Raw genomic sequence first — 550,556 nt, forward strand, 5'->3', positions numbered from 1 at the left:
TGAATAAAATTGGGGAGAAGAGGAGCTTGTGGCACAAAATGACTAGAAGAAGGGATCAGTTGGTAGGACATGTTCTGAGACATCGAGGGATCACCAATTTAGTATTGGAGGGCAGTGTGGAGGGTAAAAATCGTAGAGGGAGACCAAGAGATGAATACACTAAGCAGATCCAGAAGGAAGTAGGCTGCAGTAGGTACTGGGAGATGAAGAAGCTTGTACAGGATAGAGTAACATGGAGAGCTGCATCAAACCAGTCTCAGGACTGAAGACCACAACAACAACAACCCATTCTCTATGCGGTAGAGCATTATCATCCTTCAGTATGAAATCTGGGCCCACAGCACCCCACAACAACTGCACATGATGTCTGAAGATTTCTTCACAATACCACAATACCTGACAGAAGTTAAGCCTCGCCGATTCACCCATACAATTTTATGAAGAAGTGTTCATGTGGTCAACATAATCCCTACCCACTCCACAGGGAATCCTCCTCAATAATGGCCTCTTTCCACAATTTTTAGGTCCCGAAATCATGTTCCATGTTCCCTCCAGAGCGAATCCATCAAGAATCACTCTGCAGACCAAACTGGGACTCATCTGTGAAAAGAATATTGGCTCACTGTTCAACAGGTGGCATATTAATGACTCCTCTCTAGGTGTTCCCTTCTGTGAAGACGTGTTAGAGGTAAACATACAGCTGGTTTCTGACAATAAAGGCAACACTGCTGAAGTCTTCTGTACACCGTTTGCTGCAATATGACATGTACAGTGGATGCTGCAAAGTCAGATGGCAGTTGCCATGCAGTACTAAGGTGGTACCATCATACCCTTACAGCAAATAATGGTTATCCTTACCCTGGTCTTCAGGATACAGCTTTGGTCTCTATAAAGTGTTGCCACACCCAGGAAACACTAGAACAATTCACATTAAGTCCTCGGGCCACATCAGTTTGTGACTGTCCTGGCTCTATTCTTCCTATACCCCTCCACCACAGAGTGTATAGTAGGCATCTTCTCCATACTATACTGCACCATTTCTGACTGTGTACACAGCAATTGTGGGTGTTGGACTACACGGCAAATACTACTTGTCCATTGACCAAAATGTCATCTACCGTGTAGAATACGATCGTACACACATCTGTTAACAGTTCATATGATTATATCATGAATTAGACACAGGATGGGGAAATAGCAGTTTTTTGCTTTAATTTTGGGCACCAGTGTATTTAAAAACTGGAGAGCAATCAGAATAACAGCCTGCCATGTATGACATCACACCAATATAATACACTGTGAAGTGATTCCTTAACTTCAATTCATTTTATTAGCTAATAAATAAAGTGATTAGATGAATATACAATTGCAAAGTCAATATGTCAGACAATATTCAAATTTGAAAGAAAACTTCTTCAGGAAATGTACTTCATTATTCAAATATACAAATAAAGAAAGATATGTTATAATTACTGTAATCTTGTTACTTTACACAATTTTTGTGACTTTTCACATATATATTTGTTAGGAGATTTGCACAATGGCTCTCTTAGAGGGAAATATTACTTCAGAAACAATTATCCAGCCAATTTTAAATCAGACTACAGAAATGAAAAAGATAATTTCAAATGTGACAGTAGGAATAAAATCAAAATGGAACCTAAGATTGCACAAATTACCGGACGGGTTTGATCAAATGGATATCAGATTTTCTGGCTTGAATGATATACTGTTGGATTTTGGTTTTCACCTCAATGGAAGAGTGGACAAACTAGAAAACCAATATATTGAGAAAAAACAAGATACTGTATTTAGAAGATCATTTAGGTTTAGTGCACGGAAAGACTGAAAGAATGTTGAATGGGCTGATAATATTAGTTCAGCAGAGGTTGTTCCAGTAAATGAAAAGCAAATTTTGGAAACAGAAATATTGGAAACAACAGATAATTTAGAGCAGTTTATACCTAATAATAAGTAAACTGTTAAAGATTGTACAAATGAAATGGAAACTCAATTGCAGAAGTCAGTGGAGTACCGACTGACTGGTAGTGACGAAGCTGATCATAATAAGGCGTATTATAGACAATAAACCACTTTCTTCTGTTATGATAAATTATTACCTTTCGTTTCGCCTGAGGACTTGCTGTTAAAAGTAAACTCCATCTGAACAAGCCTTGGAAGGCCCAACGGTAGTGACCAGCCGCCACGTCATCCTCTGCCAACAGGCATTACTGGGTGCAGAGATGGAGGGACGTATGGTCAGCACACGGCTCTCCCAGCAATTGTCAGTTTCCATGACCAGAGTCACTATTTCTCGATCAAGTAGTTCCTCAATGTGCCTCATAGGGGCTGAGTGCACTCCACTTGCCAACAGCGCTTGGAAGACCAGATGGTCAACCATCCAAGTGCTAGTCGAGCCCAACAGCGCTTAACTTCAGTGATCTGACAGGAACTGGTGTTACCACTGGGACAAGGCCGCTAGTGAGGACTTAGTGTTACCTTTTATTATTGATAAGTTGCTACCTTCTGTTATTACCAATAATTTATCGGCACCTGTAATTATTGGGATTTTACCACCATTTGCTACTGCTAAGAAATGCCTATTGTGTAGATTCTTTAAGTGGCCTGCACATATAAATAAACATTTGTAATGATTCTTATTCATGCTGTCTCTGTGTGGCAAAGATACCATAGCCAGGTATGATTATATCCGAGTAAGCCGACAGAAATTTGAAAGCTATACTATCAATTTCTGATGTACCTCAATTGTATTTTTCACCAATTTCTCGCTGCCTGTCAGTTTTTTGAGCTCGTTCGATAAAGACATATGTACTTGCACTCTCCCAATAGTGCGATAATTAAAAGTTATAATATGCAGAAGTCATAAGTTTTCATTCTCCTACAGAGCTACATCCTAATCTTCACATCCTGATGCAATGAGAACTTCCATTTTTGTATGGATCTTGTTGGAGAAGAAGTCAACACGAAGAGAGAATAGCCAATGTAGCCACCCCAGCATTGTTGTACATCACTGGGGAGACAAGGTAAATATCAAGCCATACACCAGAACTCAAAGGAATTAATCTTCAATCAATGTTCCAGAACTGTCACAATGTTTCTTAACCCGCACACATTCACACCTGCTTGCGTTTCTGGACTTACAACTTATGGTGCGGCTAAATGTGCATTGGCATAACTATGCCAGTGCTGAACAATTCACATTATGTCCCTCCCTAACAACTATACTATGTCTGGTTATTACTGACAATTTATAATTGTTAGTTATTACTAATAACTTATTGTCTACTTAAGATTACTATCATTTTTTTATTACTAAGAGGTTACCGGTACTACTGATAATTTACAATTCACTGGTATTAATGCTATCTCTTGTTGCTCTTGAGGTTGGAACCTCATTATATAGCTTTAGGGACAACAGATAAAATATAAATGAGAAACATATTAGTAACTACTACTACTATGGATATGTAACAATATTAGAGAAGAAAAGTTGCTTCTCACCATACAGCGGAGATGCTGAGTTGCGATAGGCACAACAAAAAGATTCTCACAATTATAGCTTCTGGCCATTAAGGCCTTTGTCAACAACAGACACACACAAGCATGCCCTCTCTCTCTCTCTCTCTCTCTCTCTCTCTCTCTCTCCACAAATGCAACTCACACACACAGCTGCAGTCTCAGGCAACTGAAACCACACTCCACTACATGGTGAGTAGCAACTTTCCTTCACTAATATTGTTACATTCCATCCTGGTTTTTCCATTGTTTGACTAATTTGGATATATTACATGTGAATTTATTGTGCAATTAGATGATTTATATTTTGCTCCAAAGAAGCGTGTATTACAAAAGAAGAAACCACTACCTTAAGATTATATTTCATATTACGAGGAAGACAGTGGCAAGTTACAGTATATGTCATGGAGCAAAACTAGTTACTACAGTTGTACATAATATTTTATGTTTACTAGTACCAGAAGCCGTTTGGGATTTTGTGGCTGTGAACCACATTGGTCCGCTACCTTGTGGCCAGGGAAAATGACATCCATCCCCATTGGCACATATTCGTATGGTGTACAGACATAAAGCCACAAGATTGTTACAGTATGTGGTGAACCAATACAGAGAGCAGATATTAAGAAATATTAAACAGAATTACTAGTAATACATATTATGGAATGTGACAGTTATTAAGAAAAGCTTACAAAGTGAACAATGTGCAACTATTTCAAAATATAAGTCACCAAAGTATCTCAATGATCTTCAGTTTATGATTCAGCCTTGGGGGGGGGGGGGGGGGGATAAACATTTGGCAATGATTTAAGAAAATATTTTATATTTTAACTGGTAGGGAGGGTTACAGACCAAGTAAGACTGATTGGGTAATTCTGATGAGAAGCACGTCAGTGGTAACTTGCAGTAAATGAAGTGGAAGTTGTTTTATGTATAAACTTGTGAACCCGGTAGTGCTCCACACTTCCTAAGTATATATGGAATTGCATGTACATCCTAAATACTTTGCCCCCTCACTCTCCAGCCATTTTCTCATCCCTTGTGTCTCTCCATACATCTCTTCTTCTGCCCTTCCCTCTGTACATAACCTCCTCCCTCCTCTCTCTGTTCATTTCCTCCTCACCTCTCTCTATGTCCATTTCCATCTGAATGTTCAGTAGAGTACTGTGCAAAACTGAAGTAAATCCATCATGATCATTTTGAGAATTTTGGTAACAATGCTTCCCCTTCATATATTACATATATATTTATATATGAAATATATTACAAAAGTGTATAGCCTAAGTCTGTCCAAATGTTTATTAGAGTATCATGTAAAAATTTGGAAGTAAATCAGTCAAGAACTTTTTGAGATTTGTGCTGACAATGCTTCCCCTTTATATTAAAATTTGTAGTAAACTGGTCAAGAACTTTCCTTGAGATTTTCAGTAACAATGTTTCTCCTTTGTAACATACATACGTATTTATATTTTATGTATACAACTGTCAAACTGATATTTTGTTATGAATTGCCAAACTGAATACAATTATTTTTTTATTTTCTTTTTCATGCCAAAGTACTATTACCATCCACAATTAAGAGCGCAACAAAGAGAACAAGCAGTCAAATCTTCAAGCCATTCTTAATTGTTGATATGCAACTGATGTCACTTTCTGATTTTTCCGTTGGATTTTCCAACAAATTTCTTTCATGCAAACAATGTCATACAATAACGAACATCACAAAAAATATCAACCAAATTGTTCTGAGGTGATGACCTTCATACACTCAGGAACTGATTTTTATTTATATTGATTCTACATAAGTATGGATGTAAAAATGTAGTGCTCTGAAGACCTTTTGTACCCTAGCTAGTGGCTGGCATCTGTTATGATGTATGTAGTTTTACAATGTGAAGACTCGTGTAGAGTTGTAGCATTAATTAACATGTTGGTCAAAGAACCAGTTTTCTTTTATCCTCAATGAGGTGAGCACCTATGGTGTTTCTCCGTGCAAGGAATAATCCTTTCTTTCCTTGCTAGGAGGAAGTACCAATTTATTGATAATTACCGTGATCTTTGTACCCTGTGCAGTGAAACAATATTTTTCCCACTACATAGAAATATCAGTTATGTGGTTAGAACTGGCACAGATAGGACAGTCCATCAGAAATGAAAATACCAGTAGTTTAAATGCTGGAGGAAACAGAACATCCTCTTAAAATTTTTCCAAGATGTGAGAGAAGCTGTAATTTAATGATGATTTCAATCCTGTAACACGTTTTAGATTAAGAAAGGTTGAATATTTTGTGAAGCATAATTAATTGTAGTTTATAATGGATTCCGTAAGTTTAATTTACTACACGACAAAATCTGGAGAGTGTTTACACAGTTTCTACTGGTTGATAGTAGTAATTGGCAACAGTTTGTACAAAGAGATTCTGTACTGGTTTGAATTTACTGAATATTTGGGGAGGGGTGGACATAAGCATAATTTAGCATAAATAGTCAAGCTCATCCCCAACTATCTTAGATAAAAGATAAAACTAGAGGTGCCGCTGGTTAAGCAGTCCTCTTTGTGGTCAGTCCATACATTGGGCAGAAAGCCCAAGTAGCTTCTGGACAAGGTATCTTAATGTCTACACACCAAAAAGGAACTTAATCTTTTTTAAATTTATTACAAAATGAATAATTAGTGGAATTATTTAAGTATGAGGGATGATGCCAACTTTACTACAGCCAAAGTTACTATGGTGAACGGCCAACAGCTTATGTTGTTATAATAAGTAAAAGGTTGTGGAAGGTTAAATGCAACAGGTATCCCAAAGCAGCATCTACTGTAGTTACATTGGTTTCCTTTAAGCTTAAGTGGTGAAGGTAGAATGATGATAAATGAATGTACATAAAAATTACCAGAACTGATTCAGTTAGCAGAAGCGTTTAAGACTGAAGGCTATAAGGTTATTTGACAAGAAAATAAAAAAAATTATAATAATGAATGATAATCTAACAATGTATACACTTACATAATCAACCTTGAACTAATAACATTTAAGCAGCAAAATGAAATGACACATATGTTTTAAGTAAAAGGGTAATTAACTAAGTCAAAAGACAAATATGGATTGTGTCCAATGTACATGACATATGAAAGAAAAAAAAGATATAGTCCCATTATAACATTTAATGTTTGAATTGGATTACTTAAGAAATTGTGTGTAAGATGTATGAGACAGGTGACATACCCTCAGACTTCAAGAAGAATGTAGTAATTCTAATTCCAAAGAAAGTAGTTACGGACAGTGTGAAAATTACCAATGTATCAGTTCAATAAGTCACAGCTGCAAAATACTAACATGAATTCTTTACAGACAAATGGAAAAACTGGTAGAAGACAACCTCGGGGAAGATCAGTTTGGATTCCAGAGAAATATAGGAACACACAAGGCAATACTTCTCATAGAAGATAAGACAAACCTATATTTTTAGCATTTGTAAACTTAGAGAAAGCTTTTGACAATGTTGATTGGCATATTCTCTTTGAAATTCTGTATGCAGCATGGGGAGAATACAGGGAGCAAAAGGCTATTTACAATTTGTACAGAAGTGAAACGGCAGTTATAAGAGTCAAGGGACATGAAGTGAAGCAGTGCTTGAGAAGAGAGTGAGACAGGGTTGTATCCTATCCCCAATGTTATTCAGTCTGTATATTGAACAAGCAGTAAAGGAAACCAAAGAAAAATATAGAGTAGGAATTAAAAGTTCAGGGAAACGAAATAAAAACTTTTAATGTTTGCCGACGACTTTGTAATTCTGTCACAGACAGCAAAGGACTTGGATGGACAGTTGAACAGAATGGTCAGTGGTTTGAAAGGAAAATATAAGACGTAAGCAAAACAAGGAGAATGGAATGTAGCCAAATTAAATCAGGGGATGATAAGGGAGCCGGCAGGGGTGGCCGAGCTGTTCTAGGTGCTACAGTCTGGAACTGCGCGACCGCTACGGTCGCAGGTTCGAATCCTGCCTCGGGCGTGGATGTGTGTGATGTCCTTAGGTTAGTTAGGTTTAAGTAGTTCTAAGTTCTAGGGGACTGATGACCTGAGAAGTTAAGTCCCATAGTGCTCCGAGCCATTTGAACCATTTTTTGATGATAAGGGAATTAGATTATGAAATGAGATACTTAAAGTAGTAGATGAGCTTTGCTATTTGAGCAGCAAAATAACTGATGATGGCCAAAGTAGATAGAATATAAAATGTAGACTGGCAATGGCAAGGAAAGTATTTATGAAGAAGAAAAATTTGTTAACATCGAACATATAGATTTAAGTGTTGGGAAGTCTTTTCTCAAGATATTTGTGTGGAGTGTTGCCATGTATAGAAGTGAAACATGGACAACAAACAGTTTAGACAAAGAGAGAATAGAAGCTTTTGAAATGTGATGCTACAGACGAATGTTGAGGATTAGATGGGTTGATCACATAACTAATCTGGACGTACTGAATATAATTGGGGAGACAAGAAATTTGTGGCACAACTTGACCAGAAGAAAGGGTCAGTTGATAGCACACATTCTGAGGCATCAAAGGGTCACAAGTTTAGTATTGGACGGAAGTTTGGGAGGTAAAAACACTAGATGGCGACCAAGAGATGAATGCAGTAAGCAGATTCGAAAGAATGTAGGTTGCAGTAGCTATTTGGACATGAAAAGGGTCACACAGGATAGAGTAGCATGGAGAGCTGCACCAAACCAGTCTTCGGACTGAAGACCATAACAATAAGAAATAGTAACACACTTTCTAATTTATATGGTGCAGCATGTATGAGGCTACAGAATTTTTGCAGAATTTCATTCAGGATCTTCCCCTCAAGAGTCAGAAGTGTGAAGTTTGCTGAACCCTTATTGTCTATAAATGAGTAATAGTGTTAAAGTAAATGCATTTTAAATAATACACACTTTTGTCTCGTTTCTATGCATGTGATATCAAGTGGTAGCTGAGTTATTTGTTTTTCATTTTGTTATTACTTGAGGTACATCATGGGTGATGTGGGCTGTTGGGAGTTCGCAAGCAGACACCTTTATACCATAGGATATGAGACGAAGCTTCCAGCACCCCATCGACTGTTTAAGGCAGCTCTCAGAGTAGGCAACATCGAGAATCACCAATGAAGAATTTACTCAAGAAAGATATAAAGAAAATGTTAGTTTGTTTCAGTATTAATCTGAAAGCATAACTGCTCACGATCATGCAATAAATGTTCATGGTTATACAATACAGTGGAAACTTATTTAACAAGTATAAAAGAATAGTTAATGACTAATACATTGAAACTAAATATGTACCAAGACTATTTTACAAATTTGTCACTCAGAACACTTTCACTGGGCACACTCATCTCGAGTTCTGGGCTCAGGTGGATTCCCCTAGAACATCTCTTGTTTAATGAAACCTTCCTCCAAGTTCGTGATTTTCTTGGATAATGCAATCACACAACAATAGGCATGAAAGTGACAATAGTGGAGTGACAGAAAAAGAAAAATTAATCAACTGTGATGACAGCAGGCGAAAAAAATAGATCTGTGCTCCGTAATTTGATTGAATAAACCCACAGAGAAAGCATAGCATATAATGGCTTTAAAGTAGGGCAGTAGAGTGGCCTACTTGCCATACAATTGTGATCCCAATGAAAATGAACTGATTTGGGCGAAAATGAATTTCAGAGAACATCCCTTATGTTATCGCAGAGAACCGGATTGAATATTGCCATAAGGTGGAATGTTTAGAAACATACTATTGGGCAAATACTGAAATTATGGAAGTTGTCGTCAATGATATTATTTATGCAAGCTCGTCTCCCTTGAGTGGCAATGAATCAAAGCTATCTAGGACTGAGAATGGCATTAGTGAACACACGAATGAAACTTATGGCTTAGATGAATCAATTCTGGCACGTAATGTTTTGTTGTGTTCTACTTTTCAAGCATAATATGGTTAGAAATTTTCAGTAAAAGTATCACAGTCACTGGTTTTTTACACACTATTACTTTAGTCTTACATCTCTGTAACTAAATTAGATATGATTTATATACTTACTGCAATATATTTTGTAGCAATGAGTATCTTCACTGAACAATTACATAAATTACAATTTCAAATTTAATGACATTTATGTAATCACTTATCTCTGCATGTTATTTTTGCTTTCAGTTACAAGTCAACAGATGCTCTGAACATGGTGGAATCTCATACATAAGGCTGACTGGCTTTGCTGTGCCAAGAAATAGTATTAGTATGAACACAGACCACTGTGCTTGAATTGATACAGCTACTACAGCCAACGGAGAATGTTACTGGAGTGCGAGTGTAATGTTATGATAACATTGTTCTTAACATGATTAAATTGAGCTGTACCTTATTGATAGGTCGCGGTACATCTTCTGCATGCCATCTTTGCCTGTAGTGGACAGTGTGCTGTTATTGATGAAAGCAAGTGGCAGCGTGAAGAGTGTGTCGGATGGCGGAGCAGGGAGGGCTGTTCTGGCACAGTGTGTTGTGATTTGTGCTGTGCGATTTCTCTTTCGTATGTCTGGACTTCAGTATTCTGCTTGGGGTCGCATGTCAGAAAATAAGTTTTCATCCTGATGGCTCCAGAGGACATGAAGTGGCTGAAGCAATTTGTACTCTAAGTCAGTGGTTGTAGTGCCTTTTGTAAGAGGGAAGCATGCCGTCTTAGAACTGCGGTGAAGTACCTTGCTTCTGTTGAGTAAATTTGGGGACAGCGTGAGGTTCGCAAAATGTAACTCACCTTCATGGCTATTAGAACTCTAAAAATACTGGCTCAAGAGGCTTGCACGTGCTTGAACCAATTGCTTATTATAACAGCGTAAATGTGTGATTTTCTGTAATTAAGACATAGTGTTTTTACCTTCTTATATATGATGGCTTTAAAGACTTTGGATTAAGTTACCTCATTTAGTGCTGTGAGTGGTTTTGATGCTTGCTAAGTAACTTGTTAATTCTGAGAGAAAAGGGTTCATGCCAAGTTTTTCGTTTTAAGCAATGTCTGCTAGTGTAATTGAAGTTCGTTTGCCAACTGTGTGCATCCATTCAAATCTTGTTCATTTTCCATCCCACTTGGTAGTTCCTTGTTACCGTCACGGCATTGGGTATTGCTTTGGAACTGAATCCTGGTCCCTTTATTGATAAGTGGGTGTGTAATTATGCTCATAGCCATATTGTGTTCAGTTCCATGATTGAGGGATTAAGGATCATTTATGATTTGATTATTTGTTGAACTGAAAGATCCTTTACTTGCCAGGCAATTCTAGCAGTCACTGGCATGATGCACAGAATTGTCTTGATTACCCAGGAGGTGTCTATATCCGATTTACCCTGAGTAGCTACTCGAGTGCAGCCGATTGGATTATGAGGTCGCAGGTTGCACTGTCTCTTGATCAACATTGTACTTTCTTGTTTTTTAAGTGTGTGTGTGTGTGTGTGTGTGTGTGTGTGTTTCATTCCTTTGGTCAGTAGTGTTGTGGAACATTTTGTGATACCACAAAATTGTAAATTAGTAAGCAGGCTGTTACAAAATGAACTGCCAAATTGTGACACAATTTCTTCTTGTTGTAGCTGTCATTTTGAGCCAGAAATGCATTGTTCTTCTGACACATGAGCTTGTATTACAAATATTTTCTGTGTCCTAATAATTATTTGGTATCTCATTATAGGAATTGAAACTTAATGAGAAGTGCTTAATTCTCGAAAAACTGCAACAAATTTCTTTGCCTTTGTGATGTAGCTTGTTGAAAGTATTTTATTTCCTAAGAGTGATAATTAAGTGCAGCATTTGTTTGTTGTCTTTGAACATAGATATTTTCATAACAATATACACCCTCTTGGGTTTCCTATGTTTTAACAGTACAATGTGGGTCAGTGTGACAGTGCATTGAAGTCTTACTTGAAAGCAAAGTAAGTACTGCAGCACATGTTCGGGGATGTGCACATTTATGAACTTTGATCACCTCTGAGACTTGTTATAGTTCTTAATGTGTTTTTTAATTAATTGTTGAAAGCTTACAAGTAAATTCTTCTTAACTGCTTTGACTGGTCTTTTAAGCATACACTGTTCACAATATATATTCTGGTCACAAATGATGTTCAACCCTTACTTGGACTTAGTCCTCCCCCACCTGGACAACCCCACGCAGTAGATGTGTAACACAAATGGTGTTCAAAAAATAAAAATAAAAAATTGTACAGCAAATTAGCAGCACAACTGCATTTTTATTATAACTCTGAGTATACATTTATTTAGGCACTTAGCTTTCATAATTTTAAGTACATCATCTTGAAACATAGTTCAGAATTCAAATTAAGTAACCATGTAAAACATTTAATCATGTAATAACAGTAAGAATATTTTATCACATGTAAAAGAACATTAAAATTTACTGAGAAATACTTTTGTACTCTTTTGCAACAATATGGCTACATACATTTAACTTTCAAATAAATAAATATTATTAAATTCTATAGTTTGGAATAAATCACAGCTGAATATTGTGAAGAAAAGTTTTACTTTCTTCTCCAAAGACTACTAAAACAATATTGACGACCACTGGCACAATAAAAACAAAATAGTTTTTTTTATAGAGAAGCCGAGTAATTTCAGTACATTCCAGTAAAACAGAATATACATTTGAGTATTATAACAAGTGAGTATTATGACAGTCAATTAAAACAATCAATTGTATTTCCCAAGCTCAATTATTTTGCCCACTTAAATTATTTGGAGTTGATATTTGCCTGGAAAAGTCTGCTGTTAAAACATATAAAATGTAAATTAAATAAACAATTTCAGATCTCAAATGGCTGCACAAGTTTCAATTCCCATTAATGTGTGCAGCAATGAGGAACATTACACTCCACTTAAGAAGAAACCTCACTTCTGTTATGGGGACAGATAACTAAACTGTTCTCAAATAGAGAAATCTGGATTTTAATTATGGACTGGTAACATTTGCTTTTTATTAGTCATCTTATAGTGTCTTCACAGTGTGTTCACTTTCCAATAATATGCATGCTGACACGTTTGTAAGAAGTTTCTAAGGAATTTTTCCTTTTTGTGCATATGCAATAAAGGCCTTTCTGTAAATGGGCGAAATAATGAACTGTGGTAGCCAAAAAACAAATCTTCCCAAGTTGACAATAACCTTTCTTTTACTGTTAAGTCATTTTCCATTTTCTGCTTCCTGGAGTATATTTAAAGGATACTAATTTCTTAAACTATACAGTAACAGGGTTTTCTAAAATGTGTCACTTTTACATTCTGTACAAACAGAGACAAAAGCCAGCATTGAGTTGTAATGAAATGAAAAAAACTCTACCAAGTCAATTCCAACAAATAACAGGGCAAGTGGAAGACTAGATCATCAAAATCATATACATACAAACTTACTGTTCAGATCTAACTTACAGAAAAACTGTTTATAACAAAACAGATTTATCACCATTTTACGTGAATTCGCCTTTCCAATGCTACACAAACCCATGTTTTTCATTTCACAAATGCGAAACTGATGATTTAAGTACAGTTTAAAGGTAGTTAATTACAACCAGAAAAATTGCTTTATAACAGCAAATTATTTGCAAAATATGATTCTTAACAAACAGCATTAATAAGTCTAGGAAATTTCAACTCTGAAAAAAGAAAGCAATTCCTGCATATCAACAGCACCAGATTCTCACTCATTTATGACTATACAACAGTAGTTTCACTGTGTGTTTGGTCACTCACAGGTGAAACATGTAACTTTAATGGGTGGGTTGTATATTTTTCAGAGTGCTCTACATAGTTTGTGAGGTCAAAGCAAAAGGTTTCTTTCACTATGGGATCATTATCAACTTATAGCATATTGAATCAAAAAATAGTTTGTCAAGACATGCTCCACCGAATAAACACTTATCTCTGTATGCAAAGACAAACAACTGCATGAACATACATACATTTACAAAAGTCTCAAAAATAAGATGTGTTTTTTACATTAAAGTTGATGCTAAATAGCATGATAAATTATTTTCAAAAATTAAATATAAATCGTATAAAAACATACCGACATTTAAGTAAGGCCACTGCCACCCATGCTCTTAAATTGCCAAATAACAGATTTAACGTGTTAGTGTAAAATAATTCCATTACGAAAATATCCAAGCTTCCTCTGTCTGCAAAAATTTGCTGTATCACTACAAGACAATATTGTACTTTTCGAACAATGATAAGACTACAACGACCTTGGCTGATTTCTCATTATCCATTTTACTTCCAAAAATTATAAGTTCTCATAAATTCAGCTGCAATAATGTAGCCTCCTATAAATCATAATTCAGCTGTTAAATAGCAACGTTTTCCAGAACCATTAATTTACATTTGTTCCCTAAATGACAAAAATATCATATACTGAGATCCTGTAACGTCGAGATTCCCATGGCAAGCATCATTTGTCTGAAGAGTGAGTCTTCTCTATTCATTAAACTGACTGGTGTGTCAAACTCCACAACCTGAAATTAGTAGTAGTAATTTGTAAATTAGTTGAAAATGATTGCTCTGCATTTCTACTATTAATACTATTCTATTCTACTAGTTAATATTATGAAACATTAGTCCAACAAAAGATTATTAATATCAACTACTGATTCACATTAGTTGTCAATAGAGTGGAATAGGAAAATGTTCATCTGAACATAAAACACACACGAAAACCATAGTACATGCCCTACGGTGGATACCAATGCAAATCATTCCAGGATAAAAGACTAATGCTCAACACACACAAATATTTTGTAAGACAGGAAACATTAAGCACAAATAACAACTTACTACACAGTAGACACAGTGCTTTACAGTCTGCAGTTTGTAATAGCAAACAAATGTGATGGCCGTATGTATTAATTTGAATTTTAGATTATTAACTGAAGTTAATTTGCTTCATTAGTTGTTCAGTTTATCTAAGTTTACAAGGACCGTTTCACTTCTGAAGATAATAAACTATGGTTAATGAAACTTATATTGTAGAACTTGTGTCACCAACAATGAATGTTGAATTTCCCACATGAAGTAGTACCGATATTTCAGAGTTACTCGGACCAATATTGACAAGTAGTGATGGGCTATAACTGCGATTTTCCGATATCAGTGATTTCTGTGAATGCTACTTTTCAGTATCTGTTATTCTTAACTGTGATTTGTCGCAGTTAAGAGTCGCAGTTAAGGAACCTAGGTCGTGTATCCCTCCGCCACTGCTACTTCTGCGATTTCTGCTACTTCCGCGATTTCTGCGACTTCTGCGATTTCTGCTACTTCTGCGACTTCTGCTACTTCTGTGATTTCTGCTACTTCTGTGATTTCTGCTACTTCTGCGACTTCTGCGATTTCTGTGACTCCTGCGATTTCTGCGACATACCCACCGTATGAAAAAGTTACATCTGTCCACACAGAAAATTGCATCTCAACAAACCTGTCGTTGGTAAGTATGTTTTACGTTTGTTCTTCCGTTGGCTTTAATTTTGTATTGAAGAAACAACTGTGAAAATATTAATAGTGTAATTAATATGTAAGTAGCCATACAGTAGCGTAATAGTTCGCGTTTATAAAATGAATTCTACCATATTGTTATGTTCACAGGTACGCGAACTACATTTTAGACAGTAAAGTGATAACTCAAAATATCACTGTCAACAGATCTGGAGAAATTGCCACTGCGTCTTTAGACCATTTTCATCAGACGAGAGGTTAGTTTCTAAGTGTTTCGATGGACTTAATTACTTCAGTGAGATCGTTCTTGCAAATGTGAAATATACTCCATTGAGTGGCTTTCATCAGAGCAAATTTTAGCAATCTACTCTGTCAATTATATTACTTGTAATTAGTGACAGCAAAAATTGTTTAATAATCCTTGTGATTTTGCAGACACAGTCCTAACTCTGATTACTGGTAGCTGTACGTATCTATCCACATCAAGGCTGTTGAGAGAGACTCTTGAAGATTCATGACAGCTCTTAGAAGATTTTGCAGTTTAAAAGTGACATAATTGTGAAATAAGTGTGCAGATGAGTGATTAAACTGTGTTTTATTGAAGTTGTTGTGCGATTTTAAAGGAATAATAAATGTTAAATACAGTGAGTGAATAATGAAAATCTCATTTTCCACATGTTTAAGCCGTCCTATACCCGTAATTTTCCGCCACTTATTTATTGGTAAACACTAGTTGGAGAGTGACATGCTGCCCCTCCCCGTCTCCACAATCTTGGTGTGACACTGACCTGTAACATATCCCAAAGTCTACAATATGCATTTTGAGGCTGTTGATATGAAAGTGGGAAGTACAGATCTTCCATTTAAATCAGGAATAGGTTAAGTGCATTACTTGAAAGTAACACGGGAAAAGCTTACTTATGTAGGTGGTAGTAGTGTTGGCAAAAAGTTCTTGTGTGTGAAGTTGCCATGTAGAACACCAGGTGTAAAACTCTTATCCCGAGTCTTGAACTGTGTCGGAACAAAAGTGAGGCATTCATATGACCCAATAATACTGTTTTCATTTCACTACACTTATACAGATGTCTGAGTTCCTCTGTGTTAACATCACAAAGTCCAGTAGGCATGTGGAGTATTAAGCAAAACTGTCATATTGGAAGCAGAATCAAACACATTTGTTACGTTACTTGATATTTTCAGGAGAAAAAGGCAATGTTGCTTCTTATTAATATAATACTTTCAGAGTCACAGCTGTGTTTGACCAACCATAACTGATGCTGAATGTGCATGTTGTCATATAATGTGAAGGGCTTATTTCAATAGTGGTACAAGTCCATTACCTCCACTTTTCTGTCTATAATGCTTCTGAAATTAATGATCCAAACAAACATAAATAAAGGTTCTTCTCTAGCAAGAAGCCATATGCTTGAATATTTCTGGTATCTCAACTGCAGATTTTTTCAGCGCTCATTTAACTTTACGACTCTGTATCTCAAAATGAACAAAAATGGACTTGTACCACTAATGAAATAAGTCCTTCATATGCACACATAGCACACCGATCTCTTGAGGCACAAGGCTCTCATAACGAAGTACGTACGTCGGTCAACAGATGGCACTAGGAAAAGAATGTTAACTGCGCTTTTTAGTTGCTACTTGCGACTCTTAGTTGCGATTTGTCACAGAAATCGCAGTTTCTCGGTAGCGAATAGCGTAGTATGAACTTTGCTCAACAGATGGCACTGCTAACTGCGCTTTTTAATTGCTACTTGCGACTCTTAGTTGCGACTTGTCACGGAAATCGCAGTTGGACTCGACTGTGAATCGCAGAGACGAGCGTAGTACAGACTTTGGCCAACAGATGGCACTTTTAACCGCGCTTTTTAGTTGCTACTTGCGACTCCTCTTAGTTGCGACTTGTCACTGAAATCGCAAAAGCAGTGCTAAATTCGACCAACAGATGGCTCACGTCTTTGAATGTGAAATACTACTTGCGACTGCAAACTGTGACTGAAATCGCAGTTAGATTCTGTAAAGTTGTTATTGTGATATCTGCGACTTCTCACTCACTGTGATTTCTAACAGATACGCGATTTCCTGCCCACCACTATTGACAAGAATGCTTTCAATTTATTTCCTCGCAGAGATGGTAGAGCAGGTAGACCAGGCTGCTATACTATAAACTGAGACTTCCATTTTACAGCTTATGATACAGATTTAAGGATACCAAAGCTCAGCAGGACATTCAGTAATGTGAAGAAATTATTTTTGAGAATTACTAGAATACAATAGTGGCATCAAGGCTTGCATTAGCAGACTTTTAGGGATTACTATGACACAATTCAAACAACACTACTGGCTATTGAATCCAGTCTGACTTGCTGTACATTTAATAGAATGATTTTTTTTCCTTATCACTACATCATCTGTGTCAGTATTACAGATATAAAGTAGCTTTGCCTCTGATTCCAACAAAAATTGCCCCATTTGAAAGGTAAGGTTTTACCAAAGGTGATGGCTCGCTAGGCTTGAATTTCAAATTTCAAAATTCAAATAGCAGCGAGTAGTCCATTGCTTTATTGATGAATGTGGAGTAAACATGATTGGAGCAATGTCATTAGTAGAAATCCTCCACTTAAATTGTACCACACGTCAATTACAACTGTGTGTGAATAAATTCAAAATTTGTTAGCAACATATAAACAACAATCTGCACAGATAATCATTCACAAACAGCACAGGCTAAACTTCTGAGAATACAGAACAATAGCTGACCAAGCAGCTTCAGGTATGGTGAAGGAGTATGTAGCAGGCAATAATTAAGTTGTAGGTTTTAAGTACACAACAGGAATCAGACAGGACAGGTTCGGCAGCAAGTGAGCAAGTTTTTAGTGTATAGCAGGGTTAATATACAACACCTTGAAAACAGATTAAAGTGACTTACAGCTGCAAAGTTACTAACTACTGAATGTAAGTAAGTTTTAGAAACTCTTGGATCAATTCACATCAAAAGACAGTACTTTTAGTTTTTATTGGGATAAGCCGGGACAGGGATAGGAATGGTGTGAATTCACTGCGCACTTATTGCAAATTACGCAAAACATGTATTTCCATTATACTTCTTAATTGTTAAACATAGTAAGTAACTTACAAAACTTGTGACAAAACTGATTTTTGCAATATAAATAAACTGATAATTTTGTATTATGGTGTTGTTATTTATAAATGATAATTACATAACTATCCCGTCCACCTACAACTGCAACAAAACGATTGTGCAACGCACTACTCCACTTTCGATAAAATAACCTCCATTACATTCATAATCACTACTGACATGTAAACTCATGGTAGCATAAACATGTGTCCTTCACTGCTCATATTCCTGACTTCCAACTGCTTTACCTGGAAGTCTGCTAAGCAGGAAGAACAGGACCTTTTATAGAAAGAGCCAAAGCTGTGACTGGGGAGGTATGGGAAGGGAAATTAGCCATGTCCTTTTCAATGGAATCATACTAGCATTTGCCTCTTTAAAAAATTACAGAAACCACAGAAAACCTAAATCTGGATGGCCAGACATGAATTTGAAATGGCACCTGGTGCACGTCCAGCACCCTACAACTGTCCTACCTTGCTCAATTTCGTTAAGAGTGCGGCACATAGAAAGAGCCAACAGAAAACAGTATTTGTATTAGTTTTCGAGCTCCCCCCCCCCCCCCCCCCCCCTCTTATCAAAGTACACACACATTCATGCATCCAATGTTACAGACACTGAAACACGCACACCAGTGGCTACAGCAAGAGTCTCACCATGGCCACTGACTTATCCATTTGGGAGTGCATGAACGTGTGTGTGTGTGTGCTTTGATCAGAGAAAGAGCAAGAGCTCAAAAATCAGTATAAATAATTTTTTCTGTTCTGCATTTCTATGGACATAGCATGTAATACTTGGATACGCACCGCGGCACAAGGCTGCTGGCACACTACACTTTTAATATTGTGCCAACAGTACCTGCGTGCGCTGGCCAACAGAAGCCACCTGTGGTCACTTAACAGGCCGAACTTTTGAGCTTTCAGATTAAACTTCATACCACAATTTTAAGTGCATTTACTGATAGTTTAGTGTACTAAATACGTTTGCTGCCCCTTTATATCTGCAGAGTATCGTTATCTCTTAAGTAATTTCCAGCAAAAAACTTCTGAACCACTGTTTACATAGTTGAGAGTAGGCCTAATTTTTCGTACACGTACTTTTATTGTTTTCCAGTAACTTAATTGTCTTTCTGTCACTAAAATCGATTTGTACCATGAGTGTAAAGTGCCAGACGTGCCGTAGAATCGTTAGCTCCGGGGTCTGGTGTGATGGATGTAGTAACTTTTTTCATTGGGGCGATTGCAGTGGCATGGGAATTGGGAAAATGAGCGAGACTCATCAGTGGTTCTGTAGGCTATGCAGTAGAGATAGAAAGATTGTGGAACAGGAGGGGAAAATTGCTGCTCTTCAGGCTGAGTTAGATGAGGCTAGACGAGAACTGGGCAAGTTAAGGGGGGAGAAGGGTAAACAGGGGTGGGAAGTGGCAACAGGCATAAGGAACAGGCCAAGAAATTCTTCTGACAGCTTTGTTATTAACGTACAAAATAGGTTTGACTTGTTGCCTCAGTCAGAAACTGATGAGCCGCTCACAGAAGTAGATGTAGACAGGGCTCAACAAGCTTTCAGCAGCAAACTGAATAAGAATGTAGGGAAGTCCACAAAGAGAAAGAAAGTCTTGTTGCTAGGTAGTTCGCATGCTAGGGGTGTGGGCCAACTTCTGCAGGATGAATTAGGGTCAGAATACCAGGTCACAAGTTTTTCCAAACCTAGTGCTGGACTGGGGCAGGTTACAGAGGATTTAGGTTCACTATGTAGAGGAAGATACCGTGGTTATTGTGGGTGGGCCGGGCAACAGTATTGACAGAGATCCGGGGTACAGCATAGAGTGTGACCTGGCAAAGATTGCATCAACATTGAGTCATACCAGTGTTGGGTTTGTGTCGGTTCTGGAGTGCCACGACCGACCTCATTTGAGCTCTTCTGTCAGGAGAGTTAATTTGGAGTTGGAACGGCTATTTGGATCTGGTGCAGGGTCACACATTGGTGTGGTTTCTGTTGATTCACTCTGTAGGTGGGACTATACTAGACGTGGCCTACACCTCAACAAATAAGGGAAGGGTAAACTGGCTGGGCTGATAGCAGGAAATTTAAAGGGGGGAGGAACTACATCTCATGGTGGAAACCCTTTTTTGGTGTAAGATCAGTGTCCAGTGGGAAACTCAGCCAGGCAAGTAATAAAGATGTTAAAAAAGTTCAAAATACTCACAAAAGTAAAGTGAAAAATAATGTTAGTATATTTCATCAAAATATTGGGGGATTGAAGAATAAAACTGATGAGCTTCTGCTTTGTTTAGAAGATATAGAAACTGAGAATGTAATAGATGTACTATGCCTGTCTGAGCATCACATTGTCACTGATATGCAAAAGGTTAGCATCAGTGGGTACAAATTAGCTGCACAGTAGAGACAATATGATGAGAGGAGGAGTTGCCATATATATCAAAAGCTTCCACAGTGTAAAAAATTTAGAAACTAAAAAATTTTGTGTAGAGCAACATATGGAAGCATGTGCCACTGAACTTAAACTAAATGATGGCACTTTCATAATTGTAACAGTGTATAGGTCTCCCTCAGGGAATTTCCAGCTATTTCTAGAAAACTTGGATGCTTTGTTGTGCTATCTGTCAGACAGGGGGAAGCAAATTATCATTTGTGGGGATTTCAATGTTGAGTGCCTGAAAGAGTGTAATAGGAAGAATGACCTTGTAGTATTACTCAGTTCTTTCAATTTGAGCTCCGTCATTGATTTTCCTACTCGGATAACAAAGAACAGCAGTACATTGATAGATAAATTTTTTATAGACCAAGATAAGTTTAAGGACATAAATGCTTATCCTGTTGAGAATTGTCTTTCAGACCATGGTGCACAGCTAGTTACAGTACATGACATAGCTCCATGCATTATATCAAATCAGACTTTCAAAGCAGTGCGTTCAATTAACAATATAAATATTGCAAACTTCAGGGAAAGCCTACAGCAGCTAGACTGGGTTCCTTATATGACTACGTAGGCTTTCCCGGCGTAATAAGTTTTGAAAGTCTTTTCGGGTTTGCTGCCGGATCCTAAAATCAACTTGACTCGATATTTCGGCGATCCAACTATTCGCCATCTTCAGGAAATGCTGCTTCTGCTGATGAGTCCCGCTGAGAACTGACGCAAGATTGCAATTCGACGTCCTATATAGGCCACCGTTCAGTACATGGCGCATGCGCCGCCCATCACGGTTTCTGACTTCCAAAACAGGGAGGTGGCGCCGCCCTTAGTGAAACACTGCTGGCAACGATATATCGCAATCAAGGCCGCATCGAAGAACGTTCAGTTTTGATGCGAGATAATACAGGATTCCACGTTTTGCTAAGAGGAAACCCATTGTCCCTGTTGATTAAATTATCAGCCAACCTAATTTCGATCGCCTCTTTATACACACTATTCCAAAAACCGGAAATGTTGGCAATTACAACAGTTTCCTCAAATTTCATTTTATGTCTCTCATTCAGGCAGTGTTCTGCTACGGCCGATTTTTCCGGCTGTTGTAGCCTCGTGTGACGGCGATGTTCCACACACCTGTCATTCACTGTGCGAATATAACGGCCAACGTAAGCTTTCCCACATTGACACGGGATTTTGTACACCCCGGGTTTCTTAAGTCCCAAATCATCCTTCACAGAGCCGAGCAGAGCCCTAATCTTAGAGGGTGGACGGAACACACTCTTTTCTTCTTTATGCTGGAGGCTTATCGTTTAAGATTGGACGAATTTTAAGGAGTTTTAGCATTAAGAGTGTGTTCCGTCCACCCTCTAAGATTAGGGCTCTGCTCGGCTCTGTGAAGGATGATTTGGGACTTAAGAAACCCGGGGTGTACAAAATCCCGTGTCAATGTGGGAAAGCTTACGTTGGCCGTTCTATTCGCACAGTGAATGACAGGTGTGTGGAACATCGCCGTCACACGAGGCTACAACAGCCGGAAAAATCGGCCGTAGCAGAACACTGCCTGAATGAGAGACATAAAATGAAATTTGAGGAAACTGTTGTAATTGCCAACATTTCCGGTTTTTGGAATAGTGTGTATAAAGAGGCGATCGAAATTAGGTTGGCTGATAATTTAATCAACAGGGACAATGGGTTTCCTCTTAGCAAAACGTGGAATCCTGTATTATCTCGCATCAAAACTGAACGTTCTTCGATGCGGCCTTGATTGCGATATATCGTTGCCAGCAGTGTTTCACTAAGGGCGGCGCCACCTCCCTGTTTTGGAAGTCAGAAACCGTGATGGGCGGCGCATGCGCCGTGTACTGAACGGTGGGATATATAGGACGTCGAATTGCAATCTTGCGTCAGTTCTCAGCGGGACTCATCAGCAGAAGCAGCATTTCCTGAAGATGGCGAACAGTTGGATCGCCGAAATATCGAGTCAAGTTGATTTTAGGATCCGGCAGCAAACCCGAAAAGACTTTCATGGGTTCCTTATAACTTATTTCACGATACATTTTTAAGGGTATTTGAAAATTGTTTTCCCAAGAAAATAGTTAAACATAATTCCAAGAAAACATATAAAAAACCTTGGCTAACTAAAGGAATAAGAATATCTTGCAACCCTAACAGAGAACTATATCTAACAACAAGAGGGAGTGCTGACCCTGAAATTCTTCAATATTATAAAAACTATTGAGCGGTACTAACAAAAGTTATTAAAAAGTCCAGAAGCATGTGTATCATGTCTGAGATCAGTAACTCTGATAATAAAATTAAAGCAATTTGGAATATTATTGAAAGGGAAACAGGGCAACCAAGAGCACAGGAAGACTTTAGTGCTATAAAACTGAATGACAAGTGTACTAACAAACAATCGGAAATTGAAAATATTTTCATTAATAATTTTTTAAATGTTGTGGAGAAAATAGGATCTAGATCTTCACTAGAAGAGGCAAGGCTACTAATAGAAGAGGCCATACCTGTGCAGTTTGAAACAACTGTAATTCCACCAACCTCTCCCTCTGAAATCAGTAAAATAATAAACTCACTGAGAAGTAAAAGTTCTTACGGAATTGATGGCATTTCCAGCAAGGTACTTAAAGCTTGTTCCCCACAGATAAGTAGGATTCTCAGCCACATATGTAATAGCTCTTTGGAGCAGGGTGTTTTCCCCGATAGACTGAAATATACCATTGTAAAACCATTGCATAAAAAGGGGGATATGTCGGATGTCAACAACTACCGCCCAATCTCTCTTCTGACAGCTCTATCAAAAATTTTTGAGAAAGTAATGTATTCAAGAGTAGCCTCCCATATTTGTAAAAATAAAGTACTAACATAATGTCAGTTTGGTTTTCAGAAAGGCTTTTCAACAGAAAATGCTATATACGCTTTCACTGATCAAATATTAAATGCTCTGAATAACGGGACATCACCCATTGGTATTTTTTGTGATCTCTCAAAGGCCTTCGATTGTGTAAATCATGGAATTCTTTTAGATAAGCTAAATCATTATGGTTTGAGTGGGGCAGTGCACAAATGGTTTAATTCATACTTAACTGGAAGAATGCAGAAAGTTGAAATAAGTGGTTCATGTAAGGTTAAAACAACAGCTGATTCCTCAAACTGGGGGGCTATCAAGTACAGGGTCCCACACGGTTCGGTCTTAGGTCCTTTACTGTTCTTGATATACATTAATGACTTACCATTCCACATTGATGAAGATGCAAAGTTAGTTCTTTTTGCTGATGATACAAGTAAAAGAACCAGAGGTTGTACAGAGATTCAGGGAGAGCATAAGGGAGCAATTGACAGGAATGGGGGAAATAAATACAGTAGAAGAAGAATGGGTAGCTTTGAGGGATGAAGTAGTGAAGGCAGCAGAGGATCAAGTAGGTAAAAAGACGAGGGCTAGTAGAAATCCTTGGGTAACAGAAGAAATATTGAATTTAATTGATGAAAGGAGAAAATATAAAAATGCAGTAAGTGAAACAGGCAAAAAGGAATACAAACGTCTCAAAAATGAGATCGACAGGAAGTGCAAAATGGCTAAGCAGGGATGGCTAGAGGACAAATGTAAGGATGTAGAGGCCTATCTCACTAGGGGTAAGATAGATACCGCCTACAGGAAAATTAAAGAGACCTTTGGAGAGAAGAGAACCACTTGTATGAAAATCAAGAGCTCAGATGGAAACCCAGTTCTAAGCAAAGAAGGGAAAGCAGAAATGTGGAAGGAGTATATAGAGGGTCTATACCAGGGCGATGTACTTGAGGACAATATTATGGAAATGGAAGAGGATGTAGATGAAGATGAAATGGGAGATATGATACTGCGTGAAGAGTTTGACAGAGCACTAAAAGACCTGAGTCGAAACAAGGCCCCCGGAGTAGACAATATTCCATTGGAACTACTGACGGCCGTGGGAGAGCCAGTCCTGACAAAACTCTACCATCTGGTGAGCAAGATGTATGAAACAGGCGAAATACCCTCAGACTTCAAGAAGAATATAGTAATTCCAATCCCAAAGAAAGCAGGTGTTGACAGATGTGAAAATTACCGAACTATCAGCTTAATAAGTCACAGCTGCAAAATACTAACACGAATTCTTTACAGACGAATGGAAAAACTAGTAGAAACCAACATCGGGGAAGATCAGTTTGGATTCCGTAGAAACACTGGAACACGTGAGGCAATACTGACCTTACGACTTATCTTAGAAGAAAGATTAAGGAAAGGCAAACCTATGTTTCTAGCATTTGTAGACTTGGAGAAGGCTTTTGACAATGTTGACTGGAATACTCTCTTTCAAATTCTAAAGGTGGCAGGGGTAAAATACAGGGAGCGAAGGGCTATTTACAATTTGTACAGAAACCAGATGGCAGTTATAAGAGTCGAGGGACATGAAAGGGAAGCAGTGGTTGGGAAGGGAGTAAGACAGGGTTGTAGCCTCTCCCCGATGTTGTTCAATCTGTATATTGAGCAAGCAGTAAAGGAAACAAAAGAAAAATTCGGAGTAGGTATTAAAATTCATGGAGAAGAAATAAAAACTTTGAGGTTCGCCGATGACATTGTAATTCTGTCAGAGACAGCAAAGGACTTGCAAGAGCAGTTGAATGGAATGGACAGTGTCTTGAAAGGAGGATATAAGATGAACATCAACAAAAGCAAAACAAGGATAATGGAATGTAGTCGAATTAAGTTGGGTGATGCTGAGGGAATTAGATTAGGAAATGAGGCACTTAAAGTAGTAAAGGAGTTTTGCTATTTGGGGAGCAAAATAACTGATGATGGTCGAAGTAGAGAGGATATAAAATGTAGGCTGGCAATGGCAAGGAAAGCGTTTCTGAAGAAGAGAAATTTGTTAACATCCAGTATTGATTTAAGTGTCAGGAAGTCATTTCTGAAAGTATTCGTTTGGAGTGTAGCCATGTATGGAAGTGAAACATGGACGATAAATAGTTTGGACAAGAAGAGAATAGAAGCTTTCGAAATGTGGTGCTACAGAAGAATGCTGAAGATTAGATGGGTAGATCACATAACTAATGAGGAAGTATTGAATAGGATTGGGGAGAAGAGAAGTTTGTGGTACAACTTGACCAGAAGAAGGGATTGGTTGGTAGGACATGTTCTGAGGCATCAAGGGATCACCAATTTAGTATTGGAGGGCTGCGTGGAGGGTAAAAATCGTAGAGGGAGACCAAGAGATGAATACACTAAACAGATTCAGAAGGATGTAGGTTGCAGTAGGTACTGGGAGATGAAAAAGCTTGCACAGGACAGAGTAGCATGGAGAGCTGCATCAAACCAGTCTCAGGACTGAAGACCACAACAACAACAAAACAACAAGTATAGTAATAACATCCAAAAACCAAGAACTAAGTGATGTAATTGTAAATGATGTTTATCACAAAATTATTAAGTGGTTCTCTTTAAATTGTGATAAAATACAGTATATACAGTTCTGTACAGTAAATGGCACAACTCCAGTAATAAATATAGACTTTGAACAGAAGTCTGTAGCTAAGGTAGAATTTTCAAAATTTTTAGGTGTGTCCATTGATGATAGGTTAACCTGGAAGCAACACATTGATGGTCTGCTGAAACGTCTGAGCTCAGCTACGTATGCTATTAGGGTTATTGCAAATTTTGGTGATAAGAATCTCAGTAAATTAGCTTACTATGGCTACTTTCATTCACTGCTTTCGTATGGCATCATATTCTGGGGTAATTCATCATTGAATAGAATAGTATTCATTGCTCAAAAACGTGTAATCAGAATAATTGCTGGAGCCCACCCACGGTCTGGAGCCCACCCACGGTCATCCTGCAGACATCTATTTAAGGATCTAGAGATCCTCACAGTAACCTCACAGTATATATATTCACTTATGAAATTTGTTGTTAATAATCCAACCCAGTTCAAAAGTAATAGTAGTGTGCATAGCTATAACACCCGGAGAAAAGATGATCTTCACTATGCAGGGTTAAATCTGACTTTGGCACAGAAAGGTGTAAATTATGCTGCCACAAAAGTCTTTGGTCACCTACCAAACAGCATCAAAAGCCTGACAGACAGCCAACTGACATTTAAAAATAAATCAAAAGAATTTATAGATGACAACTCCTCCTACTCATTGGCTGGATTTTTAGATATAAATTAAGGGGGGTAAAAAAAGAACCTAAACATTAGTGTCACGCAATATTTTGTGTAATGTAATATCTTGTACAGACATCTTTTATTAACCTGACACGTTCCACATCATTACGAAGTGTTGTACTCATGATCTATGGAACAAGTATTAATCTAATCTAATCTATGCACATGGCATAGCATCCTCTGCACCATCTACTGGAGCCCTCCTATTTATAAGTGCACTCCAGCAGGCAATCACTCTCATAGTGTGCTCATACTTATTGTGAGTAACTGCTTGTATCAGTACTGGATTGGCTCTGTTTGCATCTTAAGTTCTCAACTGTTGTTTGCTTTCATGTGGAAGAAGAATAAACTTTGGTTCACAGTCGATTGTGTCTTTCAGTATAAGACAATTGGTGACAAGTGTGGTGGTCACTTCCATGCACTCAGTCTGTTTACTTGATCCTTTGATTCTTCTATCCATGGAGGCAGTGCCCCCAATCTCTCCTCGAGCAGCAGCAGCAGGCTCTTATGGTTGCTATCACAAACTTGTCCCCCACACTGACTACACATGCTTCAATGCCACTGGCATACCCACTGCCTTTTTCCCCTTAAGATTGTTGTTGTTGTGGTCTTCAGTCCTGAGACTGGTTTGATGCAGCTCTCCATGCCATACAGTAAAGCTGCATGCCCTCGGGAAAAATTACGGCTGTAGTTTCCCCTTGCTTTCAGCCGTTCGCAGTACCAGCACAGCAAGGTCGTTTTGGTTATTGTTACAAGACCAGATCAGTCAATCATCCAGACTGTTGCCCTTGCAACTACTGAAAAGGCTGCTGCCCCTCTTCAGGAACCACACGTTTGTCTGGCCTCTCAACAGATACCCCTCCAATGCTGCTAAATACTGGGAAGCTTATGTAAAGTGGCTTAAGCAACACATGGTATCCCTGATGCAAACATGTGAAAGGCTTAGTTCCTTTTGTGGATTTCTCCTTGGGTCTACCAGTTGTCGTGTCAGTCAGCTCAATTCCAGGAAGCAATTTTTGTCTGATGAAATGTATACGTTGTTGTCAAATTATCACCATAAATGTGTGTATGTCACAGCAGTACGTGTAGAGTTCTACTGTTGTCAGAAACAGCCCACCAATCCTACGGGACTTGGGCGGTAAAACTTCTTCGCCTCAGTCACAAATGTCACATTGTTACGAGCAGCCAGCACCTTCCCCAACGGCACAGTTCCACTACATAGTGAAACCAGCGATCAAGATGCGACGCGCGCCCTTGTTGCTGGTCCTCTCAATGGCACTTCACTGGGGAGTGGTCACCACAAGCATCCATATCCGCACCACTTTGTATAAATATCAGCATTCTGGACTACGGTGCCTGTATAAATAACTACACCCCCCGTCAAGAAGGTCACTTCTGTTCTGGCTGTATGCTGGTGTCAGAAATTAAAGTGCTTAAGCATGTAAGTGTTTTATTCACTAAGGTTTCTGCCTTCTGATTTGGACTTCACTGTGGTTTCAACATGAGAATGTTTCTCTTGTATTTCACTCTTGACTTATTAATTTTCCATGATTCTGTGGTACTGATGTCAATAAAGCCCTACAATGCTTACTGTAAATTACCTTAGACGAATCAAAGCATCTGTCTAATTTTTCAAGTCTCTATCAATCTGCTATGAAACTATTGTTTTAACTAGGAAGAGTTATCATCAAGGTTTTCTTCAGCATTAAACAACTTTCATGCACTCCTTAATCCCATCTAGTTGTAGAAGAGCAGTTCTTTGTTGTGCATATACTCCCAAATCCATAAAATATTTTCTGGAAAGCGAATATATCTGTTACCATCATTTTTATTCTGAGAAAAGTCTAGTAAGACAGAACAGCCTCCAAATATTTGCATGGACATGTGTGTTTGATGTTCAGCAACATTTTACACGAAATGTTGGAATACTTTTCTATACGAGTATTTTTCAGTCTCCCAGTTTCAGTTTCTGTATAGGACCATTTTTAACATTTACAATGAAAAACGTTAATGTTGTCAACAATAAGCTCATTTTTTCCTTAACTTACAATGAATATGCATAGAATAATTTCAATATCAAGACAACAGCTACACAAAATCTCTAACTCAGATGGTCAAAATATGTATGTTCATAATATTGTACCTTTCCTTTAAAAAAATTAATTTTGTTCTGATAGTAATAAATATAAGTAACGCAACCTACCATTCCAGCATCCATGACCATTACTCGGTTGTAGGTAGCCACTGTGTTAAGGCGATGCGCAATAGTAAGTACTGTGCAATGAGCAAATGCATCACGAACAGTTTGTTGAATCAAGAAGTCTGTCTCAATATCAACTGAAGCAGTAGCTTCATCAAGTAGAAGAATACGATTTTTGCGTAGTAAAGCTCGTGCCAAGCACACTAATTGCTTTTCTCCCACAGACAAATTTTCACCATCGGCTTCCACAGCAGTGAGGAGTTGCTTCTCTTCACGGCTTACCTGCACAAATGGAAGCAATAAAAGAAAGACAAACTAATAGTAAACAGAAGACAAAAAGTGTGCAAAAACACACACACACACACACACACACACACACACAAAATTGAAAGCTGCGAAGTCCAACTATGGGAAGCAAAATCATACACGATGTGATGGTTAGCTTTGAGTAAATAATAAGTAGCAGTTATCTGGAAGCATTATGAATGTGTGCTCAATACGATGTAAGGGCATACAGGTGGGCAAGTAATGACAAGTTCATCCCATGTAATAATTTACCAGACCTATTTCTCATAGCAACTTTAATACAACATTCAAGAACTTGCCGGTATTAATAACAAAGACTCTCTCTCTCTCTCTCTCTCTCTCTCTCTCTCTCTCTCTCTCTGTGTGTGTGTGTGTGTGTGTGTGTGTGTGTGTGTGTGTGTGTGTGTGTGTGTGTGTGTGTGTGTTTTAAACACCGACATAGAACTTCTCGGATCTTTAGAAAACAAAAACCAATAATAAACAGAATGACTACCTATCTAAAGCGCAGGTCCTTAATGATGTACATGGACAGTGCGGCTTGATGTCGATGAGTTATGGATACTGTTTACTGTGTTCACTAGAACAACAAAAGATGAACATTCACTGTGTTAAAATTAATTACAAATGAAAGCTGTAACTTTACTTACTTAAATCGCTGGCCATGTCTTCTTCAGGTACTATACCCCATGTTGTATAAGCCACTGGCAGCAATTCTCTTTTTCTATAACCCGGCAACTAGCTTGCTATGTCGGTCAGAAATATCGAGAGTGTATCAGCAAGGTCAGTTTTCATCCTCTCTTTTTACTGGCGATTTGAGCGATTTCCACAAGCGTTTGATATTCTGTGAGTGGACAGATGGGTTGTCCAATGACAGAAATTCAACAGAATGATTCAGAAATTCATGTTGAAGGTGCTGTATGACAAAATCATCTGTCATCACTTTCGTTTCCTGTCAATATAATGTGCTTTACCACAGAGACTGAAAGTTTTTCCACCCCTTTGAATAAACTCAAACTATAAAGCATTTGCACGATTCTCTTTCACTGCCGCCAAATATCCAAATATGTACAATTTCTTTTCTTCAATGGTCCTACTCTCTGGTATTTATTAGTAGATATATGTATTCGTCTCTTTCAACATCCTTGTTTCCTTTGACTTAACAGACTTCTCGGCAGAAACCATAGTAGCTGTACACGGTATTCGTGGACAACTGTGTTTCAAAAGCTGTCACTTGTCGTGTATAGTCTCTTACCCAACAAGAAACTAAAATGATGCTCTTCTCGGTGGATAACTTGGAACTGTTGCTGAGCGCATTAGAATTGCAAAAGAAAATCAGCATTCGCACCTTTCTTGCAATGCTTCATGGCGTTGAGTCCATGAAATTCTACACAGTTCCTGCTATCATCATTTGGAAGCAATCAGAAGTCACAACAAAACTTCAAACAATTTCCCAGGCTGCATTACTGAGGAATTAAACTTCACCATGTGAGACAATTGACACTTGAAACTGCGGAGCATTGACTCACTGCTGTTTACAACCAAAAATGACAAATAACACACATCAAAATAAGTTTTGCCTCACCACGGTTTCAAGAGTTGCGGAACCTGTACAGGAAATTGGAAGAGAGATCAAGAAAAACATCATTTCCGCCTTTTCGTTGCTATCGAGAACCACACATTGCATATTGTACCACCATACAGCAAGACCTTCAGTGGTGGTGGTCCAGATTGCTATACACACCGGTACCTCTGATACCCAGTAGCATGTCCTCTTGAATTGATGCATGCCTGTATTCGTTGTGGTATACTATCCACAAGTTCATCAAGGCACTGTTGGTCCAGATTGTCCCACTCCTCAAATGTGATTTAGCGTAGATCCCACAGAGTGGTTGGTGGATCACGTTGTCCATAAACAGCCCTTTTCAATCTATCCAGGCATGTTCGATACGGTTCATGTATGGAGAACATGCTGACCACTAGTTGAGCAATGTCGTTACCCTGAAGGAAGTCGTTCACAAGATGTGCATGATGGGGGCGCGAATTGTCGTTCATGAAGACAAATGCCTCACCAATATGCTGCCGATATGGTTGCACTATCGGTCGGAGGATGGCATTCATGTATCGTACAGCCATTATGGCGCCTTCCATGACCACCAGCAACGTACATTAGCCCCACATAATGCCATTCCAAAACAGCAGGGAAACTCCACCTTGCTGCACTCGCTGGACTGTGTGTTTAAGGCATTCAGCCTTACTGGGTCGCCTCCAAACACATCTCGGACAATTGTCTGGTTGAAGGCACATGCAACTCTCATCGGAGAAGAGAATGTGATGCCAATCCTGAGTGGTCTATTCAGTATGATGTTGGGCCCACCTGTACTGCGCTGCATGGTGTCGTGGTTGCAAAGATGGACATCACCATGGATGTTGGAAATGAAGTTGCATGTCATACAGCCTGTTGTGCACAGTTTTAGTCATAACATGACGTCCTGTGGCTGCACAAAAAGCATTATTCAACATGGTGGCGTTGCTGTCAGGGTTCCTCTGAGCCATAATCCGTAGGTAGTGATCATTCACTGCAGTAGTAGCCCTTGGGCAACCTAAGCAAGGCATGTCATCGACAATTCCTGTCTCTCCTCCATGTTCGAACAACACCACTTTGGATCACTCCGAGGCCCCTGGATGCTTTCTTTGTTGAGAGCCCTTCCTGGAACAAAGTAACAATGCAGACACAATCGAATCGCCTAGTATTGACCATCTAGGCATGGTTGAACTACAGACAACACTAGCCGTTTACCTCCTTCCTGGTGGAATGACTGGAACTGATCAGCTGTCAGACCCCCTCCATCTAATACATGCTGCTCACGCATGGTTGTTTACATCTTTGGGCGTCTTTTGTGACATCTCTGAACAGTCAAAGGGACTGTGTCTGAGATACAATATCCACAGTCAACGTCTATTTTCAGGAGTTGTGGGAATCAGGGTGAAGCAAAACTTTTTTTGATGTGTGTATGTTCCCCTAGCCACACAGTAAACATTTACCATAATTAGCATCACTGGAGTTGTGTAGCCAAGACTGAGTCACATATTCAACGTATATCGCTAAAGGCCGCACATTCATTTTGCAAAGATCTTCGATACGTGACTACATTTACATTGTATATTTTCTTATTATGAAAATATAAAAACAAATTCCATTAAATGAAGCATGGTGGTTTCCAAAGAACTGAAATCCAGATTGTAATGTACTTTTGTCAGCCAACCATAGCTCATGTCATGTGATCTAGCCATCCAAATACAGCAGATATTCATAGCAGAGGACACATGATGTAGTCAGCCAAGAGCAACATTATTGTTAAGTAGCAGGAACACACAAATAGGAAAAGTTAATGGTTTAAATTAATATACATACTGAATACCTACAAGACAACTAGTGCTTTCACATACAATATTGGTCATCAAAAATGTTTTCCAGTGTTGGTTGGGCAGGAACCTAAGAGGTCAGCTTATATTACAGTGAGTAAATCGAGGAGCAATAATATTAATATTCTTCCCTGTCACAAAGTCGATAGACACCCCTGCAGTCGTCAATATTGCATGTGACATCACATTTTCAGGAATTATTGTGAAACTGCCATTATCCTAATCAGCCCTGGATCAAAGCAGTTTGTCGTTACAAGTATTGCATAGTTTTTGACACATTTTGCCGTCAGCAGACGCTTGTGTGTGCACTGAGTTTTATTGGTGTAAATAGTGCACTTTCTTTGCAAAGAAAGTTTTATTTTGGTGTTTTTCTTTTATTTATGTTTTACTGCTGGAGTAGCAGAATAAAGAAAAATTCTTTGTTAGAGTAACAGTTCTTACCAGTCAAAATTACAAAAATTTAACTAAAAACTAAAACAGTGAAAAATTTCCAGAATTCTAAAAATTCTCGAGTTTCTCCCACATTTTTTCCACATGAGAAAATTCTCTGGCTTTTCCCAGATTTCCCAGGACGTATATACCTTGTTCTTTCTCTCAAACTGTGGTTTCAACACAATGCTTTATGGTCTCCATGATTGCTGCATTTTCAGGTAAGTATATGTTTTATATTCTTATTAATTTGAGTCTTAGATCAAATTTTACAGTTGTTATTAAATTTAAAGTTTCTAAACAAAGACATAAAAAAGATATACCTTTTCTTTGAGATGTGCCTTCTCTAGTGCTTCCCATATTTTTTCATCAGTGTGCTCATTAAATGGATCTAAGTTGTATCTCACAGTTCCTTGAAAGAGTACAGGGTCCTGAGGAATGATGGCTATGGCAGATCGTAAATCATGAAGCCCAATTTTTGATATGTCAATACCATCAATGAGAATACTCCCTCCAGAAAGTTCTGTGAGTCGTAACAGTGTAGTAACAAGAGATGATTTGCCTGGAATAATTAATGTACACATAGTAAGAAAGAGAATAAAATGAGTGTTTAAAGCAAAATCTATGAGTATAAACAAGATTAGTATTACATAAAATTCTGAACATAACTGTACAGAGTGTAACCATTATGAAGCAACAAGCCATTTTATCGGAAAGTACTACTTACTAGCTGCTCTTTATCACTCTATTCTTAAACATGTATTTCAGTGTATTCCAGCACATTATTTTTATATCTGACAAATAAGTTAACTGATTTTGGTAAAAGAGTAGTGCATCCAGAGTTACAAAATTCCACCCTACAACTGCAAACTGAACTTTACTATAAGAGGTTACAGCACAAGTTTTACTGATATCCATAAGATTTATTCACTGTTTACATTAAGCTATAAAAGAGCAGCACAGCAGTACTACTATCACGGAGTAATTTGATCTCCATCTCTTCTGGCAAGTAGTCTTTATGTTATGTAACAACACTAACAGGTATTTATTACTATATTTAACTTATTTATTAATTTTATTTCTAGAAATGTCACATAATCCATCCTTTGAAGCTGTAGAAACTTTGGACACCAATTCCAGTGATTCTCTTCCATCTATATCAGACGCAAGGGCAATGTTAGAATGGGATTCAGACGAATCTGATGATATTATTACACACTCAGATGAAGAATCAAATAGAACTATTACTGATTCACAAATAAAAGAACGTTTGAAACATATTTCTTTCAAATGTACAAATGATATACGAAGTATAAATCCATTGAATTATAGAACTACATCTCGACCTTATGTATATTCTTTTGAATTAACGTGGCCTAAATGTGTTTTTAATTCACGCATTCGGCAAGTTATTGAAAAAACAACTTATGATATATATCCCAATGATAATTTTCAATGGTCTTTTGACTGGAAATGAAAACACTTTAGAAGATATGATCATTTTATGCGATATTTGTCTATAATACCAGATATATGTTGTGTAAAATGGTCACGACCAAATCAATATAAGTTTCCAATTACAGAAATTATTTTGGTCAATTGTATATACCGTGTGTGTAATATTGGAAAATTACATGTTTTTTGTAATTTGCATAAGAGTAATGTTTATAAACCACAATTATTATCAGCATTATGTCCTGAATGTTATATTAATGAAATTGTTAATAAGAAAGACAATGAAGCACTTAAAGAATTAACTAATGTACATGCATATGTTGGCAGCAGACCTTATATCTATGCAACTTATTCTCCAAGTCAAGATCATTATGCGTTTCAGACAATGGAAATTAGGTGTAAGAATATTACAAATATGTTTGAAACAATATTGCATATGAGCTCAATTCTGTTTTGCAATGTATGTTTAAAAGCGACATTTGGAGAAAGAATACATACAAAATTTGTTGATAAATATATTTATCATGATGTGTCACAAATAGAGACTAAAGTGTAATTTTAAAATGTTTTAGGTTACTGAAAACAGGAAAGGTATACCCCGCAATGTTTGGTACAAAGCCAAATTAAGGGAAATTCAAATGTATGTGAATTTGGAGAATACCAATTCGAAAGTGACTCAAGCAGCCCGGAATTTGATAACCAGTACACAAATTTATCTGGACAATTTAAATCCAGACCAAATTACAAAAAAAAGTACACGTTTTCAGAACGTGTAGAAATAAATTATGGACCAATGAAGACTGGCAACAAAAATAAACAAGCAGGCTTGCGCGCGCGTGTGTGTGTGTGTGTGTGTGTGTGTGTGTGTGTGTGTGTGTGTGTAGAAGAAGAGCAAAAGCCCAAAAGCTAGTGCAAATACTGTTTACTGTTAACTTGTGTGTTTCTATGCCACACACACCATCCAGTGTACGTGAGTGGCTGCCTTTCCATTATTTTACATATTTTAAAATCTATTAGTGATTCTATGTTTGCCACTCAAACATCACGTATTTTGTTCATAAATATGTCGCCAAAACTATTTACCCATGTTTTTAGACAAATTTCAATACTTTATAAGACACACTTAAGTGAAGAGTGACTAAATGTCATGACAACAACTCAAAAATTCTTATCAACTTTAAAGTGCTCGTATTTCAGTGAATATTGTGGTAATTGGTGTGTAATTGGTATGATGATCCTAAATTCCTCCCTTCAAAATAGTTTACGCTCTTCTTCCATGGCATTGTTGGCAAGTAGCCTGTTTTATAAAATCTGCATGTTTTAATCACTTTTGAGTTTATACTACTTAAGATGTATGGGGTTGAAGCTGATAAAAGAAAAATTACCCCAAAAAATAAGCAACTTTTAAACCATAGCATCTCAAAAATATGGTCTGATCCATACTCGTGTTAACCATCGTTTGAAACAGCATTCTTCTAGCTGTAAAAGAACGAATTTCCACAACTGCTGTTTTTCCATTGAATATATACAATTATTAATTAATTTTCTCAAGCCTCAACCTGATATGAAGCTTTTCAGTGTGGTTTTTGGGATGTAAATTTTCTTGGAGTACCAGTACTGTATTATCTCATGTTTGGTTCTTTAATATGGCATAATGCCATACGTGCTAGGAGATGAAAATGTGCACCTGAAGTGCAGCGAAAAGTTGAAACTAGCCAATAGTGTGGAATACGTTTCCTGTCTCAGCAGGAAAGCTTAATAAAAGTCAAAATTTATTTAGCAAACCAACAAAAATAACTTTATTGTTCTGCAAGGCGATTAATGCTTGACTATCAGGAAGGCGGAAATAAAATAAAATCAGAAACTAGTAACATATTTTAGCCTTCTGTAATTATGAGAATGTATTTTAATTCACTTGATAGCGCCCAGCCACAGAAATCTGTCTTGTTTTCATTTGACATGAGAGCAGTAAATGAAAAGGAAACAGAAAAATCACTAAATGTAAAAACAGGTCATTTGGAGACTATGCCCTCCTCCCACTATAACCCAGACTGCTTTGCACGCAACAGAAAATTTAAATAGACTTTTCAAAAATAAGTTCATTTTGTAGCGGACATCTTTCTGAAGAGACTGATACATAAAACATATCTTCGAGGAAATGTAAGACACGCTATTTGGTCTTAAGTGTGCAGTGTTGTGCCACACATCTTTAAACAACATTGTTATACCACGCGTCATTGTATTTCGCTTTGTGGAACTCAAATGTGTGTATATTTTGTAATGGATGCCATCAAACTACTTCAGGACTGTGGACATTAAAATGTCCTGTAGCGCCTCTCCCGCTCCCAGTCAGCTGGTTTGACATCCTGCCCCTCCTCCTCCTCCTCTTTTTATTCTTCTTCTTTTTTTTTTTTTTTTTTTTTTTTTTTAAAAAAAAAAAAAAAAAACACCACCCCACAATTAATACTGGATAGGATTATTTGTAACCAGGAGAATAAGAACTCTTCAGAAAATATGGGCTCTCTATTGCCTATTAGCTAATAACTTGCTCTTCTGTGTGACATAAAATTAAATATAGGATACATAAAACCAGTAAAGACAACAGACAGGCAAGACAGTACATATTTCTTCAATACTTAGGTCCTATCGATTTTTCTCTCTAATCCTGCTACAGCTTTACATGGCGTGCTTTCCTTTCTGCGAAAGAACTATTACATTCTCACAGTTCGTCAAATATTTTGCTACACAAAAAATAGAAATGTCATTGTCTAATACTGAAAAAGTTGTTAATACAAATAGTACCAAAGACTGGTGTGATATCTCAGTCTGATTATGTCTATTTTGTCACTGTCTGCTGGATAAAACAAAATAGGCCTTTCTAATATTGCAGCAATTGTAACACACACCAAATAAGCGAGACTGTTTTGGCAATAATGATCATTTTTATAATACGACAGAATATAATTCACAAGGTACCAATACAAAATACCTATTTGGCCTACTACAAGCAAAAAGCTTTACGTTAGGAAATAGTTTCACGTTTCATTCATACGCTCAAGTTTCTCATGCAGGAGACTGAAAAGAAGTAGAACGAAATTTTAGTATAAATTTGGAATCGTCATATTTTTCCATAATTTGTGTGATGTCTCCATTTCTTCTCCTTCCTCGTTCTAAAAAACAGTCTCGTTATCACTAATTCCGTAACTATTCCTACAACTGTCAAAACTCATTCTCCGGTTAGGCGTTATTATGTGTTTGGACAAAGTGTTTTCTGCGCTACGCCCAGAATGTAACCTAAGAGGCTGCTAGCCAGGGACTACAATTGGCCCTGTCTAGTGTAGCGATCTGGCCAAAAATTTTCTGTAAAAATTTCACTTTCCTGGATACATCGAGAAGATAATACGTAATCTTTCTTAGCTGTTATTCCTGTTAGTCATTTATTTCCACCCCGGTAGTCTAAATCTATGGATTTCGCTAATAATTATAACAATGCTGAACATTCGCAAACCGAATCAACCAAATAACAAGCAGCAGTTGGCATTCACCAGTTCGGCTTTATTCCATCCCATTTTGTCTGCAGGAAAGTTTATTTCTAGATGTGACGAGGATTCCCCTGGCAAACACATCACGTACACTATGCACACATTCAAAAATCAACTTATAATTCATTCAGGAATCAACTTAGAATGTGTTCAAAAACCAACAAGGATGCGTTTCAAAATAATATGAATAATCGATAGACCAACATGCCCTGGATGCTAGGCGCTTTGTGGAACAAGTTTTTTTTCCCCTCTCAAGAATATGAATTTGGCGCCCCCCTTTCCTGGTAGCATCTAGCTGCTTGCTGTGACTGCTTGCACAGCCAACAGCCACATTCCTGTGGCCAGAAACGGGAGAATCTACTACTCAAATGCGACTGAACTGTGCATGCGCACGAGCCCGCTCGTAACTGCTAAAATGAATCTAATGTAAACAGCTGTGATTCCACTCTCACCAGAGGCAATTTGTTGTTATGAAGCATTGCATAGTCTTCCAAATGCCTGTGACACATTTTGCTGTTAGCAGACGCTTGCATGAACACTGTGTGTTGTCATTGTGTAGGGCATATTTCCTTTGCAATTTAACTTATTTTCATTTTTTCTCGTTTGTTTTATTCTTGAAGTATTATTCTGCAGTAGTGGGAAACAATAATATCCTATGTTAGAGTATCGGTTCTTACCAGTCAAAATTACAAAAATTTAACTGAAAACTAAAACAATGAAAAATTCCTGGGTTTTTTCTGGTTTTCTCCCGGATGAAAAATACCTGGTTTTTTACCAGATCTCCCAATTGTCTTGGGTCGTATACATCCTGATATAACATTAAGAGACTTTAAATTATGTCATAAGAGAAACAGAACATCAGAGGAGATTCCGAGAGAATTGGAATTTTGAAAACCATACTAAAGTGCATAATTTGGCTTAAAGTCCACATTCCTATGCCCAGATTCACAATGAACTAGGCCCGAAACAGGTATTAAGCTTTTCAGTGTGGTTTTGGGGATGTCAATTTTCTTGGCATGCCAGTACTGTATTATCTCATGTTTGGTTCTTTATTATGGCATAATTCCATGCGTGCCAGAAGATGAAAACATGCGTTTGAAATTCAGCAAACAGTTGAAGCTAGCCAATACTGTGGAATGAAATATTTCATTTCAAATAAATTCACTCCTCTGTGGAAAAGATTAAGCCAAATTTCTTTAGCAAACTTACAAAAACAACTTCACTGTTCTCAAGGTAATTAATGCTCGATTCCTGAAATCAGGAAACTGAAACTAATAACATGTTTTAGTCTTCTGTAATTATGGGAACGTATTTTACTTCACTTGACAGCTCCCAGCCACAGAAATGTTCCGTTTTCAATTAATATGAAAGCAAAATCACAAAACTTAAAGTGTCACAGACTAACCACCCTCCCCATTACAACTCAGGATGAACTGCGGATCTGTGAATCTGACAGCTTGGGCATGCCAGAAACATTTTTCTGGGTAGCATTACAAGTAGCCAGAAGGAGGAGAAGGTGCTGCTCATACATGGCTCAATTGCACATGCACATGAGCCCACTGGCAACTGTTCAAATGAACCTAATGTAAACAGTTGTAATGTTACACTCATCAAAAGCAGTTTCTTGTTATGAAGTACTGCATAGCCTTTGCTCTAAAGTCTTTGGCACATTTGGCTGTTGGGAGACACTTGTTTGTGCACTGTGTTTTGTTATTGTAAATGACGCATTTCCTTTGTAACTTAAGTTTTATGTTCATGTTTTTCTCTTGTTTTATGTTTTATTGCTGAAGTATTATTCTGCAGTAGTAGAATAAAGGAAAATTCTTTGTCAGAGTATCAGTTCTTATCAGTCAAAATAACAAAAATTTAACTAAAAACTAAAACAATGAAACATTTCCACAATTCTAAAATTTCCTGAGTTTTCTCCCAGATGAACAACTTCCCGAGTTTTTCCCGGATTCTCCATTGTCCCAAGGCGCACACACCCCGCATTAGCAACATGAAACGGTGTCGTAACCTCATATGTGGTTTCCATTCAGAGTGAGAATCGTGCACTGATTGTAAATCAGGAGGTACTTCTTCCCATATGTGTTGTCAATACTGGGAATGGTGAGTGGACTGTCAAAATTTCATATACATGTATCAGCCTTACTTTACTTTTTAAGTTATGCTGATGGCTGCAGGTTAGAATTATACAATTCTGGATTAAGACATAGTTGTTAGTATTATTGTATATGATAACCTCAGTTGATACAACTTTTAGTTTCCTGCAATTTCAACTATAATCTCAATAAAGTGCTAGAGTGTACTGTTATATCCTACTCCCTAAAATTCTCATTATATTGTATGCTGATGAAGTAACATTAAAGCTCATGTTGCCTTGGATGTCTATGTATTCGCGAATAAGCAGCACATATTGCTTCATTCCTAAGTGGCCCATTAAACAAATTCTGAAGATATATATGGAATGGAATATCATTAAACCTAAATCCTCTCAAAGTTTACTGGTGTTCTCTGCTGCTGAGAAACCTTTCGCATGATAACTCAGAATCAAAGACAAAGACTCTCAGAAAAGAAGAAGAAAATACTAATCGTGATGGTTATGTTCTATCATTTATTGTATTATTGTTATATTGTCTTAATATTTAACAGTTTATATTACATTAATAAATATGCCTCCATAGTGTGTCATTTCTGTATCTATGGCATCCAGTGAATTGTGGAAGGTCTTGGTCACAAACTAATTTATTGATGCATTTTGTTACATCATCATCATCACACACAGCTGTGGTAAAAACAAAGTAATATAATATAAAAAGATGCCTCTGGAAAAATACATGCACTATAGGATGGACAGCAGTTTCCATCACGCTTGCAATGATGTACAAAAACAAACCACAAAAATGTGGGTACATAAGGCACTGAAAATATATCTTACATATATGTGGAGCAAGGTGCCAAACTGAGTGTACATCGAGAAATGTAGTGGTTAGGAAAAGAAATTGCCATCAAAAGATGATGTTGGCAATTATACAGACAGTAGTTGACAATTACAGAATATAGCGATTATGTACTATATGAACTGGAAGGACATGGAGGAACCATGCAAGCATAAAACTATAAAAACGTGATTGTGTAATGAGCAGACTGAAAAATAAATAAATATAACAAAAACCATAGGCTTTGTGCAAAATCATGACAGTTTCGTGAACGACTACAATACAGGGATGAAATATGACAGTTACGTAAGCAATCGCAACATAGGCATTGATAACATAAAATTTATTTTTTGAAACCAAGGACATACAACATAAAAAGGAAACAAAAACATACACATCATAAAAGCAGGTGATGCATCAAACACATAAAATGACACACCATAAATTGACAACATATTAAAAACTTACAATCAAGTACGATAAAAGAGGAAAATATAAAGCTATGCTGAACCCGATGTACAGAAAAAGAAATATTGTTAATCAAGGCCAAGAAAAGTCAGTAAAATCATCCTGCCACAAAGTGACATGCATATCGTGTCATCTTTAAAATAGAGAAAAAACTAAAATAACCTTAACACGGCAGTAATGATTGAGTAATCATCAGATAGTGTCAAAATAGAAACTAAAAATTATATGAACCTTGCAAAAGTAAAAACTGAAATACCACAGGAACTAAGTGTCCATAGCAGCACCCATACAGCACAAATTAACTGTGGGTTATTCCTAATATGCTGGCCTCACGTTGATCCACAAAGTATTGTAAGTGGGTGCCATTTCAAACCATGACAAGAAAATTACCATTTACCATAACATACAACCTTCTGCAAAGACAGAATAAAGCAGTGGTCAAGGTCAATTCAAACTGATAATATTTGTCAATAAAGTGGGTGGTGGTGGTAGCGGTGGCGGCGGCAGTGGGTGGGGGTGTGGGTGAGAATAATGGTTAAGATAAGATGCAAGAGGAATAGTAATAATAAAAGTCAATGGAGTATGTGACATGTTTCACACAGTGCAAACAAAAGGAGGGAGAGTAATCCGAGGCACCAGAGAAATAGTCTTATCTTACTCTCCGTTCTTCTCATCTCCCCCACCCCTCCCCCCAAAAAAAGAACTTATTTACAAATAGGTCATCAATTTGAAATGACATTAACCATTGTTTCATTTTTTCACTGCGGAGGGTTGTATGTTATGGCAATTTTCTTCTCACAGTTTGACATGGCACCTACTTATGATCCTCCGTGGACTGACATTAGGCCAGCGTATTAGTACCGGCTTTCTGTTGTTTACTGTTGTAAGAGTGTTGTCATGGACACTTAGTTCCTATGATATTTTGGTTTCTATTTTTTTTTTTAGGAGTCATATAATTTCTAGTTTCCATTTTGACACTATCTCATGATTACTCAATCATTACTACTGTGTTAACGTTATTTTGTTTTTTTCTGATTTTACAGATGACACAATATGCATGTCATTTAATAGTAGGATGACTTTACTGACTATACTTGGCACTGATACACAACATTTCCTATTATGTATATTGGGTTCAGCATAGCTTCGTATTTAGCTTTTTTATCACAGCATGTTTCTAAGTTTTTAATATGTTAGTCAATTTATTGACTGGCACTTTATGTTTTAATGATTGATACATCTCATGCTTTTACAATGTATATGTATGTATTTTCGTTTTACTGTTGTATATTGTTGGGTAAAAAAATCCATTTTGTGTTAACAATGCTTATGATGTAACTGCTTACATATAACTATGTCATATTCCATCCTTATATCATTATCATTCATCAAACAATATTGTAACATTCCTGCATTATATCTTGCACTTTGTTTTCATTTAAATTTCACTTAATAATTCCTCTATGTTTTGTAATTTTAACAGCTAACATCCTCCACAAAGTCGGTGTATTTTGTTATATTTATTTATTTTAAATCTGTAGATTACGCAATTCATGTGTAATGCTTGCATGGTTCCTCCATGTCTTTCAGGTTCATATAGCACATAATCGCTACATTCTTTGTATGCTATGCTAGTGGGTACATTCTTTATCTGCCAACTATTATCTGTATATTTGCTAGCATCATCTGTTGATGGAAATTTTTTTCCTAACCACTGCATTTATCAACATATGGTCAGTTAGCACCTGGCTCCACATATATCCAAGATATATTATTTGTACTTCATGTCCCTCTCACTCTTGAGTGGTTTGTTTTTGTACTTCATCATAAGTAAGGGACATATTTGGAGAGTAAGTGTACTGTGACCATAAAGGTGTGTGGTTTTTCATTTTTTGAGGGTTGGAAACACTGAGTGGTAGAGCATGGATCCCCTGATCAGAACGAGCATCACAGGAACATGGTAGTACATAAACTCATGTTTTACTGTCTAGTTGATGAAATGTGTCAGTAAGAAATCCCATCAAGAGCAAGCCACACACTGTGACCCACTTCCCATTCACGCAAGGAATAACACCTACCAAAAGTAGTAGTAGTTGTTGTTGTTGTTCAGTGGAGGCAGAACAAAAATTCATGATGAACAAAGGAGTGTTAAACCTTCCATTTTGACTGATGAGTTGGTGCAAAAAATTGAAGAAACTGTTGGTGAAGATTGTTGATTGACAGTGGATGAAATTGCTGCGATGTTTCCACAACCTTCCAGAACTCTCTTATACAAGACACTCACTCATAGAAATGCTGGGATACCACAAACTGTGTGCAAGTTGGATCCTGAAACAGCTGACAGAGCAGCACAAGAAAAACCGGGTCAATAGTGCATGCAAGTTTCTTGAGCAATTTGAAGTGGAACGTGAGGATATTCTGAGTTCTATCATGACTGGAAATGAAATATGGGTGGTTCCTTACATGCCTGAGACAAAATGATAATCATCGCATTGGCACCACACAAAATGAGCATTCAAAATAAAAGGAGGGGAATACTACAAAGAGGAGTACGCTTGTTGCACAACAACTCTAGACCTCACACAGCCTTAGACACCAAGTCACTCTTCGAGCAATTTGGTTGAGATGTTTTGAACCCCCCTCCCGTAACTTAGATTGTCCCCTTATCACCTACCTAAAGGCACACATTGAGTGGAATTAAATTTTCAACCAACAAGCAGGTGCAGAAAGAAGTTCTGAAGTGAGGGAAGGAGCTGAAGGGCGAGTTCTTTGCCATATGCACTGAACGAGATGGTGGTTATGTTGAAAAGATCAACATGTGAATCTACAATATCTTGCATCCTGCAGTTCTTTTTTTATACACTTTTTCTATATACACAACCTAGTACACTTACTCTCTGAACATGCCTCATATTAATGGAAACTGCTGTCCAAAACACAAATATTTTTCATGAGGCATCATTTTATATTGTATTTCTTTGTTTTTATTACAGTTATGTCTGATGTTGATATACTGAAACACATCAATAAATTAGTCTGTGACCAAGACCTCCCACAATTCATTGTGTGGCAATTCTGAATGGTTGCCTGCCTCACAGAGGGGAGAATTTCTCTATCAAGTGAGGAAAAGTTCCATCAGATGGTAGGTAATAGTACCACATACATACGTTCCTAATGAAATGTCAATTGCACGCCATCACATATGCTATGAGACAGATTCTTCTAGGCAGAGAATGGATCACTCCTAAAGAGAAACAATATCATCCCATTATCTCCTCAACGTTTCCTTGCTGTAAAAGCAACTGAATTAACTTCATTTGCTTTATTATACAACTGGAGAAACATATGTATTGTACCTGTTTTGAAAGTTGAAGCCTAGCAGGAACAAGAAAGCAGTAATAAAAATAAGGAAAGTAACAAGATTGTAAATTATAAGAAGGTGCTGGAGAACCAGTGAAATTACTATGAGAAAAACCTAAGGGACAGGACCCACTGAAGTGATGTGGCAAGTGATATGGCACATAGTGTGGCACAAAGCACGGATCGAACTTGAAACATAGGATGATAAAAAACACAGCCTAATGGAGCAGCACCTACCATACTGATGAGATATAACTGAACCATATGACATGTCCCTGCCAGATGAATAAATGAATGCAGGCATGCTCCATGTGCTAGTGACAGTTTACGAACGTTCCTGCATTTGTTGTGGGGTTGTCTTTGTACCGAGGAGGAGGAGGAGGAGGAGTAGTAGTAGGAGGAGGAGATTAGTGTTTAATGTCCTGTCAACAACGAGATCATTAGAGATTGAGCACAAGCTCAGATTAGGGATGGATGGGGAAGGAAATTGTTTGTGCCCTTTCAAAGGAACCATTCCGGCATTTTCCTGAAACAATGTAGGGAAATCATAGAAACCTAAATCAGGACACCTGACGCACGTTTGAACCATTGTCCTTCTGAATGCGAGTCAATCTAGCCCATTGTGCTAACCACTGCGCCACCCTACTTGGTGTACCCAGGAAGATGAGAGACAAGCCGGAATGCAATATTAATTTTGTTGGTCTTTTGAAGATATATCCGCTATTTACGATTGCAGCGCTGTTGAATGTAGGAACATGAATGCCCATGATAAAAGTGAAAAAGTGTGCAAGTCAAACATCATAAACAGGTACAGTGACTGAAATTAATTTAATTTATTTGTGAAAGAGAAAGCAGATACAGAACTAAATAGAAATACACATGGCGGTTTCAGATAAGACATGACTGCAAATTCTTTTACTGATTCATTGGATCTATGCAATACCAGATATTTTTGGTACATAGCTACGTACCCCATTGTTCTGGAAAGATAATACACCACTTGGGTTAAGAAACTACAGAGCTGATTTTTCAACCCACAGCATTATTTGTAGGTCATTGTTAGTTTTCCAAATTTTGATGTGTCTACATTGTGATGCACAGATTACTTAGAATATACGCTAACATGAATGTGAATAAAAGTTATGAAAGAAACAAAAAGATAGAATTATCAAATTGATTTTATTCATGTCACAATTAGTTCAAGTATCCAACATCTGGATGTTCAACACAAATAACGTTTTTCAGATCTCCTCCCCCACAGATAATCCATAATTAAATATGCACATTTCATTTGATAATTGTGTGCTAGGATATGGTCTCACTGTTTCTTTTGCAAGAGACATTCGTCTGCAGCAAAATAATAAGCAAATCCGCAGCCTTCTTCGTAGAAACATGCATGTTCCAGAAGCAGGAATGCACCTCCAAACAATGCTTAACCATTAGAAATTTCTTTAAATACTCTTCCATCATCATTGCTGCCATATTCCTCAATGGCAACAGATAAAAATAATCCGTCTGCGTCTGAAACAGCTACGAAGATCAAGGATTTTAACTGCAAAATGTTGATCCAGATTCAGCAGAAACTTTAACCATGACACCAGAAATCCCAGTAACAATCTGCTATTTTCTTCCAGATTTATTGAGTCTGGTATTGGTAAACATTCAGGATCCAGATGTTCCCATATTGCCTTTAAGCGTTTCAGCCATTATTATTTTAACAGTAGTGTGTCCCTCGGAAAAATGTACGAAAAGGTGGATGCTATGCAATCCTTTAAACACCTTAAAAGTACCAGTTCTGTACACATTAGGACCCATAAGAGGGAACCCAAAATTTGTACTAAGCTTTTAATGGTTAACATTAATTAAGTTGACTAAAGCCGGAACACTTTCAGTGTCCGAAGACATGGTGCCATGAAACTATTGCTGAATCACTTTTATTGATGTTGAGTCACAACCATTAAAAAGTAAAGTCATGTGGCATTAATCACTGGGAGACCCTGTAGGGCAGGTTTAGCCACCTAACTGGAAAAGTTCTTCCTATCCTTTGCACCCATAGACACATTTCCTTTGCGAAGTATGAGAGTTGTGTATCTGTTAAGTGCACGTGACTGTAGAGTGAGAATGTGTGTGTGTGTGTGTGTGTGTGTGTGTGTGTGTGTGTGTGTGTGTGTGAGGAAAACATTCCACATGGGAAAAATATATCTAAAAACAAAGATGATGTACTAACCAAACAAAAGCGTTGGTATGTTGATAGACACACAAACAAACACAAACACACACACAAAATTCAAGCTTTCGGAACCTACGGCTGCTTCATCAGGAAAGAGTGAAGGAGATGGAAAGACGAAAGGATGTGGGTTTTAAGGGAGAGGGTAAGGAGTCTTCCCAATCCCGGGAGCGGAGAGACTTATCTTAGGGGGAAAAAAGGAGAGGTATACACACACACACACACACACACACAAACACACACACACACACACACACACACACACACACACACACACATATATGGACACAAGCAAACATACGTAAAGGCAAAAAGTTTGGGCAGAGATGTCAGTCGAGGCGGAAGTACAGAGGCAAAGATGTTGTCGAATGACAGGTGAGGTATGAGCGGCAGCAACTTGAAATTAGCGGAGGTTGAGGCCTGGTGGGTAATGGGAAGAGAGGATATACTGAAGGGCAAGTTCCCATCTCCGGAGTTCTGATAGGTTGGTGTTAGTGGGAAATATCCAGATGACCCGGACGGTGTAACACTGTGCCGAGATGTGCTGGCCGTGCACCAAGGCATGTTTAGCCACAGGGTGATCCACATTACCAACAAACACTCTCTGCCTGTGTCCATTCATGCGAATGGACAGTTTGTTGCTGGTCATTCCCACACAGAAAGCTTCACAGTGTAGGCAGGTCAGTTGGTAAATCACGTGGGTGCTTTCACATGTGGCTCTGCCTTTGATCGTGTACACCTTCCAGGTTACAGGACTGGAGTAGGTGGTGGTGGGAGGGTGCATAGGACAGGTTTTACACCGGGGGCAGTTACAAGGGTAGGAGCCAGAGGGTAGGGAAGGTGGTTTGGGGATTTCATTGTGAGGAACCAAGAGGTTACAAAGGTTAGGTGGACAGCAGAAAGACACTCTTGGTGGAGTGGCGAGGATTTCATGAAGGATCGATCTCATTTCAGGGCAGGATTTGAGGAAGTCGTATCCCTGCTGGAAAGCCACATTCAGAGTCTGATCCAGTCCCGGAAAGTATCCTGTCACAAGTGGGGCACTTTTGGGGTTCTTCTGTGGGAGGTTCTGGGTTTGTGGGGATGAGGAAGTGGCTCTGGTTATTTGCTTCAGTACCAGGTCAGGAGGGTAGTTGCGGGATGCGAAAGCTGTTTTCAGGTTGTTGGTGTAATGGTTCAGGGATTCAGGACTGGAGCAGATTCGTTAGCCACGAAGACCTAGGCTGTAGGGAAGGGACCGTTTGATATGGAATGGGTGGCAGCTGTCATAATGGAGGTACTGTTGCTTGTTGATGGGTTTGATGTGGACGGATGGGTGAAGCTGGCCATTGGATAGATGGAGGTCAACGTCAAAGAAAGTGGCATGGGATTTGGAGTAGGACCAGGTGAAACTCATGGAACCGAAGGAGTTGAGGTTGGAAAGGAAATTCTGGATTTTTTCTTCACTGTGAGTCCAGATCATGAAGATGTCATCAATAAATCTGTACCAAACTTTGGGTTGGCAGGCCTGGATAACCAAGAAGGCGTCCTCTAAGCGGCCCATAAATAGGTTGGCGTACGAGGGGGCCATCCTGGTACCCATGGCTGTTTCCTTTAATTGTTGGTACGTCCGGCCTTCGAAAGTGAAGAAGTTGTGAGTAATGAGGAAAGAGGTTTTAGGTAGGGTGGCAGGTGATCGGAGTGAAAGGAAGTGCTCCATCGCAGCAAGGCCCTGGACATGCAGAATATTTGTGTATAACGAAGTGGCATCAATGGTTACAAGGATGGTTTGCGGGGGTAACAGATTGGGTAAGGATTCCAGGCATTCGAGAAAGTAGAAGGTACCCCCGCACACCTACCTTCTACGTACTTCCTAAAATTCACAAACCCAATCATCCCGGGCGCCCCATTGTAGCTGGTTACCAAGCCCCCACAGAACGTATCTCTGCCTATGTAGATCAACACCTTCAACCCATTACATGCAGTCTACCATCTTTCATCAAAGACACCAACCACGTTCTCGAACGCCTGGAATCCTTACCCAATCTGTTACCCCCGCAAACCATCCTTGTAACCATTCCTTATACACAAATATTCCGCATGTCCAGGGCCTTGCTGCGATGGAGCACTTCCTTTCACTCCGATCACCTGCCACCCTACCTAAAACCTTTTTCCTCATTACCTTAGCCAGCTTCATTCTGACTCACAACTTCTTCACTTTCGAAGGCCAGACGTACCAACAATTAAAGGAAACAGCCATGGGTACCAGGATGGCCCCCTCGTACGCCAACCTATTTATGGGCCGCTTAGAGGACGCCTTCTTGGTTACCCAGGCCTGCCAACCCAAAGTTTGGTACAGATTTATTGATGACATCTTCATGATCTGGACTCACAGTGAAGAAGAAATCCAGAATTTCCTTTCCAACCTCAACTCCTTCGGTTCCATGAGTTTCACCTGGTCCTACTCCAAATTCCATGCCACTTTCCTTGACGTTGACCTCCATCTATCCAATGGCCAGCTTCACCCATCCGTCCACATCAAACCCACCAACAAGCAATAGTACCTCCATTATGACAGCTGCCACCCATTCCATATCAAACAGTCCCTTCCTACAGCCTAGGTCTTCATGACAAACGAATCTGCTCCAGTCCTGAATCCCTGAACCATTACACCAACAACCTGAAAACAGCTTTCGCATCCCGCAACTACCCTCCCGACCTGGTACTGAAGCAAATAACCAGAGCCACTTCCTCATCCCCACAAACCCAGAACCTCCCACAGAAGAACCCCAAAAGTGCCCCACTTGTGACAGGATACTTTCCGGGACTGGATCAGACTCTGAATGTGGCTTTCCAGCAGGGATACGACTTCCTCAAATCCTGCCCTGAAATGAGATCGATCCTTCATGAAATCCTCGCCACTCCACCAAGAGTGTCTTTCCGCCATCCACCTAACCTTCGTAACCTCTTGGTTCATTCCAATGAAATCCCCAAACCACCTTCCCTACCCTCTGGCTCCTACCCTTGTAACTGCCCCTGGTGTAAAACCTGTCCCTTGCACCCTCCCACCACCACCTACTCCAGTCCTGTAACCTGGAAGGTGTACTCGATCAAAGGCAGAGCCATGTGTGAAAGCACCCACGTGATTTACCAACTGACCTGCCTACACTGTGAAGCTTTCTATGTGGGAATGACCAGCAACAAACTGTCCATTCGCATGAATGGACACAGGCAGAGAGTGTTTGTTGGTAATGAGGATCACCCTGTGGCTAAACATGCCTTGGTGCACGGCCAGTCTGTATATATATAATAGAGGGAAACATTCCACGCAGGAAAAATATATACCCCATCCAAGAACTGGCAATTCCCGACAGTGTTTAACGATGGTGATGAGGTGGGAACTGGTGTATCTAGCTTGGCACCGCTGTTGATGGTTTACAAGCACACGATGCCACTATCATCTACACACATCAACAAAAGTTTTGCATCACTTTAATATGTTGTGCAGATGTGTTGCTATTGTCACTGTTCCTATACCCATCAGAAGGTCACCAATGAAATTTTCTTGTAGATGTACCCACAGTTACCATGAGTGCAACCTATGGGTAGAATGCCACACACTACAGGATTGCAGCATTTCAGTTGAAGGTAAGGCACATATATGGATGCATCAGAGAGACTGGAACAGCAGAGTGAACAGTCATCTTGCTACGAAGGACAACCATGACCAACAAGGAGGTCCACATCATCAAGTAATGCTCTGAAGGCTTGTCAACCAGTGAAGCTGCTAAATGTGTGCAATGGAGCCACAGTGATATGATGTGGACATGAACTCTGTTCCAATTCACGAGTAAAGTTGAGAACTTATCACACAGGCCCTCCACAACCAAAAGGTGCACAGCATGATCAATATCTATGACTTTTGAGTGAAAGGAACCATGGGATTTATGTTCCAGCACTGAAGTTGATGTTCAAAAAGGCTAAAAGACATTTTGTGTCACACCAAAATGTCAGGAAATGATTGCATAATGCGAATCCCCATTTCCAATGGCCATGGTGATGATCACATTATACGCTACACGATGGACTCTGTTACAGGTGGACAAGAAATTATGCTGAACGGACTCCCCGGGACCGGCATCAGGTGTTGTTTATGGACCAAACTTGGATCTGTTTGAACGCTGATCACAGACAACACATTTAGAGACAAACCAGTAGTAACGAATGCCTCCAACTCTGTTCCCTATATGGACAGCAAGATGATGATGGAGTGATGCTCTGAGGTGACATTAGAAGGGGCCACAGCACACATCTCCTCATCGTTGATGTCAATTTCACTGATCTATGGTAGAGGGAAGATATTGTGCAACAAATAGTGGGACCGTATCACCAACATTTTGGTAACAATTTCATATTGATGGATAAGAACTGGCAAGCTCATCATACTGCTTTCATGAACACATTCTTTCAGCATGCTAGCATCACCAGAATGGAATGGTGTGCCTATTCTCCGAATGTGAAACCAATCGAATAAGGGTGGGATTGATTAAAAGAGCTGTTTTTGGACGTATCCAACTACTACGTACTCTGCACGACTTATACAGAATCACAATTAAAAGTGGTATAATTTGAACCAGGTCTGTATTGATGATCTCATTGACAGTATGCCATGATGGATTCAAGTCTGCATTTGAACAAGGTAACATTCCACCAAGTACTGACCCTGCTCAGGAGTTCTGTGGAAAATCCCCATGTGAAATAGACAACTCTGTCATTGCAGAAATGTGCTTTTTATGATGATATGGACACATTCCAAATAAATACAAATATATATGCATGTTTCAGAGCTATTTTCTGTTTTCTATGCTATGAACTTAAAAATAAAGGACTGATGCAAAACTTTTGTTGATGTGTGTCTCTGTCACACCATGTGTCATGTCACTTGCCACACCACGTCGGTGAGCATCCTGCGTAGGACTATGCTTAGGTTGGTTCCATGATCAACTGGTCATATGGAAGGGTATTCTGATCTGAGTTACAAACAAAGAAAAACAGTGTGTGCTAATAGAGCAGATGCTTTCTATTAATAGCTGTTTTCTCTGAATCTAAGTACTCCTTTTCCACAGTGCTGTATGTTATTCAAGAAGAACACAAAATTTTTCAACTCAATACTGCACATATTCCATCAGGGAATTGGAAAAGGGACAGGAATGAAATTAAAATGAATAATTTTATTCTATGTATCACTGAGTTCTATCAGATGACAGACACTTATGGAAGAGTTAAAGTAATAACGAGAGGAAAAAAATCAACAACAACAAGCAATGAAAAATCCTTCATTACTGCCACTTTTGTTGGTACAGTGAGTAAATACCTTCACATAATTAAAATATTATAAATATCCTTAAATGATTTTTTTAAATATACAGTGTATGTTAACTAATTTAATACCTGCTCCAGTGCGGCCAACAATGCCTACTTTTTCACCAGCCTTGATTTCGGCAGATACACCCTGCAACACTAACGGAAGTTCAGGTCTGTAGCGAAGTGTAGCATCCTTCATTACTACTTCCCCTGCCCATGGCCAATTTTCAGGTGGAGAGTTATCTGGAATTTTCACTGCTGCTTCTTCTGGCAGGTCCTGAAAAGTAGCATATTACCATTTAAAGTGGCTTAAACAAGCTAACATAAATCTAAAACAGTGCATTTAAATCAGTTCTTGAAACCAAATAAATGAAACACAGTGTGTCACACACTGAAAGCTTTCAAGAGTTTATCATGTCAACAGCCCCACGTACTTGCAATGAACTTGTGGAGATAACCATCTGACTCACTGCACCACCACCAAGTAGTGGATAGGCACATAAAACAAGAACTGGAACATGGTAGCTCAGCTAATGAAATTGCACAGGTCTTGTTCACGTAGATTCAAAAAGTGAAATAATGTGAATGCTGACTGACTGGAATGGAGTCCAAAAGAATCACCTCACTTATACTGCAACACAGGAAACTGTTTCTGTTCATTCAACCATTCCAGGGTCTGCCGACCACAGCAGAGTGGTGTTTTTTATGCATGACAAAGACAAACTCACTCTGCTTGTTTCAATGGTGTCTATGGTAAGAGACTGAAACTGGCTTTTACTTTTTATTTAGTGTATGCTGTGTACAATATACAATTTGAAGATAAAAATTTTTCATTTACTGTTGTTAAACTTGAATTTGCAGCATGTGTTGTATCTAGACTTCAAAAAATTCTCATATGAAAGCATGGTTTTTGACCAATTATTTCAGAAAGAAGTTTCTGTAATTTGTAGAAAGATTTCTAAGAGCCTGCTAAGCTTACAGAATTTGTGAAATTATTCTGAGAAATTAATACATCTGCTTGTAACAAAAGTGTAGCAATTTCGACTATTAAAACGAGAGTTTTAAAGCTATACGAAAGTTCTGATAGAATGTAAATACTTTTGGATTGAAGTAGACTACTCACTGAAAAGTAGAAGTGTTGAGGTGTCAATAGGTCCACATAAAAAAGAGGACAACTTGTTAGCTTTCAGAGTAGTCCTGGCTAGCATAACACACACACACACACACACACACACACAAAATCACATGCCTATGCCCCTGGTGGCAGCTTGACAAACAGTCTAATCATTGAACCAGAACCATATGACCATATAGGGGCATAGGTATGAAAGGAATAGGGGCATAGGTATGAAAGGAGGAGGAGTGTGTGTGTGTGTGTGTGTGTGTGTGTGTGTGTGTGTGTGTGTGTGTGTGTGTGTGTGTGTGTGTGTGTGTCCACTCAACATCTCCAATTCAAATCTTTATTGAGTGTGTTCTTTGTGTTCCACACAGGTTGGTTGGCTGGTTTGAAGAGTAAAGGGACCAAACTACAGGGTCATCGATTTCTTTTTCCTCACGGAAACAGGTCTTGTTTCCCCATGCAAACAGGTCTTGTTTCCTCATGCAAACAGGTCTCGGGTTAAAACCATTTCCAAAAGGAGACAGGGAAAGTAAAAATGCGTAAAATTAAATGGGAACCACACAGAAAGACAAAACAAAAGAAGCAAACCAAAGGGGAAAATGTGCACTTAAAAGGAAAAAAAGTGGTGGAAGGTATTAAAACAATATACCAGATGGCCTGGGCTGACTGATCACAAGAATAAAAAAGAATGAGCCAGCCACTCTGCAACACACTAAACTCTCCAGCCAAAAAACACAAGGCTAGAGGAACACAAATATGGAAAAGACTAACACCAAGGCAAACAAACTGCAAAGAAAGAGCAATGAAGAGCTTAAAAAGATGGGGGGAGGGGGGGGGGGGGGGGGGGGAGAGAGAGAAAGCAAGATGCCCACCCTTAGATTGAGTGTTAAGAACCGCCATCTTGAAAAAAAATTAAAAACTAGATCAGCCGTTGAGGCACTGTCTCCTGACACCAAAGACAGTGTGGCAGGAAGGCTCCTCCTCAGTGTGGCTTAAACTGGGCTGTCCAACAAGACACGGACCATAGCAACACTGAGGTGGGTCCTCATAACGTAGGATGTGATTGTGAGACAGCCAAGTATGGCCTATGCTCAAGAGCATGACGGATGGCCACCAACTTCGCAGTGAGAACACTGCAGCCATCCAGCAAGGAGCACTGAGTGGACCCACAGGAAAGGTGGCAGAGGGTAAGTCTCAAGTTCAGTGAGAAGGGACCAGACACAGAATGCAATTGGAATCCCTGACCTAGGCTGCCGCTGTGGGAGATGGGTCACCGTGTTAGGGATATGGAGAAGATTATTTGAATGTTGAGGTGAACTATGAATGAAGGTGGTATAATGTGCAAGCAGCTGTTGTCGCCTTATCTGTAATGGAGGAACCCCAGCTTCCACTAGGAGGCTGGTCACTGGGCTTCTTCAGAAAGCTCCCATCACAAATCAACCTCAACAGTAGTGTATAGGGTCCAGCAGCTGCAGAGCTGAGGGTGATACTAAACCATATGCCAGGCTCCCATAGTCAAGATGGGACTGCACTAGGGCTTTGTACAACTGTAGCAATGTAGAGCGATCTGCAGACCGGTTGGTGTGGCTCAGGTATTGAAGAAAGTTTAGATGCCACCAGCATTTTTCTTTAATGTGACGAAGACAAGAGAACCACGTTAAGCAAGCATCGAAAACTAGGCCTAAAGGAATAAGTCTCCACCATGTTAAGTACATGGTCATCGAGGTAAAGTTCCGGGTGTAGGTGAACAGTACAACAATGACAGACGTGCGTGGCACTAGTATTGGTGGCTGAAAACTGAAAGCCGTAAGTGAGAGCCCATGACACTGCCTTTCATATGGCTCCCTGCAGTCGATGCTGAGCCACACCAACAGTAAAGAAGAAAAAGGAAAAACAGAAGTCGTCAGTACATAGAAAGGGTGATACTGAGAACCCGACCGCCGCTGCAAGACCATTAATGGCCACTAAAAAGAGTGGGACACTCAATACAGAGCCTTCGGGGCCCCATTATCTTGGATATGGGGGACGTGTGTGAAGCACTGACTCGAACTCTAAAGGTACGGAGCGACAAAAAGTTCTGTATAAAAATCAGGAGCTAGTCCTAGAGAAGTGTGAAAAGTGGTGGCGCCATGTAGTGTCATACGCTTTCATCAGGTCAAAAAAGACGGCAATAAGGCGTTGATGGCAGGAAAAGGCCATTTGGATGGCGGACTCCAGGTATACTAAGTTGTCAGTGGTGGAGAGACCTTGAAAACCACTCTGTGACGGAGCCAGAAGGCCCCAAGACTCAACGAACCAACAAACCTCCAGCTCACCATCCGTTCAAGCAGCTTGCACAGAACGTTGGTGAAACTGATAAGACAATAGCTATCCACATAGATGGGGTCCTTACTCGGTTTTGGTAATGAAATGATTATACTTTCTCGCCACTGGGATGGGAATTCGCCATCACCCCAGATGTGATTGAAGATGGCAAAAAGGTGGCATCAATAATCTGCTGACAGATGTTTAAATTTGGGGATGGATGCAGTCTGGTACGAGGATGTGTCAGGACAATCAGCAGGGCACTGAGAAATTCCCACTCATTGAAGGGAGCATTATATGGCTCAGGGTGGTACACAGAAAATGATTGATGTTGTCATTCCACCTGCTGTTTTAGGAGATGAAAGGTGGGGCGATAATGCTCAGATGCAGAGGGGGGAGCATAATGTTCGGCAAGACACTCTGCAATTGTGCCTGAGTTAGTGTAGGCAGCTGCATGTGTGGAAATCCCAAGTAAACCTGCAGATGTCTGATATCTGTAACGGCGTCTAAGCTTAATCCACACCTGGAAGGTGAGGTAATGTTCCAATGGTGGAGACGTATCATTCCAACACTACTGCTTCTGTCATTTGATGAGTTGACAGACCTGGGGACAGAGCCATTTGAAGGCAATTAGGTGCTCAACAGATGAGTGCCGCTTATGACGATTATCAGCTATTTCTGGCGACCACCAAGGCACTGTCTTCCACCAGGGGCAACCTGAGAAAAGAGGGACTGCCGATTCAGCGGTAGCAGTAATGTTCTTGATCATCAGATCGATGTTGCCATGCAACAGAGATCCAACGGTGATAGCAGCCTTGGCAAAGAGCCCACCTGGGCAAGAACCCTGATCAGTGATGCTGGTGGAGGGGCAAAAAGAGCGGAAAGTGGTCACTACCACACAAGTCATCTTGATCTCTCCAGTGCATACACAGTGGGAGGGCCAGGACCGCAAATGGAGAGATCAATGCCTGATTATGTGCCACATGCCACACTGAAATGAGTAGGGGCATCAGTATTTATGAGACACAGGTCAAGTTGAGTTAGGAGATGCTCGACATCTCTACCAAGGCCAGTAATCTTGTTTCCACCCCAAAAGGTGGAGGGAGTTGTGAAATTAGTGCAGCCAGTACATGTTGTGCCACTTCACCATCTGGAGGAAGGTAGATGTTGCAGATGGTAACTTCCTGTGTTGTCCTCACCCTGACAGCAACAGCTTCTAAAGGTGTTTGAAGGGTCATAGGTGCATTATACATAGAGGTAAGGATATAGATACAGACTAGATACACACTCCATCTGAAATCCTGTTACAGTCTGTGCAATTTTTGTAATACCACCAATAGCCAAGAAAGGGGGGGGGGGGTCCACATTGCTGGAAACCAGGTTTCCTGAAGGGCGATGCAAAAAGCTGGTGTAACATGTAAGAGTTGTCCTAACTCTGTCAGGTGGGGGTAGGTAAAACCACTGCAATTCCACTGGCGGATGACACTTTCTGTGGTCTGGGAAGGCATGAAATCACCAAGGAGGCATTTACGCCTCAGGGTCACCTTCAGCCACGTGCTGAGGGCTCGTCGTCTCTGTGCCCATTGGGTCTGAAGCTCATCTTTAGAATTTGCTGGAACGCGTGGTGTGGGATTCACCGGAATCTCTTTCTTCTTGTCAGGCTGCTTCTTTCTGATCTCTCACTTTTCTTTTGGTTTTTCTGGCTGGGAGGGTTTCTCTGAGTGTGTGCCAGGAACCAATGATGATCAGAAAGCCCTACGATCAGCACTGTGTGGCTCCTTCAGCCATTAGCTGGTGTCCAGCTTCACTGCAGCAAAAGCCTTAGAAGGCAAAGTCACAAAACCCCATTCCTTGAGATAGAAGTCTGAGGAGGCTGTTGCTTCTCTGGCCAAGATGTGAAGATGTGGGGACCAATGCCCACGATGGCTGGGGAGGGGAGAGGGGGTTGCTCCCAAAGTAGTTGTTATGGGACTAATGGAAGGAGACGTGCCACCAAGCAATAAGGGGGCAGGTGTAGTCTGGCAGCCCTGAGGGCCTACTGTCTGAGGTATAGCTGGTGTGGTTACTGTTTCCAGAGTAGGCAGCACCACCGTCGTAGCTACAGCATAGGAGGAGATCACGAACACAGGGTTTAGGCAGTCATATTTCCATTTTGCCTCTGTATAGGTCAGCCTGTCCAGAGTCTTATAATTCCATTATTTTCCACTCTTTCTGAAATACCGCACAGTCCAGCGAACAGGGAGAATGGTGCTCTCCGCAGTTGACACAAATAGGAGGAAGGCCACAAGGAATGTCCGTGTGTGTGGACGTCTGCAGTCACATCATAAGTGACCATGGCGGCAAGTTGGATGGTGCAAGTGTTGCAGATGAAATGCAACACAGTGGAGTGGCCACTGCCATCCTCAGCTGTTTCCTGGCATGACAGAAGGTGGACACGACCCCATCACAGGAATTCTATTGATGTAAAGAAGATATTTCAGGACTCAGAGGAACTGGAGGTAAGATGATTTATGATAGGAATCTGAAGAACTACAGAACATGCATTTATGTTAAGAATAGAATTCCATTCGTGCTGACAGCGGAATTCCATTCCTAGGACTTTGTGGCCATCAGGATGAAACAACATGACAAAGGAAGCACGAGGGAAATTGTTTTGGCTTCAGCTTACCTTCCTTACACATACAGTACTACTCCTCCCCAGGTGGTGAGGAGACTGGCAAATAGCTGCTCACAGCAGAATGAACAACTGCCTGACAGTTGTGATGCCAATGCCCACAATCTGGTGTGGGGAAGCAGCAACATCAACAGCAGAGGTGACAACTTCTTCAAATTTCTGCTAGAAAATACTCTGGAAACCTTGGATAGGGGTAGGGAACCTACCTTCAGGAACAGAAGAACTAGAAGAAGTAACTGACAAAATTTTCAGGTTCACTCTAATGGATAGTTATGAGAAACAAAGACATTGGGTGATGAAGCTATCCTTATTTGACCACACATGTAATAAGTTTGAGGTTGAAATGGGTGTTAAGCAGACCATGGCTTACAGAAATCCTAGGAAAACACCTAAACTCCCTCTTATCTGAAGTCAGAATTTGATAAAGAACTCAGCAGATTTTGAGGAAACGGCACACGCAGTGACATCTACCATTAAGACCTTGGTGAAACAGAAATCTGGAAGCAAGTAAGAAGGCTGTTCAACCTAGCAAAGAAGAAAGGACAATGGGCAAAATATCAGGAGTTGCTTGTCAAATACAATCTTGCGACCAAGCAAGTGAAGATATCTTATCTTTTTGATGAACAATACCCGTGAAAAAATAAAATGATATAATGAGTTAATAAACAGATCACAAGTATCTTCTGGTAAGTCCCCTAGACAACAGAAGAAAGTTTTCAAAGTGAGACAGTGATTGCAGTAACTAAGCGAGAGGAAGAATCTGCGGAGGTGTTTGTGTACACACCATGTATTGTCAGGCCAGACCAGATTTCCATAATGCACTGGCAATGGTGCAAGAGCCACAGCCAACCAATGAAGATTTCAAAATGTACAATAGTGTCCAAAATTAAACCAACTAAGCATTATTTCCCCACCCTGTGTCTAATTCACGATATAATCATGGACAACCATGCTAACTGTGATGTCAGGGCACCTATGAAACGAGGTAGTGTTTGCTAGGTAGTCCCACACCCACAATCGCTGTGCACACCATCACAGAAGGTGCAGTATGGCACAGAGAAGTTGCCTACAGGACTCTCTGTGGTGGAGGGACATAGAAAGAATGGAAGCAGGACAGTCACAAACTGACGTGACCCAAAAGCTTGGAGTGAATCATTCTGTTGTTTATTGGATGTGGGAACAGTTTCTAGAGATCGAAACTGTATCTCGAAGACGAAGGCAGGGCCAACCACATGTGAATTGAGAAGAGAGGACTGTCATTTGGCTGTAAGGGCATGACAGTACTGCCTTAGTACTGCATGGCAACTGGCGTGTGAGCTTTCAGCATCCACTGGATGTGTTGTACCGAGGCAAATGGTGGGCTGAAGGCTTTGGAAAAGTGGTCTTTATTGTCAGAGACGTTCTGCATGTCTACCTCTGACACATCTTCACAGAAAGGAACGTCTAGAGTGGAGTAATCAATACGCCACGGGGGCAGTCGAACAGTGGGCCAAAGTTGTTTTCACAGATGAATTCCAATTTAGTCTGGAGATTGATTCTCGATGGATTCATATCTGGAGAGAACATGGGCCACGATTTCGAAACCCAAACAATGTGGAAAGAGACCAATATTGAGGAAGATCCCTAATGGTGAGGGCAGGGATTATGTTTACCACTCGAACCCCTATTCATGAAATAGTATGGGTGAAATGGTAAAGTTTAACTACTGACACGTATTGTTACAAGATCTTGGGACCTCATTTGCATTTGTTGTGAGCTGCTTTGGGACCAGAGTTAGTAATGATGGATGATAAATGCTCGACTTTATAGGGCACGAGTAGTTGATGGTTTCTTGGAAATGGAAGGTATTGCTCACATGGTGTGCCCTGCTTGCTCTCTCGATTTGAATTCCATAGAGCATGTCTGGGAAAGACTAGAGGGATGACTTGCATCACCTCAGCATCCAGCAACTACTCTCATAGGCTGCGAGCACCTCTGCAGGAAGAATGGGCATTACTGCCTCAACATGAGACTGATAACATCATTTACAGCATGTCCCATTGTTGTCAGGCCTGTATTGTCGCCACAGGGGGTCACACACCATACTGAGCACATTAGCCAATTGTCGGAATATGTGCACAAATCCATTAATTTGGAAGAAATGAAGAAATGTTTGTCTACCATTATGCATGTTGCAGTTGTTTATGTTCTGAACTCTTTGCACTCTCTCTACTTTACTATCACCTGTTTATATCATTTTCTGGCAAAGTAAAAGCAACCTCGGAAAATTTCCATTTGTTGCTTAAATTTGGAATACCCTGTGTTTATTCTATAGTTACATTTCCAAATGTCAAGCTGACGTTTACCTTGATATCCTGAGTGACAAAGCTATTGTACTGTTCCCGTAGAAGAAACTGTTTACACAAAGAGTTAAATTATCATATTTCAAGAATATACGGAATGGAGAAGAGTCATCTTTATTTATGCAATTACATATTGTGCTAAATTCTTTGTTGCAGATGAATAAAAATTTTGTTGAAACCAACTGTGACGTCACTAAGTAGAGTATGCCTGTTGAGTATCTAGTGATGACATAACCCAGGCTTATCCAAACTGTGCCCCTGGGGTGCTAGCGCCTGCGATCGTCTGAGGCCAGCACCCCATGTGAATTCGTAAGTTGTTGCATTGGCGCATCCACACTATTTAAACCCGAGTGGGAAATTAATTTCTTTTGTACTGCTGTCGAAAATCATGTCAAATGTTCATTAGGTTATCAGAACCTCACGTATTTAAAAATGTACTCGACTGAATGGTACTTTAATACCTGTCACGAAGATCAGATCAAAAATTTGTCGCAAAAGGAACGCAAATCAAAGCTTGAAGAACTGAAAGAAAATTTCAAGCAGCATTGCAGAGAAGTGTTTCCTATTGTATGACTGTTTATTATTGATAAAGATCATAAATAAAACTATATTTTACAATCTTATAGGACACTTAGCAATGTGCCAGTTATCAAATATCAATTTGCCAGCAACAAGGAACATTTCTTTTCAGTTAATTTTTGTATTTGGGTTGCATTAAATCGCATCTCACAGACATAAGAAAAAGCTTCAGGTACATTATTTTTTGCCTCTCTCTGAAAAGCCGTCATGAACGCTCTCTTGGATAGCAAAGTGTCATTAAGAGTCACTCTTTGTTTTTGTGTATTTGTGGTTTGATGGACTGGAAAACATATGTTGTAGTTTGTTCTATGTTTCCAATTAATTACAATGCAAACATTCCAATACATAAAAATTTATTTTGTGACCACTTTTTGCTGTCCTAGCTGGTATCTATGACCACTTTTCAGAGGAACTGGGGGGAAAACACAGCGGAAACCAATCTCCTTTTTTTTTTTTTTTTTTTTTTTTTTTTTTTTTTTTTTTTTTTTTTTTTTTTTTTTTTTTTTTTTTGTAGGAGCAGGAAACAGTTGGAGAAAGTTTGCACACAAGTTACAAATGCATTTGCAGGTAAACACTTTGTAGCTGGGATCCTCACAGACGATTGCGTGATCGACTCAGCAGTTTGCATTTGTCCAACAGACCTCACATAAAAATTTGAAAAAATAGCTCTTTCGTCTCAAACTGTTGCTCGCTGAGTCAAAGATATGGCCACAGACATGGAGCAGCAATTAATGGAGTGAGCAGCAAATTTCGTTTCATTTTCTATCACTCTTGACGAGTCCACGGACATTGCAGACATCTCTCAGCTTGTCATATTCATTCGAGGTGTTGATGACAATCTGCATGTCACAAAAGAATTCCTCAACCTTATACCATTAAAAGATACAACCACTGGTTTGGATATTTTTCTAGCCATTGAAAATGTATTAAAGTAAATGGGTTTTAAATGGCAATGCCTGACCAGCGTGATAGAATGGAGCGCCTCTGTGCTATGAGGGAAACGTGCTGGATTCCTGGGTTGTGTCAAGTAAAAATGACTGAAGTTGCCTGTTCCTTACTCACGGCAGTCCATTGTCTGATACACCACGAGGCATTTTGTGCGAAGATTGTCAACATAAAAAATGTTATGGACACAGTTGTTCGAATGTTTAATTATCTTTGGTCACATGGACTCTCACATCATCAATTTAAAGAATTTCTGGCTGATATCGAAGCAGAATACCCAGACATCCCCTACCACGCCAAAGTAAGATGGCTAAGCAGGGGGAAGGGGCTTCATCTGTACCCCCCCCCCCCCCCCCCTTGAGGGGCGAAATCAATACCTTTTTTGTAATGAAAGGGTGTCCAGAAGAATTACTTCGTGATCCTAAATGGCAAATTTGGCTTTTTTGCGTGACCTACCTTGTCATTTAAATACTTGGAACATTTCACTCCAAGGTGAAAATCATCGATTTAGTGCAGACGATTATTTTGTGGGGAAAAAAAGTAGCGCAAGGAGAATTGTGGGCACCTTTCTGCATTAGACAGTGTTAAAGAAGATGAACGGAATGGATAGTGTCTTGAAAGGAGGATATAAGATGAACATCAACAAAAGCAAAACAAGAATAATGGAATGTAGTCAAATTAAGTCGGGTGATGCTGAGGGAATTAGATTAGGAAATAAGATTCTTAAAGTAGTAAAGGAGTTTTGCTATTTGGGGAGCAAAATAACTGATGATGGTCGAAGTGGAGAGGATAAGGATATATAATGTAGACTGGCAGTGGCAAGGAATGCGCTTTTGAAGAAGAGGAACTTGTTAACATCGAGTATAGATTTAAGTGTCAGGAAGTCATTTCTGAAAGTATTTGTATGGAGTGTAGCCATGTATGGAAGTGAAACATGGAAGATAAATAGTTTGGACAACCTGAAGATTAGATGGGTAGATCACATAACTAATGAGGAGGTACTGAATAGGATTGGGGAGAAGAGAAGTTTGTTGCACAACTTGACTAGAAGAAGGGATCGGTTGGTAAGACATGTTCTGAGGCATCAAGGGATCACCAATTTAGTATTGGAGGGCGGCGTGGAGGGTAAAAATCGTAGAGGGAGACCAAGAGATGAATACACTAAACAGATACAGAAGGATGTAGGTTGCAGTAGGTACTGGGAGATGTAGAAGCTTGCACAGGATAGAGTAGCATGGAGAGCTGCATCAAACCAGTCTCAGGACTGAAGACCAGAACAACAACAAAGAAGATGAGGATTTTTCAGATTATGTTCAAATCATTTGCGAATTACAAGAAGAGTTGAAACAGAGTTCTGGAGGTAAGTGAGCTTCAACTGGCCTTAGCTATATTTGTTCACTTTTTCCTTTGGGCAGAGGATGTCTCAGAAGTGTTACAACTAGAGCTGATTGACCTACAGTGTGATATCTGCCTGAAGGACCGCTTTCTTATGCATAAAGCTTTGGATGACTTTTACAGCTGTTTTCCATGAGAGAAGTGTCTTCTTTTGCACAAGCAGGTGGCCAAAGTTCTCTCAATGTTTGGTTACACGTATATCTGTGAGCACTTTTTCCCCCTTTTAAAACCTGCTAAAACTAAGAACTGTTCACTTCTCAGTGATAAAAATTTGACAAATTCTTTGAGGTTAGCAGGTCCTGGAATACTGTACCAAACCTAGACAAAATCATTTCCTTGAAAAAGAAAAATGTGTAAAATGTTAATTTTCTTCTTTAACAATGTTGACTGCAAAGATTAAATGTCTTTATAACCTTAATTCTATTTTTCTTAATAAGTTTTTAAACTTCGTCAAATAAAATTATTGTGTACAAAACAGGAAACTAAGGATCCAATGTCTAAACTCTGAAAAAGGATACAAAAAGCTGTAGCATGAAGTACAACAAAACATATTTACTTGTAACTACTAACAGTAAGAATGAGACTCTTACCCCTTACGTAAATTATTTCCAAAATAGAATATTTATGACACTGGTTCATTTAAGAAATTGGTATATCTTTCACAAGATGCCTACTGTACATATGACGAGCACGCATGTGCAATACTAATAGAATCAACCTGTGGGGCAGAAAACTACTAAGTTGTTCTTCGATATTGTTTTCTAAAGCTTTGCGTAGTAATTCTGCCACACGAACACTAATTGTTACTTAAACAGTAATGGTTTGCTTGTTTTATCGCTCATCGGCCACTTTAACAGAGCTGCACTTCCTGTGCTACTTTGTTTATGTTCGATCTGACCACGGGACAGTCCAGTGCAAAGCACCCATCGGGCGCAATTCTTGGATAAGCCTGACATAACCAGTGTCAAAACTGAGAAGAAGCTCTGTACAAACAAGTAGGGAGCTCATTGCCTCAGACTGTGTGAGAGAGTGTGTCAGAAACACCTGATCCAGCACCTTAACAACAGTGCAGAGTAGACTTAACACTATCTTTCAGGCTGCAAACTTTACAAAAAAGAATGCACTGAAGTTCTGAAACTAAAAATTATGCAAGCAAGAATGCTGACAGCCACGGAAAATGGGAGCACATCCACCTCCTGGAACAGGGGCATCATGTGACCGTCTGCTATAAAACCCTTTTCTTCCTATCACTCATTCTACGAGTCAGGCCACTATGTCTGCATCACTGATACCACTGGAAGGCCAGCCCAACTATTTGCAGGATGACGAAGTGCTACCAGCTGCTGCCTCTACTGCTATGACAACTCTGAGTGCTGAATTCCTGCTGGTCACATCTGTGAATAATCAAAGATAAGGGCCAGGTCAATCTTCCATGAATGAAGAACCGATATGCCTATCTGTGAGCTGTACCACCACTCCAGTGGAATGCAAGTACTGCCTTACTGCTGTTGGGTCTTTTGCCTACATGCCCTCATGACAACCGATAATAGGGGCGTGCATATTTTTGAGGTGAAGTGTAAGTGTAGCTATACCCATGAGGGCACCGAGACTCCGATAGATGTCCATAGCCATGCCAGGATACAGAGAGACTCTGACCCTGATGCTGCCATGGCATGACCTCAGACTATGCCAGGGGCTGAGGCAGCAGACTCCTCACTGGGCACTGATGTGCTAACTTGTATCTCCACGCAAATCAGGCACTGCACGGCCACTGCTAGGCCAGACTGGAAAGAAGACAGAGTGATTGTAAAAATCTTGGAAATAATTGACTGTTATGCGAGTGGTATGGTGCCTTGTCACACCACAGGACCACACCTCCACTCGATTACCCAACATCCAAGTAGAAGGCCACATCTGGTGGGCTCCTACATCTTGATTTCCAGCTTCTACTTTGGAATCTTCAGAAAGCTTTTAGTATCCCCTGTCTATCAAGACATTAAAAAATAACAGAACAACATTTTCAATAGTCAATACTGGATGATAATTTAAACTTCAAATAATAACCATAAATGCAGGGAACGTTACAGTGTGTCTTTTTGTGGTTGAAAAAACTCAGTGGATGAGCCTTCCTCAGCCTGTAAGCTGATTCTGACTTTTAGATTAAACAAAAATTATACAATTAACTTTGCTGACCCTGAAAACTCAAGTTACATAAAGCTGTTAAATATATTTAAGAATGGGTAATTCAATAAAAACATGTGGCACCAGAACAAAGGAAGATAAAAAAAGTGTAACACACAAAAAGAATCTTCAGCAAAAACATATGAAAAATGGGATGAAAATTTTTATGTTAATTATCTCACAAGTACTTACCTCAGTATACTCTAGTACTCTTTCAACAGATGTAAATCGTGCTTGCATTTCAGATTTCAACTGCATCACATATGGTACAAATGTGCTTACCTGAAAAATGAGGGGGATAAAGGGGATACAAACATAATTCATAACAAACATTCAGCATGAATCCATTCATATTTTTGGACTGTTAACTCATCAACCTTAATTATACAAAGAGGCTAGGAGTTAAAGTGTCTATAATTCACCTACATCTCAGATAGTGATCAAGATGACAATATTAAAATGCCCTTTAAATACACTTATTAATAAAATAATCTCACATTTCCTGTTTAGTGTATCTTGGTACCATCGCTTTAAACAATGGAAAGTCTAGGTTGGAATAACAGTATGCAAAAAATAGATTGCTACTCACCACACAAGGCGGCGCTGAGTTGCAGACAAGCATAATGACAATGAATGTTAGAAATATTTAAGCTTTCAGATGAAGTCCTTCTTCCAAAGTAAGAAAAACACACACACACACACACACACAGCTACCGTCACAAAGGCCTGTCTGCAATTGCCTAAATATTTCTACCGTTCTTTTACACTGAGCCTGTCTGTGTGTCAACATCTTCTCTATGTGGTGAGTAGCAAGCTCTTTTTCAAGTTGTTGTAACACAACTGTAATTATTAGTATTTTTCACTCAACACAAATAATTTGTTAAATGACTGCTCAAACTGCAAGACATTTTCCAAAATTATATCCATTTTTCACTGATACTAAATAGTTCTCACACTTAATTTAAGCAAATTGGCAAATGACTTACTATGATATGGAGCATTTTTAAGCATATCAAAATCTATAGTACATTCAATTTAGCTGTCAAAAGAATCTGTTCCTGGTGGATTTTGCACAATGTGACCAAAGCTCAAAAACAGGCACATATAAGTTAGCCCAAAAAAAATTCAATTGAGGAAATGCAAAAGCTGTATATGATGTCGTAACAAGAGATGAAACTTGCATTCAGTCGCACAAGCTGGCAACTAACAAGGGAACCTCCCCATCACACCCCCCTCAAATTTAGTTATAAAATGGCACAGTGGATAGGCCTTGAAAAACTGAACACAGATCAATCGTTCCGTAGCTTCTCACGCTAGTCACGGTGCTCCTGAGCTCACGGTATCCTTGATGTTGCTTATCTTGCGCATGGACTACTCAGTTTGTATATTTTCTTATTTTTTTCATAGTTCCACACAACTTCTTCCCGTTTTCTTGATTGATCTGTGTTCAGTTTTTCAAGGCCTATCCACTGAGCCAACTTATAACTAAATCTGAGGGGGGTGAGTTGGGTAGATTCCCTTGTGAGCAATAATCAGTTTATTGGGTGTTCCAACAGAAGTGGTTCATTCATGAACTGAAGAGGTTTGGCATGTGACTATCATAAGTTAGACTGTTAACAACTTGAAAATTGAGGGGCTCGGCAATAAACATTGGCAAGGAACAGTCTGCGAGAAACAGAGATATTAATTGTAAAATGACAGAGATGGCATGTTTCATTCGCAGCAGTAAAACGTTCCACGAAAAATCGATAGATGACACTGCTTTGTCAACTTTCAGATTTTCGCTGTTGGCAGCTTTTTCGATTTGTGTGCAAGTAAACAATGGTAAGTGCCAAAAACATGGTGGCAAGTGAGAGTGAAGTGTCCAATGTTTGTGTGAAAAACAAGCTTTTCAGTGAGTTTTTGAACGAGTGTGTAGATGACCTGGATACTTATGACTCTGATAAAGACCCGGATTATGTTCCTGAAGATGAAAGCACCTCCAGAGTTGTTGATAATCAGATAAATATGAATATTTATTTCTGTAAGTAAACAGTGTTAAGTTGCATCCCTTAACATTATTTACATGAATTTACTTGACAATTTGATACCAATAATGTTAAGAGCTACCCTTAACATTACTTATTGCCACAATAAGAAATATGTATTAGTTTTCTATGAAGTATTAAGGTATCTGTAAATGTAGCTATGTGTTAATACCTAGCCTTCTAATAGCAATCAGTATTAAGTTACGGATCTGTTATCATGGAGTTTCTCTATTCCACATGCTTACCTTTTTCAAGATTTTTTTTCTAGAGATGATGTGTGGGAGAATGTCAATTTATATGTTACATAATGAAAACTACAGTGGATGTAGAGTTTTAGGCATTTCATTATTAGAACTGTGCAGATTGTTAATCTTATGAATCTGATTTTTTTGTAAGTTCAGATGCTTCTTGGAGGTGGATGTTCCACCGAAGATACATGCAGTAGTGACAATGATGAAGCAGACGCTAAACATGTTAACAATCAACAGAGCATACGGAAAGGACGAAAGAGGCTAAAATGTGGCAGTGTGCAAGAGCAGATAAAGAAAAACAGGAATGAAGAAAAGCAATATACGAAGTACAGAGGTAAGGGTACAGCTGTTGCAGGAAAAAGGATATGCCCACCATGCGAATGCCCTAAAAAATGTTTCCAGCTTATCAAAGAAGTAGATAAACAAAGAATATTCTGAAATTTCTGGGAAATGAATTGCTATGATACTCAAAATGCTTACCCACAAGGTTGAGTGCGATCAAAAACTGTTATCCGAAAAAGATTAAACAGGGGATATCTAGACACAGTCAAGCAATTCTATATACAGTGAAAACTGCCGGAATGGATGTCATTGTTTGCAAAATTGCATTTTTTAACATTCATGGACTTCAGAAAAATTGAAGGTGTGTGGAGAATATCGTGAAACGATTGAAAAATGCTTCCGTTCCACCTATTTCTGATGGCAGAGGTAAGCAGACCAGTCATCCTAGAAAATATTCAAAGGATGTCATCAATGATGTGAAAGCATTTATTCACAAACTTCCAAGTATAGGAGTCACTACACTTGAAAAGATCCATCGCAAGAGTACTTAAGTATGGAATATTCCATGCAGCTCTGTTATGACAAGTACATCAAGGAATGTCAGTCGGCAAGCAAAAATTCTGTTTCTATAGACAAATTTTGATGAATATTTACCGAGGAATTCAATATAAGTTTCAAGACCTCTAAAATGGGACACCTGTCAACAGAGTGATTCAATTGAAGTAGCAATCAAGCATGCTGAGAACTATAAAAATGAAACTGAAATACATTCCTTGTGAATAAAGCAGGAGAGTCACCATCAAAAAGCAGAAGCTGGGGAATCTGCAATACATGAAGCAATGAAAGTAGCAAATCGAGACCAAAATGTTCATGTAATCATGTTCGATTTGCAACAGACACTACCCACGCCTAAACTGACTATATTTTATAAGCATAAAATATGGTGCTATAATTTTAGTGTCCATTCTTGAGCAGATATCCAAGGACATCTTTTTCTCTGGGACGAAGCAACAGCTAAAAGGACACAAAGATGTATTTTGAAAAGAATGACATCAAATGTGATAAGTTGATTGCATTTTCTGACAATTTTGCCAGACAAAACAAGAACTGGACCTTACTGGCGTTTTGGCTATAACTGTTAAAGTCTGGTTGTTTCAGATACATCATGCACACCTTTCCCAAGGCTGAACACAGTATGCTACCTATTGACAGAGACTTAGCTCAGGCAGAGAAAAATGTCATCTCACGTTATCATAGTGTTTACGAACCTGATCACTGGGAAGAATTTCTAAGAACATCCCAGTGAAAGAAGCCATTCAAGGTAACTCGTATGACTCAAGTGTTTCTATAGCATCTCTGCACTGAAACAGCTGTTCCACCAACCACAAAACTGCTCAAAGCAAATTCAGTATTAGAAATTGTGCTCGACTTGTATTTTCTGCTGAGCTACAAAGTCCCATGCCAACATAAATGTTTAGTGGTACATACAATGGTTGCCTAGAATCTGTTGCCTTATCAAAATGTGGAAGACTTGCAAGCAGTTCTTTCCTGACAGAACTTAAACTGAAATACTCTGGGCCTCTTCCTATTAAAGGAGAGAAGCTAAGACACATTCTCTCTAGCTTAAAATGGATACCTCCTGTATACCATGATTGGCACAAATCATTCCAGACAGAAAGAGGTACTGTGCTTCAGCAACAAGAAGACAAATAAGAAAGACAGACAATCATGTACTTAAAAAACAATGGTTTAAGTAAACTAATAATGTTAAGTAAATGCATTGAGAATAAAATGTTTTCACATAAAAAATGTTAAGTTAGTGTGTTGAGACTACAATGTTTTGAGTAAATAATGTTAAATACATCTTCCTGAAATTTAGAACAACCCCCCCCCCCCCTCCCCCGTGTTGATATTACATACTAAACTGCTGATACTGTGCAATACAGAAATGCTGTACCTGGAGTAGGGAAAAAAAATGAAACAACAACAACAACTTGTATGTATTTCAGATATCTGATTTATGAGATTTTATTAAAATATTTGTGGTGCGTTTTCTCAGAACTACTGATTTGTCCCTTACCATTTTTTACTGCCGAGCCCTTCAATTAGTTTCTATACACTTTTTGATGTTACAGGAATGAAACATGAAAATAGCAAAATGAAAGCTGAACTAATGAAACATATTTTGAACTGTTAATTCACAAGAGATAATCATAGAACACTAATATGATTCAGTTGTGATACCATTTCAAAGACGAGTGAAGCAGCTATCACTACTTTACTGGTGTTAAAGAGTGTCTGAAATTCCTAACCTTAACATGGCCCCTTGGCTCAAACTTGCCATTCTATGTCCAACAACTAGTAAGTTATTTCCAGTTTTATATTGCAGATCCCTTACATGAGTAGTTGTAACCAACAGTGTGAAAAGAACACAGGTTAAATAATCTATCAAAAACCTGGCAGCAGTAGGGCCTATCAGTATCACTCACTTCCAACAACAGAATTCTATAAAATATTCCGCATTCCAACATACTGGTCTAAAACCAAAATAAGCTACTTCATGGCAACCATATATGTAAAGTACGTTGTAAGTCACCATTTTAATACTGTGGGTAAAATAAGGCAGTTTTGTGTCACTATATTGTCTTCTGTATGTTAAGAAACTTAAAATATTTTACTTACAGAGTATAATAGCCGTTTGATTCACCTTATTTCTTTAATGACTAGTCTTCCCATCAATAATGAATATTCATTGTCCCATTCTAAAGTATATTTTAACATCATCATACAGTCATCAACAGTTTACAATAAAGAACTTACTGCAAACACACATGACAATGCTAATCCACTCTGAGCTGAAGTCACAGTGTCACGCAGAAGAATAACAGACAATCCCGTAAGTGTGACTATAACCACAGCTATCATGTCCATACGAAATGTGAACCAGCGAACAGAGGACCGAAATATAAGATCAGAAGCTAATGTACGATTTAACTTCAGGCAGAATCTGAAACAAAGACAACAAACATGGAAATATTACTGCTGAAAACAATGAAATAATAAACTATTCAATAAATTTTAGATTTATCTAATGAGGTAAGGACAGTCACTAGCAAAGTTGGAGTGGTCTCTGACCAGTCAAAAAAATTCTCTTGAATTGTGGGAACTGTAGCCGATATCACACATTTCTGCACCACCATCGCCCTTCTCTACTATAGCAGGTACAATCTTTGCCTGGTCTACAACGCTCACTTCATTTGTTTTATCCTGTCTATGTCACAATGTATGACTTTGGCAGAAGATGACAAATATGACAATTTGGATTTTTTAGCATCATCTGTCAGTCTACTCCTAACTAGATCTCCAATTTTCTCCTATGATCCATTTTGTGCTATCTACCAGTTTTCCCCCATAAATACTGTGTTATGTAACCTGCAAAAATAATTTTTTATGTCTCTTACATTTTAATATTATTTTCTGTTTCTCCTTGCATTGTATATAGTTTTCCATCATCATACACACACTTCCAAAACTTATGGAATACATTTTTTACCCACAAAACCTGAAAGGCACCAGCCATGAAAATGCCTATCTATGGGTAAAGTCAGTAAGATACAAGAATCTCTTGATCTTTCCAAGTTTGTCCCCAACAGAAGTATTTCATCTGCCACTTTTCATATTAATTTGGCCATAACAAGGGACACCACTTGTTCAGATGCCTCTCCATAGTTGTACCCTTAAAGAGTTATCATCTATTTTTCATGTCTTATTTTCAAGGTAGAGAGACCCCATAGCAAACAAGGTATGCCACATGCTGCCATTTCCTTATTTGTCTGGGAAATAAGCAAATGAAACCAATATGGGTACTTCTCACTGTTAGTGCTGAGGCATTCAATGAACATGTATCTACAGCATCAACATATCTAACCTATTTCTCAAATCACTTTACTCTAATAAATACACTACCTACGTACTGGAGAAACAACAGATCTGTGTCAATCATGATTCCACTAGTCAGCAGGTAAGTTCCAATTGCAGCACAAGTATTTTCCAAATATAGTAGAAGCCCAATATACTGCCGCCCCACATAATGCAGATTCATATAACACAGTATAAAGTACGTCACCCAAAATAAATATCTTTTATGGATGCGTTTTGCACTCTCAGTATATTTTAGAAACTGGAAAAAATCTTATTACAGTCTGCATGTAGCTTTTCTGCTGTTTAATTTACTGCTGCAACCATCAAGCTTTCTCACAACCATCATGTGGATCATAAATTATCACTGTCTAGATTTCTGTGATCTTATTATGCCAAAGAAACAGAAAGTATATTCTGTGACTGATAAACTAAAAATTATTAATCACATGAAGAATGGCAAAACTAAACCTAGTACATCAAGTGAGTGTGGTGTAACTGAAGGAACAATCTGGGGGTGGGTGAAAGAAGAGAATAAACTTAGATGCTTTATGAACACAGTTGAAAGTGGTGTGGGAATGGACACGAAAGGGATTAAACTAGGGAAAGACAGTGAACTTGATGAATGGTTCAAATGGCTCTGAGCACTATGGGACTAAACATCTATGGTCATCAGTCCCCTAGAACTTAGAACTACTTAAACCTAACTAAACTAAGGACATCACACAACACCCAGTCATCACGAGGCAGAGAAAATCCCTGACCCCGCTTGATGAATGCCTTTATATGTGGTTATAAAGAGCAATGAAGGTGGGCCACTTTCTGGGCCAATTATTAAAACTCAAGCTGAAAATTTTAACTCTAATTTACATTGCATAGCTTCCAACGGACGATTTTCAAGATGGAAATGTTGCCATGGAATTTGCCAAATGACCACTGAAAGAGTAGTAAGGTCTTGTGACAGCAAATCGCTTCACTGTTTCAAAATTCTACACTAAGTAATGGCAGATAAAAATTGAAATTATTATCTAGTGTATAATTGTAATGAAATGGCACTTTATTATCAATTGTTTCCAACCAGAACTCTCAATAATAATAATAATAACAGGAAATAAGATGGGTCTGAAAATAAATGAAGACACACTAACTCTCCTCTTTATAATGAATAAATTAGATAGTCATAAGTTGAAACCTCTTTTAGAAAGCATTCTGTTATTTGGAATCAGCAGCAATTAGTATAAAATGCTAAAAATCAAATAAAAACAGCCTTGATCATGTTTTTATATTTTTATTATTAGCAAACAGTTTCAGCCCTTTCCTCAGACCATCTTCAGGCATTTACCCACCACCACCAGCCATCAGCATTACCGTTCACTTACATGCATTTGTAGAATGCTTGGATGACATGTTACATTTTCACGAACTGGTTTCAAGAAGAGTTTGTTTCATCAGTAAGAAAGAACCTATGATCATTTAAGCTGAGAGAAGAAGGTCTACAACTCCTTGATCGTTGCCTAGTTCATCCAACTGCTGATGTGCTGCAATCAGAAGATAGAAAAATGAAAACTCTGTTTTTGCCAAAAAAACAAGATGGCATTAATGCAACTAGTAGGTCGGAGCATCCTATGAGCATTGAAGGCCCATTGTCACCACGAACTGCTCACTTCAATAGTAAATTCAGATGAGGAGACAGAAATGTTATTGAAATTTGTGAATCTTAAGAGTGTTGCATTTTCAGTAAGCCTGGCATGGTTAAGCATCAGTCCAGTCACTATTAGGAATTGCTGGAAAAGTGTTCCATTGAAGAAAATGCAACAAATGAATGCTGTAGTTACATAGATTAGAGCAGCAGTAACATTCTGTCTGCATGTGAGGTTCTACATTGTAATATTCATCTTGAAGACTTGAACCACACAGTAGTTGTCATCAACGAAGAACCAGTTTTGAGGATCTTAGATGACAAGGGCATTAGTGATGCTGTTCGCAATGAGAGTACCAAAGCAGCAGAGGACTGGGATGATGAAGCTGGAAAAAAAAAGTATAGACGATGTTCCCATACATGTGAAGTATACAATAATATAAATAAAGTGACTGTTGTTGTTGTGGTCTTCAGTCCTGAGACTGGTTTGATGCAGCTCTCCATGCTACTCTATCCTGTGCAAGCTTTTTCATCTCCCAGTACCTACTGCAACCTACATCCTTCTGAATCTGCTTAGTGTATTCATCTCTTGGTCTCCCTCTACGATTTTTACCCTCCACGCTGCCCTCCAATACTAAATTGGTGATCCCTTGATGCCTCAGAACATGTCCTACCAACCGATCCCTTCTTCTGGTCAAGTTGTGCCACAAACTTCTCTTCTCCCCAATCCTATTCAATACTTCCTCATTAGTTATGTGATCTACCCATCTAATCTTCAGCATTCTTCTGTAGCACCACATTTCGAAAGCTTCTATTCTCTTCTTGTCCAAACTATTTATCGTCCATGTTTCACTTCCATACATGGCTACACTCCATACGAATACTTTCAGAAATGACTTCCTGACACTTAAATCTATACTGGATGTTAACAAATTTCTCTTCTTCAGAAACGCTTTCCTTGCCATTGCCAGCCTACATTTTATATCCTCTCTACTTCGACCATCATCAGTTATTTTGCTCCCCAAATAGCAAAACTCCTTTACTACTTTAAGTGCCTCATTTCCTAATCTAATTCCCTCAGCATCACCCAACTTAATTCGACTACATTCCATTATCCTTGTTTTGCTTTTGTTGATGTTCATCTTATATCCTCCATTCATGACACTGTCCATTCCATTCAACTGCTCTTCCAAGTCCTTTGCTGTCTCTGACAGAATTACAATGTCATCGGCGAACCTCAAAGTTTTTATTTCTTCTCCATGAATTTTAATACCTACTCCGAATTTTTCTTTTGTTTCCTTTACTGCTTGCTCAATATACAGATTGAACAACATCGGGGAGAGGCTACAACCCTGTCTTACTCCCTTCCCAACCACTGCTTCCCTTTCATGTCCCTCGACTCTTATAACTGCCATCTGGTTTCTGTACAAATTGTAAATAGCCCTTCGCTCCCTGTATTTTACCCCTGCCACCTTTAGAATTTGAAAGAGAGTATTCCAGTCAACATTGTAAAAGCTTTCTCTAAGTCTACAAATGCTAGAAACGTAGGTTTGCCTTTCCTTAATCTTTCTTCTAAGATAAGTCGTAAGGTCAGTATTGCCTCACGTGTTCCAGTGTTTCTACGGAATCCAAACTGATCTTCCCCGAGGTTGGCTTCTACTAGTTTTTCCATTCGTCTGTAAAGAATTCGTGTTAGTATTTTGCAGCTGTGACTTATTAAGCTGATAGTTCGGTAATTTTCACATCTGTCAACACCTGCTTTCTTTGGGATTGGAATTATTATATTCTTCTTGAAGTCTGAGGGTATTTCACCTGTATCATACATCTTGCTCACCAGATGGTAGAGTTTTGTCAGGACTGGCTCTCCCACGGCCGTCAGTAGTTCCAATGGAATATTGTCTACTCCGGGGGCCTTGTTTCGACTCAGGTCTTTCAGTTCTCTGTCAAACTCTTCCCGCAGTATCATATCTCCCATTTCATCTTCATCTACATCCTCTTCCATTTCCATAATATTGTCCTCAAGTACATCGCCCTTGTATAGACCCTCTATATACTCCTTCCACCTTTCTGCTTTCCCTTCTTTGCTTAGAACTGGGTTTCCATCTGAGCTCTTGATATTCATACAAGTCGTTCTCTTATCTCCAAAGGTCTCTTTAATTTTCCTGTAGGCGGTATCTATCTTACCCCTAGTGAGATAGGCCTCTGCATCCTTACATTTGTCCTCTAGCCATCCCTGCTTAGCCATTTTGCACTTCCTGTCGATCTCATTTTTGAGACGTTTGTATTCCTTTTTGCCTGCTTCATTTACTGCATTTTTATATTTTCTCCTTTCATCAATTAAATTCAATATTTCTTCTGTTACCCAAGGATTTCTACTAGCCCTCGTCTTTTTACCTACTTGATCCTCTGCTGCCTTCACTACTTCATCCCTCAAAGCTACCCATTCTTCTTCTACTGTATTTATTTCCCCCATTCCTGTCAATTGCTTCCTTATGCTCTCCCTGAATCTCTGTACAACCTCTGGTTCTTTTAGTTTATCCAGGTCCCATCTCCTTAAATTCCCACCTTTTTGCAGTTTCTTCAGTTTTAATCTACAGGTCATAACCAATAGATTGTGGTCAGAGTCCACATCTGCCCCTGGAAATGTCTTACAATTTAAAACCTGGTTCCTACATCTCTGTCTTACCATTATATAATCTATCTGATACCTTTTAGTATCTCCAGGGTTCTTCCATGTATACAACCTTCTTTCATGATTCTTAAACCAAGTGTTAGTTATGATTATGTTGTGCTCTGTGCAAAATTCGACCAGGCGGCTTCCTCTTTCATTTCTGTCCCCCAATCCATATTCACCTACTATGTTTCCTTCTCTCCCTTTTCCTACTCTTGAATTCCAGTCACCCATGACTATTAAATTTTCGTCTCCCTTCACAATCTGAATAATTTCTTTTATTTCATCATACATTTCTTCAATTTCTTCATCATCTGCAGAGCTAGTTGGCATATAAACTTGTACTACTGTAGTAGGCGTGGGCTTCGTATCTATCTTGGCCACAATAATGCGTTCACTATGCTGTTTGTAGTAGCTTACCCGCATTCCTATTTTCCTATTCATTATTAAACCTACTCCTGCATTACCCCTATTTGATTTTCTGTTTATAACCCTGTAGTCACCTGACCAGAAGTCTTGTTCCTCCTGCCGCCGAACTTCACTAATTCCCACTATATCTAACTTCAACCTATCCATTTCCCTTTTTAAATTTTCTAACCTACCTGCCCGATTAAGGGATCTGACATTCCACGCTCCGATCCGTAGAACGCCAGTTTTCTTTCTCCTGATAACGACATCCTCTTGAGTAGTCCCCGCCCGGAGATCCGAATGGGGGACTATTTTACCTCCGGAATATTTTACCCAAGAGGACGCCATCATCATGTAATCATACAGTAAAGCTGCATGCCCTCGGGAAAAATTACGGCTGTAGTTTCCCCTTGCTTTCAGCCGTTCGCAGTACCAGCACAGCAAGGCCGTTTTGGTTATTGTTACAAGGCCAGATCAGTCAATCATCCAGACTGTTGCCCTTGCAACTACTGAAAAGGCTGCTGCCCCTCTTCAGGAACCACACGTTTGTCTGGCCTCTCAACAGATACCCCTCCGTTGTGGTTGCACCTACGGTACGGCTATCTGTATCGCTGAGGCATGCAAGCCTCCCCACCAACGGCAAGGTCCATGGTTCATGGGGGGGATAAAGTGACTAGACTTCTTTAAAGTAGTAGAATATTAATGCCTGTAACTGCCAGGCAGTGTCATAAATTATCATACTGTAGTTGATAGTGTGCTTTATATACCATACTGAAACTCATGATACTTTCTGGTTGACATCTAAGTGAAGTTTGTCCAATTGCTGACCCCTATTTGGTTATGTATCTGAAATGTTTTAGTTGTAATGTTCTTTAAATTTAAACACAGTGTGTATAATACTGCATTACGTGTTCCTCCTAAATTTCCATATATCAGGCTTCTACTTGCTGAACATTACCACAACATTTAGGGAGCAATCATACAGGGATACAACATGAACCAGTATGACCCACCCCTCTCCCCCCTACCTCACTCCCTCTCTTTTCCCAGTATTTCCGCTGGATCTATGTTCAGGCACCACCAGCTTTTTCTTTGACTTTGAAATCCTGATGATACCAGTAATATCTGGATATATGATAATGGTAAATGATTAATTTCTTGAAATATATGAAGTTATTATCTTACATAAGATTCAGCTGGTGCTTTTCAGAGTTTCCAATCCCAATCACAAATATTAAGACATGTGTCAGCAAATACCAGTTTCACACTATGTTAAGCTCACAAAAAAACTATAACATGTGCACAATGCCCTATCTCTCTGAAAGTTTCCACAGCTTTTGGATTCATAGCTGAAGTATACCTACTCCATACTAATACAAAGTTATTTACACACAGAGTACTTTGCTATAGAGTATGTCCTGTAACACAATGGCAGTGACCTCAGCCAAATGCCTTAAAACTTTTGCAGCTGCTGTAGAGTAAAAGGTAACTTGGAAGATCCCATCATTTTTAATCGCAGTTCAACTAATTACTACTGTTATCTACCTTTTTTGCAGCCAATTCTTCTTCCATACATAGCTCTTTCTACCATGTTACATGCCTTCATTTACATTTTGTTATTCTTCTATAGACCTGGGAAGAAATCTAAAAAAGTATAATCGGCCTATAAAGAACTCTTCTCACAAAATTCTTGTTCAGTCCATTCCTGATAACTGTTGCCCTATCTAGACTTCTTGCGAAACAAGGACACACTTCATTGGTCTGCATTTCATAGTAAGTTAGACATATTACTACATAATGTGCAGTTACACTGTTAAATTAGTACAACACCATATCAAACTGATAAAAGAGGATGGTTATGAGAAAACAGAGGTAGGAGGATGTATGGGATAGGTCTTGCATCTAGCTCTATTGTAGAGATACGAGCTGCAAGGTAAGGGGTTGGGGCGGGGATGGATTTCTCTCCAATATACGAAAGATCTCACTGAGGCCTTCACACACTGAAGTTACGTACCCAATACTGTACAGAAACAATTACTATGCTTTGCTTCTCCACTCACTACCACATCCCACATAATGATCGTTAGACCACAAAGAAACTCTTTCCTCATCACTCAGTACCACCCAAGATTACATATGTGCAACAGGTAGCCCTGCATTTGATGGGATAGGAGACACTTGTGGTGAGAATAGAGTAGGTGGTGGTGGTGGTGGTGGTGGTATGAAACAGGTCTTGCATCTAGGACTATTGCAGGGATATGAACCATAAGGCAAGGAGTTGGGGGCAAGAGTGGTGTAGGGATGGACAAGGATATTGTGTAGGTTTGGTGGGCAGCGGAATACCACTGTGGGAGGAGGGGGAAGGATAGTGAGTAGAATATTCCTCATTTCAGGACACAACAAAAGGTAACCAAAACTGTGGTGGAGAATATGATTCAGTTGCTTCAATCTTGGGTGGTACTGAGTGACGGTGAAGATCACCTGCATATGTATCTTAACTTCTATCAAAATTTGAAATTGTGTTTACCCCATACACCTGTCATATATTGAATTCATGGCAAATTTAACCAATGATAACATTTTGTAGAGTCCTCCATATTATGCTTAGCAATGACTGTAGCCAAAGTAGAATTGATCCTCTCCATCTGCCCACTGCCACTAGGGAGTCCTATCATCATAAAAACAAGGTTACCATTCCTTTACTGACTGGAAAATTGGGGCCTTTCTAGGGCCTGACACACATCCATAAAAAATTTAAAAAATAAATTAAAAGCTGCAACCAATTAAAAGGCATTATGAGCCACTTTAAAATACGTATTTTTTAAGTAGATTTTACAATATATGCACACTATACCACTATCTACATGCACATTAAATTATAATTAAATATTCTAATTTCGTTTCATATCTTGAGCTTCCTCCAGTTCATTAATAACATCTTCTAATCTCCTCTTTTTGGTTTTAAATCCTTATATTTCAACTACCAATGCTTTTCTTTTAGGACCTTGCATTTCAGTTCGTCTCAATTTTTTCTTTTCTTCAAGATGTAGTGTATATTTTTGCCTGGCTTTAGCAGCAGATAAATGAAGTTCCTCACTCAGTTCAAAATTAGCTGGGCCCCATTAAGTTTTAGGTGATCAGCCATTACTCTTTGGGCAATAAATGTCTCCTTTCCATATTCTCCACTTCTATTGAGTTGTTTGATGAGAAACCTTTTTCTACATCTGCTTGACCATGAGATAATATCAATAACTTTTTGATGACAATGTACACGTTTGAAAAAACTGGAGTGAAGAACTGACTTAAATTTATTATACTCTAGCAGTAGCACTTCATACTCAGCTTCTCTAACAATTTTAGCCTTCACAGGTTTTCTTAACACCAATTTCATTTTAGCGTAACAATCAAAGCGATTTAATGCCATTTGTCTTGGATCTAAAGAAGATAAGCATTGGACCATTAATAAGTTAATTGGACATTTTTCTAGCAAGTTTTTAACTGAAGAAACAAAAAATTATGAGCATCAGGTTTTAAATTAAAGATATCTTTCTCCAAGACTTTTTCCTCGGAAAGCAAATTTTTTGCTATTAAGTTTCCTAAAAAGCCAAAACTAATTTTATGAAGTTCTGTATGCATAAATTTATCTTCCAAATCAAATTTTGATAGTTTGTTCACTGAGGTGAGTTTGTCTATGCGTTCTCTTTTTATTAGTTTAAAATTCATAAAAAGGTCAAAAACAAACCTTCTTAGATCTCAGCAAAAAAGGTAGCATTGGATTACTGCTTTGATACATTTCTAAGAATGGGGTTAACATTCCGGCAACAGGTAAGAAAAAATTAAGTTTAACAGTTATCAAATTATATATTTGGCAGCGTTTTCTAGCGTCTCATAAGATTGTGAACCAGGTTTGGTGAATTGCCCCCCCCCCCCCCCCCCCCCACACACACAAGAAACAAAATGTTTCACATCCTTCTATATCTCTAACTTCTTTTCTGCTGTTGGAATATTTTCAAGCCACCTATGGCCACAAAATTTACATGGCATTATCTTACTGGTTGAAATTTTTAAGAAATCCTTCCCACACGAGGGAGAAGACTTGAACAGCCAGTATATTCCACCCTGCCACTCTATTTCTTTTCTTATAAAAATTATTAATCCCCTGCAGGGCACAGCTACCTAAATTTAGCGCCTTTTATTGAGCTCTTCATTTCAATTTCCTTGAATCATACAGAATAGTTTCCAATTAATAGCTGGACCATCCGTTGAAATCTGTATTAACTTTCGTAAGTCTATTTTATTGGTTAGAGCTTAAAATGCTTTTGTAGCATCCTCGGCAGTACTGTGAGCTAGGAAAGAAGAAGATAGATATTGTATTTCCAATTTATTCTTTACATCAACTCAGTAACAGCGGTGTAAACCCATTTGTTTGGCCTGTAAAGATTTATTTAATGCTTCATCAAAGCATAGTATGAAACTATCCACATTATCAAAATTTTACCATGTAGTATGTTCTCCAGTGTGTCTGACGAACCGGTTTCAGGCTCTGTCTCCAGCTGATACTATTCTTCGGCCGGACATGGCTGCTTGTCCTGTTCCAGAGGTTGCTCCTCAGTCTGCAAGATCCGGGTGGTCACAGACGGTGGGCTTACTGGTAGCTGGGAGCTCCAACTCAGGCACATAATGGGGCCCCTTAGGGATATGACTGCAAGGGAGGGGGAGAAAACCAATGTGCACTCCATGCGCATACCGGGGGGAGTCATTTCAGATGTGGAAAGGGTCCTTCCGGATGCCATGAAGGGTACAGGATGCACCCACCTGCAGGTGGTCACCCACGGTTGCTCATGTCGGCACCAATGATATGTGTTGCTATGGATCGAAGGAAATCCTCTCTGGCTTCCGGCGGCTATCTGAGTTGGTGAAGACTGCCAGTCTCGCTAGCGGGATGAAAGCAGAGCTCACCATCTGCAGCATCGTCGACAGGACTGACTGCGGACCTTTGGTACAGAGCCGAGTGGAGGGTCTGAATCAGAGGCTGAGACGGTTCTGCGACCGTGCGGGTTGCAGATTCCTCTACTTGCACCATAGGGTGGTGGGGTTTTGGGTTCTGCTGGATAGGTCGGGAGTCCACTACACATAGGAGGCAGCTACACAGGTAGCAGGGGTTATGTGGCGTGGACTGGGTCATTTTTTAGGTTAGATGGCTTCGGGCAAGTACAGATAGGGCAACAGCCTGGCCTCAAAGGGTGTGGGGCAAAGTCAGAACATGCAGGGACCAAACAGCAATCGGTATAGTAAATGTAAGCTGTCCAAGCTGCATTGGTAAAGTACCGGAACTTCAAGCACTGATAGAAAGCACCGAAGCTGAAACCGTTATAGGTATGGAAAGCTGGCTGAAGCCAGAGATAAATCCTGTCAAAATTTTTGCAAAGGCACAGACGGTGTTTAGAAAGGATAGATTGCATGCAATCGGTGGTGGCGCGTTTGTCGCTGTTAGTAGTAGTTTATCCTGTAGTGAAGTCGAAGTGGATAGTTCCTGTGAATTATTATGGGTGGAGGCTATACTCCACTACTGAGCTAGGTTAATAATTGGCTCCTTTAGCCGACCTCACGACTCAGCAGCATTAGTGGCAGAACAATTGAGAGAAAATCTGGAATACATTTCACATAAATTTCCTCAGCATGTTATAGTCTTAGGTGGAGATTTCAATTTACCAGATATAGACTGGGACACTCAGATGTTTAGGACGGGTGGTAGGGACAGAGCATCAAGTGACATTATACTGAGTGCACTAATCGAAAATTACCTCGAGCAATTAAACAGAGAACCGACTCTTGGAGATAACATCTTGGACCTACTGATAACAAACAGACGCGAACTTTTCGACTCTGTAAGCGCAGAACAGGGAATCAGTGATCATAAGGCTGTTGCAGCATCCCTGAATATGGAAGTAAATAGAAATATAAAAAAAGGGAGGAAGGTTTATCTATTTAGCAAGAGTAATAGGAGGCAGATTTCCGACTACCTAACAGATCAAAACGGAACTTTCTGTTCCGACACTGACAATGTTGAGTGTTTATGGAAAAAGTTCAAGGCAATCCTAAAATGTGCTTTAGACAGGTATGTGCCGAGTAAAACTGTGACGGACGGGAAAAACCCACCGTGGTTCAACAACAAAGTTAGGAAACTACTGCGAAAGCAAAGAGAGCTTCACTGCAAATTTAAATGATGTCAAAGTTAGCATAAGGAGAGCTATGCATGAAGCGTTCAGTGAATTCGAAAGTAAAATTCTATGTACCCACTTGACAGAAAATCCTAGGAAGTTCTGGTCTTACATTAAATTAGTAAGTGGATCGAAACAGCATATCCAGACACTCTGGGATGATAATGACATTGAAACAGAGGATGACATACGTAAAGTTGAAATACTAAACACCTTTTTCCAAAGCTGTTTCACAGACGAAGACCGCACTGCAGTTCTATCTCTAAATCCTCGCACAAACAAAAAGAGCACAGAAGGGTCGTCGAGCAGACACGCAAAACTATAGGCCTATATCTCTGACGTCGATCTGTTGTAGAATTTTAGAACATGTTTTTTGTTCGCTTATCATGTAATTTCTGGAAACCCAGAATCTACTCTGTAGGAATCAACATGGATTTCGGGAACAGCAATCGTGTGAGACCCAACTTGTTTATTTGTTCATGAGACCCAGAAACTATTAGATACAGGCTCCCAGGTAGATGCATTTTTCCTTGACTTCTGGAAGGCATTCGATACAGTCCCGCACTGTTGCCTGATAAACAAAGTGTGAGCCTAAGGAATATCAGACCAGCTGTGTGGCTGGATTGAAGAGTTTTTAGCAAACAGAACACAACATGTTGTTGTCAATGGAGAGAGATCTACAGACCTTAAAGTATCGTCTGGCGTGCCAAAGGGGAGTGTTATGGGACCATTGCTTTTCACAATATATATAAATGACCTAGTAGATAGAGTTGCAAGTTCCATGCGACTTTTCGCGGATGATGCTGTAGTATACAGAGAAGTTGCAGCATTACAAAATTGCAGCAAAATGCAGGAAGATCTGCAGCAGATAGGCACTTGGTGGAGGGAGTGGCAACTGACCCTTAACATAGACAAATGTAATGTATTGCGAATACATAGAAAGAAGGATCCTTTATTATATGATGGGGGAACAAACACTGGTAGCAGTTACTTCTGTAAAATATCTGGGAGTACGCATACGGAACGATTTGAAGTGGAATGATCATATAAAATTAATTGTTGGTACGGCGGGTGCCAGGTTGAGATTCATTGGGAGAGTCCTTAGAAAATGTAGTCCATCAACAAAGGAGGTGGCTTACAAAACACTCGTTCGACCTATACTTGAGTATTGCTCATCAGTGTGGGATCCGTACCAGGTCGGGTTGACAGAGGAGATAGAGAAGATCCAAAGAAGAGCGGTGCGTTTCGTCACAGGGTTATTTGGTAAGCGTGATAGCGTTACGGAGATGTTTAGCAAACTCAAGTGGCAGACTCTGCAAGAGAGGCGCTCTGCATCGCGACGTAGCTTGCTGTCCAGGTTTCGAGAGGGTGCGTTTCTGGATGAGGTATCGAATATATTGCTTCCCCCTACTTATGCCTCCCGAGGAGATCACGAATGTAAAATTAGAGAGATTCGAGCACGTATGGAGGCTTTCCGGCAGTCTTCTTCCCGCGAACCATACGCGACTGGAACAGGAAAGGGAGGTGATGACAGTGGCACATAAAGTGCCCCCCGCCGCACACTGTCGGGTGGCTTGTGGGGTATAAATATAGATGTAAATGAAATATGGTGCTACTCCAAAGCTGACCAAGTGTCTGGAAACATTTGCTGAAAAACATAGTTGGTCCACATGAAAACTGGTTTGCAATGTCACTATCTGGAAACATTTGCTAAAAAACATTACTGATGTGCTTACAAGACTCGTAAGAAAATTTATTAGTCACACATTTTATTGCCCATATTATTTTGGCATCTAACACTTAATTTTTAAAAACATGTTGTGATGGAGTAGCCTCTTGTTCTACCCCTTCACTTCATTAATGTTTTTTCTCTTTTTGTTTGGAAGCTACAGAATAGGGTGTTTAAGTTCCTTCTTTATTTTTATGGTTAAAAATGATTGTAAGTTCACAGCAGCTGTTTCAGTGGCTCTCATTAATGTCATCATATGTCTCTTACCTACAACAGAAAAGAAAAATGTAATTTTCACTAGCTGCCATACATATATGCAATTTCATCGAAAGAGAGTTAAATCTGGATACACGTTTACTATTAAGATCCTTTTTGGAAGATCATACAGTCTGATCATTTCATCAAATTTCTATAGCACAGTACAACTTCTCAGATCCTCAATCAAGCTGACGATCATATACTGCAATTATTATAAAGTCCTCTGTACAATGCTGCTGAATTAATAAATTAGATTTTATACTGTCCTTCAATGACTGCAACATGATTTACGGCCCCCCACAGAACTTAAATTTTTACGTTGTAGTTTCCAGTTTCATCTGCTTGGTATGCCATTCACACATTATGTGAACCAACTGTGTTCTTCTTGGCTCTTGGTTGCTGCTGATCGGCCACATTGTGGGTGTCACTTCAGGATCAAATGATTTGTGCCCCATTTCACAGCTTTTCTACCTATAACTTGGTATCAAATTTTGCTGTTCAAATGCACCCGATGAATCGAAAGTATTCATGAAACTGCTTGTTGTGAATAATAATTTTAGGGGTAGAAAAGTATTAAGTGTGGCATCAGAATCCTTAACGCATATCCATAAGACAAAGTAATTCTAATGCTGGGGCCGCACCTACGTCTATTGTGATGAAGCAATGCGTGCCGAAGCTTCATATATTTTGCTTGCTAAAAAGCTCGCTAATACACTGGTCACATTAGCAGCTTCATAATTTTATCCTGCAATTATCGAAGATGGCCACAATACAATTTCCCGACTTTTCTCAAGTATCTTTTCTTCTACAAGTGTGCTAACAATTATTTCATACATATATGAATGAAGTACAATAACTCCTTTGCATTTAGTCAGAAAATGTAGTCGTCTGAGAACAACACTCGAAATGAGCAACGCTAATCCGTTCACGCAGCAGAATATTTAGCATGCTAAGCCAGTAAGTTATCATCAACAGGGCAAAAGCTGGTACACAGTCCAAAATTCGTTATAATAGGCAATAATGGCTGTTAACATTTGGTTGTATCCTATGATTGTGTGAAGCTTTGTAATGATAGATGCGGCGTGGCTCCAAGCATTATAAAGGTTTAGAGCGAATAAACCTTACATCTCACCACAAAGTCATGGTGGTTCATAGGATTTGAGGATAAAAGTTGCTCGTATACCAAAATTAAAACAGTTTTTATGGTATGCCTTAATGTGAATGTTCAAGATATTTCACTAGCAGTGGCGCATGTTGATTAATTGCTAGTTCATTTACATTTTTGTATTTACATTCTTTCATCAATGAGAACAATGACAAACAAAGAAAAATATATTTCTATCTACTATTTCTGTCAGAAAACTGTGGAAAAGGAACTAGAATCTTCCAGAAAGGATACAAATGACCTCTTTGAATGCTCAAATTCTTTTATAAAGGGGTGACTGGTGTGAGGAATGAGTGCTGGAATAAGAATAACCTACAACTATACAGATTGGTGTTTTAAATGAAAACGAGAATGATTTCAATTACTTTCCATTTGTTTTGTTTCTCTACATATACTGCAGGAATATTGTCACTTACGAGCAAATGTAAACAAGCTAGCACCAACCAATTAATATGCGATGCCATGAGTGGGATATCATTACCCACTGTCTGTGGAAGTACCTATGATGTTTATAGTCTCAGACTGAAGTGATATTTCGGAGTATCTCTTTCTAACTCGGAATTATCTGAAGTCCATAGTAGATCATCACTGAGTAATTCCAGATTTGAGAGGTTTTTCTATATTAATTATTTTATCACAAACTTAATTCTGCTTTAAGACATACACCATAATAAAATAAATATGTATGAAAAAATGATGGAAAATGTACTTACTGCTTATATGTAGTTTTAAGGATGATTCTGACATCTTTCCAAGTGCAAAATCTTTGTTGGACACAGCTCAATTTGCTTTGAATTTATCATCAAATGGTGTAACCCAATTCTTGAATTACTTTTTTTAACCAAAGATGATTAAAACACATTTACCCATTATGGGTACTTCAGGGTGGTAACACTGAGCAAACGACTCAACTGGGGGCATAATCTAATTCTTGAATTCACCTTTTGTCAACTGAAGACTGTAAGTAGAAGAATGCGGGGAATGCAAGATTGTGCCCTGACATCGCATGGATAGACGGAGATTGAAGGCGCCATGGGCGTTTAAAGTCTATTCTTTCCTGGCTGTAGTTGCCATGGAGGTAAAAACTGAAGGAAAATGGCACTGTTGATTTACGAAGTAGCCCAAACCATTAGCAGGCTACTGTTTAGGATTGCTTCTTGCTCATTATTTCTGTCGTGTGCATGAAACAACTGTTTTAAATACTAAAAATTACAGTGCTTACATGAATAACATAGTGTCAGGAAGGCATTTTAAAATGTTGTTATGTTCTTGAATGCTTTTTTTCTTCTAGTAATACAACACATTTGGCCTCATTAATGTAGCTGGTTTTTTGTTAATATACTACGAAAGAAATAAAGGGAAGGAAGTAATGCCAGAAACATGCTTTCGTAATGCATTTAATTCCACTTTTACTCTACTTGTGTTGATAGTAAATGAAGCTGGAACTCCTGTCTGCTTTTGTTCACTACATTTTCAGCTTCGAACTCGTTGGCCTATGCACAACATTTTGAAACCTTACCTGTAAGGAGTCATTCAGTGAGTGGGCAGTAACAGGAATTTACAGGGAGCGGGGGGGTGGGGGGGGTGGGGGGGGGGGGGGTGGGTGGGGGGGGGGGGGGGGGGGGGGGGGAAGGATATCATTTTTTAAACACCTTCCAGCATTGTGGAATGCTATAAATGTGATTAAGGGATTGGTCTCAAACGCTTAAGACCCTGCAAAATGGATATTTTGCTTTAATATCCATATAAGAAATTTTTTAGTAATGATAGCCTAACCCGTGTAAGATGCAGGCCTACCTTTCCAACAGTAGCATATTCACTTCTTTTCCCAGAGTAGTTATTTCCAGTAGCTCTGTCAGTTTTACGGGAATAATCAGACATAGCACAATTGGAATCTACATCTATTTTGATCATCCTATTGACTTTGCTTTTAATTCAATTTTGAGGTTTTCGAAGTATATAAGCCTAAACCTCGCTTTTTGATATACCAATAGTTACTTGGTTAGTTATTAGTTAGTTAGTTAGATTTATGTTCCATGTATCATTTACATGATAAATTGTAATGATGTGGAATGACTCATTATATACTGACATCAATTTTCTTTGTACACATGCCTTCACGCTGACCATTTATTAGTTTTATCATTTTTTGATTAAAGATAGACAGATGTTAGTAATTCCTTCCCATCTTCATGTACACATTATAGTAACAGACAACCTTCTCCTGAATAAAAGGAGTTGTCAAAAGGAAACATTTTTAGTTTAGATTCCAACTACAGGCAAGCTTAATGTGGCGTAATGATTGTCTTTTTCTCCCTTCTTCTGATATTGTAATTATGTCTATCATTGTTCCTGTTGAAATGCAGTGGATTATTTATGACAGTTTTCATGAGGAAATAACTATACTGTGAAACACAAAGACTGCTACTCACATGCTGAGCAGCAGGCAGGCACAACAAAGAGAGTCTTCACATAAGTTTTCAACCAAAGTCTTCTTCAGAAAGAAAGCAGCACACATACACAATCATACACACCAAGAACACACACACATGACTGCTGTCTCCAGCTGTTCTAGCCAGAATCTTTTTTAAACGGAGAGGATATGTGAACAATGAATGAGGGCATTTTTGATGAAACAACTGTGTCTCCAGACATTCAAAGCACCCATCATGATCAAAACTGGGCATGTGCATGTCAGAGTGACGTCATAGGGAAATATCACTGTGGTGAACCTTATGCTTTGGGCTACTTAAGACAGTGGATGTCAGCTTCAAGTTTATGACGTAATGACAACTCCCATCTTTTCTTACAAGCATGGTAGTTGTGTATAATCTGCAGGACCTGTTGGTTGGTTGGTTTGTGGGATTAAAGGGACCAGACTGCTACGGTTATCGGTCCCTTTTTCCAAAAAAAATTAAAACCACCCAAAGAGAATAAAAACGAACAGCAGGAAAGACGGCAGACGAAACAGGACAAGAAATACTCCGACAGAGATCAGACAAAACAAATTAAAATCACACAGTGTGACGGTGGTTGGCCGACCATAGAGAGAAAAAAAAGGAAAAGCCAACCACCGAGAACACATTAAACACTCACTCAGTTTAAAATCGGGGGCCAAAAGCCAGATCAACACTAAAAGAAACAGAAACACTCAGATTAAACGATAAAAACGGAGCCGCAGCGACACAGAGGTGGGTCCTCACGGCGCAATAAGTGGCCGTGCGTCAGCCGAGTGTGCCCAATGCGCAGCCGGCAGAGGACAACAGACCCCTGGTGGGAGATCCGCATGGACGACCGCCACACAGTCGTCGTCGCCTTGATTGGGCGGAGTTTGTTTGGCGTGGGCAGACTGCGCCATTCAGTGTCCAAAAAGCGATAGAACTTCGCGGCGTAAGACTGCCCGCAAATCAGTCTCCGGGAGGCCAATCTCCAGAGATGGTTTACTGGTGGCCTCTTTCGCCAGGCGGTCAACAGTTTCATTGCCGGGTATCCCAACACGGCCTGGGGTCCAAACAAAGACCACAGATCTGCCGCAACAGGCAAGAGTATGCAGGGACTCATGGATAGCCATCACCAGATGAGAACGAGGGAAACACTGGTCGAGAGCTCGTAAACCGCTCAGGGAATCGCTACAGATAATGAAGGACTCACCTGAGCAGGAGCGGATATACTCTAGGGCACGAAAGATGGTGACCAGCTCAGCAGTGTAAATGCTGCAGCCATCCGGCAAGGAACGTTGTTTGGAATGGTCCTCTAGAGTTAGCGCATAACCGACACGACCAGCAACCATCGAACCGTCAGTGTAAACAACGTCAGAGCCCTGATACGTGGCCAGGATGGAATAAACACGACGGCGGAAGGCCTCTGGAGGGACTGAGTACTTCGGACCCTGTGCCAAGTCGAGCCGAAGGCAAGGGCGAGGAACACACCATGGGGGTGTACGCAAAGTGGCCCGGAAAGGATGTGGAACAGTGAAAACCCGAAGCCCGGAGAGAAGTTCTTTGACGCGGACCGCGATCATAGAACCTGACCGGGGCCGACGTTCTGGCAGATGGACGACCGATTGCGGGAACAGGAGACGATAGTTTGGATGCCCAGGCAAGCTAAACACATAGGCAGCATAAGCGGCCAGTAAATGTTGGCGCCTCAATCGCAATGGAGGGACACCAGCCTCAACAAGTATGCTGTCCACAGGGCTGGTCCAGAAGGCACCAGTGGCCATTCGTATCCCACTGTGTAGTATTGGGTCCAGCACCCGCAACGCAGATGGGGATGCTGAGCCATAAGCCAGGCTCCCATAATCCAGACGGGACTGGATTAATGCCTGGTAGAGCTGTATCGGAGTAGATTGGTCGGCGCCCCAGCTGGTGTGGCTCAAGCATCGCAGAGCATTTAGATGCCTCCAACACGCCTGTTTAAACTGCCAAATATGAGGCAGCCAAGTCAACCGAGCATCAAAAACTACCCCCAAAAACCTGTGGGTCTCCACCACAGCAAGAAGTTCGTCGTCAAGATAAAGCCACGGCTCAGGATGGACTGTTCGGCGCCGGCAGAAATGCATAACGCGGGTCTTGGCAGCCGAAAACTGAAAACCATGCGCTACAGCCCAAGGCTGCGCCTTGCGGATAGCGCCCTGTAGTTGACGTTCAACAGCTGCAATGCCAGTAGAGCTGTAGTAAAGGCAGAAGTCGTCAGCATACAGGGAAGCGGAGACAGAATTTACCACTGCTGCAGCGAGCCCGTTTATTGTGATTAAAAACAGGCAGACACTGAGGACAGATCCCTGTGGTACCCCGTTCTCCTGGACTCGGGAGGAACTATGAGAGACCGCGACTTGCACGCGGAAGGTACGATACGACAGAAAATTTTGGATAAAGATCGGCAGAGGGCCCCGAAGACCCCATCCACGAAGCATAGAAAGTATGTGATGACGCCATGTCGTATCGTACGCCTTCCGCATGTCGAAAAAGACAACGACCAGGTGCTGACGGCAGGCAAAGGCATTATGGAAGGCCGACTCCAGACGCACCAGATAGTCAGTGGCTGAGCGGCCTTTACGGAACCCACCCTGAGACGGAGCCAGAAGTCCCCGAGACTCCAGTGCCCAATTCAAGCGCCGGCTCATCGTCCGTTCGAGAAGCTTGCAAAGTACGTTGGTGAGGCTAATGGGGCGGTAGCTGTCCACCTCCAAAGGGCTCTTGCCCAGTTTCAAAACGGGGATGACATTGCTTTCCCGCCATTGCGACGGAAACTCACCCTCGACCCAGAGACGGTTGTAAAGGTCGAGGAGGCGTCGCTTGCAGTCCACTGAAAGGTGTTTCAGCATCTGGCAGTGGATGCGATCTGGCTCAGGAGCGGTATCAGGGCAAGTGGCAAGGGCACTGTGAAATTCCCACTCACTGAATGGAGCATTGTAGGATTCAGAATGGTGGGTGCGAAAAGAAAGGCTCCGACGTTCCATCCGCTCTTTAATGGAGCGGAAGGCCAGGGGGTAATTCGCAGAAGCGGAACTCATAGCAAAATGCTCTGCCAGGTTGTCGGCAATTTCGTCGAAGTCCGTACAAACAGCTCCATTCAGTGAGAGCGCAGGGACGCTGACAGGGGTCCGATAGCCATAGAGGCGTCAGATCTTGGCCCAGACCTGCGATGGAGAGACATGGAGGCCAATGGTGGACACATACCGCTCCCAGCACTCCTGCTTGCTTTGGTGGATAAGGCGGCGGGCCCGCGCACGCAGCCATTTGAAGGTGATGAGGTGTTCAATGCAGGGATGACCCTTGTGACGCTGGAGTGCCCGCCGGCAATCTTTAATCGCTTCAGCAATCTCAGGCGACCACCAAGGCACAGTCTGCCGCCGAGGGGACCCAGAAGAACAGGGAATGGCAGATTCTGCGGCAGTAACAATGCCGGTGGTGAACGATTGAACCACCGCATCAATGTAATCAGTAGAGAGAGGCTCAATAGCGGCAGTGGAGGAGAACAAGTCCCAGTCAGCCTTATTCATAGCCCACCTGCAAGGGGGCAGAGAAGACTGACACTGTGGCAGTGACAGAAAGATCGGAAAGTGGTCACTAGCACACAGGTTGTCATGCACTCTCCATTGGACAGACGGTAAGAGGCTAGGGCTGCAGATCGAAAGGTCGATGGCGGAGTACGTGCCATGCACCACGCTGAAGTGTGTGAAGGAACCATCATTTAAAAGCGAAAGATCGAGCTGTACCAATAAATGCTCAATGGTGGCGCCTCGACTTGTCGCCACTGACCCACCCCACAGAGGGTTATGGGCGTTGAAGTCGCCGAATAACAAGAAAGGTGGCGGCAATTGGGCTATCAGAGCAGCCTGGACATGCTGCGTGACAGCACCATCCGGTGGAAGGTAAAGACTGCAGACGGTAACAGCCTGTGGCGTCCACACCCGAACAGCGACAGCCTCTAAAGCTGTTTGTAGAGGTACAGACTCGCTGTGAAGAGAGTTAAGGACATATATGCAGACGCCACCAGACACCCTTTCATAAGCTGCCTGGTTCTTATAATAACCCCGATACCCTCGGAGGGCGGGGGTTCGCATTGCTGGAAACCAAGTTTCCTGAATAGCAATGCAGAAGAAAGGGTGAAGGCTGATAAGTTGTTGGAGCTCAGCTAGATTGTGGAAGAAACCGCTGCAGTTCCACTGAAGGATGGTATTGTCCATGTTGGAGAAAGGCGTGACGGGACTTGGAAGGCAGATTACGCCGCTGGATCACCTGGTGTCTCCAATTGAGCACCGGTGCTAGTGCTATCCATGGCGTCTGAGGGACAGGCGAGATCCGAGGTCCTCAGCGGACGCCAGAATCTCCACCTTGTCCTCAGACGCAGAGCTTGTATGAAGCGGTGGGACGGGTGCCACAGCAATGTCGTTGGTCTTGGGGACTTTCTTCTTTTTCTGCTTGTCGCGCTGTGCCTTCGGTGGTTCAGGCTTGATGGGCTTCACTGGGTCAGTCTCAGGGACGGACGACGACCGTGAGGCCCTACGACCAGGGCCTGGTGGTTGTTTCAGCCACTTGCGGGTGTCCGCTTTTCCACTGGATGGAACTTGCGAAGGGAGGTCCCCCAGGGGCCCCTTCCTGGCGAGAGTAGCCGAAGAAGTCTTACGCTTCTCCGGCTCTGGGAAGGGGGAACTGATGTCCCCGATGGTTGGGAGGGTGTTGCTCCTGAAGAAGATGGAGCAGGAGCAACAGGGTGTGAAGTGCCCCCCACAATCAAGGGGGCTGTTGGATTCTGACCAATCATAGAACCAACCAGACGGGACGACACAGGAGATAGAACCGTCGATGCAACAGCGGCGTAGGTCGACGTCATTGGCACAGGATGGAGCCTCTCATACTTCCGCCTAGCCTCGGAGTAGGTCAGGCGGTCCAGGGTTTTATATTCTATTATCTTCCGTTCTTTCTGGAAGATCCTATAGTCCGGCGAGCAGGGGGAATGGTGTTCTCCGCAGTTAACACAGATGGGAGGCGGAGCGGAGCACAATCTCAACATGTGATGCCGGAAGTACAGCGGGATGACACGTGCCCAAACTTCCAGCATTTGAAACACAGCATCGGAGGAGGGATATATGGCTTCACATCACAGCGGTAAACCACCACCTTGACCTTTTCAGGTAAAACATCACCTTTGAAGGCCAAGACGAAGGCACCGGTGGCTACCTGATTATCTCTCGGACCCCAATGGACGCGCCGGACGAAGTGAACACCCCGTCGTTCTAGATTGGCGCGTAGTTCATCGTTGGACTGCAGTAGAAGATCCCTGTGAAAAATAATACCCTGGACCATGTTTAAACTTTTATGGGGAGTGATGGTGACAGAAACATCCCCCAACTTGTCACAAGTGAGCAACCTCCGTGACTGGGCAGAGGATGGTGTTTTGATGAGAACAGACCCAGAGCGCATTTTGGACAAGCCCTCCACCTCCCCGAACTTGTCCTCTAAATGCTCCACAAAAAACTGGGGCTTGGACGACAGAAACGATTCCCCATCAACTCGCGTACACACGAGGTACCGGGGTGAATAATCTCCACTGCCTTCTTTAGCCATACGTTCCTCCCATGGAGTGGCCAGGGAGGGAAATGATCTTGGTTCGTACTTCTTACCGTTGAGGTTAGACCTCGATCACTTAGAGACTGCTGGTGGAGGCCCACCAGCGAGAGATGATGTACCACGCTTCATTGCGGGTCATCTGCCCTGATGCCACCCACTCCGACCAGGGGCTCTCCCCACGGGCACCACCCAGCCACAGCAAAGACCACTTGGCAGGATGGCCTTTGTCGGGAGTCCCGATGCCCCAGAGAGATAGGCATCTACTCCTCGGCATACGTGGGGAGGTAGCAGCTCATGCATCAGCAGTGCGATCCCTGTGTAGTCAGGGGGCTACCACCAAGAGGGTACATGACGACCCCACCACAACGGACTGGCTACCGTGCTGGATGTCGGGTGTCGAAATATCCATGTACATCATGAGGGCAAAGATGGAAGTGCACAAAGGAGGGAACGTATGCTATCCGGAACACACTGCAGCGGATGTGGCCGGAAGCTCGATGTAAATCCAACTCCATGACAATATCGGGTTGCCAGATCTTAGGGCAAGATGGATGTAAGATGCACCACGTAAGGCGTCCTTCCCCAAATGGTACGCACTAACGGAAAATTTGGAAAGGTAGTGGTCAAACCCCTTATGGGACCATCATATTAAAAGCCGAAACAGTTGAGACTCCTTTTAGTCGCCTCTTACGACAGGCAGGAATACCGCGGGCCTATTCTTACCCCCGAACCCGCAGGGGGATGCAGCACCTGTAACATACTTTGTGGCAACTACTGCCAATAGGAATCGGCACTTATCCTCGAGATGTCTTCGATCTCCTATGCAAGGGATACCAGGGCGAGTCTTGCGTAACTACCTAACACTCCTCACTGTTGACCGCAAAGATGATTAGAAACACATTTGCCCATTATGGAATTTTTTAATTTTCACTAAAGGACAGCAACACACAACAAAATTCGTGTAAAAGAACTAAAAAAGCACTAGCCCACAGGGTGCTGGAAAAAGGACTGAATGAAGTGGCAGTGCACAGTTGTTCTTCGTGTAATGTCGGTTTGTTGACTTTTCAGTCACCTGTCCTCTGTTCCCAGTTGTTGCCATTTGCCAAACTCAGTGATCTAACAGTAGTGGATGTTTGGGATTGTTGAATTACAACAGCCTCAATTTAACTTCACATGTTCTGTCGTAAAAAAAGTCCAATACTGCATCCTACGGTCACCGTCTATTTACTGTACGTGTGAACCCTTGTTGCAACTGTGAGTACAACATATCATAGCTCCAGTATGGTACCAGGTGCATGCATCCGTAAGTCGCTAGCACTGGCCAATTCACCGCAACTGTCCGTACATCCCCTTTCCCCGCATGGTAATCCATGTGCTTCTCTCTGTAGCCAAATTGTATATGGGTGGTGACCTTTAGCTTTCTTTCCTGGCTGTTGTCACATACACGAACGATTGTTTCCACTAGCATACTGGAAGAAAAAGTAATGAAAGTTTTTTTTAAGGCTTTTATACCATTTTTAGGGCCTTAAACTTTAAAATATGGCCTTTTTAGGGGTCCCTACATAAGATTTTGAAAATTATGGCCTTGGGCCTTTTCAAAGTGCATGGGGACCCCGTAAAATGTGTTCAACTCCTTATGCCCAGCAGTACTTCTCGAATTCTAGAGAAAAAGACCAAGTCTCTGTCAGTATTTGCTTGGATTGGGTTACCAAAATTAGTTTTCTGTAATTCCATCTTACTAATTGCTTCTGCTGACTCTGCAGTCCTTATAGCATACAGCCAGGTAAGTTTGGTAAATGCATGTGTTTGTATCCCCTGCAAGTCAGTTGCAGTATACAGCGTGTATACGCAGATAAGGAAAAAAATTCCTGGATTTCTTCCAGATTTCGCTATTAAAAACACACTTTCTCCCAGGTGAAAACACACACTTTCCCTGTTAACTGACAGTATATTTTATCTTGGAACTGTTTAACTTATCAGTACTATGAATGGTTATCGTTTTATACTCGGGCATTGAATTTCCCAGTGTTTTAGGAAACGAAACTCAGGGAAAAACACATTTTTGAAATATCTTTAATTTACAGCAACATGTATGCTGCATATTTTCATATTACGAAAGTATAAATTCGAATTCCACCAAACACTACATATTACTTGTGCTTTTGCAAGCAGTCATAGCTCATGTCATGTGATCTCACCGGCCGATGACAGTGGGTATTCAGAGCTTAGGACATGTGATGTAGTCAGCCAGCCAATAGCAACATCACTGTCAAGTAGAGTGAAGCCACAAACAGGAATAGTTAATTGTTTAATTAATATACATGGAGTTGCTAAAAAAAAAAAAAAAACAACACCAAAGCTTTCACATATAATAATGGTCTCTCAGGTTAATACGCTGCAAGAGAACCTAAGCTTTTACATATAATGCTGGTCTTTTATGCGCATATTACACTTAAAGATATATCACATAAATGTGCCAGTAAAATTTTTAATAGCGACATAAATGTCTGATCTTCTGGGATCGAAATTCTTCTAAATGGCCCGTCATCAATGATTTGATTTTTAAATGAGAGTCAAATGCTCTGTGATTTAAGGAATTCATCATACATTCTCCCACTTGGTTCAACTTGCGAAAAGAAAATTTACTTTGAAAGTAACACTTTTCAAACCATTATTCGCAATATTTTCCCGCTACCTGTTAGAAATAGGTTTGTTTCAGCAGTTGCCAGAGAGCGCCAGATAACAAGCGCCACCACGCTTGCGCAGCTATGATGACGTAGGAGGCCTGCATGTTTGTTCGTGTAAAACATTAAAAGCTCTTACATTATGTCATAAAAGAAACAAGACACCAGAGGATTCTCCAAGAGCATCTGAATTTCATGACCCATACTAAAATGTGCACATTTAAAGTGCACAGTCATATGTCCATATTCCCAGTGAAGTAGGCCTTGACCTGATATTAAGCTTGTGGTTTCCAGGGTGTAAATTTTCTTGGAGTACCAGTACTGTGTTATCTCATGTTTGGTTCTTTATTATGGCATAATGCCATACATGCTAGAAGAAGAAAACGTGCACTTGAAATGTAGCAAACAGTTTAAGCTAGCCAATAGTGTGGAATTAAACACTTTGTTTCAAATATATTGACTGCCTCCGCAGAAAAGATTAATAAAAGAAAATTTCTCTAGCAAACTGACAAAAATGACTTCATTGTTCTGCAAGGCAATTAATGCTTGACTATCAGAAAGATGGAAATAAAATAAAATCTAAAACTAATAACATATCTTAACCTTCCATAATTATGTGAATGTATTTTAATTCACTTGATAGCTCCCGGCCACAGAAATCTGTTTTGTTTTCATTTGACGTAAGAGCAGTATACGAAGGGGAAACAGCAAAATCACTAAATGTAAACATGGATCACATGGAGACTACCCACGTCCCCACTATAACTCATACTGCTCTGTGCATCAGCCCCGGATCTGCAATATTTCCAAACCGGGGCAATACTAGATAGTGGCACGCCCCCCCCCCCCCCCCCCTTTCCCTTAAGCGTTTGAGAAAGGACGTCAAAAATTAATTTTGTAGCACACCTCTTTGTGAAGTAAATTTAGGACAACATTGGGTCAATGGCTCAAAGGTAAAGCATTTTACTCAGTTGATGAATATAAAGGTGACAGATGTGTATAGTGTTGCAGAACTTTTTAACAAACATTTTATAACTGTTACTGAAAAGATGGGGTTGTCAGGTTCGGTAGATGCTGCTATGGATTACCTTAGACCAGACATTTCAAGTAACTTCCATAATATGAATTTGACCCTCACTACCCCAACAGAAATAATGTCCATCATAAAATCTTTAAAATCAAAAACATCTAGTGGGTATGATGAAATATCAACAAAGTTAATTAAAGAATGTGATTCTGAGCTAAGTAACATATTAAGCTATCTGTGTAACCAGTCGTTTATCAGTGGAATATTTCCTGAATGGCTGAAATATGCTGAAGTTAAGCCACTGTTTAAGAAGGGAGATAAAGAAATAGCATCAAATTTCCGTCCAATTTCACTGTTGCCAGCATTCTCAAAAATTTTCAAAAAAGTAATGTACAGTTGTCTTTATAACCATCTTATTTCAAATAACATACTGTCAAAGTCACAGTTTGGATTTCTAAAAGGTTCTGATATTGAGAAGGCTATGTACACTTACAGTGAAAATGTGCTTAATTCATTAGACAAAAAATTGCAGGCAACTGGTATATTTTGTGATCTGTCAAAGGCATTTGACTGTGTAAATCACAATATCCTTTTAAGTAAACTAGAATATTATAGTGTAACAGGAAATGCTGCAAAATGGTTCAAATCTTATATCTCTGGCAGGAAACAAAGGGTGTTACTAGGAAAGAGACACGTATCAAGCTATCAGGCATCATCCAACTGGGAACTAATTACATGTGGGGTCCCAAAAGGTTCCATTTTGGGCCCTTACTTTTTCTTGTGTATATCAATGACCTTTCATCAGTAACATTACCAGATGCCAAGTCTGTTTTGTTTGCCGATGATACAAACATTACAATAAATAGCAAATCAAGTGTAATCTTAGAAAGATCAGCCAATAAAATATTTGTGGACATTAATCACTGGTTCCTAGCCAATTCTTTGTCACTTTGAAAAAACACACTACATGCAGTTCAGAACTTGTAAGGGGTGTCCCAAGAGTATATGTCTAACATACGATGACAAGAAGATAGAAGAAGTGGACAGTGTTAAATTCTTGGGATTACAGCTTGATAATAAATTCAACTGGGAGGAGCACACCACAGAACTGCTGAAGTGTCTTAACAAATCTCTGTTTGCAATGCGAATTTTGTCAGTCATAGGGGATATAAAAATGAAAAAGCTGGCATACTATGCTTACTTTCATTCCATAATGTCATATGGGATTATTTTTTGGGGTAATTCATCAAGCCAAGCTAAAGTTTTCCGGGCACAAAAACGTGCAGTAAGAGTTATATGTGGTGTGAACTCAAGAACATCCTGCAGAAGCCTGTTTAGGGAACTTAGGGATACTAACTACTACTTCCCAATATATTTATTCCTTAATGAAATTTTTCATTAAAAATACAGGGTGATTCAAAAAGAATACCACAACTTTAAAAATGTGTATTGAATGAAAGAAACATAATATAACCTTCTGTTATACATCATTACAAAGAGTATTTAAAAAGTTTTTTTTTCACTCAAAAACAAGTTCAGAGATGTTCAATATGGCCCCCTCCAGACACTCGAGCAATATCAACCCGATCCTCCAACTCGTTCCACACTCTCTGTAGCATATCAGGCGTAACAGTTTGGATAGCTGCTGTTATTTCTCGTTTCAAATCATCAATGGTGGCTGGGAGAGGTGGCCGGAACACCATATCCTTAACATACCCCCATAAGACAAAATCGCAGGGGGCAAGATCAGGGCTTCTTTGAGGCCAGTGATGAAGTGCTCTGTCACGGGCTGCCTGGCGGCCGATCCATCGGCTCGGCTAGTTGACCAATTTCAGACGATAAGGTTTCATAACTAACCTTTTTCGTAGGACTCTCCATACAGTTGATTGTGGAATTTGCAGCTCTCTGCTAGCTCTGCGAGTCGATTTTCCTGGGCTGTGAACAAATGCTTGCTGGATGCGTGCTACATTTTCATCACTCGTTCTCGGCCGTCCAGAACTTTTCCCTTTGCACAAACACCCATTCTCTGTAAACTGTTTATACCAACGTTTAATACACCACCTATCAGGAGGTTTAACACCATACTTCATTCGAAATGCACGCTGAACAACTGTCGTCAATTCACTTCTGCCATACTCAATAACACAAAAAGCTTTCTATTGAGCGGTCGCCATTTTAGCATCAACTGACGCTGACGCCTAGTCAACAGCGCCTCAAGCGAACAAATGTACAACTAAATGAAAATTTATAGCTTCCTTAATTCGCCGACAGATAGTGCTTAGCTCTGCCTTTTGTCGTTGCAGAGTTTTAAATTCCTAAAGTTGTGGTATTCTTTTTGAATCACCCTGTATATCACTTTTTCAAACCAACAGCGCAATTCATGGAATCAATACTACAAATAAGAATAATCTTAACAAGGATTTAAAATCACTTAGTTTGGGGTTTAAGGGCGCTCAACTACAAAAGTCACTTAGTCTTGTACAAAAAGGTGTTCATTATTCAGGAACACAGATTTTCAATAACTTGCCAGCAGCCATAAAAAGCTTAACAACCAATGAAATTCAGTTTAAGAGAAGCCTAAAGGATTTATTGGTGGCCCACCCCTTCTACTCCATTGATGAATTTCTTAGTAAAACCAACTGATTTGTATATAAGTACAACATAACTTCTGCACAATTTCAGTGCAGTAATGTGTTCATTGAAAATTTGTGTGTGTGTGTGTGTGTGTGTGTGTGTGTGTGTGTGTGTGTGTAAGTATAATCTAACTTCTGCACCATTTCAGTGCAGTAATGTGTTCATTGTAAATAAGTATTACAGTAGTTGTATTACATGTTTATTACCTTATAAATAAATAAAAAACTTTTTTATTTTAAATTCAGTGCATTAGTATTTGTAAAATGACTCTTAGTGTTCATTAAAAAATGACGATCATTCCACTTGGGACCTGTGGAATGGTACATTAGCTTATTTGTTTTAGTTGTAAATATTTGTCATGTATTGTTGTTTTTCTGACATGTTCCATATCCTGGAGGACCTCCTCACTACGGATCAATTGGAATGAAAGTAAAGTAAATCTAATCTAATCTAATCTAAAAAAAGATCGTAATATGGCAGATTTGCTGTTTTAACATAGAGAAAGGTACCTCTGCCTGCAGTAGGACCTAAATTTGGAAAAACAATATCTAACATATAGGCATAAACCTATTTTGAGTGCTCTATATTTGTATCAATATCTTAGGATAATGACATAGTATTATCAACACGTATATGATAATGACATAGTGTCATCAACACCAATACACCCCGCTTAATATAAATTTGTATAATGTTTTCTTTTTTATTGTGTAATTAACACTATATAAAATTCCAAATGTGTGCTATTGTACTACACTAACATTCAAATGATTTATATATACACTGTTATGAGAATATAACCATCTTTATACTGTAATTGAACTTATTGACAAAGTCCATTGTATAAGAAAATACTGAATGGCTAATAAATATTCTTGTTCTTATTCTTAAGAGTCCGATGCATTAAACATATGTATCCGAGGAAATGTAAGACACATTATTTGGTCTGAAGTGTGCCAAAGTGCCGTGCCACACCTCTTCACACAGCATTCTTCTATCACACGTCGCTGTATATATTCAGGACAATGGAAATAAAAATGTCCTGCAGTGCCTCTCCTGCTTCCAATTGGCCAGTTTGACATCCGTCCCCTCTTTTTTAAGAACTCTTCTGAAAATCTGCACTCTTTATTCCCCATTAGCCAACAACTTGGTGCTTTGTGTGACATAAAATTAAATATAGGACACACAAAACCAGTAAAGACAAGAGACAAGCAGGACAGTACACATTTCTTCAATCCTTAGCTCACAGAATTTTTTTTCTCTAATCTTGCTACAGCTTTACATAGCGTGCCTTCCTTTCTGCGAAGGAATCTATTACTTCATCAAAGTTCATTGAATGTTTTGCTGCATGAAAAATCAAAATGTCGTTCTCTAATACTGAAAAAGCTGTTAATACAAATAGAACCCAAGACTGGTGTGGTTTCTCGATCTGATTACGTCTATTTTGTCACTGTCTGCTAGATAAGACTAAATTGCTCTTTCTAATACTGCAGCAATTGTAAAAAACACCAAATAAACAAGAATGACTTAGTAAAAATGGTAATTTTTATAAGACGACACTATCTAATACACGAAGTACCAACATCAAATGCCTATTAGGCCCACTACAAGCAAAAAGCTTTACAATAGGAAATAGTTTCACACTTCATTCATACGCTCTAGTTTCTGAAGCATGAGATTGAAAAGTAGTAGTACGAAATTTTTGTACAAACTTGGAATTGTCATATTCTTCCATAATTTGTGTGATGTCCCTGTTTCTTCTCCTTCCTCGTTCTAGCAAACAGTCTTGTCATCACTAATTCTGTAACTATTCCTGCCAATGTCAGAACTTATTTGCCGGTTAACTTCACTAATTCTGCCAGAATAACTGGTTCAGTTATCCCGCTATTATTCTCCGGCTAGGCGTTGTTACATGTTCGTACAACACGTTTTCCGCGCTACTTCCAATATAGAACTTAAAGCGACTGCTAGCCGGGGACCGTACAACTGGCCCTTACTAGTATAGCGAACTGTTCAAAAATTTCATTTACTTGGGTACACCGAGAAGATAATCCGTAATCGTTCCTTCCTGTTATTCTTGTTAGTCGTTTATTTCCACTCTGGTAGACTGTATCTATGGATTTTGCTAGCAGTTATAAGAACGCTTATCATTCGCAAAAGCCGATCAACCACATAATGAGACAGTGGTTGGCATTCATCCGTTTGGCTTTACTCCTCTCATCTCATATAGTCCCTTTTGTCTGCAGGGAAGTTTGTTTCTAGATGCAACGAGGATTCCCTTGACAGACACATCACGTACATTATGCACGCAATCAGAAAGCAACTTATGATTAATTCAAAAATCAACTTAGAATGTTTCAAAAAATTGACAAGGATGCATTTCAAAGTCATATGAATAATCAATAGACCAATGTGTGCTGGATGCTAGGCACTTTGCGAAACAAGGTTTTTTCCCTCAAGAAAATGAATTTGCCCCTCCCCCCCCCCCCCCTTCCATATCTGGGCCTGCTGCGATGAATCTGGCATGCTGGGAAATTTTTTCGTGGTAGCATCTAGCTGCTGTCTGCCAACAGCCACATTTCTGTAAACTGGAAGTTTGTGGTAAGGTCTTATGGGACCAAACTACTAAGGTCGTCGGTCCCTATGCTTACACACTACTCAATCTAACTCATGCTAAGGACGACACACAAACCCATGCCACATTTCTGTAGCCAGAAGTGGGAGAAGATACTACTCAACTGCGCATGCGCATGATCCTGCTCGTAACTGCTAAAACAAATCAAATGTAAACAGTTGTGACGCCACGCTCATTGGATGCAATTTGTTGTTACAAAGCACCTTGCATAGTCTTTCTAAAGCCTTTGACATATTTTGCTGCTGGCAGGTGCTTGTACGCGCACTGTGCCTTTTTGTTGTATATGGCGCATTTCCTTTGCAATTTAGGTTTTATTTTCGTTTTTCTCTCATTCATGTTTTATTGCTGCAGTATTATTCTGCAGTAGCGGGATACAATAATATCCTTTGTTAAAATATCGCTTCTTATAAGTCAAAATTACAAAAATTTTACTGAAAACATAAACAACGAAAATTCCCGGAATTCTAAAAAATTCCCTGGTTTTCTCCCGGATGAAAAAATTCCCAGGTTTTTCCTGGATCTCCAGGTTGTCTCGGGTCATATATACCCTGAGTATACAATGGCTCACTCTCTTTGAATAAGGGGTGAAGAAAACCTACCTTCCTTTTCTGATTTCTTATTCATAATTAAATTTACATAATTGTAGGGCACTCTTTTTATCTTGTAGGTCAAATCTGGTATATAACTATACTGTTTTGCTTTCTCTTCAGTCCCTTTAACAGAATACCGTCCTTTCTCACGCACAAGCTTGATGATTTCACACTGCACAATGTGTGGAATAACTGAAGTCTCTCTTCCATCTCTGAACTTGAAGAGAATTTCATCACTAAAATTTACATAGTTCTCATGATTTTTTGAAGAGATGCAAACTAAGTAAATGAAGCAGCTGTCCTGACTGTTACAATTCCCTGTCAGCGAGTTAATGCTCTGTCTCTGTTTCAATTTTCACATGATCAATCTCATCAATACCTGTAAAATACCATTGAGGAAAAAGAAAGTTGTTTCCAAATCCTGTCAAGACTATATCAGGATCCTGCAATTTTGATGCAGCCACTGTCTCATAAACATATTATCGTATTAAATTAAGATGACTACCACATTCAGTCAGCACCTTTACCTCCTGGTTACATTTTTAAATTTGCAGTTGTTAATGCTCTTCCTGACAGTGTTTACATCCATTGTTACCTTTTGATTATTCTGATCTGTGTCCATTCAGAGAAGATATGGCCAAACTCATTGCTACTGAAGCATCTCTTTCCTTGCTCTTATGATTGCAATCACTCTAAGAGAGGCCTTTGGCACCACAGGTGAAACACTTTCTGTTTGGACCACAAGCTGTGCTTTTAGTGTTTCTGTTGCTCAAGTCTTTGGCAAACAAAGTCACTGGAGTTTCTTGGATCTTCACTGTTAAACTTTTCTTATTTCTTTTCAGCAAAGACTTCAGAGTTCTTTCATACTGCCTCATTTCTGCTTGAACTCTTTCACATCTCCAGTGCCAAAAAGTAGAAGTTTTGTGCCTAAATCACCTTCCATCTCATTTATCGCATACTGGAATAGTGACTTGTTACCAATCAGCACATTTGGTAATTGTTACCAATCAGCACATTTGGTAATTGCTTTCATTACAGCAATATATTCTTAAAGAGATTCTTGCTGTTTCTTCTTTCGTGAAGATATCTAGATCTCTGCAGCGCTTGTCTTCAAATCAAATTTTCTTCCAAAACTTTCCTTAACACAGCCCATGACAAGACTAGTCACACGTTAAATAAAAGGCATACCCAGAATTTGATGCGACGATTTTTTGTGAGAAAACAAGCATTTACAGTTGGTTCCAACCCATCACAACTGTAATTTTCTCCAAAAAGTAGTAGTCATCATCGTCATCACCATCCACGACCACGACGAAGACCACCACCACCACATTCTATGTCACTGTTATTTTTCAATTGAAGATTTTCTATACTGGATGCACAATAACAAATTTTGGTAGTTATTTCATTTTCCATCCCACTATCTATACTGTAACTTGCTCCCGATTCTGTTTCTGAAAACGACTTTTCAACAAATGATACCTTAGCTTTAAATTTTCCAGTTACTGATTGAAAAGTGAAGCCTGAAAATTCTCTTAAGTGTTTCTGATTTTTTCTGTCAACTGAAAGCATTTCAAAACCTATTTTATGTACATATTTAATAGCTTCAATTGGTGCAGTAGTTACACTTTCACTTACTTTTTTTTTGTTTCACGTAATCTCCATTTCTGGATATGTTATCCACTTGTTTCACTCTACACAACATTCCAAAACAGGCCAAACAAACTTGTTATAACGTCTCGCATCAAAGTAAAGCTGTTGGTGGGAGTTTCAACTCATGTTCCATATTATAACATGTTTCATCTAATATTTTTTTCTTTTGTCAGATATTTCTCCTTTCATCACAACGTTTAAAATTTCTCCTTGCACGAATTTGCTACTGCTTATCATTGTTAAAATGTGAATATCTGCCACAGATAAAAAAAATCCACATAATTACATGTTGTCGCAGGCAAAACAGTATTCAGAGAAGTTCATCATAAACATCATAGATAGGTAGCACAGCTACTTGTTCCTTTACCAATGCAAATTATGTCTTCTCTGTGAACATCGTAACTCCATAAACACAAAAGCTAGTCTGCTATAACTTTTCAAATCTGTTTTGCATAGATGCAGTTATATATTATTTTCACAAAAATTGTTTGATTTTCCAGAAATATATGTATAGGAAGAATTTATTTCCTCTAAAAAACAATTAAAAGATTAAAAATATCAAGAGTGTTGTTACACTATAAGTGATACAATGAATCGATTACAAATATTTCTAATATTCATTACCTTTCCAAAAATATCTTCTGTCTGCCATAAGTGCGAATAATTGACAGCCCTGCCATTGATGAAGATATATGGTTCAGAACTGGTGATTTCAACAAATTGTCGAGTCTCTTAGTCTCTCTCAAACCAACATTAAGCCACATATCCAGAAAAATGAAGAGGCCTGCAATAAACAGAGCTTAATTGTTGACACACATTTAATGTATAACAGTAATGGAACTTCCTGGATGGAAAAGTATGTAAAATAATGGAAAGGCAACCATATATCTATAAAGGATTTGCGTGTGGCACACAGAAATATGTAATAGAAGAAAGTTAACACTAGCTTCTGTGGTCTTGCTCTTTTTCTAGTAGGAGTGTATGTGTAACTGTTCCCATATCTTACAAATATTTAATATCATAAATTTGAATACTTTCATGTAATAATTACGGATCTAATTAAATACATATAACACTAGTTTGATAAATTTCATAGCTGTTATTGACACCAAACTTCTTAAACTGTTGAGAAGTATTTCCATCAGTGACAAATTGTACACTGAAAGACATCCTCCACTATTATGGCAGATAGAGATCTGTAGAAAATCAAACTTCAAAAATGGATTACACAGGACCTGGCCTAAAGATCACTGTTACCAAGTGTGTAGCTCTTGCTCCCATACCTGTTTTCAGAATGAATATTTCACTCAGCAACAACAAGTACACTGTTTTGAAATTTCATATGCAAATGTGTTGCAAATGGTACTCAAACCTGAAACCATGCCATTCATAAGGAATTCTCTTACTGCTATCCATATTCAGTTGCCAAGAGCAGTGCATCCAAAAATCAAGGTTCTGAGTTGAGTTCCTGGTGAGGGAAGCAGTTTTAATCTGCCATAAAGTTTATGCCTGTTTTGTTGTACTTTAAAATGAGATTTGTTAATTCCCCTGAAATTTGACCTTTGACAACAAATATACAATCTTACTTAAAGAAAAACACCAATATGAATTTAATAGAATATTTCCACAAAACCTACCTGTTGCCACAGCCATTGCAATGGAGAAAATAGGAAAGATGAAACAAACAAGGAACATCTGGGTGATCACAAACATCAATCCTTGCCATACAAATTCGAAGAAGAAGGGTACTCGAACATCAACTGCAAAACAAAAGAAAATTAAAAAACAAAACAAATATATATCTATTTATATGTATCCAAGATTATGAGATGTTTTTAGGCACAGCTACAAGTCATGCAACTGGTCCACACAATAATAATCCTCCTCTAATCAAGCTAAATCAATCTAGGTGACGACCTGAAAAATGATTCTGAAATAATCAATAAACATTCTACTGCAATTTTCACTGTCAGAAGTTTGACAGCAGTGGAGGGGGAGTCAGTACGCAAAATATCCGATCACCAAATTGTGTATCGATGTCCGGGGTTTATTTGGAAAGCTTTTAGCAGGGACTAGTGGAATCAGGCTACAAGACACTGTCAATGGAGATAACTCTATTGGATGAGCATCTCACACCTGACACTTCTCTTGGATTCCTCCCAGATAGTGTGCTCCATATCTTTATCTGTTGGTCTAGGACTCTCATTCAGACAGGGAAGGTCTCAGATCCCCTTCATGTCATTTAGTTCTGATCTCAATGGCTCCTTTTGTCAGAATCGCAGTAGGTAGAAACATGGAATAAGATTTTCCTCTCCTCAGACATAATCTTGTGCAATAACAACTTCAACTAGGCTCCAGTGGCTTTACTACCCTTAGTGTTGCATGGAAACTGGCACTTGATGATGATAGGCTACAGAGAAATAAGCTGAATTATCCACCATGTAACAAAATTATGATCACTAATTGTTCTTCCACCACACACATTGACAAAATCTCTGGTAGCATACGGATTCTCAACTACATTTGGAAAAAGAGAAGCAACTGTAATTTAAAGAATAATAACTTTTCATCAACGAAAAGCTTTTAATATGATTGTACTGCACTGTGAAATGCCATTCCTAATTTTCAATAAACTTGCTTCTCTGATACTAGCAGAATTATCAGCAGGGTTACAATTTTTAGAAGCCCATCTTTTTTCTTAGTGTAAATTAAAGCTCTTCAGAAAGGTATCACTGCAAAATTTTGCACAAAGACAAATTTTTATGCACATTTCTCACTTTTGGGGACTTTTATCCCTTCTTTGAACTAATCACATAATGTCCTTTTCTTTTCCAGTAGCTTTTCAGTAATTTTCCTGAGCAAGTATTAGTATTTATAAGAGAAATGGCTTGCGAGTCTAATTTAATTTGTATGTGGTTTTGAAAGAAAGTAAAATATTTAACTTTCAGTTAAGGTCTCCTCGGCTTGCAGTGAACATAAGTTCAGTGAACTGTGGACCGAAAGCACGCCGGTATTACTAGATTTTACCATGCTGAAGGTGTCCAGTGCCTGATTTTTTTTGTTCTGGCTCAGAAATTTAAACAAGATTCCACAGAAAGTGATGGAACTATTATGGGATGTATTATTTGTAACTTTCTTAGAGATTAACCACCAGTGAGATCGCATCAAACAACACATTTCCAGCTCTAAAGCTTTTCAAACAAACACATCATGGCAACTTCTATTAATAAATCTATAGGAATAATTTGAAGGAATTCAATAGTGATTTGCGTGCAGCTCTTAACAAAAGTAGTAATTCTACTCACTAAGGTGACCTATCCAGCCTTCATTAAATTTCTTGAAAAATACTTTAAGACAAACGTACTTTAAGAAAAAACTACATGGAGTCTGTTAACCACGAAACAATACAAAGAATCAAGGAGAAGGTGTCTAATTGAAATGTGGGACTCATTCTGGATGAATCAACAGATTCAATGGAATTATATGTTTGTTTACTTGCGACATACTCCATTATAACATTTGTAATACTAAATGTATCTATTTGTGTGTGTGTGTGTGTGTGTGTGTGTGTGTGTGTGTGTGTGTGTGTGTGTGAAGCCTCGTGCCGGGACGTAGTCTACTTCTCACAAATACCACCAAGGGGGCCACATCGGATGGACGGATCACCATCAACAGTGTCACATGCCCTCACTTCATGAGACACCGCAGAAAGGTTTGGTATTCAAACCAGGACATTGGCGCAAAGTCTGGTGATCATAAACTTTACACCACCACCTCTCCTTTTCTTGCAGCTGAAATGATATGTTTTGAACATTTTAGTTTTTTCCTTAACAAAATGCCAGCACACTAAAACGCAATCAGTTTTGTTAAAAACTGTGGCCTAGTGCTACCAAGTTAGACAAAGTTGTTCTGGTGGTTACGGCCCACGCTCTATAGGTGGCTTCAGCTGTTAACCAAATGGAACCTTTGTTCCCAGAGTTGAAGAATGTGACATGCTTGGTTCATACCCTTCACAGGGTTTGTGAATCCATAAGGAATGAGTAGGATAACACTCATCAGTTCATCTCTGCGCTGAAGAAGATTGTACAATAATCTCAGAGTTTTGTTGTTGCCACAAGAAAATAACTGGCCTGTCCCTTCCAAATTTTCTGGTCATTACTCATCGTGGTCGTTGTACTGAGTGTGCTGCTACACTGTATGAGAATCCTGACAAGATTAAAGAATTTGTGCTTTCTTTGAATCCAGCTAACACAGGTGCAATTTCCAGGGCACGGGAACTTCTGTCACCAGCGAAGATATGTAATTTGTAGACAGAACTATTTTGTGTGGATAGGTATAAGACAATTAGAAAAACACTGTCTTGAAAATGAAAAACAATTAGATATTTTTTTATCTCCAATGAGAAAGCAGTTAGATGGCTTTCCCAAAGGCAAATGAGTTCAGTCTTCAGAAGAATCTGATATTAAGAAATTTGCCACACCTGTAGAGTTGTCATTCCCAAATGAATACTAAGTTTGGCCCACTGTTTTCTGGGGATGTCAAAGGAAGCTTTAGCATCAATTAAGACATTCTATCTCCTAACAGAAACAGACTTATTTTTAAAAATGTAGAGGTGCTTAGTATCTTGAAGGACAACAGCTTCATTTTTTTCTCCCCTGATGAATGATGATTTGATGTACTTGTTTGTCACACAATACACTACAATAAGAGGAAGAGCATTTGTTGATTTAGTTGAGTAAATCATCCTCTTTTGCCCCATTTTTACCTTATTTTAGCACCTTTTCCCTTCCTTTTTTTCCTGAAATTTGCACCTACACATTCTAACCATAGTTATCATCGAAGTGAAACATTTTGGAATGCAAACAAAAGACATTATTGAAAAATAATTTCCTCTAAAACTAAGTATTCAAATGTAATCTCTGGAGTGCTGCAGTAGCTCACTCAGCAGCAGAATCTGTGAGAAGGAATGGTGGTTAAGGGATAATGTCCTATGAATGATCATGCTTTACAGTGAATTTGAGTGAGTTAAAGAGTCTGATTGGATAAAAATGTGGAATGAAATCAGGTGTGGCCTACTTGGTGAAGTCAGCCTTAGTTAATTAAGGAACCCATGGAAATGCTAAATCAGGGCAGCTAGAGAGGAATCTGTACCTTGTTTCTGCCAGAAATTAGTTCAGTGCTGTAAGGACTATGCCACTTTGATCAGTGAGTGGTGGATGAAAACATGGAAGAAAGATTAAGACATTCTACTAATTACAAAGACCTTACATCAGCAGAATTTACCAAGAACAACAATATGTTTGGTATCAACACATTCTTCCAAAACAAGAGCGACAAGGAAACTAAAAATGTGTCTGACTATCTTTGTATCAAATGGAAAATTATCCAGAGAAGACTATAAAAGTACAAGGAGACACAACAGCTGGCCAGTATTGATCATCAGGAGGTAACATTCCAGTATAGCTGATGGGCTCATAGAAGAAGTACAAAAACAAACTTAGCTTTAGGAACTGAGAGTTTCTTTTATTCTGGGACCTGAGTGAGCTGCCCCTCATCTGTAATCTTTCCCAACCTATCCCTCTTTCCATCCCGAGGGAAAAAACTATAGTTCTAGAAGCTAAGATAGTTGCGTGTTAATTTTTATATGTTTGTATCGGCAGTCCTAGAATTTTGTCTCCTATAGGTAAGCACTAGTCAGAAAGTATCCCAGTAATTTTACTGAAACAATAAAGATATTGTGCAGAATGTGAAATCTGTATGCCACTTTACAATTTCAAGTTGGCATGAGCTCTTAACCCTTCAAGTTAGGAACCTGCGTACATCCTCGCATCACTAACACAGTCCTGTGCTTGCCATTTGCAGTAGCAGTTTTGCATGACACACTATACTGCTATACACTACTATGTCAGCTGAGTGGAGCAATATCTGAGGTGATCACTGTGAAGATCTTTGTCAGGACATGAGCAATTTGAAAGAAATCATAAATTACAAACTGTCCTCTTGGGGGGGGGATAATAATAAAATAAAAAAATAAAAAAAAAATGAAACATTACATGTAAATATATCTAAAAACAAAGATGATGTAACTTACCAAACGAAAGCGTTGGTATGTTGATAGACACACAAACACACACACCAAATTCAAGCTTTCGCAACCAAAGGTTGCTTCATCAGGAAAGAGGAAAGGAGAGGGAAAGACGAAAGGATGTGGGTTTTAAGGGAGAGGGTAAGGAGTCATTCCAATCCTGGGAGCGGAAAGACTTATCTTAGAGGGAAAAAGGGACAGGTATACACTTGCACACACACACGGCGGCGGAAACTGTTGGGTGGCGGGTGTGAGGACACAATGTTACTGTAGGATGAGGCTGGGATAATTACGGGAGTGAAGAATGTGTTTTAAGTATAATGCCCATCTGCACAGTTCAGAAAAGCTGTTGGTGAAGGAAGGATCCAGATGGCGTGGGTAGTGGAGCAGCCACTGAAATAAAGTATGTTATTTTCAGCTGCATGTTGTGCCACAGGTTGGTCACTTTGCTCTTGGCCACAGTTTGGCGGTGGCCATTCACCCTGGCGGACAGCTGGTTGGTAGTCATACCAATATAAAAAAACTGTGCAACAATTGCAGAGGAACTGGTAAATGACTTGGGTGCTTTAACAGAGGCCCAGTACAGGATACGGTAAACCTGTAACAGGTCTGGAATAGAAAGTGTTGGGTGGGTGGACTGGGTAGGTCTCGCACCTCCGTCTTCCACAGGGATATGATCCTTGTGGCAAGGGGTTGGGATTGGGAGTGGCACAGAGGATGTTGTCGAGGTTGAGTGGGCAATGGAACATCACTTTAAGAGTGGTGGGAAGTATATCAGATATGATGTCCCTTGTTTCAGGGCATGATGATGGGTAAACAAAGTCCTGGCAAAGGATGTGGTTCAGCTGTTCCATCCCAGAGAGGTATTGGGTGACAAAAAGGGATACTCCTTTGTGGCTGGTTCCTGGCGTGTGGTGGGAGGATTGGAGTTGTGAGGGGAAATGGAACAGGAGATCTGTTTGCAGACTATGTCTGGAGGATAGTGCCGGTTTGTGAAGGCCTTGTTCCTCTTTGTCCATCCCTCATAACAGTTGAAACCTGCCTAGCTCACCTTTTCAACTTGCCATGTCCCCCAAAACTCCCTACCAATTCTCTACCAAATCCAGAGCCAAAATATTCCTGTAACACGGTTGTTAACCTTTCCACCAAAACCCTCTGCTTCACAGTAGTTTCAATCCTATCAAAAGGCCTCACCTTTAGTCCTATGGCCAAATTTAACCATGCTGGACTTGCCAGAAACCCACTCTCCTTCTCCCGATTCCTGCAATGGAAGCATTCTTTTGCCACCTGTTCCTCCAACCAAAGCCACCGTAATGAAACAGCTACGGAAACTGAGCACGTTATGTTGAACTGCATGTTGCTTCCCCAGGTGGTCAACTTCGTTCTTGGAAACAGTTTGGCGGCGGCGATTCATCTTCATTGACAGCTGGTTGGCATTCCGCGAACTTAAAAAAAAAAAAAAAACCATAATGCATGCATCCACAAAGCCTGATTTCTCTTGCTCTTTCTAACTTTATTCCTCTTGTAATGAAAAAGGAAGGACAGCCGCACCCACTTCCAACAGCATGCTTTCATACATTTGGTGGCAATAATGTGGCCCCATGTGAACACTTCTGACCCACAAATGTACTGCAACAAACATAGCTGGTCTATAGTGGACAGTAATGTTGTTGTACATGTGGTTGTAGTTCATGTGCCTTGAATGTAGCCCAACAACAATGTTGAGTTCAAATATAAACTTACTTTATGATTTGGGTTATTAGTATTATGCTCTCCTTAACATTTTCTGTACTCTACAGCAAACTACATGTTACACTGGATGGTTTACTCGTATCTATGTTCTAAATCTAACCCTTCTTTTCATGCACTGCAGAATTTTTATATTTGATGCTTACTTTCCTTTGTTTGTTTGGTTATCAGTGTATTGACTCCTTGTAGGGATAAAATAAATCTATTGAGATAAATGATTTTGTTGTCCTATTTTTCAGTACATTAAAGACAAGGGTATCAAATCCAGTAATTTCAGTGAATGTTTCCTTAACATCAGGAATCAACAATAACAAGAGATGAATGAATTAAATCTATGCTCTTACGTTCATCCATATCTTTTGAAAATCTTTGCAATATTCTTCCTGCAGGTGTTACATCAAAGAAAGACACTGGGCATCTCATCACTTTTCTGAACATTGTATCATGTAATCTAGAAGAACCTGGAAGATGTTCAAAAATAAAAAAATTCAGTAGTAGCCGATCTCCAATTGCATACTTTTCATTTTGTGAAACTTGAAGATAAAGACACTAACCATACAGTAGTTGTCTTGCTATACCTATTCCTTTTATCATCCCAAAAACCATCATTACAACAAATGTCATGCCATAAATCAACTGGTAAAACCATAGAAAAGGATTGTCATTCACAAACCCTTTCATATTGTCAAATGTTTGATTGTGATGTGTCACATTATATATTCGTTCACCCTGAAAAAGAGAAAAATATAAACAAATTATCATAAAAAAGAAATGCATTTGACAGAAACTAGCAGTTTTATACAAATTGACAATACACAAAACAGAAGTAACAAACTGTCAAAGGAAATTTTAGTCTACATCCTTAGTTATCATTTTATAAAAATTGATAATTTTATGAACTTCATTTAAATATTCCTTGCCTTCTGTCCATATTCATTAGTGTATTTAATTTCAGAGTAAAAGAAGACAAAAAGATGGAAGCAACTTGTATCTTATATCTGCCTTACTTTGTTCCAGGTGACTTAAGGTCACTTTTCTTATTCTAAGCAGCCTTAATCAATTCCACATCAGGCTGGGCTCCCTCTACATTATATACCATCCTTCTTATTTCTTAATGTCAAAAGGCTTGATACAATTTTAGCAGTACCTTGGTGCAAAATCTGTTGATAAGGACATATGTCCATAACACAGGGTTTCCCAAACTGTATTCTGCAGGAAGTAGGTGCTCTTTCCAAAAAAATACTAATGATGTGATGTTTCTTTTTCGACATTTTCTATTTTTGAATTTTTTAAATTTATATGTTACTAGTTATGATTTAGAATTGAAGTAATCACAGAATAAAACCAGTTTCCTCATTTTTAAAAATTTTATCAACTTCATTAACTTTCAAAATAATCAAGGTGTTCCATAAATGCACCAGCATTCTCGAAGTGTTCCAGCAGAGGAAAAGTTTGGCTTTAATGTGTCATTCAGCATTCAGTCCACGTCATAATTTTATGAACAACAACTTGATGGGAAGGAGTCAATGAGAGGGGGGGGGGGGGGGGGGGGGAGAGAGAGAGAGAGAGAGAGAGAGAGAGAGAGAGAGAGAGAGAATTACCTCTTTGCCATCACCTTCATCCAGCCATATTTGTAACCATACACCTGCACCCAGTCTCGACAAAGTGAACAGAAGCACGAGCAGAAGTAATACAAGCATGATACAGTATCCGCCACAGTACTTGGCATACTTGAGATATGCCTTGTATCCTGCTTGTGTAGTGGTATGTTCTTCATCACTTATGAGTTTGCCAGCCACATCATCATACTCTGAAAATACAAAACATATAAGCAAAAATTTTTAACCTGCGTAGTTCATAAAAATGATTGACTAATAGTAATGCCTCCTGGAAGTCAAGGAACATGATCTTTGGTGCGATCTTACACACTATTTCTTCTTGTTCTTAAAATCTGGAGGAAAAATCAAATTAGAAGTTAGGAAGCTTCGTGGGATGTTACAAATATTAATCAATTCCACTTTATTACTGCTATAAGTGGGATAACGCTTTCCTTCAAGTTACACTTAAACCTGAAGAGGTTTCAATTAGTGTTTGTTGGACGTCAGCATCCAGTTATTTAAGTACGTAGGTGCCTCGCTAACTGTTCTGCATTCTGGCGGAGTGCCTCAAAACCCAGACATCTTGGTGTCTCATTGAATCTGCACTCAATGGTAGTCCTGCCACTGTGCCCTCACTGCTGCCTGATGTAAGCACTGTGAACCAAGTTTAACAAAAGGGTGGCCAGGGAAATACGGTTTAGTCATAAATAATAAGACTGAACTGGCAATTTAATTTAGAGGTGCTTTTTGTCCTTTCTGAATCTGTATTTCATACTAGCAGGGGTATAATAATTACTGTTGTGTTCAGCAAACCATGTTTTGTGAGAGCACAAGAGAGACACTGATATCTTGTAAACACATTAATGATACATCTGCAGATCATGTTTATCACTTACCTATAAAAGACTGGTGCTTGGCCCACAGAGACACACAACAAAAAACAGTTAACACTGGCTTTCAAGCTATTGCTCTTTTTCTCATAAAAGTACACACATTCACACACGACCACATAGACACCCAAACATACGAGCTCACCACAGCAGCTAACTGACAAGCACAACGATAAATTTCGCTGATGTGCAACGAATGTTTCGTGGCTTACCCGCCTGAATACATGTTCCATCAAGCAGCTTGAATTTTCCATCGAAAAGCCAATTACGTATGAAATTGCTCAAGAATTAAATTCACACTTTTTTTTCTAAAGCATAATTATTATGTGATCAGAGGCTTTCCCAGTGTATGTGTTGTTTCCAGGGCTCTTGGGTGGACACCCGAGAGCCCTGGAAACAGCGTAATTATTCTTTTAGTCATTAATTGTATTGCATAATTTGTAATCTCTCAAAGAACTACAATAAATATAAAAAACTAACCTTGAAACTTGTTTTTTACTAGCAGATGTTATCCTTTGAAGATATCAAACTCACATGCACCAGTAAAGTTTTAAATAATGACACAAATGGACGGTCTCGCAGGCTTGAAATTTTTCTAAGTGGCTGGCCCTCAGTGTTAAGTTTTGAATGAGAGTCTAACACTCTGTTATGTAAGAAATTCATCACACATTCCAACACATAACATAATTCATCTTGTGTAAAAGGAAATTTACTTTGAAAGTAATGATCTCCAATCATCATTCACAATATTTTCCCGCAACTTGTTAGAAATGTATACCGTTGAGACAACATGCTCATAAAAATGGGCCCATGAGAAATATGGGCCTCACAACAAGCTTGTGATGTCAAACTTGTCGGCTTGCCCGACACACTTCATGAACACCCTTGCAGGACCCGCGTGGATATCAATCTGCAATTGAAAAGGTACCCACTGAAGATCTTAACTTTTTCGTGTGTTGTCGAGAGCTTACATGCACTTAAATGTGCCTTCAATAATTATTAGACTCATCTGAAATAGTTACTCGCTCCACGCCAAAGATGGCTGCTGTGACATGCCCACTACGGCCTGTCTTCTTGTGGGCTTCTCACTGAAATTAGGCCCACTAGAAAAACAGATTGTCATGAAGTACTGCATTGTCTTTTGACACATTTTGCTGTCAGCAGATGTTGGGTGTACACTGTGTTTTGTTGTAAAGGGCACATTTTCTTTGCAACTAAAGTTTTTTTGGTGTTATTCTCTTGTTTATGTTTTACTGCAGCAGTATTATTCTGCAGCAGTGGACTAAAGTAAAATTCTTTATTAGAGTATCAGTTCTTAGCAATCAAAATTACAAAAATTTAACTGAAAACTAAAACAATGAAAAATTCCCAGAATTCTAAAAGATTCCTAGATTTCTCCTGATGAAAAAATTCCCAGGTTTTCCCGGATTTCCAGGTTGTCCTGGGGCATATACAACTGAACATCATTTCAGAACTTATAAAAGGTTGACCATCCAAAAAATGTTCAAACGTGTTCTTCAAATTTAGCCATTATACAAGACATAAATTTCAACATCACAGGAATGAAAGAACCTAATTTAATGCAAAGGAATAACACAATTAATCTTGTATTGAAATTAATCTTTATTAGCAGCTGAGAAGATAGCAGCAGTATGCAAACAGTCTAAAAAAAAAAAAAACCAAACCTAGAAAGCGTCAACAATCATGATAAAAATCATATTAATCACGAAGCACTAAACGAAAGAAAACACAGCACCTCTGGAGGACAGCACTTGAACTCTTTGACACTTGGCATGTGTACATCAGTTGACAGCAACTAGTGATTTTGTCACTACAGCAGCTCCCTTCGAGAAAGCAGAGCGCCATCCAAGTAGCGCGCAGGAAAATGGACTCATCGGCTGCTTGAGCTGGTGCACGTGTTCCAGTACAAGGTGCCATGGTACAGCAGTAGGTTCTTCTTGGAATACCTATGCAGGCTCCACTCAGTCCAGTGAGACAGCACACAGCTTCTTGTTGAGAAGGACATCAATGGTTCTTTCACCTCTACCATTACACCTGTGTATAGAGGTCTCAGTGGTGGTTTCAGGTCATCTCCATTTATCACCACGTGTGTGCATAATTGTAGCACGCAGTGAACATAGGTGGGTGAAGTGACATGACCTGATGCTAGATAAGGTAAGATTTGAATGATCCGTTCCCTGAGGTGAGAAACAAAATCTGCATGGTTAATGTGATCTATGTGGATTTCCTGTGGATCAATCAATTTGCCTAGTAGTCGACAGTGCTTCTAAATAAACTAGCTCAGCTGGCAAAGAGCTCAGGTCCAGTTTGTATGTGCTTTGCAGACCGAGTAAGACCAATGGAAATGCTGTAGCCCAGTCTGAATTATGTCATATCAGCATGGTCTTCAGAGAATGGTGCCAGCATTCTATCATTCTATTACTTTCCAAGTGGCAGCTTGCAGTTTTATGGTGTATAGTGCCACAGATTTGCTAAGCTGTACAGACAGGTCAGATTCAAATTAACGTCTGTGGCCCATTTGGATGTGCAGGAGGCAGCAGAAATGTGCTATCCATGTGGATGTGAAGGTTGAAGCTAAAGTCTTTGATAAAATGTTAATGAATGGCACTATTTCCAGCTATCTGGTGAAATGTCTAACAGAGGCAAAATAGCCGTTGGATGGAACCAAATCACATCAACACGAAACGTGCAAAATGAGCGATCATGCATGGAAAGTCATCTATTGGTGCATGCACATGGAGACGACTTTTGCTGTGTTGACAGTTGATGCATGTTCATGTCCATTCCCAGTAGTCTTTATGGATGCCCGGTCACACACAATGGTTGGAGACTAAGCAAGTTGCCGGTCGGTCTGTAAGGTAGCCGAGATCGTGTAAGCTGTAAAATACATGTCTTTGAAATGTGTAAAGTGGAAAAGGATGGGACTCACCACTGCACCTGTCGCTTGGTCGTGGAAGCTGTAAGATAGCCTCAACTTTCTCAGGCTGCAGTAGTGAACCTGACAACGTGATTTTATGGCCCAAAAAGTTTATCTCTGTCTGAACAAAAATGCGCTTAGTGGTGTTCAAGAGTACGCAGTACTGCTGTAACCACTGAAACACGTCAGCCAGATACTGCTGATGTTCTGGAGAGGCTGAGAAAACCAGAATATCGTAAAGGTATGCAAAACAATATGACAGTCCTTGTAACACAGATTCTATAAACCTCTGCCACTTAGTGCTGCATTATGAAGGCCACGCATCATGAAACGACTCTCAAATAGGTCATACGAACTGATTATGGCCATCTTCGGCACTTCTTTCTTGGCTACAGGAATCTGAGTGTACATTTTCGCATAGCCTAGGATGATGAAACAGGTTGCACCACTCCAGACATAGTTATAATCTTATTGCAATGGTAAAGTGTAACAATCTTGCACAGTTCTGGCATTGAGAGCTCGATAATCTCCACATAGCCTTCATGCATCACACTTCTTAGGTACCAAATGAAGTGGGGATGATCACAGAATGCTTGACAGTCGTGCAACACCTTCACACAGCATAATTTTGAATTCTGCTTTTGCTATGGCAGGCAGACTGAAACCAAAAATCTAGGTCAGCACGATATGGGTGGATTGCCGGTACTTGTAATGTAATGCACCGTGTCACGTCATACCTTTTTCGGCACTCCTGGTGATAGCGTCAAGGCTGGGAACTTCTGCAGTAAGTCTGCTTATTCGCCACTTGTGTCTTGTACAAGCTTGGCAATGTATGTGGCTGCATTCCATCTAAAACCAGACATTGATAAGCTGATGATGCCAACCACGAGTTGTGCTTTTGCCATGTCTGGCAACAGACGGTAATATGCCAACAAATCTGCTCCTATTATGGGTTCTGACACACTGAAGATCTTACAATCGCATGCTAGGTCACGGCATAGTACGAGGTCAAACGTGATATGCAGTGCGCCATACATATTATATATAGTCAGTCTGAAAGTGGTTGCAGGTCGCTTGCTCACTGGTTTGATTCAGTGTCCACTAGGTATTTTTACCCTGACTTACAATCACTGATAAATAAATGCTGCAACACAGACTGGCAATCGGTCTATATTCCTATGTCAAATTGGCAATGGAGTTTGGGCGAGCACATGGCATTGTACATCTACGAGCCTCTTCCCCAAATCTTCTGTGACATCAGCAGATGGTAGGCCAGCCAGTCCCAGAGGTTGAGGAAGTAGCAGAAGAGCGGCTCCTCGAGCACTTCCAGTGGTAGTTTCTGTTCTTGCTATGGTCCTAATGGGTCACGGATTTGTCAATCTGCTTCGTCAACAAATCGATCTTGGCAGTTACATCATCATAATCCGCGTGCAAAACCACTGGTGATGACAACCTGTTATATGACACTGTCACTGCACTTACTGGTGCAGGCATTATCACGTTAAATTTTTTCAAAATGACTCAAATGGCTCTGAGCACTATGGGACTTAACTGCTGTGGTCATCAGTCGCTTAGAACTACTTAAACCTAACTAACCTAAGGACATCACACACATCCATGCTCGAAGCAGGATTCGAACCTGCGACCGTAGCGGTCGCGCGGTTCCAGACTGTAGCGCCTAGAACCGCTCGGCCACTCCGGCCGGCGTTAAATTTTTTGGCCGCTAATTCAGCCACTGCGTCCAAGGCCACATCAGTTTGCAATGCAATAATAGCTTTCACTTGAAGTGGAAGATGGCTGTTCCACAAGGTACGTAGCAGGCTATCAGGCACGGTACCAGTATCAACTTTACTCCCTAGGTGCCTCAAGTTTTGTGATGGACTCCTGTCGTCACTGTCCTCTAGCATTAAAACTTGCCAAATATGTTCCTCTTGTGAGGCAGGTAGCATATGAATCAGTTCTGTATCAAATTTTTCATGAGCGTCTTGTCACAAGAGGGGCTGTGATTACACCTTCAATTTCTGTGGCAAATTTGTGGTCTAGCTGGCTTGCCACAATTGTGAACTTACAAGAGTCCAAAGTAATTCCTGCATAGCGAAAGTTGGCCTCCGCCCGCGTGAACCACAGCACTGGACTGTGCGATCAGAAGAGCTGTAAATGCATGGCAAGCTGAGACAGTGCAGGTACAGCTTCCATTGGTGACTGGGTCATGTTAAATATTTTCTTTCGATGTATAATGTGGCTAAATCATGTCAGGTTCACCAATCTCAGAACTTCTAGAAGAAGTTCAAAAATACTTCAACAAATACTTCAGCACATTCTTGATATTTAGCCGTAATGTAAATTCTGACATCACAGGAAGGAAAGAATTTATTTAATGCACAATGAAGAACACAATTAATCTCGCATGGAAATTAGCATTTCTAGCAACTGAGAAGTTAACAGCAGTATGAGAACTGTCTCAAAAAACTAGAAAGAATAGGGCTCTAAGAACACAAAGCCTCTAGTGGATGGCACATGAACTCTTTGACACTTGATGTGTGTACATCAGATGACAGCAACTAGTGATTTTGCCACTACAATCATAGGCAAAGTGATATTACAGTCAAAAACTTTCAAATAACAGACAGTTTCATGTTTTACAGATCCAACAAGGAAACCACAGCATATGTAAATAAGTGAAATGATAAAAAGGAAGGAATGCCTACTGTGACTCAAAATACTGACAAAGGTTAATGCTACTACTATTCTAGTGATCAGCTGATGAGAGAGACAGTATGTTTAAGGTCTTCCAGTTGAACTAACAATTCAATTTTAGTAACACTTGGGGAAAAAAAAGACACTAGATGAGTCTTTGAAATGTGCTGGAAATGGAATTGTTGACTTGCCTGACCAATTGGAAACACACTATCCTTTGATCAAACTGAGGGCAAGTTGAGATCAGGCACACTTGTACCCTCTCAGGGTGTATACGCAGGCAAGAAAAAAAAAAAAATTCTCGGATTTTTTTGGGATTTCCCAGTTAAAAGTACACTGTCTCCCGGGTGAAAATACACCTTTTCTGTGTTAAGTGACGGTATACATTTCCTCGGAACTGTAAAACTTATCAATCCACTGAATTGTTATGGTCTTATAGATCGGCATAGAATTTCCCTGCACTTCACAAAATGAAACTTGGGTCGCAAAGCACACAAATTTGGAAAGGTCTGTGATGTGCAGCAACATGGATGCTGCATATTTTCGTATTAAGAAAGTATAAATTTGAATTCCACCAAACACCGCAACCAAAGCATTGAAATCAAGAGTGCAATGTACTTTTGTAAGCCAGTCATAGTTCATGTCACATGATCTCACCAGCCGATAATGGTGAATATTCAGAGCAAAGGACATGTGATGAAATAGGAAAAGTTAATGGTTTAAATTAATATACATTGTGTTGCTACAAGAAAAGCAAAGTTTTCACATATAATATTGGTCTCTAAGATTAATCAGCTGCAAGAGAATCTAAGCTTTTGCACATAATTTTGATCTTTTTTTGCACGTGTCAAACTTTAAGATACATCACACAAATGTGCCAGTAAAATTTTTAATAATGACATAAATGTCTGATCATCTGGGCTCGAAATTCTTTTAATGGTCATCCTCAAAACAGTTGATTTTTAAATGAGTTCATCTTGTGTAAAAGAAATTTACTTTGAAAGTAACGCATTTTGAACCATCATTCACAATATTTTCCCGCGACCTGTTAGAAATAGGTTTGTTTCAGTAATTGCCACTGAGTGCCAGATAACAGGTGTCACTGCACATGTGCAGCTACGATGACGCAGGTAGGTCTAAAACATTAAAAGATCTTACATTATGTGATAAAAGAACCAAGACATCAAGAGGATACTCCAAGAGCATCGGAATTTCGTGAACCATACTAAAATCACAATTCGGCTTAAAATGCATATTCGTATGTCCAGATTTAGATGTAAATTTTCTTGGAGTACCAGTACTGTATTATCTCCTGTTTGGTTCTTTATTATGGCATAATCCCACACGTGGTAGCAGATGAAAACATGCACTTGAAATGCAGGAAACAGTTGAAAGTAGCCAGTAGTGTGGAATTAAACACTTCCTTTGAAATAAATGGATTGCCTCAGCAGAAAAGAGTAATAAAAGCCAAATTCCTTTAGCAAACTGACAAAAATAACTTCATTGTTCTGCAAGGCGATTAATGCTTGACAACAGAAAGGTGGAAATAAAATAAAATCTGAAACTAATAATGGACAGCAATTAACAAAGAGGAAACAGCAAAATCACATATGTAAACAAGAGTCACGTGGAGACTACTCACCTCCCCACTACAACTCAGACTGCTCTGTCCTAGATCTATGTTATTTCCGAACCGGGACAATACTAGACAGTGACGCTCTCCTTCCTGTCCCCTTCCTCCAGCTTTAGAGGTATGATGCAAAAAATTAAATCGGCTTTTCAACAGATGTTCATTTTGTAGCACACACCTTTCTGAAGAGTCTGATACATAAATGTAAGACATGTTATTTGGTCTTAAGTGTGCCGAAATGCAGTGTCACACCTCTTCACACAGCATTCTTCTATTGCACGTCACTGAATTTCGCTCTGTCGAGCCAGTATGACATCCTGACCCCCCCCCCCCCCCCCCTTTTGTGTGTGTGTGTGTGTGGAGGGGGGGGCGGGGGTTTAGCAACTAATATTGGATGGATTGTTTGTAACTCTTCAGAAAATCTGCACTCTAGTTGCCTATTAGCTAATAACTTCTTGTTTTGTGTGACATAAAATTAAATATAGGATACATAAAACCAGTAAAGACAAGAGACAAGCAAGACAGTACACATTTTTTCAATCCTTACGTCCTAGCAGTGTTCTCTCTCTAATCTTGCTACGGCTTTACAGGGTGTGTTTTCCTTTCTGCAAAAGTATCTATTACCTCATCGAATAAAGAAACAATATGTCATTGTCTAATACTGAACAAGCTCTTAACAGAACAAGTATCCAAGGCTGGTGTGGTTTCTCGAGCTGATCATGTGTATTTTGTCACTGTCTGCTAGGTAAAACGAAACAAGTGGGTCAAATATTGCAGCAATTGTAATGCACACCCAATGAACGAGACTGTTTTGGAACAAATGGTCATTTTTACGACACGACAGAATATAATTCACGAAGTACCAATATCAAATGCCTATTGGGCCTACTACAAGCAAAAAGCTTTATGTTAGGAATAGTTTCACATTTCATTCATTTGCTCCAGCTTCTCATCCTCTCCTTCCGTGTTCTAACAAACACTCTCGTCATCAGTAATTTTGTAACTATTCCTGCCAGTGTCAAAATTTATTCTCCGGGTGACTTCACTGACACTGCCGCAATCACCAGTTTAGTTATCCCGGGCTTAGTCTCCTGTTAGGCATTATTGTGCGTTCCCACAATGAATTTTCTGCGCTACTCCCAGAATATAACTTAAGGCCTCCTAGCCAGGGACTGTACAACTGGCACTTACTAGTGTAGTGGTCTGGCCAAAAACTCTCTATCAAAATTTCATTTTCTTGGATACACTGAGAAGATAACATGTAATCTTTCTTACCTGTTATTCCTGTTAGTCATTTATTTCCACTCTGGTAGTCTGAATCTATGGCTTTCACTAGTAATTATAACAACGCTGATCACTCGCAAACCCAATCAACCTTATAAACAAATATTGGCATTCACCTGTTCAGCTTTATTCCGCTCAGCTCGTATAGCCCTGTCCCCTTTTGTCTGCAGCGAAGTTTATTTCTAGATGCAACGGGGATTCCCACTATGCACACATTCAAAAATCAACTTATGATCCATTCAGAAATCAACTTAGAATGTGTTCAAAAACTAACAGGGAAGCGTTTCAAAATCATATGAATAACTGACAGACCAACATGGCGCTTCGTGAAACAAGATTTTTTTTCCTCATGAATATGAATTTGCCCCCCACATGAAATTGCCACCTGGGCCAGACACCCAGGTTTGTGCCTCCCCCCTTCCGCCCCATAGATCTGGGCCTGTTGCGCATGAGTTAATCTGGCAGCTTCGGCGCGCCAGTAAAATTTTTCTGGGTTACATCTCGCTGCTTAATGCTACTGCTTATACAGATAGCAGCCACAATTCTGTAGCCACAAGCGGGAGAAGTTACTACTCATACGCGACTCAACCGTGCATGCACATGAACCTGCTCGCAACTGCTCAAATGAACTTAATGTAAACAGTTGTGATGTCACTCTCATCGGAGGCAATTTGTTATTCTGAAGCATTGCATAGTCTTCCTGAAGCTTTTGACACATTTTGCTGTTGGCAGATGCTTATATAAGCACCGTGTTTTGTTGTTGTATATGACGCATTTCCTTTGCAAATTAAGTCCCCCCCCCATTCATGTCTTATTGCTGCAGTATTATTCTGCAGTTCTGGGATACAGTAAATCTAACTGAAAACTAAAGCAATGAAAAATTCCCGCAATTCTAAAAAATTCCCAGGTTTTTCCCAGTTTTCTCCCGGATGAAAAAATTTGGGGGTTTTTCCCGGATTTCCCAGTTGTCCCGGGTCGTATACACACTGCCTCTTCTAAAACTAATGACAGTTTTTGGATGTCATTGCATCAAATGACACTACTGTAATATGAGATGGAGGAACTACTTTCGGATTACAAGATATTTGCTTGCCATTAAAGTACAAAAAGTTGCAGAAAGTATTACACATAACAATATCTGAGAGACATATTAGAGTACTGTGGAAAGATAAGGCTTGTCATTCCCAGTGGTAACAAAATATGAGGAAAGCTATTTTAATAATGCCAAAGAAAGAAATTTTTAAAATTTTATATTCGTGTATAGTTCCAAGTATAATGAGAGAATCTCTCTTTTTTTTCTACTTTTTTAACTCTTCGATGATCAACTACTTAATATTTCACAGATGGCAGTGAGAATTTTGCTGATAAATAGTGTGATAAATCCCAGTCATATTAATTTTCCCTTTCCCTTCCGTAACTGACTGAAAGGTCTGAGTTTATCTAGCTTTAGTCAAACAAACAATGGGAAATCTAGAGTGGAAACATACCTTCTTCAGAATAGAGTCCCTCTTCATTCACAGAATCACCTTCTTTTGTTTCTTTGTTGTCTCTCACATGATCAAACTGCAACATTTGATAATAGTCTCCATTTAAATTTAACAGCTCCTTATGTGTCCCTCTTTCCAATATATAACCATCCTTCATGTATAACACTTCATCGCACTGTTCCAGGAACTGAAATTAAAATTTAGAAGTTATATGACTGACAGTTACTACGTGGTGCTCTAATAACGAGTGGTTGAGTGTCCATGGCAAAACAATGAATGCTCCTTCCAATATTACACGCTAATGATTAGATCTGCATGTCCAATATGCACAATACTTCGGTGTATAACTATATGCTAATAATGATAACAACATTGATTGCTAAAATATTCTATCTCTCTCATTGTCCATAATGTTTTGGGGAAGACAATTCTGATTCACATATTCAGTGTAAACTTCAAATCTTAAACGTGTTTACATGTAATTTTAAGCAAAAGGTGCATAAAAGTTTTGCCTTCAAATAATGGACAGTAATTGGTATACAGTATCCCACTCTAGCTTTACTGAGTGGCAATATGTTCTGTATTTAATACAGTAAGCAGTAAATTTCTTAACACTAACTACCTTAATTGTATCAAAAGAAAAATTCACATGAGAGGACTATAAAATTACAAGGAGATACAAAGGAGGATTGGAAAGTAATGCATAATAATTTTTTCCTGCCCTAGTATTGCAGTTGGAATATTGGAATTTCATGACAATGTAGTTTGAAGTTTGTGCTATAGATGGTATTTTTTTTTCACGTGCAGCTCTAGCAAGAGAAGCCTGAACTCCAAAACAAACACAGCACAAATGTTACCGTCATCAACTTGTGAAGAGCAGCAAAGTGTAGTTCAATATTTGTGGGACGAAGGCCATAAACTGAATGAAATTAACGGGGATATGGATGGACTGTGTGAGGATGACTTTCTGGACTGTACCAATGTCTCCATGTGGTGTGCATTTTTCCAAGAGGACTGTGTAAATCTTAGTGGTTAGCCAGCTGCTGCAACCCCACAGAATGTCAGAACCAATGATGCAGCAATTTTGAACAACCAGCATGTGCAATTGCAAACCTTATCAAAACAGTTCAATATTTCCTATGGTGCAGTGCACAGTATTTTTCATGACACAATGAAATTTCATAAAGTTAGTGCTCGCTGGGTGACTAAGAACCCGACAGACAATTGCAAGGGCCAGTGAATGATGGCAAGCTTGGATCACCTAACATGTTACGCCACAGATAGTCATGACTTTTTGAAAGGACTCATCACTGGTGATGAGTCATTGGTGTACCAATGCATGCCCAAAACAAAGGAGGCCTCTATTGAGTACAAACATGCTGGTTCCCCAACACAAAAAAAAATTCAATGTGTCTCAATCTGCTAGGAAAGTGCTTGTGACAGTGTTCTGGGATACGCATGAAGTGTTATTGGTGGGCACTGCTGAACATTGGACCATTGTGAATACTGCTATCTACATTAAAACATTTAGTTGCACTGTGCCCTTTGTGACAAATGTCATAACATTAATGCTAATGGTGTCAAACTTCTTCATGACAATACTTGCATCCCATGTTGCTGCTCCAACTTGTGAGAAAAATCGCCAAATTTGGGTGGAAAATGCTCCAGCATCCACCATACGGTCTGGACCTTGGGCCATCAGACTTTCATCTGTTTGGTCCCATGAAGAAAGTCCTTGCTGCCCAACGTTTTGCGATAGATGTGGAAGTGAAATCAGCAGTCCACAAATGGCTATACTCCAATCGAATGGACTTCTACGAACGGGACATACTGAAACTGGTATCATGATGGGAGACGTGTTGAGAATGTTGGTGCTATGTGGAAAAACAGGTAAAATATGTAAATTCATTTGTGATTATTTTTGTTTTGTTACCTATTACATTTTTTTTATTCTAAAATTATGATGTGCTACTTTATGATCTTCCCTCATAGAATGGTTGGCCAGTAATTTACCTTCAGAATGTGAAATACCATTGTGTTAAAATGCAAACACAAAAGTAGAAACAACTGTTCTAGTTTTCAGAGCTGTTCCTTTCTCAAGGAAGAAAGAACAATAGCACAAGGACAGTTAAAAAGGAGTAATGCATCACTCAGATCTTAGGTTGAGAGGGATCTCCCAGTTGTGATAACAACCAGATCTTTGTCTCCCCTCATCTTTGCAACACATGTTGCTCTCAAGCTGTGGTCTGAGAGACCAATCATTCATTCATCTGTTTTACTCATCCATCCATCCAACATATTCTGTAGAACTCAACAAAGAGAACCTTCAGGTTTGCAAACAAGTCAAAGTATACATCCACAAAATACAAGCGATTCTTGGAAACTTCAATCTGTATACTACATTAACAATACACCAACATTATACCACTCAATTTTATTCATGCTAATGTCAGCTAACTTTAATCAAGAAGAATGCTGTTTCTTGAAACAATCAGCTGCCTCCTGGTCATGATTAGACAGCTGCCGTTTCCCCATTCGGCAGCTTAATATTTACTCGCTTACTATCTTTCAAAGACAATAATTACCAAAATCCGAAAACACCAAGACCTGTTTACAATACACGACAACTTGTCACACAGGTCTGTCATGAAAACTTCAACTTGCCATGCACCTATCCTTAACTATAGATAATCAGATAATTTGTAGAAAGAGTGACTAATAAGTTTTGTGCCCAGTTTTCTTTGTAACTAGCTGAGATTCCAATTTTTTAGGTTTTATGTTAGACAGAAGCTTGTTAACTATCTTCGTACCAGAGCAGGTAACTCAGACCTCAACCCAAGAAAAGGAGGCAGAGTCTACACGAAAAAAATTTTTATATATTTTTATTGTGATTGTGTACATCACACAGTTCCTTTAAAATTGATCTCTAGTGTCAGCAACAAACATCAGTATGTAGTAAATGATTTGTGAAGCGGGTGTACAAATCTAAAGATCTTAAAAAAACCTACAAAATGTAAGGTAATCCACTTTAAGCAATATCTAACAGCTCACTCCTGCTGACTGAACACTTTTATTACTTCACCTGTACTGACCCAGAAGATAGTACTATAAGGCAAGAAGCAAAAATATGCAGAATAAGACAACATATTTGTTTTTAGATTAACACAGATTCTTCAAAGTGCAAAATATGATTAACCCGAGTTTATCTATGTGCTGGTTCCATTTTAACTTTGTTATCTAACTGGTGTACAAGAAATTTTACACAGTATATTTCATTTAGTGTATGGTCATCAATGTCTACATTTGATGCAAACAAGTCATTACTGGCTGTCTGGAACTGCATACTATGAGTATTCTGCTTTCTCTTATGAAGGTACGTCTATTGCTATAAGAGGAATGTCAGTGACACCAAATACTTTAGTTTTCCAAGCAGATTTTTGTGATCCACATGAACAAAGGCTTTAGCCACCTCAGAAAGCATATCAACAACATAATTTTTCTTATTTAATTCCACCACGACTTCATTTGCGATGTCTTATGCTGCTTTCATGCTTTAATAAACCCAAATACAGAGACAATTAACAAGTTCTGCTCCGCTAAATATAAAAGTATCCTGTTATAGGTTATTTTCTTAAATAGTTTTGAAGGGAATAGAAAGAGTGAATCAATGTGTAATTTGAGGTAGTCTGCCCACCACCAGTTTTATAGGTAGATGTAACTACAGCAAATTTAATTCTATTCTATCAGGTAACTTGCCTTCATTCACTGATTGATTAACAAGTTAGCTTAAGTTTAACCCTAACATATCAGCACAAACTTTTAATATTCTGCTTGAAACACACACTAACCTACCGCAATTACTATCTTTTAGTGACCAGACATATTTTGTAATCTCTTTAGGTGCTAATTTCAGTTGATGAAGAACACAGTGTCTTTACTTGAAAATTTAAAGTATCCATATTTGATTGTTTTCAGTGGTTGCATTTCTTACTGCCACTGTGTGGAAGTGAATCACTGAATTTGGTCACCAATCATTTGAAAGTGTCACAATTTACGAATGTTCAATATCATTTAGTTTGCTTTATATGTTTGTTTCTTATTTAATAATGTTCCAACTTGTTTTTGCCTTAATCTTGGGGTGTTTTATTTTTAAACATAGTTCATGTGTTTTACTTTTTTAATAACAGACAGTGATTTTATAAGACTGATGATAGTGGATTTTCAACTCTTTAGTACAGCTTGTCTACCGAATTAGGCAGAGCTCTTTCTTCTTAGCACAAGATACTTTAACTCCAGGAATTATCTATTCTTTATCCCTTTTATGTTCTATTTTATCTTTGTTTATTTTGTGGAAAAACAAGACTCATAGTGCTGTAGGATCTGTTACAAGATAAATTTCACATCTACAGTTTATGATTTATGAACTTTTCCCACGCATTCTTCCAAGAATTTCTCTCTAAAATTATGAGCATTGTCACTGTTTATGGTTCTGTGATACAAACTTTTCTTTTGTGGTATGTACCTAACTGGTCTTTTTTATTGTTATATTTCACAACAATGTTTAGATAAATCTTTGTTTATTGGTTTTATATCATATGCTTTCAATATTTTGCCACTTTTATGAATGGTAAACAATAATAACCAGGACACTCAAACACAGCCAGCATTGAAATTCTCTGTAAAATATCATGTTCTGGTACACATTTCACGATCTTGAAATGTCTTGCCATTTTAGATTAGCTGAAACTATTATGACGAGCACGGTCTGTTCTAGCCTGTAAAGAGAACCTAAAACACAGAAATCATAATCTAAGAAATGAGTAAAATCACATTGTCACATATCTAGTACATACATCAAAACTGTTTATTGCAGCATGTTGAGATATTTCAATAATAAAAGAAGTGAAACATCTACGGCCTTTATTTCTGGAAATTATCTGCATAGAAAGTTCAATCATAAAAAAAGAAAATAGTAACTATCAATTCTGAGATGATAGTAACTGCCACAGATCTGGTAAAAACGTTTCAAGCCGATACACAAGGCAATAGTAATGAATACAAAATACCAATCAATCTTAGCTGCAAAATTTGCCATACATATAGCTAATTTATGAAAATGTTAGCTGCACAGACTGTTTAGTTTCAGGTCACCCTCGGTGAACAAGGAGATGATGTTGCAGTAGTGTTGCTGGGCCACAGTTAAATGATTTGCTAACTTTTCTCATTATTCTTTCACAGCATCATGTAAAAGCTTTTACTTCAACACATACTGAACAACACAGTGAAAGTGAAAAGATGGTTCCGAACAAACTAAAAGATATAAATAACTCTGATAAGAGTTATGACATGGTAACAGTTTCCTACATTGTTAACACAAAGTGAGGAAATGCATCTAGTGCAAATGTGGTGGTTTCTTCAAAACTGCTGTGAAATAAACATAAAGCTGGTAAATGTTAACTACTCTTATGTCTTGTGTAACAATAATGTCCAAAAAAAATTATTTAAATACCATCAGAGGCAAAGTTTCAAAAATTTGTGATACTGAAACATTACAAATGAAAAGCACTGCTCTAGAACACAAATGTAAAATTCTGTGAAACAGCAATATTTCAAAAGTGGGTAAAGGTCAGTGGTTTGTAACAATTGTAATGAATTTAATGAAGAAAGATTCTGCATCTGCAAAAATAGAAGAGGACTTTTCAGGGAAAAAAGTATAATAGCAGATGAAAAACAATGACCTACATGTAGCAAAAACATAAACAATAAAAAGTTTGCATCTGAAAATGTAGATGGAAACACTTCTGGGTTACAAATCACATGTAGAAGTAGGGGTATTTACAAACAAAAGCTCTGTAAGCATTCAAAAACAAATAAACCATGAAATCAACAGGAAATTATTTGGAGTCAGCCATGCACACAAGACTTCAAAATTTGTATCAAACTATACCAAAGAGAACACAATTATGTCAGCTATTGTTAAGCATGAGACAATGTTCAGAAACCTGATCAGCAATATAGAGAAACAATGTCCAGATTCTACAAAAGGGACTGCTTTGTTCTCACAGCGGGATAAATGTTTACAGCAAAGATTCCAGTGCATTTATTGAAAAATTTGTTATCATCTTAGCATTTCTGCTGACTACAAATCTGTCAATGAGATATGATGTGGCAGACTGGTCTTGTGTGAATAATGAAATTCGACAAACTACATTAAACATTTCTGTTCAAAGTTTACAACTAGAAGAGTAGAAAATGTGACACCCCTAGAACAGTGGGAAGGATTCTTTGACCCATAAAGTGATTTGTATTAAAAATCCACAACATAGCTAAGGTAAGACATACTTTTTTCCATTCATTTACATGTGATACACACACACTTCAAGCAAACCTTTACCTCAAAAGCTATATAATATTTTTAGATTACAATTTTGGATACAAAATGTTACACATCTAACAAGAAATGTGACCTATTTCTAAAGTTCCTGACATTCTTTCATTCATTTCACTTGTTTGCATCTCAACACTGAATTCCCACTTTTCATACACATTTTCCGCAGATAGCTTTTTTTTTTTTTTTACATTTATTACAGATGTCACTTGTCTTGTTTCCTTTGCACATCCTAGGGTTAGGTTGGTTGGGTTGGGTTGTTTGGAGGAGGAGACCAGACAGCAAGGTCATCGGTCTCATCTGATTAGGGAAGGACAGGGAAGGAAGTCGGCCGTGCCCTTTCAAACGAACCATCCCGGCATTTTCCTGGTGCGATTTAGGGAAATCACGGAAAATCTAAATCAGGATGCCTGGACGCAGGATTGAACCGTCGTCCTCCCGAATGCGAGTCCAGTGTGCTAACCACTGCGCCACCTCGCTCGGTTTACACATCCTAAATTGACATTTCTTTCACTCTTCTGATTTGTCTGATCCTACAGCCATTTCTTTGATCAGTTGTTGTTTCCTGTTAGTGAATTCATCTACCAGCTGCAGAACAAACATGTTGCTCTTCCAGTTACTTGACTGTAGATGATCTACACATTTATAGCTGCCATGTCTAAGATAATTAAAAGACACACATTGGCCATATCCTGCATGGTGACCTTATCTGAATATTTTCCGATTGTTTGAGCAATGATGTCAACACTGTACTTTGTGGTGTTACAGAAGGGAACAGTTTCTGGTTTTTTCTTTCCTTCTTTGCTCAGTACTACTATAGGATGTAGTGTGCTGTGAACTGTGACACTGTTTCCAGAATGAGATTTTCACTCTGCAATAGAGTGTGCGCTTATATGAAACTTCCTGCAAGATTAAAACTGTGTGCCAGACCAAGACTCGAATTCGGGACCTTTGCCTTTCGCGGGCAAGTGCTCTACCGTCTGAGCTACCAAAGCACGACTCGCATCCCGACCTCACAGAGTTCAAGTCTCTGTCCGGCACACAGTTTTAATCTGCCAGGAAGTTTCAGTGACACTGTTATTTTTAATCCATTGGTACACTATCAAGAGTGTACCCTGGCCTACCAACCTTATTCAAGATGACAATGGAGTATAAATCTTCAAGACAACAATGGAATGTAAATCAGATCTGCCCTTCTTCATGCAATTAGAGATATCTCGGCAAATCTGGTTCACTGTTAATGCCAAAATGAAGGGATGTGAAGTTGTCTGCTGTCACATTACTTCCTTGGGTTAAAAACGGCTCCTAATGGCTAGGGTTAGTCAGCCTTCCTCCATACCAATGCACGGGAAAGCACTGCAAATTTATTTTAATGCCTCATGTAAGACTGTCCAAAATTTGTCTCCATATTTGTCTGGTTTGCAACATACATGATACTTTGCTTGGAAGTAACTGCTCACTATTTGTAATACTTTCATAAGGGCAGTAACAGTGGAGGCAGTTTTGCATTAACTTTTCTCATATGTAAGAAATAAGAGAAAGTAGGAAAGCACTGAGCTGCAGATGACTTCTCACTGGAGTGGAGGAATCTGATAAGTTCTCAGAATCTGTCTCCTTCTGGTTTTATCCCTCATGAAATTAGGCCCCCAAGAAAGCAATTGAAGGTCATCCAATAAAACACCTTTAGCACAAGAAGCACCTCTGGTATACTCAATACTAATCACTGCCTCCAATTCTTCCAACGATTTGATCGTTTCTTTTTAAGGTATGCATCATCAATTCATCATCAAAAAGCAGTTGGAATGCACTGACGATGGAGTCATCCACTCGAACAGCAGGCATGGGCAGTGAGTCCTCCTCCTCCTCCCTTCAGGACATTCAAGGCAGACCACCTTCCAGGTGATGACACTTCAGCGACCTTCCGTTCTGTACCCTCTTCGAAGTTGAGTCATAAGTAGATGCAGATGTTGAGTTGATTCCAGAGACTGTTATGAAGAGAACTGAGATCGAAAGACATCGACTGATAGCTGGTGCTCTTCAGTTCGCTACCAACACTGTCATTGCTATGCGTCAGGCACTCCGTCCGTATTTATACGGGTACCCTTCCTTTTTCACGTGCTTCGTCTGGTTTGAAATTGATTGCTTATTTTTCTTTGATCTGATAAGTGCCGTTCTCTTTGTTATACGTGTTTACGTCACTCTAAGTTGAAAATGCGAGTGTTTACGACCTGTCACTGCTCGCGGCATGTCTTGCTTTCGTGCGCGCTACCGCAGCTTCCAATTGAGAAATCGTCTCATTAGCGAAACAATGGCAAGAGACTGCTATTTGTTGCTACTTACACTGCTGCTTTCTTTGATAATAATCAACAAGAACCAAATAATAGACTGTGTGTGATAAAAGATGTTGTGAAGGAGAGTTTAGCGAAAATTTTTCTTCGTTTGAAAATCTTTGCCAACGCCTCTTTAGTACATCACATTCTGCACGGAAATTAGAGTCATATTAGGTTTCAAAATCTAGTCAGTTGTCGTGCTTCATTTCTGACTGTATCACTATTCGGCGTAAGAATAATACGAATATAAACATGGCATGATGTGTATATTCTTCTGCATTTGCTGTTGTCTTACTCTAGTTTCGTAGTTTGTTAGGCAGACAGGATTTAAATGAGATAGCAGCAAACACGAAAGAATACATGGCAAAATGTTTATATTCGTATTATTCTGACGGTGAAGAGAATACTGCATGTGATTCACAATTCAGAAAAGTTCCTCTTAGCAACCATCTCTCGTCACAAGTAGGAAAAAATTCAGAACATAGCGTTGGCCATATTGACAAACATCCCAAACAGTCTTGCCAGTCGGATTTTCGTAGTACATTGAAAGGCTGCTACATTCGAGGATGAACAATACAGAATTTGTATTTACTTCGTTGGATAATGTATGAAAATGCAGTGGTCGAAACTCGGGGGGGTGGAGAAAAAATCTCGTCTTCCACCTTAATTTATTTACTGACGCAGAGGTTTTGGCGCCACTATTTATCTTTGTGCCTGCAAAGCATGCCTCTCAACTGAATTAACAAGTGTATTCAATTAACACTTTGCAACACTATGGAGTGCGTCTCATAAAAATAGCTCACAGGTAACAAAAGAAATTACAGTGCCTAGACTTAGGAGAAGGAAACTGGTTGAATGGAAGTTAGCTAGTCTACTTGGCCACTCAGTGTATCTTAACCCAATCCACACAAACCACTATCTCAAAAGGCACAATTTCCATCATCCTACCCGAACTAGAGTTATGTTGAATACTTTGATATACAGAGTTAAAAGCTTGGTTGACAGGAACAATCTCAATGTCATAATAAACCATCTAACCTCTGTGCTCAAACAAAATGGCTTCAGACACATGAAATGAAGCCAGTTTTCTCAGGAAAACACAAATCCAAATATTGTATAGCAATGCAACACTACAAGATCAGAACATGATGTCTCTTCCATTATGTGGATCAACATCGAGCAAAATCAAATTAATCTTAAACAGATGTGAGATTAAAACTGGTTTTGACTGCCTAAGAAAATCAAAAAGATTTTGTGCCCTGTGAAGAATGGTAGTGGCCTCGGAGTACCAGGTGTTTACAATTCTCCATGTGGCAACAGTACCGCGTAAGTCTATTCTAAGCACTTCCCAGCACTGTACCAAACATCAATGGCACATAGAACACAGATACCTAGAAAAATCTTCTGCTGTCAAACACAGCCTAACAAAGTATAAAATCTTTTTATTAGCAGATACAGATTCTAGGCCACACTTAGGAACAACTGTGACTTAATTACCAAGGAGGCAGTGGAAATTAGAACATGAGTAAAAAATTTTAACAGAGATTGGGATTCAGACTCAGCACTGTGTTGGGACAGGCACTTCACATTGAGACAATGCACAATTGGATAGATTATGATAGAAATAAAGACACTGCGAGTGCATTTGATATTTTGCTATGTTTGGTCTGTTTCCAATATTCCTTTCTCACAGCATTCACCCGGAGGCCTTTTGACTTGGACCGACAAAAAGTCTAAAAGTCAAATTACAGAAACAAAACCATTACAGTAAAAGTAAACAGTGCAACCAAAATTAATTATATAAAAGAAAATCTTAAATAAACAAGTGCACTTACGAATGAAATGTGACTCCTGTATGCTCTAGATTATGTAAGACGAATTAGTACATTTGTAAGTGACAGAAGCTGGCATTTTTGATCAGAACACTTTCGTCAGAAGTTAATGCTTGGGACAAGCGGGTGTAAAGTTTGTGATGTCATAACAACTTCCCCTATTATACCTCCAGGGTGCCAAAATAATCTGTGATTACAAGGGGCCCTTCTTCATAAATTACATTTTTGCAATTCCTTAACTTCTTTGACAGTCAATGGTTTTTCTGATGACTACAATGATGGATACTGACACACATTTTTATTGAGAATTATCATGTGTTCCAAGAGCATTTAACACGACAGATCTATCGCAGAAGACTTCGTGATTATATCAAAAGCTGTTTAGTCTGTTATAACAAGTGAAATTGTCAGTAAAATACAGAAAAAATGTCCCTCTAAACTGGTGATAGATGGTACAGCTGTTGCAAATTCCAGATCCTTCAATGACTTCTTCATAAACTATAATGAAAAGGGTAACTGTTCACAACCAACTATAAATCCCACATTGATAGAGAAAAATTTCAGAGGTTTTCAATTTTCTAATGTTTCAAGCTTTCAAGCTATGATGCAAGTATTTTAATGTACCCAAACATTTAAACTGTGAGGTTGGATAAGGTTCCCACCAGAATAATAAAAAAATAGTCTCTCATAGTAATGCGTATCCACTCTCCCTTATAATCAGTCTTTCAACAAGGGTTGTTTCCCCAGATCAACTAAAATGTGTTGAAATGTGACAAATTCATAAAAAATATAAACAAAATGAAATGGGAAAAGTGTCCTATTGTTACCAACTGTCTTGAAAATATTTGAAAGATGTGGATTGTCATTCATTACAGTTCAACAACAAAGAATTCCTGGGAACACACGTTCCCAATGCACAGCTATGACAGAGTGGTTGCCGGCATGTCTCCTTACACACTTCACACACAAGGTCATGCACAATATAACTAAGTAAGGTGGATCAGTTTTGTAGATGAACTATTTATTTCCTGCAGTATACACCTTTATAGTTGATAATGTATTTCTATTTCTCTGGAAGCTTATAAATGTCATTTTTCCAAAATGTAGGGGTTTTCATGTTGATGAACTCTCTGAGGATCAGTCCGCAGCCCTCCAAGGAGGTAAGGTGTTTGCCATTCAGGAAATTCTGCAGGGAATGGAACAGATGAAAGTCAGAAGGGACAATGTCTGGAAATACGGCAGTTGAGATAACACACCTCACTCAAAAGAATGCAGCTTTTGATAGGTCACCATATAGCTATGTGGTCTGGTGTTGTCATGGTGAAAGAGATAATCGAGTACCAAATCCGGTTGTTTCTCATCAATGGCTGCCTTGAGACAACCCAACTGTGAGCAGTATGTCTTGGTAGTGATAGTAGCATTCAAAAGTAGTTCATAATATAGTACGACTCTGCAATCCCATCAGATGCACAGCAGATTCATTTTTGGGTGCAACTCTGGTTTAGGAACCAATAGTGGTGGCTGCCCTGTCTTGTGCCACGATTTACTCTTCCGAGCATTATTGTACATGATCCACATCTCATCTTCAGTTACCACCCGTTCTAGAAAAGGAGCATTCTGACTGTATCTCAATAAAGACTCACAGATGGACAAGTGCCGAGTCAGATTCACTTTATTCAGTTCATGAGGAACCCATACATCGCGAATATTTATGTAACCCAGCTTCTTCAAGTTTCTGGCTACAGTAGCACAAGTGACACTGAGCTCCAGCGCCAACACCCGCATTATCATTCGTGGATTGTTGGCTATTAAGTCATTAAGCCATTCCATGTCTGTAACCATTAGCCATTCAGATTTGTCTGTTTGGATGAAATTCCCAGCTCCCAACAGACTAAACCACTTTTGACTTGCTCAAGCCATTACTGAATTATTCCCGTATACAGCACAAATCATATGCCGGCATAGTGATTTCTTAAGTGATAACCATGCACCTGTATGTATCCACTAACTTAGGTGACTATGTCTGCTGATCCTTAATATAGAATATAACTTCAAATTAATTTTGTTAGTCTACATACAGCGCTACAACTGACAAGTCATTTATGTCACAAACTTTGAATGTGGGAGTCATGTAATGAGACAAAGATTTTTTCCCCCCTTACCTGCATTCCATGTGTAACCAAGAGAATAGTTTTCCCAGAAAGCTTTGATTTAATGCAATGATTAAAAATATTTCTTGCCACCTTTGCATCAACAGCACTCAATGGATCATCTAGCAAATAGATGTCTTTATTAGCATACACTGCTCGTGCCAAGTTTATTCTCTGTTTTTGTCCTCCACTGAAAAAAAATTTAAGAATTTGTGTAACTACTATCAACAGTAAAAACTGAATAAATTGAGTAGCACAAATTGTGAGATAAATTCCTAGTTCATATACAGATCATACCATGAAAAATTAGGCTCTCCATTTAAGCCGTCACATAAGTAAGCAATCAATCAACTCAGAGTATAGTTCATTCGCTTGTCAACATGACTGTGAACATGTAAGCCAATTCTTTGTTCACATTTTACTACTTTTCTTTCCTTCCTTTGCCTTTCATAGACTTACCTTAAGTTAGATCCTCTTTCTCCAATTTCTGTTTTGTCTCCATTAGCAAGGAGCTCCAAGTCACGCTGCAGACTACAGCATGTAATGACATCTCTGTACCTCTCTTCATGATAAGGCAATCCAAACAGGATATTTTCTCTCACAGTATCATTGAAGATCCATGCCTGCTGAGACACAAGGGCCACACTGCCCATCACTTTTATGTGACCATTCACTGGCCTCATCTGAAACATTAATCTGAATACTAATAATTTTATTTCATATTTCGCCGAAAAACAATGTACACAAATGTTACTGTAACACTTAAAAACACAATTTATTTCAGTTCAAAATTATCAACAATGACACTATCAAAACAATTAATTTACCTGCTCCACCAGGGTTGCCACGAGTTTCTCCAAGTGAAATTCCCTGGTATTTCCCTGATTTCCAGACAAGTTTTAGAATTTTTCCCTAACAAGTTTTGAGATCTCAAATTAAGACATAAGTTGACACTGTCTTTGCAGCTATGGTACAGGAAACAATAGTGCAAATGAGGAAACATCCAAAAAAAACTTGCAAGTAGATAGCATTTGCTGATGTGAGCAAAGATCTTAAGTACTAACATCAACATCTTTTGTAATGAACTGTTTTTAGATGGGAAAGCAAGCCAAATGCTATATGTGTTTCATTAAAATCATTAGTGATTTGAAATACATTCACTGATTCAAAAAATAAACTCAGAAAAAAGTAGGCCTCTTGAAAGAAGCGTATAAGGCAGGGAATAATTATGTAAACCAACACTACATGTAATCGCCAATAAAATGTTGGTTCTACTATGTTGGTTTTGTCAGTTATTACCCACTGTGTTATATTTATTATTTTACAGCTATTGCGTGATTTTTCTTTTGAGAAATATGAGTACATAGTGTACAAACCGCCAGTGACTGACATCATTTTCTTCTTCTTATCATCCATACTTTTTAACATATAAACTACCTTAGAAGCGTCAAAATGTACTAGAACAAATAAAATGCTATAGAATGCCACTCTGCACAACATACTTGTTGTGAGACAGTCACAATTCCTGAAATCCCTCGCCCACGCTGCGGAGCATTACAGTCCTGGGTCCAAGGATAAACCATGAAAATCCACTGCATTACACCACACACAAACAGACCCGGCCTGCAGGCAGATCGGTGAGACTAAATCCGACGGGCAGAGCCTGCACATTAGTGGGAACTGAATGGCTTCATACAAGCAGGCTCTATCCATTACAGATACCCACAGAAACAGCCTCTGGTTTCACCCGTCGAGGAAATCCACTCATGTGGCCAGCTATTCACAAGCCACAGAAATCTTGTTGATGAAATGAGATCACAGTGATCAATCTATGCAACAGATAACGTGTTCAAATACTCTTGAGTATCAAAAATAATGAGGATAGGTAGCAACTCCATGAAAAGATGTTTGCTGAGCTGCAGACAGGCATGTAGAAAAGACAATCACTCTCTCACAAGTAAATTTTCAGCCACAGCTTTTATCAGAAAACAGAAGTGCGCACACATACATTCACACCATCACTCCGATGCAACTCAAGCTCACACAACTGTCATCTCTGGCCGCATCGTCTACAGTCTCTGAGAATCACAGCCTCCCCACCTCTCGTCGGCAGCTGCTAGGCTAATGGCAATAAGTGGTGGCAGGGGAGTGGCGGGAAGGGGAGAAGCAGTAGGAATGAGAGAGTAGGGAAGCGGCGCAATTACTCAGCTGCTCTCATCCAGCAACAAAATACGACACCTCAGTACACAAACCATTTCATTACTGAGACAAAAATGAGATTTTTCCAGTGTTTCTTTTTTTCTCCAAATTTCCCTGACTTCTCTGAAGTGTTTGAAATTCACTGATATTCTCTGATTTCCAGAACCTTTAGCAACCCCATCTACATACCATCAATGTAACCATTATTATGCACAGGCATCTACTTCACAATATTTTCCAGTTTACGGTTGTGGCAACAATGACTTTCAAAGTACAAACAACAACTAAAACAAGCAAAAAGATATATATGTTCAGTAAACTAGATAAAGAAATCAGCAGTGTCATACCTCAATGAGGAAGTTGAAACTTTTAGCAAAAGGCAGGAGCATGCTGAGGAATTACGGGTCTCTGGTTCAAGTTTAAAAGAATAGTTGACCATGCACTGGATAGATAGGTACCCAATAAAACAGTTCACAATGGGAAGGAATTTCCATGGTATACAGTCACTGTAAAGAAACTTCTAAAGAAACAGAGATTACTGCATAATAGGTCTTAAATGAAGCGTAGGGCTACAGATAGAGAGACGCTGAATGAAATGTGTTTGGCTGTCAAGAGAGCAGTGTGTGATGCCTCAAATGACTACCATAGCAGAATATTGTCAAGTGGTGTCTCACAAAACCCAAAGAAATTCTGGTCGTAAGTAAAAGCTATTAGTGGCAGCAAAGTTAGTGTCCAGACCCTAGCGAATGAGACAGGCTGAAGCTGAAGGTATCAAAGCAAAAGCTGAAATGCTTAACTCCGTTTTTAAATGTTCCTTTACAAAGGAAAACCCATGAGAATTGCCCCAATTTAATCCTCGTACCACTGAATAGATGTATAAGTGAGTAATAGTGACAGTGGAACTGACAAACAGCTGAAATCGTTGAAAGTAAGTAAAGCTCCAGGGTCCAACGGAATCTCTGTTAGATTCCTTACTGAATTTTCAGATGAGTTAGCACCTCTTTCAACTAGAATCTATTGTAGACCCCTTGAACACACAACCACGATCACTTCATGGAAAAAAGCAGAGTTCACACCTGTCTACAAGAAAGGTAGTAGAAGTGATCCACAAAATGACTGTCTAGCATCCTTGACATCAATTTGTTGTAGAATCTTAGAATATATTCTGAGCTCAAACATAAGGAGGTATTTGAACAGAATGATCTCCTCAATGCCAACTAGCACGGATTCCAAAAACACCGATCATGTGAAACCCAACCCGTACTTTTTAACAAACTGAAAGCTATGGATAAATGCAGTCACGTAGACGCTGTATTTCTTGATTTTCAAAAAGCACTAGACTCAATACCACACCTACACTTATTGTCAAAAACTGAGAATATGGGGTATCAAGTGAAATTTGTGACTTAATTATGGACTTTTTGGTAGGGAGGATGCAGCATGTAATCTTGGGTGGTGAGTCATTGTCAATTGTAGATGTAACTACAGGTGTGCCACAGGGAAGTGTGTTGGAACCCTTGCTGTTCATGTTGTAAGTTAATGACCTTGCAGACAATACTGATAGCAACCTCAGACTTTCTGCATATGAACTACTGTCTGACAGAAGCTGCATAAATATTCAGTCAGATCTTGATAAGATTTCAAAGTGTTGCAAAGATTGCTTTAAATGTTCAGGAATGTAAAAACGTGCACTTCACAAAACATAAGCAGTAATATCCTATGACTATAGTCTCAATGAGTCACTGCTGGGACTGGCCAACTCGTACAAATAACCTGAGTGGAACACTTTGCCAGGATATGCCATGGAATGATCATGTAGGCTCAGTTGTGGGTTTACCAGGTGATGGACTTCAGTTTATTGGTAGAATATTGAATAAGTGCTTACAAATCACTCGTGCAACTGGTTCTAGAATATTGCACAATTGTGTGGGATTCCTACCAAACAAGACCAACAGGGGATATTGAACATACCGTATTTACTCGAATCTAAGCCGCACATTTTTTCCGGTTTTTGTAATCCAAAAACCCAACTGTGGCTTAGAATCGAGTGCAAGGTATGCGGAAGTTCTGAAAAATGTTGGTAGGTGACGCCACAACTAACTTCTGCCGTCGAATATATGTAGCGCTATACAGGCATGCTTTGCAGGCACAAAGAGAAATACCGGCGCGAAAACCTCTGTGTCAGTAAATAAATTAAAAAAAGGTGGAAGGCGAGCTTTTTTCTCCGCCCCAAGTTTCGACCACTGCATTTTTGTACATTATCCAACAAAGTAAATACAAATTCCGTATTGTTCATCTTCGAATGTAACAGCATTTCAGTGTACTACAAAAATCCGACTGACAAGACTGTTGGGGATGTTTGTCAAGGTGGCCAACTCTACGTTCTGAATTTTTTCCTACCTGTGAGATGAGATGGTTGCTAATAGGAACTTTTATGAATTGTGCATCACATGCAGTATTCTCTTCACCATAAGAATAATATGAATATAAACATTATTCTTTCGTGTTTGCTGCTATCTCATTTAAAGCTTGTCTGCCTAATAAACAATGAAACTAGAGTGAGACAACAGCAAACGCGGAAGAATATACATATCATGTCATGTTTGTATTCGTATTATTCTTATGCCTAATAGTGATACAGTCAGAAACGAAGCAAGGTCAATTGATTAGATTTTTAAATCTAAGATGACTCTAATTTCTATGCAGAATATAATGTACTAAAGAGGCGTCTGCAAACGGAGAAAATTTTTCGCTAAACTCTCGTTCAGAACGTCTTCTGTCATACGCAGTCTATTATTTGGTTCTTGTTGATCATTATCAAAGAAAGCAGCAGTGTAAGTAACAACATATAGCAGTCTCTTGCCATTGTTTCGCTAATGAGACGATTCCTCTCTCTATCACTGTTTTTTTTTTTTTTTTTTAAATTGTAAGTGGCGGTAGCGCGCCCAAAAGCAAGCCATGTCGCGATCGGCGACAGGTCGTAAACACTTACTATCAGAATGCGACAAACAATGCATGACACAGTACACTAATGCATTTTCAGCTTAGAGTGACGTAAACACCTATAACAAAGAGAACGGTACTTAGATCAAAGAAAAATAAGCAATCGATTCAAACCAGATGAAGCACGTGAAAAAGGAAGGGTACCCGTATAAATACGGACCCGCCTGACACGTAGCAATGGCTATCTGGTAAAGCTTAACTGCTAAGCTTACGACATGAACCAAACTACTGTAGCTGTATCGTCATTCAATCGACCTAAATTGTGTCTCATATTACAATGGACCAACTTTGTTTCGATTTGGAGGCGCCGCCTAAAACTTTTCTCTCCCCTTGAATTTCGAGTCTCAAATTTCAGGTGCGGCTTAGATTCGGGAAAATTTTGTTTCCCTTGATTTTGAGTCTCATTTTTCAGGTGCGGCCTAGATTCGAGTGCGACTTAGATTCGAGTAAATACGGTATACAGAGAAGGGCGGCACGAATTGTCACAGATTTGTTTGATCCGTGGAAAAGTGTCACAGAGATACTGAAGGAAATGACTGGAAGACTCTTGAAGATAGATGTAAACTATCTCGAGAAAGCATGTTAACGAAGTTTCAAGAACTGGCTTTAATTGATTACTCTAGGAAAATATTAGAACCCTCTATGCATCGTTCATGTAGGGATCATGAATATAAGGTTAAATTAATGACTCCATGCACAAAGGCATTGAAACAATCATTCTTCACACACTCCATACATGAATGGAATGAGAAGAAACCCCTTCACTGTGGGACTGTGGTTTTCAGAGTACAGATATAGATGTAGATGTGACCTACCCCTTTCACCACAATCCCCACCTCCCAGAGTGAAAGATATTAACGTATTGTTATTTTAATTAATACCATAGTCAGAAATAACAATATAAGAAAACTGATTTACAAAAAACATCTGTATGGTGCAAAAATTGGCAACTGACCCTAAATAATGATAAGTGTGAGGTCATCCACGTGAGTGGTAAAAGAAGTCCATTAAACTTCAGGTACATGATAAATCAGTCAAATCTAAAGGCTGTAAATTCAACTAAATACCTAGGAATTACAATTACGAACAACTTAAATTGGAAGGAAGACATAGAAAATGTTGTTGTGAAGGCTAACCAAAGACTGCGTTTTATTGGCAGGACACTTAGAAAATGTGACAGGTCTACTAAGGAGATTGCTTACACTACACTTGTCCGTCCTCTTTTGCAATACTGCTGCGTGGTGTGGGATCCTTACCAGATAGGACTGACAGAGTACATCGAAAAATTTCAAAGAAGGGCAGCATGTTTTGTATTAATGCGAAGTAGGGGAGAGGTGTCTCTAAAATAATACAGGATTTGGGATGGCCATCACTAAAACAAAGGCATTTTTCACTGTGGCAGAATCTCCTCACGAAATTCCAATCACAAACTGATCATCATCTAACACAGCCTGAATTTTCTACTCCATTCTTCTGTATATTATTCTTTGCATGAACTGTTAAGCTGATTGTGCAATAATTCAAACATTAGGAAATATTAATCTCTAAGGTGAAGAGCACAGGTTTTTTCCCCCCATCCAATTTCAGATGGAAAAATCCAGAATTTGTTGTGGGACATTACGGAATATTCCTGCTTCAGCCCCTACAATCTCATTAAGTTCTGATAGGTTGCAGCACTGTACATAGCCTTCAAAATGGCATTTGTAATGGAGGAGCGTTCCAAACAGAGCAATGTCATTCAGTTTCTTTTGGTAGAAAACTGATGTGTCGAAGATATTCATAGGTGCTTGCGGGATTGCTGCGGACGACGCATGAACCTGTGTTTAGTATATGCCGCCTTTAGAGTCTGAAGATGGTCACTGTATGGCCGAAACCGGTCATGACTGTGTCATAAGAATGTGATTGTGTCTATAACAAAAAATTTTACAAAATAATCAGTCACTCACTCCATTGACAAACTGGTCAAGTATTATTACAATGTCAAGCAATGGAAACTCCAGGTTGAACTACCAACAAAATTAGGAAAAGGATACAATGTTACTTTTTAAAACGGTATTTTAACAGCAATGAATCAAATGCACACCAAGACAACAGAATAATAACTTACATCTCCTGTAATGGCAGAAAGAAGAGAGCTTTTGCCAGATCCAACACTACCACATACACCAATTAATTTTCCACGGTGTACATCTAAAGTAATATCATGCAGTGTTTCCACAGGTAGGTTCTCATCTACACTGATAAATTTTCCTTCTTCCTCCATAGAATCACCATTTTCTGCTGGTTCACGTTTCACAACACTCACTCTCTTTCTATTGCCTGTATAATAAAACAAATACACAACACATAAAACAATTGCCCACACGATAAAGATCCACTAACTTACTAACTAGCACATAACTCAATATCAGATGGCGTCATTTCAACATTTTATAATGCTGTGTGGTCAACTGTAAATGACATGGAGAGTGTTTAAGTTCCCTGTTTACCTTTCTTCTTGGATTTAGTGTCGACAACTGCAACTTCCCATGCAAAAGTTCCATTTCTGAATTCAACCAGTTTCTCTCCCACTGATCGTATGAATGGAGACTCATAGTTTGGTCGATGGAGAAATTTCTAAATAAAAAGTAATAGAATGATGAAGATTGAAGTTAGTAGGTACTCACTTCCAACTGTACAAAGATGCTATAAATGTAAAGAAATAACAGGAATCTGAGAAACTTCTGACAGATGCTTTGTCTATTACTGTATTTATTGTTTATAGAAAAAACACAGCTACTTGCTATTTGTTTACAGCAAGTAGTTATTTGAAATGCCAATGAGCAACATGCTTTAACAATAAATACACATCATTTACAAAACACCTTAAGTTTGCTTAATTATTTTTAAGGGACTAATGCTCACACAAACAATTAAAAATTTTACAGTTTTGATCCTCCAACATGTGAAGAGACTGAAGATTATTTTCACATCAAAATCATATGAAACAACCACACTAAGGAATAAAAATATCAAGAGACTGGAGGAGCATATTATCTGCACTAAAAAGAAGAAAAAAATGAATAGCTTGAGCCATACTAATAAAGTGAAGGAAGACAATAAATATACTGAATTTGGGGGAAAATGTACAGTAACACAAAACACATGAAAATATCATCATCAAGCTTCCAGTTTCATTTATCAGAAACTCCATTTCCCAGAAACTGTGGGAGAAAACAGATTAATAGACACACACCGGTTACTTGCATCCATCAATGCAAAAATGACAAGTAGACACTAGAATCAATGGTTGAAAATGATGGAAAGGTTGCTGACCAGCTTTAAAAATTTAGTGCAGATGAAAGTGAAAAGTTCACCTGGACAGTAGTTTTATCGCTCCTATATTCACATGAAGTTACATCAGCATACTTTCAACTGGCAAATGCATGTCATTACAGTCATTTCCTGAATACGTACATGGAAAGAACCCAAAGTATCTCAACCAAAGACAGCTTATCAGTCAAATCACAACATTAAGCACAGCTCCTGGTCTGCAGAAGCTACATCTTGGTACCAGTAAATAGACTCTTGCAAGACAACGTTAGATGTAGTTCGATTCAGTGAGAGAGTGACAGAAGAGAGAGTGGAGAGTGCTAGGTGACAGTGGGGTAGGCTAGGCATTAGAGAGGCGTGTAGAGTACATAATGATGGGTAAGGCAGTGAATGATGGGTAGGGAAAGGGGACAAAGAGAGGGGAATTTGAGATGGATAATGGTTGAGTTGGAGAGATGTTGAAAGGCAGATACGCAAAGACTGAGAGAAGAGAGGAGAGTTAGGTAGACACAGGTGAAGAAGGAGCAATGGGGAATGGAGGGGAGGGAAGGGAAGGGAGAGAACTGCGAGTCACATTGTGAACCGATAGGGGCAGAGGGGAGCCCCTTTTTCTAATATCTGTTTCAAATTTGACATTTATTAAACTGTGCTACCTGCTAGTGAAGTTGTTAGCCTGACACTACATCAGCAATCAGTAACTATTCTGACATGTTTTTAATTCATCTCTTGTTTCTTTTACATTATGCAGCTTTGTTGCAGAAAAGGTAAAAGAAATGAGGTGGCATGACCATTCAGTTTGATGAAAACAAATGGGAAAAAAAAGGAGTATGGTTTCAAATATACACTCACATATGCTGCTCCAGTCATGCAGTCTCTATCTTCTGTGTATCCAGGATACTGAGTGATCTTTCAGTTATAGCACAGAAAACTACAACTTTGTCACCTTTTGCCCATCCTTTTGTAAAATGTGTGTTAAGAGAATCACTGAATTTTTCAGTTTTTATTTGTGAATATTTATTTACATAGCCTTATCAGATTGGAGCTTTCAGGTACTTTATTACATCAGACAAAGCAGCCATGTGATTGGCATCTACACACACACACACACACACACACACACACACACACACCTAAAAACAAAGATGATGTGACTTACCAAACGAAAGCACTGGCAGGTGGATAGACACACAAACATACACACAAAATTCTAGCTTTCGCAACCAATGGTTGCTTCATCAGGAAAGAGGGAAGGAGAGGGAAAGAGGAAAGGATGTGGGTTTTAAGGGAGAGGGTAAGGAGTCATTCCAATCCCGGGAGCGGAAAGACTTACCTTAGGGGGAAAAAAAGGACAGGTATACACTCGCACACACACACATATCCATCCACACATATACAGACACAAGAAGACATATTCAAAGGCAAAGAGTTTGGGCAGAGATGTCAGGTGAGGCAGAAGTGCAGAGGCAAAGATGATGTTGAATGACAGGTGAGGTATGAGTGGCGGCAACTTGAGATTAGCGGAGATTGAGGCCTGGTGGATAACGGGAAGAGAGGATGTATTGAAGGGCAAGTTCCCATCTCCGGAGTTCGGATAGGTTGGTGTTAGTGGGAAGTATCCAGATAACCCGGACGGCGTAACACTGTGCCAAGATGTGCTGGCCGTGCACCAAGGCATGTTTAGCCACAGGGTCATCCTCATTACCAACAAACACTGTCTGCCTGTGTCCATTCATGCGAATGGACAGTTTGTTGCTGGTCATTCCCACATAGAATGCGTCACAGTGTAGGCAGGTCAGTTGGTAAATCACGTGGGTGCTTTCACACGTGGCTCTGCCTTTGATCGTGTACACCTTCTGGGTTACAGGACTGGAGTAGGTGATGGTGGGAGGGTGCATGGGGCAGGTTTTACACCGGGGGCGGTTACAAGGGTAGGAGCCAGAGGGGAGTGGAGATCCATCCTTCATGAAATCCTCCCCACTCCACCAAGAGTGTCTTTCCGCCGTCCATCTAACCTTTGTAACCTCTTAGTTCATCCCTATGAAATCCCCAAACCACCTTCCCTACCCTCTGGCTCCTTGTAACTGCCCCCAGTGTAAAACCTGTCCCATGCACCCTCCCACCACCACCTACTCCAGTCCTGTAACCCGGAAGGTGTACACGATCAAAGGCAGAGCCACTTGTGAAAGCACCCACGTGATTTACCAACTGACCTGCCTACACTGTGACGCATTCTATGTGGGAATGACCAGCAACAAACTGTCCATTCGCATGAATGGACACAGGCAGACAGTGTTTGTTGGTAATGAGGATGACCCTGTGGCTAAACATGCCTTGGTGCACGGCCAGCACATCTTGGCACAGTGTTACGCCGTCCGGGTTATCTGGATACTTCCCACTAACACCAACCTATCCGAACTCCGGAGATGGGAAGTTGCCCTTCAGTATATCCTCTCTTCCCGTTATCCACCAGGCCTCAATCTCCGCTAATTTCAAGTTGCCGCCACTCATACCTCACGTGTCATTCAACAACATCTTTGCCTCTGCACTTCCGCCTCGACTGACATCTCTGCCCAAACTCTTTGCCTTTGAATATGTCTGCTTGTGTCTGTATATGTGTGGATGGATATGTGTGTGTGTGTGTACGCGAGTGTATACCTGTCCTTTTTTCCCCCTAAGGTAAGTCTTTCCGCTCTCGGGATTGGAATGACTCCTTACCCTCTCCCTTAAAACCCACATCCTTTCGTCTTTCCCTCTCCTTCCCTCTTTCCTGACGAAGCAGCCGTTGGTTGCGAAAGCTAGAATTTTGTGTGTATGTTTGTGTGTCTATCGACCTGCCAGCGCTTTCTTTTGGTAAGTCACATCACCTTTGTTTTTAGATATATTTTTCCCACGTGGAATGTTTCTCTATCTCTGAGGTACAACATAATCTAGTTCCATGTTCACTTTATACTGTTGCTTTCACATTTTATGAACGATTGGAACAATTCTCTCTATGTCTGAACTACCAATTTCATGTGTTTATGCTGGCAACACTGAGAGTTAAATACCAGTAAGCGTTTGTTCTTCTAAAAAGAAACACACAACATGTGTTTGGAAACAATTTTGAACCTTATTTTAAAGCAACATGGTGTGTGTGTGTGTGTGTGTGTGTGTGTGTGTGTGTGTGTGTGTGTGTGTGTGAGAGAGAGAGAGAGAGAGAGAGAGAGAGAGAGAGAGAGGGAGAGAGAGAGAAGAAGAAATCCTACATACATATTGATGTTGCATGCATTTCTTAAAACACACACACACACAAATAAAATATCTGATGATCTTAACATGTATTTATTTTACCTGCAGTTTTTTACAGCTGACATTTGCCTCTGCTAAACATTTAATGCCGTAAGGAAGTGTTCCCACAGTAAATTGCATAGCAGTAAACACTGCAAATATTGTAAATACTTCAGCTGCAATCAGGTTGTTTCCAGTAATGCTGAAAAGAAATAAAACCCTATTAAAACTGGAACCTCTATGACCAGCATAGAAAATTCTCTCTCCAAATTAATGCACTGATAACTGCATCTCAGATCACTATGATTCTGAAACCTGAAAGATGTTAAAAATATGTAATGCAACTTTGTTAGCAATAAGTAAACCAAACAGTTACATCCAATAACAAATACATTACTGTGACTACTGCTGCAGAAGCTACCTGCGTTTAGGAACACCTTCATACTTCCAATAGAAATTCGTCTGTCCAATGGCTCAGATATAAACTGTTCTTGCATACAAATGAGTCATTAATTATATAATTTTATATACTACTTTCAGTAAGTTAACTTCACATTAAGAATCGTATGATCATAGCGGTAGGAGGGCAAGGGCTTTCTCCGAAAAATTACAGTTCCTAGTATTCACTTATTTATTAATTTTGTTTGTATTTGTGGTGGGGGGAGAAGGAGTGGGGGCAGCTGAGGTCATAAGTGCTAGAATCATATTTTTAAAAGGGCTGGTTGCTGAGTAAAGCATTCCGTAGTTCTTGAAATTACATAAGACAGAGGAGTGAAAACGTTATTAGTACATAAGTAAAACTTGAAGGACTAAAGAAAGTGGACCCCAAACACTAGCTGAAAGGCCACAAACATAGTGTCCCACTACCTGTGAGGTATCTGTTGAATGCTCAGATAGATCAGATGTAACACATACATTACAATGAAAGGGGATACAAAAATGGCATTTTGTTAGAAAGTAGTGCACCACCAGTGTGTGTAAGTGGTGTGGGGTGCCACTTAATAGATGACGACAATCAAAAAGACAGTGTCCAACAGATATATCTGCTCGAGATGAGAAGGACCAGAGGAGGTTGGCAAGCCATGGGGAGGGTTTTAATATCCCTAAAATTTTGTTCCCACAGACAGAAAATCAGTGTTCACACTAGAGTAATAGAATGTTCCTATGTACAGCCATGAGGAAATCATCAATCAGGGCAGAATACCTACACGGCCTTGGTAGTAGAACAGTAGCCTTCAATGCTTCATGGCCAAATCTCTCGACACACTGATATCTCCAGCAACCCACACAAATGACACAACTGGTGGCAGCATCAGCGAGTGAGTGAAGGTAGTTCTGGATCCACCGTACTAAAGTGTGGTACATGTACATTGCACGGAGGTTCTGGAGAGCACTGAGGGATTCAAAGTATACTACATACCCAGAGAATCAGTGCCACCAGATGCACTGGGTGTCATGATGAAGGGCAGTAAACTCTGTAGTAAAACTCAAGAGGTCTAATTGGCAACACCTAAAACAATCTTAAAAAAGAAAAAAAGGCACACCCCACACTATACTCATCCTCAGAGCCATTGATATACATGATAGTGCCATCACCAAGCTGCATGCAAAACTCCAGAAATGTCAAGTGAATGATTGAAGAAACTGCAGTAGTGTTTTTTGGAAGTGAAGTAAATCCAAGATGGTTACAGACCTCTGCACAAATCCGGGGAGGGGGAGTAAATGCTTGGCCCTTAAGAATGTAGCTGATAACCCGCTAAGATGAAGTTTTTAAACCAGAATACAAACTCGAACACTGAGCGGCTACAAAGAAGCATAACTTGCCTCATAGACAGTTCCACAGACACTCTTAACTGGACTGGTAGGAAATGCACCAGTAGCCAAGTGGAAACCTGTGATAACAAATTGTGTTACGGCAACATAAGACGGACACACACACACACACACACACACACACACACACACACACACACACACACAAATGAAAATACTAGACATCCTTTGCCCAGCTTTGTTTGGACTGAGGACCAATACAAACACAGGACTGTCCAGTTCACTCCTAATGAGGTGCCATGAAGAACGCGAAAGAAATTAAGAGAATGGACGTAACACCCTTCCAAGCTGGATATGTGGAAGTATCAACACAATTTTAAACCGAACCTTAACTTCAGAAATATCATAGTTTTGATGAATGGAAGAGCGGCAAGATCAGGAAGTAATGATGTGCAAAGGCACTCATTTCACCACCAGAAATTCACACAGACTGTGGAAGCTATTTTCTATACTGCACAAGTCCAGGTACTCGAGACAGAATTGAAGTTGCCACTTGAGTGAACAAATCTCCCAAGAGCTGCAATTTGACTATATTAACAAGGAGAGCTAGAACCAGAAGAGCATTAAAAATGTTGTCTTGTTTTTAAAAACTCCCTAACACAGTGGGGCAGGTGGCCTCAAAAGCCCATCTGGGAACTGTGCGGAGGATTCCCTCTCTCCAACATGTGCCATAGGACTTTTCCAAACAAAATTAAATGTTACAGGCTAAGTCTGGCTCTTCTGCAGGATGTTGATCATGATGCAGGTCAACAGGACAAGTCGGTTGACTGCAGAGCATGCCTACAAAAGCCACATTGGATTTTGTTACCAACTTCTGAGACTCTAGTCACCAAATCACCTGGCCATTGATCATCACCTTGCAGACACTACTGCTGAGGGAAACAAGATAGTACCTGGAGGGAAAATGTCTGTTCTTGCCAGGCTTAGGTATAGGTATTACAGTGGCTTTGTGCCAATGTATAGGAAATTATGATATCTTAAGATATGACTGTATACATAGAAGGGAAGTGTTTGGTATTGGGAGATAGGTCTGCTACATATGAATTGTCCTGGAGCAGACAATCATAGTGATGAAGTAGCATGCTCCAACTCCCCCACAGTTTGCATCTACGTGAGTACTCTGCAATTCACATCCAAGTGCTCAGAGGAGGGTTCAAAGAAAAACTTTCAGATGATTTCTCGACCATTCCATTCTCAAATGAACAATTAAATCTTTCCTTGTGAACTCCGATTTCTCTTATTTTATTGCGATGGACATTTCTCCCTGTATAAGTGGGAGTCAACAAAATATTACCACATTTACATGAGAAAGATAGTGATTAAAATTCTTGTGGCAATGAAAAATGGTTTATATATACATATAGTGTAGAAGGTCTCTCTGTTGCATCTGTTGTACCTTATGTGTGTTTGGCTGATAAAATGCAATCTTTGTTTTGCCTTCCCCACTACACTGTTTATGTGGCAATTCCGCTGAATTGACAACTTTAGATTCGTACCATTTATCATGTAACAGTAATGTAATTCAATTCTTTTTAGTATTCTTGTGGAGGACCTCACACTTTATCATTCAGGGTCAACTGTCATTTTTGCAGCATACAGCTAACCTGTCTAAATCCTTTTGTAATTCTTATTGACCTTCTGATGACTTAACTAGACAGTAAATAACAGCACCATCTGTAAACAAATATAGGAGGGCTGTTCACATTGTGTCTCAAATAGTTTGTAGAGATTAGAAACAACGGAGGGACTACAACATTTCATCGGGGCATGCCAGGTATAACTTTTGTTTCATTCAATGACTTCCCATCACTTGCTATGAACAGTGTCCTTTTTGACAAGGATTTGCAAATCCCGTTACACAACTGAGATGATACTGCATGCGCACTCCATTCTGACAGGAGATGCTTGTGGGGAAAAGTGTCAAAAGCCTTCTGGAAATCTAGAAATATGATTTCAACTTGAGAAGCCCTGCCAACAGGAGTCATTACTTCATGTGAAAAAGGGCCAGTTGTTTTTCACAAAAATGATATTTTCTAAAGCTGGGCTACGAGTCAATAGATCACTTTTCTTGGGATAATTCGTAATGGTCAAGCACAGTACATGTTCCAAAATCTTACTGAAAACTGATGTCTGTGATACGGGTATATAATTCAGCAGAATACTTCTTTTTTCTTTCCTGTGTATTGGTATCATCTGTGAAACTTTCCAGTCTTTAGGTATGGATTTCTAATTGATGAGCAGTGGTTTATGATGAGTGACTTAAGCTGCTACACTACACCGAGGGTATCTACTTCTAAGTTATTCGTGTTGACAGCTGTCCTTAATTTGAAGTCTAGAATGTTTACTGCATCTCCTTTGGTGAAGGAATTTCAGAAAAACGTGCATAGTCAGTAACATGTAATACCAATATATACACAAATTTTCCCAGAATCTAATAGTACTAAATATGACACTCAAGCAATGAAAACTAAATTCCAGATTGGAATACCAACAATATTATGAAAAGGAAAGGTTGTTACTCAGTGTAAAGATGACACACTGAGTTGCAGATAGGCACAACTAAAAGACTGTAACACATTTAGCATTTGGTCAACAACTTCTCCAGATAGACAACACACAGATTCACACCAGCAACCATACCTCATGCACACGTGACCGCCAGGTCCCAGCTACCGGTGATGGCACTCAAGTGTGTGTGTGTGTGTGTGTGTGTGTGTGTGTGTGTGTGTGTGTGTGTGTGTGTGTGTAAAACTGTCTTTTTGTTGTGCTTGTCTGTAACTAAATGTTATCAGCTTTACGGTGAGTAGCAATCTATCCTTTCCCTAATATCGTTGCATATGACCATTGCGAAAAGTCACATCTGCTACTGAGACTCATAACAACTACAAATTTTGAAACATTTATGGTATCTGACAGAAGATTTCATTAAAAACATTAAATATTTTTCTCAAAATTTTATAACATGAAGTACTTGAATAGGTTACAATATTTTCAAAAGGTAGCACAAAGTAGCCCCCTGCCATCCTCCGCCACCCATGGTAATGCGAGAGTTAATGCCTTCCAAACAATAGCTTGTCTATAATAAACTTTGTCCGTGTGGATGATGCCCAGATCAAAGGACTGCAATTTTCTTGTGCAGCACAGTGGCAGGAACTCTGTAAGTGCACATTGAATACATTTGTACTTTTTGTTTTGCAGGACAAACATCTACAAACAGGAGAATTTTCCTGTTACAGGTTCCGATTCTTACATCATTGTTATGAGTTGTTTTTCAATTAGTTCCAATGTCATCCACACTTTTGTTACTGGCACCGTAGTTCTTGAGCAATATTTTTACATTTTTAAAACAATATGGTTTTTCTGATTTGTCAATCACAAATGGTACATTTTTTTCTGATCCATCACCATTTGTGCCTAGCATTACTGCACGGTGAACTTTACTCTGTTTTCCTCCATTGCAATTTTTGTCTTTCAAGGCAAGTGGTTTGTTTGAAAAGATATTGAAAAAGAGATGTGTTCCACTTATGTTGAAGATGCCCTTAAGTTTATATTTCTTTGTATATTCTTGTAATCTAACACACTGCCATTCATAACAGTTTTTATGTCTACATTGCTTCCTTTATCACAAACAGTTTTGTACATCATATTATACCGCTTCTTGTACCTATCATTTCACCCATTAGAAGTGGAGAATGATTCCAAGCATACTGACCATTCATGAGGATGTTGGAAGCATGTGCTGCCTGAAATCAGTTTTCGCAATTTCTCCTGGCACTACATATTTAGGGTAACTGAGTAACTGTCACATTTTATTTCATTTTATTTTGTTTTTTACTTGGGCTTTTCAAAATACAAGCTTCATTTTGCACAAGAAACACAGGTATCCCTAAAGTGTGTGCTTCAGCAATGCATGTTCTGCAAAGATCTTCAACTCTTTCAAGAATTTTTACTTTCTCTTCTATCCAAAGGATTTTTCCTGCCTCTTTTTGTAACATTTTCCTTCTTAAAGGCGCAACTGAAAACACTTGACTTCTACTTGAAAGAAATAGCTAGCAACACTACACTCTGATCACGTGACATGGACTCGACCAATGTCTGAAGTAGTGCCGGAGGGAATGAACAACATGAACCCTGAAGGGCTGTCCACAGATCCGTAAGAGTATGAGGGGGTGGAGATCTCTTCTGAACACCATCTTGCAAGGCATCCCAGATATGCTCAATAATATTCATATCTGGGGAGTTTGGCGGCCAGCGGAAGTGTCTAAACTCAAAAAGAGTGGTCCTGGAGCCACTCTGTAGCAATTCTGGACATGTGAGGTGTCGCATTGTCCCGTCGGAATTGCCCAAGTCCGTCAGAATGCACAATGGATATGAACGGATGCAGGTGATTAGACAGCATGCTTACTTGTGTGTCATCTGTCAAGAGTCATATCTACAACTATCAGGGGTCCCATATCACTCCAACTGCACAGGCCCCACACCATTACACAGCCTCCAACAGCTTGAAGAGTTCCCTGCTGATATGCAGTGTCCATGGATTCATGAGATTGTCTCCATATCTGTGTATGCTCATCCGCTCGACAGAATTTGAAACAAGACTCGTCCGACCATTCAACATGTTTCCAGTCATCAACAGTCTAATGTCGATGTTGATGGGCACAGGTGAGGCATAAGGCTTTGCGTCATGCAATCATCAAAGTCACATGAGTGGACCTTCTGCTCCAAAATATTATATTGATGATGTTTTTTTGAATCGTTTGCACACTGACACTTGTTGATGGCCCAGCACTGAAATCTGCAGCAATTTCCGGAAGTGTTGCATTTCTGTCACATTGAACGATTCTCTTCAGTCGTCATTGGTCCCATTCTTGCTGGATCTTTTTCAGGCTACAGCGATGTTGGAGACTTGATGTTTTACCGGTTCCTGATATTCACGGTACACTCATGAAATGGTCATATGGGAAAATCCCCACTTCATCACTACCTCGGAGATGCGTCTCATCGTTCAAACTCACTTAAATCTTTATAACCTGCCATTGTAGCAGCAGTAACTGATCTCACACATGTGCCAGACACTTGTTGTCTTACATAGGTGTTGCTGACAGCAGTGCCATATTCTGCCTGTTTATATATCTCCGTATAAGAATACATATACCTATACCAGTTTCTTTGGTGCTCCAGTGTAGTTACAAACACTGGGAAGTTGATGTCTTTTGTATATGACCATCATCACAGTGAGAGGTTAACACAAAAACAAAATGGCTACAATACTGTAAGCACAATCCATTCCATTCATGTTTCAAGTGTGAGAAGAATGACTGTTTGGATGCTTCTGTGCCCACTGTGATTAATCTGTCCTCACAATCTCTACAAAAGCTGTTAGTAGGGGGTTGCAGTATATTCCTTCAATCATCATTTAAATCCAGTTGCTGAAATGTTGTAAGTAAGCTTCCTAAGGATTTTTATGCCTATCTTCAAGAGTCTGTCATTTCAGTTCTTCCAGCATTTTCCTGACCTTTCCCGTGGATCAAACATACATGTGACCATCTTTGCTGCCTACTCCGTAGTCGTTCAGTCCTCTCTACAGATGTACATAAAATCTGGGAACACTATCAATTACTTATTGCACAAGAACTAAACATTGTACAGATGTCATACATATTGCATTTTGAAGAGAAACTCTGAAAGTTTTTTTACAAACATTTGATATGCGAACCATGTGTGACCCGGCAGACGTGAATATGGTAATTGAATTCTTGCCATACCAGTCTCAGCATGGCATTGTCGACTGTGGCTTCCCGTATTCTCTCCCAGAGCTCTGCTACATCACGTGGTAGAAGCGGAACATACACCAAATCTTTAATGTGTCCCCACAGAAAAAGTCACACGGAATGAGATTTGGTGAGCGGGTAGGCCACTTCATGAAACAGCTGTCCCCTTCAGTAGCACGGCTGATCCATCGATGTGGCAGCTTCTTGTTCAGGTACCCATGAACTTCACGATGAAAATGGGGTGGAGCCCCATCCTGTTGAAAGACGAACGGAGAGTCTGATTGCATTTGAGGCATTAGCCATTGCTGCAACATGTCCAAGTAGGAATATCCAGTGACAGTGCTCTCAATGAAGAAGAATGGACCGTACAGTTTTCAACGTGACAAGGCACAAAAAACATTTACCTGTGGGGAATCACACTCAAACTCAATGCATTCGTGTGAATACTTTGTACCTCAGATTCGACAATTATGCCTGTTCACTTTCCCATTTGTGTGAAAAGTGGCTTCGTCGCTAAAAATTAAGCGATCAACAATGCCATCCCCATACTCATTCAATTGTTGCAACTGCGAACAAAACTCAAAACACTTGTCTTTGTCGTCATCATTGAGCTTCTGCACTAGCTCCAATTTGAATGGTTTCATAGACAGCTTCTGTTGCAGGACTTTACAAACTGTCATTGGAGCCATTTCGAGTTCATAGGATGCCCGACGCACTGATTTCTTTGGACTCCTTATGAATGTCTCTCGTACGCGCTCCACATTCACTTCACTCACACAGGGAAGTCCGCTTCCCTTTGCCGGGCACAAGCAAATCATCGTAATGAATTTGTTGTGCCAGTGGTAAATGACCTTCCTTGTTGGTGGCTTCTTACCGTACTTGGTTCTAAACATCCGTTGAACAGCTGTATCACAGTTGTTTTTGTCGAACTCCAACATACACAAAGCTCGCCCTGCACCTGAACTCGCCATGTTTGAGGCTGGTACTGACTATCGGCAAATTACCAAACTATGCTATGGGGGTATACATGAAAAAAAAAAAAACTTTCAGTGTTTCTCTTCAAATTGACATATGTATGATACCTGCACAATGTTTGGTTCTTGTGCAATAAATAATTGAAAGTGTTCCTGGACTTTATGTACACCCTGTATTAGTCCTATTTGGTGCAGGTCCCACACACTTGAGCAATACTCTAGGATAGGTCATGCAAGTAAACAATTGCCTCTGTAACCTGGTTGCACTTCCTTAGTACTCTATCAATAAATCAAGACTGCCACCTGTTTTATCATCATCCGAGCCTGAGTGATCATTCCACCTTCTTCTAACTTCTATCGAAACCATTACTCCCCTCAGCCACAAAGCTGTGTAGAATTTGGCAACGGCAGGGAAAAAAGTACTAACACCAATAACCACACCAAGTACACCAGTGTTGCATGATGAATATATGCAGAAATCAAATTTGGACAAAAAGAAAGAGCTGCACACCCAGTATAGGGATTAATTGTGAAATGTGTTTTCAGTTTTGTGAACACACATGTTAGGTGATCTATGTGGAGTATTTGGAATAAAATAATTGAAGGTGATACAAAAGCACTGATGTCGTTGAACTTCACTGATTTGAACAGCGAGTTTGTTCTCAGTGCATTCAGGCAATATGCTTTGGAAGTTATTTAAAAGGTACATTGTTATATAGCACCTTAAAATGGCAGTGGGAGGTAGCAGCAACAAGAAGCCTCCAATTTACACACATCTAAATAGACTACAAGACTGCCCACTTCCAAGATATAAAAAACAGTTGCCAGTGCATATATATCATTGAGATGGATCTGGTAGCTCTGGTACTTCTCCTCAGGATAGTGAGATTCTTTTAAAATATTCACAGACATTTTCCAAAATGATGCAAATGGAAAACAACATGTTTTATAGCAATATTTACCACTTAAGTTATCAAAATACCATTCAAGCAAAGCACTGTGGCAATCATGCATAATTTTCTTTGGATAAAAAGATTTAATGATAATTCAGAACTTAGGATACTGGGGAAAAAAGGTTTCTATTAAGATGTCCTACTGCTAAAGAATTTTCATACATGTCTAGGAGAGCATTGTGCTCACATATTCTCATGTCAATTTTGCTGCAATATTCTTTAGCGCACATTCCTGGTCTTCACCCCCTCAACAATGTATTTCATTCTCTATTTAGTGTAGTACAATTCTGTAAAGGCCATTCTATGCACTTTCTGCTGGTCTCTTACCCTCCCCCCTACTCATCCTCTTCTGTCCCACTGTTGCTCACTTTATCTAACACATTCCACTTGTGATGCAGTGGCAGGAGATGAAGCATGAACGTGAACAATTTTTAAAACTTCTCTAAGCATATTGTCATGTCGCTGGCTTAGTTGTGGAGCGCGGGACACAGAACTGTTATGTTGTGTAGTGTGTAGCTCTGCATGTGAGAGGCACTGTTAGCATGGAAGTTGAAGTGTTGCTACAAGTGCTATTACAGTAAAGTGATAAAATAAGTAAATAATTCAGAGGAAAGTGTGTCAAGAAGTAATTTAAAAATGAGCAGTGTTGCTGATAATGTATTTGTGTATCCTCTCATTGTGTGTCGTACCATACTGTATCAATCATCTTCACCATGTTCGGTCCCCCAGAATGAACTGATAGTGATCGGCAAAAATTAGTTACCATAAAAGTGTGCAACCAAGTGCCAGTATCTTGTAGCGAGAATGAGAACATGCGTTCGGTCATCGTGTTTCCACATCAACAACAATCAGCCGCGCAGGTTACGTGCACGCTCGTTCAACTGAGAACTGTGAACTGTAAATTTACCTTTGAGAACAGTGCTACAATTTATTACTAATATAAAGGAGGACTGGTACCAAAAATCTGTGTATGCGTGGCGAGCATAAAAACTTTAGTTCGATTACTCGGCTTTCACATCATCAAAAATCGTCTGCACAGCGTTCAGTTATGCGTATGTTCGTCCAATTGATGTGTGTCACAGATATTGAACCTGTTGTCAAACGGAAACTCTAGTTATTAGAGCATCACGACTGTGAGACAAAAGAAAAATTGATGAGGGTCCTGCGAAGGTACAGGCCACGGGATTACCAAGTACGTGGTGTGGACAGAGCGCACGGTCCGAAATGACAACCAGCTTAAGCGTCCCCCACCCCCCTCTGTACCCCCAGGCATGTTACATAGCGACATGTATTCAGGACCTGCAATTTCGCATAAGAAGTGCTGTATAATTAACTTGGGGTGTGAACTAATTGTGTATAAACAGTGATTGTTAGTTTATATTATTGAGTGACATCACGCGAGCTGTGGGATGTGTACGTCAAAGAACTTGTGGCACAGTGAATATACTCGTCCTATCTGTGACACTGCAAAGAACTAGTGCTACGAAGTAAACGTACTCACCGGTGGTGGGCTTTTGACGACGCTAGCAGCACCTATGTGCAAAAGGGAACAGTTATTTGTGGCCATTACGGAAAACGATACTAGTGGCACCTATGGGCAAAAGTGAAAACTTTTTGGCAGCCATCACCGTATACAGCGTGAGCGTCGCCTAGGAGCGACGCAGCAAATATTACCATGCTTTGCAGAGAGGGTGCAGTTCTGACAGCCGGATGGCGTCAACTGAGTCGGCGTTACGCAACAGCTGCGACTACGGAGCCAGAAGACAACGCAAAGTAAGTCACGCATCACAACGTTACCTCACACAACTATAGCAACCAGAGTAATTAACTGGCAGTGCAGACTGTGTTCTATAATTATGTAATTAGAAACAGTAACAGTTGAAATACTTTTGTTCACAAAATTTTGAGCCATAATTACTCTGCCAATCGTACAGTAAAGTTAATGTCACTGTCAGACCCTGCTTATTTAGTAGTCTAATTTTTTACAACAGTTAATACAATTGCAGAACTATATTTATGGTAGCTTATTTTTTTCTTTTTTTGCTTTTTTTATGTGATCTTGTGTGTTACGTGTGCTTCTGAGTACGAATTACTGCATTGAGTGCATACGGCGTTGTAGTTTGGTTGTGGCTATTGCCATCCACTCTGTGTTACGAGTGTTGTGATTTGTTTATTGCTCACTTGAGTGACTTATCTGTGGTTCAATATGGCAAATAATGAGGTTGGTGCAATTGTAGTAGACAGAGAGGTGAAAGTAGACTCTTTAGGTGAAAGTAATTAGGTGGAGACGAAAAATAGAAGCAAGGAGTAGTGAAGTGTCGGATTCTGGTATAGGGAACAGTAGTCTATCAACAGAGATGGGAAGTCCTAATGCAATGTCATCACCAATCATGGAGATGCCTAGACGGGATAAGTGTAAACTTAGGCCTGACCTATCCATCGTTGACATGCTCAAAACATTACTGAATGGTAACAAAACATTATTACATGATAATAAACAAATAAAAGAAGACATTAAGCGCCAGAGGGAAGGTATAATGTGCCAGAAGGAAGATATTAAGCGATCGATCGAGCAGATAAATGAACGACTCAGTAAATAGATCGATGAGACTAATTAGGCTCTGAGGAAGCTAGCTGAGTCAAGTCATCAAAGGATAGATGAGCTTACTGTTCGGTTTGAGGAGAACGTTACAGGCAATACTAAATGTTTTGAAAAGGTAGACTCGTCAAAGAAGTGAAGGAAGAACTTACAAAAAGGGTTGAGGTTTACGACGAGCATTTTGAACAACTGGATGAGGAAGTGAAACACTGTAAACACAGGATATCAGCTGTTGCGCTAAACCAGGATGCGTATGCATGGCGAGTAGAAGAGGTGTTCAGTGAGGTAGGCAAGACTAACAAGGGAAACTCCCCATCGCACCCCCCTCAGATTTAGTTATAAGTTGGCACAGTGGATAGGCCTTGAAAAATTGGACACAGATCAATTGCGAAAACAGGAAGAAGTTGTGTGGAACTATGAAAAAATAAGCAAAATATACAAACTGAGTAGTTCAACGGAAGATAGGCAACATTAAGGAGGATGGGAAGGCAGGAGCGCTGTGGTTTCGTGGTAACGTGAGCAGCTGCGGAACGGAAGGTCCTTGGTTCAAATGTTCCATCGAGTGAAAATTTTAATTTTTTATTTTCAGTTTATGTGACAAACTCTTATGTTTTCATCACTTTTTTGGGAGTGATTATCACATACACAAGAAAACCTAAATCGGGCAAGGTAGAAGAATCTTTTTACCCATTCGCCAAGTGTACAAGTTAGGTAGGTCGACAACATATTCCTGTCATGTGACGCACATGCCGTCACCAGTGTCATATAGAATATATCAGATATGTTTTCCTGTGGAGGAATCGGTTGACCTATGACCTTGTGATCAAATGTTTTCTGTTCCCATTGGAGAGGCACGTACTTTCGTCTACTAATCGCACGGTTTTGCGATACGGTCGCAAAACACAGACACTAAACTTATTACAGTGAACAGAGATGTCAATCAACAAACGGACAGATAATAACTATGCAAAAATAAAGAAAGTAAAAGTTTCACTCGAGGGAAGACTTGAACCAAGGACCTCTCGTTCTGCAGCTGCTCACGCTACCACGGCCCTCCTAAACTTCCATTATCCATTATGTTGCTTATGTGGCCCATGGACTATTCAGTTTGTATATTTTGCTTATTTTTTCACAGTTCCACACAACTTCTTCCAGTTTTCTCAATTGAACTGTGTTCAGTTATCAAGGCCTATCCACTGTGCCAACTTATAACTAAATGTGAGGGGGGTGCGACGGGGAGGTTCCCTTGTAAGGAACAGGTCGGTCGGCAGGTGAAGAGTGAAGTGAAATCACTATTACGTGATGGAAGCATTGCTGGAGGGAGCTTAATTGGTATACAAAATGATGAGATCTTACTTGGCATAAGGAATTTTAAGAACTTCGAACTAAATGGAATATGGCATCCCAGTGATTTCCTAGATCAATATAAGGGCGTGTTACCTGAATTATGAGACGAGCAGAGAAAGGTATGCTTTGTTGCAGCAAGATTGGAAGGTGAAGCTGGTACCTGGGGCATGAGAATAGGACATAAGTGTACAATCTTTGCTGAATCTGAAAAGGAATTTTTGCAACAATATTGGTCGAGACGGAAGCAAAATGGAGTACGTAACAGTCTATACCAAGGTAGAAGGTTTGAGAGAGGGCGTGACCAGAACTTAAAGAAGTTTTTCCAAGATTATTTAGATGAACCGATTACGACAGAAGCAATAGTGTCCCTGATTATAAGTAAACTACTGACAGGAGTTCAGGATAAGTTGCTAGCAATCCCTAGAAATGATGTAGAGGCAATGAAGTCAGCCTTAGGACAATTAGACACGTTGTATGATTCACGAGGAACAGGAGGAGGAGAAGGTGATAGTAGAGTATCAGGGAACAACGAATCCAATACGGATACCCATTTAAACCATAACAATACACACAATGGACGATATTGGAATAATAATGGTAGGAGACATGGCGGTAATTTCCGTGGCCATGGTGGTCACAGACGACATCGTGGTGGCTACGGATATTGGAACCCAGGGCCCCAGACGACATCGTGGTGGCTACGGATATTGGAACCCAGGGCGCAATTTATCACATGACTAGGTGCGAAGCTCAAATCATAGCATAGTGAAGGAACATCGGAAAACTAGAGGAGGGGAATATGTGTCACAGATATTGATCAAAGTGACAACCAGTTTAAAGTACCCCACCTATCTGTACCCCTGAGCGTGTTACACTTCTACTGATTCATATCTACCGAGTAGGGCCCACAACATTCAAAAAAATTAACCGCATAACATGTGTAGACACTACTTGAAAGGAAACATAATTTTATGTCAATTATACCAGCTTCTCATTTTTTGTTGCATAAAGTGTGCACTGTGGGGAAATTATAAACATGTTAACACAAAAAAAGGTTTCGACAACACTGTTAACATTTGAAATTTTACGGAAGCGATAAAACATGTAAAGAACAAGATAATGTTAATTCTGAGAACTTGAAAGTGGGGTTATACTATACTTGGTGTGGAGAATATACAACATCCTACACAGGCCGAAAACTGCACTAAGTTCACTAATGTTGTCTGGAGAATACATGTGCAACAACAGATCTGAACAAAAACAAGGATCTGCTCACACAGCCACATGGATTAATTGTGAATCATGTTCTCAGTTTTGGTAATATAACTGTTAGGTGACCTACTGGGAGATTTTGGAAGAAAGTAACTGAAGAGGCGACAGAAATACTGATGTCCATGAACTTCAATGACCTAGGCAGAGTGTTTGTTCTTAGTATATCCTGGCAGTATGCCTTGGAAATTATTTAAAGGGAACAATGTTATGGAGCACCTCAAGTAAGCTCCCCGATTATACTGTAATCATCAGTGAAGATTTTAATTACACAACAATTAATTGGGAAAATTACAAGTTTCTTAGAGATGCACATGACAAGGCATAATGTGAAACATTACTAAATGCCTCCCTTGAAAACTACCTGCAATAGACAATTAGGAACCCCACTCATGATGAAAATAAATTGGATTTAAATGTCAACAAACACACCCGACCTCTTTGAGGTTGTCCACATCGAAACTGGTATCAGTGATCATGACACATTTGTGGTACTAATGGTTATCAAAGCACAAAGGACAACTAAAACACGCAGAAAGAGAAAGTCTATTAACAAAGTTTCAACAACCAGCTATAAATGATGACTCTAGGAATATACTACAACCCCCAATGTATTGCTCATATACGAATCATGAGGACAAGACTAGAAAAAACACTGCATGTCACAGGCATTCACACAATCATTCTCCCCACACTCCATATGTGAATGGAATGGGAAGAAACACAAATAACTGGTATAATGGAATGTACCCTCCACCATGCAACTCATGGTGGTTTGCAAAGTATAGATGTAGATGTAAATGTACAAGTGGCAGTGAAAGACAACAGCTCCAAGCAGCCTCCAATTTGCACACACCGTAAGCTGCAAAATGCAAAAAGAGGTGGCTTGTTGGTGCTGCATATTTTTCTATATTTTAACAAGATCTAAGCTCTCACTCTGCAGTGTTCTTCTTTGGCAAGCCAGTGCAGATGTTGGCACAGAATCAGCTAAGTAAAAAATCAGTTGATTTGTACAGTTATTTATACACACATCAAATAAAGTGTTGCATCACCTCGGTTCCAAGGTTCCACAACCTGTACAGAAAACTGGAATAGAGATCAACATAAACATAATTTCCGCCCTTTTTATTGCTCATGAAAACCACACATTGAATGTTACACCACAATACAGGAAGACCTTCAGAGGTGGTGGTCCAGATTGCTGTACACAGCGGTACCTCTAATACCCAGCAGCACGTTCTCTTGCATTGATGCATACCTGTATTTGTCATGGCATACTATTCACAAGTTCATCAAGGCACCGTTGATCCAGATTGTCCCACTCCTCAACAGCGATTCGGCATAGATCCCTCAGAGTGGTTGGTAGGTCACATTGTCCACAAATAGCCCTCTTCAATCTATCCCATGCATGTTCGATAGGGTTCATGTCTGGAGAACATGCTGGCCACCCTAGTCGAGCAATGTCACTATCCTGAAGGAAGTCATTCACAAGATGTGCACGATGGGGGTGCGAATGCCTTGCCAATATGCTGCCGATATGGTTGCACTGTCGTTCGCAGGATGGTATTCATATATTGTACAGCCATTACGGCGCCTTCCATGACCACCAGCGGCACACATCGGCCCCACATAATGCCACCCCAAAACAGCAGGGAACCTCCACCTTGCTGCACTTGCTGGACAGTGTGTCTAAGGTATTAAGTGTATATCGAGCACCTGCAGGTAACTTTAATCTGTTTGTAAACCACCTTGAAGCTGTACTGGCCCATTTAACAACCAAAAACAAAGAAATAGTGGTTGCTGGTGATTTCAATGTAGATTTCCTTAAAGACTCTCCCAATAAGAACCTATTTGAGTTAGTAACACTATCATTCAACCTAATTCCCACAGTAAAGTTCCCCACTAGGATAACCACTTGCTCACAAACAGCCATTGATAATATCTTTATAGAAAAGTCAAATGAACAAAATTATATTACAAAACCAATAGTCAATGGCCTCTCAGACCATGACATGCAGTTCCTTCTGTTAAATGTTAATACTGAACAGGATATAAAATCTGTTAAATCTGAGCTCAAGAGGGTAATCAGTAAGCCAAAAATTGATTATTTTAGGACACTCCTCAGAGACATTCACTGGACTGATGTTTACAGTGCTCATGGCATGAATGAAAAATATAACATTTTTGCTAATAAAGTGCTTACCTTATTTGAACACTGCTTTCCCCCAAAACTTACCAAGGTTAGAGCAAAGTCTACAAAGAAGCCATGGATTACTCGAGGAATAGGGGTATCTTGTAAAACAAAAAGAAAACTGTATCTGTCAATCCGAAACATTTCCAATGTTGATGCTATAGCACATTATAAGAAATACTGCAAAATATTAAAGACTGTAATACGGATGTCAAAGCAAATATATTACAAGGAAAAGATAGTCATATCAGATAACAAAATAAAGACAATATGGGATATAGTGAAGGAGGAGACCGGTAGAACCAGACATGAAGAGGAACAAATAGCATTAAGAGAAAATGATGCATTGGTGACAGATGTGTATAGTGTTGCAGAACTTTTTAACAAACATTTTATAACTGTTACTGAAAAGATGGGGTTGTCAGGTTCGGTAGATGCTGCTATGGATTACCTTAGACCAGACATTTCAAGTAACTTCCATAATATGAATTTGACCCTCACTACCCCAACAGAAATAATGTCCATCATAAAATCTTTAAAATCAAAAACATCTAGTGGGTATGATGAAATATCAACAAAGTTAATTAAAGAATGTGATTCTGAGCTAAGTAACATATTAAGCTATCTGTGTAACCAGTCGTTTATCAGTGGAATATTTCCCGAATGGCTGAAATATGCTGAAGTTAAGCCACTGTTTAAGAAGGGAGATAAAGAAATAGCATCAAATTTCCGTCCAATTTCACTGTTGCCAGCATTCTCAAAAATTTTCGAAAAAGTAATGTACAGTCGTCTTTATAACCATCTTATCTCAAATAACATACTGTCAAAGTCACAGTTTGGATTTCTAAAAGGTTCTGATATTGAGAAGGCTATCTACACTTACAGTGAAAATGTACTTAATTCATTAGACAAAAAATTGCAGGCAACTGGTATATTTTGTGATCTGTCAAAGGCATTTGACTGTGTAAATCACAATATCCTTTTAAGTAAACTAGAATATTATAGTGTAACAGGAAATGCTGCAAAATGGTTCAAATCTTATATCTCTGGCAGGAAACAAAGGGTGTTATTAGGAAAGAGACATGTATCAAGCTATCAGGCATCATCCAACTGGGAACTAATTACATGTGGGGTCCCACAAGGTTCCATTTTGGGGCCCTTACTTTTTCTTGTGTATATCAATGACCTTTCATCAGTAACATTACCAGATGCCAAGTTTGTTTTGTTTGCTGATGATACAAACATTGCAATAAATAGCAAATCAAGTGTAGTCTTAGAAAGATCAGCCAATAAAATATTTGTAGACATTAATCACTGGTTCCTAGCCAATTCTTTGTCACTAAACTTTGAAAAAACACACTACATGCAGTTCAGAACTTGTAAGGGGTGTCCCAAGAGTATATGTCTAACATATGATGACAAGAAGATAGAAGAAGTGGACGGTGTTAAATTCTTGGGATTACAGCTTGATAATAAATTCAACTGGGAGGAGCACACCACAGAACTGCTGAAGCGTCTTAACAAATCTCTGTTTGCAATGCGAATTTTGTCAGACATAGGGGATATAAAAATGAAAAAGCTGGCATACTACTCTTACTTTCATTCCATAATGTCATATGGGATTATTTTCTGGGGTAATTCATCAAGCCAAGCTAAAGTTTTCCGGGCACAAAAACGTGCAGTAAGAATTATATGTGGTGTGAACTCAAGAACATCCTGCAGAAGCCTGTTTAGGGAACTAGGGATACTAACTACAGCTTCCCAATATATTTATTCCTTAATGAAATTTGTCATTAAAAATATATCACTTTTTCAAACCAACAGCTCAATTCATGGAATCAATACTAGAAATAAGAATAATCTTCACAAGGATTTAAAGTCACTTAGTCTTGTACAAAAAGGTGTGCATTATTCAGGAACACACATTTTCAATAACTTGCCAGCAGCCATAAAAAGCTTAACAACCAATGAAATTCAGTTTAAGAGAAGCCTAAAGGATTTATTGGTGGCCAACTCCTTCTACTCCATTGATGAATTTCTGAGGAAAACCAACTGATTTGTATATAAGTAAAACATAACTTCTGCACAATTTCAGTGCAGTAATGTGTTCACTGAAAATTTGTGTGTGTGTGTGTGTGTGTGTGTGTGTGTAAGTATAATCTAACTTCTGCACCATTTCAGTGCAGCAATGTGTTCATTGTAAATAAGTATTACAGTAGTTGTATTACATGTTTCTTACCTTATAAATAAATATAAAACTTTTTTATTTTAAATTCAGTGCAATAGTATTTGTAAAATGACTCTTAGTGTTCATTAAAAAATGACGATCATTCCACTTGGGACCTGTGGAATGGTACATTAGCTTATTTGTTTTAGTTTAAATATTTGTCATGTATTGTTGTTTTTCTGACTGTTCCACATCCTGGAGGACCTCCTCACTACGGATCAATTGGAATGAAAGTAAATCTAATCTAATCTAATCTGTTCAGCCTGACCCCGTTGCCTCCAAACACATCTCCAATGATTGTCTGGTTGAAGGCATATGTGACACTCATCGGTGAAGATGAACGTGATGCCAATCCTGAGCGGTTCATTCAGCATGTTTTTGGGCCCATCTGTACCGTGCTGCATGGTGTCGTGGTTCCAAAGATGGACCTTGCCATGGATGTCGGAAATGAAGCTGCATGTCATGCAGTCCATTGCACACAGTTTGAGTCATAGCACAACGTCCTGTGGCTGCAGGAAAAGCATTATTCAACATGGTGGCATTGCTGTCGGGGTTCCTCTGAGCCATAATCCATAGGTAGTGGTCATCCACTGCAGTAGTAGCCTTTAAGCGGCCTGAGCGAGGCATATCATTGACAGTTCCCATCTCTCTGTATCTCCACCACGTCCGAACACCATCGCTTTGGTTCAGACACGCCTGGACACTTCCCTTGTTGAAAGCTCTTCCTGGCAGAAAGTAACAATGCGGATATGATCGAATCACGGTATTGACCATCTAGGCAAGGTAAAACTACAGACAACACAAGCCGTGTACCTCCTTCGTGGTGGAATGACTGGAACTGATCGACTGTCGGGGGCCCTCCGCCTAATAAGCACTGCTCATGCATGGTTGTTTACATCTTTGGGCAGGTTTAGTGACATCTCTGAACAGTTAAAGGGACTGTGTCTGTGATACAGTATCCACAGTCAACGTCTATCTTCAGGAGTTCTGGGAACTGAGTTGATGCAAAACTTTTTTATGTGTGTGTATGTAAAACCCAACTTCAGAATTTTCCTGTGTGCAAGTTTCATGTGCCAATTTGAAATTCTAGATTTACATATTTTACTCTTTGTGTCACATAATCTTTCACTGATAGTATCAATACCTGTTTGAACTGTGATATACAGTGAAATTTCAAACATTTGTGAGTGCTGCGATAAACTCCTACAGTTATTGTCAATTGTGGGCCTTAACTTATTTGTGCTCTTTTACAATGTTTGGAAACAGTGGACCTATCCTCATTCAAAACAATCATTTTCTAATTTCACTGTATAATTACATGAGAAATAGGTTATTCTGGAGAATTTTCGGAGACTTAACAAAACTATATTTCCCTAAGTTAGCATCATCATCATCATCATCATCATCATTATCATTATCATCATCATCATCATCGTCATCATTTAAGACTGATTATGCCTTTCAGTGTTCAGTCTGGAGCATAGCCCCTTTATAAAATTCCTCCATGATCCCCTAATCAATGCTAACATTGGTGCCTCTTCTGATGTTAAACCTTTTACTTCAAAATCATTCTTAATCGAATCCAGGTACCTTCTCCTTGGTCTGCCCCGACTCCTCCTACCCTCTACTGCTGAACCCATGAGTCTCTTGGGTAACCTTGCTTCTCCCATGCGTGTAACATGACCCCACTATCTAAGCCTGTTCGCCCTGACTGCTACATCTATAGAGTTCATTCCCAGTTTTTCTTTGATTTCCTCATTGTGGACACCCTCCTGCCATTGTTCCCATCTACTAGTACCTGCAATCATCCTAGCTACTTTCGTATCCGTAACCTCAACCTTGTTGATACGGTAACCTGAATACACCCAGCTTTCACTCCCATACAGCAAAGTTGGTCGAAAGATTGAACGGTGCACAGATAACTTAGTCTTGGTACCGACTTCCTTCTTGCAGAAGAGAGTAGATCGTAGCTGAGCGCTCACTGCATTAGCTTTGCTACACCTCGCTTCCAGTTCTTTCACTATGTTGCCATCCTGTGAGAATATGCATCCTAAGTACTTGAAACCGTCCACCTGTTCTAATTTTGTTCCTCCTATTTGGCACTCAATCCGTTTATATTTCTTTCCTACTGACATTACTTTCGTTTTGGAGATGCTAATCTTCATACCATAGTCCTTACATTTCTGATCTAGCTCTGAAATATTACTCCGCAAACTTTCAATCGAATCTGCCATCACAACTAAGTCATCCGCATATGCAAGACTGCTTATTTTGTGTTCACATATCTTAATCTCACCCAGCCAGTCTATTGTTTTCAACATATGATCCATAAATAATATGAACAACAGTGGAGACAGGTTGCAGCCTTGTCTTACCCCTGAAACTACTCTGAACCATGAACTCAATTTACCGTCAACTCTAACTGCTGCCTGACTATCCATATAAAGACCTTTAATTGCTTGCAAAAGTTTTTCTCCTTTTCCATAATCTTGTAGAACAGACAATAACTTCCTCCAAGGAACCCGGTCATATGCCTTTTCTAGATCTGTAAAGCATAGATACAATTCCCTGTTCCACTCATAACACTTCTCCATTATTTGCCGTAAGCTAAAGATCTGGTCCTGACAACCTCTAAGAGGCCTAAACCCACACTGATTTTCATCCAATTGGTCCTCAACTAACACTCCCACTTTCCTTTCAACAATACCTGAGAAGATTTTACCCACAACGCTGATTAAAGAGATACCTCTGTAATTGTTACAATCTTTTCTGTTTCCATGTTTAAAGATTGGTGTGATTACTGCTTTTGTCCAGTCTGATGGAACCTGTCCCGACTCCCAGGCCATTTCAATTATCCTGTGTAGCCATTTAAGACCTGACATTCCACTGTATTTGATGAGTTCCGACTTAATTTCATCCACCACAGCTGCTTTATTGCACTGCAATCTATTGACCATTTTCTCCACTTCCTCAAATGTGATGCTATTTCCATCATCATTCCTATCCCGTTCTACCTCGAAATCTGAAACATTACTGATCGTATTTTCACCTACATTGAGCAACTCTTCAAAATATTCCCTCCATCTGCCCAAGGCATCCACAGGATTCACCAGCAGTTTTCCTGACCTGTCCAAAATACTTGTCATTTCCTTCTTACCTCCCTTTCGAAGACTGCTAACTACACTCCAGAATGGTTTTCTAGCAGCTTGACCCATAGTCTCCAACCTGTTTCCAAAGTCTTCCCAAGATTTTTTCTTGGATGCTGTAATTATCTGTTTGGCTTTGGTTCTTTCTTCAACATAGCTCTCTCTGTCTACCTGAGTTCTAGTGTGTAGCCATTTTTGGTACGCCTTCTTTTTCCTTTTACAGGCTGCCTTAACTGTGTCATTCCACCAAGCTGTTTGCTTCATCCTACTCTTACAAACTACTGTTCCAAGACATTCTTTAGCCACTTCTAGTACTGTGTCCCTGTACCTTGTCCATTCCTTTTCCAATGACTGTAATTGACTACATTCAACTAACTGGTACCTTTCTGAGATCGCTTATATGTACTTGTGCCTGATTTCCTTATCCTGAAGTTTCTCCACTCTTATCCTCCTACATATGGACCTGACCTCCTGCACTTTCGGCCTCACAATCCCAATTTCACTGCACATTAAATAATGATCAGTGTCATCAAAGAATCCCCTGAATACACGTGTATCCCTCACAGCCTTCCTGATCTGTTATTATATAGTCAATGACAGATCTGGTTCCCCTGCCTTCCCAAGTATACCGGTGAATGTTCTTATGCTTAAAAAAGGAGTTTGTGATTACTAAGCCCATACTGGCACAGAAATCCAAGAGTTGTTTCCCGTTCCTGTTGGCCTCCATATCCTCTCCAAATTTACCCATAACCTTTTCATACCCTTCTGTTCGATTTCCAATCCTGGCGTTAAAATCACCCATGAGCAGAACACTGTCCTTGTCCTTTACTCTAACAACTACATCACTGAGTGCCTCATAAAAACTATCCATCTTATCTTGATCTGTCCCTTCACAATGCGAATATACTGACACAATCCCAATTTTCTTGCTAGACACTGTCAAATCTATCCACATCAGTCGTTCGTTTACATACCTTATTGCAACTACGCTGGGTTCCATTTCTTTCCTGATGTAAATCCCTACACCCCATTGTGCTATTCCTGCTTTGACTCCTGACAGGTAGACCTTGTATTCTCCCACTTCCTCTTCTTTCTCACCCCTTACCCGAATGTCACTAACAGCTAAAACGTCCAGCCCCATCTTACTTGCAGCCTCTGCCAGCTCTACCTTCTTCCTAGAGTAGCCCCCATTGATATTAATAGCTCCCCATCTCATTACCATTTGTTTGCCAAGTCGTATCTTAGGAGTCCCTGGTTTGTCAGTTAGATGTGGGACTCCATCACCTCCAAAGGTCTGAGGCATTTTGCTCTGATTGTTGCCAGCATCATATTTATAGTACCAGGGAAGCAGGTTGCTAGCCTTACTTGCCCCGAGTCCCATTGGGTTTTACCCCTAACGGTTGAGAGTTAGCAGTAAGGGTATTTTTGGATTCACTAATTTCCTGGTAAATCAGAGTTTGTCTTTCACTGTTACTGCCAAAGAATATATCACACTGAATTTGGCCATATATCAACACAAATAAACATGTTTTTGAGAATTTTTGGAAGTTACCATTGTTCTGCGCATAATCTAATTTGTAGTAAATTAGCATTTGTCATTTAGTAACTGTAGCACATATTCCAACTAACATATAAAAGAGGAGTGTTTCTTATCTAATTTTATCATAAATTAAATCTATTTTCGAGTTTGTTAATAACTATAATGAACCTCAAAATGTTTTAGGAAATCAGTAATGTTTACGAATGGATTTTCTGTTGCCTTAACATAAAACTCTTTTAGTGTATTTGCTTCAATTCTTGTACGAAATGTGTAATTTTTTTTAGCTCAACAGATATAAAAGATAATCAGCAGGCTTAGTTCAAAATTATTTGTTCACTGCCCTGTAATACATTGCACCAGCCAAAATGCAGCCCCACTCTCAATGCTGTTTTTAACATGGAATGAGTTGCCTAACATTCACAAGCAGCTGGAAATCGCCCTGACTACTGTCAAATGATTGGCAGCTGCTGTGAAGAGTCTTGCACCTGTGGTAGTAGTACCAAAGGTAACTCTAGTACATCCTTTTCTGTGGCTCCTATATCCTCTGCGAACAGTACAAGATCTGTCGTTACTTGTCCAATTGGGTGTGAGTGACATTTCAATGGTACACTTAGGTGTCCTGTATAGTGTGAACAGGGACCAGGGAAGATTCAGGGTGTTGTACTGATCCCCCTAACCAACAGGTTCAAGGTGCTGCCTTTCCTGAAACTGAGCCAGTGGGACCTACTTCACCAGTTTTGTCCAATATCAAGAAGACACAAACACAAAAGGGTTGGGGCTTGTTAATTGTCACAAGTCCTATAGTGAATTATGGTAACCATTAGGGAAATGTCAGCAAGGAAAAGGAAAGGACACCAGGTGAACTCAGTGTGTATGCCTGGAGGCCTCATTCAACATGTTGAAGAGGCTATTCCGGCAGCCATTGAGAGAGCAGGGTGCAAGCAGCTGCAGATTGGAACAAATGATGCCTGTCATCTGGGCTCCGATGTCATGTTTCAATCATTCCAGTGACTTTCATGTGGAGTTTCAATGAAGCCCACAATTTTCAGTACTATACCCAGAACTGACTGTGGCCTCTTGGTTCTGAATCAAGTGGAAGGACCGAGCCACACACTTCAAAAGTTCTGTAACAAGCTAGGCTGTGACTTCCTGGACTTTCACCATAGGTTTGAGAACTGTAAGGAGCCTCTAAATAGGTCAGATGTGCACTACATATCAGAGGCTGCTGCACAGGTAGCTGACTGTGTGTGGGCTCCACACAAGGGTTTTTCTAGATTGGATGACTCTCCATCCCATCTAGACAGTGACAGCTGTAGAAAAAACAGATGTATCTGTGTAGGATCGAATGGAATGCCCCCACAGGTGACAGTATTAAAATCCTATTGATTAACTGCTGAGGCATTAGTAACGAAGTGCCTGTGTTCAAAGTGCTCCAGAAAAGCACTAAAGCTCACATAATACTAGGTACAAATAGCTACTTGAAACCTGAAATTGATAGCAGTGAGATTTTTGGGGAAAATTTAAGTGTATGTAAAAAGAATAGGCTGAAGGCAAATAGTGGTGGTGTATTTGTTGCAGTAGGCAAGAAACTCAGATCCACCGAGATAGAAGTTGAGGCTGCAAATGAGATTGTATGGGCAAGACTCAGTATCAAGGGTAGGCATAAAATGGTAATTGGATCCTATTACCACCCACCAGATTCATCTCCCGATGTAAGCGGAAACTGTAGAGAAGACCTCAGTTCACTTGTACATTAAGTTCCCCAATCATACTGTTATCACACCGATGGAGATTTTAATGACCCAAAAATATATTGGGAAAATTACACTTTCGTTAGTGGTGGTCATGATAAGACATCGTGTGAAACATTACTAAATGCTTTCTCTGAAAACTACCTAGAACAAATTGTTTGGAACCCCACTCATGATGAAAATACGAAGGTTGTTGCAAAAGTAATACCTCCTACTTTTTGTGATGACTTTGGATGTCTGCACCAGAAGTCACTTGTGTAGTACTCATGCTCAGACCTTCCCCTTTCATTTGCAGGTGGTTCCGTTGTTCTGCATAGCTGGCACCATCAGAGGAGTGTTCCAAAACAAAGTCTCATATGGACACGTTATAAAAAGTGACCTGTGACTGAATTCCTCACTGCTGAAGAAATTGTGCCAATTGAATTCCACTGATGCTTGCTAAAGGTGTATGGAGATGATACAATAGACAACAGCAATGTGAGCTGATGGGTACAGCATTTTGAATGTGGTGTCGAGTGCGTGCATGACAAACCACAACCCGGTCAACCACGCACAGCTGTCCTCACTCGGAATGAAGAGCGTCTTGATCAACTCATCTGTGCTGATCGGTGGATAATGACCGGAGAATAGTGTGCAAAGCTGAATATTGGTTGTAATGCCTTGGAAGTGAGGTTTGAATATCTTAGTTAGTGCTAAGTCTGTGCGAGATGGGTCCCATGGATGCTTACAGAAGACAAAAAGAGTCATCAAATGGAAATTTGTCATGACCTGCTGGACCAATATGAAGTTTATGGTGACAATTTTTGAATAGCATCACCACCAGAGATGAGACATGGTATCACCACTATGAACTTGACTCCAAAAGACTGTTCATGGAATGGCAACATGCGGATTCTCCGTCAAAGCAGAAATTCAAGACACAGCCATCTGCAGGCAAAGTGATGTGCACAGTCTTCTGGGTTTGCCAGGGTATGGTTCCTTTGGATGTCCTGGAGCCTGGAAAAACTGTGAATTCAGCAAGCTACAAGGTGACGCTGACAAAGCTAAAAGGCCAAATTTCCAAGGTAAGGCCAGACAAGAAGACCAGCTTTCACCAGTAACATGATAACGCCAGGCCCCACACTAGTTTTGCGACCACGTAACTCATCGCAAAATTTCCCTGGACTGTCTTACCACATCCACCACACAGTCCCGATTCAGTGTTTTCAGACTTCCATTTCTTTGGGCCTCTGAAAGGTGGACTATGTGGCGAACATTTTCAAGACTCAGATGCTGTTGTCAAAGCCGTAAGGAACTGGTTAGCCTCAGCTGGTTCTGATTTTTACAAGTGCGGCATGCAGGCTCTGGTTCATCGTTGGCAAAGGTACATAACGAATGGTGGTGATTCTGTGAAAAAATGACAGTCTGCAGCTGAAATATTGCTCTATGTAGCTGTGCTGTTGTTATTCGTGTATCTCCTGTAGCTTCCATGAATAAAAATAGGAGGCATTACTTTCAGAATGACCCTCGTATATTGGATCTAATGCCAATAAATAGACCTGACATATCTGAAGATGTCAACATCAAAACTGGTATTAGTGATCATGATGTGGTTGTGGCAACAATAATTATCTTGGTACAAAGGACAACTACAACAAGCAGAAATATATATACGTTCAACAAACTAGGTAAAACATCCGTCATATCTCAATGAGGAACTTTGAACTTTCAGCATAGGGCAGGAGCATACAGAGGAACTATGGCTCAAGTTTAGAAGAATAGTTGACCATGCTCTGGACAGGAATGTATCCAGTAGAACAGTAGGGATGGAACTCTCCATGGTATCCAGTAGCTGTAAAGAAACAGAGTCTACTGCATAACAGGTGTAAAACAAAACATAGGACTGTATATAGAGAGATGCTGTATGAAACACATTTGTCAATCATGAGGGCAATGTGTGAAGAGCCATCAGCGATTTCCATAACAGAATATTGTCAAATTATATTTCACAAAACCCACGAAATTCTGGTCCCTAGCAAATGAGATAGGAACTGAAACTGGGGGTAGCAAAGCAAAAGCTGAAATTCTTAACTCTGTTTTCAAACGCTCCTTCGCAATGGATAACACAAGCAAATTAGCCAAATTTGATCTTAGTACAACTGAAAAGATGAGTGGAATCAGTATTAGTGTCAGTGGTGTTGTGACTCGCCGATCTTTCAAAGTGCCGCCGCGCAATTACGCGCTTCCTCTACATGCGGCGCTGTCTGCCAGCCATGCAGCAGCCGCGCCACCTAAGCAGCCAGCCAGCCAGCGGCCGCTAGACTTGGACTCAGAGCTCATTCGAATGTTACCGTGTTCACATGTCTTGCTTTGTCAACTTGCTCAGTGAATTATATGTGTTGTGTCGTTTTGAAATATATGTGTTCAACTTGACGTTATAACAATTGGCGACGAGGTAGTGGATTTTTCCTTTTCATCGTTGACCCACAGTTTTCCATGGCTACTGTCGCGCAACTATTTCAAGGTCTCACTGAACAGCAAACGCTTCTAAACATCAGCGATTTGCGATTTCGTCACGGCATCAAATGCGGGGCATTTCTCGTCGTTGTCTATACCTCCTTACGACGAGACGGCGGGAGACTGGTCTGATTACGAAAAATGTCTTCGACAGCACTTCAAGGCATTTCATGTCACGGACGAACAAACATGTAAGTCTCTGTTCCTTTCATGGATTTCACCTCAAATGTATTGGTTGCTGTCACAATTGGCTCCTCTGAAAGATCCTGCGTCTTTGTCCTTTGCTGAAATGTGCTCACTTCTGTCTGTCTATTTTCAAAAGCAAACGCATGTGGTAGCCTCTCGTGTTGCCTTTTATCGTTGTCAAAAACAACCGCATCAATCCTATCACGCTTGGGCCGCTGAACTTCACGGCCTCAGTAGAAAGTGTCAATTTGTTACTGATGTTCACAAAGAATCCTACGCCGATTCCATGGTACGGGATGCTATTATCCGGTCGGCACCCGACAAAGAAGTTCGGCAACATGCCCTTCAGTTGGCAAATTCGACTCTAGATGAAGTCCTATCTATCGCGCAGTCTTTTGAAAATTCTCGCGCCGCTGGGGCGCAAATGGAGGCGTGGGGTGACGTCGGGGAATACAACCTCTGTGCACTGTTGACGACACATGCGGTGCGACCCCGCCTGCCGACATGGCCGCAGTATGCTCCCACGCGCAGCCTTGGCCTAACCGTAAACAACCCTCTAAGAAACTGCAGCAAAACCCCTGGCAACTTCCTTCATGTCCGCGGTGTGTTATGAAACGTTCACGCGAGGACTGTCGCCAATGTTGGGCCGTGTGTCACAATTGCAAAAAGAAGGGTCATGTGTCTGCCGTTTGCAAATCGGACCGCATACATGATGGTCATGACCATGACACTGATCCTGGTTCTGTGTTGTCTGTCAATTGCACTTCTTCCCTTTCAGGGAAGTTATTCCTCACTGTCCAAATTGTTGGTCGGGATGTTCGCATGCAGGTGGATACTGGTTCTGCTGCCGCTATAATTAATTCTCAGGCGTATCTTCAGTTGGGTTCTCCACTCCTATCACCTGTCACTCGGCAATTACGGACGTACAATAAACAGAATATTTCTCTCTTGGGACAATTTAATGCTGAGGTATCTTACAAATCCGTCGTTCACACTGTTCCCATATTTGTGGTCGACCAGAGTAACGCAGAGAATCTTTTTGGTTTTGATGCCTTTCGCGTTTTTGGGTTCTCCATAGATGACTCTGTCAATGTCATCTCTGATGCTATTCCTTATGCTCAATTGGATTCCTTGTCGACACTTTCGTCCCTTTTTTCTCCTGGGTTAGGCCATGCAAACGACTTTGAAGCTCATATGACGCACAAACCCACTGCTCGGCCTAAGTTTTTTCGGGCTCGGCCCATTCCTGTGGCCCTTCATGATCGGGTAAAATGAAATGGTAGCTGGATCGTCTCACTACTTCAGGGGTCTTGCTTCCTGTCTCTTCCAGTGAGTGGTCCTCTCCTGTCGTCGTCGTTGCTACGCCCAATGGTGATACTCATCTCTGTGGCGATTTTAAAGCCACTGTAAATGCGCAATGCCTCATCAACACTTACCCTATGCCCCAATCTGAAGAATTGTTCACTAAACTTGCGGGAGGCCAGTATTTTTCTAAAATTGACCTGTCAGAGGCTTATCATCAATTTCCTCTCGACACTGCTTCCCGGCAGTTTCTGGTCCTTAACATGCCTTTCGGCCTCTATCAATACCAACGATTGCCATTCAGGGTTACCAGCGCCCCCGCTCTCTTTCAGCGATTCTTGGAACAATTATTGCTCCCTGTCCCTGGGTGTATAAATTACATGGATGACATTGTCATCACTGGCTCCACCACTGAAGAACATCTTTGGAACCTCCGCATACTTTTTCATGTCTTACAGACTGCCGGTCTTAAGTGTAATCTTCAGAAATCACAATTTTTTCAGGCATCTATCGCGTACTTGGGGTTTCAACTCTCTCGGGATGGTATTCGTCCGCTTCAGCAAACTGTCGCTGCGATCGATGCCCTTCCTCGCTCTACATCTGTTAAGGAACTGCAGGCCTTCTTGGGGAAAATAGCATACTATCACAAGTTTTTACTGTCTGCTGCGTCGGTGGCTCAGCTGTTGCATCGCCTGTTGCATAAAAACGTGCCTTTTCACTGGTCCGCGTCATGCGATGTGGCTTTCCAAAAATTGAAGACTACGCTAAAACAGGCGCCGTGCCTGGCTACTTATCAACCTGGCCAACATCTTGTTCTTGCCACGGACGCCTCAATACGGGGTCGGTGCAGCCCTTGCGCACCGTTTTTCTGACGGCTCTGAACAACCCATTGCTTATGCCTCCAAAACGCTCACAGATGCCCAACAAAAGTATTCTCAAATTGAAAAAGAAGCTTTGGCCATTATTTATGCTCTTCATAAGTTTGGTGTTTTCCTCTATGGATCCAAATTTCATCTTGTTACGGATCACAAATCACTTGTTTCCTTGTTTCATCCATCATCGTCACTTCCCAACAAGGCTGCACACCGCCTCCAGCGTTGGGCTCTTTACTTGTCTCGTTTCAATTATGAGATTCATTTCCGGCCGACGGCTCAACATGTGAATGCTGATGCACTGTCTCGCCTTCCCCTGGGTCCTGATCTGGCATTCGATCAGGACGAACTTTTGTGCTTCCACCTGGATGTTGCCAAGCAGCGGGTTGTGGACGGATTCCCCATAGCGGGTTGTGGACGGATTCCCCATCACCAGGGACCGGCTGGTGGCTGCTACGGGTTCTGATCCTACCCTCTCCCGGGTTTTATGCTGTTTTCAGAAGAGTTGGCCAGATCGTCCATCTGCTAAGACTTCTGACCCCTTGCAGAACTACTACGCTTTGCACTATCGCCTCATGGCTAGGGATAGTGTTATCCTCCTTTCCACCGACAATGCTTCGCCGCGTGTGGTTGTACCTGCGTCTTTGCGTGTTTCAGTGTTGTGTGTCCTTCACCAAGGGCACTGGGGTGTCTCTCGCACAAAATCTCTGGCGCGCCATCATGTGTACTGGCCTGGCATCGACTGAAATAGCACACATGGTCGCTGCCTGCGGCCCTTGTGTGTCACAGGCCGCCGCCCCGAAGTCATCTTTGTCACCGTGGCCTTCGCCTGAGACGCCCTGGGAGCGCATTCATGCTGACTTCGCGGGACCTTTTTTAGGTACTTATTGGCTCCTCGTAATTGACGCCTACTCTAACTTTCCTTTCATTGTCCGTTGCACGTCGCCTACCACCGCGGCAACCACAAGTGCTCTTGCCCGCATTTTTTCTTTGGAAGGCCTTCTCTCTACTCTTGTTACTGATAATGGTCTGCTATTTGCCTCTTCCAAATTTGTGGATTTTTTTGCTCGTCACAGCGTCATGCATGTCACCGCACCTCCATTCCATCCACAGTCAAACGGTGAGGCTGAATGACTAGTCCGCACGTTTAAGGCTCAGATGAGGAAACTCCTGACTTCTTCTGCTGCTGATGATGCGCTTCTCCGGTTTCTGGCTTCTTACCGTTTCACCCCCATGGGCGACCACAGCCCGGCTGAGCTCTTACATGGCCGACAGCCCTGCATGCTACTTCATCTTCTGCGGCCTTCCACCTCACGGCCGCGGGTGCCTTCGCTTGGCCAGTTCACCGCCGATGACCTTGTCTGGGTACGGGGATATGGCAGGCGGCCAATATGGAGTCCAGGCCGCATCTTACGACACTGTGGCCAACGCCTGTATGAAATCCAGATGGACAAGGGTGTTGCAGTGCGTCATTTGGACCAGCTTCGGCCTCGTGTGCCAGCAACGCCTGTTCCGAATGCCGCTACACCACCTTCGGCTCTACCTGACACTCGGGATCTTGGCATCTCTCATTACTCACAACGCAGCCCTCTCACCGTCATCTCAGTGCCAGTACAAGAACGGATGCCACCAGGAGATGTGTCCATGCAGGAACCGGATGACCATCATCTGTCGGAGCCAATCTACTCGCCTCCTTCTCCTAAGGACGCCGACACATCGCCCATGTCTCCAGTTATATCAACTGGACTTGCTGCAACGGGCAGATTGGTGCACGGGGCCCCAGCAGATTCGACCCCTAAGTCTCCTGTCATCTCAACCCGTTATCATCGGGGACACTTCTGTCCGTATGGGAAGCCGCCACCTCGAGACTTTACGGCCAGTCAAACAACGCCTATGGACGTTAGCAATCTACAGGCCACCTCCATCAAGACCAGTGCAAAAATTTCAAAGGGGGGAAAAGTGTTGTGACTCGCCGATCTTTCAAAGTGCCACCGTGCAATTACGCGAGTCCTCTACTCTACATGCGGCGCTGTCTGCCAGCCAAGCAGCAGCCGCGCCACCTAAGCGGCCAGCCAGCCAGCCAGCCAGCGGTCGCTGGACTTGGACTCAGTGCTCATTCGAATGTTACCGTGTTCACATGTCTTGCTTTGTCAACTTGCCCAGTGACTTATATGTGTTGTGTCATTTTGAAATATATGTGTTCAACTTGACGTTATAACAAGTGGTATCGAGAAACAGCCGCAATCATTAAAACTGAATGAAGCTCCAGGGCCCGACTGTATCCCTATCAGATACTATACTGAATGTGCGGCTGAGTTACCCCTCTTCTAATGGTAGTTTTGTGGATCACTTCTACTACCCTTCTTGTAGATGGGTGTGACCCCTGCTCCCCCCCCCCCCCCCCCCCACCACCACCACCAAGAACTGGCCACAGTTTTTGTTCAATGAATCTACTTGAAGGGTAGTAGAAGTGATCCACAAAACTACCGTCCACTATCCCTAATATTAATTTGTTGTAGAATCTTACAACATATTCTGAGCTCAAACATAAGGAGATATCGTAAACAGGATGATCTCCTCAATGCCAACCAGCATGGGTTCTGAAAAGATCGATCGCTTCGGATGTTCAGAAATGTAAAATTGTGCACTTCACAAAACAAAAAAATACAGTATCCTATCACTACAATATGAATAAATTACTGTTGGAATTGGCCAGCTCATACAAATGCCACAGTGTAAAACTTTGTAAGGATATGAAATGAAATGATCACATACGATCAGTTGCGGATAAAGTAGTTGGTAGACTTCGGTTTATTGGTAAATAGTGAGAGTGTGCAATCAGTCAACAAAGCCGACTGCTTAAAAATCATTCATGCGACCAATTCTAGAAAGTTGATCAAGTGTGTGGGACTCGTACTGCACAGGACTAACAGAGGATATGGAATGCATACATAGAAGGGTAGCATGAATTATCACAGGTTTGTCTGATATGTGGGAGAGTGTAACAGGGATACCGAGGGAACTGGAGTGGAAGGCTCTTGCAGATAGACGTACAGTATCCTGAAAAAGTCTACTAAAAAGTTTCAAGAACTGGCTTTAAATGATAACTCTAGGAATATACAACAACCCCCACTTATCACTCAAATAGGGATAATGAGAACAAGATTAGAGTAACAACAGCAAACACAGTGCCATTCAATTAATCATTTTCCCTGGACTCCATATATGAATGGAACAGGAAGAAACCTTTATAACTGGTACAATGAAAAGTATCTTTGCCATGCACTTAATGGTGGTTTGCAGAGTATGGATGTAGATATGAATAAGTCCTGCTGCAGAGTCAAGCACTGTCACTATATGGACAATTAAATGACGCTTTAGCGGAATGAAGAAAAATATGTTTGACATTCACTTATGTAAAAGGAAAGAGAAAACCAATGTTGGTCAAATTTATAGCTGTACTGACAGGCATAACACTAATGAACTCTAAGTAGCTACATATTGTTATAATTTACAGGTACACAATGAATGGAGACAGCCATAAATGATTTCAAGGATTTTTTGAAGATGGTGAACAGAACGCAAAAGTAAAGAGGTTGTTTACAATTAAAAAGTCAGTCTAGTACAGATATTGGTTGTAACGCTGACATCAGCCTGTACTACACCTATAGTGAAATTTGAGCAAAGGTGAAAGACTAATTCCCTTGAAAAGGTTTTAATCTTTTTTTTTTTCTTTCCTTCTAGAAATCGCATACACTTCTTCATAAGGAATACAAAGAGAAAATCAAATTCTCAGCACCTCCCCTGAGGTTTACATAGCGTCTGAAGACACCAGTTTTCTGCATTGTTGACTTTTAATACTAAACCGTATTCAAAGCCAGATGTATCACTTTAATCGGAGATCAGCATGCACACTACTGCATCAATGCATGTACGTATAGTTTACAGTATACTTATTACAACACCAATAAGAAACCCATGGTTGGTGTAAAGTGAGTATGGAGGACAGTCTGCAGTTTTATCTGACATAATACATATATATTTAACTAAAGATCATCCGTCAAGTGCAAGGCCCCTTTTACACAGCATGGAGCACATACCTGAATAACATTTCTGTGTGAAACTAGTTCTCACATGCCCGAGTCAAAGAAAAATATTGTTCCACAATGAAGTCACAAGCAAGAAACAAGGGAGCAAAGTAAGTTTTCATTCTTGTGAGGAGGTTTATTCATGTAAACACATACAATGCAACAAGTAATGCAGAACTACAATTGCCTCAAACCACTGACACCTACTCAAGAGCAACTGCTATAGAGCCATGTTTCTCCATGTTTTTCCCTTTGGTTCACACAAAACAAAAGGAGAAAGAGGGGACCATACATCGTTCACAAAATTAGAGCTACAAGGAGCCAATATAAATTAAAAGAAGGCAATCAAACACAAAACTGAGAGAATACGAAGATTTTTTTTTTTTTTTTTTTTTTTTTTTTTTTTTTTTTTTTTTTTTTTTTTTTTTTTTTTTTGCAGAAGCTAAACCAAATGACACAACGTAAGAAATATAAGAAACATAAATTGCAAATTCAACTAAATACAGTTGAGCACTGGTAATTAGAGCCCCAGTATTTCGAGGATCCGTGTAGTTTGAATTAATCTTTAAAAAATTAAGTTTTACGTAAAACTAGATTAAAACCAATTTTCATACATTTCCTACATGTCATATATTGTCCACATGTACGATTTACGCACTTTCGAATATGTTACATTCTGAACTTACTTTCAATTTTCCACATACAATACAAGTAAAACTGTTCCACTATGGGTTTTCATTCCTAATACACAGAAATAATCTTGGCCTCAGACTGCTAATGCATTTCTATTACAAATGGACAGGTACCATTAGGTTTTGAGGAGTGTGCTTGCTCTTTGTCGAACTTTCACTAATTAGAACTGCCTGACAATCAGTTGTACAGTTGTATACCATCCTTATTGCTAACCATATTTGCTGTGCCTACTCAGCAACAGTGTACATTAAAACACAGTACACATTTTACAACATTGGCTGTCCACTGATGTATGTACTGTAGTTGGTTGTGTTGTAACATCTGTACTGTAGTGAGCCCTCCCATTAATTTTGAAGTGTTGTATGTATGCACAGTGTACTGTGCATATTTAACTGTGTGTTTTTTAATGTTTTAATTCATACATTACAATGAATGGTAGAAGCAAGAGAAAATTTGTGCCACTGAATGTGAAACTGGAGGCTTTGAAAAGACTAGACAAAGGAGAAACATTAAAAAAAAGCCTTTCTGCTGAGTATGGAATTGGGGAAGTTACAGTTGGAGACTGATGTAAAAACAGAAACAAAATGAGAAGTTTTCATCAAACAAGAGTTCTATTTCACCATCTGAATGGATGTCAATGAAGAAGACCTGAGTATGAAAAAAAGCGTGAAGCTTTGTTTGTTTTGTTTACTAAACAGAGACCAAAAGGAAATACAATTCTGGGTCTATTCTGCAAGAAAAAGGTGTATTTCTTGGAAATGAGTTAATGGAAGGTGAGGACGATTTTACAGCAGGTTCAAGATGGTTGGATAGATGGAAAAAGCTATATGGCATAAGACAGCTTGAAATTTGCAGTGAAAAACTTCCTGCAGATTCTCGAAATGTTACACAATTTTGTGAGAAATTAGGAATTATTATACAAGAAGAAAATCTTACTCCTGTATAACTGTGAAGAAACAGGGCTACATTATAAAATGCTTCCATCTAGAATTCTAGCCTCAAAAGAAGAAAAGGCTGCCCCGGGCTACAAAAAGCATAGAGAGGTTACCAGTTCTCAGTGCATCAAATGCCAGTGGAAGCCATAAACTGAAGCTACCAGTAATAGTGAAGTCTGCTAAGCCTCTAGCTTTAAAAAAACATCACTGCTTTTGCACTGCCTATTACATTCGTCCACCAAAAACCTGCTTGGATATACAAAAATATTTTTAAAAAGTACTTTTTCCAATATTTTGTTCCAGAGATCAAAAGATACCTAAAGAAAAAGTGCTTGCCTTCCAAAGAAATCTTAACACTTGACCCTGATGAGGAAGAATTACAATGTGACTGAACTTGTGCATTGTTGTTAACCTCTAACATGCCAAGTTTAATAAGCCTATGGACCAAAGCGTTTTACAAGGTTGGGGGGGGGGGGGGGGGGGGGGAGGTATTATCACCGTTTGCTTCAGAAGCTTCTACAAACAACAGAAGGTGAAGGCAACATCAAAGAATTTCAGAAAAAAGGGGAAAAAAAGCTATGATAAAAGACATAGTTCACTGGATAGCTGATTCATGGTCTGAAACAAAGGTGAAGACACTAAAAGAGTCTTAGAACCAGATTTTTACAGAATGAAATGGATACCTACAGTACAGACGAAGACAACCTACCATTGGCAGAATACGAGTGAGGCTTCAGAATGGGTGAACAATTTGAAACGACCAATCTTGTAATTGTTCAAATGGTCAGTGAACCCACTGAAGGCAGTGATGACAAGGAATTGCCTGAAGAAACTATACCAATGATCACACACATCAAGGATTTAGCAGCACTAGCTGTGGCATTGCATTATATCAAGTAGCAAGCAGAAGCTACTCCAACTGACACCATGCTTCTTAGAAGATGGCATGACATTGCTGCTAACAAATGAGGTTCTATTTTAAAACAAAGGACTAGGGAAAATTTCTTTAAAATGCAACTTATATTTTTGTAATTTGGAAATACGTGCCCATATATGTACATATAACACAGGTATGTACTATACTGTTTTTTATTTATTTTGTAATCATTATTGTGCTCATTAAATATTTATTCATGATTTATCTATTGATTTAGAATTATTTTCATATTAACCGAGTTTTTTATAATTTGACGTAGCCTTAGCGCCAATTAGCTCGAATTACCAGGGCTCTACTGTAATTACATAAACACTATTGCTCTGTAACAGATATGTAACAAATCAGAGTTGATCTTCCTTCAAAGTAACATGCAACTGAGAACTGAAATGCATGCATTCATCTTTTTACCAAAAATTTTCATACAGTGATAAATGTACCTGTATCCCAAAAAGGTAGATATAGATGCTAGAAGTGTGATAGCTGGTGTTATTGTATTGCTAAAAGACTGCAAAAATGCTGCCTTCTGTAGCTGCTTTCTTTCAAAATTCCTAACAGCTAAAACAAAAGAAGGTAATATTTTGATGTAATAACATGGATTTATTTTTACACATGTGTTTATGTACTACAATATGAGAATTAACATGAGTCCAAAAAGATAATGAAACACAACAAAAAAAGACAAACATCATGCCACAAAACTAATTATGATAAAAATATGTATGGAACATTAAAACCAACAGTGAAAGAAAGATACTGATGTCTACTACAAAAGAGTTGCCCTTTGGCAGATAAGGCACTGTTACCTGTTCACCACGATGATAAAAAAATAGAGTAATGTGAGCAGAAACCTGTCCTGCACACACACACACACACACACACACACACACACACACACACACACACACACACTTCTTTGGTTTATACAATCTGAAGAAATGAGAAGCATAAAAAAAATATCAGACCAATATTCTTTACAGCTTCAAATAATAAATACACTGTGAAAAACTATTCTGTAACAGATTTTCTGGCCAGTACTTACTTCCAGGAGACAAAATGTATAGTACCACCAACAGACACATAGAAAAGGACAGACACTATCCTCGCTTTTGGAAATACCCTCAGGAAGGAGAAAGGGATGTGTTGGAGAAAGTTAAAAGCCCGTCCGCATCTCCTTCTCAAGGACGAATAGGACAGTGTGTGTTGGCAACAGTATACATTTTCCCTCCTAGGGGTAAATACTTACCAGCAATTATGTTTCATACAATTTTTTAAATGTGTCTTGAGTGACTTTTCCTTTTGATACACACACTATCTGATTCACACATCCTATAAGATTTTTTAAAAGTTATTTAATATTCATACTAATTAAATTATATTAAGTGATACTTGAAATTCAGTTTCCTAACTATGAAATGGATACACAGGACAGTACTACACTTTCCAGAAAGTGATCATCAGTGATATTACTGAGAGGGTATCACTCATTCTTAAAGAACAACTCTCCTATGCCTCAATTATGAAAATGATAAATTTGCAATGGACTGCAGCACTTGTTAAGCATCAATAATGTTAATGGTCTGAAGAGAAAGCATTTCACTTGAAAGTAACAGGTTGATCACTTAAAATTGGAGAATCCCTTGCAACATAAACATTTATAGTTAAAGACAAGAAACAGTCCACAAAAGGTTTGAAGTCATGTGTATTGTATAAAAGAACAGAAACCATAATTCTGTATGTGCCAATAAATTGTTTTTGTAAGCAAAAGAGAATTATCTGCAGTTATTATCATCATGATTATAATTATTATTATTAGTTGGGGTACTGCTAAAAAGGAAACCATTTTATGGGTATGATCTCATCCTGAAGAAACACCATCTCAACATTCCATTATTTTCTTTGAAACAGAAAGTATTCATAAGCATTGAAGTTGCATATCGGTTTAACCGTTCATTAGATTACTCCACCCAACAAACATTGTGGCACTATTAAGTACAGTGGTATAAACAGAAAGAATCCTTAAAACTGATCTCGAAATCGTAAAAGTGAGACTAAACAACGTTTCCCCTTTTAACTGATGATCACACCACACCTTGAGCATGAGTGCAAAAGTATAATCTCATACTCACTTGCAATTTTGTCGGCAAAACTGTCTTCCCAAGCGTACATCTTGATAAGACGTATACTGTTTAATATTTCACTCATCAGTCCAACTCTCTGATCTGTAACCTTTACTGTACTAATACGGACCATACTTGTTAAGCTAGCAATCCCTGCCTGAAAATGAATCCTTATGACAGATTATTACATTCAAAATGAGAAACACAAATAGTCAACACAAATTACAAAACATCACTGATTACCATAACTGGATAGAACAGAAGGATAACAACATTTCCAACCAATGCCCATGGTCCAAGAACAAGAAGAGAATATGCAACACACATCACAAACATCACTGGGGTACCTGAGGGTGAAAATTATTGTCCAGTTAAATTCTTGTTGCAGAAAATTTTATTTGAAATTCAGTATTTATAGTTATTAAATTTACTAACCTAGTAAGAGGACACCCATATGGCAAGCTTCAAAGATTCGTTCCTGCTCATTTGTTACAAAGGTGAGTATTTGACCCAGCACTCTGTCTCCTCCAGTCCGTAGTAACAACATTTTCTTGTATATAAGGTGTTGCATAGCTCCTTGCACTCTTGTTGCTGGAAAGATTTTTGATATTAGGTACAGTGAATTATAGAGCATCATTATTTTTCTCACTGTGCACTAGAAAACGGTCACCAGAAATGTAACACTGATTTTCAATTTTTCATTTTTGAAGTTCATGACTAACAGCAATATTTATAAATATAATAGAAAGTACATAATTTAATACAGTTGTATCTGATATTAATATGGAATAATAATCTAGGACAATCAAACATAACGCAGGAGGATCTTTATACCACGTTTAAGATTTGTATGTGTGAAGCAAGTTTGTGAGGGGTAGGAAAGATAACCTGTGGTTCAATAGCCATATTAGAATGTTGCTATGAAAACAAGGAGCACTTTCTCACAGAAATAAATGAAACCAAAACCTTCTTTGTAAACAAAGGCTGAAAGATACCAATTAGTGTGTACAGAGAGAGAGAGACACAAGAAGCATTCAAGGGCAGCAAAAGTATAAATCTGTTTGCCTATCTGAAGAATAATCATGCAAAGTTTTGGCATTATTTAAAATCAGTACATGATTCAGTCATCCATACAGTTGCTCAGTTTTCACAATGCAGCCAAAAAGGACACACAGAAGGTCAAAATACTGAATTCTACCTTCCGAAATTTTACCACTAAGGAGAATAATTGTACGGTTCCTCCTCCAAACTGTCACGCAAATCCCAAAATGGCAAATATTGAGATACGTGGCAAGAGAATGGAAAATTATCTAAAATTGTGCAACAACGGGAGGGCAGCCAGATCTTGCAGATTCTGAAGATATTATATGAAAGAACTTGTTTCCCTTTTAACGATAGTTTTTTAAAGGTTGCTGTAGCAACAAAGCACTACAAGCAACTGGAAGAAGTGCAGGTCATTTCAAGATGAGTCATTTGACAAACACACATGAATACAGGCCTGTATCACTGATGCAGAAATTTGGAACACACTTCACGCTCAAAATTTACGACTTTTATGGAGATCAAAAACTTTTCTGTAGGAATCAACATGAATTCTATGAAGAGTGATCATGAGAAACACATCTCACTCTGCTTCTCCTTGACATCCACAAGGCAGCAGACAGTGGTACCAAACTTTATGTTGTTTTCCTTGACTTCCAGAGGCACTTGTTACAATTCTGTACTGCAACTTATTGAACAAAACATGTGGACGCAGGATAATGGGCCAACTTTGTAAGTCACCGAGGACCTCCTAATAGGTAGAACTCGACAGCTTGTTCTTCATGCGAAAAAATTATTACATGTGATAGTAGTTATGAGCATACTCAGAATGCTATAAAGCAGTTACTGCTGACAGTATACATAAAGTATCTGGTAGAAGTTTTATGAGTCTCTTCACAGATGATGCTGTTGTATGTAGGGAAATAGCAACAGCAGTAAATGGTAACCAAATGCAGGAAAACCTGCAGTTGATTGAGATTTGGTGCAAGAAATAGCACCTGACCTTCAGCCTAAACAAATGCAACATATTGTGCATATACAGGTGAAAGGACTCACTGTTTGATTACACATTTGGTTGTCAATAATTAGAAACAGTCACTGCTGTTACGTATCTATGAGTCCACATCCACTGGGATTGAAAATGTATGTAGGCAGGTGTCCGAGAAATTCTTTCAGAAAATCCTACATAAATTTAATTTACCTACAAAGGAAGTAGCTTATAAAACCTGTAAACAAGTGATTCTTGAGTACTCAATATCAGTTGGTACCCTTACCTGATTCTATTAATAGGGGAAATAAAAAGGACAAAGAGCACAGCATTGCAGCAAGAGTTCGTATAGCAAATATACTAGAGTCATGGAGGTCATCATAAAGCTCTTGTGACAAACTCAACAACAGTGGTGATATGCTCAATGGAGAGGTATGGAACATATTCCAAAGCTCATTCAATAAATAATACACTACAATTTTTTTCTCAGAACCCCTTAATCTTCAAGAGTCAGAATTTGGTGACAATTTCAATCGTTATTTCTTTTACATGTACCATTTTACTAGCCTGTCTCCATAACATTCTATGGACTTAACGCCAGCATTGTGTAAGAGCATGTATTCCCTATTGGTAGTAACACTTGTCCTGAACTCGTAGCCATGTTTTCACAGCATGAATTATGCACTCATCAGCGGGAGCTCCCTTGAATTTCTTCTTTTTTGTGATTGTGGATGTTGCCGCTCCAGTGACCACCTTTCAGTTAGTGGCACAAAGTGATGCACCAAGGCTTCATCTTCTGTCACCTGTCACAATCTGTGACAGGAAAAAATTCTCAGCTGACCTCAAGCTACTTTAACGGTTCAGGTGAAATGACACTTCTTTGAATCTTGTGGTCTGCTGTGAGCATTTGTGGAATCCATCCTGAGCACACTTCTGCTATATCAAAGAGTGTCTATCATTGCACATGCACTTCCAATGCTTGCTCGTAGCTGTAGAGCCAACTTTCAAGTTGTGATGTGCCATTCTGCTCAGTAATGTCATCTGCACAATTCACAATTTCACGAACTGTGGCTGTCACAGAACATCCTGAAATGATCAAGGAGCTCAGTCCCTGCACTTCCAGATGCTTCAGCTTTTTGCTTTTTACCCATTGCCCAACACTACTCTTATCATCTGGATCATTACCATACACTGCATACAAAAGTTATGGATTACACCATGAATTTTATGAACCAAAGGTTACTCTGACTGAAACAGGTTCACACAGTACACATGTAGATGCAGAATTATGAAATCATGGACTTCCTTAACAAGCATTAAACCATGAATTTTCTGAAGCAAAGGTTACTTTGACTGAAACAGGGGAGAAATAACAAAAGAAGAGAAGATATAGGGGCAAAGTAAAGGGAATGACAGATCCAACATCACGCTGTAGATGCATGAAAGAAATTGACTGTCATGTAGCACTTATAATACCATCACTGATGTGCATGATACTACAAAAATCCTGCTGCCTCTCTTGACTCCATTAATGAAGAGACAGATGTGATCCAATGGTTGAAAATTGAAGGACATAGATAATTTTGGGTACTATGAAGAACAGTATTATTATTATTATTATTATTATTATTGTTGTTGTTGTTGTTGTTGTTGTCGTCGTCGTCGTCATCACAAACAGCACGACTTATTTTCTAAAGCATAACTCATTGCAAACACTTCAAAATGTGCACAATTAATAAAGATTCTGCGTGCCACTATGCGACATTGATATTGTCAAACTGGAAGTCTCTAATGAATAATGTGGCATGAATAATCATCTAAAAAACATATTAGCAACTTTAAGAGAATGGTGTCAGCCCACTCAAATTCTCAACCCAGCTGTGTCTCCCAACTGTTACACAGTGCCTGCACTAAACAACAACATAAACAACAACAATCAGACTTTATTCAAAACATTGTCAGCAGGCAGCAATTATTTTGAAATTCTGCATCGGTGAAACAAAAAGAACTGCAACATAGCCACTGCAAAAAGCAATTTAATTAGTTGACTCTCAAATGTTATAAGTAATAGCAAGTATCTCTGTATGTGACAATATAGGATCCTCACACACTGAGCACTAAGGAGCATCTCTCTGAGATGATGTGAGTACTTAGTAAAGCAGAAAATATTGAAACTAAATGTTTCCATTAAAGAAGATTGCAGAAAACACTTTACCTGTTTATCATACAGCTAATGAGATGTTTACTTATTTACTGCATTAACAAAACTTCTCTCACAAACTTAACCACCAATTTAAAAAGTTATCATCTAGCTTGCAAGAGGTCAACTGTCAGTGTGGCAGTCAGAACAACAAACTAACTACTGTATCTATTTCTGAATATTCAACATGAAGGTGGCTCTTGATAGGTATAGTGTGCAGCTGCATTGCATTCTGTTGCTCTTATTTTCAATTTCTGGGAACGAACTGCAGAGTAGGACGTGTTAGATAACCATGTAGTCCACCTCCTTAGCTCAGTGGCCAGCATGTCTGGCTACTACACAGAGGACCCAGGTTTGATTCCTGGTACTACCAGCAGAGTTTTGCTTGGTGAAAGGACTGGAATGGGATGCACTAACCCTCTTTTTTAAGGGGCAGATCGAGGAGTTACTTGGTTGAGAAATGGCACCTCCAACGTCAAGAAAGCCAACAACAATCAGGAGAATGGTGTGCTGATCCCATGACCCTCCGTACAGCATCCGAATTATGCCACTAGCAGAGTACGGCAGTAGATGGTTAGGCCCAACTGCCCTGTCTGGGCCAGAATACAGAGCTTTGTTTTTATTCTTTAAATGACCACCTGCCTTCTGGGTATAGATATCTTGTCTAAAAAGGGTACTCTCTTTTAAATCAACAATGCATTCAATTCACACAGTTAGTTCTTTTCAGGCGCTCTTAGAAAACAGATCTATGCTTTTTAATGAATCCAGTAGCCTACCTGACAATAACAAAATTTGTGGCTGGTTTTGGAAAAGAAATTTGATGCACACTGCTCCCTTAACCACTGACGGTGAAATAAAGTATAATATGCTAACTTTTTCTTGACAGATGCAGATGTGTGGAGCTCCAACTATGACTGTTACTCTCGATATATCAGGGAGGGGGGGAAGTATCAATATATCGGAGGAAACAATATGGACATATCTGCCTATAAAAATATTGGCTGCACATAGTAAATACGCTGTCTATTTTAGAGCTGTATGAACCATAGACCTCGCCATTGGTGGGGAGGCTTGCGTGCCTCAGCGATACAGATAGCCGTACCGTAGGTGCAACCACAACGGAGGGGTATCTGTTGAGAGGCCAGACAAATGTGTGGTTCCTGAAGAGGGGCAGCAGCCTTTTCAGTAATTGCAAGGGCAACAGTCTGGATGATTGACTGATCTTGCCTTGTAACACTAACCAAAACAGCCTTGCTGTGCTGGTACTGCGAACGGCTGAAAGCAAGGGGAAACTACGGCCGTAATTTTTCCCGAGGGCATGTAGCTTTACTGTATGGTTAAATGATGATTGCGTCCTCTTGGGTAAAATATTCCGGCGGTAAAATAGTCCCCCATTCGGATCTCCGGGCAGGGACTACTCAAGAGGATGTCGTTATCAGGAGAAAGAAAACTGGCGTTCTACGGATCGGAGCGTGGAATGTCAGATCCCTTAATCGGCCAGGTAGGTTAGAAAATTTGAAAAGGGAAATGGATAGGTTAAAGTTAGATATAGTGGGAATTAGTGAAGTTCAGTGGCAGGAGGAACAAGACTTTTGGTCAGGTGACTACAGGGCTATAAACACAAAATCAAATAGGGGTAATGCAGGAGTAGGTTTAATAATGAATAGAAAAATAGGAATGTGGGTAAGCTACTACAAACAGCATAGTGAACGAATTATTGTGGCAAAGATAGATACGAAGCCCACACCTACTACAGTAGTACAAGTTTATATGCCAACTAGCTCTGCAGATGACGAAGAAATTGAAGAAATGTATGATGAAATAAAAGAAATTATTCAGATTGTGAAGGGAGATGAAAATTTAATAGTCATGGGTGACTGGAATTCGTCAGTAGGATAAGGGAGAGAAGGAAACATAGTAGGTGAATATGGATTGGGGCTAAGAAATGCAAGAGGAAGCCGCCTGGTAGAATTTTGCACAGAGCACAACTTAATCATAGCTAACACTTGGTTCAAGAATCATAAAAGAAGGCTGTATACATGGAAGAAGCCTGGAGATACTGACAGGTTTCACATAGATTATATAATGGTAAGACAGAGATTTAGGAACCAGATTTTAAATTGTAAGACATTTCCAGGGGCAGATTTGGACTCTGACCACAATCTATTGGTTATGATCTGTAGATTAATACTGAAGAAACTGCAAAAAGGTGGGAATTTAAGGAGATGGGACCTGGATAAACTGACTCAACCAGAGGTTGCACGGAGTTTCAGGGAGAGCATAAGGGAACAATTGACAGGAATGGGGGAAAGAAATACAGTAGAAGAAGATTGGGTAGCTCTGAGGGATGAAGTAGTGAAGGCAGCAGAGGATCAAGTAGGTAAAAAGATGAGGGCTAGTAGAAATCCTTGGGTAACAGAAGAAATATTGAATTTAATTGATGAAAGGAGGAAATATAAAAATGCAGTAAATGAATCAGGCAAAAAGGAATACAAACGTCTCAAAAATGAGATCGACAGGAAGTGCAAAATGGCTAAGCAGGGATGGCTAGAGGACAAATGTAGGGATGTAGGGGCTAATCTCACTAGTGGGTAAGATAGATACTGCCTACAGGAAAATTAAAGAGACCTTTGGAGAAAAGAGAACCACTTGCATGAATATCAAGAGCTCAGATGGAAACCCAGTTCTAAGCAAAGAAGGGAAAGCAGAAAGGTGGAAGGAGTATATAGAGGGTTTATACAAGGGCGATGTACTTGAGGACAATATTATGGAAATGGAAGAGGATGTACAAGAAGATGAAATGGGAGATACGATACTGCGTGAAGAGTTTGAGAGAGCATGAAAAACCCGAGTCGAAACGAGGCCCCGGGAGTAGACAACATTCCATTGCAACTACTGACGGCCTTGGGAGAGCCAGTCCTGACAAAACTCTACCATCTGGTGAGCAAGATGTATGAGACAGGCGAAATACCCTCAGACTTCAAGAAGAATATGATAATTCCAATTCCAAAGAAAGCAGGTGTTGACAGATGTGAAAATTACCGAACTATCAGTTTAATAAGCCACGGCTGCAAAATACTAACGCGTATTCTTTACAGACATATGGAAAAACTAGTAGAAGCCAACCTCGGCGAAGATCAGTTTGGATTCCGCAGAAATGTTGGAACATGTGATGCAATACTGACCCTACGACTTATATTAGAAAATAGATTAAGGGAAGGCAAACCTACATTTCTCGCATTTGTAGACTTAGAGAAAGCTTTTGACAATGTTGACTGGAATACTCTCTTTCAAATTCTAAAGGTGGCAGGGGTAAAATACAGGGAGCGAAAGGCTATTTACAATTTGTACAGAAACCAGATGGCAGTTATAAGAGTCGAGGGGCATGAAAGGGAAGCAGTGGTTGGGAAGGGAGTGAGACAGGGTTGTAGCCTCTCCCCGACGTTGTTCAATCTGTATATTGAGCAAGCAGTAAAGGAAACAAAAGAAAAATTCGGAGTAGGTATTAAAATTCATGGAGAAGAAGTAAAAACTTTGAGGTTCGCCGATGACATTGTAATTCTGTCAGAGACAGCAAAGGACTTGGAAGAGCAGTTGAACGGAATGGACAGTGTCATGAAAGGAGGATATAAGATGAACATCAACAAAAGCAAAACGAGGATAATGGAATGTAGTCAAATTAAGTCCGGTGATGCTGAGGGAATTAGATTAGGAAATGAGACACTTAAAGTAGTAAAGGAGTTTTGCTATTTGGGGAGCAAAATAACTGATGATGGTCGAAGTAGAGAGGATATAAAATGTAGACTGACAATGGCAAGGAAAGTCTTTCTGAAGAAGAGAAATTTGTTAACATTGAGTATAGATTTAAGTGTCAGGAAGTCATTTCTGAAAGTATTTGTATGGAGTGTAGCCATGTATGGAAGTGAAACATGGACGATAAATAGTTTGGACAAGAAGAGAATAGAAGCTTTTGAAATGTGGTGCTACAGAAGAATGCTGAAGATTAGATGGGTAGATCACATAACTAATGGGGAAGTACTGAATAGGATTGGGGAGAAGAGAAGTTTGTGGCACAACTTGACTAGAAGAAGGGATCGGTTGGTAGGACATGTTCTGAGGCATCAAGGGATCATCAATTTAGTATTGGAGGGCAGCGTGGAGAGTAAAAATCGTAGAGGGAGACCGAGAGATGAATACACTAAGCAGATTCAGAAGGATGTAGGTTGCGGTAGGTACTGGGAGATGAAGAAGCTTGCACAGGATAGAGTAGCATGGAGAGCTGCATCAAACCAGTATCAGGACTGAAGACCACAACAACAACAACATTTAAGTATTGATTTATTATTAGACAGTCTGTAAATCAACAAGCTAGCAGCCTGCCTATCATCCTTAGAGCAAGCATTGAAAGGAAAATGATGCAAATTGAGGTCTGGTGATAACCATTTTGCTACCAATGGTAACTGCATGTAAGTGGCACAACTGAAGGTGTCTGATGGGTCCACTGTTTGGCTTCTACCAGTTTTCCGATTCTTCTGTAAAAAATTGTGTATTTTTTTTACTGTACTTAATGAACTGATAGACTTTCTTTGGAATTGGAATTATTATATTGTTCTCAAAGTCAGAGGGTATTTTGCCTGTCTCATACATTTGCTCACCAGTGAAAGAGTTTTGTCACGGCTGGTTCCCCCAACGCTATCAGTAGTTCTAACAGAACGCTGTCTCCTCCCAGGTCTTGTTTTGCTTAACGTCTTTCAGTGCTCTGCCAAATTCTTCATGCAGTATCATATCTCCCATCTCATCTTCGTCTATGTCCTCTTCCATTTCCATAATATTGCCCTCAAGTACATCTCCCGCGTATACACCCTCTAAAATACTCTTTCCCCCTTTCTGATTTCCCTTCTTAGCTTAAGACTGGTTTTCCATCTGAGCTCTTGATATTCATACAGGTAGTTCTCTTTCCTCTAAAGGTCTCTCTAATTTTCCTGTAGGCGGCATCCATCTTCCCCCTAGTGATATATGCCTCTAAATCCTTACATTTGTCCTGTAGCCATTCGTGCTTAGCCATTTCGCATTTCCTGTCAATCTCATTTTTTGAATGTTCATATTTTCTTTCTCTTGCTTTATTTACTGCAATTTTGTATTTTCTCCTTTCATCAATTAAATTCAATAGCTCTTGTGTTACCCAGGGATTTCTACTAGCCCTCATCTTTTTACCAACTTGAGCCTCTGCTGCCTTCACTATTTCATCTTTCAAAGCTCCCCAATTCTTCTTCTTCTTCTTCTTCTGTATTCCTTTCCCCTGTTCTTGTCAACTGACCCCAATGCTCAATCCAAAACCCTCTTCAACCTCTTGTTCTTTCAATTTATTCAGGTTCCATCTCCTTGAATTCCGGCATTTTTGCAGTTTCTTCAGTTTTAATCTACAATTTATGTCCAATAAATTGTGGTCAGCGTCCACATCTGCCCCTGGAAATGTCTTACAATTTAGTTCCTAAATCTCTGACTTACCATTATATAATCAGTACGAAATCTTCCGTTGTCTCCAGGTCTCTTCCACATATACAACTCTCTTTCATGATTTTTAGACAAAGTATTAGCTATGATTAAATTATGCTCTGTGCAACATTCCACGAGGTGGCTCCCTCTTTCATTCCTTTCTCTCAGTCCATATTCAACTACTATTTTTTCTTCTCCTTCTCTGCCTTTTCCTACTATCGAATTCCCGTCACCCATGACCATCAAATTTTCATGTCCCTTAATTATCTGGATAATTTCTTTTATCTCATCAGACATTTTTGCAATCTCTTCATCATATGCAGAGCTAGTTAACATATAGACTTGTACTACAGTGGTGGTTGTGTGTTTCGTGTCTATCTTGGCTACAACGATGCATTCACTATGCTGTTCATAGTATATTATTTTATCCAGTATCAAACCTATTCCTGCATTATCATTATTTGATTTTGTATTTATAACCCTGTATTCACCTGGCCCACTGTCCTGTTCCTCCTGTCAACCAACTTCACTAACTCCCACTACATCTAGCTTTAATCTTTAATCTATGCATTTCCCTTTTTTAAATGATTAATGGAAAATCTCATATAAACATGTGAAACAAATACTAACAAGGAGATAGAGGGGCTGGCCAGTACTTAGCTCAGTACAGCCGATAGATAACACAAAACAGAACAGAAAATTTACATCCACTTGCCCTTCTTCCCTTTTCCCCCTCTCTCCTCTCTGATGAAGGAACAAAGTTCCGAAAGCTAGGAATGTAAATTTTCTGTTCTGTTTTGTGTTATCTATCAGCTGTACTGAGCTGAGGTAAGTACTGGCATTTCCCTTTTTTAAATTTTCCAACCTACCCAATTAAGGAGTCGGGCATTCGACGCTCCGATCTGTAGAATGCCAGTTTTATTCCTCCTGATAATGTACTTCTCATTAATGTGTGTTCACTGCATATTCATGTCATTTACATGCTTCTTAACACTGTTTGAGCATATGCAGTCAGTCATCTGTACAAAAGGCATTTGTGCAAGCACCTACAACTAATATACACTCCTGACATACAAGCTCATCACATTTCATTCTTTCCTTTCTTACATAAATAAAGAAGTGTATAAATGAATAAATAAATAAATAAGATCTTGCAAGCTTCCTATAGTCAAGAAAGCTTCAATCTACCAGACATTTTAGGGCTTTTTCTCATACTACAGAATACAACATACCTAATCTTCAACCAACATTCTTTAAGCAAATAAATGGACTGTTTCAAAGGTATCATATTCAGTAAGTAATAAATGGTGTACACTACAACATTATATGTCTGAAACTACAAAGTTATGAAAAATGGTCCTCGGGATGTTTCTAGTGTTGTCTAACACAACAATTCAATTACTCTTTTACATTTGATTCTATAATTTACAGGCAAGTAGTCAAAATAGCAATAGCCCAGTGAAAATTAAGCAAGCTGAATATTTGTTACATAGCACAGTGAAACCCCTGTTTTATGTTTTTGGTGGATTCCACACTTAAAAACCACAAAGTTGAGGAAAATGCAGAATCAAGGAAAATGTTAAAACCCCTACAATACAAGCAAAACATATTTAATTGACATATATGATTAAAAATTGTAATCCCCACCAGTACGTTGTATAACATCCGAATAAGTGAAGGAAATTATAAGCGGCATTCAAATGAAACCCAGTCACTAGTATAAAGTAACGGTAATGATTTTATGTAGTTATAAATAGTACACATACTCAAAAATAGTCGCCAAAACTGTTGGCACATTTATCTCATTGTGACACTAGCCAGTCGATTCCATCCTTGAAGAAGCTAGTAGGCTGCTGTCGATTTCAGGCCAGGATCCAGTCACACACTTCATCATCTGTTGCGAATTGGTGTCTGCGAATAGCTTGTTTTAGAGGCCCAAACATGTGGAAGTCACACGGTGAAAGGTGCAGACTGTACTGTGAATGTTCCAGCACTGCCCACCGAAACTGCTGCAATGTCGTCTTCACTGCGTTGACCTTGTGTGGGCAGGCATTATCATGCAGGCGGATAATGCCACTGGACAACATGCCTCGGCGTTTCAACTTGATGGCTCATCTAACGTTCTGTAAAGTGGCTTGATAATGCTGGCATTGATGGTGTTTCTCTGTTACAAGAGCTCGACAAGCAGTGAGCCCTTGTGGTCAAAAAAGGACATCAAGACCTTACCAGAACTGGTGCGCATGGCCTTTAATTTCTTTGGAGATGGTCAAGTTGCGTGTTTCCGCTGCTTGCTCCAACACTTGCTTTCCGGTACAAAATGGTGACACCGTGTTTCGTCACCTGTGGCAATACACAACAGAAAGCTGTATGCCTCCTCATGATAACATTGCAGATGACTCAAAGACTGTGCCATTTGAATATTGCGCTGTTCAGTGGTCAGTTGGTGGGGAACTCACTGCGCACAGATTTTTCAAAACTTCAAGTGTTTATGCATTATGGTGTGGGCGGTGCTGACGCTAATACCCAGTAACCGATGGATCTCGTCAACGGTGATTCTGCAGTTGTCCAAGACTAAAGCATTCACTTCCACAACCACTTCTGCTGTGATGACATGATGAGCCTGTTCAGGATGAGCATCGTCTTCCAGTGACTCGTGCTTCTGAAGGAATTGTTTGTGCCATTCCACAACACTTGAACGACTCAAACTGTACTCAGTCGATACATTTCCGGCCTCCAACTCCCTCCGCCACCAAAAATCGAATCACTCCTCGCTATTCCTGCTTACTTGCCTGCATGTTCGGTAGTGGACGAAAACTTGCGTGACCACCCTTCTCTCCAGTGTGAAACCACACTGGCTGTATACAACACCAAAAGGTGTGCATGTGTCAGTCTCTCTACCAATAGATGTCGTCACCATACCCACACTTACGTGGTGCCACCTTACGTGTACGGCAAAGGTAGACACTGACCAGGTTTCATTTGAATGAACATCATAAATGTACAATACAATGTTTGTATAATAATTAGTGGTAATGAATTTCATCAGTTGTTAATAAGTCACAACTGTGTAACAGCAAGTAAAAACTCAAAAAATTGAAATTGTTATCTGTGTACAAGGTAATCGAGCTATTTTCCGATATGCCACGACCACGTATTGTATATCAAAACACGCATTTTTGAGACATCTTTCCTTTATGTTCACCCGGAAAAAATCAAAAATTGATGAACAAGGTGAATTAAACCATGAACTGAAGTATGGCGAATGGTGTTGGAATCTAATATGTGGGGTTGTGTGTTTTTCTTCTGTAGCCAATGGCAGTTTAATTAGATCAAGTAGACTTCAAGCTACGAACACACTAAGCTTGACACATGTTTTCGAAACATGTTTATGGCTATTTTATGTGGACATCATTTGGAAACATCTTTCAAAACATGGAAACTCAGTGTCCGTACAGATCAAAGGAAACAATGTTTCAGCCAGCTACCACATGTCACTACTAAATGGTGCAATCATATGTTTGTATGCTGTATTTTGTTATCTGTCATATTGAGTTGTTACATGTTTTGTTTTCTCTTGCTGTATTAAGTTTTTCAAAAAATTATTGCAGTATGCGAGGCAGCAGATCGTCAAGCTGTTATCGTTGTACCACGCTGACAGCTGCTTGTGGAATATATGAAGTAAGGAGTACAAGAACAGCAATAAAACAAAATGCTCTACAGAAAACTGCTGCTATATTTGGTAGAATACTGAGAAAGACTGTAGAAAAGAAAGTAAGGTCATTTGTCGTAGCTTGCTTCAAAATGTGAAATAATCTGCTGGTCCATAGGCTGGAGTAATTGAGTGGTGTTAGGAGGCAGAATCTTGATGAACTGAAATTCTTGAAGGAGGTGGTCTTGTAGACCTGGAAAACGGGCAGGAGCATTGTCCATAACAAGCAAGGCATTGAAGGGCAGATTCATTTTGAAGCAAATAGTTTTTCACCAAAGGACCAAACACTTCACTGATGCAATCACAAGAAGATCATGCATCACACAAGCCTCGTTGTTGGACCTCCACATCACATTTAAGCTGTTCTTCAGTATTTTACACTTCTTGAAGGTTCATAGAGTTTTTGAATGGTAAACAAGCAGTTTAATTTTCAAACTGCTGCTTGCATTGGCACAGAACAGCAGTGCGAGGCAGCCCTTCAATGGCTTTGGACCGAACAATGCATTTCCTCTGCTGTTATAAAGGTACACTTCAGCATGTCTTGCGGCAGATGATCCTCGGAACCCCCAAGCAACTTGAAGTTGCTGATGAAGTTTCTATTGTTTATTACGTGAACTGTGTATTAAGGGAGATGCTCATTAAATGAGGTTCCACTGTAGTAGGTTTAAAACCAATTACTTAATTCTTTGATAAACGCAACCTTATTCTGTAAAACTACGAAACACTGACAGATGCTTTAGGCCTTCGGGTCAAAAGACACACTAAATAAATAAAAAAAGGATGAACGACGGCACTGTCTTTCATTTTGTTTGCACAAACCTTCCTGTATTAACACCCTGCCGTCCGGCGACACCACAAAGTGTCATGAGCGAAATAGTGGTCAACGGCCAGCGACACCACAGTGGTGTCGTGTACATGGTATTGCTCAGTGGCCGGGGACACCACAGTGGTGTCGACAGCACAGTATTGCGCAGCAGCTGGCGACAGCACTTCGGTATCTTTCGCATTCTGTTGGTGTTTTGTTTAGGTAACAGTAAGTTACACACTTCAACAAATTTTTTGTTTTTATAAGTACTTGTGCCCTTTCATCATGGCAGACGAAAGAGGTGATACGATTATTTACAATGAATGCGCGGAGCAAAACTTGGAGGTTTCCACTACATTGCATATGACTCCTCATGATCCAAAAGACAATGCAATTAAACAAATATATGAAACAAACAAATTCTGTAATTATTTACTTATGTATATCTTCGAAATTTCAAGAAAGTAGGGGAACGTAGTTGAGAACTTATGAGAACTAATGATGAGATTAGTAAAACTTATCAATTTATAATCTCCCGATAATGTCAAGAATGGCCGGCGGCAAGCCAAGTAATCTGAATTAGTGCTGCTGGTGCCAAGCGAATAAATTTGTACAAAACATGTGGGCAGCAAAGTGTTAATAATGCAGCAGCGCATACTACAGTTTCCTCATCTCTAGACATGACATGGCTGACAATATGAATACAGTACAACAAATAGCAGTGCAGGTAATGTGAATTTACTGAGAAATGTTAGCTGCCTGTGCGAACAGAAGCAGGGACCAGAAACAAACTCGGAAACAGATGCAAAACACTGTAGAAAATAATGTTTCCAATAGGAACATGTTTCCAATGGCAGTGTGTATACGGCTTAACACTACTTTTTGCAGTGATGATAGTGGGCTTTAGACTATTGACTTTCGCGAGTTCTTGTAAATGACCCCTGTGTAAACTGTTTGCATTTCACTGATTCATTTCTTTCGTAGTGGGTGACATACGGTTCATCCACGGTAAGTTGACAATTGAGGCAGCTGCTGTTGGGAACAGCTGTGCCCCTGCATTAAGGCTCCGAGGGGAGACGAGGGACGAGGGGAAGACAACATCGGCTGCTTGCAGCAGTGCTGGCACCACTGTCCACATTTTGTGCTGATCATGAAATCGGACGCGTCACTCGTGGAAGTACTGTCCACCTACGTGACACTTCCATGGGATGGGAAATCACCTAATTTGTTGATGTATTCAAGCTGGAGAGTTTTACCTACAACTTACGTAGTATTTATTTATCGCAAATAATGAAAAATGAAAGTAAAGAATGCACAACTTACAACACTATGAATCTAATGTCAAAAAACAATTTTTGAAATTTGCTCTTTGCATTTATTAAATACAGCACAGCAGTGATGTTGACTCAGAATGACGTTCACTAAAGACTGAAGATCACTGCCATTTGTGTTCAAGATCATCATCATCATCATCATCATCATCAGTCATCATCATAGCTTGAGTGTGTCATACTGATGATAATGTAATCTATGACCATTTCCACTGTTCCAGCTCGTGTCCAATACTCTTGCTGCAGCTGCTGCACATTCCTGCAGTAACCTTGCCAGTCCTGTGCAGTAACTGAAAGAAACGCAGCATTAATAAGATCTTTCCTTTGACATGTCACTATGAGGTGATTCAGGAATTCCCACTTAATTCCTGGAATCAGTCGACCTTCTGCCGCCTCAAACACATGACGTTTTAACAATAAGTGTGAGAGAGAGAGCCTATTTACTGCGCAATACATGTACGTGTGTGCAGGATGGACACTGGTCATGGGAGGACAGAAGTTGCGCCAGACGAGCAATGCCAACAAGTGTTTGCCACCTGCGCCATAGAACCTGTTTGGAGGGTGCAAGAAGTAACTACGTATTACTCCTTGGTGGTCGAATAATTGTAACTGTTCTAGACAATTGAAACATGATGTGTCCAGAGACTCTTAATTCTTGGTGTTAGGCTTGCTAGAAGCAAGACCTGTTTTTGGATTTCTGGTGGTTATTAAACCCATCACATTGTAATTATAGTTAATAGTATCCGATGGTTATTGACATAGATGACTTCCAAGAGTTTGTATGCTTATATGAAACTTGTGGAAATGAAAATATACCTGAACTGAATGCTAGCCAGCATTATTTCTTTGGAGAAGGAGTTGTGGAGATTGACGCAGCTGCATATCCATAGAAGAGGGTTGGCTAAACGTTTCAAGTAATTCAACTGTAAGAGATGTGTGAATTTTGCAATCCAGTTTTGCAGCACTTCTCTTGTCGCCGAAACCATTAGAACATGTCACCAGTGAAATTGTTCTCCCTGAAATAGTGTTTTATTTTGACCCATGCCAGTTGTATCGGATTTAGATTGATCACTATAGGGCGGTAACCAGACTATTTTGTGGCCTCTGCTCTCAGCGATTTTATGAACAAACACACACTTTCATGTCTGGTCTGTTTTCTTCTATTTTAGGAATAGTTAAGCCTTCCTCATTGAGTTGTTCCAGTTTATTTGCTTGTCTCGCAACCACTCTAACAATGTAATCCTGAAATCATATTTATCAGGCATTCTGTCGAACTTCCTGCTGTGATATGGCGCGTTATCCATACAATTACAAAATTGGGTGGAATATAGGAACCAACATAACTGCTAACACCCCCTCCCCCTCCATCGACGTCCAGTAGTTTTGTCAACTTCAAGAAATTCACAAGTTAGTGCAAACAGTTCTTGCATGAAACTTCCAGACAAACTAAAACTGTGTGCCAGACAGGGTTCCCGGGTTCAATTCACTGTCTGGCACACAGTTTTAATTTATCACGAAGTTTGAAAATGGCATACGCTCTGATGTAGGGTGATAATTCATTCTAGCTTTTTGTATCTTGCTGCACATACTTGCCAGATTTGTCATTTTGTGGAAGTTTTTCTTAAACTTACAGAAGCTGTGTGTGTTCAGTACCAATGCAAAAAGGTCAGTGTCAAAAACGAAAATGGCACGAAGAAAGATGGGCCGACAGAAATGTACCACTGGAACTTCCCAATACATGTAGTTGGCACCTCCACTCAGGGAATTGCGAAACGACTTTACTAACCTTCTCTCTCTCTCTCTCTCTCTCTCTCTCTCTCTCTCTCTCTCTCTCTCTCTCTCTCTCTCTCTTACCAGAAGGGAAAGGAAAATGGCAGTACATAAGTCTTTAAACATTAATGCTTTACATTTTTGATAATAGTAGTAAATACTGCTTGCAAATATCTAAGAGTAATTAAAAGGCAGTCTCTCAGTGAGATACCACACCAAATTTTTGTTTCCTGTTATCGAATATTTGGTTATACAACATTAGAGGAGGAAAGTTGCTATTCACCATATAGCGGAGATGCTGAGTCGCAATAGGCACAACAAAAAGATTTAACACAATTTTTGTTGTGGCTTTCATGACTCAGCATTTCTGTTACATGGCGAGTAGCAACTTTCCTTCTGTAATATTGTTACATTCCATCCTGCATTTTCCATTGTTTGATTATACAATATTGTCAAGTAGAAGAAGGTGTAATTAGATGAATGACGAACACTAACTTCACTTAACAAAGATTTATTCAGCACTTGCACATACAAGAGTGCGGGGCGAACTGCCTCCGGACAGAACACATAGAGTATATATACAGCTACAGAACATTCCAGTACAATGATTCTTGACATTTGTGGACACTTCTAAAATGTACTCAAACTGAATATAGAAATTAAAATTGTACAGTCCAGGTGAGTTTTGAACTCACGACCCTCCATGCAACAGTTTAGTATCATAATCACTACACCACAGAGCTACTCAGCTTCTTCTGTGACATTGCTCCCTCCTTAAGAGAACAGCATCTCGGTGTTACGTCTTCCTAGTCCGGGAACGAGTCATCGGTCCCGCATACTCCGACTCCTGACGACTGATTTTCACCCTAGTGGAGATCTCCTTAGAACTTCTTTTGCCGCTACACTCTTTGTCACCTTTCTGCTTGTTGCCTATCACTGGAGCTTCGAATTTACCCTGGGTTGCAGGATCCTTATAGGGCTTCGTTCGAAAGGCGTGGACCATATCTCTGATCTTTCGTCGTCTTGTGTCAGAGTCGAAATTTTCAATTTCATGCATGTAACATCAGACAAGTGTCTTACAGCCTTATAAGGTCCAAAGTAGTGCCTGATGAGCTTCTCAGAGAGACCAACATTTTGAACAGGAGTGAAGATCCAGACGAGGTCACCAGGCTGGTAGGTGACTAGTGTCATACCTTCGGCGATAGTTTTCTTGAGCCTGTAGCATATGAAGTCGAGCTAACTGCCAAGCTTCCTCAGCTCTGGTTAACACCTGGCTAATGTAGTCGCCGTCCACATCATGAGGATGTAACGGGAGCACTGTTTCCATCATCATAGTCACCTCACGCCCACGCACCAGGAAAAATGGCGTAAATCCTGTGGTGTCTTCTTTGGTGGTGTTGTAGGCAAACGTCACGCAAGGTAGCACCTCATCCCAGTTGCTCAGCTTGACACTAACAAACTTTGATAGCATGTCGCCCAAGGTCTTATTACGGCGTTCAGTAAGCCCGTTAGTTTGCGGATGGTAGGCAGCAGTCATGTGATGAGTAATGTTGCACCGACGGTTTATCTCTGTCACAAGGCACGATTGAAAAACTTTCCCTCGAGCCGGAATTAATGACCTCGGGGCACCATGCTTTAATACCATGTCTTCCACGATGAATTTGGCTACCTCGGATGCTTCTGTTTTCACGGCTTTTGTAATGGCATAGTGTGTCAGATAATGAGTGCAAACAATAATCCACCTATTGCCACTAGCAGACGTTGGAAAACGTCCGAGGAGGTCAATCCCAACACGCTGGAAGGGCATTTTGGCTGGTGGAAATGGTGCGAGTTGGCCAGGTGGTTTCTGAGGAGCTGCCTTTCTCCTCTGGCACTCTCAACAGTGCAACACATAGTGACGGACACTTCTAAATAAATCTGGTCAGAAAAATCTCTATTGTATGTCTTAATAAATACTAGATGCCCGACCTCAGGTGTGTCATGGAATTTCTGTAGAACATCTAAACCCATGTGTTCAGGAATCACTGGTAGCCGCCTACTTCCAATCAGATCAAAGTTTTGCTTGCAAAGTAATTCATTAACTACCTTAAATTGTCCTTTCACATCCTCTGAGCGATTTAAGGCAAGCATAATTTGAGATATCTTGGCGTCGTCCTCCTCCTCAGCAGAGAGATCCTGGAGTACAGTGAGACAGTCACTATCTTCATCAAAGTCTTGATCGTATTGCACAGGGCTTCTTGAGAGACAGTCGGCATCTTGGTGTTTTCTTCCACTTTTGTACACTATGGTAATGTCATACTCTCGAAGACGTAATACGCACCTGGCGAGTCGTCCTGTTGGATCCTTAAGATCTGTCAACCAACAAAGTGAATGATGGTCTGTAACAACTTGAATGGCCTTCCCTAGAGATTCTGTCGAAATCTACACATGGCCCAGATCACAGCAAGACATTCTCTTTCTGTAGTTGAGTAGTTTCTCTTGATTTTGTAAGTGGCCTAGAAGCATAGGCTATAACCTTCTCTTTTCCATCTGAAATGTGCACCAGAACAGCACCGATCCCATACCCACTGGCATCTGTGTGTAGTTCTGTAGGTGCTCTCTCATCATACAGACCATGTACAGGGTCAGTCAACAGAGCCTTTCACAGCACATCGAAAGAATCTTGTTGAGCACCACCCCAGATACATTTAGCATCAGCTTTTAACAAGTCTTGGAGTGGCCTGGCTTTGATACAAAAGTCTTTGATAAAACGACGGTAATAAGAACATAATCCGAGGAAGCATCTCACATCTCTAATACTTTTACGATCTCACCTTTTCTGGGTCTGGCTGCACACCTTCATGAGACACAAGGTGACCAAGTATTTTGATTTCTTTTGCTCCAAAGAGACTTTCTTGGATTAAGTTTCAGTCCGCCTTGTTGGGGACACTTAAGAATGGCCCTCAGTCTTTTTAAATGTTCATCAAATATCTCTGAGAACACTATAATGTCATCTAAATAACAGAGACACATTGTCCACTTCAGGTACCTTAGAAGATTATCCATTCAAAAGTTGCCGGTGCATTACACAAACCAAACGCCATTAACTTAATTCATACAGGCCCTCAGGGGTGATGAACGCAGTTTTCTCAAGATCGACCTCATCTACTTCGATTTGCCATTATCCCGAGTACATGTCCATGGTTGAGAAAAATTAGCCCCCTTCAGACAATCTAATGTATCGTCAATTCGTGGAAGAGGGTAAACATCCCTCTTAGGTATCTTATTTAGCTTTCTGTAAGTAACACAAAAGTGCCAACTACCATCCTTCTTCCTGGCGAGGACCACTGGTGACGACCATGGGCTCAGCAAAGGTTGAATGATGTCATTCTTTATCTTTTTCTCTACCTCGTCACGAATTATTCGACATTCCGTTGCTGACACATGGTATGCTCTCTGGCTTATTGGTCTCCAGTGCTAATCTGGTGCTTCACAGTCGATTTGTCTAATTTGCTCTTCACCTGTGTATTGAAGCATTCAGAGAACTCTTGAAGAATGGCAAATAGCTTCTTCTGTTGTTCCTTAGTGAGATCTGGTGATAGTCGAGCTAGATCTTGCCTCGTAGTGGTAGTGCTGATTTCGCCCACAGACTCGGCATGGGAGGTTTCTATGACACTCAGATGTTCTTCAATTAACGGCTTAGTGTTTACCACGCACATGCGTCTAGGAAGGATCTGCGGTTCTCGGTGACAGTTATCTATCCACAATTCACCGAATCCGTTCTTAAACGAGATGACAGAGGCTGGGATGACCAAGTTGTTCTTCAGTGGTTTGCTTCTCTTACATTCCACTACAAGATGATTGGGTTGATGCATGGCATGACAAATGACATTTACCTTTCCAGTGCTGACTGCAGGAATGATCACTTCATCCAGCACACATAGTCTTCGCACACTCAAATGCGCATCTTCCTGTCCACAGTATCTCATCTCGTCTAGCATAATCTTCGAGCGACCACTATCTATAATTGCCTGAGAAGCTTTCAAAAAGTCCCATCTGAGAATGATGTCATGACTACACTCTTGTAAGACAATGAATTCTAAGGGCTGTGTATGGCCACTTACACCCACACGAATGGCACATCTTCCTGTAGGTTTTACATATTTCCCATCAGCCACCTTCAGCAGAAATGTTTTGCTGTCGACAAATACGGCTTTCTGCAACTGGCAATGGTACATCTCCAAAATGACTGAATATGATGCTCCAGAGTCCACAAGAGCTTGGGCTGGTCAGCCATCCATGAGGATATCGACATAGTTTCCTATACTTTTTGTAGTGATCGATGGCGGAGGATTTTTCTCCTCAGCAGCCTCACCTCCAAGGAAGCTCGCACCCTTTAGTTCTCCAGGTTGCGGTGGCTAGGTGATCGGCTCGAGCTACTAAACGGCCGTGGAGACCTTGATCGGCGAGTTGGGGAGCATCCTCTCCAGCAGCTAGCATGCGGCGATGTTGACCTACATCGTCCTGCAACCACATCTTCTTGTTCATCTTCGTCGTCCCAGAGTTGGCGTCAGCTAAGATCAGTCTGCTGTCTTCCGGCATGGGCATCATCAAATATCCACCACCTTTCTCGACAACAGCGCACCACAAGTCCTGGTCAAGTGCACCACATGTCCCAGTCGTGCACAGTGGAAACATACTGGTTGTTCATCATGGGTCCTCCAGACATTGGTCTTCCTTGGTGCCCAAACAGGTTCCTCATGCGGCACTGTAGGAACGTAATTCCGCCTGGGTCTTGACTTTTTCACTGTTTTAAAGGGAAATGAAGGACGACAGATTGGGTTCAATGTCTGTTCCACTTCCTCCATTATGATCTTTTGAAGCATCTCGGTTTTTTGCTCATCGTGCAATCCAAGTGACTTCTGAACTTCCTTTCTCACTATCTGATGAAGAACACTAGTGAAATCAGTTGCTTCCTCCATCACGGACATCGATAAGATGTTTGGAAGCTGTTCAAACTTCTTGCGTGTAATTTTTTTTTGCATTGTCTCGATATACTGGCACCGTTTTATGAAGTCATCTACTGTTGAAACCTCCTTCAGGAGTAGGGCTTGACACATTTCCTCAACAACACCCTTCATGAGATGTGCAACCTTATCTTCCTCCTTCGTTCTAGGATCCACTATTTTACACAGCTCCAACACGTTCTGAATGTAGGATGCTGTAGTTTCTCCTGGACACTGTGCCCTGCACTTTATCTTCAGCCTTGCACTTCTATCATTGCGTGTCGCCAAAATAGTTGCGCAGTTCCGCCTGGAATGCTTCCCAGTTTAAGAACTTCTCATCGTTGTTCTCATACCATTGCTTGGCAGTGCCCTCCAAGTACAAAAATACACTAGCTAAACACACGGTGTCATCCCATTTGTTAAATTTGGCTATATGCTCTTATAGCTGCAGCCACTTGTTTGGATCTTGGCCATCGTCACCGGAGAACCTGGAAGGATGTCTCATGTGGTGGCACACAATTTCTGTCATCGTAACGTCCTCTTCTTCTTCTGTCTCTGATGGATTGCAATCTGTTGCATATGGCTCGAACTCGGGTTTCTTGTTTATAGCATTTAGTCTCTTCTGCTTAACAGTACTCATTACATGCTGGAAGTAGTGCCTTATGCAACTGATTATCATTTTAGCATAATTTTATTTTATTGTACGCCAGTACAGCCATAAAAATTATAAGCAGGTCCGTGGACTTCCCATCATTATAGGACTAATAACAGTAAGATTCCATAATAGTGGATTCCAGTAGAAGATTCAGTTTTCATTTGTACGGACACGCCTACCTATGAGATAACACATGTAGAAGCACGTTTTGCCTCCTGATTTGAGCGAGCGCAGAACTACCTTTGTGATGTACGCGCCATGGCCTGATTTTCTGACAGGCCTCAGAAGCAGTAAACTTGAGTAAGATTTTGTTCTAACGTAAACACCTCAACAAGTGCTTACAGAAGTTATGTGCCAGTAAACACAAGCCTTTCATAATACTTCACATATATGGGCAGCTTGATGCTGGCAGCACTCTGAGACAAATGAATACCTTTCAAATGGTGCCGATTTTCTCTGCTTCTGGCAGCCAAGCCCAATCATCAAGTTATCGTGGCCAAACAGTATGTGCGCAGTACGTCGTTTCAAAGTAACAGTTCAGAGAAAGTACCATATCACAAATACATCAAAGCATCAACGGTGTAAAGCTTCAAGAGATTTTATGATAACTAACGCACAATACAAACTTCAGATGAATACGGTGTAGCGTAATGGATAACGTCATGGTTAGTTGAGTTAGAGGGTACAGATTCGTAACTCACTGCATGCCAACATTTTTTTCAACTTAGCATTGTTATCATATTCGTTATGATTGTAATACAATATGTTCTGTAATATTCAATGTTGTTAAGTTTTTCTGTCTGTTTAGAGAACAAAAGATGAAATAAATAGTAGCCTGTTTATTTCCAAATGTATGGCGATTGCCGAGTGTATGGTTAGGCAGAAACCTAAGAAAATGGCTTACATTCATGCGAATGAAATGAGCAGCAATAAAATTCATGTTGTTCCTTTCACAAATACTTAGCTGTTTATCTCTGAATATGTGGTGATTTCAGAGTGTGTTGTTAGGCAGGAACATAAGAGGACAGCTTAAATTGCTGCAAGTGAAATGATGAGCAATAACATCCATATTCTGCCTTGTCATAAATATTTTACGTGTTGGACAACCACAAACATATTCCTCTAAAGATTTCTTGGTACAACTGAGATTCTCCTGTCACTAAACCATCCTTAAAAATCGACTTTACGCTATAGCAGTCGACAAATCGATTGCCTCGATCCTGGTCGCCTTCACAGTCACGATTACGTCAGTTCCTGCAAAAAGCAGTGTGAAATGTACTCGATCCATCATCACTGGACGGTGAAGCTAAATGTTTCAAGTTGTGTTGGCAATGCCAATCACAGATTAAGTCAGCATTTCCTCTCTCACATCTCCCCTCTCCGCAATGGCATAAAATATTCCCTTGACTCCACCCTCACCCACAGTACAAACCATGTATCTTTTGTGCCACTTACAGCTAATTCAGTCACATCAAATGTCAATAGGAAGAAAACAAAATGAAGTCAAGTAAGAACACAGAACTGAGTAAATTTTACTAGGAAGAAACACAGAAACAGGGTATTTTTAGCATTGATCTTGTGGGTTTTTCAAAGGGGCTACAAATTTATGTTGTACAACTGTGGAAAACGTAAAATCAGAGAATGTAAAATCGAAGTTCGGCAATAGTACTGTACAAACACTATTACATACTGCAGTGTTGCAAACCCCAACTCACTTGTACATAGCAAAACAACTGCATGTGTGACATGAAAACTGTAGATGGTACAGTGAGAAAGATACCAAACAGCAGAGTGGGCCACCTTAGCTGCATGCTGTTGGAAATTTGTAAAACATAAACTGCGACAACAATTTCTGATCCCAAGTACAGTACCCAGGAAGTTCAGCTGGCAAATGCTATGATACATGCCACTTACAGCTCTTTACTGTTACCTTCCCTACTAAATAAGACTAACTCAATTACACATATATGGATTACTTTTAAGGTAGCTAATAGAAGGATGATATCGTCCAACACTGTACAGAAAAAAGTTTTATCAAGGTGACGAGCACATATATCATCAGACAAGAAAGGAATTGTTTGTAATAATGTATTAGGGGGCAGTTGCTCTTTTGAGCTTGAACCATATCCTTAGAAACTTTCATCAAAATCAGTCAACTCAGTGGACTGGAATGAAATTTTACTATGTACATTTTCTCATTTTCTTGCACTTAATCAGAAGGCAAAAAGGGTCTAGCTCCTCTGCAGTCTCACAAAAAAGGCCTTGAAGAAATGTTTCAAGTTGCACAAAACACGAATACAGGCATGTAAGCAATCAAATGGGCCAATTTTGCAGGCAGCTACCACTAAATTGGACATTATTGATAAGTATATAAATTTGCCATATCATTTCTTCTGTGGCAGATACTGAGCACAATAGTTTCTGATACAGCGTAGAAAAACATCTGCAATAAACTGTTTGTGCCCTGCCACTGAGGTGATGTGTTTTGATGCAATTTGGTATAGGATAGGGACACAGTTCGTCACAACAAATAATTCCCCTAATGTGCTCAGTCTCACTTCTTTTTTTGTCAAATCTCATTAAAAAGGAGACCATTCTGTCTACTGATGAGTTCCAGTCTACTTTAAACAATGATGTGGGTGGGAAACCTTGAGGTGAATGGATATACACCCATGTTTTTCCACATGAAACTGTGACAGCATAATTCTACTAAAATGCATCACTGATGTTTATGTTTAACCTCCCAGTAATGCTAGCTTAAGATCAAAGACCAGATGATGTTCTTGCCACCCTGAGAACAGTTTGGCAAGAAGAATGGTATTTGGTTACTAATGAACACATGGTCAACTTAATTAGAAGTAGATACTAAATCTAGTTATGTTTACCTGTATGGAGGCCCATTACATATCCAGCTCCAAAGCAATAATTACGAAGTAATTGGCATGCAAACAACATTGCAACTAAGGATATGCCCCACCAAAGGGGCTGCTTTTTATCCTCCACATATGCTAATATGAACTGCTGAACTACAGCCTGAAAGAAACAATGAGCTTGGAGTTAATAGCTTGAACTCAGAACTTATAGAATTTATTTAACTACTGCTACTGCTACTACTACTACTACTACTACTACTACTACTACAATAATAATAATAATAACAATAATAATACTGCAGGGTGATCATAGTTGAACTTTCATTGCTTGATACGGCCCCCATGAAAAATGAGTGATCATACGACAAAGAAATTTTTTTTTTTGGAAACATCTGTAAGGACATGCAGAAGATAAATAAGGAATAAACCATCAAAAGAGAGACAATTTAACTTCTACATGAGAGGGTAACATTTATTAACTGTGTCCCATGTTTACGTTGCAGGTTACAAACGTTGCTCAGTGTGATGACAATCTGCATCCACGACAGGCTGGAACCACACTAGAGATTGCTACATGAAACTACGCTTCGATACTTGTGAAGAGCAGCATCACTCTAGCTGTTGTTTTGATGAAACAGCTTTACGAGTGAAGTCCTGCGCCCCTTGTCCAGATTGAAGTTGACTGTCTGCAATTGTAATGCACACTGAAACCCCACATCGCCATGCCATTACTGGTGCCCAATGGCAAGTCATTACCCTAGTACTACTAACAATCCAATCCTGCTGCATAGTCTGAACATCATTCCTATCTTGTTTGGTAGAAATAGGATAAATATTTTTCTGTCTACACTGGCTCAAGTAGTGAAGGTTTAATTATAACCGCCCTGTAGCAATAATAATAATAATAATAATAATAATAATAATAATAAATTACCAAGAAAGAAAAAAAAAAAAAAACATGGAATCTCCGAATCCAATGCTGCGGGAGTTTCAGTTAGATCAATGTAATTTTAAAGAAATCATTAATATAAAAGTAGCCAGAAAAAGGGAATTTGATACTGATCATTACCTGACTAAAATTAAACTGAAACTTCTCTCCAATAAAAACCAAGAGAGACAGCAAAAATTAATTAAATATAATACAGACAGAAAAAAAAAGAAAAGAAATTATTCAGGTAGTCAACGGAGACGAAAATTTAATAGTCATGGGTGACTGGAATTCGAGAGTAGGAAAAGAGAGAGAAGGAAACACAGTGGCTGAATATGGATTGGGGGAGAGAAATGAAAGAGGAAGCCATCTGGTAGAATTTTGCACAGGGCATAACTTAATTATAGCTAAAACTTGGTTCAAGAATCATAAAAGAAGGCTGTATACATGGAAGAAGCCTGTAGATACTGACAGGTTTCACATAGACTATATAATGGTAAGACAGAGATTTAGGAACCAGATTTTAAATTGTAAGACATTTCCAGGGGCAGATGTGGACTCTGACCACAATCTATTGGTTATGAACTGTAGATTAAAACTGAAGAAACTGCAAAAAGGTGAGAAGTTAAGGAGATGGGACCTGGATAAATTGAAAGAACCAGAGGTTGTACAGAGTTTCAGGGAGAGCATAAGGAAAATATTGACAGGAATGGGGGAAAGAAATACAGTAGCTCTGAGGGATGAAGTAGTGAAGGCAGCAGAGGATCAAGTAGTAAAAAGACGAGGGCTAGTAGAAATCCTTGGGTAACAGAAGAAATATTGAATTTAATTGATGAAAGGAGAAAATATAAAAACACAGTAAATGAAGCAGTTAAAAGGGAATACAAACGTCTCAAAAACAACATCGACAGGAAGTGGAAAATAGCTAAGCAGGGATGGCTAGAGGACAAATGTAAGGATGTAGAGGCTTATCTCACGAGGGGTAAGATAGATACTGCCTACAGGAAAATTAAAGAGACCTTTGGAGAAAAGAGAGCCACTTGTATGAATATCAAGAGCTCCGATAACAACCCAGTTCTAAGCAAAGAAGGGAAAGCAGAAAGGTGGAAGGAGTATATAGAGGGTTTATACAAGGGCGATGTACTTGAGGACAATATTATGGAAATGGAAGAGGATGTACAAGAAGATGAAATGGGAGATACGATACTGCGTGAAGAGTTTGAGAGAGCATGAAAAACCCGAGTCGAAACAAGGCCCCGGGAGTAGACAACATTCCATTGCAACTACTGACGGCCTTGGGAGAGCCAGTCCTGACAAAACTCTACCATCTGGTGAGCAAGATGTATGAGACAGGCGAAATACCCTCAGACTTCAAGAAGAATATGATAATTCCAATTCCAAAGAAAGCAGGTGTTGACAGATGTGAAAATTACCGAACTATCAGTTTAATAAGCCACGGCTGCAAAATACTAACGCGTATTCTTTACAGACATATGGAAAAACTGGTAGAAGCCAACCTCGGCGAAGATCAGTTTGGATTCCGCAGAAATGTTGGAACATGTGATGCAATACTGACCCTACGACTTATCTTAGAAAATAGATTAAGGGAAGGCAAACCTACATTTCTAGCATTTGTAGACTTAGAGAAAGCTTTTGACAATGTTGACTGGAATACTCTCTTTCAAATTCTAAACGTGGCAGGGGTAAAATACAGGGAGCGAAAAGCTATTTACAATCTGTACAGAAACCAGATGGCAGTTATAAGAGTCGAGGGGCACGAACGGAAAGCAGTGGTTGGGAAGGGAGTGAGACAGGGATGTAGCCTATCCCCGATGTTATTCAATCTGTATATTGAGCAAGCAGTAAGGGACACAAAAGAAAAATTCGGAGTAGGTATTAAAGTTCAGGGAGAAGAAATAAAAACGTTGAGGTTTGCCGATGACATTGTAATTCTGTCAGAGACAGCAAAGGACTTGGAAGAGCAGTTGAACGGAATGGACAGTGTCTTGAAAGGAGGATATAAGATGAACATCAACAAAAGCAAAACGAGGATAATGGAATGTAGTCGAATGAAGTCGGGTGATGATGAGGGAATTAGATTAGGAAATGAAACACTTAAAGTAGTAAAGGAGTTTTGCTATTTGGGGAGCAAAATAACTGATGATGGTCGAAGTAGAGAGGATATAAAATGTAGACTGGCAATGGCAAGGAAAGCGTTTCTGAAGAAGAGAAATTTGTTAACATCGAGTATAGATTTAAATGCCAGGAAGTCGTTTCTGAAAGTATTTGTATGGAATGTGTCTATGTATGGACGTGGAACATGGACGATAAATAGTTTGGACAGTAAGAGAATAGAAGCTTTCGAAATGTGGTGCTACAGAAGAATGCTGAAGATTAGATGGGTAGATCACATAACTAATGAGGAGGTATTGAATAGAATTGGGGAGAAGAGAAGTTTGTGGCACAACTTGACAAGAAGAAGGGACCGGTTGGTAGGACATGTTCTGAGGCATCAAGGGATCACAAATTTAGCATTGGAGGGCAGCATGGAGGGTAAAAATCGTAGAGGGAGACCAAGAGATGAATACACTAAGCAGATTCAGAAGGATGTAGGTTGCAGTAAGTACTGGGAGATGAAGAAGCTTGCACAGGATAGAGTAGCATGGAGAGCTGCATCAAACCAGTCTCAGGACTGAAGACAACAACAACAACTACACTGGCTCAAGTAGTGAAAGTTTAATTATAACCGCCCTGTAGTAGTAATAATAATAAATTACCAAGAAAGGAAAAAACATGGAAATCTCCTAATCCAATGCTGGGGGGGTTCCAGTTAGATCAATGCAATTTTAAAGAAATGATGAATGTAAAAGTAGCCAGAAAAAGGAAATTTGATTCTGATCATTACCTGACTAAAATTAAACTGAAACTTCTCTCCAATAAAAACCAAGAGAGACAGCAAAAATTAATTAAATATAATACAGACAGGCTCAACATCACCAAAGAGGTAACTAAAAATTTTCAGGAAGAAATTAAAGTAACTAAATCAGGGAAAAAGTATGAAATATCGAAAGAAACCAACAGGGCAGCGAAAAATGTATTTGGAACAACAAAAATGAAGAAGAAAGTCTGGTGGAATGAAATCTATGAAGAAGCAGAGTCTGAACACCTTGACGAATTTAGAATGCGAAGGAAAGAAACAGCAAGAATAATGAAGAGTGCTAAAAGATCTTTTGAGAAATCACAACTTCTTGACGTTCAAAACAATTTTGTAAAAAATAACTCCCGGATTTTCTATCACATGTTTAAAAGTCATCTAAAGGGCTACCAAGCTCCAAGTATTTGCTTCACAGATGAAAATCTGTAAAGTATGCCTAAGCACCAGCCAGAATTGTGAAATACTAAGACAGTACTTTGAAAAATTGTTGAACTGTGAAGAACCAAACTGTAAGCTAGAAAAACAACAAAGCCAGTGGAAAGTCTCTATTACAGCTGAACTTATTAAATAATCTCAACCAAAAATTATAATTAACCTTCAGCTAATGTTGGAAGAAATATGGGAAACTGAAAAAGATACCAGAATACTGGAAAATGGCTCTCATCCATCCCTCGCACAAGAAAAGGTGATCCGCAAAATGTAAATAACTAAAGAGGTATATCTTTCTTGCCAGTGCGTTATAAAATATTTTCAACAATACTACTAAACGAAGTAGAAGCAACACTTGATAGCCAAATGGGAGAATATCAGAGTGGATTTAGAAAGGGCAGATCTTGCTCAGAACAGATTTTCAATCTTAAGCCCATAATTCATCACAGACTTACAAAAATATAGTTGCAACATTTATAGTTTTTAAAAAGGCATTTGACTTGGTTGATAGGGAAGCACTAGATAAAGTGATCAGAGAATTTGGCATCAAATCTAAGTTACCAAACCTTATTCGAGAAATGCTCACAGACACCAAATCAAAAGTCAAGTTTCGAGGTGAATTATCGAATGCTTTCAACATAAAAACAGGTGTAAGGCAAGGTGATGGCCTGTCTCCAGTCCTCTTTAACTGCGTATAGAGAAAACTGTGGAAACAAAAACTAAAAGAAAATACACTATCACCAATCAGACTGGGAACCAAAGACAAAGGTACTGAAATTCACTGTTTTGCATTTGCGGATGATTTTGCCATTCTTTCTAAAACCCTAACAAATGCTGGAATACATATTAATCTCTTAGAAGAAATAGTCAACAAAGCGGGTTTAAGAATATCTGTAGAAAAAGCAAAATTTATGACAAATATAAAAAAATGCTCTGGAACCCCTAGCAACAGATATCGGCCAGATAAAGACGGTAAATAGATTTAAACATTTGGGAGAAATTATACAAGAAAATGGCTTAGAAAAATTTTCTGTAGAAGAAAGAGTACATTAAATGGAGAGAGCTTATGGAATAACTAGGAATGTCTACATGAAAAGATTTCTGCCTAAAAATTTGAAGATACATCACTACAACACAGTAGTAAAACCAGACTGTCTTTATGCAAGTGAATGTTTAGTACTGAACTACAAATAACACAAACTTGAAGTCCTACAAAGAAAAATCATCCAAAAAATACTTGGGCCACCAAAAAAATACAGAGGTATGGAAATTAAGAAGCAACGAAGAAGTTCATCGCAACATAGAAAACATAAATGAAACACTACAAAAGAGGGGACTGCTATTTTTTGGACACTTATACAGAATGAACAGCAACAGGTTAACCAAACAATTTTTAAATATCTTTGGGACAAGAAGTCAATAACAGCCTAGATTCACGAAGTTAGGAAAGATTTGGAAAGAAACGACGTAAGTGAAGAAGATGCAACAGAAAGAGAGATTTTCAAGAGGAAAGTTTTAAAAATGGAAGAATTCCTAGGCAAGAGGGAGAAAAAGACAGTGTCAAAACGGTCCGAGGAGAGAAAAAGGATACATAGAGGAAAGATTAAAGAATACTGGAGGAAAGAGAAAGAACAAAGAAGGAAGCATTTAAATTGGTGTGTGGTCCTTAGATGACCCAAACAAAGAAAGAAAGACGAATAATAGTTCTGTGAAAGTCTTTGAATCATTCTGCATTCATGCAAATAATAAAAGTAATTCGTGACACTCACTATACTGTTTATTAATGTAATACAGCGACATGTAACAGTAGATGCACGAGTCATTTGGACAACGAAGTATGAAATGAAAATGGTGTTCATTAACAAGCCATTAAATTGTTGTCATTTTCAGTCAATAAAGATACTGAAGAAGGAATTTTATAAGAATATTCAGAACCAGTGAAGTCATGTTAATGAATGTGGCATTTTCTACATGAGGTTGTATTTATTTACACTTCGTCTTCATCCCACAACTAGTTTCACCTTTTCCAAGCATTATCCACCATGTGAGTGAATTGAAAAGCACACTACATTACCACAATTAAACAGAAACACAATGATGTGAGCACAAATTAATGGAAATACAGTTACCTAGAAAAAGATGTCATACACATAAATATTGCAGTGTATTCACATTACATGCTTCTATTCATTTTGATTTGCAAATATAACTGCTCTTTACGGTAATAATTCTTCCATTCACTTAGGTTCACACCATTACATTCCTGTTTCATTATGGTAACACAGGGAGCCATTTTTTGTATAGCTACGCGCTGGATTACGGCTTAAAAAGCCCGGACTTTTTTAACTGAAGAAGTAGTTTTAATAAATACAGCCTTAGTGGAAAAAACCACATTTGTTTAACAAATTTAAAGCTGTGGTATCCAGCATGTAGAAGAAACCACATTATTTTTAAAACAGTCTGTGTGACAATGTTGGATCTGAAAACAACTACTCTCTGCATTACAGGTGTTTACAATGACATGAACACAGGCACAGCTAATGGGTATTTGTTTCCACTCATTTTCAGTTCAATACACACATTTTCTGCACTCAACTAGTCCAGGCACCTTCATAAATAGTATTTTTCTTCAATGGTATGAATTACATGCTTCCAAAAGATTAAAGAACACTGTGACTGATTTATATTATTGTGGAAGGATTTGCAGCAACCTGTCACTCTGTCACTACACAAGATATTAATTTGTTTTATTGTCCCTGGCTGTTTTGGGAAGTTTCACACCTATCTATGAAAGGAGTACAAACAGTATCACCAAATTTGTAATATTACTGAACATCACGGAAAGACTATTGAACAAAAAAGAATAATGTTATATATCAATAAATTTTGCAAAAGTTGAAAGAATCAACTGTAACTTCCAGTTGCTGTTAGATATTACAGGTTACTGTGCTTTAAAATCATGTTTATGATACTCTGACCTGTGTTTGCATTGCACTGTATTAGGATATCAGTAGTAATGTTTATGAAAAGAAATAAGAAGACATAATTATTGGAAGACAATATTATTAACACCACTAAATATGCTCCATCAGTAAATGGATATAAGACATTCAAAAATATTAATGGCTAATAAAATAAATTTAATAACCTGAATAAATCATTTCCCAATAACATAAGCATGTTATCAGTAATTTAATGTATGCATATTGCAACAGGTCCCAAAATCAGGTACAGTAACAGATATCACAAGCACCAGACATTGGGCAGGCAAAATGTTGGTATTTACTGTCTAACGGCTTGCCACTCCAACCATATGGGAGAGACCCAGAGTGATAGAAATATTACTTGTATGGCATATACAATCGAACTTCAATTTTACGTTCTCTGATTTTAAGTTCTTCGCAAATTCTACACTATAAATTCATAGCCCCTGATTTTACATTTCTTTCTAGTAACGTTTACCTTGATTCTACATTCTTGCTTGACTTCATCATAATTTCTTCCCATTGACATTTTATGTGACTGAATGGGTTATAAGTGGGACAAAAACAGATAGTTCACACAGTGGCGTACATAGCCAATATGTGATGAAGGCACCCTGCCGTCACCTTTTCTTATGCCACTTATAACTCAGTCTTGTCTTTTTGCATGTATTTCCAATGTACTGTATTCAACAACAAGATTGATCATCAACCTTTTAAATTCAAACACCAAGTCCCAAAGAATATGCTCAGTCAGAATCAAGGGAATGGCCCTTTCCAGCTAGTGAGCTCTTATCTGCAGGTGAATTGTTACGTCACCCAACAACCAGTGCAACCACCACACTACACTAACACACATATTAAGTTTACAGACCTTTGCCTATGGAACATTCAAAATTCCTGCAGAACTGGATTATAAGGTATAAACAGTCAGAAGCTAAAAATCAAGGTCAGTGTGAGAATTTAATTCTTCTCCTCCTAGGTAGCAATTTTACTAACACTCATAACATCAAATGACACCAAATCATAAATCCATAAACAAACAAGAAAGAAGTTTCAAAATTTTACATCATATAATAGAAGTATTAGGAGAAAAAGTGGATTTTGCCACTAGTAAGGTATGTAACTGAAAAGACTATCACTTTTGTTAATGATGTACATGGTAATTACCAACACAATACTGCCACAAATTATAACTTAACACCTGCAGTTTTGAGGGTTCTTTCATTTTATGTTCACATCGAAAATAGCAAAAATTTATAGCCGACATGGTGACAAACTGAAAACTGTGAAATACAGTGAAAACTGCTAGATTACAATATCTCAGATGTTTGTAAAATCTTGGATGTTTGTTTTCCACCCGCAGCCAATAGCTTTGTAGGACGTGACATCACAGTAATGCAGTGGCTCTTAGCACATAAAGTGATAAACAACACGCTTACTTGGGGGCTTGTTCCAAAGCACAGCTGATGTGATTGGTGTATAGCAAATGCAATGGTCGCAGCTTCCGCTTAGGTTCAATTTATATAGTTATATCTCGTAAGCCCTTCACTATCATGCGTTAATTTTACTTAAAGTAGTTTCGCTCGGAGTCTTAACAGAATCCAGATTGTATTGTGCCTCTGCCGACTGCAGCCAATGTACACTACTTCACTTACTATGTGCAACACTGCAACACTATAGTTAATAGGACACACACACACACACACACACACACACACACACACACACACACACACACACCTGCGGCACCTTTCACCATACTTCACAATTTTTTGTTTAATTCACCATGTTTTGCTATTTTTCTGGCTGACCAAAAAAGGAAAGACCTCTCAAAAATGCATGTTTTCTGATGTACATTTTAAGGCTGTAGCATGTTAGAAAATAGCTTGATTACCTTGTACCCAGACACCAATTTCAATTTTTTGACGAGTTTTTACTTTCTGTTACACATCTGTGATTTTTCACAAACTGATGAAATTCCAGGATGTATATGCAGACAAGGAAAACAATTCTTGGAGTTTTCCTGGATTTCCCGGATAAAAATATATTTTTCCTCCGGGTGAAAATACACTTTTTTCATGTTAAGTGACAGTATACTTTCTCTTGGAACTGTAAAACATATCAACCATTTGAATGGTAATGGTTTTATTCGCCAGCATAGACCTTCCTGGCACTTTAGAAAATGAAACTCAGGGGAAAAAGATGAGTTTTGGAAAGATCTTTGATGTGCAACAATGTGTACGCTGCATATTTTTATACTACAAAAGTATAAATTTGAATTACACCAAACAACGCATGTTACTTTCCGAAGCATTGAAATCGAGATTGTGATGCACTTTTGTAAGTCAGTCATAGCTCATGTCACGTGATCTCGCCAGCCGATGGCAGCGGATATTCAAAGCATAGGACAGGTGATGTAGTCAGCCAATAGCAGTATCACTGTCAAGTAGTGCGAACACACAAACTGGAGAAGTTAATGGTATAAATTAATATACATAGAGTTGCTACAAGAAAAGCAAAGCTTTCACATATAATATTTGTCTCTAAGATTAATAAGCTGCAGCAGAAGCTATGCTTTCACATATAATGTTAATATTTTTTGCACGTTTTACACTTGAAGATATACCACACAAATATGCCATTAAAATTTTTAATAACGACATACATGTCTGATCTTATGGGCTCAAAATTCTTCTAAATGGCTCATCATCAAAGAGTTGATTTATAAATGAGAGTCAAATACTCTGTGATTTAAGAAATTCATCATACATTCTCGCACATAGTTCATCTTGCGTAAAAGGAAATTTACTTTGAAAACATTCGCAATATTTTCCCGCTACCTGTTAGAAATGGTTCATTTCAGCAGTTACCAGAGAGTGCCTGATAACAGGCGTCACCGCGCTCGCATAGCTACGATGACTTAGGAAGCCCATATGTTCACACTTGTAAAACATTAAAAGATCTTACATTCTTGCATTATGTCATAAAAGAAACAAGACATCAGAGGATACTCCAAGAGCACTGGAATTTTGTGAACCATACTAAAATGCATAATTTGACTTATAGTACTCATTCGTACGTCCAGATTCCCAATGAAGTAGGCCTCGACCTGATATTAAAATTTTCAGTGTGGTTTCTGGGATGCAAATTTTCTTTTAGTACCAGTATTGTATTATCTCATGTTTGGTTTTTTATTATGGCATAATGCCATACATGCTAGAAGATGAAAATGTGCACTTGAAACGCAGCGAACAGTTGAAACTAGCCAATAGCGTGAAGTTAAAAACTTTGTTTCAAATAAATTGACTGCCTCAGCGGGAAAGATTAATAAAAGCAAAATTTCTTCAGCAAACCAATAAAAGAAACTTTATTGTTCTGCAAGGTGATTAATGCTGGACTGTCAGAAAGGTGGAAATAAAATAAAATCTGAAACTAGTAACATATTTTAGCCTTCTGTAATTATGTGAATGTATTTTATTTCACTTGATAGCTCCTGGCCACATTAACCTGTTTTGTTTCATTTGATGTGAGAGCAGTAAACGAAGAGGAAACAGTAAATATCACTGGTCGGGACTATATGGTGGATGTTCCAACGTTTCCCATTGAATCTGCTGCAATGTCGTCTTCACTGCATTGGCCTTGTGTGGGTGGGCATTATCATGCAGGAGGGTAACGCCATTGGACAACATGCCTTCACGTTTCGACTTGAGGGCTCGTCTAAGGTTCTTTAAAGTGGCCTGATATTGCTGGGCATTGATTGTGGTTCTCTGTTTCAGGAACTCGACAACCAGTGGGCCCTTGTGGTCAAAAAAGGAAGACATCACGACTTTACCAGAACTGGTGTGCACAGCCTTTAATTTCTTTGGAGGTGGTCAAGTCGCATGTTTCCGCTGCTTGCTCTGACGCTTACTTCCCGGTACAAAATGGTGACACCATGTTTCGTCACCTGTGACAATACGCAACATAAAGCTTTATGCCTCCTCACGATAATGTTGCAGATACAGCACCATATGAATATTGCGCTGTTCTGCGGTCAGTTGATGAGGAACTCACTGTGCACAAACTTTTCAAAACTTCAAGTGCTGAAGCTTTATGGTGTGGGCGGTGCACACGCTACTACCCAGTAACCGACGGATCTCGTCCACGGTAATTCTGCGGTTGTCCAAGACTAAAGCATTTACTTCCACAACAACTTCTGGTGTGCTGAGACAATGAGCGGGTCCAGGACGAGCTTCGTCTTCCACTGACTCGCACTCCTGAAGGAATCATTTGCACCATTCCACAACACTTGAACAATCAGGGTGTATACGTGGACAAGGAAAAAAAATTCCCGGATTTCCCGGTTAAAAAAACAATATCCCGGGTGAAAACATACTTTTTCCCTGTTAACTGACAGTCTATTTTCTCTCGGAACTGTATAACTTATCAGTCCTTTGAATGATTATGGTTTTATACACGGGCGTAGAATTTTCCGGCGCTTTAGAAAACTAAGCATTGGGAAAAAACAACGTTTCGGAAAGATCTTTGATGTGCAGCAACGTGTACCCAGCATATTTTTGTATTACGAAAGTATAAATTCGAATTCCACCAAACACCGCACGTTACTTTGCGAAGCATTGAAATTGAGATTGCGACGAGCTTTTGTAAGCCAGTCATAGCTCATGTCACGTGATCTCGCCAGCCGATGACAGCGGGTATTCAGAGCTTAGGACACGTGATGTAGTCAGCCAATAGCAACATCACTGTTAAGTAGCGCGAACACACAAACAGAAAAAGTCAATCGTTTAAATTAATATACATAGTGTTGTTACACGAAACGAAAAGCTTTCACATATAATATTGGTCTATAAGATTAATACGCAGCAAGAGAAGCTAAGCTTTCACATACGATGTTGGTCTTTTATGCGCATATTACAATTTACGATGCATCACACAAATGTGCCAGTAAAATTTTTAATAACGACATAAATGTCTGGTCTTCTGGGCTTGAAATTCATTTAAATGGCTCGTCATCAAAGAGTTGATTTTCAAATGAGAGTCAAACGCTCTGTAATTTAAGAAATTCATCGTACATTCTCGCACATAGTTCAACTTGCGTAAAAGGAAATTTGCTTTGATGGTAACGCTTTTCAAACCACCATTCGGAATAGTTTTCTGCGACCTGTTAGAAATAGGTTCATTTCTGCACTTGCCAGAGAGCGCCAGATGACAGGGGTCACCGCGCTTGAGCAGCTACGATGCCGTAGGGAGCCCATATGTTCGTATTTGTAAAACATTAAAAGATCTTACATTATATCATAAAAGAAACAAGACATCAGAGGATACTCCAAGAGCATCGGAATTTCGTGATCCATACTAAAATGTGCACATTTAAAGTGCACATTAGTATGTCCAGATTCCCAGTGAAGTAGGCCACGACCTGATATTAAGCTTATCAATGTGATTTTCGGGATGTGAATTTTCTTGGAGTACCAATATGTGTTATCTCATGTTTGCTTGTTTATTATGGCATAATGCCATACATGCTAGAAGTTGAAAACATGCACTTGAAATGCAGAGAACAGTGTGTGGAATTAAACACTTTGTTTCAAATATATTGTCTGCCTCTGCGGGAAAGATTAATAAAAGGAAATTTCTTTAACAAACCGACAAAAATAACTTCATTGTTCTGCAAGGCAATTAATGCTTGACTGTCAGGAAGGTGGAAATAAAAAAAAAATCTGCAACTAATAACACATTTTAGCCTTCAATAATTATGTGAATGTATTTTAATTCACTTGATAGCTCCCGGGTACAGAAATCTGTTTTGTTTTCATTTGACGTGAGAGCAGTAAACGAAGAGGAAACAGCAAAATCACTAAATGTAAACACGAGTCACGTGGAGACTACCCACTTCCCCACTATAACTCAGACTGCTCTGTCCATCAACCCCGGATCTACAATATTTCCAAACTGGGGCAATACCCCGCCACTCCCTCGAGCGTTTGAGATAGGATGTCAAAAATATATATAAAAAAAACGAATTTTCAAAAATATATTCATTTTGTAGCACACAGCTTTCTGAAGAGTCTGATGCATAAAACGTGTGTATTCGAGGAAATGTAAAACATGTTATTTGATCGTAAGTGCGCCAAAGTGCAGTGCCTCACCTCCCTACACAACATTCTTCTATCGCACGTCCCTGTACTTCGCTCTGTGGAATTGAAACATGTATATTTTGTAACGGATGCCATCAAACCATATTCAGGACAATGGAAATTAAAGTGTCATGTGGTGCCTCTCCTGCTTAGATTCAGCCAGTTTGACATCCTGTCCCTCTTTTTTATTTAAAAAAAGAGAACTCTTCAGAAAATATGCACTCTCTATTACCTATCAGCTAACAGATTGCTGCTTTGTGTGACATAACTGGGGGGCTATCAAGTACGGGGTCCCACACGGTTCGGTCTTACATCCTTTACTGTTCTTGATATACATTAATGACTTACCATCCCACATTGATGAAGATGCAAAGTTAGTTCTTTTTGCTGATGATACAAGTATAGTAATAACATCCAAAAACCAAGCACTAAATGATGTTTTTCACCAAATTATTAAATGGTTCTCAGTAAATGGCCTCTCTTTAAATTTTGATGAAACACAGTATATACAGTTCTGTACAGTAAATGGCACAACTCCAGTAATAAATATAGACTTTGAACAGAAGTCTGTAGCTAAGGTAGAATTTTCAAAATTTTTAGGTGTGTCCATTGATGAGAGGTTAACCTGGAAGCAACACATTGATGGTCTGCTGAAACATCTGAGTTCAGCTACGTATGCTAAGGGTTACTGCAAATTTTGGTGATAAGAATCTCAGTAAATTAGCTTACTATGCCTACTTTCATTCACTGCTTTCATATGGCTTCATATTCTGGGGTAATTCATTGTTGAGTAGAAAAGTATTCATTGCTCAAAAACGTGTAATCAGAATAATTGCTGGAGCCTACCCACTGTCATCCTGCAGACATCTATTTAAGGATCTAGGGATCCTCACAGTATATATATTCACTTATGAAATTTGTTGTTAATAATCCAACCCAGTTCAAAAGTAATAGCAGTGTGCATAGCTATAACACCAGGAGAAAGGACGATATTCACTATGCAGGGTTAAATCTGACTTTGGCACAGAAAAGGGTAAATTATGCTGCCACAAAAGTCTTTGAGCACCTACCAAACAGCATCAAAAGCCTGACAGATAGCCAACTAACATTTAAAAATAAATTAAAAGAATTTCTAGATGACAACTCCTTCTACTCATTGGCTGAATTTTTAGATATAAATTAATGGGGGTAAAAAAAAAGACTTAAACATTAGTGTCACGCAATATTTTGTGTAATTTATTATCTTGTACAGACATCTTTTATTAACATGACACGTTCCACATCATTACGAAGTGTCGTATTCATGATCTATGGAACAAGTATTAATCTAATCTAAAATTAAATATAGGATACATAGCCCCAGTGAAGACATGAGACAAGCAAGACAATACACATTTATTCAATCCTTAGCTCGAATTTTTTTCTCTCTAATCTTGCTACAGCTTTACATGGCATGCTTTCCTTTCTGCGAAAGTTCGTCAACGTTTTGCTACATGAAAAATCTAAATGTCGCTGTCTAATACTGAAAAAGCAGTTAATACAAATAGGGGCCAAGACTGGTGTGGTTTCCCGATCTGATTACATCTATTTTATCACTGCCTGCTAGATAAAACAAAGCCTTTCTAATACTGCAACAATTGCAACACACACTAAATAAAGGAGACTGTTTTGGCACATACGGTCTTTTTTGTAACGGCAGAATATAAAAAAGTACCAATATCAAATGCCTATTAGGCCTGCTACAAGCAAAAAGCTTTACGTTAGGGAAAAGTTTCACACTTCATACATACACTCCAGTTTCTCAAGCATGAGATTGAAAAGTATTAGTACTAAATTTTTATACAAACTTGGAATCGTCATATTGTTCCATAATTTGTGTGATGTCCCCGTTTCTTCTCCTTCCTCGTTCTAACAAACAGTCTTATCATCACTAACTGTAACTATTCCTGCCAATGTCAAAGCTTATTCACAGGTTAACTTCACTAATTCTGCCAGAATCACTGGTTTAGTTACCCGCGATTATTCTCCAGTTAGGCGTTGTTGCATGTTCGTACAATGCGTTTTCTGCGCTTCTTCCAGAATAGAACTTAAAGCGGCTGTTAGATGGGGACTGTACAACTGGCCCTTACTAGTGCAGAGACCTGGCCAAAAATTTTCCGTCTAAATTTCATTTTCTTCGATACACCGAGAAGGTAATATGTAATCTTTCTTACCTGTTATTTGTTTATTTCCACTCCTGTAGTCTGAATCAATGGATTTCGTTAATAATTATAACAACACTCATTACTCGCAAACCCAATCAACCACACAATCTAACAGTGGTTGGCATTCAGCCGTTCAGCTTTACTCTTGTTAGCTCCTATAGCCACTTTTGTCTGTAGGAAAGTTTGTTTCTAAACGCAACGAGGATTCCCCTGACAGAGACATCATGTACACTATGCATGCATTCACAAATCAACTCACGATTCATTGAGAAATCAACTTCGAATGTCTTCAAAAATGTTCTAAAACCGACAGGGATGTGTTTCAAAGTCATATGAATAATCGATAGACTTACGTGCACTGGATGCTAGTCGCTTTGTGAAACAAGGTTTTTTCCCCTCAAGAATATGAATTGCCCCCCTCCCCCTTGTCCTACATCTGGACCTGCTGCGCACGCATGAATCTGGAAACTTGGGCGCTCCAGTAAAACTTTTCCCGGTAGCGTCTAGCTGCTTGCTGCGACTGCTTACACAGCCAACAGCCACATTTCTGTAGCCAGAAGCGGCAGAAGGTACTACTCAACTGCGCATGCGCTTGATCACGCTCGTAACTGCTAAAACTAATCTAATGTAAACAGTTGTGACATCACGATCATCAGAGGCAATTTGTTGTTACGAAGCATTGCATAGTCTCCCTAAAGCCTTTGACACACTTTGCTGTTGGTAGACGCTTGTATGAGCACTGTGTTTTGTTGCTGTATATGGCGCATTTCCTTTGCAATTTAAGTTTTTTTTTGTTTTTTCTCTCATTCATGTTTTATTGCTGCAGTATTATCTGCAGCAGCAGCAGGATATAGTAATACCCTTTGTTAGAGTATCGGTTCTTATCAGTAAAAATTACAAAAATTTAAATGAAAACAAAAACAATGAAAAATTCCCAGGTTTTTCCTGGTTTTCTCCTGGATGAAAAAATTCCCAGGTTTTTCCCAGATCTCCCGGGTCGTATACACCCTGACAACTCAGACTGGTTGGTTAGTTTAAGGGGGGAGAGTAAGGGTTACCGATAAAATAATTACACAAGGAAAAGAAGAAAAGAAAGGAGACGGACAGCACAATAACAGGAGAAAGGAAGAACCAGAATAACGACAGAAGGACAACCAACACTACTATGGACAAAACAGGAAAAGAAAAAGACAGAGAGAAGCAAGAAGCAGGTAGAAGGGATAAAAACAAGAGAGCATATGACGGTGGCTGGCCGACCACGAGAATACGAGGGCGGTTCAGAAAGTAACCTCCGATTGGTCACAGTGAGGGTTGTGGGGGGAGTAGCGACGCCATCTGTGCGTTCACGCACTCAACAGGTCAGTCGGCATCAAGCCGTGGTCGAGTGAACGTCGTACCTGCGCTAGTTTAGTTTTTGTGGCAGTTTGAAATGTGTGCTGCAATAGAAAACCCCGCCAAATGTGAAGTGCGTGCTGTCATAAGGTTCTTTACAGCCAAAGGATATTCTGCAGCAGCTATTCATCGTGAGCTTTGTGCCGTGTACGGACCAAGAGTTATGAGTGAAGGAGTTGTCCGTGAATGGGTACGTTTATTTAAAAGTGGACGAGAAAAGGTTCATGATGAAGAGAGGAGTGGTAGACCATCATTGGTGACTGACGAACTCGTTCAGACAGTTGATGCAAAAGTTCGTGAAAATCGACGTTTCTCAATGTCGGAGTTGTCTAATGGTTTTCCACAGATTTCTAAGACTCTCTTGTACGAGATAGTGACAGCAAGATTGGGTTACCGTAAGTTCTGTGCACGATGGGTGCACAAAATTCTTACCGACCACCACAAAACTCAAAGAATGGCCTCTGCATTAGACTTTCTGTCACGTTATGAGGACGAAGGAGAACCATTGTTAAACAGAATCGTGACCGGTGACGAAACCTGGATTAAGTACGTGAACCCTGAGACAAAAGAACAATCAAAGATGTGGGCACATCCAAATTCGCCTACCAAACCAAGAAAAGCCTCGCAAGATTTTTCTGCCAGAAAACTGATGGCAACGGTGTTTTGGGATGCCAAAGGGGTGTTGTTGGTTGAATTCATGGAACGTGGTACGACCATTAATCAAGACGTGTACTGTGAAACAATAAAAAAGTTACGACGGGCTATACAGAACAAACGCCGTGGTATGCTGACTTCCGGTATCGTTTTTTTGCACGATAACGCCCGTCCTCACTCTGCTCGCAGAACAACGGCCCTTCTTGAGTCCTTCAAGTGGGACGTTATCAACCATCCACCTTACAGCCCAGATCTGGCACCAAGTGATTATCACCTCTTCATGCATTTGAAGAAATGGCTCGGGTCACAGCGGTTTGATGAAGACGAAGAGCTCAAAGATGCGGTTACAGGCTGGCTCCAGGCACAAGCGGGTGATTTTTATGCAGAAGGAATTTCAAAGCTTGTGAAGAGATACGATAAGTGCCTCAATCGCTATGGAGACTATGTAGAAAAATAGTGCAAAGATGTAGTTGTAAGATGTATATATTAAAATATTTTTATTTAACTTGGTGTATTTTTTTAAATCAACCGGAGGTTACTTTCTGAACGGCCCTCGTAAAAAGGAAAAGCCAGCCACTCTGCGACACATTAAAACATCCGGCCTAAAAGCATTAGAGTGGAGAACACAAAGGGACAAAGGACCTCCCTGAAACTTATATAGACTGATAAAGCCCAATGTCACATATAAAACGTTAAACTAAATTAGACGATGACACATTGTTAGCTAAAATTAATGGCAACAAGTCTGGTAACTGAAGAGTCCATCGCAGGGCAGCCAAAGAAGGGCAGCTCACCAAGATATGGGCCACTATCAGCTTGGCAGCTCACCAACACTGAGGTGGGTCATCACGGTGCAGGAGGTAGTCGTTTGTCACCCAAGTGTGGCCGAAGCAGAGCCGACAGAGAACCACAAAGTCACTGCGAGAGGCCCGCATGGAGGTCTTCCACACGTTCGTAGTCTCCTTAATGGCATGCAGTTTACTGTGCATACTGAGGTGATACCATTCCGTCTCCCAAAGCTGCAAAACCTTGCGGCATAGTACTGAACGCAGGTCAGTTGCAGAGACGCCGATCTGCGTAAGCAGTTTTCGCGTAGCCTGTTCAGTCAGCCTGTTGGAAAGTTCGTTGCCTGTTATTCCGATGTGACCTGGGGTCCAGACAAACACCACTGAATGAATGGACCATTCCAGGGCACAGATGGACTCCTGGCTGGTCGCTGCCAAGGATGACAAGAGTAGCACTGGTCGACAGCTTGTAGGCTGCTCAAGAAGTCAGTACACAGAAGAAACGACTCCTCAGAGCATGAACAGATGTGCTCAAGAGCAGGAGATATAGCTAACAGCTCGGCAGTGAAAACACTGCAGCCATCAAGCAAGGAATGCTGTTCAATGTCCTCCATGGACATACACGGAGCCGTCGTGATCATCAGCCATCGAGCCGTCAGTGTAAACCACTTCATAGCGTCAGTATTTCAAGAGGAAGTGGCAGTGGAGAGCCATGGGCTTAACTGAGTCCTTGGAGCCATGTGAAACGTCCAGGCAAATCCGTGGCCTAGGTGTATAACATGGAGGTGTACATGAATGGACCTCAAGTATAGGTGGTAAAGGCAAGGACTCCAGTTCGGAAAGAAGGGATCGGACACAAACTTCAATTGGAAGCCCTGACTTGGGCCGCCGATGTGGGAGATGAACCGCCGTGGGTGAGAAAAGGAGACAGTAATTCAGATGCGCAGGGGAACTACGAAAATGTGCAACATAACTGGCCAGCAGTTGTGCACACCTAACCTGCAATAGAGGGACTCCAGCATCCACCAGGATGCTGGTCACCAGACTCGTCCTAAAAGCTCCTGTCGCTCGGTGAATGCCACAGTGGCGCACTGGGTCGAGTAAACGCAATGCTGAGGGCGCTGCCGACCCATAAACTAGACTCCCATAGTCAAGGCGGGATTGAACAAGGGCTCTGTAGAGCTGCAGCAGTGTAGAGCGATCTGCTTCCCAGTTTGTGTTGCTCAGGCAGCGGAGGACATTGAGGTGCTGCCAGCACTTTTGCTTAAGCTGACAAAGTTGAGGAAGCCAAGTAAATCGGGCATCGAGAACCAGTCCTAAGAATTGATATGTCTCCACTACAATGAGTGGATCATCATTAAGGTAAAGTTCTGGTTCTGGATGAATGGTATGACGCTAACAGAAGTGCATAACATATGACTGGGCCTTATAGATGGCTCCCTGTAGGCACCGCTCAGCAACACCAGTACTGGTGGAGCAGTATGAAATGCAGAAGTCATCTGCATACAGAGAAGATGAGACGGACGGCAACTTAAACTGTAATCACCGAACACAGCATTCGTCTGTAGATACATTTCACAGCCTTTAACTCCCTCCACTGTAAAAAATCGAATCACTCCTCGTTGCTCCTGCTTACTCGCCTGCATGTTTGGTAGTGGACAATAACTTGTGTGACCATCTCTTCAGCATGAAACCCCATAGGTGCTATGCAACATCAAACAGTGGGTATGCGTCAGTCTCTCTACCAATAGATGGCACCACCATACCCACAGTTATGTGGTGCCACCTTACGTGTAAGGCAAAGGTAGACGCACTGACCAAGTTTCATTTGAATGAACCTCATAGCTCCAATCATGTACTTCCCCAACAGTATTGAGAGTGTTTGCAGAAATCTGCAAATAATTTTGCCTTCTAAATTGTACCGGTAATAAAGGAAATTCAAAATAAAGAATGTATATTTTTCAGAGCATTATAAAGAGCCCTCCAAACTTCAGGAGCAATCCTGCTTTTCTTGGATACCTTGAAGACATACATCAAGCTCTTAAATGAATCTATTTAAGATACTGCTTTTCTGTATTAGTGTTTTGTTTAGTTATTTCTAGTTCAATTGTGGGCATCTTTCGAAATTTACTGGAGGAGGAGAGGGGGGCAGACACAAATGCTCCATCTTGTCTCCCCCCCCCCCCCCCCTTTCCTTTGCAGACATGTTATAGATTCATTCAATTTAATCCAACTGACTAAGTGTTCTAAGTCTTCAAACAACGTGATTAAGTTGTTTACATTTTACATCAATTTTTTGTGGGGGTTCATCTCACTTCTGACTAGTTTGATGCATCCCAGCATGAATTCCTCTCATAAGGCAACTTCTTCATCTCAAAGTACCACTTGCAACCTATATCCTCAATTATTTGGTGGATGTATTCGAATCTCTACGTCCCTCAACACTGTGGTGGGATTGACAGAGTGGGCACAGGCCAGGAATTTGCAGATGGTGTGTTCTAGGGTAGCATCAGACCAAAAAAGTGCACATGATGCTGAACTCTTGCCTACATTCTACACATTCCCCAACAGCAAAACGAGGCTTGTGATCGGTGATGAGGCGAAACTTAGTACCACAGAGATATAAGTGAAACTTCCTGATGCCCTATCTGTTGGTCAATGCCTCTTTCGCAATTTTTGAATGGTTCTTATGTGCTGCATGTAATGTTTTAGGTGCAAATGCAATGGGCTGTTCGTGCTGTATTTGTACGACAGCATGACACCAATGACACAATCTGATGCATGTTTGCCGGAATGGGATGTTGTTAAACCAAGGTCTGACCTACAGCACTTTTTAAGTTGCACAAAAGCTTTCTGGCACGTCTCTGAACACACAAATTTAACACCCACTTTCCACAAATGGTTACGTAGGTTGAAAATCTGGGCCACAATGGGAACAAATTTTGCATAATAATCGACTCTGCCCAGTTCTTTGAGGGTCCTACGAGCTGGATACTTAGCAACTGCATCCTCATGTTCCTGTGTGGGCATGACCCCTTCTTACTTAAGACAAGCTCCAAATAAATTTGTCGAGGCAACAATGCAGACCATGAGCTTTGAACCACTCAAACAACACTGTTGGCTGTGCAGGTGTGTAGTTGTGAATGCCTTGGGTAAGTTGCTCATGGTATCTAAAATAAATATCACAGGAGCACTTACCCATCAAATGGGAACCTGATATAACTATTCATGCCAACTGACATGTTAATCACTAGAAACTATTTCTTCTGATCATCTACAAGCAAATTAAAAGTTGATGTCAGCATGATTTATCTTTTGAAAAATAATGGGCCCCAGCTGGCAAATGTGCATCAGATTGTGCCAATGCCACTGTGCTGTCGCACATATACACAGACAGCATGTAACAGCTCATCACTTTTTGCATTGAAAAAATTAAATGGAGCACAGAAGTCATTCAAAAATTGATAAAGCAGCACTGGTTATCATATAGGGCACCAGCAAGTTCCATGTATACATATCTCTACAGTACTAAGTTTGATCTGATCACAAACACTTTATTCTGCTATTCAACCCAGATACAAAACTTCCTGATAAGATGGTGCAGCAGTTGCAACAGTGGGCGTTCTTTTTGAGGAACTATTCCTCCAGCCTATGAATAGGCTGAGATTAAAATTTGCCTTGAGCATCAAATTGATACATTTGGCTTCATACACTATGTGATCAAAAGTATCCAGAAACCCCCCAAAACGTATGGTTTTCATATTAGATACATTGTGCTGCCACCTACTGCCAGGTACTCCATATCAGCAATCTCAGTAGTCCTTAGACATCATGAGGGAGCAGAATGGGGTGCTCCGCGGAACTCACGGACTTCAAATGTGGTCAGGTGATAGGGTGTCCCTTGTGTCATAGGTCTGCACATGAGATTTCCACACTCCTCAACATCCCTAGGTCCACTGTTTCAGATATGATAGTGAAGAGGAAACGTGATGGGACACGTACAGCACAAAAGTGTAAAGGCCGACCTTGTCTGTTGACTGACACAGACCACTGACAGTTGAAGAGGGTCATAGTGTGTAATAGGCAGACTTCTATCCAGACCATCACACAGGAATTCCAAATTGCATCAGGATCCACTGCAAGTACTATGATGGTTAGGTGAATGCAAGAAAACTTGGATTTCATAGTCAAGCAGCTATTCATAAGGCACACATCATGCCAGTAAATGCTAAAAGACCCCTCGCTTGGTGTAAGAAGCGTGAACACTGGACAATGGAACATTGGAAAAATGCTGTGTGGAGTAACGAATCATGGTACACAATGTGGCAATCCGATGGCAGGGTGTGGGTATGGTGAATGCCTGGGAACATCATCTGCCAGTGTGTGTAGTGCCAACAGTAAAATCCGAAGATGACTGTGTTATGGTGTGGTCGTGTTTTTCATGGAGGGGGCACTATCACAGCACAGGCCTACACTGATGATTTAAGCACCTTCTTGCTTCCCAATGCTGAAGAGCAATTCGGGGATGGCAATTCCATCTTTCAACACAATCAAGCACCTGTTCATAACGCACAGCCCGTGGCAGAGTAGTTACACAACATTAACATCCCTACAATGGACCGGCCTGCACAGAGTCCTGATCTGAATCCTACAGAACACTTTTGGGATGGTTTGGAACACCGACTTCACACCAGGCCTCACCGACCGACATCGATACCTCTCCTCAGTGCATCATTCCATGAAGAATGGGCTGCCATTCCCAAAGTAACCTTCCAGCACCTGACTGAACATATGCCTGCAAGAGTGGAAGCTGTCATCTAGGCTAAGGGTGGGCCAACACCATACTGAATCCCAGCATTACCGATGGAAGGCGACATGACCTTAAGTCATTTTCAGCCAGGTGTCCAGATACATTTGACTTCATACCTATGACTGTGGCCATAGCCCACTGGCTAGACAAAACTGGGGATATACTTCCCACACTTTGCAACCTATCTAGTTCTGCTCTTAAAGTCATCTGCACATGGCAAAAGGCACTGGATGAGCTCTAAAAAAAAACTTAGGCATCTACGATTGCTTTAAGGATAAGTGGGCCTGGAACCCTGTTACACAACCTAATATAGATACCAACTTCAGTTCTGCTCCACAACTTATGATGTTCTGTGAATGGTATCACAGATGAAACTAGATTTACCTAGTCCTGAATTTGAAAACCAACAAGCACAAAAGCGTCTAAGCCGAAAATTTTAGTTGTCATGCAAGAGTTGACTACTAGCAGTGTTAGCTGCCAAGCTACATTTTTATGCACAGCTTGGACTACAACTAACTCCACAATGTGAACCACTGGCCATCATACGTCACCACTCTGCTGTGGGGAGAGAATGTGCTTGTGTGTGTCTTCATTAATCAGAGACATGTCCACACCTGTGTCCAACTGGATATCTGCCATTGCTCCATTGTCCAGTTGTAACATGAGTCTCTGTCTCACATCTGCTGCAGCTATGGGTACAGGCAAGATGGCTCACAGTGTACTGACAGCTGATGTTGACGCGCACTAGGTGAGACAGACACCCGTTAGACGCCCTGGTTTGTGGCACACAAAACATGTAACATCAAACAAAGTGCAGTGAAGCCCTTGATGCTGTATGCCACCATCTGGACACGATATGAGGCACAAACTTTTCTGGGACCCTTTAGAGAACAAGGGGAAAGACACCACTGCATGAGCCTCTACTCACTTTGGAACATGCCCATGGCGAACAAAGCACCTCTGTTTCTGCAGTTCTACTAGTGATGAGGGCAGTGGATCACTAAGTACTGCACTAAGTACTGAATACTGCATTGACAGATAAGCCAAAAAAGGATGCTATTTAAACTGGATGATGATTGAATGGGAGTCCTCAGTTGATTGCAGAGCACAATGGCGAATAAAACAATACCAACGTCAGACGAATCATTAATCTTAGCTTGTGCTGACATGGTTACTTCATAAGTTTTGGCAAGTTTCAACCAATCATTCAGGATAAGATCAGCTGACACTAAAGCCTTTGCATTAACTTCTATATCAAGAGAAAGATTTAAAAAAGCCTTGCACAGTAATGTGTTGACATATGATGTCTGTCAATGTTGACAGGAAAAAATCACACTTGTGTGTCAAGTCTTACAAGTCAGCAGCCTAGGCTGCATATGTTTGCTACTTTGAAAAAATGAATGACAACTGCAATAGCCCTGGGCGCATTTTTATAAGTCTGTCCAGAATGAATGCAATACAATGATTTGCTATTACAATTTAGAAATTGTCTCCCTTTTATTCTCATTTCAAAAGTGGGTAGAGGATGAAGTGTATCTCAGACCATTGTTCTGCACCTCCACTGCATTCACATCAGTTTCCCGTGTAGGGCATTACCCACCAGTGAACACAAACAATTTTTTTTTCCAAAGTTATTGATTTTCCCTACTTGCCGCCCTTCTCCCATCACTCAGCAACAGTGTGATGTACATTATCCTGCTTTTGTATTTAAAATTAATATTTTAATGCAGAATAAAAAAAGGCATGTAAATGGACTGTTACAAAGCAAATCATAGACTGTGGGAAAATTGTAGAAGAAGAGAAGTGAAGAAGCATTTAAGATGCAGTGTTACAGATAGATGATGAAAATTAAGTGGTCTGTTAACAAATGAGATATCCTCTGGAGAGTCAGCAAAGAAAGAAATATGTGGAAAGAGTGAACTAGCAGAAGGGACATGATGACAGGCCCAGTGTTAAGCAAAGGGAAGAACTCCTTAGATCAGAGGGAGACATGGAGGAGAAAAATTGTTGGAGAACACAGAGATTAGAATCTATACAACAAATAACTGAGAACACTGTATGGAACTGCTACTCTGAGATGAAGAGATTGGCAGAAGAAAGTAAATTGTGGCAAGCTGCATCAGACATATCAGCAAGCTGAAAATATACAACAAAAATCATCAATTCTTACTACGTCACATTCATTTAAAGTAGTTATTTCTCAACTTATACTGTGGGTTAACTGAACAAACTGTTAACAAATTTTGAACAACAAAAAGTGCAGGTTGGAATATCAACAATATTATCAAAAGGATAGGTTACTCATCTTAAAGATGATGCACTGAGTTGCACACAGGCACAATAAAAAGACTGTTACACATTGAGTTTTCAGCCAAAGCCTTCTTCAGAAAAGGAAACACACGAGCATTCACACAAGTAAACGCACCTCACACTCACATCTCTGGTCTAGGAGATAGTAGTTATGTGTGCATGAGATGTGCCTACTTGTGTGAATGCGTGTATGTTTTCTTTCCTGAAGGAGGCTTTGGCCAAAACCTCAATGTGTAAAAGCCTTTTCCTTGTACCTGTCTTCAACTCAGTGTGTCATCTATAGAATTTTAATGATGTGAAGTCTTTGGAGAAATACAGCAGCTGATCAATATTTTCTGAAAACTATATGTAACTTCCAACCCCTTCCTCCACCCACTCTCTGTTGGAAGAGGATGACAACGACAGCAACAACAAAAGGGGAACCACAACTGCTGTGTCAGTTACACAGTTACTCATCAGCTTAAAAGGTAAGAAGCCACCACCAGTCAACAGAATGTACAGAGGCTACCTTTTATTCCCTTACTGCTAAATACAAAAATGTTATTAAAATTACATAGGCCCAACTAATATCCTGGATAGTTACTCAATAAATCAGAGTTCTTTATACATTTATCAAAGCCTAAATAACCGAAGCATCATATACACAATTAATGATTAAAACTGATTATGTCCCTTAGGTTACAAAGACAAAGTTTAAAGTGCATATAATTGTTGGCACTTTGCATAACAACACTGCTTATCAATGAAAATATACTAAATCTTACCTGAAAGATATAAAATACTCCTAAATCTGTATATCTAAATATTGTACAGTAATGCCATAATCTTCAGAAATGTCCTGACTATTTTCAGCTGTGAATGTTTCTCTTGATGCTTCTGTACCTCAGCTACAATTACTTCATTGCTAGCAAAAGGAAAAAAAATAGGATGAACTCTCCCATTTTACGCCAAATCACCAAAGCTAGCTTGTGCTGTAGTGCAGCCTTGCCAAAATACTGCACAGACCCCAAAGTCAAGTAGACTTCTTTCTAGCAAAAGAAGTGCCATTACAATACAATACGTTCTCCTATAGTGGATACACTGTCTTTTTTTTAAACAAATTGTAACATAATACACATCATATGAAAATTTGCTACAACTTACAGGCACAGTATAAATAAATATTATATTGATGGGAATAACTTTATCAATAACACAATAGAAAATATATTTATGCAAATGATTTTATTATTATTTCTTACCGGTCCTAGGAACTGGAATATCACTGCCAAAACCATAAATGTCATAGCAACAATGCATCTTGTTCGACAAAACCTCCACATTACAGAGGACAAGGAGGACATCTCCCCACGCTTCACAACATGTGCATGCCACAACTTCTCGAGACGTTGAGCATTTGGTTCTGCACGATCAACCATCTAGAACAAATCATCAGAAATATCTTTAGATTAGATTGTGTAAATTATTGTTTTCCAGTGTAAGTTTAGTCAGTGGCAATGTCAAAGAAATGGCTTACTACAAGGAAATGTCTAGAACAAATCATCAGAAATATCTTTAGATTAGATTGTGTAAATTATTGTTTTCCAGTGTAAGTTTAGTCAGTGGCAATGTCAAAGAAATGGCTTACTACAAGGAAATGTTCCTTCACCATGTTATTTACCATCTATACCAATAAAACCACTTCAGGCGAACACAAGGAATTTCCTTTATGCCAGACGTCTGGCTTCAGCGAGTCATGGGAAATCTTTTGAAGATGCTGAAGCCCACCCATCAGATGTGTTGCGAGAGTTGAGTTTCCATTACTCTAACAATCAACTTCATCCAAACCTAACTAAAAATAAAGTGTGTGTGTTTCATCTTAACTACAATCAGGCAGTCACAAACTTAACGTTCCATGGCAGGGGATAAAATTAGTAAATACACCCCAACCAAAATGTCTGGGAGTCACTCTGGATTTATTACGATGCACAAGCAGCACTGCAAAGATATGGGAATGAAGGTGGAAGCCAAAAGTAAAATCCTTTGCAAGATTGCTGGCAGCATGTGGGGCTCTCTACCAAAAACGCTGAGAACGACAGCACTAACAGCTACATCTTACTGTTCCGCAGAGTATGCTAGTCCACTATGGTACAAATCTACCAATACAAAAATAATTAAAGTGCTAAACAAAACAAGTAAGCTGATTATAGGTTGCCTGAAATGTACGTCACTCTTACAACTATCAGGTCACAGGCACAGCAACACCAGACACTCTGTAGTGCCTCAAGAATTTTGGTGTAAATTCTAGAAACACTCGGCCTTCAACTGTCTCGAACACCCGATATTTTAGGTATGAGTGCAGGAGAGTAACAACGTTTCTACCAATCCACCTGTTTCTACGTGCAGGTCGGAAGCTTGTTGTTAGAAGACTGTAAGAGGGGCACGTCACTGACGACAACAAGTGTTTGCCGCCAGCACCACAGAAGACGTGAGGAGAAATCAACGAATAATTATGTTGTATTCTTTGATGCGTTAGTGTCTGTGGTGATTGTAAAAAAGACCATTGAACAGTTGAATATAGAGTGCTGTGCACATTCATGTCTTTGACTCAGTGAAGTCAAGCCGCATGTTCATATTTTCATATGGTTTTGACACCAACTCTTATGTCTAAATGTACTTAATCATTTCTAAAGCTCGAGATACGAGTGAGACGATGAGGATATTTATATTTCTAAGAAGAGAATTTTGTTCTGCATAGCAGTTCTAGTACATCATTAATCAATAAGTATGTTGACACTAAAGTTCATATACGTGATCAATAGATTACAGAAATAAGAAGATATTATTTTCTGTTGTCTGAGAAAACATTAGAACGTGGCGACCTAAGTGACAGGACCTGAAGAAAACGGGGATTTAAAAACAGAAACGGAAAGAAGATATTAGGCATTGCCACAGCAACAATGCCTAACAAGATACAAGAACTGTTTCCAGATATCGTATTGAGTCCAATAGACAATTGGAAGAAAGTTGTGAGTGCAATGCTGTAAAAGACGCGAGAAAGTAACAGCGAAGAAAACCGGAGAGAAGACCTCAACTTTTTGACTAAGATCAGGTGCGGAGAGTAAGCAGTCTTCACACATGTACATCGCGCCGATGCCAACGCCAATGCAAACACAGTAGCCAGCCACCGACACTGACTGCACCAGCTGCTGCTCACTGGTGCTGACTCCACGTCCGCTCGCCAATGATGACACTGAAACCAACGTTTGGTGATCCAACCATTCGTCTGCATGAACTCCTCCACAGCCGAAATCGTGCCACTAGAGGTGAAGTGCGCCTGCTCGCGGCGTGGTGCGTCTTTGATGTTTATACGTCCCGCCTCATCACTCTTATAGCAAACTGCTCTCCGTATGTCTCTTTCATTCTGCGATAAATTTCTGAAGCATGGCCCTCTTCTGCGCGAAGAAACTGGATAACCGCTCATTGTGCTTATCTACAGAAGCGTATCATGCAACGAACTGTGGAACCAAGTTTCCAGAAATGTGGCAATTATGATAAAGCCATTAACATCGGTTGTGCAACTGGGAATACCATCACGCCATCTACAACTGGGAATACCATCACGCCATCTATCGGTAAACTTATTCGCTCCCTGGGATTACGACCATGGTTCCATGACAGAATGGAACATTTTTATTGCCGGCAAGCTTGATCATTCCCAGGATCATGTAAAGAATTTAAACAGCGTACAGTGAACAGTTCATTGCTGACAGCAACTGCAAATGGACAAAACCAAGTTTTGTGATGTTATTAAACATTTTCATTTGAAGAGTTGGACTGCCACACAAATCAAAACAGAACTGGAAGAAGTTCGCATGGACTCTGTGCCATCATTGAAGACATTTACTTTTTCACTAATGAATTTAAATGTGGTCGGACAACCACCAACCATTCACCACCAGAGAACTCTATGCCGGGTGAGCGAAAACCAATAATTATTTGATAAAAGTTGAGGGATGAATGAAGGATAAACTGTCATTATAGTTGTTGTACTCAGTGGTGAATTTTCTTTTAGTTGACTACTAGGTCTAAGACCAATAAAATTATGGATCAAGAACAGCAACAAACTTCAGAGCCAGCCATGTCGATGACTGTAACAAAGGAAATGCCAGACTGGACTGAGGTAACAAATTTAATTAAAGCACTAAGTCTTAAATTAGATAACCAGAGAACAGAGTTAAATGCTCAAAATGCTACCTTGAGACAAAAACTAAATGCTAGCTTAGATGACCAAAGTGCCAAGTTGGATGACCAGAACGCTGATTCAGCCACTCTAAGTGAAAAACTAGAAGCACAAAGTGTAACTTTAAGTGAAAAATTAAATGCTCAGAATGAAGCTCTAAGGAGAGAAATAGGTTTAGTACATTCTAGTTTAAATGCTCAGAGTGAAACGTTGAACAGTCAGGCAGCAAATATAGTTTTATTAAACTCAATTTGGCTCTTTAACTGATAATGTAGAAAATCTGAAGTTAGATTTAAAGAGTGAACTCACTAGTTCTTTGAATACTCACATTAATCAAATGTTCACTGACTTTAATCAGAGACTGAATGAAACTTTAAATATTCAAATGACAAATATAGGTTTGTTGCCTGTCAAAACAGACTCTAGTAATCGATGCGAAGGCATAGTTACTTTGGAGACTGAATGTGATGTCAAATGTAATAATAATAATGTAGAATCTGAATTTAGTGAAAAATTAAAATATTGTGAAAATGTACGTAATATTAAATTTAATTATGTAAGACAGGAACAAATACTTTGGAAGAGAGCATGGACCAGCCTAAGGCATTAATATCAATTATTCAATCGAAAATTCCAGCTGTTACTACATGAGCTGTCAGTTCATGAGTAAATAATGTAGGACAGAACATCAGGGAAAAATTAGCCACCTTTGACATGATAAATGTAAGTAATCTGGCAGAACCTTTTGAGCTAATTATAGATTGAGAAATTACTGAGAGTATAATCTCCAGAAACATTATGACTGTTGCTTTTTCCAAACCTAATGATACCAACAAGGTTATAGATGACTCATGGAAAGAATTCAAACTTGTCCAAGACTGTATGGCCTTCCAAAGGTTCATAAAGAGGGTCTTCCTCTGCGTCCAATAGTGGTAACATTGGCACTCCTAAATGTGATTTAGCAAAACATCTCGCTTCGTTGCTGAGACCTTTCGTGGGCAAGTGCACACATCACATACGAAACTCAGCTGATTTTATCAATAGACTGTGGGCTCTTCATCTTAGCAGTGTAGACCTTCTAGTAAGTTTTGATGTGGCCTCACTTTTTACAAAAGTTCCTCTTGCAGATTCTTTGACACTGATTGGTAACTGTTTCCTGTTGATATCACTGCTTTGTTCAGGCACACTCTTTCCTCAACTTATTTTAAGTGTAATCAAGAATATTTTGAACAGACTGACTGCGTCGCCGCGGATAGCCCATGTCTCCCTTGGTGGCCAACCTTTTTATGGAGGATTTTGAGGAGGGAGCGCTTGAATCAGCTGCCCTGAAACCAACCGTTTTTTGGAGGTATGTGGATGATACTTTCATGGTGTGGCAAAGACAAATTAATGGAGTTTCTACATCACCTCAACTCCATTCATAACAACATCCGGTTTACCATAGAAATAGAGAAAGATGGTTGTTTGCCTTTCTTGGACGTCCTGGTTCGAAGGAAGAATGATTGTTCTCTAGGGCATTCAGTTTATCGGAAGCCCACTCATACTGATTTATACCTGCAAGCATCGGGTTGCCATCACCCGTCACAAACCATGAGTGTGCTTAAACACTTGTTCATAGAGCTCATACTGTCCCAGATCTAGATAGCTTACCTCAAGAACTCGCCCATCTAAAGACAGTATTCAGCAAAAATGGGTATTCAATCCAGCAGATTAACAGGGCACTAACAGTTGAAACTAATAAGCAGGAAGTGAATAAAGAGGAGAACATGCCGGAACAATCTTTAGCTTTTCTTCCTTTCGTTGGCAACACTTCGTTTAAAATAGCAAGAATCCTCCGAAAATTTCAGATAAAAGTCATTTTTTGCCCACCATCGAAGATTGCGGACCTTGTGGGGTCAGTAAAGGACAATCTGTTACTACAAAAGGCCGGAATTTACAAGATACTGTGCCAATGTGGTAGGCTTTTATAGGTCAAACCATACGCACTGTGAAAGAACGCTGCACTGAACATCAATGTTACACCAGCCTTTTGCACCCAAGCAAGTTCGCTATTGCTGAACATTGTATTTCTACTGGACACTCAATGGAGTATGAGGAAACAATGATTTTGTCCACAGCAACATCTTTCTGCAACTCCATTATTAAAGAATCTGTAGAACTACATCTGGCAGAAAATCTGTTGAACCGTGACAGCAGCTACCAGCTGGACAGTGCATGGAATCCCACATCTCCACGATTTTCTCAAATCAAAGACGACAGAGTGTGCCAATGGCCGTGGCAAACAGCAGCGCAGAGGGCGACTGAGTTCCGCTATTCCATCAGGGAGGGCGCTGCCAGCGGGCACTGTGGTCCACCTATCAAGTTTTCGATGCATGCACAGAATAGTTACAGCGTGATATATATTACGGAACGGAGGACATTTTCGCCAGTCTGCAACGACTCACCTGAAGATGACTGGCAGGTGCCCAGTTGAAATATCGTGCGAGGTATTGAACGACGACCGGCTGCAAGCCCGAAATTTGTTTGAACAAATTGTTCAGGACAGATTAGAACACAGAATAATTTTACCTAATGTTGTGTTATCTAGTAAAGTGGTGATTGTTTTGTGGTGGGTAGACTTTCACACAAAATTTAACGAAAAGTAACAGTTTACATTTGCTCAAGTGAGGTGAATATCAGATCCATGGGACCCGGACAGAGTCACATCTGTCCCTCAGGGACATTAACGTTGTGTGTTAACTGGCAGAGTGACGACCGTTGGATCCCTAGTAGTTTTCGGTGTTTCTTCAAACTTAGTTTTCCTGCACCGAATTCCCTTCAATTCTTCAACTTGTCTGTAGTCTATTCTTGAACTGTCCTACAATTTTTGTACATAGGAAACCGGATATGACAAGTTTAGGACCAATTTAAGAGAATCACAGATGAACAGTGATCTCTAGGCATGAAATGAAATGAATAAAATATTATTTCAGTGAAAAGTATAATATCATGGTACTATTCAAATAAAGTGATATCTAAACGCAATAAACTGAACAGAGTACTTTATGTGTGTATGAAATATAGTGTAAAGTGAATGACTAAACAGCTATGTTATCGTAGTGTACAATTTTCTATTTTTATAGAATATTTTATATCTTTTGTGAGATGTAATGTAAATGGGAGGATTTGTATCACTTTTGGTAGGGGTGGGTAGTGTAGGTACAAGCATGACTTAACACTAATCACACTCCCCACCTTTCAGACAACCCTCACAGACAAGTGTAACTGATTTTTCCACCATTTGCCATTCCACAGGTGTTGCTAAGATTTTCTTCGGGGCTTCAAAGGTGAAGGTGAGAATGTCCGTTCTGTAGGAGATGTTTATCATCATACCTCCTCCGGCTTCTCACTAAAGTACCGGCGAAGTAGGCATCCTGGGGAATGGGGTTGGGAAGGGTTTTCCTGTCTTTGGGGCTTAGTAACCAGTTCTACTTTTTCCTTCCTTACTTCTCATTTGAGTACTGATCTATCTTTCCCTCTTTCCATATTCATATACTTCTATCGCTTAAGTCCTTCTTATTTTCCGTGGTTTCCAATAACCTTCAACTTATTTCATATAAGTAGGCCGAAGAATCAGGATACACAAACACACATCTACATACACACAAAGATACACTTACACACAAACAGGAGCATTACGAATTATAAACCTGAAGAGATGTCAGAACCGCCAAGGGATTTGGGGAATAAAGATATATGTACATCTGAGTCAATGCACATATTACAATGTTGATATGTGACCATTCTGCATCGTTATTTTTTGTCGCTCTCAAAAATATATTGATATGTGCCATGCTAGTACTTTGAGAAAAGGCATAGTATCTACTGGGAGTTGATAAATACAGGTAGACATAGCATCTACTATGTGTGGGCATGATATTTGTTTATATGGAAAAAGTGAGGACTCCAAGGTATTAGATGAAGTATTAGAAAGTGGAATAGAAGTGTAAAGTAGATTAGCAATCTTACCAGAGAATATTTAAGAATAGTACTCATAAATATGTATGCTAGGGTAATGAACCAGGATGCCACTCAAGAAGGATATGGAGGGCGCACTCTCGACATTTATTGGATAAGAAACAGGGCGGACAGGCAGACCTATGAAAGGCTGACCTATACTGCATGGAAAGGGGCACCAAGAAGGGGATTGACCTGTACCATAGGAGAAGAGAAATGAGAAAGGGGTGTACCTACCAAAACGGAAGGAGAAAGGGTACTCTAGGCAAGATATAGGTACTGTTCCTAAAGGGAAAAAGGGCAGTATCGTGACAGAAGTCACATGTTTAAAAGGAAATAGTCCGGTAAGTTTGAATTTATGCAGCACTAGCATTATTACATTTTAGATTTACAACTGTCAGAAGAAGGGAACACTTATTCTACCCAGAGTTCCTCCAGATTACAATAAGTAATGAGTAAGTACATACATAGGAAAAATAGTACGGAAAGTAATAACAAAGCAGTAGAGTATTCATGAGTTATGTGCTCCTGGAATTTATGACTGGAAGATGAATAAAAAACAAAGATTTTTGGAGATTGAAAAGAGCTAACTCACAACATAGATTGAAAGGTTCACATATTGTAATTGTGGTAAAATATGCACGGATATTAGTAAAAAAGAGAGGTACTCTTAAAAGATAAAGAATTATCATCTTGTGTAATAACTGTACATAATGAATATGTGTAAAATATCACGTGTTTGAGCTAAGAGGAAGGATATATAGTGCCTCAAGAATTTTGGAATAAATTCTAGAAACACTTGGCCTTCAACAGTCTCGAACACCCGATATTTTAGGTACAACTACCGATCCACCTGTTTCTATGTGCAGGTCGGAAGTTTGTTATCAGAAGACTGTAAGAGGGGCGAGTCACTGACGACAACAAGTGTTTGCCGTCAGCGCCACTGAAGACACAAGGAGAATTCAACGAATAATTATGTCATATTCTTTGATGTGTTAAGTGTCTGTGGTGACTGTAAAAAAGACTATTGAACAGTTGAATATAGAGGTACTATGCACATTCATGTACTGGACTTGCTTGGGACTAGAGACTTTTAAATTATTTCATGTCTTGGCTATGAACAAAACAAGACACATGTATGCTATTTGAATATGCGTAAATGAGTCCAACATGTAAGGAATAAGTTAGCTTGCAGAAGTAAAACTTGAAAAAAATAAAGTGATGGAACTAAAAATATTATACAAGTACCAAAATTATTTCAAGGATAGAGAAGCATTTTAATAAATTCCCTTAACCAGCTATAGTCTTCGGAGAAGAAGCTCGTGAGAGATCGACGTTGCTGATTACCCAGAGAAGAGTGCAACTTAACTGAATTGAGATGTGTGTGCCTTGCAACCCAATACCACACTCTCTCTTGTCATCCGAAAATGTTAGACTTGATAATAAAGTACCTGCCAACACAGATATAACAAATCTAGCTCATCCGGAGAACCACCTATTTACATGGGCACATTCCATCGGCTCCAAGGCTGAGCTCCAGAAGAAGTTTGCTCAAGACCCACTTCACTTCTGCAAATAGCAGCAGCCACACCAATAAAACCAATTGTGGACTTCTCAACTTGAACCAATTTTATCTGGCCTCTCCCTCCAGAAACCCTTCCACCGAGCATGAACAGAATTGGATTATCTGGAGGTCACTGAATCATCTTCACTCTGGAGTTGGAACATCCAGAACACGAAGCACAAACTGGATTGCCAATTACGAGTATTATCTTGCTGACAAGATCTGCTTGCAACTCTGAGCACAATGAAGTTGCAAGATTCTAGTCAACAGTAGTGTAGCTTCACAATTCTATCTTTCATTTGCTTTTAATTGTAATTAACATACATGTGTGTTTGTTTCTGATTTGAATAAATAAAGCTTTTGTTTTTCTCTAAATGTTACACAAATGTTTCTTTCTGTTAATGCAGGGCATCCAATGTCCTGGAAAACAGGGAAAACTCAGGGAATCCTTTTGCTCTAGGAAACTAGGGGAATTACTGTTTTTTCTAAAAAAACCTGGAAAAAGCATGGTATCCGATTTGCTTTCGGAAAGAGGCATTTGCTTGCCTTTCTCTTGGCTCGATGCAGTGCCATGATTACCATTCCCCTTCAGCTCAGCACTGTGTGACCACCCACCACCATTGTTTCATCATTCCCCTATGGCCAGTCAGCCAGGCCACGGTTGGCCATGCTGGGCCAAGCCATGTCCAACTAGCCAGGCCCTGCCAAGTTGAGCTGTGTGGTCGTTTATTATTGTTGAAATAGGATAACTTCATGCATGTCACTGCAGCTTCATCATGCTTCTCCTGCTGATGTGCAATGGCATCTGATTTTGATATAATTTGACCATCAAAGAACTGTGAAGACTAACTGGTGAAGTTTACATTTAAAGCTGTTCAAATGAAATTGCTGTGTCGTTTGATAACACATTGTGATAACAAAAGATTGTCCTTTTAGCATAATTCGTGATCTATTCAAATCCATTTATTTTGATCCAGGGATATTAGGACATAACAGGTACGCATACACGTCATTCAATGCCAATTTCTCAAGAGTGTTTTTGATGGTTGACCATCAGGGTTTTTGATGAAATTTTGGGTGAACATGCATACATTTTCGACATAAACACTGTTAAAGTTTTATTATCAATAATTCAATATTAGCACAGATTTGTTTGACTCCATACCACAACTGTCAGCAGTGTACCCTTAAAGCACTCCCTAGACAGCCAACAATATTAAATACTCCCTATACAGTCAACAACATTAAATATTGTGCAATGTTACTTAAGTTGTCACCAGATTACTCAATAATATTGCACAATAATATTATGGTTCAGAATATTGTATTATGGAGACACTGCTACTGTTGTAACTGCTTGCTGTAAGCAGGAGAAAATGGCGGATGAAAAATTGGATCAAAGAGCTTCAGAGATGATTCACTTGTTGAGAGAACTGAGGCTGAGTGAAATAAATAAATAAAAGATTACCATAACTTTTATATGTTGATGGGCCAACATCTGATACAATAGTGAATATGGTTTTAACCCCTGGAATCTGAAGTACAGAGTTTTTATTCATTGTAAAATACACCTACTTTTCTAGAATGGTTTTCCCATGAATCACCTAAAACTCTAAATTTTTAAAACTGGATATCTTTGTAGCACAAATGTATAAATACAAAAACCACCAAACACATCATAGCTGCTTGGTTCTCTCTCTCCTCTTCACTCCAAAGTAAATGCCTATTTGCAGTTTTAAAAATTGAAGGTGTACACTAGTGAATCCTTGAGCACTGTTCACAGGAGTGAGCATTCACTAGTGTTTGCTTTTGATAGCTTTGGTGTAAAGGGGGGCTTGAGGTGCTTCGTCAATCTGCACCAGTACAAAAAAGCAGCATCTGGGCACTTTAAAAAGCCATGAATAACGTTAAAAACAACAAACTTTATGTTAATAATAAACTTCACTGTATTTTAAAATATGCAAACAAATAATTGACTTAGAATAGGCCAATATTTCACAGGAGTACTAACTTCTAGAGCAAAGGCTCGACAAACCACAGCGCCTGTCCATGGTGCCAAATACAAAAGAAATGCATGCCACTAATGGAAGGTTAACTGAAATAATAAAAAAAGAGCAATTTTCATGTGGATAACTTGCAATAAAGTTGGCCAAAAAACTAGCCACTTGAAAAAAATGTGGAGCTTAGCTATCTATAACTCCAGAAGTTAAGTATGTGATTCACCTGAATCTAGCATGTAAGAACTTACATAACTTACTAGTACAAGGCCTTATAATAGAAATTTTCATTCTCCTACTGCTTTCCAATAGTTTACAAATCAAGGACAAAGTTGATGATTTTTATAAAAACAAAAAGATGCGTATTTTTTGCCCGCTTTTACAGAAAGTATTTTCTGCACGCGTTCCTAAGCTGTTTTCGTTATAAAGACCATGTTCCAAACCACCTAAAAAGTTTGTCTGGTTTCGCAATGCAAACTGATAAGGTTCGAAAAAGCAGCAGGAAACTGGGGGCATAGAGAAAGTACGCCCATATTGCACTGCTATGCAAATTAAATCTGACATATTTTATTATGTTTTACAACTGTTTAGTATTCTCTGGGAAGAGCAACATCACAAGTCCCAACGAATGATTAAGTACCGAGATTTAAAAATCTTTTGTCATGACGATCATTACACATTTTAGGCACTTTTTCTGCTATAATCATGGTTGTCCACTTTTTTTTTTTTCTTTTTGCACAGTTCACAGCTCATGTAGCACTTAAGTGTACATGTGAAAAATTGTATAAATATGTTACCACAGTCCAAGGTGGTGTAACCAATAGTAGCTACTTTTAAAGTGAGAAAATCAGCTTCCCCATTGACACAGGGGCTACACCTGATAGCTGTGCAACAGCAGTCATGGGTGGATTTCTTTACCACAGGATACCAAGCCTGATAAGGACTTGTTTCCACAGGGTTACAAGCATGATGATATATTTCTTTGTGTCCCAGACGAAAGCTGGCTTCTAAAACCCTACACTCATATTTACTCCAAGATAACTGAATTTTTTAGAGGTTTCATTAATTTACAATTGAATATCACAAGCAAAACTATACTATAGTTTTGGCAAAATCCATTATGATAATACACACATCTACATCTATACTCTAAAAACAACTGTGAAGTGCATGGCAGATTGTATGTCCCATTGTATCAGTCATTAGTGCTTTCCAAAGTTCCATCCATGTATGAGGCACAGGAAGAACGACTGTTTAAATACCTCTGTGCATCCTGTAACTAATCTAATCTTGTCCTCATGATTCCCACAGGAAAAATACACATGGGGTTGTAATCTATTCCTAGTCATCATATAAAGTAGGTACTTGAAATTTTGTAAGTAGGCTTTCTTGACATAGTTTGCATCTCTCTTCATGTGCCTACCAGTACAGTTTCTTCAGCATCTCTGTGACACTCTCGAAAAGGTCAAACAAACCTGTGACCATTTGTGTTGCTCTTCTCTGTATACATTCAACATAACCCATTCGTCTTATTTAGTATGGGTCCCATACACTTCAATATTCTAGGCTGGATCAAGTGTCATTTGTATGTGATCTCCTTTGTAGGCTGATTGCATGTTCCGACATCTGCCATATGCTTTATCTACATCTTAGCCTATGTGATCATTCCATTTCATACCTCTACAAAGTGTTACACCCAGGTATTTGTATGAGTTGACCAATTAAAACTTTGATTCACTGACATCATATTCATAAAAAAAACTTTGTGTTCTGCCTTACGGCAGTCTTGTCATGGGGGAAGCCTCGTCAGAGATGTCCACCGCATGAGCGTCTAGGGAAGTGATTCCAGTGGTGGTTTCCCGTTGCCGTCCACTGATGGTGATGAAATGATAATGAAGACAACACAACAACCAGTCCCTGAGCAGCTCCGACCCAGCAGGGAATTGAACCCAGGCCCCTTGGCGTGACAGACAGCCGCACTGACCACTCAGCTATCAGGGCGGACTCATATTCATAGGATACTTTTGTGACGTGTACAAACTTATATTTCTGAATGTTCAAATCAAGTTGTGAATCTCTGCACTGCTCTGAAATCTTACCAAGATCTGGTTGAATATTTGTGCTGTTTCTTTCAGGCAGTAATTCATTACAGATCACTGCATCATCTGCAAAGAAAGTCTGATGTTACTATTAATATGGTATGCAAAGTGATTAATATACAACCTGAAGTTACTTCCCCATCCAAGATAACTTGAAGCATCCTCCCTATCAAAAAAATCTTCACTCCAGTTACAAATTTCAGTGATACACCAAATGACCATACGTTTGTTAATAAAAACAGGTGTGGTACCAAGTCAAATAATTTTCGGAACCAGAGAAACACTACATCTACCTGACTGCCTTTATCGCATGTTTTTGGGATTGTGTGAGAGGAGTGCAGTTTGAGTTTCACTTGATACATGTGTTTGGAATCCACTCTTGTTGGCATGGAGAAGGTCGTTCTGTCACAAATTCCTTATTACGTTTAACAGCTCAGAATATGTTCTAAGGTTCTGAGCCAATGGATGTCAAGGATATTGGACAGTAATATTGTGGATCACTTCTGCTAACCTTCTTGTAGACGGGTGTGATCTCCTGCTTTCTTTCAATCAATGGACACAGTTTTTTGTTCAAGGTATCTATGATAGATTATATTCAGCCGCAAATTAGAACAGAATTGGATAGAGGTTCCAATGGGACCTGGAACTTTTAAACTAGTGAAAGTAAAATGTTGACTGGGAACAAGTGCGAAATTTCATCAAAAACCATAGTGGTCCTGTGGGAACGATTTTCAAAATTAAGACCACTTGACATGGAATGGCAGATTATAGTACATCATTTTGGGTGTACACTGGAAAATTACTGTTGCAGCATACCCACATACAGATACTTGATAGCTGCTGTTTATGAATAAGATTGATTATGGTGCTTTAGTGAGTAAAAATTTCTCGGTGTACATGCCGCGTCAAATCAGGATAAATCTCCAAGCTTTCGACCACTACCTCCATGGTCGTCGTCAGGGCTAAAACTGCCGTGAACTAGCGAGGTTCCCACTTTTATATGCAAAGGACGGCTTCTTATTGGCTGGAATACGTCAGTGATATGGCGCGTAGCGAAGTGGTGCCCTCTACTTCCATAGATGTAGTTGCTATCCCGCATTGCTTGCAGCGCCATCCCTTAAATCAGGAGGTAAAGTGCAAGAAGTTTTTCTCTGCGATTTTTCTTTATGCAGTGCACTCTTCCAAGTGTTGCTAAGTGCATAGCCGTTGTCTCTATTAATGTTATTATCGCTAAGTCTAATTTCGACTGCTTCCCGGATCACAGAATCCCAGTAATTCGATGTGTGGGCTATTACTCTGGTTTCTTCAAATAAAATCTTATGCTTGTTAAGCAGGCTATGTTCAGCCACCGCTGATTTTTCCAAATACCTGTATTTCAGGTGGCGTTGGTGCTCGATGCAGCGGTCGGCAACGGTTCTTACAGACTGGCCCATGTAATTCTTGCCGCATTCGCAAGGAATAGTATAAATTCCCGGCACTCTTAAGCCGAGACTATCTTTGACTGGTCTCAACATTTCCTTAATTTTCCTAGGTGGTCGGAAAACTGGTTTTATTCCTTGCCTCTTCAGGACTCTGGCTACCTTGCTCGTTGTAGCACCGCAAAAAGGAAGCCGCGCTATGTGTTGGTCCTCTTCTTGTATGTGGCCGGCATCGTGTGTTACTTTCTTGGACAATACTGATTTAATTTCACTGGCAGAATAACCATTCCTCTTGAAAACAGTCGTCAAATGGTTGATCTCGGGACCGAGGTGGTCCTTGTCGCAAAAAGCCCTGGCTCTGTGTACTAAAGTACTCAGCATAGCTCTCTTCTGAGACAGATGATGGAAGCTATGGCTATGCAGATATAAGTCTGTATGGGTTGGCTTCCTGTACACAGAATGGCCCAGTCGTCCATCCGGCTTTCGCTCTACCAACACATCTAAAAAAGGTAACTTCCCTTCCTTCTCTACCTCCAATGTAAATATTATGTTTGGATGTACACCATTCAGATGTTCGACAAACTGCTGGCCGTGTGGCCAGATTAAAAAAGTATCGTCGACGTATCTGTAGAAGCATGATGGGCGGAGGTGAGCACTGCTCAGGGCTCGTTCTTCAAAGTCCTCCATGAAAAAATTCGCTATTGCTGGTGACAGTGGCGAACCCATGGCTGTTCCATGCGTCATTTCATAATAATTTCCACTGTATGGATATGCGGTGGATGGAGATGTAAATGGAGTTCAACATTTATATTTATTTAAATGGCTAAGCTGAAAATGCGTTGTCATTGTCTCCTATTTATTCACTAGTAGTTTATTTTCCATAAGTTGACAGAATATTGTAATTGATTTCCTAATTGTTGGCAGCAGTTTCAATCTAGTCTGTTACTATTTCTTCCATATAGTTTTGTTCAAATTTTACTTGAACTTTATTCTCTGATCTCCTAGTAAGCAGCTTTTTACAGAAGTACATAATGCTCTTTATTGTGCGCTCTCAACATCTGGTTGTTCCTAATGAAAATTTTGTGTTATCTATGTTTTACTTTCCCTGTAACTGTTTGTTCACATTATTTTGACTTCATATTTTGATATGTTTATTTCTTATGATAATGCAGTGCCTATATTATTCTGATTATGACGCAAAGTTCCTTTGGACCATGGTACAAGTCAAAAATTGATCTAGAAAACAGAGAATCTTGAGAACTGCTGGGCATCTTGAATGGTTATATTAAGGTCCGAAAAATTTACACTAGAGCGTCATAGTTCTATTGTTAACAAAATTTTATTATTAGTATGACTTTTTACTCTGCACCAGTGTGTGCACAGGTTTGAAGCTTCCCAACAGATTATGACTGTGTGTCGGTCCATCAGGACTCAAACTTGGGAGAGCATATATGGTCAGAAGTAAAGCTGTACAGGGTTAAGACATGATTCATGCTCGGATAGCTCAGTCAGTTGGCCATGTGCCCCCCCCCCCCCCCCCCATCCAAAAAAAAAAAAGAGTGAGGTTCGAGTCCCAGTACAATACACAGTTTTAATCTGCCAGAAGCTGAATTTTATTATGTTGGAAGTTCAAATGTTGTTAAGGATGTACCTTATTGCCTGGTGATACCAGTTCACAAACACAACACATCATCCAAACATATGATTCAGTATTTAATTTTGCAGCTCAGTGGCTCTTTCAGTAAGAAAACTTGTTCAAAATTATCTATGAAAATTTCACATAGTAAGTGAAAACCCACAGCTAGGCTATCAGACTTTTTATAATAAGTGCTCTCAAAATACAAATAATTCTGTTTACCACATGTTTGAGTGGCAACGACTGTGTAATATAATTCTACAGTATTTACTTGAGGTTTGTGCCAAAGACCTGTTAACATGTTCATACACTTACCACTGGGCACATTTGTGAATAAGTAGTGATGTCAAATGGTACTAGCTTAGAACTGTGTGAGACCTGTATGATCTTAAAATTATCAACTGACGCCAAACTCAGAGTTAAAATTTGTTTTCTTTAGATATTGTTCAAACTGAGCATATTTAATGCCCCTGTTTAGCACTTTGAGCTCAGCACTCATGAACATTTCATTTTGACACTGTCACACACATTGTGATCAAAACTATTGAACTTGCATAGATGTGCAATGGTCATAATACACATGTGACTAACTTTTAAATATAAACTTAGGTTATCAAAGATTCTGTGCTGGTTTCGAATGTCTTCTTTCATCCACACTCTCTCTCAACAATCTTGACACTCTTCGTTGATACTGGAGATATCCATCTCAATTTAATGTTGACATACCGGTATTTTGGAGTTATGTTCTGATGTAAACATTCCTTGCTAAACCAAATATATTGTGTAGTCATTAATGAGATTTTTAATAATGGATTTAAACTACTGTTCTCTATCTCCAGGGTAAACTACGCCGTTTTTTTGCAGACTACTGGGATGCTGATGAAACCTGTGCATATTTCCTTCACCGTACAGTCGGACAGGAATATACTGCGTGCATATCTAAGTCAACAACGTACATGAAGCAGTGCACAGGTAAACAGACATATTTATGAGATAAAAGATCATTTGAAAGATCTCTTACAAATAAGATTTTTGCTGGCATAGGTCTACTAAAAATCCCCATATTTTAAGGAATCACTTTATTTTCTCATACTAAAATATGGCTTACTATAGTTAACAACAGAACACTCCATCAAAGGCTCCCTCATCAGAAACTGTATCCAGAAACTACACATGTACATGTAGGTGAAACTTACATGATATTACAATAATGTAGGAAAAAAGAGCAGGAAATTTAAAAATACAAATGTACTGTGTTACACTTTAGAAACTTTATGAATCTTTATCTTCACATCCACGACCAAGATAACCCCAAAATAATTTTGTTGTGACATCAATAATAAAAATAGAAATTTTCGTGATGAAACAGAATGCACTGCATCCCACAAAATTGTTCCCAGATAGAAAGAAAAATAATACGTTATTTTTTAGGTGATTCATTTTCAACAGAAAAACATAGTCTGTAACATTTTATCTAACTATATAAAAGGAACCACAGGGAAAAATTACTGATAAAAATCCTATACACACCTGTAAATCAAACAGATCATCTTCAGTCAGACCCTTCCTGTAAGCTTTCCACATAAGTCGCGACATCCATGTAATAGCAACAAAAGAGAACATCCCAGCTGAATTACTTGGCATTGCACGACTATCACTGTGACAAAAAAAAAAAGCAGTCAACAAGAATGGTAAAGCTTGTGACATATACAATTTAAATGTGTCAGGGTGATTCAGATATAATTTTGTATATTGGTTCACGAGAATAAAAAACCACAATGAAAAAATTTAAAAAAAAACTGGCAGCGTGTTTCTCCACAAGCAGTCCAGAGGAATTTAGCTAGAATTTGTCATAACATATAGTTTCTGATACTGTTACAAAAATATAACATCTATTTTTCAGATGGTGAAATCTGAAATTATCATTCTCATCTGCCCATCTGCTCCCCCCCCCCCCCCCCTTTCCTCCTCAACCACCAAGTAATATTTTGCATGTTCTTGCTTGGAAGGATTTAAGTTCACAGGATAAAATGTTTTGCAATGTAATCAATTCCAATTCCTACCCGAATCTTGCAATATGTAAAACAATTAACACATTCTGTTTTATTACACACACCTGCAACGCTATTTTGAGTGGTACACATCCCTAGGCAGAGAGAGACTATCAGCTTTAACATCCCAGGAACAGGACAGCAATTGCAGGCCCACACTGTCATGCACTGAGTAACACATGAATGTAACGCCAGAAAGGATTATATTATGGAGCCCCAAATCTGACATGTCTTAAATTAAAGCATTTAATGCATCATTAACTTTGGGCACTTCTTTTTTCATGATACACAGTTGAAAAGGCACCATCACTTCAAATGGCATTATTTGCAATATAAAGTCAACTTGTGGAGTCCCAGCCAAGAGAAGAATATTTAACAGGATCTTTCCACAATTTCTCTTCGCTCCAAACGTCACCACATGGGTCACTGTGCGCAGTTGCAGTGATGTCACTGGCATATTCTGTGCTACGAATATGATTTACGCGCATGTAAGTCCAGCGTGTATGATATGCTGCACACAATGCACGTAATTATGATCCATAAAGTGCTCCCCCCCCCCCCCCCCCCCCCCCCATGAACAATGGACCTTGCCGTTGGTGGGGAGGCTTGCGTGCCTCAGCGATACAGATGGCCATACCGTAGGTGCAACCAGAACGGAGGGGTATCTGTTGAGAGGCCAGACAAACATGTGGTTCCTGAAGAGGGGCAGCAGCCTTTTCAGTAGTTGCAGGGGCAACAGTCTGGATGATTGACTGATCTGGCCTTGTAACATTAACCAAAACGGCCTTGCTGTGCTGGTACTGCGAACGGCTGAAAGCAAGGGGAAACTACAGCCGTAATTTTTCCTGAGGACATGCAGCTTTACTGTATGATTAAATGATGATGGCGTCCTCTTGGGTAAAATATTCCGGAGGTAAAATAGTCCCCCATTCGGATCTCCGGGCGGGGACTACTCACGAGGACGTCGTTATCAGGAGAAAGAAAACTGGTGTTCTACGGATCGGAGCGTGGAATGTCAGATCCCTTAATCGGGCAGGTAGGTTAGAAAATTTAAAAAGGGAAATGGATAGGTTAAAGTTAGATATAGTGGGAATTAGTGAAGTTCAGTGGCAGGAGGAACAAGACTTTTGGTCAGGTGATTACAGGGTTATAAATACAAAATCAAATAGAGGTAATGCAGGAGTAGGTTTAATAATGAATAAAACAATAGGAGTACGGGTTAGCTACTACAAACAGCATAGTGAACGCATTATTGTGGCCACGATAGACACAAAGCCCATGCCTAGTACAGGAGTACAAGGTTATATGCCAACTAGCTCTGCAGATGATGAAGAAATTGATGAAATGTATGACGAGATAAAAGAAATTATTCAGGTAGTGAAGGGAGATGAAAATTTAATAGTCATGGGTGACTGGAATTCGTCAGTAGGATAAGGGAGAGAAGGAAACATAGTAGGTGAATATGGATTGGGGGGAAGAAATGGAAGAGGAAGCCGCCTTGTAGAATTTTGCACAGAGCACAACTTAATCATAGCTATCACTTGGTTCAAGAATCATAAAAGAAGGTTATATACATGGAAGAATCCTGGAGATACTGACAGGTTTCAGATAGATTATATAATGGTAAGACAGAGATTTAGGAACCAGATTTTAAATTGTAAGACATTTCCAGGGGCAGATGTGAACTCTGACCACAATCTATTGGTTATGAACTGTAGACTAAAACTGAAGAAACTGCAAAAAGGTGGGAATTTAAGGAGATGGGACCTGGATAAACTGAAAGAACGAGAGGTTGTAGAGAGTTTCAGGGAGAGCATAAGGGAACAATTGACAGGAATGGGGGAAAAAGAAATACAGTAGAAGAAGAATGGGTAGCTCTGAGGGATGAAGTAGTGAAAGCAGCAGACGATCAAGTAGGTAAAAAGACAAGGGCTAATAGAAATCCTTGGGTAACAGAAGAAATATTGAATTTAATTGATGAAAGGAGAAAATATAAAAATGCAGTAAATGAAGCAGGCAAAAAGGAATACAAACGTCTCAAAAACGAGATCGACAGGAAGTGCAAAATGGCTAAGCAGGGATGGCTAGAGGACAAATGTAAGGATGTAGAGGCTTGTCTCACTAGGGGTAAGATAGATACCGCCTACAGGAAAATTAAAGAGACCTTTGGAGAGAAGAGAACCACTTGTATGAATATCAAGAGCTCCGATAACAACCCAGTTCTAAGCAAAGAAGGGAAGGCAGAAAGGTGGAAGGAGTATATAGAGGGTTTATACAAGGGCGATGTACTTGAGGACAATATTATGGAAATGGAAGAGGATGTAGATGAAGATGAAATTGGAGATACGATACTGCGTGAAGAGTTTGACAGAGCACTGGAGGACCTGAGTCAAAACAAGGCCCCGGGAGTAGACAACATTCCATTAGAACTACTGACGGTCTTGGGAGAGCCAGTCCTGACAAAACTCTACAATCTGGTGATCAAGATGTATGAGACAGGTGAAATACCCTCAGACATCAAGAAGAATATAATAATTCCAATCCCAAAGAAGGCAGGTGTTGACAGATGTGAAAATTACCGAACTATCAGTTTAATAAGTCACAGCTGCAAAATACTAACGCGAATTCTTTACAGACAAATGGAAAAACTGGTAGAAGCGGACCTCGGGGAAGATCAGTTTGGATTCCGTAGAAATGTTGGGACACGTGAGGTAATACTAACCTTACGACTTATCTTAGAAGAAAGATTAAGGAAAGGCAAACCTACGTTTCTAGCATTTGTAGACTTAGAGAAAGCTTTTGACAATGTTGACTGGAATACTCTCTTTCACATTCTAAAGGTGGCAGGGGTAAAATACAGGGAGCGAAAGGCTATTTACAATTTGTACAGAAACCAGATGGCAGTTATAAGAGTTGAGGGACATGAAAGGGAAGCAGTGGTTGGGAAAGGTGTGAGACAGGGTTGTAGCCTCTCCCCGATGTTGTTCAATCCGTATATTCAGCAAGCAGTAAAGGAAACAAAAGAAAAATTCGGAGTAGGTGTTAAAATTCATGGAGAAGAAGTAAAAACTTTGAGGTTCGCCGATGACATTGTAATTCTGTCAGAGACAGCAAAGGACTTGGAAGAGCAGTTGAACGGAATGGACAGTGTCTTGAAAGGAGGATATAAGATGAACATCAACAAAAGCAAAACAAGGATAATGGAATGTAGTCAAATTAAATCGGGTGATGCTGAGGGAATTAGATTAGGAAATGAGATACTTAAAGTAGTAAAGGAGTTCTGCTATTTAGGGAGTAAAATAACTGATGATGGTTGAAGTAGAGAGGATATAAAATGTAGACTAGCAATGGCAAGGAAAGCATTTCTGAAGAAGAGAAATTTGTTAACATCGAGTATAGATTTAAGTGTCAGGAAGTCGTTTTTGAAAGTATTTGTATGGAGTGTAGCCATGTATGGAAGTGAAACATGGACGATAACTAGTATGGGCAAGAAGAGAATAGAAGCTTTCGAAATGTGGTGCTACAGAAGAATGCTGAAGATAAGGTGGGTAGATCACACAACTAATGAGGAGGTACTGAATAGGATTGGGGAGAGGAGAAGTTTGTGGCATGACTTGACTAGAAGAAGGGATCGGTTGGTAGGACATGTTCTGAGGCATCAAGGGATCACAAATTTAGCATTGGAGGGCAGCGTGGAGGGTAAAAATCGTAGAGGGAGACCAAGAGATGAATACACTAAGCAGATTCAGAAGGATGTAGGTTGCAGTAGGTACTGGGAGATGAAGAAGCTTGCACAGGATAGAGTAGCATGGAGAGCTGCATCAAACCAGTCTCAGGACTGAAGACCACAACAACAGACCACAACAACAAAAGTGCTCCACAGAATTGTTTTTACAAGTTGTATGCAGGTATGTGATCATCAAAATTACAAAATAAATATTTAATTTCTGCTGCTGCATGAGGCAGAAATAAACATTCTTTTTCTCAGATTTCACCAAAGTTCAGTAGGGAACTTTTCTATGTCACTGACATGTCTTTTTACTAAAACGTATCAGAGTAATCCCTTGATGATAATGGAAGTTTGGGTCCGGTGGCAACAGATACATGGATAGCCTAGTGGTAAGGCGACTGCTCGCGATAAAAGGGGAAATCCAGGTTCAAGTATTGTCCAGCACAAATTTTCACTGTCGTCATTCCATTATACAGATGATGGTTGTTTATATACACAACTGTGAATACACTTAATGTACTTTCATAATGGCTGTAGTCACTTAACTGTCTGATCCTTCAAACATGCATGTGTGTCTGAAGGAACATTGCATCATACTTGTGAACAACACAGGAGCTGTTTCCTAATAACGTAGATTTTCTATTCTGAGGCTCCTGGGTTTTCTATGCTGCAGCATGGTCAGATGCTATGTTATTTTTAAATGCTGTTAGGAATACAATTGACATCTAATGTCTCATTTTATTCATTCTTATTTATTCATTTTATTTATTCTATTTATTCTCATACTTTTATCCACTAATCACTTGAAATAATTTTGTATTTTTCCTTGCATCAAAGCCATCCTGGCAGTAGTTGATGAGAAAGCATGTATTATGAAACTTCCTGGCAGATTAAAACTGTGTGCCGGACCGAGACTTGAACTCGGGACCTTTGCCTTTCACGGGCAAGTGCTCTACCAATTGAGCTACCCAAGAACGATTCACGCCCCATCCTCACAGCTTTACTTCCGCCAGTACCTCGTCTCCTACTTTCGAAACTTCAGAGAAGCTCTCCTGCGAACCTTGGAGAACTAGCACTCCTGGAAGAAAGAGACATGGCTTAGCCACAGACTGGGGGATGTTCCCAGAATGAGATTTTCACTCTGCAGCGGAGTGAGCGCTGATATGAAACTTCCTGGAAGATTAAAACTGTATGCTGGACCGAGACTCAAACTCGGGACCTTTGACTTTCGTAGGCAAGTGCTCTACCAACTGAGCTACCAAAGCACAACTCGTGCCCCATCCTCACAGCTTTACTTCCGCCAGTACCTCGTCTCCTACTTTCCACACTTCACAGAAGCTCTCCTGCAAATCTTGCAGAACTAGCACTCCTGGAAGAAAGGATATTGCGGAGACATGGTTTAGCCACAGCCTGGGGGATGTTTCCAGAATGAGATTTTCACTCTGCAGTGGAATGTGCGCTGAGAAACTTCCTGGCAGATTAAAACTGCAAGGTTCACAGGAGAGCTTCTGTGAAGTTTGGAAAGTAGGAAACGAGGTACTGGCGGAGGTAAGGCTATGAGGACGGGGCGTGAGTCGTGCTTGGGTAGCTCAGTTGGTAGAGCACTTGCCCGCAAAAGGCAAAGGTACCGAGTTTGAGTCTTGGTCTGGCACACAGTTTTAATCTCCCAGGAAGTTTCATATCAGGGCACACACTGCTGCAGAGTGAAAATCTCATTCTGGAAGCATGTATCACGTTGCATTAGGCCCTTATGGTAGTGAATGGTTAGGTGCACACATTTGAAAAATGTAATGCTGTGCAGTTTCACACTTTCTTACTATTTGGAGCCCAAACTTTTGCATCAACCAGTGTGAAGTTTCTGTTGCATGAATGTGCAATGGCATTGCTCCCTTTGTTTGTAACAACAATGGGCCTGGTTTAGGCACATGCCAGAGTGCTGCAGGGGTATGTGAGAGAGTGAGTGCCTGAGCAGACTGTGGACTGGTCAGGTGTGTGAATTGATTAACACCTTTATTGATGATTTCTCCCCCCCCCCCCCCCCCCCCTTTCTTTTTTCTGTATATAAACTGAAATTCCACACTCACTGTCTGTATGTATGGTCTAATCTCAAGAGCTACTGTAAGGATTTTGATACACACCGTGGACTGGTGTAACTGTCCCGCCTACAAATGAGTGGCTATAGGGACCTTTGATGCACAGTTTGCTTTGTTAATGGGTTTCTGTTGGGCAGTCTGCTCATGTCTTTAGGTGCCGCAACACAATGGTGAAACTAATACTATTCAGTTCCCTAATGTTTTTCTCTTACTTTCTAATCATAACGGTATGCAGTGCCCCACAAACAAAATTACCGCTAATGTCACTCAAGTCGTCCAGCTGTAGATACTTCGTGCTATCCAGATGAAGCTGGGAATGGTTGTTAGTTCAGGTATAAATGGGCAACCAGTTTCTTTGTTGGATTTTTGATAAGATTTATTTTCTTAACTGTTAATTTTTGAGCCACTGCAGGCTTGTCATCAGACTGAGGTGTTAACAGGAACATTACCATGGGCAGCTAGACGTGGTCATTGTGAATGCGCTGCCTCATTGTATCCATTGCAAACACATACCAGTAATGTACATTTTCAGCTTATGCATACAGCTATGGAGTACTTAGCTGTACTTGGTTTTACATTTATTCTCAGTGAATAAGCTACAGTTGTGTCACCAATCTGCCTTGCTGAGTAACACATTTGTAAACTAATAACGACATACCAAACAATAACAGCATATTACAATTAAGATCCATGGAACATGGAAATAACTAACTTAATTGCAGATAAATCAATGACAGATATCAAACATTTCCAGTTAATTTGTAAATAACATTGTCACAATGTTTTGATTGAAAATGATGGATATCAATGAGGTTAGACTGGTAAATAAAAATATGCGTGGATGACGCAGCTGTGCTGACATTCCAAATTATTTGAAAAAACAGAATACAAGTTGACAGCTGAGCTACTATCACTACCCATTTTTGATGTGCTTGTACACTGTGCTGTGCTTCCTCTGAATACTGAATGGTTGGCATCTGTACACTAAACTCTTTTTCAGTTTTTGAATAAAAATTTAAGATTTTATTTCTGTTTGCAGAATATCAGCATATTCAGAATCTTACAGATTTTTAAAACATGTAGACACCCATGGTACCTTTCAATAAATTCAGATCTGATGTGGGGTGCTCTTCCTGAAGGCAAGTGTAGTCTACATGAACAAAGATATTGACTCTCGATGTCTTGTAGTAATTCAGTGCTAACAGCAGATGAATATCACTCTCTAAATTGCAATGCTTTCCAAGGCTTGTAGGAGGAAGAGAGCTAAATTTTAGTAAATGACTGAGACTGAGGTTTTTAACAAGGAGTTCTAGCACACAAAATGGTTGTCCTGTACATAAGTTACAATTCATTCCAAATTCTAATGTGCTATGAGTAATTAGTCTATATAATAGTACAATTCTGCTGTCTGCTTAAATTATTTAACTATAATATACTTACGCAGGAGCAGGGCGGTATGGCAGAAAGTGTTTGAGAGCTGGAGCATAACGGTTTTTCTGCTTTTTGACATTCCTGCAACGGCAAAAAGGGACAATTAAGTTTAACACACAATCTTATAGGCAGAAGAAAAAAAGCATATTTAATTTATTACTAGATTGCTTATAAGAAATAAGAACAATTACAAGAAATTTGAAGCTAGTGATGACATTGTATAGTCAATACTACAGCAGAAAGGGAACAACAATTCAGTTCCATGTCAGTTTACACACAAATGACACTGTGTGTTGGTCTCCCTGTATCTTAAATGTATGTTCACTCACAGCACACAACATAACATACAATTCTATAAAAGAGGGATTAATTAAACAAAGTATTACAAAACAGGGACCCGTGTTCCACAGAACATGTCATGACGGAGAACTTTAAGAGCTGCAAAAAGGTCAAGGTGCACATTAGACTACAGTATTGGTTTACTATTTGTGCACTTAAAACTTCAGTAATTTAAAATAATAAAATTGGCAGGAATGCTGCTATGAGCACATTACAAAGGGCTGATGCATCTTTAGCTTGTGTCTGTATATGTGCGGATGGATATGTGTGTGAGTGCGAGTGTATACCTGTCACTTTTTCCCCCTAAGGTAAGTCTTTCTGCTCCCGGGATTGGAATGACTCCTTACCCTCTCCCTTAAAACCCACATACTTTCGTCTTTCCCTCTCCTCCCCTCTTTCCTGATGAAGCAACCATGGGTTGCGAAAGCTTGAATTTTGTGAGTGTGTTTGTTAGTGTCTCTATCAACATACCAATACTTTCGTTTGGTAAGCTACACCATCTTTGTTTTTAGACGTATTTTTCCCACATGGAATTTTTCCCTCTATTATATTTAGTTATGTTAAGCTTTATATGTGCATGACAACACTGAACGTTCTGGAAAACAAATCCACAAAACCAAAACAAGTGCGTCGACGCAGAAGCAAATAGTGACTGTAAAGTAACACATTCCACATCATAACGAATTATTATGCCTATGACCCATGAGACAAATATCAAACCAATTATTTGGAAAAGTGGGATTTCAAGTCCTAATGTGCTTGTAAAGGAGGACAATGATTATAACAACTCTGACTTCACTCATACTGCACTTTACAGTCTCCCTCTTCTACTTTCCTACCTCCAGCACCTGACCTACTCCCCCAAGTCAATGTGTGCCATGCACAACTACCCAGGCTACAGCCAGAATGAGCTCAATGGTACCACATTCCTCCCATGTAGCTGCTGCCTCCCCCTTTCAGCTGTCAGCCACTCTTCCCCAAACCTATCTCCCATTTCCTGTCTCTCCTTCACCGACTCCACGTACACAACCCCTCACCCAAGTCTAACTGATGAGCCTATCAATGACTCTGAGCCTCAACTAATCTGTGAAATGTTACCTTTACTCCTTGAATTACTTATATGACTTTTGCATGACATTTAATAAAAATATAAATAATACAATCCTGACTAAACTACCAAGGCAAAGTTACCTGTGAATTGAGAGAGATTTACCACTTCAAAACTATCACTTTCACCTGTCATAGCTCGTTTAGTACCTCCACCCACTCATTATACCACTTATACAACTCTTCAACAAAGAGGTAATAGTGCTGAAGGAGAGAGCATAAAACACCATTTCCATTTAAGAATCCCTTACTGGTATGTCAGCTTGTCAGCTTGCTCATTTCCATGGATTTCCACATGCTCTGGTGCCCAGCACAATTACTATTCTTTTCCTTGCTGAACTAGATTGGATTGATGGGGTTAAAGGTACCAAACTACAAGGTCATCAGTCCCTCCATCCTACATGCATCACGACAGAAATAGTCCTCTGAGAGTAAGGACGCATAATAAAGATTTAAGAACCTGATTGCAACCGAGAATCAATAAAACCAAGAGATTGCAGCAATTGAAAGTGAGGGAGGGGTGAGAAGGAGTAAGGTTTGCAAGTTACTCAGCCCGCAAAGCAGCTAGAGGCCCCTGGCACATGTTATGCAGTGGGAAACACACCCTTTGCATATGACCAAGGTTCATTAACACAAGAAAACTAGAAATGTAGACAAGCTGATACAATCACAGGAAAGAGAACAATGATGATGATGATGATGAGACATTAAAACAATGAAAAATGTAAAAAATTAACAAGAATTAAAAGTTGAAAGGGTAGAAGCCAAGTCAAACCAATGAGCAAGGGCAGCCATGGGGCCCCTGGGACACAGCAGGTGAAGGGTGAAGGGGTGTCCCTCTGACCCATCATGCAGTTGACGAAGTCAAAGTGCCCTACATCAGATAAAGGAGTACAAACTGCCTTCGTGATTGAAATATAAACCCAGATCAGCAGCTTGGGTGTCATCCACCAGCACCAGAGGCTGCATGTCAGGAAGCAGGAAGTTTGTGATTTTGGCGTAAGCAGCCAAATTAGGACAATCCAGTAAAACTGCCATGGTCCCTTTTATTGCCCGCAGTTTGCTCAGAGAACTAGGACACACCATTCCGGGTTACAACCTTCCTGCAATAGATGGCGTACAATTGACCAATGGTCCGGTTCCAGTATCTCTCTTCTCCAAAGTCAGCACCATGGTAGCCAACTTGGCCAATCATTCAGCATGTTCATTCCCTGGGATCCCAACATGACCAGAAGACACAGTGATCAAGATCAGAAAGGAGATCCTGGATAGTTACAAAAAATGGGTATTGAGGTTAGCACTGGTCGACAGTGTGAAGGCTACTCAAGGAGTCACTGCCAATTAAGAATGTCTTATCAGACCACGAACAAAGAACAAACCTGATTGTGGGCTCAAGTGACAGAAACAAATTCAATAGTGAATACAATGCATCCATTTATCAGAGAGCATACACTGCCCTCCATAAGTTTGGAAACACCATGCTGCGTATTATAACAAAGCAAGATGGAAGTGATCTATATGAATTATTGGTTAGAATACGGAATAGCAAGCTCAAATAACAGTTAATAATGACGTGTACAGTATTGTACACTTAATTATTGTACATATACGTACATACTGGGACATACTAGTATTGCTCCATTTTATGTAAACCAACATTACCTGTCCAAGCAGTTCTACTAATCACGCCAGGTGGCACGAGTAGACTGCATGGCTATGTAGAGGTACATTGTTTACATTTCTGTTCACTTGTAGTTGCGTTTGCATAATGGTATAATACGCCGCGAAAGTAATTGAAAATGGCCCCAAAGTGCTAGATTCCTTATGAATCACAGGTAATGATAATCACTTTGCACCAAGAAGGCAATAGTGTCCAACAAATAGCAAAGATACTGACGATTTCCATCAGCGGAGTTGTCAAAACCATACACTGGCATCGAGAAATAGGTTCCTATGGGAATCGTCCTCGCTCGGGAGCACCTAGGAAAATATCAGAATGCCAGGAAAATATCAGTATTTGGTAGTGACCAGTAAATGTAACAGATTAAAAACTGTCCGTGAAGTGACTGCTGAACTAAATGCAACGAAGGATACACCGATGAGTGAGTCAACAGTGAGACAACAACTTCTGAGGTTATGTAGCAACAAGGAAACCACTGTTGCGCCCTGTTAACAAGAAGAAAAGGCTTCAGTGGGCTAAGACACACCAACAATGGACAGCGAGGGAATGTGAAAGAGTCTTATTCACTGATGAATCCATGTTCGAAATATTTGGAAGTAAATGCCGTCAATTTGTACACTGCTTACCCCATGAACGCTTGAATCCTCAGTGTGTAATTCCAACTGTAAAGCATGGAGGGGCTTCTGTGATGGTATGGGGATCCTTTGGAGGGAATAAAGTCAGAGATTTGGTGAAAATAGACGGAAAAATGAACCAAAAGGATTATCATGCCATTCTCCAGCGACATGCTAAGACATCTAGTTTGCGTCTGATTGCGAAAGGGTTTGTCTTGCAGCAAGACAACGACCCAAAACCTATGTTTCGCTTGTGTAAGAACTATGTGAAGTCTCTAGAGGTTCGTAAAATATTGAAAAACATGGAACGGCCACTCCAATGCCCTGATTTTAACCCAATCGAGCTGCTACAGGATGAATTGGACAGGAAGATCCGAAAATGGGAAATCATGGGTGGGTCACAATTGTGGGAGGTCCTGCAGCAAGAATGGAGATTAATCCCAACTGAAACCTTGGCTAAACTGGTGCAGCGTATGCCGAGAGTGTGCAAGGCAGTGATGAAAGCAGAGGGTGGCTATTTTGAGGAATCGAAAATTTAATTGTTGCATCTTCCTGTGTATTATTTGAGCTTAATAAACATTTGGAAAACAACAAAATGGATTTTTCTACTGTATTTCCTTTCCATTGTCTATAATTACTAGGTGTTTCCAAACTTATGGCGGGTAGTGTAGTTCCCTACACCTAGTGTGTACGTAGGCAAACCCAGTTAATCCGTCGTCCATCGAGCCACCCCTTCTGAACCTGGAAATGCATCAGGGACAGCCAGTAACAGGCAGTGAAAAACCATGGCGTCAACAGTCTTTTGGTGCAAAGGAAAGGTTTAGAAACATCCTAGGGTGTGGTACACGCCACAGGGGCATATGTGATTGCTCCCTCACAAGAGGCAACAATGGGGCAATCTGGAGTTCAGGGCAAATACACTGTATGCAAACTGTGATTGTGACTCCAGTCCTGGGCCTGTATTGTGGGAGGTGGAACTCCATAACAGGAGAAAGAACATGGAAGTTCAGATGATCTGGGGAGCAGTGAATGCGTATCACATAACTAAGCAGCAGCTGTTGGCATCTGACCCGTGGTGGAAGGACCCCAGCCTCCACGACTAGGCTGGTCACAGAGCTAGTCCAAAAAGGCACTTGTTGCATGTTGGAACCCACAGTAATGTATCAGGTTACGCATTTGCAACACAGTGGGCAATGCCAATCCATATGCCAGAATCCCATAATCAAGACGGGAGCTTTTTAAAGCCACATAAATGTAGAATGATATGCATCCCAGCTGGTGTTACTGAGGCAGCAAAGAGTATTAAGGTGTGACCAGCATTTTTGGTTAATTTGGCGAAGATGGGGAAGCCACATGAATTGGGCATTGAAGACCATTCCCAAAAAGCAATAAGAGTCCACCACACTGAGCAACGATGTAGAATTTTGGTTGTGGATGGACAGTACAATGGCAATGAAAGAGCATGACAAATGTCTTCGCAGCTGGAAATTGGGCCATGGGTGAGAGGCTAGGACTTCGCCTTTCACATGGCAACCTGCAGTTGGCGTTTGGCAACACCCATAGTTGAAGAGCAACAATAGAAGCAAACATCATCAGCATACAAGGACAGAGTCACTTTAGATCCTATCGCTGTAGCTAGACCACAAAAAGCCATAGAAAATGTGGCATCCACAATACAGTTCTTTGGAACCCCGAACTCTTGTATATGGAGGGCAGGCAGTTCTGTGTGAGGCACTAACTTGAAGCACCAACTTGAACCTGGAAATTATGACATGATAAAAAGTTCCAGAGACCCTACTTATGTAGGGTAACGAGAATGTGATGACACCATATGGTGTCATAAATCCTTTGCAAGTCAAAGATGAAGACAGTGGTAAGGTGTTATCAGCAGGCAAAAGCCTTCCGGATAGCAGACTCCAGAGAGACCAAATTGTTAGCTGTTGAACAGTCTTGGCAGAAATTACCATGGGATGGAGCCAAAAGGCCCCATGATTCGTGGTATCAACAGAGCTGTGGGCTCACCAATGTTCAAGCAACTCGCAGAGAATATCAGGCTACATAGTTAAATGGGTGATACCTATCTATCTCAGGAGATGTTTACCCAGTGCCAGTACCCGGACTATCACTCTTTCTTGACACTGAGATTGAAACTCGCCCTCACTCCCGATATGGTTGAAAATGGCTAGAACGTGAGACTGGCAATCAGGTCAAGGAAGCATGTCACCTGCTGCCAGCAGTTGCAAGGATACAGTATCAATACATATAGATTCTGAATCAGATTTTTGTGTGTGTGTGTGTGTGTGTGTGTGTGTGTGTGTGTGTGTGTGTGTGTGTGTGTGGAGGGGGGCGAGATCTGAGGCCACCAGGAACTCCACCTCTATATCAGAGGTGGAACATGCTGAGTCCAATGGCATGGCAGCCACTGGTATCTCCTCCTTGGGGAACTACGACTTGTCCATTTTCTTAGCCAATTTCGATTTCTGCGAGGGCTTTTCTGTCTTAGTTTCAGGAACAGAGGAGAAACGAAATCCTATGACCAGCAGCCTGCAGCTCCTTGAGCCACAAGCTCGTATACAGCTGCGGTTCAGCAGGAACCTGGGAGAGGAGTGCCCCAAGGGATGGAGGAGGGTGACACTTCTCCGGCTGGCGGTTGGGGACTGACATCCCCAACAGGTGGAAAGTCGAAGCTCCCAAAGTGGGTGCGGGGGAAGCAGTAGGAAAAGAGGCCCCAACCACCAGGAAGTTGGTATAAACACCCCGAGGGCCCAATGCAGAAGGCAGAAAGGGTTAGTGAGGGTACTGCTGCTACAGAAGATGATGTCACTGTAGCCGTAGCCATGACGGACATATACTCCTTGGCATTTGTGGGGAATTTACAGCAAAGGCACGAACAGTGTTATCCCGGTGTATTCAGGGGGCTACCATGGTGCAGATACTTGACGACCCCCTCCACCCACAATGGGATGGCTACCATGTTGGGATTTGGGTGTGTTACCATTGCCAGAAAGAAAGGGTGCAAAGACAGACCTACACAAATGTGGAACATAGACTACATTGGGCAATCTTCCCTGCCCGATATGCACATCTGTAAAATCTGGAAGAGGAATGGTTGGTCAAACGCAACACTGGGGACCACATAGTTTTGGATGAAAATGTGTGTTAAGTGCCAGTAGAGGAAAAATATATTATGTCCAAAATCAGAAACCTAATCCAAGCATGGTCAGTACCACGAAGACCATCCAATGATGTTTGTTTGGTGTGTGGGGTGCTCAACTGCGTGGTCATCAGTCCACTCAAATGAAGCATATACTGACCCTTTAGGGGAGCCCAATTTTTTACACAGTCCAATTTTTTTTGTCAGTCCAATTTAGTCCTTTTTTTTTTTACACAGTCCAATTTTTTTTGACACAGTCCAATCTGCCCACTGCAATGAATGATGATGAAATGATGAGGACAACACAAACACCCAGTCCCCGAGCAGAGAAAATCCCCAACCCAGCCAGGAATCAAACACGGGACCCTGTGATGAAGAGGCAGCAACACTAGCCACTAGACCACGAGCTGCGGACAGACAATCCAATGAAAAGGCAGAAGGGACACACAATAGAAGAAGAATGGGCTTGAAGGACAGAAAGGGAAGTAGTAATGCAATGGCTGAGACTCATGTCAGCGAAGCATGTACTGACAAAAAGACTTGTGTGTCCCCTGGGGAGAGGGCGTAACCTCACCCTGAAAAAAGTTTAAAATGATGTACCTGAGAATTAAAATTCCATTCCCTGAGAAAACAAGGACCCCATTCAACTGCCTGTACCTCATCTGCCAATATTAGAGGCAAGGAAACTAAAGGAACATGCTTAGCATGGATAGACAAAATGAGGAGGCATTCCACTACAATGTCAGCTATTGTCTGCAAGGCTCCACAACCACAATGTACGGATGCCTTACTACATAAGACTAATCTATGGATTTATCTTATATAAATGTTGTGAAGATGCTAGGATAACAGACTCCTTTCATCTCTGATTGAGGATAGGTCTTATTAGCAACCTCAAATTTGCGCATAGGATGATCAAAATGAATGTTGGGGTAGTAATAACTTCTTTAGTAAAAGGGTCAGGCATTTCATTCCCTTGGATACCCACATGGTTTGGAACCCAGAAAAAGATCACTCAGGAGGCAGTATGACTAAGGTCACAGCCAAGGTAATGAATAGCAGATATCACAGAGTGACGAAAGTAACACTGATTAATAGCCTGGAGACTCCTCATTGAGTCACTATAAATTAAAATGAATTCAAGGGAAGTCTGAATACAAGGGGCTCTGTTGATGACTACAAGCTCTGCTGCAAAAACATTACATGTTTCAAACAACAAATGTTGTTCCTGACCAGCAGGAGATGTAAAAGCATAACCCATCTCATTCATTCACGGATTTAGAGCCGACAGTGTAAAACGGCAGCAGTACCCTGATATGCTTGATGAAGAACTTGAAGGAACAGAAACCGAAAAATCATAGAGGTGATTAAAACTTCAGGTCCTTGAAACAGAGTGCTCCTAATTCATGGTCGGGGTACTAACAAAGTGGGAGCAGGGGGGGGGGGGGGGGGGGGGGGTGCAAGACAACATGGGGAGCATATTCTAAGGCAGTTAAGCAGTGGAGGTCCCTGCAGAGGACTCTGAGGTGCATTTGTCAAGTGGTCAATTCCCCTACTAAGCAAAAAGAATTTGATAAATTGTATGATTACGAAATTGTCACATAGTTATTGCATAAGTGAGCAACAGTTCATCAAGTGTGATTTGAAGACCAGCCACAACTGAGGATAACATGATAAGACTGAGAAATGATATTTAAATAGAACAATGGTTTTGAAGACTACTGCTCCATTATCAGGTTCCACACAACATAAGGCATTCATTACAGTCTAGCACTGTCATTTAGTGAAAAAAATACGGGATTACTGATTATTGTGTTAGTATTTGGATCTGAATTCAAAACGTCCTTGCAGATGCAACTCAATACATCACTCATAACAGAACAAAATTAGCAGACATAAAGGTAATTTCAGGAGTACTGTTCACAGTACACACAAATCATCAAGTGGATAACACCAGAAGTTTCACAAGTCAGTTTGCATATGATGTGGTTACCTATAAGAAGGTAGCGATATCAGAAGACTTTAGCAAACTGCAGGAAGCACTGAAAGTGATTGGTGGATGTTGCACGGACAGGCAGTTGACCCAGTGTGTAAATAAATGCAATATATTGCACATATTTAGGTGCAGAAATCAACTACTCTACAATTACACTACTGATGACAAACTGATGGAAAAAGTAATTGTCATAAAACATCTAGGAGTACCCATCCAGAGTGACCTTAAGCAGAATAACCACATAAAACAAACACAGAGAAAAGCAGATGCCAGACTGAGTTCCTTAGGACGAGTCTTAATAAAATGTAATACATCCATGCTAGAAGAGGCTTACAAAGCATTTATTCAACCAATTCATGAGTATCATCCATCAGTCTGGAACCTCTACCAATTTGGATTAACAGATGGGAGACAAGATTCATGAACAGCAGCTTGTTTAGTTATATTGTTTCATTTTGTTTTCTTGTACAAAAACGACAAAAATCATATGCGCCCACGTCAGAGCCGTAGAACTCGAAGGGGGGGGGGGGGGGGGGGTGAGTTAAAAACAACTTCACATTAAGCCCAACCGACAGAAGGAAAGACAGCTAAAAACAGGGACATTGAGAAAAATTCATAAAATATGCCAGAGAGACAATGGAGGTCCTGAACTAAAGATTAAATGTCCTTTGCCATATTGCTACAGCTGATAAAAAGTAAAAGACGGTTGACAATCGACACATCATTCACTAAAACATCCAATATCTCAGAGGACAGGAAACATAAATGGTTAAAAAAAAAGCATTTGATTAGGAAATGGAGAACCATCAAGGGCAATGAGCAGAAAGTGATGGGGGATCACCACTTAACAAATGGCAACGGCTAAAAAGACTGCCCAATACACAACACACGATTTCCTCGTGGCAAGTGGGGCAAGAGGGCTGCGAGGAGATTGTCCAAGTCACTAGGAGAGGCTTAATAACCCAGAGCTTGCTCCCATGAAGGGAAGACCAGTGGTGGTGCCAAAGTGAAACCACCTCCATACAGACAGCAATACAGAGATCATCAGAGGGAATGGAAGAACTAATGAGCTGAGGTATGAGAACTGCAGCCTTGGCAGCAGTGTCAGCAGCCTTATTTCCCATCGGACAAACACGGCCAGGAACCCACATGACCATCGCAGTGGATCCATCAAGAGTGAGCAAGTGACAGCTTTCCTGGACCCGTTACACTAAAGGATGGGTGGTGTACAGCACACAGAGGCTCTGAAGGGCACTGAGAGGGTCAGAACAGATTATGTTATTGGAGAGCCTGTGCCTAAGGAAGTACTGCGTAGCCTGATACAGAGCAAAGTCCTCTGCTGTAAAAGCTGAGCAGTGTTCTGGTAGCAAATACCTAAAATCGTTGGTGCCAATAACGAAGGCACATCCAACACCATGGTCAGTCCAAGAGCGATCAGTGTACACAAAGGAACTATCATGAAGTTCTGTGCGAAGGTCGTGAAACTGAAGGTGATAGAGCGAGCCTGGAGGAGTGTCCTTAGGAAATGAATGAAGGCCAAGGTGAACACGGCCTGTTGCTCAAAGCCAAGACGGTGAACAGTTCACACCCATTGGGAATACGACAGGTAGTGTGAAGTTAAACTGCCAGAGCAAGAGCCGAAAGCAAACACCAAGAGGTAACAGAGAAGAGTGATGTGCCCCATACTGGTGATCAAAGGAGTCATACAAGGAGGAGGCATAAGATGGGTGGCCAAGCATGGCAGACAAATGGCACGCTTATCTGCTGGGGCGAAAGTCACAGTGGTATAACGGTCTCCAGTAGTTGTCCAGGGGTTTCCCCAAATCGAAAAACACAGCCACAGTCTGGAATTTCTGCAGAAAACCATTCATGGGTTGGGTGGACAAAGTGACAAGATGGTCTACTGCACAACGGCGTGCTTGAAATCCACACTGTGCAGTGGTAAGTAAATTATGAGACTCGAGCCACCATACCAGCAGGGCATGAATCATACATTCCATCAATTTCCAAACACAACTGATGAGAGAAATGGAGTGGTAGCTAGAAGGTCGAAGCAGACCAGGAAGAAATTCGTGAGCTCAAAGTGGTCACGAGGATGTAATTCTGTTTCCTGGAGTCAAAGAACAATCGGACGCTGCTACTCCAACAGCAGCCGTAAGTCCTCTTTGTTGGATTGAAGGCCACGAATGTTCCACTGGAGGAGATTCACGATGAGGAATAAATGAAGGGACGTTCACCTTGGCAGCTGTCGAGTGCCAGCCTTAGAAGACATGCTGCTACAGGGCACAGAGGCTGGAGGATCCTGCTCCATGAGGTCTACAGAGACATCGGCATTGTCTCTCTGTTGGATTGTGGAGCCCAGGCCAGAAAAACGGTTGGTAGTGCGCACCAGCAAAATGGTGGTCGACCAGGCGAGCGTACCATATGGTGACACCGTCCAAAAGAATCTGCGAGTCGGCGAAGGAGAAGAACATTTCCCTTTGTTTGACTTCCGGTAGCAACACATTGGCTTCGGAATGTACGGTTGTACCATGATAACTCCATAGCCTGCTTTGACCTTTGACAGAAGGACCACTCTATCAAAAGTGAGAAAAAGAGTGTGTGTGGGCACTAACGGTGCATCTACTTTTTTCATCAGCTGATGGACTGCAAAGACACCCTGATCAGAGAGGTTATGTTTGGATTTCTGCCTCAGTCAGACCATGAAGCAGCCTAGTGTAAATAACACCCTGGGAAGAAATGAGTGCTCGATAGACCTCGACACAAACAAGATAGCTGTGGAGGAGCAAAGTTGTATGCAATTGTTGTAGTCTCCAAAAGCAAAGTGCCTTCTCATAAACGAGAGCAGTATTTCAAAGGGCCAGCTATTGCATCAACATCTTTCTGAACTATAAACGGATTTATTGTAGCAAAGGACTGACAGTCTTCGATAGGTGAAAGCAAGAGGAACCATGGTGCAGCTGGGAAGGTTTTTGAATCGTTAGCATCATTCCGTTTACATTTACTAGACATAGACTGAGAAGATGACGTTTGGCTCACTGCGAGAAAATTCCCCTGAGTGTTATTGTCTCCGATGGCATGCTCCTTCCAACTGGGGGCCGCCCTCAGAAGGGGACGCACCAGCCTTCAGTGATTGTTCACACCTCCCAAACACCTGACAGAAGGACCACTCAGTAACATAGGAGGATAGCAGCTCAGGCAGTCATACCCCCTTGGCCTGGCATTTACGAGGGGTACATGCGAACGCTACCTGTCAACTGGGGGCTGGGAATTACGTGTTACTCGGTCACCTGTTATGCGTTGGCTGGCCTTTAGGGGCGCACAGGGAGGAAGAAGAAAAAGAGGAGCCTCAAAAACCAAAGTGGAGGAAGGATAGAGAAAGGGGAATGAAGAAAGAACGAACGAACAAAATACAGTGGAGAGACTGTTCTGGTATGGGTGACGGAATATTCAGAACACATTTCCAACAACATCCCAGACATGTTCCCCAAGGGAGGGGAAATGATGCTGCAAAGACTGAGGCTCCATGGTAGCTATGCACGAACCTGCCAAAGAGCGGCGAGCCCCATGGGAGCTCATGGTGGTTTGCAGAGCATAGATTTTTGTTTCTGTTACTGTTGCACGTGACTCACAATCAGTGACTGACTAGATAAGTGACAATCTACAGGTTTAATGTTCAATCCTTGTCAAGTCCTTGGGATTTTTTTCCTGCCCCTTATCACTTACAAAAGTGTCATACCTTGCAATGATTTCTACACATAAAAATCGCACAATATGTAGAGTCCACATTAAATGTAATGTTATTCAGGGTCTTCTAGGGTGCAAGAGGGACTGTTTTGGGATTAGTAGACAATATGATTCATGCCTACAAACTGATAATGCCACCAACAAGTCATAGATACGATCGTTGAAAACATTACCAAAACCAAACCTGATACACCAATAGGACCATTACGAAAAAAAAGGGTTCTTCAAACATAAGAGGGCAGGCTGAAAAGTAATGCTTCCGAATTTTTCATTGTATTCTCACTACTGGTTGAGGTATTACATGTCGTGCATATTACTCTGCTGACTTCCCTGCTCCTTGATGCAAGCTGCAGCCCTCTGCCACTACAGGGCTTTGAACTAATGCTAATAACATGGCTGTGCGTAATGTAACTATGTAGATGCATGAGAAACAGACTGCTGTAATCCAGTCCCTAACCACAGAAACCATGCCTCCAACTGAAATCCATACAAGAATGAAAGTTGTATACAGTGACGATTGTATTGACATCAATAATGCACAACATTGAGTTGTTTGTGTTCCCAATGAAGATCTTGAGGTTGGTACCACCATTTCGGCGGTGCCAACCTCAACATTTGTGACACAGCTCAGAGGGACGACTGTGTACAGAGGCCAATGACACTCACAGGAATCGAGTTGATGGACTCATCAGTGAAACATGTCAGATAATGCAGACATAGCTCTTGGGTAAGTGTGGCATATCATGAGAGCATGTACAGGCAATCATTGTAGAAATCATCATCATCTTCATCACAACAATTTCCTTCTGGTGAGCTGGTGAGGAACGTTGTGAACAACATGCCTCCACTGATTACTGTCCTGGTATAGCCTTTCTCTCTCCATTAGATCCTACGTTAGTTCTCTCCTCCTGAGATCTTCATTGAACTAATCTGCCCATCTCTTCCCAAGCCACCCAATTAGTCTTGGGGGAGGGGGCAAACTAAATATAAACAAATTTAGACGCCTTGCGTAGCTACAACGTGTAAGTGAAGACAGCCATGCATGAATACCCACCCACCTCCCCAGGGGTCGTAACCCCTGCAACCCATAGAAGATAAAGATGCTTCAGTAGCTGATTAGTGTTTTTTGTCTTAAAAAGAAAAAAAAAAAAAAACTATCTCACGGGATAGAACGAACAGATCAGAAAAGTAAATAAAATAAGATAAAACAGAACTGGAGACAGCCACACTCAAACCAAACTCCGCGCCGTCATGACGTCACACACGACAACACCCTTACGTCACGGGTCAAAGCTGACGTGTGGGATCGGACGCTTCTGTCGACCCCATCATACTTCAAAGATTATACTGCTGTTTTGTTTTGTTCACCAGACCTACTTGTTTCACTGTGACACGAGTCACCAAAGTGGTGCCCCATTGGAAGACTTGTAGCATGCAGTTGAGCCACATGAAGATATAATTCCTTCCGCTGAGAATTTTTCAATTGGTAAAAGAATAACTGGGAAGTACTACACAAGTCTTTTGGACCAACAGGGTGAAAAATATGCAAGAGGAGTTCTGGATTGCATAAGGAGGGGGGGGGGGGGGGGGCCCTCTTTCATCATGGTCCCAGGCCCACCAGAACAGGTGATTAGTCAGTCAGAAAATATGAGTGATTAAGAGTACGAAGTATTGGAACATCCACCACAATCATCAAATTTGACACCTGTGTCTTCCCATATCCAAAGAAATTAGTGGCTGGAAAACATTCTTGAACTATAATTCAGGGATAAAACTGGGAAAAAAAGGATCAAGTACACTGACTAAGGTATTATATCAGAAGTAAGCACATGTTAAGCAAAAGCAGTTTCTTACTGAAATGATTGTATGGTATTACTGTACGGGAGACCCGATCTGGGGTTGTTCGTCTGTCTGATGAAAGGTTTTCCATATTGTGCCACTTAGATGACAAGCTGTGGACTAGTCTTTTACTGACAAGACAAGCAATTCTAACTCACTCTCTCTCTTTCTCTAATCACAGTCACCACAACTATACACCTACCTCTCTGAAACATCAAGAACATGATCTAGCTTGTCCCAGGAAACAAACTGTTTCCTGTGGCCTATATAGGTCCATGTAAGCTGTTGATCCACTGGGCTTGGCAGTAGGAATGAGGGAGGAGAAAGAATGGCTCTGAGCACTATAGGACTTAACTTCTGAGGTCATCAGTCCCCTAGAACTTAGAACGACTTAAACCTAACCAACCTAAGGACATCACACACATCCATGCCCGAGGCAGGATTTGAACCTGCGACTGTAGCGGTCGCGCGGTTCCAGACTGTAGCGCCTAGAACCGCTCGGCCACTCCAGCTGGCGGGAGGAGAAAGACTAACTGAGTTCTGCAATGAACTTCAGACGGTAATGGTGAATACTCTTTTCAACAATCAATCACAAGAGAAGGAGGTATACTTGGAAAAGACCCCAAGACACTGGAAAATTGCAGCTGGATTACATTACGCTCAGACAGAGATTCCAAACTCAGATATTGGAATGTAAGGATTGTAAGACATACCCAAGAGCAGATATATAGACTTAGACAACAATTTAGTAAGACACTGAAGTTTATGATAACTGTCCGGAGGAATGAGTGTGGAAAGAAGCGAGATAACAAAGTACTGACGAATAATGAGACACACATGTAGCTTGCTAAGGATGCAGATAATGCAGTAAGAAATATCAGGACAGGCACTGGAAAGACAAACATAGGTACAAGTAAGGTAACTGCAAAGAAACCTTAAATCACACAGGAAAGGAAAAAAATATGCGAACAGGAAGCACAGGACAGCTAATGCGAGATGCTTGTAGGAAAAATGCGAAGAAATCAAAAAAGAAATGATCGTCGGAAGGACTTACTCAGCATTCAGGAAAGTCGTAACAATTTTCATTGAAATTAAAATCAAGGATGAAAACATTAATAGCTAGTGCAACGCAAAATTCCACTGTTAAATGCAGGTGAGAGAACAGATATGTGGAAAGAATACACTGAGGGCCTGTATGAGGGGGAGACTTGTCTGATGGCATGACAGAAGAAGAAATTGGAGTCGATACAGAAGACATATGGCATCCAGTACTACATACACACTTTAAGAGTGATCTGGAAGACCTGAGATCAAATAAGACAGAAGGGATATTGATAACATTCCATCGGAACTTCTGAAATCAATGGGAAATTGGCAACCAAACGACTGTTCAAGAGAGTGCATAAAATCTACGAGGCTGCTGACACACCACCAGACTTTCGGAAAAATATCATCCATACAATTCCAAAGATAGCAAGGGCAGGTAAGTGAGAGAACTATCGCCAGTCAACTTAATAGCTCATGCATCCAAGCTGCTCGCAAGAGTAATATACAGAAGACTGGAAAAGAAAACTGAGGATCCGATAACAACCAGTTTGGCTTTAGGAAAGGTAAAGGCACCAGAGAGGTAGTTCTAACTTTGGAGTTGCTGATGGAAGCAAGACTGAGGAAAAATTAAGACACGGTCACAGGATTTGTCGACCTGGAAAAAAGCATTTGACAATGAAAATGGTGCAAAATGTCCAAAATTCTGAAAAAATAAGTGTTAGCTACAGGGAATTGTATTGATACACAAGAACGAAAATGGAACAGTATGATTGGAAGACCAACAACAAAGTGCTAGGATTAAAAATGGTGTAAGACACAAAAGCAATCTTTCACCTCTGTGTTCGTCTCTAAACAAAGAAGCAATGACAGAAATAAAATCCTGGTTCAGGGTGCTATTAGAATTCAGAGTGATAAGATTTGTTGACGATATTGCTATCCTCGGTGAAATTGAAGAAGAATTACAAGATCTGCTGAATGGAACAAACAGTAGAGAATATGGACTTAAGAGTAAACGGAAAATGACAAAAAAATGAGAAGTAGCAGAAATAATAATGGCAAAAACCTTATCAAAATTGGTGATCGTGAAGTAGATAAAGTTGAGGAATTCTGCTACCTTGGGTAAATTGATGAAGCCAGCAAACTTATTTTCTCTCTTTTTTTGCACTGTATTTTCATTGTTTTCTTATGTCGTTAATATTTTTTAGGTTTTAATATGTAGAAGGCATTAATAACAAGAACATATCCTTCAAAAAACTCCTAGTCTGTGAAGGTCTGATTAGTTTGTCAGCTTTTTTTTTTGACAGTGTCTTTATATTGTGACATTATACATTGGTTGTTGATTACGACATTGGTAGGTCTATATCAGCAGGGTATAACTTTGTTCATATTAAATCCAGCTGTACACCAACATATTAAACAGGGACAAAAAACAATACACCGAGTTCACTATTACATTTTTGACAGTTACAGGATACTGTTCCATGGTTGTATTTCCAAAAATAAAAATATAGAAGGATCTGCTGTAATTTACTGTTGCAATTTTCAACAGTTTCAAACAATTAGAAGAGATGGATAAGACACCATGATACCACAGTAGGGGCTATATACTATACCAGCAAAAGAGGATGCACCAGAAAGTTTAATAAGATGCCTTGTTAAGATACCAAGATGACAAGAGTGCAAACTGGCAAACCAAACAACTGATTTTAGAATTTGCAGTCTCCTCCTTCCTTGGTCATACTCTCTTGCTGGTTCAATTCATTCGAACCCAAAAATAATGTTTCTGAAAAATTAAATGCATGTGCAGATGCCGGGCAACAAACAACCAGTGAACAAAATTAGAAGTTTACTATTCTGCTGACAAATAGAACATTAGAAACTGAGCACAAGCACAGATACCAATTGAAGAGAATGTTTTCCACGATGCGGGAGGATGCCTCTTCATGTATCTGTACGTATCCTGTACTCTTACCAAAGGATTCTTACCTATCATGAAAGTTCCTTCATGAGTCCCACATACAGACTGTGTCTTTACATCTCAATCTCAGTCAGGATTTGCCAAAATGAAATTAAATATTAAGGATGTGCCCTGTAGAAGTGCAACATTCACTCTGTTGACTATCAATTAAATTGAAATAATTTGAGAAGAAGGGAGAGGGGGGGGGGGGGGGAGGGGGACTACAAACTGAGTGGCTACACTTCATCTCCAACATTGTAGTCAACATTCCCTTGGAACCAAGCCCTGAGATTGATACAATTTTATTAATAGTAGCCCTACACTTAAAGACAGAGGTGTCAGAATTATAATTTTTTGTCACTATCAACTCACCTACATATAGGCTACCAACAAACCTTCAGATGTTGTTCTACGATACCTTCTGAGAATTTTGATTAAGGTACCCAAGGTTACCAGCAGCTCATTACAGAGCAATAATGTTATATTTATTCAAGTACATACCTTACACCTATAATACACAGCAACCAATATGAATACAGAGTAATGCAACAATCTACAGACAGCACAAGTACTGTTATGTGATGGTTGTCAGTGCCAGAATAACTCGGCTTAGGGGTGTTGTGCTCTCTTCCACTACATTTAGTGAATCCAAACACAAAGTGCACAGCAGACAACTCATCACCAAATAAACCTATCCATACCAATAATGTCGACATTTGCACCACTGTGCATTATTTTCATGCAATATAGATACAAAGCTAATCTGAGAAAGAAACCTAACGAGTCTCCAGATACTGTGGATCCCTTATCCGAAATACTCAGAAAGTATCCTGTTCAAACTATGAAATTCCGTCATTTCAAGTTCGCCCAGCATGCCAAGTGCTCATATGTACTGGGGTGGAGGTTCTGCTGGGTGGGATGGGTTAATGGAGGAAGATGTGGGAAGTAGGGTTGGGTTGTTTGGGAGAAGAGACCAAACAGCGAGGTCATCGGTCTCATCGGGTTAGGAAAGGACGGGGAAGGAAGTCAGCCGTACCCTTTCAACGGAACCATCCTAGCATTTGCCTGGAGCGATTTAGGGAAATCACGGGAAACCTAAATCAGGTTGGCCGGACGCGGGATTGAACCGTGGGAAGTAGGGCGAGGGGTTGTGGACAGGTAGGTAGTGGCTCGAAAGGAAGCAGCACGTCTGCAGATAGGAATGACGGGGAGAGGAAGGGGTAGCAGCAAGCATATGGGCTAGATATGCAACACACAGGTATCAGAGCCAATGAGGTAAATAGGCCTAATGATGATGATGTAAAGGCAAGAATTGGGAGGAGAGAGAAAGAAGAAACTTATGCAGAAGGTGTGGACAGTGGATTAGTGGAAATTTACACCAGGAAAATTACAGGGGGTAAAGGATGTGTTGCAAGGACGACTCATCTACATAATCCAGAAAAGCTTTTCTGAAGGGAAAGATACAGATAGCACTGTTGTTGAGCAGCCATTGAACTCAAATATATTGTGCTTTTTCCATTAAGTTTATCTCTGAAAATGTATTGCCTTGTACAAAGCAAATGCTCAACTATCAAATTTAAACAATGTCATTGTGACACTATTAGGCCCCTTCCAGTTTCACAAGGGGGACAAATGATTCCTATAACACTATTAACACATTCTACCCAAGCCTAAAGCTCACCTCCTCTACCTGTTTCAGAAGCAATTTTTTTAGATTAATTCCCTTTTTTGTAGTAACTTCAGCAAATTTATCAACACCTGTCTCAGCAAGGTTTCCTTAAAGTGCATTAAACCTTCAAACACTTCATACTACCTTTTATATCATACATTCTGCTTCCTTCTGGGGACTGTTTGAAAGTCTATATAGGCCTAGCTGATTACTGAAAATCCCTTTTATGATGAAAACTGTACAGTCATTACAAGCATGATAAAACTGTGGGGCTCAGAGCCAGACTAAAAATTTAAGTCCATAGTTAGTACGAAGATTTTTTTCCAGTATCTATTATTGACTCTCATCTCTGGCAATAATTTGTTAACACACTAAACACCAAGTTGATCTGTGGGTCTGAGGCCAACATGCAATGTTAACGCATTTGTTAAATACAGGATGATACTAGATTTCCTCGGGTACACAATGAAAGGCATGACCCTCCCAATGAATCTATCACAGGATTCACCCTTAAATTTCACAGAGAACCAAAGTGTTCAATATTATCTTACTACACGGTCACATTAAAACATACCAGATGTGAGAAATAACATACTAGTGCATACCGTACTCATACTATGAATATTTTACAGTGAACTGATCAGAGAGATGACAAAAAGGAGATATTCAGAAGCCATACAGTTCAACAATAGCGAAATTGGTATCAAAACTTGGGACTATTCGGCTGTGAAGCACGATTTGTGGATAGAGCAATATCAATCTTTCGTTAACGCTTTTCGAAAGAAACAAATAAAATGAATTCCCTTCAGATGTAGGTTGAAAAATAATGCCACCTCTGAGAGCATCAATGAATTATAAACTGTCATGATACTATTGCTACAGCACTCGAAACGGGTATAAGGCACAATTAATTCACATCCGCAGCTTAGGAAAGAATGCTTTTCTTCTGCTGGTTCCAAGCATGCGCTTCTCTGCGTGTTCAATTAGAACTGACAGACAATTCAACTGTGCATCGATGCTTGACAAGGAACCGCGGCTCAGGTATAACAATTGGACGCAATACATTGTTAATATAGTTCTTATTTTGGGCTTGGTATTTACTGTTAATACGAACTTCATACTTAAAATGTACACAGTAGCTAACATACAAATGAGGGCGCGTGTTTCGCTTAGTACCAACAAAAGCAATAGTTGGTGATTTATCAAAACCTATCCCAATTAAAAGTTTCTCAAACTAATGCTATTTCAATATTTCTTCAGACGACGTTTATCTCTATTCTACAGGGGATGAGATCTCTTACCTCGTAATATCACCATTATGTTTTTCATCTATATCTTCCACATTTAGGTAAATTGATCCAGTAGAAAGCCACTTGTGTATTGACATCGTGAACGGCTTTCACAACAGAACGAGATAAAACGGAGAACGAAATAAAAGAGGTTATATCACAAAACAAAAATACAAAATTGCCCTACAAGGTCTCTATCACTTTACACTTTCTTCGTAAACACTGACATATACCCGTAATGTTCGTCTACAAGCTTTCAAACTAAGTAAAAACAGATGAGATCAGTTAAACTAATGACACAATTACGAAGGTACGACGTAAGTTCTGTATTTACAGTCACACTTCCAAACGTGGCAGAAAACAGTTCACTTCCAACAAAAAGGAAATAAACTTCTGAGATCACTTCCCCACTCAATCCGCTACCGCTACATCGTTTAAAGTAACAACACAAAGATATTGCGTGGTGGCCTTACTTTGCTTGACGGCTAAGATATTATTGCTGCCAACATCAGTGCAGACAACTTCATAGCACTGTAACTTCATCCTAGAACTTTGAAATAACAGAATGAGAAGAAATGCTTGTAAGGGATTCAAAAGATTCTCATGGTCGCGTACCATTCAAATGAATTATCTAAGGAACTGAGCTTTTCATCTCACAATTTGGATAATATTTCTATCTCTTTCCCATAAATGAACACTACTCTCTCTCTCTCTCTCTCAACCCATAAAAACGTAGATACAGTAACAGAAAAAATGGTAAGTAATTTTCTTAACAGTGTCGTTGAATGGTTTTCTGTGAATTTTCTCAATCTCAATATCAAAAAGATGCAACATATTAAGTTCTGCCCATCTACAGGTGCTACCCAATGATAAAGTAACACATGGTAAGGAAATAACAACTAAGATAGAAATCACAAAAATTTTAGATCCTTATCTTTTTGAGCATTTAAACTGGAAAAACACATTCTTCAGTTCCTAAGAAAACTTAGTTCAGCAACAATTGCACCTTAAATAACTGCAAATTTTGGAGAGAGTCACACACACACACACACACACACACACACACACACACACACACCAACACACACACACACAGGACTTTTACCATTGGTGAGAGTACCCTCTCCCTCACCCTTCATACTTTTAGTTATCAGTTCAGCTAATCTGTTTTTTCCCTTCTTGTTAAGATGTAGGCTGCATCTTCTGAGTACCCACTCATAATGGAAGCAACTAGCACAACATCAATGTGAGCCCCACTTGGAGTCTGCAGCAGGCTTTGTACATCAGTTGATCATCCAGTGCAGAACTGCAAAGAAACCTTCTTTATGTGAGGCAGCTCCATCTAGCTTATTCTGGCCACTCATGGTATTTTATTCTATATTTTGTAAATACAAAAATCCATGTTTTGAACAAAGAGGACTATCATACAGCATCCTATTTTTGTATGGAAAGTATGGAGAAAGACACGAATCAGAAATGTTATTTAGAATTTACAAACTGAGTCCTCTTGTTGAGTTTCCACCAGAACTGAACAGTAAGGTGTACGTTAATATAAAAGATATTTGTAGGTTATTATTGTCAATTATTAGTTATTAGTGTCAGTTACTATTTATTATTATTATTATTATTATTTCTTTCCTTTCTCAGACATTATGTCTGGTTAAAAATAGAAATTGACGTGGACCTTGATCAACCGTGACTTCCTTTTAACTGTACAGTATATGTGATATTGCATTTAGGAACTTTAGGGTAATTGAACAAGTATCAATAATTACAGATTTCTGTAGTTGTATATATACATTTGGATGTAGGTGTATTGCGTTGATGTACTGGTGGATATTGTGTGGTATGACTCCTTTAGTTGATAGTATAATTGGTATAATGTAACTTTATCCTGATGCCACATGTCCTTGACGTCCTCAGCCAGTTGGATGTATTTTTCAATTTTTTCTCGTATTTTCTTCTGTATATTTGTTGTATTGGGTATAGATATTTCGATTAGTTGTGTTAATTTCTTCTTTTTATCGGTGAGTATGATGTCAGGTTTGTTATGTGGTGTTGTTTTATCTGTTATAATGGTTCTGTACCAGTATAACTTGTATTCATCATTCTCCAGTACATTTTGTGGTGCATACTTGTATGTGGGAACGTGTTGTTTTATTAGTTTATGTTGTATGGCAAGTTGCTGATATATTATTTTTTGCTACATTGTCATGTCTTCTGGGGTATTCTGTATTTGCTAGTATTGTACATCCGCTTGTGATGTGATCTACTGTTTCTATTTGTTGTTTGCAAAGTCTGCATTTATCTGTTGTGGTATTGGGATCTTTAATAATACGCTTGCTGTAAAATCTGGTGTTTATTATTTGATCCTGTATTGCAATCATGAATCCTTAAGTCTCACTGTATATATTGCCTTTACTTAGCCATGTATTGGATGTGTCTTGATCGATGTGTGGCTGTGTTAGATGATACAGGTGCTTGCCATGTAGTGTTTTCTTTTTCCAATTTACTTTCTTTGTGTCTGTTGATGTTATGTGATCTAAAGGGTTATAGAAGCGGTTATGTAATTTCAATGGTGTAGCCCATGTATTTATATAAGTGATTGCTTTGAGTATTTTGCTAGTTTCTGCTCATTCTATAAAGAATTTTCTTAAATTGTCTACCTGTCCATAATGTAGGTTTTTTATGTCAATAAATCCCCTTCCTCCTTCCTTTCTGCTTAATGTGAATCTTTCTGTTGCTGAATGTATGTGATGTATTCTATATTTGTGTCATTGTGATCGCGTAAGTGTATTGAGTGCTTCTAGGTCTGCTAATCCAAATGAATATGTCAATATTGGTATAGTATATGTATTTATAGCTGTTGTCTTGTTTCTTGCTGTAAATTCTGTTTTCAGCATTTTTGGTAGTCATTTGTCTACACTTTTCTGTTAGTTCTTCTTTAATATTTGTATTATCTATTCCTATTTTTTGTCTGTATCCTAGATATTTATAGGCATCTGTTATTTCCATCGCTTCTATGCAGTTGTTGTGGTTATCCAATATGTAATCTTCTTGTTTAGTGTTTTTCCCCTTGACTATGCTATTTTTCTTACATTTGTCTGTTCCAAAAGCCATATTTATATCACTGCTGAATATGTCTGTTATCTTTAGTAATTGGTAGAGTTGTTGATTTGTCGCTGCCAGTAGTTTTAGATCATCCATGTATAGCAAATGTGTGATTTTGTGTTGGTATGTTCCAGTAATATTATATCTATAATTTGTATTATTTAGTATGTTGGATAGTGGGTTCAGAGCAAGGCAGAACCAGAAACGACTTAATGAGTCTCCTTGGTATATTCCATGCTTAATCCATATTGGCTGTGATGTGATATTATTTGAATTTGTTTGGATATTACGTGTGGTTTTCCAATTTTTCATTACTATGTTTAGGAACTGTATCAATTTTGGATCTACTTTGTATATTTCCAATATTTGTAGTAACCATGAGTGGGGTATACTATAAAAGCTCTTTGGTAATCAATGTATGCATAGTGTAGCGACCTTTGTTCAGTTTTAGCTTGATATGTCACCTCTGCATCTATTATCAGTTGCTCTTTACATCCTCGTGCTCCTTTGCAACAGTCTTTTTGTTCTTCATTTATAATTTTGTTCTGTGTTGTAAGTGTCATTAATTTCTGTGTAATGACTGAAGTTAATATTTTGTATATTGTTGGTAGGCATGTTATGGGGCGATATTTTGCTGGGTTTGCTGTGTCTGCTTGATCTTTAGGTTTCAGATAAGTTATTCCTTGTGTAAGTGTATCAGGGACTGTGTATGGGTCTGCAATGTAACTGTTAAATAATTTAGTTAGATGTGAATGTGTTGAGGTGAACTTTTTTAGCCAGAAATTTGCTATTTTATCTTTTCCAGAGGCTTTTCAATTGTGCGTAGAATTAATTGCTCAGGTGACTTCATGTTGCAAAATTATAACTTCAGGCATTTGTGGTATCATCTTGTATGTGTCTGTTTCTGCTTGTATCCACCGTGCATGTCTGTTATGTTGTACCAAGTTTGACCATATGTTGCTCCAGAAGTGTTCCATGTCTGTTATGTTTGGTGGATTGTCTATTTTAATGTGTGTGTTATTTATTGTCTGCTAAAATTTCTTTTGGTTTGTGTAGAATGTTTCGTTTTGTTTCCTTCTATTTTCACTTTTTTTGTATCTTCTAAGTCGTTTGGCCTATGCTTGTCATTTCTGCTTCTTTTCATCTAATTGCTCTATCGCTTATTGTTGTGAGATTTTACCTAACCTTTTTCGTTTTTTGTCAGATATTTCATTTCTTATAAATTGTGTTAGCTGTCCAATGTCTATGCAAGAATGGTCTAATGTCTGTATTTGTATCTTTGTATTCTATATATGTCAGCTGAAATTTTTCTTCTATATCTAAAATGTGTGTCACGTCATGTTCTATTTGTGCTTGTTCTGGTGGCTGTCTTAAGATTTCGTTTTCCTCTGATTGTTTAATTGATGCGTGTTGTTCTTTGTTTGTTTGCTGTGGGATGTTTGAGTCCATTACTGTATTTTCTTCTTCTTCTGACTGCACATTATTTTGTTCTAGTATTTGTTGTACTTGTTGTTTGATGTTTTCTAATTCTGACTGAGGTATCCTGTTATTTTTTATTATTAAACAGATCTGATCAGCTAGTCATTGTTCTGTTAAAAATTTTAATTCTGGGTATCTGGTAATAAATGTTGTGTATACTTGTGATCTGTATCCAGTTGTGTTGGTTCCTAAGGTTGTTGCTTGGTAATAACAGAACATGAGGTGTCGGTTAACTTCATCTGACCATCTCATCCTCTGTCTTTGTTTTCCTTCTAGAGTGGTTGCAGGAAGCATATTCTGCAAAACACCTCTATTTGGATTTAAATCATTTTCCGTGTGGCTAGCAGTGTCATTACCATTGTGGATGGGCATAGGGTTCAAGTGTCGCCCCCGACCATGAAAGCGCTTGTCCGAGGCTTCATTAGTTCTGTCCTTAACCAACTAATCACACTAAAAGCACCGAGTGAGGTGGCGCAGTGGTTAGCACACTAGACTCGCATTCGGGAGGACGATGGTTCAATCCCGCGTCCGGCCATCCTGATTTAGGTTTTCCATGATTGCCCTAAATCATTCCAGGCAAATACCGGGATTTTTCCTTTGAAAGGGCATGGCCGACTTCCTTCCCTAACCTGATGAGACCGATGACCTTGCTGTTTGGTCTCTTCCCCCAAACAACCCAACCCCCAACACTAAAAGCGGGGTTAGCCATATCATATTAGTGGTTTGTTCTTTTCGTCACCTTTTACGACTGCCAGAACATAACGGAGGCCTATTCTTTTCCCGGGCCTCCACAGGGAGAGTTAAAAAAATAAAGGATTAGAATACACACACAAAATAATACCAAAAACACATACATACAAACAAGTCACATTTACTCGATGCTCTCCCAAAGAAATTAAGGATGTAATTCAATTCCTAAAAACCAAAAGTTTTCATCATGTTGATAATATATCACGTAAATTACTGAAATGCTGGTATTCATGTACATCGAATATATTCAATCACAAATTCAGTACATCTCTATCACAGAGTATATTTTCAGAGAGTGAAATATTGTACTGTCAGACCCCTTTTTAAAAAAAGGTACCAAGACATATATTAATGATTAACTGTTACCTGTGGCTGCATTCACGTATCAAAAGTTTTGTTATGATGAGTAAGTAAACTACAGCATATGCAATAATATGTGCAATAACATCAACTGCCCTACATGTCTTCCTGTTCAGGTAAGCATATTTTATTATTAATGTTCCGCTCTCTCCCCTCACAAGCTGTCCAGACACAGTGCATGAGCAAGTGCAGTGTTGCTGATGAGCAGTGGGTACAGAGGGGCACGGGCAGGGGAACACAAGTATGTGTCACGCTATTAAAGTAACTATATGCTATACAGTATGTACATTATGCAAAAAATAGAGTAATAGTATGGATTAAACGAACTAAAGACTATACAACCAATATTTTCATTATGTTGAAGCATATCACATAACACAAATCAACCAGTAACAGCATTTTCATAAATATTATAAAGATCAAAAGTCCAATACAAATAGAGATTTATTATCTCATCTTTACATGAAATTGCTGTCATCAAAGTTAATACAATACTAATAACAATAACAATATCAGAAATTTGGGCAAATGTCATTAAGTACAACAAAATAATGCAAAATAGATGCACAGATTATTTAAGTAAGTGACAATAATAACAAAAAGTTTGTTAATAAAGTTTGTAAAAGTTTATTACATGATAAATGAAGTATATAGTTAATTGAATGACATAGATAATAAATAACCAAACAGTTAAATGACAATAAGTACATGAAAAAGTAATAAAATACTCAGACAGTGTGGCATTCATATTGTTTGCTGTCAATGTACTGTTCATTCTGATAAGAAATGTAGGTCATTTATCATACACCTCAGGAACACTTAAACGGAGTAAATTCCTTTACTTTTCATCCATCTCAAAACACTAGTTTCAAATTTATTTTCATGCAATGTGTAGGCATTTTCAGGTAATTTGTTGATGTAGACAAGACCAAGAAATTTGCAACTCTTATGGGTCTTTGCCAGTCTACCATATATCTTGATTATAAGTCCACTGCCTGTGATATGGTCATGAAATGGCCTCCTTAGGTCTTTAACAAAGACAGGGCAGATGTAGATGTACAGGCTAGACACTGTCATTACATTTAGTTGCCTAAAACAATCTCGATTACGTTGACTCTGTCCTGTAAGCAACTTAGAGCTTTTTATTGCCATTTAAACACTAATTTTGAGCCTACAGACTTAACAGTATCCCATGACTCAGATGAGAGCAGAAGTATGCAAAACATGTACATAACAGAAGATCTTCACTCACGCTTCTCCTCAGCTTGTACGGCAGATAGATGACACATGCCAGTCTGCCACATAATTTCCCTGTGTTGATACCCCAGCAGAGCTTTAGGCCTATGTGAAATACTATTAATCTGATCGTTTTATTTCCATGATTGGAAGTATTCAGATTGAATATAATGTCTTCAATTTTACTATCATTATTCTGCAGCATATTTGCCTCAAACTGAGTAGTACATCTCTCCAGAGCTACTTACATGCTGTGTTGTTATTTTCAAGGTTGGTATCACATGTGATGATGTGATGGGTGATGTGTCATCTGCATATAGCATGGCATCATAATGTACAACTGTGGCTAAATCGTTTACATAATTATGAAAAGGAAAGGTTCCAGAACAGATTGTTGAGATACGCCATTTACAACTAGGAAGACAGTCTGACTTTTGATTATTTATCTTTACCGACTGTTTTCTGTTGTCCAAGTACATCTACATCTGCATCTACATACATCCTCCGCAATCCACCATACGGTGCTTGGCGGAGGGTACCTCGTACCACAACTACCATCTTCTCTCCCTGTTCCACTCCCAAACAGAACGAGGGAAAAATGACTGCCTATACGCCTCTGTACGAGACCTAATCTCTCGTATCTTATCTTTTAGGTCTTTCCGCGAAATGTAAGTTGGCGGCAGTAAAATTGTACTGCAGTCAGCCTCAAATGCTGGTTCTCTAAATTTCCTCCCACCCGAGTTCCTGAAGCATTTCCGTAACACTCGCATGATGATCAAACCTACCAGTAACAAATCTAGCAGCCGGCATTTGAATTGCTTCCATGTCCTCCCTCAATCCGACCTGATAGGGATCCCAAACACTCGAGCAGTACTCAAGAATAGGTCGTATTAGTGTTTTATAAGCGGTCTCCTTTACAGATGAACCACATCTTCCCAAAATTCTACCAATGAACCAAAGACGACTATCCGCCTTCCCCACAACTGTCATTAATTGCTTGTCCCACTTCATATCGCTCTGCAATGTTACGCCCAAATATTTAATCGATGTGACTGTGTCAAGCACTTCACTACTAATGGAGTATTCAAACATTACAGGGTTGTTTTTCCTATTCATCTGCATTAATTTACATTTATCTATATTTAGAGTTAGCTGCCATTCTTTACACCAATCACAAATCCCGTCCAAGTCATCTTGCATCCTCCTACAGTCACTCAACGACGACACCTTCCCGTACACCACAGCATCATCAGCAAACAGGCGCACATTGCTATCCACCCTATCCAAAAGATCATTTACGTAGATATAAAACAACAACGGATCTACCACACTTCCCTGGGGCACTCCAGATGATACCCTCACCTCCGATGAACACTCACCATCGAGGACAACGTACTGGGTTCTATTACTTAAGAAGTCTTCGAGCCACTCACATACTTGGGAACCAATCCCATATCCTCGTACGTTAGTTAGGAGTCTGCAGTGGGGCACCGAGTCAAAAGCTTTCCGGAAGTCAAGGAATATGGCACCTGTCTGATACCCTTCATCCATGGTTCGCAAGACATCATGTGAAAAAAGGGAGAGTTGCGTTTCGCAGGAGCGATGCTTTCTAAAGCCGTGCTGATGCATGGACAGCAACTTCTCTGTCTCAAGGAAATTCATTATATTCGAACTGAGAATATGTTCTAGAATCCTGCAACAAACCGATGTTAAGGATAATGGTCTGTAATTTTGAGGATCCGTCCTTCTACCCTTCTTATATACATACATCACCTGCGCTTTTTTCCAGTCGCTCGGGACTTTACGTTGGGCAAGAGATTAGCGATAAATGCAAGCTAAGTAAGGAGCCAATGCAGTAGAGTACTCTCTGTAAAACCGAATTGGGATCCCATCAGGACCTGGCGATTTATTTATTTTCAACCCATTCAGCTGCTTCACAACCCCAGGGATGTCTATCACTATATCCTCCATACGGGAATCTGTACGAGACTCAAACAGCGATATGTTTGTACGATCCTCCTGCGTGAAAGATTTCTCAAATGCTAAATTTAAAATTTCAGCTTTCGTTTTGCTGTCTTTCGTTACCAGGCCACACTGAGTGACTGGATGGAAGCCTTCAACCAGCTTACCGATTTTACGTAAGACCAGAATTTCCTTGGGTTTTCAGCAAGATCTATTGCTAAGGTATGACGGTGGTAGTGGTTGAATGCTTCGCGCATCGCCCTTTTTACAGCAGCACGAATCTCTACTAACTTTTGCCTGTCCTCATTCTCCCAATCTTTCTTGTACCGCGAGTGCAACTGCCTTTGCTTCCTGAGCATTCTCCGAAGTGCGCTGTTAAACCACGGTGGGTCTTTTCCGTCCGTAACCCACCTTCTCGGCACATACTTGTCCAATGCGTGATTTACAATGTGTTTAAAATTTGCCCATAATTCTTCCACGTCCATCGTACCGGACGTAAATGAAGTCGATTCATTTACTAAGTGGGATGCTAACAATTGCTTATCTGCTCTTTCTAGTAAGAATACTCTCCTAGCCTTCTTGAACGACTTTTTAACTTTGGTAACCATAGTCGTAATGACAACATCATGATCACTAATCCTGTCTCAACACTGACACCGTCGATGAGGTCTGGTCTGTTCGTGGCTACCAGATCTAAAATATTTCCATTACGCGTTGGCTGTCGATTTAGCTCCTCAAGACAGTTTTCGGATACTGTGTTCAAAAGTAATTCACACGACGGCTTGTCTGTACCACCTGTAATGAATCCATAGACATCCCAGTCTGTACTAGGTAGGTTGAAGTCGCCTCTGACTAATATAGCATGATCCGGGTACTTCTGCGATACAGAATGTAGACTCCCTTTGAATGATTCTAGAACTGTCAGGGTGGAACCTGGTGGCCGGTAATAACACCCCAGAATTAACTTTATTTCCCCTAGCCCTCTTAAACGTGTCCAGATAACTTCACAACCACACCCTACTTCGACCTCAGTAGACACAATATTTTTGTCAACTGCAATGAAGACACCACCTCCTACGGTGTCTAATCGGTCTTTCCGATACACGTTCCAACCCTCACTAAATATTTCAGAACTTCCTATCTCAGGGTTTAGCCAGGTCTCAGTCCCGAGAATAATTTGCGCGCCACACGCTTCCTGGAGGGCAGTAAATTCAGGAACTTTATTCCGAACACTCTGAAAATTTACTGCTAATATCTTGATAGCTGAAGTGTCTTTACACTGAGCGCGTCCTGATTTCCCTGCCTGCCGTCGACTGGTGAGTGTTCATCAGGACACCTTGCACTACTGCCTAGCTAAAAAAACCCATGTGCACGCCACAAGTACTCTGCTACCCGAGTAGCCACTTCCTTTGTGTAGTGCACCCCTGACTTATCTAGGGGAGTCCTAGAATTCTCCACCCAATAGCACAAATCTAGAAATCTGCAGCCAAGACCGTCACAGAGTCGACGAAGCTTCTGGTTGAGACCCTCCACTCAGCTCCAAACCAAAGGACCCCGATCCACTCTGGGAACGATGCTGCAAATAGAGAGCTCTGATTGCACCCCGCGTGCGAGGCCAGCGGTCTTCACCAAATCCGCCAGCCACCTGTACGAACTGAGGATCACCTCAGAACCCAAGTGACAGCCATCATTGGTGCCGACGTGAGCGCCTACTTGCAGACGACTGACTCTGTATGCTCGTTAGCCGCATTAAGCTTAACGCTCTCTCTCTCTCTCTCCCTCTCATCCCTCTCTCTCTCTCTCCCTCCCTCTCTCTCTCTCTCTCTCTCCCTCTCTCTCTCTGAAGTGATAGAATTTTTTTACGATGTTATTGTGGGATACCATATGGAAAGCTTTGTTGAGGTCTAGTAGTGTTACACCAATAATATCTTTATTTTCAAAACAATTGTATATTTTTGCAAAAAGGCTCAAACTGATTTGACTACAGAAAGACTGGATCTGAAACTGTACTATGAGGAGCTAAGTATATCATTATATATGAAATACTGACACACCTACTTATACATGTAGTATTTTATTATTTTTTATATTATAGGTATAAGTGATATAGGTCGACAGTTCACAAGAGATGCTATATCTTCCTTCTTATACACTGGTTTAAATAAAGATGTCATTAATTTAAGGATTTATTAATAATATCAGTCAATGACATTGCAATTAGATTTCTGACATATTTAATAACGTAATTTGAGAAGCTATAGCGACCCTCCACTCTAGAGGTACTGAGCTATTGATTTACTGACCATTTTCTCCATTACGTAAGTTCACCAAAAGGTGTCTATAAGTGTACTGTTCATTTCTGACAGTACTGCCTCTGCCTTATTCATATTCTACATGACAATGTCATCTGAGTGAGGATTGTCAAAATGTGCATTTACAAAATTAGATCAAATTGGTCTCTGGTGTACTTTATCATCACAGTTTATTTCCATTTTGATGATTTCTTTGTATTTATTCATTGAGCTGAGTATATTTGAGTAAGTGTCATCTACTTTGCTCTTTGCTGCATTGCTTTTAGACCAGTAAATCTTCTTCACTTTCACATACATTTCCTTGTCAGCATTATTATGGATTGACCTATCATAAGAGAGTAGCACTACAATTCTTATTCTGCTTAGATGTAGGGTGTACCAATTTCTTAGATTTTGTGGTTTATTGCAGCGGCTCTGATTCGATGTTTCCTTGTAGTTTTTAAGACAACATGCTTCAAAATGTTCAGTTAACAGTATAAATGTGTTGTTAGATTCTCACATAACTAATGAGGAAGTATTGAATAGGATTGGGGAGAAGAGAAGTTTGTGGCACAACTTGACCAGAAGAAGTGATCGGTTGGTAGGACATGTTCTGAGGCCTCAAGGGATCACCAATTTAGTATTGGAGGGCAGCGTGGAGGGTAAAAATCGTAGAGGGAGACCAAGAGATGAATACACTAAGCAGATTCAGAAGGATGTAGGTTGCAGTAGGTACTGGGAGATGAAAAAGCTTGCACAGGATAGAGTAGCATAGAGAGCTGCATCAAACCAGTCTCAGGACTGAAGACCACAACAACAACAGATTCTTTAGCATCTGTAGTGGTTATCATTTTATCCCATTTTATTAAATTCAGTTTTCTTAACAACTGGTTTAACTTTGAGTCGTTAACTGTGTTCAGTGGAAGTTTCAATTACTTTAAGAGTTTGTCTGAGTCTTAGTCACCCATGATGAGAAGTGCTTAGTTTGATTGTGTTAAATTCTTTTTAATTTAGATTAAAATGACATATTGTATTATCTACTCATGCTTCTTGAATTGTGGGTTTGTCATTTATGCAACAGAGGTTAAGAGACCTTAATGTATTTAGCAAATAATTAACATTTCTGTTCTCAAACTTAATGGTTATACTGATAGCACCAAACATAAATTTCCTATAATCCTTGTATTTGAGCAGGAAGTGTATCAGTTTCTCCAGAAGCTCCACAAACAAACCTGCATTGTATTTTGAGGAGTGATATACTGAAGCCAGTTCAAAAATGGTCCAAATGGCTCTGAGCACTATGGGACTTAACATCTATGGTCATCAGTCCCCTAGAACTTAGAACTACTTAAACCTAACTAACCTAAGGACATCAAACAACACTCAGTCATCATGAGGCAGAGAAAATCCCTGACCCCACTGGGAGTCGAACCCGGGAACCTGGGCGCGGGAAGCGAGAATGCTACCGCACGACCGTGAGCTGCGGACTGAAGCCAGCACATAAGCCTCTTGTGTGAATGCAACATCTATGATTTAAGTCTCAGCATTCCGAAACGCATTATAGCGTAGATACACCCATAACATACATTCAGAAGAAGAGTTTAACTTAAACTATTCACAAAAAGCAAGTAATCTCTGGTCGAGTCAGTACAGGTGCAATGTAATGCCGATAAGAATTGGAGAACTATCATTTAAACCATAAACTGTACCTCTGACCCCTAGAGAGCTATCCAGTGTATCATGCTCCTTGAGCCCCCTGATCTCACTGACGATTAAGCTACAGCTGCTTTCCCACCTGTAACCTGTGTCACTCAAGTATACTCCATCATCCTTCTTCATCTTTACATCTCAATATATCATCTTCAATATACATCCTCAATACTTTATAATAAACCTCAATTTCTCAACTCACATTTACCTGAGTGATAGTTGAGTGTATCATGATATCATCTCCTTGACATCACTGACTTATTTAACCACATGTGCCTTTACAGATACAGACAGTGTGTATTAATACACTTACTGGAAAGCTCACCAGCCCCTTACACAAATTTAAGGAAGATCAAGATGGAAAGACTGTGCCCCAAAATCAACTTTATTTGCTGCATATTCAACCACCACCAATTCCTCTAGGCATGTATGATTTATTCAAACAGTCTTAAGATTTTACAACATACAAAACCCACAGTAAGCCCAGTTAATATATATAGCCAAGGAACAGATAAAACAGGCTTTCAGTTTAAACTTTCAACAAGAGAAAGTTCTTTACATAATTCAAAATCTGTCAAATTAAGTTTTTCAAATATCAAAATGGATAATCAGCTATGAGAATAATTAAACCGTGCCAACCTTTGGAGTGGCCCTCCAGGCTACATATTCAGCAAAAAGCTCTTTACACGAATTCAAACTTGTTAAGTTCAATTTCAAAGAAAGTTTAAGATAATGGAATCAACTATAAATTAAGAGCAAACTAAATATCACTTAATTACATAAAAGTCAGAATAAAAAGTTTAAAAGTAAACATCACATCTATAAAAGGAAATCTTTTAGCATAACAAAACAATTAAACACAATCGTAAATGTAAGATTATTAAGAGGACTTTGAGTATTAACTAAACTCTCGATAGTAGATGACACAATCCTGTTGTAGAAATTGCTTCAGCAAATTCAACTTAGCAAGTTACACCATAGTTTTTCTCTTTATAACTGATATGAACATGACAATTGCGAATTGTACATTTTTTTCTGATCAAGATGGATTTTTGCAAGTTAAGTGCCATAACATGATTGTGGACTCATTTACAGACATCCTGTCCTCAAATGATAAATCTTTGCCTAGTAAGGCCAAGAATGAGGTAAAGCTATTTCTTAAAATAAAAGTAAGTGCTATGAAAGATATAGTGAATATCAGGTCCTACAAATTCTCTATAGATGACGAGATTATTTCTAAATAAGGGCTACAGGAAAACCACAGTAAGATAAATCGAAGTGTAATGTTCTAACATATTAATGTGCAGTCTCTTAAGAACAAACTTAACTTCAGTGTTGGCTCGATACTTAAACTGCAATGTGATTTCAGTAAATGAACTCTGGCTTAGCAATGAGGAACTGAAATTAAGTGTACCATTTTGGTATGAATTGGCAACCAGCTACTATAGAACGAGTATTAAACATGGTGATGTATCTATATATGCAAAATTAGTGTAAACCTAATCTATGAAGTTATAAATGTAAGTGGACTGTAAACAGAAGCAAAATTTGAAGCTGCAGCCATAACATTGCAAAACCTGAAAATTATAATAGCTTCAGTATACCCCAAAACACAATGAACACAATGAAGACCTGTTTGTGGAGCTTCTGCAGAAACTGATATTCTTGCTACTCAAATACAAAAATTAGTCAAAAGCTAAGCTCAGTAATTCTAGAGCAGAGGATTACTATGGTCTCTCAAATTATGTTGTTAAATATATCAGAAAACAAATTGTAACAGGACTCACTAAAATTATCAACAAAATTTTAAATAAAGGTAATTATTAAGAATGTTTAAAAATATCTATAGTTAAACCAGTACATAAGAATGGAGATATAACATCACCAGATAACAATCAACCAATATCACTTATACCCTAACATCAAAAATAATAAAATACTGCTTGTATAAACAGATGAGTCAATACTTTGAACATAATGACATATCTCATCTCCTCACAGTATGGTTTCAGATCCAGTTTTCTACAGCCAAAGCAGTTGAGAGTATGGTAACAAAAATATACAATTGTTTTGAAAATAATGATATTATCTGTGCTACACTGTTGGACCTCAGGAAAGCTTTTGATATGGTCTCCCACAATGTTCTCATACAAAACTCACTATGCAGTGAGAGAGAATTCTGTATGCCTAATGCAGTCATACTTGGACAATATAAAACAATTAGTTAAGGTAAATAATCAAATGTCAGAGTGTCTCCCAGTTGTAAAGGGTGTATCTCAAGGATCTGTTCTTGAGCTTTTCCTTTTCATTATTTATATAAATGATTTACCTGCAGTTGTATGTGATGCAGTGCTATATGCTAATGACACAACACTCATCACATGTGATACCAATCGTGAAAATGTGCAGCAATGGAGAGGTGCACTACTTAGTTTGAGGCAAATGTACTGCATAGAATGATAGTAAAACTGAAGCTATTGTATTCAATCTGAATGCTCCAACTCATAATAATAAAACAGTAAAATTATTAGGATTTCATATAGATCAAAAGCTCAGATGCGATACCCACACAGGGAAGATATGTGGCAAATTGGCACATGCCATATATCTGCTGTAGAAGCTGAGGAACAGTGGCAGTAAAGAACGTCTGTTAAGTGCATATTTTGCATTCTTCCATTCGCACCTAAGTTATGGAATACTATTATGGGGCAATTCTGTAGGCCCAAAATTACTGTTTGAATGGCAAAAGAAAGTTATAAGGTGCATAGCATAACTTAGCCCATATGAACCATGTCAAGATTATTTTAAGAAACTAAATATAATGACAGTGCATGGCCTCTAAATTTACAACTGTCTTGTCTTCATTAAGGAGAGTCTGCATAAATCTCAGTTAAGGAGAATAGTTCATGACCATAACATAAGAAGTGGACATACAATTAATATGCTGTGTGCTTGGCTTGCAAAGACCCGTAACAGCTACAAATATCTTGGTCCTGTCTACTTCAACAAATTACCTGGAAATGGCTACACAGTGCCAGTAAATAAATTTAAAACTAGTCTTTCAAGGTGGATCAAAAGTAAAGTAATTTACTCTGGTCAAGAGTTCCTTGAGTATGTGACAAATGACTCGCTTTCCTTATAAGAATCAACTATACATTAAGAGCAAACTATACATATGCCACACTGTGCAACTATTTTATTATTGTTTTATGTACTTATTATTAATTACCTGTTTGATTATTTATTTGTCATTCACTGAACTATGTAGATCATTTATCTTGTAATTGTATCCATCTTGGATTATTATATTGTAGTTAATAAATTTGTCATATCAATGTTTATATTATTATTATTATTATTATTATTATTATTATTATTATTGTGTTAACACTGACAACACCAACTGCATGTAAATATGCTCAATGGTAGAATAAAACATTTGTATTTGTATTAGTAATGTGAGGATTGCAAACTGTTTTGCAGCAGCAGTATGTGTGAAACAGAGAAGTATACAACAACAGAGAAAAGTGTAATCAGAAAGCCTTCAGACTTCAGTTACTTTTAGGTAGATTACTGTCGCCATTACAATTTTCATGTGTTTTCAAAGGTGTTAATAATGTGGTAGGCAATGAACAGTAAGAAGATTGCACTGAGATACACAAAGAAAACCAATTTACAGATAAAATATAATGGAATAATAGACAGAAAGCAAGTAGTCAGATATGAATTTTTGGACAGGGTTGCCAGTCTCATGAACATAAAAAGACAGATAAAGAAGCGGATCTTGTGGATAAGGATCTGTGTTTTAGTATGTCTCCAAAACTGAAACCATGCATAACCAAAAATAGTTGCAGAACTAAAAGTTACATATATTGTAGCCCAATTCAACAAATTCCAACAAAAGGACATAGTTCTAGAAGCTCTAGTATGTAATAACTGAGAACATACAGAAGCACTTAAAAGTTTAAATCATAAATCAGAGATAGAAAGGGCTATAACTATGAGATCTGAGCAAGGGAATACTGCTGTCATAATTTACAATTGTAACTATATCCAAAAACCCGAAAAAAGTCTTGCAGATAATAATATTGTTGAGATCAAGAGAAATCCTGCCAACACATTCCAATCACAAATAAGGGGAAAAAATGAAAACAGTGGCTTTTTGTTTACAGATGAAAAAGAGAAATATAAATTAAAAATGAGGAATGTTTGAAAATTAAACTACACAAGAGGGGGGAACCTGTTAGTCCAATTATTAATAGTATGTTATGTTCCAGCTTTAAAGGTAACTGAGAATGCAACCAGAGACTGAGGGCAGCACATAGTTATAAAAAGACATCCAATGTCAAAAATAGTTAGTAATTTGTGATGGCTGTTATGGATGTACCAATCTCAGCTGGCGCTACAATGGCTTCTTTGGATATTATTGAACCATATACTAACATCCCAGTAAGCAGTACACTGGAGATTATAAGCAAGAACTTGCTAGCACACAACAAGACTATTCAAGGGGAAATAACAGAATCCTTGGAAATTTAGAACTTGTTTTGCTATTTAATTATTTTAAATTAAACACAAGATTTTTTTATCAAAAGGATGGACTCACAACTGTCAGCAATTTGTCAGGTACTTCAGCTGATATTTTTATAAATGAGTTAGGAAATAAGGCTTTTGAACAAAATGCTGATGTGTGCAAAAAAATTATCTGTTGCAGATGTTATTTAGATGACATACTACTGCACAAAGGTGACGAAAAGAAATGTGTGATGTACTGGAAAGAATGAATGTGATGCACGAAAATATATTTAATTGACAGTGAACTGGAAGAAGAAGGAAGCTTTTTGGACCTTAGATTAACTAAAAAAAAACATGGAAGAAGAGATTAGCACAATTACGAAGACAATGGCCATGACACAATTATAAAATCGAAATCCTGCCGCCCTAAAAAGCATAAACTGGTATAACATTGACATTTCTGGAAGCCTACTAAAATCATGGTGATTCATTACTGGATCGAATTGTAACTGGTGACGAGACTTAGTGAAAAACGTCAACTGCGAGACAAAATTACAGTCCATGTAGTGGGGGCACACAAGGTCCCCCAAAAACCAAGAAAATGTTTGCAAACCTTGTCATCAAGAAAGTTGATGGTGTCAGTGTTTTGGGGTAGGCAAGGTGTACTCCTTATTGATTTTCTCGAACGTGGAGCAATCATAAATTCTTCCCGGTACTGACAAACTTTACGCAGCCTTGGAAAAGCAGTTCAAAACAAACGCTGTGGAAAGGTGACATTGAGAATTTTATTTTTGCAAGACAATGCCCTACGTCACATGGCAAACCACACTAAAGAACTTCTTAATTCATTTAAATGGGAAATTTTCCCTTGTCTGCCCTACAGCCCTGATCTTGCACCAAGCGACTTCCACCTGTTTCCCAGTATGAAGAACTGGCTTGCAATGCAGCACTTTGAAGACGACACGGAACTACTGGTGGGCATGACTCACTGGCTGAAGTCTCAGGTGGCAGAATTTTACAACGAAGGTCTTTCAAAGCTTGTCCACCGCTATGATAAGTGCCTCAATGTGTGTAATAAAATGTATTTCTTGTACTTAGTTTTTTTTATGCCAAAAATTCCCTACTTTCTGAACAGCCCTAGTATTTTTATGGTATGTATGGCCTCTACGCAAGATTGTTAATCATGTTAGTATTTTTTATTTTTCTTATGTGTACTGGACCATTTGTAGAAATTGCTTCAGCTAATTCAGCTTAGATTGCTATGACAACATTTTTCTGTTTTAACATATCTGAAAGGGAGCAATTGTCAAAATTGGTAATCGTAAATTGTACATTTTATGTGATCAAGATGGACCTATGCAAATAAAACGCCTGTGACACTTCATAAAACTTCCCAGTACCTGACACATTCCTCCTTACATTGATTCTGACGTTCATGCATGGTGGGTTTCCTGCTATTAAGTGCACTGCTTTTTTGGCAAACTTGGAGTGGTTTAATAGATGAAATCAGAGCCAATGAGTCGTCTCGCATCCGTGTAGTGCCCTCAGCGTATTGCTGCTTTGAGACAGTGCCGCACGATGCAAAGGCAAAAATCCCAAATACCTAAGATATTGATGCGGCACTGATCTATGTTTTATCTATTCATTGCTGCCCCATGGTTTACAAACATCTGACACGAAAATGTATTAAGTAGTTGGAGTGATGCGCAGAACCGAAGAAAGAAGAGTAAAGCTCTGTACAGAACTCAGGCTCTATGTGGACGTCAAGCCACATATCTACTAGTGTAGACCCTTCGAGAGCTTCTCGGCAGTTAATGATGTCTGCGCTCACCTACAGGTTACACAATAGTCTCCTACCTACTAGGACTGTTGATATTTTTAAAAATATCGGGAATCCCATACATCGATGTTTGAAAACATATGATTACAGGCCCTCGCTATACCGAAAAGATGTATCGAAATATTGATGGGAAAAATATCGACCTACTGGCCTACAAAAATATCGGCTGCGCCTTATTTTAGAGCTGTTTATTTAAGTATTGATTTATTATTATATGTTCCGAACAGCAACAGGCTATCAGCCTGCTTATCCACCTTAGAGCAAGAATTGAAAGGAAAACGATGTACGTTCACTCTTGGCGATAACTACGTTGCTAACAATGGTAACTGCATGCACGTTGCACAATAAAAAGTGTTCGACGGGTCGGTCGTTCGGTTTCGTCACGTATCGGATTTGTCTGCAATACTTCATGTAGGCTTCTATGTTTTTTTTTCATTTCTGAAACGCCAGCGAATTATCAGTTGTAGTGCCAAATTGTGTGGTGACATTAAACACTCCTGTTTCTGTTGGTAGCAACGAGCGCCGATAACGTCAGCTTTTGCCCTCACACGTCTCCGCCCACCGTAATGACCAATCTTTTCATTTAGATTTTTATCCATTATTTCCAGCAACTGTTTCTGAAGAAAGCAGATGTGAAGAAATAGCACACTAGTTAGCTTAAAAACTGTTGTTCAGCTCAACTGTTATGCTATTTCTTCACAATGGAAATTTTGTTATTACATTCAAAATGCCACAGTCACTCTCCTCCCTCCCCCAATGAAATCGGACGTCTTCTTTGTGCCACCTACACTTGCTTTACACAGTCAAAGAGAAAGATGTGATAAAAGCTCAAAAAGCAGTAAAGACTCCTTTACAGAGTGAAAGTAAAATTATATTCTACTACAATTTCAAAAGAACGATACCAAATATTTACCGAAAATTACGAAAAAGTACAATATAAAATAAAAATTTCGGCACTCTATATTGCTGTTTCGTTAACAATATATCGATATGACGATGAATTAAATGTCGGCTGTTTATATCGATTGGTTTAATATTGGTAAATCGATATTTTTTCAACAGCCCTACTGCCTACACTTGTCTGTACCTTCTCAACATACACTCAACTTAATCCCAACATGTCCTGCACAGAAAAAATCCTGCCGGAGGAACGCCCACAACTGAACATTCTAATAGACGTGAAAAATCACTGCTTCAGCTGTAATGCATTTACTTTTTATGTCTCGAGTGGTAAGAGGCTAACAAATGCAATTACTGAAAAGAAACAACAGACGTGCGCTAAAAAATAATTTTTACGTACGCCTGTATGCATAAAATAATGAAAACTTATGAGGACTATCATGTATGAAATCCCAACAGTGATCTGGCTAGACTAACGACTAAGGGCCTTGTTTTAAATATTCTAGAGGAAACTGAAATTCTTCACAGCATTAACCATAATCTTCTGCACACTTTGGACGAACAAACCTCGCTTAAGCACAAAGTCCTACTGAATAATTTTTCTTCTTTGAAGCAACGTCCGACTTCGCCTCTTCCTCGTTCTGGTTTCTGATAATTATACGTTGCTTCACAACAAAAATGTATCTTATTATGGCATATTACTGGAACTTTGCTAAATATACAGGGTGGTCCATTGATAGTGACCTGGCCAAATATCTCACGAAATAAGCATCTCTTCTAACTTGAAGGTGGAAACCAGATGGCGCTATGGTTGGATCGCTAGATGGCGCTGCCATAGGTCAAATGGATATCAATTGCGTTTTTTTAAAATAGGAACCCCCATTTTTATTACATATTTGTGTAGTACGTAAAGAAATATGAATGTTTTAGTTGGACCACTTTTTTCGCTTTGTGATAGATGGAGCTGTAAAAGTCACAAACGTATAAGTACGTGGTATCACGTAACATTCCGCCAGTGCGGACAGTATTTGCTTCGTGATACATTACCCGAGTTAAAATGGACCGCTTACCAATTGCGGAAAAGGTCGATATCGTGTTGATGTATGGCTATTGTGATCAAAATGCCCAACGGGCGTGTGCTATGTATGCTACTCGGTATCCTGGACGACATCATCCAAGTGTCGGGACCGTTCGCCGGATAGTTACGTTATTTAAGGAAACAGGAAGTGTTCAGCCACATGTGAAACGTCAACCACGACCTGCAACAAATGACGATGCCCAATTAGGTGTTTTAGCTGCTGTCGCGGCTAGCCCGCACATCAGTAGCAGATAAATTGCGCGAGAATTGGGAATCTCAAAAACGTCCGTGTTGAGAATGCTACATCAACATCGATTGCACCCGTGCCATATTTCTATGCACCAGGAATTGCATGGCGACAACTTTGAACGTCGTGTACAGTTCTGCCACTGGGCACAAGAGAAATTACGGGACGATAACAGATTTTTTGCACGCGTTCTGTTTAGCGACGAAGCGTCACTCACCAACAGCGGTAACGTAAAACGGCATAATACGCACTATTCGGCAACGGAAAATCCTCGATGGCTGTGACAAGTGGAACATCAGCGACTTTGGCGTGTTAATGTATGGTGCGGCATTATGGGGGGAAGGATAATTGGCCCCCATTTTATCGATGCCAATCTAAATGTTGCAATGTATGCTGATTTCTTACGTAATGTTCTACCGATCTTACTACAAGATGTTTCACTGCATGACAGAATGGCGATGTACTTCCAACATGATGGAAGTCCGGCACATAGCTCTCGCGCGGTTGAAGTGGTATTGAATAGCATATTTCATGACAGGTGGATTGGTCGTGGCCCGCACGTTCACCGAATCTGACGTCCCTGTATTTCTTTCTGTTGGTAAAGTTGAAGGATATTTGCTATCGTGATCCACCGACAACGCCTGACGACATGGGTCAGCCCATTGTCAATGTGCGAACATAACGGAAGGCGAAGTACCCGCTGTTGAGAGGAATGTCGTTACACGTATTGCCAAATGCATTGAGGTTGACGGACATCATTTTGAGCATTTATTGCATTAATGTGGTATTTACAGGTAATCACGCTGTAACAGCATGCGTTCTCAGAAATGATAAGTTCACAAAGGTACATGTATCACATTGGAACAACCAAAATAAAATGTTCAAACGTACCTACGTTCTGTATTTTAATTTAAAAAACCTACCTGTTACCAACCGTTCGTCTTACACTGTGAGCCATATGTTTGTGACTATTACAGCGCTATCTATCACAAAGCGAAAAAAGTGTCCAACTAAAACGTTCATATTTATTTACGTACTACACGAATATGTAATAAAAATGGGGGTTCCTATTTAAAAAAAACGCTGTTGATATCTGTTTGACCTATGGCAGTGCAATCTAGCGGGCCAAACATAGCGCCATCTGGTTTCCCCCTTCAAGCTAGACGAGTTTCGTTCTGTGTAGTTTTTTCGTTGATGCTTATTTCGTGAGATATTTGTCCCGGTCACGATCAATAGACCACCCTGTGTAGCCACTGATAGGCATATGTTTATCATTTATGGCAAAACCTTAATGGTTCACTTAGCTTTTATTCTGCACACTTTTAAGAATTTTACTTCCAATAGAAGTCTGCGTAATTTTAATGGTCTTTTTAACTTCTCATTATGACATATTACTAGAATTTCGCTAAATGTATAGCCACTAAGTAGCACGGGCATATCACTTGCACCAAATTTTTTATTGTTCATTTAGGTTTTATTCTGCACAGGTCTCTTGAAGCTACTAGCCTTTTTATTTAGCGGTTCTTATCACTTATTCGTTTTGTTTCCTCTTTAAATGTGTATATTAATCCTTTAAAACTTGTCTTACTATATTTTTCTACTTGCCTTTCGCGTTGTTTACATCACGCTATAATAGTTTCTTTCCTATTCTGCATTCAAAAGTGTCAATTTAAATGCGAACTGGCTCTCTAGTCGACTCATGTCACTCTCTTCCTGTCCATCTAACAGATAGCCATAGTATCTTGACACTAAAGTTTACCAATTTAGCTATCTCCTTCATGTGCGCCACTTCACGCTCCGCGCTCGCTTGTCGCGGTAGCATCCGCGCTACCAAGTTTTGTGACACTCGAGGTCGCAGCACACGACGTAAGTGTTCTGGCTCTTTACCTAGGCTACTTCTTCGTTTCTTCATTAGTTGTCACCACGGTAGTGCGACTTATTCCTGTCTCACTTTTCACCGTATCTAGCCCGACTGATGTTAGAATTTTACATGTGCCGCATTAGTTTTCATTACTTTGCGGATACAAGCGTATGTAAAAATTATTTTTTAGCACACTTCTCCAAATTGCACCTGATGACGGGCATTTGTTACCCGAAACCAGTCGTGACTTAAAAATAAACGCCTTACAACTGAAGCGGTGATTTTCATGTCTGCTATACAGAAAGGGGAAAAAGAGGACGGACAAAAAAATGGTTCAAATGGCTCAGAGCACTAGGGGACTTAACATCTGAGGTCATCAGTCCCCTAGAACTTAGAACTACTTAAACCTAACTAACCTAAGGACATCACACACACCCATGCCCGAGGCAGGATTCGAACCTGCGACCGTAGCGGTCGCGCGGATCCAAACTGTAGCGCCTAGAACCGCTCGGCCACACCTGCCGGCGACGGACACAAAATCCGGAAAAACAGAAACAAGGACCTGACGAGCGGTTACAGTACACACAAGTTGCTGCTTACTTGAGTTGCTGACGGGTGTAGCACCTTTGCCAATCCTTCTTCTGACGACAGAAAGTAGCTGTGCAGGAAGCTGGTCGGTCGCATGTACCCGGAGATGACGATAGTTATGGGATAGCGATAGGCACATGTAAAGATGGCGGTGGTATCGCCTACCGCACTGATGCTCAAATCGTTATCGACACTGAAATCTGGCTAAAGCATGATATAGGCTCAGCCGAAATTTTTGCGAAGAACCTAACGGTGTTCCGAAAAGATAGGCTAAACACGGTTGGCGGTGGCGTGTTTGTTGCTGTTAGAAGTAGTTTAACTTCTCGCGAAATTGAAGTAGATACTTTCTGTGAGTTATTATGGGCAGAGGTCATTGTTGGCAACCGGAATAAAATAATAATTGGATCCTTTTACCGACCTCCCAGTTCAGATGATACAGTTGCTGAAAGGTTCAAAAAAACTTGAGTTTGATTTCAAACACGTACCTGACTCATACGATAATAGTTGGTGGTGACCTAAATTTACCCTCGATATGTTGGCGAAAATACGTGTTTAATTCCGGAGGTACGCATAAAATATCATCCGAAATTGTGCTAAACGCATTCTCTGAAAATTATTTCGAGCAGTTAGTTGATGAGCCCACGCGAATAGTAAACGGCTGTGAAAACACACTAGATCTCTTAGCAACAAATAATCCTGAGTTAATAGGGATTAGAGAACACAGGGTTGTCGTAGCGAGTTTGAATATTGTAATCCCCAAATCCTCAAAGAATAAGCGAAAAATATACCGATTCAAAAAAAGCAGATAAAAATTCACTTGACGCCTTCCTGAGAGACAATCTCCACTCATTCCAAATTAATAATATAAGCGTAGACCAGATGTGGCTTAAATTCAAAGAAATAGTATCGACAGCAATTGAGAGGTTTATACCAAATAAACTAACAAACGACGGAGCTGATCCCCCTTGGTATACAAAACGGGTTAGAACACTGTTGCAGAAACAACGAAACAAATATGCTAAATTTAAACAGACGCAAAATCCCGAAGATTGGCGATCCTTTACAGAAGCTCGAAAGTTAGCACGGAGTTCAATGCGAGACGCCTATAACAGTTTCCACAACGAAACTCTGTCTCGAAACCTGGCAGAAAATCCAAAGAGATTCTGGTCGTACGTGAAGTATGTTAGCAGCAAGAAACAATCAATGCCTTCTCTGCGCGATAACAATGGAGATACTATCGAAGACAGTGCTGCCAAAGCAGATTTACTAAACACAGCCTTCCAAAATGCCTTCACAAAAGAAGACGAAGTAAATATTACCGACTTCGAATCGAGAACAACAACCAACATGAGTAACGTAGAAGTAAATATCCTCGGAGTAGTGAAGCAGCTCAAATCACTTAATAAAAGCAAGTCTTCTGGTCCAGACTGTATACCAATTAGGTTCCTTTCGGAGTATGCTGATGCTTTCAAAAAAATGTTCAAATGTGTGTGAAATCTTATGGGACTTAACTGCTAAGGTCATCAGTCCCTAAGCTTACACGCTATTTAACCTAAATTATCCTAAGGACAAACACATACACCCATGCCCGAGGGAGGACTCGACCGCCGGCCGGTGTGGCCGTGCGGTTCTAAGCGCGTCAGTTTGGAACCGCGTGACCGCTACGGTCGCAGGTTCGAATCCTGCCTCGGGCATGGATGTGTGTGCTGTCCTTAGGTTAGTTAGGCTTAAGTAGTTCTAAGTTCTAGGGGACTGATGACCTCAGTAGTTAATTCCCATAGTGCTCAGAGCCATTTGAACCATTTGAGGACTCGAACCTCTGCCGGGACCAGCCGCAGCTGATGCATTAGCTCCATACTTAACAATCATATACAATCGTTCGCTCGACGAAAGATCCCTACCCAAAGGCTGGAAAGTAGCACAGGTCACACCAATATTCAAGAAAGGTAGTAGGAGTAATCCACTAAATTACAGGCCCATATCGTCAACGTCGATATGCAGCAGGATTTTAGAACATATATTGTGTTCGAACATTATGAACTACCTTGAAGGAAACGGTCATTGCGGCCTGATTAGCCGAGCGGTTATAGGCGCTTCAGTCTGGAACCGCGTGACCCCTACGGTCACAGGTTCGAATCCTGCCTCGGGCATGGATGTGTGTGGTATCCTTAGATTAGTTAGGTTTAAGTAGTTCTAAGTTCTAGGGGACTGATGACCTCAGATGTTAAGTCCCATAGTGCTCAGAGCAATTAGAATTTGAAACGGTCTATTGACACACAGTCAACATGGGTTTATTTATTTATTTATTTATTTATTGTTCCATGGGACCAAATTAAGGAGAAGTCTCCATGGTCATGGAACGAGTCAATACATGAAATTATAACACGATATTAGAAACAGATAAAATGAAATATAAAAAAAAACATATTCAGGTGACAAATCGTAAGTTTAAATCAAGAAAATCAACAATGTAACACTGGAATTTTGCTTAATTTCTTCCAGGAGCCCCCGACAGAATAGAAGGAGTGAGCCATGGGGAAACTCTTCAGTTTAGACTTAAAAGAGTTTGGGCTACTGCTAAGGTTTTTGAGTTCTTGTGGTAGCTAATTGAAAATGGATGCAGCAGAATACTGCACTCCTTTCTGCACAAGAGTCAAGGAAGTGCATTCCACATGCAGTTTGGATTTCTGCCTAGTATTAACTGAGTGAAAGCTGCTAACTCTTGGGAATAGGCTAATATTGCTAACAACAAACGACATCAAAGAAAATACATACTGTGAGGGCAATGTCAGAATTCCCAGACTATTGAATAGGGGTCGACTAGAGGTTCTCGAACTTACACCACATATAGCTCGAACAGCCCGTTTTCGAGCCAAAAGTACCCTTTTTGAATCAGAAGAATTACCCCAAAAAATAATACCATACGACATAAGCATATGAAAATATGCGAAGTAGACTACTTTCCGTGTTGAACTGTCACTTATTTCAGATACTGTTCTAATGGTAAATAAAGCGGCATTTAGTTTCTGAACAAGATCCTGGACATGGGCTTTCCACAACAGCTTACTATCTATCCGAACGCCTAGGAACTTGAACTGTTCCGTCTCGCTTATAATATGCCCATTCTGTCTGATCAAAATATCGGTTCTTGTTGAATTGTGAGTTAGAAACCGTAAAAACTGAGTCTTACTGTGATTTAGCATCAAATTATTTTCCATAAGCCACGAACTTATTTCATGAACTACATTATTTGAGAATGAGATTTTCACTCTGCAGCGGAGTGTGCGCTGATATGAAACTTCCTGGCAGATTAAAACTGTGTGCCCGACCGAGACTCGAACTCGGGACCTTTGCCTCTCGCGGGCAAGTGCTCTACCATCTTTTTTTCTTTTTTTTTCTTTTCTTATTTTTTATTTTTTTTATTTTTTGGTCTGTCGCGCTGACAACTTTTTTTTAAAATTTATGATAGAAAATAGTATATCAAGCGCCTAGAACCTCTTTTTTTAATTTCTTTTATTTTTTTTTTTTAAAAAACCTAAGTGCCACCGCCACTTTTCATCCTATAACAAAAAAAATCTGGTCCACTTCAGGCGTTGGCTCCTAACTAAACCTACTCCAGAGAGCTACCTATATACCAGGGTAAATATGGGAAATCAAGGTTAGGGCTATCCTTACAAACAAAACAAAATCTTCCTTATTCTGAATTTAATTTTATTTTTATTGTTTTTATTTTTATTTAATTTTTTTCCTTTCTTTTTCTTTTTGTTTTTCTTTTTGTTGTGTAATTGATCAGAGGCCTTCTGCGCCCCGCTTCTCGAAATTGTAGTGTTCCGTTAAATTGTTCAGAAATGTTCACTGATTCAAACAGGAATACTTCTTCTCTCTTGGCCTAACACATTCCAGCTGCGAGGCGGGTCGTGGAAAGCACTCCTGCTGTTTAACCTCTACATAAACGATCTCCCAACCACACACAACACAATGATGGCAATCTACGCGGATGACACAGCCATCCTTGCGCAAGATTGGAAACCATCAAACATTACGTCACGCCTACAGACTGCACTCAGAGTGGCCGAGCCTTGGTTGGAGAAATGGCGTGTTAGAGTAAACGTCGACAAGTGCGAAGCCGTTCTGTTCACTAGAAGACCGAAGCAACTGCGCAAACACCGCTACTGCAGACCAATAACTCTACATGCACGCCCAATACGTTTCCGTGAGAAAGTCAAATACCTCGGTGTCTGGCTGGACCGGAAATTACTCTGGGGGGACCACATACAACACATGACCAACCGAGCTAGCGCGAGGCTCAAACAGCTCTATCCTATGCTCAACAGGCGTAGGACACTGAACAGAAGGGTGTCGAGGTCCATGTACATGACACTTATCCGACCCCTGATGACGTACGCAGCTCCTGTCTGGGGATACGCTGCGCCTACAAGTCTGCGCCGTCTGCAGCTCATACAAAACAAAGTACTCAAAATCATAAGCAATGCTCCACGATACACACGCATCGCGGACCTTCACCGGGAATACCGACTTGAGACTCTCACGGAGGTAATCCACAAACTCACCACAAGACTATACAGAAACTCCAGACATTCGCAGAACCCGTTTATTCTGAATCTGGGGAACTACGACCACAACCATAGATGGAAACATAAAAGACCAAAAGACATACTTGTAAGGACATAACATCTATGGCCAAGCATACGCAAACATAACGGCACAGGCGAGCCCCTGTTAATCAGACCCATTACTGGATATCCAGCTGGATTGGAGTACACTGCCGAATAACTGGCACCACACAGGGAAGCCGTACCGTACACTGCATGCAAACAAGCTCCACACATCCCCCACACAGTGAGATGATCTATGGCCGATCTCCCACTACTGTATAACGATCTTGATTGTTCCAGGAATGCAGCAGCAGCAATAACTGGGACACATCGCCATCGCTTGTCATGGTAATGATGCATGATACCTATACTAACAAATCCAACCTTGCATGAACTATCGCAGCTAGTAAGCCACTACTGCTCTTACTACCCATCCCACTGTCGCAGAGGTTTTTTTCCCACGGCACGAGCCATGGCACTTTTTTTCCTCTGCTCTTCAAATCGCTACCCTCACTCGCGTTTCGTCCACTATCTATCACCTGATGGACCGTGTTAATGCGTAGCCTTACCCAGACGCACGGACAACATCACAGCCCAGCATCCTGTGATCCACATACTAGACAACTAACATGTTTACGGAGGTGACAGTAGAACTTTTGGTTTGGTCACCACGTTGGTGCGGGCGTGGAGGGGCCCCATCTCTTTTTTCCCAAGGAAGTTTGAGAAAAATTGTCTGTATTTTGGGTGACGGACAACGACATAATGACGGTCATTGAGGTATGTCCAAAAATCGAGTACAGAGTCGACAGTTTGTCCAAATAGGTAGTGAACGGCATGTCCGCGAATCCAATTCACAGCATTGGTCTTTGTCCGAGGAAAACAGTCACGTTCCGGAAATAAGAGTGAAAGGGGAGTAATCTGATCCGGAATGTCCCGCGTTAGAAAAGCCACAATACGACGAACCAAGTGCCAAACCTCCGCCGCCGGTCCGCAAACAAACCGATGTTCGTCATTGTCTGGCACTCCACACGTGGAACATAGAGGTGATTGGGCGAGGTGGATACGATGAAGGCGAAATTGGTTGATTTGCTTGCCATTGACAGTTAGGTACCAGACAGATTGAACATTCGTGTCAGTCCGCAGCTCGTGGTCGTGCGGTAGCGTTCTCGCTTCCCACGCTCGGGTTCCCGGGTTCGATTCCCGGCGGGGTCAGGGATTTTCTCTGCCTCGTGATGACTGGGTGTTCTAATTTCTAGGGGACTGATGACCGTAGATGTTAAGTCCCATAGTGCTCAGAGCCATTTGAACCAACATTCGTGTCAAGGTAACAGGCGAACACCGCGCGCCATACATGACGCCAGTCAACCTGGGGGAACTTTTGTTCAATCGGGTTAGGTGGACGACCTAATTGGAGGACATTGTATACTGCCTTTGAGTAGAAGTTGTCTTGGTAAGGTGAGGCGTAGATAACTGAATTCAAGAAAGAAGTATCGTATATAATGGAACTGGGCTGGAACATCCGAGATCATCACTGGGGCTGACAGTGAGACCGGCGAATATGCCGACAGGAGGAGACCAGTGAGGCTCGTTGGGCAACGTGTCCATACCGTCATCTGGGAGCTGACAAATAGGGCGCGAGCTCTATCCGGCACGTGAAACGGACCTATCCCACCTCGTTCACGGGGAAGAGTAAGGGCTGCATAGTTAACTTTGAACAACAGCCCAGAGCTGACGAAAGATGCCATCGCTGCCAACATGCGACGTGCCACAGTAATCGGGAAAGGTAGAACTTGTGCTACATGGGGAACTCGGGATGCGATATATATATTTACATATCGAGCTCGTTGGAGAATATCTAGGGATCGAAGGCGATGGTCCATAAGATATGCTCTGATCATTAAAAGGAGGCGTCGGCAGTTGATGGTGGCTGAACGCCACAATCAGATGAAAAATCTATTCCCAAACAGCGAATGGTATCAACGGTGGTGAGAGGTGTAACGCTCTCCACGGGAAGTCCCGTGCCAATGAACATAACTTGTGACTTACGTATGTTTAAAGAGCTACCCGATGCCTCACCATAAGTCGCTACCCACGTCAAAACAGCTCGAACCTCGTCGGCATTACGTAAACAGAGACTACATCGTCAGCATAGGCCGTGCAACAGAATCGGTAGCGATCTATGGACAACCCTACCAAACGTTGTCTTAATCCACATAGCAAGGATTCCAAGGAAAAGGCGTACAAAACCACTGATAGAGGGCAACCTTGACGTACGGATCGTCCTATTTTTATCGGAGGAGTGAGTATGCCATTGTACATAATCCTGGATGAGGCACCCCGCAGAAGGCGCATCACTACCGTGATAACGGCGACTGGAAACCCATATGGTGGAGAACGGCCGTAAGGAAAGAATGGTCAACCCTATCAAAAGCTTGACTAAAGTCCAAAGACGCAAGTGCCCCAGACAGGCGTTGTGCCTGGGTAACGGCGATCATATCCCTGTAGCGGCATAAAGCCGTGCGGATATTATTATCCCCTCCCAAAGATGCTTGGTCTGGCGACACAACATATCGGGCAACGTTTTTAAGTCGTGCCGCCAAAAGGCGAGTGAAGATTTTCATATCACTGTTAAGGAGGGTGATGGGCCGATATTCACTGATATTGTTGCCACCATGCGGTTTATGTACAGGAATAATAATTCCTTCCATGAAAGCGTCCGGCACAGGTATTTCCGGAGACATCAGTTCCCGACAGATGGAGGTGAAGGTGGACTCTAACAAATCACGGAAGGTGCGATAAAATTCGAGGGGAAGACCGTCGGGTCCTGGGGAGCGATTGTTGGTTCCTGCCCGGATCGCATCGCGGACTTCATCATCAGTCACCTCTGACATAAAGTCAATCGCCGCATCTCCTGGGATACCACCGAAGTTGAGCTGCGAGACTTCCTAGATCAACTCTGGGGAATGTGGAACTGCAGCGTAGAGCTGCTGGTAGTGGGCATGAAGCACATTCCCTATTGCAGATTGGGTTACGTAGCGACGCCCTTTCTTGGTCTGTTAGGACGTGAGTCAATTTTCGGCGTCGATTTTGGCGTTCTTGGATGATATGGTACATCGATGGATGTTCATGAAGCATACGATCAGCAGTACGAGATCGTACTATCGCTCCTTCCAAATGCCTCCGCATGAGATTGGAGATTTGTGCCTTAGCATGGTTCATCCTTGTATGGCGCTCAGGGGAGGCTGGCATCGTGGAGCATTCTCGTAGAATCCTGTAGTAAAAGTTCATAGTGCTCTTCCTCCAGGCTACAACATCTTTGCCATACCGGATCAAAGTTTTTCGAAGAACAGGTTTTGCACACTGGATCCACCAGGGTATGGTAGACGGATACGTGGGACGGCGTCTACTGTATTACAAGTAATCCAAGTGTCTTCTATTAGAAGTCGACAGTCAGGTGAATTAAGAAGTGCCGTGTTCAGTTTCCATAAACCACGTCCGTGCCATACTGCCTGTCTTGTGAGAACAACATCACAGAAGTAAGCCTCATGGTCTGAGAAAGCAACAGGCAGATTTCAGCCCGTCGAGTGTGTTGAATTAGGGATCGCGAGATGTAGATGCGATCCAGTCGGCTAGAGGAGTGCGCAGTGTAGTACGTAAAGCCCATAAGATCACCGTGAACATGTCTCCACGTGTCGACAAATTGTAGCCGCGTGACGACTGTTTCCAGTGCTGCGCATGGTGAGTGACGCGGCAATTGATCCTGAGGTCGCTGGATGCAGTTGAAGTCTCCACCCATGACCCAGTCATCGTGTGGTCACATAAAAAGGGGTGTAACTTCATCCGCGAAGAAGGCATTTCGTTCACGACGGTAGCTGGAGCCCGACGGCGCATAAATGTTGACGATGCGTACACCAAAGAGAGTAAGGGCCATACCTCTGCCGTTGGGGAGGTATAGGACATCTTCGGCAGGAAGACCTTCTCGTAAGATGATGGCAACACTACTACCGGTGTCCGAAGCGGGAGAAAGATGCGCCGTGAAGCCATGTGGTGGTGAAAAATCGGCGACATGCACTTCCTGAAAAAGCGCAATATCCATGTCCGCATCATAAATCATATCGCGGAGCAGCGCTAGTTTGTGGGGCGCACGAATGGTCGCGAGGTTAATCGTTGCGACACGATAATGCTGGTGTTGTAGTCCCACAGGCACAGGTGGGGCTCCTTCTTCAGGAGCGAGAGGTCGTCGATCTTGCCGGTCCGCTGAAGAGGTTGCTATTGTGGAGAGTTTGCGGGCGCGGGCGCAACCGATGGGGGCGCCCCATCATCAGCACCGTCCACCCCAGTCCCTTCGATCTCCACGTCGTCTGCCCAGGAGATTGATACTGCGGTAGGGCATCGGCTGTGAACATCATCCACGTGGAGAGGAGACATAGTTTTCGGCTCAGTGGATAGGCTCTCTTCAACGTCGACCTGCGGGGGCGACGGCGCCAGTAAGGAGGGGTGTTCGTTGCCCGTGGTCACCTGTGGCGGGTCGTTCGCATCAGACTTTTGGTCATCAAAGAGCGGTTTGTCGTCCATCTTCGGGTCTGCATCCCTGGTATCCATCTTTAGAATGGATTCATCAGGGGGTGTGCGGCTACGTTTCTTTCTCTTTCGTGTCGACCCCTGGTTTCGAACATGTCGTTCAGAGTCTGATTGCGGGTGGCTTTCGTCTGAGTCCGGACCAGTCTGAAGGAAAGCAGAAGTATGTACCACTCCCGAATCAACGTCCATCTCAGTAGCATATTCAGTCACAGTGCTGCGAAGATTCGGCAGGTCAGGATCTGGCGTCTGTGGCAACTCAGAAGGAATCTCAGTAGCGGTTGCATCTACCTGATCAGACGACGTCAACGGAGCCGGAAGACCCTGTGTAGAGGTGCTACCTTCCTTGGCAACCTTGGCATATGTCACAGGGATCTGAGTGATCACCGCTGGGGACGCTTCCTCGCCGACCGGCGTCTGGATCAGGCGGCGTCGCATGCAGGCGGATCTGACGTGGTCTTCTTGTCCACAACCCGCACATGTTCGGGGTTGGCCGTCGTACATGACAATGGCTCGCACCCCGCCAATTGTCAGGTATGATGGTATATGTTTTTTTAGTTCAATTTTGACCTGACGCACACCATTAAGGACGTGGTAGGTCGTGAAGGTTTGCCATTTTTCCTCTACGTAACCGATGACGTTACCGTATGGTTGTAACGCAGAGACAACTTCGTCCTTCGGCATTTCAAAAGGTAGTTGAAACACCCTAATCGTGCGTTGACCGTACTCTGCGAGTTCAAGTGTTACAGCACCGACGTGACCATCAGAATATTTGAACTTAAGTCCATTGGCATGGTGGCGAATAACATCTTCACACACCTCGGTGTTTGACATTTTAATATAAACGACACTACTCATGATGGAAAAATGGATTCCGACAACGTGGTTAGGATCTAAACGAACTTCTTCACATATGAACGTTTCAACTTCATGTGCACGAGGTCGTGCATGTTCAGCTGGGAAGGAAACTTTAAGGGTCGCACGGCGGTAAGCGCTCGACATGTTGTTCATGGACGGACACAAGCCTTAAAGCTACGACGCGGAAGTAAACAACGCCTGCAGCGGAGCACTGGCCAGCGCGCGGGGCCGTCCGCACGTTGCCACGGCTGAGAGCCGACTGACCATCTGAGCTACCGAAGCACGACTCACGCCCGGTACTCACAGCCCTACTTCTGTCAGTATCTCGTCTCCTACCTTCCAAACTTTACAGAAGCTCTCCTGCGAACCTTGCAGAACTAGCACTCCTCAAAGAAAGGATACTGTGGAGACATGGCTTAGCCACAGTCTGGGGGATGTCTCCAGATTGAGATTTTCACTCTGCAGCGGAGTGTGCACTTATATGAAACTTCCTGGCGGATTAAAACTGTGTGCCCGACCGAGAGTCGACCTCGGGACCTTTGCCTTTCGCGGGCAAGTGCTCTACCATCTGAGCTACCGAAGCACGACTCACGCCCGGTACTCACAACCCTACTTCTGCCAGTATCTCGTCTCCTACCTTCCAAACTTTACAGAAGCTCTCCTGCGAACCTTGCAGAACTAGCACTCCTGAAAGAAAGGATACTGTGGAGACATGGCTTAGCCACAGCCTGGGGGATTTTTCCAGAATGAGATTTTCACTCTGCAGCAGAGTGTGCGCGAAAGGCAAAGGTCCCGAGTTCGAGTCTCGGTCGGGCACACAGTTTTAATCTGCCAGGAAGTTTCATATCATTTTGACAGTTTGTAACGTTTTGATATAATTGCCACTTTGTTCTACAAGATATTCTTATCCCTCTAGTCAGCCACCCAGGCTGCCTGTTTGAGCTAGTACCCTGTTTTGAACGTTCTGACGGAAAGCATCTTTCAAAGAGCGTGAGAAAAGTCTTGAGAAAAGCATTATATTTATCGTCTACTGTATCAGCGCTATAAACATCTTGCCATTCTTGTTCCTTAATGAGGTTTACAAAGGTCTCTACAGCAACTGGATCAGTTTTCCTAAACAGCTGACGACTATATTTAACACGTGATGCAGCACAAAAATCTTTTAGAGTTAAAATTTGTGCAGCATCATCTGAAAGGCCATTCACCTTTTTTCTAACAGAATGCCCTTCTAGTAATGAGGAATGAACAAAAATGTTGTCTATGGTTGCTCTACTGTTCCCTTGCACTCTCGTTGGAAAGAATACGGTTTGCATAAGATTATATGAATTAAGGAGGTCTACCAGCATCCTCTTCCTTGCACAATCACTTATACAATTAATATTGAAGTCACCACATATAACTAACTTTTTGTATTTCCTATAAAGTGAACCAAGAACCTCCTCTAGCTTTAGCAAAAATGTTGTGAAATCGGAGTCTGGGGATCTATAAATAACAACAGTTAGAAGTTTAGCTCCGTTAAATTTAACCTGCACAACATTCAAACACCTTTTCAGTGCAGTACTTTGAAACATCAATTGACTCAAATGGGATGCCGTTTTTCACATACATGTCTACTCCCCCACACCGCAAAGAGCTCCTCGAAAAGCACCCATCCAACCTGTATCCTGGTAAAGGAAGCCTCTGAATTATCTCCTTATTTAAGAAGTGTTCAGATATACCAATAATTTCAGAGTCAACATCTATAAGCAGTTCACTAACTTTATCTCTAATACAATGTATATTTTGATGAAATATACTAATTCCCTCATTACTCGGATACCTAAGCTTTGTCAAAAGTGGTTCCTTTGTTAGAGAGACTTCCCTTAAGCAGGAATACCTAGCTGACTTCAATCTAAAAAAGGTACATCTCTAACACCCACTACTGCAGGAATTTTCCCATGAGTGATCCCACCAACCCCACCCATGCTGTCACCTATAAGCTTTGCCAACCTCCCCTTCCCATACCTGTTGAGGTGCAGGCCATGTCTAGTAAAACCCGTCCTGCTGATAGACCCATGCTTTCTGTCATCAGCGCACCCCAAGTCTCATGTTATTATGCCTAACGGCTGTATTAAGACGAGGCCGATCGTGGCGCTGAAACAGTTCCACGAAATGCACATTCGTGTTGCCAGTCTGAGTGGCTATCTTTTCCAGGTCACCATCTATGTTATACTCCCCATCCCTATCAATACTATTACCAGCCCCACCCACAATCACTACCTGATCTTCTTTAGCAAAATCCCTACATAACCCCCCTATGTTAACAGTCACCTGAGCCAATCCTGCATTAGGCTTCACAATGCTGGTGACCTGGTACTCACTTCCCAGCACTTCCTGCAACTGCTGGCCTACACCTCTGCTATGAGAGCTACCTAACAGCAGAACCTTCTTCTTCCTCTTCGACTTTGCTATGTTCTAGCCACCGTAACTACTGAGGTCTGCTGCATACTTCCTACATCTACAGTTACTAGAGATTCCTCTCCACTAGACTCTGACAGTTGGTCATATCTATTGTAAACACCAATAGTAAAACTATCTGAAAATCTTCTTCTCCTAGAAGATCTCTTGCCAACAGCCAGCTCCCATTCCCCAACCCCCTTCTCCCTCCTCATCCTATCTAGCTCCTCCTGTGCGTTTTTCAACTGCACCTGAAGGGCACAGATCTTACGCTCCTGCTCCTCTATCAACTTACTCTTGCTACATAACCTGCAGTTCCAGGAGAGGATCTCAACAGAATGGCCACTGGCTTCCCCACTGCATTCCCCCCAGTGAAAAAACTTCGAACAAGTCTCACACCGCAATCCACTACTCACGAACCTACGGCAAAGCCCACACTTCTCACTCATGGTAAAATTTTACTTTTTCTAAGTTCCGCTACTACAATAAGAATATGTTAAAAACCTGACTCTACAAGGGAAGTAACTACTATTATTAACAGTATTAATAAACAACAAATGTGAATATCACAAAAGATTAATACAGAAAGAGAATCAAACGCCTAATGACGCAGTAACGAAGCTGATAACAGTTCCCAAAAGGTTATTCTGAAATTATTTCACCAGAAAACACCAAGAACACCGGTTGAAGACTACTAAAGTTCCTAAATAAACCACTATACACAAACAAATAATTAGTACTTAGCTTTCGATGCGCCGCTACAGCTGCAACTGGTCAGCGCGGAACATCGTTCCTGTGAAACACAACTAGCCCTTTATTCACATGAAGTGCTGAGTGCTATTGACAAGGGATTTCAGATCGATTCCGTATTCCTGGATTTCCGGAAGGCTTTTGACACTGTACCACACAAGCGGCTCGTAGTGAAATTGCGTGCTTATGGAATATCGTCTCAGTTATGTGACCGGATTTGCGATTTCCTCTCACTACCACTCTCAATATTGCGGAGAATTACCTTCTGCTTTCTGTTCTTAAAGTAAGAGGCGAACCAATTGTAAGCTACTCCCCTTACTCCATAATGGTCCAACTTCTGCAGTAATATTTTGTGGTCAACACAGTCAAATGCCCGACGGAAAGTCATCGAGTAAAACAGAAGTGATTTCAGACGTTCCCCAAGGTAGTGTTATAGGCCCTTTGCTGCTCCTTATCCATATAAACGATTTGGGAAACAATCTGAGCAGCCGTCTTCGGTTGTTTGCAGATGACGCTGTCGTTTATCGACTAATGAAGTCATCAGAAGATCAAAACAAACTGCAAAACGATTTAGAAAAAATATATGAATGGTGCGAAAAGTGGCAGTTGACCCTAAATAACGAAAAGTGGGAGGTCATCCACATGAGTGCTAAAAGGAACTCCTTAAACTTCGGTTGCACGATAAATCAGTGTAATCTAAAATGCCTAAATTCAGTTAAATACCTAGGTATTACAATTACGAACAACTTAAACTGGAAAGAACACATAGAAAATGTTGTGGGCAAGGCTAACCAAAGGCTGCGTATTATTGGCAGGACACTTAGAAAATGTAACAGACCTACTAAGGAGACTGCCTACATTACGCTTGTCCGTCCTGTTTTAGAATACTGTTACGCGGTGTGGGATCCTTACCAGGTAGGACTGACGGCGTACATAGAAAAAGTTCAAAGAAAGGCAGCACGTTTTGTATTACCGCGAAATATGGGAGAGAGTGTCACAGAAATGATACGAGATTTGGGCTAGAAATCATTAGAAGAAAGGCGTTTTTCGTTGCGACGGAATCTTCTCACGAAATTCCAATCACCAACTTTCTCCTCCGAACGCGAAAATATTTTTTTGACACCGATCTACATAGGGCGTAACGATCACCACGATAAAATAAGGGAAAGCAGAGCTCATACGGAAAGATATAGGTGTTCATTCTTTCCGCGCGCTATACGAGATTGGAATAATAGTGAGTTGTGAAGGCGCCGGCCGAAGTGGCCGTGCGGTTAAAGGCGCTGCAGTCTGGAACCGCAAGACCACTACGGTCGCAGGTTCGAATCCTGCCTCGGGCATGGATGTTTGTGATGTCCTTAGGTTAGTTAGGTTTAACTAGTTCTAAGTTCTAGGGGACTAATGACCTCAGCAGTTGAGTCCCATAGTGCTCAGAGCCATTTTTTTGAGTTGTGAAGGTGGTTCGATGAACCCTCTGCCAGGCACTTAAATGTGATTTGCAGAGTATCCGTGTAGATGTAGATGTAGATGTACACGAGTTATAGAAGGGCCGTGCATTGACGGAGGCTTTTGACTGATTAAGGCCGCACGACGGGAATCAACAGACTCTGAACGCGGTATGGCAGTTGGAGCTAGAGGCATGGGACGTTTCATTTCGGAAATCGTTAGGGAATTCAGTATTCTGAGAGCCATAATGTCAAGAGTGCCGCGAATACCAAATTTCGGGCATTACCTCTCACCACGGACAACGCCGTGGCCGACGACCGAGGGCAGTGGCGTTTGCGTAGAGTTGTCAGTGGTAACAGACAAGCAATGCCGGGTGAAATAACCGCAGAAATCAATTTGGGACGTGTGACGAACGTATACATTGGGACGGTGTGGCGAAATGTGGCGTTAAAGAGCTATGGCAACACACGACTGACGCGAGTACCTTTGCTAATAGCACCATTTGGCCTCCAGCGCCTCACCTGAGCTTGTGACCTTACTGGTTGGATCCTAGACGACTGAAAAACCGTCGCCTTGACAGATGAGTCCAGATTTCAGTTGGTAAGAGCTAATGGCAGGGTTCGAGTGCGGCGCAGACCCCACGAAGCCGTGGACCCAAGTTGTCAACAAGGCACTAGGCAAACTGATGGTGGGTCTGTAACGGCGCGGGCTGTGTTTACATGGTATGGACTGGGTCCTCTGGTCCAACTGAACCGCTCATAGTCTGACAATGGTTCCCTTTGGTTGGTTGGAGATTATTTGCAGCCATTCATGGACTTCATGTTCCCAAAGAACAATGTCATGTCACTGGGCAACAGTTCTTGAACATTCTGCACAATTCGAGTGAATGATTTTGCCACCCAGATAGTCCAACATGAACCCCATCCAACATTTATGGGACGTAATCGAGAGGTCTGTTTGTGTACGACATCCGCACCGACAACACTTTCACAATTTTGAAGGTGAAACCTTCCCGTCTCCTCTATATCTCTTTTGTGTTACGCCAACCTTCCCTTCTACAATAACCAAGAAAATTTAATTAGGATTTCTATCTCTTGCTTAATAATAACAAATGAAATCTTCCCTTTGAAATTTAGTCTCTTTCTCAATCTTCGCATACAAATTTAATTGCTGCTTATTAAAAGTGATTTTGTGATTATTTCGACGAATCATGGAATGTGTCGTCGTCGTGGCCCTCAGTCGTTATCTGCAATAACCCAAAACTATTCCTTACCTTTTTTACTGTTACTGGATCGCCATCTGACTGCTACATCGAACTGCGACATGAATATACTTCTCTGGTTTACTATACTCTATTAACTGCTGGTGGGCTGTCATAATAAGTGGCTGTATTTATTACCAAAGCTGACGTTATTCTTTAATAGCAAAGTTGACGTTATTCTTTAATTAATTTGACTGAAGTTACGTAATTCATAGTTACACTTTTTCTTGACAACAATAAAATTTTTGCAAAGTTTTACGTTGATGGTTTTCGGGGTGGATTATAATCAGTAATGCAACATTGCTGGCAAAATTAATCGTATTCTGAAAACGCTTCAAATATTTACTGTTGGTAATGAAATGATTTTACAAACGTTCAAATGGGACTTACCTTTTATAATGATCTTACAGCTAGCATTGCGCAAACATACCTTCAGTAGTCTTGAGTTTCGCAAAGAAAATAATTCAATAATATTAGTTCCTCTTATGATAATAGTTGATGTCTCTGTACATCCGTTTATAATCTCTTGTAAATCATAGCTGATGGCTGGCAGGCACACTACTCCTCTCAACCTCTCGTTTCAGACCAGGTACCAACTCGCTTCACATCTCGCTTACTACTGACTTCCTACGAATGCTAAAGTGCAGTCTCTCCTGCCAACAAAGCACTGGTGCAGACAATCCCTGCTACCATTACAAAATGTTTCAGTGCGCGATCTTTCCCGCTCTTTTCTTAAAATGTATCCGTACGTGGTCTCTCCCGCCCTTTCTAAAATTATATCAATGTGCGGTCTCTCTTGCCAACAATACTTTGGTGCAGACATTCCCTGCTACCACAGTTATTTCCAACATGACAAATATTAATTATTCCTACTTAATCCTATTAATAAAATATAAACATCTTTCATAAATTGTGATTTGACAATAGACAATAGAAATATACACGTCTTACAAAGGCTATAGAGGCAGTATGGCTCAGTATTCCCTCAGGGGACTTCCAATGATTTGTTGACTCCATGCTACGTCGAGTTACTGCAGTATGACAGGAAAAAGGAGGTCCGACATGATATCGGGAGGTGCCTCATGACTTTTGCCACCAGTGTATGTCACTGGGCGTCACATTTCCCCATTGGGCGCCAAAATTTAGTGTGACTGGAGTGTGTTGACCTTTACGTTGGGCAGTAGAAGAGCTGTTCTAGTGGTGAGGATGGCGATGACTCTCCCACATGGGAGACCTTCGTCAGAGGTAAAGGTGGCTGCAGCGAGACAGACGATGTGTTTGTAAACTATTTATTACTCCATTCAGCTACAGAAGTTACAGATGCGCGGTATCGCCCGGCAACGCAGCCCAGCGTCGAACGTCGGCGACCTTGTTCCACGGGCGTGATCAGGGGTCGATCTTGCTGCCCACGGCGAAGCGGCTCTGTGTGCCGGCGCGGTGGCTGGGCGGCAGCGTGGTGACTCGGCGAAGGTGTTGCGTCGGCAGCTGGCAGTCACGGCCCCTTGTGCTGGTCGGCAAGGCTCACAGCACTGGGCGGTAGCCCAGAGGCATGGTGGCACGACGCCCTTGACTCAGAATCTCGGCTTGCAAGTGGCAGGCAGATGACGACGGCTGTCTAGTTGTTGCTGGAGCGGTCCACCAGCACTGCGGCCGCTGATTACTGTCACCGGATGGAACCTCCCACTGGTGCCTCGGACGCTGCGTATAACGTCTCACAAGGGGACCAGCAGACCTGTTAATCGCGAAGTTTCATGAGTTTTAGGTATGTTGTTGGGGGAGTAATCCTGAGTACCTAGCTAGTGGATTTTCGTACGACGGTCCCTACTTTCCCAGAAAACCTGTGTTGAAGTTTTATGTATAAATGCCAAATCTGTCACGATAAAGCTGTTTGGAGGGAACGAGTGAAGCGCGGGGGCCAAGGTTAATGACTAGCCTGCAGGCCGGAAGGGTTCAGTCCCCGTCCATGTACTATTTTTTTCTGTTTCATCGTATATAGTATCATTAACTGGTATATGTCACGCAAAATTTATCAAAGTTAGTTATTCTCGCCACAGTAATTTCGTTAATAAAGCAATCATTACAGCAAATTTTCTTCGAATGTGTATTCAGTTTGTTACATAATAGTTTATCTCTCTCGCTTGCATCGCCTTCTGTGCTGGAACAGAGAGAGAGAGAGAGAGAGAGAGAGAGAGAGAGAGAGAGTGTGAAATCTTATGCGACTTAACTGCTAAGGTCATCAGTCCCTAAGCTTACACTACTTGACCTAAATTATCCTATGGACAAACACCCACACCCATGGTGGAGGGAGGACTCGAACCTCCGCCAGGACCAGCCGCACAGCCCATGACTGCAGCGCCCTAGACCGCTCGGTTAATCCCGCGCGGCGCTGGAACAGAATTCCGGTTGACCCGTAACACAAATTCCTAGAGCATCACACACATTTAATGGAAGCTACTGCATTGCAGACACACATATTTTTCAAAATTGATCTCGGAAAACACAGTTTCTTTGGATTCAAAAAGATTCTTCTTTCTTCGATGAACTTCGATGCGAACCATGCGTATTTGATCATCCCTGTGAAAGCGGATGCAGTGAACTGATGTAGAATTAAAGAACGCATTTTTATGGAATATTCCCTCGAGGTGGTTTCTTTAGTACTCTTTAGCAAGTTGGACGCATTTTAAAATTTTTTGATGAAAATTTTAACCTGTATGTAAAAATAAACGTCAAGGTTTAGCAAAGTCCAGTACATTTGGGTGGGATAAATTTTACGGTGCAGGTACATGTTTTACTTTCATCTACGAAGCTTTTATCGTAAAGTGTCTGAACAGACTGCCATTCCCTGGAATAGATAGTGTAAAAAAAAATTTCTTGTCCCACGTAGGGAAGAATGACAGATTTTAAAAATCCTTCGTGATGTACTTTCGTGATCTTGCCTGATTTCATACAGGTCACAATTAATTTTTGTTTTAAATTTAAGAGCCAGCCGCTGTGGCCGAGCGGTTCTAGGGGCTTTAGTCCGGAACCGCGCTGCTGCAACGGTTGTAGGTTCGAGCCCTGCCTCCGGCATGGATGTGTGTGATGTCCTTAGGTTAGTTAGGTTTAAGTAGTTCTAAGTCTAGGGGACTGATGATCTCAGTAAGTCCCATGGTGCTTAGAGCCATTTGAACCATTTAAAATTTAAGAATCAACTCGCTGACTCATTTTTGAATAAATCAACCAGATTCCCGTATGGCTCTTGCATACATAAGAAAATATAAGGGAATAGCTTTTCTGAAGCAGTTACGGTATCTAGTGCTGTGAATCAACGATTAATCTAGTTCAAATGGGTTTTTGCTCCTTGCTCCGCAAGGCATTTATTGTACTCGATTTGTACTGGCAGCCTGTTTGATTGTTATTCATTACATAATCTATTTCAAAGTCAGGGATGAGTATTTTCGTCTCTATACGGACTCATGCCACAGCAGCTAATACTTCGTCCATCGTTGGAACTCTTTGGAGCTCTCCAAAGTTTTGGAATTTTAATTACGAACTACAAGCGGGATACACATTTAAAGAAAGTGCTCTGAATTGATTAAATTATTAATGAAATTAGTACGACGAAAATTATTTTTGAGTAATTTTGCGTGGATTGAACCCGCACCGCCGATGTGTTAGTCGTAATTCTTAGCATCTGCGCTACACTCTGTCGATACACGATTAACGTGACGGATATAGCATGTACGCATAAAATTCAACATGTATTTTCTCGGAAACTAGTGTCCATCGCATGAAAAACAGCCAGCCAGGTACTCAAGACAGGTCAGTCTACAACACAACTAAGACTCATCAAAATGTGTGATTTAGAAATCTGATGGGCCCCTTGTCAGTGACTGTTTATTTGGCTTCCAGTTTGGGAAGGACTTCAACGATGGTTGGCTCATTTCTGCGTCGAAGGGTCGTTACAAGAATGTTTTAACCCGTTGACGTGTGGCGCCTCGGCAAGTCGGTTACGTGGTAGCCGCGTGGTTTTGGGATCGTAATTAGAATACTGTGCCCCGAATTCCGTGACGCGACGTCGCGTTATGCTACGACAGTATTGCGTAGCTGCAGTCTTTCTATTAATTTAATCAGACGGTAAGGCAGTGGCGCCCGAAGAAAAAAAAAACACTTGAGACATTCGTGACGGCACTGTAGTGGCTCCTACCAAGCCTAGATAAACTTCTGGAGGCGGTCGAGGAGATACTACGACACACGCAAAATATAAGATCAGTTTGTAAACCTTGAATAAGGTAGAATACTTCGACATGGGAATCATTAATGTATTTGTTACTGTCGCTGCACTCTGTAACTTATCACTTGATATAATACAGAATGATACTCTCTTCACTCAATGTACAACTGACGATGAACTTCGATACAATTATGACTTCTAGTACAGGTCGCTCTGCTGAATCTGAAGTAAGACAATACTATCGTAAGCGATGACTGCTGAGCCATGTCTGGCTCATGTTATGCGTTGGATTAAACCTTGATTGCTATTCTGTGTTTAGTCTCCCGCGGTTATCGCGATTATGCTGTTATCCTCTCTCTCTGCGAGTGACAGCAGCTGTGTTTATCGATATTCGCACCATGTAGTATCTTTGGCCTGGCGCTTATAATTTCCGGCAGTGCTGTGTGAGAGCAGTTGGTCGGTTGGCGTGGAGCAGCGAGGAAACCTCTGCGGCGCATATTTTTGCCGAGGGCGCTGGCGGCGCAAACGCGAGGTCGTAGTGTGTGGTGCTGTTCCCATTAATAAGAGGTCCGTGGCTCACCGATACTGGACACGAAAGTTGAGTTTTAACTTAATCTACCAGCAAGTCACGACTGGTCACATTGTGTCGTTTGGATTTCATTGTCGGCTGTTGGGACATTCCCGCGAGCAACAACGTGTGCTTTCAAGTTGGCAAATTTTAGCCACCCTCCGGTGGAGTTTAACTGTACTTGGTTATTGTGAATTCAAGTGCACCAACGGAATCTTCTACCTTGTGGTCGTTAACGTTCCGGTTACCTGCCCTGGCCGTTGACGTAAATTAAGGCAGTGTATTTTCCTCATCGTGTTGTCGCTGTCGAACACGGTGTGTAGTTTGGCAGCTCAATGAATAACTGGTTGTGTGCGCCAATTCTTTCTACGTTATTCCATTGAACTCCCTGTTGTGTGCTGGTCGGGTGGAGCGGAAGTTACCTTGTCAATGGGTTCGTTGACTGTCTGTCGGTTGGGTTGTCGTCGAGTCGATAATGGTTGGAGCGACTGCCTGTCTCACTTAGCGAGCGTTAGCCTTGAATTCCTGGACGACCCTCGGAAACTTCTGAGCGCCTTTTGGTGTACTAGCTTTCCTTATTTGTTCTTGTTGTTGGTATTTGTATGGCTTCTAGCCGATTTTTAAATTAAGGTTTTTTTGCCCTTAAGGCGTAAGATTGCTTGGGCCTTCAGCCTAATTGAAAGAACTGGTTTAAGATAAGGCCTTCTGCCTTTTAAATTTCTGATTTTGGTTTGAGTCTTAAGTTATTGGCTTTCAGGCGATTTTAAATTAAAGTGGTCTTACCCTTAAGGCATGAGATTGTATGGCTCATTCAGCCGGTAATTATGTTCCAAAAATTAATGCTATGTGTTTTAAAAATTTTCTTGGCTCTTGTAATGTTTGGTCAAATAAATAAAGTTATATGTTCGAGTGTAACTGACAGCCGCTTATTTGGGCCCCTTTCCACAATTCAAACTGCCTGTTCTGTCCTGCAGGTTTAGCAGGGCGTCTCAACTGCGGAGTCGGCAAAGCGGCGCTGCGTTCTGACGTAAGGTTGAGATTCATTGGGAGAGTGCTTAGAAAATGTAGTCCATCAACAAAGGAGGTGGCTTACAAAACACTCGTTCGACCTATACTTGAGTATTGCTCATCAGTGTGGGATCCGTACCAGATCGGTCTGACGGAGGAGATAGAGAAGATCCAAAGAAGAGCGGCGCGTTTCGTCACAGGGTTATTTGGTAACTGTGATAGCGTTACGGAGATCGCGGTGTAGCTTGCTCGCCAGGTTTCGAGAGGGTGCGTTTCTGGATAAGGTATCGAATATATTGCTTCCCCCTACTTATACCTCCCGAGGAGATCACGAATGTAAAATTAGAGAGATTAGAGCGCGCACGGAGGCTTTCAGACAGTCGTTCTTCCCGCGAACCATACGCGACTGGAACAGGAAAGGGAGGTAATGACAGTGGCACGTAAAGTGCCCTCCGCCACACACCGTTGGGTGGCTTGCGGAGTATCAATGTAGATGTAGATGTAGAAGTACTCCTGCAGCAGCGGTGGCGTATGGAACCTCTTGAGGAAGAGTCTACGCCGACGTCACTCATTTGTTGCTGCGGCAGGCAGCGACTGTCCTTACTTGTGGTTCCGTTGTGAGGACCAACTTCGACATGGGACCTCGCTCTTTGTACGATACCACAAAGGTAATGAAATAAAAGCTTATACTGACTGTTGGGGTGCTCCTCCCTTATTAGATGTTCACATAAGGCGCCTGTAACTGTTACCAGGGGTAAGGTGATGCCACTCCAGTGCCGTTGCAAGATCCAATAGAGTGATTAATCCTGTTACAAGGCAACAGAACAATACTAGATGTCAGCACTGTATTCTTTAAATACTGCGCTGAAGACACGACAAATTCCGTTGTCTGTGACTGGTATTACAGAAAGGTATGAAATCAAGGAGAAGGAAACTGACTGAGTTGAAAGGACCAGAGATTGATGAGAATGTCAAAGGCAACGATTGACTAAAAAGATTAAAGAATACCATGGAGGACAAATAGACACCCTTGAGAGATGAAATAGCGAAAGCAGCGGAGAATCAAACAGAGAAAAAGTCAAGGCCCAGTAGAAACATATTGAATCTAATTGATGAAAGGAGAAGTAAAAATACAGCAACTGAATTAGGCAAAACAGAATATGGATATTTTAAATAAATGAGGTTGACAGGAAGTGCGAACTGGTATAACAGGAATGGCTAGACGAAAATACAAGGCTGTAGAGGTATGCACCACTATGGGAAAAATGGCCGCGGAAATCTATGTGGGACGTACGACTAACGTATCCGTTAGGACAGTGCGATGAAATATGGCGTTAATGGGCTATGGCCGCAGACGACTGACGCAAATGCCTTTGCTAACAGCACAACATCTCCTGCAGCGTTTTTCCTGTGCCCGTGATCCTGTCGGTTAGACCGTAGACGATTGGAAAACCGTTACCTGGTGATAGGAGTTTCAGTTCCAGTTGGTAAGAGCTGATGATAAGGTTCGAGTGTGGAGCAGACCCCACGAAGCCATGGAGCCAAATTGTCAACAAAGCACTGTGCAAGCTAGTAGTGGCTCCATAACGGTGTGGGCTGTGTTTACATGGAATGAACTGGATCCACTGATCAAACTGAACCGATCATTGAGTGGAAATTGTTATGTTTGGCTAGTTGGAGACCATTTGCAGCCATTTTCATCGACTTCATGGTCCCAAATATCGACGGAATTTTTATGGATGAAAATGGGCCATATCACCGGGCCGCATTTGTTCACAAATGGTTTGAAGAACTGGACAATTCAGGCGAATGATTTGACCTTCCGTAGCGTGACATGACTCTTTCCCATCGAACATTAATGGGACGTAATCGAGAGGTCAGTTCTTGCACGAAATCGTGCATCGGCAACACTTTTGCAATTATGGACGACTGGAGATGCAGTATAGCTCAATATATTTTCAAGGGACTTCCAACGACTTGTTGAATCAATGCCACGTCGAGTTGCTGCTTTGCGTCTGGCAAAAGGAGGTCCGACACGATATTAGAAGGAATGACTTTTGTCACCTCAGTGGAGACGCACCGTAAGGAAAATTGAAGAGACGTTTGGAGAAAAAGTAGCACTTGTACAAATATTTAATAGCTATGATGGCAAGCACGTATTAAGCAAAGAAAGGAACGTTGAAAGGTGGAAGGAAAACATAGTGGGTCTGTATACAGGAAACAAACTTGAAGACAAATTACAGAAAGAGAAGAGGAAATAAATGAAGATGAGGTGTGAGATATAATATTGCGAGAAGAATTTGATAAAGCTCTGAAAGACTTAAGTCGATATAAGTCCCCTGGAGGATACGACATTCCCTAAGAATTATTGAGATGCTTGGGAGGGCCAGCTACGACAAAATTAGTCTACCATCTATGAAAGATAGACCAGAAGGACTTCAAGAAGAATGTAATATTTACTATTTGCTACGCAGACCGATGTGAGATATAATATTGCGAGAAGAATTTGATAAAGCTCTGAAAGACTTAAGTCGATATAAGTCCCCTGGAGGATACGACATTCCCTAAGAATTATTGAGATGCTTGGGAGGGCCAGCTACGACAAAATTAGTCTACCATCTATGAAAGATAGACCAGAAGGACTTCAAGAAGAATGTAATATTTACTATTTGCTACGCAGACCGATGTGAATATTACAAAACTATCAGTTCAATGAGTAATGGTGCCAAATACTGATACAAATTATTCGCAGAAGAATGGACCTCGGGAAACATCAGTTCATTTTTACGTAGAAATGTAGGAACATGCAGCGCCGTACTGATTCTATGAATAGCATCTGTGTATTTAGAGAGAGTTTCTGATCATGTTTATTCGAATACACCCTTTGAATTCTTCCAATATCAGGGTTAAAATACTGGAAGGGAATAGTTATCTACAACTTGTACAGGAACCAAAGTGCTGTTTTAAGAGTCGAGAGACACGAAAAGCAAGTTTTACCGGTAATGGAAAAGAGATCGAGGTAGCGCTGTAGCATCTCAACGGTGTTATTCGGTCTGTACATTGGGCGAGAAATATAAGAAAACAGGTAAAAAGTTGTAATGGGAATTGAAGTTCGGGGAGAATAAATACATACCTTGCGGTTTCTGATGAAATTGTAATTCTCTCGATACGGCAAAGAACTTGTAAGGTCAATTGAACGGAATGGATAGTGTTTTGAAACGAGTTTGTGCGATGAATTTCAACAAAATTAAAATAAGGGTAATGGGATGTAGCTGAATAAAATCAGACGATGAAGAGTGAATTAGATTACTAAATAAAACACTGAAAGTAGTCGATGAGTTTTGCTGTTTGAACAGCAGAATAACTGACGATGATAAATTTGGAGGGGATATAAAATGGCAGGCCTGAGCGGCCGAGCGGTTCTAGGCGCTACAGTCTGGAACCGCGCGACCGCTACGGTCGCAGGTTCGAATCCTGACTCGGGCAGGGATGTGTGTGATGTCCTTAGTTAGGTTTAAGTAGTTCTAAGTTCTAGGGGACTGATGACCTCAGATGTTAAGTCCCATAATGCTCAGAACCATTTGAACCATTTGATATAAAATGTAGGCCGGTAATGGCAAGAAATATTTTACTCAAAAAACGAAATGTCTTTAAGTCGAATTTAGTTTTCAGTGTTATGATGTCTTTCGTGTAGGTGTTTGTGTGGAACACAGCCTTGTATGGAAGTGAAGCAGTTTAGACAAAAAGACAACAGAAGCATTTGAAACGTGGCGCTTCAGATTAGATAAATAGACTGAATACCTAATGAGGCGGTACTGAATCAAGTTGGGAAAAAAGCAATTTGTGAAGGAACTTCACTACAAGAAGGGATCAGTTGACGGAACACAACATAAAGCATCAACGAATCACCGATTTGGTAATGGAAAGAAGAATATAATCGAGACACGATGAAGCTTGCACAGGATGGAGTAGCGTGGACAGCTGCACCAAACCACAACAATCACCACCACAACCACAACAATAATATTTCTGTTTAGCTGCGAACTATTAATGACAATAATATATTAAAATACCTTAGATTGCAGTATCTAGCGAAGAGCTCAAAAATTTGTCTTGGTGTTACTACAGATAATATTGTCATGGTACTGACTATGTTATTTTGTTGATAACGTTTTGGTTAAATGTATATGTAGTGTGAGAAATTCCGTCCTGATTTATGAATTGTTGTCTCTCATTTTTAAACGTAAAAATTGGCAAATGATCAAAATTTGCGAAGCACCCAGATATCGATATGTAATGCGGAATTGTCCACCAGATTTCACGTGAGGTGGTCCAGCCAGTATAAAAGTAGGAGGGAAGTTATTCTTACACACATAAAAAAATTTTTGCATAACCTCGGTTCCGAGAGTTCTGGAACTTGTACAGAACATTGGAGTAGAGATCAACATAAACATAGTTTCCGCCATTTTTATCGCTCATGAAAACCACACATTGCATGCTGTACACACCATACAGCTAGACCTTCAGAGGTGGTGGTCCACATTGCTGTACACACTGGTACCTCCAATACACAGTAGCACGTCCTCTTGCATTGAGACGTGCCTATATTCGTCGTGGCATACTATCCACAAGTTCATCAAGGCACTGTTGGTCCAGATTGTCCCACTCCTCAACGACGATTCGGCACCAGATCCCTCAGAGTGGTTAGTGGGTCACGTCGTCTATAAACAGCTCTTTTCAATCTATCCCATGCATTTTCGATAGGGTTCATGTCTGGGGAACATGCTGGCCACTCTAGTCGAGCGATGTCGTTATCCTGAAGGAAGTCATCCATAAGATGTGCACGATGGGGACGCGAATTGTCGTCGATGAAGACGAATGCCTCGCCAACATGATGGCGATATAGTTGCATTATCGATAGGAGGATGACATTCACGTGTCGTACAGCCGCTACGGCGCCTTTCATGACCACCAGCGGTGTACGTCGGCCCCACATAATGTCACCCCAAAACAACTGGTAACCTCCACCTTGCTGCACTCGCTGGACAGTGTTTCTAAGGCGTTCAGCCTGACCGGGTTGCTTCCAAACACTTCTCCGACGATTGGTTGTTGGCTTACGCGACACTCATCGGCGAAGAGGACATGATACCAATCCCGAAGATCCATTCGGGCATGTTGTTGGGCCCATCTGTACCGCGCTGCAAGGGTTCGTGGTTGCAAAGATGGACCTCGCCATGGACGTCGGGAGTGAAGTTGCGCATCATGCAGCCTACTGTGCACAGTTTGAGTCGTAAGAGGACGTCCTGTGCCTGCGCGAGGAGCATTATTCAACACGGTGGCGTTGCTGTCAGGGTTCCTCCGAGCCATAATTCGTATGTTGCGGTCGTCCACTGCAGCAGTGGGCCTTGGGCGGCCTGAGCGAGGCATGTCATCCACAGTTCCTGTCTCTCTGTATCTCCTCCATGTCAGAACGACATCGCTTTGGTTCACACCGAGACGCCTGGACACTTTCCTTGTTGAGAGCCCTTCCTGGCACAAAGTAGGCTAACAATGCGGATGCGATCGGACGGCGGTATTGACCGCATCGCATGGAACTCTAGACAACACGAGCCGTGTACCTCCTTCGTGGTGGAATGATTGGAACTGATCGGTTGTCGGACCCCCTCCATCTAATAGGCGTTGCTCATACATGATTGTTTACATCTGTGGTCAAATTTAGTGACATCTCTGAACAGCCAAAGGGACTGTGTCTGTGATGCAATATCAACAGCCAGTAACTGTCTTCAGGAATTCTGGAAACGGGGTGATTCAAAACATGTTTTGATGTGTGTATAATCGATAGAGAAGCTGTAACAGCACAATGGATGGCTTAGGAGGGCTCGGTGACTTCGAACGTGGACTGGTCATTGGATGTCACCGGGAAAACAAATCCATCAAGGATATTTCAATCCTTCTAAACCTGCCCATGTCTACTGTTGGTGACGTGACTTTGAAGTAAAAATGTCAGGGAACAGTCGTACCTAAACCAAGACTAAACAGACGTCATATAGTGATGGACAGGGACTGTCGAGAATTAAGGAGGGTGACTGTAGCACATCGCATGAAAACAGCAGAACGAATCACTGGTGAGTTCCAAGTGTATTACAGTCTAGTTAGCAGAATGAGTCTTCGTAGGTGGTTAAAAAATATAATGTGCAATGATCGAGCAGCTCCTAATTAGCCACACGTTGCTCCAATCAACGCTAAGCGGCGATTGAGATAGTGTAAAGAACGACGCCACTGAACAGTGAGTGACTGGAAGCAAGTGATATGGAATGATGAATCACCTTATACTCTGCGGCAATTCGAAGAAAAATATGGCATTTCAGTCTTTGATCGCTATTTTTTATTTTTAATGACCGGTTTCAGGTTAGCTGCCCATCTTCAGATCATATATTGCAGCTACAGAGTAACTTGTCAGTACAGAACTATCGGTTCACTGTCATAACCGATAGTTCTGTACTGACAAGTTACTCTGTAACTGAAGTATACGATCTGAAGATGGACAGCTAGCCTGAAACCGGTCATTAAAAATAGAAAATAGCGATCAAAGACTGAAATGCCATATTTTTATTTAAAGAACGATCGCGGAAATCCCATTAAGACAATCATGTCTAGTTTGGAATCCGAAGAAAGGGTTTCGATTTGACGAATGCCCGGAAAATGTTACTTGCCGACGTGCGCAGTGCCAAAAGTGAAGTACCCAGGAGATGATATGACGATGCCGAGGAGTTTTCAGTGGTTATGGTGTGATCCCTTTCTTGCGCTAAGAAAAGACTAAATGAGAGAGGATAAGAGGATATATTTTACAGCATTTTTTTGCACTGAGACTACGAAGACTTTCCCGGCGTAATAATTGATAATATTCTTCTCGGGTATGCAGCCGAGAAGAATATTATCATTTTTTTGCACTGTTTACAGTACAGGAACAACTGGAAGAGATACTTGTTTGTATCAGTATGACAACGCATCCTATCATAAAGTAGCATCTGTGAGACAATGGTTTGTGGTCAATAACATTCCTGAAATGGACTGGCGTGCCCAGAGTCCCGATCTGAACCCAACGGAACACCTTTAGGACGAGTGAAAGTGTCGACTTCGCTTCCGATCCCAGCGTCCAAAATCACTACTTTCTGTGGTTTCCCTCTTGAGGACTTCTTCCTCCACAATCATTCAGATACTTCATAGAAAGTGTCCCCAGCAGAGTTCAAGCTATCATGAAGGCGAAGGGCAGACACATCCCATATTACTGACCACTAATAGGTGTCTAGATACTTTAAAGCAGATAGTGTAGGATAATTTTCGAATCGTCCAGATGATACTTAATAAGCGTTTTTGCTTGAGTAAATACGTAGATCTTTTGAATTAGTGTTAACACCTGTGGGAAGCAAACTACATACGACAGGGTTTGGCCACACGTAAGAGAGAACCAACTTTAAAAAATAGTCATCTTTATGGTAAATACTTAAGCACATAATTTCAACAATGTTTTCTATGTTATATTAATATTTGAATCAGTTATTCGTTCCAACAGAAATGCAGATAAATATTGTACATTGCTAAGGGTAAATTTTACTTTAATACAGGAACTTACGTTCAGAATAAAAAAAATTGAAAATTATTTTATTACAAGTCAAAAAATATCGGCAAAAAGTTAAACAATATGTAATAAAGTATTGTAAGACAAAGCAGGAATTAAAATTTGAAAGGAGTGCGGAAGTATGAATATACAATTTAAAATGCGAACTCCCAAAGAAATTTGCCTTTTTCAAATAATTGTTTCCTCTGTGATGCTGAACGTACTTGGCTATTGAAATTATGTTATTCTTCTGATCCATCATTTTGGGCTTCTTGCTGCGGGCTTCGTCGACTGCTGGCTACACGCAGACTAGCTCTGCTACGTCCAGTGCACTAGACAGTTTTGATATTTCTACTTGAAATGAAGTTCGTGTCGACATCAGCTGTGCTGGGAACAGAGAGATAAAGAAATGCAATTGTAGTGGTTATTGTTTAATGTTTTATATCTTTGTCACAGCAGTAGATATGAGGAAAGGTTGTATTGTTCTGTATGCGCCTATAGATTTCATTCTTTGAGAATGTTTATGTAGATGCTAATTCATGGTGTCAATCAATGAGACTCTTGGTGTCGTAAGGCTTGCCAAATGGCGTCTTTTGAGATTTGATTCATCTTCCATAAATGTTGACGATCTTGAAAGCTTTGTGAAACACTTCATCGAATGATTCTATTTATGACAAACCATGCCTAAGTAGTCATCTGCAACTGTAATATCCACACTTTCAGACAGGAGATCCTGATAAATCATAATTAATGGTTTCTTCAAATACTACATACAGAATTAATACAAGAGTAACGAAGCTGCATGATTCAACTTTAATCTTGACGACTTGTTGCTACACTTTATTCATAACGGTTTTTATTCGTAATAGTATTTTTGTCAGAGCCTTTACGAATATTTCTTCAGGTGCACAGACACGTCACATCTCGAAGCCCAACACGATATATCCAGTGGTCCTATCGTTACATTGGAAAGATACACGAAACAACTTTTTAAATCCTGGGCCCTGTAGAAAGCTGGAACCAAAAAATTTAAACCTGTAGCTGTCTTCAACTGTTTCGAAAAACAAGACTATTTCTTCATTAAGATCATTGACCTTTAAGGACTAGCATGTCAAATTTAAAAGAACTCGAAATCCCCAAGATTGGCGACTTTTACAGAAGCTCGAAATTTAGCTCGAGCTTCAATGCTAGATGCTTTTAATAGTTTCCACAACGAAACCCTGTTTAGAAACCTGGCAGGTAACTCAAACTCCTTCCTGTACACTGAGTCGCATCACTCAAACGCTATTGGTCACTAAGCACAATGAGAAACTCAGACAGGAGAGTACTGCAAATGTTAGAATAAGGAAAGGTTCTCATAAAAGTATAATTAAAAATAATGTAAGTATATTTCATCAAAATATTGGGAGTTTAAAGAATAAAGTAGATGAGCTTCTGGTTTGTTTAGAAGATTTAGAAGCTGAGAATGAAATAGATATACTATGCCTGTCTGAGCATCACATTGTTACTGATATGGATAAGGTAAATGTAAGTGGTTATAAGCTCTCTGCACATGTAATGAGAGAAAATATGGAGAAAGGAGGAGTTGCCATATATGTCAAAAGTTATCATTGTGCAAAAAGTATAGAAACAAAAAAGTTTTGTGTAGAGAAACATATAGAAGCATGTGCCTGTGAGCTTAAATTAAATAAAGGCACATTTATAATTGTAACTGTATATAGGTCCCCATCAGTAAATTTTCATCTATTTCTGAAAAATTTGGACTCCTTGTTGTGCTATCTGTCAGACAGGGGGAAGCAAATTATTATTTGTGGGGACTTCAATGTAGATTCTCTGAAAGAGGGTAATAGGAAAAATGACCTTGAAGTATTACTCGGTTCTTTCAATTTGACACCCGTTATTGATTTTCCTACTCGGGTGGTAAAGGATAGCAGCTCACTGATAGATAACTTCTTTATAGACCAAGATAAGTTTAATCAGATAAATGCTCAGCCTGTTGAGAATGGTCTTTCTGATCATGGTGCACAGCTAGTTACAATATATGACATAGCTCCATTCAGCAATACTAAACAGTCCTCCAAAGTAGTACATTCAGTCAACGATTTAACAATTGCAAATTTCAGGGAAAGCCTACAGCAGTTAGACTGGGATGAGGTGTACCGTGAACCTGATGCCAATTTAAAATATAATTTATTTCATGACATTTTTGTAAATGCATTTGAAAACTGCTTCCCCAAGAAAATAGTTAAATATACTCGTAAGAAACCTTGTAACAAACCATGGCTTACTAAGGGTATAAAAATATCTTGTAACCAGAAAAGGGAAATGTATCTGACAGCAAGAAAGAGTAGTGACCCAGAAACTATCAAAAATTATAAAAACTACTGTGTTATATTAAGAAAATTTATTAAAAAATCCAGGAGTATGTGTATCATGTCTGAAATCAGCAACTCTGATAATAAAATTAAAACAATTTGGAATATTATTAAAAGAGAAACAGGTCAACCAAGAGCAGAGGAAGACAGTATTACCATCAAATTGAATGAAAGCTTTACGAACAAAAAGTCAGAAGTTGAAAATATTTTTAATAATCATTTTCTATATGTTGTGGATATAGTAGGATCCAGGTGTTCATTAGAAGATGCTAGGCTGTTAATGGAAGAGGCCATACCTATGCAATTTGATGCAATTGAAATCTCACCCACTTCTCCCTCTGAAATTAGGAAAATAATAAACTTGCTTAAAAGCAAAAACTCACATGGAATTGATGGCATTTCCAGCAAAATACTAAAAGCTTGTTCTCAACAGATAAGTAAGATTCTCAGCCACCTGTGTAATAGTTCTCTGGAACAGGGCATTTTCCCTGACAGACTGAAATATGCTATTGTTATACCTTTGCATGAAAAGGGGGATAGATCTGATGTCAACAATTACCGTCCAATCTCCCTTCTAACCGCTTTATCCAAAATTTTTGAGAAAGTAATGTATTCAAGAGTAGCTTCACATATCTGAAAAAATGAAGTACTAACAAAATGTCAGTTTGGTTTCCAGAAAGGTTTTTCAACAGAAAATGCCATATATGCTTTCACCAGTCAAATTTTGAATCATCTGAATAACCGAACACCACCCATTGGGATTTTTTGTGATCTCTCAAAGGCTTTTGATTGTGTAAATCATGAAATTCTGCTAGACAAGCTCAAGTATTGTGGCATGAGTGGGACAGTGCACAAATGGTTTAATTCGTACCTAACTGGAAGAGTGCAGAAAGTTGAAATAAGTAGTTCTCATAACATGCAAAAATCAGCACATTCCTCAAACTGGGGAACTATCAAGAATGGGGTTCCACAAGGGTCAGTCTTGGGTCCTTTGTTGTTCTTATTATATATTAATGACTTGCCATTCTATATTCATGAAGAGGCAAAGATAGTTCTCTTTGCTGATGATACAAGTATAGTAATCACACCTGAGAAACAAGAATTAACTGATGAAATTGTCAATACTATCTTTCAGAAAATTACTAAGTGGTTCCTTGTAAACGGACTCTCACTGAATTTTGATAAGACACAGTACATACAGTTCCGTACAGGGAATGGTATGACGCCATTAATAAATATAGACCTTAATCAGAAGCATATAGCTAAGGTAGAATATTCCAAATTTTTAGGTATGTCCATTGATGAGAGATTAAATTGGAAGAAACACATTGATGATCTGCTGAAACGTTTGAGTTCAGCTACTTATGGAATAAGGGTCATTGCAAATTTTGGTGATAAACATCTTAGTTAATTAGCTTACTACACCTATTTTCATTCATTGCTTTCATATGGCATCATATTTTGGGGTAATTCATCTCTGAGGAATAAAGTATTTATTGCACAAAAGCGTGTAATCAGAATAATAGCTGGAGTCCACCCAAGATCATCCTGCAGACATTTATTTAAGGATCTAGGGATATTCACAGTAGCTTCTCAGTATATATACTCTCTTATGAAATTTGTTATTAACAACCAAACCCAATTCAAAAGTAATAGCAGTGTGCCTAACTACAATACTAGGAGAAAGGACGATCTTCACTATTCAAGATTAAATCTAACTTTGGCACAGAAAGGGGTGAATTATACTGGCACTAAAGTCTTTGGTCTATTACCAAATAGTATCAAAAGTCTGACAGATAACCAACAAGTATTTAAGAAGAAATTAAAAGAATTTCTGAATGACAACTCCTTCTACTCCATAGAGGAATTTTTAGATATAAATTAAGAAAAAAATATTAAAAAAAAATAAATAAAGAAAAACAAAAAACACAAAAAAATAAAGTTGTTATATTAACTTAAGTATGTTGTTAAATTAACCTAATTATGTCATGTATTGGAAAATTCGACTCGTTCCACATCATTACGAAATATCGTATTCATGATCCATGGAACTAGTATTAATCTAATCTAATCTAATCTAAAGCACTTCGGTAGTGCTCTTCATGTGATGAGGAAGCCCCTGTCTATCTCTCCCGTGGACCCGCCGTCCTCTCGCCTGGGAAAAAGCTTCAACTATCCCACTGAGCTGCTCGTGTCCACAGAGTGGCCATGCAACTCCATTGACTGTTTGTGAAGTCTGCTACACGGCTCCTGGGCGCATCAGCTATAGAGAAGACTTCCCATTCTTGGTTGTCCCCAACTCATCCATCGTCCACTTCTCGTCCGAAGGCGCCAGCGGCGCTGGCGTCGATCACGTGTGCGTGCAGCCCATCCCCTGGCGGCGTGCCACCGCAGTAAACCATCAATCTTTACTCTGGCTGCAATCGAAACAAATGTGCTGCTAGACACCGCACAATCTCCCCACAATATGTTGCCGTTGGCCGCAGACACCAAAATGGCAAATGAAAATAGCTTACAAAATAGCCACTTACAGCAAGCAAAAAAAAAAAGGCTCTAGCTTAATTAGGACTCAACAAAATTTCTATGAGCACTCCCATCACTAACTACGCACTAAGACAACGCTACTACCAATTAACAGGTTGCAATACTACCTTCGCAAATTTCGCAAAGATAGCCATAAAAAATTAACAGAAACCATTTAAGCTGTATGTGAAACAGAAATCTTTTATTTCATTAAAATCCTCCAGGCTATTATGCAGTGGTCCCATTGATTTTCTCCAGGAGTTCCTCCTCATGACCAAGAACCAGTTATCATTCAGTTTTCACCTTCCTATATCTGATTAAAATTATGAGTGTGTATAGTAACCTCTGTCTCCTCTCTGTATAACCTACCATACTTTTTGCTCTTGTTTGCCATGACGTGCGCCTTACCAAACACAGTATTGTGTTTACCTACCGCAAATTGAATTCCGCTCCATCCAATTTATTCATTGTCTCCCTCCGAATGTTACCTTTAAGCTACTCTGATCGTTTTCCCACCATTATTTTCATTGTTTTATATCGTATTTTGCAAGTAAGACACAGAACTATCACGAGTCGATCATAAATCCTTACCAACTGTTAGGAGAGGCATGGCTACACAGAATATCATGCAGCTGTGGCGGTGTATGAGTTTAATATATTTTTGTATAAAAATGAGCAGAACCCATTCTTATGAATTATTTACTAATGCTATACCTAAACAGTCAGCTTAGACTTTGGAATCCATAACGCCAACAGAATTGTCAATATATCAATAGATCATGCTGGACCAACATTGTAACTGGGGCACCTTTACCAAAAGCAGGTCAGTCAGGTTAATAGTAGGATGAAGCTGAACAACCCAAGGCAGGGACATTGAAATAACTCTAATATTAGTCAATGTATCAATAGATTATATAAGCAGTCCGGTGTTGCCAGTAAAAAGTGTACTGTTCTCAAACACATTAGCCGCATTCATTTCGATTTCTATTTTTAAATTCTTTAATGCTTGCGTCTTTCTAATATGTTCTGGGCGGGACGTAATCATAGGAAATGGAACTCCTAATATGAGAACCGAGCCAACGACGACGGAATGTTTAGTATAGTACTCAGAACACTTGACCTTCAAGGCACACGTATTCTATGAAATGCACAATGTGCAAACTACAAAACAGGTCATGTCATAATACAGTCTAAAAAGGAGTACTACGAGAGGATCGTAAGGATACTTCCATTTGTAGCTCAGATTAATGTAACCCGTAGATGTATGTGGCATATAGCTGAAATCAACAAACTCTGTTTAATGCAGCAAAAGGCTATTGTCGGTTTCTGCTCTGTTCAACCTTAATAGGCTGCTCGTTTGTAGCAGCATAAAGCTAAAAATAATCCCTACTTGTAAAAGAAGTAACGTTACCGTTTCTTTTGACGGATTCCTTTTTTAAAATTGATTATTTCATGTTGACAACGAGAAAGACCTTTCAATGCCTCTTTTTTTCTCTTCTCGCCTTATTTTTTTTGCACTACTTTGGTATTTTCTTTTCATTCTTGTGAATGGTACGTTACAGTAAGGGACAGAAATAAAATTCAATAACGAGAAATTTTCTTAGTAACAAAATACATCTGCATAAAATTTAAATTATTCTGTCAGTTTCTAAAAGCCTCTGAGAATAGGAGCACTCATGTCTTGTTTTCCCTCTTTTCCTATATTTCTTTTGGTCGCCGGGAGACTTATGTATGGAAGCCCAAGGCAATTGTGCCGGTAATTACCCCAGCCTAGTCATGCCCCTAGTTGTAGCGCTGGAATTTATTAAGACTGAAGAAATAAGAACTTTACATAGAAGATCGATAACAGAGTTAATTTTCACATACAACACTTTATAAGGCAACAGAAGCCAGTGTCGCTTAAAGTGACTCTTTGACAGCTACGGCACTGTGTCGCCTTCGCTTGAGCAACAAATATAGATGGGAAAATGCGAGGTGATTGTCGGGCCGTAGAGGTGAAGGCAGACCGAACGGATGTTGCCGGGAGAGGGCGAGGGGAGAGGGAGGGAACTAAGGAACCGCTTGGCCACAGCACTCTAATAAAACGGCGACATTTTGGCTGTATTTGAAACGAAAATATCAACTGACCAAAAGTACTAAAATCGAGTCCACAATAGCTACAATAAATCTGAAAACAGTGTTGAAATCACGACAGAAAAGGTAATTCCTATAAAAATATCGTCATGTTTGTACCACTTTTTCCAAATAAGTTATTAATAACTATCTGCAAAAATCTATAACAATAGATACCAAAAAGCTGCCAGCATACACAATATAGCAACTGTTAGCGTATTAAATCCACTAATAAATGAATCTATAAGACATAACGATAAATTAAACAACATGTTTATTATAAACAAAATTATTCATTACTACTGCTGTTTACCCAAAACAGAGTCCTCCAGAAGTACACGAAACAGTTAACCTTTGCATATATAGTTTATACTAATATCTAATTCTATGTGTCTATTTAATGAGAAAATTGCGTATTAATATTTGCAAAGAAGACGTTTGAGTAATATATTGTAGAATCGGCGAGAAAGAATAAAGGAGCACTTTTGACTAGAATGGTTCCCAACCTATCTTAACCATTATCTCTGAGTGCAGTCAGACATTAGCTAATACTCCCGCTCTGCCCTTCCCCTGTCATCTGTTGCACCCTCCATCCCCCACGTTATCACCAACTTAAGCACCTAACTAAACAGTAGAATGAAGGACTTTTCTTGGAACACTTTTTTTTTTAAAATGGTGAAAGATGAATGATATTTTGCTTGTGTGTGTGTGTGTGTGTGTGTGTGTGTGTGTGTGTGTGTGTGTTTTAAAATGAATGACGAAGGAATTCGTGGTGCATCGCAAATGTTATCCGCAACTCTTTCTCAGATAAGAAAGCTAACTAACCACAGTGAGGGTAGACACTTGTTACAAAACATACTTCCCCTGCATTACTCGTCTCCATTGAGGCTCCTACTTGAGCTGCACTCTGCAATCCCATTTAAAATTGAACAAGTTCAGATGTGTGCACTGTACTTATTGTCCATAATAATAATAATAATGATAATAATAATAATAAAACTGTGAACAGCACTGTAGTAGCCCTTATGTAGTTACTGATGTGTCGTTTTGTCAATTAATTCATTTATCTGCTTTGAAGCGAGTAATGAATCAATTTCTGGACTACTGCAGGTACTATCTACAACTTGGAGAAGATAGTGTCTTGAGATATTTAGTATTTGTTGCGACTACGTCTCACTTTTATCATCAGCGATGTACGGGAAAAAGCACAACATATGTGGGTGGACTATATGAGGAACCTGTACGCATTAACGCTACTAATTGTGAAAAAGTGATTATTGATAACCTATACAATCAGTATTAGTGTCTTACAAAATTGTGATAATAGTAGCGATCTTTTGAAAATAATTTAGTGTTGTGACTGAAACAGAATTGAATCGTTTAGTTTTTATCCCTCAGAAAATTTCATTTTACCCGTCAAGGGGTAATTACCAGCAGGTTTGGAAGCACTGGGCTAGAGACTGCTGTTCCTGTTTGTGCAACGTTGAAAATGTAATAAGAAAATTGGTTATATGGCAATATGTAAATGAAATGAAACGATATTTAAATGTGTATATACAAAATTATGTAATGTACATATTTGGAATATTTAGAGCTTGTAAAATGATTGTACAAACGAATGATGATCAGGAATGTAGATAATAATTTGATGAAGGCATTATATGTCACATGACATAACTGAGGACAGAGCATGCAGAGCTGGTATCATGGTCTTTCGCTAGCGGGAGCTGCTGGGGTAGCGTCGACGGAGCGGTCTTGATGCCGCAAGTGTTAACATGTTGTCAGTTAGGAATAATGCTGTGTATGCTTATTCGGAAATTAACCATTTTCAGTATATCGGCTGGTGATTTTGAGACTTTTAAATTATGAACACTAGAAATGCTATTGAACTTTGAAATGGTGATCTATGTGTTACAAGATGATCTGAATGAATCTATAAAACACTAGGAATTTGTGCAGTCTGATTGAATTTGGGTGGACTGCACAACGCTTTTGGTTCATGACAGACACTGCCCGCAACTGCTCTGCTAGAACAACTATTTCTAATTTCATCTGTACTATTATTAATAGTATTATACTGTGTAGGACTATCACTGAAAATCAATTTCTCTCCTGTGAATAAATCAACAGCAAAATTGTTATCCTGACGGATTATTGCCTTAATTCCCTATTATTTATATTTATTCATGTTATATACATACTGTATATCATTCAGTGACTGTTTCCATAGGCCCTCTGATTATCTTTACACACTTGCATACGGGCATAATGCAACAGTGTACAAGCGAACACCTTTATGAACGAACGATTTAACGGTTTTCTTGGGTTGTACACTCAGCTACTGGTGAATAGGTAGCCGTAGGAAGTTACCCCGTGGTACGTCGCAAACTGGAACGAATGAGAACCACTGCAGACAAAATATTACACATTCTTTATTAGTGGTCCTATGCAATTACTGTTCACTTCACATTAAATAAATTCTCCATTATCCATTACGTTGGACATCACTGGTTATATTAGTTCTAAAAGTGTGTGCCAATTTACGGAGTCTTTATACTTACGTGACAATTATTACGATTTTTAATTATTGTCAGTATACTGAAAAATCAAGACTTATTCAATATTTACAACGCTTTAAGAAGTATCCCAGAGCAATGTGCATGGGTAGTGGATTACTGGGTTTTTGTGACATTAGGTTGTTCTAAAAAAGTCTGTTTTATTTAAACTTTCAAGATTTAGGGTACACAATTTTCAGTCTTCGGAATGTGTCCAGAATTTCGACCTTCCAACGTAAACGTTCTAAATTCCTTCTCCCTCGTGGTAATATCAAGACTGGCTAGCCACTTTCATATTTACATGACACCAAACAACATACAGTTGTGCAGTAATTTGGATACCAATTCAGAAATGCAATCGCTGGTCACGATTAAACTCTTCAGTAAGGTAAATGTTATATGTCAAGATAACAAAGCACTCAACAGCTTTCAATAACTAATATGCTGATAATCTGTGTATGCGGCTTTACATAGACACAATCACATACGGTACTGTTTAGCACACAGACTAAATGGTCGCCACCGGTTACGATTATCTAAGCACATCCACTGTAGAGTTAATTACCTACATAACTCATAGTAACGTGTACTCGGTTAGTAGTGATGGTTGCTATGCACTGAAGTGTGTTTAAAATAAGTTGCAACTTTCAACAGTTCAGTACGGAGCGACTTGCATACCTGACCTCTTTCAGGTGGTTCCTTTGTTAGAGGGACTTCCTTTGGGCAGGGATACGTATCAGCTGACTTCCGTTTAAAAACGGTGAAGCTCTACCTACTACAGGAATTTTCCAATGTGTGATCCCATCACCGCCCACTACACTAAGCTTTGCTAACCTCCCCTTCCCATGCCTAATGAGGTGAAGGCTATTCCTAGTGAAACCTGGTATACTGAGAGTCTCATCTGGGGCCATTGCAATGTAATCATGCCCCCCGCCATTAGTGATTTCACAAGCCCCATGTTAACACATCAGACGGCAGCATTAAGATACGGGCGATCGTGACGCAGAAACTGTTGCGCGAAGTGTATACTTGTGCTATCAGTTTAAGTAACTATCTTTTCCTACTCCCTGTCCCTATCAAAATCCGGCCGCTGTGACCGAGCGGTTCCAGGTGCTTCAGTTGTAAGTAGGCTGTTTATGTTTTCTTATTGGCAACGTTACATAGCGGTTTGTGTGAGAATCACTGGCTGTGCTGTGTGCAGTCTGTGGCTGGTTTGCATTGTTGTCTGCCATTGTAGTGTTGGGCAGCGGCAGCTGGATGTGAACAGCGCGTAGCGTTGCGCAGTTGGAGGTGAGCCGCCAGCAGCAGTGGATGTGGGGAGAGAGATGGCGGAGTTTTGTAATTTGTCATGAACTGCTATATATATTATGACTTTTGATGATACTAAGGTAAATATATTGTTTGTTCTCTATTAATATCTTTCATTTGCTAACTATCCCTATCAGTAGTTAGTGCCTTCCGTAGTTTGAATCTTTTATTTAGCTGGCAGTAGTGGCGCTCGCTGTACTGCAGTAGTTCGAGTAATGAAGATTTTTGTGAGGTAAGTGATTTCTGAAAGGTATAGTTTAATGTTACTCAGGGCCATTCTTTTGCAGGGATTTTTGAAAGTCAGATTGCGTTGCGCTAGAAATATTGTATGTCAGTTTAAGCACAGTCTTGTATAATTGTTCAAAGGGGACGTTTCACAGTCTGCAACCGCGCGACCGCTACGGTCGCAGGTTCGAATCCTGCCTCGGGCAAGGACGTGATGTCCTTAGGTTAGTTAGGTTTAAGTAGTTCTAAGTCTAGGGGACTGACGACCTCAGATGTTAAGTCTCATAGTGCTCAGAGCCATTTGAACTATTTTACCTATCAAATCTATTCCCAGCCAACCCTGCACTAGGCTTTACAATGCAGGTGACCTGTTACTCATTCACCAACACTTCTTGCAACTGCTAGCCTAGAGCTCTGCCATGTGGGCTACCTAATAGCAATACCTTCTTCTTCCTGTTCGAAACTGCAACTGCCTTAGGGTCCTTAACTACTGAGGTCTGCTGCATTTTTCTACACCTACAGCTACAAGAGGTTCTCCTCCACTAAACTCTGACATTTAGTCAAATAGGTAAAGTACAACTGTCTGAATATCTTCTCCTCCTAGCAGCCTTCTTACCAACCGACAATTTCCATTCCCAGCTCCCTTCTCCCTGCTCATTCTATCCAGTTCCTCCTTTGCGTTTGGTAACTGCATCTGAAGAACACAAATCTTACCCTCCTGCTCTGCCGTTAACTTATTTCTGCTACAAATTCTGCATTTCCGACGTTAACTAGAATCAATTCCACAAAAACATCACACAATTTCTTATTTAAATAAAAAAATTCAAGCTTGCACTGGAACACTCGACGAAACTAAACAGAGTGAGCGAAAGTTTTAACTGGAATATTTAATTAGAAACAGCAAGAAACATCGGCTGAGAACTACCGTACTATATTTAAAAAATGACTACAATGGAGAAACAACTTAATTAAACACAATGCGATGAAGTTTCCGAAAATTGGTTCAACGATTATTTCACCAGAAACAGAACGAGACACCGTTGAAAACTATCAGATTTAATAACTGAATACAGTGCGCAAACAACATTGTCGGCACTTAACTTTAGAACCGCTACAGCCGCAACTGGACGCCGCGAAATGTAAGAATACTGCTATTTGGAAACTGCTATATTTAATAGCCGTATACAGTGCACGAATAACTTTGTCAGTGAATAGCCTTAGAAACGATACAGCCAGAACCGCTGTGAAATGAAATGGTGCCGCAGGCCATCATTCCTGGTTGCCGGGCCATACGGCGGGTGACATTCAGGTTGGTATCCCGCCACAGTACGGGGCGTCTCCAGACACATTTTCACTGATCAGTCATCACTGAGGACATGTTTACTCTAGCCGATGAGATTCCAGGCCGAATGTGCCCGACACCACTGCAAACGGGCCTGTTGGTGTCAATGGTAGTTGGCGCAACAGACGGCGTGAACTCAGCCCCCTTTCTGTGAGAGCTTATTAATGGACCATGTGGTCAATGTCACACCATTTGCACGTCCCATAGATGGTAATGAATCATGGGCTCTGAGTGCCTCTCTGAAGATTGCACGGTCCTCATGTTCTGTTGTCTCTCTAGGTCGACCGCTTCCTTGTTCACACTGTGTTCCGCCGCGGTGCACCCATTCCTGCCGACATCGTTGAATAGTTTCATCGCTCCTATTCAAATGTCGAGTGATACGCCAATACTTTTAATTTTAGTTATTTATAGGTCTCCTAACTCTGATTTCAGAGCATTTTTGTTCAATCTAGGGAGGGTTTCTGGTTCACTTTATAGAAAGTACCAAAAATTAGTTGTATAAGGTAACTTGAATATTAATTTTCTGTGTGATTGTGCAAGAAAAAGGATGTTAGAAGATCTCCTACGTTCATTATGCAGACTGTATTTTTTGCAATCATGGTACACGGAACAGTAGCTCAACCATAGGCAATATTTTTATTCAACCCCCTCATTATTAAATGGACATTCTGTTAGTAAAAGAGTGAATGGCCTTACAGACCATGCAACACAAATTTTAACATTAAAAGGGTTTATACTCAAGCAAATGTTGTATATAATTACAAACTATCTAGAAAAGCTAACCCATCTGTATTACACAGTATTTTTAAACCTTAGTAAGGAAAAAGAGTGGCAAGATGTTCGTAGTGCTGATAACATAGATGACAAATAAAATGCTTTCTTTACAAATTTCTCTTGCCCTTTTGAAGTTGCTTTCCATTAGTACGTACGAAACAGGGCACTAGCAGTAAAAGGCAGCCTGGACGGCTGAGTAGTGGGATAAGGATATCATGTAGAACAAAGTGGGAATTATATCAATATGTTAGTCACAATCGAGCTACAGTAACCCATTAGATGCCTAAAAATGTTATTAGGAAGGCAAAGAGTATGTGGTACCCAAACAGAATAGCTGATTCGCACGATAGAATTAAAACCATATGGCCAGTCGTCAAGGAAGTGTCTGGTCAGAAGCATAAGGTCGAGGATGTAAAGTCAGTACATAGCAAAAATGTTCTGTTACTAGTAAGTCAACAATTATTTTCTGAACATAGCTAGTGAATTAAATAACAACTTACTTTCTACAAGGAATCATATAACTGTCTTGGAAAATGGCTCTCCGAGACTGATATCTAAAATACACCGTTCTTGATACTGACAGGGGGAGATTGAGTCTATAGTTAAATCACTGAAGACTAAGGATTCTCATTGATATGATGGAGCATCTAGCAGAATACTTAAGTACTGTGCTGCACATGTTAGCCCTGTACTTAGCAATATTTTATAATTTTTCCTTCAGGAACGGTCAGTTTCCTGAACATAGTATTCAGTAGTAAAGGCGCTTAATAAAAAGAGAAAAGGGGATAACGTAAACAATATAGACCTATTTCATTGACTTATGACAGATGGTATTATATTTCGGGGTAACTCTTCCCATTCTAAAAGGGTATTTCTAGCTCAGAAACGGGCGATTTGGACAATAAGCAGTATAAGTTCACGAACCTATTGTTAACCTGTTCTTTAGGTTGGATATTCTGACATTGGCCTCTCAATACACGTATTGTTTAATGTCGTTTTCTCGTTAACAGAATCAGCTTACTCCCAATAATTAACTGCTTTCATTGAGTTAATACTAGGTTTAAATGGTTTAAATGACTCTGAGCACTATGGGACTTAACTGCTGAGGTCATCAGTCCCCTAGAACTTAGAACTACTTAAACCTAACTAACCTAAGGACATCACACACATCCATGCCCGAGGCAGGATTCGAACCTGCGACCGTTGCGGTCGCCCGGTTCCAGACTGAAGCGCCTAGAACCGCTCGGCCACACCGGCCGGCGTTAATACTAGGCAGAAATACAATCTGCTTTTGAATCGCACCTCCTTGACTCTTGTACAGTCGCACCTCCTTGACTCTTGTACAGGAAGGCGTGCAGTATTCCCCTGCATCCATATTCAGCAAGTCACCACTAGGATTCAAAAATCTTAGCAGTAATACATGCGCTTTCTAATCTAAACAGAAGAGTTCCCTCATGGGTCACGCCTTCTATTTCGTCGAGCAGTTCCTTGAAAAATTAAGCTTACTCCTGTGTTACATTGTTGACTGCGTTTATACAAACTTATAGGTTGTCGTCATTTTAGGATTCATAAACATTTCATTTTATCTATTATTAGTTTCCAGTTGTAATTTCGTGTACTGATACGTTCACTGACCATCGACATTTACTCCACCATTTGGTACTACGGAACGAGACGCGTGAAATAAAAATGCAAGACCCCTTTGGTTATCAGTCGCGGCAGCCTTACAGCACAGCAGTACGACCATATTCTACGCTCCGTTTTGTTGCCCTTCCTGGCAAGCCATTCTCGGCTCTCATTTCAGCACTATAATCCCGACCTACACATGGTGAGAGCTCCTACTACTTGTCTTCGTGCTTGTCTAACCCCGTCTTGGGCTACAAAATCGCCAGATCTCTCCCCAATTGAGAATTTTTGTGGCATTATTGGCTGGGTCCTGCAACCAGCTCGGAATATTCACGATCTAACGCGTCAATTGGACTTAATTTGGCGCGATAACCCTCAAGAGGATATCCAATTACTCTATTAATGACTGCCAAGCCGAATAACTGCTTGCATTAAGGACAGAGATGGACAGACGCATTATTGACTTGGTAAATTCGTGAAGCTCTTTTTCTTGAATAAATCATCCAATTTTTCTGAAAATGTAATAATTTGTTCGTCCGCACGTGTACAACACACCCGTACCCTTCGGATAAATCCTTCGTGGTGCATCGGTTTTTCTCCCATAGAGTGTAGAAGCTGGCAATCAGTGCACCAACGCTGATTCTCGCTGGAACTACCAGGTCCATTGAAGGTATAGGCTTTTCAGTTAACAAGATACCCGCTGAGCAATTGGCTGAACCACAAAAGCGCAAGATACGTGTTTCTTACCGGCGCAAGGAAGTAATTTAAACGAAATACATGCAAAACAATAAAGTTGAGAAAACACTGCCCGTCAAAACGCAATACTCGGTCGCTCGCTCTCGCAAACCACAAGTCCTCGGACAACTCCAACAAGGACACATCCGACCGAGTGACAATTTAAACCACATCGATCCAACCAGTCTTAGTTAGAGTCTATCACCGTCGCCTTAGACTCTAAACTAGTGATCGTCAAACATGCGGCCCGAATCAAGCACTCATGCTACCTGCAGTATTTAGCCACATTTTACAGTTCTAGCCGGAACACAAAAATCTCAGCTAACGATAAGAGCTACTTAAAAGCGTAGTTTTGCTTGCTCGTCAGTTACAACAAAAATACTTACAGAATCAGTAATAATTTAACCGTGCTTAATTTTAATTGACATTGGCCAATTCGGCAGTGAGCTAACTAAAGTTGGCCGCTTACTCAGGACCAGTGGCAGAATATTTTTCCACATAACCGACTTATCGTTTGACGCTCCCTCCTCCTTCCTTTTCACTTGTACACTTTCAATGGTGTTAGTTTTCGCACTAATCGCCATACACACAAATGTAGGGGAATAAGTAATTAGGTCCCAGTTATGTGAGTGGCTCGAAGACTTCTCAACTAATAGAACCCAGTAAGCTGTCCTGAGCGGCAAGTGTTCATCAGAGACAACGGTACAGTCGGGAGTGCACCACGGACGTGTGGTAGGACCACTCTTATTCTCTATGTACAAAAATGATCTGACAGACAGGCTGAGCAGGAGTCGAGGCTGTTTGCTGATCGTGGTATAGTATACGAGAAGGTGTCGTCATTGAGTGACTGTAGGAGGATATTAGATAACTTAGATAACATTTCTAGTTGGTGTGATGAATGACAGTTTGCTCTAAATGTGGAAAACCTCAACTAAATGCAACTGAGAAAGAAAGACAATCACTTATGTTTGAATACAGTGTTATTAGTGTGCTGCGTGACACGGTCAAGGCGATTAAATATCTGGGTGTAACGTTGCAAGGCGATTTGAAATTGAACAAGCACTTAAAGATGATAGTAGGGACGATGAATGGTAGACTTAGTTTTATTGGGAGAATTTAAGGAACCGTAGCTCATCTACACTACTGGCCATTAAAATTGCTACACCAAGAATAAATGCAGATGATAAACGGGTATTCAGTGGACAAATATATTACACTAGAACTGACATGTGATTACATTTTCACGGAATTTTAGTGCATAGATCCTGAGAAATCAGTACCCAGAACAACCACCTCTGGACGTAATAACGGCCTTGATACGCCTGGGCATTGAGTCAAACAGAGCGTGGATGGCGTGTACAGGTACAGCTGCCAATGCAGCTTCAACACGGTACCACAGTTCATCAAGAGTAGTGACTGGGATATTGTGACGAGCCAGTTGCTCGGCCACCTTTGACCAGACGTTTTTAATTGGTGAGAGATCTGGAGAATGTGCTCGCCAGGGCAGCAGTCGAACATTTTCTGTATCCAGAAAGGCCCGTACAGGACCTGCAACATGCGGTCGTGCATTATCCTGCTGAAATGTAGGGTTTCGCAGGGATCGAATGCAGGGTAGAGCCACGGGTCGTAACACATCTGAAATGTAACGTCCACTGTTCAAAGTGCCGTCAATGCGAACAAGAGGTGACCGAGACGTGTAACCAATGGCACCCCATACCATCACGCCGGGTGATACGCCAGTATGGCGATGATGAATACGCGCTTCCAATGTGCGTTCACCGCGATGTCGCCAAACACGGATGCAACCATCATGATGCTGTATACAGAACCTGGATTCACCCGAAAAAATGACGTTTTGCCATTCGTGCACCCAGGTTCGTCGCAGGCGCTCCTGTCTGTGATGCAGCGTCAAGGGTAACCGCAGCCATAGTCTCCGAGCTTATAGTCCATGCTGCTTCAAATGTCGTCGAACTGTTCGTGCAGATGGTTGTTGTCTTGCAAACGTCCCCATCAGGGATCGAGATAAGATGCCTGTCATCTCAACTGCTAGTGATATGAGGCCGCTGGGATCCAGCACGGCGTTCCGTATTACCCTCCTGAAACCACCGATTCCATATTCTGCTAACAGTCATTTGATCTCGACCAACACGAGCAGGAATGTCGCGATACGATAAACCGCAATCGCGATAGGCTACAACCCGACCTTTATCAAAGTCGGAAACGTGATGGTACGCATTTCTCGTCCTTACACGAGGCATCACAACAACATTTCACCAGGCAACGCCGGGCAACTGCTGTTTGTGTATGAGCTATCGGTTGGAAACTTTCCTCATGTCAGCACGTTGTAGGTGTCGCCACCGGCGCCAACCTTGTGTGAATGCTCTTAAAAGCTAATCATTTGCATATCACAGCATCTTCGTCGTGTCGGTTAAATTTCGCGTCTGTAGCACGTCATCTTCGCGGTGTAGCAATTTTAATGGCCAGTAGTGTACAAAGCAGACGGAGCGCAGAAGACCAGTGCGACCCATTCTTGAGTACTGCATGAGTAGTTGACGTCCCCATCAGATCACCTTGGTCCTAGCAGAGGCTTGTGTCGCTTGGGCCTTAAACCGCCTTGCGCTTTCCTCACGGGCAGAAGTGAAAGTAGCGCAGTCACAGCGGTTTTAAGGGACGTGAGAGGGGTAATGATTTTATTTTTTCTCTTTCAGTACTGACAACCCACGGGCGTGCGCGACCCGTATCGGTCACCTGCTACGTTGTAAATTTCAAACGGAAGTAACACTGATTCCTGAATTTACATTACAGAGACAGTGGTTTTAAAATGTGGTATATACTTGTGACAAGGAATATTGCATTAAACTAAGGCTGTTGTAATACAACGCAGTGAGTAGAAGAAGGACGGCATTCAAAACATTTAGTAAGAATCTTCGATAATGTCTCATGCTGTATAATTAATTTAAATATAAGTGTATTTACTGTTATTAATCATTTAATCATCCGCTCACGTAGACAACATAACAATACTTCGTCAGTCAATCACAATGTTCAACTTCAGTGTCGTCAAGGCTGACAGAATGCGAAACAGAACAGTTAACATGAAGTGTTCCGACTTTGACGGTCTTTAGCTAGTCTATTTGGGGTTTCCAACCTACTTATTTATGTAGGTTACCAACTAATAATAAGAGCGGGATATATGGGAGCGAGATGCTGCCACAAAATGTCAGTATTGGCTCTTTAGCAAAAGCGTAAAACGTTTGACGAGCACTATTGCAAACAGTTCAATAAGCCAGACTGACTCATCGTTCCCTTCCGAATGACGTACACAATTCATTCTACATCACTAAACTCACTACGCAGATGATGCAGTCACTGACATAGGAAATAAGTACAAGAATTCAATCAATTTCACAACTCAGTTATCTCAACAGACACAAAGCATCTGACAGACAAATTATTGGTTTCAGAATCTCGCACACAAGGGAAACGTAAATGTTCCAAACTAGGAAACTCACGCCACTGTGGAAACTCTCGCCAAGCGAACAGAACCCATCGCCTAACCATGGTGCCTAAATCGACCAGGGAAACACGCGTTCACTGTTGCAAAACATCAGGCCGACAACTTAATAAGTAATCCTTCTCGAGGTTTGCATAAGAAAAGAAAAGTAAATGTCCCTAATCACAACCATATGTCATTGCGGAGATACTCGCAAGCGGGCTAAAACTAATTTCAGAAGGCATAAGACCAAACGACTAGGAGCACACACGTACATTTGCTGTCCGGGGATATGTGGACATTCAGTTTCCCTGGAGACGGATAGGATATAGAGATCCGTTTGAGTGGCCACCACTTTTCCTGGATTTAAGTCCATTAGACTCTTAACTCAAGCGACATGTGGAGGCAACTGTGCATCTGATGAAAATCAGAAACTGTAAATACCACGGGGAGCTGACTGGTGAGATTTGTGCCCTGATTCCGGTACATGTGTCGGTTAAAGTCCATGAGGAATAGGTGAAGCGATTAAAAAGAATGTTACAACGTTCTGGACCATATGTCGAACACATCTTGTAGGCTGTGTATGTTATCACGAGTATTTGCTTTGTTCTGTACAAAATGTGTCATTCTACTGAAATTGGAAATTTGTGGTAAGATCATGTGGGACCAAACTGCTGAGGTCATCGGTCCCTAAGCCTACACACTACTTAATCTAAGTTAAATTAACTTACGCTACGGACAACACACACACCCGTGCCCGAGGGAGGACTCGAACCTCCGACGAGGGGACATTCGACTGAAAGGCACCATTGTTTTTGGCGTGTAATTCTCTATCTGATATGTCACATGACTCCCTTTCCATAAGGTGCCTCCAAGATGGCGGCTTGCAAAATAACCGCCATGTTGGTGGAATAGCCTCAGATGTTTCCTCCCTTCCCATCTCATACTAATTGACTTTGAAATCCGTTGAATCATCTGGTTTTGTTTTAGGAGGGATGGTTCCACGCCTGTCTACCAAGCTGAATGTCAGCTCAGCTGAATTCGGTTGAGCTAACTGAATTTAATTGATGGTGGGGGTGAAATCAATGATGATGCAAAGGAGAACGGACCAGAAATATCGAAACTGCAGGGAATTATTAGGTTGTGAAGGAAGCACTCGCCCTGACTACTAGGATACATAAAGTGAAATGACTGGGTTTCAACTAGAACTTCATTATTGCTGATGTTTCCATTCAAGCAGTTTTCTCTTCTTCCTCCTAACAGGATTAACATTCTCATTAACGTAACTACTGCATTACTGGAAGCGAAGTAGCGCCTTCCAATGAACGACAGGTTCTAGATGACACCCCTGAATCAGAAATTCCACTTGTGGGCAATCGTTGTTGCTATAAAAAAAAAAAAAAAAAACAACAGCTGTGGAAAAGCAATCATGAAAGCCAAGCTCTATTAGCACATCTACATACTCTCGACCAGTGTGGCTCTATATCGTCTTATCCACGACATTATTAAACACGATCAGCGTAGTAGGTCACTGCACCGCTGTAATACAATTCACAACAAGCGCCCTTTTGTGCGCTTTTAAATATCTATTATTTGAACATGAACAGGAAACCGTTTGCGTTCAAGTAATTAAATCTTGACAGGAAGGAATAGACTGCACGTTGATAAATTTATTGTTCAGAATGATCTGCGGTGCCATCTCCCAGAATAGTTGGATTTCTCCCTGCACACTCTGTCTAAACAATAACTTAGAATTACATCCTGCTGTACATTTATTAGTCATTTACAAATTAAATGTAGATGCCGGTACAGATGAAATTATCGTATGAACGTTATCAGACTTTAATCTTGAGAAGTAATAGTAAGTGCATCTAGACGATGAGAAGGCGCGGAAGAATGAGATGATTCCGCAGCTGTGTGCCACGATCAATTGACGGTGTTTGCCCCGATTGACCTGTAGGCCGTGTCGCGTTCCAGCACTAATAAACAGTGGGGCTTGCCTTGTTAAACTCGTCTTCTACAAGACTGCTCGCTGCAAGGACTAATTACATGAGAGCACGACGCGTTTACCGGATTACCGGAGAAAGAAGTAGAAACAATTACATTAGAAACAAATGAAGATTGAGAAGCTATTTGGCCGGCCGAAGTGGCCGTGCGGTTAAAGGCGCTGCAGTCTGGAACCGCAAGACCGCTGCGGTCGCAGGTTCGAATCCTGCCTAGGGCTTGGATGTTTGTGATGTCCTTAGGTTAGTTAGGTTTAAGTAGTTCTAAGTTCTAGGGGACTAATGACCTCAGCAGTTGAGTCCCATAGTGCTCAGAGCCATTTGAACCGTTTTTTTTTGAGAAGCTATTTCATGAGTCAAGGGTTCTCAGCAAATTGGAGCAGGCACACAAGTATTCCCTGGCTTATATCTTATTGCCAGGTTGATGTATTCGAAATTCCCAATAGAATAGCAAGATACTTGTCAGCTCTTGTCCATAATTTCGTAAGTAACCAAGCGTAAATGCCAAACCTATAATACCAGGTTATTTAGGAACAAAAATAGCAGAATATATCGTCGACGAGTCACTGTTCCGGTTTACATTGGTTTTGGAATCTTCTGCATCCGTGTCAGCACTTCTTGTTATTTTAATGGGTCCTCCTGGCATTCAATTTATTGATGAGATGTCTCTAGATGCTTTCTTATTAATCAGTATTAGAAAATTAAGAAGCCCCTTTCTGATCTATCTATATCCGGATCCCGCTCCAGCTACTGCCGGGTCTGGGTGCTGGCGTGTTCTCTCCATTTGGCTCGGTCCTCCCACTAGTTTTCTCCATCCACCTGCTGCCAGGTCACACCTCTGCTTTCCATAGATATTCTCACTCCCGTTTCCCACCGTGTTCTTGGGCGCACTCTAGGTCTTTTTCCACACATCTTTAGTTCTTCGGTTGGCCGTGCGGTTCTAGGCGCTTTAGTCTGGAACCGCGTGACCGCTACGGTCGCAGGTTCGAATCCTGCCTCGGGCATGGATGCGTGTGATGTCCTTAGGTTAGTCAGGTTTAAGTAGTTCTAAGTTCTAGGGGACTGATGACCACAGATGTTAAGTCCCATAGTGCTCAGAGCCATTTGAACCATCTTAGTTCTTCCATAATTTTGGGGAGTCTCTGCCCACGCGTCCTTTTGACATGCCCGTACCATCATAATCTCTTTTTTCGGTTTCTTCTCACATGCTTTCTTGTTTAAGGTCCTTTCTAATATCTACATGCCTTACTCTGTCCATTCTTGTTTTTCCCTTAACTGCGCTGAGAAATTTAATTTCCCCTGCTTGCAGTCTGCTCCAGTCCCTTTCTGTCATTGTCCATGTTTCTCCTCCATAGGTGACAGCAGGGAAGTAATAACTCTTATACATAAGGAGTTCTACTTTTTCTGAAACTTCGTTATTCCAAATCAGGTGTTTTATTGTTTGATAAAAATGGCCTCCCTTCTGAAACCTCCTATTAATTTCGTTGGTTTTTCTTCCATCACTAGATGTTTCACTCCATAAATAAGTGAAAGTATTTACCACTTTGAGGGGTTCTCCATTCAAAGTAATATTCCCCTTGATCCCTCTGTCTCTTTCTGACAGAACTCATTTTGTAATGCAATGTCGCGCTTCTATCCCTCTTGTCATTTCACCTATATTCCTTCTTCCTCTCCGTCTTCTTCTTCTCCACTTCCAGCATTAGGCATTTGGATGTTTCTGTAACCATCTTTCCCGTGTTCTTCCTTGGCTTGTTCTCCTTTATGTTTGTATCCGATGATTTTGACAGACACCCATCCTGTTAAAGTGTTCGTCCCATTTTGTTATGTTTTCATGGAGTTTTATTTTACATATCTTCAATCCATTGCTAATGTCATCATTCTTAATTCTGTCTTAACTACTACAAACGTTTACTGCTCTGAAATATCTCATTTCCCCTGCCTGAATTCTACATTCTTGTTGTTTATACGTGTATGACCTTTAATTCTCATATGGAACAGTAGGAGTAGCCACGGACTTAAAGAAATTGAATTATTTCTCTCTTTATGTTTTATTTTTCAGACACCTATTGATTTTTCCATAAATATTTGGAATTCTGCTAGTTTCTTTCCTGTTGCTCTATCCTATTCATTAGTAATGTCACATTCTAGAAAGCTAAGATGTTGAATATCTTTAACTAGTTAGTTAGCTGCATGTCCCTTAGTTCACTTGATTTTTTTTATCGACGTGATGTGGAATTACTCAGTTCAAATGTTAGTTATACATGATTCATTCCAGTGGGAGGCTACATGCTTTGCATTTACAAGCTCCTAAGTGGCACACTGGCCTAAATTTAACATTAATGAACGTACTACATTTCAATCCAACTCATGCAACTACACTTAATAACTAATTTCTTTCAAGTTACCAGTTCTTAAATTAAAATTTGTCTGCGTGATAGAAGCGTTGCCTAGAAGAAATGATTTTAGGCTAGATTTAAAACTTGTGTTACTGTCTGTCCGAACTGCATGTTTTTGAGCAAATGATCAAAAATTTTTGATGATGCTGTGCTCTGAAATTGAAATTTCACGACACGTTGTATTCCACGTCCTCGGGTGATCGTTTCAGCAAGGGGTCGGCGCTCAAGTATCGCCAACGGGTTCTGGTGTTGGCGTCTTGGCGGAGGCAGCGTCACGCTGAGCCTGACTGTGTTGCCACGACACAGCGGTTGACAGCCGGGCGGTACGACGTGAAAGCAACATCCTGAAGCCAGCTGTGGGTTCCGTGGGCAGCAGCAGCGGACAGAATCTTGGGTGCAGTGCTGGGTCATGCAGGCTGTGCTGCGGAGTCCTATTTACCTCCCTGAGCCTCTGCCTCTAATAAGAGTTAGTCATAAAGTTTCGAAGCCTGGTCTGACGGCTGAAGGTTGGTTGTGGGAAGGCGATATCAGCTGGACTTGGTGTTGGTAGTACGAGGCAGAAGTGGTCGTATCTACTTAAGCCAGCACCGATGGGTAGCAGTGGATAATTCTTGATTCAGTGCCGGCTTGTCATGGCTCGTCGTCTGTGCTTGTCTTAGCCCTGTTCTGGAGTATTGTTGTGCGATGTGGGATCCGCATCAGGTGGGACTGACGGATGACATCGAAAAAATACAAAGAAGGGCAGCTCGTTTTGTATTATCGTGAAATAGGGGAGATAGTGTCACAGACATGATACGTGTATTGGAGTGACAATAATTAAAACAAAGGCGTTTTTCGTTGCGACAGGATCTTCTCATGAAATTTCAATCACCAGTTTTCTCCTCCGATTGCGAAAACATTCTGTTGGCACCCACCTACATGGGTAGAAATGATCATCATGGTAAAAGAAGAGAAATTAGGGCTCGCACAGAAAAAATTAAGTGCTCGTTTTTTCCGCGTGCCGTTCGAGAGTGGAACGGTAGAGAGTCAGCATGAAGGTGGTTGATTGAATCCTCTTCCAGGCACTTTATTGTGAATAGCAGAGCAATCACGTAGATATAGATGTAGAGTACGACTGGCTAAGGAGTGGAATGTAGTGGTCAGCTGAGAGCGCTGCAGTGGAAGAGGATTTAGAGTTTATGCCGGTGAAACGAGACGAAACATGGAGAAGTAGACAGTGCTGTAGAGTCAGAGACATGGTGGGAGGCAGGAGAGTAGGAAAAACGGAAACGGGACGAAGCCACCTGTCACACGACCATTTTTTGGCTGTGGGCAGCAGACGGCGTTTTTTCCGTATGTCCAAGAGATGGGCAGCTGGGAACCAGGGAAGAACTGCAGGAGAGAGTTTCTGTTATGAAGATTCTAAAGTGGGGCATAAGAGTGACTTGAGCCGCTATGTGTGCAGGTTACTGCATGTGTGCTTGCGTTAGTGTCGACAAGGATTGATTTGTCAAAGTATAGTGGGGCTGTGTTGTGCCTGTGTTGTTGATAAAGCAGTGTTTACGCGATAGTCCTTCGACCGAAGAGGTACGGCGAGGCCGTGGTCTGCCTATTATGATTTTAATGCATTGGTGGTAGATGTATTATGAAAATGTAATTATGATACAGAAGTTGTAGATGTAGAAAGGATGTAACTGGTGTATTGTAATAATGTGTGTATTATGATAATTCAATGAAACATTTTCATAATATATTATGAGCTACGGATCTCAGTGATTTTTCTTGTGATCTACACATATCATGTCCGTTTGAATCTACGTTTCAGACAGAATTGTGTTTCTACAATTGGTTAGATTGTATCATGTGATAATTTTCAGAGAGTGCATGTGTAGGGATATGACTGTGTGCAGACAAGCAAAGAACATACCTGGTGGACAATTTATTCACTGTTACCTAATACGGGCCATCACTAGAGGGAGATGGGAGGAGGACCAGGGGGGAGGGGGGTCATGATGACGTCTTTTGTTTGCAGCTGTATGTAGGCAACCCGATGGTCAAAGGTCTTATCTGATTCAGAATAGCCACTGCATTCTTACCATGACCCAAAATGCCCATTGCCATTCTATTCAACAGCTCTGAGTTAATTGAGAGACTACATTTCTCCTCTGACTTGTAAGATTTCAAGTTATCTTATGGTATTGCTCCTTAACCGAGGATAAGACTCCTTCCGTTCTTTGAAGTAGGAAGAAATTGAACGAGCACTTCCACTTCTTGATCTGTTGAACAATCATGCCTAGTGACTGCCCACTGAATTCCTCTCGTGACACAGAATGGGCTTGCCCTCCTCCTATGACCCAGAACGCCCATGTCTGTTCCACTGTATTGAATCACAGAAATTATTTATTTGGAAATACACTTTGATTGTATCCAAAGGACTTCATATTTAATGGCCACCTTTTCTGAAACGTTTTAGGAAAGGCTAAAATCTCAATAAAGACGCTCCTTCAGTTGGCAACTTCATGTTCTTGTTTGTTTGCGACGCTTTTCTGTTTTTTATTTTTCTGTTTATTTGTTTACAATATGCTCCATAACAATATTTGTAATGCTACATGTATGTAGTGTGTGTGTGTGTTTTTGTGGGGAGTATAATGTAATGTTTGTGTAGTATGATGATGATGATGATGATGATGACGATGATGATAATGATTATGAGAGAAGGGAGAGGATGAAACATGATACCAGCACATAGCGTACTCCTCGCGAATAGCACCAAGGTGCACGCCAAGCTTAGCGTGCCGTGCGACAGACGAATCACAATCAGCAGTGTCACATGCCCTCATCTCGTGAGACACTGCAGAGGGGTTGGCACAAAGTCTGGTAATCAGGAACTTTACGCCACCACCTCTCCTCCCCTAGCAGTGGAAAAATTTTTACCACCAACGGGATTCGAACTGGATTATGCTGTTCGGTTGTATATTAACAAGTAAAGGTGTCATCATCCCGAAGACTGATGTGAAGACCACAGTGTTGGATTAGGAGTGGTCTCGTTGGAGACAGTATGCTGTTGCCTTCTTCCGATCTTTGAACTAAGTTACCCAGATTGTTACAAGTGGGCCTAGAGTTTAACTTGACTGCAAAACAAGATTCATCTGAGCATTTTTCACGTCAACAAACATTGACAGAAGTGAAAGAAGCGATAAATATCCTAGAATACGTCGGTAATCAAAACATAGTCCATTACCTCTGTGTACCCAAACCACATAGCAAAGTCGTCGTACTATAATATTGCAGCAAGATGGAGGAAGACCTGCGGACAATTGATTGCTTTTAAATGAAACCATTTCCGCTTTTGGCTGTTGAAACATTATTTACTGTGATTGCTATTTGGACATGTTGTCATTTTCAAGTATTCTGAAAACAATCAGCCGTCAAATGTAATACACGAAATTAAGGAACGTATATGGTATACGAAACAACTAATAAATCAACAATACCTCATGCATATGGCCTTACCACAGTATGGAACAGCTTTGTAATATTGAGTGGTTTAGAGCATCTCACGTAAGTTTCCTTAAAATTTTCTCTTCCAGTGTTTGTCAGTTTCATTATTACGTGTCGCATATTTGACGACTGACTGTTTACAGAATGCTTGAAAATGACAACATGGCAAAGTTGCAATCGCAATAAGTATTGTTCCAACAGGCAAAAGCGGAAATGATTTAATTTAAAAATTCCATAAAGACTGTGGACCCAGTTATCATCAAACTTAATAGATTCTTTCCTCAGGGGCTGGTAGTTGATCAAAGAAATGTAACGTATTGGGCATTTTCGGTCAATCACTGGAAACAACCACAATCATTAAAAATCTAAGAGTATGTTGCCAGGGCGATCTAAAATGGAATGACCACGTAAAACTAGTCACGGAAAAAATTCCAAATTGAGACTCAATAAAAGAACAGTCAGGAAATCTAAAACACGCGCGTAAAAATTAACGTCATATGCTGTGATTAGTTGGGAGACTCCGAGGGGCCGGTTCAGCCGCCCAGTTACGACGGAGCGCTGAAAAGTAATGTCTCCGAATTTTTTATATGAAAGCTCTCAAAGCTTTTTAAATAAAACAGACTTTCTAACGTTCTACATCTTTATTCTTCAAGTCTCTACGACACTAGAGGACTCCAAACTGTAGTGCGTAACACGCCGATGGGTAACGTAATTATGCCGGTGCGTGAGACACAGTTTGCTGTAATCGCGGTTCCAATTCGAAGGGTTCGTCCACACATGGTGTACCTTCTCCTTGAGCATGACAATGCCGGCCACACAGGAACGACATCTGCAACAGTCCGACTCTTTGGGCTGACTTTCATCGATCAACCTCCATACAATCACGATTTGACCTCATCCAATTTCCATCTGTTTCCAAAACTTAAAGAACTCCTTCTACGACTTCACTCTGATAGTCATGATGCGATGCAAGCAGAACTAAGGTTGTGATTCCGTCAACAAAGTCAAACATTCTCCCTCCCGTTGGCAGAAATGTGTTTGTCGCCAGGGTGGCTATGTTAAGAAATAAATATGTAAACATGATGGATAAAGATATAGAATGTTAATAACATTTGTTTTATTTAAAAAGCTTGAAGAGTTTTGACGTAAAAAATTCGCAGGCATTACTTATCAACATGCCCTCGTAGAAAGTTTTTTCTAGCCTTTGCCCACACTCGCATCTTCATTCGCGAGAATGTTTCGCATTAAGGGTATCTCATACATGTATACGACTATAATGGCTGTGTAGTATAGTGTAGTGTCATGTTTGCGTGGTATGATGAGAGGACTCCTCTCGAACAACACCAAGGGTGCTGCTGAGCTTAACGTCACCGCCCGACAGACGGATCGCTCACCACCAAAAGTGCCATATGCCCTCACTCCGTGAGACAATGCCAAGAGCGTCCAGCCTGCAGCAGGCCTGGTAGCAACAGCGTCTTTCCAGGCAGACTCGTGGTTCCATAGATGATCGCAGACAGCTAGCCGTGCCGAGGGTCGACCTCCATAGCTTCTCTTCTCACAGAATGGTTGCTGCTCACACAAGGGCTGAGACTGGGCACTGGGCAGTTGGCAATCAGCACTCAGCAATCAGACGTTTGTTAAGAAGGGAGGGGGGGGGGGGGGTATTTATGTTGGCGTGTTCCGTGCCTTCTGCGGCTGTGGGGATGGCTATGACATCATGTGTCTTGGTTTTCCCTTGCTGTCACCTCTCCTAATGACTTCAGACTTCCGCAGCTTCACCTTTCAGAGACTTTTCTGCTGGCTTGGCACCTGAAAACTTATTGTTGCATTGTATTAGCCACCCTTACGAAACTTTGCTTTGTCAGTAGTATAACAGTATATCTCATCTTCAATTGTCACAATGCTTCGTTTGAAGACTTGTTGTTCGGTAGTTCCTCTATGCTGCAGTAGTTTCCTTAGCTGGCAGTTTACTGGTCATTGACACAGGTGGTTCTTCTTACGGGGGCTGCCTAGGCAGAACTTGGAGGAATTTTTTGTGTCCGCCACGCAAACTATCCTGGGGCGTAACAGAACTAATATAGGAAAAAAAGAGGAGCTCGTTTCGTGATGGGTTCTTTCGTAACCCTGTGGGACCATGAAGATGTTTCAGATCAACTTAAGCGTAGTGACTGCAGATGTATAGCTGTGTTTCACGGAGAAGTACACAGTTAAAAATCGGACAATGTATGTTTCAATGAACATATCATTTCCACTTACACGTGTCACAAAAAAACATCTCTGGTGTCATTGAGGCCTACCAACAGTCATTCTTCTTGCGCACAGAAAATTTGTAAAATGATAGTGATCAGACAGTGTATATTCCGCAATCCATTGTGGCTTACCAACAGTTACTCTTTTTTTGCGTAGAAAGTGTCGAAAATGATACTGGCGCCCTATACAGGGTGGTCCATTGATCGTGACCCGGCCAAATATCTCACGAAATAAGCGTCAAACGAAAAAACTACAAAGAACGAAACCTGTCTAGTTTGAAGAGGGAAACCAGATGGCGCTATGGTTGGCCCGCTAGATGGTGCTGCCATAGGTCAAACGGATATCAACCGCGTTTTTTTTATATAGGAATCCCCATTTTTTATTACATATTCGTGTAGTACGTAAAGAAATATGAATGTTTTAGTTGGACCACGTTTTTCGCTTTGTGATAGATAGCGCTGTAATAGTCACATATGGCTCACAAATTTTAGACGAACACTTGGTAACAGGTAGGTTTTTTAAACTAAAATACAGTTCGTACGTACGTTTGAACATTTTATTTCGGTTGTTCCAATGTGATACATGTACCTTTGTGAACTTATCATATCTGAGTACGCATGCTGTTATAGCGTGATCACCTGTAAATACCACATTAATGAAATAAATGCTCAAAACGATGTCCGTCAACCTCAATGCATTTGGAAATACGTGTAACGACATTCCTCTCAACAGCGAGTAGTTCGCCTTCCGTAATGTTCGCACATGCATTGACAATGCACTGATGCATGTTGTCAGGCGTTGTCGGTGATTCACGATAGCAAATATCCTTCAACTTTCCCCACAGAAAGAAATCCGGTGACGCCTGATCCGGTGAACGTGCGGGCCATGATATGGTGCTTCGACGACCAATCCACCTCTCATGAAGTATGCTATTTAATACCGCTTCAACCGCACGCGAGCTATGTGCCGCACGTCCATCATGTTGGAAGTACATCGCCATTCTGTCATCTAGTGAAACATCTTGTAGTAACATCGGTAGGACATTACGTAGGAAATCAGGATACATTGCACCATTTAGGTTGCCGTCGATAAAATTGGGGCCAATTATCCTTCCTCCCATAATGCCACACCATACATTAACCCGCCAAGGTCGCTGATGTTCCGCTTGTCGCAGCCATCGTGGATTTTCCGTTGCCCAATAGTGCATATTATGCCGGTTTACGTTACCGCAGTTGGTGAATGACGCTTCGTCGCTAAATAGAACGCGTGCAAAAAATCTGTCATCGTCCCGTAATTTCTCTTGTGCCCAGTGGCAGAACTGTACACGACGTTCAAAGTCGTCGCCATGCAATTTCTGGCGCATAGAAATATGGTACGGTTGCAATCGATGTTGATGTAGCATTCTCAACACCGACGTTTTTGAGATTCCCGATTCTTGCGCAATTTGTCTGCTACTGATGTGCGGATTAGCCGCGACAGCAGCTAAAACACCTACTTTGGCATCATCATTTGTTGCAGGTCGTGGTTGACGTTTCACATGTGGCTGAACACTTCCTGTTTCCTTAAATAACGTAACTATTCAGCGAACGCTCCGGACACTTGGATGATGTCGTCCAGGATACCGAGCAGTATACATAACACACGCCTGTTGGGCATTTTGATCACAATAGTCATACAGCAACACGATATCGACCTTTTCCGCAATTGGTAAGCGGTCCATTTTAACACGGGGGTGGACTAGTCATTGATGTAACATTTGAAGGCTTCTAAATCTTGTAAACGTTAATTACCGAGAAGTGCGGCGGCAACAGTGAAATACGGATGAATTAATGTTACGGTAAGGTGGATTTTTCGTGGTTCGGGTGTGGTCCACTTATTGAGGTTGCGGGACCGGAAGCACCTGTCTCTTCGAAAAAATATGGCCCTGTGTTAAATTATGCCATAAATCCGCACCACACAGTGACCCTTTCAGGATGAAGTAGTACTGGTTGATTTGCGTGTGGATTTTCCGTCGCCCATATTCGACAATTCTGTGTATTGACATATCCTGCCAGATGGAAATGGGCTTCGCCTGTCCACAAAATCTTCCACGGCCAATCATTGTCCGCTTCCATACGAGTAAGAAATTTTAAAGCAAAGGTCTCTCTTGCTCGCAGGTCAACAGGAAGCAACTCGTGCACATGAGTAATTTTGAATGGATAGCATAGAAGGATGTTTCGTAGGATTTTACGCACTGTGCTCACGGGTATGTCCAATGTCCAGGCAATTCTCCATGCACTACACGTTTGCACACCACCACTCGTCTCCTCCTGCATTGCTGTGGCCACTACTTCCACTGACGACGAATCAATTCGTTTCCTCCCTCTACCAGGTTGCACACCAAAAGCACCCATCTTCTCGAATTTCCGAATCATTTTCGTCAGAACCACGGCTGTCATCGGATCAACCCCTTTTTTCAAACCCTTCAGTGTCCAGAACTTCTGCAGAGCGACGGGTCACGGTCATCATTCTTGTAATACAGCTTTACAAGCAGAGCGCTATGCTGCATTGAGACAGTCATGGTGAATGTCGCAGACGCGAAATGAGGAAAAGCCTTTTTTTTCTTTATTGACATTTTGATACCTTACAAACAAGGTAGGCCGGCAGCGACCTATTTAAGCCGCTCCTTGGCCATTGGAAAGACATACAGTACAGCAGGAATACAGAAAAACAAACATACATGGAGGACAAAAACGGGAGACAAACATAGTAAAAATAAGCGAAGTCGTTCACTGACATATCGGACGGAGAGACACTGATGTACCGACAGGACGGCAAACACGAGCACTGCGGCGACGATCTCTGGCGCACGAAGACGTACAGTTCACACAAAAAAGCCGGGGGCCTGCCAGAGGGAACAGGTGAGGGTAGGAGAGAGAGGGGGAGGAGGTTGATGCCAGTGGGAGAGAAGAAGGGAGGAAGGGAAGGGAAAGAGGGTGCCCTGGAGGAAAACCACAGGGGGAGGAAGCGGAGGACCAAAGTTGGTAGGAGGGGTAGATGGAGGGGATGAGGGCATCATCAGGAAGGGAGAGTTGGTGGAAGCCACCTTGGGCAAGGGTATGGAGTTTGGAGAGTTGGAGAGCAGGTGGGATGTGGGAGTACAGGCGCTGCAGCAGATGGGAGGGGGGGGGGGGAGGATGGGAGAGACAAGGGGGTGAGGGGGATCAAGTTTGCGGGAGGTGTAAAGGATCCGTATCCATTTGAGGAAAAGGAGGAGCTGTGGGAATGGAATTAAGTCGTAGAGGATCAGCGTGGGGGAGGGGAGGCGGATGCGATAGGCAAGGCCGAGTGCATGGCGTTTCAGGATTTGAAGGGATTTGTAGAAGATTGGAGGGGCAGCGATCCAGGTGGGATGGGCATAACAGAGGATAGGGCAGGTGAAGGACTTATAGGTGTAGAGGACGGTGGAGAGGTCCAGACCACATTTGCAGCCAAACAGGAGCTTGTGGTGGCAGAGTTGGGAGCGTGCCTTAGCTTGGATCGTCCAGAAATGGGGGTCCAGGAGAGGCGATACTCAAGGGTGGCACCAAGGAACTTGAGGGTGGGGGTGAGGCTGATAGGACGGCCATAGATAGTAAGACAGAAATCGAGGAGACGGAAGGAAGGGGTCGTTTTGCCTGCAATGATCGCCTGGGTCTTGGAAGGATCGACTTTGAGCAGCCACTGGTTACACCAAGTTGTGAACCGGTCAAGATGGGATTGGAGAAGGTGCTGGGAGCGTTGCAGGGTGGGGCCGAGGGCAAGGAAGGCGGTGTCATTGGCGTACTGGACAAGGTGTAAGGGGAATGAAGGCGGCGGCATGTCCACTGTGTAAAGAAGATAGAGAAGAGGGGAGGTGGTCGAACCTTGGGGCTCACTGGCAGAGGGGTAGAAGGTGTAGGAATCCGTGTTATGGATGGTGACATAGAAAGGACGGTGGGAAAGAAAGGAGGCGATCTGACAGACGTAGTTAATGGGAACGGCAAAGGTTTGAAGCTTGAAGAGGAGACCGGAATGCCATACATAGTCGTAGGCACGTTCAAGGTCGAGAGAGAGGAAGATGACGGAGCGAGGGGAGTTGAGTTGTTTGGAGAGGAAATGGGTGAAGTGAAGGAGAAGGTCATCGGCAGAAGAGGACGACCGAAAGCCACATTGGGTAGTGGGAAGGAGGCGGTGCTGGTGGAGATGCTAGTGGATGCGTTGGGTGAGGATGGATTCCAGGACCTTGCTGAGGACTGATGTAAGGCTGATGGACGGTAGGAGGAGACAGCAGATGGCGGTTTGTCGGGTTTGAGGAACATCAGGATCTGGGAGGTTTTCCACAGTTTAGGGTAGAAGCCGTTGGACAAGACCACATTATAAAGTCTGGCCAGAGTGGAGAGGAAGGTGGCGGGAGCTTCACGGAGCTGATGATAGGTAACACGGTCATGACCGGGAGCGGTGTTGTGTTTCTTGCGGAGTGTAGATATGGTATGTTGAGTAGTGATCAGGGCATTGAGTTCGGTGTGTGTAATGTAGTCCAAGAAATGGAAGCCAGGAGCGAGTGGAGGGGCAGAGGTGTCAGTTCGATTGCGGACATCAGGGAAGAGGGAGTAATCGAACTGGGGATCGTCAGGGAGGGTAAAGATATTGGAGAGGTAAGAAGCAAATTGGTGGGCCTTACTAAGGTTATCAGGAAAGGGGTGGTCATCATGAAGGAGAGGGTAGTAGGGGGGGGGGGCTTAGATCCGGTAAGGCGGCGGAAGGCTGACCAGTACTTAGACGAGTTGATAGGTAGGGTAGCACTAAGACGGGTGCATGTCTGTCGCCAGTCCCGGCGTTTCTTGGCCGCGAGTAAGTTTCGGACGTGTCGTTGGAGTTGCAGGGGGCGTCGTAGTATGTCCCAGTCACGTGTGTGAAGGAAGGCACTGTATAGACGGCGGAATTCACGGAGGAGGACGGCCTGTGGGGGTAAAATGGAACGATGCTGGTGGATGGCGACGGTAGGGATGTGGGCCTCCACGGCCTCAGACAAGGTCTGCTGGAGAAAGGAGGTGGCATGGGTAACGTCATCGGGGCGGTAGTAGGCGAGGGGGTGGCTATCGATCCGGGTTGTGAGGGTATCCCAGTAGGCATTCCAGTTGGCACGGGAGTAGTCATGGACATTTTTCGGGAGAGGGTCGATGCGAGGGTCGGGACGGGGTCAACGACCGTCTGATACGGTGAGGAGGACAGGGAGATGGTCACTGCCAATAGGGCCGAGAGGAAAAGCCGTGTACGCGGCCTGTTTATATCAACTTCAATGGGTGGCGCGCATGACAGGTATTCTCATTTACGTATTCTGACACATACAGCACCATCTATTGATCAGTTTTCACACTATTTTCTTCTTCTGCCATACGTTTTTCCCCTTCTCCGATAATATTCCGTTGCAATTTGGCGTCATTCTGACCAGTGGTGTTATTTCTACAGCGTTTTGAGAGTTTAATTTTAATTATAACCACCTTGTTTATTCTGTTGGCTGAATAAAACTACGCCACTGGAGTGAGCGGTATTTGAAAATATTCTCTTTATTTGTCTTCCTTTCCTTTCAAGGTTACTATTTTTCCGTATCTTTCAGAAATTAATTGCCAAGGGCTCAGCAACGAAAATTATGATCCATCTTTCAAGTATATTACTCTGTCTAAACCCGATCGTGACTCAATTATTTGCGCTTTGCTGATTTCATTAACTTTATTTAAGAATCTGAAATTATGCATCACATCTTTCAGAGAGTATCGTTTCAGTTTCTCGCTTATCTAATTTTTCTCGCGGGTATTTTTACCTCTAAGATAGCCATTCACTGCATAAACAAGTACGATATACTTTGTACAAGTAGTTGATGTTATGACTACTTACTATAATTTATTTTATGACATAATATAATCATATCTTTTGTATGATTCAAAAAATTTTTTATGGTATCACAAAGCGCCAATAATGATAGTGGTCCATCTGAAGTACTAAAGTAACATTTTATTTGTGTGCAACACTTCTCTTTTGATGGAACTGCTGCATGTCGTACAGCAACATATGTTTAAATAATGCCTCGCACACTTATTTATTATGATAGTTAAGCAACGGTCACTAGTATGTTCAGTGCAGGTAGAGTTCTGAAAGAAAATTTGTGTCGTTATTGTTGCGTATGTAAGGTGCCATACATGTACCCATTTTCGATTGTCTTTCTATTGCCCTAAGGAAAAAGGTACCTTAAAGTAATCACGCGCGATTCACATTCAGCATCTTCGCAACATTCCAGTCTCTCCATTTCCGTCATTTGTTTTCCTTGGTGCGTGTTAGATTCAGACTCTTGACTATTGTGAAATAGATGTCGCCACTTAGATTCTAAATATGTTACATACCCTCCTTCATGGCGATCGAGTTTTGTTTGCTTTAAGACGTTCAGTATGATGGGCGGAGCTGCCAGTCACGGGAGTAGCTGGAGAAATGTCGTGGCACCACATTAAGGAGATAAAGGAAAAAAGAGGAAATAAGACGACTGCCCTTCACTCGCTTACACACACGACTGAAGGACCCCCGGCCCTGACACGTGCTACTGCTTCGTCAGCAGGCCGTGAACTCGCCTTTCCCTGCGGCATGGTCGCTCATCATTCCATTGTTTGTGCCGTAGTACGAGTGTCATTGAGTTCATTGATGCAAAGACAGAAGCTGCACTTTGCCTTCTTGACGTGTTACATACACCAAACAAAAAGCCTATCCACACCATAGCGTAGAAAACTCTTTTTCAATTTCAGGTGTAGAGTTTCAAATCTGTTAGTAATTTCTTCTGTCTGGTGGTAAATTATCTCAACAACAACTGATTGTTTCTGTTGTTGCATGCACTTGTAGGGTGAAAAGTAACAAAGAAAGTTACTGGCTGTAAAAGTTCGACACTTATAAACCTAAAAATTTCGTAGAAAGATCAAGCTGAAGTGTATCATAGAGAACGATATACTGCTTTCTGCATTTGAGCTACGTAAAACTCTTAGTGCAGGCGTAGCTTCTCCCGTCTTCAGCTACACGCAATATCTTAGACCAAATCGTAATCTCACAATTCTTAATAATATGCAGCACGTTTGGCAGATATTTAACTTCGAATATGAAGTTGTGGTGGGAAACATAGACTGTCAGATTTCCATCGTACGTGCTTAAAATAAATTACTGTTACGATAAAAGTAGCTATTTAAAATAAATATAGAAAACTCAGCACGTCAATTATAATCTGGAAAACGTACTTTGACTAGTACTAAAAATGACACTAGTAGATCTAGAAGAAGTCTTCGAAGCAACTCTAAGCACATCACATAGCCTCTGACTTCTGGCAAGCTCTTTGCTCGGGGATTCTATCGCCCTGGCACGTGGCAGTCGCACTTATCAGTTGATGTTACCCAATTTTGTGCGCGTTATACAGGGACTTGGCAGTGGCTGATTTGACCTACGGTACACGAGAGCAGATTTCTTAACTCTGGAAAACCTTCCCCGAACGTATTATCATTGGTACGATTTGTCACTCGCCTTTCGTCTTCTGCAGAATGTTTATCCTTTTCTAGAGACTAAAATTTAAGCTTAATCCAGAAACAGGAAAACGGAACGTGAAAAGTTGGGCAGTCATTGGGAGCTTTACCAGCAAACTGGAATATGCGGTTTGTGTGGGAAAGCTGGAGTCCCTGTTCAGAATGAGCAGGTGATTTAAAACGAAATTCCAGCATGGTGGAGTAATTGCAGGGCAGTAACTTATGTTAATCAACACAATGGAAAAACAGCCAAAGTTTCAAATTTCATTTTTGTTTTCTTGCGTCGCGACCCATTTTCAAATCATCTACAAAGTCAAAATGGTATTTCCCAAAATATATGTCAAGGTAATAATCATATACTTATAACAAACTGTAAATGAACAGTTACAGAGCATATAGACATACTCTGTAACTGTTCATTTGCACTCTGTTATATGTTTGTTATCTTGACATATATTTTGGGAAATACTATTTTGACTCTCTGTATGGTCTGAAAATGGGTCCCGACCCAAAACTAATTATCAAGTAGATAAATGTGAAATTTGCAACTTCGGCTGCTCTTCCGTTGTAGTCACGTGATTTATAGGTATCTATGAGTATTGCATTAAATCCACCATGCCTCAGTCGTGGGTATAATTTAAGTGTGAACAAAATGTGAGATTTTAGTGACGTTTACGGAGCAATGACACAAATACGCCATTTTCACCCCTCACCTCCCTCCCTGTACAAAGTCAAACAAGAGTAGCAACTTCAGAAGAGGGCCTGTCTGACCTTAAACGCTCGTCAGATTCCTGCAATGCTGCAGTTTCAAGACAAACTGTGCGTCTGATGTTCCAAGCAGTACATCTGCTTTCGATATGTCAGGTTACCGCATATACCGGCTGATTGATTGTGTAATCAGCTATACGGTAAGTGAGCCTTGAATTAATGGCTGAATGTAGTCACAGGGTAAATTTTATTCGTGTTTTTAGGATGAGTTTCTTTGCGCGTTCTCTGGAGGGAAACACTAGCGAATAAAATTACAGTGGAAAGGAACAAGGTAGGTGAGAGTGGGGCCTGTAGGTGGGGAGGCGTGTTGGATGGATGTACAGAGCCTCACGTCTTTGTTGGTGGTGGGAAAAATTCTGTAAAAAATAATAGTCAAGAAGATGAATTACTCTGCCCACATGTGGGAATTTTTAAGTGTGCGACTCGTCCAGGGCGATCTCTTCTTGGGTGATACGGCTCCCTGGAGTGAGCTGCTCTGCTAGATTAATTTCTTATGCATTAAGGTATCCACCTCATAAACTGCCCAACGAGTCTCACGATCAAAATTCTGTAGAGGAGGGGGACAAATTTCAGACTCTCATCGTCTAGGACTCTTCCAGATCTCTGCAAAGATTTTTCTAAGGGAGAGGATTTACTGTTGATAAAGTGTATAATCGCCTCATAGAGAGCAGCCATTCGTATGAAGCAGCTGCGGTAACCACATACGCTATTAACAGTTCTATTACAGTGAAGGAGATATTTTCTGGTCCACTTATTTGGTAGAACATCTACCTTTGGTTTCACATATTTTGTAGCATACGTTTTGGGGACAGTTACGTGTTAGCAGGTGATTAAGCTTTAGCTGATTCTGTGACCCCGCCCCTCTCCTCACATTCTGCTGAGTGTGCTTAATCTTTTGGAACAACAGTATATTTCTGCGCTGAATTAATCCCTCCTCACACGTCAAAAATTGCGCCTTTTAAAAGCTGAACTCAACGGTCTCGGCTTTGTTCTAAGTTCTACAGCGAAAGCTTTCGAGGGTTATCGTTTCAATAATAATGCCTCCAAAACTGTCAATTTTACTTTAGTTTATTTCTAAAGATGAAACTTCTTTTTCCATTTGTTTCCCAACGTGTCTCATTGTCACGTTGTTAGCTCTGTCAGTCGGCGAATATCACCTAGTTTCGTTATCTAATTTGAAGGTCCATTTCTTTACCAACACTTGTTCCACAAGTCCACAATTTTGATGTTGTAACGAAACACCGTTACTTCTTTATTGAAAACCATGTTAGTCAGCCAAAGCCTGCAAAACATTACTCTCCCACTCTGTCACGTATTATAGGCTCACTTTTTCATCAGATCTCTAAGAACTTATACGGTAACAAATTCACAGTCCTTTTCCTTGCAAAGTACTCGGATGATTTTCTTCACTCGTAGCTGCTAATATTTACTAGTGTGTTTTTAATTTAGGGGAGGCAGGCCGCAGTCTGTGAAGTAATGTATAATGTATGAAACGGTCAAGAAATAGCTGGTTTACATTGCTGTAGTTGCCACTAGCGTAATGTTGACTGCATCCTGTTCATATCTAATTCGTCTCCGTTGGATGTGACTGCTAATTTTAGATTACGCGACTGTACCTCTATTACCAGATGGTTCACGGTGCACGAGTGCAGTCGCAGGTTGCCTATCTAACGCCTTCTAGAGGCAACAAACATTTTGTTTTCATATTTCATATAACTGCTGGCCGAATTTAAAAAAAAAATTATAATGCTGTCATAATCTACTCATTAAAAAGTATGATCTTGTGTTAAAGGTATAACATAGTAAGACGATTATTACAGTAAGAAACTGTATATATGTATTGTCGCAGCATACCAAGATTACATTCTTCCAGTTCATCATCACTTGGAACAAACTTTATACATTATTTCATACTTTTTCTGAACTCTTCCTTGCTTACATGCTTAAAGTTAAATATTTAATAGATTAACTGATTTGTAAAGTAATTGTGGTAATGCATATTGTCTTAGCATGTTTCAATGAATACTCCACAGATATTTGCCTAGCGTTCAAAATCACGGAAGTTTAGTTCTCATGAGTAAGATATGAGATGCTGCCATTAGGTATACGTGCGCCTTATAACCTTCAACGACAATTCTGCTCGAATTAAGCGAGGTATTGTTGGGTCATGGACTTTGGTGGATCTCAGACGTTTATTTGTCTTCTGGACACCATCTCACAATAAGTGTTGCTGTCATCAGACCAAAATAGGCTATTATTTAAGCCATTAGTTACTATAAGTTATATAGTTAGATGACGATCGTTTTGGCTTCCGGAAAAGTAAAGGCACTCGAGAGGCAGTTCTGACGTTGCTGTTGATAATGGAAGCAAGACACTTTCGACCTGCAAAAAGTGTTCGACAGTGTCAAATGGAGCAAGATATTCGAAATTCTGAGATAAATGAGAGTAAGCTGAACAGAAAGACGGGTGATATGCAAACATGTACAAGAATCAACAGGGAACAGCATGACTGGAAGGCCAGGAACGAAATGCTCGGGTTAAGGAGGGTGTCAGAGAGAGATGCAATCTTCGCGTCCTACTGTTCAGTCTACACATCGAAGAAGCCATGACAGAAATAAAAGAAACGTTCAAGAGCGGAATTAAAATTCAAGGTGAAAAGATGTCAATGATACGATTCACTAATGACATTGCTATCCTCAGTGAAGAAGAATTACAGGATCTGTTGAGTGGAATGAATAGTCTAATGAGTACAATATATCGATTGAGAATATATCGATGAAAGACGGTAGTAATGAGAAGTAGCAGAAATGAGAACAGCGAGAAACTTAATATCAGATTTGGGGATCACGAAGTAGACGAAGTTAAAGAATTCTGCTATCGAGGGAGCAAAATAACCAATGATGGACGGAGCAAGGAGGATATAAAAAGCAGATTAGTAGTGGCAAAAAGGGCATGCCTGGTCAAAAGAAGTCTGTTAGTGCCTAGAGAGGCCTTAATTTGAAAAAGAAATTTCTAAGAATATACGTTTGGAGCACACCATTGTATGGTAGTGAAACATGGACTGTGGGTAAACCGGAACAGAAGAATATCGAAGCATGTTACAGACGAATGTTGAAAATTAGGGGGACTGGTAAGATAAGGAATGAGGAGGTTCTCAGCAGAAATGGCGAGGAAAGGAATATATGGAAAACACTGACAAGAAGAAGGGATCGGATGATAGGACATCTGGTAAGAAATCAGGGAATAACTTCCATGTACGATAAGGAGCTGTAGAGGATAAAGGCGACAGATGAAGACAGAGATCGGAATAAATGTAGAAAACATTTGAGGGCGTAGGTTACAAGTGCTACTCTGAGATGAAAAGGTTGACAGAGGACAGGAATTCATGACGGGCCGTATCAAACAGGTCAGAAGACTGATGGCTAAAAAGGGATGAAGGTTATGGAACACCTCGCGAATGTAACCTGCACAGAAAAAGGGAGAAGAAGACTGTACCACGGTATCTGGTTTCGCTGTTCATAGGACCTAAAAGAAAATGGCGACGCAGAGATTAGTGATTGTGAAGCTCCAGAGAAATTAGCCACTCGATAGCACCAAGTTACGGGCCCTTGTGTTGTACCCATTGAAATCTATTCTGATTACGCAATAAAACTGGTTTCTCTTCTAGTAGCTGTTTACCGAAGGTCAATGCGACTGGAAAAAGTTACTGGTAGTTCCAGTTTTTAAGAAATATCGCAGGTCACATGTAGAAAACTGAAAACCTGTTTCGTTGACTTTCATTCGTTAGCAAATTACTGGTCGTCTGTTCTATTTTTTTATTACATTTTTGAGGACTAGGGAACTCTGTCGGATTTGCAAGATTGGAAAGCGTGAAATACGACTGCAGGTTGTAGCTAGAGGTAGCGCAATGAAGTGTGATAGGAGCGCTGCTAGTCACGATACCGCAATGACACAATGGATGATATGAATCAGAATATTCGCTAACGATATTCTTTTGTACAGAGACGTGTCATTGGCAGAAAAACGTGCAAGAAAGCTAGCAGATTTAAAAAAGCTTTGCAGTTGTCTCACAAAATAAGGAAATGTAATGCAAGTAAATGGACGACAATACCGTATATTATTTCGCATTTCATATGCGAAATGTTGTTACATTGTTACACATACAGCTCTGCTACTTAGAAACTAAAGCAGGCTGTATATTTTCATTGTTTATCATAAACATTAACCCGTAATTTTATTTAATGGTGGTTTTCAGGGAAATTACATTTGTCAGCTAATTTTTTAATGACTATTATAACACTATTTACAAAATTTAACGACATACTACCTCAACTAATTACTAAACATCGATCTTTTTGTTCTACTTACATCCTAGGTTTCAGACTACAGCATGTGCTAGCAGTAATAATAATAATAATTATCACCTTCAGAACCAGTTTGAAATTTTTGAATTCAAAACATATTCCCCCAGATTTGGGTCCCCGGCATGAGCATAGCGTTTCCGCAATCCGGGAGTCCTTGACCAGAGCCGGCCGAAGTGGCCGTGCGGCTAAAGGCGCTGCAGTCTGGAACCGCGCGACCTCTACGGTCGCAGGTTCGAATCCTGCCTCGGGCATGGATGTTTGTGATGTCCTTAGGTTAGTTAGGTTTAACTAGTTCTAAGTTCTAGGGGACTAATGACCTCAGGAGTTGAGTCCCATAGTGCTCAGAGCCATTTGAACCTTGACCAGGCTAAACAGACCAAACGCCGCGATTTCAACATTTCCTTAAAAATACCCACTAATCATCAAAGGTTTTACACTTGTTTTACGTTCTAACAGCACCGTCATTAGCTTCGTATTTCCTTCGGCAAGGAGGTTACCTCTATGACTCCAAAAACACAACGACGAGCGTCCAGTCTTCTTCTTGTGTCCTTTGTCGCTCTGCTGTACTGCAGCATGTCGCGGAATACAGCCCTGGCGTTCACAGAAGTTGTAACTCCCGGAACTCCCGAACGCGTATCACCCCACGACGTACCGCCCCGGACGGTTAGTTATTTCTGGTGACTCCGATAGTCTCCTCCCTTTTCCCTTAAGGCGAATCTCCAACTCTCTCTTCGATACTTTCTCGGCTATTTTGTGAAATTTACACTATAATAATTTGTCCCGTTCGATACTGTGCATTGTTCCATCCTCTATTTCAACTCTTTCTCATTCCGCAATGTCTGTTGTGAAAGCAGCGCGAAACAAGGAGTATGGTTTCTGTTTTATTGAGTTAAAGCGTTGGTGTCGAAGATATCTTTAGTAAAATCCGCCAGTGGACGCTTAACAAGTTGAGACTCACGAAAATGTTCGCAAAATATCAGTCGAGGAATCGAGGAATATATTATTTCCGTCGAGACACCTTTACCACGAAGTTCTGCTGCGCGCTAGATGCTGAGGACTGTATCCGGTTCTGTGACGTGCTGCGGGAATGCCTCTGTGCTTGTAAAGTCCATCTCGGCTACAGGAACTGCTGATGGTGGAGGCAGCAGAGGTGCAGAAAACCCTGATGAATTCACGAGTGTTCAGTTCCAGTCATGGTCGGCATGTTCCACCGGAATCGATTGCTGTAATGATGCGGACTGCCTGGCTGTTAGGGCCGTAGCTGGTCGCGGCTGCAGGTCAGCCACCTGCCTCCAGCCGTGACTAAAAATATCGCTCAACCTGCTTCTCAATAGGCTGGGCCGGAATCCACATACGTTAGCAAACGTGGGTTGTTGAGTATACAAGTGGTCCCCGATACGGAGCCACTGCTGGTGGTCACAGACGATGCAGTTAAAGTATGGAAAGATTTTGACAACCTTGAGTTGTGAGACACTGGATGCATTTTGTGAAGTGCACAATTAATGTATGGACGCTTAAAACAAGTTGCCAGTCTATAGCCCACTTTGAAAGCTTATCAACACTAAGGTAAAGTTGCATACCAATTTGCCAAAAGTGTAATGGGCATCATCTTCTAGGGATGCAGCCACCATTGCTTTCGTCAGCTGTGTTTTGATTGTGCGGGCAAGCTTCTAGATTTAAGAATTGGATGTAGGTCAGAGTAGAGGGATTTTCTAGTCTTAGTCCCGTTCCTATTAGAGAAATTTCCTTATTGCACTGAAGCAAACTGTAGGTTACTTTCAGTAATTATAGCACAAAAAGTGCCGTCTACTAAAAAAAGAAATCTTCTCCAAGGCCGTACTTCAAATGGCTCTGAGCACTATGGGACTCAACATCTGAGGTCATCAGTCCCCTAGAACTTAGAACTACTTAAACCTAACTAACCTAAGGACATCACACACATCCATGCCCGAGGCAGGATTCGAACCTGCAACCGTAGCGGTCACGCGGTTCCAGACTGATGCGCCTAGAACCGCACGGCCACACCGGCCGGCCCCAAGGCCGTACTGTTAGCTCCGAGTTAGACGACATTTTGACAAGACTTCCCAGTACATTCACTTAACGAGCACACAATTTTTAGTTTAATCTTAATTAATGTAAACGCGGTTCCTACAAGCAGTACATACGGGGGTGCAGTATTGTTACTTGCACGAGTTGAGTCACTAGAGTTGTGAGTCACTGGATGCATTTTGTGAAGTGCACAATTAATGTATGGACGCTTAAAACAAGTTGCGAATCTGTAGCCCACTTTGAAAGCTTATCAAGACCTGATTGGATATTTTTGCAGATCTACTCCATTACAAATACCTGCACCATATTCACATTTCTACAGCTACTATTGTCTGCCGGGTCACTCATTAATTTTTCTACATTTTATTTATTTAACATGATAAGATTTGGACCATTAGACGCTCTACTTTTTTAACCTCTTACTTTCATCAGAAATAACAGTTTTAATTTGACAAACAGTATTAAGATGATTTGAATGTCTGAAGTGACAATGTGTATTAATAATACTGACAATGAACTAATAAAGTTAACATTAGCAGTACTTCTATTACTGCAGCTGCTGCCACTGATGGTGATAATAGCAATAATAATAATAATAACAATGATAGTGAAGATATAAAACGAATTACAGGTGCACAAGATAGATGTTTTCTGATACAGCAAGTTCTGGGAAAAGGTTCAAATGGTTCAAATGGATCTGAGCACAATGGAACTTAACATCTGGGGTCATCAGTCCCCTAGAACTTAGGATTCGAACCTGCGACCGTAGCGGTCGCGCGGTTCCAGACTGAAGCGCGTAGAACCGCTCGGCCACACTGGCCGGCCTGGGAAAAGGAAATTTAAGGAGACTGCACCAATAAGAATACAGGGAAAAGAAGATCTGTGTGGAAAGAAGGCTGTACAAGGGCAACGAGTGCGTACAGGGACAATGGTAATCCTTATTGTTGCTTTAGTAGATGGGTCATTAAGTTTCTTCTGAAGCTGGAGATGTTATTCAGTTTATTTGCAGTATGAACAGTAAGGACCCACACACATACATCTCTGACTCTCCATCCAAAATAACGTACTGTGTCCTCCTTACTATAAGTGATCAATCCACGCAAAAATTTCGTTTGATATATAATTATGCTTTTGTTATAAGCGTTGGTGTGACAGTGAGTCAGAAGCTTTTGGGAAGTCAAGAAATACTGCATCCACATGTTTGTCTTGATCTATGAAAAGGATTCACGAGATGCGTTAATAAACGCCTTGTACTAGAACTATCTTCATATACAAACCCTTGAGCTGAAAGTGTAAAATGTCAATGGATAAAATTCGGTAATACTGTACAATACGCTTTATTCAAATACACTCCTGGAAATGGAAAAAAGAACACATTGACACCGGTGTGTCAGACCCACCATACTTGCTCCGGACACTGCGAGAGGGCTGTACAAGCAATGATCACACGCACGGCACAGCGGACACACCAGGAACGGCGGTGTTGGCCGTCGAATGGCGCTAGCTGCGCAGCATTTGTGCACCGCCGCCGTCAGTGTCAGCCAGTTTGCCGTGGCATACGGAGCTCCATCGCAGTCTTTAACACTGGTAGCATGCCGCGACAGCGTGGACGTGAACCGTATGTGCAGTTGACGGACTTTGAGCGAGGGCGTATAGTGGGCATGTGGGAGGCCGGGTGGACGTACCGCCGAATTGCTCAACACGTGGGGCGTGAGGTCTCCACAGTACATCGATGTTGTCGCCAGTGGTCGGCAGAAGGTGCACGTGCCCGTCGACCTGGGACCGGACCGCAGCGACGCACGGATGCACGCCAAGACCGTAGGATCCTACGCAGTGCCGTAGGGGACCGCACCGCCACTTCCCAGCAAATTAGGGACACTGTTGCTCCTGGGGTATCGGCGAGGACCATTCGCAACCGTCTCCATGACGCTGGGCTACGGTCCCACACACCGTTAGGCCGTCTTCCGCTCACGCCCCAACATCGAGCAGCCCGCCTCCAGTGGTGTCGCGACAGGCGTGAATGGAGGGACGAATGGAGACGTGTCGTCTTCAGCGATGAGAGTCGCTTCTGCCTTGGTGCCAATGATGGTCGTATGCGTGTTTGGCGCCGTGCAGGTGAGCGCCACAATCAGGACTGCATACGACCGAGGCACACAGGGCCAACACCCGGCATCATGGTGTGGGGAGCGATCTCCTACACTGGCCGTACACCACTGGTGATCGTCGAGGGTACACTGAATAGTGCTCGGTACATCCAAACCGTCATCGAACCCATCGTTCTACCATTCCTAGACCGGCAAGGGAACTTGCTGTTCCAACAGGACAATGCACGTCCGCATGTATCCCGTGCCACGCAACGTGCTCTAGAAGATGTAAGTCAACTACCCTGGCCAGCAAGATCTCCGGATCTGTCCCCCATTGAGCATGTTTGGGACTGGATGAAGCGTCGTCTCACGCGGTCTGCACGTCCAGCACGAACGCTGGTCCAACTGAGGCGCCAGGTGGAAATGGCATGGCAAGCCGTTCCACAGGACTACATCCAGCATCTCTACGATCGTCTCCATGGGAGAATAGCAGCCTGCATTGCTGCGAAAGGTGGATATACACTGTACTAGTGCCGACATTGTGCATGCTCTGTTGCCTGTGACTATGTGCCTGTGGTTCTGTCAGTGTGATCATGTGATGTATCTGACCCCAGGAAAGTGTCAATAAAGTTTCCCCTTCCTGGGACAATGAATTCACGGTGTTCTTATTTCAATTTCCAGGAGTGTATGTGATGAGCAGAGTTGTAAGGAATAGGAAAGACCTGCCGTGGTTCAATAGCCATTTTATAAAGTTGCTAAAAGAGCAACTAGCTCTTCCTCACAATTTTAAAAGAACCTGAAACTCTGTCAAGAGAACCAGAACGAAACCTTTGTGAGCGAAGGGAAAGCTATTCGAGAAGAGTTCAGTGAATTCGAAAGCGATATTCTATCTGCCGATCTGAAGAAAAATGCTAAGAAATATTGGTCAGTAAATATACCACAGTTTATCTTTCCGGTCGCTCAGTGTTCTTGCTAGCATAGAAAAGGAGAATGATACAGAGATAGACGAATACTGAAATTTCTTGAGTGAGGAAGCTCGTATACCATTCCTTCGATAGCTGCATGACTCTCTGAACGACAGATGTTTAGATAACTAACCGCAAATAGAAAATTAACCAGGATTGATCATCAGGGCACTGGACTTAACGAGAGAACTGTACCTATCAAATAACGTACTTACCTCTTGGCAACAGGTTGTCATATCTTTGGGGAAACTAACCATCCCAAACCAAAGGAAGATCGGTAGAGGTAATTACAGTTTTCAAGAAATATGGTCGCACTGATGAGCATCTCTAGAAGCCTATACCGATGATGTCAAATTATTGTAAAAGAATGTAGCACAGTTTGCAGACGCAAATTATGATGTTCTAGAAGATCAAATACCCATTCTTTAGTAACCAATATGGATTCCCCGAGTAGCTATCTTATGAATTTCTGCATCAATTTAAGTAGATACCAACAGAACGCAGAACCCAAAGTTACGTTGTTCTCTTTGACTTTCGGAAGATATTCGATACAGTTTCATACTGAATCCACACTACATACACCTACCCAGCATTGTGATTCGGATGAAGACTTTCACGCTCACAGAACACAGCAAGTTGTTGTCAGAGAGAAGAAATTGCCAGATGTGAACGTAGCAACGGACGTTCCCCAAGTAAGCATTATAGGACCGTTGCTGTTGACGATTTCCGTCTATATCAGAACTCTGCAATTCACATTTAAGTGCTTGCTGCGGGTTCACAGTACCACTTTCAGACTATTTTCCGATCATTCCACTCTCGAACAGCACATGGGAAAAATGAACACCTAAATCTTTCCTTGGGAACCCCAGTTTATCTTATTTTATCAAGATGGACATTTCTCCCTAAGTAGGTGAGGGTCAACAAAATATTTTTGCAAAATATTTTTGCACTCGCTCCGCCCAAGTAGCTTGATTATCGTATACATGACAGTCGCTCCTCTGTTCCGTGATAACGTGATAATACAAAACGAGCTATCCTCGTTTCTCCTTCGAACTTTCTCGACACACTCCATCAGTCCTGTCTGACAAGGATCCCATACCGCGTTGCAATACTCCAGAAGAGGACGGTCAAGCGCAGCGCAGGCAATCTGTCTAGTTTGTTGCATCTCCTAAGTGTCCTGCCAATAAAATGCAGGCTTTGCTTCGCTTTACCCCCTACGTTTGCTATGTGATGATTTCAGGTTAAGTTGTTTGTGATTGTAGTTCCTAAGATTTAGTTAAATCGAAAATCTTTAAATTTGTATGATTTATCGTGTAACGGAAATTTAATGGAATTTTTTTAGTAATCACGTGGAAGAACTGACACTTTTTATTTGCAGGTCAACGTCCCTTTTGCACGATACAGATATCTTTTCTAGATCATTGCGCAATTCGTTTTGATCTTCGGACGACTTTACTAGACAGTGAACCATAGCAACATCTGTAAGCCGTCTAAGAGGGCTGCTCTGATCTACAGTACTAAATAGCTAATACAGTACATGCTGCACGGTCCAGTTGCATGTTGCCTATCAAACGGCTTCTAGGGCAACAAAAATGCTATTTTCAATCTCTCATGTATTTACTTTACTTACTTTACACGATCAGATCCAGAGGACCGCGCACAGGTAAAAGGTTCCTCTTATATTGGATTCAGTCTTGTGCCTTTTCTCACCGATCACCTTCTAAGCCGGTCTGGATTTCAAAGGCCATCGGTGTTTATCCATCCGAGAGCCATATCTTGGCCACACAAGCCGCTTGCTTTTCATCAGGCCTACAAAGTTTACTCTGTTTCAGATTTCATCCATCTCACAATCATGTCGGATCCACAATTCTCCAGCAGCCTAATCTAATACCGGGTGATAGATCTTCCTTAAGACTTTTCGTTCGAAAATCTTTTTCCGGACTTTCTCATATTTACATACCAAATTAAGCAATTTAAAGTGTGGTCATGATCTATTCAATGAGAGGTATAATCTTTAGTGAAAGGTTCAACACTGTAACCCAAGTACACTACTGGCCATTAAAATTCCTACACCACGAAGATGACGTGCTACAGACGCGAAATTTAACCGACAGGAAGAAGATGCTGCGATATGCAAATGATTAGCTTTTCAGAGCATTCAAACAAGGTTGGCGTCGGTGGCGACTCCTACAACGTGCTGAAATGAGGATAGTTTCCATCTGATTTCTCATACACAGAGTGGCCGAACGGTTCTAGGCGCAACAGTCTGGAACCGCGCGACCTCTACGGTCGCAGGTTCGAATCCTGCCTCGGGCATGGATGTGTCAGTTGTTCTTAGGTTAGTTAGGTTTAAGTAGTTCTAAGTTCTAGGGGACTGATGACCTGAGAAGTTAAGTCCCATAGTGCTCAGAGACATTTGAACCATTTTCTCACACACAAACAGCAGTAGATCGGCGTTGCCTGGTGAAACGTTGTTGTGATGCCTCGTGTAAGGAGAATAAATGCGTACCATCACGTTTCCGACTTTGATAAACGTCGGATTGTAGCCTATCGCGATTGCGGTTTATCGTATCGCGACATTGCTGCTCGCGTTGGTCGAGGTCCAGTGACTGTTAGCAGAATATGGAATCGGTCGCTTCAGGAGAGTAATACGGAACGCCGTGCTGGATCCCAACGGCCTCGTATCACTAGCAGTCGAGATGACAGGCATCTTATCCGCATGGCTGTAACGGATCGTGCAGCCACGTCTCGATCCCTAAGTCAACAGATGGGGACGTATGCAAGACAACAATCATCTGCACGAACAGTTCGACGACGTTTGCAGCAGCATGGACTATCAGTTCGGAGACCATGGCTGCGGTACCCTTGACGCCGCATCACAGACAGGAGCGCCTGCGATGGTGTACTCAACGACGAACCTGGGTGCACGAATGCAGAACGTCATTTTTTCGGATGAATCCAGGTTCTGTTTACAGCATCATGATGGTCGCATCCGTGTTTGGCGTCATCGCGGTGAACGCACATTGAAAGCGTGTATTCATCATCGCCATACTGGCGTATCACCCGGCGTGATGGTATGGGGTGCCATTGGTTACTCGTCTCGGTCACCTCTTGTTCGCATTGACGGCACTTTGAACAGTGGACGTTACATTTCAGATGTGTTACGACCCGTGACTCTTCCCTTCATTCGAACCCTGCGAAACCCTACATTTCAGCAGGATAATGCATGACCGCATGTTGCAGGTCCTGTACGCGCCTTTATGGATATAGGAAATGCTCGACTGCTGCCCTGGCTAGCACATTCTCCAGATCTCTCACCAATTGAAAACGTCTGGTCAATGGCGGCCGAGCAACTGGCTCGTCACAATACGCTTGTCACTACTCTTGATAAACTGTGGTATCGTGTTGAAGCTGCATGGGCAGATGTACCTGTACACGCCATCCAAGCTGTGTTTGACTCAATGCCCAGGCGTATCAAGGCCGTTATTACGTCCAGAGGTGGTTGTTCTGGGTACTGATTTCTCAGGATCTATGAACCTAAATTGCGTGGAAATGTAATAACTTGTGAGTTCTAGTATAATATATTTGTCCAATGAATATGCGTTTATCATCTGAATTTCTTCTTGGTGTAGCAATTTTAATGGCCAGTAGTGTATTTACATACCAAATTTAGCAATTTAAAGTGTTGTCATGATCTATTCAATAGGAGGTAGGATCTTCCGTGAAAGGTTTAACGCGTTAACCCAAGTATTATAGTTAGAAATTGTTTGTATGTCTTGAGGCAGCGTAACTCATGACGTGCAAATCAGCCACACCTGTATTCATCCAATGTTTGAGAATGAGAGCACTTAGCGCCTTGCAACAAGCTTTACACATAATTTCAAAACATTTTGAAAGTTTTTATAGCTAACCTCCTCTCCACCCGCACCTCCCCCCTCTCCCCCACCCACACACACACAAAAAATTAAAAAAAGGAAAACGGTTTATAGCTTAATATATTTTCTCTGTTGATGCAGTAAAACTCCTGCAACATATATGACATTTTAATTTATTACTTCTTTACTACTAATTCAATTTGCAACAAATTTTGCACATAAAATCCACAAGTGCCACTGAATTTACCTGAAAAATTGTATCATTGTACGATACACAATTCAGAATATATGACGTCATTACACTGATAGGCGAGAAAGACTGGCTTTTCTTAAAGCAGAGCTATTAAAGCTGTTCTATACATGGCAGTTAAAATCTTTAAAGAGTCAAGCTATGGGGAGTTACCGGTTGTCTCCTAAATCGTTTATACAGATTAGGAAAAGCAGAGGGGTTGTAATACTTTCTTGGGGAATCCCAGATAACTTCTCGTCAGTTACTACGAACTCGTCTGACGAGAAGTAACGAATCCAGTCGCACAACTGAGACCATACTCCATAGGTCCTACTCCACCTATCATTTCGTAATTTTGGTGTCCAGACTAGCTTTTTCTTTCTCATCCATTTTTTACTGTAGTGCCCTTTATATATATTTGATTACTTTATTGATTTTGAAATTAACTAATATGTTTTATACTCGATATGAGGTACTAAGTAAATTAAATCGGTGTGTGTTCAATTTTTTATACTGTAACAAGAAAATTATTTTTTATGTTATATACAGCACCTGCGCATGTAAACCATGGATTATAATACCCTTTCCTGTAATAGCGGCTTGCTCATGAATACACGAAACAAATTAGATAAATGCTGCCGCTATATTATGTTACTAAAAAATACTACACTGCCTCAGGCGTTAGCTTTCTCGTTACACAGTTTCCCAATTTACATTATACACAAGTCAGTAAATAAGGTTGGTGAAAGCACCCTTTCCCTCAGTTATAAGTTGTGAACTGTTTTCCATCAACCAATAATCACGTTCTGTTTTGAGCTAAAGATATGGAACCAATAGATCGTTAATAGCTTGTTTATGAATGAAGATCATTACACCATTTCAAAATTCTGAATCAAATTACGTCAATACGACCTTCTCACAGTCCCGAAGCCCACTGAAACTGTAAAAATATCTGGTATAAGTCCTCCGATCCTTACCTGCTTAATGGCAGTACAAACTTCTCCGATGAAAGCGGTTACTTAACCATACTAGGTCTCAACATCAACTAGTTAACGCCCCATTGCTTGCAAAATAAATAGCGCTTCCATTGTTCTGTAACGATATTGTACAAATGACAATAACAATAAAACCACTTCCTCCTTATTCCGAGACCAGAACCGCCTCTCTGTGGACTCGAGTGCTGAATATACCGTACTCTTTTCAGCACGTCGCAGGAATTCCGCACGACAACGAAGGCGACGCCATTCCTCCCTCACATTGACGTACAGTTACTAAAAAATGTACAATACAATAAAGCAAGTACTCACATTGTATCATTCTTCATTATGTACGTAAGAAAGTGCGGCTCATAAACCCGTGACATGCTCAAGAATATTTTTTCTTTTTTGGAGTGACACAACGTCGGCTGCTGGGACAAAGGACTCCTCCAGACTTTCTTACGCATTGTAGTATTCATATGGACATATATATATTGGTCCTACATATTCTCTAATGTCGACGACTTTCTCTCGTAGTAATATACATAACGTTTCTCTCTTTTTATAGCTGAGAAAAAAACATTCTCTTAATTATTCTCCGTGTGAATGTCCATGTCTTCCTATCGTAAACCTACACAGGTAGCATACTTACTGTAGATTTTCCGCATCATACCGATGGTAAACGTAGTTTTGAAATCTCTGTTTAGCTCACTTAAGGTATTTTTAATCCCTTTTTACTGACATTGGTGTCCATGCTGTTACTTTCTTCAGTTGCTCTGAATACCAAAATTCATCAACTGATTTCTCCCCTACTTATAATTAACTGTGCCTTGATTTATTTTTATTCTGATAAACCTCTGTGTCAATAAAATGTGAACATAAAATACCTCAATGCATACTCATAGTTTATTAAATGGATAAAATCAGAATCATAAAACGTTGAACTATGGTATGTTAAAGTTAGAAGTAATAATAAAAACAGTAACAATATTGATATGAACATAATTTAGAAAGCTCAATAATGAAACAAGAAAAGTGAAGTTTTCGACCATGTTCCACTGTTAATAATCATCTTACCATATGCGTGGAATTATTTGCAAAAACAATGGAAACTCCAAATAAGATACAAAGTATGCCTGCTATAACTGTACAGTAGACATGAAAACAAAAATGTATCCTGTAGTTTGGTCTCCTCGCATTTCAGTAAATTTAAATCTAAGAGGTACCTCTTGTACCTCTTGAATAGCCAGGATTCTAGCTACATCCTATGTCTTTAGTTTGTTTTCGTATATGTATCCTAATGCCGCAGTAGCCATCGTAATTAAAGAAAATGCGTACCGAGTGTGCCGAAAACTGATGACTAGCGACACTGTACAATAGAAAGCACTGTAGTCCTTATGAGCATAGCAGAAAATGGCTGTTGCCGAATGTTAAAGCTTTTACTGGTGTGGGATTGATGCAATATACTACTGTGTGTGTAGAAAATCCTCCATTCCGTCTGTTCTTAGGGAACCAGTGCATTCATGGCCCTTTACATTGTCTCCAGACCTTTCCGTACAAGACTTGCTGGGAAGTTGGTGTCGGGTTGTCGCCGACGATATCGACTGCTGCTGACCTTTGGCACTGCGCCTACCATCTTCGAACGCATCTTCGCAGCAGCGTTAAGGGTACACGCACTTCTGTGCCTACCGGCTAACTGATTCTCCTTCATGGGACATATTTCGGTGGATCACATTTCAGTATTGACAGATAGCGAAACACTTTTCTGCATCTAAGTGATTATCGTTAAGTGGGGAACCATGCGTGTGAACCTGTCCCATTTGCTGTACTCGTATGACGTGAAGTGATAGATGCCAGAAAGGATCCATTATTTCCCGGGCCGGATATCGTTGTTACATGAAGAACACACTGAAACGTGCATACATATCAGCAGATAGTGAGCTTGAATTCCAAATTCTTTCTACGCCTTCTTGGGATTTAACTTCTCGGAGACAGCTAGTTCCTTAGAGAAAAAGACCTTCTGTGCTTTTTTCATGGGAGCAGCTATGAAATGTAAAGAGGCTACACATTGCTTAATTGTGATTATAATCTGTAATAATTCAAAAATTAAAGTTTCGCTGCCTTATGCATCTATACATATTATGTAAATGAATGTTCTTCAAGGCGTTTTTCTGTATGTATGTGAAGACTAATCTCAGGAGCTACTGTAGAGATTTTGATACGGTTTTCACTAGATGTACACTGATCAATGAGGAATTTTTGTGTGTGTAATTTATAACCGCTCCAGCGGATAAGTCGTCCGGCCCTAGATACTTACAAGGGAATATTCCCAGGTGTAAACAAACGATCTTGATAAACTTGGTGGGTATGCAGAGAGTTCAAAATAATGCAATAATTATTTTTCGTTTCTCTCCAATTTCACTTTTAAGGGGTAAAACACATCCCGAAAGATAATTTAGAGTATTAAGTTTTTAGGGCATATTTTGAAACCATGACATATAACAAATGTGTTTCATATAACAGTTGAAATTTAACTAAAATTACTGATAGCTGTATAAGTAGATTTTGTAATAATTTGAAATTCTGCAAACTACTCCATCACTATTCATCAATTTTGAAAAGTCAGAATTTTTGTTACAACAGAAATTGAGGAAACTTTACACCACATACATCCACGTGCAATGAAGCTGGTTCTGATATACCATTTTTAGAAAATAGTCTGTAGGCCTACACAGCGTGCTGTTGGAGTATTTTCAGCATACCTAGGTAAAACAGATAAACGTTCATTACTGTTGTAATTACGTGTTTTCCATATTTTTCGTTTGTGATTTAAGTCGTTATTTACATTTATTTATTTTTGTTATTTAGTTTACCATTTAAGATACCTGTATTTTCTTAACTGTAAGTAATGTGTAACTCATAATTAAGATAAAAAATCATTGCAGTGCTGCTAATAAATAAGGAAATGCTTAGAACATAAAATGAACGAGGTTTCTTCACATTCTACAAACATTGGGGAACACAATGTAAAACAAAATTCAGCAGGATTTCAAATTGTGGCGGGTGATCCCCCAAATATTCTGATTTGTTATCAGGCATATTTCAATACATTGGAAAACCTTGCCGAAGATCATACCCGAAAAGAAGAAACTTGTTCATGTGGAATCCCAAGAGGCTCAACGGGACAGGTACATCCATTGAATGTAAACGGCGTGCGATGTTGGAAGAACTTTGTGAAAAGATTTTGAACTCCAGTACTGTTGAATGATTATGATGTCAATCATCACTTGAGAAACAGTATAATTAAGCTGCAGTCACTAGTAAAAAATCTGTTTCCTTCGCCAAGGTTTTCCAGTGTACTGAAAGATGCGTGGCACAAATCACGATATTCACAGGATCGCCCGCTACAATTTGAGAAACCTGCTGAATTTTATTTTAAACTGAGTTGTCCGTGCTGAGTAGTATGTGAAGAAATTTTGTTCATTTTATGTGCTTGGTTTCAAAAAAGTTATGTTTTAAGCGTTTCTTTACGTTGGTTGGTTTCGATGAAGGAGACCAGACAGTGAGGTCATCGGTTTCATCGGATTTGGGAAGGATGGGGAAGGAATTCGGCCGTGCCCTTTCAGAGGAACCACCCCGGCATTTGCCTGGAGTGATTTAGGGAAATCACGGAAAATCTAAATCAGGATGGCCGGACGCGGGATTGAACCGTCGTCCTCCAGAATGCGGTTTCTTTACGTATCGGCATTATTGTTATGTTTTTTCTCATAATAATGAGTTATATATTATTTTCAGTTAACAAAATTCACGTATCTGGAACGATGAACTATAAAACAAAGCAAAAAAACAAAAGTAAAATGTAAAACAGAAAGTTGAAACTCAAACAAAAAGAAGTGAAATAAATAATTAGAGTAATAGTGAAAATACTCCGAGATAGCACATTGTGTAGGCCTATACATAATTTTCCAAATACGGTATTTCAGAAATCAGCTTTATTACACATGATTGTATGTGGCGTGGAAGTTTCTTTAATTTAGTTGTAACATAAGTTTTCGTTTTTCAAAATTAATTAATAATGGTGGGATATTTTGCAAAATTTCAAATTATTAATATTATTAATTTTCAAAAACGTCACTTATATTTCAACTTTTGTATGTAGCACATTTTAGTGTATCATGGTTACGAAGATATTCCCTCTAAACCTAATATTCCAGATTACCTGTCGCAATACGTTTTACCCCTTAAAACTGAAAATGGCCAAAAACGAAAAAATATGTATCGCATTATTTTGACCCCTCTACATACTGAATCTTCATATTTTTGCGGCGCAATTTAATTAATGGAGATAGCGGCTTCAGCTTGGATAAATCATGGAATCTGTAATAAACTCACAAAGACGTCGCGATGGTGCAGCTCGCAGTGATAAATCAATGTCACCGAGTGGATCGACCGCGCAGCCATAGGTCTAATTCCATGCATATGTCATATCTCTTTGCCGCCAATAAACGTCTGCGGCGCCTTGTGTCTCTATGGCCGCAAGCGCAGTGGTGCTGTCCGCAGGTTTAAAAGGACCGAGCAAGTCTCTCTGAAGATGGCTGGACGGTATAAAGTGCAAATATTCGGAGAAGAAGTGAAATTTATGCGGCTGCACGCCAGAAATTCTATGAAACATTCCTCAAGATGGTTTATTTACACTTCGGAATACTCCCCTGTTAGTGCGAAACCTGGGACGGTCACTAGTAATATCCAAGTAGGAAATGAGCATTTTAAGAGCATCTTCAACCTTAGGTTCAACGATTACGAACGGAAGTTTCGGTGTCACACTATACGCAAAGAGGAACAGCGTATTTATCAAAAAAGCTGTTAGGAATCGGTTGACTATTCTGATTAGATGCACTTGGAAGAAACAATTTCTCAAAGACGAAGACGCGTATTTCGGCGATCGCTTTTAAATATACGCTGAAGAGCTTGTATGCACAGGTGTTTCAGATTTACAATGAAGCCTCAGAAACAATCCTGCTTGTTACTACCCACTTCCTGAAACAGTGGAGCTGCCTCAAGGCGTTTCAGTGATGGCACATAAACGACAAGATGTTTCCATAGAGTCATTACTGAAAACGCCTGAATTACTAGATTTTCCTTTTATCGAAGCTGGTCCTCAAGCGACTTCTGGTGTTTGAATGGACTCTATGACCTGAAAACGGTGCGAATAAATGGGAAGTAAATCGGGGAACATATTTTAATGCGGTACTCCTGTTAGTTGGGTATAGGGGCGATTACCCTGACAGAACCAAAATAGAAGTAAATAACCGTGAAATCGCCTCTAAAAATTTTAGTTTATTTCCACATGGTCCACCTCAGTTCGATATCAACGTGCAATAACCACTCACAGACGGCAGGTGGCAAGAAAAAAAAGTGTGTGAAATCTTATGGGACTTAACTGCTAAGGTCATCAATGCTGAAACGGAGCAATTTATCTGACGTTCAAAAGGGCATGGCTTTGGGGCAAAGAGTACAAACTCTTTCGAAATGGCTAAGTTTGAAAACTGTACGCATGACCTCGTGATTAATGTATGCCGTCCATAGAAAAATGGCGCTATCCAAAACCAGTGCCGAGACAGCAATAGACGATTAGTGTGAACATAGCTGCGGGGATGGTCAGGCGAATAGTCGTGCAACTCTTCAGCAACTGAGCGCCATTGTGAACCAAGGAACAGCGCCTTCTCAACTATCGTTCAGGTGGTACAAGAAAATACGTGCTGGACCACGACTCGAACGCAGATTTCCCGCTTACGGTGAGCGGTCGCCTTACCACTTCAGCTATCCGTGCCCGCTCCCTGGACCGTTCCGAACTTTGTGATGTCGCACTGTCTACATCCCTATATCGTAATCCACTGAAATTTGGGTCGGCCTGGCGAGTGTGTCCGGATAGCCGAAGTGATTAAGGGGACCGCTCGCGATAAGCGGGAAATCCGGGTTGGAGTCCCAGTCTGGCACAAATATCAATATGTCACTCATAGATAGTAGATCTGTACCTAATACAGCAGATGTGAAGAAATTCACATTCAGCGAATTAATTTCGAACTATTTCGTACAGCTGTCGTTCGTCAACGGCGTCTGTTCTTCCAGATATGCATCTAAGTACTGCCTAAGTTCAACGGTCATGTGGCAATTCCTTTAACAGTTGTACGGGACCCCATGAACGAAAAGAAGTAGATCATGAACACGACTTTCATGAACAGAACACTTATGTTTTGCTATTTAGCATCGTACTGTCGTTAAGTGCTTTAGGTCCTCATGTTCCCCTCAGTTTTGATGTTTCCTTACATGACCAAATAATAAGATTATTTACTATTTTTCACTATTGGTCAGATTATTTACACCATCAGTGCGAAAAGTTCCGAGACTGATTTTACCCTTGGCGTAAATGGAAATGTCGTGTGGCTAGGGCCTCCCGTCGGGTAGACCGTTCGCCTGGTGCAGGTCTTTCGATTTGACGCCACTTCGGCGACCTGCGCGTCGATGAGGATGAAATGATGATGATTAGGACAACACAACACCCAGTCCCTGGGGGGAGAAAATTTCCGACCCAGCCGGGAATCGAACCCGGACCCTTAGGATTGACAGTCTGTCACGCTGACCACTCAGCTACCGGGGCGGACACCCTTGGCGTAATAAGCGAAGTCAAAATCTGCCCAGTAACGCAGTAGGTAAGGTGGCAGCTATACTAATAACTGTAAACAACAGTTGTGCATTCGACCAGGCAGTTGTCAGCAGACGGTGTTAAGTAGTGAACATGCAGCCATAGTGTGTCAAAATTGTTATGTTACAAATCACAGTGGAGTAACAGCTCTAAAACAAGTGTCCAAAACATTCTCCAAAATGTTTTGAAGAAGAGGAAAGTGTGAGCAAAGTTTGTCGTGAACACCTTGACTCCAGAAAAAAAAAGAAAAAAACCAAAGAAGCAAGGGCAACTGCGATGACTGAATTAAAATGCAAACGCAGACATTTCTTTTCTCGATGTATGAATTAAAAAAAAAACGCCTTCAGTCACAATTTTTCGTGTTTTATTCAGTACACGACGCATATCGGACCCTGTGGGTCCATCTTCAGGTGTAATTCGTCTTAATACATGCTTTATTTGTTCTCTTGGATGAGATGAAATGCATATTCCTGTCACGAAAATGTTTGATGTTAGGTTACGAATTTCGTTAAGTCAGACGCGGAAAATATGTGTGAAATAGTGGAAAATATGAATAGTGTAAACTTACCAAATAATCCAAGAAAAGCGTTTCTAACGTTTTAGTAACAGCATAAGATTTTTCCTCCATCGTTTTCAAGCATATCAGTTCATCGTTTTCAAGTATATCACAATTCTTTTCTGGAAAAAATTGTCACTGATGACGAGACTTGTTACCAATACGAACCTACCAGAAAAAGCCCTATTGTGTAAACTCACATAAAGGGACAACGCCTAGACTGCGTAGCAGATAATCAAGTCAATGTGACACATGAGTCGAACAATATCCCAACAAAATCCCACAGAAGGACATTCCTGACAGTTTCAAATGGCTGTAGGAACGTTCTGCGCATGGTACTCAAGTAGGGAGACTATGTAGAGCACCTGAAACATTAAAACCACCATGTTAACATTTCTCTATTTCTTTATTGATCCAATCTCGAAATTTTTTGGGTTGATGGGGGATGTTTCTGACTAGAGTGTAACTTAAATTAAACAAAGCCATATTTTACTATGTGAAAATTTAGATTTGAAGCTTGAGCCTATAAAAAAATTAAAGGTAGCAAACTTGTTATTGATATTCAGATCAGAAAGTGCTGGCTTCCTGAAAACTATAGTACAAGTTTTTCGACCACGAGGGCTGTGTGCGATCGGCGTCACTTCCCCTTGCCCATTCGCTCCTTTTACAAAATTTTCTGTCATTTTGTTCACTGCTTCTGTAGCGCACAAGTTAAATAACAGTGATAAAGTACAATCCTGGTTTATACAAGATGTACAAAACTTGGGTTTAGAGGACACAAATATCACAGGTGCACCATTAAGGGTTCGACGTTAACGATGATCAGAGACGGTGTTCAAACTGCCGTGTGGTGAATGTTGTTTTAGAGTTATTATTGAAAATGTAGTCCGTTTACTTTAGTGCACAACTGGCTTCTGAATGCTAATGATAGTCTAACACACTGCAGTAAAGTTGGTTGCCTGTTTGGGTAGTGTATGCGGAAGACGCTCAAAACAGCCAGGTGTTTCATCAATAATGGCTACAGCTTCAACTAAACGGGCAATCAGCTCTTCTGGAGTGTGTTAGTCATTAGCACGCAGATGCCAATTGTGCGTCAATGAAAACTGGTGACTTTTCAGTAACATTCCTAAAACAATATTCATCACACGCTAGTTTGAACAACGTCACTAAACATCCCTAGCGTCAAAAGCTTGATGGCCTTTAGTGGGGAAACGGTGAACATGTGATATTTCTGTCACATTTCTTTGTAATCTTCTCTGGAAACTAAAATTTTATATCCGTAATTTTTCTTTACACTTTTCCTATTTATCCCAGTGAACTTGTTTAATTTTTATTAATGTCACGTAGTATTTACAGAAGTCGTAGGAGGGTCGTCCAGAAAGTAAAGAAGTTTTTGGCATAACTAAACAAAGACGAAAGATATCAATACGAAACTTTGTTTACAAAGTTACAGTACTTTACTCTATTTTTCAATGTAGTCGCCGTAGCTGTCACGGCATTTAATATAGCGTGAGACCAATTTTTTCATTCCCATTTTGTACTCCTCTGCCGCCAAAGATTGGACCACTGGTTGTTCGAGGTCTTCATCGTTTGCGAATTGCTTCCAAGTGAAGTTCTGGAGTAAGTGAAAACCGCTTGGTGTCAAGTCAGGGCTGTAAGGAAAACGTCCATAAATGTCCCACTTAAGACGCGGAAAGTCTTGCTGTGTTAGTGCATTGTGATGAATCGAAAATACATTTGCTGACATCACTCTATATCTCTTACGAGTAGGATACGTGAAATGTTGTCGGCAAATGCATTTTAGATTCACGACAATGCGCGGCCTTATGAGCAGAACACAGGAAGAACTTCCGCGTCTTAAGTGGGAAATTTTGCGACATCCTCCTTAAATCCCTGATTTGACACGGAGTGATTTTCACTTATTGTCGAACCTGAAGAAATTTTTCGGTGGAAAACAGTTTGCAAACGATGAAGACCTCAAACAAGCTGTGATATCTTGGCTCAAATCTTTGGCAAATAGAAAAATTGGTCTCACGTTACAATAAGTGCCTTGACATCTAAGGCGTCTATATTGAAAACTGGAATAAGGTACTGTAACTTTGTAAATAACGTTTCGTGTTACTATCTTTCATGTTTATTTAGTTATGCCATTACGTTCTTTACGTTCTGAACGAGACTCGTACGTAATCGTCTGTCCCTCTACTTTAGGCTCATTCAGTCCGCTCCCGTTAGCTGAGGGGGTAGCCAGCACGGTAGCTCAGTGTGTTCGGTCTGGATCAACAACGAACTGAAACGGGTGTCTTTCGACGTCCGCCCAGAGCAGATACAACGAACGAAAACGAACAAATGAGATTTAAAGAAAAAAAAAGTGGTCAGCGCGGCGGAATGCCACGCCAAGGGGCCCGGGTTCGATTCCCGGCTGGGGCAGGAGATTTTCTACGCTCGGGGATTGGATGTCATCATCATTTCATCCTCATTTCCGACGCGCAAGTCGTCAAATGTGGCGTTGAATGCAATAAATACTTGTACTAGTTGGCAGAACTTCTCCGAATGGGGGACACCCGGCCCACAATGCTGAACGCTCATTTCCATTAGGTTCATTCCTTCCGGGACTGCGGGCATCTTATTCCAATATATGTTTTAGACGTTCCTGTCTTAGGTCCACAGATTCTAATAGCAAGTTCTCGTTATTCTTTCCATCGCAAAGTGTAGAGACAGAGTCGCTAAAGTGTAAACTTTTTCTTTTCTGAAATCAGAATGATCTTCGTGAAGCATCACTTGAATTTTGCTTTATATTCTTCTGCGTTTTATTCATGCCAGGAGTTTGCACGCGTGATATACCAGACTGACTGCCAACTAAGCAGGAGCAATCTTTATTATTGAATAGGACCAATGCTGGAATGTCGACGTCAGCGTAGGTATGTCGTAATGCTTCGGCGATTCAAACGACCAGATAATAATCTCTGTTGAATGATTATTAACTGGAGCTCAGTTCCGTTATGTTATTTGAGTAAAACGAGCGCTAGTATGGAGACATGTTCGGCTGCGCGGACCACGCGTCTGCAGAAGACGGAACACGGCCTACCAAGGCTGCTGTTGCTCGCTAGATGCGTGGCGGTCAAGGCTGCCCGCACGAGGACATGGCTACAACTCAGCCATAATTATAGGCCAGCGCGTAGTAATTAGGACTGTGTGTAATTTTAGGCGTTTCGTTTCGGAAAGGAAGGATGTTTTGAAGCTTACGCTGTCCTCAGAGAGGCTCACGAATAGTTTTATTACGACGCTAAACAACGCATGAGGCTATCGGCAGTCACGCGCTCGTGCGTGTGCCTGAACACAGCTGGCGTCACATAATGAGTGGAAACCATTCTGTTTGCCGAAAATTTTTGTAAGTACGGAAACAGCCTTTTCCTACAGCAGGAACCGTGTGAAATATAGCCACAAGCAGCAGTATGTTGGTGAACACTCCTAATGTGAGAGAAACAAAGAAAAAATGGCTGAATTCGACTGGGTGACTGATTTTGCACTAGTATGCTCCACAACCATTTTTTAAATTTAGAAACATTCAACCAAAATAATTTGCAAATTTATTTGCGTTACCTTCCGGGACTAAAAAAAAAAAAAAATGGCTCTGAGCACTATGCGACTTAACTTCTGAGGTCATCAGTCGCCTAGAACTTAGAACTAATTAAACCTAACTAACCTAAGGACATCACACACATCCATCCCCGAGGCAGGATTCGAACCTGCGACCGTAGCGGTCGCGCGGTTCCAGACTGAAGCGCCTAGAACCGCTCGGCTACTCCGGCGGCGGAAATGCCACATATTGCGTCCTAATCACTTACTGGCCAACATTCATTAACGGTGCACATGACACAACAGGAGTGATATTCTTGGGGAGTAATGAATTACTATTTTCTTGTTACGCTTATTTAGGGTTTGTTGAGCATCTGTTCTTTCAGTTTTGTTTTAGTAGTAGTGAGAAGCGGTCCACTAATGGGAACAAGTGGCAATCGAATTTAAACTTTGTTTTTTTTCTTTTTTTATTACATGAGTCTCACCACACAATTAAAATATTTAATTATACAGGTTCAAAATCTGTAGGTAATTCCTTACTAAGTCAACAGTCACATGTCATTGACTGAATTTTATAAATTTTTACATCGCAGGATTTGTGCTACATTTTCAGCGCCAACGAGAGCACTTTGTTAATTTTTACTTTCGTCTTGGTAACTCATTAACAGGTTTTAATTAGATAGTTTTTTTGTAGAAAATAAGGTTTTGGGGCACTGGGATTGTGAGAGAAATCACATCCCCCAAAACTACCCCCTTCCAGAGAAGCTGATGTAGAGACAGATGAAAGACGTACTATTCATTCTGTATATACAAAAGAATAATGGTTTGCTGCTGTGAAAATGGTTGACAGCTCCACCGTTTCTGCAGTATTTAATGTTAAATGTTATTGTCGGCGGTCAAGGAAAGACATCTATAAAGTTCCTCGACCCTCTATCCTGACAGAGTATACGCACGTGGGTGCGACTGACCGAATGGATCAAACTTTGAATCAGCAGAGATAAATGTCATAACTCATGCTGGGAACTTTTCAGTTGTTTATTGGACGTCACTGTAAATAATGCCTGGATAGTCTAGCACAAACATGAAGCCGGTCGGCTTTGGCCGAGCGGTTCTAGGCGCTTCAGTCTAGACCCGCGCGACCGCTACGGTCGCAGGTTCGAATCCTGCCTCGGGCATGGATGTATCTGATGTCCTTAGGTTAGTTAGGTTTAAGTAGTTCTAAGTTATAGGGGACTGATGACCTCAGAAGTTAAGTCCCATAGTGCTCAAGCCATTTGAGCCGTTTTGAACAAAAATGGAAATACAAACTCTTTTGTAAATTTTCAAAAGGAAATTGTGCAGGTGTACATGAAAATGTATTCGACACCGCCGAAAGGACCTGGACAGACTTCACACTCTAGTACTGTAGCAGATGAGCTCCATATTGATGTGTGAACCGCCTGATTACTAAAAGACACCGACTCAAAAGAACACACGATGTGTTGGAATAAACTGTATGACACCAACACGTGTCCGGTGAAGAAATGTTATGTGGGACTGTGCGTTGAATGTTTTACTGTTTATCATACCGTTTAACTAGATATTTTTGTTTTTGATTTGTAATTTGTACTCATGTTTAATTCATTTCATTCACTGCAAAAGTTTATAACTTTTTCATATAAATTTCTGGAAAGCTCTCAGCACTGCTTAGCGTAACGTACACGGTACGGTATTTTATATTAAATATATGAAGATAAAGCTGTTTTTTCACTTTAAATGCTTCTTTTTCAATACAAGAAAAAGGTAAAAGTAATAAATGTAAAAAAATTAACAAAAAGTCAATTTGGGCACTAATGAACTCTACCGATAAAATTTCCGAAGTTGTTCGGGAATATTATCTGAGTATTTTTTGTGTAAGGGAACCCCATGAACTCCTGTGGCTCGTTAAAGAGTGTAACGTTCTTTTTTCAAAATAAAAAAAGCTGAACTGTGGAATGGATACTAAACTTGAATTATCGTGTAGAGTGTTGTGACTGCAAGTGGTGTGCTTACTCTGTGTTATTGTTAGCAAAACTTTATACGCACGAGTTGGGCAATGCAATTCCCCATACCAATAAAGAAATAGAGTCACTGCAAAATACATTCAGCCCCTTAGGCGTTGAATCCTCTGGCCCTGTTGAAATCTGATAACGATGGGCCCTGTGCACATAACAAATAAGTTAAATTGTTCAAATGGCTCTGAGCACTATGAGACTTAACATCTATGGTCATCAGTCCCCTAGAACTTAGAACTACTTAAACCTAACTAACCTAAGGACAGCACACAACACCCAGCCATCACGAGGCAGAGAAAATCCCTGACCCCGCCGGGAATCGAACCCGGGAACCCGGGCGTGGGAAGCGAGAACGCTACCGCACGACCACGAGATGCGGGCTAAGTTAAATTGTCTTACCTCTAAAGCAGCAACGGTGGAATACCATATATTCTGGTGTCTCATAATAAAAATAAAATATGGTAGCTACAGACTCAGCACTGTGCAATGCTGGCTATAATAATTTGAAATGCTCATGAAATTCTTTTGGCTAACTTCTTTGAAAAACGTATGACCTGGACAGGGAGGCGGTACTGATTATGGTGAATTACGAACACTGAGTTTTCTTAGCAAAATTATACTACAAGTCAAGTTTTTCTTTTCAAAACATTTGACAATTGAAGTTACATTGGTTAGAATGATATCATATTTACTAATTGATCCACAATGAGATTTTTTACAGCCAGTATTATCCAACCTCCCCAAACCAGCATAAATGCAAATCATCAGATTACATATGGGTCTGTTAACAAATCTTAGAAACATTACAAAAGTGAAATATCTAACTACCCTTTTCATCAAATCAGTTTACGCACATTCTGGGGTTACTCAACAACTACAAATTGTCAGCCAACTCATCTATACTAACGCACTGGCAAAACTAAAATCATAATTATTTAGCATCTTTACCTTGCTTGTCAGAAGACTTCTGCTTCCATGTTCTCGTGATTCCTGTATTAATCTAACAGTTGGTGGCTTCACAGAGCACACCACAAAAACTGCCTACACCATCCCTTTTCACTCACAGACAACTACCGGCAAGTGTGCGCCAAGCGCTCTCTCACTTTAACACAACGTCTCAGACTAGAAGCAGTAGCTTTGGCTCTGCGGTAGTGCACAGTCAGCGATCCGCATTATAAAGCCTGTCAGAGACACATCGTTTGTAATACCATAGTTTCATTTTAGTTTACATTAATATTACTATCATATTCGGGTCCACACACAAGTGTGTCCCAGTAGACTCCTTTCAAGAGTAATAATGTAAGCATGATTTATTCGATTTGTTACCCTAGTTATCACTGCTTCTCTCAACATTCATTCGTAAGACTGAAAAAGCCTGTAATAGAGAGTCAGCAAAACGTATAAGGTGGAAGAGTCTTATATTTTTTGGCTCCTATTTACAGATGCAAAAACACTGTGGTGTGGTTGCCGTCGCTAAGAGTGCATCTCAGCATCGTAGTATTTCGCCCCTCTTCAATTGCATTATGTGACAAACCTGACAAACCTATCCACACCGGCGTGTATTGCTGTTAACGTACAGCGAACAACCCGAGACAGAACGAAGCAGTAGTGAATAGGAGCTGAGAACGAATAGAAAAGTAAGGATTACTGTTGTCAGCTGCAAGTACCGTGGGTGGCTGGAAGAAGTGAGTTTCTAAACAGTAAACGTAGGAAGAAATCAAACGAAATCACATTTCTCTGTAACCAGCCACCGGAGACCACGGGTTACTTACACTAAAATACTCAGTAAATATCCCTGAACTACCTTCTGAATTTTGTCGACGGAGTTCGGTTTCACGTTGTATTTTATTTTATTTAATGAAGTTTTGTTTCTCTGATAGTTGTAAGCTTGGTAGTTGCCCTCGGAAATCCCTGATGCCATCTTGAGACACAGTTTTGCACTTTCGCGAGTAGGCCTACTGTATGCATGAGCTCCCAAATGGAGCCTAAGCAAAATATTTTAAGTGGCTAAATCCACGTAATTAAAATTTTGTGTTGAGCGAGAGCTGGAATTTTGTTGCCAACGGTTCCGTTTCCAGCTTGCGCTCTGTGTGGTTCAAAGTTAACATTGTACAATCTGAATATGGTTCTCATGGTAATTTTTAATAACTTCAAGATACTTTAGATTATTAGGTAAAGTACTCTATTTTCGTGAATGTACTTATATTCTTCTAAGGTTTATTTAACAAGATTGCTGTTCTGGTAATTTCGTTTGGTTGTTTGTTGCCTTACATCAGCAACAACGGCAGCTTTTGAACATGGAAGTAACGCCTAAAATACGGTGCGTACATATGGTTCAAAGCGACCAGTTCCAGATGAAACTGAATAATTGTGGATGCTACTTATAAGCTGCTAGTTCAGTTTCCGTGACCCTTTTGTTAGTTTGACACAATGGACTTTCATAGTACTTCTAATATCGGAGTAGGATCTTCAAATACTGAAAGATACACCAAAATTACCAGGGGGAAACTGCGATGTAGACTGGCGAGGTGATCGTAGGATGTATTGCAGACTGCAGAGATTATTTACGTTATGGTACGTCTAATGCTGAACGTCAACTCCCTGATGTCTCATTTGAACCAAGCATTGTGAAAATGGACGAGAAAATCCAAAAGCAGATAAAAACATGAAAGCTGCTAGCCGAAGTGGCATATATTTCTTGATTTTGTTATCACAAGGAGAACAAACAGAATGGAGTAAAAGTGTCGCCATTATAAACAATATTATTTAAACAAGTGCGCGTTCATTAAAATTTGTTATCTTAATTGATGCATTCAGGAATGCAGGAGGCAGAAAATATCTTGCGACGTGGATAGGTAGTTAGATTATTACTTTAATAGAACAACGAGCAGATTTTATGATCTGAGGTAAATTTTGGATCTAGGACCACACCACGAAGCTAAAGAAGGTCTAGAGAGTGGGTTGTATAGATCTTTGGTTGCTCATTTTGATAAAATGTGAGTCGTAGTGTTGGTTAAATGGACGTGCCATTCATTTCATCATTGTGTTAGCGAGGCGTCCAAATATCTCCTAAGACTTTGTGAAGATATGACATGCAACGTTTACAACTATTTTAGCGGTGGTGCTAAACGACAGGTACAATTCATCGAATTTCAATCGTCTGTTGAGATGCCTACTCACAAAATGTATCATTAAATTACACATAGAGCTTATCATCAAATACTATCGAAACGAGAATACGAAATAGTAGGATGATTTATGATTTCGTTTTAAAGTGAAGCATCCAAAGTGTATGTTGAGAAAATATGCAGTTCTTTAAATTATCCCTTTTCTAGAACTGTTATTCGCGTGTTTAAAGGATGATACCAAATTTCAGAACTGTTAATCAGGATTTTCATAGCGCTAAAACTGTTAACTGAACTTATCTGCGCTGTTTAAACCACTCTTGTAATGACCATATGGATAGATCCTACATAATGAAAACTTAAATGTTCTGAAGCTGATCCATGTAGAACTGGCTCTGAGCACTATGGGACTTAACATCTGTGGTCATCAGTCCCCTAGAACTTAGAACTACTTAAACCTAACTAACCTAAGGACATCACACACATCCATGCCCGAGGCAGGATTCGAACCTGCGACCGTTGCAGTCCCGCGGTTCCGGACTGAGCGCCTAGAACCGCTAGACCACCGCGGCCGGCATGTAGAACTGATATATGGTATTGAGTGCAGGTACAGCAATAGTTTTGACTGTAGAATTGTTCAGGTCGTTTATCAACCTAGAAGTTCCTACTCAGCACATGTTTGTGTCGTCAGGAGTTGGATGACCTTGAAAAGCAGCCGAAACAAGGTTGCTGAATGTACATAAATCCTCATTTCGTATCTATATGAAAGTATAGTAACCCTCATTTCGTACCTATATGAATATTTTTCTTGTTCTCACAAGTCTTGCCTTCCTGACATCGGCAATTTTGAACCAGCTTGAACTGGTTTGTACTTGTTGATTCAGCAGTAAGTCTTTAAAACTGGTTGAAAGTATCTGGAACTATTTGGCTGACTGAGTTGGAAGGGAGTTACAAAACTGGGAGCAGCCACTCGTGGCGAATTATTGATGCTGAACCATCCTAACTGGTGTTTCAATGTTTTCTTATTCTTAGAACAGATCATCATCTCTCCAAAATAAAGGCATGTCGGATATAAATTGATCAGCCAGAAAATTATGAGACCTACATAATAGCCGGTATGTCCATATTTGACACTAATAACAGCGACGACGTATCGTGGCATGGAAGCAATGAGGCTTTGGTATGTTGCTGGAGAGAAATGGCACGAAGTCTCCTTATTCCCGTAAATTCCTGGGAGGGGAGCTAAGAGCTGTGACGCCATCTTAAATCACATTCGAGATGTGTTCTATCGGGTTCAGACCTGGCGCCAGCACATCAACTGGAACTTGCCACAGTGTTTCTCGAACCACTTCACCACACTCCTGGCATCGTGACTTGGAGTATTACGTTGGTGAAAAATGCCACTTCTGTCGGGAAACATGATCGTCATGAAGTATGTGGTCTGCAAGGGCCGTCATAATGCCTTGCACGAGCTCCAATGAACCTGTGGATGCCCACGTGAATATTTACCAGAGCATAATGGAGTCGCCACCAGCTTGCCTCCGTCCCGCAGTACAGGCGTCAACAAAGGATAGTTGTACTGAAATGCAGTAGGATCTGCAACGAATTGACGCATGGTGCAGGGAATGGCAATTGAATCTCGATGTAGATAAGTGTAATGTGCTGCGAATACAAAGAAAGAAAGATCCTTTATCATTTAGTTACAATATAGCAGGTCAGCAACTGGAAGCAGTTAATTCCATAAATTATCTGGGAGTAGGCATTAGGAGTGATTTAAAATGGAATGATCATATAAAGTTTATCGTCTGTAAAGCAGATGCCAGACTGAGATTCATTGGAAGAGTCCTAAGGAAATGCAATCCGAAAACAAAGGAAGTAGGTTACAGTACACTTGTTCGTCCCCTGCTTGAATATAGCTCACCAGTGTGAGATCCGTACCAGATAGGGTTGATAGAGGAGATAGAGAAGATCCAACGGAGAGCAGCGTGCTTCGTTACAGGATCATTTGGTAATCGCGAAAGCGTTACGGAGATGATAGATAAACTCCAGTGGAAGACTTTGCAGGAGAGACGCTCAGTAGCTCGGTACGGACTTTTGTTGAAGTTTCGAGAACATACCTTCACCGAGGAGTCAAGCAGTATATTGCTCCTTCCTACGTATATCTCGCGAAGAGACCATGAGGATAAAATCAGAGAGATTAGAGCCCACACAGAGGCATACCGACAATCTTTCTTTCCACGAACAGAACGAGACTGGAATAGAAGGGAGAACCGGTAGAGGTACTCAAAGTACCCTCCGCCACACACCGCCAGGTGGCTTGCGGAGTATGGATGTAGATGTAGAGCTGTTCCCCTGACGAAGGATTCGCGCCCTCCCATCGGCACGATGAAAAAGGTACCGGGATTTATCAGATCATGAAACGCACTGCCACTGCGAAAACGTCCAGTGCTGATGTTCACGTGACCATTTCAGTCGCAGTTGCCGTTTCTGTGGTGTTAGCATTGGCACATGCATGGGTGGTCGGCTGCTGAGTCCCGTGCTCTGTGTCTTCAGACACACTTGTACTCTGTCCAGCATTAAAGTCTAATGTCAGTTCCGCCACTGTTCCACGCCTGCTCAGTTTTACCAGCCTACCGAGCCTACGACTTACTACATCTGTAAGGAGGAGTGGCCGCCCAACCCAACGAAGTCTGGACGTGGTTTCACCTCGGCTTAGCACGTGTTTAAGACACTCACCACAGCAGTCCTCGAACATCCGGTAAGTTGTGCAATTTCCGAAATACTCGTGACGAGCCTCCGGGCCATTACAATCTGCCCTCGGTGAAACTGGGACAGCTTGCGCGCTTTTCCCAGTCTACACACGGACAGCACGCTCACTGATTCTACATGCACCGTGGGTATGTCTGATTAGGAGTCATTCCTCGCCAGGTAACGCTGCTATCGCCTGGACGGGCTTATATCGATAATGGGTCTGTGGTCATAATATTCTGGCTGATCAGTGTATAGTACTACTAACGACGTTGCACAATGAAGCAGCAATCTGGGCGTCACCTTGGATAGGTTACTTATGTTCCAGCATCGTCTTCGGAAAACAGCCACGAAAGTAAAGATCTACAACAATATATTGCAAAATCTAACTGTAACTTTTAGAGGAACCACCGTTTACGTTAATGGTAGTTACAGCTGATGATGTGGTAATCACCATTCGGGATACTGGTAGTCGGGCCGGTCGATTTGGCCGAGCGGTTCTAGGCGCTTCAGTCCGGAACCGTGCGATTGCTACGGTCGTAGGTTCGAATCCTGTCTCGGATATGGATGTGTGTGATGTCCTTAGGTTAGTTAGGTTTAAGTAGTTCTAAGTTCTAGGGGACTGATGACCTCAGATGTTAAGTCCCATAGTGCTCAGAGCCATTTGAACCATTTTTAATACTGGTAGTCACTGTTTGGTGGTAACGGCAGCACTACCAACTGCTCAGTATGCTACTTCATTGAAGTGTCATATAGCTTCCACTGGTGACGATTTAGTTTTATTAACAGAAGTCTTCCAAAGTATAGCAACCCTTGTTTCTTACCTACACAATTGCGCGTTTTTTGTGCTTGTTTTGACGACGTATTTTAGATGTGGAAATACCACAAATGTAAGTTTTTGATAAATATTCAAGTCATTCAGATATTTTTGAGTACAGCCAAGATGGGGCTACATTATGACTGGCTGTTCTGCTTTAATGGCACCTAAAATAATTTCTGCACAGTCACACAAGTTCAGACTTGACAGAGCTGCTGACAAAGTATCTCACTGCTCTCCTTGTCCCCGTTACACAGTCCATGCCTGGTTCCTGTAACGTCAGACAAACCCACACTTGACATTTCTGCGTTACGACAACACCTGCACTGTTTTCTACGTCTCCCCGACACGCTTTATATACATTACACTGCTAATGCTGCCACCTACCCTCTGTGAGTGGTTATTGCTCAATGATGTCGAACATACGCTGTGGTCACATCAGTGTGACTGGACTCTGTGGAAACTTATCCTGCAGGCCGTGAGACTACACCACAATGCCATTTTCTCCGCTATATTTGTCTTTGAGGAAAGCGCGAGGGCGCACCGATTGTGTTACCAGCGGTATAGAACCATACTATGGCGGGCGCACAGGGGTGTGCTCCTGCGGTTGATCGGAGCCTTCGCTACACCTCCCTCCGTGGCTCTGTTATATTAGTCACCTTTCCTGTGGATATCATGGCCAGATAGACGGCAGCAAGCTACTGTTTGCTGGTTGGAAACCAAGCATATAATAGCGTCTAATTGCAGGAGTGGAGATTAGACGAATGGCAACGTGCCTGGGACGCACCAGATACGGGTCTTAGGGTGTGTGAAATTTTCCCGACTACCAGGGAAAGAATGACGATGGATTACTTCAACATCAGTCGTGGAACGATTTAATTTCTAACGGGACACGGCGTATACCTAATGTACCTGCAGAGGATTGAGAGACACAACACAAACGTATGTGACTTTGGTGTACAATGCAATCTGCTACTATTAGTAGTCGTGCAAAGCCTCACTTACGATTTTGGCAGGGCAGGGATCAACAACAATTTGAACAGTATAGTTCACAATGAAGAAGGCGGCATAAGGTTGATAGTTAAGAAACTGAATTTCAATGATGAAGTTGAGAAGGTATCATGAAAATCGGACTGCATGACACGAGGTAAGACATTTTTAAAGTACAAGGTGACGTTTTCGGGGCATCATCCAACGGATTGGGCAGCAGATTGAAGGACAAATGCCCATAGTTTCACTCATCGCACTATCACCACGAGAGGCAGACACACAAACGTGGATTTCGTTACAGCGTCGACGTGTGCATGACTGAGAACTTGTCGATAGCAGCCGCCGATTTCTTTGGGTATCATTCGGGAGGAGACCTTGATCCACAGCTGCAGGCATTTATAAGATGCAGATCCTACACTACACGTGAACGACGAATGCAGCGAAGAACACTCATCTGAGGGCCCTGAAATTATAGAAGATAATATATGTAACTACTATGAACCTGCAATCAGTAATTCTCTCTATGCAAAAATCTCATTTATCACACTTAATTGTATTTTTTGTGGAGCTTAGTAATAGAAAATGGTATTTCAGTAGTGGTATATTGTATGCAGATTAGTACCAGACTTAATGGAGTCTGCTACACTTGAGCACTACAAAGTAATATTTGATAATGCGGGTCTGATGTAGTAGTTTAAGCATAGTTTGTAGTGTAGCCTTAGGAGTATGAGACTCGAGTGATTCCAAGACTGCCCCTTGTTTGTAGGAGTATACCACGATGATCCGTTTGACATGTCAGAAAAGCATAAAGTTATATTTATATTTTAATGTACATATCTCTGAACAATTTTCTGCGAAACTGGTGGAAGTTAACAATGACTGACAGTGCTCCAGGAGGCAAGCCAACAGCGCTTAGTTCACAGCACAAACAACAGATGTGAGATACCCATTGTACCGATTGAAATACTCGATCAGTATGTGGTCCATGAATTACAGCAAGAAGGATTACTGGGCTCCATTATCCAACAACAGGACGGTGCTTCACCTCACTGGGCTCTTAGAGTGTGGGAACAATTAAAGCGGATATTCAACGAGCGCTGGCGCGGCCGCGTTGGACCTGTCCTGCAGCCTGCTAATAGCACCGACGTAACGCCTACAGATTTTTTTGTGTGGGGCTGCGTCAAATCGACCGCTATGCACAAAGACCACAGAGTCTGGCCGACCTACAGAGACATATTACAGCGGCCTCAACAAATCACCTCAAAAATGGAGCGCGTCGCTTGGAGCAACATGCGCCGTGATACGCCCGCTAAACCAGCTGGGCAGAACAGGTGATTAGGATTGTGGAAAAGGCCAAATAAGGTTGGTTTCGGTTTCACCTTAAAATTTTAATTTATTGTAATTTAATAACACATTTACAACCAAAGCGGCACATAGCCGAACTTTTACAACTATGAGTTTCAAACTCCAAATCTTTCACGGATGAAGGCTCTGAACATTCTGCGAGGTGTCTGTTTGTTCTATATCGTGTCTCCCTACCACTTTCGCGCGACGACGCTCTGAGCGTGTTTTTTAGGGAATTGACTAGTTTGAACCTGGGACCTGCTGCTGGTAAGGAGACGCCAGACCACACATGACATGTAGAATTCAGAAGAGTTCAGTGAGACTAGCGATGATATAACCAAATACTTAATGATTTCAGCGTCAGCTCCACTGCACTCCCTGTAAAAGAATCTTAATACTAACTAAATTTAGTGGAAGGGGTTCAAGGCTTACCTATTTTTAGTTAGCTGGTAAAATAACGTCGAAAAAGCATTTAAGTTTACCATTGGAAATTTTATTCTACTCACAAAAAATTGTTTATAAATTGCACTATTGATAAAAGGAAATGTTTTAATACGGGATGGTAAAAGCCAACTGCGTTCAACAAAAATGTTAACGAATATTCCCTGAATGGGTTTCCAAGTTCTACAATGGATCGAAGGATGACCTATGCCATATCACATCTATAATCTAGGTTTAAATTAAGTTTCACAAGAGAGAAAACTATCAAAATGGTCTACAGTGACCCTCAGTTATCTGTAATTACTTATCTAACTTGTCGTAAATTACAGTGGCTGATGTGGCTTCTTAATAACTACACTCCTGGAAATGGAAAAAAGAACGCATTGACACCGGTGTGTCAGACCCACCACACTTGCTCCTGACACTGCGAGAGGGCTGTACAAGCAATGATCACACGCACGGCACAGCGGACACACCAGGAACCGCGGTGTTGGCCGTCGAATGGCGCTAGCTGCGCAGCATTTGTGCACCGCCGCCGTCAGTGTCAGCCAGTTTGCCGTGGCATACGGAGCTCCATCGCAGTCTTTAACACTGGTAGCATGCCGCGACAGCGTGGACGTGAACCGTATGTGCAGTTGACGGACTTTGAGCGAGGGCGTATAGTGGGCATGCGGGAGGCCGGGTGGACGTACCGCCGAATTGCTCAACACGTGGGGCGTGAGGTCTCCACAGTACATCGATGTTGTCGCCAGTGGTCGGCGGAAGGTGCACGTGCCCGTCGACCTGCGACCGGACCGCAGCGACGCACGGATGCACGCCAAGACCGTAGGATCCTACGCAGTGCCGTAGGGGACCGCACCGCCGCTTCCCAGCAAATTAGGGACACTGTTGCTCCTGGGGTATCGGCGAGGACCATTCGCAACCGTCTCCATGAAGCTGGGCTACGGTCCCGCACACCGTTAGGCCGTCTTCCGCTCACGCCCCAACATCGTGCAGCCCGCCTCCAGTGGTGTCGCGACAGGCGTGAATGGAGGGACGAATGGAGACGTGTCGTCTTCAGCGATGAGAGTCGCTTCTGCCTTGGTGCCAATGATGGTCGTATGCGTGTTTGGCGCCGTGCAGGTGAGCGCCACAATCGGGACTGCATACGACCGAGGCACACAGGGCCAACACCCGGCATCATGGTGTGGGGAGCGATCTCCTACACTGGCCGTACATCACTGGTGATCGTCGAGGGGACACTGAATAGTGCTCGGTACATCCAAACCGTCATCGAACCCATCGTTCTACCATTCCTAGACCGGCAAGGGAACTTGCTGTTCCAACAGGACAATGCACGTCCGCATGTATCCCGTGCCACCCAACGTGCTCTAGGAGGTGTAAGTCAACTACCCTGGCCAGCAAGATCTCCGGATCTGTCCCCCATTGAGCATGTTTGGGACTGGATGAAGCGTCGTCTCACGCGGTCTGCACGTCCAGCACGAACGCTGGTCCAACTGAGGCGCTAGGTGGAAATGGCATGGCAAGCCGTTCCACAGGACTACATCCAGCATCTCTAAGATCGTCTCCATGGGAGAATAGCAGCCTGCATTGCTGCGAAAGGTGGATATACACTGTACTAGTGCCGACATTGTGCATGCTCTGTTGCCTGTGTCTATGTGCCTGTGGTTCTGTCAGTGTGATCATGTGATGTATCTGACCCCAGGAATGTGTCAATAAAGTTTCCCCTTCCTGGGACAATGAATTCACGGTGTTCTTATTTCAATTTCCGGGAGTGTATATAACAGAAAAATCATCGAGTTTCAGAATTTTACTTCACATGGCAAATGTGAACACCATGAGCTTTAATTGACGATCAACACTAGTATTACGTAAAGGGGATGTAACAGGTGAGACTTCTGCAGCTCTGAGTGAAGCTTTATGCGCTGTTATGCGGCATCGCGTGCGTTCATTACCTTGACGGTGTTCGTCAGGGTGTGGCGGGCAGCACAACTCCGTCCAGCTCGCCCTCTCGGAAGCAACTCTCCTCTAACTTCTCCTTACTACAATTTTTCGAAGTTGGTTAAAAAAAACTATCTGGCAGTGTTTTCATCTGACCAGTCAGGGTCTCAATGTTAATCTTAAGCTCCGCCTACAAAAATTCTGTCTATCCAATGAGAAACGTTATACTTTTCGTGGTGGGGCAATTTTTTAAAGTTTGCAACGTAACAGAGACGCTAAAGTCTCACGCTAAAACCTGCGGGTGGTGTAGCCCTTTTTGTGTTATCGCAAGATCTATACTGTTCTTCTGGAGGGCTCTAGCTTTTAACATTGGCTGGGGGGTGGTCCTAACGTAAGAGAGATGCGAAAGTCTCACGCTAAAAACTTGCGGGTGGTGTATCCCTTTTTGTGTTATCGTAAGATCTATACTGTTCTTCTGGAGGACTCTAGATTTTAACATTGGCTGGGGGGGTGGTCCTAACGTAACAGACGCGAATAAGTCTCACGCTAAAAACTTGTGGGTGGTGTCGTCGTAGCGGTTAGCTGGTGGCGACGTGGGTGTCCGTCCCTTATCGTAGGGCCTTCTCGCTTAACACGGTTCTGCTCTCGGCTTCTGTTCTCGTTTCTCCCCTCGGAACTGCGTCTGTGTCACGGTGGGAAGGTATGACATGCATTTAGGCATTCTTGTGTTAGTCTGTGGTATTCCATTTGCTCACTCGTTACTCGAATTACTTTGGTTAATTTAATGTCACGATTTATTCGGAGCCATGTGACATACTACTGGATTTGCTTATCATGTCAGGGTTTCCATGGAAGGTGTTGGATTTGCCTGACACCTTACAAGGCCACCAAGGAAGAAATCTTAAAAATTTTTGAATTAGGTTACATGCCAATCAATTTGTTTTGTATTTGGTATATTTGGTGGTGGATAAAATTTGATATTTGTATAATCATTTCCACGCTCTGCTACTATAAACTAGACAACACCTCATTGTAATGTAGAAAATAATTAAGTAGGGAAAAGTTGAAAATATCTTTTATTGACGTACAATGGTGCATAATTTGTATTGATAACCGAATCCACTCAAGCACTCGACATCGTTAATTCATACTAGCTGCAGGTGCAGCGTACAGCATCCTTAAGCCACCAATGAAAAGACATTGTAATAACTGTGTTGTTGCATGTTTCTCCACATGACACTCCCAAGTCTTCAAAAAGAGGAGAACCTTAATCATAAGAAATATTTTGGCTGCAATGAGATGTATGTTCGAAAAGATATGAAGATAATACGCTCTCTGTCATAGATGTAAACTTTATGCGTGTTTTGCTTTTTCCATGTTCATTGGTGTGGGCTTTATTGGAGGTGCAAATGAAACATTCTTATAAATGCACGTGGAAAACTGCCAAGGAAAAGCTGCAAGGACGTCCAGTTCGTCAACATGTTCGTCGGTTAATGCAGTCGGACCTCTGGTCACCTCCGTAAACATAGCAATGCTGGCGATATTACATAAACTCTGCGCACAACTCGTTCAAGAGTTTATTCGCAGTTTCACCATAGGCGTCAATATGACCATTTGGTGGCAGATCTGAGTTACGACCAGTTTTAAGAATATCTGTTACGCATGGAGTGTTTCGTAACTCTGTCTGTATAAATGACATAAAAAATAAAAGCAAATATAAAAAAATTGCCGAAAGAAAAGTCAGCTTTCAGCGGGAAATGAGCGATTCCTTGACGTTATTCAGATATTTCCTGTAATTATAAAAACAAGGCAGTCGAAGTGTATCGAAGCGATACTTTGCGTGGCAGATCTGTTTGACTGGAGCTACTTTAATTACCTATCGTACTACACGACAAAGATTAAGAATGCATTTAGGTCTTATTGTTGTGGTCTTCAGTTCGAGGACTGGTGTGATGCAGCTTCCCACGTTAGTCTATCCTATACAAAGCTCTTCATCTCTAAGTAACTACTCCACTTTGCATGTATTTGAACCTATTTACTGTATTCTAGCCTCGGTCTCATCCCTACTTTTCCCATCCCACACACTACCTTCCATTACAAAAATGACGATTCTTTGATGCCTCAGAATGTGTGCTATCAACCGATTCCTTCTTTCAGTAAAGCTGTGCCGCAAATTTCCATTTCGATTCATCGTATTCAAGCTACCCATCTAATCTTCAGCATGCTTCTGCAGTACCACATTTCAAAGGTACTATTCACTATTTCTCTGAAATGCTTATAGTCTGCATTTCAATTCTGTACAAGGCTACATTCCATACAAATAACTTCAGAAAAGAATCCTTAACGATGAAATTTTTGTAGGGTGTTTACAACATTCTTTTTTTTCAGGAACTTGGCTATTGCAAATCTGCATTTTATTTCCCATTTACTTAGACCATCATCAGTTATTTTGTTGCCAAAAGAATAAAACTCTTAGACTAATTTTAGTGTCTGATTCCCTCATGTAATTCTGTCAGCAGCACCTGATTTAATTCGATTATATTCCAGTACCCTTCTTTGCTTTTGTTGATATTCATTTACATTTTCTTGCAATTATTTTTTCTTCCAACGCTTTAACACAAATCATCGTCAGTGCATGTCATACATGTGGCAGCTTCTGAAGCTGTAAGATTGTCTTTTATTCGAGATTTCAACATCCAGCAGCTCCGGACGTGACTATAACACTCAACGGAGAAGCCGAAACTCATTACCGAGCAAAATTTGGCATTGTTTAGAGTTTACAACAACTGGGTTCGTGGAATTAAACGGAGAGACAGTAGTGTAATACTAAAGCAATTTACGAGAGCCATTGTCTCCTTCCGCTGACACGGGAAATGGGCTCCAAACTCAGTGTGCTGTGGCATAATATGCAGTACTACGAGTATTATCGCAGCCGCAAAGCGAAATGTGTAGTGCTGTTGTAGCGCTTCGTTAATGTCAGAGAGTTTAACGTCCCTTTGAAGAACTAACGTGCAATGCATAGGGACAGCGTGTATAAATACTCTCACAAGGGCACAGTATTTGCAATAGCTTGTTACTCATACATATCTAATATTCTCTTATTTCATCATTTATTTCCTCTGGACTCAATGTTCTACGCTTCGAAACATCCGTAGTCACAACAGCGTGGCAAAAATGTAACACTCCTGCCGGTTTACGATGCAGACGCTTTATACGTAGTTGGAGATACTACCGAGTTACATAAACTGAAAAAAAAAAAAAAAAAAAAAAAAAAAATGTTCACCTGGAATGATGACGTCAATTTTAGTTCTATGACGGCATATGCCACCTGGGGGATAGTAAATGTAGTGACAAAGATTTCAACGTCGTTCGCCAACAAGATATTAGTAGTGGGACTACGGGTATCCACCCCTATAGTCCGTCTTTCACTCAAGCCACAGCGTTGACATGCGTGGTTTGACTGGAGCCACCAGAGGATCACTCGGAAGATGTAATGGCTCGCCATGCTCTTCAGCGATCTACATCTACATCATACTTCGCAAGCCATCTAATGCTGTGGGGCAGAGAGTACTTTCGGTACCACTAACTGATCCCTCCAACCCTGTTCCACTCGCGAATAGCGCATGGGAAGAATGACTGTATTGGCTCTAATTTCTCGAATTTTCTCCTCCTGGTCAATACGCGAGAGGTATGTGGGGGAAAGTTGATCGACTCTTTGTAATGTCTCTTGCAGCGGTCTCTCCGCGATATTTTCAGAAATTTTATAAATTATATAACTCAGTACATATCTCGAAATATCTCTTCTTGTCTTACCGATTATCAATGCAAAGTAGTTTCAAGCCCAATAATTCCTTGGAGCGTCCATTTACTCAATGGAATAGCTTCTCTGCTATCTTTTCTCTTATGAAAAGAATGAGGGACTTCTTGCCGATTAGTCGTGAAAGAAGGAGGATGTATATGTATGTATTGTTGAGTTAGTCGCCATCTTGATGAGATTCTGTATGAGAAGGAATTTAATACATGGACTAAACTAAAGTAAGTGTGTTCGCGTATTATTTAACTGATTATTATTGACAATGTCTGCTTACTACGCTGTGTTGCACGGGATCAGTGGGGAACGTCTGATTTACACTGGACGAACCTGCCGTTTTGTATGCTCAAGATATCTAGTTACTTCAAATAAATAGGCTAACACGATCTTACCAGCAGATCTCCGGTCTTCCCCATGTGATCACCGAAAGTTAATAATTATTACAAATGTTTCCAGGAGATCGACTGACAATTTTCGTCGCACCGAGACTTCGAAATTGCTGCACTGCCTTATGGAATTTAAGTTAAGCTCAATTTAAACAGGATAGAACAGTATTGAACTGTGTGAATGTGATAAGCCTGCTTTGTGAATGAAAATCCCCTTAACATACGCATGTTGTTACTATCCTGATCAGGCCAGTGTGAGAGAGGATTTCAAATTTTAGATCCCACACAAAAAAATATTAAATCTTCTTGAAGTGTGCTGTCCCGAAATTTCAATAGTAAATCCCTCCGTGATGCACATCGCCTCTCTTGTAACGTCTGCCAGTGGAGCTTGTTTAGCATCTCCGCAACGCTCTCTCGCCAGCTAAACGATCACGTCACGAAACACGCCGCTCTTCGTTGTATCTCCTCTATCAGTCCTACCTGGTTGGGGTCCCAGATAGATGAACAATACTCAAGAATCGGGCGAACAAGAGCCTTATAAGCCACTTCTTTCGTGGATGAATTACATTTCCTTAAGATTATTTCGATCAATCTGAGTCTGGTGTCTGCTTTACTCACTATCTGTTTTATGTGGTCATTCCAGTTAAGGTCGCTCTGGATAGTTACGCCTAGATATTAGACGGCAGACGCTGTCTCCAGCTGTTTGTCATCAATAGTGTAGCTGTACAGTAGTGGATTTCTTTCCCTATGTATGCCCAATATGTTACATTTATTTACATTCAGGGTCAACTGCCAGAGCCTGCGCCATTCATCAATTCTCTGCAGGTCGTTCTCCAAATTCTTACTATCTTCTGGCGTTGCTACTTTGGTATACAGAACTGCATCGTCTGCGAATACCCTCACAGAGCATCTGACGCTTTCTACTAGATCATTTACATATAGTGTAAACAGCAACGGTCCTATCACACTTCCCTGTGGTAATCCGGATATTATCTTTACATCTGTCGATTTAGTTCCGTTAAGAGCAACGTTTTGAGGTCTGTCTACAAGAAAGTGGAAATGGAAGAGGATGTAGATGAAGATGAAATGGGAGATAAGATACTGCGTGAAGAGTTTGACAGAGCACTGAAAGACCTGAGTCGAAACAAGGCCCCCGGAGTAGACAACATTCCATTGGAACTACTGGCGGCCTTGGGAGAGCCAGTCCTGACAAAACTCTACCATCTGGCGAGCAAGATGTATGAAACAGGCGAAATACCCTCAGACTTCAAGAAGAATATAATAATTCCAATCCCAAAGAAAGCAGGTGTTTGACAGATGTGAAAATTACCGAACTATCAGTTTAATAAGTCATAGCTGCAAAATACTAACACGAATTCTTTACAGACGAATGGAAAAACTAGTAGAAGCCAACCTCGGGGAAGATCAGTTTGGATTCCGTAGAAACACTGGAACACGTGAGGCAATACTGACCTTACGACTTATCTTAGAAGAAAGATTAAGGAAAGGCAAACCTACGTTTCTAGCATTTGTAGACTTAGAGAAAGCTTTTGACAATGTTGACTGGAATACTCTCTTCCAAATTCTAAAGGTGTCAGGGGTAAAATACAGGGAGCGAAAGGCTATTTACAATTTGTACAGAAACCAGATGGCAGTTATAAGAGTCGAGGGACATGAAAGGGAAGCAGTGGTTGGGAAGGGAGTAAGACAGGGTTGTAGCCTCTCCCCGATGTTGTTCAATCTGTATATTGAGCAAGCAGTAAAGGAAATAAAAGAAAAATTCGGAGTAGGTATCAAAATTCATGGAGAAGAAATAAAAACTTTGAGGTTCGCCGATGACATTGTAATTCTGTCAGAGACAGCAAAGGACTTGGAAGAGCAGTTGAATGGAATGGACAGTGTCTTGAAAGGAGGATATAAGATGAACATCAACAAAAGCAAAACAAGGATAATGGAATGTAGTCTAATTAAGTCGGGTGATGCTGAGGGAATTAGATTAGGAAATGAGACACTTAAAGTAGTAAAGGAGTTTTGCTATTTGGGGAGCAAAATAACTGATGATGGTCGAAGTAGAGAGGATATAAAATGTAGACTGGCAATGGCAAGGAAAGCGTTTCTGAAGAAGAGAAATTTGTTAACATCGAGTATAGATTTAAGTGTCAGGAAGTCATTTCTGAAAGTATTTGTGTGGAGTGTAGCCATGTATGATAGTGAAACATGAACGATAAATAGTTTGGACAAGAAGAGAATAGAAGCTTTCGAAATGTGGTGCAACAGATGAATGCTGAAGATTAGATGGGTAGATCACATAACTAATGAGGAGGTATTGAATAGGATTGGGGAGAAGAGAAGTTTGTGGCACAACTTGACTAGAAGAAGGGATCGGTTGGTAGGACATGTTCTGAGGCATCAAGGGATCACCAATTTAGTATTGGAGGGCAGCGTGGAGGGTAAAAATCGTAGAGGGAGACCAAGAGATGAATACACTAAGCAGATTCAGATGGATGTAGGTTGCAGTAGGTACTGGGAGATGAAAAAGCTTGCACAGGATAGAGTAGCATGGAGAGCTGCATCAAACCAGTCTCAGGACTGAAGACCACAACAACAACATACAAGAAAGTCTTGAATCCAACTGCAAGTCTGCTCCGATACTCCGTAAGCTCGTATTTTGTTTCATTAAACGGCAATGCAGGACGGTGTCAAATGCCTTACTGCAGTCAAGGAACACGGCATCAGCCTGAGCGTCGTTGTCCACTGCGCCGAGGATCTCATGGAGGAACAGAGCGAGCTGAGTTTCGCAGGATCTCTGTTAGCGGAATCCATGTTGATTTTTATAGAGGACGCGTTAATTTTCCAAAAACGTCATAATTCTTTAGCATAAAACATGATCCATAATTCTACAGCAGCTTGACCTCATCGATATAGATCTATAATTGTATGGATCTGCTTTACCGCCTTTCATAAAAACGGGAATGACCTGCGCTTTTTTCCAGTCGTTAGGTACCACGCTCAAGCGATCTACGACAAATTGTTGCTAGAAGGGAAGCAAGCCGTTCGCATAATTTTTATACAATCTTATAGGTATATCATCTGCTTCTGATGTATTTCAAATACTAAGCGATTGTAGCTGCTTTTCAATTCCGCGATCGGTTATCTCAATATCTGCCATTTCAACATTCGTACGAAGATTGAAAGGAGGGACAGTGTTACGATCGTCCGCGGTGAAACAACTTAGGGAGACCGAATTCATTATTTCGGCCTTCTCTCTCTCTGTTCGCCGGTGTGGTCACTGAGAGAATGAATGTATGATTTTGACCCCCTTACTGATTGTTAAATACGACCAAAATCTCTTAGGGCTTTTACTCAGATCAGTTGACAACGTCTTACTTTCAAAATCATTGAACGCTTCTCTCATTGCTCTCCTTACACTCATTTCACACCATTTTTGACTGTTTTTTGATACTCAATTTCACCCAGATTAATTCACGGTCGGAATCCGTAATAACCTCGCTAGAGTTTATCGAATTTTTTTACTGCAAGAAACACGCCGCCTCCATTAGCAACAAATCTATCCTTCGATAAACATTCCAATCTGAACTTAGCATTTTGTTGTCACTGAGGTTTGATTCAACCAGCTTTATGTTGGCAATACTATCTCTGCATTATAACCTTCAGTAAGCGACACTAATTCTGGGACCTTTACTTGGATGCTCCTGCAGTTTACTAAAATCATATTAATCTCTGATCTGCGAGGCCCAGGATTTTCTGAAGTCACTGTGGCTGATTTAACATGCAAATCCTCTTTGATCCCAAGGCAGAGGTTCTCTAACCTAAAAAAGCCCCATGTGCACGCCACACTTACTCCGCTACCCTAGTAGCCGCTTCCTGTGTGTAGTGCACGCCTGACCTATTGAGGGGAAACCTACAATCCTCCACCCGATAGCGGAGGTCGAGAAATTCGCATCCGATACCTTCGCAGACTCGTCTCAGCCTCTGGTTTAGACAGATGAAAGCAGATTTTGCCTGCACGCAAGTGATTGTCGTTTGGACGTATGGCGTAGACCTGATGAGCGCTGTCTCGCAAATTGCATTCGTCCAAGACACACTAGCCCCTCCCCGGCCTTATAGTCTATGGTGCGATAAGATACAACTCTATTTCGCCTTCGGTGTTTCTGAAGGAACGCTAACCAGCACTCGGTAAGCACAGAATGTTGTTTTACCCGTTCTTTTGTCGTTCTTGTCACAGAAAGGAGATGTGTTGTTGATAATGCTCGCCCACACACTGCCCGTGAAACTCAAAGTGCTTTGTAAGATGTGCAGCAACATCCTTGGCCAGCACGATCCCCGGACTCGCCCTCCGTCGAGCACATGTGGGATATGGTGCGACGAGAAGTCACTCTTTCGACATGTCAGCCAGCAGCTCTTACGAAACTACGTGAACAGGTCGAGCAGGCTTAGCGTAACGTATCCCAGGAAAATACTCGCCATCTGTACTGCTGAATGGATGCCGGAGTCAGCGCCTACATCTACATCTACACTCCTGGAAATTGAAATAAGAACACCGTGAATTCATTGTCCCAGGAAGGGGAAACTTTATTGACACATTCCTGGGGTCAGATACATCACATGATCACACTGACAGAAACACAGGCACATAGACACAGGCAACAGAGCATGCACAATGTCGGCACTAGTACAGTGTATATCTACCTTTCGCAGCAATGCAGGCTGCTATTCTCCCATGGAGACGATCGTAGAGATGCTGGATGTAGTCCTGTGGAACGGCTTGCCATGCCATTTCCACCTGGCGCCTCAGTTGGACCAGCGTTCGAGCTGGACGTGCAGACCGCGTGAGACGACGCTTCATCCAGTCCCAAACATGCTCAATGGGGGACAGATCCGGAGATCTTGCTGGCCAGGGTAGTTGACTTACACCTTCTAGAGCACGTTGGGTGGCGCGGGATACATGCGGACGTGCATTGTCCTGTTGGAACAGCAAGTTCCCTTGCCGGTCTAGGAATGGTAGAACGATGGGTTCGATGACGGTTTGGATGTACCGTGCACTATTCAGTGTCCCCTCGACGATCACCAGTGGTGTACGGCCAGTGTAGGAGATCGCTCCCCACACCATGATGCCGGGTGTTGGCCCTGTGTGCCTCGGTCGTATGCAGTCCTGATTGTGGCGCTCACCTGCACGGCGCCAAACACGCATACGACCATCATTGGCACCAAGGCAGAAGCGACTCTCATCGCTGAAGACGACACGTCTCCATTCGTCCCTCCATTCACGCCTGTCGCGACACCACTGGAGGCGGGCTGCACGATGTTGGGGCGTGAGCGGAAGACGGCCTAACGGTGTGCGGGACCGTAGCCCAGCTTCATGGAGACGGTTGCGAATGGTCCTCGCCGATACCCCAGGAGCAACAGTGTCCCTAATTTTCTGGGAAGTGGCGGTGCGGACCCCTACGGCGCTGCGTAGGATCCTACGGTCTTGGCGTGCATCCGTGCGTCGCTGCGGTCCGGTCCCAGGTCGACGGGCACGTGCACCTTCCGCCGACCACTGGCGACAACATCGATGTACTGTGGAGACCTCACGCCCCACGTGTTGAGCAATTCGGCGGTACGTCCACACGGCCTCCCGCATGCCCACTATACGCCCTCGCTCAAAGTCCGTCAACTGCACATACGGTTCACGTCCACGCTGTCGCGGCATGCTACCAGTGTTAAAGACTGCGATGGAGCTCCGTATGCCACGGCAAACTGGCCGACACTGACGGCGGCGGTGCACAAATGCTGCGCAGCTAGCGCCATTCGACGGCCAACACCGCGGTTCCTGGTGTGTCCGCTGTGCCGTGCGTGTGATCATTGCTTGTATAGCCCTCTCGCAGTGTCCGGAGCAAGTATGGTGGGTCTGACACACCGGTGTCAATGTGTTCTTTTTTCCATTTGCAGGAGTGTACATTTATACTCCGCAAGCCACCCAAAGGTGTGTGACGGAGGGCATTTTACGTGCCACTGTCATTACCTCCCTTTCCTGTTCCAGTCGGGTATGGTTCGCGGGAAGAACGACTGTCTGAAAGCCTCCGTGCGCGCTCTAATCTCTCTAATGTTACATTCGTAATCTCCTCGGGAGGTATAAGTAGGGGGAAGCAATATATTCGATACCTCATCCAGAAACGCACCCTCTCGAAACCTGGCGAGCAATCTACACCGCGATGCAGAGCACCTCTCTTGTAGAGTCTGCCACTTGAGTTTATTAAACATCTCCGTAACGCTATCACGGTTACCAAATAACCCTGTGACGAAACGCGCCGCTCTTCTTTGGATCTTCTCTATCTCCTCCGTCAAACCGATCTGGTACGGATCCCACACTGATGAGCAATACTCAAGTATAGGTCGAACGAGAGTTTTGTAAGCCACCTCCTTTGTTGATGGACTGCATTTTCTAAGCACTCTCCCAATGAATCTCAACCTGGTACCCGCCTTACCAACAATTAATTTTATATGATCATTCCACTTCAAATCGTTCCGCACGCATACTCCCAGATATTTTACAGAAGTAACTGCTACCAGTGTTTGTTCCGCTATCATATAATCATACAATAAAGGATCCTTCTTTCCATGTATTCGCAATACATTACATTTGTCTATGTTAAGGGACAGTTGCCACTCCCTGCACCAAGTGCCTATCCGCTGCAGATCTTCCTGCATTTCGCTACAATTTTCTAATGCTGCAACTTCTCTGTATACTACAGCATCATCCGCGAAAAGTCGCATTAGAGCCCATTGAGGCCGCGTACTAATATGGGTGTTTCAGCAACGGTCGGTACCTGGTATCTCAGAACCGCTAGTTCTATTGATTTGTAAATGTAATTATTTCATGTACTCCATACGCACTGTTGCAACAGTAAATCTTGATTCAATTAGAAACTGCTAAAAGGGTGTACTAACTCTTTTTAGGCAAAGTAGTTTAAATTGTTTTCCACTGAATTTATTTATGTTTTTACGGCATTATCACCTTAAGTTTTGTACAGTTCTCTTTAGACTACTTTCTTCGGACATTTGTAAAGTAAAGAACGTTTCATCATACGAATATAAAGGAATAGCTTCCTCAACCCGAGAGGGGATTTGAGCACTACAGTTGGTCGTATGCACTTAACTCCCTCTAACTCTTGAACTGTCTTACCCTGTCAGTTATAGGAGGCCCGCAGTTTAGCGTAGACCGCGAACCACAGTACAACTTGTACTCTTTCACATGAACGAACCATTCCCATACCCTCAAGCAAGTAGAAAGGTGTGCGAGACGTTGTAGATCTGTAAATGTATCAGAGCAGAAATAGTGAACGTTTATGCTGATTGTAAGTAATCATGAATAATTAATATAAGAAATACTTTTGCCTTTTCCATTTAAAATCAGCAATAGTGATGCCATACTAAAGTATTACTAACAGTGCTCGTATTATGTTAATATTTGTCTATATTTCGTGTTGTAAATAGTAATTAGTTTCAGAGAGATGAATGTAATTTGTAACTTCGATTGAACTTAGACTTGTCGTTTCAGTTGCAGGCTAAAGCCTAAAATAAATGGACGCCTATTAAAGCACTGAATAATGTGTTGCCTGTCAAAAGAACAAAGAGAAATGATGTAAAAAAGATTATTTTTGTGGACAAGTATGACATGCAGGCCCAAGAGTCAAAGCTGATGAAAATGTACCAGGGGGTGTACCACTAATAATGTGTTTTTATTTTTAGGAATGAAAGACGTATGTCATATTAATGCGAATTTGTAATTTTCCGTAGGCAACTGCAAACATTTTACCATGAAGGCATTCATCGTCTCGTCTCACAATGGAATAAACGTATTAACTATTATGGTGATCACTTTTGAAATAATAACCATGTTACTTAGTTTTTTTGCCATGTGTCTCGTTTTCATTTTACTGCCCTATGCTAATACATTCTTACGTTCTTTAAAAATTGTGAGCGTCCTTGAAAGTTAAGACACACTGAACAAATCAGAGTGCTAAAGTCTTAGAATGACTCACGAATGGTGTACGCCGCTAAAAACTAAGTAGTGTTCCCACACGCACAAATTTAGTTATATCAGTGACGTTATCAAAAATGGTTCAAATGGCTCTGAGCACTTTGGGACTTAACAGCTGAGGTCATCAGTCCCCTAGAACTTAGAACTACTTAAACCTAACTAACCTAAGGACATCACACACACATCCATGCTCGAGGCAGGATTCGAACCTGCGACCGTAGCGGTCGCGCGCTTCCAGACTGAAGCGCCTAAAACCACTCGGCCAACCCGGCCGGCCAGTGACGTTATCAAAACATTTTCTAGAAATAGTGCTATAGAGACCTAACCATTCACTTTGTGCAGTACTTCAACCGTATTTGTGATAGAGCCGAGTAGTGCACCGTTTGTGACATTATTCTGTTTCATTCCGTCTCTTTTATTTTTTTCCTGGTAAGATTTTGAAAGATTCACTCTCGAATGAGGATTTCTGCGTTGCGAAAAAATAAGAAAATTTTATTCATACTCGTGTAGCTCCAAGAACGGCACTTTTCTTTAGATGACGGAGACACGTGGCATTTGGTTCATATCGTACGCAATATTCTCTGCTATTAGAAATGTCTATCATACAATTATGTGGCCATTAATTTCGTTAAAAAAATAGAACGCTACGTTACGGAATTAGGACAGATTTGTGCTGAAGGGATTTTGCAATAAGACAGTCAGTATGATTAGTCTTTATCGTAGTACAGAAAGTTAGTGCGGTATTTTGTTCTGTAAAGCATACGTATTACCATTACCTCTGCATTAATGGAGCTGACCACGTGCCGTGTTTGCCTCTAACTCGGAAGAAATTCTACGACTCCGCAGGTCAGTAATTGTGATGCTATTCTCGAATATCCACTTTACTGTGCATGTGCATTGCCTAAAAGTTATGCCCTACATGTTCAACTGACTCATTCGTTGCCTCACGTCCGTCCAACGCTCCAGTGATGCATCCACCTGTGCTCATCTAAACAACATCTGTATTATAAACTGTAAGTCAGCACAACAGTTACTTTAACGTGCACAATACGGATATTTTATTAAATATGGTTCAAATGGCTCTGAGCACTATGGGACTTAACATCTGTGGTCATCAGTCCCCTAGACTTAGAATTACTTAAATCTAACAAACCTAAGGACATCACACACATCCATGCCCGAGGCAGGATTCGAACCTGCGACCGTAGCAGTCGCGCGGTTCCGGAGTGAGCGCCTAGAACCGCTCGGCCACTGCGCCGCCAATATTTTATTATAAATACTTGCGAAAGTCACTTCAGATAGGAATCTCTAAAAGCAAAAAGAGTCAAGCATGAAGACTATGTATTTGTTTTTTTTTTAATATGTTACAATAGTCGTAAGGTGATAAGAGATTATATCTGTGATTGATTTCATAGAATGACCTGCAATGATTATAAGAGTGAGGGCACTCCATTTAAATTGATCTATTGAACTGCCATGCGTAACAAAAAGGGAAACGTCGTAGAGGATAGTGAATAGCCGACCAGCGACACTAAAAGTGTAACTTATTACATTGTAATTGCAGAATAGTATTTTTACGTAATTGTGAGATTTTACTTAATTTCATATTTGACAAATGTATTTACAGTAAGCGACACCTGACGAATTTACTTCACAAACATGCCTTTTGTGTCACAACAACACGGCAGTTTGCTGTGAACAGAGGCGCCGTTCAAATTAGGGCTCTGTCGACAGTGTGGGTTATTTCGCACTCTGTTATTAGTTCTACGAATACTAACTAATTTTGTTTGTAGGTTGTGACGATCCCACTTCGGTTTCATTACAGCGAAGAGACAGAGAAACTGGTACATATGCCTAATGTCACGTAGGGCCCCCGTGAGCTCGCAGGAATGCCGCAGTATGACGTGCCATGGACTCGAGTAATTTAATTTAATTGTATGGCTAGGGCCCCCCGTCGGGCAGACTGTTCGCCGGGTGCCGCTCTTTCAATGTGACGTCACTTCGGCGACCTGCAGTCGGTGAGGATGATAGGATGATGATGAGGACAGCACAACACCCAGTCCCTGGACGGAGAAAAGTCCCCGAGACAGCCGCGAATCGAACCCGGGCCCAGAGGATTGACAATCCGTTACGCTGACCATTCAGCTATCGGGGGCGGACACTCGACTAATGTCTGAAGTAGTACTGCAGGGAACTGACACCCTGAACCTGCAGAGCTGTCCATAAATCGGTAGAAGTACGAGAGGGTGAAGATCTCTTCTGAACAGCACGTTGCAAGGCGTCTCAGATATGCTCAATAATGTTCATATCTCGGGGGTTTGGTAATCAGTGGAGGTGTTTAAACTCTGAGGAGCGTTCCTGGAGCCACTCTGTGGCAATTATGGACATGTGAGGTGTCGCATTGTACTGCAGGAATTGCCAAAGTCCGTCGGTACGCAAATAGACATGAATGGATTCATGTGATCAGACAGGTTGTTTACGTACGTGTCACCCGTCGGAGTCGTATCAGACGTATCAGGGGTCGCATATCACTCCAACTCCACACGTCTTACACCATTACAGAGCCTCCACCACCTTGAACAGTCCTCTGTTGACAGGCAGGGTCCATGGAGTCATGAGGTTGTCTTCATACCCGTACACGTCTATCCGCCTGATACAATTTGAAAGGAGACTCGTCCGACCAGGGCAACGGCCTTGCCGCAGTGGATACACCGGTTCCCATCAGATCACCGTAATTAAGCGCTGTCGGGCGTGGTCAGCGCTTGGATGGGTGACCATCCAGCCGCCATGCGCTGTTGCCATTTTTCGTGGTGCACTCAGCCTCGTGATGCCAGTTGAGGAGCTACTCGACCGAACAGTAGCGGCTTCGGTCAAGAATACCATCATAACGACCGGGAGAGCGGTGTGCTGACCCCACGCCCCTCCTATACACACCTTCCATGAAGAAGACACGGCGGTCGGATGTCCCGGTAGGCCACTCGTGGCTGAAGACGGAGTGCGTCCGACCAGGCAACTTGTTTCCAGTCATCAACAGTCCAATGGCGGTGTTCCCACTTCTGACAGCTCTGAAAATGGTCATTATGGAACGAAGTCATTAGTCTGCCGACAGTTTTTTGTGATCACAGACTGAAGCTAAAGAAACGAATTCTATACTTCCCTGATCACTGTTTTTATTCCTGATTATGTCGTCGCTGTGCACAGACAAATCATTGAGAAACACAGAGAGTTTAGTAGAGAGATACTTTTGCTATTTATAGACTATGTGAAAGGTATCGATAAAGTAAATGGAGAGAAGCTAATATAAATAATGAACAAAAGAGGAATACTTCTGGGCACAATAAAGATAGTAGAAAGCATGTATCAACCTTCAGAAACAACCATTATAGGAAATGGAAATCTAAGACCTGGTCAATTTTGAAAGATAAGGAGGTAGTTTCTCACCGATTCTCCTTGGTATTTGTATTGATGAATTTCCGAGACAGTAGATAAGGAAATTAACTTTTTGTATGTATGACTTCAACGAAAGAAATTATTCTATGGCATTACTCATTGCTGATGACCAAATTGTGATTGCTGAGAGTGAGAACGCACTCCAAACAGCTGCTCATAAGGGCTGAGTTATACAGGGTGAGTCCTTGATGATGTTGCAGATTTTCATGGATGATGGAGGAGGATAATCGTATCAGTTTGAGGTAAGATAACCTGGCCGGGAAACGACCGAGTTGAAAGTTATAGGCGAAAATCTTTCGGATACGTCTCACAATGGAATACATGTACCGTTACTGTTATTGCTAAGAGTGTAGCATAGGCAACATTCACAGATGAAACTATGGACCAAAACAAGGAAAAAATGTCTAGCAAACAAGGACTCTAAAACTCATACTTACGAGCTATGAGCATATGTTCGTCTTCGGTGGTGTAAAACGCGATTCTTCCACTACAAAAAGTTGCCTACCCTACAATCTTGAGAACAATGGTACCGGTACATGTATTCCACTGTCAGAGATATCAGAACGATTTTCGCTTAACTTTAGAAAAATGGTTCAAATGGCTCTGGGCACTATGGGACTTAACATCTGAGGTCATCAGTCCCCTAGAACTTAGAACTACTTAAACCTAACTAACCTAAGGACATGAAACACATCCATGCCCGAGGCGGGATTCGAACCTGCGACCATAGAGGTCGCGTGGTTCCAGACTGAAGCGCCTAGAACCGCTCGGCCAGACCGGCCGGCGCTTAATTTTCGACTCTGGGTTCCTTACTTCAAGCTGATACAGTTACCATTCTCCATCATCCCCCAAGTTTGTATCATCACGTTATCACCCTCTATAATTTACTAGTACCTTTGAAAAAACAGCAATCGTTTGCAGCGGCCAGGAGCCAATTCCTAGAAAAACAATAATAAGTGATCAGAAAACAGAAACAGTAAACTAGTTCAACTTCGTAGGAGGTACTATCTCACTCGTAACAGGCTCAAATGGCTCTGAGCACTATGGGACTTAACATCTATGGTCATCAGTCCCCTAGAACTTAGAACTACGTAAACCTAACTAACCTAAGGACATCACACAACACCCAGCCATCACGAGGCAGAGAAAATCCCTGACCCCGCCGGGAATCGAACCCGGGAACCCGGGCGTGGGAAGCGAGAACACTACCGCACGACCACGAGATGCGGGCTCACTCGTGACAGACACAGAAATACAAAACAAGTAGAAATATTTAATTACATTAACGGAACACGTTATGGAGCCATCAGAGCTAAAGCAAGAAAGAAAACTCTGCATGAGTTCTACAATACGATGTTAACTACCAACCATGGATGTGAGTCGTGTTCTGCAATAATAAGAAACGAACAAAGAAAACAAGCATCGGAGATGGTACTACTAGCAAGGGAACGTCCCCAACGCACCCCCCTCAGATTTAGTTATAAATTGACACAGTGGATAGGCCTTGAAAAACTGAACACAGATCAATCGAGAAAACAGGACGAAGTTGTGTGGAACTATGAAAAAATAGGCAAAATATACAAACTGAGTAGGCCTTGTGCCAGATAAACAACATCAAGGATAAAGTGAGCTGAGGAGCGCCGTGTCATGTGGTTAAAGTGAGCAGCTGCGGAACGAGAGGTCCTTGGTTCGAGTCTTCCCTTGAGTGAAAATTTTACTTTCTTTATTTTCGCAAAGTTACTATCTGTCCGTTCATTCATTGACGTCTCTGTTCATTGTAATAAGTTTAGTGTCTGTGTTTTGCGACCGCACCGCAAAACCGTGCGATTAGTAGACGAAAGGACGTGCCTCTCCAATAGGAACCGAAAACATTTGATCGCAAAGTCATCGGTCAACCGATTCCTCCACAGGAAAACATGTCTGATATATTATATACCACACTGGTGACGGCATGTGCGTCACATGACAGGATATGTTGTCGGCCCACCTAACTTGCACACCTGGCGAATGGGTAAAAAGATTCTTCTACCTTGCCCGATTTAGGTTTTCTTGTGGATGTGATAATCACTCCCAAAAAAGTGATGAAAACATAAGAGTTTGTCACATAAACTGCAACAAATGAATGCAACAGTTTCACAGTCGCACGGTTTTCCCTGTGCTCCGTCAAAACATATGTTTTTTTACGTTTTCAAATGTTTCCGTGTGTAGACCGTCAAATCCTGCATAAGTCGAAGCAAATCTGAACACGTCCCGGAATTTTGGAGAGTGAAGTTGATTATATGTGAGTGCCTGAACTTTGATAATTCTCTGAAAATAAAAAATTAAACGTTTCACTCGAGGGAAGACTTGAACCAAGGACCTCTCGTTCCGCAGCTGCTCACGCTAACCACGGGACCACGGCGCTCGTAACCTCACATTCTCCTTGATGTTGCCTACCTTGCACATGGACTACTCAGTTTGTATATTTTGCTTATTTTTTTCATAGTTCCACACAACTTCTTCCTGTTTTCTCGATTGATCTGTGTTCAGTTTTTCAAGGCCTATCCCTGTGCCAACTTATAACTAAATCTGAGGGGGGTGCGATGGGGAGGTTCCCTTGTAAGAAGAATAGTAGAGCACACACTATCCGACACGGGAATGAAAAGCTCAAATGAGCAGATTAACCGCTGTGGCCGACCGTTTCTAGGCGCTTTAGTCTGGAACCGCGTTGCTGCGACGGTTGCAAGTTCGAATCCTGCCTCGGGCATGGATGTGAGTGATGTTCTTAGGTTAGTTAGGTTTAACTAAGTCTAGGGGACTGAGGACCTCAGATGTTAAGTCCCATAGTGCTTAGAGCCATTTTTAGCAGATTAAGGAAAACGGAAATATCTGGAAGGATCATGCCACAATAATAGATGACGGCATAGTATGAAAATTGATGATGAAATATTAGCCAGTGGGCAGAAGAGCTTCAGGAAGATTGAAGAAAGATGGAAACACCAAAAAATCCGACCAAGAGGAAGGAGAAGAAGACTATGCCGCAGCTTGTAATACACTGTAAGTGACTACGGCGGAAAGACAGGCTGCGACACTTGTTGTGAGCGACGGCGTTCCACAAAGGCCCCGCGCACGCTCGACGTGGCGGCAGCGGCAGCGGCGGCGGCTGCCTTGGTACGGCGCGGCGGCCGTCAGAAATAGACGCTCAGAGCGGCGCGGTGCGCCCCTCCCACTTGGCGTGCCAGTAAGCCAGCATGCATGAGAACCCACGGACAATGGCGTGCTGGCGACCTCGGCTCCGTGACGGCTCGCGTAACATCACTCTCCTTCATAAGGCCCTGTGTTATTGCAGTACAAGGGGAGCTTCACAGCGAAAGCTCTAGTAATGAAACACTCAACTATAGAGAACGAGCCGAGAGCAGTTATATATAGGAGACATGCAGCGGATGGCTCTTCTTCCAGCAGATCCGTACCGAAGTGTCCCCCGTAAAACTACCAGCCTGCAGTTTTTTTCTACGCGAATTCAGATGTAATAAATTTTATAATTTTGCAAGGGAGTTTAATACAAATGAAACACAGTCAAACTCACTCTTCGGTAGGTTAAACTTTCAGCACAGCGACTAGAAAAGAAAGTAAGACTTTCGATGCTTTAGAACGTGCGCTAGACTAACAACGAAATGCATCATAAACAACCATTTCCAGTGCTTAAGAAGCCAGAAGCGTGATCAGCGCAGCCGCTGCCCAATGGCAGAGCATCGCGTTTATTTATAGTAGGGCTTAACTCAAGATGAGGAGATTGTATCTGTCTACAGGCCAGAACGACGGGATCACTTTGCTTCCGTCTGTCTGTCTGTCTGTCTGTCCAGCTGTTAAGAAATCTTTTCCTCAGGAAGGTGTTGATGTATCAGTTTGGCATTTGGGTCACATTTTAAGGTCTACGATCCCTCGGTGGTGTAAAACACTCGAGCTCTTAAGTCAATGCAGTCAAAAGATACCACAATTTACGTCACATCTTTTGATACAGGCAAAACGCAGTCATCAAAACCTATAGAGTACTTCCCCATGACCTAGAATCGCGAAATTTGGCAAGAAGCAACGTTGCACAGTGCAACTAAAGGGAAAAATCCGAAAAGTGTTAATTTGTAGTTATAATAGACGAAAAAAATCTCGACTGTCTGTCTGTCGGTCCGTACCTCTGTTAAGATCCGTTTTTCTCAGGAAAAGGTAGCCGTAGCAAGTTGAAATATATGTCGCATACTGCGGTCTGTAATCCATTGGTAGTGTACAAAAATTAACCTTCTGAGTCAATGCAGTCAAAAGGTACAGCCATTTATGTCACATACTTTGATACTCTCGTACTCACGTTGTACAGTGTAAGTAAAGGAATAAATCCGAAAAGTGTTAATTTGTAGTTATAACAGACGACCTATAATCATGAAATCTGGCAAGAAGCAAAGTTTCACAGTACAAGTAAAGGAAAAATCCCGAAGATTTTTGATTTATATCACAAGCGGAAATACTTTTTTGTCATTTGTTATCTGTCCCCCCTCCTGGTAAGACCTCTTTTTTTTCTCAGCAATAGGTAATATAGCTCTATCTTGCCTATATTGATATCGATAACAGGCAAAAATCGTTAAGATTCTAGATTCCTACGATAGATTAACTATCTCTATATGTAATTCAGTTTGTACGGAACCAAAAATTGTTCACATGGCTCTGAGCACTATGGGACTTCTGAGGTCATCAGTCCCCTTGAATTTAGAACTACTTAAACCTAACTAACCTAAGGACATCACACACATCCAGACCGAGGCAGGATTCGAACCTGCGACCATAGCGGTCGCGCGGTTCCAGACTGTAGCGCCTAGAACCGCTCGGCCACCCCAGCCAGCTGTAGGGAACCATCGGTGTTCTGGACCTACCCGCACTTATCTGGATTTTTTTTTTTTTCAGAAATCATCAAAAGTCGGAACTGTTCGGTGAAACAGCGCAATATTTGCTCCTGCATCCACCCGCCAACATTTGAGATCCGATATCGTAGTGAAGGAGCAGCAAGAATTCCATTGTTGAACACGAACGACCTCTTTAGGCGACAGCTGTGTCAACCAAAGGCACTGTGCCAGATAAACCGTCTTAACGATCGATATCTGATCAATAGTAGTCGTTCCTTTATGGTGCTACTTGAACGACATGTTACATTATGACAACAGCGTACGTTTACATTTGCGGACCGAAAGAAAGACTTTTGCCCGTTAGCAGAAGATAGGAACACGGACGGTAAAAGAAATTACTTACCATTTCCAGTAATTCTTAGACACCGCTCCTTGTTTTGTGAGCGCCCCCTCTGCGCTTGCAACCATGGCAGGGGCTTATCTCGCCACCCCCTCGGTACGGTCAAGTCTTCTAACTATTGGTGTTATAGTTCATGCAAACATGCAGTGGTCGCTGTAATTCGCTATCGTTGAGGCAGCCGCAGGTCACAGCGCGGTGGCGTTCCATCTTTCTGAGATACGAAACGTTCGGCGTATCTTTAGGAAAAAGCTAAATTTTTAACAAATGTATTCCTGCAACTATCAGTTCCGCAAAAGAAAGATCAATATTTTTTCCCCGAGAAACAGCGCAAAACCCATGACACTGTGCAAAGTCTCGTTGTTGGCTGTGGTATGAATCTGCTGTGTTACGTTGTGGCCGTTCACTTTTTTCAATTCACTGATAAATGTAAAAGGAAATTATTATATTTCATCTCCACGAGCAGGATGAATTCACAAAACTCTTCACGTGCCCTATTCTACCTTACAGATACAGTCTCCAGTTCGTTGCCACATCCTACAAATTTGCCTAATGAATAAGTACTTGTAATGATTCGTTAATTTATCTAACGTTAAGGCAGTATTGTCGCCAGCCGTAAGTGGTCCGTATAACGCCAGAAACCGTGGTTCCAGAGCAGGCAATCGTCCTCCTCTTCGTAATCATATCTTCTTCAAATTAGTTGGCTGCAGTTTCTTTTTACAAACAAAAAAGCATAGGAAAAAGTCCTGTATATAAAATGCGAATTAAAACTCGTGGAGTGTAATTGCAAATTTTTTGAAAAGCGATGAAATTTGTTGTTAATCTTCAATAGTCTCACAGTTAATATCTCTGATTCTGTCAACACGTAAATCAATTTTCATTAACGGGCGTTGTGTCAGTCCAGTCATTTAATAACGTACTGGAGCTGCCTTTCAAACGTGAGGTGAAACATACGCCTTCCTTAACAATCCTCTAAGTCACTTCAAAATGCATTTATATCGCACACTCAGCCACAGATTATGTTGTGAGACACAAACACACGAACGCATTTCCCCGTAAATAGGTATTAACACTGTTCAAAGTTCTCTGTACTATTTAGGCTGGGCTGTTTTGGGGAGGAGACCAAACAGCGAGGTCATCGGTCCCATCGGATTGGGGAAGGATGGAGAATGAAGTCGGCCGTGCCCTTTCAAAGGAACCATCCCGGCATTTGCCTGGAGCGATTTAGGGAAATCACGGGAAACCTAAATCAGGGTGGCCGGACGCGAGATTGAACCGCCAACCTCCCAAATTGCGCTATTTAGCTACGAATATTTACTAGGATTTAGGAAATCGGGAGCCCGTTAGCACTAACTTTCACTAAAATCTCTTTAGAGCAGCAACACTAAAACGACGATCACCGATTTCGTAAACATGTATGTTATTTCTTGACATTACATACGAAGTTCTCTTATATAGTCACTGGCATTGAATCATTATTTCTCTAACACGTCACCAAAACCAATCATGACCAGACAAACCTCAAAAACCATGTAACGAGGTACACACGTTTCATAATAGTAACATTTGTAAAATCAGAGATAGTGTTTTATACTTAGCTCTCGTAAGAAGTGACACCTAAGAATCTTCGTATTTCTTGTAAGATGTCAGTATGAGAATCTTCACTTAAAACTTAAAACTGCCCCTCCGCCTTGTAAAAATTAACTCTCGAAACCTTTCGAAAGTAAAAAATAATTTTTTCATTATATCTCCCCACTGCTTTCGAATCTCCTGCTGCGATCATTACTAATTTTCAAATGACGTGCTCACTAGTTCACGTACAACAATATTGACAACATTTTGCATCTCATTCCATTTTAATTTTAATCAAAGGAACAGCATGACAATGTCTTTCAGCTTCGTGTGAGCTCGTTGGCTCCCGGTCGGATTAAACAGGGTGACAATTACTGAACTGCATGAAATAAAATCGTCATAACTTCTGAACGGTTTGCGTTAGGACGTTCAAACCGCGCGGTTGACCATGGGCCACGATGGAAATTAGTATGCGCATGCATTGTTTCGTTTAGCCATGAAGCCCACCTTCATTTGGATGGGTTCTTTAATAAGTAAAATTGACGCATTTAGGGGAGTGAGAATCCGCATTTCGCGATCGAGAAGTTTCTTCTTCCTCAATGGGTAACTGTGTGCTGAGCAGTGTCCAGTCACGGAATAATCGGTGCGATATTACTTGATGGCACGTTGACTACCGAACGGCACGTGAAGGTTTTGGAAGACGATTTTATGCCCATTATCCAAAGTGACCCTGATTTTGACAAGACGTGGTTCGTGCAAGATGGAGCTCGACCCCATCGAATCAGGAGAATGTTTGAGCACTTGGGGACCGCATTCTGACCACTGGCATGGGCATCGATCGGCAGCTGCATTCTCCAGATCTGAACAGATGCCACTCCTTTTTGTGGGGCTATATTAAAGACAAGGTGTACGGCAATAAGCCAAAACCGTTGCTGAGCTGAAAACATCCATTCAGGAGGTCATCGACAGCGTCGAAATTCCGACACTTCAGCGGGTCATGCAGAATTTCGCTATTCCGTCTGCGCCCTGTCATCGGCAATGATGACAGGCATATCGAATATGTCGTAACTAAATCCGAATATCTGTAGTGAAGTTTACATGTTGAGTAAAGTGTGTGCACGCCGTAGTTCGTAACTAATTTACTTATTTCCATATATTCAATAACTGTCACTCTGTAATATCGCCCAGCTAACTCTGACGCAGCGACTCCAATAGCCAGCTAGAAAACCTTGTCGTCTCTCATGATGGATGAGGAACATATAAACCACATACACGAAATCAATACAACCATTGCAGGAACATGAAGAATATAACTACACACACATATATCAACGCTTCGCTGGCGTCAGCTGAAATCCTGTAGTTAATGTCCCATGAATGTTTCATTTTCAAACAAGACACACGCTTCCAGAATGAGATTTTCACTCTGCAGCGAAGTGTGCGCTGATATGAAACTTCCTGGCAGATTAAAACTGTGTGCCCGACCGAGACTCGAACTCGGAACCTTTGCCTTTCGCGGGCAAGTGCTCTACCATCTGAGCTACCGAAGCACGACTCACGCCCGGTACTCACAGCTTTACTTCGGCCAGTATCTCGTCTCCTACCGTCCAAACTTTACAGAAGCTCTCCTGCGGACGTTGCAGAACTAGCACTTCTGAAAACACTGGCAGAAGTAAAGCTGTGAGTACCGGGCGTGAGTCGTGCTTCGGTAGCTGAGATGATAGAGCACTTGCCCTCGAAAGGCATAGGTCCCGAGTTCGAGTCTCGGTCGGGCACACAGTTTTAATCTGCCAGGAAGTTTCAGGACACACGTTGTTTACGACTATCATGAAGGGCCTGTAATTACTGAATCCTGTATAGTATGAAACACGCCACTCAGACACATGAGAAATAGTTACCAGTTGGCACAATGAATAGACTTCGACGCTCTCTGTGCAAAACTCTGTTGAATGCGCTTTGCTTTCAGAATGAGCACGCGGGGGTGACCTGTGGATTTCTCCGTACTGAAACAACCAGTGTCTTGAAACTGCTGGTGCCAACGTCGAATGCTTTCAGGTGTGGAAAGTGGAGCACCGAACTCTCGACGAAAATCGAGCCTCAGAGTTGAAACTGAAATGCAGCTATTGAAACGTAAAGACCCTTTTGTTGCCCGACTGGAAGCGCATTGCATAACGAAGGAGTAGCGAGCGAGCGAACTAGCTAGACCATGGAGACCCATACCGGGAACCACAATTGCCGGCAACGTACAGTTACCGCCAAAGTAAACTTAAGTTAAAATTCAGCCCGAGTTTGTAACTTCACTCCTGTAGAAGATACAGTGTCGTCAAATCGGAAGAATCTTTTTGCACACCCTATACTCTGTGAGTGTAGCATCTACCTTAAATATCTACACTCAGTGCCATCAACAAAATATATTTACGAGAACCCTTATACTGATAAAAGGAAATACCATCACGTGAATTTTACGAGTAAATAAATGGTTAGGGTCCGCTGGCACGATCCGGGTAGAGGTACGTTCTACACTCACTGAAGGTCGCACAGGACTTCGCGTATGCGCCATCCATAGTTACTGCTCCTCTCTCCGGGTCCCTCATCAGATGAGAAACACTGAAGGAAAGTAACTATGCAAAGAAAAGATGCTCCTTTTCTGCTGCAAATTGACACCTCTGCTCCTTGACGCCCCTCTTAGCCATACGCTTATTACAACTGAGAGTCAACCACGTTTTATGATTTGACCTGATAACGACGTAGCCACCTAAGTATTTGTTGTTGTTGTGGTCTTCCGTCCAAAGACTAGTTTGAAGCAGCTCTCCATGCAACTCTATCCTGTGCAAGCTTCCTCATCTCCCAGTACATACTGCAACCTACATCCTTCTGAATCTGTTTAGTGCATTCATCTCTTGGTCTCCCTCTACGATTTTTACCCTCCACGCTTCCCTCCAATACTAAAATGGTGATCCCTTGATGCCTCAGAACATGTCCTACCAACCGATCCCTTCTTCTAGTCAAGTTGTGCCACAAACTCCTCTTCTCTCCAATTCTATTCAATACCTCCTCATTCGTTACGTGATCTACCCATCTAATCGTCAGCATTCTTGTGTAGCACCACATTTCGAAAGCTTCTATTCTCTTCTTGCCTAAACTATTTATCGTCCACGTTTCACTTCCATACAAGGCTACACTCCATAAAAAATACTTTCAGAAACGAATTCCTGACACTTAAATCTATACTCGATGTTAACAGATTTCTCTTCTTCAGAAACACTTTCCTTGCCATTGCCAGTCTACATTTTATAGCCTCACTACTTCGACCATCGTCAGTTACTTTGCTCCCTAGATAGCAAAACTCATTTACTACTTTAAGCGTCTCATTTCCTAATCTAATTCCCGCAGCATCACCCGATTTAATTCGACTACACTCCATTATCCTTGTTTTGCTTCTGACACTGTCCATTCCGTTCAGCTGCTCTTCCAAGTCCTTTGCTGTCTCTGACAGAATTACAGTGTCATCGGCGAACCGCAAAGTTTTTATTTCTTCTCCATGGATTTTAACTCCTACTCCGAATTTTTCTTTTGTTTCCTTCACTGCTTGCTCAATATACAGATTGAATAACATCAGGGATAGGCGACAACCCTATCTCACTCCCTTCCCAACCACTGCATCCTTTTCATGCCCCTCGACTCTTATAAATGCCATCTGGTTACTGTACAAATTGTAAATAGCTTTTCGCTCCCTGTATTTTACCCCCGCCAGCTTTAGACTTTGAAAGAGAGTATTCCAGTCAACATTGTCAAAAGCTTTCTTTAAGTCTACAAATGCTAGAAACGTAGGTTTGCCTTTCCTTAATCTATTTTCCAAGGTAAGTCGTAGGGTCAGTATTGCCTTACGTGTTCCAACATTTCTACGGAATCCAAACTGATCATCCTCAAGGTCGGCTTCTACCAGTTTTTCCATTCGTCTGTAAAGAATTCGTGTTAGTATTTTGCAGCCGTGGCTTATTAAACTAGGAAAGCCTACATGGAATGATATTAAACTGATAGTTTGGTAATTTTCACATCTATCAACACCTGCTTTCTTTGGGATTGGAATTATTATATTCTTCTTGAACTTAAGTATTATTCGATAAAATTGATCTAAGTGCTGACATTCAGGTCCTTTTCCTCCTTTTTTATCGTCAACACCAGCAACAACATAACACTGCACTTCACTAAACGCGCACTCATCACATCACATATACAATAAATGGTTCAGTATCATGATAAACAAATCGTCCAACGTGTCTCAAATAGAAATACTTTCTTGGTAAGGGGCGACATGGTCACCACGAAAATAACAGATATCTGAAGTTTGACAATATGTGAAAACCAACACAGTGTATGATCGCAAATATTTGTTTTATCCAGTAACGACTTTCGTTCGGTATGATCTTCAGATTGATCTAAAAAATTGGCTATGTCGAATAGGACTCGCGCACTGGGAGTTCTCTACAAACTTAATCAGATACCAAAACAGTTCATCTATCCTGGGAATCGAGAATCTCAACGATTTTTGCTTGTTATCAATATCTGAACATGCAAGATGTTGATCCCGAGAATTTCAAGACCGCATCAGAATCTCTACAGTAGTTCCTGAGTTCGGACATACAAAAAGAAGCGAGCAGGAGACTCAATAAAACATTGTTTATTTACTTACTAAAGCATGACTACAACTTACATTTTATTATGGCTGCTTGAGAGAGAGAGAGAGAGAGAGAGAGAGACTGCAGTTTTTAAGAAAATAAAACAAAATACTTTGTTGTCATCCTCTTTCAAGTATCAGTGTGATTATAGGTGTAGAAAATTAAAGACCAACGAGGCATGACACTTCGAAATTAAAAAGGATAAAGATACCACACAGGATTAAATATTATAAAATATACACTCCTGGAAATGGAAAAAAGAACACATTGACACCGGTGTGTCAGACCCACCATACTTGCTCCGGACACTGCGAGAGGGCTGTACAAGCAATGATCACACGCACGGCACAGCGGACACACCAGGAACCGCGGTGTTGGCCGTCGAATGGCGCTAGCTGCGCAGCATTTGTGCACCGCCGCCGTCAGTGTCAGCCAGTTTGCCGTGGCATACGGAGCTCCATCGCAGTCTTTAACACTGGTAGCATGCCGCGACAGCGTGGACGTGAACCGTATGTGCAGTTGACGGACTTTGAGCGAGGGCGTATAGTGGGCATGCGGGAGGCCGGGTGGACGTACCGCCGAATTGCTCAACACGTGGGGCGTGAGGTCTCCACAGTACATCGATGTTGTCGCCAGTAGTCGGCGGAAGGTGCACGTGCCCGTCGACCTGGGACCGGACCGCAGCGACGCACGGATGCACGCCAAGACCGTAGGATCCTACGCAGTGCCGTAGGGGACCGCACCGCCACTTCCCAGCAAATTAGGGACACTGTTGCTCCTGGGGTATCGGCGAGGACCATTCGCAACCGCCTCCATGAAGCTGGGCTACGGTCCCGCACACCGTTAGGCCGTCTTCCGCTCACGCCCCAACATCGTGCAGCCCGCCTCCAGTGGTGTCGCGACAGGCGTGAATGGAGGGACGAATGGAGACGTATCGTCTTCAGCGATGAGAGTCGCTTCTGCCTTGGTGCCAATGATGGTCGTATGCATGTTTGGCGCCGTGCAGGTGAGCGCCACAATCAGGACTGCATACGACCGAGGCACACAGGGCCAACACCCGGCATCATGGTGTGGGGAGCGATCTCCTACACTGGCCGTACACCACTGGTGATCGTCGAGGGGACACTGAATAGTGCACGGTACATCCAAACCGTCATCGAACCCATCGTTCTACCATTCCTAGACCGGCAAGGGAACTTGCTGTTCCAACAGGACAATGCACGTCCGCATGTATCCCGTGCCACCCAACGTGCTCTAGAAGGTGTAAGTCAACTACCCTGGCCAGCAAGATCTCCGGATCTGTCCCCCATTGAGCATGTTTGGGACTGGATGAAGCGTCGTCTCACGCGGTCTGCACGTCCAGCACGAACGCTGGTCCAACTGAGGCGCCAGGTGGAAATGGCATGGCAAGCCGTTCCACAGGACTACATCCAGCATCTCTACGATCGTCTCCATGGGAGAATAGCAGCCTGCATTGCTGCGAAAGGTGGATATACACTGTACTAGTGCCGACATTGTGCATGCTCTATTGCCTGTGTCTATGTGCCTGTGGTTCTGTCAGTGTGATCATGTGATGTATCTGACCCCAGGAATGTGTCAATAAAGTTTCCCCTTCCTGGGACAATGAATTCACGGTGTTCTTATTTCAATTTCCAGGAGTGTATGTAAGGAATGCGAAAAAGGCGTCATTCAACCTGACTATTTCGTCCGGGCAGCTCTGGTGATCGTGCTTAGAACTTCGCGGAGGGTGCAGACTAACGCATGAAGGATGTAAACAGGCATTGGGCTTCTGGAAGAGCGCATATACATGAAGTTAAGAGGGCCCGGACAGATTGGTAATCCTCTACCTGAAATAATGTAAGAGTAAATCATATGAAATTCTACATTCCACATTCTACATTCCACCTCATCTTGCAAGTCCTTTTCCCTGCTTACTTCGTTTCCTTGCGCTTTTCAGGATCTCTAATAAATCTCTATCGTCTTCTAACTCTTTCTTTAGATAAATTTAACAATTTGTTTCACTATGAAAGCACCAATAGCTTGTTGCAGTCTTTTCAGGACTTAATACCACCATTTAATTCGTTTAACATTTCCACAGAATCAAAGACGCCAAAATTCAGTACACTGACACAAACACTTTCTTGGGAATTCTGGCCCAGAATACGCTAACGATTGACTGATAAGGATTCTGGGTGCGACCATAAAGACATTCCTTGAATAGTCTTACATCTGACAAATCTCTGAAAGTTTCTTTCAAGACCTCTGCTATGGCAAAAGGATAGCTGATTTGTGAAGAAATTTCTAGTCATTTTACTGTGTTCTGTTGTATTTGCACCATTAATCTCTTCCTGGAGGATAAAGGCCATGAATAAGTTTATGGTATGTTTAAGAGAGGCGAAACAAAACTGTCCATACGGATTTTCTCATATCTTCTGCGTTATCAACGTTTTGCCTGCCAAATTCATTGAATTTTGAATTGTTCTAGACTCAGCATCCGCTTTGTCCGTTAGTTACATGTCATGCACGTGGAGACACGTGATAATCGCGTTAAGTGCATTCGTTTCGCCATCAGCGAGTTGTGTGTTCAATATTTCGCGAGTGAAGTAAATATTTTTGTAACTGTTAATTTTTTGCAACACATGATCTTGTTGCTTTATTAACGATTTTAGAATCATGTGGCGAGTGGCTGTTTTTAGTATTTCTTAATAGAATAATAATTATACGAGGCTGAGGAACCCATCATATGCACTGTAGTAAGCTACAGGTCATGTGATGAATGTTTCAGTGATTTACCTAACAAGTGGAAGGTCTCTTCTCTTGCCGTTCTTCCTTTCCAGTAGCGAGTTATTTCCGGATTTTTGTATCTTCACTGGCGGCTGCATGTTATTCGTCACCATTTCTTTGTAACCATTAACATTATTTTCTCGTAGTAACGGTCAGGCTCCGGCATTCCCCCCTTTCTCCACGGGCTTCCATATTGAGAGGCTTGACTGCTTAAATAAGTGCTCGTGCAGATATAATGTTTAATTGTAGTAGGCGAATCATCTCTCGTTTGTAATCAATATTGAGGTTTGCTGTAATAAAGTAACTTTGAAAATTCTTTGTTTTAATGACGTACAACCCCATAAAGACCGTAGATGGAAGCTTGAAATTGCAAAGAAAATGTCATGGGCTCTTTAGGGGGAATAAATAAGTTCAAAAAATAGCATTTGGCTTTCGTACGGTCGTCACGGATCTCGCGTTGTCGTTGTGCTACTGTGTTGCTAAATTAAACATACAGGAGAGGGCGTTACATTTCGAGATGGGCTCCGACCTCTGCACGTACGAAAGACTAGCAGAATATCGTTGCTTCTAGTAAAAGATGCATCGCGTCTTATTGCTTAAAGCGAAATAAAATTCCACTCTATGTGGTGAAAGAGGATGCTTGCTTTTAGAAGGTTATAATTATGCATTTATTCCCTGAGATAATTCTATGAAGGCAATCTTCCTTGTTCGCCCTGCTGAATACCGACGTTTATGACGAGAAGTTATCCTCAAGGAATCAATCTTCCCCTCTTGCTTTGTTGAATTAAGAATCGTAGCAAAATCATATTTCGCGTCACCAGGCACCTCTTTTAAGGTGTATCGGTAATTTCGGGGATACCCCGAAGGGCTTTTACAGGGATGTTATTCGTTACAGTATACTGGAGGGTCAAAAATAAATTTTCGTCCGGAAGCAAAAAAAAAAAAAAGTATCGAGCAAACGTTGTTTAGCTACCTGGGGGACGTTAACCAGTATGGTTTCCTGTACTATCACACGGTGCATATAGCAAGCGTAATATAACTCGTCATTGATTGAAAACTGCATCATCGTTATTATTTATTGTGATCAAAAGTGTTGAAGGATGTCATATGGTCAAATCTTGATTCATTGTAACAGATGTGAGAAAAGTATCTTCAATGGCTTCGTCTGTGTGTGTTCTACGACTTTTGCGTTACCTTGGGTTCAAACTTCCGATTCCCTGAAATATTACAACATGACGAGCAAACATTTGTCTGAAAGGTTGGTTCTTTTCGGGATATTGCTCTATAGCACCCACAAAGCAGGAAACGGCTGTAGTGAATCAATGAGGGCTCCAGAGAAAGGCGGCTGTAAAAGGAACGAGTTCTTTAATGAAGCATCTGCGCTGTGTAGTACACCAGGTCAGTGGCTGGCTGGCCACTGAGATATGCTGAGGTGGCTGCTCGCACGCCGCACGATGCTAACGCAGAGTCTCCGCCGTGCACTGGCGGCCTCGTTACGCAAGCTGACGGTGAGGCTTCCGCTCCAGCGGCGTTTGTACTAGACGATGCCGTATCCGCTATGGCAACAGGCAGCGCCTCTGTTTCGACGGGAGAAGCCCGCCACGATGAGGCTCTCCTCGTGCCACGACCGAAGACGGCTAACGCGCATGCGGAGCAACCCGCTACTCCCTGGACGGAGCGGGACATACTGGTGGAGTAGACCTGGGATGAATGCACTGTGACATTAAGTCCAGGAGGGACTTAGCATGTAAAGCAGGTGCCCTGCCGTGGTCTCGAACTGGTGACCTCTATTGGCCTCGCCTGGCAAAGCCCTTTCATACTTGTGAAACCGTGAGACTGAAAATAATTTCGTTACAAAATGTCCAGTACCTGTAGTCATCAGAGGTGAGCTTAATGTGCATATGCGCCACTACTGGTTAAATATCCTAAAACATTACTAATAAGGCCAATGAGAGAAACTGCCTTGCCCCTTGATGCGCGAGTTTGTGCACTACCACTGAACCCACCGTTTCAGCAAGCTAGCCTTTGTAGCAACATTGTGTCGGCCTTGTTGAACAACATCCTGTGCTCGCTTGCAGTCAGTGCGGCTGCCATACACCGGTCAGGCTCACACTATTATGACCCCATATGGTTGGCACGCTACATTACCTCGTTCACATAAAAGACCCGGGCCCTCAAGTCGACCTGAAAACCAGTTTCATATCATTCTTCATGATCGTACAAAATTTGTAATCAAACAACTGGTGGCTTATTGCGTTCAGTACTCGTTTCATATTTCTCGTGCTGCTTTTGCAAACGACTTCCCATCTTTACCTTTCTTTGCCTTTATCAAATCGAACAGTCATAGCATTTTCCGACAACACACCATTTCCTACGAGGACAACCCAGTATTCGTGTGTACTTTAGAATAATATGCTGGAGCGACATACCCAAGCTGCGTGACCCAATCGCTATGATGAGCATTCACATAGTAACGCAACATTTTCCCAAGTGTTCTACGTATCCGCTTCGTTCTACCATTTGCCTCTGGGTGAGGATGACCAGTTCTTAAACTTTTTCGCATGCAATAACCAACAGAACGCCTTCAATAAATCCGACACGAAATTTATACTCTCAGTACCTAATATTCGCATTTGCCACTCCAAACTTCAACGTCAATTTGTTGACCATTGCTTGTGTGACTTGACTGCCTACTGGTTCGGAACATCGACCATCTTCATGTAACTGAGAAACGTGATGTATTAGTGTTAATACGCATCGGTTACCTGCAGGTGTACGACTGAAATGTTTTAGTATATCGATTCCAGGCATTTCAAATGGTTTTACTGCTGCCAGTAGCCTCTGTAATGGCACTTTCTTACAGTTCAGGTCTTCTCACAGCGCACATTGCACGCAGTGCCTCACATACACAAGGGACGTCGAACAGATGTGCAGAACTATAGACCTATATCTCTAACGTCGATCAGTTGTAGAATTTTGGAACACGTATTCTGTTCGAGTATAATGACTTTTTACGGGACTAGAAATCTACTCTGTAGGAATCAGTATGGGTTTCGAAAAAGACGATCGTGTGAAACCCAGCTCTCGCTATTCGTACACGAGGCACAGAGGGCCATAGACACGGGTTCCCAGGTAGATGCCGTGTTTCTTGTCTTCCGCAAGGCGTTTGATACAGTTCCCCACAGTCGTTTAATGAACAAAGTAAGAACATATGGACTATCAGACCAATTGTGTGATTGGATTTAAGAGTTCCTAGATAACAGAACGCAGCATATCATTCTCAATGGAGAGAAGTCTTCCGAAGTAAGAGTGATTTCAGGTGTGCCGCAGGGGAGTGTAGTAGGACCGTTGCTATTCACAATATACATAAATGACCTTGTGGATGACATCGGAGGTTCACTGAGGCTTTTTGCGGATGATACTGTAGTATATAGAGAGGTTGAAACAATGGAAAATTGTACTGAAATCTAGGAGGATCTGCAACGAATTGACGCATGGTGCAGGGAATGGCAACTGAATTTCAATGTAGACAAGTGTAATGTGCTGCGAATACATAGAAAGAAAAATCCTTTATCATTTAGCTACAATGTAGCAGGTCAGCAACTGGAAGCAGTTAATTCCATAAATTATCTGGGAATAGGCATTAGGAGTGATTTAAAATGGAATGACCATATAAAATTAATCGTCGGTAAAGCAGATGTGCCGGCCAGAGTGGCCGAGCGGTTAAAGGCGCTACAGCCTGGAACCGCACGACCACTACGGTCGCAGGTTCGAATCCTGCCTCGGGCATGGATGTGTGTGATGTCCTTAGGTTAGTTAGGTTTAAGTAGTTCTAAGTTCTAGGGGACTTATGACCACAGCAGTTGAGTCCCATAGTGCTCAGAGCCATTTGAACCATTTGAGCCAAAGCAGATGCCAGACAGATTTATTGGAAGAATCCTAAGGAAATGCAGTCCGAAAACAAAGGAAGTAGGTTACAGTACACTTGTTCGCTCACTCCTTGAATGCTGCTCACTAGTGTGGTATCTGTACCAGATAGGGTTTATAGAAGAGATAGAGAAGATCCAACGGAGAGCAGCGCGCTTCTTTACAGGATCATTTATCAATCGCGAAAGCGTTATGGAGATGATAGATAAACTCCAGTGGAAGACTCTGCAAGAGAGGCGCTCAGTAGCTCGGTACGGGCTTTTGTTGAAATTTCGAGAACATACCTTCACCGAGGAGTCAAGCAGTACATTGCTCCCTCCTACGTATATCTCACGAAGAGACCATGAGGATAAAATCAGAGAGACCAGAGCCCACACAGAGGCATATCGACAATCTTTCTTTCCACGAACAATACGAGACTGGGATAGAAGGGAGAACCGATAGTGGTACTCAAGGTACCCTCCGCCACACACCGTCACGTGGCTTGTGGAGTATGGATGTAGGTGCAGATACTGATCCACAGATCCACCAATATCTCTCGGCCACTCTCCTGTTTGTTCCACTATACTCTCCATGTTATCATGTGCTTTCTTTTAAATGTGCTAATATTTACTATTAAAAACAGTCTTGATCACGATTTATTTATCAAGGTGACCGGTTTCGACCACTACTGTGGTCATCTTCAGACCATTGAGTAGGAACCTCTTTCTGTTGGAGAGTAGTGATTCTCCAACAGAAAGAGGTTCCTACTCAATGGTCTGAAGATGACCACAGTAGTGGTCGAAACCGGTCACCTTGATAAATAAATCGTGATCAAGACTGTTTTTAATAGTAAATATTTGTAAGACATTGATCACTGCCTTTCCCGTAATGTATTCAAAAGTAATTTTAAATTTGCGTTTAACTTCTCTGGTACTGCTACCTGTGGCCCCAGCCTTGTCTCTTTGCACATTCGTCAGTCAAATGTGAAAAACGCCGATTGTGTCTTCTACCGTGTACAGTCACTGTCAACACACTGCACAAGACGATGACACAGAACTTCCAACACTGCAACCTCCTCTTTAAGTTGACTGTATTCACGTGCTTCTTCCGTAGGTTGTGTACTATTTCGTAGTTGAACTCGGTCTCAGGGCCTGTCTTGTCATCCTGCCAGACAGGTCCTTCATTCTCATAACCACTTCAGAGCAACTGTGGTCGGTCACTGCTCGAAATTCTTTCCCATAAAAATAACATCTCAAATATGTGACACCATAAACGAGCACGAACAGCTCTTTCTCTGTCGTTGGACAGTTCTTCTCCGCTGCATTCACCTGTTTCGATGTGTAGGCTACAGGATGCTATTCACCATTAGTCTCCTGGCTTAAGACGAATCCCGTAGATTAGATGCGTCACATGAAAGGATACCCTCCTTCTAAAAGTCCGGAAATACAGGACCGGGCTTGATGTCAAAACACACATTAACACTCCTTTGCCCATATAAATTTCACACCTTCCCTTAGCAACTGCATGAGTGGTTGTGCTACGTCAGCAAATGCTTTTACTAATTTTCTGATCCCCCAGACGGATTCAGTTCTTAGTCAACTTAGGCACTGGAAACTCCTGCACAGATCGCACTATTCTCGGGTTTACTCTGTCTTGAACTAATTACATGGTCTAAATATTCTTCTTCTTCTAACGCTAAACTGCACTACTCTGTGGTCACCGTCAGACACGCAGCCCTCAACGTCGTAAACACTTCCTTGAGGCGTTGTCTATGCTGCTCTGTGTCCTTCGAGAACACGAAGATATCATATAGATAAACTAGACATTGGCATGGTTTCAAACCCCTCGACACACCGTCCAATAACCTCTCAAACGTTGAAGGCGCTTTTTTAAATCCAAACGGCACTCCTTAAATTCGTGGCCTAAAAGTACCGACAATGTCCCAAGCTCTCAATGGTCTCAGCAATGTTGGGGATGGGGTTTGCACACAGTGCAGTCTTTCTGTTCAGGTGACGGTAATCACAGCAGAACTCGTATTTTCAAGACTGTCTGTAGACACTCTTGGTACAACCACGATTTCAGCACCCCATGAAATACTAATCTCTTCTGTTACCCCATCAGCTGACTGCTGGTTAATGAAATCTTCCATTATCATTTATGGTAACCTTACACTGGTTCTTCATTTCCTTCTGATATTCGGGTTTGAGTCACGGACTTGCTAGTAACGGACTCAGTCGAAAAAACAAATCCTCAGAATCCAACAGGCATTCTTTCATTCACTCACTCTCTCTCACTCTCTCTCTCTCTCTCTCTCTCTCTCTCTCTCTCTCTCTCTCTCTCTCTCTCTCCATTCCCCATAGATGTTCCACTTTCCTACGTAATGCAGTCTTAATGGCGGCTTGTGGCTACTTGTGGTCCACACTCCTCGTGTACCACTCATCCTCATCTGGAATGTCCAAACTTGCTGTTAACATACTCTTTGTTAACTTCGTTTCTCCGGACGCAAAATTACAATCCTCCCTTGTACACATACTTGCCGTAATAAAACAACTTGCTGGATCCAGTGAATTTTCCTCTGCTAGAGGCTCTACAACACATAACGTACCCACAGGCAGATTTGGTTCCACGTTCACCCAACGCGACTTCTCTGTTCCACCTGGAACACACTCATGCAAATCAAGCCTTAGTGCAACTGTACGCGACTCGATTGGTTTTGTCCAATACGCTAGCACCTCAATCCACAGTGACAGTTGTAAACTAGCAACAGCTTCCCTCAACTGGAGAAGTATTCCAATAAGTTCTGCTGTACATTGCGAAGGTCAATTTCAGCACTATGTTGATACAAAAAATCTAACGCCCGGATCATGCTGTAGCCCTAGCTTGCGTGAGGTACCTCATCTACACACTACTTAAACTGAACCGTCCCTATGGGAATATCTGTGTCCACGATCATCAACGGCCTTACATTATTATCCCCAGCCCCAGCGGGATTCTTTGCCTCCGACCCACTAGCTCTCTACTGGCACCTGGCGCAGGTGCCCCTGTGTCCAACAAAAACTTGTACTCATTACCTCTTAGAACACGCCTTACTGCACAGTACACTCCACTCGGCATACGTATTCGTTGCATATAATTTTAAGTGGAATAACTTTAGGTGGACTTCTGGTTCCACCTTGTGTTTAACTCTTTCTTACCACCTCCTCGTCCACTCAGACGTCCATTACTAAAACTCTGCTGTTGGTACCTCCGATTTCCTCTGTTTCTCTGTGGCTGGCAACACTGCCTCTGTAATTCCCCATCCATACAAAGCTGTAACACTTCATGAACACAGGAAATATCCCACATCTATCCGTACTCCTACTGATATGTCAGTTTCTTCGCATGCCATTGCTAACATAATACAAGTGGCGTTCAAAAAATTTTGCACAGTCGTTTCTATTTTTTGATTTTTTGCAGGAGGAGAATTAAATTTTTTGTGAACATACTAGGAACATTTAGCTATACATTGAGGCTACTCTATGTAGCCTCCATCAGCTGTGACGCATCTGGCCCAAAGCTCTTTCGATGATGTAAATGCATTTTCGTAATATTCTGGAGATTGACTTGTCCACCATCGCTTGACACAGGAAATAAGGTCTTTCTCACTATCAAATGTTTTATCATGCAAGTGGGCCTTCAGACGACCAAAGAGGTAAAAATCAGACGGAGCCAAGTCAGGATTGTAGGGAGGATGAGGAACAATTTTCCAACCCATTTTCCTGATTTTCTCCTGCGTCATAAGGGCTGCGTGGGGTTTGGCATTGTCATGGTATAGTCTGATGAGCTGATCCTAAAGCTGTGGTCTGTGGGTCTTAATGGCACGTCGCAGCTTGTCCAATGACAAACAGTGATGGTCCCGGTTAATTGTGGAGCCAGGTTCCAAAGAGTCAATGAAAATGACACCACACTGATCCCAGAAGGAGGCCATCATCTTTCGGTCTGCTGCTTAGTTTCTTCTTCCGAGGAGAACCCGGATGACGCCACTCCATGGATTGGGTTTTGCTCTCAGGTTCAGACAAAAAGAACCATGTTTCATCCTGGGTAATGACGCCGTCAAAACACTGTTTCCACTCTTCAGTAAAGGTTTTCATGAGACCCTCGCACACATTCTTCCTCATCGTTTTTATTTCTCTTGTCAGTAATCTAGGCACCCAACGTGCACAGACTTTTCTGTACTCTAGTGACTGCACCAGTGATACCATACTACCCAATGACAAACGAGTCATTTCAGGAAGCCGTCGTGTTGTCATACATCTGTGATTTTGGATGATTCGATCAATGGTCTCCTTATTCACATCACTCACTGCCGTCTATGGTCTACCGCATCGTGGATTATACAGCAAAGAGAAATAACCTTCTTTAAAACTCTGCAACCACCGCTGGGTACTGCTGCGATCCACTATGTCCTCCCCATAAACAGGGAGCAACTTCCTGTGAATCGATGTGGCAGAGTTATCGCCGGTCTTGAAGAGGAACTCCATCACCGACCGTTGTCGCAACCTGACATCTACTTCACAGTCCATTATGGCTCAACTGTAAATAAAAGAAAATACTTTTATATGCCAACTTATAGCTAAATGTTCCAAGTATGTTAACAAAATTTTTCATTCTCTTCCTGCAAAAAATAAAAAATTAGAGACGACTGTGCAAAACGTTTTGAACGCACTTTGTAGCAGAATGCAGATCCTTTGGTGAACATGTACAGGCTCTTCTTGACATGTCCGGCGGCAATCCCCTCAGAATAGCATCGAGCATCCTCTGCTCAACTTCTTGCAACAAACATTCATTTTCTACATCACTCTGCCCCAACTCGTTCGCGTGTTCATTAACTTTCATTATCATGTTCGAGAAATCTTCCACTTTTCCCCCATGCCTCTTCATAACACTGCTCAACTGCTCCCAAAAATACCTCACACTATTCTGTATTTTTTTTTTTGCATCTTTGCAAAAACTCCTTGTCCAACAGTTCACAGTTTGCTGTATTCTTTAATACCTCTGTACAGCTCGCGTACGTTTTCGCTTCTCCCACTGGTCGCACTTTTGTTGCCCGCAACAACAGCTTGCTGATCCAGTAACCCATCTCCGCGAACGTCTTAAGGTCCTCTAAGAACGACTACACGTACTCAGATGAGTTTCCAGAAACAATTAAAACTGCGGCGGCGGATCCACCTCATGCTGCGGTGCCTGGAGCAGTGCTAATTACACTGACGGAAAAAAGAAATCACAACACCAAGAAGAAGTTGTCCGACATAAACTAAAGTTGGTACACGTGTTTCTACATCTGAAAGATGACGTCTATTGAAATTTCAAGCCGCTCTCATAAGAGTGGCGCCAGTGGCGTCACTATGAGTATGCAAATCAGGTTTGCTTTATATACGCGCTCTGACAGTCCTGAGCGTTAGTTACCTTTGAGACTGGACTTGGTGAGTTGATGTTATTCAAGAGTGCCTCTGCTGTGTTGGCAGAAGAGCCAACACCGTGTTGCTAGAGGAGGCCGAAATGCACGCTTTTAAGCTCACGCAGTCTGGCGTGAGGTCTGGAACAGGTCAGAGAAATAAGACTAGCAAAACAGAAGGTAACTGGTAGAATACTTAACTTTAATCCATAAGTGGTGTACATCGGTCTGACGGTAAAGGCATCACAAGTTATATATCTATTGATAATGGCGCCTTGCTAGGTCGTAGCAAATGACGTAGCTGAAGGCTATGCTAACTATCGTCTCGGCAAATGAGAGCGTATTTGTCAGAGTAGCATCGCTAGCAAAGTCGGCTGTCCAACTGGGGCGAGTGCTAGGACGTCTCTCTAGACCTGCTCTGTCTGCAATCACTGACAGTGGTGACACGCGGGTCCGACGTATACTAACGGACCGCGGCCGATTTAAAGGCTACCACCTAGCAAGTGTGGTGTCTGGCGGTGACACCACAGCCTCTAAGGCGACAAAGATGCCATTATCAACACCTCACCGAGTTTGAATGACGACGTGGAATAGAGCTACGAGAAGCTGAATGTTCGTTCTGCGATATTGCAGAAAGACTTGGCAGGAGTGTAGTCATTGTACCTGATTGCTAGCAGCGGTGGTTACGAGAATGTACAGCTGCAAGAAGTCCGGGCTCCGGACGACCACGTGGCACTACCGATAAGGAAGATCATCGTGTTCGGCGTATGGCTCTGGCGCATACTACTGCATCTGTAGGAGCAATTTAAGCAGCAGTTGGCACCACAGTGATACACAGAACTGTTACAAATCGGTTACTGCAAGGGCAGCTCGGAGCCAGACGCCCTGCAGCGGCATTCCACTGACCCCAAACAGCCGCCATTTGCGGCTTCAGCGCTATAAAGTGAGATCTCATTGCAGGTCTATTGTGTTTTCTGGTGAAAGCTGGTTCAGCCTCGGTGCCAGTGATGGTCGTGTGTTGGTTAATAGGAGGCCAGTTGAGGGCTGCAACCAACCTGTCTGCATGCTAGACACACTGGACCTACACCTGCAGTTATGGTCTGGGGTGCGATTTCGTACGATAGCAGGAGCACTCTCGAGATTATCCCACGCACCCTGATTGGAAGATTGTACGTCAATCTAGTGATTCGACCTGTCGTGCTGCCAGTTATGAACAGCATTCCAGGGAGTGTTTTCCAACAGGATAACGCTCTCCCAACATGCTCTACAGAGTGTCGACATGTTGTCTTGGCCTGTTCGATCACCACATCTGTCTACAACCGAGCATATACGATACACCATCGGGAGACAATTCCATTCTTACATTCAACAGCTTTGCGGTTACACCGGTCATTGATGCGCCAACATTTAACATTATCTCGCCTATACATTAACCTGTGATCTTGCAATGTTAATCGCTTAAATATGTTATCAAGGCCAATGTATTCCCGGAATTTCACTACTGTTCATTAATTATTTTTTGGTGCTGCAATTGTTTCCGTCAGTGTGTTCGTCGCTGTCTGTCAGCTACCCATGTAGCCGCATACAATCTGCTGTCAGCTGCCCTACCTGCTCTAACAATACCCGTAGTGCTTCCGGACCCAGCAAACGTTGCATCTCTGATTCTGCCATTGCAACACTATTAGCCGTCATTACACATAACAGCACTAAAACAAATCACAATTTCAAAATTATGTAATATCATGAGCCACCTAAACACTCTACATTGCGTTGCAAAATCACCATACCGAAAAAATATTTAACAGGTTGGAGGCGCTGAGTCCACGCTTGGTTCAATATGTCCAAGGAAGTTACAGTATGCACCCCTTATAGACACCAAACACTGCTCTCTGCAATTACCCCTAAACTCAGATAAGTCAATTGGCTCCTCTGACCGAAATAAAGTAACTTTAAAGTTACGGTGACAGTCACGCCTCGCTTCCATGTCTATTACACACTCCAAACGGACGGAGGTGGCGCAGTGGTTAGCACACTGGACTCGCACTCGGGAGAACGACGGTTCAAACCCGCGTCCGGCCATTCTGATTTAGGTTTTCCGTGATTTCCCTAAATCGCTTCGGGCAAATGCCGCGGTGGTTCCTTCGAAAGGTCACTGCCGACTTCCTTCCTTACCCTTCCCTAATCCGATGGGATCGATGACCTCTCTGTTGGATCACCTGCCCCAAATCAACTAACTAATACCCTCCAAAAAATAACCAAATGGTTCGTCACTCACCGCACTGTTTTGATAATGTTTGATACTGTTGATTGTGGTTTAGGCAACGTTCTGAGGAAAAAAAAAATAAACAAGGAGACGTCGCTACTGATTCTGACACCAAAGTATAGCCCTCCCCCCTCCCTCCTCCCCCAGAGCAGAGAAGGGAGGTTATGAACCAGGATGGTTCAAAATGGCCTTAAGGGGGGTAGGACGTCAAACGGGCCGACTTGGAGCAGGAGAGGCATCACAGGACATTTTAATTTCCACTGTCTATACTTTTACAAATAAATTCATAAAACTTTCTCAGCATGACCAGGAAGGATTCGGAATTTACACTCACAGCAGTGGAAGTTCGAAAACATAACAAAATAATTTTTTTTACATGTGAAATGTCATCTTTTTTTCACTTACTAATGGCAGCATTTGTTGCTACAGGTACACTTTTCTTCATAAGTAAGAGATATTCTTCGATGAATTTTGCGCAGCATACAAACCATACTCAAAGGTGTATGAAACTCTAGAATTTTACAAATCTATTAAAAACTGTCGTAAAAATTGAGGTAATTAACTAGAAAATTTGTGTTTTTCCTAAACATGAAGTTTAAAATATAACAGCTCATTCGTTTCTTCACAAATTAAATAAATTCTAGAATTTCAAACACCTGTAAGTATGGTTTGTATGCTGTGCAAAATTCATTGAAGAATCTCTGTAAGTTATAAAGAAAAGTAAACCTATAGCAACAAATGCAGCCACTAGTAAGTGAAAAAATGATGAAATTTCGCACGTAAAAAAAATTATTTTGTTATGTTTTCGAACTTCCACTGCAATGTGTGTGAATCCTGAATCCATACTGGTGATACTGACAAAGTTTTATGAATTTATTTGTAAAAGTATAGACACTGGAAATTAAAATGTCCTGAGATGCCTCTCCTGCTCCAAGTCGGCCCGTTTGACGTCCTACCCCCCTTAGGTAATATAGGACTTAACATCTGAGGTCATAAGTCCCCTAGACTTAGAACTACTTAAACCTAACTAACCTAAGGACATCACACACGTACATGCCCGAGGCAGGATTCGAACCTGCGACCGCTGCAGCAGCGCGTTTCCGGACTGAAGCGCCTAGAACCGCTCGGTCACAGCGGCCGGCGAACCAGAGTGGTGCGAGCAGCTGTTGAAAGAGAGATGGGAGCCCGGGGGCTACAGAGAAAGGTGGTTGCAAAGGTAACAAGTTCTTTATTGAAGTTTAAGTTTTTGAGTTGGGTAGTACAGCAGGTCAATGGCCGGTTGGCTGTTGACCTAGGCTGGCCTGCCCCGCGCGGAGTCCACGAAAAATTGTCCGCGGAGTCCACAGAATTTGTGACCTTATACTAGTCGGCTTGTCCGCCACACTTCGCAAGGCCCACGGGAAATCAATGCGTAATTGAAAAGGTACCGACTAAAGATCCTAACTTTTTCGTGTGTTATCGGAGCTTGCATGCTTTCAAACGTGCAGTCAGAAACTGTTAAACTCTTCTGACATAGTTTCTCGTTCCCCACCGGAGACGGTTGTTGGCACTTATAAGACCTGCAGTGTCACGTGCTGTGACGTTCGCACCGCGGCCTGTTTTTCCTGTTGGCCTCGCCCCCACGATGCTGACGCGGAGTCTCCGCCGTGCGCCGGCGGCCTCGTTACGTAAGCCGGCAGCGAGACTTCCGCGCCAGCGGCCTGTATACTCGACGATGCCGTATCTGCTACTAACGCGGGCGGCGCCTCGGCTGCATCGTGTCGGGGGAAGCCCGCCGCGATGAAGCGCTTGTTCAAATGGCTCTGACCACTATGGGACTTCACATGCGAGGTCATCAGTCCCCTAGACTTAGAACTACTTAAACCTAACTAACCTAAGGACATCACACACAGCCATGCCCGAGGCAGGATTCGAACCTGCGACCGTAGCGGTCGCGCAGTTCCAGACTGAAGCGCGTAGAACCGCGCGGCCACACCGGCCGGCAAAAGCGCTTGTCCTGCAATGGAAGACAGCTGATCTCTCCCCTGGGCAGGATTCGGACGCGTTGCTGAAGTACAGCTGGGATGGCCTGCTGCTCTGTGGCAGTAACAAGGGGAGGCCACGACATTCGGATAACAGGTTTACTTCAGACTTGGTAAACCTTTAGTAGCCTATTAGGACAGTATAATGTGCAGGCAGTAAGGCGTATGACTTAGGCAATTTCGAGGAAATTGCAAGGGAAGTTCCACGCGTCGAATATGTAGCGGTGCGTTGCCGGTTTGAGCTCGAGGTGGCGGCGGTCGAGTGGTAGCCGGCGAAGTAACTCAGCGTGTTCGTCAGAGGTATGGCTGAATTCCGTAGTATAAAGCTGAATGAGGCAATCAATGATTAACTTAAAGGGATGTCATGCGACGACAGTCCGGACCAGATGCCGAGAAAAATGACGAACAAAATAAAAAGAGATGGAAAAAATGTGGTTAGCATCCAGACTGGGTAGTAGCTGGTTCGAATCCCGGTCAACGTTTTTTTATGTATATTTTTTTCGACACTGTGCATATTATTTCATACACAGAGTGAATCGCCCAAAACTTGCACCGCAGATATTGCGGAAATGGGAAGTGCTATTGACGTACGCTTTTCTCAAAATGGGTTGATAGTGAGGGGCTCGTATTGTTAGCCAATGACCAGAGTGTAATAATACTTAGAAAGCGTTTTTAGTACTAAAATACACTTTATAAATCGAACATTGGTTATTGTCATTAACGAACTAAAAATAGAGTAAATTATTTTTTCACTGGTTTGTTGGAGGATTTTAGAGCGAGTCGTTTACGAAACGTATTGCGAAAAGTTTCGACACCGACTCTTGTTTGTGCCCTTCAACCTGCGTAGTTGTAGGTGCGATGTTGTTATGTTTGCTTACAGTGTGCTTGTGTGTTCGTTGAATGCCCTGCGACTTGTTAGCCAGTTCGTGTGTGGTAATCCAAACAACAGGTCGCGAGTGGCCGATGAGATTTACCAACGCAGGAAAAGTCGACATGCTCATGGTGTGTCGGAAGTATAGGAAGAATGCAGTTCGTTCTTGTACGAGGTATGCAGCAAGATATCTCAATAGCCATCAACTGTCTTGGCAGTTATTTATCAGCCTTTTCAACTAGTTACGTGAAAGTGGTAGTGTAATACCTAGACAACGTAACAGAAGGAAACAAGTGACGACAAAGCAGGGGGGGGGGGGATTAATCTTCTTGCTGCTGTTGCAGCTGATACGGACGTGGAAGTGGTATGAGTCAGGCAAGTGTCCTACGCATCCTCCACCACACAGATTCCATCACTATCACATATCTCTCCCTCAAGAGCTGCATGGAAACGATTATCAGAATCGTGTTAAGTTTGTACATGGGTATTATGACAGGATACTCCATATGTAGCACGCATCTTTAGTGATGACTCCACATTTACCATTCATTGCCAGATAAACCGCCGATACATGCGCTGTTGGACTGTTGAAAGTCGCCGTTGGCTTCGTCAGGTGGAGCGTCAGAGTGCATGGAGTGTAAACGTGTGGTTTGGGATAGTGAATTGTCAGCTCAGAGGCCCGTTTATCATAGACGGAACACTGAGCGCACACAAGTATCGCAGCCTCCTAACAGACCATCTTCCATTGCAAACTAGGAGGAACCATTGGTACCAACCTAATGGCTCTCCAGCCCGTAGTGAACGAAATACTACAGCATGTCTTCACGAACTGTTACCAAATCGTTGGATTGGAAGTGGCCGGCCCGGCGAGTGTTGACTTTTTTCTGTAGGGAAAGCTGAAGATACTCTCTACAGGGATATACCAACTACTCACGATGATACGCAACGACGTATTATTGCAACCTGCTCGGACATCACCGCTAAAATGCTATCACGTGTGTAGCAATCATTCAGTACCAGACTGGAAGCACGTATTGCCGCTGCCGGTGGTCATTTTGAACCCAACCTGTGATGCTCAGTCGTCTCGTTACTAGTCAGAATTCACGTAACTAGTGCATGCACTTTTGTTGTTCTTTAGTGTGTGTTACAATAGGTATTGTACAAGTGTCGGTGTTGAATTTTTCAAAATAAGTTATTTCGTAAACGACTTTCATCAGAATCTTGCAACAAACAGCACTGATATTGTAATCTACCCAACTTTTAGTTTGTTAATGTCAGTAGGCATTTTTCCATTTAAAAAAGTGTATGTTTGCTCAAAAAATACAATTTCTATGTCTTATTACAATCTGTTTATTGGCTACCATTCCACATTGATGAAGATGCAAAGTTAGTTCTTTTTTCTGATGATACAAGTATAGCAATAACATCCAAAAACCAAGAACTAAGTGATGTAATTGTAAATGATGTTTTTCACAAAATTATTAAGTGGTTCTCAGCAAACGGACTCTTTAAATTTTGATAAACACAGTATATACAGTTCCGTACAGTAAATGGCACAACTCCAGTAATAAATATAGACTTTGAACAGAAGTCTGTAGCTAAGGTAGAATTTTCAAAATTTTTAGGTGTGTCCATTGATGAGAGGTTAAACTGGAAGCAACACATTGATGGTCTGCTGAAACGTCTGAGTTCAGCTACGTATGCTATTAGGGTTATTGCAAATTTTGGTGATAAGAATCTCATTAAATTAGCTTACTATGGCTACTTTCATTCACTGCTTTCGTATGGCATCATATTCTGAGGTAATTCATCGTTGAGTACAAAAGTATTCATTGCTCAAAAACGTGTAATCAGAATAATTGCTGGAACCCACCCACAGTCAACCTGCAGACATCTATTTAAGGATCTAGGGATCCTCACAGTAACCTCACAGTATATACAGGGTGATTCAAAAAGAATACCACAACTTTAGGAATTTAAAACTCTGCAACGACAAAAGGCAGAGCTAAGCACTATCTGTCGGCGAATTAAGGGAGCTATAAAGTTTCATTTAGTTGTACATTTGTTCGCTTGAGGCGCTGTTGACTAGGCGTCAGCGTCAGTTGATGCTAAGATGGCGACCGCTCAACACAAAGCTTTTGTGTTATTGAGTACGGCAGAAGTGAATCGACGACAGTTGTTCAGCGTGCATTTCGAACGAAGTATGGTGTTAAACCTCCTGATAGGTGGTGTATTAAACGTTGGTATAAACAGTTTACAGAGAATGGGTGTTTGTGCAAAGGGAAATGTTCTGGACGGCCGAGAACGAGTGATGAAAGCCTCCAAGAAGCCCTGATCTTACCCCCTGCGATTTTTTCTTATGGGGGTATGTTAAGGATATGGTGTTTTGGCCACCTCTCCCAGCCACCATTGATGATTTGAAACGAGAAATAACAGCAGCTATCCAAACTGTTACGCCTGATATGCTACAGAGAGTGTGGAATGAGTTGGAGTATCGGGTTGATATTGCTCGAGTGTCTGGAGGGGGCCATATTGAACATCTCTGAACTTGTTTTTGAGTGAAAAATAACCTTTCTAAATACTCTTTGTAATGATGTATAACAGAAGGTTATATTATGTTTCTTTCATTAAATACACATTTTTAAAGTTGTGGTATTCTTTTTGAATCACCCTGTATATTCACTAATGAAATTTGTTGTTAATAATCCAACCCAGTTCAAAAGTAATAGCAGTGTGCATAGCTATAACACCAGGAGAAAGGATGATCTTCACTATGCAGGATTAAATCTGACTTTGGCACAGAAAGGGGTAAATTATGCTGCCACAAAAGTCATTGGCCACCTACCAAACAGCATCAAAAGCCTGACAGATAGCCAACTAACATTTAAAAATAAATTAAAAGAATTTCTAGATGACAACTCCTTCTACTCATTGGCTGAATTTTTAGATATAAATTAAGGAAAGAAAAACAACTTAAACATTAGTGTCATGCAATATTTTGTGTAATGTAATATGTACAGACATCTTTTATTAACCAGGCACGTTCCACATCATTACGAAGTGTCGCATTCATGATCTATGGAACAAGTATTCATCTAATCTAATCTAATCTACATTACGAGCCTCTGACTACCAGTCCGTTCTGTGAAAGCCACACATAAATGGCACTTTCCATTTCCGTAATATTTGCGGAGTTAGTTTTAGGTTATTCACCCTGTACATGACATTTGAAAGGTAATCTAACAAAAAAAAAGCACATGTTTTTTCATAAACTTTTATTGAATTTCAGTATTATTTGTCTGTTTGCTAATGGTAATTATTATAATGGATATTATATTTATAACTATCGGCAAGTAAATGACAAAACGTACGAAGTTTTCCTGAAAATATATGCCTGTCGTGATTTCCGAATAAGATCCGTTTCTTGAAGAAGACTACCACGAACGCATCTTTTAAATGGAGACGACAGTCATCATCCATAGCAGTCGAAGAATCGGATGTCGCCTACGTTTTTGCAATAAAAACGTAAATTTTGTGATTTTCAAAAGATTTGCAAGTACACTATCTCTTATCGAAAGCGCATCCTACGATTATTTATTTGTACATTACCGTCATTTTATGGCATATTCTAACTCATTATATTATGGAACAAAGTTATTTACATCTTTATTTATCGATATGTTACTTGGGTTTTCCAAGCCTGTCCCTCGCCGTTGAAACCTGAGTCTGCAGGTCGAAGCACCTAGGTGCTAAGCAGTTCAGTGTACCTTACACGAGTGCTGGTATTAGGGATTTCGCAAATGACGACATGCATATTTTTTCATGCGTTTGTCAGTTTACTTCGATAATTATAAATATAAAACTTGTTGTAATAATTAAAATCAATAAACAGTGAAATAGCATTGGAAATTCAGTAAAAGTTCATGCGAATACACGTGTTTTTTCATTACATTACCTATCGAATGTCATACATAAACTGCAGAGACGAAGGTTATGGGATAGCGATATGCGCATATACAGATAGGGGTAATATAGCGTAAATAAGGTATAAAAGTGCAGGGAATTGGCGGATCTGTCATTTGTTCTCAGGCGATTTACGTGAAAAGGTTTCCAACGTGCTTATGGCCGCACGGGAATTAGCAGACTTTGAACACGTAATGGTAGTTGTAGTTAGATGTATAGGACATTCTATTCGGAAATCGTTAGGGAATTCAGTTTTCCGAGATCCACAATGTCAAGAGTGTGCCGAGAATACCAAATTTCAGGCAGTACCTGTCACCAGGGGAAACGCAGTGGCCGACGGCTATCATTCAACAACAGAGAGCAGCGGTGTTTGTGTAGATTTGTTAGTGCTAACAGACAAGTAACACTGAGTGAAAAACCGATATTAGTTACGAGGTGAGTAACTATATCCGTAGTTCCCTTAACTTCCACAGACGAAATTTCTAGAGAAAAGTCGGTCATACCCCAAAGATATTCGATCAGTTTCATGTCTACCGGACTTTCGCTGAAAGATCTCTATAATTACACATCCATTGGTCACCGATGTTGGGTCTTTACAATAGAGTATATGCCATCTTGCGGAAGACTTGTTATAAATCGCCTTTACATGTAAACTTCTACCTCACCTTGTGTAAGTAGGCTGTTTAGGTTTTTTTATTGGTAACGCCACCTCTGTATGAAAATCACTGGCTGTGCTGTGTGCAGTCTGTGGCTAGTTTGCATTGTTGTCTGCCATTGTAGTGTTGGGCAGCGGCAGCTGGATGTGAACAGCGCGTAGCGTTGCGCAGTTGGAGGTGAGCCGCCAGCAGTGGTGGATGTGGGGAGAGAGATGGCGGAGTTTTGAAATTTGTCATGAACTGCTATATTTATATATGATGATATCAAGGTAAATACATTGTTTGTTCTCTATTAATATCTTTCATTTGCTAACTATCCCTATCAGTAGTTAGTGCCTTCCATAGTTTGAATCTTTTATTTAGCTGGCAGTAGTGGCGCTCGCTGTATTGCAGTAGCTTGAGCAGCGAAGATTTTTGTGAGGTAAGTGATTTGTGAAAGGTATAGTTTAATGTTAGTCAGGGCCATTCTTTTGTAGGGAATTTTGAAAGTCAGATTGCGTTGCGCTAACAAAATATTGTGTGTCAGTTTAAGCACAGTCTTGTATAATTGTTCAAAGGGGACGTTTCATATGTCGACCCTTAGCCTAGGATACCTCACTGGAATCTTCTGATTTTTCTTGTAGTTTGTGTAATTGGTGTAGCTATTGTTTATTGGTAGCGCGTAATCATAGAGAGAATTTCCTTTGTAGTTGTAGTTTTTCATTGTTGTACAGTAAAACAGTTGTGGCATGCATGTAGATTTGCACCAAGTATTTCGCAGCTGCGCTGGCAATTAAGTAGACATTATTTCCATTGCTATGTTATTTTATTTTGCTCTTCAAATTGTGCTTTTCTGTGTTATCGTGTGAAATATTGTGACAATTATGGCGTGTGAAAAACGTAAAACTAGGCTCCAAAGTAAACTGAGAAATGACAGTGAAGGTGAAGGCAGTGTGTTAGCGCCGCAGAGTAATGAATTAACTAATGTTCAAAGTAGTAATTTGGTAATTGCGCATAGGGAAATGGAGCGGGCGGCAAACAATGGTGTAGACAGTGAAACAGGTAGTGAACAGGGAAGCGTTATCGATCGATTGGTCGGCAACAGCTCGCCTCAGGAATCGGGAATGACAGAACACAATATTGCAAATACTGCAGACTCAGGTTTTGGGTTCTCACCGTTTTCTCAAATGAGTCAAGACACATTTTCCGCTTGTCAAAATGCAAATGTTGCCGGTGTAACTTCACTGCCGAAAAGCACTGAGGAACATGTTTCAGACACCAGTGCATTGTTATTACAATTAATGCAACAAATGGGACAAAAGCTTGAAAAGTTAGACACAATGGAACAACACCAGAGACAAACACAGCAACAGTTAGACACAGTGGAACAAAATCTCAAAAAGTTAGACACAATGGAACAACACCAGAGACAAACACAGCAACAGTTAGACACAATGGAACAAAATCAGAGACAAACACAGCAACAGCTTCAAAAGTTAGACTCATTGGAACAAACTCTTGAACAAACGCGTGAAGATTTAACTACTGAGTTACATCACATTGAATCGAAATGTCAAAAAGTCTGTAATGACGTAAAAACTCAAATTTGTGAGCATTTTTAACCTATTTTTTCGCGGCATGAAAATGCATTACAGAATCACGAAGCAGCCATAAAAGAACTGCAAATTATTGTTCATGAAAATCATGAGACCTTGCAAGCTAAATTTGACTCAGTTGCATCTACCGATTCGGTTACGCAACTTGCAAAAACTCAGGAAAACTTTAAGGACACAGTAGATACTCTGAAACTTGGTTCAGAAAAACACACTGAGGAAATAAGTACACTATCGGAGAAAGTAGCCGAACTTTTGGATCAGTTCACTAATTTATCTACGAAGGTAGATGATAATCTGATTGACGCAAGACCGGTAGTCTTTAATGACACAGAAGAGTACGATCAAATTAGGAAATTCAAACAAAATCAGAATCAAATTAATACACAACACCAAAGAGAAATCCGGGAAGTACAAGATCAGCTGACACAGGTAATACAAGAATTACGTATTTCAGAGGACACTCGCGCTCCAACATGGGAAGAGGGACTTAGAAATACGGAAAAGCCACAAAATAATAACACAGGGCATTTCGGAAGTTATGAAAGAAATTGGCAATGTGCACCGAATTTTGAGATGGAACGGCCGACACGACCTAACAATGACCGATATGCGACTCGCCGACATGATGATTTTGACTATAAGCTGTTCATTACTACACGTAAATTCAAAACATTTAAAAATTCTGGCAACGACATTCATCCACAAGCATGGCTCCATCAATTCTCTCATTGTTTTCCTCCCAACTGGTCATTGGAGCACAGATTAGAATTTATGTGTGGCTACTTAGAGAATGAACCACCTGTAAGAATGCGATCGGTCATTCACGATTGCCACAGTGAAGGAGAATTTTACCATGCCTTCCTCTCAGCATATTGGTCTCAAGCCACACAAGATCGAGTAAAACATGGTATCATAATGATGAAACATTTCGAACAATCTGAATTCTCCAGTCTTGTGAAATATTTTGAAGACATGTTGCACAAGAATCAGTACCTGTCAAACCCATACAGCCCCTCAGAACTCATCCGCATTTGCTTAATCAAATTACCTGAACATTTACGACATATTATTTTGGCAGGACGTTGCAAAGACGACATTGAAGCTTTTCAGGGACTGTTACAAGAACTGGAAAGTGACACTGACAATCGCGGAACGCAGGAGCACAACAATTACAGATCACATCAGTCGCAATTCCGCGATGAAAGAAATAATAACTGGACGCGACAAGGCTATTCTCACAACACAAATCGTGACCGAAACAGACACCACCCGTATTACAACCGTTGGCAGAGTAGTAATAATTACAGGGAAAGATCACCTCTCCGCGGTAGTGACTATCACAGAGACAATCAGAGAAACAGATAATTTGGGAACCAAAATAATTATTATCAAGGGAGACAGAATAACTTTAGACGCAACGGTCCAGCGCGCAGTTACGATTCAAGGAGAAATTCTCCACCACTTAACCGACAAGAAAGAAACTACAGGAACTACCGACATGACGACAGACGATGTGATCGTAACGACAGACCTGAATTGCATCAGAACTGGCGGGATTTAAACAGGGCAGGGCCCTCTCGTCACGGTGAATTTGTAGAAGTTAGGTCTCCAAATCCCAATAACGACGCTCGCCAACAAAGAGACAATAGGCAATGACTCACACCGCTGGCAGCCACAAAACGTTCTTATGACACTAACGACGCAGCTGCCGTAGCTAGTAATTACGTAAAAATGGAAGACATTAGGGACATCTTACTCCAGGAACACGACATAAAACATAACAATATTGCATATCCTGTGATTCACATTACAGTAAATGATGTAAAATTTACGGCAGTACTTGACTCTGGCAGTCCCATTTCAGTAATTAGTGAAACAGCCTTTAGCAAATGCAACAAATCGAACGATTGTCCCACACTTCCGTTACGTAAGATTAAATTACAAGGTGCAATCTTTGGAAAAAGTGTAGATGTACGCCAACAAACCAACTTAGAATTCTATTGTCAAAGCCACAGCTTCTCTATGAGCTTTCTCATTGTTCCATTATTGTCGACGGAAATTATATTGGGAGTAGACTTTTTGAATGAATACAAAGCAATCTTAAACTTTCACGATGCTGAAATAAGTTTAGAGAAAGAAGGTAAGTCAATAGCTTTGAAATTTGAAGATTGGCTCTCAAACCATGACGAGGAAATTAATCGGCTTTACCTTCTGTTAGACAACAGTTCGGACTTTTCTACGGAACTAGACACTAACAATCACTCTGCAAGTACTGACAGGGATGATATCGACGGCGCATTTGACACTAATAAGTTAATTCAGAATAAAATTCAAACAATTGAGAATTGTAATGACACTGAGAGGCAGGACCTTTTTGAGATTTTACAAGCACATTCCACAGTTTTTACTCATAAAACAGGAACAATCAAGGGATTTCAATACCAATTTCGTGTTCGTGAGCATACTAAATTTTGTGTTAGACCATATGTAATTCCAGCACATTATAGGGACCGTGTTAGAACAGAAATACAATCTATGCTCGACGAGGGCATTATTGAGCCTGCAGTAAGCTCATACAACAATCCATTACATGTTGTTGAGAAGAAAAATGGATCGATCAGGCTTGTCTTAGATTCGAGACAAATCAATACGATCATTATTCCTGAAACAGACAGGCCGCAAACGTTGGAAGAACTTCTTCAAAATTTTAATGGTGTAAAAGTGTTGTCTTCCATTGATCTCAGATCCAGCTTTTATCAGATCGAACTTCATCCAGAATGTAGAAAATACACAGCTTTCCTTTGTTTCGGCGTTTGTTATCAGTTTCGGAAACTTCCCTTTGGTTTGAACATTTCTTCAGCAGCATTCATTCGCGGGCTAAATTCCATATTACCTGAGTTCTTAAAACGTCACATCACCTTATATGTGGACGATATTCTAATAGCAGAAGCTTCATGGGAACTACATAATCGCATCCTCAACAGTTTGTTACGTTTTTTTGCAGAATCTGGAATTACAGTTAACTTGGAAAAGTCTGAATTCGGTAGGTCAAAGGTGAGGTTTTTGGGACATATTATTTCTTCTGAAGGCATTCAGCCGGATCCTGAAAAGTTAGAAGCAATCAGAGCCATTCCAGTTCCATCTACAAAAAGACAAGTCCGCAGTTTTCTAGGTCTCGTAAATTTTTACCGTCGTTTTCTGAATATGCAAATTCTTGTTACACCAAAACTTTGTTCTCTCACTGGAAAAAATACTATTTGGAACTGGGACGAACAAGCACAGTTGGAATTCAATTCTTTGAAAGAAGCGTTACTTCATGCGCCAATCTTAGCTCATCCAGATCTGTCACAAAAATTTCTGCCTTAGCACGGATTCTTCTAAAGTCGGTCTTGGTGCCCATTTATTTCAAGAAGCCATAGAAAATGACACTACCATTCAGAAAACCATTGCTTTTGCTAGCCGAGTGCTAACAAAATCTGAAAAAAATTATTCCGTTACTGAATTAGAAGCTTTAGCTATCGTTTGGGCATTTAACAAATTCCGTTTCTTTCTTTCTGGTAAGCACGTAAAAATATACAGTGATCATCGTGCATTACAATTTCTTATGTCTTCAAAATTAAATCATGACAGGTTAAAACGTTGGGCATTGTTTCTGCAAGAATTCCGCTTCACAATAGTCTACATTCCCGGCAAGGAGAACATTGTTGCGGACGCACTGTCACGCGCACCGGCTGGGCTTGAGAAAAGTACCACAGAAGGCAACCTCGAGAAAAATTTCAGTATTCTTTACATTCAGAAAGTCGCCTTTGAAAACTTCATCACCACATCTTTAAAGGACATTGCTCATGAACAAGATAAAGATCCGATTTGGAAAGACATCAAGAGCAAATGGCATGAAAAGACACACACACAGATTCGGCATTATTACCTGGTTAGAAACAACATACTCTTCAAACGCTGCACTGTTGATGACAAGCTATGGGTACTTTGCATTCCAGACGATTTTGTTAATAAGCTCATTTGGTACATTCATTTCAGCTACGCACATTTTGGCCCACGAAAATGTTATCATATTCTTCGAACGACTTGTTATTTTAACAATATGGAAAAGCGAATTCGAAGAGTCTTGTCTATTTGTAAACTTTGTCAAAAGGCGAAACCATCTACTATCTCCCATCGTGCTCCGCTGTTTCCTATCATTCCTTCTAAATTAAAAGAATTTGCTGCTGTTGATCTCTTGGGACCGCTTGTCAGAACATCTAATGGATTTTCGTACGTTCTAGTCGCTGTTGAACTTACTTCAAAATTTGTTTCTTTCACTCCGTTACGTAAAGCCACTCGACGGTCTGTATCCAACGCCTTTGTTAAAAATTTCTTACGTGAAGTTGGACACGTTAGTAAAGTCATTTCAGATAACGGACCGCAATTCAGATCTGCTGTTTGGTCACGCATGCTTCGCAACCATAAAATCAAACCTGTTTTTATTTCATTGTACTCACCACATTGCAACCCGTCTGAACGGATTATGAAAGAAATCAATAAGCTTTGCAGACTTTATTGTCACAGAAAGCATCAGCATTGGGACAGATATTTACACTTATTTCAAAATGTGCTGAATGAAATGCCTCACGACTCCACTGCTTTACCACCTACTCTTGTACTGAAGAATGAAGAACCACCGAACAGAATCAGAGAGCTTGTACCTTTCCCGAATACACGTAAACTTCGACACAAAGACATAATTGATTTGGCTCTTAGAAATATAAAATCTGCAGCAGACAAAAGGAGAAAACTACACGTTAAAGCAAATGCAAAGAAGTTGTATATTGGTCAGAAAGTTCTCATTAAAGCTCATTCATTGTCACATAAGAAGAAACACTTGAGTCACAAATTCTTTCTAGTTTACAATGGACCTTACAGAATCCGACGTATACCACATGATAATTGCGTTGAAGTTGAAACTCTGTGTACTAGGAAGAATAAAGGTTTACACCACATTTCACATGTAAAACCGTTTATTGAAAGATAATCTGCTTTCTAACTTAGTCTTTGTCATAAAATTTTTCGCTTCACATTACTAATATGCTTTGTCAGACTTAGAATCTGTTAACATACAACAATGTTTGAAGTTAAATATCCAATCAAGAACCAAGAGAACTTATTTAAACAGAAATGACGAATGCATTGTTATAGTGAACAGACGTCACAGTGTTATTGTGTGTGTACATTCTTGCTTGTTTGTTGCACGATTACGTAACGACTATAAGGCTCACATACTTAGAACATTTACCAGTACTGCTAATGAGATTTTAATGCAACATTTTGGTTTATTTGAAAATACATTCTGAATTTAAAGTGCTTTCTGAGAGATACCAGATGACACAGAGGTTAGTTTATGTGACAGCTACACGATTTTTATCACGACGCTACCAATGAGTGACAATTTACAATGTTGCTTTTGCGGTGTATCTGTTTTATATCTGCACAGTTTTCTGAATTCTTCTGGAAAGAAAAACATGTTTTAGTAGTAACTTTTGTGGTATAGCAACAATGAGACAGCCTTTTTCGTGGCACAACATTACGTTACTGTACAGTACTTTCTTCATCACGCCAATAAGCATAATAACTACGATATCTATACGCAAAGCATTTCACTTTTGTTTATCATGAGGTAAGTACATTGGCTTCTGCAGAACTTAGCTTTCGGAGGAAAATAACTAAGACACTTCCACAGAGATTATCTTACAACAAGATGCACATTTAGCGCTACAGGACACGCATTTCAGTGATCAATTTTATACTTAAAACATTTATTTTTAAAGATTTTTTAATTACAAAGAAAGTTTTCCGTGATATATTTCATTCCATTGGTGTAATCTGTAACACCTGAGGGTATAATTACATTAATCCTCAGGGGGGTACACGCTTACTTTGTGTACCATGTGTGTGGCAACCACAAGGAACCCTAGCTAATATGGTATTTGCTTATACAACTTTACACATCGGTACCTTATTTCTCTAACACACAAATTACACAGCTATCTGATTATTTAACTGAGAGAGACAAACATTTATTTTACTACATCAGTGACACATGTTTACGCAATTACACAGTTGGATAACTTCACACTTATGAAACTGTATTTTGTCTGTACTTTGTAAACTGTTCATATTTTTTCAGAATCATTGTGATACTATGAGAGCTTTGAATGATGTATTTGGTATGAGATCATGATTTTTAAAGTACGTTTGAAGCAGCTGACACTTTTGACATGAGCAGAGAATTTTTTTAGGCTTAGAAATTATTGGAGGAAGTTACGACGATTTTGAGATTTGACTGAAGTGTTATGATGTTATTATTACGACGACGATGTGTATTATGTTGTTGAGGAATGTTTATTATGCTACGTATTTCTCACGATGAAATATTGAAGAAGTGTCGACGAATATGTATATGTATAATGAGGTAAGGAATAATGAGTAGTGTTTAGGGACTCTGATTTATGAAAAGGATGTTGGAAACCAAGAAACGTACTTTAAGAGTTATGAAATGTGTGACTGTATCACAATGCTGACCAATATTTTTTTTGGACACTTATATTTATAGGATTTTCTTTCTACAGATTTGCAACGCTAATTCTTGACCTGTGAAATATTTTTATGTGAGACTGTCACTGTAGCGGAAACTGCTGTCGTAAATATTTCCGTAAGAAAGTTAAGTGACCACCTGCACGTAATGCGTCGTGGGCACCCAGCTGTGTCAGACACCGGGAGAATAAGTCAGTAGTGAGTGCCTCATCAGAAGCACAGGTAGAAAAAAAAAAGGGGAGGCCATTGTAATGACAACTGTCTTTCTACGAGAATTGAGAGCTACTGACTTACGAAATGCCACATAGCTATTGAATGATGTTTTTATGCTTTGGTTTGCGTAATTGCTTATTTCATTTGATATCTGGTTTCCAGCTGTGTTGCAGCATTGCTTTTATAAAATGAAATGCATTTGCTAATGTGAACACTTTCTGTCAACAGATCTATTAAATAATTATTTTATGATCCACATTCTTTAAAAAAAGGAGCACTTGGAAAGGAAAGAACAATAAGAAGGAACTAGTAACAGTAACACATAATTTTCTTTTCAAGTACATGGTAATATTTCTTTTTACAATCAGTTGTTGTGGTGCACCACTTTAATTACATAGATATTAAGATGTGAATATACATTTCCCTTATCTGCATTGTTGTTTTTACTGTAATATTTTTTCTGCTTGAGCTTTGTCATGTATAGATATAAGTTTTATATTTTTTATATTTTTTTATATTTGCTGCTGCTGTTTGCCAGGCATAGTGCTACTGAATTTTAAATTGTGTTACTCTGTTAAGCTAATTTTACTACTGACTTATTTTTCTTGCTACTGTACATTGGCTCATATTAGTTGTAATGTTGAATTGCTTGGTAATTTATATTTACTGTAGCTTGCTTTGCAATTTTCCATTTTTTTTGCATTGCTGTTTGTGTTAATTTGTTATGTGCTGCTGCATTGCCTCGTCCCTTAGTTTAGTATCTGAGCTCAGTAGATTTAAGTTAGCTTAAGAGGAGACTATATAAGAAACTAACTATTATAAATTTATAAGAAATGCATTGAGAAGCTATCAGAAAATGGTCTGGCAAAATAAAAAGGATACTGTACAGTGGAGAAAAACTATTATTGACAGAGGATGTGAACAGAGTACAGAAAGCAGAGAGAAAAACTATTTTTGACAGAGGATGTGAATGAAATACAGAAGGCAGGCTTAGATAGGACTTTTGGGAATAATGATGAATGAAGGGAGATCTCCAAGAAGCAAAGAAAGTTTTGTTTGCAAAATACTGCAATGAAACAAACCCTGTCCTTTCCTTTTGTGTTATCCCACTATGTGTTTGGGTACCCTTGTGTATATATGTTCTTCCTGTCTTTATATGTTTACCTCATCAGACTTTTGTTGTAGAATTTTTCTCATACTCAGCTACATGAACTATGATGTGGAATACTGTTATCCTCAAATATAATTTGCGTTAATAATATGTTATTTACTTTGTAAAGATGTTAGACATTATTAATTCTGTTTTGTTTTAATGCTCATGTGTAAAGTTGATGTTTCAAAAGTTATTCTGATCTTTTATGTATTTACTTATGTCATAATTCCTGTAACACTGATGTATATGTTTATTTCTATTCTTTTGTAAAGCCCCTATTACTACAAACGTTATCTGTATTATTATGTTTTTAATGATGTGTTTTGTACCTTTGTTATTGTATTCTTATGTTAAAAAATTGTAATTGTCACCAGTTCATGATATTATTAACTTGTTAGTTACATTTCACTGCACACGTTTCTGTTGGTCATAGTATATGGACAATATGTGAGAAGTAGGGACTGATAGTGTTTGCACGTGTGTTAATGATTCAGCAAGGGACTGGATAACAGCATTGCTGGTTCTAAGGACAATTTCAAAAACTTTGTGAGTGCACAAGTGGTGGTTTATGGACTTGCTATATTATCCGCAAGACTCTTCAACCGTGATTGTGCACCTGCACAGTCACAACAGATGGCTGCTGGCTATCTCTCCAAGGACTACAGTGGGTCTGCATCTTTGATGGCCCACCAATACCATACTCTCTAGCAGGACTACAGTGGGTCTGTTCTGTGATGACCTACCTACCAATATTCTTCAAAACGTCGAATGACTCTGCTGTGGGTTTGCTCTGTTGTGGAGCATTACCTGTCTGCATGTCAAGAGTCAGCACTGTTTTTCCGTTGGAAGGACAACACTACTTCTTCAAGACTGCATGGAAATCCACTACTTCTGTGTGCATTTTCTTTTACTGCTCAGACTTTGAGAAAAACTCTGCATTTTTACTGTGATGAACAATGTGGACTGTCTTTATGGACTGTGAGAAATTTTTAGCTTTTGACCAACATTGTATCAATAAGTGTGTGCATTTGATTTCTTTGTTATTGTAATTATGAAAATTTTTTTTCAAATCTGTATTGGCCACTGCCCAATCCAATTTGTAAAAATTTTTGTGGGGAGCATGGGGGCTATGTAAGTAGGCTGTTTAGGTTTTTTTATTGGTAACGCCACCTCTGTATGAAAATCACTGGCTGTGCTGTGTGCAGTCTGTGGCTAGTTTGCATTGTTGTCTGCCATTGTAGTGTTGGGCAGCGGCAGCTGGATGTGAACAGCGCGTAGCGTTGCGCAGTTGGAGGTGAGCCGCCAGCAGTGGTGGATGTGGGGAGAGAGATGGCGGAGTTTTGAAATTTGTCATGAACTGCTATATTTATATATGATGATATCAAGGTAAATACATTGTTTGTTCTCTATTAATATCTTTCATTTGCTAACTATCCCTATCAGTAGTTAGTGCCTTCCATAGTTTGAATCTTTTATTTAGCTGGCAGTAGTGGCGCTCGCTGTATTGCGGTAGCTTGAGCAGGGAAGATTTTTGTGAGGTAAGTGATTTGTGAAAGGTATAGTTTAATGTTAGTCAGGGCCATTCTTTTGTAGGGAATTTTGAAAGTCAGATTGCGTTGCGCTAACAAAATATTGTGTGTCAGTTTAAGCACAGTCTTGTATAATTGTTCAAAGGGGACGTTTCACTTGTATTAACTGAAATATTTATTCATCAGGCTTAGTTTGATTTTGTCAATAGTTTGCGATTCAGACACTGCATTCTCGCTCAGGAGAGTCCTTCAGCGTTGATCCGTTCATGGTAAAACTTTCGCGGGCTTCTGCTGCCATATTCCATCATCATGACTGTGCTAGAATTGTATATAAAAATTTCGCTACACTCATGCTGATGCAATACGGCAGCAGAAACCCGTGAAAGTTTTACCAGTTTAGTTTCATTATTGTGTTTGTTTTGTTTGTTATTGTGCTGTATACCAACTTGATAATGTGTAATTATCACCACTTGGTAATAACAACTTAACGGGGTAATACTTCCTACTGTTCTACGTCTTGCTGTTTCTTTTGTTGTCTTTTAACGAGCAGTTCAGTGACTTTTGCGCTACCATTTATATATGGTAGCGCAAAAGTCACTGAACAGTTTATATATATAGTGAATTGTTGAAAGCGTGATATTGGGGGGGGGGGGGTGCATGATTTGGGAACAAGAGACCAAACAGGTCATCGGTCTCATCGCATTAGGGAAGGATGGGGAAGGAAGCCAGTCGTGCCTTGTCAAAGGAACCATCCAGACATTTGCCTGAAATGATTTAGGGAAATCACGGAAAACCTAAATCAGGATGGTCGGACGCGGGATTGAACTGTCATCCACCCCTATGCGAGTCCAATGTGCTAACCACTGCGCCACCTCGCTCGGGTAAAAGCGTGATCTGTGAAACGTGTTTACAGCTGTAGTTTTCCGGATTCCCACGAAAAGTGGTGGTATTGCAGTTGTTAATAAAAGGGGAAGACACATTAGATCAAAACCCCGGTCTAGACAAAGAGTGTACGACAGACGAAATAGATTTGAAGAACATGGATATATTACGGACGCACCAAGCTCTCGCCGCCCAACGACAGGAATAACTGAGGAAAATGAACAGCAGGTATGTACAGCTGCGACTCACAGTCCGCTAAAATCAATCAATCGATTAACAATTGAGCTGGATTTATCACGAAGGTCAGTGCAAAGAATGTTACATAAACAGAAGTTAAAGCTTACATTCCACGTTTACGACATCGGTTACTTAAAGATGATCCTGGTCGACGTCTTCAGTTTTGTGAATCGATGCCTGACCAACAGAAACATGATCCTAACCTAGTTAATAAATGTGTGAACTGGAGAGGCCAATTTTAAGTCAAGCGAACAAGTTCACAGACATACCTGCACTTACTAGTATACTGACAATCAAAACCTTTTGTTTGAACAACCGCTAAATCTACCTGGTGTGATTGTATTTGGGGCAATAACATCATTGGGCATACTTGGACCGTATTTTTTTGAAGGAACAGCGACAGGAGATAACTATTTAGATATGCTTCAGAGTTACGTCGTACCAGGACGTATAACGTGTGCTGAAACCTTCCAAGAAATTTACTGTCACCACGATAGTGCTCCACCACATTATGGCTCTGAGCACTATGGGACTCAACTGCTGTGGTCATCAGTCCCCTAGAACTTAGAACTAATTAAACCTAACTAACCTAAAGACATCAAACACATCCATGCCCGAAGCAGGATTCGAACCTGCGACCGTAGCAGCAGCACGGCTCCGGACTGGAGCGCCTAGAACCGCACGACCACGGCGGCCGGCCACCACATTATGCCATTACCTTCTGCGATTATTTTAAACGAAAATTTCCAAAGAAAAGTGATTGGTCGAAGGGCAGATATTGACATGCCTCCACGTTCACCGTCATTCACATGGATTTTTTCGTATTGGGTGTCGTCAAGAACTTTGTTTATTCTGAAAAAGCCCTAGATCACTGCTGAAGTAAAACTCTACATACACGACACATTTCATGATTTTGATAGTGATGCCACACTATGCCCTAGAATATGTAACAGAGAAACGAAAAAGACTTCAAAGATGTATTAATGTAGATGGAAAACAATTTGAACATAAAATAAATGAATTGTTTTAAATATGAGTATTACAAATATTTCGACTGTAAAAGGTTGTTTTTCGATGGCCTGGACTGATTAGATAATCCACAAACAACAATTATTTCTGTGGCAGTCAATCTTTATTTACACCCACTAAATGTTGCAACGCACATGATACAGTCTTCAGGGGGATTTTATTGTGTTATGTCACTGAATGCGTTTGTTTCATAGCGCAAGACACGTCATACGTGCATGCTACAAATGCAAATGAGGTGGAAAAGAAATAAGTCAACATGGTGATGGTGACATGAAAATCGAAACACGCAATGGACCTAAACTGACATGAAATGTATACGCATTTGCGAATATGAACTATCATCAGCTGTATAAGGGAATGTCGGCAATGAAAATTTGTGCCACACCGGGACTCGAACCCGGAATTCCAGCTTCGAGCGATCAGTTGCCTTAACCGCATTGGCTATCCGTGCAAGACTCACGGCCAGACTCAAACTTCCGAATATCGTCGTTCCTGCGTTATAGCCTGTACTCGTACACACATTACGTAACTTTCGTACAGAGGAGGGCATTTTAACTGAAAGTCGTTGCCCGACGTCGGGGGATGAATACGATACTGCAGTGCCTGTGATGTAAGGAAGAACGACGCGATGTTCCTTCGGACTTGCATGCATGTCTGAAGGAACATTACAGCGTTCTTCTTAACAACACAGTCTCTGCAATATCGTAAATAAAGAGAGACCGGAAGAAAATTAGCTATTCTGTCAGCCGGAATAAACTGTCGTTGATGTAATTTACTGTACTTGGCTTTGTGCTGTAATCACCAGTATGTATCTGTGTCTAACGTAAGCCATAAAATCAGCATGCTGGGCAATTATATACAAGAGTCGTTCAATAAGTAATGCCCCACATTTTTTAAAAAGCCATTAATATACGTAGACAAACGTCCTTATTGGTGTTTCACATTTGATGTTTTTTCTATGCGCTGGTGAAGTTTCAAATGGTTCTGACAGATGGCAGAGCCTAATACAGCGTCAAAATGGCGTCTACATGCTGTTATTGATTTCTTGTGTGCAGAAAAAGAAACCGTGCTGAGCATCCATAAACGTTTGTGTGCCATGTATGGCGATGCTGCAGTTGATAGGAGTACAGTTAGGCGATGGATAAAGAAAGGTACAACCTCAGGAAATGTAGAAACAGAGCTCCATGATCAACCACGCTCGGGACGTCCTGCCACAGTCACTGCTCCAGACATGCTGAATTGTGCGGATGCCATTATTCGTGCCGACCGGCGCATCACGACTCGACAATTGGCTCTACAGTTGTCGGTCAACATTGGAAGTGCGTCTGCAGTGATCGAGACTCTCGGATATTCAAAGAAGTGCTCACGATGGTTTCCATGAATGCTCACAACGGACCACAAGATTCTAAGAAAGGCCATTTCATATGAATTGTTGGAGCGTTTTGAGAATGACGGAGATGCCTTTCTGTCACGGATCGTTACGGGGTACGAAAGCTGGGTGCACCACTTCGCGCCGGAAACAAAAAGGCAGTCCATGGAGTACCATCATCCTCAGTCACACAGAAAAGAAGAAATTCAAGAACCCCCTTTGCCGGAAAAGTCGTGGTGATAGGCTTCTGGGATTGTAATGGCGTCATTCTCGTCGATGTGATGCCAAGAGGTTCAACATCAATTCAGAGGCATACGTAAAGACTGAATAAACTCAAGAACTGTTTCCGACGTTTCCGATCGGACAAGAATCCAGCAAAAATCTTACTCCGACACGATAATGCAAGCCCACACAGAAGTCTGAGAACCCGGGAATACATCGCCAAATTGGGTTGGACAGCATTGCCTCATCCACCCTACAATCCAGACCTGGCACCCTAGGACTTCCATCTCTTTGGGCCGCTTAAAAATTCTCTGTGGGGAACATACTTGGAAGATGACGAGGGTCATCTTGCAGTGAAAGCATGACTACGCCTACAGGACAAGAGCTTTTACCAGCAGGGAATACATGCTTTTACGCAACATTGGAGTACAGCCATAGAAGATGATGGAGACAACGTAGAAAAATTAGGATATGGACAAGACATGTTGTTGTATATTGTCACCAGATTCTGACTTTTAACAATAAATATGTTCTGAGAAAAAAATGTGGGGCGTTACTTATTGAACGGCCCTTGTATATTTTTTTTTTGAGCCACTTGAAGAATATGAGCCGTGGGGCATGAAAACTAACTTAATAAAGTCTGAATACTAGGTTGTCGGAGGTATAGGAAGGGATCTTGTTATGGGTGACGGATCTATAAAGTGCATTTAAAATTAGTTGCAACTTTTGATAGTTCAGTGTGAAGTAAGTGGGAAGCGTATTGTCAGCGTGGGCTGAACGCATCAGCAGGTGGCTATAATACCACGCGTACTCCGTGCAGATCCAGTTAGGCTCGCTTGCTGGCGTGAACAGTAGGCCGCGCAAGACGCCCGTTCTCCAGTCTTTCTCAAACGATGTTGAAGGAAATGTTCGGCAGTAAACTCCAATTCATGCACATCATACAGCATCATTCGTCAGTTACATGATGAACCGTCTATGATTTCGTTACGGTCATAGTTATTGGGGTATTTCGATATTAGGTAAACTGTTGCAAGAAATTCTGAAAGTTTGCAATGAAATTTACGTTTGGTAGTATTAGGTCATATGTTGTTGCATATGAAATTTAAGTAATATACTGAATTATTCATTAAACTTTGGAGGATATTGCTATCTGTCTCAAATCTCGAGAAAATGACCAATATTTCTGGTTACGCAGACATCACATCCAGTCACAACAAGCTCTCCTCAGAAAAGTTGAGAAGGCAGCAGTGGCAAGATGACGTAATGTGGTGTGAGATACCGATGACAGCTGGTTTGTTATTTTATTTTTTTTATTTACACGTCAAGTTCTGTAGCACCAAATTGAGGAGCAAATCTCCAAGGTCATGGAACATGTCAGTACATGAAGTAACAACATAAAAGTAATAACAGATAAAAATAAAATATTTATGAACCCGAAAAAAGTCAATCCATAACTTTAAGTAAGCGCAATCAACAATACAACAAGAAACAGCTTAATTTTTCAAGGAACTCCTCGACAAAATAGAAGGAGTGACCCACGAGGAAACTCTTCAGTTTAGATTTGAAAGCGCGTGGATTACTGCTAAGATTTTTGAATTTGAGCGGTAGCTTATTGAAAATTGATGCAGCAGTATACTGCACACCAATCTGCACAGGAATTACGGACGTTCGATCCAAATCCAGGTCTGATTTCAGCCGAGTGTTAACTGAGTGAAAGCTGCTTATTCTTGGGAATAAGATAATATTTTTAACAAGAAATGACAGTAAGACATATGTATATTGAGAGGCCAATGTCAAAATACCGAGACTCGTGAACAGGGGTCGAGAAGAGGTTCGTGAACTTACACCATTTATTGTCCGAACCGCCCGTTTTTGAGCCAAAAATATCCTTTTAGAATGAGAAGAATTACCCCAAAATATAACACCATATGACATAAGCGAATGAAAGTAAGCGTAGTAGACTAATTTTCGTGAGGAACGATTACCCACTTCACATATCATTCGAATAGTAAAAATGGCAGCATTAAGTCTTTGAACAAGCTCCTGAACGTAGGCTTTCCACGACAGTTTACTATCTATGTGAACACCTATAAATGCCCACTCTGTGAAAATAAACCGTCAGGTTTTGTTGAATTGCGTGTTAGAAACTGTAAAAACTGAGTCTTACTGTGATTTAGCATTAGTTTATTTTCTACAAGCCATGAACTTAGGTCATGAACTGCACTATTTGAAACTGGGCCAATGTTGCATACAACATCCTTTACTATCAATTTAGTGTCGTCAGCAAACAGAAATATTTCAATGTTACCCGTAATACTAGGGGGCATATCATTTATATAAATAAGGAACAGGAGTGGCCCCAAAACTGATCCCTGGGGCACTCGCCACTTGACTGTACCCCATTCTGACCACACATCACAGCCATTCTTAACACTGTGAATAATGACCTTTTGCAGTCAGTTGCTAAAGTAAGAGGTGAACCAATTGTGAGCTACTCCCCGTATTCCGTAATAGTCCAACTTCTGGAGCAATATTTTGTGATCAACACTATCAAACGCCTTGGTTAAATCAAAAATTATGCCTAGCGTTCGAAACCTAATGTTTAACCCATCCAGTACCCCACAGAGAAAAGAGAATATAGCATAAAACTTTGAACATAGCTGCTAAGGTTCAGTGACCGTGTCAGAGTTACATTAGAACAAATAAGCCCTCGGTCACAAATATTAAGTCAAAATTGGCCAGGTTTCGACGCTACTATGAGCGTCGTCTTCAGAATTAAACTAACTGTTCTAAAACATTAGGTATATAATACATTAACAAGACTAAGAGTCTTGTTGCAACCGTTGTTCATTCAAGTACGAGCAGCCCTTATCGGCTCGCCATCTTATTTACAACTATTCATGACGTCGCCTTTCCGGCTTAGATTTTTTAAAATGCGACTTGTAAGTACTGCATCTCTTTCCAGTCAGTAAAAACTTTAGTTTTATTAATGTATTATATACCTAATGTTTTAGAACAGTTAGTTTAATTCTGAAGGCGACGCTCATAGTAGCGTCGAAATCTGGTCAATTTTGACTTAATATTTATGACCGAGGGCTTATTTGTTCTAATAGAATATAGCATTTTCAGTTGTTAAACGGTACGGATATCGTGAGAAAGACAGCCTAAATTGTGGTCCTTCTCCGCGATTGGCTGCTACATTCGGAAGTTGCGCTCCATAATGATAATCTTCTGTTGTTAATATTAGAGAAACTAAACAACATATTTACTTGCGTTTAATGTTGAAGCGTTTCTCAATAGCGTGTTATCATTTCATTATTTCACAAGTATTAATAAACAGCAGAATAATAAACTACTGCTTAAAAGAAAGGCAGACCAAGCACTTCGGAGATCTTCGGATCGCGCCTTTAAGTTGGATGGCGGGCGAAATGGTTTGGCTGTAAGATCATAGCTGGTTTGGCAGTCTCGGAGGACAGACATGTTATCTGACGTGGTCGGCATCAGGTGAAGACTGTATTCGCAATGGAAGGTTATTTGGACATGTAATTGAGAACAGTGTGATGGTAACTACGGAAATACGCAGTTCATTATTTTGTTGAGGAATGGAAATTATTTGTGACTCTAAAGCGGAATATAATTGTGAAGTTTCTCGTGTTCTGCTCATAAAAAGCGAGTGGCCTCCCATATAAACAAACTAATTGGAAATTTAATTATTCACTTAATATCATTTCCACGCTGGGAGTTTCTTACAGTTTCAAGATAACGGATTCACGACCTACGTGCTGTTTTCTGCACAGGGGACAACAACTGTAGATGACTGCAGATTTATGAACATTAATTAGAACTTAGCATTCCACTCAGGGTGGTGGAAACAGGTACCTCGCTGGTACTATAGCCTTAGTACAAATGAGATCAGTGACACGTCATCTGTGCTAACAGAGAGGAGGTATGAAGGAGAGAAGTTTTCGCGTTAAGGGGTTTATTCTACGCATGTTTATATCACCCTCTCACTCCCTGCCTCTCTATTTCAAAATTCCGTACATGGAATGTTAGTAAACGGCTCCGTAACGACTGCATGCACCAGTGAAAAAGCCAAAATGAAATATTTATAAATTCTTTGTACCTCACATACGGTCTGAGATAACGAAACAAGATTTTGGCAATTTGTAGCACGTAGAAATGGTTCAAATGGCTCTGCGCACTATGGGACTTAACACCTGAGGTCATCAGTCCCTTAGAACTTAGAACTACTTAAACCTACCTAACCTAAGGACATCACACAAATCCATGCCCGAGGCAGGATTCGTACCTGCGACCGTAGCGGTCGCGAAGTTCCAGACTGAAGTGCCTTGCGCCGCTCGGCCACACCGGCCGGCGGTTAACATTGCAAGATCACAGGTTAATGTATAGGCGAGATAAGGCCACTGCAAATGTGAAATGACACTAAATTTAATGGAAACAACAATTATTAACGGTAGCCAGGGACTTAGCGGCCCAATACCTGCATGATAAACGGAATAATAAATGACTCGTGAGTTACAGCCTTTCTTCACCTGTGATTAGTAGTTTGACTTCATTGAAGGTGTTCTGTTAGTGTGCTTACTTGACTGAAGCTTAGAATTCAGAAGTTGCCTTTTATTAGAGGCGAGAGAACATTTTCATAAAAGTGACAGACTATTTATTCCTGTTGCATGGTAGTCGCAATTTCTGGCAATCACGGAAGTAACGATTTCTCTCTATCCTGACATCACGAAGTCGGATAATCAAAACATATCAAAGCTTACTCGCTTTTAACAACCCATTTAGACAAGTGCTTCCAAGATATGCAAAGTGATCTACATATTTCAGTCTGTGTATAAGATGGAGATATTGAGCTCAGGGAGCGTTAATTCCAGAGCAGACAGTATTACCCATTATTAAAGCCTCCAGTGGCTCAGAAAGGAGTTCGGTTTCTTATGAGACATAAGTCTTCTAACTGGTTTCACGGGTCTCACTCGAATTCCCCTACTGTGACAACCTCTCCATCTCAGAGTAGCACTTGCAGCCTACGTTCTCAATTATTTGCTGGATGTATTCCAATATTTGTCTTCCTCCACAGATTTTACCTTCTACAGCTCCTTCTAGTACCAAGAAAGTTATTCCGTGATGTCCTGTCATCCGATTCCTTCTTTTTGTCATTGTTTTCCATGAATTTCTTTCCTCGCCGATTCTGCGCACAACGTTCTTTTTTCTTACCTTATTAGTCGACCTAATTTTCAATACTTATCTCAACTGATTTGTTTCTCTTCTGTTCCAGTTTCTCCATAAATCACATTTTACTACCATACAATGTTGAGCTCAATAGGTAAAACCTAAGAAATTTCTTCCTCAGTTTTGGGTCTACGTTTGGTACTACTATACTTCTCTTTGCGGGAAATGCCATTTTTGCCCTGTGGTAGTCTAATTTTTATGTCCTCCTTGCTCCGTCAGTCATGGGTTATTTCGCTGCTCAAGTACGAGAATTACTTAACTTCGTCTGCTTCGTGATCCCCAATTCTGATGTTAAGTTTCTCGCTATTCTTATTTCTGCTACTTCTCATTACTTTCTCCTTCCTTCGATATACTCTCAATCCATATTCTGTACTCATTAGATTGTTGATTCTATTTAGCAGATCCTATAATTCTTTTTCACTTTCACTAAGGATAGCATTGTCATCAGCGAATCTTATAATTGAAATACTTTCACTTTCAATTTTATTTCCACTCTTGAACTTTTCTTTTATTTCCATCATTGGTTCTTCGATGCATAGACTGAACAGTAGATGAGAAAGACTACATCCCTGGCCGGTCAGTGTGGCCGAGCAGTTCTAGGCGTTACAGCCTGGAACCGTGCTGCCGCTATTGTCGCAGGTTCGAATCCTGCCTCGGGCATGGATGTGTGTGATGTCCTTAAGTTAGTTAGGTTTAAGTAGTTCTAAGTTCTAGGGGACTGATGACCTCAGAAGTTAAGTCCCATAGTGCTCAGAGCAATTTGAACCATTTGAACTACAACCCTGACTTACACCCTTTTTAATCCGAGAACTTCGTTCTTGGTCTTTCAGTCTATTTGTTCCCTCTTGGTCTAGTACATACTTGTATTATATATTACCCGACTATCACTACGGCACATCCCTATTTTTCTCGGAATTTTGAACATTTTGCACCGTTTGACTTAGTGGAACGCTTTTCCCAAGCCGATAGATCCAGTGAACGTCTCTTGATTTTTCTTTATTCTTACTTTCATTATCAACCGACATCAGAACTGCATCTCTGTTTTACCTTTCCTAAGGCCAAACAGATCGTCATCTAACAAACCCTCAATTTTCTTTTCCATTCTTGTGTATGTTATTCCCTTCAGCATCTTGGATGCATGAGCTCTTAAGCTGATTGTGCGATAATTCTCGCACTTGTCGGCTCTTGCTATCTTTTGTATCGTATAGATGATGTACAATTTTGGTAAACATTTTTGGAAAGCAGTGATCAATAAATAGTTATACACTCCTGGAAATTGAAATAAGAACACCGTGAATTCATTGTCCCAGGAAGGGGAAACTTTATTGACACATTCCTGGGGTCAGATACATCACATGATCACACTGACAGAACCACAGGCACATAGACACAGGCAACAGAGCATGCACAATGTCGGCACTAGTACAGTGTATATCCACCTTCCGCAGCAATGCAGGCTGCTATTCTCCCATGGAGACGATCGTAGAGATGCTGGATGTAGTCCTGTGGAACGGCTTGCCATGCCATTTCCACCTGGCGCCTCAGTTGGACCAGCGTTCGTGCTGGACGTGCAGACCGCGTGAGACGACGCTTCATCCAGTCCCAAAGATGCTCAATGGGGGACAGATCCGGAGATCTTGCTGGCCAGGGTAGTTGACTTACACCTCCTAGAGCACGTTGGATGGCACGGGATACATGCGGACGTGCATTGTCCTGTTGGAACAGCAAGTTCCCTTGCCGGTCTAGGAATGGTAGAACGATGGGTTCGATGACGGTTTGGATGTACCGTGCACTATTCAGTGTCCCCTCGACGATCACCAGTGGTGTACGGCCAGTGTAGGAGATCGCTCCCCACACCATGATGCCGGGTGTTGGCCCTGTGTGCCTCGGTCGTATGCAGTCCTGATTGTGGCGCTCACCTGCACGGCGCCAAACACGCATACGACCATCATTGGCACCAAGGCAGAAGCGACTCTCATCGCTGAAGACGACACGTCTCCATTCGTCCCTCCATTCACGCTTGTCGCGACACCACTGGAGGCGGGCTGCACGATGTTGGGGCGTGAGCGGAAGACGGCCTAACGGTGTGCGGGACCGTAGCCCAGCTTCATGGAGACGGTTGCGAATGGTCCTCGCCGATACCCCAGGAGCAACAGTGTCCCTAATTTGCTGGGAAGTGGCGGTGCGGTCCCCTACGGCACTGCGTAGGATCCTACGGTCTTGGCGTGCATCCGTGCGTCGCTGCGGTCCGGTCCCAGGTCGACGGGCACGTGCACCTTCCGCCGACCACTGGCGACAACATCGATGTACTGTGGAGACCTCACGCCCCACGTGTTGAGCAATTCGGCGGTACGTCCACCCGGCCTCCCGCATGCCCACTATACGCCCTCGCTCAAAGTCCGTCAACTGCACATACGGTTCACGTCCACGCTGTCGCGGCATGCTACCAGTGTTAAAGACTGCGATGGAGCTCCGTATGCCACGGCAAACTGGCTGACACTGACGGCGGCTGTGCACAAATGCTGGGCAGCTAGCGCCATTCGACGGCCAACACCGCGGTTCCTGGTGTGTCCGCTGTGCCGTGCGTGTGATCATTGCTTGTACAGCCCTCTCGCAGTGTCCGGAGCAAGTATGGTGGGTCTGACACACCGGTGTCAATGTGTTCTTTTTTCCATTTCCAGGAGTGTATTTTGACTAAAGTTCAGTCTTGATCACGTCATGTACGTTTTAATGATACAGGTGACCGGTTTCGGTTCTTTTTACAAAACCATCATCAGACCCTGGCTCCTTTAGGATGGTAGGCGGAGCTCTCCTCGCTGCTACGCAGTCAACTCTTTCCATCTTCTGCGATTACCCTTTTTAGACATGTCCACTCCTCTTCAAACGAGCTGCCTAGTGAGCTATTCATTATTGCAGTATCTGTAGCCTCTGGGAACTTCAAGCGTGTCTCTTCATTCATTAATAATTCCTTGTTCCACTTTTCTACACATTAATTTTTCCTCATTAGTATCTTAAACTTCAGCCTACTCTTCATCCTTACTATATTGTGATCTTAGTCTATATATGCTAATTTCCGAATCCCTGCCTGATGTAAACAAACTGGAATCTTCCTGTATCTTCATCTTGTGATTCTTGAACAGAGTATTCGCTATTCCTAGCTGAAATTTATTGCAGAGCTCAACTCCTCTCTCATTCCTACTACGAAACCCATATTTTCCACTAACCTTTTCTTGTATTCCTTCCCCTATAATTGCTTTCCAGTTTCCCATGACTTTTAGCTTTTCATCTCCTTTTACGTACTGAGTTACCCTTTCAATGTCTACAAATGCTTTCTCTTGCTCTTCATCTTCTGCTTGTGACGTCAGCAAGTGTACCTGAACTACCGTTGTCGGTGTTGGTTTGCTGTCGATTCTGATGGGAATCACACTGAACTGTTCACAGTTGCTCCCTACCTACCCTACCTTCCTATTTATAAGGAATGCTACTCCCATTAAACCATTTTCTGCTGCTGTTGATACTGCCATATGCTCCTCTGAATGTAAATCCTTGTCTTCCTTCCAGTTCACTTCTCTGACTCCCACTATATCTAGAAAGAGCCTTAACATTTCCCTTTTCAGATTTTCTAGCTCCTCTACCAACTTTCGTTGGTTATTCTGCCATTTTGTCATGGTCAACTTCGTCCCTGGCAGTTATCTCCCAGAGAACTGAATTACAGGCCACCTGTCCTGGGTATGTACTTTATGTGTCTTTAATGCAGTGGTTTCTATTGTCTTCTGCATTCTCAAGTCTTTGATCATTCTGGTTCTTCCTCCTTTTCGGGGCAGTTTCTCACCTTAAGGGCAGGAGAGTGTCTAGAACCTCTGGCCGCTCCTCTGCCTCTTTGACAAGGCCGTTGGCAGAACGAGGGTTACTTCTTATGCCGGAAGTTTTCGGCCGCCAATGCTTACGATTTTTATTCAAAATTTAAGCAGTTGCGAGGTTTCTATCCGGGACCCCGGTCGTTGTGATTAATAGTCCAAGACGTTACCCCTAGACAACAGATCTCTAGATAAGGACCCTGTTGTGCGAAACCTGACTGGATTGACGACGAGAACCTAATACTTCCAGTTCCTGTAGGCCTATAATGGACTAGAGAGAAATCAACTACAATAACATAGCGCGACCCGATAACAGATTCGCCACACGATTCAAACCAAACTAAACTTAAGTCCGCCTGAACAGGCCATGAAGGCCCAACAGTACTGACCGGCCGCCGTGTCATTCTCAGTCCACTGAAGTCACTGGATGCGGATGTGGAGCCTCAAATGTCTCAAATGGCTCTGAGCACTATGGGACTTAACTTCTGAGGTCATCAGTCCCCTAGAACTTAGAACTACTTAAACCTAACTTACCTAAGGACATCACACACATCCATGCCCTAGGCAGGATTCGAACCTGCGACCGTAGCAGTCGCGCGGTTCCAGACTGTAGCGCCTAGAACCGCTCGGCCACTCCGGCCGACGGATGTGGAGGGGCATGTGGTTAGCACACCGCTCTCCCGGCCGTATGTCAGTTTCCGAGACCGGAGCCACTATCTCTCAATCAAGTAGCTCCTCAGTTTGTCTCACAAGGGCTGAGTGCACCCCACTTGCCAACAGCGCTCGGCAGACCGGATGGTCGCTCATCTATCCTATCCCTACAGCGCTTAACTTCGGCGATCTGACGGGAACCGGTGTTACCACTAAGGCAAGGCCTTTGGCTCACAAGATTCAAACACTGTATAACGGCCTGGACACATCGAGGTCATATGGAATAGAGCACTCGCTCACTACGTCAAGAATCGGATAGTAAATCGGCTGTTGTGGTTAGATCTAAAGTGATTTGCGGAAAACAAAAAGGAGGATGCCCGAACGGGGTTTTTAACCACACTGGTGGGGGTTACGAGAGTCGCCTCACCCGGCTACTGTTCCTTATATACGTTTCAGTCGTGCCTCCCACCACTAGAATGACGTCGGCCTTGTGGTGTGAATCTCCGTTCCGCCCAGTGCAGCTGTAAGTAACAACATCCAGTCACGCTACCCGCCGGAAGTCCGCAGTGAGTGCGCTCAATTGTTCCCTTGAAGATTTAGCAAGCAACGGTTCTCTTAGGCACCGTTATTCCTCTTGTGCTTTCGTGAAGAGCTACAAAAGATTTTTCTTATACCGACGGAGCCATCGCAGTGGTTAAGACACAAGACTCTCATTCGCGAGGAACAGAAGTGAAATCCTCGAGTGGTTTTTCCGGTATAACTTTACCTTAGGTTTTTAGCGATCGTTCTTTCAAATGTCTACGACTGACTTCCTGCTAAATTTTGTGTGTTACTAAATTTGTGTACTTTCTCTAATGGGATCGCCATCGAAGTGGCGTTAGAATTCACCATTCCCTACGTCTAGAGGTGTAGGCCAGCAGTTGCAGGAAGTGCTGGGGAGTGAGTACCAGGTCACCAGCATTGTGAAGCCTAATGCAGGGTTGCCTCAGGTGACTGTTAACATAGGGGGGCTATGTAGGGATTTTACTAAAGAGGATCAGGAAGTGATTGTGGGTGGGGCTGGTAATAGTATTGATAGGGATGGGGAGTATAACATAGATGGTGACCTGGAAAAGATAGCCACTCAGACTGGCAACACGAATGTGCATTTCGTGGAATTGTTTCAGCGTCACGATCGGCCTCATCTTAATACAGCCGTCAGGCGCAATAACATGAGACTTGGGGGTGCACTGATGACAGAAAGCATGGGTCACATTTCAGTGGTGTCGGTGGAGTCTATCAGCAGGACGGGTTTCACTAGACATGGCCTGCACCTCAACAGGTATGGGAAGGGGAGGTGGGCAAAGCTTATAGGTGACAGCATATGTGGGGTTGGTGGGATCACTCATGGGAAAATTCCTGCAGTAGTGGGTGTTAGAGCTGCACATTTTTTAGATTGAAGTCAGCTGATAGGTATTCCTGCTTAAGGGAAGTCTCTCTAACAAGGGAATCACTTTTGACAAAGCTTAGGTATCCGAGTAATGGAATTAGTATATTTCATCAAAATATACAAGGTATTAGAGATAAAGTTAGTGAACTGCTTATAGATGTTGACTCTGAAATTATTGGTATATCTGAACACTTCTTAAATAAGGAGATAATTCAGAGGCTTCCTTTACCAGGATACAGGTTGGCTGCCAGCTTTTCGAGGAGCTCTTTGCGGTGTGGGGGAGTAGCCATGTATGTGAAAAACGGCATCCCATTTGAGTCAATTGATGTTTCAAAGTACTGTACTGAAAAGGTGTTTGAATGTTGTGCAGGTGTGGTTAAATTTAACGGAGCTAAACTTCTAACTGTTGTTATTTATAGATCCCCAGACTCCGATTTCACAACATTTTTGTTAAAGCTAGAGGAGGTTCTTGGTTCACTTTATAGGAAATACAAAAAGTTAGTTATATGTGGTGACTTCAATATCAATTGTATAAGTGATTGTGCAAGGAAGAGGATGCTGGTAGACCTCTTTAACTCATATAATCTTATGCAAACCGTATTCTTTCCAACGATTGTGCAAGGTAACAGTAGAACAACGATAGACAACATTTGTGTTCATTCCTCATTACTAGAAGGGCATTCTGTTAGCAAAAAGGTGAATGGCCTTTCAGATCATGATGCACAAATTTTAACTTTAAAAGATTTTTGTGATGCAACACGTGTTAAGTATAGTCATCAGCTGTTCAGGAAAGCTGATCCAGTTGCTGTAGAGACCTTTGTAAACCTTATAAAGGAACAAGAGTGGCAAGATGTTTATAGCGCTGATACAGTAGACGATAAATATAATGCTTTTCTCAAGACTTTTCTCATGCTCTTTGAAAGCTGCTTTCCCTTAGAACGTTTAAAACAGGGTACTAGCACAAACAGACAGCCTGGGTGGCTGACTAGAGGGATAAGAATATCTTGTAGAACAAAGTGGCAATTATATCAAAACGTTACAAACAGTCAAAATCTAAATGCATCAGCCCATTACAAACAGTATTGTAAGGTGCTTAAAACTGTTATTAGGAAGGCAAAAAGTATGTGGTATGCAGATAGAATAGCTAAGTCTCAGGATAAAATTAAAACCATATGGTCAGTCGTAAAGGAAGTTGCTGGTCTGCAGAGACAGGTCGAGGGTATAGAATCAGTGCGTAGTGGAAACGTCCGTGTTACTGATAAGTCGCATATACGTATGTACAGTATTTAATAATCACTTTCTGAATATAGCATGTGAACTAAATAGAAACCTAGTCCCAACAGGGAATCATATAGCGCTCTTAGAAAAAAGTTTTCCAAGACTGTTACCTGAAATGCTCCTCCATGATACTGACAAGAGGTAGATTGAATTAATAATTAAATCACTAAAGACCAAGAACTCTCATGGATATGACGAGGTATCTAGCAGAATACTGAAGTATTGTTCTGTGTATGTTAGCCCAGTACTTAGCCATATCTGTAACTTTTCCTTTAGGAGTGGTCGGTTTCCTGACCGATTAAAATACTCGGTAGTGAAGCCACTTTATAAAAAGGGAGACATTGATAATGTTGACAATTTTAGACCTATTTCCATGCCGTCCGTGTTTGCTAAAGTTATCGAGAAGGTTGTATATACAAGGTTACTGGAGCATTTAAATTCACATAATTTGCTGTCAAATGTTCAGTTTGGTTTTAGAAATGGTTTAAAAACTGAAAATGCTATATTCTCTTTTCTCTTTGAGGTTTTGGACGGATTAAATAAAAGGTTGCGAACGCTAGGTGTTTTCTTTGATTTAACGAAGGATTTTGACTGTGTTGACCACAAAATATTACTGCAGAAGTTGGACCATTATGGAGTAAGGGGAGCAGCTTACAATTGGTTCGCTTCTTACTTTAAGAACAGAAAGCAGAAGGTAATTCTCCGCAATATTGAGAGTGGTAGTGATGTTCAGTCCCAATGGGGCACTGTTAAGTGGGGCGTTTGTTTCTTATTTATATAAATGATATGCCTTCTAGTATTACAGGTGATTCAAAAATATTTCTGTTTGCTGATGACACCAGTTTGATAGTGAAGGATCTTGTGTGTAATATTGAAACAGTAACAAATAATGTAGTTCGTGAAATAAGTTCGTGGCTTGTGGAAAATAATTTGACGCTAAATCACAGTAAGACTCAGTTTTTACTGTTTCTAACACAATTCAACAAGAACCGATATTTTGATCAGACAGAATAGGCATATTATAAGCGAGACGGAACAGTTCAAGTTCCTAGGCGTTCGGATAGATTGTAAGTTGTTGTGGAAAGCCCATATCCAGGATCTTGTTCAGAAACTAAATGCTGCTTTATTTACCATTAGAATAGTATCTGAAATAAGTGACACTTCGACACGAAAAGTAGTCTACTTCGCATATTTTCATACGCTTATGTCGTATCGTATTATTTTTTGGGGTAATTCTTCTGATTCAAAAAGGGTATTTTTGGCTCAAAAACGGGCTGTTCGAGCTATATGTGGTGTAAGGTCGAGAACCTCTTGTCGACCCCTATTCAAAAATCTGGGAATTCTGACATTACCCTCACAGTATATATTTTCTTTAATGTCGTTTGTTGTTAGCAATATTAGCCTATTCCCAAGAGTTAGCAGCTTTCACTCAGTTAATACTAGGCAGAAATCAAATCTGCATGTAGAATGCACTTCCTTGACTCTTGTGCAGAAAGGAGTGCAGTATTCTGCTGCATCCATTTTCAATAAGCTACCACAAGAACTCAAAAATCTTAGCAGTAGCCCAAACTCTTTTAAGTCTTAACTGAAGAGTTTCCTCATGGCACACTCCTTCTATTCTGTCGATGAGCTCCTGGAAGAGCTAAAAAATTAAGCAAATTCCAGTGTTACATTGTTGATTTTCTTCATTTAAAGTTACGACTTGTCACCTGAATATGTTTTTTTATATTTCATTTTATCTGTTTCTAATATCGTGTTATAATTTCATGTATTGACTCGTTCCATGACCATAGACTTCTCGTTAATTTGGTCCCACGGAACAATAAATAAATAAATAAAAATAAAAAAGTAGTGTCAAAATTGTCCGTAGAACCAGCAGAACAATCAGGACATGTTATTTCTGACTGCGGTGATGAAAAAAGTTACGTTAAAGATTTTACCTGAATACGAATTTGAACCTGACTACTCTATCTACAATCCAATGGATGAGGCATATTTTATTGTGGGTAACGGCAAATGTATTTGATTAGTCTTAGAGGAAGTTTTTTCCTGCGTACAATCATCTTTTATTTAAAAATAAACACTATTTCATTGCTTATCAAACACCTTATTTCACCCCTTTGGGCATTAGCAGGCACATCACAATAAAATTGCTTTGCTTACATCATGATGGATAACAAATTTAGCATTGGAGGGCAGCGTGGAGGGAAAAATTCGTAGAGGGAGACCGACAGATAAATACACTAAGTAGATTCAGAAGGATGTAGGTTGCAGTAAGTACTGGGAGATGAAGAAGCTTGCAGAGGATAGGGTAGCATGGAGAGCTGCATCAAACCAGTCTCAGGAATGAAGACCACAACAACAACAACATCATGTTACGCTCCTCACGTCAATGTGTGGGAAAAACCCAAGTGTACTGGCGTCCCGGATAAGAGTTCCACAAAACCATAGTAGGTACGGGCACAACTAGATCAGACGTGAAACAGGAACACACAGAAGGGCAGGGGCGACAAGAAACGTATCAGATTACCTGAGCAGTCAGCACGAAAATTTCGTCTCTAGCACTAACAACAAGGAGTATCAATGTCTAAAGTTCATGAGCTTTCTACAGCATGCTTTAGACAGGTATCTGCCAAGCAAAGCTGTGAGGGATGGAAAACACGCACCGTGGTTCAGCAGCCATATTAGAAAACTGCTACTAAAGCAAAGAGAGTGTCATTTAAAACAAGTACCCCAGTCGTACAATTACAGTTGGTGGTGACTTCAATCTATCCTCGATATGTTGGCTAAAATAAATGCACAAAGTCGGCGGTAGGCATAAAACGTTGTCCGAAACCCTACTGAATGCCCTGCCAGAAAATTATTTTGAACAACTAGTTCAGGAGCCCACTCGAAAAGTAAATGATCGCGAAAACATACTTGACCTCTTAGCAACAAATGATCCTGACCAAACAGGGATTATCATGACAGACATAGGGAATAGTGACCAAAAGGTTGTTGTGGCTATACTGAATACCGTAACATTCACACCCACCAAAAGTAAAAGCAGAATACTTATATTTAAAAAAGCATATAAAAATTCGCTTGACGCCTTCCTACGAAACAGTCTCCACTCCTCCCAATCTGACTATGTAAGCTTAGACCAGATGTGGTTTAAATTCAAAGAAATAGTGTCGACGGCAACTGCAAGATATGCAGGATGAACCGTAATAAATCGACAAACGTCAAGAACGGATTCCTCGCTGGAAATGGAGAAAAAAGGATCCTATGAACATGTGTCCGGAAATGCATCATTGCCACGATAAATGGCGCTGACGAATGACAGTTCCTCTGACGATGTGCCGTGTGTGTTTTAGGCTGTCATTGACGTAGCGTACTGTAAGCGGGATAATGGTCTGGTATTCAAAAATGGCTCTGAGCACTATGGGACTCAACTGCTGTGGTCATAAGTCCCCTAGAACTTAGAACTACTTAAACCTAACTAACCTAAGGACATCACACACATCCATGCCCGAGGCAGGATTCGAACCTGCAACCGTAGCGGTCGTGCGGTTCCAGACTGTAGCGCCTTTAACCGCTCGGCCACTCTGACCGGCGGTCTGGTATTCATGCCGAGAGCAAGGCGAGATAGTATTTGTGTACGGCGAAGCAGATGGAAACGGTTGAGAGACAGGAAAACTTTATCAAAACAAGCACGCTCATAGACGCCAACGACATCGCCGAAAGTTTCAAGCCCCATATAGACGTTTGTGTGACCATGAGTCCTTTCAGACAGATGAGCGTGCAGGGAGGCGGCGGACTATGCCTGCACCAGATCTGGAATATAGACTTCTACAGGATCTAGTGCAAGCTCCAGTTAAGTGGCCCACCAACATGGTGTAAGCCTAGGTACGATTATGTGTATCCTGCACGACAACCGCTAATGTGCCTACCACCTACAATCCTATGCAGTCCACTCTAAGCATCTGTCGAGACGTAGATGCCATGCTGCTCTGTACTGCGTTTGGGGGTGATTTGTTGTCGTTGCACGCACACCGTCCATTTCCGGACGCATGTTCATAGGACCTTCTTTCTTCTATTTCTAGCCAGGATTCTTGCCCTAAAGTTTACCGGATTTGTTACTGATCACAGAGAGTCTATCAGCAAGACTGTGATTCCTCATAGTGTACAGGGCGTGTCAGGGGTAAGAAACCAATTTCGATATCGACATTCGTAAGTTTCAGTGCGAAATACATAAATAGAAGTTTGTGGAGCTCCATCATAAACATTACAACAAAAAATCCACCTGCGAGAAAGTAATCCTTTTTTACTGAAATTTGCATATACTAACTTCCTGAAAACAAATGACTCAGATTAAAATGCTGGCCCTGAATATAGCTAATCTTTATCTTGACCTTGTAAACAACCACTGTACCAGAACTGTTATTGTAATTATACAGCAAATAAAGATAAATATTAACGCATGTGACACTGATAAAACTGCTTGAAAATTCACAAGATAGCAAGGTGGCACTGAGGTCTTCCCACTGGTATTAAGCCTCTGAACTGATATGATATTTTCACAATTTTTGTGTGACCATGAGTCCTTTCAGACCGATGAGCGTGCAGGGAGGCGGCGGACTATGCCTGCACCAGATCTGGAATACAGCCTTCTACAGGATCCAGTGCAAGCTCCAGGTAAGTGACCCACCAACATGGTGTAAGCCTAGGTACGATTATGAGAATCCTGCACGACAACCGCTACTGTGCCTACCACTTACAAACTTACGCAGTCCACTCTAAGCACCTGTCCAGACGGAGATGCCATGCTGATCAGTGCGGAATACAGACATGAAGGTTTTTTTTGTGATATGTTACAATGCAGGATCACCGGTCTATTGCGGTCTAACTGTGTTGGTGAGGCAGTAAATTTATCCACAGGGCAGTGACTGCGTCACTGCAATTCACTTTGGAGGTGTGGCGGTGGGACTTGTAGTCCCGTACCACCCTCTGACGGTGACAGTACTACATGAGTCAGGCAGAAAAATTTTGCCTAACGTGGGCAGGTATGACTGGAAAGTATTGGACGTAGAATGGGGGCTAGTCCCGCCAAAGGATGCGTCCGTGGTGGGCGTGCCAGACCTATCGTTAGCCATGGTCGCAATCCGATTCCTCTAGGACGGTTAGGGGAACCGGATGTCGTTGCCAGCGGCGTGGGAGTGTGGTCCCAACGTGGCGTAACCCATGGACAGTGTCCCGCAAGGCATCCACTTTCTCATAGAGCCGCTGCGCGTTGTTGCGTATGGTCGTCTTTATGGGGTCGATATCCGCTTCCTCGTGGAGAGTGGCAATTCTCGTGAGTGGGGGGGCGTGCAGGCTCCACCTGAGCACCTTGTTCTGCAGGCGCTGCAATGTCCGCATCCTGGTGACACTAATCGTGGCCCATGCAGCAGATCCATACGTGAGGGCAGGCAGGATAACTGTTCGGTAAATGCGGAGCTTGGTATGCAGGTTAAGTTCCCTACTGCGGAAGAGCGGGTACAAAGCCCTGGTTAGCTTTTGCCCCTTGTTGGTGACATACTCCGCATGACAGTGGAAGAGCAACTTGTGGTCCATCTGGACCCCGAGATAGGTGGTTGTCGGGGACCAGGGCACCTGCACACCTGCAATCGAGATATTGCGGCGGAGGACTGGGCGCCGTTTTGTGAAGTAAACTGCCGTAGTTTTGGCGGCATTGAGAGCTATTTTGTTTGTCCGGCACCAGGTGATAGTGGCGTCCACCTGTCGCTGGAGACGGGCGACGACGGCGTCAGTAATGCGGCCAGTGGTGTATGGTGCTGTGTCGTCAGCGTATTGTGCAAGGTGGCACTCGGGGATGACCGACATATCATTGACATAGGTATTAAAAAGGATGGGAGATAGCACTGATCCTTGCGGAGTGCCTGCCGACAATTGGCGAATGCCAGCACGCAGCCGTTGGGCCACTAGGAAAGTCCTACCACGGAGGAAGTCATTCACGATCTTGACATAAATATCTGGTATAGCGGTCTGTGTCAGCATCTTGTGTACGAGGTTGCCTTGCCAGATCTTGTCGTAGGCGTTTTGTAAGTCCAGAAAAACGGCAGCTGTCGACTTGGCAGTGTTGAAGCCCTTGCTGATGTGTTCAGTGATCCGTAGGACCTGAAGTTCAGCAAAGAGGTGCGATGTGAATCCAAACTGTTCAGGACGGATCGTCCCAGCTGCCACAAGAGGTTGGGAAAGTCGGTGAAGGATCACAGATTCAAGGACCTTCGCCATAGTGTTTAGGAGGCTGATGGGCCTGTTGTTGGTGGGGACTGTAGGGTCCTTGAACCTCTTGGGGATCGCAATCAGCTTGGCTTGTTTTCACTGAGAGGGGAAAAGGCCAGATGTGAGACAACAGTTTATAATCTTGGTGAACAAGATGAGTGGTGTGCGGGGAAAGTGGCAAAGATGTTCATTTAAAATTCCGTCCAATCCAGGGGCCGACCAGCCACGTTTCCGTCGAAGGATGCGCTGAATTTCTGCCATGGACGTAAGAAGGGGAGCAGACTGGGTTGGGCGGTTGTGGAAAGCAGCAACAGCTGTCAGGACTTCATGTTCTTCCTGTAGTTCGTTCGGAGAAAGGTCCTGGACCAGAGGGCGGTTTTGGGCCTCGAACGCATCTGCCAGCATTTCCACAATTTGCAGGGTATCATATGACAAGCCCGCTGCTGTGCGAATAGGACGGGCAGTCGCTGGCTTAGAACGCCGCAGGGTGCGAATGACAGCCCAGTCAGATTTTTGTTGGAGTAGGAAAGTGGACATCCTGTCCTCCCACTGTTCAGACCTCCATTCGGCGAGCCGGTGGCTGAATTCGCGTTGGAGGCGTCTCATTTGGCGTTTGTCCTGAGGGTCACTAAACTGCTTCCACCTCTGACGGTAGCGGTTCTTGTGCACCTTCAGCTCTCGTAACAGAGGTGGCAAGTCTTCCAGGGGTGTTAAATTTCGAGGTGCAATGGAGGTGGAGAGTTTCATTGCTTGTATTTTGGCGGTAAGGTAATCCACAGCACGGACTATATTGGCCGGTGTTGTCAAATCGAGGTCGTGTCGAGTGGTGTTATTAAATACCCTGGCAAACTTGTCCCAATTGGTGAGGGTCGCAGTGGAATGAACATCAAATGAAAGGGCAGCATTGGTGAGGTGCAAGAGTACTGGCTCATGGTCAGAGGCCAGTTCGTGGAGAACTTCCAGTGAAAACTGAGCTGTGATGTTTTTTGAAGATGGCCAGAACGTCTGGCTGGCAGTTAGTACAGCTGGGATATGGGTAGGTTTGTGGGGGCCATAGACTGATAGTGCTAAAGTATCCTCCTGGTCAAGGAGGAGCCGGCCTTTGGGGTCAGACACGTGAGAATGCCAAGCTGGGTGCTTGGCATTGAGATCTGCCCCAATGATGAGCCTGTCGAAGGATGACAATGTGCGGAGGTCTGCTTCCAGCAGTGGCTTGTTTGGGCTCAAATACGCTGCTGCAAAGGTAATGGCACCGCGTGTGGAGCACACTTAACACACCGCAACGGCAGGGAGCAGTATTTCCCAGTATGTCGTAAACGTTGGCATTTGCGACAGATGACTGGCCCGTTGCGGCCCTCGTACAATTCAATCCGGACTTTCGTGTACAGAAGATACCGGATTTGGTAAATCCGCTCTATGTCCTCCCTCTGGGAAAGGGAGACGGCGTGGGTCGGGCAGGGGATCAATGCCCTGGACTCAGGATTCCTCTTGCTATACTGGTGGACCAAAGGATCTTCGAAATCGAGTCGAAGCAGTTCCTCCTTGACCTCCTCTGCCGTAACCTCTGGTGGCACGTCCTTGATGACGATTTTGGTGCGGCGGTTACCCGACGTCTGGTGGGTAAAGTAAGGCAACGCCTTTGATTTTACGAAATCGAGAATGGTAAGACAGTCGTCCCTACTGTCAATCAGGTATTTCAAATGATCTTTTTGGTAAACAGCTCTCAATTGGCCGACAATGAGCCGCTGGAGCTCAGTGTTCAGTTTCGTATAATTAGTGACATTATATACCACAATGGGGGGTATCTTCTCTTTCTTCAGAGGGCTTGACGGGATCTCTTGAGAAGGAGGGTCGGGAGCATGAGCCATTTCCTCATCCACAGGACCATCCGGTGCGGCGTCCCCCGGCAGGGGAGTATCGGAACACGATCCGCTGCCACCACAGCCCGCGTGGGCGGAGGGGCGTCTGGAGCGACGGCCGGAGGACTTTCCGACTGGGTCAGGGTGTCCAGAAGACTCGCCACGGTGGCGGGACGGCGTAGAAAGAGGTGCAGGTACAGCCGGGTGGTGGTCAGACAGAGCCGATGTGTTCGCCGCCTCACTACGAGAAAGATCAATTACTAGGCGGTCAGGTGAATCGATGACGATGACGATGACGATGACGACGCTGATGAACGGACCCTGACACGTGACGGTGGACAGTCTTCATGATGGTCGGTTTCAGTGCCGGTGGTAACCACCGGCGATTTGTGGCGGTTGGCGCGATTCAAGCGATCCTTCGCCCGTTGCGAGGTGGGCGGAGCATTGTGCGCGACGGGAGGCCGGGACGAGCGGCGTTTCCGACGCGGTTCTCCCCGAAGGGCGGCGGTGTATGAGTCGGAGGGTCGCGAGGGCTGCTCCGCGAGCTTCTGCATAGTGGACACGGGTCAGCCTGGCATGGCCATGGGCCCGGCACGAGGGGACTGCGCACACCTAAAGCTTCCCAGCTATCCTGGGTAATAACTACTAAGATACCAACGTCGGAATAGCAGTTATATCAACGCTGTTAGGCGGTGCAACAACTCAAGCGATACGACACGGTAACGCACTCGTATTAGATAGCACGTTTAGGGACGATACATGAAGGTTTTTAATGGACTTGTAGTGCGGGGTGATATGTTGCAATACAGCATCACCGGTCTATTGCAGTCTAACTGTGTTGGTGAGGCAGTAAATTTCCACAGGGCAGTGATTGCGTCACTGCAATTCACTTTGGAGGTGTGGCGGTGGGGCTTCTAGTCCCGTACCACCCTCTGACGGTGATAGTATTACAAGAGTCAGGCAGAAAAATTTTGCCTAACATGGGCGGGTGAAGGTGTGGCAGTGGGACTTGAAGTCCTGTACCGTGTGTGACGAGCCACGATACATGAAGGTTTGTGGAGCTCCATCATAAACATTACAACAAAAAATCCACCTGCGAGAAAGCAATCCTTTTCCAATGAAATTTGCATTTACTTACTTTCTGCAAAACAAATGACTCAGATTAAAATGCTGGCCCTGAATATAGCTAATCTTTATCTTGGCCTTGTAAACAACCACTGTACCAGAACTGTTATTGTAATTATACAGCAAATAAAGATAAATATTAACGCATGTGACACTCTGATAAAACTGCTTGAAAATTCACAAGATAGCAAGATAGCACTGAGATCTTCCACTGGTATTAAGCCACTGAACTGATATGATATTTTCACAAATACATTCTGACAATCACTATGGCTTATAGCGAATATGAGCTTTGATGATAATTACATTTATTGGTATATCTGTGCGAATGGAACGCTCGTCTTTACTGCAACTTGTTACTATTAAGATAATGATGAAACTGTCAAAATTCAAACTTCATTTACCATGCTTGCGATGTGCAATGCGATACGGTGTCTCACCAATTTTCACAAAATGCTTTTGTAGCACACAAGTCGCGATGTGCAATGCGAGTGTACAAACTCATTCATGAAGGTAAAAAATGCAAAATGAGAAACTAAAATTAACGACCGATAAACGAGAACAGACTCCAAGTATAACTGTGTCTCATGAAGCCATAACAACTATACACCCTTTCATAAAGTTCTCACAAGTAGACATGTAAGCACAATATTTCTTAATAATTGTCCTATGTATTTTTCTTGTCACTTTTTCAAGTATAAGACATGTATAAGACAAATGCATATTCACAATAAAATTTCTACAGTAAACTTTAACCATATATATCGTTCTAACAATAAGAAACTACACAATTACGAATACAAAGAAACTGGATTACCATTAAAAAAATTTCCATTTTCACATTCGTCCATTCGTATCATGTCATTTCCAGAAAATCTTTCCTCAGAATATATCATCACAAAATTCTTTTCAAATTATGCTGCCTCCACTACACGGCAGGTCAGCTTCCATCCTTTTCAAACCAAGGACATAGCCAGACTGTGCAACACACACTACACACAGCTACTCTTTGACTCACTCTAACATCTTTGGTCTCAAAACACAGGCAAAGAAATCATTGTATCGATACTACAGAGGTTGAGTATATTTATAAAATTCACAACTTACTTTACATTTACGGCCAAAGCTTCTTGAAAATGGGCATGGCAAACAGACCAACTCCCTTTCAAAAGCAACGAAAAAAGCATGCCAAGTTTAAGAGAACGCAAAATCCCCAAGATTGGTGAAGTTTTACAGAAGCTCGAAATTTACTGCGATTTTCAATCCAAGATGCTTTTAACAGTTTCCACAACATTCTGGCAGAAATCCCAAAGAGATTCTGGTCCTATGTAAACTACACCATGGCAAGACGCAGTCAGTATCTTCACTGTGCGAAATCAGTGGCGCTGTTATTGATGACAGTGTAACTAAAGCAGAGTTACTAAATAGGGTTTCCCGAAATTCCTTCGCAAAAGAAGAAGAAGTAAATATCCAAGAACTCGAATCAGGAACAACTGTCCACATGATTAACTCAGAAGCAGTTATCCTTGGTGCAGCGAATCACCTCAAAACACTTCAGAAATGCAAAGCTTTCGATCCAGATTGTATACCAGTCAGGTTTCTTTCATAGTATGTTGCTACAACAGCTCCGTACTTAGCAATAACATATAACCGCTCGTTAGTAGAAAGACCCGTACCCAAGAACGGAAATAGGAGTAATCCGCTGATTTACAGACCCATATCATTAACGTCGATTTTCAGTAGGATTTTGGAAGAAATACTGTGTTCAAACATTATGAATCACCTCGAAGAAAGTGATTTATTGTCAAATAACCAACAGAGATTCAGAAAATAACGTTGTTGTGAAACACAACTATCTCATCATTTTCACAAAGTAATGAGTGCTATCGACAGCGGACGTCAAATTGATTCCATATTCTTACATCTCCAGAAGTCTTTTGAAACCATTTCTCACAAACGACTTCTAATTGAACTGTGTGCTTATGGAGTGTCGTCTGAGTTGTGTGACTGGATTCGTGATTTCCTGTCCGAAACGTCACAGTTCGTAATAATTTCCGGAAAGTACTAGAGTAAAACAGAAGTCATATCCGGTGTGCACCAAGGAAGTGTTATAAGCCCTCTGTTGTTGCGATCTACATAAACGATTTGGGAGACAATCTGAGCAGCCCTCTTAGATTGTTTGCAGATGGCCTTGCCATTTATCGTCTTCTAAAGTGATCAGGTGATGAAAACTAACTGCAAAATGATTTATCTCTATGGTGCAAAAAGTGGCAGTTAACTCTAAATCATGAAAAGCTTGAAGTAATCCATATGAACACTAAAAAGAATCCGATAAATTTCGGTTACACGATAAATTACTCAAATCCAAATGCTGTGCTTCAACTATAGGCTTAGGGATTACAGTTATGAATAATGTAAACTGGGTCGATCACATAGATAATGTTGTGGGGAAAGCAAACCGAAGATTTAGATTTATTGGTTGAACACTTAGAAAATGCAACAGGTCTACTAAAGAGATTGCTTAAACTACGCGTTCCGCACTGTTCTGGAGTATTGCTATGCTGTGTGGGATCCGCATCAAACAGGAATGACGGAGGACAGAAGGGCAGCTCGTTTGTATTATCGCGAAATAAGGGAGAGAGAGCCACGGATATGATACAAGAATTGGAGCTGCAGTCATTAGAACCAAGGCGTTTTTAGCTGCGGTAGTACCTTCTCAAGAGATTTCAATCACCAGCTTTCTGCTGAGAGAGTGAAAATACTTTGTTGGCGCTCATCTACATAGGGAGGATTGATCATCACAATAAAATAAGGGAAATCAGAGCTCGCACTGAAAGATTTGTTTGTTTTTCCCGCGGTCTATTCGAGAGTGGAAGCAGCTTAAAGGTGGTTCGATCAACCCTCTACCAGGCACTTAATTGTAAGTTGTAGAGTAATGATGCAGATGAAAATACATGGCTTCACTACAAATTTAAACGTAGTCAAACCTCACAGAAAAATAGAAGTTGAACAAACTAGCGTAAGGAGAGCCGTGCTTAAAGCCTTCAGCGAATTCGAAGGTAAAGTTCTGTCTACCGACGTGATAAAAAATCTTAAGTTTTGGTCTTACCTTAAATCAGTAAACTGATTGAAGCCATTTATCCCGGCACTCTGGCAATATATCATTAGATTTGCGGAAAAACATCATCCACACAATTCCGAAGATAGCAAGAGTCGAAAACTGAAAATTATCGCACAATCAGCTTAACAGCTGCTCACGAGAATAAAATAGAGGAGAATAGCAAGGAAAATTGAGACTCTGTTAGATGACGATCATTTTGGGTTTAGAAAAGGCAAGGGCACCAGAGGTTGTGCTTGATAACAGAAGCAAGGCTCAAGACAAATCAAGACACGTTCATAGTATTTATCGATCTGGCAAAACGCGTTCGCCAATGCAGAGTGGTGCAAGATGTTGAAAGCTATAGGCAAAGATATAATACATAAACTGTAGAAGAACCAAAATGGAACAATAGCGGTGAAAGACGAAGAACGAACTGCACGGAATAAAAAGCGTGTAAGACAGGGATGTAGTCTTTGGCCCCTTACTGTTCAACCTATACATCGAAGAAGCAATGACGGAAGTAAAAGAAAGAGTCAGGTGTGGGATTAAAATTCACGATGAAAGGACATGAACGATAAGATTCGCTGAATACATTGCTTTCATCAGGAAAAATGAAGAAGAATTACAAGAGTTGTTGAATGGAATGAACAGTCTAATGAGTACAAAATGTGAATTGAGAGCCTGTGTAGCCTGCTATGCATTCAAAATTGAGCCATAGTCCCTCTACGTGCTTCTGTTCTGAGCCAATAGTCTATAGTTCCTCACTCAGATATGAGACTACTGCCTACTTGTCAAGTTTATTGTACATGTTAATCTTTCTCCTTGTTTTAGTTGGCGTTTGCAGTTTGGTAATCATTCTTGCTACCACTGCCTCATCATCGCTGATATCAGTTTTGATGTTGAAACACGTATGTAACATAGCAGCGATGGCGAGGCATTGTAGCATCTGTGACCAGAGAGTATGCGCTTGACCGCGCGAGTGTTGCGAGCGGTTCTCAGTCTGTCGGTCAGTCGTTGCGAGTCTGTACCTCTGTCTAGTTGAGGGCAGTACTCTGTCAGTAGCCGTCGCGTGCAGTACGCTAGTAGTTGTCATGCAGAGCGGTCGGTCAGTGGTAGCAGTCCAGTGGGATTGCGTGATGTGGTCTGGCGACAACACTGGTCAAGATGCTGAATGAGGTATACTGTTAATTAAGATAATCATCAGATAATGTAAAGTTTAACTATTGTAACTAATTTTCAACAAGTGCCCCCAATAATAACTTTGATTTCAAAAGCAATTTTACATAAAATTTTCATTTAATTGAAGTAACTATTTCGTTCCACTTCCCGTAAACAAAAGTTTCAGTTTTCAATTAGATTACAAAAAAAAAAAAAAAAAGGGAATATTATTATTTGCAATGCAGTTCCTCCAAGCGGTGCGCAAAAACAAGAGCAGAAATTTGACTAGGTGTTACAATGAGGTAAGATTTTAATTTTGATTTTTTGCACAGGGCCAAAGACCGATATTTCGGTTTAATTGAATCATTATTATCACTGAGATTTTCTTATCACTGAATGGACCTTAATTTTTTTATGAAGAACTTATACTTAAGTCAGATTGCGATTCTCACTTTTATTGTCATTAAATTTAATTGCTAGGGAGGTTACGTTTGGCTCCTATTCATTTATTATTTGTGTCTTTAAAATTTCAGTGGAGAGGTTACACTTAGCGCAATGTCCATTAGCATTCTTAAATAATATTGTCATTCTTGTAAATTTTTGTGGGGAGGTTACAATGTGGACATCCTCAAAGAGGTCAGGTACAAATTGCTTCCATCGTGAGCAGGTTCACAAAGTGTCTTTCCTAGGATATTTCAGATAAAGCATTTAGTAATATTTGGCAGGATGCCTTCTCATGCCCTCCACTAACAAAATGTAATAACTGCAGCCTATCAATGTGCACCAGTCGCAGTGCATGATTTTGGGCATGACGTCTGAGTTGGATGTGTGAATCGTCTGAATTCCTCATATTATCATGGCTTAGTCCAGGGCCACCTAAAGTAGGCGCTTGGACTGTGTGGTGCTGAAGCGATCTGGTATTGTTCGTTTTCGGCTGAGCAGCGATTACGAGCCCTTTGGACGAAACAGCTTCTCACCAAGTTCCCATATATGTTGGCGCCTCGCCAACCGATTGACCCCAACATGATGCTGAGGTACTGTTGCTCAGATTAAAACGTAATACTTTACTTACGGGATAGGTAAGCTTGTTTTAACTCAAATACATCAGGTCACCGTACGGCATCTGGATCTTCATGCTAAGTCACACTGTGAAGACGGTATCCTTTATATTTTCAACTTAAAATCCTCCAATGAAAAATACGATCAAGAAGATACAATAGCCTGCTCCATAAATCTACATTTACTTCTACACTCCTGGAAATGGAAAAAAGAACACATTGACACCGGTGTGTCAGACCCACCATACTTGCTCCGGACACTGTGAGAGGGCTGTACAAGCAATGATCACACGCATGGCACAGCGGACACACCAGGAACCGCGGTGTTGGCCGTCGAATGGCGCTAGCTGCGCAGCATTTGTGCACCGCCGCCGTCAGTGTCAGCCAGTTTGCCGTGGCATACGGAGCTCCATCGCAGTCTTTAACACTGGTAGCATGCCGCGACAGCGTGGACGTGAACCGTATGTGCAGTTGACGGACTTTGAGCGAGGGCGTATAGTGGGCATGCGGGAGGCCGGGTGGACGTACCTCCGAATTGCTCAACACGTGGGGCGTGAGGTCTCCACTGTACATCGATGTTGTCGGCAGTGGTCGGCGGAAGGTACACGCGCCCGTCGACCTGGGACCGGACCGCAGCGACGCACGGATGCACGCCAAGACCGTAGGATCCTACGCAGTGCCGTAGGGGACCGCACCGCCACTTCCCAGCAAATTAGGGACACTGTTGCTCCTGGGGTATCGGCGAGGACCATTCGCAACCGTCTCCATGAAGCTGGGCTACGGTCCCGCACACCGTTAGGCCGTCTTCCGCTCACGCCCCAACATCGTGCAGCCCGCCTCCAGTGGTGTCGCGACAGGCGTGAATGGAGGGACGAATGGAGACGTGTCGTCTTCGGCGATGAGAGTCGCTTCTGCCTTGGTGCCAATGATGGTCGTATGAGTGTTTGGCGCCGTGCAGGTGAGCGCCACAATCAGGACTGCATACGACCGAGGCACACAGGGCCAACACCCGGCATCATGGTGTGGGGAGCGATCTCCTACACTGGCCGTACACCACTGGTGATCGTCGAGGGGACACTGAATAGTGCACGGTACATCCAAACCGTCATCGAACCCATCGTTCTACCATTCCTAGACCGGCAAGGGAACTTGCTGTTCCAACAGGACAATGCACGTCTGCATGTATCCCGTGCCACCCAACGTGCTCTAGAAGGTGTAAGTCAACTATCCTGGCCAGCAAGATCTCCGGATCTGTCCTCCATTGAGCATGTTTGGGACTGGATGAAGCGTCGTCTCACGCGGTCTGCACGTCCAGCACGAACGCTGGTTCAACTGAGGCGCCAGGTGGAAATGGCATGGCAAGCCGTTCCACAGGACTACATCCAGCATCTCTACGATCGTCTCCGTGGGAGAATAGCAGCCTGCATTGCTGCGAAAGGTGGATATACACTGTACTAGTGCCGACATTGTGCATGCTCTGTTGCCTGTGTCTATGTGCCTGTGGTTCTGTCAGTGTGATCATGTGATGTATCTGACCCCAGGAATGTGTCAATAAAGTTTCCCCTTCCTGGGACAATGAATTCACGGTGTTCTTATTTCAATTTCTAGGAGTGTATATACAGTATTCCCTGAAACACTGAAACGTCCCCATTGAACAATTATACAGGACTGTGCTTAACCTGACACACAATATTTTTAGCGCAATGCAATCTGACTTTCAAAAATCCCTACAAAAGAATGGCCCTGACGAACATTAACCTATACCTTTCACAAATCACTTGCCTCACCAAAAATCTTCGTTACTCGAACTACTGCAATACAGCGAGCGCCACTACTGCCAGCTAAATAAAAGATTCAAACTACAGAAGGCACTAACTACTGATAGGCATAATTAGAAAATGAAAGATTTTAGTAGAGAACAAACAATGTATTTACCTTAATAGTGTTGAAAAATCATAATATACATAACAGATCACGACATCCAGTCTTACAAATTTCCAAACTCCGCCTTCTCGCTCCCCACATTCACCACTGCTGGCGGCTCACCTCCAACTGCGCACCGCTACACGCTGTTAACATCCAGCTGCCGCTGCCCAACACTACAATGGCAGACAACAATGCAAACTAGCCACAGACTGCACACAGCACAGTCAGTGATTTTCCTACAGAGCGCTACGTAACGTTGCCAATAAGAAAACATAAACAGCCTACTTACATAGCCCCCATGCTCCCCACAAAAAATTTTACAAATTGTTTTGGGCAGTGGCCAATAATGATTTTATAAAATTTTTCATAATTACAATAACAAAGATATCAAATGCACACACTTATTGATACATTGTTGGTCAAAATCTAAAATTTTCTCACAGTCCATAAAGACAGTCCTAGTCGTTCATCACAGTAAAAGAGCAGCGTTTTTCTCGAAGTCTGAGCAGTAAAAGAAAATGCACACAGAAGTAGTGGATTTCCATGCTGTCTTGAAGAAGTAGTGTTGTCCTTCCAATGGAAAGACAGTGCTGACTCTTGACATGCAGACAGGTAATGGGCCACAACAGAGCAAACCCACCGCAGAGTCAGTCGAAGTTTTGAGGAATATTGGTAGGTAGGTCATCACAGACTAGATCACTACAGTCCTTGTAGAAATAATGGTGTTGGTGAGTCATCAAAGGTGTAGAACCACTGTAGTCCTTGTAGAGATAGCTAGCAGCCATCTGTTGCGACTGTGCAGGTGCACAATCACCATCGAAGAGTCTTGCAGAGAATATAGCAAGTCCATAAACCACAACTTGTGCACTCACAAAGTTTCTGGAATTGTCCTTAGAACCAGCAATGCTGTTATCCAGTCCCTTGCTGAATTATTAACACATGTGCAAACACTATCAGTCCCTACTTCTCACATATTGTCCATATACTATGACCAACAGAAACGTGTGCAGTGAAATGTAACTTACAAGTTACTTAATTTGATGAACTGGTGTCAATTACAATTTTATAACATAAGAATACAATAACAAAGGTACAAAATAGATCATTAAAGAACATAACAATACAGATAACATTTGTAGTAACAAACTTTACAAAAGAATCGAAATAACATATACATCAGTGTTACAGGAATTATGACATAAGTACACACATAAAAGTTCTGAATAACTTTCGAAACATCAACTTCACACGTGAGCATTAAAACAAAACAGAATAAATAATGTCTAAACATCTTTACAAAGAAAATAACATATTATTAGAAAAATTCTACAACATAACTCTTATTGGCTAAACACATAAAGACAGGAAAAACAGAAATATACAAGAGTACACAAACACATAGGGGGATAACACAATGGAAAGGACAGGGTTTGTTTTCAGTGTAATATTTGGTACTGCAGTCCAACCCAAAACTTCATTCCATAGATCTTTCGTCTTATTTCAACACTTGTTTCCACCAAAAAAATCCTATCCAAGCATGCTTTCTGTATTTATATGTTCACATATTTCTTACCTCATTATTTATTTTCCATTATCTTACCTCATCATTTATTTCCAAGAAAATCCTACATAAACCTTTTGTCCCTAAACCCTACTTTTTTGCTCATATCCTCTTTCAAAAATAGTTTTTCCCCACTGTACACTACTTTTTGGCCAAACCATTTTCTTATAGCTTCTCAATGCATTTCTTCCAATTTGTCATAACTCATTTTCTTATATAGCCTACCCCATTTTAAGCTAACTTAAATCTACTAAGCTCAGATGCTAAACTAAGGAACGAGGCAATGCAGCAGCACAAAACAGTTAACATAAACAGCAATGACAAAATATTCAAATTGGCCAAGCAAGCAGCAATATTACAACTAATATTACGCAATGAGCAGCAAACAAGAAAAGTAAATCAGTAGTAAAACTGGCTTAACAGAGTAATGCAAAGTGAAATTTAGTAGCACTATGCCTGGCAAACAGCAGAAGCAAAAGCAATAAATTATATCTAAACATGACATAGCTCAAGCAGAAAAAATATTACACTAATAATGGCCATGTCTAATACCTATGTCACATCTTAAGACTAGAGTGATGCATCATGAGAACTTACACTAGCAGATAGGTTATCAAATCGTAAAGAAATTATTTATGCAATTCCTGTGAAGGGAAATGTCTATTTATGTGCCCTCATTTTCTTGGAAGTAGATCATAAATTTCTTATTGACTGGATCTGTAGGCATAAAATAACTATATTAGTACATATATTAAATTTTATTTTAACCAATGCTGCAGTGCAGCTAGAAACTAGATATTAAAGAAAATGAGCAAATATGTACAAAGGACGGCATGAAACATCATTCATTAGCCATATGGCATTTCATAAGGCAGTAAAAATTCTCTCAATTCTTGAGAAAGACGCTTGTCATAATCAGGTGTGCAGATGTAAGTATCTTTCCAAGTAATGAGCTTGTCGTATTTGCGGTGCTTTCTACAAAGGAATGTCAATAGCGAGGATAATGGCCTGCCTTTTTCTTTCTACCTGTGCCTCTGAAAAGGCATGCACTAATGGCTTTTTCTCCAGGCGTCTGACACAGCTGGGTGCCTACGACGCATTACATGCAGGTGGTCACTTAACTTTCTTACGGAAATATTTATGACAGCAGTTTCCACTATAGTGGCAGTCTCATATAAAAATATTTCACAGGGCAAGAATTTGCGTTACAAATCTGTAGAAACAAAATCCTATTGATATAACAGTGTCCAAAAAATTTTCGTTGGCATTGTAATACATTCACGCATTTACATGCATTTCATAACTCTTAAAGTACGATTCTTGGTTTCCAACAACCTTTTTCACAAACCAGAGTCCCTAACCACTACTCATTATTCCTTACCTTATTCGTCGACACTTCTTCAATATTTCATCATAACAGATACGTAGCATAATCAAATAACTCATATAGCATCAGCTTACTGATCATAAACATACTGCAACAGCATAATACACATAGTCATCGTGATAATAACATCATAACACCTCAGTCAACTCTCAAAATCGTCGTAGCTTCCTCCAATAATTTCAAAACCTAAAAAAAATTCTCTGCCCATGTCAAAAGTTTCATCTACCTCAAACGTACTTTAAAAATCATGATCCCATACCAAATATCTCATTCAAAGCTCTCATAGTATCACAATGGTTCTGGAAAAATATGAGCATTTCGCAAAGTACAGACAAAATACAATTCCGTAAGTGTGAAGTTATCCAACTGTGTAATTATGTAAACATCTGTCACTGATGTAGTAAAAAAAGTTTCTTTCTCTGTTAAATGATCAGATAGCTGTGTAATTCTGTGTTAGAGAAATATGGTACCGATGTGTAAAGTTGTATAAGCAAATACCATATTAGCTAGGGCTCCTTGTGCTTGCCAAACACATGGTACACAAAGTAAGCGTGTACCCCCATGAGGATTAATGTAATTATACCCTCAGGTGTTACAGATTGCAGCAATGGAATGAAATGTATCACGGAAAACCTTTGTATCATTGTACTTCAAATATCTTTAAAAATAAATGATTTAAGTACAAAATTAATCACTCAAATATGTGTCCTGTAGCGCTAAATGTGCGTCTTACTATAAGATAATCTCTGTGGAAGTGTCGTAGTTATCGTCCTCCAAAAGCTAAGTTCTGCAGAAGCCAATGTACTTACCTCATAATACACAAAAGTGAAATGCTTTGCGTATAGATATCTTAGTTATTACGCTTATTGGCGTGATGAGGAAAGTACTGTGCTGTAACGTATTGTTGTCCTACGGAAAAGGCTGTCTCCTTGTAGCTATAGCACAAAAGTTACTACTAAAACATGTTTTACTTTACAGAAGAATTCAGAAAAACTGTGTAGATATAAAACAGATACACCGCAAAAGCAACATTGTAAATTGTCACTCATTAGTAGCGTCGTGATAAAATCGTGTAGCTGTCACATAAACTAACCACTGTGTCATCTGGTATTTCACAGAAAGTACTTTAAATCCAGAATGTATTTTCAAGTAAACCAAAACGTTGCATTAAATTCTCATTAGCAGTACTGGGAAATGTTCTAAGTATGTAAGCCTTATAGTCGTTACGTAATCGTGCAACTAACATGCAAGAATGTACACACACAATGACACTGTGACGTCTGTTCACTATATCAATGCATTCGTAATTTCTGTTTAAATAAGTTCTCTTGGTTCTTGATTGGATATTTAACTTCAAACATTGTTGCATATTAACAGATTCTAAGTCTGACGAAGCCTACTAGCAATGTAAAGTGAAAAGTTATATGGAAAGGACAAAGTTAAAAAGCAGATTATCTTTCAATAAGCGGTTTTATATGTGAAGTGTGGTGAAATCCTTTACTCTTCATAGTACTCAGAGTTTGAACTGGAATGCAATTGTCATATGGTATACGTCGGTAAAGAATACTGGAATTTTTTTCTCAAGGTTAGCGTCTATGTTGTTTTTCTCTGAGCCAGCTGGCGCACGCGGCTGCCTGCGGTGCGAGTCATTGTCTGTTCCTTTGTTGGCGCGCGTCGTTATTGGGATTAGGAGACCTAGCTTCTACAAATTCACGTTGTCGAAAGTGCCCTGCTCTGTTTGAATCCCGCCACTTCTGATGAAATTCAGGTCTGTCGTTATGATTATCTCGTCTGTCGTCATGTCGGTAGATTTCACAATTTCTTTCTTGTCGGTCATGTGGTGGAGAATTTCTTCCTGAATCGTACCTGCGCGCTGAACTGTTGCGTCTGAAGTTATTCTGTCTCCCTTGATAATAATTGTTTTGGTTCCCATATTGTCTGTTTCTAAGGTAATCTCTGTCATATTCATTACTACGGAAATGCGATCTTTCTCTGTAACTATTATTACTCTGCCAGTGGTTGTCATATGGGTGGTGTCTGTTTTGGTCACGATTTGCGTTGTAAGAATAGCCTTGTCGTGTCCAGTTATTGTTTCTGTCGTCACGGAATTGTGACGTATGTGACCTGTAGTGATTGTTTTCCTCTTTTCGCATCCGGCGACTGTCTGTGTCAATTTCTAATTCTTGTAGGAGTCCCTGAAAAGCTTCAATGTCGTCTTTGCAACGTCCTGCCAAAATAATATTTCTTAAATGTTCAGGGAATTTCATTAAGCAAATGCGGATGAGTTCTGAGGGGCTGTATGGGTTTGACAGGTACTGATTCTTGTGCAACATGTCTTCAAAATATTTCACAAGACTGGAAAATTCAGATTGTTCGAAATGTTTCATCATTATGATGCTATGTTTTACTCGGTCAGGTGTCGTTTGAGACCAATATGCTGAGAGGAAGGCATGATAAAAATCTCCTTCACTGTGACAATCGTGAATGACCGATCGCATTCTTACAGCTGGTTCATTCTCCAAGTAGCCACACATAAATTCTAACCTGTGCTCCAATGACCAGTTGGGAGGAAAACAATGAGAGAATTGATGGAGCCACGCTTGTGGATGAATGTCGTTGGCAGAATTCTTAAACGTTTTGAATTTACGTGTAGTAATGAACAGCTTATAGTCAAAATCATTGTGTCGGCGAGTAGCATATCGGTCATTGTTACATCGTGTCGGCGGTTCCATCTCAAAATTCGGTGCACCTTGCCAATTTCTTTCATAATTTCCGAAATGCCCTGTGTTATTATTTTGTGGCTTTTCCGTATTTCTAAGTTCCTCTTCCCGTGTTGGAGCGCGAGTGTCCTCTGAAATATGAAATTTTTGTATTACTTGTGCCAACTGATCTTGTACTTCCCGGATTTCTCTTTTGTATTGCGTATTAATTTGATTCTGATTTTGTTTGAATTTCTTAATTTGTTCATACTCTTCTGTGTCAGTGATGGCTACAGGTCTTGTGTCATTCAGATCATCATCTACCTTTGCAGATAGTTAGTGAACTGATCCGAAAGTTCGGCTACTTTCTCCGATAGTGTACTTATTTCGTCAGTGTGTTTTTCTGAACCAAGTTTCAGAGTGTCCATTTGTGTTGAAATCGTATCTACTGTGTTCTTTAAGTTTTCTTGAGTTTTTGCAAGTTGCGTAACCGAATCGGTAGATGCAACTGAGTCAATTTTAGCTTGCAAGGTGTCGTGATTTTCATGAACAATAGTTTGCAGTTCTTTTATGGCTGCTTCGTGATTTTGTAATGCATTTTCATGCCGCGAAAAAATAGGTTGGAAATGCTCACAAATTTGTGTTTTTACGTCATTACAGGCTTTTTGACATTTCGATTCGATGTTACGTAACTCAGTAGTTAAATCTTCACGTGTTTGTTCAAGCGTGGTGTCTTACTTTTGAAGATTTTGTTCCATTGTGTCTAACTTTTTAAGATTTTGTTCCACTGTGTCTAACTTTTGAATATTTTGTTCCATTGTGTCTAACTGTTGCTGTGTTTGTCTCTGGTGTTGTTCAATTGTGTCTAACTTTTGAAGCCTTTGTCCCATTTGTCTCTGATTTTGTTCCATTTGTTGTATTAATTGCAATAATAATATATTAGTGTATGGAATCTGTTTCTCTATGCTTTTTGGCAGTGCATTTTCACCGGCAACATTCACATTTTGACAAGCAGAAAATGTGTCTTGACTCATTTGAGAAAACGGTGAGGACCCAAAACCTGAGTCTACAGTATTTGCAATATTGTGTTCTGTCATTTCGGATTCCTGAGGCGAGCTGTTGCCGACCGATCGATCGATAATGCTTCCTTGTTCACTACCTGTTTCACTGTCTACACCATTATTTGCCGCCCGATCCATTTCCCTATGCACAATTACCAAATTACTACTTCGAATGTCTGTTAATTCACTACACAGTGGTGCTGATAAGCTACGCTCGTCGCACTATTATTTCTCAGTTTACTTTGAAGCCTAGTGTTACGTTTTTCACACGCCATTATTGTCACAATACTTCACACGATAACACAGAAACGCAAAATTTGAAGAGCAAAAATAAGAGAACACATTAACATAGCACTGAAAATAATATGTAGTTAACTGCAAGCGCAGCTGCGAAATCTACATGCATGCCACAACTGTTTTACTGTACAACAATGAAAGACTGCAACTACAAAGGAGATTCTCTCTACAATTACGCGCTAGCAATAAACAATAGCTACACTAATTACACAAACTACAAAAAAAAAAAAAAATCAGAAGTTTCCAGTGAGGTATCCTCGGCTAAGGGTCGACATATGAAACGTCCCCATTGAACAATTATACAGGACTGTGCTTAACCTGACACACAATATTTTTAGCGCAACGCAATCTGACTTTCAAAAATCGCTACAAAAGAATGGCCCTGACTAACATTAACCTATACCTTTCACAAATCACTTAGCTCACCAAAAATCTTCGTTACTCGAACTACTGCAATACAGCGAGCGCCACTACTGCCAGCTAAATAAAAGATTCAAACTACAGAAGGCACTAACTACTGATAGGCATAGTTAGGAAATGAAAGATTTTGATAGAGAACAAACAATGTATTTACCTTAATAGTGTTGAAAAATCATAATATACATAACAGATCATGACATCCAGTTTTACAAATTTCCAAACTCCGCCATCTCTCTCCCCACATCCACCACTGCTGGCGGCTCACCTCCAACTGCGCAACGCTACGCGCTGTTAACATCCAGCTGCCGCTGCCCAACAATACAATGGCGGACAACAATGCAAACTAGCCACAGACTGCACACAGCACAGCCAGTGATTTTCCTACAGAGCGCTACGTAACGTTGCCAATAAGAAAACATAAACAGCCTACTTACAACACCACAAGGTGCATAGCGAAGTACACCTTATGCAAATGCTACTCATAATCTTTCCGGTTTCGCTCGCAAATGGAGTTGGGGAAAAACGAATGATCTTGGCAGTGGAGAGAAATGGCTCAAGCCTACCCCGTGCTCAGATTATCCAGAGACAAGATAATTCGAGAAGAGGAAATTGACACCACCGCATTAAAGTATAGGATACCAACACCATGTGCGATAGGACCATCATTCCATCTCGTGGCAGCATGTGTAAAGCTACCATCTGGCACATTTACAGTTGCAACTTAACTGTCCACCGCGATCAGTCATATCAATTGATATATAGCAGAAAATTGTTTCACAGATCTAGCAACGTTAATCCATGGCGATACTAGTCCTCAAGCTAAAGAATAGGATTGGTCAGACAAGAGACCAAACAGTTTGTGAAGATTTTATATCCTCAAACGTCAGTTAATTATTATGTTTATGGTACTTACATTTACTTAATCTTTCGTGTCGATGCGTATCGAGCAGTGAATTACCGAAAGTCAGGCAGCAACAGCTGTATACACTGTATACAGCAGAAAAAAATCACATTAACTTGCCGCCAATTTTGTAAGAAGTATCGTTATTGTTTATGCCGGGAGTAATATTTGAATGAAAGTAAATGGCCGGAAGCGTTCATGAGATACAGGTGAGTGTAGGTGTGGGTTTCAAGGTATTGGGAACAAAATTACAGTCCTCTCGATATGATTTTCTGAGTAAACTTTAACGTTATGCCTGAACTTTTATTGTGTAACAAATTATTGGGTGTTGTGGGGTACGGTACTTTTTTAATCAAAGGGTCACTTGAATTTTTTTTTTTTGCAAAATAGAAAAACAGGAACTATAAACACTGCCCTTATGATCTGTAATTACTCGTACATATTTCCGATATACTGTCTGTGAAACAGCGACCAATACAATACTGAAAAAGAATATCTTCTGCTGCATAGTCGTTGTTTATTTCTTTTGCCTACTGGCTAACGGTTTCGGCCACCTGATGACCAAAAAAAAAATCCATTGCATAGTGAAACGAATAATGCAAGAGAAATTTACAAAATATTATCCTCTATGACAACAAACGTATGATATATATAGTATAACCTTAAAATGTATAGGTAGCCCCTTACCCCTGCTTGACGACTGCCATGCAGGGGTAAGGGTTACCTATACATTTTAAGGTTATACTATATATATATATATATATATATATATATATATATATATATATATATATATCATACATTTGTTGTCATAGAGGATAATATTTTGTAAATTTCTCTTCCATTACTGTCCTAACTGTGCAACGGAATTTTTTGATCTTAGAATGGCCTAAGGACGGTACTGTGTATCTAAACTGGTGGCCAGTCGGCAAAATAAATAAAACTGCGACTATGGACTGAGAGATATACTTTCCAGATCTTTAATGTCATGTTGTATATTAAAACTTCATTGCACGTTTCATAACTTGGCTTTCAAGGAAGTCGTAAAAAACTGTTGGACTAAATCATCTAATCAATTACACCTAGTACCTACGACCGGGAAACTGGGTAGAATAATCGAGAAACTGAATTGGAGACAAGAGCAGGAATCATATAGTTCCACCGCTAATATCGAGCAGACGTGTTAAAAATTCTTGCACTCGTCCTGGAAGGCCAAAAACAGAATTGTTAAACGACGTTTCCCCCATATGCTACCTTCACTTTATCTAACAGTCTTAGCTGCTTGTATTTCCGTCTCTAACTCTGGTATGTGATTGGAAAAACTTGAAAGACCCTATAGGACTGTCAGTTATCTCGACTGTCTATTAATTCAATTTCCACACACCAAACACTGGACCAGATAGATAAAAATGCGAGAAAGCTGACGGGGAAAGTTATTCGGCACGGGTAAAAGGAGAAATGAATTATTTTTTGTCCCCACCTTGCTCATGGACTCGATGGAGTAAGCAACTTCTTCAGTTATCTCAGGAGAACGTGTCATTGCCCCCCACCCCCCAAAAAAACCTACGACAGCATCCTAGATAGCTCTTGGGCCATTGTTTTAAAAGAGCATTGTAAGAATTTTGACCAGAGACCACATTCGAAATTTACGTAAAATACAAACAAGATCGACGAAAGCGTAGAACAGTTCATGAAACAAGATACTTCTCTCTCTAGGATATCTGCAATGTACTGGATCTTGCTGCAAAAATGCTGGACAGGTGTTCGGTAATAAACGGGCTAGCAATATCACCCAGCAAAACCAAAGTAGTGGTGCTTACACGTTGTCAGCTTGTGCCATAGATGTAGTCGTGTAGCCATCCGGCCAGCACGTTTCCTCGGACTGGTCTATGACACTCAGCTGTAACGATATAGGCACACCTTCGACTATAAAATAAGCGATAGGCGTCCACGTTCTGCCGGCCCATCCTTGTTCAGGCGCACGTCACGCCACGCTGCCACGGTGCTTACTCCGCATCGATCGCTGGTGCGACCTCAATTACGTTACGACGCAATAAGCTTACACTCTCTAAACTGGACAAAACACTTTAGGGTTTTGTTAGAATCTGCATCCGATTGATACTTTGAATACTGACCAATGCTCTGCTCTTGTAAGAAGCGGAAATGCCTATCTGTATTCGACTCCGGTATCTGACGCATACACTTATGTGCCCCCTCCCCTCCCCCACCGCCCTCCTTCTCGCCAAGGTTGTGCAGAACCACGAGACCCACTTGAGTTTTGTCAGGTAATTTATTGTTTCTCTATAGCGAAAAGAAGCGAGCTGCTGATCAGTAAACAACAATTCCTTTTTCAGCTACTCGCTTCGTGCAACATTCATATGCTTCCCAAAGGAGAAACTTAAAACATTAACAACATATTCACAACAGCTCTGTAAATGCAGTGGTTTGAAGCGATTAGAGCTTTCGGGTAACGCTCTTAATTTTTCCTGACCTCCAAGCACTTCCGTCGTATTACCTCTCTCAGAATATGTCGGTGTTTACTATGTAGGCTCTCCAGTTCATCCGACCGCTTGGAGTGAACGAGATGCGAATCGTATCCGAGTATTCAGTGTACTAACGGCACCCCAGCGAAACGGAGCGACCACAGCATTCAACAAAATGAGCAGACCTACTTTAACCTCCTAGCACAGGACGCAATATACAACGGGCACTTGGTTAACCTCCGATTCGAAGTATCCTTCACAGCCTTAATTTTAAAGCGAAGGCATAAAACGCGTGAGAAGAAGAGTGAGAGGGAATACAATTGCATAGAGGCCATCGGTACTACAGTCTAAAAATTCTTTCCCACGGAAAAAAGGACATGCGGTACACGCCCTCTAACGCCCATCATAGGGATGTTTTTCCATCACGGCTACTTTCCCATAGACCTTTACAATGTAGACATCAGAGACTCAACAATTTGCTAGTGGTACTCAATATCAGAAGATGATTTAAATCACCTGTTTTTTTTTTAGTGTGAGCAATTTTGTGAGTCTCTAGTCGCTTTGAACTGAGACTAGGCACATTGAAATACCATTTTTTCACTAATATCATTATCATCTCCGCGTCATGAATTACAACTTCATAGTCATCATGAACTTTTAAATCGAGTGTAAACATGCATTTGTAACTTAGTGTCTACTCTCACAGAGAATGGTTGTAGCGTCCTATAGCCTCTTCAGTCCCAAGGCATCATATATGATACCGCAAGGTTTTAGTTTTCTTTTTTCTCGGGCACGTTCGCAGCTGAAACTTTTCAGGCCTGTCGTATCAAGCACGATGCACATCGCAGCAGCACATCTCACCTCTTCGTCCTTCTGCAGAGCACCGTGAGTCTTCAGCATTGATGACAAATTTCGGATACTGCGTCTGCACAGCATGTTTCAGCGAAATAAAGATACAGATAAATCTTTTTTTAATAATAACGAATCAGAGCTGTACAGACATTCCTCAGTTAATAGCTAACTAAAAATTAATGTTATAATGGATTTGTAAGCTTTAAAATTTTGCTTATTATATATGATACCTCAGGACTCAATGCTAACTTTTTTTACTTCAGTGACAGTGGGATTATTTTTGTTTTTAGCTTGATTACCAGGCATGACTGTCATGTTCAGAAGAATGGAGCAATATGTCGGGCAAAAGGCTGTAGAGGCATCACCTTCGTACAGTGTGAGCAGTGAAAAATGTTCATTTGCTAATGTTCGTTTGCTTCCTTGCTTACAGCAATTGCTTTTCAAATTCCACAAAAAATTAAATTAAATTAGGAAAAGTAATGTTAACATAATACTGATTCATGTTGTAATATCAAGAGAAATAAAAATATTTTCAAAAAATTTGCTATGTTAATTTTGTTTAAGTATTTCGAATTATTTACCTCAAATTGTTGAAACTTTTGATACTAAATGCGTATTTTGATCTATCGTGAAATCAACAGCAAATATGAGGAATATGTATAACGTATATGACAGTTTTTTTGTAATAAAGCAACAAGAAGCTGCAAAGATGTGTACCTAATTTCTTGCTCAAGTCGTGTGGTGTCATATATAGCACGATTTTTAAGAAATTCACTATAGTTTCAAAAAAATTTTTCAGCCTAATTCATTGTTACCTAGCATTAACACAAGGCAACTGACACAACAGTAGCCCACTTGTAATTCCAAAATGCACTCGGGATTGAAGAGGACAGACCATCTGCCAGTCAATAATGTCATACTTTATTATTTACCTACATATTGTTTCGTCTTCGTGTTATGGAACCCACCGAATAATGAGAAGATTGCCATTATGTAATTAGAAAATTATGTATTTCTTGTCAGTTACCATAATTTGCTTATGGTCACAGACTGTTATTAGCTATTATGCTCTTGCGTATATTTTTTAATCATCCGATGTACCGAAACGTTCTTTTCAACCGTCCTCGAAGCTTTCGTAAATCCCAGTCGCCGGTGCGTTATGAATCCTCGCTATACGATGTGGGGCGCGGGACAAATTGCTTGATGAATTGCTCTGCCGATTTAAACGGAAAGGTTTGTTGGCGAAAGCGAAAGAATCCTCTGCACTGCTTCATTGTTAAATCAGTGTAATTGTAAGTAAGGGTCTCCACCCTCGCTTTGACCCGCGCATAGGATTAATATTGTCACTACTTCAAAGTCAATAGTGAAAATCCTGTAGTTATTTAACGATTTTCTGAAAGTATCTGAGATCAGGCCACTGGATTGAAACATGTACACCGCTAACAGTTCATACATCGCCTCAAGCTGGCTCTTCGCAACTTCCGTTAATAGTGTCCACGGCAATAAAACAAGATAACCATCCAAAGACAATATGGAACAAACATGCAAAAATACTACGCTCATATTTGCACATAAATGAGTTTGATTTGTATTGCTTCAAATAATCGTCGTCATGGCGCTTCGTTCAACCAGCACCGGCACCAGCCAGACACCGGACCCGTTACCTAATGTCAAGCTTCTGCCCGCAGAGTACGATCTCGCTTACTAAATTACACCCCTTGCCCAGAGTACCGGAAACGCCTGAAACAGACTTCGACATCCGTAGATTGGATTCTTGCAGGCATTCCGTATTAGAAAAATAATCTGGCTGACCTCTAAGAATCAGCGGATAAGAACTTCATAAAAACACTTCAAAAACACCATCTCCACCCCAGAGCGCACGAGACACTCTCCTACTCACACTAGAGGGATGTCAGTCTTTCATTTTATTGGCTCCAAGCAGCTCCACAGACACCTGATCTAACTTTTAGGTCCTTCAGTCGATCGACCCAGAAGCAGAATGTAGGGCATTCTCATCGGCTGGTTACTGATCTCACTACTGGGACAATCTCTGAGAAGTTGTACTCCCCGCCAGGATTTAAGGAAGTTATTTCCAATAGATACTTTAAAACACCTATCCTCATGGGAAGGTAGAAAGCCCTGAAATCAGCCTTGTAACCCTTGAAATCTCCCTCCCCCACCCCCCCACCCCCCCACCCCCCATTCCCACCGCAAAAAAGCAAATAAAGCCCAAACTTCCCCCAGATACGGGAAACCGATTTTGGCATCCACACTAGCTAATCGAATGAGCGAATAGGAGCAACCGGGAAATGATATGTTACAGGCTGCAATACTACCTGCACAAAATAGTGTGGTAAGTATATGTACTCCAAACACAAAAGTACAAACCTGTTAAGTCCCAAAGAACTTGGTAACATATGTGAACAGTGCGAAATCTCAGCGGAACTACGCTCTCATAAAAATCAGCCCAGTCCTGAGTGCTTCTGGATCCTGTTAGCTGCACGGCCAGTCAATACTGATGACGTTCCAACGGAGCTTTAAGGTCAATATTCTAGAGACTAGCGGAATTTTACTGCTCTCGTCATCTCCATTATTAAACAGCACACCCACATTATATTGCCCCTACAGCGATCCATCAGGAGCATTGCCTTATGGGATCTTAACAGGTTCACGAAAGGAACATGAGGTTTCGCATTGCTATCAACTCTGGTCTTCATAATCCACACTCGGAGTTAATTAGGGGTTTTTTCCCTTGCTACCACCTCCACCTCAAATCGTAGGAGAATCATCTTCTGCAGAGCAACGTGAGAGACCACATGCAAGATAGGATGAATTGGAAATATCTGTCTAAGTGGATCATGCCGTAATCTCCCTAAAGTCCAGAAGATGGGGAAAACAGTAAAATAAAAAGGAAAAAATATATGTGTATTTCTTCCATCGTTAACTATTGGAAAAATGACATAATTTCCTATTATTTCTTTCTTCTTCAAAAAATCGGACGCAGAGTTATAAATGAGTTTTCTTAAAGAACATTTTGTGGAACATTAGGAGTCATAGTTATCTAGATACAGACATAATGGAAGCTGACAGACAGTATTAGCTGACGAGTGAATTGAATTTCTGTTTATCTGTGTCAGTGTGAAAGTTATCTTAATAAATAAAAAAGGTAAAGAAGATTATGCGAATGTGCACAAGTTTCTTTTACTTTTCGATTGTCTCTTTCTGTATGTATAGTCTCTTCGTGAATGCAAGCTGTTGCATAACAAAAAATTCCGTTCATAGAAAAGAAATATGCGCATAAACTAATTTCACGTTTACAGTTAAGAACTAAATCTGCCTGCTAGAATGAGAAGCAAATCTGACTGTGAGAATGTAAATGAAGTATGCCCTCTCTGAACTCAAACTCTCTGTAAGAAAAATTACCTGTGAACGTTAAAGAGAATAATTACACTCAACTCTGTTAACTGACCTTGTGAAATTGAAATTTCGTCTTTCCTGTTTTTACCTTACTTGTCGTAATGGAAAATGCCGTGCAACTGCTCTCGTAGAAAAAGAAGAGAAGGTGCATCTCAATTTCTGTGCTACTGCTGACTACAAAGAATCACGGTAGTACGATGCGATCTCTTAAATACATGCAATGCAAATTTAATCCTCATAAAATTTATCTCTCATGTTCATCAGGTAATGGGAAGAGGATAATGACGCAGGATGATCTGAGTTACTCTCTAGACAAATATTTTTCTCAAGAAACAATATAAGAAAAATATATAAAAAAATTTCTTGACATTGTTCCATCTACAGAATTCACCATTGAAGGCTTAGCAAGCAATAAGAAAGTACTCCATTACAAATTACAGTTGCAAGTAACCAAAACTGGAAAATACAAAAATGTAACACAACATGAAAATTTATTGTAACAGCTTAATAATAATATCTTCCGTCATATCAATAAAGTAATTCCCAAGATCATCTTGTTTAGTGTTTGTCCTATACAAGCTTACTGTCACAACACCATGCTACAACTTCCGAACTCATCTCCTGGCTATCACCACTTAAGACCTGCACATCTTCGCAGAGCATAGATGACCTAATTAGCCTCCAGCAGCACAGCGTTTCTGATGAGGATGTAAGCTTATAACTAAACGATACAAATATTACGTGCTCATCCTAAGACATAAAAAATAATAAAATTATATACAATCACCTTCCATTACCTCTCGGCCTCTAGAATCAGAATTTTACAGAGTGAGATTTGTAAGTGACAAAGATTAACCTGCAAAACTTTCTAAAGAAGTTATAAAATAGAACAGAAAAGCGCATAAGTTGAAACAATGGAATAACAAACAATGAGCATAAAAAGTGACTTGTTTTACAGTAATGGCAAATGCATTAAATCGTCATCCAGAGGCGCAGAAATACAGTAATAAACATCAGTGTGCACTTGGCACAAGAAGGAAAGACATATAATACAGTATAATATTCGAATGGTCCGAAGCTTGTGGTCTCGCGGTAGCATTCTCGCTTCCCGAGCACGGGTCCCGGGTTCGATTCCCGGCGCGGTTTGGGAATTTCACCTGCCTCGACATGACTGGGTGTTGTTGTGTCGTCTTCATTATCGTCATTCATCCCCATTACGGGTTGCGAAAGGCAATGGCAAACCACCTCTCTACGCTGTGTTAAGGAGTATGGGACTTCATCATCATCATAACCAATATTCAAAAGATGTAATAGTATTATTCGTGATGAGCATCCCTTTTATATGTGTTACTGTTTTCTATATACGAAAAATAGTTGATGGATACTCATTGCACGTAGCCTGTGAGATTGCTATAATAATTTCGTTCCATCACAAAGATCAAAGATCGCACTTCTCTGGAATGTCATATTTGTATAGCATTATGAAAACACTGTTGCTGTCGGTGATATATATCCAAGGAAAATTGGTGATAACATGAGGGTACACAGTACGACATTAAAAGTTCATAGAAGGGTATCTCGAAGATAATATTTTGTCGAAAACTCAGTGCAAGATATACATTGTGTTAAATTCCACTGAAATCGATAGATGCTGCATAAGTAAACGAGTTAGGCTAAGAGCAGACTCAGAGGATGCAGTACCAGTCCATTAATTCTCCACTGACAACTCAAAGCCAATCTGTCTCACAACTGTACTGCTAGGTGCAAACTTCCATATTAAGACGAAAACGTAGTTTCAGTTCATAAAATATCTGGTACTTGATAGCAACCTTGTCATAAATCCAATAGGTGTGAAAATGTGCATTCTTTGCACATGTTCAAGTATAAAGAATCCCAAAAATATGTTCAATCAGAATATTATGTAGGAGATAAATATTGGTATAAAAGCTAATATAAACATTGAAAGATAAGTGATACAGTATTGTAATACACTAATAGCTAAGGAAAATATGCAGGAACGATTAAGTTTGGTGGAGGCAGCCAAGACCAGTCCACAATACAGAGCTAAATTTGAAAATTCTAATGCTAATCAAGACAGAATACCACAAGTACTGCATAGTAAGATACAAACGAAATTATTCATATCAGTGGAACAAAATAATCTAGGTCAGAAAACATGAAGAAAATATTGTTTCCATTCCAGACATGAACTTAGAATGGAACAATTATAGTACAAGCAAACAAATACGTGTCAAAATTCAATTACAAAAATAAATGCATCATTATCATGATATACTAATCAATGTTTGTGTGTGTAAGACTGACTGACATAAGGTGAAACGTATCTACAATAGCTATAAATCAGAATGCTACTTCCTACAGAATTCTTGAGCTCGAGAAATTACTAATGAGGAAAATAATAGTGAATGAAGGGAGGGCACAAAGGGTTTGTGCATGAATTAGCGGTTCTATTTGGCAAAAGAAACAAACTGTCTTGAAACATGTTATCAGCCTGTTGCGTGCAAGTAGACGAAAAATGTGGGTGAAACTGGATATTCTGTGCACATGCCAACTAACAATTATCATCTAAGAACAACATACATAACATATCTCACATACAAGAAAGATAAAGGTGTAACAAGAAAAGGCTTACAGATATAAACAAAAAATAAAGAATTGGTATACCAAATTACTACTACATGTGTTTAACCTGTTAAGCTCATGTACATTGACGATAGGTAAGTAAAGTAGCATTGGCCTGTTGACTGGAAAAAAAGTTGTTAGAACAAGGAAGAGCAAAACAATTGTAAAATAAAGGACATAAACATAGTTGTTATCTACCATAAGTCTTTGAAAAACTCTTATAGATAAAAAATCTCTCATCACAGCATAGCAAATCAAACAGCATATAATCTCAACACCATACTATCTCAGTTCATAAGAAACCACCTACATCAGAGAAATGTCACTAAACGACAGTAACTCAAACTGTGCACCACAGGTAAATCATCACATAGTCCCTAACAATCTCTAATTCCATGATATATAAAACATAATTCCTCAAAAAAACATCTCATGTGTCCACATAATTATAAAATCAGTATATCATCGATGAATCACAAAGAAATCATTAGCACTACTAAAGAAAAAAAATTCATCAATAATCTCATTTCATACTAAATACATGCCCAAGGTTTCTTATGATTCTCTTATCATAGAATTTGCATTGTGTTATTCTGTCTCAGTAGTCTCTGCTGGAAATAAGAAATCTCCTTCAATCAGTTACCTAACATGTCAAACTCCTCAAAAGAATAACTAGCTGACCCACATATAAGTACTTAATACCTTATCCCAGGGCTCTTCAAATTACTCAGTATAACAGTTTATCTGCTTGTAAGAAATATTTGATTAGTTTACCCCGATTTTGATGTTACTTTCTATATATAAAGCTCTTAGTCTGTTTTGTATTACTATGCGACGAAAATTTGTTGCTTCGTCACTTCTTTATTGTTTTTCTGGAATCTGTGTGACATACACAGCTAAAAATATTTTATAATCAGTGACATATGAATGATTATGTTTGACAATAGACCAAATTATATTAACGCAAGTACATAAGATAAAAGAAATACAAAATGGTTTACATCCTCTTCATTCTATAGAAACCAACATCAACATTTAAGCTCCAACTTACACCTAACAAGACAAAATGACATGGAATGGTACCAATGATATATATTAAAATAAACTGCATAATCTAAGCTGTGATAAAAAATATTCACTTCCTTTATATAAGCTGACAATGAAATACACATACCTATGAAGCAATAATGTATGACTCAACTTCTACATTTTAACAAGAACCAAATTAACATAAGTAACCCTCATGAAAGTCACGTCATAACTTTCCTAAAAGTGTTCACCACATAATAAAAAAGATGCAAGAAAATTAATCAATAAAGTGCTTAATATTGAAAATATGGTGTAAACCACGAGGTTGTCTGGTCCACAAAGTTTCAGCTTTAGTAACGTTGTGATGGGCAATCCAATGATTGCACAGTGGGCCAATGTAAATCAAAAGATTTTCTGATATTGATTTTTAGCTTTGTGTGATAGTCAGTGTGACCAGACGAACACTTTTTAACCTACCTTGATATTTTTGTTATTGCATTTTTTTAGAAGTCATTTACTCTTCTCTGCTATCTGTTTAATATTTGTGACAGAGGTGTCAATAACTTGATGGTGTTTTAAACACGGTGATTTGGAAGAGGATGCAGTTTCTCTAATTATGTCTGGCAGTTGTTTGTTTTTGTGTACCAAATATGTAGAAAGTAAATAGTGTCGTTTGGTAAAGAACTTATAATATCCTGAAAGATTTGAGTATACTTATTCCATTCACTGTGTTTTCTATGACAGAAAGGACTGTATAATTAATCTATTTCCTTCATAATTTTTTCAGCCTGGCTAGAAGACACATGGTACTGAGAAATAAAGATGGGATTAACTTTTGTATTATTCAGAGTATGAATCCAAAGACTAGATCGAAATTGTAGCCCATTATCAAGGATCACTTTTTCAACACGTCACACTTCTCTTAAGAAATTCTAGACAAATGCTGCTGGAACAGTTCTGGCAGTCACTTTAAGTAATGGTGTGGATGAAGCAAATTTTGATGTAAGCTCTACAGCGACAAACACGTACGGAAATCTCGGTTTACTGGTGGGTCTGTATAAATCAACAGCTGCTAAATATGTAATTTTACAGGAATGATTGAAAGTAGTTGAGCAAAATGTGAAGTAGTTGTTGTTTTAGCCTACTGACATAGTTTACATTTAGCCAGAACACGACGAATTCGTTTTTCCATATTGAATGTGTGTGAAGTCTGGCGAGGTATGTAAAAATATTTCCTTGATTCACAGCATGCATAACTTGGATGAATCTGCCATAGAAGCTTGTTGATTCAATACTCAAGAATGCAGTCAAGCCAGGAAGTGCTGTCAGGTTTCAAACTTTTCAAACTTTTAAATAGAATGTCATTCCTTACTAGGTAATAGTGTCTAACTGTAGAGTTGCTCTTGTCATGCTGTTGCTGCTTGATGTTTTCCCATATCAGATCTTGGCCTTATTTGTCTTCTTCTTTGGCAATGTCACATAAAGCTGGTGAAAAGTAATTTTCAAATGCTACTTGGTGTATATGCAATAAACTGAAGGTGGATCACAAAAATCTGTAGATGATTCAGTTTGTATATCACCAGGAGATCGGGAAAAGGCGCCAACTACAGTGGTATCTGCTCCAAGAATGTCTACGATGTTGTTGTTGTGGTCTTCAGTCCAGAGACTGGTTTGATGCAGCTCTCCATGCTACTCTATTCTGTGCAAGCTTCTTCGTCTCCCAGTAACTACTGCAACCTACATCCTTCTGAATCTGCTTAGTGTATTCATCTCTTGGTCTCCCTCTACGATTTTTACCCTCCACGCTGTCCTCCAATACTAAACTGGTGATCCCTTGATGCCTCAGAACATGTCCTACCAACCGATCCCTTCTTCTAGTCAAGTTGTGCCACAACCTTCTCCTCTCCCCAATCCTGTTCAATACTTCATTAGTTATGTGATCTACCCGTCTAATCTTCAGCATTCTTCTGTAGCACCACATTTCGAAAGCTTCTATTCTCTTCTTGTCCAAAATATTTATCGTCCGTGTTTCACTTCCATGCATGGCTACAATCCTTACAAACACTTTCACAAAAGTTGCGCCCATTAGTTGAAGAGAACATAAGCGCCGCTCCTGCCGGCCTCTGCCGGACAGTATTAGCACAGTACTAGGAGAGCAGTACGACAGCAATGACGTGTGATCCATATCAATTGCTTACATGGACCTCGTATACAGCAATGGACTTTGATTGTTTGGGTGTCGCCCATCGCTTGCGACACCGTTGTAAATTCAAAGTTAAGTATTGTCAATGTTCTTCATTGTAATAAAAACTATTAACGTGGTTTCCTTGCATTATTGTTTAGCTATTCCAAGAAAACAGCAGCCATTGCATCGCTTGCGTCGCAAGAATGTTCCCCTTTGTTTGCACAGATCAGTACCAAGTGTGTGTGTGTGTGTGTGTGGTCGTCAGTCCAGAGACTGGTTTGATGCAGCTCTCCATGCTACTGGATTCTGTGCAAGCTTCTTCATCTGCCAGTACCTACTGCCACCTACATCCTTCTGAATCTGTTTACTGTATTCATCTCTTGGTCTCCCTCTACGACTTTTACCCTCCACGCTACCCTCCAATACTAAATTGGTGATCCCTTGATGCCTCAGAATATGTCCGACCAACCGACCCGTTCTTGTAGTCAAGTTGTGCCACAAATTTCTCTTCTCTCCAATTCTATTCAATACCTCCTCATTAGTTATGTGATCTACCCATCTAATCTTCAGCATTCTTCTGTAGCACCACATTTCGAAAGCTTCTATTCTCTTCTTGTCTACATTATTTATCGTCCACGTTTCACTTCCATACATGGTTACACTCCATACAAACACTTTCAGAAACGACTTCCTGACACTTAAATCTATACTCGATGTTAACAAATTTCTCTTCTTCAGAAACGCTTTCCTTGCCATTGCCAGTCTACATTTTATATTCTTTCTACTTCGACCATCATCAGTTATTTTGCTCCCCAAATAGCAAAACTCCTTTACTACTTAAAGTGTCTCATTTCCTAATCTAATTCCCTCAGCATCATCCGACTTAATTCGACTACATTCCATTACTCTCGTTTTGCTTTTGTTGATGTTCATCTTATATCCTCGTTTCAAGACACAATCCATTCCATTCAACTGCTCTTCCAAGTCCTTTGCTGTCTCTGATAGAATTACAATGTCATCGGCGAACCTCAAAGTTTTTATTTCTTCTCCATGGACTTTAATACCTACTCCGAATTTTTCTTTTCTTTCCTTTACTGCTTGCTCAATATACAGATTGAATAACATCGGGGACAGGCTACAACCCTGTCTCACTCCCTTCCCAACCACTGCTTCCCTTTCATGTCCATCGACTCTTATAACTGCCATCTGCTTTCTGTACAAATTGTAAATAGCTTTTCGCTCCCTGTATTTTACCCCTGCCACCTTCAGAATTTGAAAGAGAGTATTCCAGTCAACATTGTCAAAAGCTTTCTCTAAGTCTACAAATGCTGGAAAAGTCGGTTTGCCTTTCCTTAATCTGTCTTCTAAGATAAGTCGTAAGGTCAGTATTGCCTCACGTGTTCCCATATTTCTACGGAATCCAAACTGATCTTCCCCGAGGTCAGCTTCTACTAGTTTTTCCATTCGTCTGTAAAGAATTCGCGTTAGTATTTCACAGCTATGACTTATTAAACTGATAGTTCAGCAATTTTCACATCTGTCAACACCTGCTTTCTTTGGGATTGGAATTATTATATTCTTATTGAAGTCTGAGGGAATTTCGCCTGTCTCATACATCTTGCTCACCAGATGGTAGAGTTTTGTCAGGACTGGCTCTCTCAAGGCTGTCAGTACTTCTAATGGAATGTTGTCTACTCCCGGGCTTTGTTTGGACTCAGGTCTTTCAGTGCTCTGTCAAACTCTTCACGCAGTATCATATCTCCCATTTCATCTTCATCTACATCCTCTTCCATTTACAAAATATTGTTCTCAAGTACGTCGCCCCGTGTATAGACCCTCTATTTACTCCTTCCACCTTTCTGCTTTCCCTTCTTTGCTTAGAACTGGGTTTCCATCTGAGCTCTTGATATTCATACAAGTGGTTATCTTTTCTCCAAAGGTCTCTTTAATTTTCCTGTAGGCAGTATCTATCTTACCCCTAGTGAGATAAGCCTCTACATCCTTACATTTGTCCTCTAGCCATCCCTGCTTAGCCATTTTGCACTTCCTGTCAATGTCATTTTTGAGACGTTTGTATTCCTTTTTGCCTGTTTCACTTACTGCATTTTTATATTTTCTCCTTTCATCAATTAAATTCAATATTTCTTCTGTTACCCAAGGATTTCTACTAGCCCTCGTCTTTTTACTACTTGATCCTCTGCTGTCTTCACTACTTCATCCCTCAAAGCTACCCCTTCTTCTTCTACTGTATTTCTTTCCCCCATTCTTGTCAATTGTTCCCTTATGCTCTCCCTGAAACTCTCTACAACCTCTGGTTCTTTCAGTTTATCCAGGTCCCATCTCCTTAAATTCCCACCTTTTTACAGTTTCATCAGTTTTAGTCTACAGTTCATAACCAATAGATTGTGGTCAGAGTCCACATCTGCCCCTGGAAATGTCTTACAATTTAAAACCTGGTTCCTAAATCTCTGTCTTACCATTATATAATCTATCTGAAACCTGTCAGTATCTCCAGGATTCTTGCATGTGTACAACCTTCTTTTATGATTCTTGAACCAAGTGATAGCTATGATTAAGTTGTGCTCGGTGCAAAATTCTACCAGGCGGCTTCTTCTTTCGTTTCTTACCCCCAATCCATATTCACCTACTACGTTTCCTTATCTCCCTTTTCATACTACCGAATTTCAGTCACCCACGACTATTAAATTCTCGTCTCCCTTCGCTATCTGAATAATTTCTTTTATTTCATCATACATTTCTTCAATTTCTTCATCATCTGCAGAGCTAGTTGGCGTATAAACTTGTACTACTGTGGTAGGCGTGGGCTTCGTATCTATCTTGGCCACAATAATGCGTTCACTATGCAGTTTGTAGTAGCTTACCTGCATTCCTATTTTCCTATTCATTATTAAACCTACTCCTGCATTACCCCTATTTGATTTTGTCTTTATAACCCTGTAGTCACCTGACCAGAAGTCTTGTTCATCCTGCCACCGAACTTCACTAATTCCCACTATATCTAACTTTAACCTATCCATTTCTCTTTTTAAATTTTCTAACCTACCTGCCCGATTAAGGGATCTGACATTCCACGCTCCGATCCGTAGAACGCCAGTTTTCTTTCTCCTGATAATGACATCCTCTTGAGTAGTCCCCGCCCGGAGATCCGAAGGGGGGACTATTTTACCTCCGGAATATTTTACCCAAGAGGACGCCATCATCATTTAACCATACAGTAAAGCTGCATGCCCTCGGTAAAAATTACGGCTGGAGTTTCCCCTTGCTTTCAGCCGTTCGCAGTACCAGCACAGCAAGGCCGTTTTGGTTAGTGTTACAAGGCCAGATCAGTCAGTCATCCAGACTGTTGCCCCTGCAACTACTGAAAAGGCTGCTGCCCCTCTTCAGGAACCACACGTTTGTCTGGCCTCTCAACAGATACCCCTCCGTTGTGGTTGCACCTACGGTACGGCTATCTGTATCGCTGAGGCACGCAAGGCTCCCCACCAACGGCAAGGTCCATGGTTCATGGGGGGATATCTACGATAGTAAAGCTAAATTCTTGCAAATTCAATACCTATATCGCCACACGATAGTGGGGAAGTTTGGCAGTCATCAGCACGGAGGTCTGTGCAAACTTTGGTGTGTTTTCCAAATCAAAAAATATCGAAACTTAATAAATGCCCAAACAGCTGCTGATGTCTCTAGTTCAGAGATCAAATAATTATACTCTGAAGGGTATAGAACATGACTTGCAAATGCAATATTTTTTTTTGGAACTATTACACTGTTTTCCTCATTTTCCTGAAATTTGTATGTATCAAGAGGTGTCCTAGAAGTGTCAGCAATTATACAGGAAGCACAAGAAAAGTCAGGATGAAAAAGTAAAAGGGGCATACAGTGAAACCTGTTCCAATGTATCAAATTCTCTCCGTGCCTGATCGTGCCAAGACCAGTTCGTGTTTTCGCCACTTAAGTGATATAATCACGGAGTGTCAAGAGCCTTGTAATGAATGAAGCGATGAAAGACATTTATGAAACTTAAGAAATTTGTGACTTGGCGTTTTGTTGCTGGAATTGTAACATCACGAATGGCCTGAAGTTTGTTTGGATTGGGTTGGGTGCCAGAAGCTGAAATAATGTATCCTAAAAAATTAGTAGAATATTTACCAAATTTGGAGTTATTTAAGTCGGCAGGGATTCCATGATTCGAAAAGGTTTCTAACAAAGAGTTAAAAGTGCTGTTGTGCTGGTATCAAGTTTTCTCTGCTTGGGGTAGTAATTCTGTTCCTTAAATCTACCAGGAGAATGGAATTCAGACCTGTGTTAAAAGCTGCTGATAGAACATTGAAACCAACAAGTAGTCCGCAAATTTAGTAATAAATTCTATAATATAAAAGCCTGTTTATTTACCACAATTTGGACGTAAACTGTATTTCAAGTCAAGAACGAAAAATATGGTAACATAATGAAATTTCTGGAATAATTCACTCAACGTTAGAGATCTGTTTGTTTCTGGTAAAAGAACTTCTTTCATTTGTCTGGCGTTAACAACAAGTCTGAGAGAGCTATCTTTTATCAGTCAACGTTGTAAGGACTAGCTGCTATGTCAGTGATTCCTTACTGGAGCATATATTCAGTTTACTGTTTAATCTTTTCTCTATAAATGTAAGGAATGATGTTGTGCCTGGCTACAAAAGCATTATGAGGTTTCACTTGAGACTCATTAACAAATCCACGATTAGTTCCAGGAACATCGTCGAAAACGTGAACATGAGTCTGAAGAATCTGCTGTAGCTGTTGCTTATCTCAGTTGGAGCTGTCTATTTTAACCCGTATTGCCTGAGAAATACCTAAGTTCTATTCGTCATCGCTATTCAGGGAAGGGAAATCTACATTATTGTAGTGTAATGTGCATTAGTTCATGTTTTATCTGTTCATATCTTGTTGTGCCATTGAAAAGCTATACTCAAAGTGATTGGTTGTTACGTAGCGAAATGCAAGAACTGTTGAAATCAAGGACAGCTTTATATCTCTTCAAGAAGTCCGTACTAAGAACTGCTTCTTTCGTAAGTAAAGGAACAATCAAAAAGTTTGCAAAAAAAGCTTGTACAACTGTGAATTCCAACTGCGTTTGCATTTTGACATCAAATTCTTTTCCTGAAACAGCACCTATAACTTTAGTTCTTTGCAAGGTGTTGAGTTGGACAGTCTCTAGCACAACTAAATTTGGTAAAAGCTGAATCACTGACTACTGTGATGGGAGAACCTGAGTCTAGAACTGTGTTTGAAGTATTCTTCCTTTTTGACTACTGATAACTCGATGGTAAATGTGTTTTTGTGGTTCTTCGTTTTCGTGTAACAGCGCATCCCTGACGTCTTCTAGACAAGATTATATTTTCAGTATTGTGAGAATGAGTAGTATATTGTGTTGTCTGAACGTGAGCGTATTCCGGACTTTAGGCTACTAGTCACTGTTGTCTCCCGCTGTTGTATCTCTGTGTATTGGTGGATGAAACTTATTTATTTATACTGATCTTAGTGGTTCCTAAATATTGTAAATATGTTGCTGTGGGCGATTGTCTGACCCATTCAATGAAAAGTTCTGCTGATTTCTGAAATTGTCCCTTCTCAGGGTGTCATGTCTCCTGTTTCATATTTGTTATGAAACAGGAGATCGTAATGATTTTGATGGTATGGCTACTGTCTATGAGTGTGTAGATTGCTGTTTCTCTGTACATAATTGTGGCCAGAATTATTAGGCTGAGAGTACGACTGTGACCAAGAAAGTTTATTTGAAGGATTGTTCATGTTACCTGGTGCATTGTACGATTGCTGCTTGTTACGGTACAAGTTCGGATTCTGTTTGTGGTTGCTCTGTCGTGGTCTGTTAAAATTCTCGTTTTCCTGATAAAGATTTTGATTTGGTCTTTTATAACCATATCGGCTGTCTCTGTTGCCATGAAATGATCGTGACTGTCCTGTATTACGTCCGTCATAATAATTGTCTTTATTGCGTGAAAAATTACTGCTTATGTAAGAATTGTTAAATTCATCAGTTTCGAGAAGTTGTCAAACATCGCGAAAAGCAATTATGTTATTCTTCTGGTGTCCTGTTACTAATTATATGTGTAATGATCTGGTAAGTTCTGAAATGCATAGGTGTATTAACGCAGATGGGTTGTATGGTTCTATTAGATACTGATTTTGAGTTTGTCGTACTATGTGTTCAAGAAATTGAGTTAAGTTGCAAACTGTGAGTTTCCAAAATTTGGTAGGCTGACAAGTCTGTCGCTGACACCACCCTGTGTTGTTTCAGACCAGTAAGCGGCAAGAAATGCAATCTGAAAATCTTCTAATGAGTAACATTTGTACTGGTCATTATGATTCAGAATTATTGGAAATACGTTGCTGTTGACGGAAGCGACCGTCGGCACCATTCAGTGAAAAGTTCTGTTGATTTCTAAAATTACTGGTTCCCCTTCTAAAAAGCTGCAAACAAATTCTAATTTATGTATGACTGGCCAAGTAGGTGGTAAAATAAATTGAATTGCTGGATCCACTCTAAAAGATGTAAATCGTTAGCACTACCGCGAAAGACTGAACTTTCTTACTAACAAAAAATGTTTCTAGTTAAAACTGTCGTGTCTCAAGTATTACTAAACTTGTGTCTGCTAAAATACGTGTGCGAATTCTCACGTTCATAAGCAAAGTGTTTGTCTCGTGTAAGTCGATCTAAATGATGTTCTTGCACATATTCCTGTTCGCGTCCGTGATGACTATCCATGTAATCAGTGTAAACTATTCAGGTGTCAGTATCTTCTCAATCTCAGCGAGATGAATGTGTGACTTATGTACTTCCTGTTTGTTTTGTTTGTTAATTTCCGTTAGACCTTTCTTGAAGCGTTCTAGCGATCAGAATTTTTCCGTATCAGTAAAATGTATTTGCTGTGTAGCATCACAGTGATCGTCTGCGTGTAACTAGATTTGCGTTACTTTGCTTGAAAGATCCTTTGAGCATGTCGAATTCTACTTTCATACTTTTCTGCTTCTAAATATTATGATTGTTTCGAATGTTTTTGTGATTTCCATTGCAATTTCATAAGCGCCGCGCTAGGAACTACGTTGTTAATCTTTAAAATAGTTAAAGCCTTTTCATTATCTTCTCAATCTCAGCGAGATGAATGTGTGACCTATGTACTTTATGTCCGTGTTGTTTGTTAATTCCCGTTAGACCTTTCTAGAAGCGTTCTATCGATCAGAATTTTTCCGTATCAGTAAAATGTATTGGCCATGTACCATCACAGTGATTGTCTGCGTGTAACTCGATTTGCGTACCTTTGCTTGAAAGATCCTTTCAGCATGTCGAATTCTGCTTCCATACCAAGGACAACATTCTTTGTTTCTGCTACTAAATATTGTGATTGTTTCGAATGTTTTGCAATTTCGTAACCGCCGCGCTAGGAACTACGTTGTTAATCTTTAAAATAGTTAAAGCCTTGTCTTTGCGACATTTGTTTGCGATTCATTTTCCTTTTTGTCATCCTCTGTCGCTCTTTGAGAAAACTCTTGTTCTAACCGTACTTTGTAGCTGCAGTTTCTTCGATCCTTGTAGGAAAATTCTCTAACTCTGCTTTAGTTAAATTCTCTTCCAGTAAATTGCTGTTTTGTTTTTGTTTTGAGACCAAGTGATCTGCTAATATTCTGTTGTTTTCTTGTACTAACTGTTGAAGCAGAGGTCCAAGGTCATTATTCTACAAAGAATTCGTAATATTCGTTGGATGATGAACCGACTGTTTTCTGTGTTTGCAGTAATGTCTGCAGTTTCTGAAAAATTGGCATCGTCCGTGTAGTGTTACTGTCTCACTGAGTGAAATCTACGACATTTAATCTAGAATCTTGGATTTCATCATTGAAAGAAATATTTCTGTTAACAAAAATGTTGTTATCTGTGTTCTGTGGAGAGTCTGTATAAATCGTAGTCTGACCTTCCAGGAGGGAACAGCAGCATCACTCATTCTTCTGTCAGAATGAGATTCTGTGTTATCGACAGCTGAATCATCTGAAATGAAAGTAATATTATCTACAAGGGTAGTCCCAAAAGTAAGGTCTCCTATTTGTTTATAAATTCAGAGACCTGTTTATTTCTACAATGGTTTACATCGGCTTACAGCTTGAGCATTTAGATATTTTTCGACATAATCACCATTTCTGTCGATGCATTTTTGTAGACGCTGTAGTAGTTTTCGTATGCCCATGTCATACCAGCTCGCCGCCATGCTGTTCAGAAAGTTATGAACCTCTTCTTTCACCTTGTCGTCGGAGCTGAATCGCTTTCCGGCCAAATGTTGTTTTAACTTAGGGAACAGGTGATAGTCACTGGGCGCCAAATCAGGACTATAGGGTGGGTGGGTGATTATGTTCCACTGAAACTGTTGTAGGAGAGCAACGGTTTGCCGAGCGATGTGTGGGCGAATGTTGTCATGCAGAATGTGTACGCCCTTGCTCAACATTCCTCTTCTCCGGTTTTTTCAGTCTCACAGTACCTGTCAACGTTAATTGTGGTCCCAGTGGATATAAAGTCGACCAACAATACCCCTTACCGATCCCAACCAACGACTGACATGACTTTACCGGCAGACTGTGTTCGTTTGAATTTCCGTGGCTTTGGCGAATTGATTGGTGTGATTGTTGCTTGGTCTCAGATGTAAAGTGGTATGCGCAGGTTTCGTCACCCATGACAATTGAGTCCAGAAAGTTGTCCTGTTCGGCTGCAAGGCGGTGAAGAAATGCGCGGGAAGCATCAATTCGTTGTCGCATGTGGTCCTCAGTCAGCACGCGTGGCACCCATCTTCCACACACCTTCCGGTAGTTCAATGTTTCCGTTAAAATCCTGTGCTTCGGGAAACCTCAGGAGCGAACGTGCAGAGGTCATCCAGGGTGATCCGCCGATCTTCACGCATGCTTTGCTCAACCTTCAACACTGTCTCCCCAGAAATTGACGGCATCCCGCTCCTTTGTTCGTCGTGAATTTCGGTCCGACCAGCTGCAAACTCTCTACACCACTTACGAACATTTTTGACATCCATCCACGTCTCACCAAACACTTCCATCAATTGGCGATGGATTTCAATCGGAGCAGTGCCCTTTGCGTTCAAAAACCGAATAACCGCGCGGTAACATCCAACGGGAGCTCCATTCTCAACGGCTGCCAAGACAAGCCTGAGTGCCTCAGTGCGGCGTGCGCATGTCTACACACAGCGCGTGAAGCACTCTTCATAACACTATGACCAACTGCCACACAGAGTTCTGTACTTATAAAAAATTGGAGACCTTAGTTTTGGGATTACCCTCGTATCAAATTTTGGTTATTGTTCTTCTATGTGATGTAAGTGCTTCGCGACTTTCTATACCATGTAAAGTGCTGCGTAATAGTGACAATAACAAAATAATTTAGAGCAAATAAAGGAAATGCAAAATCTATCTCAGTAAGCTGAAAAGAAATACAAGTGGTTAGGAAATGGCACAGGGGCAAAGCAAATTATAAAGAAATGGTAGACGACAGCAGGGTACTTAATTTTTGAGAAGCAAAAATTCACAGAAATTCCCCGAAGCCATATTCTTGCAGGAAAGTCGAGAAGTGGAAGTTATCTTAATCTGGTTGCTTTACCTCTCAGCTGTCTCCTTCTGAAGGTATAGTTTCTTTATGAATATAAGTGGTTGCATAACAAAAAATTCCATTCACTGAAAATAAATGTGGCATAAGCTAACTTCACTTTCACAGTTAACAACTAAATCTATCTGCGAGAATGAGAAGCAAATCTGAATGTGAGAATGTAAATGAAATATGGCCTGTCTGAACCCACACTCTCCGTTAAAGGAAATTAACTCTGAACTTTAATGAGAATAATTGAACTGAACATTGTTAATTGATCTTGTGAAATTGAAATCTAATATCTCCTATATTTGCCTTACCTGTGTCGCAATGGAAAATGTAGTGCAACTGCTGTCGTAGCAAAAGAAGAAAACATACATCTCAAAATTTCTCAGCTGCTGCTGACTATAGAGAATCACGGTAGTGCAACGCGATCTTTTAAATAGATGCAACGCAAACTAAATTCTCATAAAACTTATCTCTCATAAAAAATAATGCGTATCAGGCAACGGGAAGAGGATCATGACTTTGAATTGTATGAGTTACTCTCTAAACAAAAATTTTTCTCAAGAAACGGTATAAAAAAATTTATCACGATATATTTCTTGACACTATTTCATTTACAGAAGTCACCATTGAAGGCTTAGCAAACAAAAAAATTTTCCATTAAAAATTACAATTACGTAAGATCAGCACTGCAGAAATACAAAAATGTAACTCAACATGAAAATTTGTTCTAACACAAAAGTTTTCACACTAATGATTAAATTCCTCTTGTCTTTTCATATCCATTAACACTGACTATTACAAAACTTTATAAAAGTAGCAAGTAATTCCTGACTTGGATGCCTGTGTTGAGCCAAGAATGCCTAACTAAATGTTGTCGTAATTACGTAAAATATATTCATTCGTTACTTTAAATCCCACTCTTCTCAAAATAATACGTGGGTTATCCAGAAAGTTAGGTCCGATTGGTCGCGAAATGGAAACCACAATGAACATCCGACGAAACGTTGCGTAGATGTGTGGGACAAGGTCCCTGCCGTCCGCTGTGGCCGAGCGGTTCTAGGCGCTTCAGTCCGGGAGCCCGGAACCGCGCGATCGCTACGGTCGTAGGTTCGAATCCTGCCTCGGGCATGGATGTGTGTGATGTGCTTAGGTTAGTTAGGTTTAAGTAGTTGTAAGTCTAGGGGACTGATGACCTCGGATGTTAAGTTCCATATTGCTTAGAGCCATTTGAACCATTTCGAACATTGTCCCTAGTGCGCTCGTCCATAGCGTCAAGTAGCTCTTTTCAATCTGAGCGTACAGTGAGCAAGTATGGGTGCCTGGAAAATAGTGTCCCCCACTAAGTATGAGTGGCTGTGAGAGATATGGCCTGATGTAATGTATCCCACACAACGTAACTGTCATGCATCTCCTTCTTCGTGACAGTTCTCGTCCGCCCAATGCACAGGGACAATGAGAGCGCTCCTGCAACGCATTCGATAGGAGCGGTTTCATCACCGACCATACAGCCCAGACTCGGCTCCCTCTGATTTTCATCTCTGTTCACATGTATACCGCTGGTTATGAAGACAGCATTTTGGCACAGACAACAAGCTACAGATCAGCAGAGAGAATTGGCGGGAAGCACATGCGGTTGCTTTCTGTGACAAGGGTACTGGAAAATTGGTACAATGCTACGCCAAATGCCCCAGTCGGAATGGCGACTATGTAGAGAAGTAGCTGGAAGATGTATCTAACTGTTGAAAATAAAACATTTTTGATTTTCACTGTGATTTCCATTTCGCGATCGATCGGACATTACTTTCCGAAAAACCCTCGTATCTATCTTGGTCGATCCATCTCATTCCACGCATAGCGATAATATTCCTTTTGTGATAATAATATCTTCCATCATATCAGTAAAATAATTCCCAATAGCCCATATTCAGCGTTCTTCCTGTACAAGCTCGCTGCCACGACACCCTGCTACAACTTCCTACCTCCCTCCCTCACGATCAACACTAAACACCAGTGCATCTCCACAGAGCAAAGATGACCTAACTAATCTCTGGTCAATGCAACATCTCTGACGAGGATGCGCGTGTACAACTAAATGATACAAGTATTATATGCGCGTCGTAAGACATCAAAAAAATTACTATAAGCTTATATACGTACTTCCTTCAAGTGTATTCATTAATAAATTCTTCAGTAAAGTCTCTTTGTTACTCTGCATGCACTCAGAAAAGAGCAGTGCATGGCACAATCGGTCGTGTTGATCGTTGTGCGATAATAGTATTTTTTTTCCTTGCAATAAGTTTAGGTATTTGCAGGTGTGCTCGCGCGTGTGTGCGTACGGGGAGCTCCCAAGTGCTCAACATCGAGTTCATTTGCTTCCTTGCTGAAGTACTTTGAGACAAACGTGATTAAAGGCAGACTGTGTGCACAAGTATTTCATCTTGACTTGAATGAAATATACCTTTTTATTAATAAATAATAAAAACAAATTCTTTTCTGTCTGTTTCATGTGAAGTATCAGATTACTAGCATCTCATCTCCTAACGACTGAGGTGATGCAGGGGTTAGCATACTGGACTCGCACACGGGAGGACGACGGCTCAAATCCGCATCCAGGCATCCAGATTTAGGCTTTCTGTGATTTCCATAAATCGCTCCACACAAATGCTGGGAAGGTTATTCCGAATGTGCACGGCTGGTTTCAGTCCACATTCTTGTAAGATTCAAGCTTGTGCTCCATCTCTAATGACCTCGATGTCGACGGGAAGTTAAACCCCATTTTCCTTCCTTCTTTCTCGTCTCCTATGGACTACGTTGCTCCTTTCCATCGTAAACTGAGAAAGTGCTTTGATTAAGTAGCTACTGGCCGTTCTTTTCTAGCACTCCCTATTTTGACAGACTATTGTTTACTTACATCTTTAACTTCCGAACGTTAAGCTGAGAACTGTTTTCGATTCGACGAGGAAAGAAACTGGCTTTCGATACCCTACCAGTGCTGTTGCAAGATGATGGAAGAGACTTCGAGCGTCGGGCTAATTGCACTGTACGCTCAGGGCTTCCACCTCCGAGGCCGACGTCGTAAATGCTTCACTAGAATTTGCACTTCTATGGGAGGGCACTGGCATGGCGAAGTCTTGATCACCACATCATGCTCTAAAGTTTGAGGCAGGGATGGTTTAAGATTGAGCGGGGCATAGCACAGATGAACTTGGGGGCGAGCCCCTGTTTGGCAATACATGCTTATATTTTTAAACGTATTATTTTAATTCCGTATGATATATGAAGGCAACGTCTACTAAAATTTTATTTCACTAATTTAAGCAGCTTGATTTTTGAATTGCCTCTCAGTAGCATAAACAATTATCAGTCAAAAAATGACTCTTACTGCCTCCATTTAGATAGCAAGAAAATATCGTAAGATTTGATTGAAATGTTTTGAGCATAACCTAGGCCACGAACTGAAACTGGTCAAGTGACTTGGAAGCTCTTAATGTGTTTTTCACTAAACAGAAAAGTTAGTTAGGTACGTGTGTCATATATCATTTAAACTTTTTTTTCTATCGAAAGGATGTGCTGTAACGCAGCAAGTTATTTCGACATAACATTCGTTGCAGTAAGGCACGCAACCGTCTAGTACGGTGGCTACAGGACGGCTATGTTTTTTTTTTCCGATGACGCTGCCTGCCGTGTGCCGTGAGAACTGCATAGCGTAACATTCAGTCGATATGAAGATTCATACCCTCTACGAATCTAAATAATCCATATTAATTATTATCCGATTTTGTTCAAATTTGGTACACAGCTTCTTGTTGTTAATGGAATAATGCTGTCAAAATTTCAGATTTTTATTTATTATAATTCCGGAGATAAAGAGAATTACCTAAAAGTCCTCAAAAATACGCTTTTCAAAAAAAAAAAAAACCAAGATAGGAACAATAACAGATTGACGTTCATTATCATTTTAAGCCATTACAAAGTTGTCAGTGCATAAAAATCAATTAATTTGAATTTTCTTTTTAAAACTTTAGTCACTTAGCAATACGTAATACAAAAATCGGTCAAGTTTATTATTTGATTACATTTTGTTGTGTAAGTACGTGAGAATGATTGAGAGAGTGTATGTGGGCCATACGTCAAAATTTAATATTTCATTTTACGTAAAACCTTGCACAATCAATAGTGAGAAAGTTATGTTCCAACCACGATTCAGGTGACGTGTCTGTGTGAGCATGCTTTTGTATAAAAGCAGCCAGAATGGAAATTAGAGGCGGAATAAGTGTATTTATCAATTTGAAGAATGTTTTGCACTTTGCTTATTTTGATTAAACATAATACAAGAAATTGAAGTTTAGCTGACATTAATTACTATCTGATTAATGACTGGATAAGGTAAGATTTGTCGCGAGAATGATCAGGAAGGAACATTCTGATTGGTCGTTTAGATCAACGGCCAACCAGAATTAAGCTGTTCCCGCTCGAATGGAGAACTGGGCAGAGAGGAGAGTACATCGAGCGACTCGCTAGCTAGCCGGCCTACGGATAATACGTTGTTAGATCGCTCCTTAAAAATACCCTGTAAGATGAGGAAATAGTGAGCTAATTTCGGTTAGAACTTATCATGACTGAAGCTACTGGAGTTACGAACATTTTAATGAAAGTTTGGCGATTCTAAGTTAAATAGTTTGAGAGATATGGGCGTGTGAACTTTCTGGTCGTAGTAACAACTCCGCATGGCGTGTTTCGTGGCGAGTACTTTTTACGAAGAAGACGAGTGAAACGACCTAATGTTTAACTCACGAATAGTTGTGTGTCTGTGACTGGTAGAACGTGAAAATTAGTCGTGTCGAACTTGCTAAAATTCTGGCTGCTTTTCGAGTGAATATTTGTATACAGACAGTAAACTTCCATTGATAACGTTTCACCATATTAAATACGGACTTGATAGCCATTTCATGTGTTTCAGTATAAATAAAAATACAGAGTTAATCTAATTTTAAACGCTATTCTGTAAGTAGACTGAATATCCCGAACGCCCGAATTTTTAATCATGAACTTTCAGGAACTGAATTTCAACCAGAGTTACACAGCCTCTGCGTGGTAGGTATTAGATAGTGGTTTCATCAACGCTGCTTTACACTGCCTAGCAACTGCTACAACAGAGTGAAGGGACATCGGCAAGAATCCTATCGAGGTAGGTGGATCGAACGATAGCGTTAACAACAACACAGACGACCGACTGCGCCCCGCCGCAGTGCAACGAGACAGTATACCGGATACGCTTACATGATTAGTTTAAGTGGATGGCTACATGCTGCCCATCCACAAATTATAAATGGAACACCAAATTTAACGTTAATCAACAAATTTTTCAGTCCTATTAATGGAACTCTATAAGCTTATAGCTAGATTTTCTTCGCTTTACCAGTTTTTAAATAAAAATTCGTCTATTAAACAGGACTTATCCAGAAGAAATGATTCTACACTACATTTAAAACTTGATTTACTACTTATTAGACATTCTATGCTATTGCATAAGTGGTAAAAATTGTTGTTACATATTAATTACTTTCTGAGACACTGGCAGCTTGAATAATGGTTAATAAAGGTTACTTTTTCACCTAGTGTAGTATGTGCTGTCATTGCTCTTCTTCTGAAACTGTGATATTCTACTTATGACGATTTTCATTAGCTAACTAGGTGAGTGCCCTGCGTTGCCCAGGTATGCATTGATTCCAATCTTCTATTAATTCATCTCCTCCTTCTTCCTCTTTCTGTCCATCTCCACCTCTCCCGTCTCTATCCACATCCTCCACCCACTCTCTCTGTCCATCTGCTCCTCCTCCCTCTGTCCATCTCCTCCTCTCCCCTCTGTCAGTCTCCTCCTCCCCCTCTATATCCATCTCCTCCTTTCTTGTTTCTTTGACCATATCGTTCGCTCTCTTCTCTCTATCTACGCCTCTTCTTTCCTTTCTCTGCCCATCTGTTCGTCCCCTCTCTGTCCATGTGTTCCTTTCCCCTCTGTCCATCTCTGCCTCCCCTCTTCTTGTCAGTCTTCTCCCACATGATCTCTCTATCCATCTCCTCCTCCCCCGCTCACTGTCCATCTCCTCTTCTCACCTATCTTTGTCCACCACGTCCTTACCCCTGTCGCTGTCCATTTCCTCCTCCTCCTCCCACTGTCCATCTTTTCTTTCCTTTCTCTGTCCATCTCCTTCTCTCTCCCTCCCCCCCCCCCCCACGCTCTCTCCATCTCCTCCTCTTCCCTTTGTCCATTTCCCCATCATCTTCTCTCTGTCCATCACTTCCTTCTCCCATATCGAAAATCCGCCTACCCCATACTCTCCCTGTCATCATTCCTACCCCAATAGGACGTTACTAGTTCTTGTCATCAATGTATTCCTTCGCAGATAGTAAGCAGTATTTGTACTAAGATTAGCTGACATCGATCCATGAGTTTAACGGAGCTTTTTACCTGTGACACACACGCCACATGTGTTTCACATATACTCGTATTTGACGTATTTCATACATATTTGTAAACGCAGTTCAGCTATATCTGCAGTGAGTTTTGTATTGTCAGCAAAATGAATTGCGAATAGATTTAGTAGCAAATAAGTAATAAATTTAAAAGTCATGAATGATGTGGCAGTTTTTCATCCGTTTCAGTGTTTATAACGTCATGCATCTTGAACTATTTGTCACACAATGCTATAATTTTGCGGTACATTCAATTGTAAAGGTAAATGTTATCTGTAAAATGTGTCGCAACCACAGTTAGTAGTAATGAAGCAATAAATTAAAATATGACTGATGCGCAGTTTTAGCGCATGACCAGCAAAAATGTAGTAAACAATAACCTTTTTTCTTTCTTCATTTTGTAGGGGTTGTCAGCGAGATAAAGTTTCGTAAAGATTCGAAATTATGTCTTAAGCTTGTTGCAAGTCACTAAGTGCTTTTTATCTCAAATACTGGATGAATAAAATCTATGCATTCGCTCATCGTGGGCTTCTTTTTAACCCCCACACCCACTCCCTTGATATGTAGGTGCCTCTTAGCGCCACACCGGTTCTTTCCAGAGAATTAGTGATATGTGTGCCAAATTAAGTTCAAATCGAGCCAATGGTTTAGGAGGAGATATGCAACATACAAAAATGCATAATTTTTATAATTTATGCATGGATATGGCTGTTAGAAACAGTGGCCAGAAACAGTGTGAAGAGCTTGTTAGGGTGTTACAGGGTAGGTTGTCTGGAGAAGCTTTATTAAAAAAATTCCATACATTGCACCATTACCGAGATAATTAGCACTGAAATTAGCCAATCAGGCTATTGCTCACGCAGATTCAAGTGGCTGGCCAGATTCAATTAGCATCAGTTGTTCTCATAGCATAGATAACAATGTACGAGACTCCTCAGCCTTTGGCTTGGGTTCCATGCTTGCTACCACCATGTGTCCAATTCTTGTATCGCTCTCTAGTTCAGTTTTAGGAAATCAAACGAAGAACTCGTTTGGTGAAAACATGTTTTGGGAGCTACTTGAATTTTTGCATGCAGAAACCATACTGGCTAATTTCAGTTCTAATGAACTCAGAAATGTTGCAATGTATAGACTTTTTTAACAATTGCTTCTTAGGACAACCCACCCTGCAACTTCCTTATAAGCTTTTCAGTCTGTTTCTTACCACCCTCTACATACACTCCTGGAAATGGAAAAAAGAACACATTGACACCGGTGTGTCAGACCCACCATACTTGCTCCGGACACTGCGAGAGGGCTGTACAAGCAATGATCACACGCACGGCACAGCGGACACACCAGGAACCGCGGTGTTGGCCGTCGAATGGCGCTAGCTGCGCAGCATTTGTGCACCGCCGCCGTCAGTGTCAGCCAGTTTGCCGTGGCATACGGAGCTCCATCGCAGTCTTTAACACTGGTAGCATGCCGCGACAGCGTGGACGTGAACCGTATGTGCAGTTGACGGACTTTGAGCGAGGGCGTATAGTGGGCATGCGGGAGGCCGGGTGGACGTACCGCCGAATTGCTCAACACGTGGGGCGTGAGGTCTCCACAGTACATCGATGTTGTCGCCAGTGGTCGGCGGAAGGTGCACGTGCCCGTCGACCTGGGACCGGACCGCAGCGACGCACGGATGCACGCCAAGACCGTAGGATCCTACGCAGTGCCGTAGGGGACCGCACCGCCACTTCCCAGCAAATTAGGGACACTGTTGCTCCTGGGGTATCGGCGAGGACCATTCGCAACCGTCTCCATTAAGCTGGGCTACGGTCCCGCGCACCGTTAGGCCGTCTTCCGCTCACGCCCCAACATCGTGCAGCCCGCCTCCAGTGGTGTCGCGACAGGCGTGAATGGAGGGACGAATGGAGACGTGTCGTCTTCAGCGATGAGAGTCGCTTCTGCCTTGGTGCCAATGATGGTTGTATGCGTGTTTGGCGCCGTGCAGGTGAGCGCCACAATCAGGACTGCATACGACCGAGGCACACAGGGCCAACACCCGGCATCATGGTGTGTGGAGCGATCTTCTACACTGGCCGTACACCACTGGTGATCGTCGAGGGGACACTGAATAGTGCACGGTACATCCAAACCGTCATCGAACCCATCGTTCTACCATTCCTAGACCGGCAAGGGAACTTGCTGTTCCAACAGGACAATGCACGTCCGCATGTATCCCGTGCCACCCAACGTGCTCTAGAAGGTGTAAGTCAACTACCCTGGCCAGCAAGATCTCCGGATCTGTCCCCCATTGAGCATGTTTGGGACTGGATGAAGCGTCGTCTCACGCGGTCTGCACGTCCAGCACGAACGCTGGTCCAACTGAGGCGCCAGGTGGAAATGGCATGGCAAGCCGTTCCACAGGACTACATCCAGCATCTCTACGATCGTCTCCATGGGAGAATAGCAGCCTGCATTGCTGCGAAAGGTGGATATACACTGTACTAGTGCCGACATTGTGTATGCTCTGTTGCCTGTGTCTATGTGCCTGTGGTTCTGTCAGTGTGATCATGTGATGTATCTGACCCCAGGAATGTGTCAATAAAGTTTCCCCTTCCTGGGACAATGAATTCACGGTGTTCTTATTTCAATTTCCAGGAGTGTATATAGCAGAGTGTATCTGTGTATGTCCAGGCTACCACCTCCCACCCCCTAAGCTCTGGATCGATTTCAGTCAAGTTTGGCAGAGAAACAGCAGGTTTCACAAGTATCAGCAATGTGGTATTTATAACCTCATAGCTCCAACAGGAGCAGAGATAAAGGCAAAAATGTGTTTTTTCCATCCCCTGACACACAGGCTGCCTGCACGACAGATATGTTGATAGAGCACACGTTTATTAAATTCCTTTCTTGTTTTGGTCCCTAC

General features: G+C 40.9%; 1 protein-coding gene across 1 annotated transcript; it reads right to left on the reverse strand.

Moving 5' to 3' along the window:
- Positions 1-11,766: 11,766 nt before the first annotated feature.
- On the reverse strand, positions 11,767-288,516 carry LOC126412811 (ATP-binding cassette sub-family C member 5-like). The gene is made up of 26 exons (XM_050082599.1): positions 288,105-288,516; positions 267,663-267,734; positions 259,879-260,005; positions 242,658-242,834; positions 215,861-216,008; positions 190,431-190,586; positions 190,239-190,342; positions 190,005-190,152; positions 188,316-188,433; positions 150,832-150,970; positions 146,679-146,805; positions 146,297-146,508; positions 139,447-139,670; positions 139,000-139,177; positions 126,288-126,474; positions 115,365-115,573; positions 114,318-114,492; positions 114,108-114,224; positions 107,567-107,689; positions 106,554-106,713; positions 71,443-71,629; positions 66,255-66,344; positions 52,610-52,799; positions 33,512-33,750; positions 29,034-29,312; positions 11,767-14,072 (listed from the first exon to the last, which is right to left on the reverse strand). The coding sequence occupies exons 1-26, from the start codon at positions 288,188-288,190 to the stop codon at positions 13,965-13,967; spliced, it is 4,080 nt and encodes a 1,359-aa protein (XP_049938556.1). The 5' UTR covers positions 288,191-288,516; the 3' UTR covers positions 11,767-13,964.
- Between the last annotated feature and the right edge of the window lie 262,040 nt (positions 288,517-550,556).

The sequence above is a fragment of the Schistocerca serialis genome, chromosome 1 (assembly GCF_023864345.2).
Source record: "Schistocerca serialis cubense isolate TAMUIC-IGC-003099 chromosome 1, iqSchSeri2.2, whole genome shotgun sequence".
NCBI classification, from domain to species: Eukaryota; Metazoa; Arthropoda; class Insecta; order Orthoptera; family Acrididae; genus Schistocerca; species Schistocerca serialis.

Coding starts and splice junctions, on each gene's coding strand:
- LOC126412811 (XM_050082599.1), bottom strand. CDS start 288,190: ATGTCAATACACAAGTGGCTTTCTACTGGATCAATTTACCTAAATGTG. Junction 260,006..267,662: donor CCATACCGCCCTGCTCCTGC/GTAAGTATATTA, acceptor TTTTTGTCACAG/TGATAGTCGTGCAATGCCAA. Junction 139,671..146,296: donor TTTCTGCCATTACAGGAGAT/GTAAGTTATTAT, acceptor TTAATGTTTCAG/ATGAGGCCAGTGAATGGTCA.